This window comes from Hippopotamus amphibius, chromosome 1 (genome assembly GCF_030028045.1).
Source record: "Hippopotamus amphibius kiboko isolate mHipAmp2 chromosome 1, mHipAmp2.hap2, whole genome shotgun sequence".
Taxonomy (NCBI): domain Eukaryota; kingdom Metazoa; phylum Chordata; class Mammalia; order Artiodactyla; family Hippopotamidae; genus Hippopotamus; species Hippopotamus amphibius.
In genome coordinates this window covers 160,022,526-160,599,241 of record NC_080186.1, presented here as the reverse complement: position 1 = coordinate 160,599,241, position 576,716 = coordinate 160,022,526, and the positions used below count along the sequence as shown (strand labels likewise).

General features: G+C 43.6%; 26 protein-coding genes and 1 pseudogene across 66 annotated transcripts; 17 read left to right on the top strand and 10 right to left on the bottom strand.

Moving 5' to 3' along the window:
• The first annotated feature begins 9,447 nt into the window (after positions 1-9,447).
• PCDHB1 (protocadherin beta 1) lies at positions 9,448-11,950 on the top strand. Its single transcript, XM_057707702.1, has one exon. The coding sequence runs from the start codon at positions 9,448-9,450 to the stop codon at positions 11,902-11,904; it is 2,457 nt and encodes an 818-aa protein (XP_057563685.1). The 3' UTR covers positions 11,905-11,950.
• A 1,744-nt stretch (positions 11,951-13,694) lies between these two features.
• LOC130829901 (ATP synthase membrane subunit K, mitochondrial) lies at positions 13,695-14,066 on the bottom strand. Its single transcript, XM_057696447.1, has one exon. It carries the CDS (start codon positions 13,982-13,984, stop codon positions 13,808-13,810), a length of 177 nt encoding a protein of 58 aa, XP_057552430.1. The 5' UTR covers positions 13,985-14,066; the 3' UTR covers positions 13,695-13,807.
• A 13,982-nt stretch (positions 14,067-28,048) lies between these two features.
• LOC130860310 (protocadherin beta-2-like) lies at positions 28,049-30,528 on the top strand. Its single transcript, XM_057748324.1, has one exon. It carries the CDS (start codon positions 28,171-28,173, stop codon positions 30,526-30,528), a length of 2,358 nt encoding a protein of 785 aa, XP_057604307.1. The 5' UTR covers positions 28,049-28,170.
• An 8,912-nt stretch (positions 30,529-39,440) lies between these two features.
• Positions 39,441-43,179, top strand: LOC130860307 (protocadherin beta-4). Of its 2 annotated transcripts, XM_057748310.1 has the most exons (2): positions 39,441-39,464; positions 40,742-43,179. In XM_057748310.1, the coding sequence occupies exon 2, from the start codon at positions 40,751-40,753 to the stop codon at positions 43,100-43,102; it is 2,352 nt and encodes a 783-aa protein (XP_057604293.1). In that variant the 5' UTR covers positions 39,441-39,464; positions 40,742-40,750; the 3' UTR covers positions 43,103-43,179. The 2 variants fall into 2 exon arrangements, with proteins under 2 accessions (XP_057604293.1, XP_057604283.1); XM_057748300.1 differs by lacking the exon at positions 39,441-39,464 and having other exon boundaries at positions 40,537-43,179.
• A 21,682-nt stretch (positions 43,180-64,861) lies between these two features.
• Positions 64,862-70,698, top strand: LOC130852207 (protocadherin beta-5-like). The gene has a single exon (XM_057733027.1). The coding sequence runs from the start codon at positions 65,027-65,029 to the stop codon at positions 67,415-67,417; it is 2,391 nt and encodes a 796-aa protein (XP_057589010.1). The 5' UTR covers positions 64,862-65,026; the 3' UTR covers positions 67,418-70,698.
• A 5,666-nt stretch (positions 70,699-76,364) lies between these two features.
• LOC130852201 (protocadherin beta-6-like) lies at positions 76,365-79,301 on the top strand. The gene has a single exon (XM_057733013.1). It carries the CDS (start codon positions 76,495-76,497, stop codon positions 78,886-78,888), a length of 2,394 nt encoding a protein of 797 aa, XP_057588996.1. The 5' UTR covers positions 76,365-76,494; the 3' UTR covers positions 78,889-79,301.
• A 32,201-nt stretch (positions 79,302-111,502) lies between these two features.
• PCDHB7 (protocadherin beta 7) lies at positions 111,503-113,991 on the top strand. The gene has a single exon (XM_057733002.1). It carries the CDS (start codon positions 111,528-111,530, stop codon positions 113,976-113,978), a length of 2,451 nt encoding a protein of 816 aa, XP_057588985.1. The 5' UTR covers positions 111,503-111,527; the 3' UTR covers positions 113,979-113,991.
• A 3,016-nt stretch (positions 113,992-117,007) lies between these two features.
• LOC130852186 (protocadherin beta-8-like) lies at positions 117,008-119,981 on the top strand. 2 transcript variants are annotated; one of them, XM_057732993.1, is made up of 2 exons: positions 117,008-117,235; positions 118,050-119,981. In XM_057732993.1, the coding sequence occupies exon 2, from the start codon at positions 118,089-118,091 to the stop codon at positions 119,592-119,594; it is 1,506 nt and encodes a 501-aa protein (XP_057588976.1). In that variant the 5' UTR covers positions 117,008-117,235; positions 118,050-118,088; the 3' UTR covers positions 119,595-119,981. The 2 variants fall into 2 exon arrangements, with proteins under 2 accessions (XP_057588976.1, XP_057588967.1); XM_057732984.1 differs by having other exon boundaries at positions 117,008-119,981.
• A 1,237-nt stretch (positions 119,982-121,218) lies between these two features.
• LOC130852177 (protocadherin beta-10-like) lies at positions 121,219-124,671 on the top strand. Its single transcript, XM_057732971.1, has one exon. The coding sequence runs from the start codon at positions 121,697-121,699 to the stop codon at positions 124,094-124,096; it is 2,400 nt and encodes a 799-aa protein (XP_057588954.1). The 5' UTR covers positions 121,219-121,696; the 3' UTR covers positions 124,097-124,671.
• Positions 124,672-130,665: 5,994 nt separating this feature from the next.
• On the top strand, positions 130,666-136,088 carry LOC130852173 (protocadherin beta-12-like). Its single transcript, XM_057732958.1, has one exon. It carries the CDS (start codon positions 130,800-130,802, stop codon positions 133,197-133,199), a length of 2,400 nt encoding a protein of 799 aa, XP_057588941.1. The 5' UTR covers positions 130,666-130,799; the 3' UTR covers positions 133,200-136,088.
• Positions 136,089-137,029: 941 nt separating this feature from the next.
• On the top strand, positions 137,030-139,666 carry LOC130852167 (protocadherin beta-16-like). Its single transcript, XM_057732944.1, has one exon. It carries the CDS (start codon positions 137,177-137,179, stop codon positions 139,565-139,567), a length of 2,391 nt encoding a protein of 796 aa, XP_057588927.1. The 5' UTR covers positions 137,030-137,176; the 3' UTR covers positions 139,568-139,666.
• A 19,637-nt stretch (positions 139,667-159,303) lies between these two features.
• Positions 159,304-160,166, bottom strand: LOC130852160 (40S ribosomal protein SA-like; annotated as a pseudogene).
• Positions 160,167-174,767: 14,601 nt separating this feature from the next.
• Positions 174,768-175,673, bottom strand: LOC130852157 (mitochondrial ornithine transporter 2). Its single transcript, XM_057732921.1, has one exon. It carries the CDS (start codon positions 175,671-175,673, stop codon positions 174,768-174,770), a length of 906 nt encoding a protein of 301 aa, XP_057588904.1.
• A 4,792-nt stretch (positions 175,674-180,465) lies between these two features.
• On the bottom strand, positions 180,466-182,484 carry TAF7 (TATA-box binding protein associated factor 7). The gene has a single exon (XM_057732905.1). It carries the CDS (start codon positions 182,041-182,043, stop codon positions 180,994-180,996), a length of 1,050 nt encoding a protein of 349 aa, XP_057588888.1. The 5' UTR covers positions 182,044-182,484; the 3' UTR covers positions 180,466-180,993.
• Positions 182,485-192,775: 10,291 nt separating this feature from the next.
• On the top strand, positions 192,776-375,380 carry LOC130852001 (protocadherin gamma-C5). 26 transcript variants are annotated; one of them, XM_057732723.1, is made up of 4 exons: positions 192,776-195,389; positions 359,799-359,857; positions 368,344-368,432; positions 373,377-375,380. In XM_057732723.1, exons 1-4 carry the CDS (start codon positions 192,972-192,974, stop codon positions 373,601-373,603), a joined length of 2,793 nt encoding a protein of 930 aa, XP_057588706.1. In that variant the 5' UTR covers positions 192,776-192,971; the 3' UTR covers positions 373,604-375,380. The 26 variants fall into 26 exon arrangements, with proteins under 26 accessions (XP_057588706.1, XP_057588643.1, XP_057588790.1 ...); XM_057732660.1 differs by lacking the exon at positions 192,776-195,389 and adding an exon at positions 206,812-209,427; XM_057732807.1 differs by lacking the exon at positions 192,776-195,389 and adding an exon at positions 209,825-209,892.
• On the bottom strand, positions 196,767-197,511 carry LOC130852149 (MARCKS-related protein-like). Its single transcript, XM_057732892.1, has one exon. It carries the CDS (start codon positions 197,509-197,511, stop codon positions 196,921-196,923), a length of 591 nt encoding a protein of 196 aa, XP_057588875.1. The 3' UTR covers positions 196,767-196,920.
• LOC130852136 (protocadherin gamma-A2-like) lies at positions 199,839-204,663 on the top strand. 2 transcript variants are annotated; one of them, XM_057732869.1, is made up of 2 exons: positions 199,839-200,079; positions 202,171-204,663. In XM_057732869.1, the coding sequence occupies exons 1-2, from the start codon at positions 200,055-200,057 to the stop codon at positions 204,612-204,614; spliced, it is 2,469 nt and encodes an 822-aa protein (XP_057588852.1). In that variant the 5' UTR covers positions 199,839-200,054; the 3' UTR covers positions 204,615-204,663. The 2 variants fall into 2 exon arrangements, with proteins under 2 accessions (XP_057588852.1, XP_057588841.1); XM_057732858.1 differs by lacking the exon at positions 199,839-200,079 and having other exon boundaries at positions 202,080-204,663.
• On the top strand, positions 225,997-228,660 carry LOC130852132 (protocadherin gamma-A5-like). The gene has a single exon (XM_057732843.1). It carries the CDS (start codon positions 226,147-226,149, stop codon positions 228,658-228,660), a length of 2,514 nt encoding a protein of 837 aa, XP_057588826.1. The 5' UTR covers positions 225,997-226,146.
• On the top strand, positions 252,464-255,563 carry LOC130852128 (protocadherin gamma-A8-like). The gene is given in 3 exon segments (XM_057732828.1): positions 252,464-254,962; positions 254,964-255,509; positions 255,512-255,563. Coding segments are annotated over 3 exon segments (2,544 nt in total). The 5' UTR covers positions 252,464-253,003; the 3' UTR covers positions 255,551-255,563.
• Positions 255,668-257,061, top strand: LOC130852143 (melanoma-associated antigen B16-like). Its single transcript, XM_057732881.1, has one exon. It carries the CDS (start codon positions 255,668-255,670, stop codon positions 256,688-256,690), a length of 1,023 nt encoding a protein of 340 aa, XP_057588864.1. The 3' UTR covers positions 256,691-257,061.
• On the top strand, positions 349,768-353,002 carry PCDHGC4 (protocadherin gamma subfamily C, 4). The gene has a single exon (XM_057745906.1). The coding sequence runs from the start codon at positions 350,405-350,407 to the stop codon at positions 353,000-353,002; it is 2,598 nt and encodes an 865-aa protein (XP_057601889.1). The 5' UTR covers positions 349,768-350,404.
• A 2,032-nt stretch (positions 375,381-377,412) lies between the features above and the next one.
• Positions 377,413-431,246, bottom strand: LOC130851965 (protein diaphanous homolog 1-like). 5 transcript variants are annotated; one of them, XM_057732626.1, is made up of 11 exons: positions 431,204-431,246; positions 395,316-395,414; positions 391,452-391,546; positions 390,243-390,344; positions 389,793-390,032; positions 389,532-389,661; positions 388,696-388,819; positions 387,909-388,074; positions 387,640-387,775; positions 385,677-385,763; positions 377,413-379,378 (listed from the first exon to the last, which is right to left on the bottom strand). In XM_057732626.1, the coding sequence occupies exons 1-11, from the start codon at positions 431,244-431,246 to the stop codon at positions 379,218-379,220; spliced, it is 1,383 nt and encodes a 460-aa protein (XP_057588609.1). In that variant the 3' UTR covers positions 377,413-379,217. The 5 variants fall into 5 exon arrangements, with proteins under 5 accessions (XP_057588609.1, XP_057588626.1, XP_057588616.1 ...); XM_057732643.1 differs by lacking the exon at positions 431,204-431,246 and adding an exon at positions 418,106-418,282; XM_057732633.1 differs by lacking the exon at positions 431,204-431,246 and adding an exon at positions 407,509-407,554.
• Positions 431,247-431,675: 429 nt separating this feature from the next.
• LOC130851943 (protein diaphanous homolog 1-like) lies at positions 431,676-471,408 on the bottom strand. 3 transcript variants are annotated; one of them, XM_057732611.1, is made up of 17 exons: positions 471,155-471,408; positions 446,083-446,109; positions 444,921-445,076; positions 442,499-442,600; positions 442,031-442,161; positions 441,750-441,836; positions 440,846-440,906; positions 439,406-439,545; positions 438,102-438,210; positions 437,570-437,680; positions 437,143-437,261; positions 436,403-436,519; positions 435,678-435,793; positions 435,112-435,176; positions 434,246-434,425; positions 432,712-433,476; positions 431,676-431,843 (listed from the first exon to the last, which is right to left on the bottom strand). In XM_057732611.1, exons 1-17 carry the CDS (start codon positions 471,269-471,271, stop codon positions 431,691-431,693), a joined length of 2,556 nt encoding a protein of 851 aa, XP_057588594.1. In that variant the 5' UTR covers positions 471,272-471,408; the 3' UTR covers positions 431,676-431,690. The 3 variants fall into 3 exon arrangements, with proteins under 3 accessions (XP_057588594.1, XP_057588588.1, XP_057588596.1); XM_057732605.1 differs by having other exon boundaries at positions 440,846-440,909; positions 471,155-471,407; XM_057732613.1 differs by lacking the exon at positions 446,083-446,109 and having other exon boundaries at positions 440,846-440,909.
• A 1,811-nt stretch (positions 471,409-473,219) lies between these two features.
• HDAC3 (histone deacetylase 3) lies at positions 473,220-485,599 on the bottom strand. Its single transcript, XM_057732581.1, has 15 exons — positions 485,458-485,599; positions 485,268-485,350; positions 483,775-483,917; positions 481,523-481,604; positions 481,330-481,386; positions 481,154-481,209; positions 480,630-480,763; positions 480,033-480,113; positions 479,589-479,662; positions 479,369-479,433; positions 477,749-477,838; positions 477,565-477,623; positions 477,231-477,310; positions 476,761-476,918; positions 473,220-473,869 (listed from the first exon to the last, which is right to left on the bottom strand). Exons 1-15 carry the CDS (start codon positions 485,510-485,512, stop codon positions 473,800-473,802), a joined length of 1,287 nt encoding a protein of 428 aa, XP_057588564.1. The 5' UTR covers positions 485,513-485,599; the 3' UTR covers positions 473,220-473,799.
• Positions 485,600-485,697: 98 nt separating this feature from the next.
• RELL2 (RELT like 2) lies at positions 485,698-489,844 on the top strand. 5 transcript variants are annotated; one of them, XM_057732592.1, is made up of 8 exons: positions 485,698-486,508; positions 486,697-487,175; positions 487,558-487,623; positions 487,719-487,785; positions 488,229-488,414; positions 488,682-489,057; positions 489,162-489,195; positions 489,441-489,844. In XM_057732592.1, the coding sequence occupies exons 2-7, from the start codon at positions 486,992-486,994 to the stop codon at positions 489,192-489,194; spliced, it is 912 nt and encodes a 303-aa protein (XP_057588575.1). In that variant the 5' UTR covers positions 485,698-486,508; positions 486,697-486,991; the 3' UTR covers position 489,195; positions 489,441-489,844. The 5 variants fall into 5 exon arrangements, 4 of the variants coding, with proteins under 4 accessions (XP_057588575.1, XP_057588570.1, XP_057588572.1 ...); XR_009053285.1 differs by having other exon boundaries at positions 488,682-489,195; XM_057732587.1 differs by having other exon boundaries at positions 486,936-487,175; positions 488,682-489,844.
• On the bottom strand, positions 489,831-499,347 carry FCHSD1 (FCH and double SH3 domains 1). The gene is made up of 20 exons (XM_057732601.1): positions 499,231-499,347; positions 498,901-498,998; positions 498,267-498,312; positions 497,817-497,884; positions 497,359-497,500; positions 497,137-497,273; positions 496,977-497,040; positions 496,023-496,151; positions 495,477-495,599; positions 495,196-495,291; positions 494,639-494,764; positions 494,136-494,240; positions 493,783-493,944; positions 493,022-493,150; positions 492,861-492,944; positions 492,576-492,693; positions 492,255-492,475; positions 491,433-491,520; positions 490,499-490,554; positions 489,831-490,360 (listed from the first exon to the last, which is right to left on the bottom strand). Exons 1-20 carry the CDS (start codon positions 499,249-499,251, stop codon positions 490,295-490,297), a joined length of 2,079 nt encoding a protein of 692 aa, XP_057588584.1. The 5' UTR covers positions 499,252-499,347; the 3' UTR covers positions 489,831-490,294.
• A 1,655-nt stretch (positions 499,348-501,002) lies between these two features.
• ARAP3 (ArfGAP with RhoGAP domain, ankyrin repeat and PH domain 3) lies at positions 501,003-525,074 on the bottom strand. 3 transcript variants are annotated; one of them, XM_057732570.1, is made up of 33 exons: positions 525,011-525,074; positions 522,849-523,392; positions 522,675-522,736; positions 522,458-522,569; positions 519,192-519,392; positions 518,965-519,034; positions 518,575-518,695; positions 518,308-518,492; positions 518,122-518,228; positions 517,661-517,860; positions 517,200-517,285; positions 516,850-517,032; positions 516,561-516,696; positions 515,443-515,559; positions 514,854-515,001; positions 514,651-514,753; positions 512,583-512,802; positions 511,832-511,895; positions 511,422-511,585; positions 508,407-508,619; positions 508,030-508,135; positions 506,942-507,089; positions 506,562-506,630; positions 505,797-505,871; positions 505,584-505,698; positions 503,847-503,975; positions 503,634-503,767; positions 503,314-503,396; positions 503,182-503,217; positions 502,983-503,046; positions 502,746-502,883; positions 502,515-502,553; positions 501,003-502,027 (listed from the first exon to the last, which is right to left on the bottom strand). In XM_057732570.1, exons 2-33 carry the CDS (start codon positions 523,373-523,375, stop codon positions 501,545-501,547), a joined length of 4,638 nt encoding a protein of 1,545 aa, XP_057588553.1. In that variant the 5' UTR covers positions 523,376-523,392; positions 525,011-525,074; the 3' UTR covers positions 501,003-501,544. The 3 variants fall into 3 exon arrangements, with proteins under 3 accessions (XP_057588553.1, XP_057588558.1, XP_057588557.1); XM_057732575.1 differs by having other exon boundaries at positions 522,849-523,360; positions 525,011-525,022; XM_057732574.1 differs by lacking the exon at positions 502,515-502,553.
• Between the last annotated feature and the right edge of the window lie 51,642 nt (positions 525,075-576,716).

The following is a 576,716-nucleotide window of genomic DNA, read 5'->3' as shown; positions in this document are numbered from 1 at the left end:
AAATGTTATTTTTATAAATATACTATGGAAAGGTGGGTACTTTTTTTTTAAGAGGCTATGAAGTGAAAATTCCAACTGACCTTAAAATTTCTGTGTTTTTTATGGTAACCTCTTCTTCCTAATTAATATCACTCTTCCCATATTCTGAAACAAGTGACTGCTTTATAGCCAGTCTTACTATATCTTCAGATATGTGGGTTACAGTGTAAAATCACTTCTAGCAAATTAAGAGTAAAACGAATTCCTTTTTCAAACTTAGCAATCTCAGAAAAAGATCTCTCTTTATCAGCCAACCCAGTTAATATTTAGTATACTTGTAGATGTCTTCTCATTAACTCTTCTACAGATCTAAACACAGAAAATACAGTTGTTTTGAAACATAAAACATTTTTTTCAAAATACTTCAATAAAAATTTAGGTATCAAATTTGGGTCTGTTACTTGAATTATCTTCATTGATAAAGAAGATAAATTGTTAGGAATTTAAGAGAAGAATTAACATTCTAACCTAGACTCCATTTGGTTAAATTCGGAAGCTTCCCAAACACTTGTCAGATTTCATGGAAAGACACCTAAAACTATGTTACCAGAGTCAACATGGGCATGAAAGCCATCTGTTTAAAGTAAGAATGTCATAGAAATCTGGACTATAAATGGTATTGGCTTATATTAAGGCTTCTTACATTACTGTGGAAGACAGAAATATTATATGTACATGCACATGGTAAACAATAAGAGGTATTGTCATTTAAAGCAACAGATGGTAGATCAAAAGCAGCTGCAATAAATTGAACTGCCTAAGAAAGACTTCTATACTCTCAAAGCCTCTTGTTCCTGCCAAAAGGAATAAGAAACCTAAAACGCATGAAGAGACACAATAAAAGAAGAGAATCCTAAAATAAAGTCTAAAACTGCAGGTGTGAACTTAATGTTTTAAAATACAGGTGCTCTTAAAAATAGACAGTTTTTTTTTTTCAGGCTTAAGGAGTATATACATAAGAAAATTAGAGGGTATCCCAGATATTAATATGCTTATAAATATGACTGTAACAAATATCATAAATATTAAACGTAAGACTATTTCAAATTTGAATACAATAATAGAAACAACCAATGGGGAGATTAGCCAATATTGTAGTTACACATGCATAGTAATAAAGTCCATTTAAAGAAATCTCATGTGTTTCACCTATTCATCCTCCCTCCCCACTAAGCCCTGGCAACTACTGATTTTTTTTGTTTCTTTAGTTTTGCCTTTTCTAGAATGTCATACAGTTGGAATCATACAGTATATAGCCTTTTCAGACTGGCTTCTTTCACTTAGCAGGATGCATTTAAGTAGGATGCATTTAAGTTTCCTCTGTATATTTTGATGGCTTGCTAGCTCATTTCTTTTTAGTGCTAAGTAATAATAATATAAAGAATGTCATCATCTGGATATACCACAGTTTATTGATTCAGCTACTGAAGGACATCTTGGTTGCTTCAAGTTTTGGCAATTATGAATAAAGCAGCTATAAACATTTGTGTTCAGGATTTTGTGTGGACATAAGTTTTCAGCTACTAAGGGCAAATACCAAGGATCATGCTTGCCAAATCTTAGTGTAAAAATACCATATTTTAATATTCACATAACGAGTAAATATACTGATGGTGTTGGGAACCAAAGATTCTTACTTTGGTACAAGGCTAATATAAATATGAATTGGGGGATGGAAAGGAAGAAACCTATTTTAATGAATTGAAAGTATAAATACCATGATTACACACACAATCATATGTACACACACCACATATATAAGTACAAGTATATATTAATATAGGCAAGTATCATCCATGGATGTTGGAAAACACTGAGTAATAAAATTGTTTTGGAAACAGAATATTCATAGTTTTTTACTTCCAGTTTTATTGAGATATAATTGATATATAGTACTGTATAAGGTATACAGCATAATGATTTGACTTACATCATGAAAAGATTATCATAATAAGTTTAGTGAATATTCATCATCTCATATAGGTTCAAAATGAAAGAAACAGAAAAAAATTTTCCTTGTGATGAAAACTCTCAACTTTCATAGTATCATAAGGCAGTGTTAAAGTATATTTACCATGTTGTATATTACATCCCTAGTACTTATTTGTCTTTTTTTTTAACATTTTTTTTTGGCTGCCTTGGGTTCTTCGTTGCTGCAGGCGGGCTTTCTCTAGTTGCAGTGAGTGGGGGCTACTCGTTGTGGTGGTTTCTCTTGTTGAAGAACATAGGCTCTAGGTGTGCAGGCTTCAGTAGTTGTAACTCATGGGCTCTAGAGTACAGGCTCAGTAGTTGTGGCACACGGGCTTAGTTGCTCCGCGGCATGTGGGATCTTCCCGGACCACGGCTCGAACCCACATCCCCTGCATTGGCAGGTGGATTCTTAACCACTGTGCCACCAGGGAAGTCCACTTATTTATCCTGTAACTGAAAGTTTGAACCTTTTCACTACCTTCATACAATTCCCCTTCTCACCCCCAGCCTCTTTTAACCATAAATTTGATCCCTTTTTCTATGACTTTGTTTTTTTGAAGTATAATTGACCTACAATACTATGTTAGTTCTTGATATACAACATAGTGGTTTTTTTTAATTAATTAATCAATTTATTTATTGGCTTGTTGGGTCTTCGTTACTGCGAGGGCTTTTCTCTAGTTGCAGAGTGTGGGGGCTACTCTTTGTTGCAGTGCACGGGCTTCTCTTTGCGATGGCTTCTGTTGTTTCGGAGCATGGGCTCTAGGCACGCAGGATTCAGTTGTTGTGGCACACGGGCTCAGTAGCTGTGCCTCGCGGGCTCTATAGTGCAGGCTCAGTAGTTGTGGCCCATGAGCTTAGCTGCTATGCAGCATGTGGGATCCTCCTGGACCAGGGCTGAACCCATGTCCCCTGCATTGGCAGGCGGATTCTCAACCACTGTGCCACTATGGGGGAAGTCCCCCATAGTGATTTAATATTTCTACACATTTCAAAATGATCACTACAGAAGTCGTTATGATATGTCGCCATACAAAAATATTATATAGTTTTTGACTGTATTCCCCACACTGTACATTTCATCCCCTTGACTCATTTATTTTATAACCGGAGTTTGTACCTCTTAATCTCCCTCACCTATTTCTTTCATCCCGCCACCCCTCCCCTCTGGCAATCACCTATTTGTTCTCTGTATCTATAACTCTGTTCCTGCTTTGTTATGTTTGTTCATTTTTTTTTTTTAGATTCCACATATAAGTGAAATCAGTTTTTGTCTTTCTCTATCTGACTTCTTTCACTTAGCATAATACCCTCTAGAACTATCCATGTGGTCACAAATGGCAAGATTTCATTCTTTTTTATGACTAACATTCTATTATACACACACACACACCCCACATCTTTATCCAGATTGCTACCATATCTTGGCTATTGTAAATAATGCTGCAATGAACATAGGGGTGCATATATCTTTTCTATTGAGTATTATTGTTTTCTTGAGATAAATACCTAGGAATGGAATTTCTGGGTCACAGTATCTCCATACTGTTTTCCATAGTGGCTGTACCAATTTACATTCCCACCAACAGTGCACAAGGGTCCCCTTTTCTCCACTTCATATTCACATAGTTTTGAAGCATCTCTCCAAAGATAACTAATCATAAAACTAAAAAGTACCTTTCAAATTGAGAAATTTGGATACTATTTTGTAACCAAATGATCAAACTTAGTATCACCAATAATGGGATAAAATGACAATATATGCCTCCTGACTTAATGCATCGAAAAGAATACAACATTTCCAAGGTGGTATTGATGTCAAAATATTTCATCTGAATCTAGTGCCCAAATTAAGGGATATGCTGTAAAATGACTTTTAAAATGGCAGTGTCATGAAAAAAAGTCATAAATATATTCTTTGAACTGGAAAACCATGACAAGTGAATGCAATGTGCAAATCTTGATTATATCCTGGATTAAAAAAAAACAGCCACAAAGGACATTATTGGAACAACTGAGGAAATCAGAATATTAAATACAATATTAGGTAATAGTATTCATGTTAAATTTCCTGAGTGTGATAGTTGTATTTGACGTTATGTGGGAGACTGCCCATTTGTTTTTTTTTTTTTTTTTTTGGCACACGGGCTTAGTTGCTCCGCGGCATGTGGGATCTTCCTGGAGCTGGGATCGAACCCGTGACCTCTGCATTGGCAGGCGGATTCTTAACCACTGCGCCACCTAGGAAGCCCTGCCCATTTGTAAGAGGTACATGTTGAGATATTTAGGGATGATATGTTAAAATGTCTGCAACAAACTCAACAAAATTCAGTGTTTACATACTGTATCTGTCAGCTGTTGTTACATAATACAGTGCAAAACTACATATCTCAAAACAACATTAATTCCCACTCATGCATCTGGAGGTTAGGAGATTTAGGCTGAGATCAGCTGTGCTTGGCTTCAGTATATAGGTTGTGTCCAGTGCTTTTCCATCCTTATCCTTGAATCAGTGGGCTACCCAGAAAATGTTCTTACAAAGGTGGCAGAAAAGCAAGAGGGCAAGCTTAATTACTGCAGCACGTTTCAAGCCATAGTAGCTTTCCTAAGGCTGCTATAACAAATTACCGCAAACTGAGAGTCTTAAAAAAATAAACTTACTCTCTCATAGTCTGGAGGCTAAAAGTCTGAAATCAAGGCATCAGCAGGGCCCTGCTCCTTCTGAAGGCTCTAGGGGAGGATCCTTACTTGCCATTTCCTAGCTTCTGGCTGTTGCCAGCAATCCTTGGCATCCCTTGGCTTACAGCTGCATCAGTCCAGTCTCTTATCTCTGTCATGACATGGCCTTCTTCCCTGTGTGTGTCTGCATGTCTCCAAATCTCTTTATAAGGATGCCAGTCATTAGAGTTCACTCTAATTCCGTATAAGCTTGACTTGATTATATCTGAAAAGACACTATTTTCAAATAAGGTCACATTCACAAATACTAGAGGTTAGGATTTAAACAGCTTTCTAGGGGACCCAATTCAGTCCCCTCTGCTAATATTCCACTGGCCAAAACAACTCACATGGTCAAGCCCAAAGTGAAGGGGTAGAGAATTAAACTAAACCCATTGTGAGGGTTTAGTGTAATTCACATGGCCAAACTCAGCATCAATGGAGCAGAGAGAGATTCTCCTCCCATAGAAGTTGAGGGACAATGACTATTTTTGAATAATGTGTAGGTGTATATATAATATATAATGTATGTGATGTGTATATATATATGAGAGAACGTGAACAAATGTAGCAAAACTGGTGAGTCTAGGTGAAGACTATGTGGTTATTGTTATGTCAAATATCAACAAATCTGGGCTTAGGTAAGGAGAAGCTTTTAAAAGACTATTACAATAGCAGAACTCGCTGATTACAAAATCTGCAAAGGTCTCAAACAGAAATTTTTTTTTTTAAATTAGGGAGGGGTAAGCAGGGCTAGCAGCAACTGTGTGTGGGAACAGGGCAAGGGGACAGAGGGAGCAGACGGCATAATCAGGGTGCTTTAACAGGAGTATTTTTCCCTCTGTGGTTGGCCAGTTCTCAGAATGAACCATTAAGTGGGGGATGTTCTGCATTTTAGGACTTGTTTCAGTTTTGGGGTGAATTAAAGTTCAGGGGCCTATGAGGAGAAGAGAAGCCTGACTAAAATTTGGTCAAACCAAATCAATAGGTAAGTAATGGGTAATTGTAAGTACTCTTGGAACTCTTCTGAAGGTTTAAGTTATTTCAAAATAAGATTTTGAAAAAATTATTTATCAGCTCTGTTGGCTCTTCGCTGCTGTGAGTGGGATTTCTCTAGCTGTGGCGAGGGGAGCTGCTCTTCACTGTGGTGTGTGGGCTTCTCATTGCAGTGGCTTCTGTTGTTGTGAAGCATGGGCTCTAGGCTCGTGGATTTCACTAGCTGCATCACACAGGCTCAGCAGTTGTAGCTTGTGGGCTCTAGAGTACAGGCTCAGCAGTTGTGGCGCACAGGCTTAGTTGCTCTGCGGCATGTGGGATCTTCCCAGCCCAGGGATCGAACCCGTGTCTGCTGCATTGGCAGGAGGATTCTTAACCACTGCACCACCAGGGAAGTCCCTCAAAATAAGATTTTTTAACAGCTTAAGACTTAGTCCTTAGATACAATTTTGGAATGCATTTTTTTTCTCCCCAAACTTAATGATATTTTAGTAACTGTGGTTTGCCCCTCTTCCCAATAACTAGATTTTGAGTAAAGACCCTGATGTTACAGCCTAGTAGGTTTGTAGATTTATTTTGTTGGGTCCTATTTCTACTTTCACTGGAAAGAATAAAAACTTATTTAAAAAGTACCATGATGTTTAAAGTTTTCAGAGGAAAAAATATTTTGATATTGAATCCCATCAAGCAGATATTAATACATACCCTTGGAAATAACTAAACAAATTAAGGTTCAGAGGAATCCAATTGAGAGCAGCACTTCTTGTATTTCAAGTCACAAGAATGTATTTTTTTAAATTTATGGGTTTTAAATGAGTTACTTAGAAATCAATTGTATTAAGACTTCCTAGATGGTGACTGTAGTTAATAACACTGTATTGTATATTTGAAAATTGCTGAGAGAGTAGATCTGAAAAGATCTCATCACAAGAGAAAAATTTATAACTGTGTGGTGATGGATGTTAACTAGACTTTGCTGAGCATTTAGCAATATATACAAATATCAAATCACATTGTATACCTTAAACTCATAATGTTATATGTCAAGTATATCTCAATTTAAAAAGAAAAGACTTCCTAGGATGCCATAAGCTTCTGCTATGGGTGAATCACTGGGAGAAATAGCCCCCTTTTAAACAAAAACTGTAGACATATAAACTAAAGATAAACTATATATCAACTAAGGATAAGCATCTCTCTTTTTCTTAATTATAAAGAGATACTCAGGACCCATATTTAGACTATATGAAGAACTACAACAAATCAACGGGAAAAAGACAATCCAATGTGAAAACGGGTAAGAGACCAGAATAACCCTCCCCAACCAAAGGTTATCCAGATGACTAAAAATATATTAAATAGTGCCCTACCTCATCAATAATTAATAATTAGAGAAATGCAATAGGCCCACAATGAAATAGCAAAAATGGTTAAAATTTAAGACTAGTAATAAGTGTTGTTAAGAATTAGGATAATTGGAAGTTTGTCTTGCTGGTGAGAGTGTAATTTGGTACAACTTTTTAGAAAGCAGTTTGGCGGTATCAGGTAAAGCTGAAAAGAGCATACCCTGTGACACCAATGCCACTTCCAGGTATATGCCCCCTCCTTCAAATGTATACACTTGTGTACAAAGTGACATATATAATGACATACTTCTGTGAAGAGTGGAACAATAGAATGAGTAAATGAGTTTTGCTGTATTCATGCTCAAAAGGACACAAAAGCAGTCTGTGACAGTGAGGAGCTAGCCTGATACACAGAGCTAGGTGTGCTGTTCTTGTATTGAACAAAAGCAAGTTCACAAAGCAACAACATTAGACAAGGCCACTCTGACAGTGACGGATTAAGAGAAAAACAAGAGGATGCCATAATCGGGCAAAAAGGAACATTTTCCAGTCGACAAAAATGACCAAATATCGCTCTATCCTGGCTAATAAGAATTACCAATCACAGCTGTAGCCTCCTCCCATTTTTCTCACCTTCTGCATAAGAATTATTAATATACTCCATCATAAAACTGTTTCAGACAGCATCCAATTCAGAGCAAAGCCCTGTTTCAAACCACCCCCAAATCACCTTGCATAAGACTAAATACCACAAGTCCTTTTTAACAACCTCTCACTGAGATGCCCCATGATTGTCTGTGGTGTGCCGTCTCCCTTGTTGCAATAATCAGAAAATACAACTTTATTCAACTACAGATGTGTTCCTGATGGTCTGTGATCGGACTGGAATTCTATACAGCAATGGAAATGAATGAGCTAGAGCAGGACACAGCATCACTCTAAGACTGAACTAAATATCAAAAGAAAAAGACTAGATTCTGAAGCTTACCTACTGCAAGTGTTGTGTGTCTTTTTTTTTTAAGGTTCTGTACACTTTATATCATTTTTTTTATACAAATGGGAAACCACCAAATGCTCTTGATAATGAGCATGAGACAGTGTCAGAAGACAGGTTCTACTTCTTATATTGCCAGGAGTAGCTGTATGGACTGGGCAAGTGATTTCATCATTTGGGCCTTAGTTTTTTCATCTATTTAAAAACGCGGGGAAAGGGGAGATTGGACCTAATCTCTGAGGTGCATTATCATTCTTAAACATCCTATGATCTTATGATTGCAGAAGAAACTCTCGACAAATATCTTGCAAAATTTATATCGGGCCATTTTCAATATATGTAAGTAGTCTATTATTTAATTTCCTTTAAAATCCACAGTCAAACATTTATTTTCACTTCATTTATCTACTATATTATTTGGGAAGCAGAGTTACATACTAATTAAGAGCATGACTTTGGAGTCAGACAAAATTAAATTGAGCTCCTGCTCTAATATTTACTGGGTAGAGGACCTTGGGGGAGTAACATAACCTCTCCAGTCTTAATTTCATCTGTAAAAAAGAAATATACCTCATAAAGTTGTTGCAAGGGTTAAATGAGATAATACATATGAATTACTTAACATAGTACCAGTATATAGAAATCATGCCCAGTAAGTATTACTTCCATCATAATCATAAGTGACAAGCCAGTTCCTAAGCGTTTGAGGGTTCTGGGGAAAAGAACGGATTTATGCAAATCATGAGGCAAGTTGAACAGTTCCCCTATCAATGTGCCTACTGGACCCCAGTCTCCTGAAAGATGTTTGTCTGTCCCCTTTCCTTTTCCTACCGATCACTTCCTCCAACCCCCCCCCCCCGCCCCCATCCCCATCAAGCTGATTCACGCTTCAGAAGACACTGCAGGATCTTTTTGCCTCTCCCTTGGTCCCTGGGCGGAGTGTGTGGAGTGTGACTTAACACCTCACCATTTGCCTGCTGCTGCAGCGGCCCCAGCCGGCTCACAGATACGATGACTTCAGCCTTTAAGCTTGCTTAACGAGTATCCTCATTGGCTTCTCAATTCCCAAGGACTTTTTTTTTCCTGAAAGGGAACTGAAAGATGAGTTTGTTGTTGCTTTGGCAACAACTTTCAACCTCTACCTAACTCTCCGGAATGAGAACATAACTATTAATACATTCGATAGACTGGGGAGTTGAGTTGCGCAATGCAGTTTTTCTTCCAAGTGCAAAACAGCTCACCCTGCTCGGTTAGCCTTTGGCAGCGCTGCGGTTAGAGGCTAGCAAAGCCGAGAGCAGCTGTTGCAGGAACCTGTTGGCAGGAAGGTGAAAGTGTCTCCGCAACAGGTGGTGGCTGCTGCAGAGATTGCGCTTGTGAGAACGGATGGCGACTGCACGCAGAAAACTCTTGCAAAGCAGGCAAGTGGGATCTCTTCTCCTTTTTCTGTGCTTATCTGTGGGGCGTGCGGCAACCATCCGCTATTCGGTGGCAGAGGAGATGGAGAGCGGTTCGTTTGTAGCTAATGTGGCTAAGGACCTGGGGCTGGAGGTAGGGAAGCTGGCTGCGCGCGGGGCACGGCTCGTTTCCGAGGGCAACAAACTGCACTTCCGGCTCCACCGCAAGACAGGGGATCTGTTCGTTAAGGAGAAACTGGATCGGGAGTCACTTTGTGGCAAAGCTGACCCGTGCGTTCTGCACTTTGAAATAGTGCTGGTGGAGCCACTGCAGTCCTTTCGTGCGGAGGTCAGGGTATTTGATATCAATGACAATGCCCCGGTTTTCCTAAACAAGGAGCCTCTTTTAAAGATTCCGGAGAGCACCCCCCTGGGTTCACGGTTTCCTCTGCAGAGTGCCCAGGATCTGGACGTCGGCCTAAACGGTCTCCAAAACTACACTTTGAGTGCCAATGAGTATTTCCACCTGCACACCCGCTTCCGCAGCCATGGGCCCAAGTATGCCGAGCTAGTGCTGGATAAACCCCTGGACAGAGAAGAGCAGCCTGAAGTCAACCTGACAATTACAGCTGTGGATGGAGGGTCTCCGCCCAAGTCTGGCACCGCCCACATCCGTGTGGAGGTTTTGGATGTCAATGATCACGTGCCCCAATTCTCTCGACTGGTGTACCGCACTCAGGTACCGGAAAACAGTCCCAATGGTTCTTTGGTGACTACGGTGACTGCCACCGACCTAGACGAGGGCTCCAACAAAGAGATAACTTACTCTCTAGCTCAAAACCCAGAAGTAATTCTCCAGACGTTTCAGATTGACTCTGAAACTGGGGAGGTTCGACTAAGAGGGCCCCTAGATTTTGAAGCGATTGAAACATACGACATTGACATTCAAGCTACTGACGGAGGAGGACTCTCTGCCCACAGCAAAGTCCTGGTGGAGGTGGTGGATGTTAATGACAATCCTCCTGAAGTTACAGTCTCCTCTGTGTCCAGCCCCCTCCCTGAGGACTCTCCACTACAGACGGTAGTGGCCCTTTTCTCTATCCGAGACCGGGACATTCGAGTGGGAGGAAAAATCACTTGCTTCCTCAAGGAAGACCTTCCCTTTGCAGTCAAACCTACATTCCGGAATTCCTACTCACTGGTTACTGACAGAAGTTTGGATCGAGAGGAGGTCTCTGGCTATAATATCACCCTTGTTGCCATGGATACTGGACTACCAACTCTGTCCTCAGAGACTGTGATAGAGGTGCTAATATCTGACATTAATGACAATCCCCCAGTATTTCAGGAAGATTCCTACATCTTGACTGTTCGAGAAAACAACAGCCCTGCAGTTTTTATTGGCAAAGTCCATGCTGAGGATCTAGACTTAGGTGAGAATGCCCAGGTAACATATTCTCTGCTGCCTCCAAAAAGTGGAGACCTATCAGTCTTTGCTTACATCTCCATAAATTCAGACAATGGGAAACTCTATGCACTGAGAACTATGGATTATGAAGCCATTCAAGATTTTCAGTTTGTGGTAAAGGCAACTGACGGGGGCTTCCTGTCACTGAGTAGCCAGGTAACTGTCAGAGTGGTTGTCCTGGATGACAATGATAACCGCCCAATGATCTTGTACCCACTGCAAAATGGCACCTTGCCCTGCAATGACCTGGTGCCCAGGTCTGCAGAGGCAGGCTACCTGGTGACCAAGGTGGTGGCTGTGGATGGTGACTCAGGTCAGAATTCTTGGCTTTCATATCACCTATTTAAGGCCACTGACCCTGGGTTATTCTCTGTTCAACAACAAAATGGGGAAATTCGTACATTGCGACAGATATCTGAGAGAGACCCCATGATGCAGAAACTGATCATCCTTGTTCAGGATCACGGCCAACCAGCTCTTTCTACTACTGCCTCACTTAACATTCTCCTGGTAGATGGCTTTTCTGAGCCCTATCTGCAATTTCGGGATCCATTCAAACATCCTACAAGGATAAATCCATCCACTAAATATTTGGTAATTTCTCTGGCTGCGCTTTCCTTTCTCTTTCTCCTCTCTGTCACAGTGATCTTCATTATACATATCTGCCAGAAGATTAAATACAGAAAAAAGTTGACAATTCAAGAGCATTTCTATGATGACTGTAATTTCTCTAACAACCTGGTACAAGGAGGAGCCAGTGGATCCATATCCCAGCCTTGTCCCTATGAAATGTGCTCAGCCACTGGCACTGGCAATAGTGAGTTCCGGTTTCTTAAGCGCTTTATGCCCAACTTCCCCTTCCCCAATGGCATCGGAGAGGTAAAAACAGAGGATGGTTCCAGTTTACCACCAGATTCTGATAGGAATAGGTCTCGGGGGTCAGAGGGCCATGCCCAAGTATCTGATGACTATATGTAGCCCTTATTCATGTCTCCTGTGGAAGTTCATTAGTCCTGGCTCTGCATACGCTTAGTTCCATAGAGAAACCGTGTTATTTTGCCTTTAAGTTATTTTCCATTGGAAAGTTATGCATGCATAGGGAAAAGAACCAGCTTCTAGTTTTGGTATATTAGAAAGTAATTAAGTTCAAGAAGTAGAAATATAGTTTATTATTATTCAGAAATTTCTAGATTTTTGTCACTTGAGTAGAGATCATCTTTGAATCAACATCTTGCATACCATCATTCATAATCATGCACATGTCTGGTGAATGGTGGTCCTCATAGATAACCAGATGGAAGGGTAAGGAAGAAAAAGGATTTGACTTATTTGCAAATGTAAAGGCAGATATAAGGCTAAAGAGATTCAGTTCAGGAATGGTCTCTAAAATCAGGTGTAGATTTCTTAAGGGTTGTTGGGGGCCTCAGGGAGGTCTTAAGTCTCTCTTTGTATATATATCTATCTCATTCCTCATCAGAGAGCAGTTGTTTGAATGTGGGGAGTATAAGGTGGATGAGGAAAAAAACAGACTTGTAGATAAGTTCTACTGAACAACTACAAAACAAAAAGGCTAAAGAAAAAGAATTCATTAATACAAATTAAGTGGCCTTAAGAAAAGATAGATTTTCATGTATTACCAGTTGATCTTAAGCCATTTTCTCCTCTGAGCATACTGATGGAAACTTAAGAAAAAGAGGCAGTTCCTAGCATATCATTTTAAAAAAATGAAATGGAGTAGGGAACTGAGGTTTCTTTTTGATCATCACTGGTCTTCATTTGTAAGCTATTTTAAGTTCTCTCATTCTAAAATTAAAAAGAAACCGAAATTAAAACATTACCGTTCAAAGATGCTATTAATACTAAAGAGTTTGTTTTAATGAGTCTTTAATTATGTACCTTATTTTATACAATGTGTAAATTCAGACCCACAAGGGTATATCCTATTCAGATAGGCATAATATGTGTACCTGGTATTCCAAGGGTAAAGCAGTACCTCTAGTTTGGGCAAATTGCTTCAATTAACTATTAACCTATTTAACTTTGAAATACATACAGATCTACATTTCTACTGGAAGTTTTGAGTTATAATAAAAATTTTTTTAAAGGATTTAAATCCTTTATGAGATTATTTTAGACTTACAACACTGCAAGAATAGTATAGAGTTATCACATACTCTTCACTTGGCTTCCCTTAATGTTACCATCTTACATAACCATAGCACAGTTAACAAAATTAAGAAATTAACCTTGGTACAATTCTATTAACTAAACTACAAACACTATTCAGATTTTTACCAGTTTTCCCCTACTGTCCTTTTTCTTTTCAAGGATCCAATCCAGGATCTTACAATGCATTTAGTTTCTACCATCCAACATAGTTCCTTAACCTTCTCTTGTCTTTCATGACCTTGAGACTTTTGAAGAGTACTGGTCAGTTATTTGTAAAATGTCCCTCAATTTTTCCAGTTTCATTGAGGTATAATTGACATATAGCACTGTTTAAGGTGTACAGCATATATGATTACCGTATGCTTACAGTGAGATGATTATTGCAATAAACTTATAGTTAACAAATATGTCCCTCAACTTGATATTGTCTTTGTTTCATAATTATACTGACATTCTGCACTACTGGGAAGAATATCACAAAAATGATACTGTGTCCTTAGTGCATCATATCAGGGGGTACATGATGTCAAAGCGTCTTATCTGGTGATGTTAATATATTTTCATTGTAGTTAAAAAAACAAAATTTACCATGTTACCCATTTTTTTTTCCAGGTTCATAATTTATTGTACAAATTGAGTATCACATGATGAGCTGACATTAGTTTCTTCTGGCCATGGGAACTTAACAGATGAGGGACAGTTTAGAATCCGTTTATGTTGCTTTCACAGCGGGGTTTCTTTTAGACCTTAACTTGAAGTATAAGACTATCAAAGCAATACTTCCATATGTGGCCAGTACACAATTCATTCTCCCTGTGATAGTGTAAGAGTTGAAATATTTTTTGATACCAGTGAATTGGAACTGGGCATCAGTTTCTGGACCTGCCATGATTTCAATCTTTCAAATCGCTCAAACTCTGCAGCCCGTGTCCTTCAATGTACCCAGCTGCCCCTCTGCCCCGCCGGAAAAAGCCGCCCATGTTACCCATTTTTAAGTGGATAGTTAAAGTGAAGTTAAATCTTGATCACTTGGTTAAGATAATATCTGTCAAGTTTCTTTAATGTTACTATTTTTCCCTTTGTAATTAATAGCTGGGGGGGAGAGACACTTTGAAACTATGTAAATACAATGTTTCTGCTGTAACTTTTGCCCACTAATTTCATTTTTTTTTTTTAATTTTTTATTCTCTAGTTGTGGCAAGTGGGGACTACTCCTCATTGCAGTGTGTGGGCTTCTCAGAGTGGGTAGCTTCTCTTGTTGCTGAGCACAGGCTCTAAGCGCACAGGCTCCAGCAGTTGCAGCATGCAGGCTCAGTAGTTGTGGCACACAGGCTTAGTCGCTCCACGGCATGTGGGATCTTCCCGGACCAGGGATCGAACCCATGTCCCCTGCATTGAAAGGCAGATTCCTAACTATTGTGCTACCAGGGAAGTCCCTGCCCACTAATTTTAGTATCCATCGCTGGCTATTTCCTGTGTCAATTAGTACTGTGGCAGTGAATGGTATTTTCTATTTGATTCCTTTTACATTAATTGAAATTTTTTAGGGAATCCTTGTCACTTCTCCTACATTTATTTATATATTGATTCATGGACATTTACTTTATTATTTGGACTATAATCCAACATTACCATTATTTTGTTGAGCAAACTCTTTTATCTGGGATGAAGAGCAGATTTTTAAGCCTGGAACTATCCACATAAAACACAATTTGTTCAAAATTAGTATTTCTTTCTAATACTATGTTACATTATCTTAAGCAAGTATAAATATCTTTAAGGTTTATTTATAATGTTTTAACTTTAAATGAAAATTACATTAATTTTAAAATTACATTGATTTTAAATTCCCACTAGTTATAAAACTATTAGATATTAAATTACGAAAATTTTAAATTTTATGTAGACATATTTATATATTTATAAGCTAAGTATAATAGAAATGTTATTTAAACATAGATTTAGATGCTAAAGTAGACCTAGATATATGCAAAATGGAATTGGTCTCTGGTTTTATTTAATTTTACCAAAAATAAATACATATATTCCTTTCTGTGTATGTGCTTTTTGTTGTTTTATATTTAAAGATGAATGTGTCTCATTCTTGGAAGCAGAATTTATCCATATAATTCTCGCATATAAAGGTCTATTTTCTATACAGTTCAATATCAAAGTATGTGATTAATCACATATCCACTCTTCAGCCCAAAATTTTACCTCATTTCCAAATCTATGTAATACTTTCTATAATATTATTAAAGTACCAGTTGTGCTTATATAACACTAAACCATAATACTGAAGTAAAAATAACAAGGGTTTTCAGTTTCAGCTAGTGAAGCAAGCTTATGTTTCTGTGTACCATGCTTTGCTCTAAACACAGAGATAATTAGATAAAATTTTAAAATTGAAAAAATTTAAATGCAAAAACCAGAAATGAAACAAAACATAAAATAATGAGCAGGGATGAAATCCTTGCACTTCTGAGCTACAGGATCAGACTGATGGAATGACTGAATTGAGAAAATAGCAATGATTAAACATTAGACTATAAAACTTCAACTTCCTGGAAGATAGAATAAACATACTTTTCCTTATACTTCTTGAAAAGTAAAACTAAAAACCTTTCAAATTACATATAAAACAAACATGAAAAATTTGAAAGGTAGAGAGAAGAGGGCAACCAACTGGGGACCTAGGAACTGGAACAACACAGTCATGAGTTTTTTACTTTTTTCCCCCTATATACACCTCACATTTGAAGTTTAAGAAGCTGGCAGTCCAGAAATGTCATCAGACCACACACACACACACACACACACACACACACACACACACACACACACACACACACACACACACACACACACACAACCCCCCCCCCCCCCCCCCCCCCCCCCCACGCAAACCAACCTTACTCACTCTACCTAATGGATCAGGAAAGGGGAAGCCTAGCAAGACATAAAACTTTTAGATAATAATTTCTTTACTCTGGTCAAACATCACAGGAAAAAATATATAGCCCCCTACCACCCACACCAGCAAAGCTGAGTGGGAAGACTTGTCTTTCACACACTTGTGTAACAAGCCTTCCCCTCCTATACTCTGCCTGCTGTGATATCAATGGAGAAAATGTGGGAAGCTGGAACTCCCACCCCCCTATAGTAAGGAGTAGCTCACCTCTTCAGATGTCAACAAAGGCCAAGTGGGGAATCTGGACTTCCAGCTCTTTGTGGCAGTAATGAGTCAGCTTTCTCTACCAGAGCAGTGTCAGAGAAAGCTAGTTAATACAGAGGGTTTCAATTAAATCCAGAGTCTCAGAATATAATAACAGCAGAATCATACGCTTTTCAAATGCTTACAGAACTTATACCAAGATAGGCTGTATCCTGGGCCATAAAACAAACCTCAACAGTTAAAAGAATTAAAATGATTCAGAAGTTGCTCTGCAACATAATGGAAGCAAATTAGAAATAAATAATAGAAGATGTGGCACATATATACAATGGAATATTACTCAGCCATAAAAGGAATGAAATTGAGCTATATGTAATGAGGTGGATAGACCTAGAGACTATCATACAGAGCGAAGTAAGCCAGAAAGAGAAAAACAAATACCGTATGCTCATATATACAGAATCTAAAAATATGGTACTGATGAACCCAGTGACAGGGCAAGAAGAAGGATGCAGATGCAGAGAATGGACTGGAGGACATGGGGTTGGGGGTGGGGGTGAAGGAGAAGCTGGGACGAAGTGAGAGAGTGGCATAGATACATATACACTACCACCTGTAAAATAGATAGCTAGTGGGAAGTTGCTGTATAACAAAGGGAGATCAACTCGATGATGGGTGATGCCTTAGAGGGCCAGGAAGGGAGGGTGGGAGGAGTAGTGGGAGGGAGGAGATATGGGGATATATGTATAAATACAGCTGATTCATTTTGGGGTACCTCAAAAACTGGTACAAGAGTGTAAAGCAATTATAGTCCAATAAAGAGCTTAAAAAAGAAATAAATAATAGAAGGATAAGATGAAAAACTCCAACACAGTTGCAAACTAAGAAACAAACATATTAATAATCTATAGGTCAAGGAGTAAGTGTCAAGGGAAGTCTTAAAATGCATTGAATTGAATGAAAATGAAAATACAGCATATCAAAATTTGTGGACAACAGCTAAAACTGTGCTAAGAGGGAAATTTATAGTACTAAATACATACTTGGATAGAGGAAAAGTCTCAAATCAAAAATCCTAGGGTGATTGGCCAAGACAGCAGAGTAGAAAGACCCTGAGCTCACCTCCTCTCACAGGCACACCAAAATCACAACTATCTCCAGAACAACCAATCAATGAAAAAGACCAGAACCTATCAAAAGAGATTTTCTACAACTAAAGACATAAAGAGGGAACCACAACAAGATCAGTAGGAGGGGCAGACTCACGATACAGTCAAGTCCCATACTCCTGGGTGGGTGATCCACAAACTGAAGAATAGTTACACCGCAGAGGTTCTTTCAAAGGAGTAAGAGAGCTGAGCCCCATGTCAGGCTCCCCAGCCTGGGGGGCCTGTACCAGGAAGATGAGCATTTGGCTTTGAAAGCCAGCAGGGCCTACTTTCAGGAGTCCCAGAGAGCTGCAGAAATGACTTTACTCTTTAAGAGAGCACACAAGATCTCACATGCTCCAGCACCCAGGGCAGTAGCTGTAATTTGAGAGGAGCCTGGGTCAGACCTACCTGCTGATCTTGGAGAATCTCCCAGAAAGGGAGGAGGGAACTACAGCTCACCCTGGGAACACAGATAATGGCAGCAGCCACTTTGGGGAGCTCCTTCTATGTTGTGGACACTGGTTCTGGCAAGTGCCATTGTGGAATTCTCCCTTTAGCTCATAAGCACCAAGACCTGGCTCCACCCAACAGCATGTAGGTGCCAGAGCTGGAATGCCTCAGGCCAAGCTACTAACTGGGCATGGACACAGCCATACCCATCAGCAGATAGGCTGCCTTAAGACCCCCTGAGCCCACAGTTGCCTCTGAAATGGCCCTGCCCACCAGAGGGCCCAGGACCCAGCTCCAGTCACCAAATGGCCAGGCACCAGTCTCAGAATCCCCTGGTTCCTGGTCCTGATTTCCAGGGAGCCTGCTCTAGCCTCTGGACCAGCCTCACCCACTAGGAGGCAGACACCAGACTCAAGAAAACCATAATCTCCCAGCCTGAGAACCCAGCCTGCCCATCAGCAGACCAGACCCCGCCCTGAGACTGGCTGGGCCACAGCCTTGTCCACCAACAGGCCAACACAAATTTCAAGATACCCAAGACCTCGTACACAACTGTGTCAGGAACTGTGCCCTGCCCATCAGCAATCAGACACCAGCTCTGGCACCCCTGGGTCCTACAACCAGACCCCAGGCCCTGCCTCTGCCCACCGGTAGGCCAGTACTAACCTCAAATGCAATTGAAAGGAGATAAGCACCTTAAAATAATAAACAAACAAAAATAGATATATATATGAACTGCTTTATAAAAACCTCATTGTGACAACAAACCAAAAATTCATAAAAAACAAACCAAACATAACACTAAAGACAGTCATCAAATCACATAAGGATAAAACAAGAAAGGACCAAAAAAAAAAAAAAACCTAAGGAAAAAAATTCTAAACAATTAAAATGACAATAAGATCATAAAATTCAATATCAAAAAACCCAAAAAAACCATTTGAAAACTTAGAAGAAGGCCTAAAGACATTGCTCAAAAAAACCACACAAATAACCAAAATGCATATGAAAAGATGCTCAACATGCTAATAATTAGAAAAATGCAAATCAAAACTACAATAAAGTACCAATGCACACTGGTCATAATAGCCATCATTAAAAACTCTATAAATAACAAATGCTGGAGAGAGTGTGGGAAAAAAAGAAACCCTCCTACACTGTTGATAGGAATGTAAATTGTTGCAGCCAATATAGAAAACAGCATGCATATTCCTCAAGAAGTGTACAGTTACCATGTAACTGAGCAACCCCACTCCTGGGCATTTACCCAGAAAAAAACCATCATTCAAACAAATATATGCATCCTTATGTTCATAGCAGGACTCTTCACAATAGCCAAGACATAGAAACAACCTAAATGTCCACTGACAGATGAATGGATCAAGAAGATGTGGTATATATATACAATGGAGTACTACTCTGCCACAACAAAGAATGAAATAATGCCATTTGTAGCAACATGAATGGACATCAACATTATCATACCAAGTGAAGGAAGTCGGAAACAGAAAGACAAATACCTTATGTATCACTTACATGTGGAATGTGAAATATGACACAAATAATTAATTATATCTACAAAACAGAAAAAGATTCTGAGATATGGAGAACACACTGGTGGTTGCCAAGAGCGAACAAAACCCAAAGTTAGTAGATGGAGAGAAATCATAAAGATCAGAGCAGAAATAAGTGAAATAGAAACAAAGAAAACAATAGCAAAAATCAATAAAACTAAAAGCTGGTTCTTTAAGAAGATAAAATTGATAAACCTCTAGTAAGACTCATCAAGAAAAAGAGGGAGAGGACTCAAATCAATAAAATTAGAAATGAAACAGGAGAAGTTACAACAGACACCGCAGAAATATAAAAGCACCATAAGAGATTACTACAAGCAACTATATGCCAATAAAATGGACAACCTGGATGAAATGGACAGATTCTTTGGTATAACCTTTCAAGACTGAATCAGGAAGACAGAGAAAATATGAACAGACCAATCACAAGTAATGAAATTGAAACTGTGATTAAAAATCTCCCAACAAACAAAAGTCCAGGACCAGATGGATTCACAAGTGAATTGTATCAAACATTTAGAGAAGAGCTAACACCCATCCTTCTCAAACTCTTCCAAAACATTGCGGAGGAAGGAACACTCCCAAACTCATTTTATGAGGCCACCATCACCCTGACACCAAAACCAGACAAAGATACTACAAAAAAGAAAATTACAGACCAATATCACTGATGAATTTAGATGCAAAAATCCTCAACAAAATAGTAGCCAACAGAATCCAACAACACATTCAAAGGATCATACACCATGATCAAGTGGGGTTTATTCCTGGAATGCAAGGATTCTTCAATATGCGCAAATCAATCAATATGATATACCATATTAACAAATTGAAGGATAAAAACCACACGATCATCTCAATAGACGCAGAAAAGGCTTTTGACAAAATTCAACACCCATTTATGATAAAAACTCTCCAGAAGGTGGGCATAGAGGGAAGCTACTCAACATAATAAAGGCCATATATGACAAACGCACAGCAAATATCCTTCTCAATGGTGAAAAACTGAAAGCATTCCCTCTAAGATCTGGAACAAGACAAGGATGTCCACTCGCGCCACTACTGTTCAACATAGTTTTGGAAGTCCTTGCCACAGCAATCAGAGAAGAAAAAGATATAAAAGGAATCCAAATTGGAAAAGAAGAAGTAAAACTTCTTTCTATGTATGACATGATATCATACATAGAAAATACTAAAGATGCCACCAGAAAACTACTTGAGCTAATCAATGAATTCAGTGAAGTTTCAGGATACAAAATGAACACACAAAAATCTCTTGCATTTCTATACACTATCAATGAAAGATCAGAAAGAGAAATTAAGGAAACAATCTCATTCACCACTGCAACAAAAAGAATAAAATATCTAGGAGTAAAACCTAACCAAGGAGGTAAAAGACCTGTACTCAGAAAACTGTAAGACACTAATGAAAGAAATCAAAGATGACACAAACAGATGGACATACCACGTTCTTGGATTGGAAGAATCAACATTGTGAAAATGACTATCCTACCGAAAGCAATTTACAGATTCAATGCAATCCTGATCAAATGACCAATGGCATTTTTCACAGAACTAGAACAAGAAATTTTATGATCTGTATGGAAACACAAAAGACCCCGAATAGCCAAAGCAATCTTGAGAAGGAAAGACAGAGTTGGTGGAATCAGGCTTCCTGACTTCAGGCTATACTACAAGGCTACAGGGATCAAGACAGTATGGTACTGGCACAAAAACAGAAATGTAGATCAATGGAACAGGATAGAAAGCCCGGAGATAAACTATGGTCAACTAATGTATGACAAAGGAGCCAAGGATATACAATGGAGAAAAGGCAGCCTCTTCAATAAGTGGTACTGGGAAAACTGGACAGCTACATGTGAAAGAATGAAATTAGAACACTCCTTAACACCTTACACAAAAATAAACTCCAAATGGATTAAAGACCTAAATGTAAGGCCAGTCACTATAAAACTCCTAGAGGAAAACATAGGAAGAACACTCTTCGACGTAAATCACAGCAAGATCTTTTTTGATCCACCCCCTAGAATAATGGAAATAAAAACAAAAGTAAATAAGTGGGACGGAATGAAACTTCAAAGCTTCTGCACAGCAAAGGAAACTATAAGCAAGACGAAAAGACAACCCTCAGAATGGGAGAAAATATTTGCAAATGAATCAACAGACAAAGGATTAATCTCCAAAATATATAAACAGTTCATCCAGGTCAATATCAAAAAAACAAGCAACTCAATCAAAAAATAGGCAGAAGACCTGAATAGGCATTTCTCCAAAGATAACATACAGATGGCCAAGAGACACATGAAAAGCTGCTCAACATCACTAATTATTAGAGAAATGCAAATCAAAACTACAATGAGGTATCATGTCACACCAGTTAGAATGGGCATCATTAGAAAATCTACAAACAGTAAATGCTGGAGAGGGTGTGGAGAAAAGAGAACCCTCTTGCACTGTTGGTGGGAATGTAAATTGGTACAGCCACTATGGAGGACAGTATGGCGGTTCCTTGCAAAACTAAAAATAGAACTACCATATGACCCAGCAATCCCACTACTGGGCATATACCCAGAGAACACCATAATTCAAAAAGACACATGCACTCCAATGTTCATTTCTGCACTATTTACAATAGCCAGGACATGGAAACAACCTAAATGTCCATCAACAGATGAATGTATAAAGAAGATGTGGTACATGTATACAATGGAATATTACTCAGCTGTAAAAAGCAATGAAACTGGGACATTTGTAGAGACATGGATGGACCTAGAGATTGTCATACGGAGTGAAGTGAGTCAGAAAGAGAAAAACAAATATAGTATATTAACACATATATGTGGAATATAGAAAAATGGTACAAATCAACTGGTTTGCAAGGGAGAAATAGAGACACAGATGTAGAGAACAAACATATGGACATCAAGTGGGGAAAGCAGGGAAGGTTGAGGGGGGATGAATTGGGAGATTGGGATACCAAATTGTACACTCTAAATATATGCTGTTTATTGTCTGTTAAAAAAAAGAATATAAAAAGTAATACAAATAAACTTTTTACAAATCCAAAACAGAAAACAAAATTATGGTTTCCCAAGGGGAAAGGGGGGTGGGGATAAAATAGGAGTTGGGATTAATAGATACACACTATTATATATAAAATAAAAAACAAGGAGTTACTGTATAGCACAGGGAGCTATATTCAATACCTCACAATAATTTATAATGAAAATGAATCTGAAAATGAATATATACATATATGTGTGTGTGTATATATATATATATACACCCTCTTGAATCACTTTGCTTCACAGTTTTTTTTTAAAGCTCTTTATTGGAATATAATTGCTTTACACTGTTGTGCCAGTTTCTGCTATACAACAAAGTCAATCAGCTGATTTTATACATATATCCCCATATCCCCTCCCTCCTGTGACTCCTTCCCACCTTCCCTATTCCAGGCCTCTAAGTCATAACCCATCATTGAGTTGATCTCCCTGTGTTATGCAGCAGCTTCCCACCAGATATCTATTTTACATTTGGTAGTGTATATATGTCAATTCTATTCTCTCACTTTGTCCCAGCTTGCCCTTCGCCCCATCCCCTTCCCTGTGTCCTCAAGTCCATTCTCTACATCTGCATCTTTATTCTTGCCCTGTCACTGGGATCATCAGTACCATTTTTTTAGATTCCACATATATGAGTTAGCATATGGTATTTGTTTTTCTCTTTCCAGTTTACTTCACTCTGTATGACAGACTCTAAGTCCATCCACCTTACTACAAATAACTCAATTTCACTCCTTTTTATGGCTAAGTAATATTCCATTGTATATATGTACCACATCTTCTTCATCCATTCATCTGTTGATGGGCATTTAGGTTGTTTCCATGTCCTGGCTATTGTAAATAGTGCTGCAATGAATATTACAGTACATATTTCTTTTTGGATTATGGTTTTCTCAGGGTATATGCCCAGTAGTGGGATTGCTGGGTCATATGGTAGTTCTATTTTTAGTTTTTTAAGGAACCTCCATGCTGTTTTCCATAGTGGCTGTACCAATTTACATTCCCACCAACAGTGCAGAAGGGTTCCCTTTTCTCTGCACCCTCTCCAGCATTTATTGTTTCTAGATTTTTTGATGATGGCCATTCTGACTGGTGTGAGGTGATACCTCATTGTGGCTTTGACCTGCATTTCTCTAATGATTAGTGATGTTGAGCATCTTTTCATGTGTTTGTTAGCCACCTGCATGTCTTCTGTGGAGAATTGTCTATTTAGGTCTTCTGCTCATTTGTGGATTGGGTTATTTGCTTTTTTGGTATTGAGCTGCATGAGCTGCTTGTATGTTTTGGAGATTAATCCTTTGCCAGTTGCTTCGTTGGCAAGTATTTTCTCCCATTCTGAGGGTTGTCTTCTTGTCCTGTTTATGGTTTCTCTTGCTGGCTGCACACTCTTAACTAACACAGTATTGTAAATCAACTGTACTTCAAAAATAGTAATTTGCTATGAGAGGAGAGCTCTAATATTGTCACCATAATTACAACAACAACAAGATGAAAACTGAACTGACTGTGTAGTTTTCAATGATGAAATATTCACCCAAATCTCACATATGTCCTCATGTATATTCTGGAACTCTAAAAGAATTTTTCAAAGGGGGGACATCTCAGACGCATAGATTTTTCTCAATACAGAAAGGAAGTCTACAAGGTATACTTGGAAATATAGAGCTTCTATACATCTGCCTTCCTAGTTGGAGGCAAAGGCTCTTCTGTGGGTGGATCTAAAAATATTTTCTGATCTCTTTGAAAACCACCCTGCTTGGTTCTATCCTCTTGCCACTACTTTAATAGTGCTGCAAAATGTTTACCACAATAAGGTTAGTTAACATATCCTTTTCCTGATATAACTACTATACACACACACACACACATACACCCCCCCCCCCATTTTCTTTATTCATCCATTGATGGACACTTAGGTTTTTTCCCCCGTCTTGGCTATTGTGAATAATGCTACAACGAACAGGGTGATGCAATATCTCTTCGAGATAGTGATTTAATTTCCTTCAGATATATACCCATAAGTGGAATTGCTGGATCCTATGATAGGTTTTTTAAAAAAATTTTCTTAGGAACCTCCATATTCTTTTCCATAATGGCTGCACCAATTTACATTCCCAACAGTGCATACAGGAGTCATTTAGACTTACATTTGTTTGTACAAGTAAAGCAAACTATGTAGATAAGTTCCTATTTTCATTGTATCACCACTTAAACAATAGCTAGCACTTATGACACCATGATGCTCAAAAACACTACGCTAACCATTTCATAAGTATCATTTCAGTTAATTCTTACAACTTCATGAAGTAGATATCATCATTATATCCATTTTTTTCCCCAAACAAGGAAACTTAAGTCTGGAGAGAGTAAATAATTTTCCTAACTTAACATACACGATGTAGCAGAGCCAGTACATGAATGTGAGTCTTCCTGACATAAAAGTCTGTGCTTTTAATCACCACTTGAAAATATCTCCTAAAAATATTGTTAAAGAACAAAACACTCATATATTGCACATACTAATGCTGCAGGACTCTCCTTTAAGTTGAGTATTAGATAGAGGAGCAAATTCAATTAGGAAAAAATGGCCCAGCCCTAGTCTTTTAGTTAGTTGTCACCCCACAACACTTCATACAGAGCTCTGTGCTGTTGACTGACTGAGGGAAAAGGCTGCATCCCACATAAGTCACGATGTTCCCATCATCTGAGTAAATCTTTCCTGTAAAATCAGAAATACTTTATCTGCAGTAGAAAATCATTTCAATTGGTTTCTGTTTATGTTGGTACCATAAAATTCAATTTAGCTCAAATCTCATCTCCTCTGAGAATCTTCCCTGATACCCCATTTCTGTTATTACTTAAATATCCCTTTTGAGTACTTCAGAGTGCCTGTGCAAATAAATCTCTTAACACTTATCATTCACTATAGTAATTGTCGCTTTACTTGTGTCATCCTTCTAGGCTGTATCCTCTTGGGGTGTAGGTGCCAGGCTTTATTCAATTTTACATCCCTAATGCCTTTCACAGTGCCTGAAATTAATCTGTGTGTAATAAACACCTGCCGATGAATTAAAAAACTCAATGAATGTACCGCCAAACGACTGGCCTGTCTGAAATGAAAGAAATCAAATTCAAGTTACTCTCAAAAGAAATTGTACAGCTGGCTGATAATAAAGCCATATACCAATTAAAAATTGTAATTAGCTAATGCAAAAGTTGGAAAAGTAATTTAAACTCTCAGGAGGTAAGACTTGTGCCACTAGACCATGCGACAAGAACAGATTTTTGACAGTTTCTGAGGGAAAGCGCTGTAAAAACCAGGTTTTCAGTTCAGACGCCTGGCGGCGCTGCAGGTTTAAAAAAAGGAGGGGCCCTGCACTTGCCATAGAGTCCATTTTAGAAAAGACAAAATCTGAGAGGTGCTGGGGATCGACGCGCCTTGGGAAACGTCGGCAGAAAGCTCTGATTTCAGACATTTCTTCAAACAAATGGGGACAAGATATATGTTGACTGTTATCCCTCCTGGAAGACTTCCGAAGGCTTCTTTCATTAAAGACAACACAAAGAGGCTATGCTGGAAACTGAGAGAAAATCTGACAGAGAAATGCAAGTTGTGAGTTTTCCTTTTCTTTCTGGGCGTAGCGTAGGCGGCCCAGGAAAAGGAAAGCTGCTTTTTATAGACAGTTTCTGGAGATTTGGGTTCGCAGTGGAAAGGGAAGTGTCTGCTTAGCGGCGGGAGGACAGACCCAAGCAAGGTGGTTTCCAAAGTGACCAAAGATTCGCGAGGAAGGGCTCTTCTGTGGGTGGATTTAACTATTAAGAGATGAAAGAATATTTCAGATACACCCACAGAAAAGCCTTTACTCCCAAATAGGAAGCCAGACCTATAGAAACTATACATTTAGAAGTATACCTGTAAACTTTTTTTGTTTTTGAGAAAAATCTATGAATCTGAGATGTTGCCCCTTTGAAAAATTTTGTGAATGTTTCAGAATGTGCATGGGGATGTGCATGAGATGTGGGTGAATTTTCCATCATTGGAAACCACATAGGGAGTTCAATTTCACAATAATATGCGATGCAATAGTGGGGTAGTAATTTGCCCATTCGTGGGGGAAAATGACTGGATGAAGAACAACCTAAGCTAAGTGTAACTTTCACAGAAAAGAATGGTAGCTATCAACACTAGTCTCAGACCTGCTAAGGTCCAGATTATGACAATCAGTAACAACCTTTGAGATGCATGCTCTTCAGCAACCTGGTCGTCAAAGCCTGCTAAAGATTTAATCTCAGCAAATTAAGGAACGGTTCACAGAATTCTCCAGGCTCACTGAATTTTCCAATCTCTGGTGCATACTCACCAAACACTTTAAATACCACTCCTATATGTGCATTATAAACATCCACTGCAAGAAAATTATCAGGCAACTTCACGGCTACATGGCAAACACTCAGGCAATTTACATCAGAAATAGTTTCAGAAATACCTTTCTTCACGTGAAAGATGTCAGATGACGATTCCACTGGATGACAATTCCATAAAATTGGTCACGTTGACGCTTATCTGTTCATTCTAGAGTACTTCCAGAAGCAGATTTCACCTCTTTAAGGATTATCTCAGAACTCTGGAATAAGAAGAAAATGCCTTGGTCCTTCCTTCCAGAATTTTCTTTCCATCGAATGTTAAAAAAATTCCCATACTCTGCCAACCTAATGTAAGACAGAGAGATGAGAGATACATCTCATTAACATCACTTTATCTCCAATTAAATTACGTTCTTTGAGGCTGAAAACAAGACAGTAGGTGGAGACAGCTATCACCCTTGGCATTCTTGCTTTTTGGGCCCTGGGTAAAAAGTAGAGGGAAACATCCCCTTTCTGAATAATGTTATAGTTGTTGTTTTATTGCTCTGTCTTTAGTAGTGTTTTCTTCTGAAGCATAGCTAATTGGTAATTTATAGTCAACAAGTACCAATGCCTTAGCTATTTTTTATATTTTTATTTACCTACAAGACAACTGATCTGGACACTTCAAAAAATTCAATATCAATAAAATACAGGGGGCTGTTCTAGAATAAGCAGTTGTAACACGCAATACAATCACAAAACTTGCTTAAAAAACAAATTTTCTAAGACATTCCTGATATCAAGTGGTTAAGAAGATAAGCACATTTGTAAAAGGAACTCAAGAATGAATATAAATTCTTAAGTTGAAAACTGAGGGAGGACAATGGAAGGATAATTAATGAAATTTATTAGGGACTGGATTTTAGATAATATGGAATTACTGTTACTTCGGTACACTGAGAGAACTACTTGAAAATATTCCATTCAGACTGCCATCAGTCTGAAAGAAAGGACTGGCATTTCCTTAATGTTTTGGATAAAATAAACACTCCGAAAGGACGCGGGGTGGCGCTGCAGCATTAAAAGTGGAAGGAAGAAAGCTACCAGTCTGCTCCTCTAGCCAGTTGCTCTACTAAAGATGCAACCAGGAAGAGGAGGCTTTCTAAGGCAGTGGCTCCGGTAAATCAGGGCCCTAGGCATCTCCACTTATCCCAGTATCTGAGTGATACTGGGAGACAGATCAGCAACAACGTGAATCCGAGCTGGGTCAAGTTTGCTGGGAGACGAGGGCGATGGAGGCAGGAGAGAGACAGGAACGCTTTCTGAAACAAAGGCAAGTCTTGGTATTCTTTGTTTTGCTGGGCATAACTCAGGCTGGTTCTGAGCCTAGGCATTATTCAGTGGCCGAAGAAATGGACAGTGGCTCCTTTGTGGCCAATCTGTTGAAAGACTTGGGGCTGGAGGTAGCCGACCTAGCTGCGCGGGCGCCCCGGGTCATTTCCAAGGGGAAAAAAATGGGTTTGCATTTTGATAGGCAGACGGGGGATTTGTTGTTATATGAGAAACTGGACCGGGAGGAGCTGTGTGGCCCTACCGAGCCCTGTGTACTACCTTTCCAGATGTTATTGGAAAATCCCTTGCAGTTTTTCCAGGCTGAGCTGCGGATTAGGGACATAAATGATCATTCCCCTGTTTTCCTAGACAAAGAAATGATTTTGAAAATTTCAGAAAGTATCACTCCTGGAACTACTTTCCTAATAGAGCGTGCCCAGGACTTAGATGTAGGAAGCAATGGTCTCCAAAGTTATACAGTCAGCCCCAATTCCCACTTCCATCTTAAATTACAAGACAGTTTCGACGGCACAATATTACCACAGCTGGTGCTGGACAAAGCACTGGATCGAGAGGAACAGCCTGAGATCAGATTAACCCTCACAGCGCTGGATGGTGGGATTCCACCCAGGCCTGGGACCGCCCTAATCCGCATTGAAGTCTTAGATATCAATGATAATGCCCCCGAGTTTGCAAAGCTGCACTATGAGGTGCAGGTCCTGGAAAACAGCCCCATTGGATCCCAGGTAGCCATCGTCTCTGCCAGAGATTTAGATATTGGAGCCTATGGAGAAATATCTTATGTATTTTCCCAAGCATCTGAAGATATTCGCAAAACATTTCGAATAAATGCAAAATCGGGAGAACTCCTTTTAAAACAGGAACTGGATTTTGAATCTGTTCAGACTTACACATTAAATATTCAGGCGACAGATGGTGGGGGCCTTTCTGGCAGTTGTGTGGTGTTTGTCCAAGTAATGGATTTGAATGACAACCCGCCGGAACTGACCATGTCAACACTTATCAGCGACATCCCAGAAAACTTGCAGGAGACCATAATTGCTGTATTCAGCGTTTCAGATCCTGACTCAGGAGACAATGGAAGGATGGTCTGCTCCATTCAAGATGGTCTTCCTTTCATCCTTAAACCCTCTGTTGAGAATTTTTACACTTTAATCACAAACACAGCCCTGGACCGAGAAACAAGATCCCAATATAACATGACCATCACCATCTCAGATATGGGGACCCCCAGGCTGAAAACCGAGCACAACATAACCGTGCGGGTGTCCGACGTCAACGACAACGCCCCCGCCTTCACCCAGACCGCCTACACCCTGCGGGTGCGCGAGAACAACAGCCCCGCCCTGCACATCGGCAGCGTCAGCGCCACAGACAGAGACGCGGGCGCCAACGCCCAGGTCACCTACTCGCTGCTGCCGCCCCACGACCCGCACGTGCCCCTCGCCTCCCTGGTGTCCGTCAACCCGGACAACGGCCACCTGTTCGCCCTGAGGTCGCTGGACTACGAGGCCCTGCGGGCCTTCGAGTTCCGCGTGGGCGCCGCCGACCGCGGCTCGCCGCCGCTCAGCAGCCAGGCGCTGGTGCGCGTGCTCGTGGAGGACGCCAACGACAACGCGCCCTTCGTGCTGCACCCGCTGCAGAACGCCTCGGCGCCCTGCACCGAGCTGGTGCCCAGGGCGGCCGAGGCGGGCTACCTGGTGACCAAGGTGGTGGCGGTGGACGGCGACGCGGGCCAGAACGCCTGGCTGTCGTACCAGCTGCTCAAGGCCACGGAGCCCGGGCTGTTCGGCGTGTGGGCGCACAACGGCGAGGTGCGCACGGCCCGGCCGCTGAGCGAGCGCGACGCGGCCAAGCAGCGGCTGGTGGTGCAGGTCAAGGACAACGGCGAGCCGCCGCTGTCGGCCAGCGTCACGCTGCACGTGCTGCTGGTGGACGGCTTCTCGCAGCCCTACCTGCCGGCCCCGGAAGCGGAAGCGGCGGACGCGGGCCCGGCCGACCCGCTCACCGTCTACCTGGTGGTGGCCCTGGCGTCGGTGTCGTCGCTCTTCCTCTTCTCGGTGCTGGTGTTCGTGGCGGTGCGGCTGCGCAGGAGGGGCGGGGCGGCCTCGGTGGGCCGCCGTTCGGTGCCCGAGGGCCACTTTCCGGGCCCGCTGGTGGACGTCAGCGGCACGGGGACCCTGTCCCAGAGCTACCAGTACGAGGTGTGTCTGACGGGAGGCTCCGGGTTAAATGAGCTTAAATTCTTGAAGCCGATTCTGCCTAGTGGTCTGGTTCAAGACACTGGGCAGGACTAGCGCAAAATGGCAATTGGAAGAATACCGTAGGTTTCATTAACAGAAGAATCAAAAAGTTGTTTGGCTACGAATGCCTTCTTTTAAATCAAGGCTCTTGAGTTGATACAGTATTTTGTTTATATATTGATTTTACTTTCTCTCTCGTTAGTTAATCCTTGCATGTTCTCCTTTTTTCATCTGCTCCCTATCTTTTCAATCCAGTCTTAATGCCTCTTTTTCTAACAGGTGAGTAAAAATAAATGCATTGTCTTTTAGTGATGCTTTCAGAGAGGGTTATTTAAGGTAGTTATTTCAAATTCTATATTCAAAGCGATGTAGAGAGTTCTGAACCACCAGTCTTATAATTTACCCTGTTGAATATAGTCAGACAATATTCTTTATAATACTCCTAAAGCAGCTTTGTCTGTAGTTAATGAAGTGGATAGATAAAAATATTTTCTTTAAAATATACCATTTTAAAGTGTATCATTTTTCAGAGGCTTAGTACTCAAATAAAACTTATACATATAATTCATTTTCTGTTTAACATTCGCAATTAATATTTCAACATTGTGCATGCTTATATTGGCCAAAAGTGGACAAAATGTAGGTTAAGTCGGATTACTCTTAGATTTGCCTACTGTGTACTTATGATGGATAACTGACAAAAAAGAATTAAACATAAGGTATTTTGAACAACTGATCGTACCTTTTCCATTTGGCATAAAAACATAAGGCATCTGGCGGGATGACAATTTATTTTGTAACTTCTGAGATGTAAATATTATCAACCCGAGGGCCATTCTAAAAAATTTCAAGGAAGTACGTGCATATATGTTCTCTTAATGCTTTATAGTAAAAACGGTGTCCTATCCAATCTTACTTTTAAAAAAATTAATATCTACTTGGCATTTATATGGTGATACATGAAAGAAATATTTTGTTTCCTCTCTTAGTTCCCTCCTTCAGATTTCAACTTGACATGATTTAGGATTATGTATGGTCCTTCTGGGATAAACAATGCCCATCCACATCAGCATTCTACCTCCTATAGAGTAATTAAAAGAAGATGAGAAGAATGGGAAGTTCTAAAGAAGAGAGAGCAATATCTAAATTAGCTGCAGTTAAGAATAAAATCTTGAAACAACTAAACATCAATTTTTTTGTCTATTTTGAATGAAATAGAAAAAACTTATTTTAAAGTAAAATAATATTTAGTCCCCAGTTAAAGAATCTGATTAGGAAAAAAATAAAATTTCTCTTCATAAGCATTTTCTCATCCAGAGGGAGAGAACTTTCCAGGAATTGAATATTCCTGACTAGAAGAAAGAGAGCCGAAGTTTCTCAAAGATTTTGAAAATTCTTCAAAGAGAAAAAGAATGTTAACTAGATGTTAACTAGACTTATGTCATCATTTGCGATATGCACAAATATCAAATCATTATGTATCATACCTGAAACTAATATAGTGTTATATGTCAATTACAGCTCAAAAACATCCACAAAACCTAATGACCATAAGAAACAAAATTTAATATTGACGTCTTCAATCACACATAAAGTTATAATCACATTACAATGGTGTTATTTTATATAACTGAAAGTCAAATACATGAATCCTTAATAGTCAGGGGAAAGAGCATTTCCTTTCACTCATTAAGTACTTTGTAGAGATATTTGAATCTGGCTCTTTGGTCAATTTTTTTTTTCTTCTTTTCATACTTAGCTGAATTTTCATGAATATCAGAGAAGAGACAAAGAATTCTGATCAAGACTTCTCTGTATTAGGCTGGCTTAGTTCCAGATAGTGTCAGAGCCAGGGACGTTTTCAACTATGGGAAATATGGAGGCCAGTTCTTTTTTGGCCAATATCGTATATAATTTGGGACTCAAATTGGAGGGGCTATATAACCAGGGAGTCATTTCAATCCAGAATTAAGAACAGACACTTAGTAATATCTTAGTTGAAAGATGCATTGAATTCATATATTGTTGAGAAATGATCAGAGTTTAGTAAAGCCATAAAAGATCACTTGGACTAAATGTGAAGATAGGAAACAATTATACCTTACTGTTGGTTCAGAGTTGCTCTTATTTCTTGGCTATTGGAAACCTTTTACCCTTTTATTTGAAGACAACTTTCAGAAACTTCTTTATCTAGATATTAAGTACATGACAGGGCACTATATGTATAGTACTAACTATTGTTGCCACTTTTTGGAATTCCCCAAACTGGAAATCTGGCATGAGGTTAAAAAAAAACTTTCTACATTAATAATAATTTTCTAGTAATTTTTCTTCTAAGAGGATGGACAAATTCATTACTGTGAATTATTTCCAGATTGATCTCTTGTTAATATTCTAATCTGGTTTTTAACACTGAAAAGCAGAGAGATGAAAATGAACTTTAAATTTTTATGTAGAGTTGTTAAAAGACTAAACTGTATTCAAATATTACTCATTAAAACTAGTGAAGTAACTTACCACACTTTTAGTAAATCTTCCTTAATCCTTAAATATGGCTTCCTTACAAATGAAGACTTTAAAAGATGGCACTTTTAAAAAATATATCCCACTACTCTATTTTTCTTGTCAGAGTAGACTGTTATAAGTTTTAAAGCTGGAAACTTATTAGTCATAATTCAGAGTTATTTCTATGTCTAATCCTCATATTCTTAGCCACTGGCTTGGTTGATCATAGATTTTAAAATGTAAACTATTTTTCCTTCTTTTGGTATTAAAGACTGTTCATGAAAAGTTTATCAGTCTAGTTCTCATTTTTTTATCTGCAAACTTCTTTACTCTAAGATTTTTTTTTTATTCTTGATGTTCCGATACTTGCTGGGTCCAAACCTGAGATTCACCCAATATATTGAATTTTTTTTAAGTAACTATAGTTTTCCCTAAAAAATTTCCATTTCCATTTGCCAGGTTTTCACAACAATTTGTTCTTCTTCTTTTTTTCTTTTTCACAATTGCCATTTCCTTCTTTTTTTATTGGAGGAAATTAAATATCTTTTAAGTTCTTTCCATACTGTTCCAATCTCTATTTCTTATGTATACATTGTTTTATTTGTTGAGTGTGTTTTCTACACTGTTAGTCTTGTTAGTTGGTGATATTTTATTGAGAATTCATATGCTATTGGAGGTTTCCCTCATACCAGTATGGGTTTTGGTAGTCTTGCGAAGGGAGGAAGGAGCTCAAGGTGGTTACAGCCTCAGGCTCTACAAATCCAAGCCTTTTTTAAAAAATAAATTTATTTATTTATTGGCTGCGTTGGGTCTTCGTTGCTGCACATGGGCTTTCTCTAGTTGCAGGCTTTCTCTAGTTGTGGCAAGTGGGAGCTACTCTTCATTGTGAGTGTAGGCTCAATAGTTGTGACACACGGGCTTAGTTGCTCCACGGCACGTGTGATCTTGCAGCAGAGATCGAACCAGTGTCCCCTGCATTGGCAGGGGGTTTTTAACCATTGTGCTGCCTAGCAAGTCCCAAACCAAGCCTTAATTAAGAAGCTTAGCTCAACTGTGCCACACACAGGCAGAAGTTCTGGACCAACACCTAATTATGTGTTTGAGCCGGGCCCCTGTCTCTCTTGGGTGGCACTGCTCTGCATTTGCTCTATGAAATAAAATCTTAGGGACTGTCACCCTCTGCTTCTTGGCTGTCATGATGTCTGATAAGGCTATAGACATGAGAGCTAATGCAGACATCATTTACTTTTCAGTCTTCAGAATGAACAAGCTGATTTAATCTTAGAGTAAATCTGATTTTGAGAAAAATGAGTTGTAACTGAAGTAACTGATACATGAGAATTACCTACAGGGAAAAAACATGATCTTAATGTGGATGGCAGTGCTACACATGGTGGTCCTGGATGACACATACAACTTGCAGGATGACAAATAAAACCCACTGCTAAGCAATCCTATATTGTGTACTGAGTTGGTACCAGATAGAAAAAGGTGGTATCCTGGATGGTGACCTGAGCTAGAACTCATGACTCTTTTATCAATGATTCAAAGCCTCAAAGTACTTAATGTTTGGCATGTGGACCCACAACCCGGAAGTATGGAGCACTGAAGCATATCTAGGCTGTAAGAGATAGACACAGCCAGGCACAAGCTTGTGCTGTTATTAACGACATCTAGAAGCCACCTTCTATTTGGCACAGTTGTGTTACACCTGATTTAGGACCTATCCCAGCCCTACCTTCCATGCCTTGAACCACCCACCAAAGTTTACTCAAGCCAACACGTGCTCTATCCTCTTGATCACTGATTTGATTTAGCCATCTTCCTCTTTGAATTCTCTCTGCTCCTATTCAATGATGCTCCAATGTGGAGCATGAACAGAGAGCCTTCAGCGGACTGCTGCTCATAAGGCCGTCTTCTGAGCATTATGGGGATGTTGACATCACTGGGACTTAGTTCCAGAACTATTAACATGAGAGGTTTCTGACTGGAATATCAGAGACAAATACATTCGGATTTTTGAAGCCAATCATCTCCAACTAATATGGGCTGTCCACGAGGGAAGACTATGATGAGAAACTCAACTTCTAGAAAAATTAGAAGTTTATCAAAAATTAAAATTGTCCCCTCTAAATATTGTCATTTGAGGTTTTTTTCCCCCTAAATTTCTTTATCTCTGGGGAAATGGATTTCTTCATCCTGAATGTTTCATCGTATTCAATAAGATTTAATCAGTAATCAAAAAACTTTCCACAAAGAAAAGCCCAGGACTAGATGGCTTCACTGGTGAATTCTACTGAACATTTAAAGAATTAACACCAGGGACTTCCCTGGTGGTCCAGTGGCTAAAACTCTGCGTTCCCAGTGCAGGGGGCCCAGGGTTCAATCCCTGGTCAGGGAGCTAGATCCCACATGCCACAACTAATGATCCCGCATGCCATAATGAAGATCCTCCATGCAGCAACTAAGACTCGGCATAGGTAAATAACTAACTAAATAAATATTAAAAAAAATTAACACCAATCCTTCACAAACTTGTTAAAAAAAAAAAAAAAGGAGCAGGGACCACTTCCCAATTCATTCTATGAGGCCAGTATTACCTTGCTGCCAGAACCAGACAAAGATAACACAAGGAAAGAAAATTAAATACCAATATCTCCTGTAAATGTAGATACAAAAAACCCTCAACAAAATAATAGCAAACTGACTCCAGCAACATATAAAAAGGATTATACATCATGACCAAGTGGGGTTTGCCCCAGAAATGCAAGGTTGATTTAACATATGAAAGTCAATCAATGCAATACATCATATTAACAGAAAAGGAAAACCATACAACCATTTCAATAAATGCAGAAAAAGCATTGTACATAATCCAACACCTTTTCATGATAAAAACACTTATGAAGCTAAGAATAATAGGGAATCTCCTCAACCTGATAAATGGCAACTATAAAAACCCACATCTAACTTCGCATTTAATGGTGAAAGACTGAAAGCTTTCTCCCTAAGATCATAAACAAAACAAGGATGTTCCCTCTCACTGTTCCTATTTAACACTGTACTAGAAGTTCTAGCCAGAGCAATTAGACAAGAAAAAGAAATAAAATAATTCAGATTGGAGACGAAGTAAAAGTATCTCTTCAGGTGACATGATTGTGCATATAGAAAATCCTGAGTCCCCCAAAAAACTACTAAAATTAATAAATGAATTCAGTAAAGGATACAAGACCAATATACAAAAATCAATAGTATTTCTATACACTAGTGTTGGACAATACAAAAATAAAATGAAGAAAACACTTCCACTTATGATAACATCAACAATAATAAAATACTTAGGAATAAATTTAATAAGTGCAAGACTTGTATGCTGAACACTACAAAACATCAATGAAAGAAATTAAAGAAAACCTAAGTAAATCAAAAGTGTTCATGAGTTGGAAGATTTAACATTGGTTTAACTGAATCCCTATCAAAATCCCAGAAGGCTTTTTTTTTTGCAGAAATTGGCAAATTGAAGCTAAAATTCACCTGGAAATGCAAGGGACCCAGAATAGCCAAAACAATGTTGAAAAATAACAAAATGGGAGGGCTCACATTTTTTGATAAATATTTTGAATATTTTGGTACATTAAATATACAAATACTATTTTTAATTTAGTTTGTAATCCAAGGAATTATTAGAAATTATATTGGATTTCATCACAAATTTCTAAGGCCACTCTAATTATTCAAATATCTCCTTTCTAAATTTGCATTTCAATTAGTGTGATTTTTAAAAACATCTTATAGGTTTAGTTTGGAAGGTTAGCTAGCAGATATTAAATTTCAGTTTGCTTTCCCCGGTGAGCAGTATTGTTTGCTTTACAGTTATTTCATTTGAATGGCCAGCTGATGTATCTAGTTTATCTATTTAGTAGAAAATTCCAAGAGATAATTCCTTTTATAAGAATTTCTAATAAAATCCACAAACTATTTATAATAACCAATTATCAATGCTAGCCTAATATTTTGAAATAATACTATTTGAAGTATGATTTCAGTAACTAAAAGTACTAGTTAAAATCTAATACCCATTTAACCAATTTATCTCTCCTCTCAACAATTAATGTTTAATATCCCTCTGTACTTTCCCCCTTCAAGTTAAGAACAAAACAGCCCCTAAGTCATCAGGAAGCTTAAAAAACATTCTCTCTCTTTTTTTTTTTAAACAAGTGCGGCTATTCAAAACTTCAAAGTATGTGTTTAGCATTTGAACTTTAGGACTTCTTGTATTCAAATTCCTTTAAAATGATTTTTGTCTTTCCCTCGATATTTAAAATTCTTGCCTATATTTTACCGGAGAGGAATTAAAACTGATATTTAATTACCAGATTATCCCTCTAACTATTCTATCTCTCTGTATATTCAAAATGGAAAAAATGTTTTAAATATTGTGCTTCAGGTCTGGCAACCAATTGTGTAAGTTGTTGTATGAATCCTTCAGAATGGACGCAGCTTTCCTGACTGGCATGGAATGATTTTGCAGGTGGTCATTCTCTTTATCACTAATGCCTCTTCCATGCAGATATAATAGTTTTTTTCTGATAAGTTTGGTAGTTTGGCAAAATAATCCATGATGCAGTGTTAGACGATCATTCTTAGGCCACCTTTCTTGATTTTAACTTTACATCCTAATAACATTTCAAATATTTTTCTCATATATATATATATACACATATATATAAAAGCTACAAGGAATTCATTATTCATGTCATTCTTAGTTTTTTTAAACCTAATTAATGATCTCAACAAAACACTCTTAGTTTTCCTTTGAATTTCTAAATTTTGTAAGCACCTCTTTTTGCTGGTACCCTTCTCTAAATGGAGACAAACCATTTAAAAGAGTCTTATATTAACTGAAAATTTGAATACAAATATATTTCACCTAAGATATCTATATAAGGCAAGGCTGAAGTCTGGATCTAAATTTTCTAAAAAGTTGTTCACCTCTCCAATTCCACTTAAGTAGATCAAAGAATGAATTCTGGAGCCATTCTATAACAGTTTGAATCCTAGCTCTGCCATTTCACATGGTGTGTGACTATAGGCAGGTTATTTAAACTTTCTGTTCCCCAATTTCTTTGTCTATAAAATGTGCCTAGTAAGAATGCTCACCTCATAGGGTTGTTTGAGGGATAAAATGACTTAGTGTATGTAAAAATGCTTAGAATACTATCTGGTATATAGTGACACATATATGTTAATATTACCTAGATTTTATTTGCTTTGGATTGACAAAAGGAACCAAAAAGAGCTAATTTGCAACACTATTTCTATGTCAACATATAGGAACAAATAAACAAGATCTAGTTTGAATTTTGTCCTGAACTCTTTAACTTGAATCTAGCTAGAAACAATTTTTGTTGTTTTATTCAGGAAATTTGCTTTCCATTTATATCTAAAACAATATTCTTTCTTTTTTTCTTTTCAGTATGTTTATTTTTTTTCATTTCACTTAATGTTGATATAATTTCTCTGATTTGCCTTAAACATGAAAGAAAATTCTAAAGTATATTAATATGATTATTGCTGTTACTATATCTCTTACAACAGGAATTAAAAGAACTAGAATAAAAGTAAATTTAATTGAACAGTGTTTAGTCTGAAATTATACTCTCATCTCTCAGAATTCTGCATTCAGTGTCAGACATGTTCATGGCTGAATGCACGATCTGACAGTAATCTTATAGGTAGAAATGATCATTAGTGGATTAATTAATTTATCCAACTGATATTTACTGAATGACTACTATAGTCCAGGGTTATTTCAAAAATAATTTTTCCTGGGACTTCCCTGGCAGACCAGCGGTTGAGACTCTGCACTTCCACTTCAGGGGAGGTGGGTTCAATCCCTGGTCAGGGAATTAAGATCCTGCATCCCGTGCGGCTCAGCCAAAAAAAAGTAATAATAATAACTTTTCCTAGTACTTTCTATCATTATCAGAATCTAAGATTACTGACATGCTTTTAAAATAATTCATTCAGTGTGATTCATAATTTATGAAGTTAATTAAGTAATTGAATTACAAGATTTTTAAGGAGGAGAAATCCCATATGTGCCAAGATAAGTGGTACGCCATTCAATATACTAATTGTAATCATTAAACTAGTTAACTGTGTCTCAGTTAACTTACAGTATCAGGGAAATCACAATAGCTGCACTGAAATCCATTTTATAAACAAGTCTCTCTTCTTCACCATAAATGAGTGACAAAGCTTGAGGTACCCTTTACTCACAGATTAAAATGCTTTAAATCACAGCTTCTTGTCTTCCCGCAAATTGGCTAGTCAAGGAATACGATATCTGGGATATAAATGATCAATGTGGTGAGAAGCAAACTCATTATAAAACATAGATATCTGGACTTCCTGGGTGGTGCAGTGGTTAAGAATCCGCCTGCTAATGCAGGGGACAAGGGTTTGAGCCCTGCCCCAGGAAGATACTACCTGCTGCAGAGCAACTAAGCCCATGCGCCACAACTATTGAGCCTGTGTTCTAGAGCCTGTGGGCCACAACTATTGAGCCCATGTGCTGCAACTACTGAAGCCCATGCACCTAGAGCCCATGCTCGGCAACAAGAGAAGCCACTACAATAAGAAGCCCACGCACCACAATGAAGAGTAGACCCGCTCTCAGCAACTAGAGAAAGCCTGTGTGCAGCAACGAAGACCCAACACAGGCAATAAAAAAATAAATCCAATAAATAAATAAATTTTAAAAAAACTCAAAAAATATAGATATCTAGCTAAATCAGATTAAACTTAAAGTCTTTATCTTAATAAAATTCTATGATTTTCACTCAATTTTGTCTTCATATTATCCTGATAATAGTCAAGTAGAATAATCAAGTCCTATCACCCTCTGACCTTCCATTTCTTTATATGTAAAAATCCTTTCATTTTCTCTCTAGGTCTAAGAATCTGATTCTAATACTATTTGACCTCCTTAATATTTTAATGTGGGTTCACACTGTAAAAGGACTTATAACAAAGCAAGATACCTCTTTATTCAACTGTATTTCTATTTGCACACCAGTGTAAAAAAATAGAACCCGAGACTAAGTGGTACAGAACACCTTAGACAAACTTTTTGCATCATTATGAATTTCTCACATACTTGGAAATAAAAATATATAACTATTATGAATTGTAATTTTATAAGAGTTTACCTCCCCTGGTTAGATTATGGCAAAGGGGAACTTGAAGTTCCACTGGTAAGGGTATGGGGAGACGGAGATATCCCCTTGCTTTGTGCTCACAATTAATCTAGCTCATGCAGTATAATGGAATAGCCTATACATTAAGCCATTTAATGGAATAACAAAACTTGTAAAAGTTCTATACACTTTTTTAAACGTCTTACATTTGGACACTTCCAAAATAGGCTGACTTGAGAACACAGCATTAGTTACTCAATCAGGACGCAGGGTGGCGCTGCCGGCTAAGATTGTGAATAAGCCCTAAAAAGCTCCGGTATTCCTTTGTTACAAGACGCAATCAACACCAGACGGAGAGAAGCTTTGCCAGCAGTGGTGGGTTACCAACGAGTTTGGGCACTGATATTCTAAACGACTTTAAGATTAAAAGCAACTTTGTGAGGATTCAACCAAGCAAGAAGTCAGAATTTAATACCTTGTGTCTTTTTGTGGTTGCTGAAGGGATTGGATGTAAGCACTCTGGCTCCAACATGGAGATGCTAGAGAGAATTCAGCTAAACAGGCAAGTGATGACCTTTATTTTGATGGTATTCTTGTCTCAGGCTCACCCTGTGCCTATTCGTTATTCTGTGCTGGAAGAAACAGAGAGCGGCTCCCTTATAGCCCATTTGACCAAGGACCTGGGCCTGGGAATTGGGGAGCTGGCCGCCCGGTCGGCCCGGGTGGTGTGTGACGATGACAAGCAGCGCTTGCTGCTCGATCGTCAGACTGGAGATTTGCTTTTGAGGGAGAAACTAGACCGGGAAGATATATGTGGCCCCGTTGAACCCTGTGTGCTGCATTTCCAAGTGTTCCTGGAAACTCCGGTGCAATTTTTTGAAGGAGAATTATTAATTCAAGACATAAATGACCATTCCCCAGTATTCCCGAATAGGGAAATGCTCCTGAAAATACCGGAAAACAGTCAGCCAGGGACTGTATTTCCGTTGAAATTAGCTCAGGATTTGGATGTGGGCAGCAATGGTCTCCAAAAGTACACTATCAGCCCCAAATCTCATTTTCATGTTCTCACTCGAAACCATAGTGAAGGCAAGAAATATGCAGATTTGGTGCAGGACAAAGCGCTGGACAGAGAGGAGCAGCCTGAGTTCACCTTAACCCTCGTGGCTCTGGATGGTGGGTCTCCACCTAGGTCTGGCACCAGCATGGTGCGAATCCTGATCATGGACGTCAATGACAATGCCCCTGAGTTTGTGCACACTCCGTATGAGGTGCAGGTTCTGGAAAACAGCCCCCTAGACTTCCCAATAGTTACTGTTTTAGCTAGGGATGTAGATGCTGGAAACTTTGGGACTGTTTCCTATGGCTTGTTCCAAGCATCAGAGGAAATTAAACAAACTTTCTCAATAAATGAAGTCACAGGAGAAATCCGACTGACAAAGAAATTGGATTTTGAACAAATTAAATCTTACCACGTGGAAATTGAGGCTACAGATGGAGGAGGCCTTTCTGGAAAAGGCACGGTAGTCATAGTGGTGGTAGATGTGAATGACAACGCCCCTGAACTTATCATATCTTCACTCACCAACTCCATCCCAGAAAATGCTCCTGAGACGGTAATCTCTATCTTCCGAATTCGAGATAGAGACTCTGGAGACAATGGAAAGATGATTTGCTCTATTCCAGATAATCTGCCATTCATTCTAAAACCGACTTTCAAGAATTTCTACACCCTGGTAACAGAGAGCCCGCTGGACAGAGAAAGCCGGGCCGAGTACAGCATCACCATCACCGTCACAGATATGGGGACCCCCAGGCTGAAAACCGAGCACAACATAACCGTGCGGGTGTCCGACGTCAACGACAACGCCCCCGCCTTCACCCAGACCGCCTACACCCTGCGGGTGCGCGAGAACAACAGCCCCGCCCTGCACATCGGCAGCGTCAGCGCCACAGACAGAGACGCGGGCGCCAACGCCCAGGTCACCTACTCGCTGCTGCCGCCCCACGACCCGCACGTGCCCCTCGCCTCCCTGGTGTCCGTCAACCCGGACAACGGCCACCTGTTCGCCCTGAGGTCGCTGGACTACGAGGCCCTGCGGGCCTTCGAGTTCCGCGTGGGCGCCGCCGACCGCGGCTCGCCGCCGCTCAGCAGCCAGGCGCTGGTGCGCGTGCTCGTGGAGGACGCCAACGACAACGCGCCCTTCGTGCTGCACCCGCTGCAGAACGCCTCGGCGCCCTGCACCGAGCTGGTGCCCAGGGCGGCCGAGGCGGGCTACCTGGTGACCAAGGTGGTGGCGGTGGACGGCGACGCGGGCCAGAACGCCTGGCTGTCGTACCAGCTGCTCAAGGCCACGGAGCCCGGGCTGTTCGGCGTGTGGGCGCACAACGGCGAGGTGCGCACGGCCCGGCCGCTGAGCGAGCGCGACGCGGCCAAGCAGCGGCTGGTGGTGCAGGTCAAGGACAACGGCGAGCCGCCGCTGTCGGCCAGCGTCACGCTGCACGTGCTGCTGGTGGACGGCTTCTCGCAGCCCTACCTGCCGGCCCCGGAAGCGGAAGCGGCGGACGCGGGCCCGGCCGACCCGCTCACCGTCTACCTGGTGGTGGCCTTGGCGTCGGTGTCGTCGCTCTTCCTCTTCTCGGTGCTGGTGTTCGTGGCGGTGCGGCTGTGCAGGAGGGGCGGGGCGGCCTCGGTGGGCCGCCGCTCGGTGCCCGAGGGCCACTTTCCGGGCCAGCTGGTGGACGTCAGCGGCACGGGGACCCTGTCCCAGAGCTACCAGTACGAGGTGTGTCTGACTGGAGACCATGGAACTGGTGAGTTCAAATTCCTGAAGCCAATATTCTCCAACCTCTTGGTTCAGGACACAGACAGAGAAATGAAAGAAAGCCCCAACTGTAGGAATAGCTTAGTATTCAGTTAAGTGTCGTATTTGGTCAATTTTGTTAAACCTAACTCACATTGCAATACTTTTCTCTTAAGCGACTGTATTGTTGTATAAATATATATATATCTATTCCAAATTTATGCATGTCTGTGCTAAATCTTCCTTTTATTAATATTCATTTGATTTAGCATTTTTAGTTGCACTTGATATTATGTATTTCTCCATATTTGACCTTCTCTTGGTGATTAATCTTTGCATAACTATAAATCACTCAACTAGTGTAAGAAGAAATTCTATTTAAAGCAACTTCTTAATGTCTTTTTAAGGAAACATTTTAAAGCTTCTGTGTAATCTTGCATTTCTATATATTTTTGGTGCTTGTCTTTACCATGTGGCTTTGTATTTGCAAGGCCAGAGTGTTTGAAATTCTTTGCAGCTACCTAGACCTTTCTTGTTCACTATTCTACCAGGCTATGCCCCCCTGAATAGCCATGAGCATATAGTAGCATACTTGTTTCTCCCAAATTGTACCTAACTATGAACTTTATTAAATTATTGATACACTGCAGTTGTGACCATATCCCATTGTGAACACCGTGTATGCAGATATTATCTTGATTGCTACTTACCTAGAACATAGTAATTGCTCCATAAATACTCACTGATATTAAAATAAAAAATTATTTTCATTTATAAATAATAAAGAGAAAACCTTATATAATTTGGTATCACTTCAGTAAAATTAAGTCACTGCTTGGTAAAGTACTTAAAATCTTAGAACCTTCAGTAAACACTAAATCCTTTCAAAGGACTCAAGAGATAGAGGGCATATACTTTCTTGTCCTTCCTTTTGCCCTATTAATAGAAGTTCAGATGTAGTTTAATGTATGTGTTTTTCTTGGTTTTACTGCAGCTTCTCTTCATCTTTCAAAAAAGTCAATTTCTTCTGAATTTTGGTTCTTTTGTTCTAGTCTGATTACTCTAAGTTACTTTGCAAACATGGGCAGCTTTTATGAACAAAATGATTAATTTCTGATGTCCAAGTTACCTTGTTTTGTTCTTCAATGTAACTTTTGGGTGTTTTGCATAAATTTACTGTTTCATTTATGCTTTCAGTACTAAGAAATAAGCATTGGTTTTTTTCTTTAAGACAACAAGAATACAAATAGAAATTAAGATAAATTTATCTGAATTATAATTGTTTTATGTTGTGTTAAGCCAAGTAAGATGATTATGTGGTTTCAACTAAATTTATATGGATATAACTATAAGACCACTTATTGAACTTTTGGCACAATGTAATTAAAGATCTTGCTTTATAACCTAAGTATTCATTTTTAAATCTTGTGTCATCCTACTGGAATTTAATTACTTACATCTTTCCCTAAATTACATTTTTTCTAAGGATATAATGAAATAAAAAAGGGAAATTACTGTTTAAGTTATTATTGAAATGTAGCTTTTAGCCTTTGTCCAATCTGATGTTAATACTTGAAATTAGAATGTGATAAAAATGAGAACAAAATTAAACATAAACATATAAGGCAAAAATATGGTAGTCAACTTTAATGACTTCTCCCATTTACTGTTAGATATTTAAACGAAATAGTTTTTATGTATGATGACAAGAAATGTGATTGAAGTTTTCAGCAATATATTTCAACATTATGAAAATCTAAGTTCATGTTTTTATTTATGCCAGGAAAGTCCAATTGTATAATCACCCAAATGAGACTGGCCATATAAACACTCAGAATCCATGTTTATGAATTTATATGAGTAAATGTATGAATTAATTTCTGTATAACTTTATAAATTACTGTGTGTATTCATAAAGCATGAATCATTCCTTACTATCTGGGGATCACCACCAGACTTTGGTGTAGAATAGATCAACATTTTAAAATTCAATGGTTAGAATTTAATAGTAAATATAATCCAAATAACTTCCACAAAATGAATACCCTGTGAAAAACAGGCCAATTCTATTTCTGCAAAACAAAAACAGAGAATGAAGGCCAAATAACTGGATAATAATACCCATTTCAATCACAGTTTCTCAAGTGCTTCTATTATATGTGCATTTTTTACAATTCCTTTGTTGTTGTTTTTAGGCACATCATATAGTGAGTTTAACACATGCTGTTTAGGGGCAGAAATTCTACTGAAGGCAATATAGTCCACATCACTTTAAGACCTTACTACCAAAAGTTACAAAATACAGATTTTAAATAGTTTTTAAGTCATGCACATATTTGGTAGAATTCTATTTCCAGGTTAGATGGATTATCTAACAGCAGAAAACAACTATAAAACCTGTTTTAAACTGAGAAACTATCAGTTTGAAGCAACAGACAGCAGATGATATAAAAAGAACTGAAGGGGTGAGGCTTCCTAGATGGTGCAGTGGTTAAGAATCCGCCTGCCAATGGAGGGGACACGGGATGGATCCCTGATTCAGGAAGATCCCACATGCCTCAGAGCAACTAAGCCCGTGCGCCACAACTATTGAGCCTGAGCTTTAGAGCCTGTGAGCCACAACTATTAAGCCATGTGCCGCAACTACTGAAGCCCACGTGCCTAGAGCCAGTACTCCACAAGAGAAGCCACGGCAATGAGGAGCCCGTGTACCACGACGAAGAGCAGTTCCCCTGCTCTCGGCAACTAGAGAAAGCCCGTGTGCAGCAACAAGGACCCAACACAGCCAACAAATAAATTAATTAATTAAGGGAAAAAAAGAACTGAAGGGGCAAAGATTCCTGAAAAGGAAAATCCTTGGAGCTGTGAACTGACTCCTGCAGTCAGTTTGCCCTAAGGAAGTTTGCAAAGTCTAAGAACAGACAAAAGGCTTCTGCCAGGGATAGGGTAATTTCAATAGCCTTTGGCAAACTGGAGGATTTAAGCTCAAGGCCAGTTTTCCCCCTCATGATATTTGTCAAATTCTGGGACACTCCAGGGAAGAAAACTGAAAACTTAAGTGGAAAATTTTTGAAAAGCAGAGTGAGGTTTTAATAGTCTTAATGCATGAAAATTAGAGTTTGTGACCTGGCATTGGAAAGACTGTAGAGAATACACTGTGTTCTGAACTGAAAATTTTGGAGGGCCAGGTGCTTATCAGAATTGCAGAGGACCTTGACTAAGCACAGTGCCTGTTTGAATTCAGGCAATTTGATTAGACATGACTCTATCAAGCTAACAGAGGAAAACGAGAACACTTTCTGGATAAAGATAATATCATCTGGATCCTGGACAGCTTTTTACATTAATATTTAGCATTCAATAAAAAATTATAAGGCACACATACAAAAAAACTGGTTGACATGAATAAAACCTACAGCAAAAAACAGAAAGATGATCTACAGATAAAATAGAAACTAGAATTTACTGACAATGATGTTAAAATAAGTATGACTAATATGTTAAAATAAGGAATACAGAAAACAGGTAGGAGAGAACTTCACTAGAGAATGGAATAAAATGGAAATTCATTTTGGGACTGAAAAATATGATAACTGAAATTTAAAAATATTAGATTGTGTAATAGCATGGTAGCTGTAAAGGATTATAGGATTAGTGAATGCTTGGGACTTCCCTGGTGGCTCAGTGGTTAAGAATCCACTTGCCAATGTAGCAGACACAGGTTTGATCCCTGGGCTGGGAAGATTCCACATGCCTCAGAGCAACTGAGCCCATGTGCCACAACTACTGAGCTCGGGTGCCACAACTACTGAAGCCTGCATGCCTAGAGCCTGTGCTCCACAACAAGAGAAGCCACCACACTGAGAAGCCCATGCACCACAATGAAGAGTAGCCCCTGCATGCCACAACTAGAGAAAGCCTGCGTGCAACAAGGAAGACCCAATGCAGCCAATAAATAAATAAATTTATATATTAAAAAAAAGGATTAGTGAATGCAACACAGGCCAATATTAAATATCCAAATAGAAGCACTGAGGAATAAAATAAAAACACAGACAAGAACATTTAGTGACATGTGGAACATATGAAAAATTCCAGTGGGCATACGACTGTAATCCTAGAAGGACTAGGAATGGGAAATAAGCAATATTTAAAGAAATAATGACCAAGAATTTTCCAAAAATAGTGGAAAAAATTTACCCCTCAAGATGCTCAATGAAGCCCAACTAGGCGAATAAAAGACAAAGCATATCTAGGAATCATAGGAAGGCTGCTGAAGACCAAAGTCAAAGATAAAATCTTAAAAGCAACCACATGAAAATGACATTGCTTTTAAAGGAAAAACAATAAAATGGAGAGCTGACCATCAAGAAGTCAAAAGACAAAGGAATGATGTCTTTACAGTCCTGAAAAAAAAATAACTACCAGAGTAGAATTATATTATCAGAAAATATATCTTTCAAAAATGAAGTTTTCAAACAAACAAAAACTGCAAGAATTAATCACAGTCACATCTGCACTAAAAGAAATGCTTTTAGTGGAATTCATTAGGTAGAAGGAAGACAGTCCTGAAGGAATCACAGATTTGCAGGAAGAAATGAAGAACAAGAATAAGGTTAACTATAAATTTCTATTGACTGACTATTGATTATTAAAGGCAAAAACAGAGAAAGACCGCATGCTTTCTCTAGTGGTTCCTAAAGGGATTTAAAATATATATAAAATTTAAATTCATGACAATAATAATGTAAAAGGCAGGTGGTATTAACAGAGTTAAAGAATTCTAAGGTTCTAAGCACTATCATGGGAGTAGTAAAATTAAACAATTTGTATTAGACTCTTGGAGATCAAAGATGTATGTTGTAATCTCTAGGATAATCACAAAAAATAATTTTAAGATGAATTGAAGGAAAAAAGTGAGAAATATCTAAATAATCCAAAAGAAGAAAAAAACTTTAGGGACAAATAGCAAAAATTTATATGGTAAATATAAGTGGATAGATAGCAAATACTACATTAACTGCAACTGGATTAAATAATCCAATTAAACATCCAAAATTGTCAGATTAGGTTTAAGAAAAATTCAGCTATATGCTGTCACATAAATGTGTGTGTATGTGTTATCACAGAAAGTTTGAAAACTGAAAAACAGAAAAAGATATATGATATAAACACTAACTAGAATAAACCAAGTGTAGATGTACTCACATAAGACAAAGGAGACTTTAAGGAAAGATACATTACTAGAGATAAAGAGAGACATTTCATAATGATAAAGAAGTAAATATACCAGAAATATGTCAGCTCTAAGACTGAATATATCCCCATAAGATAATTACAAAATATAAAAGTTAAACTGAAAGAAGATAAATAAGAAATAGACAAATACACAGTCATAGGAGAGGATGTATTACAACTCTCCCAACCCCTGATAGAAAAAAAAAGACACACCTATGCAGAATATTAAAAATCTGAACAACACAATAATTATATTTCAATAAACTGACATACACAGTACACTGGGGAGTACACGTTCTTTTTATATGTACATGGCACATATCAAAATTATCCATACTCTGGGTCATAAAGAAAGTCTCTAAATTTTTTTAAAGAATTGAAATGACTCAATATGCTCTTTTACAACGAAATTAAGACAGAAATAAAAATTTAACAAGAAATCGCAAATGCTTCAAAATTAAATAATATAATCCATTGATCAAAGAAGAAGTCACAGAAATTTTCATATATTTTGAACTGGGTAAAAATTAAGATCTGATATATCAAAACATAATTTACAGGGAAATTTTAAAACTTTAAATGTACAGGTCAGAAAAGAAAGGTTAAAAATCAATAATCTAAGCTTTCATATGAAGAATCTAGAAAAAGAACAATCAAATATCAATAAAGGAGGAAGAAGATAATATATATTAAATATATAAACATAAATACAAAGCTGACAAATGTACAACCAAGAAGATTAACAAAACTTAAAGTTGGTTCTATGTAATAATTACTAGAATTAAAAACTCTTAGTAAGACTAATTTTAAAAAGAAAGGAAACATTGATTACAAATATCAGGAATGAAAAAGGAACATCACTCCCAATCTTACAAACTACAAAAGCATATTATGAACAACTGTATGCCAATAAATTTGACAACTATGTAAATTGGAAAACATCTTCTAAAAACACAATTTACTAAAACTGAAACAAGAAATCTCATTAGTCATATCTATTAAGTAAAACTTGTTATTAAAAACCTTGCCACTTCAGTTCACATTAGTGAATTCTTCTAAATACTCATGGAGATAGATGGTTCAAGATGGTGGAGTAGAAGGACATGTGCTCACTCCCTCTTGCAAGAGCACGGAAATCACAAGTAACTGCTTAACAATCATCTACAGGAAGACACCCCACATCCAAAGACAAAGGAGAAACCACAATGAGATGGTAGGAGGGGTGCAATTGTGATAAAATCAAATCCCATAACCACTGGATGGGCGACTCACAAACTGGAGAACAGTTATACCACAGAAGTCTACCCACTGGAGTGAGGGTTCTGAGCCCCATGTCAGGCTCCCCAACCTGGGGGTCTGGCAATGGGAGGAGGAATCCCCAGAGAATCAGACTTTGAAGGCCAGTGGGTTTTGACTGCAGGACTTCCACAGGACTGGGAGAAACAGACTTCACTCTTGGAGGGCACACCAAAAGTAGTTTGCTTGCCAGGACCCAGAGGGAAGGAGCAGTGACCCCATAGGAGACTGAACCAGACATATCTGCTGGTGTTGGAGGGACACCTGCAGAGGTGGGGGATGGCTGTGGCTCACCATGGGGATGGGGACACTGGCAGTGGGGGTTTTGGGAAGTACTCATTAGTGTGAGCCCTCCCGAGTCCTCCATTAGCCCCACCAAACAGCCTGTAAACTCCAGTGCTGGATAGCCTCTGGGCAAATAACCAACAGAGTGGGAACACAGACCACCCACTGGCAGACAAAGTTTTACTGAGCTCTGCCCACCAAGGCAACACCCAGCACTACCCACCACTAGTCCCTCCCATCAGGAAGCACAAGCTCTTAGCTTCTTCCACAAGAGGGCAGACAGCAGTATCAAGCAGTATCAGCAGTATTTCATTCTGTGGAATTGAAAACCACAGCCACAGAAAGACAGAGAAGTATCAAGCAGTATCAGCAGTATTTCATTCTGTGGAATTGAAAACCACAGCCACAGAAAGACAGAGAATAGAATTTCAAAATGGTTCCCTTCCCTTACCCTGCTGGAAGCTCAACAGGATTTTTCTCCAGTATTTACTGGCTCTGCTGGAGTTCCTGGATGTAAATCTCACAATACTGTGCGAGGCCCCCTGTGACTGGGCTCCCCTATGACTTGTCTGCACTGAGCTTCCAGGAATTCATCGATTACAGCTCAGGGTTTCCTTCCTGGAGCTGGCTCCCCAGTGGATTCCCCTCCCTGAGGAAAAGATCTTGAAATTGTGTCAACTTCAAGCTCCTCAAAGCCTGGATCTACCCCTGGCTTCCTGCACTTTCCACTATAGAGCAGTGAGAGATGACAATTTTAGATGCATTGGGAATGCACCAAAGGATGCAATAATTCCCACAGAGAACCAGCTGAACACCAGCAGACGGCCTTGGACACCAGAAAGGACCGCAAGGAGCCCGACATAACCGGTAGGGAGGCATCTACGAGAGCTCAAAGAGGGTGAAGCGGCGGAGCTGTGGCAGACGGGAGGGAGTGAGAAACATACGGAGGGTCCGCAGCGCAGCTTAGCGTCCCCGGACCGAGACGTCGATCCACAGCTGAACAGAGGGTCCGGGAGCGGGAGCGTGTGAACCCGGGAGCTGGTTCAGGGTGAGAAACATTGTTGCCGGTGGGGTGATGGACCGAGAGGACAGGAGGGAGGAGGTCCACAGCGAGGAGTGCCCATCCCTCAGAGCTGCCCGGCCATGATGGCAGCTGGAGGCTGCAGGCTCACGGGCGGGGGGAGGAGCCGCGGCGGCCCTAGCCTCTTGCTCTCTTTCGGCGCCTCTGCAACAGGCAGTGGAGAGACGCCCTGCGGGCCAACTAAGGTGCTCAGGGCTAACAAGCACCCTCAGGCACTCGGGCGGGGCTAGATTAAAACCCCTTGGAACGCCAGCAGCAGGGAGGCTGCCGAGAAAAAAACAAACAAAAAAACCCGAGAGAGGCCCAACTCTAAGACTTTCTGTTTACGCCTGAGCCACCGGCGTCCCTCCGCAACAGGCACCTCCAAGCTCAACTGAAACAACAGTGCGCCACTGCTCACTCACTCCCAGGAGAAGGAGCCACTGTTGTACCCTCTCCCTCCCCACACACTGATGCTTACAGACGAACAATAAAGGAACCTCTGCTGGTCACAGAATAACACAAAAAAACCCAAGGACAAGCAACGCCAAAAGTTTGGACAACCACGAGGAAACAAAGAAACACCATGCAGGCAAAGGAGCAGGAAAAAAACCCACAAGACCAAATAAATGAGGAGGAAATAGGAAAAATGCCTGAAAAAGAATTTAGAGTAATGATAGTAAAAATGATACAAAATCTCGATAACAAAATAGAGAAAGTACAAGAAACAGTTCATAAGAACTCAGAAAAACAAACAGCCATGGATAACAAAATAACTGAAATTAAAAATACTCTAGATGCTATAACCAGCAGAATGACTGAGGCAGAAGAACGATTAAGTGAGTTGGAAGATCGAATGGGGGAAATAACTGCCACAGAGCAGGAAAAAGAAAAAAGAATAAAAAGAATAGAAGACAGTCTCAGAGACCTCAGTGATAACATTAGGTGTACCAACATTCGAATTATAGGCATCCCAGAAGAAGAAGAAAACAAGAAAGGGTCTGAGAAAATATTTGAAGAGGTTATAGTGGAAAACTTCCCCAACATGGGAAAGGAAATAATTAACCAAGTCCAAGAAGCACAGAGAGTCCCATACAGAATAAACCCAAGGAGAAATACACCAAGGCACATATTAATCAAACTAATGACAGTTAAACACAAAGAAAAAATATTAAAAGCAGCAAGAGAAAAGCAACAAACAACATATAATGGAAAACCCATAAGGATAACAGCTGACCTTTCTACAGAAACTCTGCAGGCCAGAAGGGAATGGCAGGATATACTGAAAGTCCTGAAAGAGAGAAACCTACAGCCAAGAATACTCTACCCAGCAAGAATCTCATTCAGATTTGACGGAGAAATCAAAAGCTTTCCAGACAAGCAAAAGTTAAGAGAATTCAGCACCACCAAACCAGCCTTACAACAAGTGCTAAAGGAACTTCTCTAAGTAGGAAACACAAGAAAAGGAAAACACCTACAAATACAAACCCAAAACAATTAAGAAAATGGTCATTGGAACACACATGTCAATAATCACTTTAAATGTAAATGGGTTAAATGCTCCAACGAAAAGACACAGACTGGCTGAGTGGATACAAAAACAAGACCCTTCTATATGCTGCCTACAAGAAACCCACTTCAGACCAAGGGATACATATAGACTGAAAGTAAAGGGATGGAAAAAGATATTCCATGCAAATGGAAGTCCAAAGAAAGCTGGAGTAGCAATACTCATATCAGACAAATTAGACTTGAAAGTAAAGACTATTACAAGAGACAAGGAAGGACACTACATAATGATCAAGGGATCCATTCAAGAAGAACATATCACAATGGTAAATATCTATGCCCCCAACATAGGAGCACCTCAATACATAAGGTAAATGCCAACAGCTATAAAAGGGGACATCGACAGTAACACAATAATAGTGGGAGACGTGAACACCCCACTTACATCAATGGACAGATCATCCAAACAAAAAATAAATAAAGACACACAAGCTTTAAATGACACATTAGACCTTCTCGACTTAATTGATATTTATAGGACATTCCACCCAAAAACGACAGACTACACTTTCTTCTCAAGTGCACACGGAACATTTTCCAGGATAGATCACATCTTGGGTCACAAATCAAACCTCAGCAAATTCAAGAAAATTGAAATCATATCAAGCATCTTCTCAGACCACAATGCCATGAGACTAGATATCAATTACAGGAAAAAAACTGCAAAAAATACAAACACATGGAGGCTAAACAATTCACTCTTAAACAACCAAGGAATCACTACAGAAATCAAAGAGGAAATCAAAAAATATCTAGAAACAAACGACAACGAAAACACAACAACCCAAAACCTATGGGATGCAGCAAAACAGTTCTAAGAGGGAAGTTTATAGCAATACAGTCCTACCTTAAGAAACAAGAAAATTATCGAATAAACAACCTAACGTTACACCTAAAACAACTAGAGAAAGAAGAACAAAGAAACCCCAAAGTGAGCAGAAGGAAAGAAATCATAAAGATCAGAGCAGAAATAAATGAAAAAGAAAGGAAGGAAACCATAGCAAAAATTAATAAAACTAAAAGTTGATTCTTTGAGAAGATTAATGAAATTGATAAACCATTAGCCAGACTCATCAAGAGGAAAGGGAGAAGATGCAAATCAACAGAATTAGAAATGAAAAAGGAGAAGTAACAACGGACACCTCAGAAATACAAAACATCATGAGAGACTACTACAAGCAACTATATGCCAATAAATTGGATAACCTGGAAGAAATGGATAAATTCTTAGAAAAATACAATCTTCCAAGACTGAACCAGGAAGAAATAGAAACCATGAACAGACCAATCACAAGTACAGAAATTGAGGCAGTGACTAAAAATCTCCCAACACACAAAAGCCCAGGACCAGATGGGTTCACGGGCGAATTCTATCAAACATTTCGAGAAGAGCTAACACCTATCCTTCTCAAACTCTTCCAAAATATTGCAGAAGGCGGAACACTCCCAAACTCATTCTACGAGGCTACCATCACCCTGATACCAAAACCAGGCAAAGATGTCACAAAAAAAGAAAACTACAGACCAATATCACTGATGAATATAGATGCAAAAATGCTCAACAAAATACTAGCTAACAGACTCCAACAGCACATTAAAAAAATCATACACCATGATCAAGTGGTGTTTATCCCTGGGATGCAAGGATTCTTCAATATACGCAAATCAATCAACGTGATACATCATATCAACAAATTGAAGGATAAAAACCATATGATCATTTCAATAGATGCAGAAAAAGCTTTTGACAAAGTTCAACATCCATTTATGATAAAAGCTCTCCAGAAAATGGGCATAGAAGGAAATTACCTCAACATAATAAAAGCCATATATGAAAAACCAAAAGCCAACATTGTTCTCAATGGGGAAAAACTGGAAGAATTCCCTCAAGAACAGGAACAAGACAAGGGTGTCCACTCTCACCATTATTATTCAACATAGTTTTGGAAGTTTTAGCCACAGCAATCAGAGAAGAAAAAGAAATCAAAGGAATCCAAATTGGAAAAGAAGAAGTAAAATTGTCACTCTTTGCAGATGACATGATATTATATATAGAAAACCCTAAAGACTCTACCAGAAAACTGCTAGCACTAATTGATGAGTTTAGTAAAGTAGCAGGATACAAAATTAATGCACAGAAATCTCTTGCATTCCTATACACTAACAACGGAAGAGCAGAAAGAGAAATTAAGGAAACTCTCCCATTCACCATTGCAACAAAAAGAATAAAATACCTAGGAATAAACCTGCCTAAGGAGGCAAAAGATCTGTATGCAGAAAACTTTAAGACATTGCTGAAAGAAATCAAAGACGACACAAACAGATTGAGGGACATACCATGTTCCTGGATTGGAAGAATCAACATAGTGAAAATGACTGTATTACCCAAAGCAATTTACAGATTCAATGCAATCCCGATCAAATTACCAATGGCATTTTTCACAGAATTAGAGCAAGAAATCTTACGATTTGTATGGAAACGCAAAAGACCCCGAATAGCCAAAGCAATCTTGAGAAGGAAAAATGGAGTTGGTGGAATCAGGCTTCCTGACTTCAAACTATACTACAAGGCCATAGTGATCAAGACAGTATGGTACTGGCACAAAAATAGAAAGGAAGATCAACGGAATAGAATAGAGAACTCAGAAGTAAGCCCAAACACATATGGGCACCTTATCTTTGACAAAGGAGGCACGAGTATACAATGGAAAACAGACAGCCTCTTCAATAAGTGGTGCTGGGAAAATTGGACAGCAACATGTAAAAGAATGAAATTAGAACACTTCCTAACACCAGACACAAAAATAAACTCCAAATGGATTAAAGACCTACATGTAAGGCCAGACACTATAAAACTCCTAGAGGAAAACATAGGCAGAACACTCTATGACATCCATCAAAGCAAGATCCTTTTTGACCCACTTCCTCGAATAATGGAAATAAAATCAAGAATAAACAAATGGGACCTCATGAAACTTAAAGGCTTTTGCACAGCAAAAGAAACCATAAACAAGACTAAAAGGCAACCCTCAGAATGGGAAAAAATAATTGCCTATGAAACAACAGACAAAGGATTAACCTCCAAAATATACAAGCAGCTCCTGCAGCTTAATACCAAAAAAGCAAATAACCCAATCCACAAATGGGCAGAAGACCTAAATAGACATTTCTCCAAAGAAGACCTACATATGGCCAACAAACACATGAAAAGATGCTCAACATCACTAATCATCAGACAAATGCAAGTCAAAGCCACAATGAGGTATCACCTCACACCAGTCAGAATGGCCATCATCACAAAATCTGGAAACAACAAATGTTGGAGAGGGTATGGAGAAAAGGGAACTCTCCTGCACTGTTGGTGGGAATGTAAGTTAGTACAGCCACTATCGAAAACAATATGGAGGTTCCTTAAAAAACTACAAATAGAACTACCATATGATCCAGTAATCCCACTACTGGGCATATACCCAAAGAAAACCATAATCCCAAAAGAAACTTGCACCATAATGTTTATTGCAGCACTGTTTACAATAGACAGGACATGGAAGCAACCGAAATGCCCATCAACAAATGAATGGATAAAGAAGATGTGGCATATATATACAATGGAATATTACTCAGCTATAAAAAGGGATGAGATGGAGCTATATGTGATGAGGTGGGTAGAACTACAGTCTGTCATACAGAGTGAAGTAAGTCAGAAAGAGAAAGACAAATATTGTATGCTAACTCACATATATGGAATCTAAAAATGGTACTGATGAACTCAGTGACAAGAACAAGGACGCAGATACAGAGAATGGACTGGAGAACTCGAGGTTTAGGAGGGGCTGGGGGGGAAGGGGAAGCTGAGATGAAGCGAGAGAGTAGCACAGACATATATATACTACCAAATGTAAAATAGATAGTCAGTGGGTAGTTGTTGTATAACAAAGGGAATCCAACTCAAGGATGGAAGATGCCTTAGAGGACTGGGGTGGGGAGGGTGGGGGGGACGCGAGGGGGAGGGAGTCAAGGAAGGGAGGGGATATGGGGATATGTGTATAAAAACAGATGATTGAACTTGGTGTACCCCCCAAAAAAATAATAAATAAATAAATAAAATTTTTTTTAAAATTAAAAAAAAAAAAGACAGAGAATATGAAAAGGCAGAGGACTTTGTACCAGATGAAGGAACAAGATAAAACTCCAGAAAGACAACTAAATGAAGAGGAGATAGGCACCCTTCCAGAAAAAGAATTCAGAATAATGATGGTGAAGATGATCCAGGACTTTGAAAAAAGACTGGATGCAAAGATCGAAAAGATGCAAGAAAAGTTTAACAAAGACCTAGACGAATTAAAGAACAAAACAAACAGAGATAAGCAATACAATAACTGAAATGAAAAATACACTAGAAGGAACCAATAGTAGAATAACTGAGGCCGAAGAATGGATAAGTGACCTGAAAGACAGAATGGTGAAAATTACTGATGGAGAACCGAATAAAAAAAAAAGAATGAAAAGAAATTAAGAGAGCCTAAGAGACCTCTGGGACAACGTTAAACAAGAATTCAGCACCACCAAACCAGCCCTGCAACAAAGGCTAACCAACATTCGCATTATAGGGGTCCCAGAAGGAGAAGAGAGAGAGAAAGGACCCGAGAAAATACTGGAAGAGATTATAGTTAAAAACTTCCCTAACATGGGAAAGGAAATAGCCACCCAAGTCCAGAAAGCACAGAGAGTCCCAGGCAGGATAAACCCAAGGAGAAACATGCCAAGACACATCGTACTCAAATTGACAAAAATTAAAGACAAAGAAAAATTATTAAAAGCAACAAGGGAAAAATGACAACATACAAGGGAACTCCCATAAGGGTAACAGCTGATTTCTCAGCAGAAACTCTGCAAGCCAGAAGGGAGTGGCACGATATATTTCAAGTGATGAAAAGGAAGAACCTACAACCAAGAATACTCTACCCAGCAAGGATCTCATTCAGATTCAACAGAGAAATCAAAAGCTTTACAGACAAACAACAGCTAAGAGAATTCAGCACCACCAAACCAGCCCTACAACAAATGCTAAAGAAACTTCTCTAAGTGGGAAACACAAGAGAAGAAAAGGACCTACAAAAACAAAAACAAAACAATTAAGAAAATAGTAATAGGAACACACATATCAATAATTATCTTGAATGTAAATGGACTAAATGCTCCTACCAAAAGACAGAGACTGGCTGAATGGATACAAAAACAAGACCGATATGTATGCTGTCTACAAGAGACCCACTTCAGACCTAGGGATACATAACAGCTTGAAAGTGAGGGGATGGAAAAAGATATTCCATGCAAATGGAAATCAAAAGAAAGCTGGAGTAGCAATATTCACATTAGATAAAACAGACTTTAAAATAAAAAATGTTGCAAGACACAAGAAAGGACACTACAAATGATCAAAGGATCAATCCAAGAAGAAGAAATAACAATTATAAATATATATGCACCCAATATAGGAGCCCCTCAATACATAAGGCAAATGCTAACAACTATAAAAGAGGAAATCAACAATAACAAAATAATAGTGGGGGACTTTAACACCCCACTTACACCAATGGACAGATCATCCAGACACAAAATTAATAAGGAAACACAAGCTTTAAATGACACAATAGACTGGCTGGATTTAATTGGTATTTATAGGACATTGCATCCAAACACAGCAGATTACACTTTCTTTTCAAGTGCACACGCAACATTCTCCAGGATAGATCACATTTTGAGTCACAAATCAAGCCTTGGTGAATTACAAAAATTGAAATTGTATCAAGCATCTTTTCCAACCACAATGCTATGAGATTAGAAATCAATTACAGGGAAAAAAACTGTAAAAAACACAAACACATGGAGGCTAAACAATATGCTACTAAATAAGAGATCACTGAAGAAATCAAAGAGGAAATCAAAAAATACCTAGAGACAAATGACAATGAAAACTCAATGATTCAAAACCTATGGGATGCAGCAAAGGCAGTTCTAAGATGGAAGTTTATAGCAATACAATCCTACCTCAAGAAGCAAGAAAAATCCCAAATAAACAACCTAACCTTACAGCTAAAGAAACTAGAGAAAGAAGTACAAACAAAACCCAAAGTTAGCAGAAGGAGAGAAATCATAAAGATCAGAGCAGAAATAAATGACATAGAAACAAAGAAAACAATAGCAAACATCAATAAAACTAAAAGCTGGTTCTTTGAGAAGATAAACAAAATTGATAAACCTTTAGCCAGACTCATCAAGAAAATAAGGGAGAGGACTCAAATCAATAAAATTAGAAATGAAACAGGAGAAGTTACAGCGGACACTGTAGAAATAAAAAGCATCATAAGAGACTACTACAGACAACTAAATATGCCAATAAAATGGACAACCTGGAAGAACTGGACAAATTCTTAGAAAGGAATAACCTTCCAAGACTGAACCAGGAAGAAACAGAAAATATGAACAGGCCAATCACAAGTAATGTAATTGAAACTGTGATTAAAAATCTTCCAACAAAGAAAAGCCCAGGACTAGATGGCTTCACAGGTCAATTCTATCAAACATTTAGAGAAGAGCTAACACCCATCCTTCTCAAACTCTTCCACAAAATTGCAGAGGAACACTCCCAAACTCATTTTAGGAGGCCACCATCACCCTGATACCAAAACCAGACAAAGATACTACAAAAAAAGAAAATTACAGACCAATATCACTGATGAATTTAGATGCAAAAAACCTCAACAAAATGCTAGCAAACAGAATCCAACAACACATTAAAAGGATCATAGACCATGATCAAGTGGGCTTTATCCCAGGAATGCAAGCATTCTTCAATAAATGCAAATCAATCAATGTGATACACCATATTAACAAATTGAAAGATAAAAACCAGATGATCATCTCAATAGATGACAAAATTCAACACCCATTTTAATTAAAAACTCTCCAGAAGGTGGGCACAGAGGGAACCTACCTCAACGTAATAAAGGCCATATATGACAAGCCCACAGCAAACATCATTCTCTATGGTGAAAAACTGAAAGCATTCCCTTTAAGATCAGGAACAAGAGAAGGATGTCCACTCTTACCACTACTATTCAAGATAGTTTTGGAAGTCCTTGCCACAACAATCAGAGAAGAAAAAGATATAAAAGGAATCCAAATTGGAAAAGAAGAAGTAAAACTGTCACTGTTTGCAGATGACATGATACTATACATAGAAAATCCTAAAGATGCCACCAGAAAACTAATAGAGCTAATCAATGAATTTGGTAAAGTTGTAGGATACAAAATTAACACACAGAAATCTCTATACACTAACAACAACAGATCAGAAAGAGAAATTAAGGAAACAATCCCATTCACTGCTGCAACAAAAAGAATAAAATACCTAGGAATAAACTTAACTAAGCAGGTAAAAGACCTGTACTCAGAAAAGCATAAGACACTGGTGAAAGAAATCAAAGATGACACAAACAGATGGAGAGATATACCATGTTCTTGGATTGGAAGAATCAACAGTGTGAAAATGACTATGCTACCCAAAGCAATCTACAGATTCAATGTAATCCCTATCAAATTACCAATGGCATTTTTCACAGAACAAGAACAAAAAGTCCTAAAATTTGTATGGAGACACAAAAGACCCCAAATAGCCAAAGCAATCTTGAGGGAAGAAAATGGAGCTGGAGGAATCAGATTCCCTGACTTCAGACTATACTACAAAGGTACAGTAATCAAGACAATATGGTACTGGCACAAAAACAGTACCAGGATACAGATCAATGGAACAGTATAGAAAGCCCAGAGATAAAAACTATGGCCAACTAATGTATGACAAAGGAGGCAAGGATATACGATGGAGAAAAGACAGCCTCTTCAATAAGTGGTGCTGGGAAAGTTGGTCAGCTACATGTAAAAGAATGAAATTAGAACACTCACTAACACCATACACAAAAATAAACTCAAAATGGATTAAAGACCTAAACATAAGGCCAGACACTATAAAACTATTCGAGGGAAATATAGGAAGAACACTTTTGGACATAAATCACCACAAGATCTTTTTTGACCCACCTCTTAGAATAATGGAAATAAAAACAAAAATAAATGTGGGACCTAATGAAACTTAAAAGCTTCTACACAGCAAAGGAAACTATAAGCAAGACGAAAAGACAACCCTCAGCATGAGAGAAAATATTTGCAAACGAATCAACAAAGGATTAATTTCCAAAATATATTAACAATTCATGCAGCTCAATATCAAAGAAACAAACAACCAATCAGAAAATGGGCAGAAAACCTAAATAGGCATTTCTCCAAAGATGACATACAGATGGCCAAGAGGCACATGAAAATCTGCTCAACATCACTAATTATTAGAGAAATACAAATCAAAACTACAATGAGGCATCACCTCATACCAGTTAGGATTGTCATCATCAGAAAATCTACAAACAATAAATGCTGGAGAAGGTGTGGAGAAAAGGAAACCCTCTTGCACTGTTGGTGGGAATGTAAACTGATACTGCCACTATGGAGAACAGTACGGTGGTTCCTTGAAAAACTAAAAATAGAATTACCATATGACCCAGCAATCCCACTACTGGGCATATACCCAGAAAACACAATAATCCAAAAAGACACATGCACCACAGTGTTCACTGCAGCACTATTTACAATAGCCAGGACATGGAAGCAACCTAAATGTCCATCAACAGATGAATGGATAAAGAAGCAGTGGTACATATATACAATGGAATATTACTCAGCTGTAAAAAGGAATGAAATTGAGACGTTTGTAGAGACATGGATGGACCTAGAGACTGTCACACAGAATGAAGTAAGTCAGAAAGTGAAAATCAAATATCATATAGTAATGCATATATGCGGAATGTAGAAAAATGGTATAGATCAACCAGTTTGCAAGGCAGAAATGGAGACACAGATGTAGAGAACAAACAAATGGACACCAGGTGTGGAAAGCAGGGGGGAGGGGTTCAATTGGGAGATTGGGATTGCCATATATACATTACTAATAAGAAAAAAATATCAAATTGTACACTTCAAATATATGCAGTTTATTGTATGTCAATTATATCTCAATAAAAGTTCTTAAATAAATAAATACTCATGCAACAACTAACACCAATGTATACAAAATCTTTTGGAAGATAAAAAAACAAGAAATATTATCTGGGTACCAGCATGACTTCAGTGGATTATGACATCCAAACCTGAATAGGACATCATAAGGAAGGAAAATTAGAGACCAATCTCTTTCACAAATACAGATGGAAAAATTCTAAACAAAATCTCAGCAAATAAAATTTAGAAATACATGAAAGAGAAATAATAAATTATGAGAAAGCTGTGTTATTTTAAGAATGCAAATCCAATCAATATAATTCATCACATTAATAGGTAAAGGAGGAATATCATGACTACCTCAATGGATACAGAAAAAGTCACTTGATAAAATTCAGCACACATTCATGATAAAATTGTTAGCAAACTGAAAACGGAAAAGGAACTTTCAGAAAGTATTTTGAAACCTACAGGAAACATTATCCTTGGACTTCCCTGGTGGCACAGTGGTTAAGAATCTGACTGCCAGTGCAAGGGACAGGAGTTCGATCCCTGGTCCAGGAAGATCCTACATGCCTCAGAGCAACTAAGCCTGTGTGCCACAGCAACTGAGCCTGCACTCTACAGCCCCCAAGCCACAACTACTGGGCCCTTGCACCACAACTACTGAAGCCCAGTGCCCTAGAGCCTGTGGCTGCAACTACTGAGCCCACATGCTGCAACTGCTGAAGCCCATGCACCTAGAGCCCATGCTCTGCAACAAGAGAAGCCACAGCAATGAGAAGCCCGCATACTGCCACAAAGAGTAGCCCTTGCTGGCCACAACTAGAGAGAGCCCACACGCAGCAACGAAGACCCAATGCAGTGAAAAAACAACCCCCCAAAACCCATTATCCTTAATAAATTATTTACAACTTTCCCTTAGTGATCAAGAATGAAACAAGAATGGCTACCTTTACTATTTCACTTCAGTGTGTTACTGTAGGTTCTAACCAGTGGAATAAAGCAAAGAAAAAATAAAAAGAACAATGATTGGAAGGGAGGAAATAAGTGTTTTTTAAAAATGACATGATTGTGTGTATTAAAAGTCATAAAGAATCTGAAGACTACTTATTAGGATTAATAAATGAAGTCAGTAATGCCACAGGATATAAGGTCTACATGCAAATAATAATAATATTTCTATACAGCAACAAAACCCAGAAAATTAAAATTTTCAAGTATCATTTACAGTAGTTTCAGAAACATCAGATATCTAGAAACAAATCTAAGAGAGTATGCATAAGACTTCTACACTGAAAAATATAAAATATTATTGAGAAAAGTTAAATATATCAGAGGGATATATAATGTTCAATAGTTGGAAGACTCAATATTGGGAATATGTCAGTTCTTCCCAGTCAATCTATAGATGCAATAAAATCCTCAACAAAATTTTAGCAGATTTCTTTCTGAAAGCTGACAAGCTGAATCTAAAGTTAATAAGGAAATACAAAGGGATAATAATAACCAAAGCAATCTTAAAGAAAATAAAAGTGGAGGACTTACCAATCAGATAATAAAACCTATTATGAAATATAGTAATTAAGACAATATGGTACTGTGGGATAAATAAGAGAAAATGGGGAAAAAAGACTCTTGAACAGAACTATGGAGCCCTGATTTATGAAAAAAAATGGCATGTCAGAAACAATTGCAAATGGAACTACTTTTCAATAGATGGTGCAATCATTTGGATATTTATATGAGAAAAAAATTATTTGACCCTAACCTCATTAACATGAAAAAATTAATTTCAGGAGGATTATAGCTCTAAGTGTAAAAAGTAATGTAATTGATTTGTCAAAAGCACCATACAGCAATATTTTCATGACTTTAGTGTATGCAGAGATTTAAAGAAAACACAAAAAGTTCTAACCAAAAATAAGAAATATTGAAAAATTAGACTAAAATTTGTTTTGTTCTTCAAAGATACCACAAGAGAGTTAAAATGCATGCCATAGAATGGGAGAGAATATCTGTCTACTTTTTTAGTACGTCTAAAAATGTACTTATACCCAGAATATATAAAGATCAATAAGAAAAAAAGTCAAATATCTTAAATAGAAAAACAGACAAAAGACTTATGCACTTCACAAGAATATACCCTAATAAAAATAACCATGTGAAAAATGTACTGTGTAATTAATCATCAGGGAAATGCTAATTAAAATTACAGTGTGACATCACACACTCAGAGGTTATAATTAAAAGATATTATCAAATGTTGACAAGGATATGGAGCAACTAGAACTCTCATACTCTGCTTGTTTTGGTAAAACCACAGTTGAAAACTGTTTTGCAGTATCTATTAAAGCTATATATAGGTGAATATCTTAAGGCACAGCAGTCTAACTCCTAGGAATATATTAAATATAAATGCACACATAGACACCAAAAGACATATACAAGAATGTTCATAGCAGCACTACTCAAAATATCCCCAAAATGAAAAACTCCAATGTCCATCAACTGGAAAAGGAAAAAACAAATGGTGGTATAGTCATACAATAGAATAACATGAAGCAGTGAGAATAAAATAAATTAAAACAGTATGTAACAGATGAATTTTACAAAGGTAATGTTGAGTGAAAGAAGACAAACATAACAGAAACACTCTATAACTCCATTTGTATAAAAGTTCAACCACCACACACACACACACACACACACACACCCAAAAGATCTATGATAATAGAAGTCAGGAGAGTGCTTACCTTTAGAAGAGCAGGGTAGTGGCCAGACAATGAGAGGAAGGGGCTTCTAGGGTTTTTGTAACATTTTAATTTTAATTTAGGTTTTGCTTATGAGTGTGTTCACTTCCTGAAAGTTTTTGAGCTGTACACTCATGATTTATGTCCTTTTCTGATATGTAATATTTAGAAATAAAAATAATTTTGATAGTGTAAACTTCTGTACACATCCATTATTACTTATTTCTTGAATATAATCAAATAAGAATCCCACAAGAGAAAGTTTCTTCAAGTACTCAAAAGATATTTTATGAGGAATACTAGTGCTTCAGTTTGTTCTTAAAAGTATCCTTTCTCTGGAAGTTAACTTAGCACATGTTTATTTAGAACTTCCAATAACTGAGAACTGGAGATACAACTGATACACACCAGGGTTATAACTTGGAATGAAATGGCAAATACTATATGCAATAGTAAATAAGGACGCCTGGTGGTGCTGCAGGCTAGGAATATGAATGAGTGGCTCTGTGGATACCCGGGAAGCCATTAAGCAGGGAATCAGAACTCTGATTGCTTTCTAAAAGAAGGAAGCGTTTTACATAAGATCTAGGGGCAGAGATCTACAGAGAAGGGCATCGTTCTAATGCAGGTCAGTCAGAAAGTTCTAATTCGAGTTGAATTAATGAAATCATCTGGGTTGACTGCATACGGAGTTGAAGAAACTGCACGTTCTTGAACCGGGTCTGAACAATGGAGACTGCACCAGCAAAAACGCTACAGAAAAGGCAAGTTATCTTTCTTGCTATATTGTTGCTTTTGTGGGAGGCTGGCATTGAAGCAGTTAGGTACTCCATGCCAGAAGAAACAGAAAGTGGGTCTTTTGTGGCCAACTTGGCAAAAGACCTGGGGCTCAGGGTTGGGGAACTGGCCACTCGGGGAGCGCGAATCCATTACAAAGGAAACAAACAGCTCTTGCAGCTGGATGTAAAGACCGGGAATTTGCTTCTATATGAAAAACTGGACCGGGAGGTGCTATGTGGGGCGACGGATCCCTGTATACTGCATTTCCAGCTATTACTGGAAAACCCGGTGCAGTTTTTTCAAGCTGATCTGCAGCTCACAGATATAAATGATCATTCCCCAGAGTTCCTAGAGAGGGAAATGCTTCTAAAAATCCCAGAAAACGTCCAGACAGGAACTGTGTTTCCTTTGAAAATAGCTCAGGACTTTGACATAGGTAGCAACAGTATTCAGAACTACACAATCAGCCCCAACTCTCATTTTCATGTTGTCACTCATAATCGTGGAGACGGTAGAAAATACCCAGAGCTGGTGCTGGACAAAACGCTGGATCGGGAGGAGCTGCCTGAGCTCAGTTTAACCCTCACTGCGCTGGATGGTGGGGCTCCACCCAGATCCGGGACCACCGCAGTCCACATTGAAGTCGCCGACATCAATGACAACGCCCCTGAGTTTTTACAGTCGGTCTATGAGGTACAGATTCCGGAGAACAGCCCCCTAAACTCCTTAGTTGTCTCTGTCTCCGCCCGAGATTTAGATTCAGGAACGAATGGGAATGTAGCCTACGCTCTATTCCAAGGTGATGAAGTTACTCAACCATTTGTAATAGATGAAATAAGAGGAGAAATTCGTTTGAAAGGGGCATTGGATTTCGAGGCAACTCGATATTATAACTTGGAAATTGCAGCCACAGACGGCGGGGGCCTTTCAGGAAAATGCACTGTAGCTATAGAGGTTATGGATGTAAACGACAACATCCCTGAACTGACCATGTCGACGCTCACCAGCTCTACTCCAGAAAACTCCCCAGAGACTGTGGTGGCGGTTTTCAGTGTTTCCGATCCAGATTCCGGGGACAACGGTAGGATGGTCTGCTCCATCCAGAATGATTTCCCCTTTCTCTTGAAACCCACATTCAAAAACTTTTACACCCTAGTGACCGAGAGGCCACTGGACAGAGAGAGCAGAGCCGAATACAACGTCACCATCACCGTCACAGATATGGGGACCCCCAGGCTGAAAACCGAGCACAACATAACCGTGCGGGTGTCCGACGTCAACGACAACGCCCCCGCCTTCACCCAGACCGCCTACACCCTGCGGGTGCGCGAGAACAACAGCCCCGCCCTGCACATCGGCAGCGTCAGCGCCACAGACAGAGACGCGGGCGCCAACGCCCAGGTCACCTACTCGCTGCTGCCGCCCCACGACCCGCACGTGCCCCTCGCCTCCCTGGTGTCCGTCAACCCGGACAACGGCCACCTGTTCGCCCTGAGGTCGCTGGACTACGAGGCCCTGCGGGCCTTCGAGTTCCGCGTGGGCGCCGCCGACCGCGGCTCGCCGCCGCTCAGCAGCCAGGCGCTGGTGCGCGTGCTCGTGGAGGACGCCAACGACAACGCGCCCTTCGTGCTGCACCCGCTGCAGAACGCCTCGGCGCCCTGCACCGAGCTGGTGCCCAGGGCGGCCGAGGCGGGCTACCTGGTGACCAAGGTGGTGGCGGTGGACGGCGACGCGGGCCAGAACGCCTGGCTGTCGTACCAGCTGCTCAAGGCCACGGAGCCCGGGCTGTTCGGCGTGTGGGCGCACAACGGCGAGGTGCGCACGGCCCGGCCGCTGAGCGAGCGCGACGCGGCCAAGCAGCGGCTGGTGGTGCAGGTCAAGGACAACGGCGAGCCGCCGCTGTCGGCCAGCGTCACGCTGCACGTGCTGCTGGTGGACGGCTTCTCGCAGCCCTACCTGCCGGCCCCGGAAGCGGAAGCGGCGGACGCGGGCCCGGCCGACCCGCTCACCGTCTACCTGGTGGTGGCCTTGGCGTCGGTGTCGTCGCTCTTCCTCTTCTCGGTGCTGGTGTTCGTGGCGGTGCGGCTGTGCAGGAGGGGCGGGGCGGCCTCGGTGGGCCGCCGCTCGGTGCCCGAGGGCCACTTTCCGGGCCAGCTGGTGGACGTCAGCGGCACGGGGACCCTGTCCCAGAGCTACCAGTACGAGGTGTGTCTGCGGGGAGGTACTGGGACCAGCGAGTTCAAGTTTCTGAAACCAGTTCTCCTCAACCTCCGGTCCCAGGGCGCTGGTGAAGAAAAAGAGGAACACGTCAACTTCCGGAATAGCTTTGGATTCAAATAGAGATCTCATCATGATGCAGGGTATTTTGTCATTTATCTCTAAATATATGACGCTTATTTATTTACAGCGTGTCATTCCAAATCCTTGCATGCTGTTGATTTTCCTGAAATTTTTGCTCCTTCCGTTGATACTTGTTGGAATGAACTGTCTTAATAAGATATTTTCTCCATATTCATTCTGTTTCATCACATTCTCTTTATCTGATGCTAAATAGCAAAAATTAAAAATGTTTACATAATATTCATTTTGTTTTCAAAGGAATACATGCATGTAACATAAAATATGTGGGAAAAACAGGATGAAAACCAACACTTCTATTTACACTTCTTTCCTAGCTTTCATCCTACTGGCATATAATTTTTAAACGAATTTTTTTTTAATTATACATACAGAAAAGTGAACAAATCCTCAATACTGTATTTTCAGAAAGTGAACGTACTTGGTATCAGCATCTTGAAGAAATGAAACATTATTAGCATCCCAGGTGCCACAGAAATTACCCCTTAAAATCACTGCCAGCTCAAGTATAACAAATATCTCAATTTCCAATACCATAGTTCAGTTTTGCCTGTTTTGAATTTACATAAATGGAATAGTGGAGTGTGTACTGTTTTGCATCTGGCGTCTTTAACTCAACAATATGTTTATGACGTTTATCCACAATACTGCTTTTAATTTTAATTCTTCATTCTTGTTGCTGTATCATATTCTACTGTATGGATATTTCACAATTTATTACCCATCCTACTGTATGTGGATATTTGGGTTGATGCAACGTTTGGCTGTTTGAATAATGCTGCTATAAACATTCTCCTACACATCCTTCAACATACATGTATACGCATTTCTGTTGGGTATACACCTCGGGGTGGAACTGCTACTCATTTAGTAAGTGCATGTCCACTTTTAGTAGATATTTCCAAATAGTTTTCCAAAATGGTTGTACCAGTTTACATTGCTATCAGCAGAGTCTGGATATACCAGTTCTTCATCGTTCTTGCCAACACCTGGTATTATCTACTTTGGAAAGCACTTTTAAACCTTCATTTTCTAGCTTTTTAAATACTTTCTTATCACTAAAGAATATGCTTGTAACTTTTTCAAAAGCTTTAAACAATTAATTTCATGCTATTGTTGTTTGGTATCCAGTATACTTAAAATTTCTCTCATCCATCCTTGACATATAGCTATCTCACTATTTTCTGGTACTTCTCTGCTCAAACTGAAACCTCCATTTATTGTTCCACTAACAACAGTTTCTTTTGATTTTCTTGTGTGAAAGAAACTAATAGAATTCTTATTTTTTCCTGTTACTTGTTTCTCCCTTATACTTCCAAACTTCTCAACAATGAGCTTTTACTTCTATATAGTCAGGGTTAATGACACACTCTACAACTGTAGCTAAGCGTTCCTTGTTTTGTCTATAGATGTTTTAAAACCTGAAAAGCAATATAAAAATTTTACTTTTAATGACCATATAAATTATGTGTGCACTACAGGTAAAGATCACTAGGAACGCATTATATCAGAACAAAGTTGGGTTTACTGACTTATAATGAGGGAGACTGCACACCATGGGGAACCATGGGTCAACTCAGTAACAATGCCCTACCAAGGAGTTAGAGGATTTGGGTTTATGCTAGGTGATTTGTGGTAGAGTTCAAGAATGTCTCCTTCTTTCCTTTTCTCTCTTTTTTTTTTAATTCCTTCCCTTCGCTACAGTATATCCTCAGGTGGCTTCTTAAGAGAAGGTGCACAAAAATAAACTTTGTGTCTCTGCATGTCTGAAAATACATTTGGTTTTCATTTCCACTTCATCAATCTCATATATTGCTTATGTCATTCAATGTCATACATTCTAACAATTCATGCCTTTTCATATCTGGGATTATTTTATCTCTAGTATTATTTCCTTAATAATTGCATTCCTAACTTTAGCTTGTTATTTTTTTTCTAAGTCTTATACTTGTTGGATATTGAACATTTTAAATTGTTTCTCTATGTTTCTTATATTTCTCGTTTATTTTACATCTTTGGTTTTTCCTCTACATCCTCACTTAAAATTGGTACCTCACTTTGAGTATTTTTATTGAATTTTTAATTTTGATGGCATATTTAAATCCCTAAGAGTTTTCTTATTATCTGATTGTATCTGTTCCATAATAGCACTTGGGATTTTCAAAGTTCACTTTATTTCCTGAATGATCTGTTTTCTGGAAGTTGCATTTCTCTTTTTGTGTTTTTGTGTCATTTGTGGTTTTCATATGTCTGGTGGTAGCATATCTGTTCATATGTAAGAAAAATAAACTGAGTAGCTGGTGTGTAGCAATTGCTGTTTGGTTAAGTCGTCTCTGCTTCTTTTTATTCAAGATTTTTAATGTGGACCATTTTTTAAGTCTTTATTAAATTTGTTACAATATTGCTTCTGTTTTATGGTTAGATTTTTTGGTGGTGAGGCATGTTGGATGTTAGATCCTCTACCAAGGATGGAACCCCCATCCCCTGCATTGGAAAGCAAAATCTAACCTCTGGACAACCAGGGAAGTCCCAAGTCTTCTCTGCTTTTGTGTGATAAGGTGGTCTGCACCCAGGTTTCTGTCCTGAGTGGAAATTCTTACACCATGCTCCATGTGAGGCAGTGCAGAGCCAGGTTTATAAACTATCAGACTTGACTCTAAGTGGCATTATGATGAATGGACAAAGAACTCTTTTGGGGATGTGGCCCTGCAAGTGTCAGGATACAAAGGTTTTATGCTGGGATTCCTAAAATCTCCACTAAAATATCCTAGTGTTCTCCAAAAAAAAATCCTTTTATTTCTTTAGAAATGAGCCTTAATGTTATTGAGTCTGGAGGGAAATTAATAATTATTAAAATTATGTTACATACAATGTATTATTATTATTGCCATTATACACTTTCTCTGCACTTTAGTGTTTTCTAAATTCTTTACACATATCTCATTTAATCCCCAAAATAATGGTACAATTGGTATGCCAATCTTAGAGATGAACAAACTGGACATACAGAGTAACTTGCCCAAGTCTTCCTAGCCACTATGTGGTGGAATCAGGATTTGAGTCCAGTCAGCCTGACCCCAAAGACATTACTTTTTGTTTTTACTTTTTTCTATTTTGAAATCTATTAAACATTCCAAAAAGTGTATACAATGTATATGTGCAACTTAATAAAATGTTCATCACCCAGCTTAAGAATTAGAACAATGCCAAGACCTTGGAAATCCCTGTGTGCTTCCACCATAACATCTTCCACCCTCATTAAAATCAACCACTATCTTGAATTTTTTATTAATTACTTGTTATTCTTTGTAGTTATATTGGATATGCATATATTGCTAAATAATACACTGTTTGATTTTGTCTGTCTTTGAAATGTATATAAATGGATTTGTGTAGTATGCATCATCTGTGGACTTGCTTTTTTCAATCATATGGTATTGAATTCATCCATGTATTTACACCACTCTACAGTATTCCATTATATAAATACACCTTCACCTTTAAATTCATTTTACTGTTGATTGACTTTTGGGTTGCTCCAAGAGTTTAATTACCATAATAATACCACTATAAGCATTCTTGAATATATCTCCTCATGCACTTGAGCAAGAGTTCCTTTTGGGTACAGACACATCTAGGAAGGTATTACCTGGGTCATACCAAGAACTAGAAAGATATCAAAGTGAATAAAACAGACTATTAAAAGATGCCAACACAAAGATTAAAGAAATGTTGGAAATAAATGACAAAGATTTTTAAATGGGACTTTGAAAAATCCCTCAATAAACAATTATAAATATGCTTGAAACAAGAAAAAAATATTCTCAGAAATGTAAAGCTGCAGCAAGGAAATAAAGAAATATAAAGAAATACCAATGGAAATTTTAGAAATTAAAAATACAATCATTGAAATGAAAAAAGTGGATGAGCTCAACAACAGGAAAACAAAGAATCAGTGAACTAGAAGATAGAACAATAGCAATTAGGTACCTAATTTGAGCAAAAGAGAGAAAACAGGCTGTAAAAGATTAAGAGCCTCAGGGACCTGTCAGACAATAACAAGAGATCTAACTTTTGTGTCATTGGAATTCCAGAAGGAAAGGAGAACACTTTCCAAATTTGGCAAAAGATAGAGACCCAGAGATTCAAGACGCCAAACAAATCCAAAGGAAGATAAAACAGATTTACACCAAAGGACAGTCAAGTTTCTGAAAACTAAAGAGAAGGAAAAAATCTTAAAACTAAAGAGAAGGAAAAAATCTTAAAAGCAGCGAGAGAGAAATGACACATTACCTATAGGGCAATAACAATCTGAATGAGAGTAGATTTCTCATCAGAAACCATGGAGGTCAGAAGAAAATGGCACAATATTTTCCCAGTGGCAAAAGAAAAGAACAATTAACCCAGAATTCTATATCCAGTGAAAATATCATCTTGGAAGAAAATCTGTTGCCAGTAGGCCTACCCTAAAAAAAAAAAAATGGCTAAAGGGAGTTCTCCAGACAGAAAGGAATCAATAAAAAAAGGAATCTTGAAACATCAGGAAAGAAGAAAGAACACAGTAAACAAAAATATGGGTAAACACAATAGACTTTCCTTCTCCCTTTTTAGAATTTAGTTTTCTAAATTATGTTTGATGGTTCAATCCAAAATTATAACACTGCCTGATATAGTTCAAAATGTATGTAGAGGAAATATTTAAGACATTTATATTATTAATGGGTGAGGGTAAATGTCTGTAAAGGGAAGTAAGTTTTCCATCCTTCTCTTGAACTGGTAAAATGACAACCAGTAAACTGTGATAAGTTGTGTGTTGGCCAACCACTATAAAAGCTATACAGAATGATATACTAAAACCCACCATACATAAATCAAATTAGAATTCTAAAAAACATTCTAATAATCCACAAGAAAGCAGGAAAAAGAAAATAGAGAAAGAGAAGATAGACGAATAGAAAACAAAAAATTAAATGGCAGATTTAAGTTTTAACATATCAGTAATTACATTAAATGTAAATGGTCTGACCACACCAATTAAAATAGAGATGGGCAGAATGGGTTTTTATTTATTTTTTTTTAATTAATCAGAATGGGTTTTTAAAAATGACCAACCATATGTCATCTATAGGAAACTTCACTTCAAATATAAGGATACAGGCAGATTGAAAGTAAAAAGATAGAAAAATATATTATGCAAAGAAAATGACATTAGAGTAGGACATTATATAATGATAAAACAAGACAAGGCAATCCTAAATATGTACACACCAAACAACAGAGTTGAAAAATATGTTAAGCAAAAACTGATAGAACTGAAAAGAGAAATAGATCCACAAAGTTGGAGACTTAAAACCCTCTCTCAACTCTGTCTCAACTGACAGAACTAGGCAGACAATCAGCAAGAATACAGAACTCAATACCATCAAACAACATATTTATAGAACACCCACCCAACAACTCCAGAATATACATTCTTTTCAAATGCTCAGAGAACATATACAAGATAGACCATGTAAACAAGGGCATAATACAAACTTCAACCGGTTTTTAAAACTTGAAATCATACAGCATGAGTTCTCCAACCACAACAGAATCAAACTAAAATTTGATAACAGAAAAATAACAGAAAATCTTCAAACACTTGGAAACTAAACAGCACACTTCTAACTAATCCACGGGTCAAAGATAAAGTCTCAAGGAAATTTTTTCAAATATTGAAGTGAATTGGAAATGTAAAGACAACATATCAAAATTTATAAGACACAAAGCGGTGCAGAGAGGGAAATTGATAGCACTAAATGCATATATTAGAAAAGGGGAAAAGTCTCAAATCAAACATCTAAGCTCCCACCTGAAGAATTTAGGAAAAGAAGGGGGACATAAACACACAACAAGCAGGAGAAGCAGGAGATAAGAAAAATATACATAATAAAAGAAACCAATGGAATTCAAAAATAATAGAATAGAAAAAAATTAAATTTTACTCTATCCTATTTCAATACAAAAAAATGGAGAAAATCAATGAAAGAGCTGGCTTTTGAATAAAATCAATAAATTGGCAAATACATAGCAACACTGACAAAAAATTCTTCCCAAACCATTTCAGATTTCAAATGTGTTTAGCATCAAATTGTTTGCATTTTCAAACTTTTCTGCAGCATATATCACATCAGTTAAAAGCTTTCCATAAGTTATTGGCTTATATATCATCTCTTCAGTTTCCCTGAATAACTGTGTTTTTCCTTGCGTATAACTAAATTTAGAAAGATTTCCATGAGGTTCAATTCATCCTTGAAGTTTAGTCTTTATCTTTCATTTTTAATAAACTTGAAGATTTTTAAAATGTTATAATAGAATGAAAAGAAAACAAACGTGTGGCATATAAATTGAAATGAGCTTGATCAGCTGTGCAACAGTTGTAAGTTAACTAAATAAAATTAAGTTTAACATACTTTACAATGTTTCATCAGTTAAAGTACTATTTCAACTCACTGGTAATAATCCAGCTAAATTAATCTTGAAACAGTCATTTCAAATTAGCATATATGAGCAAAAAAGAGCATGGGACATGGTGATTTTTTACATTGTTCACCTTTCCGTGTTGTGTCCAGAGGAGACCAAGATTTTGCCACCTAATTATTAAAATTAACCTGGAAAATGTAATTAAGACAACCCCCAGTGAACTATGGAAATGTTCATTATCTTGAGAGAGATGTAGGTTGCAGAGATGAATCCTTTTGTTAAAAATGATACAGTTAAGATTGTGCATTTCAATTTGTGTAAACATTACCTTAAGAATTATTCAAAAATAAACATTGAGTGGGAGGCATAAAGTAGAGGAAAAAGTACAGATGAAACAAGACAGAATGTTGTAAAGCTGGGTTATGTGTACATGGAAGTTTATGCTGTTTACTTTGTATATGTTGAACTTTTTCCATAATAAAAACTTTAAATGAATTATTCCTTGTGAGACATGTTTATAAAAGCAAAGTCATTTCAACTTTACTTTAGCCAATCAAATCAAAGCATCTGAGAAGCATTTTCCTGAAGGAATCTACTGTAATCCACTTTCCAAAAAGGCAGTTTCTTCACATACCCAAATGATATCTTTTGGGGTTATATTAAGATACTATCTTCTTTGTCTCTATCATAACAACCAATGCTCTCACTTATACTTCAATGATCTTACTTGATTTTTAAACATACTCTACTGCTAATAAGATTTGCTTTAAAATGAAAAAATAATTTAATAAGCTGTATTTGAGGATGCCTGCAAGCAAAGAGAGTGAATAAAGGACTTTGTGGATACTAGGGATACTATTAAGTTGGAATCAGAACTCAGAATGCCCACTGAAAGGAGGAAGCATTTAGGATTGAGCTAGAAATAATTTTGTTTCAGAAAAGAAACTGAGCCCATACAAGATGTTTATGATTGTTGGTTTTACTTCATCAGAGTATATTTTGTTATTCATATCCTCAGTAACGTTTATCAAGTGAATCATGGAGGCTGGTCACAATGATCTTAATTTTATCCTTCTAGGTAGATAGAGATGCTTTTCAACTACAAAATGATTTCCTCTGTTAAGAGTTTAGATTTTATTTAGCTTTATTTATTTTAGCTAGAGTTGAAGTATTTTGAAAAATATCATTTTTAATCCTCCATCATTCACTGCTTACCTGAAGTGAATTTTGCTTCAACTCGATTTCACCTCTCGATAAATATGAAATCATTCTGAAATGAATTATGTTTGGTGTATTTTGTGTACTTAGATATGCACTGACCCATTTAATGGATTCTTAGGAAATTTAGAGATATTTTCCAGTTTATCTGAGCAGAAATTGGTGAGATATGAATGAATATAGCCATGATGAAACATCACTGAATTCCAGGCTATCCACTCAAATATAATTCACCTTTCACACTACCTTATTTGGTCTCTATTTATAAGACCTAGTGTCATCCTTGTTGTGAGAGACTGGTAGAGGTGATTCTTGAATGTTTGTTTTCTGCATTGCATTATGCTCTTACAACATGGTAATATATTTGGACCGTGATTAATATAGCAGGGGAATTTGACCAAAAAGTTACAATTCAATGATCAACCCTAATAAAACCATGACTGTTTCTACCCATACAAAAATGAAGTGGAATCCTAAAATGCTTACTTATGACAGATACCTGTTTGCTCCTAGTCCCTCTTTTAAATACTTTAATTTTATTAGATACTTCTATCATAAGTATTTCTTGGCCTCAATTTTCCTAATTGCCTAATTGTTCCCTTTACTGTGCACGTGTGACCACAAAACAAAGTAACTATGTTGTTCATATCATTTTATTAGTCACATAATTTAGAGAAATGATTAAGATTGGTCTTGCTAACCAACTTTGACATTTGGTATAGTTTGTTGATGGGACAATTAAATAGTATACTTGGATTCAAAAATTACACTGCTCCTCAGAGATAAATTGCAGTGCTAATGAATAAAAGCTGGTTATAGGAGGTTTACATTACCTGAGGGAATGATTCTTAAATGTTAGTAGGCATCAGAATCACTTAAGGAGGAAGACTGAGGTGAAGCTTTCTGTTAGTACTGCCAGAGAATCTGATTTAAGTTCTGGAGGGGAGCTCAGGAACTGACTTTGGGGAAAAAAAAAAACAACCCAAAACTCCCAGGTAAGTCTTTATGCATGTATTTCACACACTACAGTCTGAGAAACACAGACTTTTGCTAAATACATTGTAATACTCAGCTTTTGAATGTGGTGCTGACCTGCAGCACCCCCACGAAGTTATTAATTTGAACGCATGGTGGCAGTGCAGGCTAAGAGAGTGGATAAAAGCTCTGCAGATTCAGTGGACTCCATTTCACGGAGAAACCCAAGAAAAGAATACAGAACACACTTACTAAAGCTAAGACAGAAGTGTTCAGGGAGCAGTCACCACCAGAGAAGTTATAAGAACGAATTTGAAATTTTACAGCAGACATTTTGGAAGGTCAACGGTGGACGTGGTGATTGGGATTGGAAAAGGATTTTTCCCCTGGAAGCAGACATAACCATGGAGATGGTGCAAACAAAAGTACATCATAAGAAAAGGCAAGTGGTGATCTTCATTATATTGATTCTTTTGTGGGAGGCAGGTTCAGAATCGATTCAGTATTCTGTACTGGAGGAGACAGAAAGTGGCATATTTGTGGCCAACCTGACAAAGGACCTAGGACTCAGGATGGGAGAGCTGGCTGCCCGTGGCGCCCGAGTTGTTTTTAAGGGGAATAAGCAGTATTTGCAATTTGATCCAGAGACCTATGATTTGCTGCTAAATGAGAAACTGGACCGGGAGGAGCTCTGCGGCTCTACTGAGCCCTGTGTGCTACCCTTCCAAGTGTTACTGGAGAATCCCTTGCAGTTTTTTCAGGCTGTCTTGCTAATTAGAGATATAAATGACCACGCCCCAGAGTTCCCTGCTAGAGAAATGCTACTAAATATATCAGAAATTACTATGCCAGGAAAAGTATTTCCTTTGAAAATGGCACAGGATTTAGACGCGGGTAGCAACAGCCTTCAGAGCTACATAATCAGCTCCAATCCTCACTTCCACGTTCTCACTCGCAACCGCAAGGACGGCAGGAAGTCCCCGGAACTGGTACTGGACAAAGCGTTGGACCGTGAGGTGCAGCCCGAGCTCAGGCTAACCCTCACAGCGCTGGATGGCGGGTCTCCGCCCCGGTCTGGGACCACAGAGATTCAGATCCTGGTCTTGGACATCAATGACAACACCCCCGAGTTTGCTCAGGAGTTCTATGAGGCTCAAGTCCCTGAAAATAGCTCCCTGGGCTCTCTGGTTATCACTGTCTCAGCGAGAGATTTAGACGCAGGTTCCTTTGGGGAGGTATCTTATGCCCTATTTCAAGTCGATGATGTTAACGAACCCTTCGCAATAAACGCAAATACAGGAGAAATTCGACTGAGAAAGACATTGGATTTTGAGGAATTTCAATCATATCAGGTGGATGTTGAGGCCACAGATGGTGGGGGACTATCCGGAAAATGCTCTTTAGTCATCAAGGTCCTGGATGTGAACGACAATGCTCCCGAATTGACTATGTCCTCACTTACCAGCCCCATCCCGGAAAACCTGCCAGAGATCATAGTGGCAGTTTTCAGTGTATCAGATGCAGATTCTGGACATAACCAACAGATTACTTGTTCTATAGATGACAATCTCCCTTTTCTTCTAAGACCGTCCGTTGAGAATTTCTACACCTTGGTAACTGAAGGAGCGCTGGACAGAGAGAGCAGAGCCGAGTACAACATCACCATCACCGTCACAGATATGGGGACCCCCAGGCTGAAAACCGAGCACAACATAACCGTGCGGGTGTCCGACGTCAACGACAACGCCCCCGCCTTCACCCAGACCGCCTACACCCTGCGGGTGCGCGAGAACAACAGCCCCGCCCTGCACATCGGCAGCGTCAGCGCCACAGACAGAGACGCGGGCGCCAACGCCCAGGTCACCTACTCGCTGCTGCCGCCCCACGACCCGCACGTGCCCCTCGCCTCCCTGGTGTCCGTCAACCCGGACAACGGCCACCTGTTCGCCCTGAGGTCGCTGGACTACGAGGCCCTGCGGGCCTTCGAGTTCCGCGTGGGCGCCGCCGACCGCGGCTCGCCGCCGCTCAGCAGCCAGGCGCTGGTGCGCGTGCTCGTGGAGGACGCCAACGACAACGCGCCCTTCGTGCTGCACCCGCTGCAGAACGCCTCGGCGCCCTGCACCGAGCTGGTGCCCAGGGCGGCCGAGGCGGGCTACCTGGTGACCAAGGTGGTGGCGGTGGACGGCGACGCGGGCCAGAACGCCTGGCTGTCGTACCAGCTGCTCAAGGCCACGGAGCCCGGGCTGTTCGGCGTGTGGGCGCACAACGGCGAGGTGCGCACGGCCCGGCCGCTGAGCGAGCGCGACGCGGCCAAGCAGCGGCTGGTGGTGCAGGTCAAGGACAACGGCGAGCCGCCGCTGTCGGCCAGCGTCACGCTGCACGTGCTGCTGGTGGACGGCTTCTCGCAGCCCTACCTGCCGGCCCCGGAAGCGGAAGCGGCGGACGCGGGCCCGGCCGACCCGCTCACCGTCTACCTGGTGGTGGCCCTGGCGTCGGTGTCGTCGCTCTTCCTCTTCTCGGTGCTGGTGTTCGTGGCGGTGCGGCTGTGCAGGAGGGGCGGGGCGGCCTCGGTGGGCCGCCGTTCGGTGCCCGAGGGCCACTTTCCGGGCCCGCTGGTGGACGTCAGCGGCACGGGGACCCTGTCCCAGAGCTACCAGTACGAGGTGTGTCTGCGGGGAGGTACTGGGACGAATGAGTTTAAATTTCTGAAACCTGTTCTCTCCAACTTCATGGGTGAACGGGTTGCTACGGACACCGAGGAAAACTCGAACTGTGGAAATCATTTTGGGTTCAATTAATCTCGCTTGAGAAGACGTGATAAATGATTGTATTCACTAACGTATTAATTCCTAACCCTTTTAATTCACATAAGTAGCTTACATATAAACACATTCGTAAGTTTTGTAGTATTTATAGTATGAAGTATTTTACGTTCTGAATCTCTAGGTGTTTTTTATTATTGCTGTTTGTTTTAAGCCCTTCACATTTTGCATGTGAGGTGAGACATGAAACGGTGAAGTGGTGTTTCTCAGGTTTTGGGGCGTTAGATTTTTGGAAGTCACAAAAGTTTGCAGGTTCCTGATATTTGAGCTTCTTCGTTGCTGTCCTGTCATGATTAAGAGAATTGTTTTACGATTATCATAGCATGTGAACTATCGTAAATGATGGCTTTTGGTTTTAAAAATAATTTTCACTTATGCAAAAAATTTTGTGACCTCGTATATTGTTGGATTTCTGTAGTGTTGTTTTGAAAACACTATTGCCTTTCCTCAAATGAACTAATATTTTATCTGCATGTTTTCTATTTTCTTTCAAAATTGATATCATTTTATTAGACCATCTGCTATAATTTTAAAGGATTTAAACCCAGTTAAATGGAAAAAATTTGGTAGAGTTATGATTTCTTTTTCATAATAAATGGTTTTTAGTATGCAAATGATGATTCTTATTCTTTTACAATAATACATGGTCAAGATTCAAACATATTCAATAAGAACAAAAAGAAAGCAAATTAACACCATGTTTCTCCCACTCACAATTATCCATGTCAATATCATTCTAAAATATTTCAATGATGCTTATAAGTTAATAGGTAGAAATAATTTTAGAAAATTGATCTGTAATAAACTGATACCTTTATACTTAAAACTATCAGATTTTACTGAAATATAAGAAAAATAATATGAAACTATAGAACTTGCTTAAGCTTAGGTAAATAATCCCTGGGGACTTTCCTGGCGGCCCAGTGGTTAAGAATCCGCCTGCCAATGTAATATGTTCTTTTTTTAATTTTTTATTGGCTGCATTGAGTCTTCGCTGCTGTGTGGGTGCTTTCTCTTGTTGTGGCAGGGGCTACTATTTGTTGCCTGCACGGCTTCTCATTATGATGGCTTCTCTTGTTGTGGAGCATGGGCTCTAGGTGCACAGGCTTCAGTAGTTGTGGCACTTGGGCTCAGTAGTTGTGGTTCGAGGGCTCTAGAGCACAGGCTCAGTAGTTGTGGCACATGGGCTTAGTTGCTGTGTGGCATGTCGTATCTTCCCAGACCAGGGATCAAACCCGTGTCCCCTGCACTGGCAGGCGGATTCTTAACCACTGCACCACCAGGGAAGTCCCTGTAATATGTTCTTTAGACTAGCACAGAATTTGGGATTTGTGTGTGTGTGTGTGTAATTTAAAAAATGATTTCCTCTATTCAATGTTCTTTGTTTTCTTATCCTGTAACTCTTGTTAGTTGTATAATGATCTCCTTGGTTGATTTTTAATATTTCTTAACTGTTCTCTATTTACTATCTTTTGTCTTTATTTCCCCTGAATTCTAATAGATTTTCTTAACCTATTTTTTAACCCTCTGATTGAGTTTTAAACTTTTGCTATCATAGTTTTCCCTCTCAAAAAGCTCTCTCTTGTTCTCTGAAGGTTCTTTCTATAGTAGTAGTAGTAGTTTTAGTTTTTTTTTAAAGAACTTTTATTGAGATACAGTTAACAGACAATAAACAGCATATATTTAGAGTGTACAATTTGGTATCCCAATCTCACAGTTCATCCCTCCCCAACCCTCGCTGCTTTCCCCACTTGGTGTCCATGTGTTTGTTCTCTACATCTGTGTCTCTATTTCTGCCTTGCATTTCCTCTTTCATAGTTATTAGCATTTGCCTTATGTATTGAGGGGCTCCTATATTGGGTGCATATATATTTATAATTGTTATCTCCTCTTCTTGGATGGATCCCTTGATCTTTATGTAATGTCCTTTCTTGTCTCTTGTAACATTTTTTATTTTAAAATCTATTTTATCTGATATGACTATTGCTACTCAAGCTTTCTTTTGATTTCCATTTGCATGGAATATCTTTTTCCATCCCCTCACTTTCCATCTGTATGTGTCCCTAGGTCTGAAGTGGGTCTCTTATAGACAGCATATATATGGGTCTTGTTTTTGTATCCATTCAGCCAGTCTGTGTCTTTTGGTTGGGGCATTTAGTCCATTTACATTCAAGGTAATTATTGATATATATGTTCCTATTACCATTTTCTTAATTGTTTTGTTTTTGTTTTTGTAGGTCCTTTTCTTCTCTTATGTTTCCCGCTTAGAGAAGTTTCTTTAGCATTTGTTGTAGGGCTGGTTTGGTGGTGCTGAATTCCCTTAGCTCTTGCTTGTCTGTAAAGCTTTTGATTTCTCTGTCGAATCTGAATGAGATCCTTGCTGGGTAGAGTATTCTTGGTTGTAGGTTCTTCCTTTTCATCACTTGAAATATATCGTGCCACTCCCTTCTGGCTTGCAGAGTTTCTGCTGAGAAATCAGCTGTTAAGCTTATGGGAGTTCCCTTGTATGTTATTTGTCGGTTTTCCCTTGTTGCTTTTAATAACTTTTCTCTGTCTTTTATCTTTGTCAATTTGACTACCATATGTCTTGGTGTGTTTTTCCTTGGGTTTATCCTGCCTTGGACTCTCTGTGCTTCATGAACTTGGGTAGCTATTTCCTTTCCCATGTTAGGGAAGTTTTCAACTATAATCTCTTCCAATATTTTCTCAGGTCCTTTCTCTCTCTCTTCTCCTTGTGGGACCCCTATAATGTGAATGTTGGTGCATTTAACATTGTCCCAGAGGTCTCTTAGGCTGTCTTCAGTTCTTTTCATTCTTTTTTCCTTATTCTTTTCTGGATCAGTGATTATCACCATTCTGTCTTCCAGGTCACTTATTTGCCCTTCTGCCTCAGTTAATCTGCTATTGGTTCCTTCTAGTGTATTTTTCATTTCAGTTATTGTGTTGCATATCTCTGTTTGTTTGCTCTTTAATTCTTCTAGGTCTTTGTTAAACTTTTCGATCTTTGCATTCAGTCTTTTTTCAAAGTCCTGGATCATCTTCACCATCATTATTCTGAATTCTTTTTCTGGAAGGGTGCCTATCTCCTTTTCACTTACCTGTTTTTCTGGGGTTTTATCCTGTCCCTTCATCTGGTACAAAGTCCTCTGGTTTTTCATTTCTCTGTCTTTCTGTGGCTGTGGTTTTCAGTTCCACAAGACGAAATACTGGTGATACTGTTTGAAACTGCTGTCTGCCCTCTTGTGGAGGAAGCTATCTAGGAGGCTTGTGGGTGCTTCCTGATGGGAGAGACTGATGGTGGGTATGGCTGGGTGGGCGGAGCTCAGTAAGACTTTAATCTGCTTGTCTGCTAATGGGTGGGGCTGTGTTCCCACAGTGTTGATGTTTGGCCTGAGGCTACTTAGCACTGGAGCTTACAGGCTCTTTGGTGGGGCTAATGGTGGACTCTGGGAGGGTTCACACCAGTGAGCACTTCCCAGAACCCCTGCTGCCAGTGCCCCTGTCTCCTGTGTGAGCCACAGCTTCCCCCCACCTCTGCAGGCAACCCTCCAACACCAGCAAGTAGGTCACGTTCAGTCTCCTATGGAGTCACTGCTCCTTCCCCCTGGGTCCTGGTGAGCACACTTTTGTGTGTGCTCTCCAAGAGTGGAGTCTCCGTTTCCCCCAGTCCTGTGGAGGTCCTGCAATCAAATCCCGCTGGCTTTCAAAGTCTGATTCTCTGGGGATTCCTCCTCCCATTGCTGGACTCCCAGGTTAGGAAGCCTGATGTGGGGCTCAGAACCCTCACTTTAGTGGGTGGACTTCTGCAGTATAACTGTTCTCCAGTTTGTGAGTCACCCACCCAGCATTTATGGGATTTGATTTTAATGTGATTGCACCCCTCCTACTGTCTCATAGCAGCTCCCCCTATGTCTCTGGATGTGGGGTGTCTTTTTTGGTGAGTTCCAGTGTCTTTCTTTTGATGATTGTTCAGCATTTAGTTGTAATTCCGGTGCTCTTGCAAGAGGGAGTGAGCACACGTCCTCCTACTCCACTATCTTAATCCTATCTCTATAGTAGCCTTTTATTTTTTAATTTTTAAGTTGAGATACACTTTACATACCCTAAAAGTCACATTTTAAAGCTGTTCAGTGGTTTTTAGTATATTCAAATGGTTGTACAATCATCACTACTGTCTAATTCCATAACATTTTCACATTTTCATCACCCTGAAAAGAAACCTGGTTCCCATTAGTGGTCACTTTCCCTTCCCTCCTCCTTCCAGCCTTTGGCAACCACTAATTAACTTTACGTCCCTATGGATTTGTCTATTCTGGACATTTCATATAAAAGGAATCATACCACATGTAGTTTTGGGTCTGTCTTCCTTCACTTAGCATGTTTCCAAGGTTCGTCCATGTCATGGCACATACCAATACTTCATTCTTTTTTTTTTCCTTAAGAACTTTTATTGAGATACAATTGACATACAATAAAGTGAATACTTAATTCTTTTTTAATGGCCAAATAATATTAATGTGGTATTGACGTGCCACATTTTATCAGCTGATGGACGTTTGGGTTTGTTTCTACTTTTTCACTATTATGAATGATGCTGCTATGAATATTCATGTACAAATTTTTATGTGGACTTATGTTTTTGATCCTCTTAGGTATATACCTAGAATTAGAATTGTTAGGTCATAAATACAGTGACTCTTTAACTTTTTAAGAATGCCAAGCTGTTTTCCAAAGTAACTGTACCATGTAACATTGCCATTGACAGTGTAGGAGGGTTTCAGTTTCTCCTCACCAACACTTTTTATTTTCTTTTTGATTATAGACATCCTAGATGGTGTGAAGTAGTATCTCATTGTGGTTTGATTTGCATTTCCCAGATGGCAAATGATGTTAAGCATCTTTTCATTTGCTTATTGACCATCTGAATATTTTCTTTGGAGAAATATCTACTCAAATGCTTTGCATGTTTAAAAATATGATTTTGGTCTTTTCACTGTTGAGTTAGAGTAGTTCTTTATTTATTCTGGATCCTAGACCATTATTAGACATATGATTTACACATATTTTCTGCTATTCTGTGGTTTGTCTTAAATTTATTGATATTGTCCTTTGAAGCACAATTTTTTTTTAATTTTAATGAAGCCCAGTTTATTTTTTCCTTTGTTTGCTTATCATGCTTTTGGTGTCATATCTAAGAAATCATCGCCTAATCCAAGGTCATAAAGATTTACATCTATGTTTTCTTCTAAGAGTTTATAGTTTTAGCCCTTGCAGTTAGGTCTTTATCCATCAATGGCATCTTTTTATTGTATCCCCAGAGAGTTGGTCTTTTCTTATATCTCTGAAGATATTAATTTTATGTTTAAAAATTTTTTCTTCTATTCCTAGCATTTCATTTTTCTCTAGTATTACTTTTATCCTCTTTGTCTTTGCTCTCTACTCTTATATTAGACACTACCCTTTTTACTTATTATGCTGCTTGGCTGTCTGTTTTTTGTTTTTTTCTTTCCATGAGACAATAAAAAGCTGATTAGGAATTGCATGTTTGGATGGGACTAGCTGAATGGTGGATCTCACCTTAGGATAATGAAATAGGAAACAACATTTTGCTTGGGGACCAAAAGTTAATATCTTCTCTTGGGCCCATGTTGTTTCCCTGAGAAGAATTCAGTGAGAATGAGGGTAGTGGTGGAAGGTATTATAAAGATGGCACTCACTATTCTGAGAGCTCCTTGTTTGGAAATGTGGTCCTAATCAGTATGTAGAATTTCTCTAATCCTCTTTTCAATAAGGTCTCAGCCCTACCCTCAGTTGTGCTAGTGTCCCTCTGTCCAGCCCTGTCTACATAACGTCTACAAATAGTGTATCTCCCATTTTCTGCCACTAACAGAAAAGGGAAGGCACCTTGCTTCAGTGATCAGGGAAGGAATTCTAGATACAAGTAGTCCTTATACAGATTTTCAGCCACTGTTGTTTTCAGCCTCTTTGGACCCTCAATATAAATCATTACTTTGGCTGGATTTAATTTTCTTCTTATTAATCCTACCCACCTGCACCTCCCACTTTCTACTCTCATTTGACAACAAAGTGAAATCTGTCCATAACCAATTGTCTGTATACTTTGCATCTTCCAAAAATTTTAGAGACTTTTATCCCCTGCTCTTTACTCTTCTATTCTTTTTGTCTTCATAGGTGCATTTATGTTAAACCTTTGCTCTCTATTGTTTAAATGAAGTTTCAGGGGGGAATTGAGATGAACTGGCATGATCAAACTGGAATGAAATGCAGTCCTCAGTTATTTTATCCCAGCTTCCCCAAACCTGAATTATTTATATTGTATCATCTCTTAGTTTACTGGATTTCATCAAGTGTAATCCTTTAAAGAAGTGATTACAGGTGCTGTATTTCTTGAATTATCACATGCTTGAGGAGTATTATTTAGCTGGGTATAAAATTTTTCAGTCACCTTTGTTTTCTTCAGGGATTTGTTGATACCACGTATTACATTAATCCTTTCATCATAGTTTCTCAGTTCATCTATAAATTGACTGAATTTCATCCTTAAGTAGTTGTTTTAATGAGTACTCATGAATGCTAATGCAGTGTTTTATAAATTCTTTCCTATTTGCTGCATTGTTATCTTTGTATTTGAACATCTTGGCTAGGTATAACATTATTGAGCCATAATTTCTTCCCTTAGAACTCTGCAGATATTTCCATTGTGTTCTGGTATTAAATGTTGATGAAAAAAGTCTGAAGGCTATTTTCTTCACCTGTAGGTGCCTTTTGTACCCTTGAAATTCATTACCTTTATTAGGTTATAGCTTAATTTTGATATTTTTGTATTACCTTCCCTGAAACTCAGTGTAACCTTTCAATCTGTTTCGTGCAGATATTTTCAAGTATGTCACTTATTTACTTGTATATGATAAGTATAAATGGTTTTTAAATCTGTCTGATAGTTCCCACATCTGAAGTTTGTATGAGTCTATTTCTGCTGCATTGTTTTTGATTCTTCTCATTCACGTTGTCTTTGTTTCTTTGTGTGAGTTATATGTTTGATTGCCCCTGAAATTTTATTTTTAGGGGAACCTCAAAGCCTTGATTGCATGTTCCATCTTTCAAAATTGATTTTCATTTGTTTTAGCCAGGATAGAAACACTGTAAATAGGGGACCATCACAAACCAAGTTATGGCTTAAGTTTTCTTGCAACTCAACCTATGCAGATTCAAAATAGAAACACACATGAGGCCCGATCTATAGCTACAATTTCTCAGGAATGTCTTCTTTTCTTTTTCTTCTACTCTACTTAACACCAGGGAGCCTTCTATATAATTCCCTGGAGTTGAGGGGAAGGAGCAGGTTTAGATTTTTTTGGTGTTTACATTGTATTTATATTGTGGATATAGCCCTGTGGGGTCCCTTAAAATGGGGAGGACCTTCATATAATATGCTGCACATCTGGCTGGCCCTGAGACTTGATTTATATTTCTTTGATCTCACATTGCTTTGAATCAAAGCCCAAGGGAAAATGTTTTCAAATGCCCTGAGAGAATGTTTTGTTGTTCTGATATAGTTGTTTTGATCTATTACAGGTTTCCATCAAAAATTAGGCTATTTTCACCTCTTTAATATTTTAAAGTCAATTTTATTTTATTTTATTTTTATTTTATTTTATTATTTTTTGGTCAGACCATGAGGCTTGCAGGATCTTAGTTTCTCAACTAGGGATCCAACCCAGGCCCCCTGCACTGAAAGCATGGAGTCCTAACCACTGGACTACCAGGGAATTCTCTAAAGTGATTTTTTATACATTTTTATTGAAGTATAATTGCTTTACAGTGTTGTGCTAGTTTCTGCTTTTCAACAAAGTGAATCAGCTATATGTATACATATATCCCCATATCTCCTCCCTCTTGAGCCTCTCTTGCACCCTCCCTATCCCACCCCTCGAGGTCATCACAAAGGACTGAACTTATCTCCCTATGTATGCAACAGCTTCCTCCTAGCTATCTGTTTTACAATTGGTAGTGTATATATATCAATACTACTCTCTCACTACGTTTCAGCACCCCCTTCACCTGTGTCCTCTAGTCCATTCTCTATATATGTGTCTTTATTCCTGCTCTGCAACTATGTTCATCAGTACCATTTTTCTAGATTCCATATATATGTGTTAGCATACAGTATTTGTTTTTCTCTTTTCTGACTTCACTCTGTATGACAGACTCTAGGTCCATCCACCTCACTACAAATATCAAATTTCATTCCTTTTTATGGCTAACATTCCATTGTATATACGTAACACATCTTCTTTATCCATTCATGTGTCGATGGACATTTAGGTTGTTTCCATGTACTAGCTATTGTAAATAGTGCTGCAATGAATATTGTGGTATATGTATCTTCTTGAATTATGGTTTTCTCAGGGTATATGCCCAGTAGTGGGATTGCTGGGTCATATGGTAGTTCTATTTTCAGTTTTCTTAAGGAATCGCCATTCTGTTTTCCATAGTGATTGTATCAATTTACATTTCCACCAACAGTGCAGGAGGATTCCCTTTTCTCTACACCCTCTCCAGCATTTATTGTTCCTAGATTTTTTGATGATGACCCTTCTGACAAGTGTGAGGTGATACCTCATTGTGGTTTTGATTTATATTTCTCTAATGATCAGTAATGTTCAGCATCTTTTCATGTGTTTGTTGCCAATCTATATGTCTTCTTTGGAGAAATGTCTATCTAGGTCTTCTGCCCAAAGGGTCTGGGAAAATATTTGAAGAGATTATAGTCGAAAACTTCCCTAACATGGGAAAGGAAATAGTAAATCAAGTCCAGGAAGTGCAGAGAGTCCCATACAGGATAAACCCAAGGAGAAACACGCCAAGACACATATTAATCAAACTATCAAAAATTAAATACAAAGAAAAATATTAAAAGCATCAAGGGAAAAGCAATAAATAACATACAAGGGAAGCCCCATAAAGTTAACAGCTGACTTTTCAGCAGAAACTCTGCAGGCCAGAAGAGAGTGGCACAATATAGTTGAAATGATGAAAGGGAAAAACCTACAACCAAGATTATTCTACCTAGCAAAGATCTCATTCAGGTTCGATGGAGAAATCAAAAGCTTTACAGACAAGCAGAAGCTAAGACGATTCAGCACCACCAAACCACCTCTACAACAAATGCTAAAGGAACTTCTCTAAGTGGGAAACATAAGAGAAGAAAAGGACCTACAAAAACAAACCCAAAACAATTAAGAAAATGGTAATAGGAACATACAGATTGATAATTACCTTAAATGTGAAATGGATTAAATGCTCCGCCCAAAAGACATAGGCTGGCTGAATGGATACAAAAACAAGACCTGTACATATGCTGTCTACGAGAGACCCACTTCAGACCTAGGGATACATACAGACTGAAAGTGGGGGAATGGAAAAAGATATTCCATGCAAATGGAAATCAAAAGAAAGCTGGAATAGCAATACTCATAACAGACAAAATAGGCTTTAAAATAAAGAGCATTACAAGAGACAAGGAAAGACACTACATAATGATCAAAGGGCAAATCCAAGAAGAAGATATAACAATTGTAAATATTTATGCACCCAACATAGGAGCACCTCAATACATAATGCAAATGCTAACAGCCATAAAAGGGGAAATTGACAATAACAGTAATAGTGGGGGACTTTAACACCCCACTTGCACCAATGGACAGATCATCCAAACAGAAAATAAATAAACACAAGCTTTAAATGACACATTAGACCAGATGTACTTAATAGATGTTTATAGGACATTCCATCCAAAAACAACAGAATACACCTTCTTCTCAAGTGCACATGGAATGTTCTCCAGGATAGATCATATTTTGGGTTACAAATCAAGCCTCAGTAAATTTAAGAAAATTGAAATCGTATCAAGCATCTTTTCCAACCACAATGCTATGAGCCTAGATAATCAATTACTGGAAGAAAACTATAAAAAATACACACCCATGGAAGCTAAACAAAACACTACTAAATAACCAAGAAATCACTGAAGAAATCAAAAAGGAAATCAAAAAATACCTAGAGACAAATGACAATGAAAACATATGATCCTAAAGTGATTTTTAAAGAGTCTTGCCCATCACTTTTTATTGTTTTCCACAGGAGGGTCATGAAAATTATCTATACCATCAGTTTCAGAAATAAAAAGCTCACCTAACGTCTTTTCAATTTTAAGATTCAATTTTGCCATCATTTCAATGGCATATTAGGCTATTTTTTATTTGAACCCATTGAATCCAATGTTCCATTCATTGGTTATTTTGCCCAGTCAAATCAATGATCTCCCTTCCCCACTAAATTATAATCTCCTCATGGGAGAGAGAGCTCTTTTTCTATTGTGTTTAGAAAAATACATACTGAAGTAAATATGGATGAATGAGTATTGAATAAATTAATGAATAAATTTCAATCTGTTATTTTATCATCTGGCTTTATCAACTTAAAAGCTATTACAAAATATTTTATTCATAGAATGCCTATATACTATTTACACTATTTGATACTTGCTTCATTTACCTAACTATATATCATTTAGAATATGTGAGCCAGGGACTTCCCTGGCAGTCCAGCGGTTAAGACTACACTCTTCCACTGTAGGGGGCAAAGGTTCGATCCCTGGTCAGGGGAACTAAGATCTCGCATGCCACATGGTGTAGCCAAAAAGAAAAAATGTGAGCCAGTTATCCTCTTTTAAAATGTATGTCATGTTGAGCCCTTATGTTATTTATTCACAGATAATGAAAATTTTAAACTAATTTTTATCTATTGTGTTGCATGTGAGAGGAGAAAGTGTTTATGATTCACTTTTAGACCATGCTCTGTTTTGTAAAAATACACATTAAATTTATTAAACACTTTCATCCTTAGTGTCTCAGGAGTGCACCCATAATTTTTCATTCTTCCCTATTCTTAAACCAAGATGTGTTAGCTTAAGAGAATAGTGCCTTAACTGCTTAATGAGTTTATGTTTTACATCTTTTCCTTCACACAATCTAATTGAGAAGCTCCTATTCCTTATAATTTGAGTGAAGGTATAAAGCTGAATTATTCAGAGTTCAAGACAAAAACAAAATAAAAAAACCAGAAAGCACTCTATGTACATCTAACTAAAGGGAAAAAAAGATATTTGATAGAGGGAATTGGTTGCTTACAAAATCAGAAGAACTGGACAAGCAGAAACAAGAGTCAGCACTGAACTACTGGTTTTGAAGGCATACTACCACTGCTGCCATATGGAAATTAGGAAGCTGCTTCTACTGCTACTACCCAAACTGTAAATCTCACAAAGGCCTCTCCTCTCCTGCCTCCAAAATTGGTGACTACACAGTGGAACATAGGTGTCTGGCTGCCACAGCGGCCTCCAGTTCCCCATGAAACTGATGGCTGGACACAGAAATGCTGATTTGGCTGCAAGCGCTCACATCTTTCTGATCTGTTAGTCAACAGCAATGACAGTAGGAAGATGACCTTTGTCTGTCTTCAAAGGCTCATGTGAAGGCATCTCACTAGCAAAACCTAATTTACATCCAGAATAATAATTCAAAGGAATCTGTAAAATGGACTTTTAAACTTTGCAGACCCTAAATTTTTAAAAAGTTAATAAAAGGAAGAGAACTTCCTTAGTGGTGCAGTGGTTAAGAATTCACCTGCCAATGCCAATGCAGGGGACATGGGTTGGCACCACAACGAAGAGCAGCCTCCACTCGCCACAGCTAGAGAAAGCCTGCATGCAGCAACAAAGACCCAATGCAGCCAAAATAAATAATAAATTTTAAAAAATAAATAAAATTTTTAAAAAAAGGAAGTAGGAATGGATGACAGGTGCCAGTAGCATACTAGGGAAGCATAGTTGGTTCAAAGGGTCTTGTCCCAGAAATTGAACTTATTACTTCATTGCTTTGAGGGCTAAGCTTTCAGTTGGAACAAGAATTTTGGGGGTATAAAACATACCACCAACATGGAGAAATACAATCATATGCTCCTCTAAAAACCAATCCAATCAGGCAATTTATTTGACCCTATCTCCTCCTAGTGGGTAGTGGGGGCTTCAGTTGTGGTCTGAGTGGGTATGACACAGAATACTAATTTCACCCAAATATATGTTCTCCCATTATTTATTACTAACAGACTTCTCATTTTTAGCTGCCCATTTGGATACGTGGGCTATAGATTATACTTCCCAACTTCTGTTGTGTCTGGGGATGGTCTTGTAACTAAGTTATGGCCAGTGAGACATGAGCACAAGTGCTGTGGAATACTTCTTAGTAGTCCTTTAAAAAGGAAGGCACAGCTTTCCCTTTCTCCTGTTTGCTGGTCTGAGTGGCAAGGTAATAGGTGGATATTAGGCAGCTATCATGGACTGTGAGGTAAAGGTCATGTCCTGAAGATAGCAAAGCAACAAAATGTAATGGGACTGGGTCCCAGATATCATGGTGTGCATTTCAGCCACTAGCCTTATTTTATGAGAGAGAAAAAAAATTCTCTTTTGTGTAAGCAACTGTTGTTATGGGTTTTTCTATTATTTCAGGCTAAAATTATATAGAACATAATTCTAGCTGATATAGTAAACTTTTAAAATAAAGTGATATTTAAGGTAAGAACTAAAGAATGAATAGAGAAAATTGTGTGACTTACATGCATTTCCTAGAAATCAAGGTTTACTGAGAACAAAACAGGCAAAGCAAACAACTCAGGATTCAAAAAAAAATTAAAAAAATAAAAGAAATAGAATTTACAAATATAAAAGCATAAATTAACTAAACCAAATAAAAAACACATAAGATTTGACCAATTAAACAGACGTCTATTTCTCTGAAAAACTCAAGGGTATTTTGAGATAAATTGGTGGATTGGACATGTGCCTTTAATTTGGCTCCCTCTAAAAATGCACTAACACAAGTGAAGAGATATTTTCAGAAATATAAACCTACAAGGGTGGAGAGAATAAGGTATAAGACAGCAGATAAAAATCTTAGTAGCTGGAAAGCAGATGGATAACTTAGTAGAAGTAATAAACTACCTACCAGTCCTGAAATGGGGAAAGCTGAGAATCAATCATGTTTAGACTGCAGGATTTTCAGAAGTATTGAATATCATAACTGTCAGCCCTAGATACTCTGGAAATGATGATAGGGTGCCAAATAAGGAGAAATGTGTTAAAATTCCCTCAGAACCAGTAAAATCTTTAACAGTCAGATCACTTTCCCCCACTCCAGTGACTGAGTAATCTAGTTTCCTGTCCCTACCATAAGTCTGGAGTTTTGTTTTCTGATGACTGAAGGAAAAGAGAGTCATCACATTGGAGGGTCCATGGTCAAAACTGAGGGCAGGGGCAATATGGGAAGTAAAAATAGGTGACCATCTAAACAGTGAATGCTGATTGTTAAAGTGCTATTTTAGTCACTGGGACCAGTTACAAATATTTCAGTTCTCTTCCTCTCAGATACATGGTAGAATTTCAATTCTATTTCCTCTTTAAAATACATGTGGCTATGTAATTTCATTTGGCCAATAACATGGGAGAAGTGACACATATTATTTCTGGGCTGGAGCTTTTGGAGACAGTGTGTGGTTTAACACATTTACTTTCCCCACTACAGTAATCATGAAAGCCTTTGTAGAGATGGGAGTCTCCAGAAGCCTGGATCCCTCATTGACAGCTGTGAGGAGGGTCCCATGATGAATTGTATGGGATATATAGTGTGAGAAAGAAATCAACCTTCACTGTGTTAAACCATTGAGATTTGGAGTAACTGTTCAGTATTGAAGCATAACCTAACCTATCCTGAATAATGCAGGCCTATACTCCTCCTCCCCCATTCAGTCCTTTACCTTTCCAATCCATACCTCTTTCTCCTGGGTAGGAGATTTTTAAAGTTGGGGAATCTGACCAGTCCAAGTGGAAAGACCTAATCACACTGACACTGGGGTTTCTCCAACAACAAGAGCTCCCAGTTCACCTCTGAATAATAATTAAAATGGACAAGCCCTGATAACATGTGCTCAAAGCTATTGCTTAGCTCTTTGTAGTGTCTCAAACTAAATCAAGAACAGACACCTGAATGAGACTCCTGAAGAAAGTTTCTAAAATAAATACAGAAATAAAAACAAAGCAGTATGGTATAAGGAATAGATCTTAATTTTATGATTTTCCAAATAGTTATATAATTGATTTTAAAAACTTTATTAAAACCCCTTTCTCAATGGAAAAAAGAAAAACAAAGCAAAGCCAAAAAAAAAAGGTAAAGTTGAATTGGAGAAAATAGGAAGTTTCTATCTAAGAGGTGTGTCATGGTCCGAGCGCAGGTTGGAAAAGAATTTCCAGACACAAGACAGAATGCAGGGAAGATAGAGTTTATTAGAGAGAAGGTCACTGTTAGAGCAGCAGGCTGACTTCCTGGTAGCTAGGGGAAGCTGACCCTGAGCATGGGTTGCTTGCCTGTTTTTATAACCAGGGAACCTGCAGTTATCTGCTGACTAGGCAGAGAATGTATACTTTTAGTGTGCTGAGCAGGAGAAAAATGGGGCAAATATCTTTCCTTATATGGGATGGGCAAGGGACATGGCATGCTGCTTGGGAAAGTTTGGGACACTGCAATTGTTGTATTGTACAGAGTGATAGGAGTCCTGTAGCTCTTTGTTCCGGCAGTATTGGCCCTTTGAGTCTATCTTGTTCTTTGTCCTTGGAGCACACCACATTCCCCCCCTCTTTATTTGAGGGACCAATACTTTGGCCCTAATGGGCACCCTGCTCATGTCTGCCTATCTGCCTAGCTCCCTCTCAGGTGTTTGGGAACACTTTTTCTAAGGGAAAGGGGCGACGATCTCTCTGGCTGCTTCCTGCTGGGTGGGGGCATCGTAGGGCCCTGGGTTCCCGTTACCCGCTGTCTGTCAGGGTATGCCTAGGGAGGGGTGGGGGCTCCATGCAAGATGATGGCAGCTTCTTTAAGTTTTGTCCAGCTGATATTCTTGTTGCATTACCATTTGGAGGTTCACTTGTTGTATCCTAGGAGAGACAAACTTAACAAGGAGGTTAAAGATACATAGTCTGAAGATTAGTAGGAGTATGAAGGCTGCTATAGGCCCTATGAAGGGGGTTTTGAAGGTTTATATCTAGTAGCAAGGAGTACTAAAAGTTGAGTGCTGATGCAGAGATCTGAGGCCAATCAGTGGGAGATGACTGAAAGATTAGACTGAGCAGGTGATTTATGGTATACATTTAATTTAGGCAGGGGTGTAGTTGAAATTATGCCACCTTTGGGATGCTTGAGTGAGACAAAAAGACCAATGAGTAGTTTCACTGGAGTAGGTTAGGATAACTTATGGGAGAAAAAACCCGGAAAAGGAAAAAGAGTGATTAAAAATCAGGTTATGGAGGCTTGAAGGCTGTGGGGGCTTCACCTGTTTGTTTTTTGAAGAGAAAGCAGAGTTTGTCCAAGGACTCGCACCTGTAGGAGGCATCTGGTGACTCTCCATTCAATTGAGGAGTATTGTCTTCTGGAGGAGGGGCTGCTTTTAGTCCTGACACATGGATCCAAGGAGTGAAGCCTTGTACTTTGGCTGCTGTGGGGGTTGTCAGCAGGACTTGGTGAGGTCCCATCCACAATGCTTCGAGTGGTCTTTGATCCTGTGGAAGGGTCTTAACATATACCCAGTCGCCTGGATTTAAGTGGGGAGGGGTTTTTGTGAAATTGGGGTCTGGTTTAGGACTATTTTGGTCCTGGTATTTCCAGATACTTTTAAGAGTCAGTCCCAGCATTGGGAGATATTTTGCTAAATAATGAGTTTCTGGGTGAACCAGGAGGTCTGTATTTAAGAATGGCCTTCCATAGAGGATTTCATAAGGACTTAGATGAGTCCTGGCTTCTGGTGTGATTTGGACCCTTAGGAGAGCAATGGGAAGGAGGGTGACACATGTTTGGTGTGTCTCCATTGCTAGTTTAGTCAGATACTTCTTGAGAGCTTGATTGGCTCTTTCCACCTTGCCTGATGCCTGGGGGTACCATGCCAAATGAAGATAATAACTGATTTGGAGGGCCTCACTGACTCCTTGGGTTAGACTTGAAATAAAGACGGGACTATTGTCTGATTGTAAAGAGCGTGGTAGCCTGAACCGGGGTATAATATGTTCTACAAGGGTAGTGGTCACCTCAGATGCTCTCTCAGTTTTAGTGGGGAAGGCCTCTGTCCATCCCATGAAGGTGTCTACCATGACCAAGAGGTATTTGAAGCCTTTTACAAGGGGGCACGTGGGTGAAATCTATCTGCCAGTCTTCTCCTGGTTGGTCTCCCTGCCTTTGGATCGGATGGAGCGGGGGTGGGGGGCAGTGAGTTATAGCCCCCTCCGGGTTGGCCTGGCGACAGACTGGACAGGCCTGGGATATGGATTGGAGGGTGGAGAGGATTCCTTTTCCTGTAAATATTGTCCCTACCAGTCTGTAGAGGGATTTAGGTCCTAGATACGTAGCCTGATGAAGGTAGTTCAGAATCTTCCATTGGGAAGCTTCTGGTAAAAGAAGTTTTGTGTCTGGGCTTTGTAGCCACCCTTCAGGGGTTAGAGTGAACCCGAAGTTTTGGCCCTCTTTAAGTTCTGATGATGAGTACCATGCGGGTGTTGACTCTAAACTTGGGATCAAGGGGGCCTGAAAATTATTTTGGGTAACCGTTTTGGCCTCTTTATCTGCCATATTATTTCCTTTAGTTATATATGATTGGTCTTCTTGGTGTGCCCTGCAGTGGTGATAGCTATTTCCTTAGGGGATTTTATGGCCTCTAATAGGTCCAGGATTTCCGGTCCATGTTTGATTGGGATGTTATGTGTAGTTAGTAGGCCCCTTTCTTTCCAAATCACTGCACGGGCACAGACTACATAGAAGGCGTATGCCGAATCTGTATAGATGTTAATTTGTAGTCCTTTTCCCAATTGGAGTGGTCTGGCCAATGCTATAGCTCTGCTTTTTGGACAGAGGTGGTTGCTCCATGGAGTGGGACTGACTCTATTATCCCCACTAGACTGACTATTGCATATCCTGAAACCCTTTGGCCTTCTTGAATGAAACTGCTGCCATCGGTAAACCATTCTGTGTCTTGGTTGGGTAAAGGGGCATCTTGTACGTCTGGCCTCGCAGTGTAGACATAATCAATAATTTCTAGACAGGAATGGAGAAGGGGAGTGTCCGGATTTGGGTTAGGCAAGAGAGTGGCAGGGTTTAGAGTGGTACACAGCTTGATTGATATGTGTGTCCCCTCTAAGAATAAAGCCTGGTATTTTTGGATTCTACTATCTGAAATCCAATGAAATGCCTTGGAACTAAGGACATCCATGACCTGGTGTGGAGTGTGAACAGTAAGTGGTTGTCCTATTGTTAGTTTGGAGGCTTCTTCTGTTAAGAGAGCCATAGCAGCTAATACCCTTAGACAGGGAGGCCAACCCTGAGATGCTGCGTCCAGGTTTTTAGATAGGTAGGCTACTGGGCACTGGGATGGTCCCAAGGGTTGAGTTAACAACCCCAGAGCTACCCCCTTTCTTTCATGAACAAAGAAAGAGAAGGGTTTTGTTAAATCAAGTAAGCCCAAAGCCAGAGCTGTTACTAGAGCCTTCTTTACTTGTTTAAAGGATGCCTCCATTTCAGGGGTCCATTCAAGAATTAGATCTTCAGGTCCTTTAAGGGTCTCATAAAGAGGTTTGACTAGTAGGCCATAAACAGGGATCCATAGTCGGCAAAAGCCTGCCATTCCCAAAGAGGTTCTAGGTTGTTGTTTAGCAGCTGGCATGGCCATGTCTAGGATCAGTGTCCTGCGATCAGGAGTAATGTGTCTCTTTCCTGGGGTTAATATTAGCCCCAGGAAAGTGACTTGCTGGGATGTGATCTGTGCCTTAGCTGGGGAAACCTGGTAACCCCGTTCCACTAGATGTTTAAGAACAAGAATAGTATTATCATCTGAGATTAGTTTATCTGGCCCCCTTGATCCCAAGTTTAGAGTCAACACCCCCATGGTATTCACCATCAGATTAAGAGATCATCGACATATTGGAGTAAACAACTTTTATTTCCCAGTGTCAACGACGAGAGATCCTTTGCTAGTGCTCAGCCAAACAAATGAGGACTGTCCTGAAAACCTTGGGGTACGACTGTCCAGGTAAGCTGTTGGGTATATTTGGTATTTGGGTCTCTCCATTCAGAGGTGAACAGGAATTGAGAGTCAGGGTGGACCGAGATACAGAAGAAAGCATCTTTTAGATCCAGGACAGAGTACCATAGAGTTTGTGTTGGGATTTGGCTTAAGAGGTTATATGGGTTGGGAACTATTGGATGAATACGGACCACAGCCTGATTGATGGCCCTTAGGTCTTGGATTAGACAGTAGGAGCCATCAGGTTTCTTTATTGTTAGGATTGGGGTATTACAGGGAGAGTTACAGGGGACTAACAGTCCTGTTTGAAGGAACTTTTGAGATTAAGGGCTACAGTCCCACCAAAGCTTTCTTAAGAGGATATTGTGGTACCCTAGGAAAGGAGTTAGGGTCCTTTAAATGTATGATTATTGGAGTAGCTGTGATAGATTTGCCAGGGGTGGAGGTGTCCCATACCTCTGAGGGAACTTGGTGGAGGATGCGGGTTGGGATTTTAGTTAGAGTAGTTTTTGTGGTGGTTGTTAAGGCCATATTTACTGTAGTAAGTGATAAAGTAGCTTTGAGTTTTGTTAAAAGGTCTCGGCCTAACACAGGTGTAGGGCAGGTTGGGAGGACTAGAAAGGAGTTTGTGAATAGGGCATTTTCAAGAGAACAAGGTAAGGGAGGTGTGAAACGGCCATAAGAGGGTTGTCCTTCTATCCCTGTTACGAGGATCGAGGAACGGCAAGTGGGACCAGAGAAGGAAGTCAAGGCTGAATAAGTAGCCCCTGTGTCAATAAGAAAGGTTATAGTAGCCCCTGCCACATTCAGGGTTACCCGGGGCTCCTCTGTTCCTATAGGGAGCATAGAGGCCTGTAGATTGAGCCCCGGGTACCTTCAGTCATCTGCCTCCAGGAGACCCAGATCTAAAGCGCAATCTGGTTCTTGCTCCTGATAGTCAGTTACCTCTGCCAGGGGCCACTGGCCTTGATTTTGGCCCAGGGGGCTGGCCGAAGGACCCCGAGTGCTGGCTGATTTAGGTGTTGGCCTACCCACTTGAGGATGGGAGGGACAACTCCTTCTCCAGTGGCCCTTTTGGTGACAGTAAGGGCATGGGGTATCGGGTGGTGGGGTGCGGCAGTTCCTGACAGTGTGCCCCTGTTGTTCACACTGGTAGGAAGTCAATAACAGTCTCTGAGAGGAGGGAGGAATTCCTGGGGGTCCCTGTTGTGGGAGGGACTGAGTAACGGCAAGGGCCATATATTGAGCATGTCTTTTTAGTTTTTCTTCCTCTTAGTTCTTGCCTATTCCTGGAAACCTCCTCCCTGTTGTTAAAGACCTTAAAGGCCGTGTCAAGTAGGACAGAGAATGGGGTTTGTGGTCCTTGTTCTAATTTCTGTAGTTTTTGCCTGATGTCAGGAGATGCCTGGCTTATAAAGTAAACAGCAAGTATAGCCTGACATTCAAGGGGTCTCAGGGTCTAGGTGGGTGTATTTCCTCATAGCCTCTGCTAATCGGGCCTGAAAAAGGGCTGGATTCTCAGAACGTTCTTGTGTAACTTCTCTGAGTTTATTATAATTGACAGGTTTGATGATTGCCTTTTTCATACCTTCTAATAGACAGGTAATCATGTAATTTATCCTGGTAAGCCCTCCTGTTGGCCCATTTTCATTTGCTTGATATTTCTACCCTGGGTTTGCCCGTGGGACTGCTTCTGCCCCTGTTCTGTTTTCATTAGGATTTTGAGCGTGTGCCTTGTCTGCCCAGGCCTGAGCCAAGCCCCAGAGCCTAGTCTTTTCTTTATGTGTACAGCAGGTAGTTAGGACTATATGAATGTATTGCCAGGTTAGGTCAAAGGCTATGGTAAGGGCTTGAAATTCCCTGATAAAAGTGGAAGGGTCCTGGCTAAAAGAGCCTAGTTTACCCTGGATATGAGAGAGATCAGACATGGAGAAGGGGACATGAACTCTGATAGTACCTAGGTCTCCATTAGCAACCTCTCGTAAGGGAAGCATATTGGAGCCTGATGTGGAGCGCTGGTCTGTCCGTGACCGAGTGTTGAGAGGGGAGGGGTGATTTGCATCTGGGTATGGGGGTGGGGATCAGGGAGCAGAAGGTTGAGGAGGTGAGTGCCACCGGGGACAGGAAGGGTTATCTAAAATATCTGATGGAGGGGAAGAGGGTCAGGGTAGTGGAGCTGATGGGAAAGGAGAAGGGGGAGCAGGAGGCAACAGAGAGGCGGTGGAGAGACATATACGACAGGAGCCCCTCAGGCTTGGATTCTGACTGAAGGCCATGAAGGCCTGGATGTATGGAACCTCGGAATCTTTTCCTAGTTTCTGACAATAGAGATTAAGGTGGAGAATTGTGTTATAATTTAGTGTCCCGTTAAGAGGCCAAGCCTTGTTACAAAAGAAAATGAGCCTCTTCTTTTTGAGATTGTCTGGGTCAAACTTCTTCCATTTCTCGAGGATACAACTGAGAGGTGAGTGTAAGGGGATAGACATTTTTGATCCTGTTCTTAGCCCTGATGCCACAGAATGGGGGAGGGGTATTTAGAATCACTGATGGGCACGTCCCCATTTGCCTCAGTGACGTCTCCGTGCATCTGTGGCACTAGTGAAACCTGTGCAGCTGAGGCACCAGAGAGAAAACTGTGCATTTGAGGTGAAAGAAGACTGTGCGGCTGAAGCACCAGTGAGAAAACCATGCAGCTGAGGCACCAGGGAGGAAACCGTGCATCTGAGGCACCAGAGAGAAAACCATGTGGCTGAGGCACCAGTGAGATCTGTGCATCTGAGGCACAAAATGCCAACCATCTCGGTAGTCACGTCCGACTGAGAGAGGTGGGCCTTGAGAAACCATGAGTCTGAGTCACCCGTGGGAAACTGTGCCTCTGTGGCACCAGTGAAAGCAGAGAGGGGCATTCCCGGTGGTTAGCTGGGCACTGACTCACCGTTAGAAGATCCTCAGGTATGGGAAGAAATTTACAGGATGGTCTAGAGGTGGTGAGATTCTTTGGAGTCGGTCCGGGCTGGAGGAGAGGAAGCAGAGGCAATAGGAAAAGAGGACTGAGGATCCCACCTTGTAACCCTACCAAGGAGGCGGTGGCCAAGGGACTGTGGACTTTATGTTTTGCTTCAACCATTACGTGCCTCACGTTGCATGGAAATTGTCTTGATGGGGACAGATGCTCTAACAGCCTGGTCTGTCGGTGACCCCCTTATTCTTTCATGGGAGTCTTCAATCGGCAGGAGCTCTAATGACTTTTAAATGCCTGACCCATGCCCACACAATATCAATTGGCCTAGTCCTCAGTCAGAAGGAAGACAGAGGGACCCTCACCTGTTCCAGGTGGCAGTTACTGGGGCAAAGTGAATTGTGGATCCTTTGGAACCTACTGGGGTGTGGCCCCAGCCAGAGCTCCTCTATTGCTTCCACAGCCACCTGCCTGTTCATGGGGGGTCCCAAAGAGTGAGGAGAGGAAGTGGGGGAGGAGATCTTCCCCCAGGAGAAGTCCCTGTACGGGCCACCAAATGTCATGGTCCAAGCACAGGTTGGAAAAGAATTTCCAGACACAAGGCAGAATGCAGGGAAGATAGAGTTTATTAGAGAGAAGGTCACTGTTAGAACAGCAGACCGACTTCCTGGTAGCTAGGGGAAGCTGACCCTGAGCATGGGTTGCTTGCCTGTTTTTATAACCAGGGAACCTGCAGTTATCTGCTGACTAGGCAGAGAATGTATACTTTTAGTGTGCTGAGCAGGAGAAAAATGGGGCAAATATCTTTCCTTATATGGGATGGGCAAGGGACATGGCATGCTGCTTGGGAAAGTTTGGGACATTGCAATTGTTGTATTGCACAGAGTGATAGGAGTCTTGTAAGCTCTTTGTTCCGGCAGTATTGGCCTTTTGAATCTATCTTGTTCTTTGTCCTTGGAGCACACCACAAGCTGGAAGAAATTAGTTTAGATGAAAGGGCTTAACAATTGTCCGTACAATGGATGAAAATAAGCTCAAACCAAGACACATCAGTGTTTAATTTTAAAATGCTTGGAACAATGACAAAATACTACAATAAGAGCTAGAAATACAGGTCTCATATAGAAGATATAAAATTCACTTTAGACTTGTTAACAAACACATTGGTTTAGGGAGCTCATGGACAAAATATTTTAAAATTCTGAAGAAAAATTATTTCCAACCTAAAACTCTATAATCAGTTAAATTTACAATCAAGTTTAAGAGTAAAATAAAGATAATTTGATACACTCAAGGTCACAACAAAGTTTAACTCTCATACACCCTTCTCTGGAAACTACTAGAAGATATCTATCAAAATGAGAGAGTAATCTAAGAGAGAGGAAGTCAGAAGAAAGAGAAAAGAGATGATCCAAAGCAGAACAAGTGAGGGACTTCTCTGATGGTCCGGTGGTTAAGACTCCACACTCCCAATGCAGTGGGCCCAAGTTCGATCCCTGGTCAGGGAATTAGATCCCACATGCCACAACTAAGAGCCTGCATGCTAAAAGATTCCCATGTGCCACAACTAAAGATCCTGCATGCTGCAATGAAGACACCACGTGACACAATTAAGACCCAGCACAGCCAAATAAATACATACATAAATATTAAAACAAAACAAAACAAAAAACAAAGCAGAACAAGTGAAATGAATCTCCAGATGATGCTGAAGGATGATCCCAGGATGACACTTGTCTCCAGTATAGTGAACAATTAGTCAAGTATGGAGCTGTATGACTCAAGAGACAGGCATTTTGAAGGATATCACCAACAAGTACCCTGACAGATCTTCAATCAGATGAAACTATTGGAGGATGTGATCTCTTAAAGCTATAGCATAAACCAAAAAAGAAGAAGAATAAAATCCTTGAAATAGGAAACACAATCAGAATAAAAGGCAAAGGGAATTCTAAGAATGACAAGAAAGGAAAGTTCCAGGATGAGAGCTGTGCAGCAGATGTAGAGAGCAACCACTCAATTTAAAGAATTGATATCTCAGGAGATGTGGGAATGATGATGTGGAAAATTGTACTGAGAGGCAATTGAAAGTGTGAGAAGAATAGGTGACATATCTAAAGAAAATCAAGTAAATGAAAAAGCAAAGCAATCATTAACTTCAAGAAAAAAAAGGTGAGAATGAAGATATAATGAGTACACAACAATGCTCCCAATGATGCTGCAAAAGAAAGAAGGCATGAAAGGGCCTTGGAGATGTACAAGAGCTAAAACCTGATCCAACATAATAAGGAGTCAACTGATAATGTCTAAAATTAATTAACCAAAATACAGTAGACTATAAGTTAAAGGGAGAAGAGATAACTAAAGAGTTAAAAATGGCTGCTTATTGCTATAGTAATCAAAACAGTATGGTATTGGCAGAAAAACAGACACAACTGATCAATGGAACAAAACTGAGAGCCCAGAAGTAAACCCACACATATATGAACAATTAATTTAAGACAAAGGAAAAAAAAGACAAAGGAGCAAAGAACATACAACAGAGAAAGGATAGTCTCTTCAATAAATGGTGTAGGTAAAACTGGACAGCCAAATGCAAAATAATGAAACTAGACCACTATCTTACAACATACATAAATATCAATTCAAAATGGATTAAAGACTTGAATATAAGACCTGAAACCATAAAATTCTCAGAAGAAAACATAGGCAGTATGCGCTTTGATATTGGTTTTAGCAATTTCTTTCTGGATATGTTTCTTCAGGCAAGGGAAACTTAAGGAAAAAATAAACAAATGGGACTACATCAAGCTAAAAGGCTTCTGCACAGCAAAGGAAACCATCAGCAAAACAAAAGGACAACCTACAGAATGGGAGAAGATATTTGGAAATCATATATCCAATTAGGGGTTAATATGCAAAATGTATAAAGAACCCATACAACTCAACAAAACAAAACAACCTGACTTAAAAATGAGCAGAGGATGTGAACATTTTTGCAAAGTAGACAAAGAGATGGCCAAAAGCCACATGAAAAGATACTCAACCATCACTAATTTTAAAGAAATGCAAATCAAAACCACAAGGAGGTATCACCTCACACCCATTAGAATAGCTATTACCAAAAAGTCAAGAAATAACAAATGTTGGACAGGATGTGGAGAAAAGGGAATCTTCATACAGTATTCATGGGAATGTAATTTGTGCAGCCATTATGGAAAACAGTATGGAGATTCCTCAATAAACTAAGAATAGAACTACCATGTGATCCAGGTATTCCACTTCTGGATATTTACCTGAAGAAAAAGAAAACATTAATTTAAAAAGATATATGCATCCCATGTTCATTGCAGCATTACTGAAAATAGCAAAGATATGGAAACAATCTAAGTGCCCATCAACAGATAAATGGATAAAGAAGATGTGAGAGAGGAATCAAGATGGCGGAGTAGGAGGTCGTGTGCTCACTCCCTCTTGCAAGAGCACCGGATTTACAACTAATTGCTGAACAATCACTGACAGAAAGACACTGGAACTCACTAAAAAAAAAACACCCCACATCCAGAGACAAAGGAGAAGCCACAATGAGACGATAGGAGGGGCACAATCGTGTTAAAATCAAATCCCATAAATGCTGGGTGGGTGACTCACAAACTGGAGAACAGTTATACCGCAGAAGTCCACCCACTAAAGTGAGGGTTCTGAGCCCCACATCAGGCTTCCTAACCTGAGGGTCCAGCAACGGGAGGAGGAATCCCCAGAGAATCAGACTTTGAAAGCCAGCGGGATTTGATTGCAGGACCTCCACAGGACTGGGGGAAACGGAGACTCCACTCTTGAAGGGCACACACAAAAGTGTGCTCACCAGGACCCAGGGGGAAGAAGCAGTGACCCCATAGGAGACTGAACGTGACCTACCTGCTGGTGTTGGAGGGTTGCCTGCAGAGGTGGGGGGCAGCTGTGGCTCACACAGGAGACAGGGGCACTGGCAGCAGGGGTTCTGGGAAGTGCTCATTGGCATGAGCCCTCCCAGAGTCCACCATTAGCCCCATCAAAGAGGCTGTAAGCTCCAGTGCTGGGTAGCCTCAGGCCAAACATCAACACTGTGGGAACACAGCCCCACCCACTGGCAGACAAACAGATTAAAGTGTCACTGAGCTCCATCCACCAAATTGGATTAAAATTTTACTGAGCTCCATCCACCCAGCCCAACCCACCATCAGTCCCTCCCATCAGGAAGCACCCAGGAGCCTTCTAGATAGCTTCCTCCACAAGAGAGCAGACAGCAGAATCAAGCAGTATCAGCAGTATTTCATCTTGTGGAACTGAAAACCACAGCCACAGAAAGAGAAAATGGAAAGGCAAAAGACTTTGTACCAGATGAAGGGACAAGATAAGATTCCAGAAAAACAACTAAATGAAGAGGAGATAGGCACTGTTCCAGAGAATAATGATGGTGAAGATGATCCAGGACTTTGAAAAAAGACTGAATGCAAAGATCAAAAAGCTGCAAGAAAAGTTTACCAAAGACCTAGAAGAATTAAAGAGCAAACAAACAGAGATATGCAACACAATAACTGAAAAGAAAAATATACTAGAAGGAACCAATAGCAGATTAACTGAGGCAGAGGGGCGAATAAGTGAGCTGGAAGACAGAATGGTGATAATCACTGATCCAGAAAAGAATAAGGAAAAAAGAATGAAAAGAACTGAAGACAGCCTAAGAGACCTCTGGGACAATGTTAAACACACCAACATTCTCATTACAGGGGTCCCAGAAGGAGAAGAGAGAGAGAAAGGACCTGAGAAAATACTGGAAGAGATTATAGTTGAAAACTTCCCTAACATGGGAAAGGAAATAGCCACACAAGTCCAGGAAGCGCAGAGAGTCCAAGGCAGGATAAACCCAAGGAGAAACATGCCAAGACATACAGTAGTCAAATTGACAAAGATAAAAGACAGAGAAAAGTTATTAAAAGCAACAAGGGAAAACCGACAAATAACATACAAGGGAACTCCCATAAGCTTAACAGCTGATTTCTCAGCAGAAACTCTGCAAGCCAGAAGGAAGTGGCACGATATATTTCAAATGATGAAAGGGAAGAACCTACAACCAAGAATACTCTACCCAGCAAGGATCTCATTCAGATTCGACGAAGAAATCAAAAGCTTTACAGACAAGCAAAAGCTAAGAGAATTCAGCAACACCAAACCAGCCCTACAACAAATGCTAAAGAAACTTCTCTAAGCGGGAAACATAAGAGAAGAAAAGGACCTACAAAAACAAAAACAAAACAATTAAGAAAATGGTAAAAGGAACATACATATCAATAATTACCTTGAATGTAAATGGACTAAATGCCCCAACCAAAAGACACAGACTGGCTGAATGGATACAAAAACAAGACCCATATATATGCTGTCTACAAGAGACTCACTTCAGACCTAGGGACACATACAGACAGAAAGTGAGGGGATGCAAAAAGATATTCCATGCAAATGGAAATCAAAAGAAAGCTGGAGTAGTGATACTCATATCAGATAAAATAGACTTTAAAATAAAAAATGTTGCAAGACACAAGAAAGGACACTACAAATGATCAAGGGATCAATCCAAGAAGAAGAGATAATTATAAATATATATGCACCCAATATAGGAGCCCCTCAATACATAAGGCAAATGCTAACAACTATGAAAGAGGAAATCGACAGTAACACAATCATAGTGGGGGACTTTAACACCCCACTTACACCAATGGACAGGTCATCCAGACAGAAAATTAATAAAGAAACACAAGCTTTAAGTGACACAATAGACCAGATAGATTTAATTGATATTTGTAGGACAGTCCATCCCAAAACAGCAGATTACACTTTCTTCTCAAGTGTGCACAGAACATTCTCCAGGATAGATCACATCCTGGGTCACAAATGAAGCCTTGGTAAATTTAATAAAATTAAAATTCTATCAAACATCTTTTCCAACTACAACACTATGAAATTAGAAATCAAGTACAGGGGGAAAAAACCTGTAAACAAAAATCCCAAATAAACAATCTAACCTTACACCTAAAGAAACTAGAGAAAGAAGAGCAAACAAAACCCAAAGTTAGTAGACAGAGAGAATAAAGATCACAGCAGAAATAAGTGAAACAGAAACAAAGAAAACAATAGCAAAAATCAATAAAATTAAAAGCTGGTTCTTTGAGAAGATAAATAAAATTGATAAAACTCTAGCGAGACTCATCAAGGAAAAGAGGGAGAGGACTCAAATCAATAAAATTAGAAATGAAACAGGAGAAGTTACAACTGACACCATAGAAATAAAAAGCACCATAAGAGATTACTACAAACAACTATATGCCAATAAAATGGACAACCTGGATGAAATGGAGAGATTCTTACGTATAACCTTCCAAGACTGAATCAGGAAGACATAGAAAATATAAACAGACCAATCACAAGTACTGAAGTTGAAACTGTGATTAAAAATCTCCCAACAAACAAAAGTCCAGGACCAGATGGATTCACAAGTGAATTTTATCAAGAAGAGCTAACACCCATCCTTCTCAAACTCTTCCAAAACATTGCAGAGGAAGGAACACTCCCAAACTCATTTTATGAGGTCACAATCACCTTGATACCAAAATCAGACAAAGATACTACAAAAAAAGAAAATTACAGACCAATATCACTGATGAATTTAGATGCAAAAATCCTCAACAAAATAGTAGCCAACAGAATCCAACAGCACATTAAAAGGATCATACACCGTGATCAAGTGGGGTTTATCCCTGGAATGCAAGGATTTTTCAGTATACGCAAATCAATCAATGTGATACACCATATTAACAAACTGAAGGATAAAAACCACATGATCATCTCAATAGATGCAGAAAAAGCTTTTGACAAAATTCAACACCCATTTACATGAAAACTCTCCAGAAGGTGGGCATGGAGGGAACCTACCTCAACATAATAAAGGCCATATACGACAAACACACAGCAAACATCATTCTCAATGGCGAAAAACTGGAAGCATCCCTCTAAGATCAGGAACAAGACAAGGATGTCCGCTCTCACCACTACTACTCAACATAGTTTTGGAAGTCTTTGCCACAGCAATCAGAGAAGAAAAAGAAATAAAAGGAATCCAGATTGGAAAAGAAGTAAAACTGTCACTGTTCGCAGATGACATGATACTATACATAGAAAGTCCTAAAGATGCCACCAGAAAACTACTTGAGCTCATCCATGAATTTGGTAAAGTTGCAGGATACAAAATTAACACACAGAAATCTCTTGCATTTCTATACATTAACAATGAAAGTTCAGAAAGAGAAATTAAGGAAACAATCCCATTCACCACTGCAACAAAAAGAAAAAAATACCTAGGAATAAACTTAACTAAGGAGGTAAAAGACATGTACTCAGAAAACTATAAGACACTAATGAAAGAAAGATGACACAAACAGATGGAGGGACATATCAGTTCTTGGATTGGAAGAATCAACATTGTGAAAATGACTATACTACTGAAAGAAATTTACAGATTCAATGCAATCCCAATCAAATTACCAATGGCATTTTTCACAGAACTAGAACAAGAAATTTTACAGTTTGTATGGAAACGCAAAAGACCCCGAATAGCCAAAGCAATCTTGAGAAGGAAAGACAGAGTTGGTGGAATCAGGCTTCCTGACTTCAGGCTATACCAGAAGTCTACAGGGATCAAGACAGTATGGTACTGGCACAAAAACAGAAATATAGATCAATGGAACAGGATAGAAAGCCCAGAGATAAACTATGGTCAACTACTCTATGACAAAGGAGGCAAGGATATACAATGGAGAAAAGGCAGCCTCTTCAATAAGTGGTGCTGGGAAAGTTGGTCAGCTACATGTAAAAGAATGAAATTAGAACACTCTTTAACACCATACACAAAAATAAATTGAAAATGTATTAAAGATTTAAATGTAAGGCCAGACACTATAAAACTCCTAGAGGAAAACATAGGAAGAACACTCTTCGACGTAAATCACAGCAAGATCTTTTTTGATCCACCCCCTAGAATAATGGAAATAAAAACAAAAATAAATAAGTGGGACCTAGTGAAACTTCAAAGCTTCTGCACAGTGAAAGAAACTATAAGCAAGACAAAAAGACAACCCTCAGAATGGGAGAAGATATTTGCAAATGAATCAACAGACAAAGGATTAATCTCCAAAATATATAAACAGTTCATCCAGGTCAATATCAAAAAAACAAACAACCCAATCAAAAAATGGGCAGAAAACCTAATTAGGTACTTCTCCAAAGAAGACATATGCATGGCCAAGAGACACACGAAAAGCTGCTCAACATCACTAATTATTAGAGAAATGCAAATCAAAATGACAATGAGGTATCACCTCACACCGGTTAGAAGGGGCATCACCAGGAAATCTACAAACAGTAAATGCTGGAGAGGGTGTGGAGAAAAGGGAACGCTCTTGCACTGTTGGTGGGAATGTAAATTGATACAGCCACTATGGAGAACAGTATGGAGGTTGCTTGCAAAACTAAAAACAGAACTACCATATGACCCAGCAATCCCACTGCTGGGCATATACCCAGAGAACACCATAATTCAAAGCGACACATGCACTCCAGTGTTCATTTCAGCACTATTTACAATAGCCAGGACATGGAAGCAACCTAAATGTCCATCAACAGATGAATGGATAAAAAAGATGTGGTACATATATACAATGGAATATTAAAAACTGGGACATTTATAGAGACATGGATGGACCTAGAGACTGTCATACAGAGTGAAGTGAGTCAGAAAGAGCAAAACAAATATCATATATTAACACATATATGTGGACTGTAGAAAAATGGTACAAATCAACCGGTTTGCAAGGCAGAAATAGAGACACAGATGTAGAGAACAAACATATGGGCACCAAGTGGGGAAAGTGGGGAGGGTTGGGGGGGAATGAACTGGGAGACTGGGATACCAAATAGTACACTCTAAATATATGCAGTCTAGTGTATGGTAACTGCATCTCAATAAAAGTTTTTAAAAACAACAACAACAACAAAAGATGTGATACACACACACTGGAATACTACTCAGCATAAAAAAGATGAAATCTTGCCATCTGCTACAACATGGATAGACCTTGAGGATATTATCCTAAGTGAAATAAGTCAGAGGGAGAAAGACAAATACTGTATGATCTCAGTCATATTTGAAATATAAAAAACAAAAAGAAACCAACAAACCAAACCAAACAAAAACAAGCATATAGCTATAGGGAAAAGAGTAGTGGGACTTCCCTAGCAGTCCAGTGGTTCAGATTCTGCCCTTCCAATGCAGGGGATGTGGGTTCGATCCCTGGTCAGGGAACTAAGATCCCACATGCTGCATGTCACGGCAAAAAAAAAATAGAGAACAGAGTAGTGGTCACCAGAGGAGAGACGTGTAGGGGTAGGGTGAAATGTGTAAAGGGGGTCAACTGTGTAGTTGAAAACTAAACTTTTGGTGGTGAGCATACCATAATGCATACAGAAGTCAATATAATGTACATATGGAACTTATATAGAGCTATAAACCAACATTACCTCAAAAAATAAAAGTTTCCTTACTGGTAAGGGAGCTAGGAAAATGAGGAGGGAAAGTGCAGTAAACTATTGTATTTTCTTATAAATCTTTTAGTACTATTTGATTTTGAATCAAGGTCATAAATTATTTTGAAAAAAGTGCATTTTAAAAGATCAGTACAATAGAGATCTTGCAAGTCTCCTCAAGAGTAAAAAGGAGGGGACTTCCCTAGTGGGCCAGTGGTTAAGACTCCGAGCTCCCAATGCAGGGGGCCCCGGTTCCATCCCTGGTCAGGGAACTAGATTCTGCATGCCACAACTAAGACCTGGAGCAGCCAAATAAGTAAACTTTTTAAAAATGTGCTATACTGCCAAAAAAACAAGAATAAAAATACTAAATATTTTAATAAGAATAGAGATGCAACTAAAGATAAATAATGCAATGAAAACATAATACCATTACATTTGTAAATCCAGATAAAATAAATGTTTTTTAAAAAATAAAATACAAATTACTTTAAAAAGAAACAAAACCCAAACAGATTAATAACCAAAAGTAAAATGGAAAAGATAGTCATAGACTTATCACCCAAACCCAACCCATTTAAAAGGCAAGTTGTAATAAACATGTAGAAACAGATGATAATATAATTATAAAAACTATTCTGTTGCATAAAAATAGATGGAAAGCTTCCTAATCCATACTATGAGGCCAGGATAGTTTAATACCAAAACCATAGAAGTTAAACATACACCTCATGTACACAAACAGAGCAATATGGGCCAGAAAAATCCTAAAACTATGTTGGCTCATCAAATCCATCTGTTCATTAAAACAATAATATGCAATGTTTAAACATTATTTATATCAAGAACTCAAGAATTAAAAAGCTAAAGAATAAATTTCAACAGATGTCAAAACTCTCTAAAATATGAAAGAATAAAGAAAAATAAGAAGACTTTTTTAATCCAAAAAATAAAGCATTTACCCCAAATTGAGATCAACAATCATAGTTAAAGATGAAATACCAGGAGCACTTCCACAAAGGAAAGAATGACACCTACTTGCTACTATTAATTTTAAGAGTATTCATTGCATTGTCTTGGAAATGCCAGTCATATGAACACTAACTTATACATAATACTTAAATCAGGTGAAGGGTGGAGGATGGGCGGTAGAAAGTGTTCCAGAAAAATACTGTGGGTAAAGAGTGAAGACCTTGAAACTGGAAGGATTATTTAATTAACAAGAAACCCAAAAAAGGCCAGTTACTCTGCAGGGTGTACAGCATTATTGTTAAGCAGTTTACAAATAAAAGGCTCTCAACCAATTTTTGCTGACTTTTTGATGGAGACTTCATTTTCTTATACATTCTTTACTATCAATCTTAAAAATAGGAAAAGGTTTTCTTAGGATTAATTCCTGGTGGGAAGCCAGAGTTTAATTTTGTGCACCTAAATTAAGGAAAATGACTGATTTACTTTTCTGAGAATGCAGACTCTCAGAGAGGGAAACAGATGTAAGCACTTACTTACTAGGATTACTGTGGCCAGTTGAGGAAAAATATGAAATGAAACAGCAAAGACACTTAGAAAAAAAAATCACTCCTACTCCAGCTTCTTTAATCCGCCATCTTTTTGTTCTTTTCCTGAAATCGGGAATAACATCTACAAAAACGCAAGGTGGCGCTGCAGGCTAAAAAGAGAACAAGATATTCGCATAAAGGATGTTGCAGATTTCAGCTTTAAGAGGAAAGCTGGCCAGACTAGAAAAGTAGCGGAAAAGAAGCCGTGGTAATAGGTATTGGGAGAAAGCGGGGATCCCTCCCCACAACCGTTGCTATTATCCAGCTCATTTCCAAGGATTCGACTGATGCCATTTATGAGTTGCTTGAGGCCTAGAAAAAGTGTTTTTGGAATACTGGTTAAACGAAGAATGGAGGCCACAGTGGGACATGCTGTGCAGCAAAGGCAAGTCCTATTTCTTTGTGTATTTCTGGGAGTGTCTTGGGCTGGCGGGGAACCGCTACTGTATTTTGTGGAAGAGGAAGCCGAGAAAGGCACCTTTCTGACCAATCTAGCAAATGACTTGGGGTTGGGGGAACTATCAGTCCGGGGACCTAGAATCGTTTCAGACCAGAACATAGGAATTTTACTACTCGAGCCACTTACTGGTGATTTATTTCTAAATGAGAAATTAGACCGAGAGGAACTGTGTGGCCCCACAGAGCCTTGTGTGCTGCCTTTCCAGTTGTTACTGGAAAAGCCTCTTCAGATTTTCCCTGCTGAGTTATGGGTCAGAGACATCAACGATCATTCTCCAGTATTTCTAGATAGAGAGATTCCCTTGAAAATATTAGAAAGTACCACTCCAGGGGCGGCATTTCTCCTAGAAAGTGCACAGGATTCAGATGTTGGAACCAACAACCTGAGAAACTACACCATCAGCCCCAATGCTTATTTCCACATCAGCGTCCATGAGAGTGGGGAAGGGATTATCTATCCTGAATTGGTACTGGATAGACTGCTGGATCGAGAAGAGGTGCCTGAGCTCAGTTTAATCCTCACCGCCTTGGATGGTGGCTCTCCCCCAAGATCTGGGACTGCCCTGGTACGCATCCTGGTTTTGGACATAAATGACAACGCCCCTGAATTTGTACAGCCTCTCTACAAGGTGCAGGTGCCCGAGGACAGCCTTGTTGGCTCTCTGGTTGTCACCGTGTCAGCTAGAGATTTAGACAGTGGAAGTTACGGGGAAATTGTTTATGCATTTTTTTATGCTACTGAAAGAATTCTCAAAACGTTTCAAATCAATCCAACATCTGGCAATCTTCATCTTAAAGCTGAATTGAACTATGAGGCAATTCAAACTTATACATTAACTATTCAGGCCAAAGATGGTGGAGGACTTTCTGGAAAATGTACTGTGGTTGTTCAGATAACAGATATAAATGACAATCCACCAGAATTTCTCATGTCATCACTTACTAGCCCAATTCAAGAAAATTCACCCGAGACAGTCGTAGCTGTTTTTAGGATTCGAGACAGAGATTCAGGTAACAATGCAAAGATGGTGTGCTCCATCCAAGACGATCTTCCCTTCATCCTGAAGCCATCTGTAGAGAACTACTACACCTTGGTAACCGACAGTCCTCTGGATCGAGAGAAAAGAGCCGAGTACAACATCACCATCACCGTCACAGATATGGGGACCCCCAGGCTGAAAACCGAGCACAACATAACCGTGCGGGTGTCCGACGTCAACGACAACGCCCCCGCCTTCACCCAGACCGCCTACACCCTGCGGGTGCGCGAGAACAACAGCCCCGCCCTGCACATCGGCAGCGTCAGCGCCACAGACAGAGACGCGGGCGCCAACGCCCAGGTCACCTACTCGCTGCTGCCGCCCCACGACCCGCACGTGCCCCTCGCCTCCCTGGTGTCCGTCAACCCGGACAACGGCCACCTGTTCGCCCTGAGGTCGCTGGACTACGAGGCCCTGCGGGCCTTCGAGTTCCGCGTGGGCGCCGCCGACCGCGGCTCGCCGCCGCTCAGCAGCCAGGCGCTGGTGCGCGTGCTCGTGGAGGACGCCAACGACAACGCGCCCTTCGTGCTGCACCCGCTGCAGAACGCCTCGGCGCCCTGCACCGAGCTGGTGCCCAGGGCGGCCGAGGCGGGCTACCTGGTGACCAAGGTGGTGGCGGTGGACGGCGACGCGGGCCAGAACGCCTGGCTGTCGTACCAGCTGCTCAAGGCCACGGAGCCCGGGCTGTTCGGCGTGTGGGCGCACAACGGCGAGGTGCGCACGGCCCGGCCGCTGAGCGAGCGCGACGCGGCCAAGCAGCGGCTGGTGGTGCAGGTCAAGGACAACGGCGAGCCGCCGCTGTCGGCCAGCGTCACGCTGCACGTGCTGCTGGTGGACGGCTTCTCGCAGCCCTACCTGCCGGCCCCGGAAGCGGAAGCGGCGGACGCGGGCCCGGCCGACCCGCTCACCGTCTACCTGGTGGTGGCCTTGGCGTCGGTGTCGTCGCTCTTCCTCTTCTCGGTGCTGGTGTTCGTGGCGGTGCGGCTGTGCAGGAGGGGCGGGGCGGCCTCGGTGGGCCGCCGTTCGGTGCCCGAGGGCCACTTTCCGGGCCCGCTGGTGGACGTCAGCGGCACGGGGACCCTGTCCCAGAGCTACCAGTACGAGGTGTGTCTCACAGGAGGCTCAGGAACCACCAGCGAGTTCAAGTTCCTGAAGCCAATTATCCCCAATCTCGCATCCCAGAGCATAGGCAGGGAAGTGGAAGAATATCCCTCATATCGGAATGATTTGGGATTCTGATAAAGAATAAAAAATAAATGCCAGTATTATGTCTATGAATATATTTCTATTAAGAAATTTATTTTGACTTACTGTATAGGAGTGCTTTCACATTATTTCAAGTATTGTCAAAGTCATAGAATAAATTTTTTTTACACAAAAAAGGATTCAGCTGTAGACTTAAGAACACTCCACAAAGCACGGAATGTGTATTGTCATCTTTTGTTTCAGTTATGTATGCAGTCTATTACTTGATAAATCTTGTTTGAGACGTTTTGAATTGGAATTCACTGTCTTCAAACAATATTGCGCTTTTAATTTCTGAATTGTTTACAGTGCTGTACAAGTATACCTACCCAAATTTTTTAAAAAATCACTTAGTATGTATGCATCATACACTATTTTAATACTTCTAATTTTAGAGGTAAACCTATTAGGGGAGGTATTTTAGAAATGAGCAAAATGACGTTCATAGAGCTTCAGTGAGTTCACTAAGGTCACCAACTAATAAATGGCAGAGCTGAGCATTTCTCCTAGATCCTGATGCTGGGGACTTGCTATGATGCTACACTGTTTTCTTTCATGAGATATCACCTGGCAACTTTCTCTCTAAGCAGAAATCTTCTTCTCATATTCATATTCCTGTTCAGTCTTTTCTATATTTGGAAAGAATAAGGTATGTATTTGTCTGTGGTTTTATTTTCTTATAAACTAATAATCCAGTTTTTCTGAATCAGTTATTCAACTATCATTTTTAAAGCTCTTAACTAACCAAATCTCAAGTAAAAAAAAATGATGGGCATTCCCTGGCGCTCCAGTGGTTAGGACTCGGGCTTTCACTGCCCTCGGCCTGATCCCTCATCAGGGAACTGAGATCTTACAAGCTGCACAGTGTGGCCAAAAAAAAAAAAAAATCAATTTGTGCTTTCTGTGTTATCTGAACATATGATCTTCATTTCATAGAAAAGACTAATGACCATGAATAGAAATATTACATAATTTTGATTGCTCATTTATTATTTTCCTCACATTGCTGTGATTTTCCTACAGTAGTTCCTACGTACTCTTTTTAACGTTTTTATTGTTTAATTTGAAAGTTATTTTTTAACATTTCTATTCAATATACTTCAGTGCTGATTAGGGAAAGAACAAGAAAAAGAATAGTTTTAAGGGCTTCCTAGGTGGCGCAGTGGTTGAGACTCCGCCTGCCAATGCAGGGGACACGGGTTTGATCCCTGCTCCAGGAAGATCCTACGTGCCAGGAAGCAACTAAGCCCATGCGCCACAACTACTGAGCCTGTGCTTTAGAGCCCGTGAGCCATGGCTGTTGAGCCCATGTGCTGCAACTACTGAAGCCCACGTGCCTAGAGCCTGTGCTCCGCCACAAGAGAAGCCACGGCAATGAGGAGCCCGCGCACCACAACTAAGAGTAGTCCCCACTCACCGCAACTAAAGAAAGCCCGTGCACAGCAAAAAAGACCCAACACAGCCAATAAAATAAATAAATTTATAAAAAAAAAGAATAGTTTTAAATATGTAATACTAAAGAGAAAAATTATCACTGAATTACTTAGAGATTCTGGAGAGTTAAGAAGCTTTGTTTGTTTTAATAATCTAACTTTTTCTTTAACAGTTATAAGTTTTGCAGAGCTGTATTCTGAATATATCATAAGCTAGTACTAATAACTTTTTTTTTGGGGGGGTACACCAAGTTCATAATAACTCTTAAAACAGTAATATTACTGTGCATTACTAATGGGATATAGTCTAAGGACCAAAAAAAAAGGAACCTCACAGCAGTAAAATCTTAAATTTTTTACATAGTGTCAGAATAAAATTAGTTTTTCCAGCAAATCAATGGCATGGAAAAGGGGAGGAGGGGACTTTATACAACGACAGAAATTAAGAGACATACGAACCAAATGTAAAGGATGGTGGATCTTATTTGGATCTTGATTCAGACAACCATAACAACTTTGAAACAAGTGGAGAAATTTGAATACAGATGGATATTAAACAATATTAACCTAATTTCTTAGGTGTGGTAAGGGCATTGTAGTGTTTTTTTTAAGACATTAAAAGTTATAGATGCATAATGAAGTATTTATGGGTGGAAATTTAGTTTGGGATGTGAAAATGTTGGGGAGATAGGGTAAACGATTATGGCAAAATATTGATAATTGTTCTAGCTAGTTATGAGTACCTGGGGGTTCATCGTACTATTCTCCTTCATTGTGGGGTTTGAAATATTTCAAAATAAAAGGTTTTTTTAAATTGACACTGTAAGAGGAGAATTGGAATTAACAAAACTCAGACATCCTTCTGAGATACAGAATCATCGCTACGGCCACAGATTATATCTGTATTAGAGAAACTCTCCAGCCTTTCCTGTTTCCTCATTTGATGTAACTTCTATCTGAGATAAGGCTGCTCATGCATTCTTCTACTGCATGAATCTTGGGGGGTTTCCTAGTCATGGCAATGGACTAATGCAAATTCAGCTACCTGATGACATTTAATTACCTGCATGGTGTGTGTGTGTGTGTATGTACATAAGGGGAACCTCTTTCTGCCTCAGTTTCCTCATCTATAAGGTGGGGAACTCACAACAGCCCTATGTGGTAAGTACCATTAATATCTCCACCTTACAGACGAGGGAACTGAGGCAGAGTTTAAATAATTTGTCCAAGGTTCATAGCTACTAATTATTCCCATAGGTCAGGGCAATAAAAGTATTTAATTCTGAAAGTTTTCTGTTACTCAAATTATAGATATTTAAAATTTTCTTTTTGCTCCAAATTCAGTTAGCATTACTGAAGGTAGTCTCTACTAATATCATTTCTCCTGTATGGCCCTCAGACAACTATCAGAACCATAGGGTTCGAGGATAGTAGAAATACTGTTTGTTGCATCCTTACCTAACAAGAATTGGGAACATTGCATCCATTTGCATCCCAGAAAATGTAAGATCCTGTGAGGACGCGTGGTGGCGCTGCAGGATAAGAAGGTACAAACCCGAACCGCAGCCGCAGCTCCGTTAACAGGCAAAACTCACCAGCAAAGCCTGGAAGCCCATGGGAAGCTTGGATACCACAGGAGTAGGACTGGGTCCTCTGTAAAGGACTACTCACCGGAATATTTCTGAAGTATCTTGTGGAATAACTCCCAGTCTCAGATACTGAGGCCTTTACAACTCAGCGGAACCATCCTCACCCTCGCGGGAGGCTATAAAGATCAAGAATAATGGAGGCCAGCAGGAAGTTCATTTGCAGACAAAGGCAAGTCCTTTTCTTCTTTCTCTTCTTGGGCTTAGCTCAGGCGGGCTCTGAACTTAAGCGCTATTCTGTGGTGGAGGAAACTGAGGGGAGCTCTTTTGTAACCAATTTAGCAAAAGACCTGGGTCTGGGGCAGGGGGAGCTCTCCAGGAGAGGGGCTAGGGTCATTTCCAAAGGAAACAAACTGCATTTGCAGCTCGATCAGGAGACTGGGGATTTATTGCTAAATGAGAAACTGGATCGCGAGGAACTGTGTGGTCACACAGAGCCCTGTGTGCTGCGCTTCCAGGTGATGCTAGAGAATCCTTTAGAGTTTTTTCAAGGTGAGCTACAAGTAGTAGACATAAATGACCATGCTCCAGTGTTCATGGACAGAGACATGTTGCTAAAAATATCAGAGAGCAGTCCTCCTGGCACAACGTTTCCTCTGAAGCACGCTCAAGATGTCGATGTTGGCCAAAATAATATTGAAAACTATATAATCAGTCCCAACTCCTATTTTCGGGTCCTCACCCGCAAACGCAGTGATGGCAGGAAATATCCCGAACTTGTGCTGGACAAAGTGCTGGATAGGGAGGAGGAGCCTGAGCTCAGATTAACCCTCACTGCTCAAGATGGCGGTTCTCCACCCAGGTCTGGCATTGCTCAGGTCTCCATCGAAGTCGTGGATATCAATGATAACGCCCCTGAATTTGAGCAGCCTTTCTATAGGGTGCAGATCCCTGAAGACAGCCCCATAGGCTTCCTGATTGTCAAGGTCTCTGCTACGGATGTAGACATAGGAGTCAATGGAGAGATTTATTATTCATTTTTACAGGCTCCAGAAGAGATTACCAGAACCTTTGAGATCAACGCCATGACAGGAGAAATTCGACTGAAAAAACAACTTGATTTCGAGACAGCTCAGTCCTATGAAGTCAATATTGAGGCCAGGGATACTGGAAGTCTCTCTGGGAAATGCACCGTTCTGACTCAAGTGATGGATGTGAACGACAATGCCCCAGAAATCACCATGTCTGCACTTACCAAACAGATCCCTGAGAACTCGCCTGAGACTGTGGTTGCAGTTTTCAGTGTTTCAGATCTTGATTCGGAAGAGAATGGGAAAATAAGTTGCTCCATTCAGGACGATCTACCTTTTTTCCTGAAATCTTCCACAGAAAACTTTTACACCTTAGTAACAGAGAGACCACTAGATAGAGAGATCAGAGCGGAATACAACGTCACCATCACCGTCACAGATATGGGGACCCCCAGGCTGAAAACCGAGCACAACATAACCGTGCGGGTGTCCGACGTCAACGACAACGCCCCCGCCTTCACCCAGACCGCCTACACCCTGCGGGTGCGCGAGAACAACAGCCCCGCCCTGCACATCGGCAGCGTCAGCGCCACAGACAGAGACGCGGGCGCCAACGCCCAGGTCACCTACTCGCTGCTGCCGCCCCACGACCCGCACGTGCCCCTCGCCTCCCTGGTGTCCGTCAACCCGGACAACGGCCACCTGTTCGCCCTGAGGTCGCTGGACTACGAGGCCCTGCGGGCCTTCGAGTTCCGCGTGGGCGCCGCCGACCGCGGCTCGCCGCCGCTCAGCAGCCAGGCGCTGGTGCGCGTGCTCGTGGAGGACGCCAACGACAACGCGCCCTTCGTGCTGCACCCGCTGCAGAACGCCTCGGCGCCCTGCACCGAGCTGGTGCCCAGGGCGGCCGAGGCGGGCTACCTGGTGACCAAGGTGGTGGCGGTGGACGGCGACGCGGGCCAGAACGCCTGGCTGTCGTACCAGCTGCTCAAGGCCACGGAGCCCGGGCTGTTCGGCGTGTGGGCGCACAACGGCGAGGTGCGCACGGCCCGGCCGCTGAGCGAGCGCGACGCGGCCAAGCAGCGGCTGGTGGTGCAGGTCAAGGACAACGGCGAGCCGCCGCTGTCGGCCAGCGTCACGCTGCACGTGCTGCTGGTGGACGGCTTCTCGCAGCCCTACCTGCCGGCCCCGGAAGCGGAAGCGGCGGACGCGGGCCCGGCCGACCCGCTCACCGTCTACCTGGTGGTGGCCTTGGCGTCGGTGTCGTCGCTCTTCCTCTTCTCGGTGCTGGTGTTCGTGGCGGTGCGGCTGTGCAGGAGGGGCGGGGCGGCCTCGGTGGGCCGCCGCTCGGTGCCCGAGGGCCACTTTCCGGGCCAGCTGGTGGACGTCAGCGGCACGGGGACCCTGTCCCAGAGCTACCAGTACGAGGTGTGTCTGACGGGAGGCTCAGGAACCACCAGCGAGTTCAAGTTCCTGAAACCCATTGTCCCCAATCTTGTATCCCAAAGTACAGGGAGGAAAGTGGAAGAAAGTCCCGCGTTTCGGAGTAGCTTTGGGATTTAATTGATAGGAACTTATCTAATAAAGACATTTTTTCTCATATTTTTTGTTTAAATTTTTTTACCACCACCACCAATAAGGTATTATTTAATTTTCTCTATGTTGTTTATCCTCAATTTCCAACTTCATGTTACACTTAAGAAGTTTCCTTTCATTCATATTTTAGCCCAATGAAATTTTCTCACCAGAATCCTCTAATGAATGAAATAGGCTTTATCATCAAAGTTGATATCACTTAACATTTTTTCCCACTTTATAGATGTCTTTATTGACTTTGTGTTTACATTTTAAATTTCAGTTCTCCTATTCCTAGCTCTTCTTCAGTTGTTAAAATAAACTGCATGTGATGTTTATATTTACTATTTGATATTTCTTTTATTTTTCTTTCAAAACCGGTATTTTTATTGGTTTGTCAATCTCGATTTTCATTTCAGCAATTTTCTTAAACTATGTTACTTTTTAAAAAAATTTCTCTTTCTATGTATTGGTATCTGCCTATTTAAAAATGTAATATTCCTATCTGAATATAAGAAACACAATTGTAAGATACTGCATGTGTATATGTGTTTAAGTTTGGAGACAAAAAAGCAAATATCGCCATTCTATAGTATTATGTAGAAATGTTTAATAGTTTGCTACTTTTAATTCTATATGAAAAGATCAGAGGTTCCTGTTAAATTTGTAATGGCTAACAATGCAGTCCCATTCAGCTGAAGAAACAATAGAGGTCGTCAGGCAGAGGTTTTTATAGTTATGGCTTTTATATTCAACAATTAGAGTGTTTTTGGCAGTATCTATCCCTTTCCTTGTACAATACTCCTTAATCTGTATCCCTTGCTTATTGTCTGAAAAATAGAGCTTGTTTTTTCCTTCTAGATATTAGGCCTTTGGACAAAATTCTCTATGAGGCAGATTTTATAATGCTGTTCTTACTTTCAGTAGTGTTAGGATAGACATTAGTGTGGTCTACTCTTTATTTTGTGCATAGAAATGAGATCCCTCTTAAAATAAAGGTCAGTCCCTTCTTTAATTCCTCATATATTTTAAAGCTCACGTAAGAAAAACAAAGACATATGAAAGAAAGGGAACAAACTGCAAGGAATAAGTGAAAGAATACAACTTTTCAAATGGTAAGGATTTAAAGCACTAAAATTTATTTCATGTCCTACTCACTAGAGTTTATTTATGCATGCCTAAATACAGTAATCATTTAGTGAGTGTCTGATTTGCCAACAAGGGACAGACTGGTATGAAAACAGTAAACAATGATATTTACAGGGCAATTATACAAGTTTTATGGGAGCACAAAGGAGATATAGCCTAAATGCTTCTTTCTAGATTATACAGTGATGATTCTATTTTGGTAGTGTAATTAGGTTTTGAAGAAATTTGTTTAAGAAGGTGTGAAAAGTTTCTTTTCTCAGTTTTTGGTATTCCTATGCTCAATTTTTGGTATTCCTATGCTCATTTTTTTGAAAAGTAAAATCTATTTCTTTGGTGGTGTCAGAGGTCACCACAGTTTTCCTTTGGGTTCCTTGTATTGCTTGGGAATAGTGTCAGCAGTGAAAGGCTTAGTACAGAACTAAACCTAGCACAATGACGTGGACAGAGTTAACTGCTAGAAATTCTTTTTCCAGCTGTTGAATTTTTAACTTTTCCCATAAGTAGTGAAAAAAATCTAAACAACGTGAACAGTTCTCTATTTCAACATTATTTTTAATGAAACAAAGGAAAAGAAAAATGAAGTATTTAAATGACCGCTAAAGAAAAAATTTATAAATACATACAAGCGCCCAAATTGGATACAACCATTTGAGTCTGTTGGAGGCCACAAGGTGGCGCTGCAGGCTAAAGAGAAGGGGAGAAAAACCTGAACTGAGAATGCTGCATAAGTTACTGACAAAAAAGAAAGGAGATCGCAGCAGGTAGGCCTGGAGAAAAGCTGTAACAGCCCAAAATTAGAAAAGGAAAAAACAAAAACAAAAATAAAAACCCAGACCCCTGCTACTTACATGGAGTAGGTCTGTGGTTTCCGACTGCTGTTTCTTTACACTGGGATCTGTGACTGCGACCAATTTTGATGACAGACGCGTTCAGAAGTAGCTATGGAGGCTGGAAGACTGTCCTGCTCAAGACAAAGGCAAGTCCTGTTTCTCTTTCTGTTTTGGGGAGTATACTTGGCAGTGTCTGGGTTTGGACGTTACTCAGTGACAGAGGAAACACAGAAAGGATCGTTTGTAGTCAATCTGGCAAAGGATCTGGGGATAGGGTACCCGGAGCTGCTTGCAAGGGGAGCCCGGGTGGTCTCCGATGATGACAAACACCACTTGCTCCTGGATTCCCAAACCGGGGATTTGCTCACAAATGATAAATTGGACCGGGAGAAGCTGTGTGGCCCCAGAGAGCCCTGTATGCTGTATTTCCAAATCTTAATGGATAATCCCTTTCAGATTTACCGGGCTGAGCTGAGGGTGAGGGACGTAAATGATCATTCACCACTGTTTCGGGACAAAGAGACAGCCTTAAAAATATTAGAAAATACAGCTGAAGGGACCGCATTTCGACTAGAAAGAGCACAGGATTCAGATGGAGGACTTAATGGTATTCAAAACTACACCATCAACCTCAACTCTTTTTTCCATATTAAAATTAGTGACAGTGATGAAGGCATAATATACCCAGAGCTAGTATTGGACAGGGCGCTGGATCGGGAGAAGCAGCAAGAGCTCAGCTTAACACTCACAGCGCTGGATGGTGGGTCGCCACCCAGGTCTGGAACCACTACTATTCGAGTTGTCATCCTGGACGTCAATGACAATGCCCCTCATTTTTCTCAGGCAATCTACGAGACCCAGGCTCCGGAGAACAGCCTGGTAGGGTCCCTTATTGCTAAAGTCTCTGCAGAAGATGCAGACTTTGGAATCAATGCAGACATATCCTATTCATTTTTTGATGCTTCTGAAGATATTCTAACAACCTTTTATATCAATCCTTTTTCTGGAGAAATAGTTCTCAGAGTGTTGCTTGATTATGAGCTAGTAAAGTCTTACAAAATAAATATACAGGCAATCGATGGTGGGGGCCTTTCTGCAAGATGTACAGTTTTGGTCGAGGTGTTAGACACAAATGACAATCCCCCTGAACTGATCATATCATCACTTTCCAACTATGTTGCTGAGAATTCTCCAGAAACCGTGCTGGCTGTTTTTAGGATTAAAGACGCAGACTCTGGAGAAAATGGAAAGACGGTTTGCTTCATTCAAGATCATCTGCCGTTTCTTCTGAAACCCTCTATGGAGAATTTTTACATCCTAATGACAGAAGGAGCACTGGACAGAGAAAGTCAAGCCGAGTACAACATCACCATCACCGTCACAGATATGGGGACCCCCAGGCTGAAAACCGAGCACAACATAACCGTGCGGGTGTCCGACGTCAACGACAACGCCCCCGCCTTCACCCAGACCGCCTACACCCTGCGGGTGCGCGAGAACAACAGCCCCGCCCTGCACATCGGCAGCGTCAGCGCCACAGACAGAGACGCGGGCGCCAACGCCCAGGTCACCTACTCGCTGCTGCCGCCCCACGACCCGCACGTGCCCCTCGCCTCCCTGGTGTCCGTCAACCCGGACAACGGCCACCTGTTCGCCCTGAGGTCGCTGGACTACGAGGCCCTGCGGGCCTTCGAGTTCCGCGTGGGCGCCGCCGACCGCGGCTCGCCGCCGCTCAGCAGCCAGGCGCTGGTGCGCGTGCTCGTGGAGGACGCCAACGACAACGCGCCCTTCGTGCTGCACCCGCTGCAGAACGCCTCGGCGCCCTGCACCGAGCTGGTGCCCAGGGCGGCCGAGGCGGGCTACCTGGTGACCAAGGTGGTGGCGGTGGACGGCGACGCGGGCCAGAACGCCTGGCTGTCGTACCAGCTGCTCAAGGCCACGGAGCCCGGGCTGTTCGGCGTGTGGGCGCACAACGGCGAGGTGCGCACGGCCCGGCCGCTGAGCGAGCGCGACGCGGCCAAGCAGCGGCTGGTGGTGCAGGTCAAGGACAACGGCGAGCCGCCGCTGTCGGCCAGCGTCACGCTGCACGTGCTGCTGGTGGACGGCTTCTCGCAGCCCTACCTGCCGGCCCCGGAAGCGGAAGCGGCGGACGCGGGCCCGGCCGACCCGCTCACCGTCTACCTGGTGGTGGCCTTGGCGTCGGTGTCGTCGCTCTTCCTCTTCTCGGTGCTGGTGTTCGTGGCGGTGCGGCTGTGCAGGAGGGGCGGGGCGGCCTCGGTGGGCCGCCGCCCGGTGCCCGAGGGCCACTTTCCGGGCCCGCTGGTGGACGTCAGCGGCACGGGGACCCTGTCCCAGAGCTACCAGTACGAGGTGTGTCTGACGGGAGGAACTGGGACGAATGAGTTCAAATTCTTGAAGCCGATTCTCCCCAATATTCAGGCACAAAACCCTGGGAGGAACAGTGACGAAAATCCCACGTTTCGAAATAGCTTTGGATTTAATTTTCAGTAAAATTTGATTTATATTTCATGTACTTTTGAAGTGTTATGCAACTATATCAACATTAGTTTAGTTTTAAAACTCCAAGTTATTTTACAACTTCCAGCCTAATTTTAAAGTAATACACTATATGTTTTTACAATGTTATTTCACCCTTTTCCATTAAAAGTTATCTTTAATTAGTGCCCATTATCTAAATAATAGTTTTTAGGTTTGGTTCCTTCAAAATGTACAAGAGTTTAGTTATTAGTATTTTCATTCTAGGAAACAGGTTTTGAATTTAATGCTAATATATTTCATAGACTGGATCTCATGATCCTGTACAACTATTGTACTTCCTTTAACTAAGAAGACATAGCTGCATGTCTGACCTTACTCTAACACTCCTTTTAATCATGTTAAGAAACCATGCGATCTAGTTCTAAATGATAATATTTAAAAAGAAATATTTCTCTATTATTCTGCTCATGTTAAAAGGAAACATCATTGGGGGAATTCCTTGTCAGTACAGTGGTAGGACTCGGAGGTTTCACTGCCATACACTGGGTTTGGTCCCTAGTGGGGGAACTAAGATCCCGCAAGCCGCGCTGTGGGAGGGGTTGGGGTGGGGGGTGGGGGGCAACATTTGGCAAGTGATATTAGACTAGTATAATATCTTTGTGTTCATATTCTTATTTCATTTCCTTAAATACACTAGTTAATATTTTGTAATGTTCACTTCTGCTAATATATGAAACAGTGTCTTATAATTCAAAGAAAATGTAATAACCTGCATGAAAATGAATATAAATAAAAACATTTTGAAAACTTATGTAAGGCTATTGGTAGACTGTTGGAAAGGTATTCACTTTTTATTTTGTAAATATATTTTAATTAACTCAAATTTAAAAACAAAGATGAACTAAAAATCGTAAGGAAGAACAATAGATTCTTTAATTTCCAGCTCTCTTCTATGAGTGTTTTCTATAGAGTTTATCTCAATATTTCTCAGTAATATGTTTATACTGCTTTTTCTTGACCTTCTGTTTTATACTTTAATCACTTCTTCCTATGATAAAGAAGGATTTTACTTTCTTACTTTTTTATTTCTTACTTAATCTCCTCCTTTCTTTTCTTATTGAAATATAGTTGATGTACAATATTATGTTAGAATCAGGTATATCACATAGTGATTTGACATTTGCATACATTGTGAAATGATGACCACAAGCCTAGCAACCAACTGTACACATACAATTTATTATAATACTATATATAGTCATGCTGTATATTTCATCCCCGTGTTTTTTGAAATTTTATAATTGGAGGTTTGTACCTCTTAATTCCCTTCACATATTTTGTGCCCCCCTTACTTTTCAACTAACAAACACACAAACATTGTACATTCCCTTTCTTCTATTCTCCCAACAGTGCTGTATTAGGTTTTTGTTTTTTGTTTGTTTTTTTAGCTAAACTAATAGTTTTGGTCTATATTGCTAAGATTACTTCAAAGTACACATTAGCATAGTATGATTGCATTTCCTCTCTTGAAAAACATCTTTCCTAGAGCTGATAATTATTGTTTTATTTGCATAATTTTCTATTTAATTCTATTGATTTTTCACATTATTTCTCATTGAATATCAATCTTTCCCCAACTATTTGCACTATAGGCTGTCACCCTAAAACTTTTTTCCTTTAATACTTTCCTGTGTTGGTCCCCTTTTATAAGAAGCAGTATATTCAGTGGATCCTTGAGCAACAGGGGTTTTGAACTGTGAGTGTCCATTTACATGAGGAATTTTTTCAATACATACACAGTTGGACCTCCGCATCTGTGGATTCCACATCCGAGGGTTCAACCAACTGCAGACTGCAAACTTAGTACACGGTCTTAACTTGGATGAATCTGCGGATGCGCAACCCTAGGATAGGGAGGGCCAACTACGCACTTGAGCCTTCTGGAGAATTTGGTATTCTCCAGCCCCACGGATACAGAGAGATGACTGCCCTACTTTCTTAGTTTATTTTACTCCCTTATTTAGCTGACACAGATCTCTCAATAACTTCATAAAACTAGGTGCAGAGAAGGTAAAGATTTTTGAGAGCCTGCCTTGTGAAGGTATCTTTGTTTTCTTTTCATTTGATTGATAGTTTGAGTGGGTATAAAATTCTAGGTTGAAAATAATTTTCCCTCAGATTTTGAAAGTTTTTCAGTGTTCGTTTTACTGATTGCGTAGAGATTTGCTGTTCAGAAGACTTTCCATTCTGATTCCTGTCTCTTTTAATGTCACCCCATTTTTGCATTGTGGAAACACTGGAAACTTTTCTCTTCTGTTCTGTAGATACTTCAGTGTCTGCTATTTATCTGGTCACATAGGTGTACCCTGTTAATATTTAGACCCTTACTTTCAGCTCTGAGAAATTTCCTTGTTCTATTTTCATCATCATTTCTCCCTGAATTTTGTAGTCTCACCATTATTTCATTAGTTAAATATTGAACCTCCTGGATTGATTCTCTGACTCTAATTTTTTTTCATTTCTTATTTTCTCTTTGTCTCTTGTTTTACTTTTTGTTTATTTGTTGTTGCTGTTTGTTTGTTTTAATCCAATCTAACACTTTGTCTTTTATTTCATTTTATTTTTACTTTTGGCTGCGTTGGGTCTTTATTGCTGCGTGCAGGCTTTCTCTAGTTGCAGCAAGCAGGGGCTACTCTTCGTTGTGTTGCATGGGTTTCTCATTGTGGTGGCTTCTCTTGTTGTGGAGCACAGGCTGTAGGCATGTGGGCTTCGGGAGTTGTGGCACTCAGGGTCAGTTGTTGTGGCTTGTGGGCTCCATAGTTGTGGCACACAGGCTTAGTTGCTCCACAGCATGTGGGCTCTCCCTGGATCAGGGATCGAAACCGTGTCCCCTGCATTGGCAGCTAAATTCTTAACCAGTGTGCCACCAGGGACATCCTTGTTTTACTTTTTGGACAATGTATTTTTATCATCCAAGCTTTGTACTTTTTATTTTTGGCTGACAAATATTTATTTTTAAGAGGTCTTTTTGGTTCCCTTGAGTGTTTTTCATAGCATCTGTTGTAAATGTAATACCTTCTCTCACCAGTAGACAGCCAGTAGGTACATGAAAAGATGCTCAACATTACTAATTATTAGAGAAATGCAAATCAAAACTATGATGAGGTACCACCTCACACCAGTCAGAATGGCCATCATTAAAAAGTCTACAAATGACAAATGCTGTAGAGGGTGTGGAGAAAAGGGAACTCTCCTACACTGTTAATGGGACTCTAAGTTGGTACAGCCACTATGGAAAACGGTATGCATGTTCCTCAGAAAACTAAAAATAGAATTACAATATGATCCATCAATCCCACTCCTGGGAATATACCTGGACAAAACTATAATTCAAAAAGATACATGTACCCTCATGTTCATAGCAGCACTATTCACAATAGCCAAAACATGGAAACCACATAAATTTCATCAACAGGTGAATGGCTAAAGAAGATGTGGTACATATATACAATGGAATACTACTCAGCCGTAAAAAAGAATGAAATAATGCCATTTGCAGCAACATGGATTCAACTAGAGACTATCATACCAAGTGAAGTAAGTCAGAAAGAGAAAGACAAATATATTTTACCACTTATATGTGGAATCTAAAATATGGCACAAATGAACCTATCTACAAAACAGAAACATTCATAGACATAGAGAACAGATTTGCTGTTGCCAAGTGAGGGGGGGAGGGGAATGGACTGGGAGTTTGGAGTTGATAGATGCAAACTATTACATTTAGAATGGATAAACAACAAGGTCCTAAAGTATAGCACAGGGAACTATATTCAATATCCTGTGATAAACCATAATGGAAAAGAATATAAAAAAAGAATATATATATGTATATAACCAAGTCACTTTGCTATACAGATGAGATTGGCATAACATTGTAAATCAACTATACTTCAATTTAAAAAAATCTGTCATCTATAATTAATCTATCTTTTAAAGTGTATTGCGCAAGAAAATGCATTATGCAGTAAAAACTACTATTATACCTATTTTTTAAATGAGAGTGAGTCACAGGGAAATTAAGAACTTCCCCAAGATTATATAGGTAGGAAGTAGCACTTAAACCCTAATCTATACTATTTTTTTTAGCCCTAATCTATTCTTTATCTTACAAAAGAATGCATACTTCATATGATTACTGTTGAAATTAAATGTGTAAACACATATGTGGCACTAGAATAATCAGTAGCAAAGTGTACTCAATATTAGCTCTTATTAGATTTTACTCTTCTGAGGATATTAATTAGACTTTTTTAACTGAAGTATAGTTGATTTACAATGTTGTGTTAATTTCTGCTGTACAACAGTGTTAATCAGACATTTTTAAACACTTTCTTCTGTTTTCTCTATTTGTATTTCTGTTTCCTCCTGTCCCCTCCCCCCCTTTTTTGGTGGTGGTGGTTTTAGTATATTGTTGGTATTTCCTCATGTCTTGTGGTCTTTGTGGTCCTTGTGGTCCTTCTGATATTTAAGAATGATGAGATATCAAAGTGCTGTTAGCTCTTTGAGTATGGGAAAATGAGGCCTGTTGATGGCAGGGCCTCACTCTAATGTTATCATTGTAGGACAGAATTATTACTCTATGTTTAGGTTTTTATGTGAGCCTTCCATATTTTCCAGGTTAGAACTCTACAATATCTTCAGTGAGAGAGAGAGAGAGCTAGAGATGGGGTCAGGCATATACCCTGTGTCCTGCAAATGGAGACTATTGCATGGAAAGGAACTAGAAATCTCACCATTCAGGATGCAAAGTTTTGCCTGACCTCCCTATTTTTAGTTTCACCCCTCACACTTGCACTAAGCTCCTCCCAGGTTTCCAAAACTGGAGATAGTCCCATTTAATTTCTTTATAGAATAAACTTTCCATTCTCTGGTTCTGAGTTACTTTCCTGTCTATGTAAGATAGTAAGGGGATTCGAGAATTCAACTAATAACTTATTTTAGTTCTTAACTGACTTCAGTCATACACTTGGTTCTTCGAAATCTTGTATCCAAATGGGATTATGTGGGACTAACCTATTCGTTTCTTGTGAATATCTCTAATGCAGGAACTTTTCTTTACACATTTCTTGGAACTGATAACTCAGCTGCTCTTTCATCTGATTTCTGTCATCTCAAATATATATGTGTGCATTGTTGGTCTTTGTAAGTTCATACCATTTTTATTAATTTTCTGTCATTTATTGGATATTTTAAAAGGAGGGAGGACAACTGTGTGTAGTCGATCCACCTACTTTTCAATTTCTACCTTTTGTAGTGATTGATTTTTCAACCATGTGTCTAGCTTACATCTTTAAGAATGTAATTTGAACTTAACATTTTAAAAATGGAAATTTCTTAGATCTCTCTTCCATCAATTTTTGAGAGCATTTTTGAGACGTACTATAGTGGACATCATAGGTGAATTCCATTCCAAACAATCTCTCTCACCATATAGTAACCATGCACTTTGGCTAGAACTGAAATCACCCAGAGCTTAAGAGGTGGCCCCAGACAGGATTAAAACAAAGCAGAGGCCAAATATGGGTCTTCAGATTCTGGGACTAAAATCTCCACCTACCATTCTATACCCCTGAAACAATGATCGCCTCAGTAGCAGGTGCGTGATCTTAGTTTGTCTGATACTAGTAAAACTAAGTTTTTGTTCTGTGATTGGGAAAGATAATCTCTCTCACTCTCTTCCTGTGCTGAAAAAGATAGCAGATGACCACAGTTGTATCTTGGAACTTGAGGAAAGCCAGCTTTAGGAGTAAGCCTGCATTAGATGAAACTAACACGTTTGTGTTTGTGTAGTTATTAAATATTTTTTATAAATTATGATAAAATAAAGCTAAATTATGGATTTCCATAACATATTCCACTCCAATTTCTTACTTCATTATTCTCTTAGCTCACAGTTCATTGCTATCAAGGAAATCCCCAGAAAGCCTTCTTGTGCTAGTACAACTATCTATATATATTACACCTCATGGTTAATCCTGTTTCATATCCTCTGAGAGGACTTCTGAAATGACTCATGTACACTACTTTCCCTTTCCCTTACCACCTAAGGAAGGCCAAGTAGTGGTGGAATTTTGTTCAGATAAACAGTCATTTATACTCTCCTTGTTTCCGGTTTTCAGTTTTCTCAGAAAGAATACAAGCTCCTGGGGGCCAGGAATCATATCTTATATTCCTGTATTCACCACAACTGAGCATTTTCAGTTGTGTGAAAGTGGGAAGGGATACTTACATGCTTTAAAATGAATACTAACAGCATCACAAACTATACTGAGTATAGAACAATTCTTATGGACAATACAGTATATCTATAACCACTTAAACACAATAAATAAAACAACATTTGCTTCTGGAGGACATTTATGTGAATGGAATTTAGGTAGTTTCATCAAACTGAAAATCTGTGGAGACACATGGTGGCGCTGCAGGATAACATCGCTGGAGGAAAAATTCTTTGCTGGATGATGTTCTGGACATTGACATCCAGTGTATAGAGGGCACTCACTAGGAAGACAGAAAGAACAAGGCTTCAAGGGGCAAACTAGAAGCTATTCAACGGGGTTAAAATCCTTAGGGCTCCAAATCAGAGGCACGTTTCCCAAAAGTGGGAAGAGGAGCTGAAGCCATTCTGCAGGAAGCCTTTGGGAAACGACCTATGGAGAACGGAGGTGCAGGCACTTTGCAGATAAGGCAAGTCCTCCTTCTCTTTGTTTTGCTGGGAATGTCTCAGGCGGGCTCCGAGTCTGGGCGCTTTTCGGTGGCAGAGGAAATGCAGAGTGGGAGCTTTGTAGGCAATTTGGCAAAAGACCTGGGGCTGGAAGTGAGGGAGCTGTTCTCGAGGGAGGCTCGGGTGGTCTCTAATGATAACAAACAGCGGTTGCAGCTGGACATAAATACGGGGGATTTGCTCTTAAGCGAAGCACTAGACCGGGAAGAGCTCTGCGGCTCCACTGAACCCTGTGTGCTGCATTTCCAGATATTAATGAAAAACCCCTTGCAGTTTTTACGGATTGAGCTCCAGGTCAGGGATATAAATGACCACTCTCCTGTCTTCTTAGACAAAGAAATGCTTCTAGAAATCCCAGAGAATAGTCCTGTCGGTGCTGTGTTCTTACTAGAAAGTGCTAAGGATTTAGATGTAGGAATCAACGCTCTAAAAAGCTACACAATAAGCCCCAACTCTCATTTCCATATTAAAATGAGAGTCAATCCAGATAATAGGAAATACCCAGAGTTAGTTCTGGATAAGGCGCTGGATTATGAAGAGCAGCCTGAACTCAATTTCATCCTCACTGCTCTGGATGGTGGGTCTCCTCCCAGGTCCGGGACTGCCTCGGTTCGGGTGGTGGTCGTGGACACTAATGACAACTCCCCTGAGTTTGAGCAGCCATTTTATGAAGTGAAGGTTCCAGAGGATGGCGAACTAGGCTCACTGGTTGTCACCGTCTCAGCTTGGGACTTAGACTCGGGAAAAAACGGGGAAATATCATATACTTTTTCCCATGCCTCAGAAGATATTCGCAAGACATTTGAAATTAACCAAAAGTCTGGAGAAGTTAGTTTAACTGCACCCTTGGATTTTGAAACAATTGAATCATATGCAATAATCATTCAAGCCACAGATGGGGGAGGCCTTTTCGGAAAATCAACAGTCAGGATTCAGGTGATGGATGTGAACGACAATGCTCCTGAAGTGACCGTGTCATCAATTACCAGTCCAATCCCAGAAAATTCGCCGGAGACTGTGGTTATGGTTTTTAGTATCCGGGACAGAGACTCTGGGGACAACGGGAGGATGATTTGTTCTGTTTCCGAAGACATCCCGTTCATTTTAAAATCTTCAATTGAGAATTACTATACCTTGGAAACAGAGAGAACGCTGGACAGAGAAAGCCGGGCCGAGTACAGCATCACCATCACCGTCACAGATATGGGGACTCCCAGGCTGAAAACCGAGCACAGCATAACCGTGCGGGTGTCCGACGTCAACGACAACGCCCCCGCCTTCACCCAGACCGCCTACACCCTGCGGGTGCGCGAGAACAACAGCCCCGCCCTGCACATCGGCAGCGTCAGCGCCACAGACAGAGACGCGGGCGCCAACGCCCAGGTCACCTACTCGCTGCTGCCGCCCCACGACCCGCACGTGCCCCTCGCCTCCCTGGTGTCCGTCAACCCGGACAACGGCCACCTGTTCGCCCTGAGGTCGCTGGACTACGAGGCCCTGCGGGCCTTCGAGTTCCGCGTGGGCGCCGCCGACCGCGGCTCGCCGCCGCTCAGCAGCCAGGCGCTGGTGCGCGTGCTCGTGGAGGACGCCAACGACAACGCGCCCTTCGTGCTGCACCCGCTGCAGAACGCCTCGGCGCCCTGCACCGAGCTGGTGCCCAGGGCGGCCGAGGCGGGCTACCTGGTGACCAAGGTGGTGGCGGTGGACGGCGACGCGGGCCAGAACGCCTGGCTGTCGTACCAGCTGCTCAAGGCCACGGAGCCCGGGCTGTTCGGCGTGTGGGCGCACAACGGCGAGGTGCGCACGGCCCGGCCGCTGAGCGAGCGCGACGCGGCCAAGCAGCGGCTGGTGGTGCAGGTCAAGGACAACGGCGAGCCGCCGCTGTCGGCCAGCGTCACGCTGCACGTGCTGCTGGTGGACGGCTTCTCGCAGCCCTACCTGCCGGCCCCGGAAGCGGAAGCGGCGGACGCGGGCCCGGCCGACCCGCTCACCGTCTACCTGGTGGTGGCCCTGGCGTCGGTGTCGTCGCTCTTCCTCTTCTCGGTGCTGGTGTTCGTGGCGGTGCGGCTGTGCAGGAGGGGCGGGGCGACCTCGGTGGGCCGCCGTTCGGTGCCCGAGGGCCACTTTCCGGGCCCGCTGGTGGACGTCAGCGGCACGGGGACCCTGTCCCAGAGCTACCAGTACGAGGTGTGTCTGCGGGGAGGTACTGGGACCAGCGAGTTCAAGTTTCTGAAGCCAGTTGTGCCCAAGTTTCAGGGCCATTCCCCTGGTCCAGAAATAGAAGAAACCCCCAACTTTAGGAAAGATTTTGGTTTCAGTATTCAGTGACAGTAATTGGTTTTCATATTCCACATATTTTAAATTGATGATACTTCAAGATGACGGTTTTTCTGGCAACCTTATCATTAACTTTTAAACTACACTAAACTTGCCTGCAAATTTTGTTTTAAAGAATGGTTGGTGTCTTATCTTCATTACTGTAACAAGATTAACGGTCCTAAATCTTGCCTCTGACTCAAAACACTGATGACGTCAATAATTGTACAAGTCCTTTCTGGCATAGCTTAGAAATGTGTTAAGAAAAAAAACACACTGGGAAATTAATTCTATACAATCAGTTGTATTTCCTTGACTTTTTCTTATTAATTTTTAAACCATTAAGTATATAAGAGCAGTACCACACTAACACACTGAAGCATGCCCAATGAGGAGGGAGAGAGAACTGGAACAGTGAGAATCTGGCTCTTACTTTATGCTGCTCTTATAGTGCTTTGATCTTCTCTTACTAATTGTGCTTCCTTTCATTAATATACCAGTGTTAGCTTTAATATAGCTATTTTAATTTTCCCATTTAGTTTCCATTCTAATTTTTTTCCATTTAGTTTCATTGGGGGGAAGCTACACTGTGTTTATCCAGTGAGATAAAAGGGCATAATCGGAAATTGCCTTTTCCCACTTGAGAAACATTGGTCATCTGTGACAGAAAATGCAGTAGCTGTACAATCTCCATTCATCTTTTTTTCTTTAGTAACACACTCCAAATTTCATTTAGAGCATTAGTGTGCTTAATCAAAAAAACGTTTTCTGAGCTTCCTTGGCAGCTAAAAGGGGACATTTGACTGTATATGCAAATGCTGTAAGAGACTTCCAAGAAGGCCATTAAAAGGGAGGTGACTCATCTAGGAAGGGGACCCCTTTCTGTCCTTCTCTAACTGCCTCTTGCTGCTTGCAATATGAGAGTCTTGGTTGGAACACAGTCAGTCATATTAAGCCATAAAGCAACACTAAGTGGAAATAATGGACCAAAACAGTCAGTATAGAGTAAACTTTAAAGAGATGAGGATCCCTGATAATCACAGAGTTAACATGTCATCCCTGGATTGCCCACTTCTGAGCTTTTTTTACATGAGAAATAAAGGAACTTCTATCTCATTTAAGCCACCATCATTTTAGTTTTGTGCTACCTCCAGTGGAATCCAATCCTAATGCTTTCACAGTAAGATTTTTTGTTAAAATGTTATATAATAGTAAAATGCAAAGATCTTAAGTGTGTAGTTTGATCTAACTGATCTTTGTCAAGTTTCCTTTGATTTCTAATTTAGTTAAAAGTAGAGTACAGAGTGCTTTACATTCATTATCTTTTTAATCCTCTGCCAAACTCTAAGGAAGCTGGCCTGTTATTTCCTTTTTAACTTGTTCACAATTCTGAAGTAATAAAAGAAAAAATTTGGAATATATTCTAAGTCTACTTGCATGGAATGTCCCAGTTCTTAACCCATATGCTATCATATGGATGGCAGGCATTAACTATCATAAAGATGGCAGGCATTAACTGGTGGCAATGTCTTCCTAACCAAGGAAGTGAAATCCTTCTGTTGCATGAATTGAACTCCTATGTAGAAATGTAACTTTTAGTCTGTTGCTTGCTTTTGTTTGTATACCAAAGACCACACTGCTCTGGACCAATAAACCCAAAGTTCTTATAGAAGCATTGACCTAAGTAAGCTGGGTCAGATACCACAGCTGACCTTCAGCATGATCAAATCAGCCTGATTATCTTCCTGTACCTTCTCAACATATCACATTCATTACTGCAGAAATGAATGCCTCAGATATGAAGTAGAATTATCCTATGGTTGTATTTCTTGAGTTTTTTGTACTATTTATTCCTTCAGTCTTTTTCTGTCAATCCTAATATATATTTTCTCTTTTTTTGAAAGTTTATTATATACATTTTGTAAGTCCCTTATTCAAATTGTATATATTCATTAAAACACACTATCTTTATGAAAGCAGTTGCTACTCTAGTATTAGCTCTAAATTAAATAATTTCAGAAAAGTATAGGCAATGATATGGAGGAGTTTTTATCACTAAATAATTTAGAGATTCTGGAAATTAAATAGACATAAAGCTGATAGGCTACAGTTATTTTCTGTTAAAATTAACCGTATGTCTTTGACAACCCTTCTTAAAAATTATGCTGAAAAAAGATTTAGAGGGTCATAAATGACTTTATTCTGAAAGGATGGCTCATGAGAGCTGAATCAGACATTCTTCAGCATTTGCTGTGATAATCCAGTTTTACAGAGTGATGACTTGTTGACTCAGATGCTGGGTGCATGAAATTTCAGGCTTATGTATTAATTTTCTAATGCTACTTGGTTGCTTAAAACAATAAAAATGCACTACTATCTAGTTCTGTAGGTCTGATGTCTGATACGGGTATGACTCAGTTAAAATCAAGATGTCAGCAGGGGTTCATTCTCTTCTGGTGGCTCTAGAGAAGAATCTATTTCTTTGTCTTTTCCAGCTTCTAGATGCTGCCTACAGTATTTGACTCATGGTCCCTTTCATCCATCTTCAAAGCCAGCAACATTATGTCTCCTAGTCCACTTCTTCTGTAATCACATACTCCTCTGACCATAGCTAGGAAAGGTTCTGTCCCTCCCAGATAATCCAAGATAACCTGCCCTCCACAAGGTCCTCAATTTACTTATATCTATTAATTCTCTTTTGCCATGTAATATAACATATTTACAGATTTGGGGAATTAGGGCATGGGCATCTTTCGGTGGGTGGCCATCATTCTGCCTATCGCAGGTTGATGCTTGGAAGAAAATTATCCAGTCTAGCAGGACCACCTGTGGCCAAAGGAAGGCATACAAAGACCTTTATAACAGGAGTTTAGACCTCATTGATTGAATGCTTTAACCCCAGACAAGGTATTTATCAAAAATTGTTCTACAGATCGTTAACAAAAACACTGTACTTACAAAGATATTATGACTCTTTACTGGAATTCAATTTAAATTATAAAAATGGAAAATCTGAACTAAAGAGTATTATGGGATTTTTTTAGGTGATGAAAATGTTCTAAAATTAACTGTGGTAATGGAGGCACTAATTGTGCACTTCAAATGAGTAAATTGTATGGTATGTGAATTACATCTCATTAAACCTATTTTTTAAAAGGAATAAAACAAATTATTCTTGTCATGATAAAAAAAAATCCCAGAACATGGCAGGCCTAACCTTTAGACTGCCTTTTTGGGAAATAACTTTCCAATAATTTGAAAGTTTCCAAAAAACTCCTGTCCTCAGGCTTAGGTGTTGGAAAGAAGAGGAAGTAATCTACTCTTTAATAAGGCATTGGTAAAATACTCTCTTTAGAACCATTACTGATTGCAATTTTGCAGTGTCTATTCATCTGTAATTCTATAACATGTACCAGGAAAATAATGTACTTGTGAAACTGTTCCCATATCATTTTGGAAATATTTTGCTCCTACAGGTGTATTCTTCCCAGCTTAAATGTTAATTAAATTATTTTATTTAATCATTCACCCTGAACAGCTTTAAACAGTCAACATAATGAAAGTTTGCTCTTAGTACTCCTCCTGTGCAATAACACTGCTCTCTCTGAACTCATAAAAACCACAACAAAATAGAACTCAGTTGTTTCATATTACAGAACACGGTTTACACAGCCTATTTGGTACATTTAGGATCCAATACCTTTGCATCCAATGTTAAACCAGAAAAGATAAGACGTAGTGATAACGCATGGTGGCGCTGCAGGTTAAGGTGATGAGAAACAGAATTGCAGAAGTAGCTCCAGGATCCAGCCAGTTTCATACTGCCTGGAAACTGAAGAAAGAGCTTTCTCAGCCAGAGCAAAATGTGCGTGAAACCTCTTTAAAACTGTATTTAGAGACATAGTTCTGACCTACTAGACTGCAGGACCAGACTACCAGGATCTTGGGCATAAATGAAGCTCCTGTGAACTCAGTGTTCAGGAAAAACAATGGATATTAGATGGATGCACAATGGGAGACAAAGGCAAGTCCTAGTTTTCTTTGTTTTGCTGAGCATGTCTGGGGCGAGCGCCGAGTTGGGGCCCTATTCAGTAGTGGAAGAAACAGAGACAGGCTCCTTTGTGGCAAATGTAGGAAAAGACCTGGGGCTGGGATTGACAGAGATATCTACCCGCGGGGCCCGGATCATTTCCCAGGGGAACAAAGAGCATTTACAGCTCCAGATTCAGACGGGGGATTTGCTCATAAATGACAAACTAGATCGAGAGGAGCTATGTGGTTCAACTGAGCCCTGCATACTACATTTCCAAGTATTAATGGAAAAGCCGTTAGAGATATTTCAGGCAGAACTGAGAGTGAAAGACATAAATGACCATTCCCCCGTGTTCACTGAAAAAGAAATGATTCTAAAAATACCGGAAAACAGTCCTATAGGAACTGCATTCCCTCTGAGTAACGCTCTGGACTTGGATGTAGGCACCAACAATGTTCAGAACTATAAAATCAGCCCCAACTCCCACTTCCGGGTTCTAACCCGAAATCGCAGCGATGGCAGAAAATACCCTGAGCTGGTGTTGGACAAAGAGCTGGATCGGGAGGAGGAGCCTGAAATCTCATTAACACTGACAGCGCTGGATGGAGGCTCTCCGCCTCGGTATGGAACCGCGCAGGTGCTCATTGATGTGGTGGACAGTAATGATAACGCCCCTGAATTTGAGCAGTCGCTCTACAAGGTGCATATTCCCGAAAACAGCCCCGTAGGCTTCTTGGTTGTCACTGTCTCTGCCAGCGATGTAGACAGTGGAGTCTATGGGAAAATATCATACACGTTCTTTCAGCCTTCAGAAGATATTAGTAAAACTTTGGAGGTAAATCCTATGACAGGCGAAATTCGACTGAGAAATAAAGTAGATTTTGAAACAGTTCTGTCTTATGAAGTGGACATCAAGGCCACTGATGGGGGAGGTCTTTCGGGAAAATGCACTCTTCTCCTGCAGGTAGTGGATGTGAATGATAATCCTCCAGAAGTGACGGTGTCCGCACTCACCAGTCCCATCCCAGAAAACTCCCCTGACATTGTAGTTGCTGTTTTCAGTGTTTCAGATCTTGACTCTGGGGACAATGGGAAAACTATTTCCTCCATTCAGGATGACCTTCCTTTTCTTCTAAAACCTTCAGTCAAGAACTTTTACACTTTAGTAACCGAGAAAGCACTAGACAGAGAAGAAAGAGCGGAGTACAACATCACCATCACCGTCACAGATATGGGGACCCCCAGGCTGAAAACCGAGCACAACATAACCGTGCGGGTGTCCGACGTCAACGACAACGCCCCCGCCTTCACCCAGACCGCCTACACCCTGCGGGTGCGCGAGAACAACAGCCCCGCCCTGCACATCGGCAGCGTCAGCGCCACAGACAGAGACGCGGGCGCCAACGCCCAGGTCACCTACTCGCTGCTGCCGCCCCACGACCCGCACGTGCCCCTCGCCTCCCTGGTGTCCGTCAACCCGGACAACGGCCACCTGTTCGCCCTGAGGTCGCTGGACTACGAGGCCCTGCGGGCCTTCGAGTTCCGCGTGGGCGCCGCCGACCGCGGCTCGCCGCCGCTCAGCAGCCAGGCGCTGGTGCGCGTGCTCGTGGAGGACGCCAACGACAACGCGCCCTTCGTGCTGCACCCGCTGCAGAACGCCTCGGCGCCCTGCACCGAGCTGGTGCCCAGGGCGGCCGAGGCGGGCTACCTGGTGACCAAGGTGGTGGCGGTGGACGGCGACGCGGGCCAGAACGCCTGGCTGTCGTACCAGCTGCTCAAGGCCACGGAGCCCGGGCTGTTCGGCGTGTGGGCGCACAACGGCGAGGTGCGCACGGCCCGGCCGCTGAGCGAGCGCGACGCGGCCAAGCAGCGGCTGGTGGTGCAGGTCAAGGACAACGGCGAGCCGCCGCTGTCGGCCAGCGTCACGCTGCACGTGCTGCTGGTGGACGGCTTCTCGCAGCCCTACCTGCCGGCCCCGGAAGCGGAAGCGGCGGACGCGGGCCCGGCCGACCCGCTCACCGTCTACCTGGTGGTGGCCTTGGCGTCGGTGTCGTCGCTCTTCCTCTTCTCGGTGCTGGTGTTCGTGGCGGTGCGGCTGTGCAGGAGGGGCGGGGCGGCCTCGGTGGGCCGCCGTTCGGTGCCCGAGGGCCACTTTCCGGGCCCGCTGGTGGACGTCAGCGGCACGGGGACCCTGTCCCAGAGCTACCAGTACGAGGTGTGTCTGACGGGAGGCTCTGGGATTAATGAGTTCAAATTCTTGAAGCCTGTCTTCCCCAGTATTCTAGAACCGGACCGTGGAAGGGAGTCAGAAGGAAATCCAACCTTCCAGAATAGTTTAGGTATCTGAAACACCCACTATGTACATTCGTTTTGTCTCCTACACCTTTCTCTTTTTTAATCTAGTAGTAATCTTATTTCTACTTGTGTTTCTTCTTTTCTCAGTAATACTGCTCTTTGTTTTGTTGGTTTGTTTGTCCTATAATTGTTTTTCCAATTATTGTATTGCTATTAAAAATTTTATATCAGGAAATTTCATATTTATGATTAAACGTTTAGTATTTATTTCTAAATGATAATACGAAAGTTAGTCTCTCAGAATAAAAGTAGTTCTAACTTTAAAAGTACTTTTCTCACTATATGACACTACATAAAAATGTCTGATTCCTTTTTATCATACTTCATTTTTTAATTACTGGAAGTATTTTAAGTTTTTATTATTTACACAGGTATGACTTTTCTATAACTCCTTTTCTGTTTGGAGTGGAATCAGTTTATATTTACTTATGTCCAATTTCTTCCAAGCTCTGTTTGGATTTTTGTTTTACCAATAGGCAGCAACATGTGTAATTTCATGCTATTTATTTCAAAAATGACACTTGTAATCATTAGATTTCACTCTAAAATATTGCATGTCATCTCATGCAAGTATATCTTTATCATCTATCCTTTCTCATCTAAATTAATGTTGAAAACACTTCTAAGTTCTTCCTTATATCTAACTGAATTTGTGATCCTGTTAAGAGTTTACTGATACCTAGATTGACTATGTTTAAGGAGTTCTTATATACTCTTAATGTCAATAGACATGACCAAGTAATGCATTGCCTGCAATTTTCCCATGCTATTGCAGACAGATTCTTAAGTGAGCTCCAAATTCTGGGCCTAGAGGAGCTTTTGATGACACAGCATTCCAATATCTGCTTGCCTTTGGATGATGACATTGTTCTGGTTAATAGGGAATTTGAAAGAAAATACATTGCAGAATTAATATTACTTCACCAAAGAAGACTTAGTAAAGGATATGTTGGTGAGGGAGTTGAATGATTTGAAGAAATAATCAGCTCTGTTGTCAGGACTCTTCTGTCTCCAGGAGCCTTGTAACTGTGGATGCTGTAGAATGGTGTGGTTGGCAGAGTAATGGCCCCCTAAAGACATCTACATCCTAATCCCTGGAACCTATGAATATGCTGTGTTGTATTGCAAAAGGAAATTAAGGTTCAGAGGAATTAAGGCTGCTAATCAGTTAGTCTTAAAATAGGGAGACTGTCCTAGATGATCTGAATGGGCCTGATTCAGTCAGTTGAAAGGCCTTAAAAGCAGAGCTGAGTCTTCCCTGAGATGAATAAATTCTGATTGTGGGCAGCAGCTTCAGCTCATGCCCCAGACTTCCAGCCTGCTCTTTCTAATTGCCTGCTCTACAGATTTTGGACTTGCCTAGCCAGCTCACCCAACCAAATAAGTCACTTCCTGGCAATATATCTCTTAATATGTATCTCCTGCTGGTTCTGTTTCTCTGGTTGAACCCTGACTGATACAGATTTTGGTACCTGAAAGTGGAGTGCTGCTGTAACAAATAACTAAAAATATGGAAATTGCTTTGGAATTGAGCATAGGCTGGAAGAATTTTGAAGAGCGTGATAGAAAAAGCCTAGATTGCTTTGGTCAGACTGTTAGTTGAAATACAGAAGTTAATAACTCTGCTAATGAAGACTCTGAAGGAAGTAAGGAGTATGGTGGAGAAAACATGCATTTCCTTGTAGAGTAACTAAATCACAATCTTAGGAGACTTGGTAGTAAAATGGATGTTAAAGTCACTACTCATGAGGGCTCAGAAAGAAATGAGGAAAATATTATCGGAAACTGGAGGAAAGAGAATCCTTGCTAAATAGTGGCTGAAAACTTGACTGAATTGCCTCCTGCAGTGGAAAAGGACTTGTAAGCAATGAACTTGGATATTTAGCTGAGGAGATTTGGGCTGAGGAGGCATGGGTTGAAAGTGCAGCCTGGTTTCTTCTTGATGCGTAGTGTAAAATATGATAAGAATGAAATAAATTGAGGGAAGGACTGTTAAGAAAAGGAGCAAGAATATGATGATTTGAGAAATTCTCAGTCTATTCAGATTGTAAAAGATGCTAAAATTAGGAAAGTGTGTTCTGGAGAGAAAGCCAAGGTGCAGGTGTATGCTCTTTGTACACTGAGACAATACTATAATGAGATGCAATCTTTGAGGACCTTAAATATATTTTTTACGTGAGATGGATGTGAATCTTTGGGGACCAGAGGGTGGGCTGTGGTAGGCAGAATAATGACCCCACAAAGTATCTATGTCCTAATCTCTGGAACCTGTGACTATCTTATGTTGTCTGGCAAAGGGGAATTAAAGTTGCACATAGAATTAAGGTTGATAATCAGCTGACCTTATAATAAGGAGATTACCCTAGATTATCCAGGTGGGTCCAGTGTAATCACAAGAGTCTTTAATAAGAAGTGGAATTGGGAAGCAGAAAAGTCATTATCAGAGTGATGTTATGTGAAAAAGACTGAACCAGCCATTACTGAGTTTGAAGATAGAAGTGGGCCACAAATGAGGGAATGCAGACAGCCTCTAGAAGCTAGAAAAAGCAAGAAAATGTATTCTCCCTTAAAGCCTCTGGCAAGGAACATAATTCTGCCTTAACTTTAGCCCAGTTTAACTTCTGACCTCCAGAACGTTAAGATAATAAATTGTGTTGTTAAGCCACTAAGTTTATAGTAATTTGTTACAGCAGCTATAGGACATGAATACAAATGGCCGCCAACAAAGCCATTTCCAAGCCCATTTTTCTTTGCCTTCCCCAACTCTAGGCCAAAATATTCATATGCCCAAAATCACTTGCAGGTAGGAATGTCATATAACCCCGTTATTGCTAATGATGTGGAATTGTAATTGGGAATTGGGCTTAAGGGAAATATTTTTGTAAGGGCTAATCTGAGGTGGCATGTTCCTTAGGACTTTGCCTATTTTTCTTTTTCTTAACTGGCATGAGTATTGAGTAAGCCTTGAGTTGAGGCAGCCAACTTGCAACCATGAGATGAATACCATAGAACAAAGGTTATATACTAAATGATAAGATGTAAAGCCCTTGAATTTCTTACAGCATCATCAAGCTGCTGCAACACCTCTATGCTACCTTCTCCCAGGCTTTATGTTACTTCATAAATAAACCCCTATGTGATTAAACAACTGTAGTCAGGTTTTTTGTTGATTAGAGACAAATGCATTCTAAGCTGACACATCTCTCCTCCTCATGAGTAAGGTTGATTTATACAGTTGTCTGTCTAGGTCCTAGGTTGTCTGCGTAAGATATATGAGATGCTTGTCAGAAAAAATAGTTTTACCTTCCCTTAGGTGTTATCAAGGGACAGTACTCTGAGTTACTGTGGCTGACTTTATATCTTTATTCAGTCATCTCTCAATTTGACTAATACAAACATTCACAGATCATTGAACTTTCAAAGGAATCTTCCTGGCTGGTAGCAACCCAAAACTTTGAGTTTTGGAAAATAGAATGAGAAAGTGACCTGATAAATGCCAGCTATACTTTTAAACCTGCATTAGTGTGTCCTTACAAGGCCACTGGAAGTGTATGCAGCAAGTGAGAACACTTGTTTCCCTCTCAGGCAGGGAAGTGACATGGCCAAAAATTTTAGTTAGTAAAATAAATTGACTAAATATGAGTCCTGAAAATCTTCATAAGCAGATCAGCAATTGCATGTTTTGGTAGAATATACCTGATGGAAGGAGCAGAAATTCCTAACAACCTTTTCAATATACAGAGATGTGTGTTTTGAGGCCCCAGTGTGTCAGTAGCCATTACTCCTGTCCTATCTTATTTTACAGATACTTTATTGGTAAAGTGTAGAATTGAAAGGCATCTCCAAAAGCTTCCTACTTATATCTTTCTTGAACTGATCTGGAATACCTTGAAAAGAGCATTACTTCCAGTTTATCAGCATAACCATGAAAAATCAGTAAAAATCTATCATGATGCATGATGGAATTGGAACTCCTTAGCTTCACCCAGAGTGTTTGTGTATTTGTGTGTGTATGTGTGTGTCTGGGGGAGTAGCTTTAGCAGATGGTAGAGATGCACTGCATGCAGAGATATATACCAGAGTAACAATGCTTTTCCATAGCTTTTCCACAGCTTTTCCACACCATAAAGATGTTTTTCCTTTAATGCATAAATGTATGTCATAAAATTGCCATTACTAACATATCCTAAAATAATGTTTGCAAACTTGAAAGACTTTTCTCTTTGTGAATGTAACAATGCCAGCGTTATTGGATCTAGAAGTTTGGGAGCTCTCTTGGCTTCAAAGGAGCAGCCCAGGGGAGGGAAGTATAGACCAGACTTTGTCATTTTTTCCCCAGTGAGCTCAGGAAACAGTAAAGTTGATGTCAAGATGTGTCAGGGCTGGAATTAGGGTGAAGCCAAGTAGTGCAAATGTAGGGTTAGATCCTATATTTTTTTAAAGTATTGATATTTTGTTCATCATGAATTATTTCACTGTTTGATGTTTTAGAATATTGCATTAAGTAGTATCTATCTTTACTACTAAGTTTTTGGGTGACCCATTAATTTTGCTTCTGAGAGTCTTGCCTTACCCTAGTCCTGGTTCTTTTGGTGGTTTCCATCTTGCCAGTTCAAATGGCCATCACAGCAGTAGTGATGGTGGTCACAGCTGAAATCTGAATGATGAGATCTGAACCAAGTCCATCTCTATTGTGAATATGAGATAGCAGCAACAGTAGAAGTGTACAAAGATCTAAGGAGATCCAACAAACTGGAGTCCTTCAGACTGGGAACAGAAGAGCACCTGTATGGCTGCGATTCATGAGGCAAACTGTTTATATGTTTTTCTTCCAGGTGGCATGCAGCAGTGTGGAAAATGTTATCTATTGGGTAGATAACATTTGCCACTTTGCTGCTGAGAATGTTTGCACCTATGTTCATGAGGGATATTTGTCTCTATATTTTTTCATGTTATCCCCTTGTCAGGTTTAGTTTCAGAGTTATACTGGTCTCATAAAATGAGTTGACAATTGTTTATTCCACCTCTCTTTTATGAAAAAGGTTGTGTAAGATATTTATTATTTCTTCTTTATGTATTTGATAGAATATACCAGAAGCCATATGTGGCTAACATTCTCTCTGTGGGGAAATTTTGAATTGCAAATTCAACTTCTTAATAGATACACTTCAATTTCAGTTTCTATTTCCTCTTGTGTCAGTTGGTAATTCATGTTTTTTAAACAATTTGTCTGTTTTATCTAAGATGTTAATACATTGGCATGAATTTTTTGATAATATTCCATTATTATCTTTTCAGTGTATTTGGAATCTGTAGTGGTGCCCCTCTTTCATTCTAGATATTGGTAAACATGTTTTCTCTCCTTTTGCCTTTATCAGTATTGCAGTGAGTATGTCAATTTTATTAATCTCTTTTTTTTTAAACCAACCTTGTCTTTGTTATTTTCCTATTACTTTCTGTTTTCTGGTTCATTGATTTCCACTTATGTTTTTATTTCTTATACCTACTTTGAGTTTAGTTTTCTATTCTTTTTCTAGTTTCTTTGAAAGCTTAAATCATTGATTCTTTCCTACTACAGATTAAAATATATAAAAAATAATTTAAAGCTATAAATTTCTTTCTATATATTAAGCTGCATTTCATGAATTTTGATACATTGTGATTTTATTACCATTAAGTTTATCTATAATTTCCCTGTTTATTTCTTCTTTGATCTGTTGCTTAACTAGAAGTTTTGCTTAATTCCCAAATAGCCAGGGATATTATTTTTGATATCCAAAATAATTCTGTTTTGGTCTGAGAACTTACTCTGTACAATTTCAGTCCTTTGAAATTTACTGAGTTTTGCTGTTTTGTTGTTATTATTTAACATACGGGTTGTCTTGATAAGTTTTGCATGTGTGCTTGAAAGAAATATGTGTTCTACAGTTGTGGTGTGTAATGTTCTGTAAATATCAATTAAACCAAATTGCTTTGATAATGTTGTTTAAATATTCTTTATTCTTACCACATTTTTCCTACATATTCTATCAATTACTGAGAGAAAAATATTAATTCTTCAACTATAATTGTGAATTTGTCTATTTCTTCTTTTAGTTCCAGCATTTTTTAAATTATTTTTTTGAGGTACACCAAGATCAATCATCTGTATTTATACACATATTCCCGTATTCCCTCCCTCCCTCGACTCCCCCCCACCCTCCCCGTCCCAGTCCTCTAAGACATCATCCATCCTCGAGTTGAACTCCCTTTGTTATACAGCAACTTCCCACTGGCTATCTATTTTACAGTTGATAGTATATATATGTCTATGCTACTCTCTCACTTCGTCTCAGCTTCCCCTTCCCCCCGCCCCCCCAAACCTCGAGTTCTCCAGTCCATTCTCTGCATCTGCGTCTAGTTCTAGCATTTTTTTAAACCTCATGTATTGTGAAGTTCTGTTGTTAGATGTGCACATTAGTAGGATTATTTTATCTTCTTGATTAATTGACATTAATGATTATGAAACATCCCTTTTAGTTTCTAATAATACTTTAAATCTGATATTAATATAGTCACCCATATTTCTTATGCTTGGGGTTTGTATATCTATTTTCATCCTTTTGTTTTCATTCTGTCTTATATTTTAAGTTCACCTTTGCTAAACTACATAGAGTTACATCTTGCTTTTTTATCCAGTCTTATCATTCTGCCTTTTAATGGGAAAGTGCATTCTATTTATATTTAATATAAATATTTATATAATTGTGTCTATTGCATTTTTTTATTCACACGCTCTGTTTTCACTCCTTTGTTTTTTGTTTTCTGTTTTCTTTTGGCTTGATTCTGTATTTTTTGGTATTCCATTTTATACCCTAAATTGACTTTTTATCTGTAACACTTTGTGGGGTATTTCCTCTAAGAATAAGAATACACAGCCTTTAATTGTCATGGTCTACCTTAACTTAGTATTATACTACTTCATCTACAATGTGAAAAGCTTCCTATTATGTAATTATCATCCTTTTTGCCAGGCACAGATCAGTGCAAGACACAGGAGAGATATTTAAGAATTTGTATGGTGGAGAATCTCTGTGAATATAATCAAATTGGAAAATATTTCAGAAAGACCTTAAAATCTACTATGTGGAAGGTATTTCATACTGGAGAGAACTACAATGACAGTAATCAATGTGGAAAAGCCTTCAGCCTGTTTCCAAATTCAAATGTGCACAAGAGAACTCATACTGAAGAGAAACCCTATGAATTCAATAGGTATGTGACAGCCTTCATTAACCATTCACTTGTTAAGACACACTGGACACAACCCTAACAATGTAAGGAATGTAGAGTACTCTTCAGGTATTCTTTGTATCTTAGGACTCGTGTGAAAATTCACATTGGAGAAGAATACTGTGAATATACAAAATATAGGAAAGCTTTTATTCATTCTTCATGCATTGCTGTACATGTAAGAACTCACAGTGGAGATAAGCTTTATATTTATATAATGTGAAAAAGCCTTGTTTTCTTTCACCTCTAAGAAAATGTGAAAACTCTCATTGGAGAAAAATTCTATGAAGCTAAAAAATGTGGAAGAATCTTCAACTTTCCCTTATCCTTTAGTTGCAAATGTGAGAACTCATATTGAAAATACACCCAATGAATGTAAAAGAATGTGAGAAAGTTTTTATTTCTTCTATATCCCTTAAAGTACCTATAAGAACTCAAATTGGAGAGAAACATTATAAATATAAAGAATGTGGGAAAACCTTCACTTATTCTTCAAAGATTACAAGTGAGAAAACACCAGAAAGGAGCTCTATAAATGTAAGGAATGCACAGTTCCCTTCCTCTTTTAATTACCACATGAGTACAAATATTGGAGAGAGGCCCCATAATTGTAAACAATGTGGTTAAGTCCTTCTTTTGTTCGTCACATTTTACTGTACATGTGATAACACAAATTGGAGAGAAACACTGTGAATATATGAAATGCAGGAATGCCTTTAGCTGGTCCTCATCATTTACGAAACTTGTAAGAACTCACACTGAAGAGAAATCCTATTAGTATCTGAAGTGTAGGAAAATCTTAACTTGTATCTAATTCTTTCAAAGCTGTGTGAAAATTCACATTAGAGAGAAACCATGTAAGTGTAGTAAGTGTGGCAAAGTATAATTCCTAACACTTTAGCACATGTATGAGAACACACACTGAAGAGAAACCATATATATACATGTAAAGAAAGTGGGAAAACCGTCAGGTCATTCTCATTCTTTAGTCAGAAAGTGAGACCTCATACTGGGAGATAGGAATTTAAAGAATGTGGAAAGTCCTTCAGTTTTCCCTAATACTCCAAAACATGTGAAAACTCACATTGGAGAGAAACGCAACGAATGCAATCAATGTGGGAAAACCTTCAGGTGCATCTCTTCTTTGTTGTGCATAAGGAAAGTAATACCAGAGGAGAAATCTTTAAAATGTTGTAAATATGGAATTGCTTTATCAGTGTCTCTCTCATCTTTGAAGTGACCCCCTAGCTCATAATTTATAGTTTTAATTTTCTAATATAAATCTCTATGGTAATAACTTCTCCCAGTACCCTTTCAGCTATTTCACATCTTTCAATATGTATTATTTTCATTGTGGTTCACCTATGTATACTGTCTCATTTCCACTGTGAAATCTCAGACTGAAGTAAAGTGTATTTTTTAATATGCACGTAAGTATATTTGAAATTAGTTTTGTTATTGTTTCTAACTAATTTCCACTATATGCAATGCATGTGGTCCTTGTGATATTGACTTTGGTACTTGTTGGGATTTTCTTTCTTGCCTATTGTGGCAGACCCTGGGATTTGCCTACCTGTTATCTATTCTACCCTTCTTCCTTACTATGAAAACTTAGAAATTTTCAGGTTATTGACCTTAACTTTTGAGAAAGGTATCCTCAGCATTTTTGTGGCTGGTGTAGTATATAACAATTGTTTTGGTTAATAAGTAGTTAATACAAATAAAAAAATGTTCAGAAGGTGGTTTCATCAGACTTGGTAATTTAACTTTTTGTACTTTGCTCCTCCTTTAAGTTGGACACAGCAATTCAAGTTGAAAAGAGAGAACTTGAAACCATGAGGATGAAAGCTAGGGGTAATGATGGTTGTGCTGGATTATGTTATATGAGGCTTAGAACTACATTTGCTAGAATCCTCTTTGCTATATGGTTAGAATTGGACAAAAGAGGAACCTATATGAGATTTGACATGCAAAAATGAAGAAGCCATTAATCTCAAAATGATGTGGAAGTAGCAGATTGACAGGCAGATCCAGATCTGTTCAGAAGTTCCAAACTTCAGGCTTATCTTCCTGACTGCTGTCTTTGTTGAACAGCATCAACCCTCAGCCAGTCACAAGCACTTCAGTCCCCTCAGAGGTAGCAGTTTCCACAAACATCTCCATGAGTTCACCCTTCATGATCCTACTTTGGTGGATGGACATGCATAGCTGTTTGAATTTCCTTGCAAACTCATAACTGTCCATTTATACCACTGTTTCAGGATATTGTGTTTAGAGACTTTCTCCAATCCTCTTATTACCTCTTCTTCACATTTGTGAAAGGTCCAATTTCTATAGTGAGCACATAGTTCTCCTAATGCTTCCAGTGGCTCTGTTTTCCTGGGTCATAAAATGTTGCAGTAAAAGCAAACAAATAAGCAAACGAGTAACTTTGTTCCCCTATTGCAATTGTTGAATGGCTACACTATCCTCATGTTGCCTATTTCTAGACTCTCCCAGGAGAGAAAGAAGCACCTTGCTGATTTGTGGAGCATGTTGTGGGAATTTTATGTGAGTCAAAATTGAATGAAATTCCTAAATGATAAGCATAGTATTGTTAAATTAAAACTATCAATCAATGTAATTCACCATATTAACAAAATAAAGAACACATATATGATCATCTCAATAAATGCATAGAAAGTCTTTGAAAAATTCAAAATGCATTTTGTGAAAACTTTCAACACACTAGAGGATGGGAACATCCTCATTGTGGTTTTAAAAAAACTACAAAATCCTAAAAGTAACATCACACTTACTGGGTAAAGTATTGAATGCTTCCCTGTAATATTAGAGACAAAGACAGAAAGTTCTCACTCCTGTTCAACATTATAATGGAAGATCTAGTCAATGTAAGAAACCAGGAAAATAGACAAAAGGCACAGATATTTTAAACATTTGTCTTTATTTACAGATGGCATAATTGTGTATGTTGAAAATCCTAAAGAACCTACAAGTAAACTACTAGGACTAATGAGTAGATTTAGCAAGGTTGCAGAATATAAGGCTAATATATAAAAATAAATTATGTTTGTATATAATCACAAGTAACAGATGCAAAGTAAAAGTTTAAAACCACCATTTACAATAGCATCAAAAATATACATTAGGAATAGATTTAACTAAAGATGTGCAAGACTTCACACTGAAAATTCTAAAACATTGCAAACAGAAATTGAGAAGATTTAAATAAATGGAGAAATATACCATGTTCATGGATTGAAGACTCAAAATTGTTAAGATGTTCACTATTACCAAAATGATCTCTAGAGAGATGGAACTCCAATCAAAATCCAAGTAGGCTGTTTTGTAGAAATTGGCAAGTGACAAGCAAATATGTATATATTTTTTTCAAGAGATCTTGTGTAGTTGCAATAATCAAGACAGTGAAGTATTGGAAAAGGGATCGATAAATAAACTAAAGTTATTTAAAGAGAAAATAATCAACTTTTTTCCTTTTAGTGTCATTACATATTCGTGGCATCTACGGACTTAACTTGTTTTAATCAAGTATATATTTTTGGTCCATTTTTGCAATTAACTTATCACAATTTGGCCAGCAGGAGACTCATCAAACTGGCTCCTGTGGGCTTTTGACCCAACCTATAATTTTGAAAGCATCCTTGCTTTCTGGAAATAGCAAGAGGTCACAAAATTATTCTATACTCTGCTGATCTAGACATGTATCCAACTATTGTTACAAAGAGCTTGATTTTTTTTCCCCATTGAATAAAGGTGTTATAGAATAAAATCTTGGGATCCTGGAAAGTTGGAAGATTGGGTACAAAGAGTAATGGGTTAGAAGCATGATGAGTATATGGGCGTAAACACAAAGTGTGAAGACCTATATGTGATTAGTTAATGGCCACCAGAGGGCATTCCACCAAGAAAGAGTCACTAAACATTGGAATAGACAAAATTCTTGATTCTTTTGACATCAGACAGCCTCTTTCATTAGCCAGACCATTTCTGGCATGATGAGCACATGAACAAAGAGGCCACAGTGGCAAAGATAAACACTATTCAGGTACCTCACTTACCAAGGTTGATTTAGCTGCTTCCACATCCAAATTTCCAATATGCCAGCAATAGAGACAAACACTAAGCCCTGTATATGGCAGGAATGGTTTCAGTTAACATTGCTCTCAATGACCTGCTTGGGGAATTTGTGCTTCCCATTTCTGAAACTCTGGGCTCTGCAGAGTTAGAAGCCCTTGTCCCTAAAGGGAAACATTTCCACCAGGGGATATAGGATGATTCCCCCTATACTATAAGCTAAAGCTATACCCTCAATCCTTTGGGTTCCATATGACCAGGGTCCAGCAGACAACTTGACAGGGGAAACTGACCCTGATCATCAGGAGGAAGTAGGGCTGCTATGACACACTACAGTCAAGGAAAAATATGTTTGGCACATAGTTGACCCACTTGAGTGCCTCCTGGCACATACTAGCCCAGTTACTTCTGTAATTGGATATATGCAACAATCCCATATTAAAAAGGGCTTGATGATAGGGGCTCATATCTCTTGGGGATGAAAGTCTGGATTATACCACCATATAAGCCACCAACACCAGACATGCTAGTGTAGGTTAAAAGAAACCTAGAATGGATAGTAGAGAAGGGAGACAATGATTATCAGTTCTAACCCTCAAACCAGTTTCAGTGGTAGAGACTACAGGTCATCCCATTAAACTTCCTCTTCTAAGTTTCCCCCAGGAAGAGAAGACCAGAAGAACCATGAAGGAGCTGCTCCCTGAATATGCGTGAAAAAGAGGATCTGAGAGGCACAGGAGGTGGACTGTAAGGACATGGACATGTACCACTCAAATTCCCTTTCCATGAAAGTCTTGATTCTGGGAGTGCTGCTGGGAGTGCCAGGAGTGTTATCAGTGGGCACCCTTCAGCTGTCACACACTTTTCAGAGCTGGCCACATCCAATGACTGATCAAGGTAGAAATATAAAGACCTAGCCATTTCAGCTAACACAGCACAACTCTAAGGGGCTATTTTAGCTTCAGCGCTCCCCATTTCTGCTGAATCCCGCCTCTATCACCTCTACCCTACGGATGTCAATCTCAAAGAACTTGCTAGCAAATACGCTAGTTTAACTCGATCTCAGAGTCTGCTTCCTAGAGATCCCAACTCAATAACACAGCTCCTGGCTTGCTATTGGACCATGGTAGAGACTGAACCCCTGATTGTGGGACATAAAGTGAACATGTGATCTGAGGTGCCTGTAATTAATTTACTAGATGTTACCTGATTCATCAAACCATAAAATTGTAGCATGTGTAACAGCACTCCATCTTCAAGTGGAAGTAGTAATACAAGATCATATGTGAGAAGGTCTGGAGAGCATAAATATGTTTCATGAGTGGATGGTTAATTCTGGCAATACACCTGCTGCTCCTGCATTACCACCTCTCTTTCAACCTACAAAAATGAGTCAAAAATTATCCGCACTCCGGTTATACTAAAACTTCTGTTGGCCACACTGTCTTACTAGAGCTTTCTATTCAAGGCTACTGTCTCCCCCAGTCACTGCTGTGCAGGTGTGAATGTGTTATATCAGTTCATTTGTAACTGCAGTGTGAGCAAAAACGGATGCCCCACTTGTGATTTGCATGAAAGAAGAGCAGTGTGCTGTGATTCATTTTTTGTGGTCTGAGGATGTGCAAGTCCTCACACTTCTGCCCATGCTGTCGACACTCTGCAAAAACTTGTTTTGAGGTGTTAAAGCACCCTCCCTATAGCCCTGATCTTGCTCCATCGGACTTTCACCTGTTTGGTCCCCTGAAAAGCAGCCATACGAGGACAAAGATTCACTTCTGATGAAGAAATGAAGACAGTGGTGCATTCGTGGCTGGCAGCTCAGCCTAAAACATTTTTTAATGAGGAAATATGAAAGCTTGTTGACAGATGGACAAAGTGTATTGAAAAGCAAGGAGATTATGTTGAAAAATGATGTATTTGTCTTTTCCAAAAGTTAATTAAAATAAATTCTACAGGCAGAGTGTGGATAATTTTTGACTCACCCTCATACATCTATGGCCTTATTGGGAGTTCCCTGTGATCAGATCACTAAAGAGGGGAAATTTGAGCCTAATTTTAAAATATTTCCTCACAGGAATCTGACACAAATGATAAGGAGACTACTAGAATATTATATCCCACAGGACTGGCTCAGAAGGGCAGAAGGGAAGAGAATGCCTCATGATAGGAAAGACCTTTATGGGTTTTTTGTTTTGTTTTGTTTTGTTTTTTGTTTTTTAATTGATGTATAGTTGCCTTACAATATTATATTACTTTCAGATGTACAACATAGTGATTCAATATTTTTATAGATTATATTCCATATAGTTATTATAAAGTATTGGCTAAATTCCCTGTATTGTACATTATATCTTTGTATCTTATTTATCTTATACTTAGGAGTTTGTACAGTTTAATCCCCTTCATCTATCTTACCCCTCTCCCCTTGATAGGAAAGAACTTTGAGTGGTACACCTGACTGTTCACTTTTCCTGGAAAGAAAGATGGTCAGAGGTATGGATTTGCATTTGTATTAGTTTTCTAGGGCTGCCATAACAGAGTACCACAAAATGGGTAGCTTAAATAATAGAAATTCATTATCTCACAGTTTTTGAGGCTAGGGGTCTCAAATCCGAGTGTTAGTAGGATGGCTCCTTTGTGAAGACTGAGAGGGAGAATCTGCTCCATGTCTTTTTCCTTGGCTTGTGGATGCATCTTCTCCCTATCTTCTCCTCTTCACAGGATCTTCCCTCTGAGTGTCTGTCTCTGTGTTTAAATTCCCCATTTTTATAAGGACATCAAGCATCCTGGATTAGGATCCATCCTAATGGCCTTGTTTTAACTTTATTACCTCTGTTAAGACCCTATCTCCAAATAAAGTTACATTCTGAGGTACTGGGATTTAGGATGTTGATATCTTTTTTAACAAGGACACAATTCAGTCCATAACAGCATTTATTCATGAGTGGTGGCTAATGGTTTAGCTTGTGTGCCATGGATAAAAAGTAATAACATTAGAGGGTTGGTAACAAGAAAATCTGGGTATCATCTCTTGCTTTGAGCCTCTTCCAAGGTGTTAATGTAATACTGAATTTCCCTCATTACATAACCCATTTTTCATTCCTTTACCGATAGCTACTATTTTTTCTTCTTTCCATTTTATCCCAAACTTTTCTACTTTTGGAAGGGACATTAGGTTCAACCACTATGCCAGTGTAGATTGTAGACAGCAATACTAATCTAGCAAGTGCTTCTTTCTCTACCCACTCCGTTCCCATAGAGTAAGGTTACACAGATGCAGAACTAGTGGGCTATGTTTACCACCAGGCAATATAGCAGCATTCACTGTTCATCCCAATTTTGCCAGATGGGATGAAGGTACATCCTGCCCCATTAGGCCCTTAGGAATTCTGACATAAGGTTAAAAACATAGTTACAGTTCCTTGCTTAGGAATCCATTCATGTTTCCTGTCCTTGTAATTGCAGCCCTGGTCCTATGACCAATGCACCAAGTAGGAGAAAAAAAAAATGAAGTTATATGAGTAAGAAAGTATAGTAGCACCTTCCGCAACCCTTCTGCCCCAGATCTATTCAGTGAGGAAAACAAGAGAGAGCAATTCAGTGAGGACACTCCTTTAGCCCCCCTCGTGTTGAGTGTGAACACACTCTCATGAAGGTGTGTAAGACAGCCCTTCATGCTTTTATCTCCCCCTGTTTTAGACAATCAATGTTTTAATTGCCTGTTCCAATTCTCTATCAGAATATTACTCTGAGGAGGATATCTCTCTGCCCATTGTTGGACATATGGAGTGTAAAGTGAGGTCACTGGTCTGAAGAAATGATGGTCAGCTATACAAATTGGTACAATATCTTCTCTTCCAGTTCTTTCACAATATTCTGAGCATTTGCATCTACCACCAGGTAAGCAAAGTCCAGAATCAGTATCTATTCCCATCAGGACCCATTTGTAGCCCCATAGGGCTACCAGTATCAGCCAACTGTGTTCAAAGGATTTCCCCCCAGAAAGTTGGTCACACAGCTATCTGCAGTATCTGTGTATTTTGTTGGCAGATAAAACAGTTCTTACTGGCATTTTGTGCCTCAGAGGGTACAAGAGGAATATGTTTAGATTCAGTCCATCTCTGCATTGCCGCAAACCCTCAACCTCATGGACTCAAGTGGCCACCTCGAGTGAACAAGTGGCCACCTCGAGTGAACACACAGGGATGTCTTCTTGTTGATTCCAGCATTGGCCACTGTGCATGAGTCAGTAAAAAGCCAAACATAGTGGGTTTTTTCCACTGTTCGATTCTTCCATCACTCCTGAGTAAACAGCACGCAATTCAACCCACGGAGCTGATATGTTTTTACCTCCTTCCACCAGGGTGATGGCCTTCCAAACAGGATGTTGTCCATTCACCTGGGGACCTACAAACCAAGCAGATTTGTCAGTCAGTCGAGGGCTCTTTATAGGGCTTTATGTGAAGTGTTTGTATCTTTTTTTTTTTTTTTACAAAACACCCCTCAAATGGAAATTCTCTTGTCTAAAGTCCCAGTAGTCATCTCTGGGAAGCGCTCACAGTCTCTTGCCATAAGCCCCAGTATATGCCCCACATAGGGCTATTGCACAGAAAATTTGTCCCCACCAGCACTCCAGCTTCCATTCCACACTGTATGGCTCAGGCAATCTTACTGGTTCCCATTTAGCAATTAATATTGTTTGAAAGGTGGATTTACATACCTTCTGTTTAACAATACTAGGTAGGGGAAATGTTCCCCAGTCAGATTCAATGTCCATCTCCCAAATACAATCTGGTAAAAAAAGATAGAAGCACTTCACATGAAACCTGTTCAAACATATTGATTCTCCTACAACTCATATGTTCCTAACTGTAGCCTCTATTAGGACTTCATCCACTGGTATTGATTTTACAATACTAGGTAGGCAAAGTGTTCCCTCGCCCTACATAATATGTATTCCCATAAAACATTTGCATAAAGTGGACGTACTTCTTTACATAATTTTAACTTTCATAATCCTATCAACCATTACCTTTTTTAGGTGATCTTAATCTAATTGTAGCCTGAGTTGGGGCTTCACCAGTGGGCTTTGGTACCACAGTTGAGGCCTGGAAACTTCTCTTCTCCAGCCCCTGACCATTTTACCCACTCCAGTGCAAAAGTCTTTGGGTCCCCAGTGAATGGTTGAGCCAAGGGACCCTGGCCCTTTTGTCAATCTTTATCATGTAAATCTGTCTGCCCACTGCCCCATGCAATTACCAGTCAGGTTTCTCATTGTAATTTCTGCCTTCTGATTTTTTTTTTAATTGCTTTTCTTTTATTTATTTATTGGCTGCATTGGGTCTTTGTTGCTGCATGTGGGCTTTTTCTAGTTGCAGAGAGCGGGAGCAACTCCTTATTGCGGTGCACGGGCTTCTCATTGCAGTGGCTTCTCTTGTTGTGGAGCATGAGCTCTAGGCGTGCAGGCTTCAGTAGTTGTGGCACACGGGCTCAGTAGTTGTGGCTTGTGGAATCTAGAGTGCACGCTCAGTAGTTGTGGCGCACAGGCTTAGTTGCTCTGAGGCATGTGGGATCTTCCTGGACCAGGGATCAAATCCTTGTCCCCTGCATTGGCAGGTGGATTCTTAACCACTGTGCCACCAGGGAAGTCCCTGCCTTCTGACTTTGAAAATTTCTCCAAACAGGGATAAATAGAGTGGACTTGTTTGGCACCCTTTAATATTGGGAGATCAAGGTGTGTGTGGGGGGTCCCTTTGGCTCACCCAGCCTTAGGTACTGCTATATTGAAACTTTTGTTTTAATCCCATCAATGTCCATTTTATTCACTCCATTTTAAAATAACAATCTAAGGATTTCTGCTCTGCTGGAATGAGTCGTGTGACTCCCATTCTGCCTCTTCTTTGCTTTGCTCCTATTAGTATCCACTTCATTCATCTGACTCCTTCATAACTGTTTAAAATTTTCCACCTTGTTAGGAAGAGTCCTGTAACTCCTCCGTTGGCCTCTCCCCATTCTCTTGTTAATTAACCTAATGTTTTTATTAGCATCTGTAAGACCCGGTGAGGGGAAGATGAAATAGCAAATTTGATAAGGTTTCCCAAACAGTTTTTTGATTTTGCAACAATAGGATTATATGGGATGCCCATGTGAAGGGGCCCCTTTAACCAAAGAATTTACCATGACCTGGGTAATGGGCATATTCAGCGGGTGAATATCCTATTCATCATAAAGCCAGTCTCACATGGCTTGCATATGAAGCATTTCATCTCCTTCATCTGAAGTTTTCCTTTTGACACTCAGAGGGGGAGACAAACAGTCCCCCTTCTCAGGATAAATAGACCTTATAGTGGCTTTTATCCAGTCCATCAGGCTGGCTGTTCCCTCAGGAATAACCTCCTGTGTATTTGGATCACATACAGTCATCTGTGATTGTTCCATAGTGAGCTGTGGGTCCTGTATCAACCCAAACATGCTCTTTCACTCTAGTCCCAAAACCAAAGACACGGACCCCAAATTAGTTACCCCCACAATTCATTTCCATAAAGGTTGTTCAGAAACCTGATGGTACTGATCTACAGAATCAAACAAATTCCTTCACACTGTAGCCCTGGTTTCAGGAGTTTCTTGGTGTTTTCCTTTCCCCATGTTGACTACCTTCTTGGTGACCAGCGGTCTTAGAGGACTTTCTGTTGTCCCTGCACAATTTTTTTACCTTGGGGGCAGCTTCGAGGCTAGTGGCCCAAGTTCAGACTCACCAAAATCTGAGTTTGGATCAGCATCAAGGTCTAACCCAGCATTCTCTTTTACTTTTAGTTTAGCTATTACAGATAACAACCACCAAGGGATTATAAGTTTAGCATGCTTCTTGTTATTTTGCACTTCCTTATATACTGCATGATTCCACTCCCCAGGATTTGGATCCATCTCTAAATACCATTGGTAACGTTTACCTTCAATAACTGACTACAGCACAACTGCTGCTCCATACCATGAGTGATCACATGGCCCAGGAATCAGAGGTTCTTCATCCCAGGAATCAGAGGTTCTTTCATCTTTTCTCTTCCGTGAGCCAGCAATTCCACTTCACTGACACCAATTCTTTTGTGTTCTGAGCACCCAATTTCAATGTGGGGAGAGGGTTTTCCTCCACACCTCCAACAAGCAATGCTCTGACACCAGCTGGGTATTCTACAATTCAGTTCAATTCTGACACTATCTCCCATGAGATGGCATCAGATTCTACACGTTGAAAGTTCTTACCCTCTAATGACATGATAGATTCACCTGGCAACCCTATCCTCAGGTACTGGTCTAAAAGTCACCTCATTAACATAACAAAAGACATCTTTATTGCTCTCTTCACTTAGGAAATTCCAAGGGTTTTAGAAGCTGTATCAGAAATAGAGGACAAAGACCAAATATATATTTCCTATTATAAATCACACTGGATGAGAGATATCTTTATGGAACTCTCTCAAAATGGGCCACAGAGGATATACGAGTAGATATATGTGCCGCGTATGAATGCTTACTAAATGTTCAACATTGCAATTGTGACTTTTAATACTGAAATTGAAAAGAAGGTCAATTATGTGGCTTTTTTAAAAAATTAATTTTTTTTTAAATTTATTGGCTGCATTGGGTCTTCGTTGCTGCACACGGGCTTTCTGTAGTTGTGGAGAGCAGGAGCTACTCTTTATTGTGGTGTGTGGGTTTCTCATTGTGGTGGCATCTCTTGTTGCAGAGCACGGGCTCTAGGCGCATAGGCCTCAGCAGTTGTGGCACGTGAGCTCAGTAGTTGTGGCTCACAGGCTCTAGAGCACAGGCTCAGTAGTTGTGGCACATGGGCTTAGCTGCTCCATGGCATGTGGGATCTTCCCGGATCAGGGATTGAACCCATGTACCCTGCATTGGCAGGCAGATTCTTAACCACTGTGCTACCAGGGAAGCCCAATTATGTGGCTTTTTACTTAAAAAACACTTACATATGCTTACTGTGTGCCAGGCATAGTTCTATCCATAAGATATCAAATAGCTCTTTCTCCAACTATACCAGTATTTGCTGGTAAATGAACATGAAAACCTTAAAGCCCTTGACTCTTCCGAATCCTCCAGGCCAACATATGCAGACTTCTCCTACTTGCCAGAGGAAAGCAGTGTCCCCTTCCCTGGAAATCATACAACAAACTTATGAGGCAGGTACTTTACAAAATGACACTTGTTCTCCTCAACATCTTCTCCTCTTTCTCCTCCTCCTCCCCCTCCCCCTCTTCCCCGACTCCTTCTTCTTCTTCTTCTTTTTTTTAGAAACTTTATCTTTCGTCAACCTAATTCCATTTTAAGAGTTTGTGGAAGAACAGCTTAAGACCACTCAGTGATTATTCCTACCCATTCAGTAGCCTGAGCCATGGGAGCTGCAGACCAGTCTTCAGTGGCAGGCTGAGCACTCCAGTCTTCAGTGGGGAACTGCTGAATAGGCATAGAGGGCACCTGCATGCCTTTGGGCCAGTCCGCCACCTCGGGTTGAGCAGCAGTGAACTCAAGAGCTGGAGCTGTCCATTCACCCTGAAATTCCTGCTTGGTCACAGCCTTCTCTTCCTTTTCCATCTCTTCAGGATCTCTGTAGAAGTAGAGATCAGGCATGACCTCCCATGGGTGTTCACAGGAGATGCTGCCATGTGTGTGCAGAACTTCCTGGGTGAACATCCACCACATGACACCCACTGAGTGAGCTCCCTAATTGTTGCACAGAATGACAATGTCCATATAATGCAGAGGAGAGTGTGTTACACAGAGCAATGGCAGGCAGGTTAACGTAAGAGGCCTCTGTGGGAGCCTGGTGGTCAGTTCTGGGATCAGTAACCACCAGAAGTCTTGGCTCCCGGAAGGCTGCCTGGATCTGGTTAGTGAAGTTTCCAGGAGCAAAACAGCCAGCAAAAGAAGTTGCTCCAGTGGCAGCAGCAAACTTCAGCACAGCTCACTGGCCAGTATTGCTGGAGGCCATGACACTGACATCAGCTGGGTTTTCAATGGCAACAAGCTGCCAACAGAAGCTTCTCCCAGGTTCTCTTCAGATTTATGGTGTAGATGCTATCACTTTTCCTTTTGTAGATGTACTGTTCCATTTGGAAATCAAGGTGGGTGCCACCTAGGTGGGTTCCTACTGCAAGGAATTTGAGGACGTTCTCCTCCTTCAATTGCAGGAAATCAAAGGCTCCGGACATTGTGAAAGTTTCCCTTTAAGTTACAATGAGAATCCAGAACAACGCTGAACGGACGCCTGTCTGGGTAGCGTGGAAGGTTCAACATCTCTCCTTCTAATCCACATTCCTTTTAGGCTATGGAAAAGTACACTCTCCATTCTGGGAGATAACTTTCACAGAAAGAATTCCTGACCTGAGGATCCGGGGGAACATGGAGTGGATTTTGAGGGTATTGGACCAGGGTACATAATATAAAGCTGGATATGGTAGAATTAAATGACATGGAGAACTTGCCCATGACTTGGGATTTAAGCTTCTGGCAAGGATATCTGGACAACATCCTAGTACTTTGGCCAGAAAGGTCAATGGCTCTTTGAAGATTAGACTATTAATGGCTAATAAATGTAGTAGAGATACGAACTATCCTTGGCCATAGCATGGAGGAGAATATCAGAAGGCTCAAAGAGGTGGGAATGTTCGAATGGGTTTACTGTATAAAACCTGAGAACCCAACAATAATGTTCCCTAAGATGACCCAGAAGTGAGGCTTCTAATGAGGGAAATACTGACACCTTTGTGAAGCTCAGTGGGTAGCTACCCCTATAGGCAAGGGTTTGTGGTATTGATGCTGGCAAGGAACTGAGCTCTCTGGCATGAATGAGGATAATGAGATTTCAGAATAACAGAGACCAAATGGCTTTTCATAACAATTAGTGGCAAAGGAGATTTAACTACTGTAGCAGCAGCAAGACCATCATGGCAATCAAGGTATTTTTACACATAGGGATTTTGGCTATGCCTAATAAAACATGGTGTTCCTGGGAGTGAGAAAGACAGACAGCCAAATAAAATGTTACTTGACTTGTTTAATAAAGATATTTGAGAGCTGGTGTATAGCTATTGCAATGGACAATTGCAGTCCCTCACCCTGTTTTTAGATATGTCAGGTCATATACCAGAGCCTGTTAGAAGGGGAAGATGACTCTCTTTAAGGAAGGGCAATGCCACTACAACAAAAGACTTTAAGTGTTCCTTTCTATTTTTTCCTAAAAAGATCTGCAGCTGTTTTCCTGGGTAACTGCACTTGGGAAAGTGGATTATCCAGACTTCTCAAGGAAGGTGAAATATACAGTTCCTGAGCAGCCTCTAATAAGAGGTGACCTAAAACATATAATGGTCCTTCAATTATAACAGAGGCTTATAGAGATGAAGAGATGAATGGAATTTAGGCCCAAACCCATCTCAAAGTGGGTCCAAAGCATCCACAGATCTACCACGTGATTATTTCCCAGGTCCCTGAGTATATAATTGGGATAGATATACTTATCAGCTGGAAGAACCCTGTGCAGAAAGAGTTAATGTAGCAGGCTTAATACTCTATCTTTAGAAAGCTCTGCTTGCAAGATTGGCCCTTGGCTGTTATCTGAGAACTTGCATTTGGGGAGCATTTCCACTGTCTCTTACCATTGGCTTTCTTGGAATTCTGAATTCACAGATCCTAATCACCTAGATCTGACTCTAAGTGAAAATCTGATACTATCGTCTAAGGACCATTTCAGTTACAGCATGAGTTGTGCTAAACTGAAAGCAGCCACAGGCTCAATAAAGGGAACACAGACTCTGTGACTGTTGGAGATTTAGGATACCCTTTCACGGGGCCCTAAACAGTGAACATGGATGCTGGCTAGACCATCAGGAAAGGGCTTATTTTCTGATGGGGCCATCTGCAGTTGAGGTGTTTGGCTCCATGTTTCTGATAGAGAGAGATATACAGAGACTGGTTGAATTTCTAACTTGTGAGTACTGTGGAAAGCTGCAAGGTGGAGGAAGGCACATCACAGCAACTATGATCCCTCCACCCACTCCTGAAAGATCAAACTGTGGACCCCCAAAGGGTATGACCCACTGCTATTAACCTGTGTTCAGATTTCTAGATTGGCTGCAATTTGCATCAATGAACTGATAGTGTGACTCTATTTCCATCACCTTTTCCCTAGTACGCACATCTTATTAATGCAATTTGACTGTTAAATGCAACTATCCCTAGAAAGAGATTGATCTGTGTAAATCCATTTTGAAAACCTTTGAAAATTCAGCATATCATCATGACCAATTCCTTAACATCGTATGACTTTATGGTAAATTATATAAAAAATTTTTCTGTGAAAATGCTTTTGTTTCTCTTGCAAAAGATCTGGGTAAGAGTAGGGGATCACTAAAAATATATATACATATAAAGTTATAATTGTTGAATGGGACACACTGGTTTTTTAATAGTGAATAAAACACATCCTGGGCAGGCACAGAGAGTGAGCAGGACATTAATGATCTTTGTTTTTCAGAACTGTTCCTGGAAGCTTCCTTCTCCTCTTGAAGGAAAACTCCCTATGCTGCTTTTCCAAGCTGCTGTGAACATTCTGAATTCAAATGGACTGCTGAGCCCACAGTCTCACCTGACAGTGCTGACTGTGAGGCAGCAGATGGCTCCAGCTCCTGAACCCTCCACCCAGAACACTTCCAGATGCTGTCCACACATATGAGGTGGATGAACTGACAACTGTGCACAAGCAAAGCTGTTAGGAATTTACTGCCTTGGGAAGCCCCTTTGAAACCAAAAACTGAACTGAATTATTTGGACTGAACTGAGAATCCAGGAACAGAGGCCCCCACAGTTGGAGGCCATCTTGGAGTCTTTGTTAACCAGCACTGCCTAACTAACATATGTCCTGCTTAGGGTGCCCTAACAATGTAAACTTTCCGTTTCCAGAGGTATGACATGTGCCCTCTGGGACTGTATTTCTTCCATGTGTACCCTGACTATCATGACACCTGCCTCAGACCTACAAGGCATTTGTGTCAGCTTCAACTTACCAGCCAGAGTTGTACTGTGCCTGACTTGATGCCTTGGACCAGGTAAAAAGGTTACAACAAAAGCTGAAGCAGGAATATACCTGGCTTTCTAAGGTAGGCCTTTATGGTTCGTGGGATTTGTTTAACCAAATCTAGGACCCACAGAGGGCATAATTGAGGCCAGTATCGCATGTTGATCTCAACCTGCTACATGGGGTCTTACTGATAATAATCTTTTTGTAAAGACATCTTGGCCAATAAAAGGAATGGACTGTGCAGGAAAGACTTACCATAGCAGGCCTAAGACTGCTATCCTTAGAAAGGCCTGCTTGTAAGGTTGGCCCTTTGTTGGCATCTGGGACTTGGATATTTGAGGAGTGTTCCCAACATTTCATAACTGATAAAGGTGGTTTACTGTGCCTAAACTGTATACAAAAGCAATGTAGTTCATTATGCTAGGCAGGGGATGCCCATGTGTCCAGCACACAATAAAACCCCTGGATTTCAGGTAAGCTTCCCTGGTAGATAACACTTCATACATGTTGTTTCAATCTGATGGTAGAATAATTAAGCACATTCTCTGTGAATCCAAGGGAAGCGGACTCTTAGAAACTTCAGTCTATTTTCTTCCAGATTTTGTTTGAGGCACCTTTTCCCTTTGCTGATTTTTCTTTGTATGCTTTTACTGTATCCTTTTACATACTCACAGTCATGAATAGGACTATATGCGGAGTCTCATGAGTCTTTCTAGCAAATCACCAGACCTGGGGATGGTCTTAGAAACCTTCAATATCAAACCTTTTATTTGTTCTCTGACTGGTAGGGTAAGAAACATTACAGTGGAAAACCTGAAATTTCCCTTTCCCTAGCCAAGATAATAAATCACAAGTAACACTGCATCCTAATTTCAGAGATTAGCACGACATCCTAAAATTTAAAGTATGCAGAGGTGATAATCTCCAACATATCCTCATTTAATTCACCTGTTCACCCCCCGGCAAAAACTGGATGGAGGACTTCCCTGGTGGCACACTGGTTAAGAATCCACCTGCCAATGCAGGGGACACGAGTTTGATCCCTGGTCCAGGAAAATCTCACGTGCCACGGAGCAACTAAGCCTGTGTGTCACAACTACTGAGCCTGCATTCTAGAGTCCTCGAGCCACAACCACTGAAGCCCATGCACCTGGAGGCTGTGCTTTGAAACAAGAGAAGCCACTACAATGAGAAGCTCACCCACAACGAAGAGTAGCCTCCACTCGCCACAACTAGAGAAAGGCCGCATGCAGCAATGAAGACTCGACACAGCCAACAGAAATACATAATTAAATTTATTAAAACAAAACAAAACTGGATGGATTATAGCAATGACAATGGACTGCAATTTACTTGATTAATTGGCAGCTCCAATTACAACTGCCAGACCAGTGGTTATCTTTACTGGAGTAGATCAGTACAACCTTTAGCACTTGGTAGGTGGCTATTTTTCTGGTGAATGCACTCAAACTCCACCAGTGAATAAAATCAAAAGCAACTCATCTCATAACAGGGCAGCAGAATACATTCACTGTCTTGCCCCAGACCTCTTTCCCTTTCTTTTGTAACATACTCCACAAAGACCTCAACACTGCACATTCTGCAGAACATAATGTTAGACTACCATATTGATGACATCATGCTAATTGAACCTAATGAGCAGTAAATGAAAAAGACCCTAGATGGCCTAGCAGGACACATGCATGTCAAGAGAAAAACATTAACCCCATGAAGATTCAGGGGCCTGCCCCATTAGTGATGATTCTAGGGGTCTGGGGCATGCCAGGAAATCTACCCCCTGAGGTAAAATGCAAGTTATCTCTTGCATCTCTCACCACTAAAAAAGAGGCACTGTCTTTGAGGACCTCTTTGGATTTTAGAGACAGCATATACCATATTTGGAACTCAAAATGCTTCCAGGTTTGAGCAGGGCCTGGAGTAAGAAAAAGATACATAGCAGGTTGAAACTATAATACTAGCCAATCTGATGTGATCTAGTCAATCTTATGTTGCTAGAAATGCCAATGGTGGATAAGGATGCTGTGTGGAGTTTCCAGGAAGCCACAGGAGGAGAATTATAGTGCAAATCTTATAGGGCAGATCCATGCCTTCTATAGCAGATAACTCCTGTGTGTTTATAAATAGATGCTGTCATGCTCCAGAGCCCTAGTAGAGACTGAGTGGCTGACTATGGGACACCAAATGATCATCATGCCATAAGAGCTGCTCACCGTGGGCTTGGTATCATCGGAGCCACTAAATCATAAGGTTAGGTAGATATAGGAGCTGAGCAGTGGCAAATGAATTGGCTGGTTGGTTCAGCACCTGGGAGGAATTATATAATTATATTATTAGAGACAAGAAAACTGACTTACTGGATATATATAAAACATATATATAAAGTATCAAGTTCAGCAAGTACAGAGTGCATATTATTTTCTAAATAATTTACAAAAATTGACTATACTGTATGTAAAAGAAGCTTCAACAAATAGCCAAAGATGAAAGTTATATGAGCATATTATCTGACCACAATGGAATTAAGCTAGAAATCTGTAACAAAAAGATGTTCAGGATATCCCAAGTTTGAAAATTTTAAAATTCAGTTCAAAATACCTTATCAGTCAAAGTAAGCATCACACTACAATTAGAAGCTATTTTGAACTGAATTATTTTGATATAACAAAACATAAGGATGCAATTAAGTAGTATTTAGAGAAAAGACAATAGCCTTGAATAAATATTTAGAGGAAGGAAAAGGCTAAAGGTTAAAAAGTTAACTATCCTTCTCAAGAATGAGAAAAACAAAAGACAATAAACCCCAAGGAGGACAAGGAAGAAAATAAGAATTAATAAAATAGTAAACAAATATTCAAGAGAGAGAATCAAAATATCTAAAAGTTGATTCTTTGAAATATTAATAAAATTGACAAATCTCTGGCAATATACAAGAAAACTAGAGGGAAGGCACAAATAACCAATATCAGAAATTTAAAGGGGAATAGCAATTAAAGTATTGTAGACATAGACAATAAAAAAGTAATAATAACATACTATACACAAGGCTATGCCAGTAAGTTAAAATTTTATTTGGAACAAATTCCTAGAAATAATAAATTAACCAAACTGATTCTTCAAGATTAGAAAAAACAAATGTATGATAACTATCAAGTAAGTTTAAATTAGGGACCAGCTGGCTGTGAGTAGCACCAAAAATTCAAGGAAGAAATAATTCCAACCTTATACAAAAACTACCATAGAATAGAAAAAAAGGGAGAACACTTTGTAAAAATGTTTAGCATAACCCTGATATCAAGAAAGGAAAATTAAAAGCAGTATCACTCACTGACATAAAGTAAAAGAGAAAAAAAATCACACTAATTTTTAGACAGAAAAAGAATTTGATAAAATTCTGTTTATAATGGGGGGAAAATCTCCTTAAACTAGAAATAAAACTTCCTTAATCTTTAAATGATATGAAAATATTTACAGCAAAACACATTGTGAAATGTTAAAAAGAGTTTAGTAAAGTTGCTGTGCCAAGACCAGCTCGGCAACCTGGGGCGAATGACGGGTGTCGCAAAGCATAAGGAAACAGAAAGACAGATTTAAGAGAAAGATGGGACCGGGGGACTCAAGACCTCTAGGATCAAGAGCCCTGCTGATTCATTCCACTTTGCTTTTATTGAGCTTGCCGCATTCAGGAAGTAAGATAGCATAAGGTTCCCACACTCCCAGTTACATCCCACAATCAATGTTTTCTTTGAAGTAACCAAATTTCTCTTTGTACAAAGGGCCTCACATGATTGGGGGCAGTGATCTTTTGCAAGAACAGCAGAAGAACAATCAGTGCATGTGCAAGCAGCTTTCTAACTTGCACTGACCTGGCTTTCCTAAGTCCGCACCCCTCGCTCCTCCGCTGCACAAACAGGAGGTTCTGCACCCAGTTGCTCGCCCAAGTACTTAAGTTACTTTTAGCCATATTTTCTGTTACATTTTCAAGGCTTCAGAAAAACATCTGAATGTTTTCCCACATTGCTGAATTTGAAAAGTCAATATAAAATCAGTATATTTTATAAACCAGTAAACAGAAATAGACATTTTAAAGATAGAATTTATAATAAAAAAAAAATCAAGTGGCTAGGAATAAGACTACTCAAGTATAAGGCCTCTATGGAGAAAGTACATGACTTTGTGAAGAGGCACTAAGATGACTTCTATAAATGGAGAAATATATGATGTTCCTGAATTGGAAGATTCAGTGTTTTAAAGTTATCAATTCTCTTCTCCCCCAGGACAACATTACTTTAAACGTCGCAACATTACTTTAACATTACTTTAAAATTCATATGAAAAAATAAAACAAGAGCTAGGAAACTTCTTTAGAAAAAAGGTAGGATTAAAAATTTGCCTTACTTATTATTGACATTATAAAGCTATATTAATCAAGATAGTCTGTTATTGGTGCACAGGCAGAAAATCTGACAAATGTAACAGATTAGGGAGGTCAAAAATAGAATGTTGGAGTACTACAGAGATGGCAATTCAGAATGTTAGTCTGCTCAGGCTCCTCTAACAAAATACCATAGACTGGCGGCTTAAACAACATATATTTCTTTCTTTTTCATAATTCTGGAGGCTGCGAAGTCAAAGATCAAGGTACCAGCAGTTGGTTTCTTAATGATGGTCTTCTTCCTGGCTTGCGGCCTGTAACCTTCTCACTGTATGTGTGTATGGTGGAAATAAGCAGCTCTAGTATTTCTTCTTCTTATAAAAGCACTAATCCTATCATGGCCTCCACCCTCATGACTTCATCTAAACCTTTATCTAAACCCAAAGGGGGCTTTCTAGGTGGCGCAGTGGTTAAGAAACCACCTGCCAATGCAGGGGACATAGGTCGATCCCTGCTCCAGGAAGATCCCACATGTCACAGAGCAACTAAGCCTGTGCTCTACAACTATTGAGCCTATGTGCCGCAACTACTGAAGCCTACGTGCCTAGAGCCTGTGCTCTGCAACAAGAGAAGCCATGGCAATGAGGAGCCCTCGCACCACAAAGAAAAGTAGCCCCCCACTCACCCGCTTGTGTGCAGCAATGAAGACCCAACACAGCCAATAAATGAATGAATTAACTAAAATAAACCCAAAGGCCCCATCTCCTAACACCATCAGAGTGGGGGCTAGGGCTTCAATATATGGACTAGGGTAGGGGGTGGGACACAAACATTCAGTTCATAACACACATCAATGGGAAAAGATGAAATGTTCAATTAAAAATGGTTATCCATACAGAAAAAGATTAAATTGGGTCAATTTAAAAATCAACTACAAATGGTTCTATGACTCAAATGTCAAAAGCAAAAACAAAACACAAAACAACGTTCAAGCTCTTAGTGGAAAATACAGGTAAGTGTATTTTAGACCTTGGGGTAGAAATAATTTCTTTAAAAAGACACTGACCATAGAATAAAAGATTAATACATCTGTAATAAAATCAAGAAATTTCATTCAACAATAGACATCTTAAAGATGTGAAAAGGTACAAACCAGGAAAGGATACTCACCATATATACACTGACAAAGAATTAATATCAAGAATATATGAATTGCTACAAACCAATATAAACAAAAATAACAACAGAAAAATGGTAAAAGATATGAACAAATATTTCACAGAAGAAACATATAACTAACAGACACACAAAGAGATGTTCTTTTGCTGTAATCAGAGAAATATAGATCAAAACCAAGATAAGGTAGTTTTCTTACACACAGTTGTTTGACAAAAATTTAAAAGCCTGACAATGCCGAGCGTTGGAAAGCAGGCCTATATATTGCAAGTGCGTATAAAAATCAGCACAACTACTTTGCAAAATAGTTGAATATTATCTATTAAATTTAACAATTACTCCTAGATAAATACTTGAGAGTTCCAGAATTTCTATTCCTAGTTATAGATCCGAAAGAAATTCTTGCACATTTACATCAGGAGGTATATATAAGAATGTTTATATTGACAGTGGGCAACAGGAGCAAAAATCAGGAAACAATCCATATGCCTTTCAACTAAATGAATAAACTATGGCATATTCACAAAATAGAATGTTTTACAGCAGTCTAAACAAATGAATTACAGTAACACAAGATTACTGGATTTTAACAATAAATATTAAGAGAAAAAGTACCAAAGTATCACACACAGTATTTTACACTTACTATAAAATTTAAAACAACTAGAAAAATATATGTGGGAGTAACATATGATACAAAAAAAAAATTCAAAGGAGCAGAGGACAATGCACATAGAAATCAGAATGATGGAGTTATATGTAATGAGGTGGATAGACCTAGAGTCTGTCACACAGAGTGAAGTAAGTCAGAAAGAGAAAGACAAATATTGTATGCTAACTCACATATACGGAATCTAAAAATGGTACTGATGAACTCAGTGACAAGAACAAGGACGCAGATGCAGAGAATGGACTGGAGAACTTGAGGTTTGGGGGGGCGGGGGGTGAAGGGGAAGCTGAGACGAAGCGAGAGAGTAGCACAGACATATATATACTATCAACTGTAAAATAGATAGCCAGTGGGAAGTTGTTGTATAACAAAGGGAGTCCAACTCGAGGATGGAAGATGCCTTAGAGGACTGGGACCGGGAGGGTGGGGGGGTCTCGAGGGAGGGTGGGGGGGGAGTCGAGGGAGGGAGGGAATACGGGGATATGTGTATAAAAACAGATGATTGAACTTGGTATACCCCCCAAAAAATAATAAATAAATAAAATTAAAAAAAAAAGAAATCAGAATGATAATTATCTTCATTTGGTGGGGGCCAGGAAGAGGTAGGAGGGACTATTTGTATGATTAGATTTATATTACTACCAAGGTCCTGGCATTTGAGGGGAGGTGCTGTGTTCACAAATTCTTATTACTATTTCGGTAGATTACATACATAGATATACAGCTTAATGATTTTGGATAGGTAAGTAAATATACAATGCAGGTCAGGCATGGACTAATGACAGTTTATCATAATTCAATTCTGTGAACTTGAGGTCCAACAGAATAAAAATAAAACAAAACAGCACATGTGATAGAATATAAAGCACACAGAATAACCAATGAAGTATTCTTGCCAAAAATGTTAACGCTCAACCAAGCCTTTAGACCTTCTCTCAAGGAGTGAAAGTCCTGAAACCTAGGAGCCTTCCTATCTAGTTCTTCACAGTAACAGAACAGAACAGAATCAATCTGGAGGAAAAGCGCTTGGATATAGTGCAAGGCTCTTACCGACGTGGATCAGCTTTGACTCCAGACGACAAAGAGAAATGGAGAGGCAAGCATAAAAACAGAAGCAGAGAATAGAAAAATAAAGAGCAGTGTGTGCTAAAATCCTCAATCCATTACATAAGAAAGACAGTAATGGCACCGCGGCAGCCTCTGGATTCAGAACCGAGGACTAATCCTGCTGCACGGCCTCTTCGTGACCAAATGGGAACCTGAGTCCAAGAAGATCCGCGTATCTAGTGCTAACGACACAGAGAAGGCTTTTTGTGGGCAGTATCACCAAGTACCTAGATCTGGAACCCAGAGCACGACAGTCTGCCATCCATCGGAAGGCAGAAAGAAGTCTTTGCTCCGAATGCACAAAAGAATCATTTGTAAATCAATGATAAAGATGTGGTGTACACACACACACACACACACACACACACACACACACACACACACACACTAGAATATTACTCAGCCATAAAAGAGAATGAAACAATGCCTTTTGTAGCAACATGGATGGACTCAGAGTTTATCATATTAAGTGAAGTCAGACAAAGACATATCATATGATATCACTTATTTGTGGAATCTAAAAAAATGACACAAATGAACTTATTTACAAGACAGAAATAGACTCAGATTTATGGTGACCAAAAGGGAATGGGGAGGGATAAATTAGGATTTGGAGATTAACATATACACACTACTGCATATAAAATTGGTGAAAAACAAGAACCTACTGTATAGCACAGGGAACTATACTCAATATCTTGTAATAACCTATAGTGGAAAAGAATCTGAAAAAAATATATATATAGTGTATAACTGAATCACTTTGCTGTACACTTTAAACTAACACAACATTGTAAATTAACTACACTTCAATAAAAAATAATTTTTTAAAAGTTGAGGGACAAATTATACTATGTGGAAGTTAAGTTTAAAATAAAGCAAGGCATCAGAAATATGGAGTTGACCAATTTAAATCTTAGAAATAAATATCATCTCACCTCAAAAATAAATAAATAAGTAGTAACCTGTGAGGTGATGGACATTAACCTTACTGTCATAATCATTTCACAATAAACACATATATCAAACCATCACACTGTACACCTTAAACATGCACAATATTATTTGTCAATTATATCTCAATAAATTTGGGAGGAAAAAAGACAGAAATACCATGGAACTAATTTAAAGAACAGAAAGAAGCTACAATATGAAAAAAAAACAATTAAGGAAAAGATTTTACACACACATCACTGATTTTACACACACACACACACACATACAATTTGGATTCTATTTTTTGTTCTAAATTGTAATCTAGAATATCACTCTTCTGACTGTAAAACAAACATCTAGACCATCATATCCTTGAGAACAGAAAGCAGACCATTAGGGCTTCCCTGGTGGTGCAGTGGTTAAGAATCCACCTGCCAATGCAGGGTACAAGGGTAGATCCCACATGCCTAGGAGCAACTAAGCCTGTGCTCTACAATTACTGAGCCTGCGCTCCAGAGCCCAAGAGCCACAACTACTGAAGCTCGTGCGACCAGAGCCCGTGCTCCCCAACAAGAGAAACCACCACTGCAATAAGAAGCCCATGCGCAGCAATGAAGACCCAATGCAGCCAATAAATAATAAATAAATAAATAAATAAATAAATAAATAAAATTAAAAAAAAAAGAAAGCAGACCATTAATATCTGAATACCCAGAGCTCAATACAGTATACTGTAAATGGTGTAAGTTCAATAAGTATTTTTATTTAGGTAAATAATTTAATGATAGAACACTCAAATTTCTTTAAACACAATATTTCAAGTTACCATATTTTTGTCTGAGTATAGATCTGAAGTGGTACAAATTGTACGTAAATATTGAACCATGAATTAAGCAAAAAGAGTGGAAAACAATTCTTCTGATTTAGGTTTCAATTCTTTATTCCCACTCAACTCTTGCTTGCCTCAAATGATTTCTATTGAAGATATTTAGTTAAACCTTTAATGGACAACATGTGAAAAGGTCCATTGACAATAGGGCTAATTGAGATGAGCTCATGGGTGCTGGGCAGGTAGCCTGCAGACTCTGAAAGGTCCACTTCCTGCCAAAGCCATTCCTGTTCTCTTTTCTGCTTTAATCCAGACCTGCTTGAATGAAGCCCACTAAGTAGCTACTGACCACTTATGTATGTAATATATAATTTAAATATATAAATAACTTATAAGTAGAAAAATGGTGTTCTTTTAAACAAAAAGCAAATGGGAGACCAGTCATTGCTCTGGAGCACACGAGGCATGACACTGAGCGTCCCCTCCCCAAATGTCTGCCACAGCCCCCATTTGTCAACATCCATCACCCCGACCCTCTTGCCTCTGGCAATATGGCTAGATGTAGAGACTTCACAGATAGCAAAAAGCCGAAGGAAACGGGATTCCATACCAGATGTACATTCCGCCAGCAGAGACTGACACAATGCTATGGACGATCATTAACACTGAGAGCCTGCCTGCTTTCAGCTTTACAGGCTGCTTAAGAACACTTCTTACTGAGAGAGATTCTGCTGGTCTTGGATCAGCACAGAATGATGAAGCTTACTATAGCAACAATGACCCTCTTACACCATAGGGAAAAGAACAGGTACACACGTACATGGGGATCAGATGAACTGTTTCTTTGTTTGTTTGGAGTTTTTGTCAGTGCCTGTATACATACACATGGTATACTTTAATAAAGCTGCATTTCTTATGTTTCATTGCTTTGTAAAGTCACATCCTATATACAGTCATCAATAAAATTCACAGATGGCCAGTATGGAATTTAGAAGTTTCCAATGCTGTAAAAAAATGACGAGGAGTTATGGACCCTCAGGTAAACTTCAGGATGTGTCAGCCCTAAAATTAATTACTGTGGACTGCAAGCACTAAGTTCTGTCTATTTGAGAAAAGAGGACTTCATCCACTGGTAATGTCACCTGATAACCATCAGGGAAAAAAAGTTCTCATGGCTTTGGCACTCTCTGTTCCCTGGAAGGGTTTCTGACTGGTGGAGGCAGAAAGGACAATGAATGATCCAAATGGGATCACAACCCCTAAATGGGCCAACAGTACATCCTGGAATCCTATCCAGGCCAGGACCCTGAGACTGGAAGCTAAAGAATTGTTGTCAACTACATGGGTCTTCATCAAAACACAGAGACACAGCCTATCCCTCAGCCCTTCCTCAGTCTAAAGTAGAGCAGAGGCAAAGCTCTTTGGGAGAGGAGAGGAAGGAAATTTGGTACAGACAAAGGCCAGGCTACTTTCCAGAGGCCTAATGCTCTAGGCCACACCTAACTAAGAGTGTGGAACATGATCCCACTTTGAAAATGAATAGCAGTATTTTAAGAGTAGAGCATCTTGGGAAAATCCAGGATGCCTACTCTGAAACTTTAACCCCAGAATGTGGAAGCCACATCAGTATGCAAGTATATTCTCCTCTTAAAAATCTAGATGAGAAAAAAAGATGAAATCGTGCCATTTGCAACAACATGGATGGACCTTGAGGGTATTATGCTAAGTGAAATAAGTCAGACAGAGAAAGACAAATACCATATGATTTCACTCATATATGGAATATGAAAAACTAATAAAGAAACAAAACCCAAAATAAATGAACAAATCAAAACCAAATAAAACAAACACGTAATTACAGAGAACAGAGCAGAGATTGTCAGAGGGGGAGGTGAAGGAGGAAGACAAAGTGGATAAAGGGGATCAGTTGTTTTGGTGGTGGGTGAAAAATAAATTTTTGGTGGTAAGCACATTATAGGGTATACAGAAGTAGAAATACAATGCTATAAATTAATGTTACCTCAATTAAAAAACAAATCATTGTAAATGCAAAAAGATGTAGATGGATATTTTGGTTTTCAAGCACCACACAAAAACTTTTAAAAAACTTTAATTGGCTAGTATAGTGCATATGGTAAGCAGAATTTTAAAGAGATCCTACATCTTGAGTGGATTAAGCAATCATTTATAACCATTTTCATGAAACATGCTTAACTCGGTTTTTCTGGTGGCATAAGATTAAATATGGAAACCAAACTGTGTTTCACTCACAACACATAACCAACCAAACTGCATGTACATGTGCAGATGTATGCAAAAGCCTTAATACAACTGTATTTAGCTTTTCAGATTAGGCACATACGGCCACCCACTCACTCTGTATACCTCACCAAACACAAGAGCAGCAACTTTTCTATTTCAATACAATTATGGGCAGAAATTATATGATATAAAATAGAGGTTCTTCCAAAAAGTTTAAGATTTAGCGTATAAGAAGGGAAGACAAAAACAAAGTTCCCATGAAGTCAAAAATAATAATACCACATTGGTCTAGTGCTCCGTGAAACTCTGAGTTAAATTATAGTCCTCAGAGGCGTGTACTTGGATCCGGATTCACCAAGGCACTTCAGTATGCTTCAAACTGGCTCATCATCACCTTCCTGCTGTATTCATAAGCTAAAAACAGTGCCGCATTGGCGGGGAATGCTCGAATCAAAGTCGCTTTCAGACCAGAATATAAAGCTGCTATTCCTTCGTTTTTCACAACACTTAAAAGAGTTCTGATAAATCCTGCCTGTTTTCCAAACATGGAAAGAACCTGAATCCTGGATTTGATACAATCCACTGGGTATATGACAAGCCAAAGGCAAATTCCAGCAATTCCACCACTTAACATCAAGGGCACAGGGCCTAGTTCATCTTTTGATCCCCCCGAAGCAAAAAACGATCGGCTCAGTTCATAGCCACCAAAGAAGAAGAAATAGCCTGGTACTACTTGAAACAGAGTGCTCGTGAGACCATGGTAGAAGCCCAAGGGGCCATCCTTTCTAAGGATACTCTTCACGACAGAGCAAACTGTATTATGGCCTTTTGCTATCCTCCCTGACATCTCCAGCTCGTGCATGGTCTGCAGCCGGCACTTCACGAGCTCAGTGGGGCACAGGGCCAGCGCAGCAAACGCGGAGGCGAGGGAACCGGCGGCAGCAGTCTGCAGATCATTCAGCTTCGCCTGCTTGTCCAGCCCAACCACTTTCCTCACGAACTGTTGGCAGAAGCCGTAGCACATGAAGAGGACAGAGTTCTCGGCGACGTAGGCCATCAGCGCCGGGCCGGTGCCTTTGTAGAAGCCCCGCAAGCCCACCTGGGAGTACGTCTTCAGGCCACAGTCGGCGAGGCCCTTGTACAGGCCGGGGAACGTCTGCATCTTCACTTTCATGGTGTCGAAGGGCTGCCCGGTCAGGACGCATGCTGTGCCCCCGAGAGCCCCGGCGGTGAGGTCGATGGCGGCTTGGGCCGCAGGACTGGATTTCATGTTCGCCCACTCACCTGCCGGTGTCCGCGGAAGGCAACTCTCTGGGGCTTAGGCCGGGTGTCCTGTGTTTCGCCGCCTGCTCGTGGCGCTCTCTCCCCCGCGGGAGAAGCCGCTTCACCCCAGACGAGGCCGCGGGCCGCCCTCCCCGCGCATGGGAATAACCCCCGGCCGGCGGCTCGGCGCGCGCCTCTCCTCGCGCCCTGCGGCCGCCGCGCCCAGGCCCCCGAGCCTCCCGCCGCCCGGCAGTGCGAGCGCCGCGGGCCCGCGGGCGGACTAGATAAACACGGAAGGAATTCCAATACAGCAATAGAAAGCTAGCGGGTAAATTCCTGCGTTTACGGCAGACACTCTAGGCGCTGCTGCGACGAGGGGGTGGGGGGTAAAAAACGCCTTCCTACACGGCCAGACCCCCCACCTCCCGCCTTCCCTACTCCCCAGAGCAAAATGGAAGGTGTTCCCAGTTGATCGCGCCCGGAGTCAAAGGGTCAATCTACAGAGACAAAGGTTTGAAATAGGGAAAGCAAACAAACACTTGGGGGGTTTTACCTGACAATCGGTGGCTCCTTTGGGTCAGAAAACCCTTAATCGGCTCCGGAGAGGAATGGCGGCTGCACAAAGGTGCCGGCCGCCGCGCCTCTCCAGGTTTCGCTCTTTGTTCGCCGGGGTCGCCAGGGGAGGCCTGAGGCGGGCAGATCCCCAGTTTCGTGGCAGTGTCCCGAGGATCGTGGCCTGCAGCCCTGCGAGCTGGTGGGACGCAGAGCCCTCATTATTTCTAGAGGTGGGACACGACCTTGTACAATCGGGTTGGAAAACAGATATTTATACATAGGTAAGAAACAGTAGAAAAGACCTGTGTAGCTTCAGCGCTCTGTGTGTGCTGAGTTTCGTGGTTCTTGTTGAGGAGCCATGCACCTTTATGCAGCAGAAGTTCTGGATATAATTGACCGCAGGCCTAGTAGGCACGATGTGGTTTGGGGCATCAGTGAGGGTACCACTATCAGAACACAATTTTTCCTCCCAGATGCTTATAATTCCAGCGTTGGAACGAATTCTCGGAAAGTTTACATTCTAAGCCCTAGGCGGTATTTTACTTTGGGGGTAAAAACAAAATGAGGGAGGAAACATAAAGTATGCTAAAATGATTCTTTCATTTAGAAAGCTTTCCTTGTCTGATTCTCTGGCTATCAGTTAATATTTAAAAGTGAGGCACCTAAAAGCGCTTTGTGCATGGATAGTGTTTGACAACAGGTAGACTTCACTGCAGCAGTAACTAGTGACTTGGCCTTTTTTTGGAGAGTGCCCAAATGTATCCGGATTTCTTTTCTCTGGTACCACATGGTTTCTCCAGAGAATAATCTTCCAGTGTTGACTGTGTGTGGGTCTGTGCGTGTTTGCGGGGAGAGAGTGGGAGAGTGTTGGAGCTGGCGGTGTATGCTTTGGGTACTGATTTCATGAGACCAAGATGGGAGAGGAGCATTCACATCCTGCAGTCAGAAAACAAACTTTCACACAGTTGCCTTGTTCAGTGCTATGGATCCTCAGCCTTCACCTGTGTCTGCTTTCTCTGAGTTTGAGCCTTCTCTTGTTCAATTCACCCAGAAAATAATCTTCCCTCTGTGGGATGGGTAAGGAAGAGTCCTCTGGCTTCCTCAAGTGAGACAAGGGTCCTGGACATTCAACAGCTCTGAGCACAGACTTTTATTATTATTATTTTGGCAGTACCACATGGCATGCAGGGTCTTAGGTCCCTGACTAGGGATCGAACCTGTGCCCCCTGCAGTGGGGGCCTGGAGTCCTAACTACTGGACTGCCAGGGAAGTCCCTGAACACAGACTTTAATGAGTCCTGTGTCTAGCCTCACACCTCCTCTCTTCTTTGGAAACTGCCTGCAGAAACTGAGTCTCACAGTATCTGTATCAAGTGGGTTTGTTTCTCCTTGGTATATCTCCTTGCAGACATTTAGCATGTAACTTTCTGTGATCTCTGAATTAATTTATCATTTCTTCATCTGCTTTGGCCTTCTGAAAACAGATGGACATCTCTCATCCACTGTTGTCTCATCTCCTATTTTCCCTGACCTTGGGGGTTACTGTTATATTAGCAGGTTATTTGACAGAAAAAAGAGATTGCTGAGAACAATGTGCCATTTTAAACTAGAAAAAAATTTTTAATCTTTCTTATGAGTGTTTTTAAAAAATGTTTTGGTTTTTTAAAACTGTCAATTACATATGGTGGTTTATTTTTTAGAAGCATATACTGAGTTTTTACAAACACAAGAGATGCAGGATACAGCAATAAATCAACTGCTTTTGCATTAAGTTCATATAAGTATTATGTTTTAGAGAAACCAAATTAGTAATCAGCACCAGGGATCATGAGGGAATTAGCAGGGAAATGGTCTGTAACTTCATTGAATTGTCAGACATAGTTGTACAGATAGTACACAGAGCTCAAGTCCCGTGAAATATTTTTAAACAGCTGGACTTGGAGCAAACATGCCCCAGCATATACTATAACACTGCCCAAGACAATAGGTGGTCTTAACCATCTGAAACCATTTTTTCCTAATCCTAATGTAATCAAAGATTATGCTTTTATTTTTTTAATAAATAAATTTATTTATTTATTGGCTGTATTGGGTCTTTGTTGCTGCACACGGGCCTTCTGTAGTTGTGGCTAGCGGGCTCCTCATTGCAGTGGCCTCTCTTGTTACAGAGCACAGGCTCTATGTACACAGGCTTCAGCAGGTGCAGCACACAGGCTCAATAGTTGTGGTGCATGGGCTTAGTTGCTCTGTGGCATGTGGCATCTTCCTGGAGCAGGGATCGAACCTGTGTCCCCTGCATTGGCAGGCGGATTCTTAACCATTGCACCACTTAGGAAATCCCAATGCTTCTGTTTTAAATTTAAGCACATGTACTCCCAAGCATACATGGAAAATAACGGCAAAGGAACTTCCAAATTTTTGGTGAAGACCACTACCCTTAACAAGATGCACACTCACAAGTTTCCTAGCAATCCAACTGAGAAGCCAGATATGATTACCAGAGAAAATAAGGTTTGAGCTGAGGGCTGAGTGACAAAAAGCTAGCCATGAGAATACCTGGATACTCTCCCAGGGAAAGGGAAATGTAAATGCAATGTAAATAAAGCTCTGTAGCATTAAAGAGCTGGGCACCTGAAATATAGAAAGGCGGCCAATATACCAGCTGTGTGGTGAGCAGTCTTCCTAGTCTGTGTTTTCACACATACTTCTTACTAGGTAATAAAAGATAAAAAGCAGAGTTCAAGACACCATCCTTCAGAGACATGATCTGTCACAACTTGTCCCAATTTTTCATCTCAAACATTTGATCTACAAATTCAAAATGTCCGGCTTCATGACATTTAGAACTGAACATGAAGATATCATTTACCTAATCTATAGATATAATGCAAAATAGAGGCCACATTAACAGCACTGCAGCATTGTGTAATAGTAAATTTAAAATGGAACAACCTAAGTGACCGGCAATTGGGGAGTGAATAAAATTAAGAATTTGTAAAATTTCTGCATTGCTTAAAATTTTCAGTGAGTTTTTTCTTATAATATTTTAAAACACTAATTTAAAAAAGTTCAACTTTTGTTCATGAACTCAGAAATATTCAAAACTGTAGCCCAACTATACATCACACTCATCAGACAAGGGAGTGGTGAGAAAAGTGAGTCTTTTTTGGTAACTTTGGATTTACCTGAAGGGAGGTGGATCCCAATTTTCTTCAGTTAAGTTTTTCTCTTTTGAAATTTATATAACAGATAATTACTCTTCATTATGGAGGTTTTAATATTTATGCAAAGCCAAGCCATAAATAAATCAAATAAAAAACAAAGCTACAGGAGCAGTTTGCTTATGCTAGAGATGTATCTGAAGCACTTTGTTTCTGCTGTAATTTATAAACTTTGATTTAGAATGATTCTTTGAGATCAGTTAACCACATTTAAAACAGCTTTCTTTATATACTTTTCTACCATTTTGACCACACTTTAATTCAAATTTTTAATCCCTGTTATTTTCAGACCCTAGTAAACAGGCAATAATAGTTTGCTTTTATTCCAGGAATTATTTTAAGTCCTTTATATGTATCAACTCAATAGCCAACAACTCAGGGGCCCTGAAGTAGGTAGTATTATCACCTCCATTTTAGAGATGAGGAAACTGAGGCAAACAGATTAACTTACTTGCCAAGATCACTCAACTAGGTCACTGAACTAGGCTACAAACCCAGGCACTGTATCTCCTGACCTTACGATTTTAATCTCTTTACTCTTCCTTGGTAAGTTTATAGTGATTAACAAGGCAAAGTGCCTAATCTCAGTGAATTTACAGCCTAGTGAGGATATGAGCAATAGGTAACTTAGACTCTGGTATGACAGACGCATAAACTTATTTATCCCAGTAGATTAGAAAGGAAGAGGAATAATTAAACTCCTTGAAGAAAACATAAGTGAGCTCAGGATTGAAAATAAGAGAATGTGGTGAGATCAGGCTGGAAAAAAAAAAACTTAGGATGTTTTAGGAAGGTTTTTTATTTCCTAACCTCCAAATGGAGCAGATGGATTGGAAACATAATGCAAAGATGACACTTCCCAATTTCTTCGCCTCTGCTGCATTCCTTTTTCTTAAATTCTAACATAACTGCTTCTTTTCCTACAAAACAAAATCTAATTGGTCAGTCCATTAAACCCCACCAAGAAACCACATCAGAAGAGGATCTGATACCCATTACCCTTAAAAGAGCAAGACACATTATAAGGTGAAAATTACTTGCTTTTATTTATTGTGAAAACAACTTTAAGAAATGACTTGCAATTCAAAATGTGGAAAACTGCTTTGAATAGCTGGGAATAGCTAGAGCATGGGAAAACATATGCAAACAACCTTCCCTGCCTCCAGACTAGACTCTACTTATTTATCTCAGATGACATCAGAGTAGCAATGGCAGCCTCTGGTAAATGGAGAAACAGCAGGAACGTCCTACAGTGAAGCTGTGATTAATTACTAAGCTGAATTGTTCACTTCACTAATCCTACAACTTCCCTACATTTATCTGTCTATACACTCCTACTTCCTACAGGACAAACACCTAGCAAAGTGGTTCCAAAAGACAAATGAGATAGAAATTCACAGTTATATTTGTCTGTAAGACAAACCCAACAGAAGGCAGTGGAAGAAACTGGGAACTACTGCAAAGTTTTACTATCTAGTCCAGGTGATGAAAACAAAATTTTTCTTTCAATGCTGACCACTCTCAGGAATGAAATTAAGTATCAAAACCCTCCTCACTTCTCTAGGAGTGATTCCAGCTCTTCTTGCAAGGAGCTGAGCTGCTCCTTTTCTCGGTCTTCCTTTTGTTTCAGTTCATCCAGCACAGCTTGAAATCTGTTCTTAAGAGCCAGGTTTTCCACTTTCATGATGAGATCCTCCTGTCGCTTTGCCCTGTCCTGGGTTTCTTGGAGCTTGCCTTTCACATTATCAATCTGTTTCTGAATTCCCATAACCAGCTGATTGGTTCCCTGGTTTTCTTGGTGCTGTTCATCTGATTCATTTAGCTTGTCCTGTAGTTGCCTTTCCAGATCTTCCTCAGTGTCAATGATGTTTATATCTTCTTCGTCTTGATGCTGTGTCTCATCTTCATCTTCACTGCTGCTGCTGAGGTCATTGAATATCTCCCGAAGCTCATCATGTTCTAGTGAGTCATGGCCCTGCCTGTGGCCAGACATTCCTGGGGAAGAGATATCAAGGCCTTGATTTTCTGTTTCTTTTGTTTCATCTTCAGCAATTATCTCCCAACGGGTACTGACAGCTTCAGCATCTGTGCTCAGCAACCGCTTTACTTCTTTTTCCACATCTGGAGACTCAATATACTTCTTCTTTGCTGTCTTACGGAACCTTCTCTTTCTGACATTTTTTAGAGGCAGAGTAATTCCATGGTTCCAAACAAATTTTTTCTCTTTGTCCTTATCCTTTTTCTTGCTTGCTTTGGGATCGGTAGTGGCCACTGGTTCCTCCACAGGAGGATAGAGATCACCATCAACTGTAGAGACAAGCATCTGGCAGATATCAGCTGTCTTGTAAAACGTTTTTTTATCAATGGTTTTCAAACTTTCCATAACACACGGCAGATCTACCAATTTTGAGGCCAATGGGACCCGATCCACTCTGACAATTCCATGACGCCCATCAGGGTGTAACTCAATTGTCAGTCTGTCCTTCAGGTTGACATGGCCAGACTGTACCGCCCGCCTCACAGTAGAGGCATACTCCGGAGGTAGGCGTAAGATAAACTGGCTCTCTAGTTCATGAGGAGCATCATCTTTGCTCTTACTCATCTTTATTTCTTTGTGACTCACTTTTTTCTCTAATAACCACTTGTTGCACTAAAAAGTTCCAGATATTTCAACAGAAAGACCAGTTGTTTATAAATCGAAATCTTTAACTACAAAGAGTTCTAGGTAGAACATCAGCTAAGTGTCTATTTTGAATTAAGCCCCAAGTCTTTCTAAATATGCTGTAACTGAAAACCAGTCGTTACTGACACACTGCCTTATTCAGTTAGGTCCACTTAAATCTACTGGCTGCAATGCCGAGTTCCAACCTCTAGATGCCGCTGCAGGACAACGCAGAGAAAGCAAATGGCGGCTCCTACGGAATGATTTTCGGCACAGAAAGTACGGCTCAGCAAATACTCCCAATCCACAAACTCTCCCGGAACAAAGATATTCAAAAATCGGGGCGTAGTGGTCTCTCTTCGCCTCGGGTACTTACAATACAGTGACGGTTATAAATCCAGTTTTTCCGGACAGGAGCGAGCGGAAAAGGAAGCCACTCAGAGAAACGTGGCCGAGAGCCGAGCGTCTCCTTCCAGATTCCTTTGTTCGTCCCAGCACTTGGCAAAGCGATCCGCTACTGATTATCGGTGAAATGGCTCTGGACCGGCAAGGCGAAATCTCACCGAGAGCCGCAGCTCCGAATGCCAGATTCTGCAACTCCGCAGCCCAGCTGCCCTCCGTCCCAGCCTGCAGACCAAGAGGAGAAAGAAGTGCTACGTCACCGCGCAGGGCCGGAAGGTGGCTGTGAGTGACAGCACGCCTCGGGCGGAAGTGCGGGCTGCCCGAGCGCGCGCAGGCGCAACGCGCGATTACGTGATCCGGCGTGACTTGTAGTCTCGCGATAACTTGGCTTTAACGGGATGAAGATGACCGTGTTTCGTAAAGAGCTAATGGTTTGGAAGTATTTAGAGAAAATGGTTCTAAAAGAGACATAGATTGTCCCGCCCGCCTCCGTTAAGCCAGAGCTTTTACCGGATCGCCTTGGGGCCCGATACCTCCTAGGCTTCTGGGTGATTGCCGGAGTTAGGGCGTCCATGCAGAAACCGTGTTTGTTTCTGGAAATGTCGAAATCTTCACAGGCTATATTCAATCTGAGGCCGATAAAAGAATTCATAACTAACCATACTGTGGATTTTAAAGTGCCCAAATCAGTGGAGTGAGGATGTGCTGCCCACTATGTAATTCTAAGTCTGTGTTTGTTGATTTTGAAAATGTCCGTAGGGGCGCATGACTCGGGGTCTGTTCCTGTTTTGAAGACCGCCCTAAGGAAACAAGGATGATTCCTCTTAATAATGTGTTTGACGTAGATGTAAATGTGAACAGAGAAGGTAGTGTTCTTCTGGAGGCCCCTGTGCATTTAGGACAGTTGCCTTAAAGACGAATAGGCAACTATTCGTCTGATTAAAATCGAATATAATTGAAGTATTATTCCCTGCCACTCATTTGCCAGTAATTTTTAAATTAGTTTGGAATTTTAAAAATTCCACCTCTACTGTTTGGGTAACTTTTCTGCTTGCCTCTTCTTTAGGTGGTCAGGTATTCCTCAGCATGTATTTATAGTACTTCGGCCTAACTATGTAACAGTTTCCATTTATTCCTATTCATTTCCATTTATTTATTAATAGGATCAATTTGGTAGAGCATCAAGGTCATTAAAATTTCAATTTCTATTCTCTAAAATATTAACACCTGCATCTAAGTTTTAGAGTACTCAGGAAAATGTGATTAACATTTAGAAAATTTACTTTATTTTTTTGTGTTTATTGTCTCCCTCAGCTAAGATTGGAAGCTCCATGATAACCATGGGTCTAATATCGTGTTCATCCTGTCCCAGTGCCTAGTATCAAAACGTTAGAGATAAAAAATATTTGCTAATTGAATGAAACAATCCATCCAGAAAAAGCATAAATGTAATCTAAATCCTATAATAATTTGTAAGAGAAAATACATTTTTGTCACCTTAAAATGAGATAAAGCTGCTTTATATACATTTCTTCTCCAGTCAAGGACTGTCCCAGTTGTTATGAGGCAAGAGGTTTGCAAGTAGCATGTGTGAATGTGTCCTCTTTGGTTTCCTAGACTGATACTGTGCATCATGGGGTAGAATTTAAATGGCTTGGCAGCAGTGTGGTTTTTTATGTTAAGTTTGAGGGAAAATTATGCTGTTCCACATAATTGTACTTTAGTTCTTTGTTTTGTCATGTGTTGCAGAATGTTAGCTGATGCATATATAATTTCTAGGATGATCTATTTCCTCTTTTTGAAGCTGAAATTTTTCCAATGTGCTTGTCCCTTAATTGTACCTTATTTTACCTGTTTCATAGATATGAGTATAGCATGCTAGCCTCTGCATAATGCTTTGTTTAACCCTATAAAATGTGAGGCCATGCTTATACATCAAAATATTCCAAATACTGCTTTGCATCTTAATTGCCTATGAGTTTTATGATGCTCAAATGTCTTTATCACAGAAAATAACGAGATAAATTCTGGGCAATTCAGATTTGCCAAAATTATCATGTGTTTTAGTTATTAAACCTTGAAATGGAAGGTTTTCAGAGATAATTAAAAGGATCAACTGAAGTTTCCCCTAAAGTATCTACCTCCTTCAATCCTGAAACATAACATTTTCAGTTTTTGAGTTTAATACATTTTCGGAATACTTTTTTTTGAGGGGTAATTGCATTGATCCTAAAGCTAAGGGTACTGCCACATCACCATTACCTTACTGTCTATTGATAAATCCAGTTTTTTTAAATCAAATCCATTTGACATATAGAAACACGCTGAGTTGATGAAAGAATTACACTTCTATGGTTGTTCCATGGACTCTCTGTGATACTGGTGAATCAAAGATTTTAGGGGAGCAATAAATTCCCCAGTGTGGTAACAAGCCTCAAAGGGCTTCCTACCTGTGATAAAGGAGTATCACAGTCAGGCTAATGTTGTATGATTGAAAATTCCCTTTAATAAATTTTCAACTTCCTTAAATTGTGGAGGTTAAAAAAAACATGGGTTATGGGAGAAGCCTTGTTTATATTTTGGAGAAAATTATAGCAGTGAGGAAATAGCACATAACCCCCAAGATACACTTAAAAATTGGTCCAGCAGTATATAATCATAAAAAGCAGGTTAACTACACTGTAGCAGTCTCTTGTATCAAATAGGATGCTTTCTATTAAAAAACAAAAAAAAGACCAACCTAATTTACACTGGTTTAAACAATAAGAAAATGTGTTATCTCAAAAACCAGGTAGTCTAGAGCAGCTCTGTCCAATAGAAGTATAACATGAGCCACAGGTGAAAGCCACATATGTATGTTAAATTATCTAATAGCTACATTAAAATGCCAAAAGGAAACACGTGAAATTAATTTCAATAACATTTTATTTAACCTGATTATCAAAATATTACTCAATATATAATCAATGTATAAAATATTAATATTTTACATTCTTATTTTGTACTAAATCGTCAAAGTCAGTTGTGTATTTTACACTTACAGCACATCTCAGTTTGGACTAGCCATATTTCAAGTGCCCAGTGGCCACATGTGGTGGTGATTACTGTATCGGACAGTGCAGTTCTAGAAGTATGGCTGCTTCTAGGCAGGATAGAATTGTGGTCTGGCACAAATTGTTTAACACTTGCTAGTTTTGGAGAATGAACATTTATTTATACTTTATTATTCTTTTTGAGCTTTACCCTTATATCCTTGTAAACTTCCAAAATGTGTGGTCATAAGAAACCTGCCAGCAGTAACTGGGGAACTTCCTTCCTTGTCCATGGTAAGTTCAGAGAGTGTCTCTTCCTAATCAAAATCTGTCTTTCAGTTTGATTGGACCAACTTAGACCACATATCTATCCCTGGCTCAATAATAGTCACCAGGGGAATACCCTAAGCTTGTGATTTTCACAATAATGGGGAGAGGAGACATTTGGTGATGTCTGGAGACATTTTGATGGTTGCACCTGTGGGATCTACTGGCATCTCATGGGTGCTGCTAAATATCCTGCAACGCACAGAACATCCCCCCCACTGCCCTCGCCCCACAACAAAGTTATCTGACTGAAAATAGTACTAGGGTTGAGAAACCTTGCCCTAAGCTTATTTTTTAATTATTAATTGTTTTAAGCCATATTCCTAACTAAACGCTGGCAAGAGGAATGAGATCACCATTATTGGTTTAGATCTATGAGAACCTACTACAACTATGAAGAGGTTCAGCTGCCCCTTAGGTATGCAGAGAGTAGACCTCTAAACTACGAGTAAAAAGGAAGTGTTAGAAGAGAGGAAAGGGCGTAGGCAACTGTCATTCTATTTAGTCTGCTGTGTCAAAATGTCATAAACTTAGTGGCTTAAAAGCAACGGAAATTTATTTCTCAGATCTGGAAGCTGAGAAGTCTGAGATAAAGGCACTGGCAGCTTTGGTGTCTAGGTGAAGGCAGGCTTCCTGGTTCATAGGTGGCAGTCTTTTTTGCTGTTACCTTACATGGTGGAAGGGGTGGGGGAGTTCTCTGCAGCCTATTTTACAGGGGCACTAATGCCATTTATGAGGACTCCACCCCCATGACCTAATCACCTCCCCAAAGCCCTGCCTCTGAATACCATCACATTGATTAGGTTTCAGCATGTGAATTTTGGGGGGACACAAATATTCAGTCTATAGAAGTAACCAGTGTATCCATGAAAGAGCTGATTATTGGGAGGATTATAATAGTATATACATAATTCCAAAAAAAGATACAAATGGCCACTAAGCACATGAGAAGATGCTCATCATTACTAATCATTAGGGAAACACAAATAAAAACAGTGAGATACCACCTCACACCCATTAGGATGACTGCTATAAAAAAAACGGAAAATAATAAATATTGGCAAGGATGTGGAATAATGAAACTTGTGCTCTGTTGGTGGGAATGTAAAATGGTATAGCACTGTGAGAAACCGTGGTTCCTCAAAAAATTAAAAATAGAATTACTGTATGATCCATCAATTCCACTTCCGTGTATATACCCTAAAGAATTGAAAGCAGGGTCTCTAAGAGATGTTTATACACCCTTATTCATAGCAGCATTATTCACAATAGTTAAAAGTTAGATACACCCCAGGTATCCATCAACCAGTGAATGCATAAGCAAAACGTGGTATGTGTGCATACAATGGAATATTATTCAGCTTTAAAAAGGAAGGAAATTCTTTTTTTAAATCGAAGTATAATTGACCTACAACACTATGCTAGTTCCAGGTGCATAACAGTCATTCCATTCTGTATATTACAAACTAATCACCACCACTGTGTCTAGTTGCCATCTGTCACCATACAAAGTTACTACAATTTTATTGAGTATATTGTATTCCCCACTCTGTACATTTCATCCCTGTGAGTCATTTTTTTATAACTAGAAGTCTGTACCTCAATATTCCTCACCTATTTCATTCATCCCCTCACCCCTCTCCCTTCTGACAGCCACCTGTTCGTTCTTTGTATCTATGAATCTGTTTCTGTTTTGTTATGTTTATTAATTTGTTTTGCTTGTTTAGATTCCACGTATAAGTGAAATCATATAGCATTTTTCTTTTTCTGTTCAATTTACTTCACTTAGCATTATGCCATCTAGGTCCATCCACATTGTTGCAAATGGCAAGATTTCATTCTTTTTTATGTCAGTGTATATGTATACCACATCTTATTTATCCATTCATTTATTGTTGGACACAGGTTGCTTCAGTATCTTGGCTATTGTAAATGGTGCTGCAGTGAACATAGGGGTACTTATATCTTTCTGAATTAGTGTTTTCATTTTTTTCAGAAACGTACCCAGAAGTGGAATTGCTGGATCATGTGGTAGTTCTATTTTTAATTTTTTGAGGAACCTCCATTCTCTTTTAAAAAGGAAGGAAATTCTGACATATGCTGCAACATGGATGAACCTTGAGGATATTATGCTATGTAAAACAAGCCAGTCACACACACAAAAAGACAAATACTGTACGATTCCACTTATATGAGGTATTTAGAGCAGTGAAAATTATAGAGACAGCAAGCAGAATGGTGTTTGCCAGGGGCTGGAGAGAGGGGAGAATGAGGCATTTAATGGCTATAGGTTTCAGTTTTATAAGATAAAAAGAGTTCTGGAGATGGATGATTGTGATGGTTGCAGGACATTATGAATGTATTTAATACTACTGAACTGTACACTTAAAATGGTTAAGTTGGTGAATTTTACATTATGTGTAAAATTGTAATCGAATAATGCAATAACTGATACTTTAAAATTTTTGTCAGTATTTTCTAACTTTTATAGTGCAAGTTTCTTTTATATTGTAGAAGATACAATGAGAATTTCCTTTTCTAATGTAAAATTCTTTTATAATGGGTAATGTGAGTAAAAAATGTTTAAGAAAAAGAAGATTTAATAGTATTCTTCAAAAGGAAATTTCGAGGGAAATTGTGTAAGAATTTTTATTTTAAGCTGATGTGAATTTTAATAACAAAACGTTTCGTTTAAATTTCGTGGAAAGACCATTTTATTGATATTTTGTCAAAAAGAAATAGTGACTTGTAGCCTTTATACTGAACCAACTGGTATTGTAAAATAAGTCCCAGAAGTAAAGCAAATACAGTCTCCTGTGAAGACTTTCAGAAACAACATTCGGTAGATATCCTACTGGACCTCTGGGTGCCGCTGTCGGCCAATCCGTGTCTAGAGTGAAACAAAGGAATCCACTGGCTATTCTGACGCAGCGATGTCTGCAGAGTTTTGAGAAACACACCAGTAGCCGACTGTGCACGCCATCTCTCCCACAGTCTGCTCCAAATATCTGGGTCAGGAAGGTCAGAGAGAGCCGCTGCCTTTTTTACCCCTGGCGCACCTTGGTAATCCGAGGAGCAACTGTAGTGAAGTGTATTCCGACCTATGGACCTACGAAGCAGCATCAGGAAGAGAGAGGTCTCCCCATAGGGAAGACGCGAGACTGCAGGAAGCGCTCTTTCCTGAAGTTCAGCCTAGCGAACTGCGCAGCAGATGCGCTACTCCGCAAGAGATAGCCAAGGATTTAAAAGTGGGGAATCCGCCAAATATCTACATCTCGGTGACAAGAACCATAGGTGAGTGCTGAGAAGCCTCTCTTTACCGCCAGCAAAGAGAGCAGGAAGGAACAAGAGAATGACAGGACAGATCTAGCCAGTAGGCCAAAGGAAATCCCTAGGCTCCTTGAATCTGAAACCTTCCCTGGAAATCCTATAAATGCTCTTTATATAAAGTATTTATCCTGGATATAAATAACATATGGCTTTGAGCACAGCCATTTTGTTTTGAAAATTCTGGAAAACATCTTAATAGAAGCAAAGTTTACTCCTGAAGTGCTGTAGATAGGGATGCTGCAAGTAATTCTCTACAGGTTTATCAGATTAGTTTCAGTTAACCATCTCCCTCACTGCCTAAAGTGGAAGAGAACACTAGGTCAGTAAATACTCTGGTTATTTATCGGAGAAACCTGGACCAGAGTAGCATAACTGCCACCATTTAGTGGTGGGGAGGAGGCTCAGAACAAGATGCAGGTCTTGGATGCCAAAGCCTCTCTTCCCATACCAAGCTACAAAGTGTACAGCAGAATCTGCCTGCCAGAGAACCTCCTTGTCTGCATTTTTCAGGTGATCCCTGCTGACCTAGATAAAACCCTTAAGGCAGAGTTCTACACTTTCCATACAGTCTCACAGGGCATACAGAATGTATACAATAACAACAGTACCACCTTTGATTTTGAAGAGTGACAGTCATATCACAGCATAGAAGAGAAGACTGGAGACAGTTAAGGGCCCTTTTCACAATCCTGGTTGAATTGCAGGTTGAGAACTATAATGAAATGCAGGTGATTTTCAGCTGAGTGTTTAGTCCTATTAGAGATAAGAACTGTGGTTGCTTTAATCAAAACCACAGGACTCAAAATCACAGTACTTGCTTAAATTTAAAGAGAGAAGTGAAAGATACTGTGCAGAGTAATAAACACAGCCAAACAATTCACAACTAAGAATTACTACGTAATTCTTTGTAAACTACTGGCAGATGGAATTCTGAACTGGAAAAACGACTTGAAATTATGAGGTGACTGACAAAGACAAGCTGTCCCTCTCCTCCAGTGGGAGCATTAGCCTGCATATAACCCACATCAACAAAAATGCTGTAGTTTTCCAACAGGTCTACTGTATGGTCCAGGAGACTGGGAACACTCACTCAGTGCCTCCAATGCATACTTTAATGCTTCCAACTCAAACTCTGTGCCCTAAGTGCCTCCTGTTTTTCCTGGCCAGTGACCTGGGTGCTGTTGTCTGTCATGTCAGTGAGTGCAAAGCACAATGGTGCTCACTGCAGCCTACCTTTGAGCTGATTCTATGGCCCACTACCAGGGCTCTGTGTCACCGTGAGCCTGCCTGTAATGGTGGACTACCACTGCAAAAACTCACAGGAGACATGCTATGCCGGGAGTTGCACCTGGAAGTCATGTCCCTCTTCTGTGGGTTACCACACACTACCTGGTGGCCAAGGTGGACACTGACTGGGGCACAACAGCTGAATGTCCTATCAGGTGCTTCAGACCACCTAATCCAACTCTTCAACCTGAAGATGCACAAGAGCAAGATGCCCACTGGGACACACGTATGACAGAGACACTGCTCTCTGCGGCTTGCTGGTCACCGTGCTCAATGATGACATTCATCACGCTGCAGCTGGTCTTTGCAGGAGTTGTGGAAGGACCTCAGTGACCACCCAGCAGCTACTTCCAGAACTACAGTTTTACCTGATCATGGCCTTTTGGCCTTGATCTCTGTGTTCTTCCTCCTAGCAATGACTCTGGCCATAGCCTGAGTGCTCCTCCAGCCCTGCTTTCAGCCTGGTCCAAGCCTGAATTTAGAGTTGCTCCCACTTCAGCAGGAGAGATTTGCCCTATTCCTACAGTCAATATGTGGCTTCAGATATTGCAAAGTCTTAATTTCTTCAAGTTAACTCGGAAACATCTTCCAACTGGATAGTTTCTGTAGTACCAGCAGTGAAGTCTTAAATATTACATTGGATTCAAATGTATACGTGTGAGTTTTAACACTTTTATTTCATACATATCCTGCTGTAAGCAGTCCTGCTTATTTTTCGTTGTCTTTAGGGATGTGGAAGAGCTCTACAAGTTTATTTGCTAGTTTCTATGTATATTTTGATTTGTTTCATTAGCCCGGAAAATTCCTTTGGGTAAAACTTTGTGCCTATTAATGTATGTTCTGAAAAGTTATGTTTCATGCTAAAGAGTTCTTTCCTTGAAATATTGAAGGACGTTCACTGTATCTTTAAGTTTCTGCTCTTGGGCTCCATTATTGTCTTTGAGAAGCTGGGAAACTATAGTTTCGGTTGTATAAGAACATAGATTCTCTCTCCAAGAACTATTCTGGGCTTTGATTGTTTCCTTTCTTTCATCATTTTCCAGAGCTTTCTCAGTCATGGTGTCATGGCTTGGCTGCCAATATCTGGCCCAATTTGTTCTTAAAAATGTTAACCTCTGGAATGCAGAGATCATTTATCCCTAACTTTTGTGTAAGGATAAATAAATCACACTAAGCCCAAGACATTTTAGTTAGTAGCCTTTTACTAATTTTGCAATGAGTAAAAGAAGGAAGGCAATATAGCTTTAAAATCTTGCTATTTTAGAAAACCAACTTCTTTTGGAGAAAATATTAAGTGTGAATGTAGAAGAATACATATTATCCTAACATAGACTATCTAAAAATAAAGACGTAGCCTTTTTATTTTCAATATTGAAAAGTAATATCACTACCTCGTGTCTCTTAAATTTAAAGTCTAAATGAGATATTCGTGTGACATTTTTCCAGTGAAATTCCAAGAGCCCAGGGTTTTGTTGTTGGGTTTTTTCTTTGTTTTGTTTTCTGTTTTGGCCGCATGGCATGGCATGAGGGATCTTAGTTCCCTGACCAGGGATCAAACGTGTGCCCCCTGCAGTGGGATCATGGAGTCTTAACCACTGGATGGCCAGAGAAGTCCAAGCCCAGTGTTATTTTATTCAAAATATTTTACTTTCGGCTGAGTTAAAGATCTTTTAAAAGCCCATGTTAAAGTTCTTTTTAAATCCACATAATATATAGATACTTCAGTAAAAGAGGGAAAATACAGATGGAGTAAAATATGTCCTTCAAAATTCCAGGGTTTCTGCTAAATATTCAGAGCACAATGGATAGGAAATAGGATAGTCCAATTTTTTGAAGTCTTGTTTGCACTCTAAGTTTATTTTTCCTTTTAGTTTTTTTCATCCTCCACTCAAAGGACAGTTACGCTTCTATATGGCCTATGAAATTATCAAGTGGTCAAGATATACCACAGAAGTGGAGGGGGATGATTTGTCCCCTTTGTAATATTTTCTGAACAGCAAACAGAGAAAGCTTGGGAATACTGCTGGAATATCCAGGATAGCTTGGGTTCTACTGTATGTTACAATTTAGCAATATGTAGATGTAATTAATTAAATGAACATAGTAATTTCTCCTTTTCATAGTTATAATGTGTAATGGTTAACTGTTTTCTTGACAATAAACTAAGACAACAAAAGGTTGATCAGGTTAGTAAGAAGAGAAAGTTGAAGTATTGTCTTGGAGTGCAGTAACTGGTTAGGACTCTGGGTGCCGCTGTTCACCAGTCTGGGAGAGAAAGACCGCGCACACACACGCCGAGGGGAAAAAAAAAAACTTAGAACCTCCATCACTACCAGATTGAAAACAGTCTCCCTGAGGCTGCCCAAGATTCTACTTCGGAGCCACTTTTTGCTCTGAATTCTCCTGACATTTTGGTTAATTTGGACTCAGAAGAGCAGAGAAACAATACCCTTAGTGCCGGACTGGGAGAAAACTGGAAGCAAGAGAGCAATGGCGATTCAAGTAAAGGTGTTCGGCTGCCGCAGGCTGGTCCTGCTGTTCCTTTTTCTGGGGCTGTTGTTGGAAGCTCAGTCTGGGAAGATCCGATACTTGGTGCCAGAAGAGAAAGACAAAGGTTTCTTTGTGGGCAACATTGCCAAAGACCTGGGGCTACAACCCCAGGAGCTGGCGGAGCGGGGAGTCCGTATCGTCTCCAGAGGTAGGACACAGCTTTTTGCTCTGAACCCGCGAAGCGGCAGCTTGGTCACCACAGGCAGGATAGATCGCGAGGAGCTCTGTGCTCAGAGCCTGCAGTGTCTGGTGAGTTTTAACATCTTGGTAGAGGATGAAATGAAGCTTTTCCCTGTTGAAGTGGAAATAATTGATGTTAATGACAACACTCCCCAATTCCAGTTAGAGGAAGTGGAATTTAAAATGAATGAAATAACCACTCCAGGTACCAGGATCCCTCTACCTTTTGGGCAAGACCTTGATGTGGGAATGAATTCGCTCCAGAGCTATCAGCTCAGCTCCAACCCTCATTTCTCCCTGGATTCGCAACAGGGGTCTGATGGGCCCCAACAGCCAGAGATGGTGCTGCAGAGTCCCCTAGATAGGGAAGAAGAAGCTGTCCATCACCTCCTCCTCACCGCTTTCGATGGGGGCAACCCAGTCCGTTCAGGAACCCTCCGAATTCGAGTTCAGGTGGTGGATGCAAATGACAACCCTCCAGCATTTACTCAAGCACAGTACTACACGAGTGTGCCTGAGAACGTGCCACTGGACACTCGACTGCTCACGGTAAAAGCCACTGACCCAGATGAGGGAGCCAATGGGGAAGTAACATATTCGTTTCATAATATAGACCACAAAGTGGCACAAATATTTCACTTGGATTCTTACACAGGAGAAATATCAAATAAAGAACCCTTGGACTTCGAAGAATACACAGTTTATCCAATGGAAATTCAAGCTCAGGATGGTTCAAGCCTCATGGCCAGAGCTAAGGTGCTGGTCAAAGTTCTGGACATAAATGATAATGCCCCAGAGGTGACCATCACCTCTCTCACCACTGCAGTCCCAGAAAACTTTCCTCCTGGGGCCATAATTGCTCTTATCAGTGTGTATGACCAGGACTCTGGAGACAATGGTCACACTACGTGTTCCATTTCTGGAAATACACCCTTTAAATTAGAAAAGTTAGACGATAATTATTACCGTTTAGTGACAGAAAGAACAATGGACAGAGAACTTACCTCCCAGTACAACATCACAGTAACAGCAACAGATCAGGGAACTCCAACTCTATCTACTGAAACACACATTTCACTGCAAGTGACAGATATCAATGACAACCCCCCTGTCTTCCTCCAGGACTCCTACTCTACTTACATTCCAGAAAACAACCCCAGAGGTGCCTCCATTTTCTCCGTGACAGCCCATGATGCTGACAGCAATGAGAATGCACGAGTCACTTATTCCCTGGTGCAGGACACCATCCAGGGGGTACCTCTATCCTCCTATGTCTCCATCAACTCAAACACTGGAGTCCTGTATGCATTGCAATCCTTCGACTATGAGCAGTTCCAGGACCTGCAGTTGAGAGTGACTGCAAGTGACAGCGGGGACCCACCGCTCAGCAGCAATGTGTCACTGGGCATATTCGTGCTGGACCAGAATGACAACACACCTGAGATTCTGTACCCCACCCTCCCCACAGACGGTTCCACCGGTGTGGAGCTGGCACCCCGCTCCGCAGAGCCTGGCTACCTGGTGACCAAGGTGGTGGCGGTGGACCGAGACACGGGCCAGAATGCCTGGCTGTCCTACCGCCTGCTCAAGGCCAGCGAGCCAGGGCTCTTCTTGGTGGGGCAGCACACGGGCGAGGTGCGCACAGCGCGGGCCCTGCTGGACAGAGATGCACTCAAGCAGAGCCTGGTGGTGGCCGTCCAGGACCACGGGCGGCCCCCTCTCTCTGCCACTGTCACTCTCACAGTGGCGGTGGCTGATAGCATCCCAGATGTGCTGGCCAACTTGGGCAGCATGGAAACCTCCACCAACAGGGACAACTCCATCCTCACGCTGTACCTGGTGGTAGCGGTGGCCGCGGTGTCCTGCGTCTTCCTCGCCTTCATCATTGTGCTGCTGGCGCTCAGGCTGAGGCGCTGGCACACGTCGCGCCTGCTCCAGGCTTCAGGAGTTGGGTTAGCGGGTGTGCCCGCGTCTCGCTTTGTGGGCGTGGACGGGGTGCGGGCTTTCCTGCAGAGCTATTCCCACGAGGTGTCTCTCACGGCGGAGTCGCGGCGGAGTCACGTGATCTTCCCGCAGCCTAACTACGCGGACACGCTCATCAGCCAGGAGAGCTGTGAGAAAAAGGATTTTCTTTCAGAACCTCAGTTTATACCTGAAGATGAAGAAACATTTTCTCAGGTAAACTTTGTGTAGTACATTTATCTAGATAAAAATAATTCGTGAGTTTACGTGCTTTCATTCTTTACTACTAACAGTTCTCTATTTCCCATATATCTTTGTAGCTTTCTATTTACAAATCCTGGGAAATCATTAAGTGTTTATATCTAAGTATATTTATCATTGTTCTTTCACTTCAAAGGAGATCATGGTTAATCATAATGTAGGTGGCTGGGATAAAGAATTGTGGAAAGAGCACTGCACCAGAAACAAGGAGATTTGGCTTCTAAGGTTTTCTTGCTTCCTTCCGACCAAATAATTTTATTTTTCTGGCTTTACCATTCTCTTATCTAGCAGGGACTGTGTTCTACAAGAAAAGGTCCACCAATATTATGTGACTAATACTGTTTTCAAATATCCTTAAGTTATAAATATCTCCTAATTTATCCTTAAATTTAATGTAGATGTCATCTGTCGGGGTGCTGTTTTATTTGGGGACATTTGAAAAGGTAAAGATTGTCTAAAGTAGTATTTTTAAATTGTGTTCATATATAATTATAGAAATCTAGGTAAGCTGCAGATTTTAAATATCTTAGCCCTTTGTTTAGTCGTTTATTTTGACATGTTTTTGCATGCTCAAGAATACATCAAATATTTAAGTAACTTATGAAATGAAGTAATATAATGAAGGAGAGAAAATTTACTGTGCAACTTGAAAGATAGCTTGAAGCCTTCTGATTTGTATATTATGCCTGTAATGTAAACAAGGAACAAAAATCAACTGTATATTCCATTTTTTTTTAAAGGGACGACATTTATTCCTTTTCCAAATGTTACAGTAAAACCAGGTGGAAGAGAATGGTTTTAGCAGTTAGAAAAAAAAAAAAAGTACAAATCTGGGGTTTGGCCATTAAAAGTTATTTACAACAATGGGAAGGAAAAAAAAAAGACAACAAGAAGTTGTTTCACATTACAGACCTCCCCCCCCCCACCCCAAAGCTCAATACTTGCTTACCAAGTCAAAAAAGAGACACAGTTGATTCACAAGCTGGAGGTTTGAACTTGAGTAAGACATTTATAAAAACCTAGACAGGGGCAGTGTCCTCCCCAGCCCAAGTGCCACTAGGCACAGCACAAGAGACTAAAAACTCAACAGGGGAAGGCTGGACACTCAGGGTTGTGAGTGTAGGCACCTCCACATCTGGCTCAGGGATTTGGGAAGTAAACAAAACCTACTTGGAAAAGAACTGGGGAAGAAAACCAGCAATTGCTTTCTGCACAGGTGGGGACAGGAGGTAGGGCCAGGGGCAAGGAGCATTTCACATCACTAACCTAACTTGGGAAACTGGCAAGGGACCATCTTCAACTGGCCTTAAGAGGAAGACCAGATGGATCCACAGGAGGGAGAGGAGGAGGGGGAACGTGGCTAGGGGGCAACAGCCCCTTCCTTTCTGGGCACAGGAAGGCAGCCAGGGCACCAGGTCCAGGCAGTGACCTCACAAGGACAGCACAGTTTTTGCAGCTTAGAGATCACCCACCTGCCCCCACCCAGCTACTCATTCTGCTCTCTTGCTGGTGTAGGGCCACTTTCTGGCCCCGAGGGAGTGGATGGCTCTGCGGCCTGGGGCCCTGCCTCTTCTGTGTCTCCTCCCTTGGAGGCAGCACTAGCCTCTGCCCCTTTGGCCTGGGGCTCCTGGATCTCAGGGGTGGCGGCAGCCTTCCCTTCCTGGGCAGTGCCTTCCTCCCTGCAGGCACCGATCTCCCCCTGCTCCTGCTCTTCCTCTGTGGGTGAGGAGGCAGACGAATCACCCCCACCCTCCTTCCGATTTCTCTTGAAGGACAGGCCACTCAACTTGAAAGTCTTCTTGAAAGAGAATTTCTTCTTCTTCTTGGGGGTCTCCTTGGGGGGGGCCTCCCCCTTGGCCTCAGCGCCCTGGCTAGAGGGCTCGACGGCATCGCCAGTGGCCCCGGCTGCCTCCTCTGTTCCGTTCACGGGGGGCGACTCCCCTTCACCTTTGGGGAATAAGTCTCCATTGCTTTTCACGTGGCCGTTCTCCTGTCCGTTGACCTTAGTAGGGGAAGCGCCTGCTGCCTCCTCGGCGGTCACATCTCCCCGGGCAGCCTTGGAGCTCTGGCTGCCCATGGTGGGGGTTCTGCTGGGGGGCGCCCGGAGCCACCCCGGGCTCGCGCCGCAGGGGATAGTTCGGTCGGGTGGGCCTGGCCGGCGGAGGGGTGGGGCTCGCGCCTGAGGGGGAGGGGTATCGGGGGGGAAAACGGAGCTGCACCCCCGCTCCGCGCCCGACCCGCTAGCTGCGCCCGCTGCCGCTCGGCTCCGCGCCAGAATGCCTGTATATTCCATTTTAACGTGTGTTAGCTCTTCACAAGAAATGCATCGTAGGGGAATAAGTCTACGCTTTGATATACTTACTGTGCTCCAATAAATTAAAAAGAAGAAAGCAGAAGCATAGTCAGGCACAAAAAAAGATAAATAATTAAATGGACAGAAGATGGGACAGAAAGTGGTGAGCCAGGCTAAAACTAAAGTGGGAATTCTAGTCTTGGACTTAGATGAGATTGTTCAAGAAGTGTAATAGGGACAAAAGGGCTTCCGGCTAAACAAGAGACCTGAGCCAGGCTTACTCCTTAAATCCAAAATAAGCAATTAGGCCCCTCGGCTAGTTAAAAAGGGGGGAAATCACATAAAAACATTACCTACCAGTTCCTATGGTCGTAATTTGTTGCAAGCTACAGACCAAGGGAGTGAGGTGGACACAGATGCTGGCTTCAGAAAATGAACACTAAGTCTCTCAGACCTGAGCTGTGATTTTCAGAATACCACTGTTGCATACTATTAAAATCCATTAAAATACCTAGTTATGGCCTGGGACCTGGGGAATTCTGGAACTTATTTTTGCTAATGAGAATTTTCTGCCAACAAATTGTCATTATTTTTTAGGTAATCTTTATTTTCTCTCATGGCTTCAAAAAAACTCTCTCATTCTTGCTGTATATCTAAGTGTGGATTTTTATTTTTATTTTCTCTTTGGTACCAAGAGTATACTCTCAATAACATAAGTTGTTATAATTTTCTCAATGCTTATAATTTAAAACTTTCTGTGTATATATATAAATGAGCTTTTTACCTATTAAAACACCAAGATTACCAAGTTGGATGATTTTTAAAATGCATCTATTCTGCTGAAAAGATATATACTTAAAATTAAACTGAAATATTGAAAATAAAGATGTCAATAGATACACAAACACACACACACACCACATCACACACAAAAAAAGCTGTCATGTCAATATAACACCAAAGTAGTATTTAAGGCAACAACATTAGTGGTGTTTTTTTTAATGAACTGATCATAATTATAAAAAGAACAGACAACCAAAAAGGTATAAAAATTATGAGCTTCTATCACCAAACACTATAGCTTTGAAAATAATACAGATTGTTTTCAAATCTGATATTTGAAAGAGATTTTAACAGAGTTCCATAAGAAATAATACATCCCACAGGCAGAAAATTACTAAGCACACATCATATCTGAATAACAGAATCATAAGCTTGATCTGACAGATCTGTATACACAACAAATATAGAATAGCCAACTTTTACATGAGCTATGGAAAATCCACAACAATTTACTACATAGTCATCACAAAAAAGGTAGAACAAATTTCGAAGTACCAATAATATACATGCCTTATGTAGTTAAATCACAAAGTGAGTGGTAAGGAAAATAGGGAGGATTAGTAAAAGGGTACAAACCTTCAGTTTTAAGAGGAAAAGGCCTAAGACCTAATGTATAGAGTGAGACTATAGCTGATAGCACTGTATCGTATAATAGAAATTTGCTAAGAGTAGAACCTAGTGCTCTCATATATGCACAGAAAGGTAAATATGTGAGGCGAAGGATTTGTGAATTAGCTCAGTAGAGGAATTCTTTCACAATGTATACATATATCAAATTATCATGTTGTACACTTTAAATATCTTACAATTTTATTTGTCAATTATACCTCAGTAAAGCTGGAAAAATCACAAAGCAAACATTTTAAAGTAGTAAAAGAAAACAAAAGTTTGGGCATTTAAATCTACACCCTTAAATTACTCTTGGATTAAAAAAAATCACAATGGAAATAAAAACTACAAAAATTAAAATATTATTTGTTAAAAATTGTGGAGGGACTTACCTGGTGGTGCAGTGGTTAAGAATCCGCCTGCTAATGCAGGGACACAGGTTCAATCCCTGGGCTGTGAAGATTCCACATACCATGGAGCAACTAAGACTGCAAGCCACAACTATTGAGCCCATGTGCCACAACTGCTGAAGCCCGAGCGCCTAGAGCCTGTGTTCCAAAACAAAAGCTGCCACAATGAAAAGCCCAAGCACTGCAATGAAGAGTAGCCCCCGCTCGCCGCAACCAGAGAAAGGCTGTGCACAGTAATGAAGACCCAATGCAGCCAATAAATAAATAAATAAATATTTAAAAATTGTGGAATGCAGATAAAAGAATGTTTAGGGGTAAATCTATAGACAACTATAAGAATTTCAAAAAGCAAATGATTTAAAACAAGTGAATTTAGCTTGTCACTCGGGAAACAAAACAAGAAAGATATAATATCAGTATAAATTTAAATAATAAGAAAAGTAACGAAGAATATAAATTATCGAAATGCAAACAAGGAAGAATTGTGATGATGAAGCAACAGAAGCCGACACCAGAGGGGAGAAAATGAAACTTCTTTCAAGTCCAGTGCTGGGACTAATATCAGCTAGTCAGATGGCATGACTAAAATTTGTTTTAGAGATCTTAAAAGAAAACCCCAAATTCTGAGTATAGACAAAGACCTGGAAAAGAGAAAGAGAAGAAAAGGCAAGCAAGACTGGGAAAAAAATAAAACAACTTAATACAAAGCAAGAAGTATGAGTGGGAAATAATATGCAGAGTAAAACCAGGTGTTGTCAAAGACAAACAGAAATCTTCAGAGAACTACAATAAGGGATGTTGAGCAGTTATTTAATGAGACTCAAAACTATCAAAACAATGTTGAGTAAAAAGTTTTATAAAACAAACTAGAGACTCTTTTTTAAAAAATGGTAAGTTGATATTGTTTCCAATAAATATTTCATCAGTGTTCTCAGAGGAATGGGTTAAAAATGAAAAAAGTCCAATGGGGAAGAAGCCAAAAGACAAAAAGACTGAAATAGTGAAATGAGACCAGAAGTGTGCAATCTCACTCAAGAATGTTGATTCAAAATCCTATCTGTTATATATTGAATATTTATAGCTTATGACCAAATGGGGTTTATCACTAAGGGATGCAAGACCCTTTCAGTATAAGGAAATCTAATAATATAAAACTTCATATTAGGAGATTAAAGATAAAAAGCCATATTTTCATTTCAATAGAGGCATAAGAAAGGTCTTGAGAACATTCAGCACATGATTAAAATCTTTTAGCAAACTGAAAATTGAAGGAAATGTTGTTAACCTGATAAAGAGTATCTATCAAAAACTTATAGAACTATCCAAAGCAATCTACAGATTCAGTGCAATCCCTATCAAAATCCCAGTGCCTTTTTTTTTTTGTATGAATAGGAAAAAATCCATCCTAAAATTCATATGGAGTGTCAAGGGACCTCAAAGAGCCCAAACAATCTTGAAAAAGAACAAAGAAAAAACCACCTCCAGTTTCCTTGATGTTCATGATGCCTCTCACCTCCAAGCACTTGTACTAAGGTTCTAGAATACTACTCCGGCCTCTTTCTTGACCCAGTCATACCCTTTAGGATCTAGTTTCAATGTTGTCCTGGAAAAGTCTTTCCTGACCCCCAAATCTAGGCTGGATACCCTTCCTATGTATTCTCCATTGCCCAGGGTTTCCAACCATCATAGCAGTTATCATACTCTATTAAAATACTCTGCTTACTTTATACTGTGTCCTCCCTTATCCTGTAAGCTTCCTGAGAACAAGGACTGTGTACATCAGGCGCACCATTTCTATCTCCAGCATCAATCAGGCAGTGTCAGGCACTCAGTAGTCACCCAATTAAGTGTCTGATAATTCAATAATTTAAATACAGGTTTTGGGAAAAATACAGGTTTTGGGAAAAATACAGGTTTTGAAGTTCAGTACTAAGCCATTAAGCACAGAAATTTAAAATACATAACATTAGAACACAATGTAGCTAATGGTTTTGGATTAATCTTATTGCCCCTGAATATAAAGTAAGAGGTTGAAGATGTTTGGCCTAAGGGCAGAGGCTGCCTTGATTAATGCCTCCAGCGTTCAATGATACTTTCCTTGCAACTACTATCAAGGTCACACTCATTCACACCATTCTTACTCATTCTGAAAAAAAGACTCCTGACTTGAAAGAGCTAACTTCTAAGGTATCTTAGAACTGTAAGATTCTTCAAAGCAACTTGAGTCACAGGGGCAACAAATAAGAAATAACTTGGATTTGCCTGAGAGAGTGCAGAAATTACTTAGGCCTCTGGGTGTCGCTGTTGACCACCTAAGAAGTAAACCTGTGAGCCATCCACTCCAACATTACGGCTCTCATAACACGAAGCGCTGGGCATTTGGACCGCAAGCTTCGGAGCGGCAAACTCAGTCCAGCAGCCCACTAGTTCTCTCCACAGTGACCTGGGTCCGGTGGATGCTGGTCACCTCGGACCCTGAGGAACAAAAATTAGAATCCCGCGCTGGATGCTGGTAGTTGCCTGGGAGAAAAGACTGCAGCTCAAGAAATGGCGGCTCTGCTAAAGTGGCCAAACCGCGGAAGGCTTGTCCTGCTGTGCTGTCTTTTGGCAGCCCTGTGGGAGGCTGGAGCCGGGCAGATGCGCTATTCTGTGCTGGAAGAGATCGAAAAAGGCTCATTTGTGAGCAACATCGCGAAGGACTTGGATTTGGAGCCTGTGGCACTGGCGGAGCGCGGAGTCCGCATCATCTCCAGAGGTAGGACGCAGCTTTTCGCTCTGAACCCGCGAAGCGGCAGCTTGGTCACGGCGGGCAGGATAGACCGGGAGGAGCTCTGCGCTCAGAGCGCGCGATGCCTGGTGAATTTTAACATACTCCTGGAAGATACATTGAATATCTATTCAGTAGAGGTGGAAATAACAGATATTAACGATAATGCCCCTCGCTTTGTAGTAGAGGAAGTAGAGGTAAAAATCAGTGAAATGACCACGCCAGGATTCCGGGTCCCTCTTAAGAGCGCGCATGATGCAGACGTCGGAGAGAACACCCTCAAAAAGTACGAACTTAATTCAAATGACTACTTCTCCCTGGATGTACGAATTGGAGCGGATGGTAACAAGTACCCGGAGCTGGTGCTGGAACGCGCCCTTGACCGTGAGGAAGAGCCCGTACACTACCTCATTCTCGTGGCTTTGGATGGGGGCCACCCTGTCAGATCTGGCACCTCCCGCATCCGCGTGATGGTCCTGGATGTGAACGACAACGCTCCTGTTTTTACACAGCCCGAGTACCGTGTAAGTGTGCCAGAGAATACGCCCGTAGACACCCGGATACTTACAGTGACCGCCACTGATGCAGATGAGGGATACAATGCTCAAGTGGCGTATTTTCTGGAGAAAAATCCTGAGGAAACCTCAGAGGTATTTGAGGTTAAGTCATCATCTGGAGAAATAACCATCACAAAAAGCTTAGATTATGAGGATGCCAAAGTCCATGAAATTGATATTGAAGCTCAGGATGGTCCAGGCCTTCTGACCAGAACGAAGGTCATTGTCACTGTTCTCGACATGAATGACAATCCCCCAGAATTCTACATGACATCTGCTACCAGCTCAGTTCTTGAAGACTCTCCCCCAGGAACCATAATTGCACTTTTCAATGTACATGACAGAGACTCAGGGCAGAATGCATTTATCACATGTTCACTCCCGGAGAACCTTCCTTTCAAATTAGAAAGGTCAGTGGACAATTACCACCGACTGGTTACAACCAGAGCCCTTGACAGGGAACAGGTTTCTTTATACAACATCACTGTGATCGCTAAAGATGGAGGGAACCCATCTCTGTCCACAGATGTTCACGTTTTGCTGCAGGTGGCAGACATCAATGACAACCCTCCCACCTTTCCCCACACATCCTACTCTGCCTATATTCCAGAAAACAACCCCAGAGGTGCCTCCATCTTTGCCATGATGGCCCATGACCCCGACAGTGATGACAATGCCCATGTAACCTATAAGTTGGCTGAGGACACTATTCAGGGGGCACTTCTGTCTTCCTACATCTCCATCAACTCTGACACTGGCATCCTCTATGCCCTCCGTTCCTTTGACTATGAGCAGTTCCGTGAACTGCAGTTGTTGGTGATAGCACAGGATGATGGGAACCCACCACTCAGCAGCAACGCGTCTCTGAGCATATTCGTGCTGGACCAGAATGACAATTCGCCGGAGATCCTGTACCCCGCCCTCCCTACCGACGATTCCACCGGCGTAGAGCTGGCCCCCCGCTCCGCAGAGCCTGGCTACCTGGTGACCAAGGTGGTGGCAGTGGACCGAGACTCGGGCCAGAATGCCTGGCTGTCTTACCGCCTGCTCAAGGCCAGCGAGCCAGGGCTGTTTTCAGTGGGGCTGCACACGGGCGAGGTGCGCACAGCGCGGGCCCTACTGGATAGAGACGCGCTCAAGCAGAGCCTGGTGGTGGCGGTCCAGGACCATGGCCAGCCTCCTCTCTCGGCCACGGTCACTCTCACGGTGGTAGTGGCAGACAGCATCCCAGACGTCCTGGCCGACTTGGGCAGCATCAGGACCTCTGTCAACCCGGACGACTCGGGTCTCACACTCTACCTGGTGGTAGCGGTGGCCGCGGTGTCCTGCGTCTTCCTCGCCTTCGTCATTGTGCTGCTGGCGCTCAGACTGTGGCGCTGGCACAGGTCGCACGTGCTCCAGGCTTCAAGAGAATTGGCAGGCGTACCAGCCTCGCACTTTGTGGGCGTGGACGGGGTGCGGGCTTTCCTGCAGACCTATTCCCACGAGGTGTCGCTTACGGCGGACTCGCGGCGGAGTCACGTGATCTTCCCGCAGCCCAACTATGCGGACACGCTCATCAGCCAGGAGAGCTGTGAGAAAAAGGATTTTCTTTCAGAACCTCAGTTTATACCTGAAGATAAAGAAGAAACATTTTCTCAGGTAAAGTCTCTTCGCAGTATACCTGTGAGCTACTTTGCTAAAAGAAATAAATTTACCTAATTACTTAACTGTCTCCACAGTTTACCATACCTTTTCTATTCTCCATATTTCTTTGCGAATATATCCAGTTTTTAGGAATTAGTCCTGGTGAATTATTTCTTACTAGTTCTAAGTGTTCACAGTGTGTAAACAGAAAGAGGAGCTAGAATCGTTGTGTCATGAATGTAAGTCAGGAGTTAGTAGGTGAAGATGATGCTTAGGTTATCAAAAGAACACTGCCTTAGGAACTGGGGTATCTGGTTTCTCATTCTTTCTTTCTCATCCCTGAGCAAACCATCTCATCCACCTGGATCCACAATCCTTTCTTTCTTAAATATATAAATGTTGATTTTTAAGTTTCCCCAAATGCCTTCCTCCTATAAAATTTAAGGCTTTTATGTTTTATATTTGTTTTTGTTTATGAATAATGAAATATTTTAGTTGGTTGTTTTCTTCTTACTCAGTCTTAATACTTTTCCTTCAGTTTGGCAGTGAGATTCTTCATTTTTCTTGATTGGTATGATCTTCCCTATTATAAGATGCAAATTTAGAAATATATGTGCTTCCCATGTTTCAGAAAGGTATTTCATTTAATCTCTTTAAAAATCTCATTAACTTCTAAAGTAGCTCTGTGTTCCTTTAAGGAGTGATTGAGTTATCATTTGCTCTATAACACATGGTTTGTATAATAGTGAAGATGTTTCTGTTCTGTGTTACTTTTTTATTTTTCTCATATGTGGAAACTACATTGTCCTTTTATCTTTAAAAATAATATATATCCTCTAGGGATTCAAAGACCGTATCAAATAATTGCCCCTGAAGATTCTCCTTTTACATTTCTCTTCTCAGAGCTTCCTACTTACAGCAGCTGTAAACAATGTTTGCAGTTCCTCAACCAACATCAGTCCCTCTTACAACCAAGTTTCCTTCCCCATTCCTCTTCCCATGTTGGCTTTTAGTATGTTAGTTATATATGTAGTAACAGAGAACAACAAATATACTGATATGCTATGTAACTGGGATCATATTTATTTGGAAATAATCATGTACTAAGTCATGTATATCATGGTATCATCATTCTTTAACGTGCTGTGATTCTTTATTGTTTAAAGGCATCAGAGGGAAAATTGATCTGAAATAAATGTATTCCATTGTTATTACTATTACATAATATTCTCTGAGATAAAGTTGGAATTCACTGTGGAATAACATGTCACAACATTTTGCAAGTAAATAAAGTATGAACTGAGGAAAATTGAAAACAAAGTTCCTTTTAGTGTTTATAGTAACTCTTCATGAAAATAAATGCCTTATGCATACGTATGTAATGCATCATGATTGAAGTGACAAATGAATTCCTGTTTCTGTGCTTGGAGAGGAAAACAAATACAGGAAAAAGGTTTCTGGAGTATAAAACAAAAGTTTATCTCTGCTAGTTTCAGTTTTGGTTCTTAAAAATACCTTCATACTCTAGATTTAGACAAAGTGTGCTACTTTCAGTATCCTGAAGTTTTGTGGTTTCTCTCTTACATCTAGGTATTCCCATGCTCTTCTCTCTCATATCCAGGCCTTATCCCTGATCCACTCCTCTCATCTTTCTTGGGGAAGTCTTTGCTAACCTCCAAGGCAGATTGGAGGCCCTCCCATTGCCCTTGGCTCCTCCTGTTATGGTAGTTATCTCAGTGCACTCTAACTCCTTATTTGCTTTTATGTTCTTATAATTCTGTGAAGGAAGTGGCTGTGTTCATATTGTTCACGTTAGATCCCCAGGTGTTGTCAGACACTCAGTTATATGTGTGTTTAATGAATGGGTTACATGGAAAATATTGAAACTAAGATGTCAGGCTATCAAGGATAAATTTCAAGAGGCATACCCTATAAATATGGCTGATATTTATGTGTGGTTCTTAAACTTTGTCTAAACATTTCAAAACAGTAACTTCAGCTTATTTGAAACAATATTAGTGGTGTTAAAGTTCGCTCATGGCTTCCCAAGGAAGATAACTTGAAGACACATCCTTTAACATATAGCGATTCAATTATGTTTAATAAAAACTGATCCCATTACCGCTGATATAAAGAATTTCAGGTGCTGGGAAACAAAAAGTACTGACTTGGGTTTCTCTGAGAGGGTGCAGTAAACGGTTATGCCTCTGAGCGTCGCTGTTCACCACTCAAGGAGGAAAACACTGCTGAAGAGCTACTCCATTTCCGTGTTTCCAAAGAGAAAAGAACCAGCAAATGACTCTCAGAAGATCCGAGGCTTCTCCAAAGCTCACCCTTTCGGTCAGCCAGCTCTGTGACCTATAAATTAGGCCCACGAAAGGCTTAGTTACCTGGGAAAATAAGACTGAAGTCCATCGTGAGAAATTGGAACCCAATTCAGAGAAAATAATTCACCAAAAAGGAAATGACCAATTACCTGAGATTCAGAAATGGCAGAGGACTGGCCCTGCTGTACGCGCTTCTGGGGACGCTGTGCGAGACCGGATGCGGACAGATCCGCTACTCGGTGCCAGAGGAGCTGGACAAAGGTTCCTTCGTGGGCAACATCGCCAAGGACCTGGGGCTGGAGCCCCAGCACCTGGCGGAGCGGGGAGTCCGCATCGTCTCCAGAGGTAGGACGCACCTTTTTGCTCTGAACCCGCGAAGCGGCAGCTTGGTCACCGCGGGCAGGATAGACCGGGAGGAGCTCTGCGCTCAGAGCGCGCGGTGTCTGGTGAATTTTAACATCCTGGTTGAAGACAAATTGAAAATTTTTGAAGTAGAAATAGAAATTAAAGACATTAATGACAATGCTCCTGATTTTCTAACAGAGGAGTTGGAAATAAAAATTGGTGAACTAACGGTTCCTGGAACTCGATTTCCACTTAAGACTGCATTTGACCCAGATGTGGGCATGAACTCTCTGTTGAACTATCAGCTCAGCCCCAATGACTACTTCTCTCTGGCTGTGAAGAGTGTCTCTGGTGGGGCCAAGTACCCAGAGCTGGTGCTGCAGCAGGCTCTTGACCGTGAGGAAAAGAAAGTTCACCAGCTTGTCCTAGTTGCTTCTGATGGTGGTGACCCAGTCCACTCTTGCAACTTGTGCATCCAAGTGATAGTGTTGGATGCAAATGACAACCCACCAGTATTTACTCAGCCCGAGTATCAAGTAAGTGTTCAGGAGAACTTGCCAGTAGGCACCCAGCTGCTCACGGTGAATGCCACTGACCCTGATGAGGGATTCAATGCTCAAGTATCCTATGTACTAGATAAAATGCCTGGGAAAATCGCTCAGATTTTTTATCTCAATTCAGTAACTGGGGATTTATCAATATTAAAAAGCCTAGATTATGAGGATGCTACTTTCTATGAAATTAAAATTGAAGCACAAGATGGACCAGGTCTCCTTTCAAGAGCTAAGATTCTGGTCACAGTTCTGGATGTAAATGACAATGCCCCAGAAGTTACAATCACTTCTCTTACAGCATCAGTCCCAGAAGAGGCTACTGCTGGAAGGGAAATTGCCCTTATCAACGTGCATGATCGGGATTCTGGGCAAAATGGGCAAGTCACAGTTTTTGTCCTGGGAAATATGCCATTTAATTTAGAAAAATCAATAAACCAATATTACCGCTTAGTGACAGCCAGATCCCTAGACCATGAACAGGTGTCGGAATATAACATCACTCTGAGAGCTACAGATGGGGGAAGTCCACCGCTGTCCACAGACACACACATCACCCTGCATGTGGCAGACATCAACGACAACCCACCCGCTTTCACTCATGCCTCCTATTCTGCCTACATTCCTGAAAACAACCCCAGGGGAGCCTCCATCTTCTCTGTGACCGCCCAGGACCCTGACAGCACTGAGAATGCCCACATCACCTATGCATTGACTGAGGATACCATCCAGGGGGCACCTCTCTCCACCTATGTCTCCATAAACTCAGACACTGGAATCCTGTATGCCTTGCGCTCCTTTGACTATGAGCAGGTTAGAGACCTGGAGCTACTGGTGACAGCCAGTGATAGTGGGAACCCTCCACTCAGCAGCAACGTGTCTCTGAGCATATTCGTGCTGGACCAGAATGACAATGCACCCGAAATCCTATACCCCACCCTCCCCACCGATGGTTCCACGGGTGTGGAGCTGGCACCCCGTTCTGCAGAGCCTGGCTACCTTGTAACCAAGGTAGTGGCAGTGGACAGAGACTCGGGCCAGAATGCCTGGCTGTCCTACCGTCTGCTCAAGGCCAGCGAGCCAGGGCTCTTCGCGGTGGGGCTGCACACGGGCGAGGTCCGCACAGCGCGGGCCCTGCTGGACAGAGATGCACTCAAACAGAGCCTGGTGGTGGTGGTCCAGGACCATGGCCAGCCCCCTCTCTCTGCCACTGTCACTCTCACAGTGGCAGTGGCTGACAGCATCCCTGACGTCCTGGCAGAATTGGGAAGCCTCAAGCCCTCAGCAGATCCTGACGACTCCGGCCTCACACTGTACCTGGTGGTGGCAGTGGCCGCGGTGTCCTGCGTCTTCCTGGCCTTTGTCATCGTGCTGCTAGCGCTCAGACTGCGGCACTGGCACACATCGCATGTGCTGCAAGCTTCGGCAAGTGTACCCGCAGGTGTACCCGCTTCTCACTTTGTGGGCGTGGACGGGGTGCGGGCTTTCCTGCAGACATATTCCCACGAGGTGTCGCTCACGGCGGACTCGCGGCGGAGTCACGTGATCTTCCCGCAGCCCAACTATGCGGACACGCTCATCAGCCAGGAGAGCTGTGAGAAAAGCGAGCCTCTCCTGATATCTCAAGATTTACTTGAAACGAAAGGAGACCCCAAGAAACTTCAGGTGAGTTTCTTTCTTTCTTTGAATATTATAAGGAATGGTCATGCCAGCTTGATTATTATAGAGCTTTAATACACATTTATTTGAAAGTAAAACAATGCGGTAGTCATTGGTTCTTTTGTTTAAATGTGTGTTCCTCTCTTCTTCTGGGATTGTGGTGGGGCTGCACTTCCCAACCTGGTTGGCTGAGTGAGCCTAGTAAATAGTTCTGACCAACACATTGTAAATGGAAGTATGTGAATCTCTTTCCAAAGGAAATTCTAGTTGCCATTGTAAGAATTACCAGATCTCTAACTTACTCTTTGAAATTGTGACTGTGTCGTCTATCTAGGTCCTTGAATAACTACAGTGAGCCCTGTGGTTGACTCAGCATTGATCTGTATACCTGTGATAAGTAAACTTTTTTCATTTTGAATCACTGTGATGAAGTTTGTCACTCCAGCCTACCTACTGTATCCTGATAAACAGGTATATATATACCTGTATACACATACATATGTATGATTTTTTAGGCTATAATAATATGAGGCTTAATTCCCTCCAAGACAGACTAAACTCTTTTCATCCTGATGACATAAAAATGATAGGGTAAAAAAAACATAGAGGTTGGTCAAATTCTTTTTTTTAAAATAAATTATACAGCACAGTCTTTTTAAAAACTAATTTATTTTTATTTATTGGCTGTGTTGGGTCTTTGTTGCTGTGAGCAGGCTTTTCTCTAGTTGTGGCAAGCGGGGGCTACTCTTCAATGTGGTGCGTAGGCTTCTCAGTGCGGTGGCTTCTCTTGTTACCCAGCATGGGCTCTAGGTGCGCCGGCTTCAGTAGTTGCAGCATGTGGGCTCAGTAGTTATGGCTCACAGGCTTAGTTGCTCCGTGGCATGTGGGATCTTCCCAGCCCAAGGATCACCACATCCCTTGCATTGACAGGCAAATTCTTAACCACTGTGCCACAAGGGAAGTCCTGGTCAAATTCTTTTACCCGGCATGTAGTCCCTACTTTGTATACTTAAAGTGCTTGTGTGTGTGTGTGTGTGTATCCATATGGATTTCAGCCTTTTCTCTGAAGGTGGGAAGCTCAATTGCCAAAACTGTTATGAGCCTTGGTGTGGCATTTCTTGTCCTTTGAGAAGGATTTTAAAATGTGAGGAGATATGTCTTAGCCTCTACGAAAGATTTCCAGACCATCCACTTCAGCAATAGAATAGGAGTCCTACAGCTTTCTTGGGCTGGAAATTGTTGGCCCATTTTGAAATTTATGAAATTATTTTCACCCATAAAGTCACACCAGAGAGTCATCCAAAATTAGGCCAAAATAGGTTTCATTAGATCGCAAACAAAGGAATGTATCTCTCCTTCATGTATTAGGAAGAGGTACATTCAAAAGTGTGAGACAAAAGGGCCTGAATAAAATAACTGAAAGCAGAAAAGTATGTATTCTCACTCAAACCTGCAAATGCATCACAGAAAAAAAGGCACATTACCTTTGGAATATTTTTAGGAGAATCTTTGCAATATTAATATCTTTCCTTGTAATGAGAAAAAATATCAAATGGCTAGGGTCAGGGGAACTTTAGATGTTCAAAGAGAATTTTCTAAGAATTTCATATAAAACATAGCCTACAGACACACACTGGAAAAATGCACAGAGTACAAAGGCATCTACGTATATGGATAATAAGAAGTCTTAGATATCCCATTTTCACTAAAAAATATTTTTTAAGGATAGGCAAGACTTCATTAGAACAAAAAGGGAGGAGGGTTTATAATAAAAGGAACAGAAAGTATAAAGGCATGAAGTAGGGGAAACAAGGGAAACAATATCTTAAGAAAATAGATAATTACCTGCCTTGACTGAAATGTAAGAGGAGTATGGATTAGTACTGCAAAATAACAGAATAAATTGTTGAGTTGGTATCTAATTTGGTAGTGCATTTGAAATAAAGGTGTTTGTTTTAGTTACCCAAGACTGGTTCAAGGATTACACGTAAGTTTCAAAATGGAGTGTGAACTCAATTCCTCTCCAAGATTTGTCAGTGATCAGATCAAACTCATTGCATTTATTAATGCTATAAATTGACTGGAGCTGAGAATTGGCATTAAGGAGTATTTGTGTATACAGTCATAGAGTAAAGAAGCACTGATTTCATAAAAATAAACATACTTACACAAGATTCAGTTTTATAAAAGCATGTGTGTGCTCAAATACTAGAGTGGTCTCTTTAACAAAATATCAAGCTCCTCCGTACTTAATGGGAAGATTATCTATGTTTTAAAATGATGAGCAATATATTAAAATAAGTCCAGGGCTTTGACTCATTCTTTTTTGCAAAGATTAGATCTTTTTATCCACTAGCAGCAACCTAATTGGTTACATCCATACTCATGCCAGTGTTTATAAATACAGTGGAATCACTGAAGATATTTTTGCCCCCAAAACTGAAAAAACAAAACAACAATTGTATGGCTTATGAAAAATCTTTAATGAAGAAAGAAGAATAAAATGATGGAAACACTTAAAAGATTATGACAAACTAGAAAATATCAGATTTAAAGGGAAAATTTAAATAGTTTGTCCTTTCCAACAAATAAAAAGACAAGATATATAAATTCAGGAGCCTACAGTTTGAGGAATAGTTGGACAATGTGCAGTTTTCTCAGACAACCTCCGGGTGCCGCTGTTGACCAAAGGGAAGATAAAGGTTTTCAGTTCTGCAGGAGTCATGGGCAGGCAGTGTTTTCCTGCTTTGTCCTGTGCATGTCAGAATGCAGGCGTACGTCCTGTGCAACCTCAAGCGCCTAACAAGTCCTACCCTCAAATCACAAAAATCCAGGGTGCTGTTGCTGATTTTTTTAAACATCCCAGAGACATCTTGAAGAGCAGCTTTCCAGAGAGTTCAAGAAATGCTTAGGAGCTCCAGAAAAGCGGAAACAATGAAAAGTCAGGTACTGTTTCTCTTCCTGCTGTCTTTGCTGTGCAGGGCAATCTCCCAGCAGATCCAGTACTCGATTTCAGAGGAGCTAGCCAAGGGCTCCAGGGTGGGGAACCTGGCCAAGGATCTGAGGCTCAGTGTCCAGGAATTGCCAGCTCGAAAACTGCGGATTAACGCAGAGGATTTTTTCAGCGTGAGTGCAGAGAATGGGGATTTGCTAGTGAGCGGTAGGATAGATCGAGAGAAGATTTGCGGGAGGAAATCTGAGTGTGCACTAGAATTTGAAATGGTTGCTGAAAACCCGATGACTATTTTCCATGTGAGTGTTGCAATTCAAGATATTAACGACAATGCACCACATTTCATTGCAAAAGGCATTGACTTGGAAGTTTGCGAGTCAGCATTACCAGGGGTAAAATTTCCTCTGGACTCTGCACAAGATGCAGATGTAGAAAGTAATTCACTGAAGATATATTCCATCAGCCACAATGAGCACTTCTCTCTGTCAACGAAGGAAAGTCCAGATGGAAGTAAATACCCAGAATTACTGCTGGAAAAATCTCTGGATAGAGAACGGCAGAGCTCCCACCACTTAATCCTGACTGCCATGGATGGTGGGGACCCTCCTCTAAGCGGCACTACCCAGATCCGGATACAGGTCACCGATGCCAATGATAATGCTCCGGTGTTCAGGCAGGACACTTACAGGGTTAGCATCCGAGAAAATGTGCCCCGGGGAACCTCCGTGCTGCGGGTGATGGCTACTGACCAGGATGAGGGCATTAATGCAGAAATCACCTACGCCTTCCTCAATGCCCCAGCAAGTACCAGCCTCCTTTTCATCCTCAATCCAAATACTGGTGACATCACAACCAATGGTACGTTGGACTTTGAAGAGACAAGTAGATATATGTTGGGTGTAGAAGCCAAGGATGGTGGGGTACACACGGCTCACTGTAATGTTCAGATTGAAATTGTTGATGAGAATGACAATGCCCCAGAGGTGACATTCATGTCCTTCTCTAACCAGATTCCCGAGGGCTCAGACCTTGGAACCGTAATAGCCCTCATTAAAGTGCGAGACCAGGATTCTGGGCAAAATGGTCTGGTGACATGCTATATTCAGGAGGAAGTTCCCTTCAAATTAGAATCCACCTCCAAGAATTATTACAAGCTAGTGATTGACAGTGCCCTAGACCGAGAGCAGAGGACAGAGTACAATGTCACCATCACAGCCACAGATAAGGGCAAGCCTCCCCTCTCCTCGAGTACAAGTGTCACCCTACACATCCGCGATGTCAACGACAACGCTCCGGTCTTCCACCAAGCCTCCTACGTGGTCCACGTGGCAGAAAACAACCCGCCTGGAGCCTCCATCGCCCAAGTCAGTGCCTCCGATCCCGACCTGGGGCCAAATGGCCACGTCTCCTACTCCATCGTGGCCAGTGACCTGGAGCCGCGCACGCTGTCGTCCTACGTGTCCGTGAGCGCGCAGAGCGGCGTGGTGTTCGCGCAGCGCGCCTTCGACCACGAGCAGCTGCGCGCCTTGGAGCTGACGCTGCAGGCGCGCGACCACGGCTCGCCCGCGCTCAGCGCCAACGTGAGCCTGCGCGTGCTGGTGGGCGACCGCAACGACAACGCGCCCAGGGTGCTGTACCCCGCGCTGGGGCCCGACGGCTCGGCGCTCTTCGACACGGTGCCGCGCGCCGCGCAGCCCGGCTACCTGATCACCAAGGTGGTGGCGGTGGACGCCGACTCTGGACACAACGCCTGGCTGTCCTACCACGTGCTGCAGGCCAGCGAGCCCGGACTGTTCAGCGTGGGGCTGCGCACGGGCGAGGTGCGCACGGCGCGGGCCTTGGGCGACAGGGACGCGGCCCGCCAGCGCCTGCTGGTCGCTGTGCGTGATGGGGGACAGCCGCCCCTCTCGGCCACCGCCACGCTGCTCCTGGTCTTCGCGGACAGCCTGCAGGAGGCGCTGCCGGACCTCAGTGACCACCCTGAGTCCACTGACCCCCAGGCTGAGCTGCAGTTTTACCTGGTGGTGGCCCTGGCCTTGATCTCTGTGCTCTTCCTCCTGGCAGTGATTGTGGCTGTTGCCCTACACCTTCGACGCCCCTCCAGCCCCACTGCCTGGGGCTGCTTTAAGCCTGGTCTCAGTTCCGAGTCTGGACCTGGAATTCTCCCCAACTACAGTGAGGGAACATTGCCCTATTCCTACAATCTGTGTGTTGCCTCGCATTCAACAACGACCAAATTTGACTTTCATAACGTGACCCCGGAAACGGCTCCCCCTCAGGATCTCCTAGGTGAAGATCTTTCTATGGGTATATGTGCCAGTAATGAAGACCCCCAAATCGCTTATGATTCCTCTTTTTCCCATCACGTGAGTTTTTGCAGACTTAAATTTTATTATTGTATTTTATTCTCAATAGTGCATCGTTATTTTTGGTCCTCCTTCACTGTTCTAGTGGTTGTTGTGGGAGAGGAGGTATATTGGATGGGTGGAGATTAGTTCCTTGATTGCTGAGTAGTCTTGGCAGTTACTTAATTACTACTTCTCAGTTTGTACTCTTGGCATTTCTATATGGTGAACAGATCCTGCTAAAGACAGCTTTTTCTTGGATGTCACTGTCCTTCCCTAGTTGATGTGTAATACTCCTTTTTTTCAAGATTGTAAACGTATTGACAGTTCTTTCTGCCTAAGTTAATGTTCATCTCCATCAAATACATTCTAGCTGTTTATCTTTTTCTTTGCGATGTGTATTTTAATATAGCCTTCCAATAATTAAGTCTCTTAGCACTTTTTTGCCTTATCACATGTAGCAAAGACTGCCAGGTTTTACATTTGAATCACTAACTTTAGGTCTTTATTTTTACTTCATAATCTGTCAAGAATAATTTTCTTGACCATTCTTAAATAATTTATTTTTATACCCTTTCTACTTTGTGACTAGTATAATAAGGAATGTAACAAACATTTTTTGTATACAGAGCCTTTTCCATATTTCTTTTTTCAGTATAGGTTTCTGAGAACTAAGTCAATTTTTTAAAAACATTTTATTTTACCTCTCAGTCCCCAGCAATTTGTGAGTCTTTTGAGGGTTGTGAAAAATACCTTTAATCTACTGTCTAAAGTCTGAGAATTTTAAAACTCTGAGTAGTTAATGGACTTTTGTGTCTGGTCAAAATTTGTGAGTAATTTCTAGAAACTAATTATTATGAGAATAATAATGTAAAGAACTGAGTACTTGCTGCTTTATCTCATTTTCTCAGGTTAGTAAATTACTGTAAGAATTCATGAATAAGAAAACTATGAAACATGCAATGATAGTATATATACAGTTACTAAAATATTTCCTTTTACTGCTTATTTCTAAAATCAAAACTAAATGTATAAGTAATAGTAAAATAATACCTTCTGGATGTGTCCTAATGTGGAAAAGATCACTGAAACATCATCTGCTCTTTACAGTGCTAAAGTTTAACTTTTCTGTCTTCCTACCTTTATTATTTACTTTTAAGATCAGTTATTTACCCATTGTTTTAGGTTTTGCAGCTGCGTTAATGACTCATTTGTTAAGCCCAGAAAACTATTTCAGTGTATACTCTATGAAATGTGCTGTTCTAGAGTTTGAGGACTCACTGTGAACATTATCATCACAGACATAACCTGTGGCCTAGAATCTTATGCAAAATTAATGAGCAAATGTCCTTCCCAAACCTATTATCATATTTGCCAAGCCCATTTGCACAGGGGTAAGACTAGCCCTTTAAACAGTAGATATTTTCTTACAAGGGAATTGAAAAGTTGCCCCAGATTCTAAAGGATCAACTCATGAGAAAACTTCTTTCTGCATAGATTGAGACTGGAGCCCAGACCTCCAACTCCCTAGACACTGTCTTTTCATTTATTTATTCTTTCATTCTTTAAGTGTAATATTGTTCCTGGGAGAGATAAATATGCCTCTTCTTGCAAGACACTGTATTTGAAATGAGCTATGAGAATAAATAATGCAAAAACTTAAAAGAGGTAGAAAAAAATTCTTACCAAAAAACAAAGCAAAAAAAAACCCCAAAACAAAAATAAACAAAACTCGTCTCTGAGAAAATAAATTACTTTATCAGACTTACTGTACAGGAAGCTTTGGATCACTTCTGGATTTTTATTGCAAATTAAACAGCAGGTGTTTGACTTTTACTATTTTGGGGAAAATAGAATATGGAAAAAGAAATGGTGTTACGCAGGTGACACGATCTACCAAGAATAGACTGCAGTAACAGGTTAGGACTCTGAGTGTCGCTGTTCACCAATCGGGGGAAAAAAAAGAACCAGGAATTTAATCGGAACCACAAGATTTCTGCATCACAAATGACTGTCTCTGGGGCTTTAGAAAGCTTTGAACTGGATCCCCGAAGCTCCAACATTCAACGGTGAAAGCACATTATCTTGGACCCCAGAGATCCTGGGGCTCCTCAGGCCTCCACCAGAGGAACACCCGAGCGCAAGCTATTCCGCCGCGGGGCTGTAATGGCGGCTCCTTATTGCCCAGACTGCAGCCGGCTGGTCGGGATCTGCGTTCTCTTGGGGGCCCTGTGGGAAATACGGGCCGAACGGATCCTCTACTCGGTGCCTGAGGAGCTGGAGAAGGGCTCCTTCGTGGGCAACATCGCCAAGGACCTGGGGCTGGAGCCCCGGGATCTGGCAGAGCGCGGAGTCCGCATCGTCTCCAGAGGTAGGACGCAGCTTTTTGCTCTGAACCCGCGAAGCGGCAGCTTGGTCACCGCGGGCAGGATAGACCGGGAGGAGCTCTGTGACAGATCTCCAAAGTGTGTAGTAAACCTGGAGATCCTCCTAGAAGACAAAGTGAAGATTTTGGGGATAGAAGTGGAAATAATCGATGTTAATGATAACGCGCCCAACTTTGGGGCAGAGCAAAGGGAAATAAAAGTCGCTGAAAATGAAAATCCTGGGACAAGATTTCCTCTTCCTGAAGCTTTCGATCCGGATGTAGGAGTAAACTCCCTGCAGGGTTACCAGCTCAGCTCGAGTGGTCACTTCTCCCTGGACGTGCAAAGCGGAGCTGATGGGATTAAATATCCTGAGCTGGTGCTGGAGCGCGCTCTGGACCGGGAGGAAGAGGCAGTTCACCACCTCATTCTCACTGCCTTTGACGGAGGCGACCCGGCTCACTCTGGCACTGCCAGGATTCATGTAACCCTTGTAGATACTAACGACAATGCTCCCGTATTCACTCAGCTCGTGTACCATGTAAGTGTGTGGGAGAATGTGCAAGTGGGCTCCAGGCTACTCACTGTAAAGGCCACTGATCCAGATGAAGGAGCCAATGGAGAAGTCACATATTCTTTCCGGAAAGTAAGAGATAAAATATCTCAGCTGTTCCAGTTGAATTCTCTGACTGGGGACATAACAATATTGGGAGGTTTGGATTATGAGGACTCCGGATTCTATGATATAGATGTAGAAGCCCACGATGGACCTGGTCTCCGAGCCAGAAGTAAGGTACTGGTGACAATTCTGGATGTAAATGACAATGCTCCAGAAGTCACAGTTACATCTCTCACCAGCTCTATCCAAGAAACTTCTTCCCCAGGTACAGTAATTGCACTTTTCAATGTGCATGACAGTGATTCAGGAGAAAATGGCTTTGTCACATGCTCTATTCCAGATAATCTGCCATTCACACTTGAAAAGACGTTTGGAAATTATCATCGGTTGTTGACACACAGGACTCTGGATAGGGAAGAAGTCTCAGAATATAACATCACTGTAACTGCCACTGACCACGGAACTCCACCATTGTCTACAGAAACACACATCTCACTGAACGTGGCAGATGTCAATGACAATCCACCTGCCTTCCCTCAAGCTTCCTACTTGGCCTACATTCCAGAAAACAACCCCAGGGGAGCCTCCATCTTCTCTGTGACTGCCCATGACCCTGACAGTAAGGAGAACTCAAGGGTCACTTACTCTTTGGCTGAGGACACGCTGCAGGGGGTGCCTCTCTCCTCCTATGTCTCCATCAACTCTGATACGGGTGTATTGTATGCCCTGCGCTCCTTCGACTATGAGCAGGTTAGAGACCTGCAGCTACTTGTGACAGCCAGCGATGGCGGAGATCCTCCACTCAGCAGCAACGTGTCTCTGAGCATATTCGTGCTGGACCAGAATGACAACACACCTGAGATTCTGTACCCGGCCCCCCCCACTGATGGTTCCACAGGTGTGGAGCTGGCACCCCGCTCCGCAGAGCCTGGCTACCTGGTGACCAAGGTGGTGGCGGTGGACAGAGACTCTGGCCAGAACGCCTGGCTGTCCTACCGTCTGCTCAAGGCCGGCGAGCCAGGGCTTTTCACGGTGGGGCTGCACACGGGCGAGGTGCGCACAGCACGGGCCCTGCTGGACAGAGACTCACTCAAACAGAGCCTGGTGGTGGTGGTCCAGGACCACGGGCGGCCCCCTCTCTCGGCTACTGTCACTCTCACAGTGGCCGTGGCTGACAGCATCCCAGACGTCCTGACTGATCTAGGCAGCTTGAAGCCCTCAACAGACCCTAATGACTCAGGCCTGATGCTGTATCTGGTGGTGGCAGTGGCCACAGTCTCCTGTGTCTTCCTGATCTTTGTCATTGTGCTACTGGCGTTCAGACTACGGCGCTGGCACACATCTCGATTGCTCCAGGCTTCAGGAGGCGAGTTGGCTGCTGTGCCCACGTCTCACTTTGTGGGCATGGATGGGGTGCGGGCTTTCCTGCAGACCTATTCCCACGAGGTATCGCTCACTTCAGACTCTAGGAGGAGTCACTTGATCTTCCCGCAGCCCAACTACGCGGACACACTCATCAGTCAGGAGAGCTGTGAGAAAAGTGAGCCTCTCCTGATATCTCAAGATTTACTTGAAACAAAAGGAGAACCCAGTCTTCAACAGGTAAGTCAAATCTTGCCACACTGAAACGTAGGCAGAGAGCTGCATTAATGTCTCCAAATATATATGTCTCAATAAAGACACTTCTTTTTTAGTATTTTGTTGCTTTAAAGTGGAAGGGCAGATGATCCTTCAATAATGATCAATAACAATTACTACACCTGAAAGTTACTTATAACTTATCCTTTGTAGTCTTCATTCATTTATAGTTTCAGCAGCAATTTCTTAATTTTATACTTCTAACTCTCTCATGTCTTTAAATCCATTTTCCTTTGGACATTACTGAAAGGATAGATTAGAACTGTGAAATAGCCCCCCCAAAAATAATAAATAAATAAATAAAATAAAAAAAAAGACCTGTGAAATAGGAGGCAATTGTGTAAATTCATATTAACGCATTCCCTCTTATGAAGCTATTGTTGCATCTGGATTGAGTATTTTAAAATTTCCTCTTTTTACACCCTAATGTACTTTGCTTTAAGTTTATTTTTCTTTCCTTTGGGATAGGTATTTTCCATTATGATTAACTAATGGCAATTTGTAAATATTGGGGAATATATTTAACTTTTAGATATAACTTTAACAGGGATAGTTTTCAGTTGTATTGGTACCTTTCATATATTGTGTTCTTGCAGTTTCTGAGATGCACTGGCAGTGACTATGTGTGATTCCTTTGGTGCACTTCTGTGATTACCAAAAATATTGCCCATTTAATTTCACTCATACTTAATAGGTTGCAGGAGTGATTTTAATAATTTCTAAATTATCTATTATGGTATCACTATGAGACCCTTTTCGATTTCTAAGGAAAACATAACTTTTAAAAATCTTTCCTTTTTCATCTTGGGAGCCTCTTATATAGGTTGGGTGACTTAGACTCCCAACTGATAAAATTTATGCTACTTGGTAAGTAGGTCTCATCCCTGTTCCCCAAAATTGCTCTCAGGTATCTCTGTCACTTTTGGGCTCTGGGATGATCTGACTTGGGGAAAATATTTATGGACTGCAAAAATTAGTAACTTTTGGATACCTGGAAATTGTAGCAATAGCTTGTAGACTATGCCTCAATTCAACTGAAGAAAGAGAGTTTGAGTTTCTAAATGCCTTTGTCTTCATGGGAAATTGTGATGCAATGCATAGAGTAAAACAGAAATGTGGTATGATACAACTAGCTGGCATTGGGAGAGGAAAGAGAAAATAATAAATATTGAGAAACAAATCATATCTGAGGAGAGATCATTTATAATACTGAAGCCTTAAAATATAATTTGGAAATATCAATTGTGTTGAAACTATGACAGACATATTTGGATGCTTGCATTAAGAATACATTCCAGAATCAGAGTGATATATTTTTTTAATGCCTAGGAGTGCACTAGATAATTTATAACTAATATCACACGGAAAATACATATCACATACAAAAATACATTTTGTTTGGGCACTGGGTTCCTTTTAGAAAATAATATCTGTGGTTAAATAAATTGTTGCACAATTATATGATGGGCTACTACATAGCTATAAGAAATAAAAAATGGGAAACCTCTATGTAGTGTTAGATAATGTTAATTTCAAGATATAATATGTGATATATACATTACTATGTGTAAAATAGGTAACTAATGAGAACCCACTATATAGCACAGGGAACTCTACTTAATGCTGAGTGGTGACCTAAATGGGAAGGAAATCCAAAAAAGAGGAGCTAGCCATGTAGGTATAGCTGATTCACTTTGCTATAGAGCAGCAACTAACAACATTGTAAAGCAACTATACTCCAATAAAAATTAATTTAATAAAATAAAATGCACCAAGGTTTTATAGCTCAGATTTCAAAGAAACCCAATAGAACTTTCCTCAAATTTGACAACAATCAAAAAAATTACATTTTATTACTAACAAATTGTTGAGAATTTGAAAGAAGCCTCTGTAAACTGTCCAAAAATAAAAAGCAGATTTCCATCAACTAAAAAAAAAAAGATATAATGGGTGAAAAAAGCAAGATGCAGAACATGATATATTGTATACTTCCTTTCGTGTCTAAAACCAGGGGAGAACATTTATAAAAATCTGCTGAACTATGCAAAACATACTAATAGGATGATACACAAAAACCTTAACGCTCATTTCTCCTGGGAGAAATGTGTTGTTGAAAGCAGAGAGGAAGAGCCTATAAAATATGCCATAGATACCTTTTGAATTTGGAACTGTATGAATGTATGTCTATTTAAAAACAAATACATAGTCCTTATAAGTTGAAAAAAGAAAAGAGAAAAAAAGTAGTTCTTTGCAAAACAAGACATTTGTGCAGTTTCTGGGGAAAACCTCTGGGCGTCGCTGTAGGTCAAAAGAAGGGAGAGAAGAAAATCAGAGACTCATTTAGGAGCCTCTTAGAGGGTAACTTCCTGCTCCAACAAACCACACAGAGGAGGCCAGTACAGGTTTGGATACAGGAAACAAAAACAGAAAAAGTGACCATACCCCGGATTTTGCCATCCACGGAGGGCTTATTCCTCCTCCCGACCAAGGAGCAGAGCAGCAGTGGAGGGAGACAGGATGAGGCCGAGCGCAGAGAGGAGCGGCGGGGCGCGGTGGCGGCAGGTACTGTTACCCTTCCTGCTGTCTTTGTTCCGCGGGGCTCTCTCAGACCAAATTCGCTACTCAATTCCTGAGGAGCTGGCCAAGAACTCGGTGGTAGGAAACCTCGCCAAAGATCTGGGGCTCAGTGTCCGGGACTTGCCGGCCCGGAAGCTGCGGGTTACCGCGGAGAAGGAATATTTCGTTGTAAACCCTGAGAGCGGGGACTTACTTGTGAGTGACAGAATAGACCGAGAGCAGATTTGTGGGAAGAAGCCTCTCTGCATTCTGGATTTCGATACTGTCGCTGAAAACCCACTAAATATTTTCCATGTATCAGTAATAGTACAGGATATAAATGACAACACTCCAATATTCAAACAGAGTATGATTGACTTAAAAATTGGAGAATCCACTAAGCCAGGTAAAACATTTCCACTAGACCCAGCGCTGGATTCGGATGCTGGTCCTAATTCACTGCAAAGATACCACCTTAATGACAATGAGCACTTTGATCTCACAGAGAAACAGACTCCAGATGGACGTAAATATCCTGAGTTGATTCTGAAACAGTCTCTGGACAGAGAAGAGAAGAATTTTCATCACCTGGTCCTGACTGCTGTAGACGGTGGGGACCCACCCCAAAGTGGCACCACCCAGATCCAAATCCAAGTCACAGATGCCAACGATAATCCCCCAGTGTTCAGCAAGGATGTGTACAGGGTCAGCCTGCAAGAGGGCGTGCCCCCTGGCTTCTTAGTGCTTCAGGTGACAGCCACTGACCAGGACGAGGGCGTCAATGCAGAGATCACCTACTCCTTCCAAAATGTGGACGAACAAGTGGAACAATTTTTTAACTTAGATAAAAGAACAGGAGAAATCACGACAAAGGATGATTTTGATTTTGAAATTGCTAATAGTTACACTCTAAGTATAGAAGCGAAAGATCCTGGAGATCTAGCAGCCCACTGCAGTGTCCAAATCGAAATTCTCGATGAGAATGATTGTGCACCGGAAGTGATTGTGACTTCAATATTTACTCCCCTACCAGAGGATTCACCACCAGGAGCAGTGATCGCCTTGATAAAAACAAGAGATAGAGACTCTGGAGAAAATGGAGAAGTTTACTGCCAAATCTTGGGGAAGGCCGAGTTTATATTGAAATCTTATTCGAAGAACTATTACAAGCTAGTGACAGACAGCAACCTGGATCGGGAGAAGATCTCAGAATACAACATCACTATAATGGCCACCGACAGAGGCAAGCCGCCGCTCTCCTCTAGTATAAACATCACTCTGCACCTCTCAGATGTCAACGACAACGCTCCAGTTTTCCACCAGGCCTCCTATGTGGTCCATGTGGCAGAAAACAACCCTCCCGGCGCCTCCATCGCCCAAGTTAGCGCCTCCGACCCCGACCTGGGGCCCAACGGCCACGTCTCCTACTCCATCGTGGCCAGTGACCTGGAGCCGCGCGTGCTGTCGTCCTACGTGTCCGTGAGCGCGCAGAGCGGCGTGGTGTTCGCGCAGCGCGCCTTCGACCACGAGCAGCTGCGCGCCTTGGAGCTGACGCTGCAGGCGCGCGACCACGGCTCGCCCGCGCTCAGCGCCAACGTGAGCCTGCGCGTGCTGGTGGGCGACCGCAACGACAACGCGCCCAGGGTGCTGTACCCCGCGCTGGGGCCCGACGGCTCGGCGCTCTTCGACACGGTGCCGCGCGCCGCGCAGCCCGGCTACCTGGTCACCAAGGTGGTGGCGGTGGACGCCGACTCTGGACACAACGCCTGGCTGTCCTACCACGTGCTGCAGGCCAGCGAGCCCGGACTGTTCAGCGTGGGGCTGCGCACGGGCGAGGTGCGCACGGCGCGGGCCTTGGGCGACAGGGACGCGGCCCGCCAGCGCCTGCTGGTCGCTGTGCGTGATGGGGGACAGCCGCCCCTCTCGGCCACCGCCACGCTGCTCCTGGTCTTCGCGGACAGCCTGCAGGAGGCGCTGCCGGACCTCAGTGACCACCCTGAGTCCACTGACCCCCAGGCTGAGCTGCAGTTTTACCTGGTGGTGGCCCTGGCCTTGATCTCCGTGCTCTTCCTCTTGGCAGTGATTCTGGCGGTCGCCCTACACCTTCGACGCCCCTCCAGCCCCGCTGCCTGGGGCTGCTTTAAGCCTGGTCTCAGTTCCGAGTCTGGACCTGGAGTTCTCCCCAACTACAGTGAGGGAACATTGCCCTATTCCTACAATCAGTGTGTTGCCTCACAATCAGCTAAGACGGAATTTAATTTTCTCAGCGTCACTCCAGAAATGGCTCCCCCTCGGGATCTCCTCTGCGAAGATGCCTCTTGGGTGCCAAGTACTAATCATGGAGACACTGGGGTCCCATTTGCCTCAGATTCTATTTTAAAGGTGAGCGATAATTCACTCATTTTCTTTGTGGTTTCAATATTTCTTAACAAATCACCCAAGTGGAGTAGAAGTCTCCAATTCATATTTTATTGTTTTGTGGGTAGAATTTAGGTGGTTTTCTACCTTAAATATCTTAATCTTATTTAAACAAATCTTTGACATAGGTTTTCTGACAGGTGACATTTATTTATCCATAGTTACAAGCTTTTACTTCATAAGATACTTCTTTTTCTTCCTCATCTTTACATTCCTTCCCTGTGAGAGTTTATTACTGCTGAGACCTTAAGCTATTCCTTTTTCCTTCAGGGTCTTTATACTAGTTTTATTAATTTTAGTTGTACTTCCTCTTAGAATTTTAGTACTTGAGAGTAAAGAGAGCTCCCCCATCTCACTAGTTTGGGAAACTGGGAACCAACGAAAGGAAGAATTTTACTCAATGTCATGGCCTGTAAATGTCCCAGCATGGTTAGGACTGACATGAACACCAGCACTCTAAGTATCTTTACAAGCTAAGTGTCTTGGGATCCCAGATCTATTGTAAAAGGTTGTGAAAAGTTTGAGGTATGCAATGTCTGCTATTGAGTGTGTTTAATAAATGGGAGAAATCTTTCTCATGCACAATAACAAATCGCTCTTTTGAAAAATAGTACTTTGAGAAAAATTTTGCCATCTATTCTCACACTTACTTAAAACTTTATTTTTTGAATTTTCTAGATATAGATGTAAAATATCTTTATTTTCTTTATTTTCCTACGAAGGTGTCAATAAGTGAAAATTGCTTCTCTCATGTAATGGAGTCTCTCAAATGTCCATTTTTTTTTGTTTTAGTCATTAGTCTTTTCTTTTTCTGCTACTATATAAAGGTGATAACATTAAATATCTGTCTTAACATAGAAAGGCTACTCACTGCCTGCTCAATGATAAGTATCTGGACTTGTTTTTCTATATGGGTGGTGAACTACACCCCTTTCTGCCACAGTTACTATACTGATTTTACCCAGGCATCTGTAATTGTAAAACATCTAACTCCAATTTAGATATGGTGATAGGAAAATATAAATAATGCTTAGTTAATCCAACTCAAACTCTCAGTGTGATGGAGCATAGCTGCCATGTTCTTAGTGTGAAAATCTTGAAACTTTCTCGAAGTCCTCACAAGTAACAAAAAGGAAAAGTAAAAAGCCCCTTTATTTCTTTTGTATATGACAGCTAATACAATTTGCATAATTTAATAGGCCTTTTTTCAAAGATCTATTGAGAGCTAGGATTGTTTTCTTGGCATTCTTATGTACAAATGGGCATGTTTTCATAGATATATCCTAATTAGAAATTGAAATCTTAAAACCTACAAAAGAATTCTGATGTCTTGAATGGACTCAAATAGGTAAGATGTAAATAAATGGCATAGGCTCAATGACACATTAAATAAGACTTTTATAAAATAGTGAAAAAGAACCTAATAATTATATTAATCTCAATTAATTTTGTGGAAGTCTTCTGCTATTTCAGAATTAAATCTTTTTTTAAATATAAAGAATGTCACATGGTAATATATTAAGGATACAGGAAATTATTAGAAATAAAATATAATTAAACATTTTTAAAATAAAAACAGAATTGGTGTAGTAACTAGTTAGGACTCTGAGCGTCGCTGTTCACCAAAGTGGGAAAGAAGCTGCCTCTGATGCGATCAGGCTCTGCTCCTTCCGCACTAAACTTGCGCAGACCAGACCAGCTCCTGGGAAAAGCCGCCCACCCGCGTCCCTCTCACATTTCCGCAAGGGAGTGTGTTCCCCTTGGCTTCAGAGAAATAAGGAAACAGCAGGCTGGAAACAGAACTAAGAGAAAACTGGTCGGAGAGAAGCAATGGCGGATCCACTGAGAGGTAGGGGCTGCAGAGAGCTGTTCCTGTTCTGCATGGTCCTGGGAACGCTGTGGGGAGCTGGGGCCGAGCAGATCCGCTACTCGGTGCCAGAGGAGCTGGATAAAGGCTCCTTCGTGGGAAACCTCGCCAAAGATCTTGGGCTGGAGCCCCGGGAGCTGGCGGAGCGCGGAGTCCGCGTCGTCTCCAGAGGTAGGACACAGCTCTTTGCTCTGAATCCGCGAAGCGGCAGCTTAGTCACCGCGGGCAGGATAGACCGGGAGGAGCTCTGCGCTCAGAGAGCGCGGTGTCTGGTGAGTTTTAACATCTTGGTTGAGAATAAAATGAAAATGTATGGGGTAGAAGTAGAAATAATCGATATTAATGATAACTTCCCGCGTTTCCGGGATGAAGAAGTAAAAGTAAAAGTTAATGAAAACGCGGCTTTGGGAACGCGGTTAGTACTTCCCTTCGCTCGAGATGCGGATGTGGGTGTGAACTCCCTCCAGAGTTACCAGCTCAGCTCCAATATGCACTTCTCTTTGGACGAGAAAAGCGAAACAGATGGACAGAAATATCCAGAGCTGGTACTGGAACAACCGTTGGACCGCGAGAAAGTAGCTGTTCACGACCTCCTACTCACAGCTTTAGACGGCGGAGACCCCATACTCTCTGGTACCACGCAAGTCCGCGTGATGGTCCTCGACGCAAATGATAATGCTCCCCTGTTCACTCAATCCGAGTACAGAGTGAGTGTTCCAGAAAACATAGCTGTCGGCACTCGGCTGCTCACACTGACTGCCACGGATCCAGATGAGGGAATAAATGGGAAACTGACCTACTCTTTTCGCAATGAAGAAGACAAAATTTCAGAGACTTTCCAACTTGATTCAAACTTGGGTGAAATCTCAACTGTGCAATCACTGGATTATGAAGAATCCAGATTCTATTACATGGAAGTGGTAGCTCAGGATGGAGGTGCTCTTCTTGCCAGCGCTAAGGTACTAATCACAGTACAGGACGTGAATGACAATGCACCTGAAGTGATCCTTACCTCTCTCGCCAGTTCTGTCTCTGAAGACTGTCTTCCTGGAACCATAATCGCGCTGTTTAGCGTACACGATGGTGATTTTGGAGAGAATGGTGAGATTGCATGTTCTATTCCCAAGAATTTGCCCTTTAGATTGGAAAAGTCAGTTGATAATTACTATCACTTATTGACAACGAGAGCCCTGGACAGAGAAGAGATCTCAGATTACAACATCACAGTAACTGTCACTGACTGTGGAAATCCACCACTGTCTACAGAAAACCACATCTCCCTGAAAGTGGCAGACGTCAATGACAACCCTCCGGTTTTCCCTCATACCTCATACTACACCTACATCCCAGAAAACAATCCCAGAGGCATCTCAATCTTCTCTGTGAATGCCTACGACCCCGACAGTGGCAACAATGCCCAGGTCACTTACTCTCTGGCTGAGAACAGATTTCAGGGATCTCCTCTATCATCCTATGTCTCCATCAACTCTGACACTGGAGTCCTGTATGCACTGTGCTCTTTCGACTATGAGCAGGTTAGAGAACTGCAGCTGTGGGTGACGGCCAGCGACAGTGGAGACCCTCCACTCAGCAGCAACGTGTCGCTGAGCCTGTTCATCCTGGACCAGAATGACAACACACCTGAAATTCTGTATCCGACCCCCCCCACTGACGGTTCCACAGGTGTGGAGCTGGCACCCCGCTCTGCAGAGCCCGGCTACCTGGTGACCAAGGTGGTGGCGGTGGACAGAGACTCGGGCCAGAATGCCTGGCTGTCCTACCGCCTGCTCAAGGCCAGCGAACCAGGGCTCTTCGCTATGGGGCTGCACACGGGCGAGGTGCGCACAGCGCGGGCCCTGCTGGACAGAGACGCGCTCAAGCAGAGCCTGATGGTGGTGGTCCAGGACCATGGCCAGCCCCCTCTCTCTGCCACTGTCACAGTCACGGTGGCTGTGGCTGATAGCATCCCAGATGTACTGGCTGACTTGGGCAGCCTGGAACCCTCGGCAGACCCTGATAATTCGGGCCTCACGCTGTACCTGGTGGTGGCGGTGGCCGCAGTTTCCTGCGTCTTCCTCGCATTTGTCATCGCGCTGCTGGCGCTCAGACTGCGGCGCTGGCACACGTCGCGCCTGCTCCAGGCTTCAAGAGTTGGGTTAGCGGGTGTGCCCGCGTCTCACTTTGTGGGCGTGGACGGGGTGCGGGCTTTCCTGCAGACCTATTCCCACGAGGTGTCGCTCACTGCGGACTCGCGGCGGAGTCACGTGATCTTCCCGCGGCCCAACTATGCGGACACGCTCATCAGTCAGGAAAGCTGTGAGAAAAGCGAGCCTCTCCTGGTATCTGAGAAGATAAACGCAAAGGAAAAAGAGCTAGGAATTGTTCCGGTGAGTTTTCTTTTTTCAGTAGTGATGCTTGGAGCATTTTCTTTGTTTCCATCATTTTTCTGCCACATTCAGAATTGGTTAATTACATAAATAGCGAATCATTATTTGCTTTATTTACAGATTAACTTGATTTAATTTGATAATTGATGCTTTCTCCATTTGTTTGCAAATTGTATTTTGGGTTTAATGTATTTTTTTCTATAATATGTGGATATTTTAGAAACTCTAGCTCAGGGGTCCCCAACCCCTAGTCCGGTCCATAGAGGTCCATGGCCTATTAGGAACTGGGCTGCACAATAGGTGGTGAGTGGCGGGAGAGTGATCCAAGCTTCATCTGCTGCTCCCCGTCTCTCGCATTACTTTGCATCTGCTCCCATTACCACCTGAACCATCCCTCTCTCCTGATCCATGTGCATGGAATAATTGTCTTCCACGAAACCTATCCCTGGTACCAAAAAGGTTGGGGGCTGCTGCTCTAAGCTGACGTCCATAGACTTAAGTGAAACAAGTATTTTAAAAGAAAGTGGTTATACATAATCATTTTATCCAAAGACTTTTTTATGCTAGAACTGTTTGTTAATAGAAGGGTTGTTTGGTTAGTCCAAATTGTTAGATGTAATGTTCTCTTTTGAATATTTGCCTAAACACTAATAGCTCATATGTTTTGGAAAAAGTATTGCTTAGTATTGGTATTTTAGTACCTGCTGTCTTCGTAAGGGTACTCGTAATTTGCATAAATCAGTGGAAGAATATAGAAAACTTCGTAATCGATATCAGAAAGACAGATTAAATTTATAGTGATGATAACGTCTATGGCTTTCTGAAACCTGGAAAGTTTGGGTTAAACCATGTAATAATTGGACACGTGTATTTGTTGAAAGAAGAAATCAGTAAGAAGGAGGCTTTGAATTGTGCCTTTGAATAAATTCTGTGATGCAGCTTAAAATCTCCAAATAATTAGATACCACTTCGTTCATTAAATACATATGTGCCGTACATCTGGCATCTTCTGGTTACATGTAACCCCTCTGCTTTTCAGAATCAATACTGACCTGAACGTTTGCATTTCTGCAAGTGCAGGTATAATTCTGCTTTATTACAAGAGTTTCAGATTTGCATTTGGAAAATCAGTTCAACTGATGAAATAGTATAAGGAAGGACAAGAAAAATAAAGATAAAATTCTCTGTGTTTGTTTGGGCCTCCTCCCTCCCTAATGTGCAGTGTACATCTGCATTACACATTAACCAGTGCTCCCAGAGATGAGAATGCTTGCTTGACCAAAGAGATCAATATTTTTTCTTTCTTCTGATGCTAGCAATGTAAATGTAACTTCTTAAAAGAATAGTGTTCTTTCCCAGCTCTGTAGGGGGTCATGAACTGCTCGCATTGTACATGCTTACCTGGGTATCCTTGATATACGATCCTCTGTCTCAAAAATGTATGTGTGCCTTTGACTTCTAACAGATGGAGCAGTTATCAGAGCTTTTTGAGAAGCTGCTTCCTGGGTTATAATCCTCAGTTCAGCTCGCATAAAATTCCCTTTTTTTCTTCTTAACTTGATAGTTAATTAAATATTCATTGACACAACTTAAAAATGGTTTGGAAATTTAAAAAATTATTTCTCAGGAATGTGCTTATGTTAAACTATGAGATTTTTCTTATGAAATGCTGGTCTGTATGTCACAGATTTCATGAACATGTGTTGTGTAATGGAAGAACTCTGTACCCTATTTACCCTATTCATTTTTGCATATGATTTGCTGAAGGTGATTTTCAGATCCTTATTTTTAAAAGATTTTTCAATCTTTAAAATTTTGTACTTTGAACAACTTGAACATCACCTGCAAAGTATGAATAAATGGGGAAAATGGTAATACAATATTATTAATGGAATAGTAGAGAATTACATTACTCAACCACATGAAAGGGTTATTGTACATTTGGGAACCTAGGACCACTTGATTTTTATTTTTTAAATATTTATTTGAAGATAGTCTAATTATATTTATATAGGGCAGTTCTGACCTCAACTTACAGTGTGCAGACTCACTGAACAGTGAATTCATACAAAAAGTAATGAGAATCTGTATGATAGATACTGATATCATTCACTCCCACATGAAAACTCACTTTTCCACTATTTCTTTTTTCTAATAAATTTATTTATTTGTTTATTGGCTGCATTGGGTATTTGTTGCTGCACTCAAGCTTTCTCTAGTTGCAGAGAGTGGGGGCTACTCTTCATTGTGGTGTGTGGGCTCCTCATTGCAGTGGCTTCTCTTGTTGCGGAGCACGGGCTCTAGGCCCATGGGCTTAAGTAGTTGTGGCACACAGGCTCAATAGTTGTGACTCATGGGCTCTGGAGCACAGGCTCAGTAGTTGTGGTGCACAGGTTTAGTTGCTCCTCAGCATGTGGGATCTTCCTGGAGCAGGGATCTTACCATACCCATGTCCCCTGCAGTGGCAGTCGGATTCTTGACCATAACCACTGCACCACCTAGGAAGTCCCTCCATTATTTCTTAAGGAAAAGATTGCTGTATAGATTTGGGCATGTGCCCTGGGTTAACTTTTTCATGCAATGGGAAAAAATACCATTTATACCTCTATAAACTTCAGTAGACTTTACGTAATTAAGTGCTTGATCAACACACTGTGAGTGTATATACTATATATACTGTATACTCTTAAATAATTGAATCTTTAGTTTCATATATGTTCTGAAAAGATAACTTTCCTATACTAACTGAAGTGTTCACACAATGGTAAAAAAAAAAGGCACTTGCTCAGTCATATTTTGGAGCAAAGTCTTGAGTCAGTAGTGTTTATTTTTATGTTTGTATAGAGATGCCAATGAGTTTCTGTCTAGAATCCTGGATAAATGTGCTTTTCCACTATAAAATGAGTTCTACATTGTTTATACATCTTCCAAGTTTTAGAATGACAATATATTATATAAAAGAACAATTTCTCAATGAAGACTTCTAGTTTGGAAATGGAATTAATACTCTGACACCTACCAGAAACATGGAAATTGGAGTGCTTATTGATAAGGGAAGAGTGTCAATAACAAAGAGCTGAGATGATCAGATAGTAAGCAGGAGACCAAGGAAAAGTGGACAACATAGATTACTTTCTTTGGACTATATGATTAAAAGGACTCATACGTTACCCTCAAAATCCAAGTAACTCACCATTGCTAAGCTACTTGAGAAGAAACAGTACAATTAAAGACAATGGTAATGTGGCGTAGAAAAATAAAATTAGTGGAATTGGTTTTTTGTTTGTTTTTTAAGCTCTTTATTGGCATATAATTGCTTTACACTCTTGTGCCAGTTTTTTGAGGTACACCAAAGTGAATCAGCTGTATTTATACATATATCCCCATATCCCCTCCCTCTCGAGACTCCCTCCCACCCTCCCTATAGTGGAATAGTTTTTAAATCATAGTCGTTTAATTAAAAATAGACATTTGGACACTAACGAAAAGAGAGTTTCTTGCTTCTTACCATACTTCTATTTTATAAGGACAACCGATCTCCTTGCTACCTATCAGTTATTTGGGGGAGAAGATCATAAAGATAGAAGAAAGCAACACATAGGATAAAACTAAAAGCTGTGAGATTTATGACTTTTATAAGTTAAAAGAAAAGGAAATAGAGTGAAATAATACATATCAAGCTAATATTTCAAGAATTTTCTTATTACACTTTCTGCCACCACCAACACTTTAATTTGTATCACTTTCTATATATTATTTTATTTGGTCTTCAATTTTACTAAGTAGGCAGGGAAGATATTATGGTCACTGTGTGAAAATGGAAGCTAAAAGCAGGACAATGCCAGTAAACGTCTTCAGCAAGGTACCTCTGGCTTTGAGGAATAAAAATCACCTGATTTGAATGGATAAAGTTCAAGTTCAAAGAAATGACAGCGAGAACGAAGTTACAGTAAATATTTAAAATGTTAAAGTCCTTATAACATGGGACAAATGAATATCTGTATCAGGACACAGTGGACTTGTCTTCTAGCCGGCTCAGTATTTGGAGCTCATTTAGTAATCACCAGTGCAGCTCTGCAGCCGAGGCGCGGGGTGCCGCTGTTGGCTAGTACTGAAAAAAGTATCAGCTCCTCCTGACGCAAAGCAATCGCCGGCGGACCGCGGAATCGCGCCAACTGTGCACTGTCTCTCAGGCTTTCTGCGGCAGAAATATCTATGCGAGAATCTGCTTGCCAAGACGTGTCAAGGAGTTGCTCCTGCTCAGAAATTCTTGGGATCATTTAGCGATCGCAGCTCTTCCGGATCAGAAAGGCAAAGGCGCAGTGAGCGGGATGGGAAACCCCTTGGGGTCGAGGCGCCAGGCTGGGCGGAGGCGAATGCTGTTTCTCTTCCTGCTGTCTTTGTTCCGCCCGGCGCTTTCGGAGCAAATCCGCTACACTATTCCAGAGGAGCTGGCCAGGGGCTCGCTGGTGGGGAACCTCGCCAAGGATCTGGGGCTTGGAGTGCGAGATTTGCCTACTCGGAACCTGCGGGTTAGTGCAGAGAAGAAATTCTTCACAGTGAGCACCGAGAGCGGAGACTTACTTGTGAGCGACCGTATAGACCGAGAGCAGATTTGTGGCAAGAAGCCGAAGTGTGTTCTGGAATTCGAAATGGTTGCTGAAAAGCCTTTGAACTTTTTTCATATAACCGTGGAGATTCAGGATGTCAACGACAACCCACCGACCTTTAGCCAAAATGTCACTGAGCTAGAAATCAGTGAACTGGCCCCAACTGGAGCCACCTTTGCCCTGGAATCTGCTCAAGATTCAGATGTAGGTGTCAATTCCCTGCAGCAGTACTACCTCAGCCCTAACCCTCATTTCTCTCTGATCCAGAAGGAGAACTCAGACGGCAGTAGGTACCCAGAACTGGTAGTGAAGGCTCCCCTGGACAGAGAAGAGCAGTCCTGCCACCACCTGGTTCTCACCGCTGAGGATGGGGGTGAGCCAGCCAGAAGCTGCACTACCCAGATCAGGGTAGTTGTGGCAGATGCAAATGATAACCCCCCAGTGTTCACCCAGGACACGTACAGGGTCAGTGTTCAAGAGAACCTACCCCTGGGTTCCTCTGTGCTGCGAGTGATGGCCACTGACTTGGATGAGGGCATCAATGCTGAGATCACCTATGCTTTTATCAACATTGGTAAGGCAGTGAGACAACTGTTCAAGCTGGACAGTAAAACAGGGGAACTCACCACTGGTGGAGGACTGGACTTTGAAGAGAGAGAGAGCTACACAATTGGGGTGGAGGCAAAGGATGGTGGACGGCACACTGCACACTGCAAAATACAAATAGATATTTTGGATGAAAACGACAATGCTCCAGAGATAACCCTGGATTCTGAATCTAAATATATACAAGAAGATGCTGAGCTGGGTACTGTGGTTGCCTTGATCAAAACACATGACCTAGATTCTGGATTTAATGGGGAAATCTTATGCCAACTAAAAGGAAACTTCCCATTTAAAATAGTTCAAGATACAAAAAACACATACAAGCTGGTGACGGATAGAGCCTTAGATCGAGAGAAGACTCCGGAATACAATGTCACTATCACAGCTACCGACAAGGGCAAGCCGCCCCTCTCCTCTAAAAGAAGTGTCACCTTGAAAATCGTTGATGTCAACGATAACGCTCCGGTTTTCCACCAGGCGTCCTACGTGGTCCATGTGGCAGAAAACAACCCTCCCGGCGCCTCCATCGCCCAAGTTAGCGCTTCCGATCCCGACTTGGGGCCCAACGGCCACGTCTCCTACTCCATCGTGGCCAGTGACCTGGAGCCGCGCGCGCTGTCGTCCTACGTGTCCGTGAGCGCGCAGAGCGGCGTGGTGTTCGCGCAGCGCGCCTTCGACCACGAGCAGCTGCGCGCCTTGGAGCTGACGCTGCAGGCCCGCGACCACGGCTCGCCCGCGCTCAGCGCCAACGTGAGCCTGCGCGTGCTGGTGGGCGACCGCAACGACAACGCGCCCAGGGTGCTGTACCCCGCGCTGGGGCCCGACGGCTCGGCGCTCTTCGACACGGTGCCGCGCGCCGCGCAGCCCGGCTACCTGGTCACCAAGGTGGTGGCGGTGGACGCCGACTCTGGACACAACGCCTGGCTGTCCTACCACGTGCTGCAGGCCAGCGAGCCCGGACTGTTCAGCGTGGGGCTGCGCACGGGCGAGGTGCGCACGGCGCGGGCCTTGGGCGACAGGGACGCGGCCCGCCAGCGCCTGCTGGTCGCTGTGCGTGATGGGGGACAGCCGCCCCTCTCGGCCACCGCCACGCTGCTCCTGGTCTTCGCGGACAGCCTGCAGGAGGCGCTGCCGGACCTCAGTGACCACCCTGAGTCCACTGACCCCCAGGCTGAGCTGCAGTTTTACCTGGTGGTGGCCTTGGCCTTGATCTCTGTGCTCTTCCTCTTGGCAGTGATTCTGGCGGTCGCCCTGAGTTTGCGACGCCCCTCCACCCCCTCCACCTGGAGTTGCTTTCAGACTAGTTTTTGCTCCAAAACGGGACCCGGAGTTCTCCCCAGCTATGGGGAAGGGACTTTACCTTATTCCTACAATCTGTGTGCTGCCACGCATTCCTCAAAGACTGAGTTTAAATTTCTCAATATAAAGCCTGAAAATGCTCCACCACAAGATCTTCTATGTAATGAAGCTTCTTGGCTTGAAAGTACCAGTAATGACAATCCCCAGATGACTTATAATTCAATCAATTTGCAACAGGTGAGTTACTTCAAAACCTTTTCCTCCCGTGAATATAATTAGGTTTCGAGTCATTAATTTAGAGGTTAAAAAGTATACAGGCTAATTATGCCCTTTTTTTGGTGTTTTATTGATTTTTCTGGGCATAGAATAGGGATGAGGGGGTGTTAGAAATTATTTGTTCATTTATCTGTGTTGCAGTTGTTCTTTATGGAATGTCGCTTAGTGATGGTCTTGAAATTTCTGTTAATTCTAAAACAGTATGTCCTGAAACATTTTCAATATGCTAGTATCTCACATTTTCATTATAGAACATGTTATTTATATGTAATCTGGACAATTAAGTGGTTTACATAGTTTCAGTGTAATCAGTCCTAAACTGTATTTTATATAATATAAATATAAGAATACTTTTTCCCTGTAGCCTGTATATTTTCACTTCCCTTGCATGTTCTTGAGGGTATACACAAATATTGGCTAAATTAGGGCCCTTCTTAATCTATGTGTTTTTAAAAAATAGGTAATGACATCTGAAAATGGCAACTCTTGTAACCTAGTGGTGGATTGGTTCCAAACATGTTTGTGGTTGTTGGTGCCCTTATTGAAAATAAGACAAAATATAAATGGTGGAATGTGGATTTCAAGATTTACAGAAAAGTGTAAAAGTATTTGTGTTCTCCAGGGTCCCAAGAGATGTCACAAAAATAAGTGTCATTCCAGGGAACATATACAAATTTCAAAATACATTATTTTATTCTTCCAAATGCTTTTCATTCTTGGAGAGAGAAATATTGAGTGTCATCTATGCAGATTTAGCAGAAATAAGATCTTATGTATGATGGTTTCTACAGAACAGTGCAGTATTAAGTTAGGACTCTAAGCGTCGCTGTTCACTAACCCCGGTAAGGAAAGCAGTGAGAATTCGAGTTATATCCTCAAAGCACAAAGCACATCTTACACGAAAGCTTTGCAGCTGCGCAGAAATTCTGCCCTAAAACTCCTCGCTTCTGATCGCTGCTTGTTTATGGACCTTGACCTCCAATTCTGAGAAGCCCGAAACTGATGCGAACCTGTTCCCCCTACTCATAATCGCAGGGAAGTCCAGAACGAGCCAGCAATGGCGGCTCTGCAAAGGCGCCGGCACTACAGCGGGTTGGTCCTGCTCTTCATGCTCCTGGGGATGCTGTGGGAGGCCGGGGCCGGGCAGATCCATTACTCCATTCCTGAGGAGCTGGATAAGGGCTCTTTCGTGGGCAACGTTGCGAAGGATCTCGGGCTGGAGCCCCAGGAGCTGGCGGAGCGCGGAGTCCGCATCGTCTCCAGAGGTAGGACGCAGCTTTTTGCTCTGAACCCGCGAAGCGGCAGCTTGGTCACTGCGGGTAGGATAGACCGGGAGGAGCTCTGTGCTCAGAGCGCGCCGTGTCTGGTGAGTTTTAACATCCTTGTTGAGGATAAATTAAATCTTTATCCCGTGGAAGTGGAAATAGTGGACATTAACGACAATGCACCCCGATTCTTAAGGGAAGAATTGGAAGTGAAAATTATCGAAAACGCAGCCTTATCCTCTCGGTTTCCACTAATGGAGGTCTATGACCCGGATGTGGGAGTGAATTCTCTCCAGGGCTTCAAGCTCAGCAGGAATAGTTACTTCTCAGTGGACGTGCCAAGCGAAGCTGATGGGCCCAAATACCCGGAGCTGGTGCTGGAGCGCACCCTGGACCGTGAGGGAGAGGCCATTCACCGCCTGGTCCTTACTGCCATGGATGGTGGTGACCCTGTCCGCTCAGGTGTGGCTCGAATTCTGGTAACTGTCCTAGATGCAAATGACAACGCTCCAGTGTTTACTCAACCTGTGTACCGTGTGAGTGTTCCTGAAAATCTGCCAGTAGGTACGCCAGTGTTGTCTGTAAATGCCACGGACCAGGATGAAGGAGTCCACGCTGAAGTAACGTATTCTTTCGTGAGGATAACAGAAAAGATCTCAAAGACTTTCTGCTTGAATGTTTTGACTGGAGAAATATCAACTTCTGCAAATCTAGACTATGAAGACTCCAGCTTTTATGAGCTGGATGTTCAAGCCCGGGATAGGCCAGGTCTACAAGACAGAGCCAAAGTCTTAATATCTATCTTGGATGTGAATGACAATGTACCAGAAGTGGTAGTTACATCTGGAAGCAGGTCAGTTGCTGAAAGTACACCTGCAGGCACAGTGATCGTTCTTTTTCAAGTGTATGATCGAGACTCTGGACTGAATGGCCTGGTAACATGTTCTATCTCAAGAAGCCTGCCGTTTGAACTGGAAAAATCAGTAGACAATTATTATCGATTAGTGACCAGTGAAGTTCTAGATCGAGAACAAGTGTCCTTGTATAACATCACTGTGACAGCTACAGACAAAGGAATGCCACCTCTGTCTACAGAAATTCTCATCTCCCTAAATGTGGCAGACATCAATGACAACCCGCCTGCCTTTCCCTATACCTCCTACTCTGTCTACATTCCAGAAAACAACCCCAGAGGGGCCTCCATCTTCTCAGTGACTGCACATGACCCTGACAGCCATGAGAATGCCCAGGTCACTTACTCCCTAGCTGAAGACACCATCCAGGGGGTACCTCTATCTTCCTACATCTCCATCAACTCCGACACTGGTGTCCTATATGCATTGCACTCCTTTGACTATGAACAGTTTCGTGACCTGCAATTGAGAGTGATTGCAAGTGACAGCGGGGACCCACCACTCAACAGCAATGTGTCTCTGAGCATATTTGTGCTGGACCAAAATGACAACACACCTGAGATTCTGTACCCGGCCCCCCCCACTGATGGTTCCACTGGTGTGGAGTTGGCACCCCGCTCCGCAGAGCCCGGCTACCTGGTGACCAAGGTGGTGGCAGTGGACAGAGACTCAGGCCAGAATGCCTGGCTGTCCTACCGCCTGCTCAAGGCCAGCGAGCCAGGGCTCTTCGCAGTGGGGCAGCACACGGGGGAGGTGCGCACAGCGCGGGCCCTGCTGGACAGAGACGCGGTCAAACAGAGCCTCATGGTGGCGGTCCAGGATCATGGGCAGCCCCCTCTCTCAGCCACCATCACGCTCACGGTGGCTGTGGCTGACAGCATCCCAGACGTCCTGGCTGACTTGGGCAGCCTGGAGGTCCTGCACGACACTGAAACTTCAGGCCTGACATTGTACCTGGTGGTGGCAGTGGCTGCGGTCTCTTGCGTCTTTCTTGCCTTTGTCATCGTGCTGCTGGCGCTCAGACTGCGGCGCTGGCACAGATCGCACGTGCTGCAAACTTCGGCAAGTGTACCCGCGTCTCACTTTGTGGGCCTGGACGGGGTGGGGGCTTTCCTGCAGACCTATGCCCATGAGGTGTCGCTCACGGCGGACTCGCGGAGGAGTCACGTGATCTTCCCGCAGCTGAACTACGCGGACACGCTTCCCAGACTGGAGAGCTGTGAGAAAAGCGAGCATCTTTTGATTCAGGAAGATTTTTGTAAAGAGCAAGACTCCCTTGTTCAGGTGAGGTTGTTGCTTTTAGTGTTCTTATTTGAACAGGAAAAATTAAAATTCTCTTTGATCAGTGCTTACTTTACTTAGTCTTTTGCAGTGAATCATATGGTTTTGAGAAGGTTATTCTTTTATATCAGTAGAGGTCTATTAAATCTTAGTTTTCTCGATTTCACCTAAAAAATCTTAATAATGTATGCCCTGAATTTCATTTACTTGCTTCTCTTGGCAAGCTCTTTGTACCTTGGGTTGCTTACATCTCACTTCTTAGTTGTTGGGTTTTTTCCCTATTATGTGGCATAGTTGAGATTATTTTTATACTGTGAAAAAAACTGAATTACAGCCTCTATTTAAAAAGATCAAGATCTTTTTTTTCCCCAGTGTTAATAGCCACTGTTTTCTAAAGTGATGGAATTTATGAGATATTTTCCCTCTTTACTACTTAGGAATCAAAAATTATTTTTATAAAAGATAAGAGTAATTGATGTGTGTACCAGAAAACACCTTATCTTTGATGTTAGAAGATGTGAATAATATTCCTGGAACTATCTGTTATTCTTTTCAGGACAGTCACAATATCTAGTCTTCAAATTAAAGTTTAAGTTAAAAAGACTTGTTTTATCTACCTCACACAAACTGGGGAAATAAAATAATTTTATTAAAAAATTTTCAAAGTATAAAGTAGTATAGTGGGCAAATATTTGTTTACAACACCATTATTTTAATCTTGGATTGTTAACAAATAAATATAAGCACCTGATGTTGTATGCCTACTACAATGATTTTTGCAATCTGTGTGTTTGATAGTATTTTAAAATGAAAGTGAATTTTTAAATGTGGTAATTAGTGTCCACTTACAAGATATCTCTCTAAAAATAGAGAACTAGTGAATGGGAGAATAAAGGATTAATAGTATTCAAATAAGAATTTAAATGATTTAACATATTTAACCCAGATACAATAAAGCTTCTGTCATGTAGGAACTCTATTTAAATATCTCTGGAAAGAAGGGTTGTCATTTAAAAGAATGATTAATCTAATTCATCATGGCCCAAAGGTGTGAATGAAACTATGGCTTGGTAAGAAGAAAGCAGCAAAGTTTTGAGTTGTTAAAGTTGCTCTGCAGAAAATGGATTGCCTAGGAGCTAGGAGATTCTATTATTGGTGCCTTTCCGTAGTAAGTTGATGGTTCTGGGATTAATGGAATACAGGAGATAATGTTGATATAATTTGATGAATTGTTGAACTTCATGATAGCCAAGATATTTTCCAATCCTCAGCTTAGCATTCTAATCTGATAATACAATGGATTTGCCACTTGTGTATGCACATGTAAAATAGACAATTCAGAAGACATCTTGAGAATGAGTGGGAACCTCTTTTGTAACCTGAAATTGTCAGTTTGTAAAGAAAGATAATACTGACTTGGTGTCTTTAAGTTAGCTGCTAAGGATAATTAATGCATGTTTTTCCAAATCAATATTTACTTTCAGCAATTGTTGTAGAATTATTTATTTCAAGATTCCAAGTGTATATAACTAGCCAAGAGATTCCAGTCATACACATTTCAAATATAATTTGTTTGGACATTTGTGATATAATTCTTTAATGGTTTAATCAGAATTTAATAGTAAATAATTTCAAAGAATTTGAATCTTGGGCATTGGTCATGGGTGTCAGATGGTCTTTTATACAGATATTAAGATTTGTTTCATACACTGTGAGAGTGTAAATGTTATTTTAGTATATTACCAATTCTGGAGATTTAAACTAATCTTGTACCTCCATTGCTAAAAGCAAAGCTCACTAACAGTTTCATGGTTGGTAGACTGGTTTATTTTATTTCCTTATCTGCTGAGTAACTGGGATACTAGGCTAGTTTACTTTATTCTCTTATCTGAATTACCTGTGAGCATTTCATTTAAACAAATGAAATACTTCACTGACAGAAAAACTATTAGATTCTGTTCTCACAGTAGTCATTCATTCACATGGACTGAACAGGTGTTAAATCCTGGTTGTCATGGAATTTGCCAAGATATGACTGAGGCTCTTTGATTTACATACTACAGATCATTATTAATAAGATAAGCAGTCTGAGATTTTGAGCATATAGTGATTTGGTAGTTCCAGGGGAAAAAAATCAGCCAAATTATTGGGCTATGTGATCATTTGGGAAAACCACCCATTCTGATCAAATGTTTGGAATGGAGATCAAAGGGGAAGGAGTAAAATCTCAGAGAGAATCACTGGAAGAAACCTACATCTTTGCCCGGGAATGAAAACCTAAACAGAACTCCAAACAAATGGTTCTTCAATAGAAAAAAAATTCCATAAAGAAAGGAGAGAAAGTAAATAACTCAGTGTCTGAGAAGACAAATAGACTTTCCATAGAATTTTTTATGTAAATAAACAAATGAAGGTCAAGGTTCTTCCCAATAACTCAATCAATAATAACATACTCTCTTTAAAAATACAACATTATTTCAATTTTATACAGTATTTTTATGTTATATTTAAACACATCTTGGTGATCAAGTAGAGATCTTTAATATTTAATTTTATGTTGCAGAGTAACTTTAAAAACTTGATTATCTCCTTTAGCTAGATCTTATTTATTTAGCTCTAAAGAAGGTACCCAGAAGTATTAAGTTAATTGAAACTTTTATAAAACAGAATAAGAGACAAATGTGAGATGATGCTATGAATTTTGAAGTATCAGGTAGAAAAAAATTAAGACATTGGGAGCCATAATATCTGGACATGAAAGTTTTGTTTGAAAATATCTGCAAGTACTCATGATCTTTAATGACCATATGCTTTGCTTACATCAACAAGAAATTTAAGATTGCTACTAAACTAATAGTTTTAAACTCCTGTTTATGTAATTAATCTGCAATACTCATATTGGTTCCTTTGAACAACAAAAAAAGTTCTTTTGTCTGCTTGGTAAAAGCAAATATGATATAAATTATTTTGATAGATTAAAATGGCATTTCATTCAGAGTATTTGCTGTATTTTGGAGTAATGTCATCAGAGAGCAGAAATAGATTACTTAGGAACTTCTCACCAACTGAGCTAAGCTTTTACAGTGTTACTTCTAGTTCTCCCTTCTGGTGCTGCTCGCTACTCCCCAGGGCTTGAAATAATCAGAGCAAGGCTATTTTTTGCCAGGTCTTCATTTCAAACAGGTCACTCTCTTCTGCAACTATGTGGAAGGGACTTTGTTTTATTTCTGCCAGCTAAGGGTAACCTCAGATCCATCAACAATTGAGTTTTACTTCATTAACATCAGTGGAGCAGTGAGTACCTCTGAGGATCCTCTCAGGACAGTCCTGCATGTATGCTCAAAGGCTGTTTAGAGACCCGTCTTTTCTTAGTTATGGGGTAGGGTGATTATTTAAATTGCATAATGAAAAGAAGCAGTAAAGCCAAAGCTCATTTCCTTATGAATCCACAGCCAGTGGGATCTGCAAATTTCTCCATTCTGTACAAAATGTGTTGCTTCTGTAGCTGATTGTAGCTGCTTGGCTTCTCACCTCATCTCTAATGGCACTTTTTTGAGCATAAAGCATCAGCCAAGGCCAACAATGATTTCCTTTTTTCTTCTTAGGAGTCTGAGAGTGAGGATATTTGTATTCCTACATTGGCTCTACCATTATATAGTCAAGGATAAAACAATTTCCTCTCGTTTTTAAAGTCATTAAAGTGAAGCTATTGGACTAAACAATCTCTAAGGTTCCATTCAATAAGAAATATTATTAAATTATCTCTCTATATGTTAAAGGAAAAATGGACTCTCTGCCTTCCATGGTGGTGTCTAGAACATAGTATATGTTCAACATTATTGAATTAATTTAAATTTATATGCTGATATAAACATTTTCTACATAACATCTTATGTATACACACACCTTTTAAAAATGTCACACTTATATCTGGGCAAAGACTGATTTTTATCTATGTGCGATAAAGTGTGAAGCAATGTCTAAGAATCATTTCAAAGTTGCAATGCAGAGCAGAGAATTTTTAAAAATCTGGGATTAATAAACATCCATCCATGAACATTGTTGCATTAATTCACGCTTTCTTGAAATTTATTTTTAAATGATATCAGAAAGGTATGAATTGAAGAAATATAAATGGGAGAATTTTGAAAAATAAAACGACTTTCTGAAAAATTATTTTGCTTCAATATGGTGCAGTAACTTAGTAAGGACTCTGAGCGCCGCTGTTCACCAGCCGGGGGAAAAATGGTTCAAAAGATCCGCCAGAACCACTGAGCTTTTACAGCACAAAGAAACGCCAGATTGAGACAAACTCTCTTCCAAGCTGCACTAAATTCAGGCCTCCTTACCACTGGATTCTGGGCTCCTTTTCTGAATACAGAGGGCTCCACGCAGACATACTGGCATCCAGAAGCACAACAAGAGATAGACCAGTGTCTAAAGATCAGCAGGAAAAGAATGGCGGCTCGGCGGAGGGACGGGGACTACAGAGGATTCATCCTGCTCTCCATCTTCCTGGGGACCCAGAGGGAGGTTTGGGCAGGACATATTCTCTACTCCATGCCGGAGGAGACAGACACAGGGTCTTTTGTGGGTAACCTCGCCAAGGATCTGGGACTGGAGCCCAAGGAGCTGGCTGAGCGCGGAGTCCGCATCGTCTCCAGAGGTAGGACGCCGCTCTTTGCTCTGAATCCGCGAATTGGCAGCTTAGTCACCGCGGGCAGGATAGACCGGGAGGAGCTCTGTGCGCAGAGCGCGAGGTGTCTGGTGACCTTTAACATCCTGATGGGAGATGAAATGAATCTTTACCCTATAGAAGTGGAAATAATGGATGTTAATGACAATGCTCCTAAATTCTTGACGGAAGAATTGAATGTGAAAATAATGGAGAATACAGCTCTTGGGGTGCGAATTCCGTTAAATGAGGCTAGGGATCCGGATGTGGGCACGAACTCTCTCCAGAGCTACCATCTCAACCCCAATCGCCACTTCTCACTGGTTGTGCAGACTGGAGAGGATGGAAGTAAATATCCAGAATTAGTTCTGGAGCGATTGCTGGACCGGGAGGAAGTGGCAGCTCATCACCTCCTCCTCACAGCCTCTGACGGCGGTGATCCACCCCTATCCGGAACCGCCCGCGTCCAAGTAACAGTGGTGGACGTGAATGATCATGCACCAGTGTTCTCTTTGCCCCAGTACCAAGTAAATGTCCCTGAGAATGTACCAGTGGGCACAAGGCTACTCACGGTAAATGCTATCGACCTGGATGAGGGAGTCAATGGGGAAGTGACATACTCTTTTAGGAAAATAACTCCAAAAATTCTACAGATATTCCAGCTGAACCCCCACACAGGAGAATTATCAACGTTAGATGGCCTAGATTATGAAGAATCTGGCTACTATGAAATGGAAGTTCAAGCTCAGGATGGTCCTGGTAGTATGACAAGGGCTAAAGTACTGATCACAATTTTAGATGTGAATGACAATGCCCCAGAAGTGACTGTAACATCTGTAAGCAGCTCAATCCCTGAAGACACTCCTCCTGGAACAGTAATTGCTCTTTTCTACCTTCAAGACCAAGATTCTGGGAAGAATGGCCAGGTGACCTGCACTATTTCAGAAAATCTGCCTTTTAAATTAGAAAGATCAATAGACAATTATTATAGATTGGTGACAGCAAAAAACCTAGACCGGGAAAAATTCTCTGTGTATAACATCACACTGAAAGCCACAGATGGTGGAAGCCCACCCTTGTCCACGGAAACTCACATCTCCATTAACGTGGCAGACACCAATGACAACCCTCCTGCCTTCCCCCACTCTTCCTATTCTATCTATGTGCCTGAGAACAACCCCAGAGGCACTTCCATCTTCTCTGTGACTGCACATGACCCTGACAGCAATGAGAATGCCTGTGTCACGTACTCCGTATCTGAAGATACTCTCCAGGGTCCATCTGTATCCTCCTATGTCTCCATCAACTCCGACACTGGAGTCCTATATGCATTGCACTCCTTCGACTATGAGGAGTTTCATGACCTGCAATTGAGAGTGACTGCAAGTGACAGCGGGGACCCACCACTCAGCAGCAACGTGTCTCTGAGCATATTCGTGCTGGACCAGAATGACAACACACCTGAGATTCTGTACCCTGCCTTCCACACTGATGATTCCACTGGTGTGGAGCTGGCACCCCGCTCCGCAGAGCCCGGCTACCTGGTGACCAAGGTGGTGGCAGTGGACCGAGACTCAGGCCAGAATGCCTGGCTGTCCTACCGCCTGCTCAAGGCCAGCGAACCAGGGCTCTTCTTGGTGGGGCTGCACACAGGCGAGGTGCGCACAGCGCGGGCCCTGCTGGACAGAGAAGCACTCAAGCAGAGCCTGGTGGTGGTGGTCCAGGACCATGGCCAGCCCCCTCTCTCTGCCACTGTCACTCTCACAGTGGCGGTCGCTGATAGCATCCCAGATGTGCTGGCCAACCTGGGTAGTCTCGAGCCCTCCACTGACCCTGGTAACTCTGGCCTTACGCTATACCTGGTGGTGGCTGTGGCGGCGGTGTCCTGCATCTTTCTTGCCTTCGTCATTGTGTTGCTGGCGCTCAGACTGAGGCACTGGCACACGTCGCGCCTGCTCCAGGCTTCAGGAGTTGGGTTAGTGGGTGTGCCCGCGTCTCACTTTGTGGGCTTGGACGGGGTGGGGGCTTTCCTGCAGACCTATGCCCATGAGGTGTCGCTCACCTCGGACTCTCGGAGGAGTCACGTGATCTTCCCACAGCCCAACTATGCGGACACGCTCATCAGCCAGGAGAGCTGTGAGAAAAAGGATCCCTTGTTAACATCCATAGACTTTCATGAATGTAAGGATGAAGCCCAAAGTATTCAGGTGAGTTCAGTCGTTCATTTATCTTCATATCCTCGAAGAATTATATTTTATGTAAATTCCTTTATTGTTTTGTGAGATAAGTGATTTGAAGATGGGGTAAAAAAAAACTTTTCAAGTGGTAAAGCAAGATTAATCATTTATTTCTGTGATGATTCTTTAACATGGAACACTTACTGACATAGATTTTGGTATCATATTTATAGTGAAAGCATATGGACAAGATTGTGAATAAGTGGATAATCGCATTTTTATGTCTTTTACTTGTGTTCCACATGGTGTTCTTAATTCATGTATTTTATAAATGAGAATGAATTGTTAAGTCTTTCTCCTTGCATGAGGTTAGCAAGAAAGTGCACCTCAGACTTCTCAGGATTCTCTTTAGATCAGATCTATAAAAGGTTCGTGAAGAAATTTTTAGTCTGAAGACTTTTTTTCTGTGCCCTGCTTCTGCTTCCATGTACCTGCCCTTGGTGGCCTTGAAAATCTCAGTGGCTCTTGACCTAAACCATAATCATCTGTTAAAGTCAGATCCTGGTAGAAGGTTAGATTGATGCCTAAAGAATGAGATATGTGTGTGTCAGGCTTAACTAAGATCTTTATCAATGATAGACATGGAGTCTAATACCACACTAAAGGTTATTGTTCAAAACCAATAAAATGTGGCATCACATAAAATATCATTTCAAGTGTTATAAGTAACGTTTATGAAGTAGGCCATCACATGTTTTTACACCCAAATTCTAATGTGTTGTTTTAGTGATGCAGTCATGCAAAGTGTGTATTTGGGCTCCATAAGTGGGAGATTTGGGATGGTGGCTTTATGAAACAATCATCTCATGCACTCAAGTCCTAGACCAGTAGTGAATTTGGCTCTGCTGAAAAATTCAGTTAGAAAGAATCTAATCTGTAATTAACTACTTTGATACTTGTTATATAACATTTTAGTATAAGTCAATACATCTGTTGATTAGTATCAGGAAGTAGTTGATAACAAGGTAATCTTGTTTACTGGGACCTTTTGAGTGTTAATTAAGAACACATTTTTTTCTAGTATAATGTTGTGTTAGGTGGTATTTTGCATATATTTTGCATATAAAGGTCTGTGCAATCCTGTGGGAGTGTATTTCATACATTCTGCAGTGTTCAGATGTATAGTCATTTGGGGGAGAGGATAATGTTACTGATACTCTGTGAGGCAGAAATGTGGTTATCAGGTATTTTGAAAAAGAACCCCTCAACCAAATTTATTACATGCCTAAAAATATTTTTAAACCAAGGGGCGAAATCATCACTAAATCCAGTGAGCTATTGCAAATAAACTTTCTAGGGACTATTTCCTTCAACTGTCACTACCAGATGTAATAAGTACAGAAAGAAGTGGGAACAAGTGCCTCAGTACATAGACCATGCTTAGTGAGTTTGTGTTGCAAAGCAAAATATATTATTCCCTTGGTAGTTTTGGAGATTCATGTTGCATTTTCTACCCAGGAAAATAATCGTGCAATGGGAAGGAGATGGATAGGCTCTTTTCTAAAACTCTGCATCATTTTTTTAAGTGAGATATTGGAAGTTGAAATCAAGTAATGTTGCTGTAAAGAAATCACTGAAACTATTTTGGAAGAAGAGAGAGAAGTATAAATTGTGCCCTTTTAAAAGACAATTTCAGCATTAATGTTGCTCTCTGAAAAGAGTGAAATGAATTAGGTACCAAAAAATAAGGAAAAGATGACAAGAAAAGAAAGATAAAACCTTACCCAATATATTGCTAATTCATAAGTAGTCACAATTACTATGTTCTGAGATCGTTTAGGCCAAGTCTGTGTTATAGTTACTCTATTACTAGCGCGGATTTGAAGGTCGGGGAATAATTATATCAGCATATAGATGTTTATATATTAAACCTACCTGATTTACCTAAAAGCCTGGAAAGCTTGGATTAATGACGTTTCTAATAGTACAAATTAAACGTTATTAAATATACAGACGTCTAAAAAAGTTTCTTTCAGCTGGGCACACGGTTATAATTATGATAGAGGGTTAAACTGAAGCAGTAGGGGATGCAGTTTCCTAGTGCGGACTCTGGGCGCCGCTGTTGGCCAAAGTGGAGAGCTTGATGCTGGCGACCTCCTCGCGCAGCCGCAGCGCACTTTCCCAGTCTCAGACTCGCTAGCCTTTCCACCGCTTACTCCTCTGGAGAAGAAGAAACACTGCCTGACCCCCTACCCCCACCTTCCACGCCGCAATAAAGCTGTTCGGAGCTACGGACAACTGCAGCACAGAGATTATTCGTGATCCGGCGTCTCCAAGCCGGTGAGCAAACGGAGGGGAGCAAGCGGGATGGGGAGCGGCGCTGGGGAGATGGGTTGGGTTGAGAGACGGCCGGTGCTCTTTCCCTTCCTGCTGTCTTTGTTCTGCCTGGCGCTCTCTGAGCAGATCCGCTATAGGATTCCCGAGGAGATGCCAGAGGGCTCGGTGGTGGGGAACCTCGCCAAGGACCTGAGACTCAGTGTCCACGAGTTACCGACTCGAAAACTGCGCGTCAGTTCAGAGAAGCCTTACTTCACTGTGAGCACAGAGAGCGGGGAGTTACTTGTGAGCAGCAGGCTAGACCGGGAGCAGATATGCGGGAAGAAGCCAGCTTGTGCTCTGGAATTTGAGGCTGTTGCTGAAAATCCACTGAACTTTTATCACGTGAATGTGGAGATCGAGGATGTTAATGACCACACACCAAAATTCACACAAAATTCCTTTGAACTACAAATAAGTGAGTCCACAAAGCCCCCGGCACGATTTATTTTAGGATCTGCTCATGATGCAGATATTGGTACCAACTCACTACAGAATTACCAGCTCAGTCCTGATGATCATTTCTCACTTGTGATTAAAGAGAAATTAGATGGTAGTAAATACCCAGAGCTGGTACTGAAGACACCTTTAGACAGGGAAGAGCAGAAGTCCTACCACTTGACCTTGACGGCCTTGGATTTCGGGGATCCACCCCTAAGCAGTACTGCACAGATACAAGTCCTGGTGACTGATGCCAATGATAACCCTCCAGTGTTCAGCCAAGAACTATACAGGGTGGAGCTTCCAGAAAACGTGCTCCCAGGTACCATTGTGCTTCAAGTGATGGCCACCGACCAAGATGAGGGTGTCAATGCCAAGATTACCTTCTCTTTCACTGAAGCAGGCCAGATTACCCAGTTTGATCTGAATTCTGATACTGGGGAAGTTACTATTCTGAATACGTTAGATTATGAGGAAGTCAAAGAATATTCCATAGTTTTGGAAGCAAAGGATGGTGGAGGAATGATTGCCCAGTGTACCATGGAGATAGAAGTCCTAGATGTAAATGACAATGCCCCAGAAGTGGTATTCCAGTCTCTACCAGATCTTATTAGCGAGGACACCAAGCTGGGAACACACATTGCTTTGCTCAAAATCCGTGACAAGGATTCCGGACACAATGGAGAAGTTATTTGTAAATTAGAAGGTAATGTTCCATTTAAAATACTCTCTTCTTCAAGAAACACGTATAAATTAGTGACAGATGGAGTTCTAGACCGCGAGCAGACCCCTGAGTATAACATCACTATCACGGCTACTGATAGAGGCAAGCCGCCGCTCTCTTCCAGCTCAAGTATCACCCTGCACATCGGTGATGTAAACGACAACATGCCAGTTTTCGAACAGGCTTTCTATGAGGTTGATGTAGCAGAGAATAACCCGCCTGGCGCCTCCATCACTCAAGTACGCGCGTTAGATCCTGACCTGGGGCCCAACGGCCACGTCTCCTACTCCATCGTGGCCAGTGACCTGGAGCCGCGCGCGCTGTCGTCCTACGTGTCCGTGAGCGCGCAGAGCGGCGTGGTGTTCGCGCAGCGCGCCTTCGACCACGAGCAGCTGCGCGCCTTGGAGCTGACGCTGCAGGCCCGCGACCACGGCTCGCCCGCGCTCAGCGCCAACGTGAGCCTGCGCGTGCTGGTGGGCGACCGCAACGACAACGCGCCCAGGGTGCTGTACCCCGCGCTGGGGCCCGACGGCTCGGCGCTCTTCGACACGGTGCCGCGCGCCGCGCAGCCCGGCTACCTGGTCACCAAGGTGGTGGCGGTGGACGCCGACTCTGGACACAACGCCTGGCTGTCCTACCACGTGCTGCAGGCCAGCGAGCCCGGACTGTTCAGCGTGGGGCTGCGCACGGGCGAGGTGCGCACGGCGCGGGCCTTGGGCGACAGGGACGCGGCCCGCCAGCGCCTGCTGGTCGCTGTGCGTGATGGGGGACAGCCGCCCCTCTCGGCCACCGCCACGCTGCTCCTGGTCTTCGCGGACAGCCTGCAGGAGGCGCTGCCGGACCTCAGTGACCACCCTGAGTCCACTGACCCCCAGGCTGAGCTGCAGTTTTACCTGGTGGTGGCCCTGGCCTTGATCTCCGTGCTCTTCCTCTTGGCAGTGATTCTGGCCATCGCCCTGCACCTTCGACGCTCCTCCAGGCCCACTGCCCTGGGCTGCTTTCAGCCTGGTCTCTGTGTCAAGTCTGGACCCATGGTTCCCCCCAGCGGCAGTGAAGGAACTTTACCTTATTCCTACAATCTGTGCGTTGCCCACACTGGAAAGACAGAGTTTAATTTTCTAAAATGTAATGAGCAGTTGAGTTCGGGACAAGACATACATTGTGCTGATTCATCTGGGGCCTTATTTCCACTTTGTAATTCCCGTGAGTCAACCTCCCACCAGGTGAGTTTCCTGTAAGTATAACCTGCTGCCTATGGTCTAGACAGTTATCCATATTCACAGGAAAATACAGGCGCATCTGTTTTATTTTGTTTTGCTTTATTGTGCTTCACAGATACTGAGTCTTTGTTATTTTGTTTTTGGGGTTTTTTGTTTTGTTTTGCTTTGTTTTTGCATGTTGAAGGTTTGTCGCAAGCCTGAGTCAAGCAAGTTTATAGGCACCATTTGTCCAGCAGCATTTGCTTACTTCATGTTTTTTGGTAAATCTTAAGATATTTTGAACTTTTGGTAAATCTTAAGATATTTTAAACTTCTGGTAAATCTTAAGATATTTTAAACTTTTTCATTATGGTTGTCATGGTGATCTGTAATCAGTGATCTTTGATGTTACTACTGAAAAAGATTATGTTCAACTCACTGAAGGCTCCAATGATAGTTAAGATTTTTTAGCAATAAAGTATTTTAAATTAAAGTATGTACATTTTTTAGATATAATGCTATCGCACACTTAAAATATATCTTTTATATGCACTGGAAAACCAAATTTTGTGTGATCCAGTTTATTGTGCTATTCTGGAACCAAATTCAAAATATCTCCAAAGTATGCCTATATACAATTTTTAGATCCAAACATTGTCTTAAGAATGTAGTAGCCAGTCAAAAAGCTGTCATACCATTCTTCAAGGGAGGTTGAATTCAGAGCAATTAGGTGTCTTTTTGTGGTGTCTTGCCAGGCTCAGATTTACAAAGCTGTGAAGTTGTGGTTTTATCTACAAGGGAAACATTAAGCAATGTTATAGTGTCTCCCATAAAGCTACTGAGATTTTTTTCTGTAAGTTTTTCTTCTACAGTTTCATATATGGTTTTTTTTTTCATCTTGGACATACTGTAAATTTAAAAGTAAGCAGTCATAAATTAACCTTTAAAGAAAAAAATTAAGCTAAAATTAGGTATTTTTCTTAATTAATTTAACTGTTATGGTTTCCATACTAATCTGGTATTTTGTTTCCTATATTTACTTCTCTCTTGTTTCAAAAACTCCTAGAATAAGGTCTCTTAACTTGAATTTTTACGTATGTGGACCCACTGTAATTGTACTCATTGTACTCTGTGTATGTGTGTGTGTCTGTGTGTGTAAAATCATTTTACTTACTAGTAGGTTCACTATGTTCACCAGAAGATAAAAGCATGTTCTTACTTGCAGCATAGGTTTTTCAGGATTAATCTGTATTGATGCTCATTCTATAGGCTGCTCCATCAAAGAAAACAATGTTTTGGCCTGTTATTCCTCTCACACACACTTCTCCTATGTAATTTTTGAAATGTATTTTTTGCAGCCTGAACTAATAAAGCTAGAGTTCTTCTAGTCATTCTATATATCTAGGAGAAAAATGGAGTTGAATTCTTCAAATTTTAGACAAGATTGACAGTCTTATGTGCATAGAAGTACATACACAATATGGTAATACATTGTATCAGGCTTTTGCTAGATTTCCCTCAGCAACTGCTTCAGTTAATGGCCATTTTACAAACTACTGAAGAAAAGAGACACTTATTCTTGCACTGGCACTTTTTGACTCAGTGGTAATTTTGTGGTTCTTTTGATCAAAGTACTAGTTAAGGTAAAATTACCTTTAGGTTACATGTCTACCTTTAGAAGTTAACTCAGCTTTAAAATGTAATCATCTCTCATTGGCAGAAGAATAGGATGGAAATTTGCTTCTCCCTATATATTCATTTGTACCTTTCAAGTATTTTATATTCAAATAGAAAATATATAAAATTTAAATAATCTCTGTTACAACTTGAAAGTAAAAGACTTTATGCTATTAAAATTTTACAATGTTAATTTGAAAATATTAATGTGTAATTAATATGGTATTATAAGAAGAAAATTAAAAGGCAACAACTCTACAGAAAGCTTACCCTAAAGATTAATTGGTTTAAACCAAATAAAACAACTTCTGAGTCAATCCTCTCCAGTAGGTGTATTTTAGTCTAAAAATGAATTTATTTCCAGTGATGACTGGAGTTCTTACTTATTTGGTAATAGATATTGAAGATATTAACAATAAAGCTTAGAGCATAATAAGAAATAAAATTTTATTTTAAAAGAGTAAATATTTTCCAGAAATTTGAGTAATTTAATATGACACTAACCCCAAAATCTGATCGTTTAATAATACTTTGTAAGACTGTAACCCTACTTCATCCCCAACTTCTTGGCAATTACTTTTAAAATGTGAAATTCAGAGAGAAATTATTCTAAACAAACTATAAAAAAGCAAGTAGTAATTTTTTCCATAGTTATCTATCGTACAGTATTACAAATCTAAGTGAGTGCAGTAACTGCCTAGGACTCTAAGTGCCGCTGTTCACCTACTTAGAAGATAAATGTAACAAAAAACCATTCGGATACTCAGGGCTCCCACCTCACAGAGACCAGCAGATCTCACAAACCAACTGCAGGACTGCAGCAAAATTCCGGCCCTACATTTGGGACACTTCAGCTTTTCATAAGGTGATCTACATAGCTGCAGCAACAAGGTAAACAAGACATATTTGCCCAATGAGGATTCTCAGTGGATTCCTTAGCGAAAGAACAATGGCCGCTCCAAAGAATTACAGAGGACGCGGCGAGCTGGTACTGTTGTGCGCGCTCCTGGGCACGCTCGGAGAGATGGGGAGAGGACAGATCCGCTGTTCCGTGCCTGAAGAGAGCCATAAAGGTTTCTTCGTGAGTAACATCTCCAAGAATCTGGGGCTGGAGTCACAAGAGCTAGCTAAGCACGGAGTCCGCATCATCTCCAGAGGCAGGACGCAGCTCTTTGTTCTGAACCCTCGAAGCGGCAGCTTAGTCACGGCGAGCAGGATAGACCAGGAGGAGCTCTGCGCTCAGAGCGGGCGGTGTCTGGTGAACTTTAAAGTCCTGGTTGAAGACAGGGTGCAACTTCACGGAATAGAAATAGAAGTAACTGATATCAACGATAATAACCCGAAATTCCAGGTCGAAAATCTGGAAGTAAGAATTAACGAAATCGCTTTGCCCGGAACACGTTATCCACTCCCAGAGGCTGTTGACCCAGATGTGGGCTTGAATTCCCTGCAGAGCTATCAGCTCAGCCCCAATCACTACTTCTCCCTGGACATGCAAACTGGAGACGACGGAACTCTAAGCCCAGAGCTGGTGCTGGAGCGTGCCCTGGACCGCGAAGAGGAGGCTGCTCACCAACTCGTCCTCGTCGCCTCCGATGGAGGCGAGCCGCGTCGCTCCAGCACTGTGCACATCCGAGTGACAGTGTTGGATACAAATGACAATGCCCCAGTTTTTGCTCAACCGATTTACCGAGTGAAAGTCCCAGAGAACGTGCCCCCGGGTACCCGGCTGCTTGCTGTAAGCGCTAGCGACCCGGATGAGGGTACCAACGGAGAAGTGGCTTATAAATTCTGGAAAATTAGTGAAAAACAATCTCCGTTATTCCAGCTTAACGAAAATACTGGCGAAATATCAACAGCAAAGGCTTTAGATTATGAAGAATGTGCATTTTATGACATGGAAATACAGGCTGAAGATGGTGGGGCATTGAAGGATCGGACCAAAGTACTCATTTCAGTGGAAGATGTCAATGACAATAGACCCGAAGTGACCATTACATCTTTGTTTAGCCCCGTCTTGGAAAATACTCTTCCTGGGACAGTAATTGCCTTCTTGAATGTGCATGACCAAGACTCTGGGAAGAATGGTCAAGTTGTGTGTTACACACATGATAATTTACCTTTTCAGTTAGAAAAATCAGTAGATAATTATTATAGATTAGTGACGTGGACATATTTGGACAGAGAAAAGATCTCTATGTATAATATCACAGTGATGACCTCAGATCTAGGAACCCCACCTCTATCTACTGAAATTCATATTTCCCTGCTTGTGGCAGATACCAATGACAATCCACCCATTTTCCCTCATGCCTCCTACTTAGACTATATCTTGGAGAACAACCCCAGAGGTGCCTCTATCTTCTCTGTGATAGCCCACGACCCTGACAGTGGCAGCAATGCCCAGGTCACTTACTTTCTGACCAAAGACACCATCATGGGGGCGCCTCTCTGCTCTTATGTCTCCATCAACTCTGACACTGGCGTCCTGTATGCGCTGTGCTCCTTTGACTATGAGCAGATCCAAGACTTGCAGCTACTGGTGATAGCCAGTGACAGTGGGGACCCTCCACTCAGCAGCAATGTGTCACTGAGCCTGTTCATATTGGATCAGAACGATAATGTGCCAGAGATCCTGTACCCCATGCTCCCCACTGATGGCTTCACGGGCGTGGAGCTGGCACCCCGCTCCGCAGAGCCAGGCTACTTGGTGACCAAGGTGGTGGCAGTGGACAGAGACTCGGGCCAGAATACCTGGCTGTCCTACCACCTGTTCAAGGCCAGTGAGCCAGGACTCTTCACAGTGGGGCTGCACATGGGTGAGGTGCGCACAGCGCGGGCCCTGCTGGTCAAAGACGCGCTCAAGCAGAGCCCTGGTGGTGGCTGTCCAGGACCATGGTCAGCCCCCTCTCTCTGCCACTGTCACACTTGCCTTGGCCAACAGCATCCCAGACCTCGTTGCCAACCTAAGTAGCTTCCGGACCCCCACCAACTCTGATGATTCAGACCTCACACTGTACCTGGTGGTGGCAGTAGCCGTTGTTTCCTGCATCTTCCTCACATTTGTCATTGTGCTGCTGGCTCTCAGACTGTGGCAGTGGCACAAGTCCAGTCTTCTCCAGGCTTCAGGTGGTGGGTTCGCAGGCCTGCCGGCCTCAGGCTTTGTGGGCACGGAGGGAGTACAAGCTTTCCTGAAGACCTATTCCCACAAGGTCTCCCTTACCTCTGATTCGCACGGGAGTCACATGATCTTTCCTCAGCCCAGCAATGCAGACACGCTCATCAGCCAAGAGAGCTGTGAGAAAAATGATTCCTTGTTAACATCTATAGATTTTCATGAATGTAAGGATGAAGCTGCTTCTGTTCAGGTGAGTTCAGTTCTTTGTTTATTTCTTAGAGGAATTATATTTTGTATAAATTTAATTTGTGCTTTGAAACATGCATTGTGAAGAAAGTTTAAAAATAACTTTTGAGCGGGAGGAGCCCCAGGTGCCGCCTGGAATCAGCCGCCTGGAATCAGGTGGTGAATCTCATTGCCCACCCTCCTGTCCATCTACTGCCACCCACAAAAGGCATCATGCCTCAGCGTCAGAAGCGTCCACAACACTCACGTGATAAATGCCATCAGACCCTCAGTAAGTCCCAGGGTCTGGAGGCTGAACAGGTCTCCAGGGCTCTGGAGGAGACACATCTCTCTTCTCATTCTCTAATGCCTGGCAGTTCGAAGGAGGCTGCTGGCATCCCCAGTACTCCTCAGGATCCTGAGGATGTCTGCTCTTCTTCCATTGCTATCAAAGCCACCTCACCCACTAAATCGGATGAGGGATCCAATAGCCAAAAAAAAGAGTATATTCTGAGCATCTCACAGGCTGTGCCAGATCCCAAGAATGTGCCCGATCCCAAGAATGTGCCCGTAGATGCTCTAGAGAAGGAAGTGGCTATGTTGGTAAATTTCTTGCTATTCAAGTATCAAATGAAAGAGCCGATAACAAAGGCAGATATGTTGAGGGTTGTCATCAAAGAGTGCGAAGTCTACTTCCCTGAGATCCTCAGGAGAGCCTCTGAGTGCATGGAGATGATCTTTGGCCTTAATCTGGTGGATGTGGATCGCACCAATCACCGCTATAGCCTCTTCATCATATTGGGCCTCACCTATGATGGGATGCTGCACAGTGAAGTGGGCGTGCCCAAGACCAGCATCCTGATACTTATCCTGGGTGTGATCTTCATGAGGGGCAACCGTGCCACCGAAGATGAAGTCTGGGAAGTTCTGAATGTGCCTGGGATATATCCTGGGATGAAGCACTTCATCTTTGGGGAGCCCAGGAAGCTCGTCACCAAAGATTTTGTGAAAGAAAAATACCTGGAGTACCGGCAGGTGGCCAACACTGATCCTCTGCAGTTTGAGTTCCTGTGGGGCCCCAGAGCCCATGCTGAAACCACCAAGATGAAGGTCCTGAAGTTTCTGGCCAAGGTCCGTGGGACTGACCCACGTTCTTTCCCATCTCAGTATGCGGATGCTCTGCAAGATGAAGAAGAGAAAGCCAAAGCCAGAATTTCAGGCAGGGCTGTCTCCTTCTATGGCCACTGCAAGTTCTAGTGCCAAGGCTAGCAGCTTCTTCTGCACCTAGGGGAGTCAGGGATAGTTTCTTCATGCATTGATGGAAGAGGCAGTTAGTGTTGGTAGAATTTAGCTCTGAGGCGGGTCAGAAAGGAAGAAAATATGTTTGCCTGTGTGTTCCTGTTTTGTATGCATAAGTTGAAAATTTATTCTCTTTTTTGATGCGTGTATTACTCATATATTGTTAACTAGTTTCACAGTATCAAGGTTTACGAATGATACTGGTCATACATATACTACTATAATGGGGTTTAAAGTAAGAGCTTAATTTTTTTGTGAAACTGTCCATCTTATTTTGTCACCTGGAATAAAAAGATGGCATTGCTGTAGGCATTTCCTTGCATATGTGAAAGGTCAGCTTTAAGATAGCTGGGATCAATAGAAAAAAAGAGAAGAAACTCTAAAACATATTCAAATTTTGCCTTTCATATTCATTTTAGTTCTTGTTCTGTAAAATCAGATGATATATACGTGGATTTGCTTAAGCTGTTTAAAGAATGTATAAGAAATAAATGTTAATAAATTAGACCTAAAAAATAACTTTTAAGGTGTACCACAAAGTTTTGGATTTCTGTTAGTGATACCATAAAATTGGTTTCTAATCATCATAATTGTTTCATCTGCTTTCCAAAGGTTTATACAAGATTGTTTAAATATGAACTCTTAACCTCTTAAAGCCTCCCATATTTTACCACAATTATCACTTATCACATTCATTTAAGAAATAGTTACCCAACCACATGCGGTCAGTTCATTTTATATATAGAAATATATACATGCATGTGTATACACACATGTATATGTATGTATATATGTGTATATATATATAAATTAGAACTTACAAAAAATTATTGAGGCTTCTAAACCCTTGTATTAACTTAGTAAAAGTAAAATACATCTCAGAATTTTTAGGAATCTTAGGATTGCACCTAAAACTAGGCTCTTGAAATTTTCTTCACTTTAAACCTCCTTTCTGAGCTCTGCATCTGAATCAGTACCCTTCAAAGCTTTAAAACTTCTTATATTTCAGAACAAACATTTTAAAGGGTGCTGGTAGGTGCAACTGGTCCCTAACACACATACCATTGTTTGTGTGTCGGTGGTCACCCAGGACTCATACCAGTGGAGACATAGAATCTAAAGCCTAAAATGGCCACTGCCCCCCACCATCAAATTTAAAATAAAATGTCATTTTAAATTGTTGAAAGTGACTTTTGTAAAATATAGAAGAACACGTTTCATTAGAATTGCAATGAGTTGTTTTGATTGTACAGTCATATGAAATGTGCTGTGTTCTCATGGTTAAAGTTTGAGAGTGTTGGTTTGAAGTACAGAAGTTACATGTACACAAATTCTAAACAAGCTGATCAATTCAATTACAAATGATTCTGTCTGGACTATATGACTTCTGTATCCCTTGCTATGTCATTTAAACAAAACTAACCTCTGATTTGTCATCAGATGAGAGTGGGAAGCACAATGAATTATTCGTTGGTAATTAAAAGGACATTTCCCAAGGACTGTGCTGTGTTCCCTCCAATTTTGCATATACAATGGGAAGGAGTTAACTTCATATTTTCTGTAGTGTTTGGGTGAACAGTCACTTGAGGAGACAACTATTTTGTTGACACTTTGCAAATTTAAAAAGTGTGTGGAAAGTTGCCCCAATACTCTTGCTCAAAGCATTCACTAATTGTAAAAAATTTTTTAAACAAATGGAGGAAAATAATTAGAACAGATGTCACTATATTCAGTAAATTTATGTCAATACATTTACCACGAGCTCAATTCCTCCAATTCTGAAGCCATTTCTTCAGTATAACATGTACATAGATAAGGAAGTAATGCATTGTATTAGAATATCCCCTTGTGACTTTGTATTGAGGGTTAGACAAACATTTCAATACATTTTAAGGATGAATTTGTATGTAATATTCGGTGAGGTACAGTAAATAATATCCTGGCTACATCATAGGGACAGTTTTTTTGGATGAATACGTCTTGAGATATGAGTAAAAAGAAATTATTTTGTAAAGAGAGTGTTGATATTATCAGAAGGAGGAGATGTTTGAGGATTGGTACAAAATTACACAACTTTACAAAATAATTTTCAACAATATTGATTTCTATAATATATGTGATATGGAATAGCATTGATTATGAGGAAATGTTGGGGGTAAACATAGGAATCATGGAAAGAAGCTTAAAATGTTTTTTATATACCATAGCTAATAAACAGAAATGATTCGTGAAATTAGTAGACAGTAAACTCTCTGAGGGCAAGACCTGTGTCTTATTCTTTGTTATATGGCGACTGACAAGGGTAATACTTAGCACAAAGCAAAAGTCCAATGTATGTTTGTAGAATCGTGAAATAAATGGACCGATATATGTAAGTTTGTATACAAACCCAACATGATATTTCTCATAACTTGGAAACAAGAGAAAAGATGCCTTAAGGAAGTTTTGATGATTTAAGATAGTAAATATATTAACATAAAAATATGGCCTGTTAAATTAGGCACACAGTTATGTTTTTAGCAGTTTAAACTGAAGCAGCAAGGGCTGCAGTATCCTAGTGCGGACTCTGGGCGCCGCTGTTGGCCAAAGTGGAGAGCTTGATGCTGGCGACCTCCTCGCGCAGCCGCAGCGCACTTTCCCGGTCTCAGACTCGCTAGCCTTTCCACCGCTTACTCCTCTGGAGAAGAAGAAACACTGCCTGACCCCCTACCCCCACCTTCCACGCCGCAATAAAGCTGTTCGGAGCTACGGACAACTGCAGCACAGAGATTATTCGTGATCCGGCGTCTCCAAGCCGGTGAGCAAACGGAGGGGAGCAAGCGGGATGGGGAGCGGCGCTGGGGAGATGGGTTGGGTTGAGAGACGGCCGGTGCTCTTTCCCTTCCTGCTGTCTTTATTCAGCCTGGCGCTTTCTGAGCAGATCCGCTATAGGATTCCCGAGGAGATGCCAGAGGGCTCGGTGGTGGGGAACCTCGCCAAGGACCTGAGACTCAGTGTCCACGAGTTACCGACTCGAAAACTGCGCGTCAGTTCAGAGAAGCCTTACTTCACTGTGAGCGCAGAGAGCGGGGAGTTACTTGTGAGCAGCAGGCTAGACCGGGAGCAGATATGCGGGAAGAAGCCAGCTTGTGCTCTGGAATTTGAGGCTGTTGCTGAAAATCCACTGAACTTTTATCACGTGAATGTGGAGATCGAGGATGTTAATGACCACACACCAAAATTCATGCAAAATTCCATCGAGCTGCAAATAAGTGAGTCTACGCCGCCAGGCACGCGATTTATATTAGAAGTCGCAGAAGATGCAGATACTGGCTTGAACTCTCTGCAGATGTATAAACTCTCTCTTAGCCCTAGTTTCTCGTTGGTAAATAGGGAGAAACAAGATGGTAGTAAATACCCGGAACTGGTATTGGAGAAACCCTTAGATAGGGAACAACAGGGTTATCATCGGTTAGTCTTGAGTGCCTCAGACGGTGGAGATCCACCCCTAAGCGGCACTACTGAGCTCCGGATCCAGGTCATTGATGCCAATGATAACCCCCCTCTGTTTACCCAGGACGTATACCGAGTCAGCCTTGGAGAAAACGTGCCCCCAGGCACCACTGTGTTGCAGGTTTCAGCCACCGACCAGGACGAGGGCGTCAACTCAGAAATCACTTATTCCTTCTACAGGACCGGGCAAGTCTTCGGTCTGAATTCAAAAAGTGGGGAAATTACAACTCTAAACACACTGGATTTCGAAGATATCAAGGAATATTCTATCGTGGTGGAAGGGAGGGATGGCGGAGGCCTGGTTGCACAATGTACAGTTGAAATTAACATTCAAGATGAAAATGACAACAGGCCAGAAATTACATTCCATTCTCTAGTCGAAATGATTCTAGAAAACGCAGTGCCGGGAACGCTAATTGCTTTGATCAAAATACATGACAGAGATTCGGGGGAGAATGGGGAGGTTAAATGTCGATTAGAGGGTGAAGTACCTTTCCAAATAATCTCTTCCTCCAAAAATTCATACAAGTTGGTAACAGATGGGACCCTGGACCGAGAGCAAACCCCAGAGTACAGTGTCACCATCACAGCCACCGACAAGGGCAAGCCGCCCCTTTCCACCAACGCAAGTGTCACCTTGCGTATTACTGACGTCAACGACAACGCTCCGGTCTTCCACCAAGCCTCCTACGTGGTCCACGTGGCAGAAAACAACCCGCCTGGAGCCTCCATCGCCCAAGTCAGCGCCTCCGACCCCGACTTGGGGCCCAACGGCCACGTCTCCTACTCCATCGTGGCCAGTGACCTGGAGCCGCGCGCGCTGTCGTCCTACGTGTCCGTGAGCGCGCAGAGCGGCGTGGTGTTCGCGCAGCGCGCCTTCGACCACGAGCAGCTGCGCGCCTTGGAGCTGACGCTGCAGGCCCGCGACCAAGGCTCGCCCGCGCTCAGCGCCAACGTGAGCCTGCGCGTGCTGGTGGGCGACCGCAACGACAACGCGCCCAGGGTGCTGTACCCCGCGCTGGGGCCCGACGGCTCGGCGCTCTTCGACACGGTGCCGCGCGCCGCGCAGCCCGGCTACCTGGTCACCAAGGTGGTGGCGGTGGACGCCGACTCTGGACACAACGCCTGGCTGTCCTACCACGTGCTGCAGGCCAGCGAGCCCGGACTGTTCAGCGTGGGGCTGCGCACGGGCGAGGTGCGCACGGCGCGGGCCTTGGGCGACAGGGACGCGGCCCGCCAGCGCCTGCTGGTCGCTGTGCGTGATGGGGGACAGCCGCCCCTCTCGGCCACCGCCACGCTGCTCCTGGTCTTCGCGGACAGCCTGCAGGAGGCGCTGCCGGACCTCAGTGACCACCCTGAGTCCACTGACCCCCAGGCTGAGCTGCAGTTTTACCTGGTGGTGGCCTTGGCCTTGATCTCCGTGCTCTTCCTCCTCGCGGTGATTCTGGCCATCACCCTGCACCTTCGTCGCTCCTCCAGCCCAGCTGCCCTGGGCTGCTTTCAGCCTGGTCTCTGTGTCAAGTCTGGACCCATGGTTCCCCCCAGCGGCAGTGAAGGAACTTTACCTTATTCCTACAATCTGTGCGTTGCCCACACTGGAAAGACAGAGTTTAATTTTCTAAAATGTAATGAGCAGTTGAGTTCGGGACAAGACATACATTGTGCTGATTCATCTGGGGCCTTATTTCCACTTTGTAATTCCTGTGAGTTGACTTCCCATCCTGAAATTCTACTGGCGGTGAGTTCTATTTAAGTGTGTACTCCTTTTCATCATCCTTACAATTTTCTTTATTCATATGAAAATATATTACATTTTTAAGTCTAGTGAGTTGTTTTAGGGATTTTACAGCTCATCAGAAAGCTGTATATCCAATCTTCAAGGGGAATGGTGACTTTGGGAGTAGGTATGTGACATACAGTTATCTTACCCAGTTCAGATTTACAAAGAAAAGAGAGCATGCTCTTTGCCTCACAGCAAAAGTCTTTTGCCAATTTCTTACCCTTTTTCTAAACTAATGAAATTTACCTATTGATTTCTCATTCTTTATTTAATGTATTTAAATGTTTATTATATATAAGTAAACAAATTTAAAGTAGGCAATCACTTAATTCATTCTTTAAAGCCAAAAAGCTACTACTAGCTATCTTCCTTCACTGGTACAGTTTCCATCCCTTTCTTATATTTATTCCTCATATCTAGTTCCTTAAATCTACCTATTTGTGAGTCTTTGAAACCCTTAAAATTTTAAGAAAAAACCCTGTGTCTGTGATGTGTGTGTGTGAGAGAGAGAGACTCAGTGAATTCATCAGAAAGTTCAAATTATTATCTAATTTCCTTCAAGTTTTCCTGAATGCAAAATTCTCTTCTTCTTTATAGTTAACAGAGGAGGTACTTGGTAAAAGAAAAGGAAATGCTGTTGCCTCCATAATTTGCTCTCATTCCTGACCTATGTTTTTTGAAGAAGAAAGGGGGAAAGTCACTGGATTTGTCTCATTACTTGGAGACCTAAACATTATGGACTAGAGGTTTTTCTCATGCTGCTTCTATCTGTAGGAGGGAAGGAGAATTCTGAACTTTCCATTTTAAAGGCAGACCTACTAATTTCAAGCACATACAAAGATGCCATTACGTAAGTATTTTTGTTAGGAACTGCTTCAGTAAAGAGTTTCTTTACAAATTGCTGAAAGAAATTTCTTATTGTGGTACTTACTTTTTACTTTTTAGTGGTAATGATTCATTCTATATCTTGTGTTCTTTCCCCCAAATTATTACATAAGTTTAGATGCCCCTTATAATTATGTTAAAATTGCATAATTTCTTGATGGAAAAATTGAAATGGAAACTTAATTTTCAATGTATGTTCATTTGAATCTTCCAAATGCCATAGGCTGTGCATGCACTATGAATTCACATAGAAAACTAAATATTAAAAAAATTGAAATAGGGACTTCCCTGGTGGTGCAGTGGTTAAGAATCTGCCTGCCAATGCAGGGGACGCTGCTTCAATCCCTGGGCGGGGAAGATCCCACATGTCATGGAGCAACTAGGCCTGTGTGCTACAACTGCTGAGCCTGTGTTCTAGAGCCCAAGTGCCACAGCTGTTGAGCCCGTGAGCCTAGAATCCATGCTCCACAACTAGAGAAGCCACTGCACTGAGAAGCCCATGCACCACAACAAAGAGTAGCCCCAGCTTGCCACAACTAGAGAAAGCCCGCACGAAGCAATGAAGACCCAACACAGCTAAAATAAAATAAAATAAAATATAAATAAAAATAAAATTTTAAAAATTGAAGTAGTGTAAAAGTTTAACAATCATAACTGTAAATTTTAAAAACCCAATTCATTTAAAGTTTAGCAATATTAGGTGAGAAAATCTAGTACCATTGCCTAATTAAATTCTTGTAAACAAAATCTTAAGGAGACCTTACTCTAGGAATTTCACTATGAAAATAAATCAGCCTTATAAAATAGCTTCAAAGTGAATAATCTATATATTTATTCAATATAAGCATATATGTAAAATTAAGAAAAATATGAATGTATTTCCAAAGAGGATTGTACATTTTAATTACTTCAGAAAATAAATAATGACCTATATAAAATATTTAAAACATTATAAAAAAGGAAATTTAAATAATTTACATATCTAGAAAGAGAGCAAAATTCTAGCAAAAATGACATTTAATAGAAATTTAATAGAAATTTCATTCCACTTCATTTCCAACTAAAATATCTACAAATGGTAATTGTTTTTGAAATAGGAATGCACGACACAATTAGAGAAATCTAAAATCATAATCGTCAGAAAGTAGTGTTTTCTTTTTCATTCATCTGTAGCAAAAGCATTGCACATCTCAGTGGGTGTAGTAACGGCTTAGGACTCTGAGCGCCGCTGTTCACCAACTCTAAGAAAAGCTCAGTCAGCCCTCCTTACCGGCCGATATTAAGATCTGCAATTTGTCAAGTACACAAAGCCGCTCGGATCCCACAAACCGACTCCGGGCTGCAACATAACTCAGCCTCTTAGCCTGGGGCACAACGGGTTTCTCCTGAGGAGAAAGACCACCATAATTTGCAGGAGGAAAACAGAACCTAAGGAATCAGCGTTCACAGAAAGTATTCTGAAAACAATCTTTAGTGAAGCAACAATGGCCGCTCCAAGGAATCGCCTGCACCACAGAAGACTGGTCCTGTTGTGCCTTTTCCTGGGGAGGCTGTGGGAGACCGGGGCTAGCCAGATCCGCTACTTGGTACCTGAAGAGACAGAAAAAGGCTATATCGTGGGGAATATCTCCAAGGACCTGGGGCTAGAGCTTCGAGACCTGGCGGAGCGCGGAGTCCGCATCGTCTCCAGAGGTAGGTCTCAGCTCTTTGCTCTGAACCCGCGAAGCGGCAGCTTAGTCACGGCGGGCAGAATAGACCGGGAGGAGCTCTGCGCTCAGAGCGGGCGGTGTCTGGTGAACTTTAAAGTCCTGGTTGAAGACAGGGTGCAACTTCACGGAATAGAAATAGAAGTAACTGATATCAACGATAATAACCCGAAATTCCAGGTCGAAAATCTGGAAGTAAGAATTAACGAAATCGCTTTGCCCGGAACACGTTATCCACTCCCAGAGGCTGTTGACCCAGATGTGGGCTTGAATTCCCTGCAGAGCTATCAGCTCAGCCCCAATCACTACTTCTCCCTGGACATGCAAACTGGAGACGACGGAACTCTAAGCCCAGAGCTGGTGCTGGAGCGTGCCCTGGACCGCGAAGAGGAGGCTGCTCACCAACTCGTCCTCGTCGCCTCCGATGGAGGCGAGCCGCGTCGCTCCAGCACTGTGCACATCCGAGTGACAGTGTTGGATACAAATGACAATGCCCCAGTTTTTGCTCAACCGATTTACCGAGTGAAAGTCCCAGAGAACGTGCCCCCGGGTACCCGGCTGCTTGCTGTAAGCGCTAGCGACCCGGATGAGGGTACCAACGGAGAAGTGGCTTATAAATTCTGGAAAATTAGTGAAAAACAATCTCCGTTATTCCAGCTTAACGAAAATACTGGCGAAATATCAACAGCAAAGGCTTTAGATTATGAAGAATGTGCATTTTATGACATGGAAATACAGGCTGAAGATGGTGGGGCATTGAAGGATCGGACCAAAGTACTCATTTCAGTGGAAGATGTCAATGACAATAGACCCGAAGTGACCATTACATCTTTATTTAGTCCAGTGAGGGAAGATGCTCCTCAAGGAACAGTAATTGTTCTTTTCAATGCACATGACCGTGACTCTGGGAAGAATGGCCAAGTTGTCTGTTCCATCGAGGAGATTCTAACTTTTCAGTTAGAAAAATCAGTAGATGATTATTATAGATTGTTGACAGTCCGAAATCTTGACCGAGAAAAAACCTCTGAATATAACATCACAGTGACCGCAACAGACAGAGGAACACCGTCCCTGTCCACGGAAATTCACATCACCCTGCACGTGGTCGATGTCAACGACAATCCACCCTCCTTCTCTCAAACCTCCTACTCAGTCTGCCTCCCAGAGAACAACCTTAGAGGCACCTCCATCTTCTCGGTGACAGCCCATGACCCCGATAGCAATGAGAACGCTCGGGTTATTTACTCCTTAGCGGAAGACACCATCCAAGGGGCGCCTCTCTCCTCCTATGTCTCCATCAACTCTGACACTGGTGTGCTATATGCACTGCGCTCCTTTGACTATGAGCAGTTTCAAGATCTTCAAATGCAGGTGAGGGCAAGCGACAGCGGAGAACCACCTCTCAGCAGCAACGTGTCACTCAGCATACTCGTGCTTGATCAAAACGACAACGTGCCAGAAATCCTGTACCCAGCCCTCCCCACCGATGGCTCCACTGGTGTGGAGCTGGCCCCCCGCTCTGCAGAGGCCGGCTACCTGGTGACCAAGGTGGTGGCAGTAGACAGAGACTCAGGCCAGAATGCCTGGCTGTCCTACCGCCTGCTCAAGGCCAGCGAGCCAGGGCTCTTCTTGGTGGGGCTGCACACGGGCGAGGTGCGCACAGCGCGGGCCCTGCTGGACAGAGACGCGCTCAAGCAGAGCCTGGTGGTGGTGGTCCAGGACCACGGCCAGCCCCCTCTTTCTGCCACAGTTTCGCTCGTCGTGGCCGTGGCTGACAACATCCCAGAGGTCCTGGCAGATCTAGGCAGCCTTGAGTCTCCAGCCAGCCCCAACGACTCGGGCCTCACATTCTACCTGGTGGTGGCGGTGGCCGCAGTCTCCTGCGTCTTCCTCGGCTTTGTCATTGTGCTGCTAGCGCTCAAGCTGAGGCGCTGGCACACGTCTAGATTGCTCCAGGCTTCAGGAGGCGGGTTGGCAGGTGTGCCCGCATCTCACTTTGTGGGCGTGGACGGGGTGCGGGCTTTCCTGCAGAGCTATTCCCACGAGGTGTCACTCACTGCAGATTCGCGGCGGAGTCACGTGATCTTCCCGCAGCCTAACTATGTGGACACGCTCATCAGCCAGGAGAGTTGCGAGAAAAGCGAGCCTTTGTGCAATTCAGATGATTCCAGGTTTCCTATAGAAGACACCCCTTTGGTTCCAGTGAGTTCAATTTTTCCTTTACTTTAAAAAAAAATTGTTTTTCTATTTGTGTTCGCACTTAAGGTAGGATAAGTTGAAATTAACGTATTTCTCCCCCGACATTTAAATATTCACTGGGCCTTATTTTTGCTCTAACATCTTAATAGGAGGCATTTATTGGTTACATCGTTGCTATAATTTTTGCTTTCTCATAATGATTAACTTAGGGTCAGTGGAAACCTTCCTCTTGGGACTGCTCTTATTATCAGACATTGGGCGTGGCTCTTCCCGTGAGGTTGCTTGAGTGGTTACCATGGTTCACAACTAATTCTTAGGACTGGTTTCCATTCCTGAAATTTGTTATTATTGTTATCTCCAATGGCCACATTGTGAAATTCTTACTCTAAAAACTTTTGCGCAGCAATGCTCTTTTTGTAAGGGTAAATTAATAAGAAATGAATTCTTCTTGGGGAAATAACTGAAAGCCCAGATTCAGTACTTGTCTTCTGTTTCTGTGACAGGACAACACCCCTTAGAGGTGACGTGTTCCAGGTCACATGTTTGTAGAGGTTGTTTGAATTTAAAGATCATTTCTGAGGATAATTCAAACCTCACTATCATCCATTTCCAAATTCTAGTAAAGGATGTTTTATCCTTTTAATGGTGAAAATTTTTAACATCATTTGTTCTTATCCTCAAAGATGTTGATTTCCTAGTACTATAATATCAGATTATTAATAATTTGAAACTCTCCTATAGTTCATGCTTGCTGAAGAGTTTATGCTTGCTTAGACTGGACCCTGTGAGAAGACAAAACATGGGGAATACAAATTATTCTTCAACTGTTATTTATGGCTCAATCCTCCAACTTTTGAAGCTAGAAATAAATCTGGATATGGGCGATGATTTAGGAAAATATTGTCAGGAACTGCTATCCAGCTTCTAAGAATATTTTACTGGCTTTTAGACATAAGGAAAAGAATAATGTATTATGCACTGTGATTTTAAATGTGTTATTTCAAGTAATAAATGGCATTGTAGGAGGCTTTGAAAATAAGCTTTGAAATTGACTCAAAATTCTATTCTAAATATGCTGAATATAAGGGCAGACATGTCTGGAAATCCATTATGACATACAGACATTATAATTATTTCAAATACTCTTCATTCCTAAGCTAGTAGGAAAAAAGTAAAGCATCCTTCAGGATCATATTTTTAACCATGCAATAGGAAAACTGTCATTTAAAGTTTCTGTCTTGGGGGAGTAACCTTTAGTACTTAATATACATAAATATTAAAATGTGTTAGATTGGAAATAATTAATAACAGATATTGATGAAGGCTTGTATGTCATGGTAGGAAACTACTATTCTCTGCCATAAAAATATCACTTGCCTTTAAAAATAGAATACAAGGCTCTTTGGATAGATGACTGGGCAGTCTGGAAAATTCTGAATTCTAGCTTTCTTGAATGAGGTAGGGCATTTGCATCATTAACAGATTGTATAATACAATAGGCTTAAGGATAAAATTCTTCCTTATCTTAGTGTCTTGTCTTTAAAGGAGAGTTAATTGAAATATCTTAGATTTGCTCCAAAATAATGAGGGAATGAAATTACATAGTAAACAAAGATGACCTTATGTTGATCATCCTTGCAGTTGAGTGACGGGTATATGAAGGTTCAATAATAATGCTCCCTACTTTTGTATAAGCTTGAAATTTTCTACAATAAATTTTTTGAAAAACTAAGGATACAGACATCCACCGTATACGCTTGTAAAACTAAAATTTGGGGCATTTACGTAACTGTATATATATATATACATTTTGGAGAGAAATTGTATTCAAGACGAAAATGTCAGACTGCGGTTCCACACGAGGCCTCTGGGCGCCGCTGTCGGCCAGTACAGGGCAAGCGCTGAAGCCCAGGATTCCTCAGCCTCCACTCTGGGATTTCCTCTGCAGCTACGGACACAGAGAGAAGGAAACCCACTCACACATCCAGGCTCCTGGCCGGGCAGGCTCTGCCCAGCACAAACGGATTCCCAGCTCCGCCTGTCCTGGGCCGAAAGCTCTGCTAGCGACGCCGTGGATTGCATTTTCTTTGGCTTTCCAGAAAAGCTGGGACCCAGCGAGAACTAGAGCGCGCAATGGGAGGGAGCTGTACGCAGAAACGCCCGGCCGGCTGGCAGCAGGTACTGTTTCCCTTCCTGCTGCCTTTGTTCTACCCCGCGCTCTGCGAGCAGATCCGCTACTCTATTCCAGAGGAGCTGGCTAAGGGCTCCGTGGTAGGGAATCTCGCCAGGGATCTAGGGCTCAGTGTCCTGGATGTGTCGGCTCGAAAGCTGCGAGTTAGCGCGGAGAAGCTGCTTTTCAACGTAGACGCGGAGAGTGGGGACTTACTTGTGAAGGACCGAATAGACCGTGAACAGATATGTAAAGAGAGAAGAAGATGTGAATTGCAGTTGGAGGCCGTGGTGGAAAATCCTTTAAATATTTTTCATATCATTGTGGTTGTTGAGGATATTAATGACCATGCTCCTCAATTCCATAAAGAGGAAATACATTTAGAAATTTTTGAATCTGTATCCGCAGGTGCACGAATATCCCTTGACCCTGCCACTGACCCCGATATAAATACGAACTCAGTTAAAGATTATCAGATAAATCCTAACCCATACTTCTCGTTAATGGTTAGAGTTAATTCCGATGGTGGAAAATACCCCGAGTTATCTTTGGCGAAACCCCTAGACCGGGAAGAGCAGCGGTCCCATAGCTTGATATTGACTGCCTTGGATGGAGGGGACCCGCCACGAAGTGCCACCGCTCAAATAGAAATAGCTGTCAAGGACACCAATGATAACCCCCCGGTGTTCAGTGAAGATGAATACAGAATTAGCGTTAGTGAAAATCTACCCCCTGGGTCCTCCGTGATGCTGGTGACAGCCACTGACCAAGATGAGGGGGCCAATGCGGAAATAAACTACTATTTCAGGAGCACTGCTCAGAGTACAAGGCACATGTTCTCGTTGGATGAGAAAACAGGCATGATTAAGAATAACCAGTCATTGGATTTTGAGGATATAGAAAGATACACCATGGAAGTGGAAGCAAAGGACGGAGGTGGTCTCTCTGCCCAATGTAAAGTAATCATAGATATCCTAGATGAAAATGACAACAGCCCAGAAATAATCATCACCTCTCTCTCTGATGAGATTTTGGAGGGTTCTCTTCCAGGAATTGTTGTTGCGCTCTTCAAAACACGAGACCGGGATTCCGGAGGAAATGGAGAAGTGAGCTGTCATATAGGAAGAGGTGTTCCTTTCAAGATTTATTCTTCGTCTAATAATTACTACAAGATGGTGACAGATGGGGCCCTAGACCGAGAGCAGACTCCGGAATACAACGTCACCATCACAGCCACTGACAGGGGCAAGCCGCCCCTCTCTACCAGCACTACTATCACTCTGCACATCGCGGACATCAACGATAACGCTCCGGTCTTCCACCAGGCCTCCTACGTGGTCCACGTGGCAGAAAACAACCCGCCTGGAGCCTCCATCGCCCAAGTTAGCGCCTCCGACCCCGACCTGGGGCCCAACGGCCACGTCTCCTACTCCATCGTGGCCAGTGACCTGGAGCCGCGCGCGCTGTCGTCCTACGTGTCCATGAGCGCGCAGAGCGGCGTGGTGTTCGCGCAGCGCGCCTTCGACCACGAGCAGCTGCGCGCCTTGGAGCTGACGCTGCAGGCGCGCGACCACGGCTCGCCCGCGCTCAGCGCCAACGTGAGCCTGCGCGTGCTGGTGGGCGACCGCAACGACAACGCGCCCAGGGTGCTGTACCCCGCGCTGGGGCCCGACGGCTCGGCGCTCTTCGACACGGTGCCGCGCGCCGCGCAGCCCGGCTACCTGGTCACCAAGGTGGTGGCGGTGGACGCCGACTCTGGACACAACGCCTGGCTGTCCTACCACGTGCTGCAGGCCAGCGAGCCCGGACTGTTCAGCGTGGGGCTGCGCACGGGCGAGGTGCGCACGGCGCGGGCCTTGGGCGACAGGGACGCGGCCCGCCAGCGCCTGCTGGTCGCTGTGCGTGATGGGGGACAGCCGCCCCTCTCGGCCACCGCCACCCTGCTCCTGGTCTTCGTGGACAGCCTGCAGGAGGCGCTGCCGGACCTCAGTGACCACCCTGAGTCCACTGACCCCCATGCTGAGCTGCAGTTTTACCTGGTGGTGGCCCTGGCCTTGATCTCAGTGCTCTTCCTCCTCGCGGTGATTCTGGCCATTGCCCTACACCTTCGTCGCTCTTCCATCCCCGCTGTTTGGCGCTGTTTTCAGCCTGGTCTCTGTGTCAAGTCTGGACCCGTGGTTCCCCCCAACTGCAGTGAAGGAACTTTACCTTATTCCTACAATCTGTGCGTTGCCCATACTGGAAAGACAGAGTTTAATTTTCTAAGATGTAGTGAACATTTGCATTCCACTCAAGACATAGTTTGTGGTGATTCTCCTGGGGCCTTAATTCCACTTCATAGTGGGAATGATTTGACTTCACATCCTGAGACCCTAACACCGGTGAGTTTTATTTTTTGTCTTCCATAATATTCTAATAGGTTTTTTTCCCCCATCTTTCAGGCATACTATTTCACATTTACATCTAGAATCATATTTAGAAAATCCATAACTAATCACCATCTTGTCTTCTCAACATTCAGTTTTTGCTGACTACATTTTCAAGACTTACTTGGTTCATAAGTGGCTCTATAATTCAGAAAGAATGTCACTAAACTGGAGAGATCTTGTCAAGCTTAGATTAGCAAAACAGAGGCTGTGGTCTCGGCTTCTTATCAAATAAATAAATAAATTTAAATGAATAAATAATAACCTATTCAAATCTGCTGAGATTTAAGTTGAATTTTCCATACTCTATTTATATGTTTTTTAAAGTTTAATAATATTTTAGCTAGTCATTAAATATCAAAGCAGGTGCTTATTTCAAAGAAACACGTATTGCAAATAATCTAGTATGTGCATTTGGGTATCTTCATTTATTTTAAAAACTGTAACCATTTGAGGGGGCATGGTGAGCAGATCCATGAATTCCTAAAATTGCATGCAGCCTTACAGATGTCTGCATTCTTCTTGGTAGAGGAGTCAACACTTTGATTCCATTGCAAGGTTTTCTATGGGCCCAAAATCTTAATACTAACTACCCTAGAGGAATTTTTCTCTTCAATTTTTGTCCTTCTGGCTTTCCTTTTATATCTACTTTTCTTGGTGCTAAAATTGTACTCTTTCCCAATCTTTTTTTTTTCTCTACATTGCAAGATAAGGAATTTCCAAGAAAGCAAATGAAATGCTATTGTGTTCTGTGCTCAACCTCTGTGTCTGATTGTCTGATACACAGTCTTTGAAGACAAAAGAGAAAATCTTTGAAAAGTTCTATACTTGGGAGCATAGGGATATAAACATTTCTGAACAACCTGTTCTCTCTGTATGAAGGAATTGAACCTCCAAACTCCTCATCTTTGAGAAAAGAACTACTACTGGGTTGATGGGAATATACAATTGAAGATATGTATGCCACTTTATTTTGGACTTCCTCACAAAATGCAAAGAAGAGATTATATTGGCATCAAGCTCTGATGAAAACAGGTCATTTGACATAAATACTTATTTTTTTAAAAACCTATATCACTATTTCTATGTTTTTTTTTTAAATTACAGCACTTGTATGTATTTCTCTTCCTATTGCAATACAGACATGTTCCTTTTAGTGATTACCAGCTCAACTCATTTAAATAGGTCAAGTTAACTTCTAATAATATATTCCTGTAATAAAAAAAAACTTAAAAAAATTTATTGAGGTTTATAAAACTATTTTAGAAAAATTGAAAACCTTTTACATAATATTAATGCTAAACAAATATAATTAATTAGTTGATCAATCTAAAATTTAAAAATTCCAAGTGAATTATAAGGGGTATATCTCATATAGTTTCTATATGAATGTCTACTAGACACAGTTGGACCATTTAAATCATAATTTCAAATAAAATTGTAAGAATTTTCTGAATATAACTAGAAGCTCATAGGGAAGAAAATAAGCATTACTTACCTCTTAAAGTGGATATATTTCTATTGGGAAAATGAGTGTTGCAAATATCTATTTAATCAACTATTATTTTAATAGTTTGTAGTACTTTCATTCCACTTCATTCTACCAAGTAAGAAAACTACGAATAGTAGTTGATTCAAGGATATCAGTTGTGAAACCAAAGAAGTAATGTAAAGTAAAATAAAATATACAACAAAAAATAAGAGTAGCGTTTGTTTTCTATTGCATATATAGTGAGTGCAGTAACTTCTGAGGACTCTGAGCGCCGCTGTTCACCTACTAGGAGAGAACGGCAGCCCGCGCTCAATCCGGATTCTCAGGACTCCCAACTACGCAAAGCTCCACAGTTCTTGCAAACCGGCTGCAGAGGTGCAGCGAAACTCACTCCAGAATTTAAGGTTGCGCAGGCTGCAGACACTCCCTGCAGCCAGAGAAAGAAAAAGGAAAACAGCCAACACACACAGCGTGCCCAGTGAGGATTTAGCGAGAATTCCTCCGTCACCAGACAACAATGGCCGCTCAAAGGAATCGCTCCGACCGCAGCGCGCTGGTCCAGCTCTGCCTTTTCCTTTGTATGCGGTGGGAGTGTGAAGCTGGGCAGATCCGCTACTCCGTTCCCGAGGAGTTAGAGAAAGGATTTTTTGTGGGCAACATCTCCAAAGATCTGGGGCTGGAGCCCCGGGAGCTGGCGGAGCGCGGAGTCCGCATCGTCTCCAGAGGTAGGACGCAGCTCTTTGCTCTGAACCCGCGAAGCGGCAGCTTAGTCACCGCGGGCAGGATAGACCGGGAGGAGCTCTGCCCTCAGAGCGCGCGGTGTCTGGTGAGTTTTAACATTCTTTTGGAAGATAGGGTGAAACTTTTCGGAGTAGAAATAGAAGTAACTGACATCAATGATAATGCACCAAAATTCCAAGCAGAAAATCTAGATGTAAAAATTAATGAAAACGTCGCTCCAGGAATGCGTTTTCCTCTCCCGGAAGCTGTTGATCCTGATGTGGGCATGAATTCCCTGCAGAGCTACCAGCTCAGCTCCAATAAGCACTTCTCCCTAGCAGTTGAAAGCCGTGTCAATGGCGTTAAGTACCCGGAACTGGTCCTGGAGCGCGCCCTGGATCGCGAGGAAGAGGCAGTGCACCATCTGGTCCTCACTGCTGTGGATGGGGGTGACCCTCTCCGATCTGGCACTGTTCTCATCAGTGTGACTGTTTTCGATGCAAATGACAATGCACCGGTCTTCAGTTCGTCAGAATACCGGGTAAGTGTTCCTGAGAACTTGCCTGTAGGCGCACAGCTGTTGACAGTCACCGCCACTGACAGGGATGAAGGTGTCAATGGAGAAGTGACATATTCATTCCGAAAATTACCTGACACACAACTGTTGAAATTCCAACTAAACAAAAATACTGGGGAAATAAAACTATCAGAAAACCTAAATTATGAAGAAATGGGTTTCTATGAAATAGAAATACAAGCTGAAGATGGAGGAGCATATCTTGCAACTGCCAAAGTGTTGATTACAGTAGAAGATGTAAATGACAACAGTCCGGAGGTAACCATCACATCTCTGTTTAGTCCCCTGATGGAAGATTCACCTCTGGGGACTGTTATAGCTCTTTTAAACGTGCATGATCTGGACTCTGGGCAGAATGGACAGGTCACCTGTTCTATATTGGGGAATGTACCATTTAAGTTAGAAAAATCAATTGACAGTTATTATAGATTGGTGACACACAAAGTCCTTGACAGGGAACAGGTTTCTTCTTACAATATCACAGTAAGAGCCACGGATGGAGGAAGCCCACCCCTATCAACAGAAACTCACATCATCCTGCAAGTGGCAGATATCAATGACAACCCACCCACCTTCTCTCACATCTCCTACTTTACCTATATTCCAGAGAACAACCCCAGAGGTGCTTCCATCTTCTCCGTGACTGCACTGGACCCAGACAGCAAAGAAAATGCTCGGGTTATTTATTCCCTGGCTGAAGACACTATCCAAGGGGCACCTCTATCCTCCTACATCTCCATCAATTCTGACACAGGAGTATTGTATGCACTGCGATCCTTCGACTACGAGCAGTTTCGTGACCTGCAGGTGCAGGTGACAGCCACTGACAGTGGGAACCCACCACTCAGCAGCAATGCGTCACTGAGCCTGTTCATCCTGGACCAAAACGACAATGCACCTGAAATCCTGTACCCCGCCCTTCCCACCGATGGTTCCACTGGTGTGGAGCTGGCACCTCGCTCTGCAGAGCCTGGCTACCTGGTGACCAAGGTGGTGGCAGTGGACAGAGACTCAGGCCAGAACGCCTGGCTGTTCTACCGCCTGCTCAAGGCCAGCGAGCCAGGGCTTTTCTCGGTGGGGCTGCACACGGGCGAGGTGCGCACAGCGCGGGCCCTGCTGGACAGAGACGCGCTCAAACAGAGCCTGGTGGTGGTGGTCCAGGACCACGGCCAGCCCCCTCTCTCTGCCACCGTCACGCTCACCGTAGCTGTGGCTGATAGCATCCCAGACGTCCTGGCTGATCTGGGCAGCTTGGAGGTCCCGCACGCCTCTGATGCTTCAGGCCTCACTCTGTATCTGGTGGTGGCGGTGGCCGCGGTTTCCTGCGTCTTCCTTGCCTTTGTTACCCTGTTGCTTGTGCTCAAGCTGAGGCGCTGGCACACGTCGCGTGTGCTCCAGGCTTCAGGAGGCGGATTGGCGGGCGTACCAGCATCGCACTTTGTAGGCGTGGACGGGGTGCGGGCTTTCCTGCAGACCTATTCCCATGAGGTCTCGCTCACCGCCGACTCGCGGAAGAGTCACGTGATCTTCCCGCAGCCCAACTATGCGGACACGCTCATCAGTCAAGAGAGCTATGAGAAAAAGGATCCTTTGTCTTTGTTAGATGATTCGAAGTTTCCTATAGAAGATAGCCCTTTGGTGCCAGTGAGTTCTGTTTTTGCTCCTTTTCTCTCCTTTAAAAATTATGATTGGTTTTACTTTTAGGTTTGCAGCATGATAATGGAAACAATTTTTTCAACTATTTCAATGACATTTACTTCTTGCTAAAACATTGAAGAATATAACTTGATGGTTATTAAGGCTGATATGTTTTTATTTTCTGGTAAATATTCACCTAATCCCAATGAAGGTTTATTGTCATAGGCTGTTATGAGTAGCTTCACAGAGTCTTGTATTCTATAGTTTTGTTGAGTATAATACTTACAATTTCTAAGAGAGGAATTTCATACAGAAGTGTCTTCTCAATTTGTGTGTTCTGGTGGCTACATGCTGAAATCCTAGCCCTTTAGACAACCCTGCCTCTTGTTTTGAAGGCAGGTCTGGTAAGAATAGGTAAATGTCAGAAATGAATGCATTAGCCTCACTGGAAATCCTACCCATTTTCATTAATATTCTATTAACAATTCATAACAATGTGTGCTTACATTTTTCCAAGTGTAATCATACCTGCTAACACTGCAGCATCCATTTCGCCTGTGATTCTAATTTCATACTGTCATGTGGAAGACCTACCATTTTAATTTTACTTCCCTTGCTCAATAGGGATTTCAGAGAGCCTATAGAAGGTTAAATTAAGCAAATTTGGGGTTCTGCTCTCTCTGTACTTTTTGTTAAATTCTCCAATCTCTAAGGCTTAAATATATATATACATGATTTGGGGAGATAGACTTGTAAATGTTTCCATGTACAGAAGAAAGAGATGTGTGCCAAAGGCATTTCAGTGACTCTATATAGAGAAAGGAAGATCCACCTGAAACTCTGAAAACTCTGAAATTTAGAGTCAAAATAGGGAATTCCCCAGTGGTTCAGTGGTTAGGATTCTGCGCTTTCACTGCCTAGGATGCTGATCAGGGAACTAGGATCCTACAAGACCCCAGGCATGGCCAAAAACCCACAAAATTTTAGAGTCAAAATATACTTAAAGTCAAGAAAGAAATGTCATTTCTGCATAAGATCTGAATTCAAGCAGAGAAGTACACAGAATTCTAAACAGATGGTCAGTGGAATTACTGATGAGCCCATTTAGTTCAGTGAAAATAGTGATGTATTTGATTTGATCTCTTTTAATTTGTTAGTAATATTCTTATAAACTATATGGTAACATAAAGTCAAATTGTGTCCTAATGTATTTCAAAATATTTATGAGACCATGGCTTTTTTCGTGTCATTCAACTTTTGTTCAAGGATATATCTATGGAAGGACAGCATAGTTATTATCTTTAGAGTTGTAGTTATTAACTTTTAAATCATTGAAACTGTCATTTTAAATGTCTGCTCATGAGTGTCAAAATTATTATGCATCTATTTCAAATGATTATATTTTGAAAAATTGCAGGTTAAAAAACCCTACTCTTTTGGCATGGTAGCTATTGCAAGCAAATATGTTAAAGTATAATTATTTAAAAGCAATACAGGACACCTTGGATAATTGTAATGAATACGACAATGGTTGTATTCTAGTTCCTAAATATGGGGGTATGGACTTATAATTTCTAGCCAAATATAAGCCTGGATTGAAGGAAAAAATTTTTTCTTATCTTTAGTACTTTCCTTTGTGGATAATTACTCTTAAAAGAAATAACAGTGATTGGCTTTGGATGGAAGAACTGGATAGCAGTAGGTGATGGAATAGATCTACTTTGCACTCTACAGTCTTTTGTGCCTTTTTGATTTTGAAAGACATATTTCTACCTATTCAAAATCTATGTAGGTCTTCCTAGGTTGCGCAGTGGTTAAGAATCCGCCTGCCAATGCAGGGGACACGGGTTCGATCCCTGCTCCAGGAAGATCCCACATGCCGCGGAGCAACTAAGCCCATGCACCACAATTATTGAGCCTGCACTTTAGAGCCCGTGAGCCACAACTATTGAGCCCATGTGCTGCAGCTACTGAAGCCCACACCACACACCTATAGCCCGTGCTCTGCAACAAGAGAAGCCACGGCAATGAGGAGCCCGCGCACCACAACGAAGAGTAGCCCCCACTCACCGCAACTAAAGAAAGCCGGCGCACAGCAACAGCAACAAAAAAGACCCTACACAGCCAATAAAATAATTAATTAATTTTAAAAAAGAATTTTTAAAAATCTATGTAAAAATTTACCATATAAAATATATAGTAGTTTTGACCATGTGAAAAAAAGTTGCATGATGAAAACGGAATCACAGAGGAATAAGATTCAAATATTTTAGCTGCGGGTCGTCTTGCTTTTAAAGAAAAAGACTTGCTGAAATAGAGCGGAGAAAAACTAAGCTGCGGTTCCACACGGAGCCTCTGGGCGCCGCTGTCGGCCAGTACAGGTAAAGCGCTGAAGCCCAGGATTTCTCAGCCTCTTGCCGGGGATTAACTGCGCAGCCACCAAAACGGAGAGAAGGAAACTCGCTCGCACATCCAGGCTCCTGGCCGGGCAGGCTCTGCCCAGCACAAACGGATTCCCAGACCCAAGACTGGGGGTTCCGCCTGTCCTGGGCCGAATGCTTTACCAGTGCGCTAGTGTGCACTTTCTCCAACTGGAAAGACTGAACGAGAACTAGAGCGCGCAATGGGAGGGAGCTGCACGCAGAAACGCCCGGCCGGCTGGCAGCAGGTACTGTTTCCCTTCCTGCTGCCTTTGTTCTACCCCGCGCTCTGCGAGCAGATCCGCTACTCTATTCCAGAGGAGCTGGCTAAGGGCTCCGTGGTAGGGAATCTCGCCAGGGATCTAGGGCTCAGTGTCCTGGATGTGTCGGCTCGAAAGCTGCGAGTTAGCGCGGAGAAGCTGCTTTTCAACGTAGACGCGGAGAGTGGGGACTTACTTGTGAAGGACCGAATAGACCGTGAACAGATATGTAAAGAGAGAAGAAGATGTGAATTGCAGTTGGAGGCCGTGGTGGAAAATCCTTTAAATATTTTTCATATCATTGTGGTTGTTGAGGATATTAATGACCATGCTCCTCAATTCCATAAGGATAAAATAATCTTAGAAATCAGTGAATCTGTCAGCCCGGGGATGGGAACAATTCTTGAGTCTGCAAAAGATCCCGATATTAGTATGAATTCACTGAGCAAATACCACCTAAGTCCTAATGAGTATTTTTCATTAGTGGTGAAAGACAATCCTGACGGTGGCAAATATCCAGAACTGGTATTGAAGAAGACCTTGGACCGAGAAACACAGAGTGCTCACCACTTGGTGCTGACAGCCTTAGACAGCGGGGATCCGCCTCGAAGTGGCACCGCTCAGATCCGAATCCTGGTGGTGGATGCCAACGATAATCCCCCTGTGTTTAGCCAAGATGTGTACAAGGTCAGCCTTCGGGAGGACGTGCTCCCAGGCACCTTCGTGGTGAGGGTGAGCGCTACTGATCAAGATGAAGGTGTCAATGCAGAGATCACCTACTCATTCCTTGGTGTGGCTGATACAGCCCAGCACGTATTCTCTCTGGATTCTGCTACAGGAAACATAATAACTCATCAACCCCTGGATTATGAAGAGGTAGAAAGATATGCCATGGATATAGAAGCAAAGGACCGAGGATCCCTCTCTACACAGTGTAAAGTAATTATAGAAGTTTTAGACGAAAATGACAACAGCCCAGAAATAATCATCACTTCTCTCTCTGATCAGATTTTGGAGGATTCCCGACCAGGAATGGTTGTGGCTCTCTTCAAAACACGGGACCAAGATTCCAAGGAAAATGGAGAGGTCACATGTAATTTAAGTAGAGACATTCCATTTAAAATTCATTCTTCTTCTAATAATTACTACAAGTTAGTAACAGATGGGGCCCTGGACAGGGAACAGACACCAGAATACAACGTCACTATCACAGCCACTGACAAGGGCAAGCCGCCCCTCTCCTCCAGCACTACCGTTACCTTATGCATCACCGACGTCAACGACAACGCTCCAGTTTTCCACCAGGCCTCCTACGTGGTCCACGTGGCAGAAAACAACCCGCCTGGAGCCTCCATCGCCCAAGTCAGCGCCTCCGACCCCGACCTGGGGCCCAACGGCCACGTCTCCTACTCCATCGTGGCCAGTGACCTGGAGCCGCGCGCGCTGTCGTCCTACGTGTCCGTGAGCGCGCAGAGCGGCGTGGTGTTCGCACAGCGCGCCTTCGATCACGAGCAGCTGCGCGCCTTGGAGCTGACGCTGCAGGCGCGCGACCACGGCTCGCCCGCGCTCAGCGCCAACGTGAGCCTGCGCGTGCTGGTGGGCGACCGCAACGACAACGCGCCCAGGGTGCTGTACCCCGCGCTGGGGCCCGACGGCTCGGCGCTCTTCGACACGGTGCCGCGCGCCGCGCAGCCCGGCTACCTGGTCACCAAGGTGGTGGCGGTGGACGCCGACTCTGGACACAACGCCTGGCTGTCCTACCACGTGCTGCAGGCCAGCGAGCCCGGACTGTTCAGCGTGGGGCTGCGCACGGGCGAGGTGCGCACGGCGCGGGCCTTGGGCGACAGGGACGCGGCCCGCCAGCGCCTGCTGGTCGCTGTGCGTGATGGGGGACAGCCGCCCCTCTCGGCCACTGCCACGCTGCTCCTGGTCTTTGCGGACAGCTTGCAGGAGGCGCTGCCGGACCTCAGTGACCACCCTGAGTCCACTGACCCCCAGGCTGAGCTGCAGTTTTACCTGGTGGTGGCCTTGGCCTTGATCTCAGTGCTCTTCCTCCTCGCGGTGATTCTGGCCATTGCCGTGCGCCTTCAACGGTCTTCCAGCCCCAGCGCCGGGAGCTGCTTTGGATCTGTTCTCTGCTCCAAGTCTGGTTCTGAGACTCCTCCCAACTACAGTGAGGGAACGTTGCCCTATGCCTATAATTTATGTGTGCCTGGGAATCAAACTAATTCGGAATTTAATTTTCTCACATCTGTTGAACATTGTCGGGCCACACAAGATATTCTCAGCAAAGATAGCTCTTCAGTGCTATTGACTAGCATTTTAACTCCTAGTGTTGAAGCAGATAAGAAATCTTTTAAACAGGTAAGTATTTAAAATAATGCTTTTTATATTCCAATATGCCAATATATTCTAATATAGCACAGTTATTTCAAGATTCTAGATTATCTCTCTTGATAAAGTTCTTAAAATAAATCTAGTCCAAACTTATGGGTATTACTGTTAAGACTGAAGTTTACAATGCTGCAATCCCTCTACTATTCAAATACATTTTAAGGTAGAATATATAGAGAACTCTCAGATCAATTTTTCCTGATATAGAATACCTTTTAATTAAGGATATGGAATACAGTTATGTATTTATACTGTGGTGTTTTAAATGACAACCCTAATGCCATCCAAATTTTCTCAAACATTTTATCTTTATTTTACTCAATAAAGAAACATTGGTAAGAATTATGGTCATAATCTTAACTGATGATTTTGTTGGAACCGTGCTAGTTACACAACCACAAATGTTCCCTTCAGTCAGTAAAAATCAGAAGGAACCAAGTCTAACCTGCAAGTTTTCAGTTCCAGTAGTATTTGAAAAATTTTTTTTAATTAGCAAGGCTTTTTGATAATTACTCTTTTCATAAGTGCTCTTGGTAAGCCTTTAACATCACATTACACAACACTTTATTGTCTGCAGTTTCAAGCTTTACGAATAGTTATTCTCAAAGACGTGAGGGTAATCTTAGTTGAGTTTTTCTTTCTCGTTGCAATAATAAGATTGGGCTCTAGGCGCCGCTGTTCACCAATTAGGGAAACGGGAAGCTGCGAGCTAGAGTCCCTCCCTCCCCTACCTCTACAACACAAAGAGGAGTGGATACTCACAGATCCTGGTGCTGGAAACTTAAAAGTACTTCTCTTCGCTCTCTAATATATTTTGGATGCACTTGGCCAGTGACTTCGTAGATGCATAAGCTAATTCAGAGCCAAACATCTCAAGAAACCGCGGAATACAAGCTCAGCCACTGCCATGGCGAATCGCCGACTGCTCCTGGACCGCAGCGTGCTGGTCCTACTGTATATTTTCGTGGGGACGCTGCGGGAGTCTGGGGCCCGGCAGATCCGGTACTCGGTGCCAGAAGAGACAGACAAAGGCTTCTTCGTGGGCAATATTTCCAAGGACCTGGGGCTGGAGCCCAGGGAGCTGGCGGAGCGCGGAGTCCGCATCGTCTCCAGAGGAAAGACACAGCTTTTCGCTCTGAATCCGCGAAGTGGCAGCTTGATCACCGCGGGTAGGATAGACCGGGAGGAGCTTTGTGAGGCGGTTCCCTCCTGTTTTTTAAACTTAGAGATACTTGTGGAAGATACCCTTAAGATTTACGGAGTGGAGGTGGAAATAATGGATATTAATGATAACGCCCCCAGCTTCCGGGAGGAGGAAGTAGAGATAAAAGTCAGTGAGCATGCAACTCCGGGATCGCGATTTCCTCTTCCTAATGCTAGGGATCCAGATGTGGGAATGAACTCCCTCCAGCGCTACCAACTCAACCCTAATAATTACTTTTCCTTGCAAGTGCGAGGCAGAACGGATGGGGCCAAGAATCCTGAGCTAGTGCTGGAGGGGAGCCTGGACCGGGAGAAAGAGGCTGCTCACCACCTCTTCCTCACAGCCTTAGATGGAGGAGATCCCATCCGCCAGGGCACTGTTCCCATCCGTGTGGTGGTTCTCGATGTAAATGACCATATCCCAAAGTTTACACAATCTGTATATGGAGTGAGTGTTCCTGAGAACCTCAGCTCCGGAAGTCGGGTGCTTGTGGTAAACGCAACTGATCCAGATGAGGGAATCAATGGGGAAGTGGTGTATTCATTCCTGAATATGGAAAGCAAAGCTTCTGAGATATTCCAGTTGGATTCTCGATCTGGAGAAGTCTTAATACAAGGTTCTCTGGATTTTGAGAAATATAGATTCTATGAGATGGAAATTCGAGGCCAAGATGGTGGAGGTCTCTCTACTACTGCTAAGATGTTGGTCACAGTTGTGGATGTGAATGATAATGCTCCAGAAATAACTATCACATCTTCTACTAATTCAGTGCTGGAAAACTCTCCTCCAGGTACAGTGATTGCTCTTCTAAATGTGCAAGATCAAGACTCTGGAGAAAATGGTCAAGTCTCCTGTTTCATTCCTAACAATCTGCCTTTTAAATTAGAAAAGACTTATGGAAATTATTACAAGTTGATAACAAACAAAGCACTGGACAGGGAGCAGGTACAGAGCTATAATATAACGTTGACAGCCACAGATCAGGGAAGTCCACCCTTGTCTACAGAAACTCACATTTCACTGAATGTAGCAGATGACAACGATAACCCACCCACTTTTGCTCAAGCCTCTTACTCTGCCTACATTCCTGAAAACAATCCCAGAGGGGCCTCCTTCTTCTCCATGACTGCACACGACCCGGACAGCAAAGAGAATGCCCAGGTCACTTATTCTCTGGCAGAGGATACCCTCCAGGGAGCACCTCTATCCTCCTACATCTCCATAAACTCAGATACCGGCATTCTGTATGCACTGCGCTCCTTTGACTATGAACAGTTCCGTGAACTGCAGTTGTGGGTGACAGCCCATGACAGTGGGAACCCACCGCTCAGCAGCAACGTGTCACTGAGCATATTTGTGCTGGACCAGAATGACAATGCACCCGAGATCCTGTACCCTGCTCTCCCCACAGATGGCTCCACGGGCGTGGAGCTGGCGCCCCGCTCTGCAGAGCCCGGCTACCTGGTAACGAAGGTGGTGGCAGTAGACAAAGACTCGGGCCAGAATGCCTGGCTGTCCTACCGCCTGCTGAAGGCTAGCGAGCCAGGGCTCTTCTCGGTGGGGCTGCACACGGGCGAGGTGCGCACAGCGCGGGCCCTGCTAGACAAAGACGCGCTCAAGCAGAGCGTGGTGGTGGTGGTCCAGGATCACGGGAAGCCCCCTCTCTCAGCCACTGTCACACTCACCGTGGCCGTGGCCGACAGCATCCCCGACGTCCTGGCTGATCTAGGCAGCCTTGACTCCCCTGCCAGCCCTGACGACTCGAGCCTCACACTCTACCTGGTGGTGGCGGTGGCCGCGGTCTCCTGTGTCTTCCTCGCCTTCGTCATTGTGCTGCTGGCGCTCAGGCTGAGGCGCTGGCACACGTCGCGCCTGCTCCAGGCTTCAGGAGTTGGGTTAGCGGGTGTGCCCGCGTCTCACTTTGTGGGCGTGGACGGGGTGCGGGCTTTCCTGCAGACCTATTCCCACGAGGTGTCGCTCACCGCCGACTCGCGGAGGAGTCACGTGATCTTCCCGCAGCCTAACTACGCGGACACGCTCATCAGCCAGGAGAGCTGTGAGAAAAGCCCGCCTCTTTTGATAGCTGAAGATTCAGCTACTGGTTTAGGCAAATGTGATCCTACCAGTAATCAGGTGAGATTTATTTCCTGCCTCCCAATTGTTGATATCTCTGCACAGGTCTTTTAAGTGACTTTTTTCCTGAGCCTGTTATAAAAACTGTTGGGGAGGAGGGGTGGAGGTATGTTCTTGCATATTTAAAGCAAAACGTGTGAGTTTCTGTACTCTACCTTTCATCAAATTATCATCATTTTTCAGGCAGGTTTTGTGAAAGTTATTTTTTTTTTGGTCCTGGCAGATTCTTTTGTTTGTTTCTTTGTTTTAATTTCAAAGGTCCAGTTCAGTTATCATGGCTTGCTTTGTTGTAAGTTGAATTTTAGTAATATTTTTCTGTCACCAGTGTCTATCAATGTAAACTGGTTATGATTCAAATTAATGATTCATAAACATTTTTATTTATTTCATTTTGCCTTCATATTGCCTCCACTGATTTATAATTATATTCTACCATTATTTGTTTTACTTCTAATGTTTATATTTGACCCTGTTGATTCAATAGCATACTTTAGCTCTTTTTCTTTATCTATAATACATATACACATACAGTCACACATATAACACTTTTACACACATAAGCTTCTCTCTGAAACAATTCTGTTTTGATTTTTGGTGGCTGGTAATATATTTAGATCCTGTTGATTATTTCAACTTTGTCTCATTTATTTACCCCACTGAAACAAGACATACTGACCGCCTTTTAAATACGAGGCTCTCTTGGGAGAGGAAATGTAAAACACATTTTTTTTTCTTAAGTTCTAGACATCTTTTCTATTTCTACAGTGAAGCCATTAAATTGTTCTGAAGAAACAATTGACTTGTAGAACTGATGTTATTTCCTCTTATTCTTTTACTTGTACTTTAGTGTCTGTATTGTTGAAGGGTTTTTTTTTTTTAATGTAGTAAATTCTCCTACAGAAATAGCTTTTATTTTGATCCAGTGCTTCTCAAAAAGTTATTTTCAAATCTGGTAAACACGCTTACATTTTTTCAGATTTATTCATATGGAACAGTTTGTGAATATAAGAGATGGAGTGGCTGTTTAGACTTCATGAGACTGATTTAGCTGGTATTCCTCTGGATATTTCTGTTTGTTTTCACTATGCTTAGGAGTCTTGGATTCCTTCATTTCCTTTGTAAACTCATTTTTAAAAAATTTTATTGAAGCATAGTTGATTTACAACATTGTGTTAATTTATGCTGCACAGAAAAGTGATTCCATTATACATATATATATTCTTTTTCATATTCTTTTCCATTATGGTTTATCTCAGGATATTGAATATAGTTCCCTGTACTATACAGTAGGACCTTGTTGTTTATCCATGCATATAATAGTTTGCATCTGCTAATCCCAAACTCCCAATCCTTCCCTCCTCCACCCCTTCTCCCCCTTCGCAACCACAAGTCTATTCTCTACGTCTGTGTGTAAACTCATTTTTTAAATTGAAGTATAGTTGATTTACAATGTTGCGTTAGTTTCGTGTAAACTCATTTTTGTATTAAATATAAGTATACTTAGTTCTTATATTCAGAACCAACTTGTTATTGAAGCCCTGATTGTTACCTAATAATGTGTTATCTGAAGCAATGTCTAGGAACGTCAAGGGGGGAAACTTATCTAGGGTATTGATCTGAGGAATCATCTACATAGTCAATTCAGCTCAGCACTTTCACACCACTTCTAGATATTTGGCCCAAATTACTTGCATATTCAGTTCTCTTTCAAGATATCCTTTCTCATTTCAGAATTGACCTTTCTATAATTAACTATAAGTTGAGTATGTAATGTTTGGGCAAAAAAGAATTTCAACTGTAGGGAAAGGAAGTCCTGCAACAGATGCCTAAACTTTTCTTGAAGTCAAGAAAAATATTAAAGTGTTTTGAGCACCTAGGAATAGAATTTATGCTTATGGGATTCCAAACTGAGAAAAAAGATTTAAGGCATTTTACTTGAACTGAAATTAGATGAATAAAAAGATTATGAAGTGTTTGCTGGAAGAAGGAGGTTGTTTCATTTTTTTTTTAAAACATAGTCTGAACTAGTTAGGAGTTAGCAACCAAGATCTTAGAGAATAAAAAGGAAAGGTTGGTTTTGACACTTGAGATTAGGGTTATTTTGATTAGAGGTAGTGGTAAAGTTCTGTTGAGATGCAACATATGGTGCAGTTAAATAAAAGGATAAAAATAAAACCCTCACATTTCATATCATTTAATTCCTACAGTAACCTACTAGGGTGTGCTTTTATATTCTCTATGATGAAAGTGTAAAACACTTCATAATCCTTTTCATAAATCTCTTTTATAAGTAACAAGAAGACTTTATGGTATTGGCTATCCTTATCCTGAGTAAAACCCAATTCAGCTTTGGTCTCTCCTCCAGTTTCCTCTGATGAAAGGAGGAGGAAAAATCATATGCATATCAGATTGAAGATAATACTGGGTGTAATTTCATGGCTGTCAAAATTTCTGCATACCACTTGTTGGGGCTGTTTTTCCACATGGTCTTTGTTCTAAGTTTGGAGAGGAGACTTTGCCTTGTTCTTCCAATATGTACATTGCCTCATTCGAAAAAGACAAACTTTTCTCATTCCTAGGTTAATGGCTCTTCTATCGGAACCCATCTCTTTGGTAGTAAACACTGGAAAATAGACCTATCCAAAACTCCTAAACTACCTCATTCCCTATACATCAGTTCAACATATCTGTTGGAATACCAAGTCCCATTCTTTACAAGGCTTCTGACTGCAGTTTTCTAAATAGACTCTGAGGGCCGCTGTTGGCCAATGCGCTGCAAGAGTCAGCGTCCAGTATCTACCCGATTGACTTCTTGCGCAGTCACAGAAGCTAGTCGGAAAGGAGAGTTGTGGGGACTCAGGCTCTCCACTCGGCAAATTCGATTCCGGAATACGTATTAGGCTGTCTTCAAACTTGGAGCGTTGAGTTTTCTATGTAGTCGACGCAGATATTTTAAAGGCAATTTGTAAATCATCTTCTCTTAACGTCAGAGGCTGCAGCAACAGCACAGAAGGATGGGAAATAGGGCGAAGCAGAGGAGCGGTACCCGGTGGCGGCGGCAAGTACTCTTTCCTTTCTTGCTGCCTTTGTTATGCGGGGCGCTCTCCGAACAGATCCGCTATTCTATTCCAGAAGAAATGGCCAGAGGCTCCGTAGTGGGGAATCTCGCTGAGGACCTGGGGCTACATGTACGCGATTTATTCACCCGCAACCTCAGAGTTAGTGCAGAGAAACAATACTTCACTGTAAACACAGAGAATGGAGATGTACTTGTGAATGACAGAATAGATCGGGAGTCACTCTGCCCCCAAAACCTTCTGTGTGTCATGCCTTTAGAAATTGTAGCAGAGAATCCTCTAAATGTTTTTCACATAAACGTGATGATAGAAGATATAAATGACAATCCACCTCATTTCCCCCAAAATAGCATTGTTTTACAAATCAACGAACTTGCAATTCCAGGAACTCGGTTTGGTCTGGAATCAGCTATAGATGCAGATGTAGGGCTTAACTCTCTCCAGAGTTACCAACTCAGCTATAGTGAACATTTCTCTCTGACGGTTGAGGATAAGACTGAAGGCAAGAATGCCCCAGCATTAGTGTTGGAGAAGCCCCTGGACCGGGAACAACAGAGCTCCCACCTCCTGGTCCTGACAGCAGTGGACGGGGGTGATCCTGTCCGAACTGGCATCACTCAAATCAGGGTCAAGATCACTGATGCCAATGATAACCCCCCAATGTTCAGTCAGGATGTGTACAAAGTTAGCCTGCGTGAGAACTTGCCCCCAGGCACCTTTGTGCTACAGGTGAAGGCCACTGACCAGGATGAGGGCACCAATGCAGAAATCACTTACTCCTTCAAAACACTACGAGAAATTGGAAATATGTTTGTGCTAGATCATCAAAGTGGAGAAATTAAATCCAAAGACCCTGCGGACTTTGAAATCAGTAGCAGTTATACCATAAGCATAGAGGCCAAGGATGGTGGAGGCATGGCGACTGAGTGTAAAATTATACTGGAAATTTTAGATGAGAACGACAATGCCCCAGAGGTGGTTTTCACTTCAGTATCTAGTTCCATAACCGAGGATGCAGAACCCGGAACTGTGATTGCTCTGTTCAAAACACATGATAAAGATTCGGGAGAAAACGGAGAGGTCACATGTCTCATAAAAGAAAGAGTTCCTTTTAGAATTGAATCTTCAGCCAGTAATTACTACAAGCTTGTGGTAGATGGGGCCCTAGACCGGGAGCAGACCCCAGAGTACACTGTCACCATCGCAGCCACCGACAGAGGCAAGCCACCCCTCTCCTCCAGCAGAAGTGTCACTCTACACATCAGCGACGTAAATGACAACGCTCCGGTTTTCCACCAGGCCTCCTACGTGGTCCACGTGGCAGAAAACAACCCGCCTGGAGCCTCCATCGCCCAAGTCAGCGCCTCCGACCCCGACCTGGGGCCCAACGGCCACGTCTCCTACTCCATCGTGGCCAGTGACCTGGAGCCGCGCGCGCTGTCGTCCTACGTGTCCGTGAGCGCGCAGAGCGGCGTGGTGTTCGCGCAGCGCGCCTTCGACCACGAGCAGCTGCGCGCCTTGGAGCTGACGCTGCAGGCGCGCGACCACGGCTCGCCCGCGCTCAGCGCCAACGTGAGCCTGCGCGTGCTGGTGGGCGACCGCAACGACAACGCGCCCAGGGTGCTGTACCCCGCGCTGGGGCCCGACGGCTCGGCGCTCTTCGACACGGTGCCGCGCGCCGCGCAGCCCGGTTACCTGGTCACCAAGGTGGTGGCGGTGGACGCCGACTCTGGACACAACGCCTGGCTGTCCTACCACGTGCTGCAGGCCAGCGAGCCCGGACTGTTCAGCGTGGGGCTGCGCACGGGCGAGGTGCGCACGGCGCGGGCCTTGGGCGACAGGGACGCGGCCCGCCAGCGCCTGCTGGTCGCTGTGCGTGATGGGGGACAGCCGCCCCTCTCGGCCACCGCCACGCTGCTCCTGGTCTTCGCGGACAGCCTGCAGGAGGCGCTGCCGGACCTCAGTGACCACCCTGAGTCCACTGACCCCCAGGCTGAGCTGCAGTTTTACCTGGTGGTGGCCCTGGCCTTGATCTCAGTGCTCTTCCTCCTGGCAGTGATTCTGGCCATTGCCCAGCGCCTGCGACGCTCCTGTAGTCTGTCCACCTGGGGCTGCTTTCAAAAGCCATATCTCTGTTCTAAGACTGGGCCAGGGTTTTCCCCTAACTACAGCGAGGGAACTTTGCCTTATTCCTACAATTTGTACGTTGCAGATCCTCAGAAAACAAGGTTCAATTTTCTCACCGTGACGCCAGAAATGGTGCCTCCACAAGATCTTTCGAATGAAGCTTCTTTGGTAGTAAGTGTCACTGAGGAGGACAAGTTAAGCTATAACTTTGTTGCTAATATTCATGTGAGTTTCAGTGAATGCCTTTCATCTGCATATGGGTTTGGTGTAGTTTTTAACCCAATATTTAGGAAAGAAAATCTTAAACAGATTATCTGTACTATCACTTCAGTTTTGTTTGCCCTCTCGCAGTCTTTTCTGTTCCTTTCTGGGTGGGTCAGCAACTCCATTATTAGCCTTCAAGTATTTTAAATATTTTGACAATTTCATCTGTTATTTTTTATCCTTGCACAAGATCCTTCTTACTGTGAGAAGTGGGTATTCATATATTTTTAATGGAAGAATAATAGTTTTTTCCTGCGGAAGTTTCTCTTTTTCAAAACATCAATATCTTGGCATGTTAAGGCTTTTCTTTATTAACTACAAAGTGAGAGGAAAATGCATTAAAAAAACTTTAAAATTAAGGACATAGTAATGCCTTGATAATATTTAGGTACATTTGCTAAGGATTCTTTGAGTCCCGCTGAATAGATCAGTTTTATGCCTTACCTTTTCTCAGAGGTACCTGTAGATTTCACCCCAGTGTTAAAGATATTATTTTATGATATACCTGTCAAACATGCTTATCCTTAGAATCTAAATATTTACATACATGTAAGCACAATAGTGAGAATTTCTTCCTATATTTTGATGGGTTTCTGATATATTACCAGTAAATCTCAGTAACTGGAATTAGGTTTGTTTCTCAGAAAAAGGTAAGTGTATAATATTCTTTGGGTTCTCATTTTCCTAAACCTTCTCTCTCTTTTTTCTTAAATTGAAGTATAGTTGAGTTACAATGTTGTGTCAGTTTCTGGTGTACAGCAAAGTGATTCATATATTATATATGTATTGTTTTTCATATTCTTTTCCATTATGGTTTATTACAGGATATTGATCCTAAATATTCTTTTGAAATATATTAGTAGAGTACTACCCTTATGTCCAGCAAATGCTAGTTGGAATGCTTCCATTTTGTTCTAAAAATGTTACTGTGTCTTCTTCACTTGATTTCCTGCCAAGTGTGATGCTGGTAATGTGTATAATCAAGTTTTTCATTTTTAGGTTTCCATACTATTGTGAAAATTTGATTTTTTAAGAAAATTATTTATTTATTTTTATTGGCTGTGTTGGGTCTTCGTTGCTGTGCACAGGCTTTCTTTAGTTGCAGCAAGTAGAGGCTACTCTTTGTTGTCGTGTGCGGGCTTCTCATTGTGGTGGCTTCTCTTGTTGTGGAGCACAGGCTCTAGGTGTGCAGGCTTCAGTAGTTGTGGCTCGAGGGCTCTAGAGCGCAGGCTTAGTAGTTGTGGTGCACAGTCTTAGTTGCTCCGTGGCATGTGGGATCTTCCCCAACCAGGGATCAGACCTGTGTCCTCTGTAATGGCAGGCAGATTCTTAATCACTGTGTCACCGGGGAAGTCCAGAAAATTTGATTTCTTAATGTTAAATGTCAATAACCTGTTAAAAGTAGTTCTTCCATTTAGGCAAATTTAAGAATCTGCCAAAAAATTTTGCTCCAGATTTTAGCTGGGTGAGAATTTTAAAATTATTCTGTTACATAATTTCTTAAAATGTGAAACTCCTAAGGCAATACCCATAATAGGTGTGTATGTGTGGTAGGGGTTATATCAAAACAGGTGCACTAAAATTATAGTCAAAATTTACTATGTATAGAAACTTCAAATTCATGTAAAAGCTCATTGGAAAAATCAGAATACTCCTATAGGTACAGAAAATAATCTCAAGAAAGTGGCTCTGTATACAAAAATTAGGGAAATAAAAAAGAAGCTCACTGAAATTCCAAATAAAATGAATACTGTAGTTTTAGTTGGCTCCACTTCCATCCCTATTTGAAGAACAGTAGGTGGAGCTATTTGAGGTCTAAAAACGAAAATCCTTTCCCGGAGTTCAAGTTTGTGCAGTAATTGGTTAGGACTCTGAGCGCCGCTGTTCCCCATTCAGGGAGAGAAAAGCAGAGAAAGATCCTGCTAGCCGGACACGCGCGTGGAGCACAAAGCACAGATAGAAACTAACCACCTCCAGGACTGTGAGGAAACTGATCCGGAAGAGCTCGGGTCCCCCAACTGTGGGATTTTAGGGACGGATGAGCTGATCCGGACTTCGGTGATCAAGGGAAGAATTGGAAGTAATCCTCAAGGAGATTGACAATGATTCCTAAGCCACTGCACCGGGACTGCAAAAAGCTGGTCCTGCTGGGAGTTCTCCTGGGGGTTCTGTGGGAAACTGGATGCACCCAAATCCACTATTCAGTTCCCGAGGAGCTGGAGAAAGGCTCTAGGGTGGGGAACATCGCCAAGGACCTAGGGTTGGAGCCCTGGGAACTGGAGGAGCAAGGAGTCCGCGTCGTCTCTAGAGGTAGGACACAACTTTTCGCTCTGAATCCGAGAAGCGGTAGCTTGGTCACTGCCGGCAGGATAGACCGGGAGGAGCTCTGTACGGGGGCCATCAAGTGTCAACTAAATCTGGAGATTCTGATGGAGAATAAAGTGAAAATATACGGGGTAGTGGTAGAAGTGAGAGACATTAATGATAATGCCCCATATTTCCAGGAACGTGAATTAGAAATAAAAATGAGTGAAAATGCAGCCACTGGGATGCGGTTCCCCCTTCCCCACGCTTGGGATCCGGATGTAGGGAAGAATTCACTCCAGAGCTACAAGCTCAGTAGTAATACTCACTTCTCCTTGGACGTGCAAAGCGGAGCCGATGGAAATAAGTACCCGGAATTGGTGCTGGAGCGCGCCCTGGACCGCGAGGAAAAGGCCGTTCACCACTTGGATCTCACGGCCTCAGATGCGGGCGATCCAGTCCGCACTGGCACCACGCGCATCCGTGTGATGGTCGTTGATGTGAACGACAACGCACCAGTGTTTGCTCAGTCCGAGTACCGTGTGAGCGTTCCGGAGAATGTGGCTGTGGGCACTAAGTTACTTCTGGTAAACGCCACCGACCCTGATGAAGGAGCCAATGCGGAAGTGATGTATTCCTTCCGGTATGTGGACAACAAAGCAGCCCAAGTTTTCAAGCTAGATTGTAATTTAGGGACAATTTCAACAATAGGTGAGTTGAACCACGAGGAATCAGGATTCTACGAGATGGAAGTGCAAGCGATGGATAACGCAGGATATTCTGCACGATCCAAAGTCCTGATCACAGTTTTGGACGTGAATGATAACGCCCCTGAAGTAGTAGTCACCTCTCTCTCTAGCTCCATTCCGGAAAACTCTCCCAGAGGGACGCTAATTGCCCTTTTAAATGTAAATGATCAAGACTCTGGGGAAAATGGACAAGTGATCTGTTTCATCCAAGGGAATCTGCCCTTTAAATTAGAAAAGTCTTATGGAAATTATTATAGTCTAGTAACAGACACACTCCTAGACAGAGAGTTGGTTCCTAGCTACAACATCACGGTGGCTGCTACTGACCGAGGAAGTCCGCCCCTGTCCACGGAAACTCACATCACCCTAAACGTGGCAGACACCAACGACAATCCGCCTGCCTTCTCTCGTGCCTCCTACTCCGCATATATCCTAGAGAACAACCCCAGAGGAGCATCCATCGTCTCTGTGGCCGCCTATGACCCCGACTATGGAGAAAATGCCCAGGTCACTTACTCCCTAGTGGAGGACACCCTCCAGGGAGCCCCCCTGTCCTCCTACATCTCCATAAACTCAGACACTGGAGTCCTATATGCGCTGCGCTCCTTCGACTATGAGCAGCTCCAAGACTTGCAGCTACAAGTGATGGCACATGACAGCGGGGACCCTCCACTCAGCAGCAACGTTTCACTGAGCCTGTTCATCCTGGACCAGAACGACAACTCACCAGAGATCCTCTTCCCCGCCATACCCACCGATGACTCCACCGGTTTGGAGCTGGCATCACGCTCCGCAGAGCCCGGCTACCTGGTGACCAAGGTGGTGGCGGTGGACAGAGACTCTGGCCAGAACGCCTGGCTGTCCTACCGCCTGCTCAAGGCCAGCGAGCCAGGGCTCTTCTCGGTGGGGCTGCACACGGGCGAGGTGCGCACAGCGCGGGCCCTGCTGGACAGAGACTCACTCAAGCAGAGCCTGGTTGTGGCCGTCCAGGACCACGGGCGGCCCCCTCTCTCTGCCACTGTCACTCTCACAGTGGCGGTGGCTGACAGCATCCCAGATGTGCTGGCCGACTTGGGCAGCATGGAAACCTCCACCAACAGGGACAACTCCATCCTCACCCTGTACCTGGTGGTAGCGGTGGCCGCGGTGTCCTGCGTCTTCCTCGCCTTCGTCATTGTGTTGCTGGCGCTCAGGCTGAGGCGCTGGCACACGTCGCGCCTGCCCCAGGCTTCAGGAGTTGGGTTAGCGGGTGTGCCCGCGTCTCACTTTGTGGGCGTGGACGGGGTGCGGGCTTTCCTGCAGAGCTATTCCCACGAGGTGTCTCTCACGGCGGACTCGCGGAGGAGTCACGTGATCTTCCCGCAGCCCAACTACGCAGACACGCTCATCAGCCAGGAGAGCTGTGAGAAAAGCCAGCCTCTCCTGCTCTCGGGCGATTCCGTGTTTTCTAAAGATAATCATTCGTTAATTCAGGTGAGTCCATATCAAATATTCTCCTCTGAGCTTTGAGCAAGATATCTCTTGCTATAGATAATTAATATTTATTCGGAATTTATAAAACAGACACCAAGAAATTTATATAAATATTGCAGACACCAATGACAGCCCGGCCGCCTTCCTTAAGGCCTTCCTTCAGGCTTTCCCTTACGCCTTATTTATTATAAGTTAAAAAACATATTTGTATGCATTATATATAAAATTTTATGTCCACTTTACACAGTACTTTTTAATACTCTATATAATTTTTCTAATTTAATTTACCAGCTGTACAGCTCTTCTTGCTTTTGATTGCTGTTTTTATTTCCCATTGGCCGTGTAACAGTTTTATGTTGAACATCTGATGCCAATTTATCTGTTAAGAGCACAAATTCTTCTATAGGGGATAAATCTAATTCAATAAAAAGTATATAAATATTTTAAATAAACTTTTATAAATAGAGCGACTTTTAACTACACATAAAATTGCTTAACAAATTCATAAGTTGCATTTAGTTTCTTTTCAAGTGCAATAATTCTTTCTGGTCAGTAGGGATGCATACATTATACTTTCTCAGTGTCCTAAGTCATTTCATGGTTTCAAATCATTCTTGAAATTCCAAATATCGTGAGTTTATTTCTTACACATTTGAAACTTTCTCACTGAAATATGCATGGTGTAAGTGTTGTCATGAGGAAAAACTGAAGAGAGTGTTCATTTTTCATCCCCATTATAGATTTCATGAATACAAGCCTATATATGTTTCCAGGTTAGATATTTCTTTTGCCCATTTTATCCACACTGATCATCCTAATGACGACTCTGGAATATTCAAGTTAACAAATTGTGTTTTGAGTGCATTTTTGATATCGCGGTAAATTTGTAGTTATTCTCTCTTCTTATGTAAAATTTCCCATAATTCTCACACACAGAAAATTTTCTCAAAAATGCACAGATTCTATTTCCTGAGACCCTTACACTTATTGTAAAATGCAGAAATCAAATCCTAAAATATATTATTCTTGGGAAAGCATTGCTGGAGCCTGTGAGAAGCCTGGTCTCTATTGGCGAATTCTATAAAGGAGTAGGAAATCATAACATCCTAATTATTGTTCTCTTGACTTGTTGCCTATTTTCAAAAACGCAATAGTTAATTAAACCAGACATAAAAAAGATTGAAAGCCATTTGGAGAATGAAAGATAATCAAATTGCCTTTATTTTTATTTTTTATTTATTTTTTTATTTTTTGGGGGGTACACCAAGTTCAATCATCTGCTTTTATACACATATCGCCGTATTCCCTCCCTTCCTTGACTCCCCCCCCTCGAGTCCCCCCCACCCTCCCTGCCCCAGTCCTCTAAGGCTTCTTCCATCCTCCAGTTGGACTCCCTTTGTTATACAACAACTTCCCACTGACTATCTATTTTACAGTTGGTAGTATATATATGTCTGTGCTACTCTCTCACTTCGTCTCAGTTTCCCCTTCACCCCCTGCCCCCTCCCATACCTCGAGTTCTCCAGTCCATTCTCTGTATCTGCATCCTTTCAAATTGCCTTTAAATGAGACAGTTACTGCTACTGAAATTCACATCACTTTATGCTTCTTGACAACCAAGATAAAAAAAAAGAGGAGGTATAGAGTGGGTCTATTTGTCTTATTTATTTTTAAGGAAGTTTTTGGGCTTATCTAAAGTGGCAAACTTTGTATTGCTATTAAGTTCCAAATGGAATTTAATAAGTGTGGCTTTCTAAATAATATCAAGGAAAATAGAGAGAAATGTAACATCTGTTGTTTTGTAAAAGCTATCAAAATGTTTATCACATGGCCAGTTTTCATGTGGTGGTTGATTAAAAATGAAACATGTAACACACAATAGAACTTATTTGGGAAGCTAAACTAGTATAGTCCAATTATGCTGATTTCTGTTCACATAACTCAATTTAGGGACAAATCATTAGAAGCTAGGACAATGAATAGTGATGACCCTTAGGCTGTATCTCAAGTATCAGTGATCTCAATTATGTTTCCAGTATGAGCTAAATTGGCTTAATTAAATAGTTGTGGAGTGAATGAATGAGCAAATGTATGTGCTCTAGGGATTACCTAATATCAGTATTCTAAGATGTAGTATGATAGAGAAACAGCAGCTGTGTAATGAGGTAATTCCTATATGACCTTTGACGTTATTTAATCGCTTTCAGCTTCAGCAAAATAGGGATTGTAACATGTAATTTGAAAGACTGTGGTGAAGACTAGTGATAACATATAAACCATCTGGTTCATAGTATGTACTTAATTATCAGTAACCTTTTTTTTTATTATTATTAAACTGTCAATAGAAAAAGGAGTCCAACTTTCAGTATCACTACACTTGACATTCTGTTGGGAAAAGTAACAATGATTTGTGTGCTCCTCCAACAATACAATGGGATGAACTGTGAGTGGAAGAAAAACTGTTCTAAAAATTTTATGAAAGCTACTGTAAAAATCTTAAGCACTTAGGCACGTTCTTGATTGAGAAGGCCCTGTTTGGGGTCATAAAAGATAGGGGGAAGATTGTGTTTGATGAGACAATTTTATGAATGTTAATTTTTCTCTGTCCAAATGATAGTTTAACTTAAACAACAGTCCCGTGAAACTTCTTATTTAAGGACCAATTTACTCCAATAGAATTGCTAGGATGATTTAAATGGAAAATGGATCACCAAAACATGAAAGCTGAAGTTATTTGGTTTTGGCCACATAAGAACTTAAGTTAATGGCTACACAAAATATCAATCTTAGCTTTAGGATATTTGTTGATAATTTAGGATTGATAATTAGGATATTTATAGATTAGTGTTTTTAGAATAATTGGACAATGGGTTTTGATGTTTACTTTCTGGTTTCAGTAATGAAATTATGTCAAGGTTACCTTTACCTGCGTTATATGGAAGGTAGGTATGCATTCACTTAATCTAGTTAATCAAAGTGTTCAGCTATGACTTAAAAGTTGTAGTTCCACTATTTTATAGCACCTAAAATCGGAATGTAATCTATTGACATTCTTCCGCCACTTCCACTCTGTAAGAGATATTATCCTCCTTGAAGCAGCAATGGCCTAGGATCCTTGCTGAGTCTGTACAACTTCTTGAGACTTATCAACCCATAGATTATTTTAAACTGCTTTAGAAGACTAATGATAAATGAGTGGATTGTATTACAGTTTTTCAGTTATATGTAATAGAGTATACAGCTGTGATCATGAATTGATTAGTTCTGGTGAAAAATCTGCTTTTTCCTCATGCAAGATATCAAGTTCAAAAAAGTAAATGCCTTCACATTAAATATATGCCACTCTTTTTACATCTATTATACCTCAATAAAGCTGTTTTTTAAAAATTTTAAGCAAACACATAGTTGTGAAAGGTTGTTAATCAAACTAACGACTGTATATATTAGGAAAGAGACAGATTTACTCTCTAATGTTACACTTGGAGTTCATTTTTAGGAAACCATACCTAATGAAAAGTTATCAATAACAGAGCATACTCTTTACGGCACATTTTTAAAACACTGATAGGAAAAGATAGCCAATGGCAAAGATAATTGAAAAAAAATCTTTGATAAGTTTTCTGGATACCAAATTAGAAGAGCTCTGGTTCAGGAAAATGTTATGAAATTGCCGTCAGAAGGAGCATAGAGCAGATAAAATAATTTATCTGTGTGTAAAAACAAATCAGTTGCTCCACAATTTCTCTGAGAAAAGCCATAAAAAGATCTACTATGTTTAATAATCATTGAGGATGAGTATAATTTCTTAGTTCATCTTTAAGTCTCTGAATAATTTCACATAGTGGTTTGTACACCTTCTAAATACTCAATAAAAGGCTTGAATTCAATGATTAGAAAGTAATCTCTTGGGGAAGAATCATAGTGAAAACCCATTTTAGTTGTGCTTTCCCTCTACATCAAACTCCTAATAAGAGCAACTCTGATGTATCTATATAAAGCTAAGGAACTGGAGATTTATCAAATTTTTAGAAAAAATGCCACAATCCGTAGGATTTCTGTATTGTGAAACTTGCTAGAAGCTTTCTATATATTTATAGCTGAAGAGCCAGCTAATAGTTCATCCTGAGACTGTGTATATGAAAAAAGTAAAGCCTTTTCCTCCATCAAAAAACAAAAAGAGAGACTCAAGCTAAAAATATTCTTAAAGGTCAAGAAGAAATAAAAGGAAGTCATTGCTTTGACTTTATATGCTGGAGTCATAGAGAATATAAATTTCCAAGAATGTTTAATTGCCTGAATAAGACTGTACTACTACTGCCTTTCAACTTGCAAATTCCAGTGAGAAACATATTTCTCTTTGCTCTCAACTCTTCAGAACCTCCACCTCTAATTTCTTCAGTTGCAGTTCTAGAATAGGGACTCAGAGCACTACTGTCAGCTGATATGGAAACAGAGATAAATAAGGAGATCCCATAATATTTCCACTGGGTGACTTTCCTAATCACACCTTGCCAAAGATCTGGGGCTAGGTGTGCAGGACTTAATGGGATCAGAAGCTGCAAGTTAATGTAGAAAAAGAACACCTCACTCCAAGTGAAGAAAGTGAGGATTTACTTGTGGTAACAGGATGGACCCGGTGCAAATATGCCCACATACTATACTTTGTATCATACATTTATAAATGGTAGTTGAAAATCCTTTAAATGTTTTTCACATTAATGTAGATATTCAAGATGTAAATGCTAATACTCCCCAGTTCAGCAGGAGTGCTATTGAATTAAATATGTAAATTGACCCAGCCAGGAGCAAGATTTGCAATAGTAGCTGCAAAAGATCCTGATGTTGGAAGCAGTTCCTTTGCAAAATTATCACCCTAGCAGCAACTGTATATTTGTCTTTGAAGTGAAAGAGACCAACAGTGGAAAAAAATAGATTGTACTTGTGTTAGAGAAGCCACTAGACTGGGAAAAGCAGAGGTCACATCACCTAGTCCTGACAGCATTAGATGGCAAGGAGCACCAGAAGCAGAACCACTCAGATCCCAACCCTGGTGGTTGATGCCAACTACAAGCCCCCAACCTCCGATTTCAGCCAGAATGTACACAAGGTCAGCCTTCAAGAAGACATGCCCCTGGGCACCTCCATGGTGATGCTGCGGACCTGTGACCTGGACAGGGGCATCAAAGTGGAGATCAAGAATGCCTTTGGAGCCCAGAGTACCCAGATCCAGTGTGGCCTTGATCACGATAGAGGAGAAATGAAAACCTTAAGTACATTGGAATGTGAAGAGATTAAAAAGTATTCCACGATTTTGGAAGGAAGGCATGGGGGTGTGTGGGAGGATTGGTTTCCCAGTGTAGTTGAGATCCAAATTCTAGACAATGATGACAAAGTACTGGAGACTTTCTTTTTTCTATCTTTTTATTTGCCACTCCTGACAGCTTGCAGGATCTTAGTTCCCCGACCAGGGATTGAGCCCTCGACCTCGGCAGTGAAAGCATGGGGTCCTAACCATTGGACAGCCAGGGAATTCCCCCAGAGATTATTTTCACTTCTATTTTCATAATAATTCCTGAGGATTCTGCAGCTCAGATAGTAACTGCTCTGTTTAAAACACAGGATCCAGATTCAGCAGAAAACATGGAGGTCACATATCTGGTAGAAGAAATGCACTTTTTAGAATTGAATCTTTCACCAATAATTACTACAAGCTTATAACAGATAGGGCCCTAGAATGGGAGGAAGCCCTGGAGTACGATGTCACCATCACAGCGGCTGACAGAAGTAAGGCACCACTCTCCTCCAGCAGAAGCATCATGCAGCACAATGGCGATGTCAACAACAACCTCCAGTTTTCCATCAGGCCTCCTGCATGGTCCATGTGGATGAGAACAACCCTCCCGGCACCTCCATTGCCCAAGTCTGCACCTCAGATCCCAATCTGGGACCCAGTGGCTGTATCTCCTACTCCACTATAGCCAATTCAAATATTTTGAGTGAATTTGAGCTAGCACAGAATGCCAGATTGAGACTGTTCCTTGTAATCAGGTAATTGTACAAATGGATTCAAATAACAGTAGTATAACAATTTACCAAACTTGCAGTTTATAAACACTTCAAAAATTATATAATAACATTTGCATATAAATTGCATATATTGTCAGCTTTTTTGGAAGCTTGCAGTCTAAAATGTAGCAACAACAATCACATACAAAAAAGGAACCCTTTTTGGTATGGATTTTGTTGTCTAAGATATGTTCATTTTATTACAAATTCCACCTCGCTGTTGGTCTCTAAAAGGAATTCAACAAGGCATCTTCAACCTGAATTCTGATGCTCACCTGAAAAGTTTGCTGAAGCCTGGAAACCAAGAAAAGGCAAGCATCTCAACAAATATGTGTCGCTTTCATATACTGGATTTACCTTATTTAACATTGTTCTAGCAGTAGGTTAGAGGAGGCAGTGAATATTCCTGGTGAACTAAGTGCACTTATTTGGTACCTACTGACTCTTCCACGTACCTTATGTAAAGTAGATTTTTGCGTATGTGATATGAGGCAGCAATTCAGTGAGGGTAAGGGTCGAGGTTCTGTTTTCCTATATGGATGCCTAGTTTTTCCAGCATTGTTTGTCAAAAAGATTTTCCTTTTCCTGTTGAATTGCTTTGGCACCACTGTTGAAAATCATTTGATCGATATACATGGGTCTATTTCTACACTTTCCATCATATGCCATTGATCTGTCTATCCCTTTGCCAATACCACTCTGTCTTGATTATTATTAGTTTTGTAAGTCTTGAGGTCAGGTAAGTCTCCCAAATTTCTTCTTTTTCAACACTGTTTTGACTATTCTTAGTCCTTTGCCTGTCCAAATAAATTAAAATTGTCTTGTCACTTTCTAGAGGGGAAAAGCCTGCAGGGATTTTGAATGGGATTGATTGCCTTGAATCTATAAATCTACTAGTGGTGGGGTCATCTTAACAATATTGAGACTTCCAATCCAGGAGTATAGTATATATTTCATATTTCTATTTATTTAGGCCTTCTTTAACTTCTCTCAACAATGTTTTAGGTCTTGTATATCTTTTATTAAATTATTCCTACACATTTGATGGTTTTGGATGTTATTGTAAAATGTATTTCTTATTTAATTTTCTGATAGCTAGTTTACAGAAAAACTATTGATTTTTGTATAGTGTGTATGCTTTTGAAAAACAAAAGGTGTAGGGTGCTCTATTCTCATATTGTGTGAGAATATAATGTAAGAGAATATACTATAAGCTTCAATCACCTCTACATAAGTTCAGGCTTACATTCTCTGCAGGAATAGGTTGGAAGAGTCCACCCCAAAACAGAGCAAACGCTAGTGTCTGCCCCAAGTCTAGTAGTGAGTGGAACATTCATTCATTTCTATAACAAATATTTATTAACTGCCTATTATATGCAAGGCATTGTCCTAGGTGCCAAGGATGCAGCAGTGAGCAAGGCAGATATGATTTCTGTATTAGTGGGCCCCCATTCTAAGATATGATCTTTTACAAGTCTGATAAATGCCACCAAGGAGAAAAAACAGGGTGCTAGGAGAGCTTGTAATAGAGAGGCCTACCCTAGTCTGAAGGGTCAGGTAAGTCTTCTTTCAGGAAGTGATTCTCAGTGTGCTATCTGAAGGACGAATATAAGTTAGCTAGGTAACGAGATTAAAGAAGAAATTGTTGGGCAGAGGGAATAACATGTGTAAAGTACCTTAAAAAAGAACAAGAAAAGAAAAGGTGAGCAAATTTAAAAGGGCTAAGGAGGCTAGAGATGGAAAATATGTGAGTTACATTTTAAGTAACCTTGTACTTAGGAGCTATTGAAAGGTTTTAAACAAGGCAGAAACAAGATATGATTTAAATTTTTAAAGATTATTCTGGCTGCTGTGTGGTGAATTGATTTATGAGGGTTATAAATGGAAGTAGGGAGAACAGACAGGAGACTATGGCAACGTTCCTGGTAAGAAATGGTGCTGGACTGGATTCAAGGGAAGGTGGTGGATATAGAAATAAATGGATAGATTGGAGATGTATTTAGGAAATATATGCAACAAGACAATAATGGAGTGGGTGGGTAAACTCCATAAGGGCAGGGACTGTTTTGTTTATTATTATATTCTTCACGTCGTTGCCTGGCACGGGATAGATTCTTAATAATATATTGTTCACTGAATAAATATAAAGGATGAAAAGGGAGGCATGAGAGTTATTTCCATGTTTCTGAATTAAGGAACTGGATGGACAAGGGTACCATTTAGTGAGATGTGGAAGACTAGAGAAGGGTAGATTTCAGAGAAATTAAGACTTGAGTTGTAAGCATGTTAAATTTAAGAGTCTGAGAAACATCCAAGTGCAGAAATTAACTGTGTAGTTGGACATATAGTCATCATTCTTTTCCTCTGATTTCTTCCATTGTGATAATCCCTTCAGATGGGTAGGTCTTTACCAGGCTGAGCATAATAAACTTCCTGATAGCTCTACACTGGTATGTTTTTGGGCACATGGAGGAGCTACTGCTGTATTTTATTTTTCTTCCTGATCTTTTTTTCATACTCACCCCACTCTTGAGACTAGTCCCAGCTCTTTTATGCCTCTGGAATTCTGTTTGAATTATAACTTATCAGGCTTTTAAAGTTTGTTGTTTTTTTTTTCACTTGATTGTATGTTTTCCATGGACATTTTTAAGCTCAGTTTTTCTTCACCATCAGTTTTTGGCTTACAAACAGTAAAATTTCAGATAAGGAATGTTTAGGATAAAAGATGCATAGCAATAATAATAACATTTTTGGATTTTAATATTACGAATATACTTGGACAATTGTATATTCATACTTACCTTAAACATCCTATAGTCTCCAGTAACTTTGTAAAAAAGATACTACTTTTTGTTCTATGACTTTCATCTGATACATACTTGCTTCCACATTAATGTGTTAGCTCTCTCTCACCAACAAGTATATAGCTCGTAGATGACAAGGATTTATTTTTGTTTTCATGCTATGTTTTTAAGGCCTGTAACAGTGCTTGACACTATTAAGCTCTACATAAATATTCCTTAAGTAAATTAACAGTGATTAAGCATTTTAAGTTGAAACCAACAGTATTAATGATCATAGAACTTCTTTTGCCCTTGAAAGTATAGAAATTTTCCATATTTTGATGGGGGTAGATTATATGGGTGTATACTTTTGCCAAAACTCATTGAACTTATCCTTGCATTTCACTGTATATAAACAATACTTTGATTTAAAAGGAGATTTAAGAAAATAAAACATTAGATTCTCCTCACCATCCTCACCTTGCCTCCAGACTCACTCCAAGATGTCACTACTGTTAATACCTGATTATGTATACTTTCAGGCATTTTTATGTATATGTAAATGTGTGCACTGTTTGCACAACAGGAATCATTTTACAGTACATATACTGTTCTGCAACTTGCTTTTCCCAGTTAATATATCTCAGGGACACCTTTTTGAATCCTTATAGGTCTGCTGTCTGCCTCAATCTTAGTAATTTTGTTTATTTCATTTTAGGGTAGGAAGCACATTTACATGGTTCAAAAGTAAAAACAATATAATGGGTATATATTTTCTCACTCCCATTCCTGTCCTGTTTTTATTCCACTTGTTTCCTCCTACCCCGTTGTATGGTCAGGCCACTCAAGATGGCTGTTCTCTTGCTGTGTGTACATCCCCTGCTTGACCAGTCCCTGTTTCACCTACACCCTACTCACATGACTATGCAATCCTCTTAATCATAGGGTTTAATCACCTACGTGCTTGCCCCCTGCCCCAGTCGCTGGTTTTACTAGTAACTGATGAACCCACCTGACATCAGTTGTGCTGTAAATGGCAGCCTCCTTCTCCCCCTTCTCTGATAACTGAACATTGCAGGAGCAACTGTCTCAGTGTCAGTGGCTTGTTAACCCAGAGGCAGCTAGTCAAACCATCTTAGTTCAACTGTTGACCACTGAAGGGCTGTTGCCAACAATCGGTCAGGACAATAACTCACTTGTGCACTTGCCACAGGATCTCTACACACCTGACCCCCCCCCCCCCCGCTTGCACGGGGGGAAACACATTACAAAATGGCCCTGGGATTGGCAATTAAGTCCCCAGGGGTTTGGGTTTGCATACTTCATGGGGTATGTGAGGAATAGGATTAGAAAGGGACTTACAGATTTCACCTGGCTTCTACCCCGCCCCACCTGAGACTACTAAGGTAATTAATCAGAGACCCTCACTGGAGAAAAGCACCATTATATTAACCTTGTGGTCTTGTTATACCGCATCGTCAGTATTCAGCACCAGCTAGGGGTACTGAGAGTGGACAGCCGGTATGGTACTGCAGGCCAAGACAAAAAACCACAGGCAGGGGTGGTATTATCTCAGAGTGCTGTTACTTGCTTGTATTTTGCTCAAAGGTCAATCTATTTTCTGTATTGTGCCTGTTAAATATCTTGCATTTCGTCCCTAGCCTGAGCACAGGGAGTCTGTTCACGGATTGGGCAATAGCGGTGGCTTCACTGTGAAATGAGTCTTGTTGCTAGGTCGGCAGCGAGCTACCTCTATTGATGTAGAATAGCAAGTAGAAGCACTGGCTAAACATACAGCTGCTGCCTTAAATGATACTCGACATGCAATAACCCTCCTGTCTGAGTAGACCACCCAAATGAGAAAAGTGATCCTTTAAAACAGGATGGGTCTGGACATGATAACGTCAGCACAAGGTGGGACCTGTGCTGTCATTCAAACTCAATGGTGTGTATATATACTCGATAACTCAATGGTGTGTAATTCATCTGCTATGAAAGCTTCAGACCAGGACAACACTGCCACAGATTCCCTCTCCATCGAACTGGTAAGCGCCTGGCTCTAAAATTGGCCCACATCCTGGCGAAGGAATATTTTTAGCTTACTCTTGATACTCTTTAGCTGCTGTTGTCTGTACTGCATTTGTGGTATGTGGTTGCAGTGCACTTCTACATACCTGACCCCAGGGATATCATGGAGGAGGGCGTGGACCAAGATTGTAAGTGTCATGCAGAGTATGTAGGGGTGGAGTTTATGCTCAGGCCACTCAAGATGGCTGTTCTCTTGCTCTCTGTACATCCCCTGCTTGACCAGTCCCTGCATCACTTACACCCTACTCACATGACTATCTAATCCTCTTAATCATAGGGTTTAATCAGTAACTACATGCTTGCCCCCTGCACCAGCCTCTGCTTTCCCTGGTAACTGATGAGCCACCTGACGTCATTTCCCTCTATAAATGGTAGCTTCCATTTCCCGTGAGTAGCGAAGGTTGTTGCCAAGTCCTGCTTGCTGTCTGCTGTTCATGGTGGAGTGTTGCTTCGCGACCATTTGCTTCTGACTTGCAAGATTCCTTATCTAACAAATCATTGATGTCCCCATCACGGTCTCCAGGCTTTTTCTTCAGTCTCTTCACAGTTGGACAAGTACAGAGCTTGTAGGCCTGTGTGCTGCAGCCTAACACCTGTGAAGGTAAACTTAGTTTCTTAAGTATCCTTTCAGCATTTCTTTATGCAAATATGGGTGAATTATGGATACATATTTTTATTTCTCCACTTTTCTTACAAAAGAGATAACATGCTATAAATTGTTGTATATCTTGCTTTCTTCACAATGTATCCTTTAAAAATATTTTCATATTAGTACATAAGAAAGCTGCTTTTTTAAACAGCTGCTTAGTATTGTGCTATTAATCAGTCTCCTGGTTAATGAATTGATACTTTGGTTGTTCCAATCTTTGAGTGTTACAAACAACTGCATTGAATATCCTTGTACCTGCATTATTTTGTACATATGCCATATATTTGTGGGATAAATTTTCAGAAGTGGATTTGCTGGGTCAAAGAAAAAAATAGGCTTGTAATATTTTTCTGGGGGGAGGGGTGGCTGCGTTGGGTCTTAGTTTGCAGCACACAGGGTCTTCATTGAAGCATGCGGGGTCTTTCATTGCAGCGAGCGGGCTTCTCTCTAGTTGTGGTGTGCAGGTTCCAGAGCACTTGGGCTCTGTAGTTTGTGACATGTGGGTGCTCTTGCTGAGGTGCACGAGCTCAGTAGTTGTGGCGTGTGGGCTTAGTTGCCCTGTGGCATGTGGGATCTTAGTTCCCCAACCAGGGACTGAACCCATGTCCCCTGCATTAGAAGGCAGATTCTTTACCACTAGACCACCAGGGAAGTCCCTAGGCTTGTAATTTTGATAGATGCCTTCACAGCAATTTTCTTTTTTTACTTTTTATTTTGAAATAATTTGAAATTTACAGAAGGGTTGCAAGAATTGTACAAAGAACTGTGCACACTTTACCCACTTATCATTAATATTTTGTCTTTTTCTACATTTCCTTTATCATTTTTCTTTCATTCTCCTTATCATTCATATGTATGTGTACACATGTGTGTATGTGTATTTATGAGTGTACACACATTACTATTTTTATGAACCATTTGAGAGTAAGTTGTAGATATCATGTCTCTTTATTCCTGAGTGCTTCATTGTGTATTTTCTAAGAACAAGGACATTCTTTATATAACTGAATTTCAATAATGAAAATCAGAAAGTTTAATATTGATACAATATGATTATTTATTGTCTATACTGAAACTGTACCCATACTTTACAGTAATTTTTCAAGGCCAGGCTCACACATTGCATTTAGTCGTCATGTCTCTTTAGTTTAATCCAAAACAGTTCCTCAGCCTTGCTTTGCCTTATGCTGACATTTTTAAAACACTGTAAGCCATTTATTTCAAAGAATGCCCTTAATTTTGGTTTGCTTTATGCTTCCTTATGGTTATATCTAAACTGGGCATTTTTTGGTAGTATACTAGTTATCCTCTGCTGTGTAACAAATTAGCCCAAAACTTAATGGCTTAAAATAACAAAACTGTTACCAAATGTTTTGTGGATCAGGAATCTGGGTATGGTTCAGTTCCTCATGGGTTGTTGGAATGAGGACCTCAGTTTCTTGCTGGCTGTTAGCTAGAGTTCTACCCCAGTTTCTTGCCATGTGGACCTCTCCGATAGTGCAGCTCAAAATATGACATCTGGCTTCTATCAGTCAAAGTACCATGTTCAGAGTTACTTGTAGTATGGTTATATTATTCATTTGAAATAAAGTTGTTTATTTGTTTCTATTGTATGCAGTTTTAGAGTTTTCTCACACTCTGATGAGTGTTGATTAGTATCTTTTTGAATATGTAAAACATTTACATAATTAAAGTCAAAACTGTTTGTTTTAAGGTGTACTCAGGAAATTGTTGCTCCTCCCTTATCTCTTCTACCTCATTCATACCCACTCACTGCGTGTCTTTTTACAAAAAATAAACACATATATTTTCTTTTTTCTTACACAAAAAGCAACATGCTATGCAGTCATTCTTGGCTTTGAACAGTTACAGTATACATACGTTTCACTTACCACAGTTGAAATAATACCAGTATCCTAAAAACAATTCAAACTTCGGTTACCATGGTATATTAACTGAGTAATTGCATAAAGTACAAATTTTGCTGTTGGCCCTCTAGTCCACAAATTACTTTGCAAATAGTGTTATGCACTGTGATCAGCGACCAGTCACATGGCTTCTTCCAGTCTGTTAGTGATTGGTTAGTGTGCATCTGTTATTTAGTTCATGCACAGACAGCAGAGCATGTAGTAATGTTGGCTTCTTATCTCCCAGTGATAAACCCACATGACATTGTACAAAAATGTATGGAGGGAATTGACCAACAAAGATGAAAGTGCAGCCAAGAGACAAAAGTGATAAGACTCTCAATGAAATTTGCATTGAACATAAATGGAGTTACAGAATAAATAGCTGACCATGGGAATGTTGACACTGCTGCCTTCAAGAGTCTCTAGACATGCAGTCAAAGGAACTTAGTTACAGTGAACCTTTTTTTTAATTAATTTTTTTATTTCTTTGGCTGCGTTGGGTCTTCATTGCTGTGCATGGGCTTTCTCTTGCAGTGATCAGGGGCTACTCTTTGTTGTGGTGCATGGGCTTCTCGTTGTGGTGGCTTCTCTTGCTGCAGAGCACAGGCTCTAGGCATATGGGCTTCAGTAGTTGTGGCACAGGCTCAATAGTTGTGGCTCATGGGCTATAGAGCACAGGCTCTGTAGTTGTGGCACATGGGCTTAGTTGCTCTGTGGCATGTGGGATCTTCCTGGCCCAGGGATCGAACGCATGTCTCCTGCATTGGCAGGCGGATTCTTAACCACTGCACCACCAGGGAAGCCCCAAAGGTGAACCTAATGACATGAGTGAGGAAAGTGGTTGTGATGAAAAAAATGAAGATGTCCCAGAAAAAAAATGACACCAGCAAAATATTCACATTGTAGAAACTCTCAGGTATTTCATGACATTGAAAGCTCAAAGGATTGCATAGAATGTTGGAAGTTGATCCAAACATAAAAAAGGTGTATGACAATTTGCCAAGGTGTAGAAAAGATGCTTGCTCTGCAGTCTAAGTTATAGGATGAGAAGACGCCAAACCCTCATCAAACTCTTCTTGCTAAGTTTTTTATTAAGAAATAAAACCCTTTAATTCTCAGTGATTCTGATGTTTTAGATTACAATGTACAAAATATTAGTTTTACTATTTCCCTACAAGAGATTCTGTAATGTTTTCATTAAAACATTTTTAAAGATCATGGAAGAATCTTAATTTCCCCCATTGTTTATTGAGATCACTTTATGCAATTTCAGCTTGCATGGTCATTTTTACAGTCCTGCACTACCATGCAAAGTGAGAAGTGACTGTATATATGCTGTTGCACTTTGCTTTAAAAGTTTTAAAAATTAATTTCATTGCAGTATAATTTTATTTTTTTAAAATTTATTTATTTATTTATTAGCTGAGTTGTGTCTTCGTTGCTGTGCACAGGCTTTCTCTAGTTGTGGGCTTTCTCTAGTTGCTGCGAGGGAGGGCTATTGTTTGTTGTGGTGCGTGGCTTCCTCATTGCAGTAGCTTGTTGTGGAGCATGGGCTCTGGGCGTGTGGGCTTCAGTAGTTGCAGCACATGGGCTCAATAGTTGTGGCTCTCAGGCAGGCTCAGTAGTTGTGGTGCATGGGCTTAGTTGCTCCATGGCATGTGGGATCTTCCTGGACCAGGGATCGAACCCATGTCCCCTGCATTGGCAGGCAGATTCTTAACCACTGTGCCACCAGGGAAGTCCCCAGTATAATTTATACATAATAAAGTGTAACTTTTAAAATTATACAGCTAAATGAATTTTGACAAATATTTATACCTGTGTAACCACTGCTATAATCAAAATATAGAAAATTTCTATAACTTCAAAAGTTCCTTCATGCCCCTTCAAAATCAGTTCCTCACATCCCTCCAGGCAATCACTGATCTGCTTCCTGTCACTGTAAATTAGTTTTGCCTCTTCCAGAATTTCATCTAAATGGAATCCTGCAACATATACTCTTTTGTAACTGCCTTTTTTGCTCAATGTATTTTTGGAATTCATTCACATTGCTGCATGTACCAGTAGCTTGTTCCTTTTTATTTCTGAGCAGTATTGTATTATATAGATATCACAATTTGTGTGTTCACCCACCTGTTGATGGACATTTGGGTTGTTCCCAGTCTGGTATTACTCTGGATTAAGGTGATATGAACATTTATGTACAAGTCTTTTTGTAGGCATATGTTTTTATTTCTTGCACAAATATCTAAAAGCACAATTGCTGGGTCATATAATATGGAAGGTCTATATTTAGCTTTATAAAAAGCTGTAGAACTATTTTTCAAAGTGGTGATATCACTTTACATTCACATCAGCAGTGTATGAGTTTCACATGCTGTACATCCTCATCGATGCTTCCTTTTGCCAGACTTTTAAATTTTAGCCATTCTAATGGGTGTGTAGTACTGTAGCATTGTGACTTTAATTTGTTTTCCTGTCAACTAAAGATATTAAACATCTTTTCATGTGCATATTGGCTATTTGTATATTTTCTTCTTGAAGTCTGTTCAAATCTTTTGTTCATCTTTAACTGAATTATTTATCTTCTTAAAATTGAGTTATGAGAGTTTTCAAAAACATATTCTAGATCTGAGTTCTTTGTCACATACGTTTTGTGGATATTGTGACTTGTCTTAAAGACTGACAACTTCATTTTCTTAGTGTCTTTTGAAGAGCTGAAGTTGTAATTTTGATAAAGCCCAGTTTATCCATTTCTTTCTTTTATAATTTGTATTTCTTATGTTCTATTTAAGAAGTCTTTGCCTATTGAAAGTTCTGATGGTCTTCTCCTATGTGTTTCTCCAGAAATTTTATAGTTTTATCATTTACAGTTTGGCATATGATTATTTTGATTTTTTGCTTGTGTATGGTGTGAGGTAAGGGGGTAAAGTTTCATATTTTTCCAAAGGCATATCCTGGTATGCCTTTGAAAAATTTTGCTGAGAACACTATCCTTTCCCCACTAGATAATCTTGACACATTCCTTAAAAATCATTTGACCATATATATGTGAATGGTTTTCTGGAGTCTCTGTTCTAATATATATATATTTGTAGCATTGTAATAAAGTCTTGAAACCAGCTAGTGTTCTCCAATTTTGTTTTCCTTTCCAAAATTTTTTTTGTTATTATAGATCCTTTAATTTTTATATAAATTTTGATATCACCCTGTCACTTTTTTTTTTTAAAGCTTCTGGATTTTGATTGAAAAATTCAATAGTTACTTTTTCCCAAATTGAAGCTGTAGATTCCAATCTATGAAAATGGCATGTCTCTTAAGAATTCTTTAATTTCTGTAAGCACTGTTTTGTGTTTTTCAATGTGCAGATCATCTTTTTTTAGTTGAAGTATAATTGATTTACAGTGTTGTGCAAATTTCTGCTGCACAACAAAATGACTCGGTTATATACATATATACATTCCTTTTTATACTCTTTTCCATTATGGTTTATCCCAGGATATTAGATATAGTTCCCTGTGCTATACAGTAGGACCTTGTTGTTTATCCATTCTAAACGTAATAGTTTGCATCTCCCAACCCCAAAGTCCTAGTCTATCACTTTCCCTCCCCTCCTCCCCCTTGGCAACCACAAGTCTGATCTGTCTGTGAGTCTGTTTCTGTTTTGTAGATAAGTTCATTTGTGCCATATTTTAGGTTGCACATATAAGTGATATCATATGGTATTTGTCTTTCTCTTTCTGACTTACTTCACTTAGTATGCTGATCTCTAGTTGCATCCATGTTGCTGCAAATGGCATTATTTTGTTTTTTATGATTGAGTAGTATTCCATTTTATACATTTACCACATATTCTTTATCCATTCATCTCTCAATGGACATTTAGGTTGCTTCCATGTTTTGGCTATTGTGAATAGTGCTGCTATGAACATAGGGATGCATGTATCTTTTTGAATTATAGTTTTGTCCGGATATATGCCCAAGAGTGGGATTGCTGGAACATGTGGTAATTCTATTTTTAGTTTTCTGAGGAACCTCCATACTATTTTCATAGTGGCTGCACCAACTTGCGTTCCCACCAACAGTGTAGGAGGTTTCCCTTTTCTCCACATTCTCTCCAGCATTTGTTATTTGTAGACTTTTAAATGATGGCCATACTGACTGGTGTGAGATGGTACCTCATTGTAGTTTCGATTTGCATTTCTCTAATAATTAGTGACATTGAACATCTTTTCATGTGCCTGCTGGCCATCTGTATATCTTCTTTGGAGAAATGCATGTCTTCTTTGGAGAAATGTCTATTAAGGTCTTCCGTCCATTTTTCGATTGGGTTGTTTGCTCTTTTCTTGTTGAGTTGTGTGAGCTGTTTGTATATTTTGAAGACTAAGTCCTTGTCAGTTGCATAATTTGCAAATATTTTCTCCCATTCTGTTGGTTGTCTTTTTTTTTTAATGGTTTCCTTTGCTTTGCAAAAGCTTGTAAGTTTGATTAGTTCCCATTTATTTAGTGTTGTTTTTATTTCTATTGCCTTGGGAGGCTGACCTCAGAAAACATTGATACAATTTATGTCAGAGAATGTTTTGCCTATGCTCTCTTTCTAGGAGTTTTATGGTGTCATGTCTTATGTTTAAGTCTTTAAGCCATTTTGAGTTTATTTTTGTGCATGGTGTGAGGGTGTGTTCTAATTTCATTGATTTACATGCAGCTGTCTGACTTTCCCAGCACCACTTGCTTAAGAGACTGTCTTTTTCCCATTTTATATTCTTGCCTCCTTTGTTGAAGATTGACTGTAGGTGTGTGGGTTTATTTCTGGGCTCTCTGTTTAGTTCCATTGATCCATATGTCTGTTTTTGTACCAATACCACACTGTTTTGATTACTGTAGCTTTGTAGTATTGTCTGAAGTCTGGGAGAGTTATGCCTCCTGCTTTGTTTTGTTTTGTTTTTTCCCCAGGATGGCTTTGGCAATTCTGGGTCTTTTATGGTTCCATATAGATTTTTGGATTATTTGTTCTAGTTCTATGAAAAATGTCATGAGTAATTTGATAGGGATTGTATTAAATCTGTAGATTGATTTGGGTAGTATTGCCATTTTAACAATATTGATTCTTCCAATCCAGGAGATGAGATGTCTTTCCATTTCTCTGAATCGTCTTTAGTTTCCTTTATTAATGTTTTATAGTTCCCAGTGTATAAGTCTTTTACCTCCTTGTCAGGTTTATTCCTAGGTTTCTGGGGGTGGGAGGGTTTGGTGCAATTTTATTTTTTTATTATTATTATTTTTTTACATTCCCTTTCTGATATTTCATTGTTAGTGTAAAGAAATGCAACCAATTTCTGAATGTTAATCATCTTGTGTTTTGATAAATTCATTGCTTAGTATTTAATGATTTCTACTATTCTAAATGGCATTTAAAAATTTTCATTTTCTAACTGGTCTTTGCCATATATAGAATTATAATTAATTTATGTATGTTGACCTTATATCCTGAGCACTCAACAATTTGCCTAATTAGTTCTAGGAGGTTTTTTGTTTGTTTTAGATTCTTCATGATTCTTTACATACACAACCATGTTTTCTGCAAATATAATTTTATTTCTTCCTTTTCAATCTGTATGCCTTTTTATTATTTTACTTGTGCTATTGCATTTGATTAGAACTTCCAGGGCAAAATTGAATACAAATTTTGGGAGTGGGAGTGAACATCCTTGCTTTGTTTCTGATCTTTTCTGAGGGAAAGCATTTAATCTTTCACCATTAACATCCCATAAACTTAGATTGAGGAAGTTCTCTCTATTTCTAGTTTGTTGAAAGTTTATCATTAATGAGTGTTAAATTTTGTCAATTTTTTGCATCTACTGAAATTATCATGTAACTTTCCTATTTTACTCTGTTAATATGGTAAATTACATATTTTTGAATGTTTAATCAACTTTGTATTTTTAGAATATACTCAACTTGGTCATCATATTCTAGTCTTTTCTTTATTGCTGGACTCAATAGGGTAATATTATGTAAATTTTGTTTCATGAATGTTTATGAAAGATTGATCTGTGGTTTACTTTTCTTATAATTTCTTTATCTGATTTTGTTAGGATAACAACTTTTGTTTCATTGACTTTACTTTTCCATTTCATTAATTTCCACTCATCTTTATTATTTTGAGTTTAATTTACTCTTTTTCTAACTGCTTAAGGTTGTAGCTATGATCATTGTAGCTTTACATTTTTCTTTTAAAAAATATAAGTATTTAAATAAATTCAATGAAGTGCAATTTATTTTTTGGATCATGCTTTTGGTATCATATCTCAGAACTGTTCCCATACCCTAAGTCCTGAAGATTTTTCTCCTATGTTATCTTCTAACATAGGGGGTATGTAGGTATTTATCCAAGAAATAGAAAGTATATTCTATCTTAAGGTCAAGAGTCAATTTTTTATCTATGGATGACTGATGGTTTCAGTACTGTTTGTTGAAAAGACTATACTTCCTACATTGTATCACTTTTGCAACTTTGTCAAAAATCACTTGGCTGTGGGAGTTCCCTGGCAGACTCAGTGCTTTCACTGCCATGGCCTGGGTTCCATCCCTGGTCTAGGAACTAAGATCCAACAAGCTGTGCAGCCAAAAACAAACAAACAAACAAAAACCCCCAAAACAAACAAAAGAAAACCACTTGGCCAAACCCAAGTTGAAGGGAGGGGTATGCTGAGATTTAAGAAAGATGTTTTTTATTCCTCAGGAAATAAAAGTATGCAGGAGTTGGTAGCAACCATGTTAAGATCAGAGAGGAGGCAGGCAGCCTTAGTGTGGAGTTATACCATGAAGAATACCATTGTATGTTAAATAGAGAAAGGAAAGAAATCAGGTCCTTTGTTACATATTTATGCTGCTGGATCAAACTAATCCCAACACCTACTTCCTTCTGGACTTGAGTTATGTGAGTCAGTAAATCTTTATGGCTTAAAAAACCCCCACAAAACTAGTTGGCCTTACTTGTGTGGATCTGTTTCTTGGTTCTGTATTTTGTTTCATTGAACTATGTGTGTGTCTCTTTTCCAACACCACACTGTCTTGATTACTATAACTATTTTGTAAGTCTTAAAACTGGTTAGAGTAATTCCTCCCACTTTTTCTTCTTTTAGCTATTCTAGGGCCTGTGCCTTTACATATAAATTTTGGAATAAGCTTGTCTATATTGCAAAATATTTGCTTGTATTTTGATAGGAGTCACAACCTAGAGATCAGAGTGGAGGAAACTGACATCTTTACTGTATTGAGTCTTCCAATCCATGAACATAGTATGTCTCTCTTGTCCATTTATTTACTTTTTAATTCCTTTCATCAGCATTTTTTTAAGTTTCAGCCTACAAGTTCTGTGCATATATTGTTAGAGTTATACCTAAGAATTTCACTTTTTCAGCAATTGTAAATGATGTTGGGTTTTTTATTTCAATTCCACTTGTTCATTGACAGTATATAGAAATAGAGTAGATTTTTATATGTTGATCTTGTATCCTATGACCTTGCTGAAGTCACTTTCTGGTTTAGGAGGTTTCTTGCAGATTCCTTAGGATTTTTATGTGGACAATCTTGTCATCTGCAAATAGCACAGTATTATTTCTTTGTTTCAATCTGTATGTCTTTATTTTTCTAGCTTATTGCACTGTCTAGAACGTCTAGTATTATGTTGAAAAAGAATAATGACAGTGGACATCTTTGGCTTTTTCCTAACCTTAGGGGGAAAAACTTAATCTTTTGCTGTTAAGTATAATATTAGCTTTAAGTTTGTGTGGATGCTCTTTACTAAGTTGAGGAAGATCTCCCCTATTCCTTGTTTTGAGAGTGTTTTTTTTTTTCTTTTTTCATAAATGGGTGTTATATTTTGTCACGTGCTTTTTCTTTATTAGTGTATATGATCATATGGTTTTTCTTATTTAGCCTGTTGGTATAGTGAATTACATTAACTAATTTTCAAATATTGAACCAGCCTTGCATCCCTGGAATAAACTCCACTTGGTCATGAAGTGTAGTTCTTTTTGCATATTGCTGAATTCTATTTGCTAATAATTTTGTAAAGGGTTTTTGTACCTATATTCATGAGGAATATTGATTTGTAGTTTACTCTTTTTTTGCGCTTTGTTTGCCTTTGTTATCAGGGTAATAGTTGCTTCATAAAATGAAATGGAAAGTGTTTTCTCCTCTTCTATTTTCTCAGAGAGATTGTGCAGAATTGATGTTAATTCTTCTTTAAAAATTTGGTAGAATTCTCCAGTACAACATTCTGGGCCTAGAGATTTCTTTTGGGAAATTTTTAAACTATGAATTCAATTTCTCTACTAGCTATAGGACTAGTTAGATTATTCATTCTATATTGCATGAGTTGTGGCAGCTTTTATTTTTGAGTAATTAGTCCATTTCATCTAAACTGTCAAGTTTATGTGCAAACAGTTGTTCATAATATCCCCTTATATTGCTTTTAATGTTTGTTGAGTCTGTGGTGATATCCCCTGCTTCATTGTGGATATTGGATTGTCAGCCTTGCTAGAGTTTGTCAATTTATTTGTTTACCAATTTTACTGCTTTTCAAAGAACCAGCTTTTTGTGCCATTGATTTTTCTCTCTTTTCTGTTTTCAATTTTATTGATTTATATTTTTCTTTTAAAATAGTTTTATTGCAGCATAATTTACATATCATAAACTTCACCCATTTTGCGGGTGACAAGTTAGATGAGTTTTAGTACTTTGTACTGCTATGCAACTATCCCCACTATCCAGTTTTAGAAAAATTGCTTTACCCCAGAGATTTCCTTTGTGTCTGTTTGCGGTTAATTCCCACCCCCACACTGAGCCCCAGGCAACCACTAACTTGATTCCAGTCTCTATAGTTTTTCCTTTTGTAGAAATTTCATATAAAATATGTAGTTTTTTGCATTGGCTTTTTTCACATAGCATATGTTTTTGAGGTTCTTCCATATTGTAGTGTGTATCAGCACTTCATTCCTTTTATTGTTGAATAGTATTTCATTGTAAGGATATGCCACATTTTGTTTATCCATTTATCTGTTGATGGACATTTGGTTGATTCTAGTTTGGGGCTATTATGAAATACGTTGCTATGAACATTTGCTACAAGTCTTTGTATGAATATGTTTTAATTTATCTTGGATATATACCTAGGAGTGCAATTTGATTGGTTTCTGCTATTGAATTATTTTTTGCTTCTGCTTGCTTTGTGTTTATTTAGCTCTTCTTTCTCTAGTTTCTTGAGGTGAGATCATAGTTTATTGATTTGACAATTTTTATCTTTATTTAGTGCTGTATATTTCCCTCTCAGGAATGCTTTAGCTGCATCCCATAAATTTTGTTGTGTTGTATCTTCATTTTCATTAAGTGTATTTTTAAATTTTGAGACTTACTCTTTAACCTATGGATTATTGAGAACTGTACTTATTTCTGAATGTTTGGTGATTTTCCTGTCAACTTTCTATTACTGAATTTTAGTTTAATTCCAGGATGTTCAGAGCATATATTCCGAGTAATTTCCATTCTGTTAAAATTGTCGAGCTTTGTTTTCTGACTGTAGATTTGATCAGAATGTTCCATGGGTACTTGAATAGAAAATGTATTCTGTTTTGGGGTAGAATGTTCTGTGTCAATTAGGCCCTGTTAGTTAATGGTGTTCCTTACTTTTTTGATATCCTAGTTAGTAATTCTTTCAGTTATTGAAAAAAGTTTTGTCAGTTGTTCTCTTCTTATACATTTCTTGTTAGTAGTTCTGTCAGTTGTTGTCAAACTATTGAAATCTCTACCTATATTTTGGTGGATTTGTCTATTTCACCTTTTAGTTATATGTTTTTGAGTATTTTTTTAGAAGCCTTTCTTTTTTCTAATTAATTAATTAATTGGCTGTGTTGGGTCTTCATTGCTGCTGCTTGGGCTTTCTCTAGTTGCAGAGAGGGGGGGCTACATTTTGTTGTGGTGCGTGGGCTTCCCATTGCGGTGGCTTCTCTTGTTGTGGAGCACAGGCTCTAGGCACACAGGCTTCACTAGTTGCAGCACATGGGCTCGATAGTTGTGGCTAAAGGGCTCTAGAGTGCAGGCTCAGTAGTTGTGGCACTCGGGGTTAGTTTCTCCATGGCACGTGTGATCTTCCAAGACCAGGGCTTGAACCCGTGTCCCCTGTATTGGCAGGTGTATTCTGAACCACTGCACCAGCAGAGAAGCCCTGCTTAATGTATTTTGAAGTTGTTTTGTTTAGTACATACACATTTAAGATGGCTATGTCTTCCTGGTTGACTGACAATCTTATCATTATATGATGTCCCTCTCTGTCCCTTTCAATTTTCTTCCGATAAATAGATACATGAGATTGTTGATACTTGATACATTGACCTTTTTGTCATTTTAAAATGTCTCTCTTTATCTCTTCTAATACTTATTAAGGCCTAATTTTTTCTGATATTAATATAGCTACTCCAGCTTCCTTATAGTTCTACATAGTATATCTTTTTCTCAATATATGTAGCATTTTCTGTAGAAGGACATAGTTGAGTCCTTTTTATCCATCACTGATCTTTAATTGGCATGTTCAGATCACTTACATTTAATGTAATGTTGATATGATTATGTCTACCATTGTGCTCTTTGTTTTCATCTTACACATTCATTTATTTTTTCCTTATGGAACTTTTTTTAAATTTAATTTTTATTTTATATTGGAGTATAGTTGATTTACAGTGTTAATTTTAGGTGTACAGCTAAGTGATTCAGTTACACATATACATATAGCCATTCTTTTTCAGATTCTTTTCCCATATAGGTTACTACAGAATATTGAGTGCATTTCCCTGTGCTATATATTAGGACCTCGTTGATTATCTATTTTATATATAATAGTGTGTATATGTTAATCCTAAACTCCTAATTTATCCCTCCTGCCACGTTTCTACTTTGATAACCATAAGTTTTTTTTCCAAAGTCTGTGAGTCTGTTTCTGTTTTGTATGTAAGTTCACTTGTATCACTTTTTTTAGATTTCATGTATAAGTGATATCACATGATATTTATCTTTCTCTGTCTGACATATTTCACTTAGTATGATAATCTCTAGGTCCATCTATGTTGCTGCAAATGGCATTATTTCATTCTTTTTTATGACTGATTTTCCACTGCATATATGTACCATATATTCTTTATCCATTCTTCTGTAGATGGACATTTAGGTTGCTTCCATGTCTTGGCTATTGTAAGTAGTGCTGCAATGAACATTGGGGGTGCATGTATCTTTTCATATTATGGTTTTCTCCAGATATATGCCCAGGAGTGGAAATGCTGAACCATATGGTAGTTTATTTTTAGTTTTTTAAGGAATGTCCATACTGTTCTCCATAGTGCTTGTACCAATTTACATTCCCACCAACAGTGTAGGAGGGTTCCTTTTTCTCCACACCCTCTCCAGCATTTATTGTTTGTAGACTTTTTAATGATGGCCTTTCTGACTGGTGTGAGGTGATACCTCATGGTAGTTTTTTATTTCTCTAATAATTAGTGATGTTGAATATCTTTTCATGTACTTCTTGGCCAGCTGTATGTCTTCTTTGGAGAAATGTCTATTTAGATCTTCTGCCAATTTTTTGAGTGGGTTGTTTGATATAGAGGTGCATGAGATGTTTGTATATTTTGGAGATTAATCCTTTGTTGGTTGCTTCATTTACAAGTATTTTCTCCCATTCTATGAGATGTCTTTTCGTTTTGTTTATGGTTTCCCTTGCTGTGCAAAAGCTTGTAAGTTTAATTAGGTCCCATTTGTTTATTTTTGGTTTTATTTTCATTACTTTAGGAGGTGGATCCAAAAAGATATTTCTGCGATTTATGTCAAAGACTGTTCTGCCTATATGTTCCTCAAAGAGCTTTATAGTATCTGACCTTACAGTTAGGTCTTTAATTCATTTTGAGTTTTTGTGTGTGGTGTTAGAAAATGTTCCAATTTCATTCTTCTACATGTAGCTGTCCAGTTTTCCCAGCACCACCTATTGAAGAGACTATCTCTTCTCCATTGTATCATCTTGCCACCTTTGTTGTAGATTAATTGACCATAGGTATGTGGATTTATTTCTGGGCTTTCTATCCTGTTCCTTGATTTATATTTGTTTTCTGTGCCAGTACCATACTCTTTTGATTACTGCAACTTTGTAGTATAGTCTGAAGTTAGGGAGTCTGATTCTTCCAGCTCCATTTTTCTTTCTCAACATTGCTTTGGCTATTCAGGGTTTTTTGTGTTTCCATACAAATTTTAAAATTTTTTGTTGTAATTCTGTGAAAAATGCCATTGGTAACTAGATAGGGATTGCATTGAATCTGTAGATTGCCTTGGGTAGTATAGTCATTTTGTTAATTTTGATTCTTCCAGTCCAAGAACATGGTGTATCTTTCCATCTGTTTGTATCATCTTCAATTTCTTTCATCAGCGTGTTATGTTTTCAGAGTATGTATGTGTCTTTTGCTTCATCAGGTAGGTTTATTCCTAGGTATTTTATTCTTTTTGATGTGATGTTAAATGGGATCGTTTTTGTAATTTCTCTTTCTAATCTTTCATTGTTAGTGTACAGGAACAAAGAGATTTCTGTGTATTAATTTTGTATCCTGCAACTTTACCGAATTCATTGATGAGCTCTGATAGTTTTCTAGTAGCATCTTTAGCATTTTCTATGTATAGTATAACGTCATCTGCAAACAGTGACAGTTTTACTTCTTCTTTTCCAATTTAGATTCCTTTTTTTTCTTTTTCTTCTGAGTGCCTAGGACTTCCAAAACTATGTTGAATGAGTGGTGAGAGTGGACATCCTTGTCTTGTTCCTGATCTTAGTGGAAATACTTTCAGCTTTTCACCATTGAGAATAATGTTAGCTGTGGGTTTGTCATATGTGGCCTTTATTATGTTGAGGTAGTTTCCCTTTATGCCCACTTTCTGGAGAGTTTTTATTATAAATGAGTGTTGAATTTTTTTTGGGGGGGGGTGTTGAATATTGTCAAAAGCTCTTTCTGCATCTATGGAGATGATCCTGTGGTTTTTATTCTTCAGTTTGTTAATGTGGTGTATCACACTGATTGATTTGCAGATATTGAAGATTCCTTGCATCCCTGGGATAAATCCCACTTGATTATGTTGTATATTCCCTTTAATGTATTAATGAATTCTGTTTGCACATATTTTGTTTAGTATTTTTGCATGTATGTTCATCAGTGATATTAGCCTGTAATTTTCTTTTTTGTGTGTGTGTGGTATCTTTGTCTGGTTTGGGTATCAGGGTGATGGCCTCATAGAATGAATTTGGGAGTGTTCCTTCCTCTGCAATTTCTTTGGAAGAGTTTCAGAAGGGTAGTTGTTAACTCTTCTCTAAATGTTTGATAGAATTCACCTGTGAAGCCATCTGGTCCTGGATTTTGTTTGTTGGAAGATTTTTAAATCACAGTTTCAATTTCAGTACTTGCGATTGGTTTGTTCATATTTTCTGTTTCTTCCTGGTTCAGTCTTGGAAAGTTCTACCTTTCTAAGAATTTGTCCATTTCTTCTAGGTTGTCTATTTTATTGGCATGTAGTTGCTTGTAATAGTCTGATTGTTTGTATTTCTGTGGTATCAGTTGTAACTTTTCCTTTTTGATTTCTAATTTTATTGACCTGAGCCCTCTCCCTTTCCTCCTTCTCCTGTTCCTCCTTCCTCTTCCTCTTGTTTTTTTTTTTTTTTTTTTTTTTTTTGTCTTAAGCTTTTATTTAAGGTCACTGATCCATGGTGGATTTTAGATCTTGTTGAATGCAGCCACATTGATAGACTGCATGTAGTCCTCAAAAGCAGTGATATGCTCCTCTAGCATATCTGTTCCAACTTCATCATCTTTAACTACACACTGTATTTGAAGTTTCTTATGATTTCTACAGTGATTCATTGGTTGTCTAGTAACATGTTTTTGAGCCTCCACGTGTTTGTGTTTCTTACAGTTTTTTTTCCTTGTGGTTGATTTCTAATCTCATAGTGTTGTGGCCAGAAAAGATGCTTGATTTTTCAATTTTTTTAAGTTTACTGAGGCTTGCTTTGTGGCCCGGCATGTGATCTCTCCATGTGCACTTGAAGAATGTGTATTCTGCTGCTTTTGGATGGAACATTCTATAAATATCAATTAAGTTCATATGGTTCTAATGTGTTATTTAAAGTGTGTGTTTCCTTATCGATTTTTCCATCTGGGTGATCTGTCCATTGATGCAAGTGCAGTGTTAAAGGCTCCCACTATTATTGTGTTACTATTTCTCCTTTTATGGCTGTTAGTGTTTGCCCTATATATTGAGGTGCCCCTATGTTGGGTGCATATATATTTATAATTGTTATATCTTCTTGCGTTGATCATTATGTGGTGTCCCTCTTTGTGTCTTATAATAGTCTTTATTTTAATGTCTATTTTGCCTGATATGAGTATTTCTACTCCAGCTTTCTTTTGATTTCCACTTGCATGGAATACCTTTTTCCATCCCCTCATATTCAGTCTGTGTGTGTCCCTAGATCTGAAGTGGGTCTCTTGTAGAGAGCATATACATGGGTCTTGTTTTTGTATCCATTCAGTCAATCCATGTCTTCTGGTTGGAGCATTTAATCTGTTTCAGGTAATTATTGATATGTATATTCTTATTGCCATTTTGTTAATTGTTTTGGATTTGTTTTGCAGGTCTTCTTCACTTCCTCTTTTGTTCTCTTTTCTTGGAATTTGATGAATATCTTTAGTGTTGTGTTTGGATTGTTTTTTCTTTCTGTGTGTGTATAACTATTGTAGCTTTTTGGTTGTGGTTTCCATGAAGGTTTTCTTTTTTTCTTTATTGGAGTATAGTTGATTTACAGTGTTGTGTTAGTTTCTGCTGTACAGCAAAGTGAATCAGTTATACATATCCATATATCTACTCTTTTCTAGATTCTGTTCCCATATAGGTCATTACAGAGTATTGAGTAGAGGTCCCTGTGCTATATAGTAGGTTCTTATTAGTTATCTATTTTACATATAATATTCATGTCTATCCCAACCTCCCAGTTTATTCCACCGCTGCCTTCCCCCTTGGTAACCATAACCATAAGTTTGTTTTCTACATCTATGACTCTATTTCTGTTTTGTAAATAAATTCACTTGCACCATTTTTTTTGATTCCACTTATAAACGATATCATATGATACTTGTATTTCTGTGACTTACTTCACTCAGTATGACAATCTCTAGGTCCATCCATGTTGCTGCAAATGCCATTATTTCATTATTTTTTATGGCTGAGTAATATTCCATTCTGTGTATGTGTTTCACACACACATACATGGTGTGTATATATCACACACACATACATGGTGTGTGTATATCACATCTTCTTTATCCATTCCTCCATCAATGGGCATTTAGGTTGCTTCCATGTCCTGGCTATTATAAATAATGCTGCAGTGAATATTGGGGTACATGTATCTGTGAGGTTGGTACAACAGTCTATATATATATACAAGATTGTTTTAAGTTGCTGGTCTTTTAATTTCAAATGCATTTCCAATATCCTGCATTTGTACTCACCTCATCATTGCTGTTTTTGATATCATATTTTTGTGTGGATAATTTCCTTCATCTACTGTATGCTTGCCTTTACTAGTGAGCTTTCCCATAAGTAATTTTCTTGTTTCTATTTGGGGCCTTTTCTTTTCCACCTAGAGAAGTTCCTTTAGCATTTGTTGTAAAGCTGGTTTGTTGGTGCTGAATCCTCTTAGCTGTTGCTTGTCTGTAAAGATTTTGATTTCTCTGTCAAATATGAACAAGAGTTTTGCGGGGTAGAGTAATCTTGGCTGTGGGTTTTTCCCTTTCATCACTTTAAATGCTATCATGCCACTCCCTTCTGGCCTGCAGCGTTTCTGCTGAAAAGTCAGCTGATAAGGTTATGGGGGTTCCCTTGTATGTTATGTGTTGCTTTTACCTCATTGGTTTTATTTTTTAAGTTTTTTATTTTAAAAAAAATTTATTTATTTATTTACTTACTTATTTACTTATTTATTTATGGCGGCCTTAGATCTTTGTTGCTGCCTGTGGGCATTCTCTACTTATGGTGAGTGGGAGCTACTCTTTGTTGTGGTGCATGGGCTTCTCATTGTGATGGCTTCTCTTATTGCAGAGCACAGGCTCTAGGCATGCAGGCTTTAGTAGTTGCAGCCTGTGGGCTCAGTGGTTGTGGCATGTGGGCTCTAGGGTGCACAGGCTCAGTAGTTGTGGCTTCTCCTGTTGTGGAGCATGAGATTTAGGCATGCAGGCTTCAGTAGTTGCAGCTCATGGGCCCTGGAGTGAGTGGACTCCAGTAGTTGCAGCACATGGGCTCAGCAGTTGTGGCTTGTGGGCTCTAGAGTGCAGGCTCAGTAGTTGTGGCACATGGGCTTAGTTGCTCCACAGCATGTGGAATCTTCCCAGATCAGGGATTGAATCTGTGTCCCCTGAATTGGCAGGCAGTTTCTTTCTTTTTTTTTTATATATAAATTTATTTATTTATTTAATTTATTTATTGGCTGTGTTGGGTCTTCATTGCTGCACACGGGCTTTCTCTAGTTGCTGAGTGTGGGGGCTACTCTTCATTGTGGTGCGCAGGCTCCTCATTGTAGTGGCCTCTCTTGTGGAGCATGGGCCCCAGGCGCGTGGGCTTCAATAGTTGCAGCACATGGGCTCAGTAGTTGTGGCTCATGAGCTCTAGAGCACAGGCTCAATAGCAGTGGCACACAGGCTTTGTTGCTCTGCAGCATGTGGAATCTTCCCAGGGCAGGGCTCGAACCTGTGTCCCCTGCATTGGCAGGCAGATTCTTTACCACTGCACCACCTAGGAAGTCTGGCAGGCAGGTTCTTAACCACTGTGGCACCAGGGAATTCCCTGCCTCATTGCTTTTAATATTTTCTCTTTGTCTTTAATTTTTATGGGTTTGATTAATGTGTGCCTTGTCATGTTTGTCCTTGAGTTTATGCTGTATGGGACTCTGCACTCCCTGGACTAGAGTGAATGTTTCCTTTCCCATGTTAGGGAAGTTTTCAGCTATAATCTTCAAATATTTTCTTGGGCCCTTTCTCTCTCTCTTCTCCTTCTGGGACCTTTATAATGCAAATGCTGGTGTATTTAATGTTATCCCAGAGAGGTCTCTGAGACTATTCTTATTTCTTTCCGTTGTTTTTTGTTTTTTTGTTTTTTTTTTTTAATTCTGTTCCACAGCAGCAGTTTCAACCCATCTGTCTTCCAGGTCACTTATTCGTTCTTCTGTGTCATTTATTCTGTTATGTTGATTCCTTCTAGTGTATTTTTCATTTCAGTTATTGTATTGTTCATCTCTGTTTGCTTGTTCTTTAGATCTTCTAGCTCTTTGTTAAACATTTTGTGTATCTTCTTGGTCTGTGCCTCCATTCTTTTTCTGAGATCTTGGATCATCTTTACTATCATTACTCTGAATTCTTTTTCAGGTAGATTGCCTATGTCAGCTTCACTTAGTTGTTCTTCTGGGTTTTTATCTTGTTCCTTCATCTGGAACATATTTCTCTGACATCTCATTTTGCCTGACTTTCCATAGTTGTGGTCTCCTTTCCACAGGCTGCAGGATTGTAGTTCTTCTTGCTTCTGGTGTCTGCCCCTTGGTGAGTGAGGTTGGTCCAGGTGCTTGTTCAGGCTTCCTGGTATGAGGGACTCATTCCTGCCCACTGGTGGGTGGAGTTGGGTGTTATCCCTCTGATAGGGAGGACGGTGTCAAGGGGTGTGTTTAACACTGACTGTGAACTCAGTACAACTTTAGGCAGCCTGACTGCTGAAAGATGGGGCTGTGTTCCCCCTTTCTGGTTGTTTGGCTTGAGGTTTCCCAGTACTGTAGGCTGCTGGCCAGGTCTCAGTGCCAAAATGGTGACCTCTGGGAGAGCTCATGCTAATCAATATTCCCTGGGGCCTCTGCCACCAGTGTCCTTGCCCCCACAGTGAGCCACAGCCAACCCTGCCTCCCCAGGAGACCTTCCAAGACCTGCAGGCAGGTCTAGCTCAGGCTTCTATGGAGTCACTGCTTTGTGCTGGGTCCTAGTGCATGTGAAATCTGTGTGTTTCTTCCAAGAATGAAATCTTCATTTCCTGCAGTCCTGGGGAACTCCTGCACTCAAGCCCCACTGTCCTTCAAAGCCAAATGCTCTGGGGGCTCCTCCTCCCGATGCCAGACCCTCAGTCTGGGGAGCCCAATGTGGGGCTCAGAACTCTCACTCCTATGGGTGACCCTCTGCAATATATATATATTTTCCAGTTTGAGACTTGCTTACCTGGTGGGTATGGGATTTCTTCTTCTTTTTTTGGGGCCATGACATGCAGCTTGTGGGATATCAGTTCCCTGACGAGGGATTGAACCCAGGCCAGGGCAGTGAAAGCGCCAAATCCTAACCACTAGGCCACCAAGGAACTCCCTATGGGCTTCCTTTATATCATGAAAGTGCCACTCCTAACATCTTGTTGTGGCTTCTTTGTGTTTGGATGTAAAATATCTTTTTTTGGTAAGTTTCAGGGTTTTTTATGAATGGTTGTTCAGCAGTGGTGTTTTCATGAGAGCAGGTGGGCTCAAGTTCTTCTACTCTGCCATCTTGTCAGGAATCAAGGGGCTGCTTTTAGTTTGAATGTTTGCTGCCTCTTTCCTCAGTGTGTGATGGCTGTTATCATCTTGATATGGCATGTGTAGGTGTGGCAGCCCTGTGCATGCTTCAAGTTCAGCAGGGGCAGCAATCGGTGCCTGTTCACTGCCCACATGTGCTCTCCATCCATTGTTAATTTTTCATTTTATTGTTTTCTGCCTTCTTCTAGATTATTATTTAGCATTCTGTTTTGTCTCTGATATTAGTTTATTAGGTATCCTCTTTGATTTTTAAATGTTTCTTAGATTTACACCATGCATCTTTAACTTATGACCATAAATATAATAGAATTTGAGTAATATTACACCATTTTAACAGTATACTTCCATTTCCCTCCTTTGTTTTTTTGTGCCATTGTTGCCACACATTTACTACTTCAGTGTTAAGCCCCACAATATGTTGTGTTTTTTTTGCTTTAAATAATCAAGTATCTTTTAAAGAAATTTGGAAGTGAAAGTCTTTAATATGCAACCAACATTTTTATCATTTCTGTCACTGATTCCTTATATAGACCCAAGTTTCCATTAGTGTCACTTTTCTTTTTGATTAAAGAGCTTTCTTTAATGCTTCTTACAGTATAGATCTTCTGGTTGCACATTTTCTAGAGTTTTGTTTTTCTGGAAAAAAAGCTTTATTTCACCTTCATTTTTTGAAAGGTACTTTTGCTGGATATAGAATTCTAGGTTGCCAATTTTTTTCTTTCAGTGATTTAAAGATGTTGTTCCTCTTTCTTCTGCCTTGCATTATTTTTGATGGAAAGTCTTCAGTCTTTCTTATGTTTGTTCTCCTGTATTTCCTCTGAATGCTTCTAAATTTTTTTATCAGTGGTTTTCAGAAATTACATTATGATGGGCCTTGGCATGTTTTTATTTATTGTGTGTTTTCTTTATGGTGCATTTTCATTGTGGTGTGTTTAATCCTACTTGGGTTAGCATATATTGAACTTCCTGATTCTGTGGGTCTATTATTTTCTTTAGATTTAGGAATTTTGGGGCTATATTTATTCAAATACTACTTATCACACACACACATATATAAAATTAGAGAACTCCAATTTCACTTATGTTAGACCACTTGATATTTTCCCACAGGTTGCTGAAACTCTGTTCATTTTTTTCAATCTTTTTTTCTCTGAAAATTACCTCCACATAAAATAACAGAGATCCTGGGGCTTATCTCATTGCCTCCCTTCTCTCAGTCCTGCACTCCTTTTTAAATTAATTAATTTATTTATTTATTAATTATTTTATTGTCTGTTGGGTCTTTTTTTGCTGTGCGCAGGCTTTCTTTTTAGTTGCAGTGAGTGGGGGCTACTCTTTGTTACGGTGTGTGGGCTCCTCATTGCCGTGGCTTCTCTTGTTGCGGAGCTTGGGTTCTAGGCACGTGGGCTTCAGTAGTTGCAGCACATGGGCTCAATAGTTGTGGCTCACGGGCTCTAAAGTGCAGGCTCAATAGTTGTGGTGCATGGGTTTAGTTGCTCAATGGCATGTGGGATCTTCCTGGAGCAGGGATCGAACCCTTGTCCCCTGCATTGGCAGGCAGATTCTCAACCACTGCACCACCTAGGAAGCCCAGTCCTGCACTCCTTTTAAGCCAATGTCTAAAAGCATCTTTCTACATATTTTCATCAATTTTCTGTTTGTTTATAGTGGTATATGGTATGGCTAGTTCCACATTGTCAGAAGAAAAAGTTTTCACTTTGCTTTTTGCACTAATAATATATTCTAGAAATCATTCTATATCTTTTTTTTTTTTTGAGTTGTGCCTTCTGCTTGGTATTTATACTGTATTTTATTATTGTTTTTATTTTTTTAAGAACTTTTGTTGAGATACAGTTAACAGGCAGTAAACTGCATATATTTAGAGTGTACTATTTGGTATTCCAATCTCCCAATTCATTCCCCCCAACCCTCCCCGCTTTCCCCACTTGGTGTCCATATGTTTGTTCTCTACATCTGTGTCTCTATTTCTGCCTTGCAAACCAGTTGATTTGTACCATTTTTCTATATTCCACATATATGTGTTAATATACGATATTTGCTTTTCTCTTTCTGACTCACTTCACTCTGTATGACAGTCTCTAGGTCCATCCATGTCTCTACAACTGTCCCAGTTTCATTGCTTTTTACAGCTGAGTAATATTCCATTGTATATATGTACCACATCTTTTTTATCCATTCATCTGTTGATGGACATTTAGGTTGCTTCCATGTCCTGGCAGTTGTAAATAGTGCTGCAGTGAACACTGGAGTGCATGTGTCTTTTTGAATTATGGTGTTCTCTTGGCATATGTCCAGCAGTGGGATTGCTGGGTCATATGGTAGTTCTATTTTTAGTTTTGCAAGCAAACTCCATACTGTTCTCCATAGTGGCTGTATCAATTTACATTCCCACCAACAGTGCAAGAGGGTTCTCTTTTCTCCACACCCTCTCCAGCATTTACTGTTTGTGTGAGGTGATATCTCATTGTAGTTTTGATTTGCATTTCTCTAATAATTAGTGACGTTGAGCAGCTTTTCATGTGCCTCTTGGCCATCTGTATGTCTTCTTTGGAGAAAAGCCTAATTAGGTCTTCTGCCCATTTTTGGATTGGATTGTTTGTTTTTTTGATATTGAGCTGCATAAACTGTTTATATATTTTGGAGATTAATCCTTTGTCTGTTGATTCGTTTGCAAATATTTTCTCCCATTCTGAGTGTTGTCTTTTTGTCTTGCTTATAGTTTCCTTTGCTGTGCAGAAGCTTTGAAGTTTCATTAGGTCCCACTTATTTTTGTTTCTATTTCCATTACTCTAGGGGGTGGATCTAAAAAGATCTTGCTGTGATGTACGTCGAAGAGTGTTCTTCCTATGTTTTCCTCTAGGAGTTTTATAGTGTCTGGCCTTACATTTAGGTCTTTAATCCATTTGGAGTTTATTTTTGTGTATGGTGTTAAGGAATGTTTTAATTTCATTCTTTTACATATAGCTGTCCAGTTTTCCCAGCATCACTTATTGAAGAGGCTGCCTTTTCTCCATTGTATATCCTTGCCTCCTTTGTCATAGATTAGTTGACTGTAGTTTATCTCTGGGCTTTCTATCCTGTTCCATTGATCTACATTTCTGTTTTTGTGCCAGTACCATACTGTCTTGATCACTGTAGCCTTGTAGTGTATGTAGCCTGAAGTCAGGAAGCCTGATTCCACCAATTCCATCATTCCTTCTCAAAATTGCTTTGCCTATTCAGGGTCTTTTGTGTTTCCATACAAATCGTAAATTTCTTGTTCTAGTTCTGTGAAAAATACCATTGGTAATTTGATTGGGATTGCATTGAATCTGTAAATTGCTTTCAGTAGTATAGTCATTTTCACAATGTTGATTCTTCCAATCCAAGAACATGGTATATCCCTCCATCTGTTTGTGTCATCTTTGATTTCTTTCATTAGTGTCTTATAGTTTTCTGAGTACAAGTCTTTTACCTCCTTGATTAGGTTTATTCCTAGGTATTTTATTCTTTTTGTTGCAGTGGTGAATGGGATTGTTTCCTTAATTTCTCTTTCTGAACTTTCACTGTTAGTGTATAGAAATGCAAGAGATTTCTGTGTGTTAATTTTGTATCCTGCAACTTTACCAAATTCATTGATTAGTTCAAGTAGTTTTCTGATGTCATCTTTAGGATTTTCTATGTATAATATCATGTCATCTGCAAACAGTGACCTTTTTACTTCGTTTCCAATTTGGATTCCTTTTATTTCTTTTTCTTCTCTGATTGCTGTGGCAAGGACTTCCAAAACTATGTTGAATAGTAGTGGAGAGAGTCGACATCCTTGTCTTTTTCCTGATCTTAGAGGGAATGCTTCCAGTTTTTCACCATTGGGAATGATGTTTGCTGTGAGTTTGTCATATATGGCCTTCATTATGTTGAGGTAGGTGCCCTCTATGCCCACCTTCTGGAGAGTTTTTTTTTTATCATAAATCGGTGTTGAATTTTGTCAAAAGCTTTTTCTGCATCTATTGAGATGATCATGTGGTTTTTATCCTTCAATTTGTTAATGTGGTGTATCACATTGATTGATTTGCATATATTGAAGAATCCTTGCATTCCAGAGATAAACCCCACTTGATCATGGTGTATGATCCTTTTAATGTGTTGTTGGATTCTGTTGGCTAGTATTTTGTTGAGGATTTTTGCATCTAAATTCATCAGTGATATTGGTCTGTAATTTTCTTTTTTGTAGTATCTTTGTCTGGTTTTGGTATCAGGGTGATGGTGGCCTCATAAAATGAGTTAGGGAGTGTTCCTTTCTCTGCAATGTTTTGGAAGAGTTTGAGAAGGATGGGTGTTAGCTCTTCTTTAAATGTTTGATAAAATTCACCTGTGAATCCATCTGGTCCTGGACTTTTGTTTATTGGGAGATTTTTAATCACAGCTTCAATTTCATTACTTGTGATTGGTCTGTTCATATTTTCTCTGTCTTCCTGATTCAGTCTTGGAAGGTTATACCTTTCTAAGAATCTGTCCATTTCATCTGGGTTGTCCATTTTATTGGCATATTGTTGCTTGTAGTAGTCTTTTATGGTGCTTTTTATTTCTGTAGTGTCCATTGTAATTTCTCCTGTTTCCTTTCTAATTTTATTGATTTGAGTCCTCTCCCTCTTTTCCTTGATGAGTCTAGCTAGAGGTTTATCGATTTTATTTATCTTCTCAAAGAATCAGCTTTTAGTTTTATTGATTTTTGCTATTGTTTTCTTTGTTTCTATTTCACTTATTTCTGCTCTGATCTTTATGATTTCTCTCCTTCTGCTAACTTTGGGTTTTGTTCGCTCTTCTTTCTCTAGTTTCTTTAGGTGTAAGGTTAGGTTGTTTATTTGGGTTTTTTGTTGTTTCTTGAGGTAGGATTGTATTGCTATAAACTTCCCTCTTAGAACTGCCTTTGCTGCATCCCATAGGTTTTGGACCATTGTGTTTTCATTGTCATTTGTCTCTAGGTATTTTTGGATTTCCTCTTTGATTTCTTCAGCGATCTGTTGGTTATTTAGTAGCATATTGTTTAGCCTCCATGTGTTTGTGTTTTCTACAGTTTTTTTTCCTATAATTGATTTCTAATCTCATAGTGTTGTGGTCAGAAAAGATGCTTGATATGATTTCAATTTTCTTGAATTTACCAAGGCTTGATTTACGACCCAAAATGTGATCTGTCCTTGAGAAAGTTCCATGTGCACTTGAGAAGAACGTGTAATGTGCTGTCTTTGAATGTAATGTCCTATAGATATCTATTAAATCAAGCTGATTTATTGTGTCATTTAAAGCTTGTGTTTCCTTATTAATTTTGTGTGTGGATGATCTGTCCATTGATGTAAGTGGGGTGTTAAAGTCCCCCACTATGATTGTGTTACTGTCGATTTCCTCTTTCATTGTTGTTAGCATTTGCCTTATGTATTGAGGTGCTCCTATATTGGGCACGCATATATTTATAATTGTTATCTCTTCTTGGATTGATCCCTCGATCTTTATGTAGTGTCCTTTCTTGTCTCTTATAACATTTTTTATTTTAAAGTCTATTTTATCTGATATGAATGTTGCTACTCCAGCTTTCTTTTGATTTCCATTTGCATGGAATATTTTTTTCCATTCCCTCACTTTCAGTCTGTATGTGTCCCTAGGTCTGAAATGGGTCTCTTGTAGACAGCATATATATGGGTCTTGTTTTTGTATCCATTCAGCCAGTTTGTGTCTTTTGGTTGGGGCCTTTATTCCATTTACATTCAAGGTAGTTATTGATATGTATGTTCCTATTACCATTTTCTTAATTGTTTTGTTGTTGTTTTTGTAGGTCCTTTTCTTCTCTTATGTTTCCCGCTTAGAGAAGTTCCTTTACATTTGTTGTAGGGCTGGTTTGGTGGTGCTGAATTTTCTTAGCTGTTGCTTGTCTGTAAAGTTTTTGATTTCTCCATTGAATCTGAATGAGATCTTTGCTGGGTAGAGTATTCTTGGTTGTAGGTTCTTCCCTTTCATCACTTGAAATATATTGTGCCACTCCCTTCTGGCTTGCAGAGTTTCTGCTGAGAAATCAGCTGTTACCCTTATGGGAGTTCCCTTGTATGTTATTTGTCGTTTTCCCTTGTTGCTTTTAATAACTTTTCTGTCTTTAATTTTTGTCAGTTTGACTACTGTATGTCTTGGCGTGTTTCTCCTTGGGTTTATCCTGCCTGGGACTCTATGCACTTCCTCGACTTGGGTAGTTATTTCCTTTCCCGTGTTAGGGAAGTTTTCAACTATAATCTCTTACAATATTTTCTCAGGTCCTTTCTCTCTCTCTTCTCCTTCTGGGACCCCTATCATGTGGATGTTGGTGCATCCAACATTGTCCCAGAGGTCTCTTAGGCTGTCTTCAGTTCTTTTCATTCTTTTTTCTTTATTCTTTTCTGCCTCAGTGATGATCACCATTCTGTCTTCCAGGTCACTTATTCGCCCCTCTGCCTCAGTTAATCTGCTATTGGTTCCTTCTAGTGTTTTTTTCATTTCACTTATTGTGTTGCATATCTCTGTTTGCTCTTTAATTCTTCTAGGTCTTTGGTAAACTTTTTGATCTTTGCATCCAGTCTTTTTTCAAAGTCCTGGATCATCTTCACCATCATTATTCTGAATTCTTTTTCTGGAAGGATGCCTATCTCCTCTTCATTTAGTTGTTTTTCTGGGGTTTTATCTTGTCCCTTCATCTGGTACAATGTCTTTTGCCTTTTCATTTTCTCTGTCTTTCTGTGGCTGTGGTTTTCAGTTCCACAATATGAAATACTGCTGATACTGCTTGATTCTGCTGTCTGCCTTCTTGTGGAGGAAGCTATCTAGGAGGCTCTTGGGTGCTTCCTGATGGGAGGGACTGATGGTGGGTTGGGCTGGGTGGGTGGAGCTCAGTAAAACTTTAATCCGATTTGGTGGGCAGAGCTCAGTGACACTTTAATCTGCTTGTCTGCCAATGGGTGGGGCTGTGTTCCCACCTTGTTTGATGTTTGGCCTGAGGCTACCCAGCCTTGGAGCTTACAGGCTCTTTGGTGGGGCTAATGGTCTTTGGTGGGGTTAATGGCAGACTCTGTGAGGGCTCACGCCAATGAGCGCTTCCCAGAACCCCTGCCGCCAGTGCCCCTGTCTCCTTGATGAGCCACAGCTGCCCCCCACCTCTGCAGGCACCTCTCCAATACCAGCAGGTAGGTCTGGTTCTGTCTCCTATGAGGTCACTGCTCCATCCCCCTGGGTCCTGGTGAGCACACTTTTTTGTGTGCCCTCCAAGAGTGGAGTCTCCATTTCCCCCAGTCCTGTGGAGGTCCTACAATCAAATCCCACTGGCTTTCAAAGTCTGATTCTCTGGGGATTCCTCCTCCCGTTGCTGGACCCCCAGGTTAGGAAGCTGGATGTGGTGCTCAGAACCCTCACTTTAGTGGGTGGACTTCTGTGGTATAACTGTTCTCCAGTTTGTGAGTCACCCACCCAGCATTTATGGGGTTTGATTTTCACGCAATTGTGCCCCTCCTACCTTCTCATTGCGGCTTCTCCTTTGTCTCTGGATGTGGGGTGTTTTTTTGTTTTTTTGTTTTTTTTGGTGAGTTCCAGTGTCTTTCTGTTGGTGATTGTTCATCAGTTAGCTGTAATTCTGGTGCTCTTGCAAGAGGGAGTGAGCGCACGTCCTCCTGCTCCGCCATCTTGATCCCTTCACGTCTTATATCGTTTTACAAAGATCTGTTTTTGTAGCTTCATAAAACTCTATTGTATGTGTACATATCATAGTCTATTCAACCAACTATAGTTTTCTATTTAGGTAGTTTCTAGTCTTTTTGCAATTACAAATAATGCTGTAATGAATAACCTGGTGCATATGTATTTTCATATTTTTGAGGTATATATTTAGGGTAAATTTCTAAAAGTGATTGCTAAGTCGTAGGGTAAGTGCATATGTAATTCCATTAGATATAAGTATTTCCCGACATGTAGATTGTACCATTTTGTATTCCAATAGATAAGAATGCTTATTTTCCCATAGCCTTATCTACAGAATATGTTATCAAGCTTTTCAAATTTTACCCATTTGATCAATTTTTAAAATCTCAAAATCATTTTAGTTAGAATTTCTCTCATTACTGTTGAAGTTAAATACCTGTTCATATGTTTAAGAGCCAGTTTGTCTTTTTAAAAATTGTTCATGTTTTATATTCATTTTTCTATTAGACTTTTTTTTATAATTTTGTCCTAAAATTTAAAAAAGTCATTTATATGTTTAGAGATATTAGCCCTTTGTCCAAAATATAAGTGGTAAATATTTTCTCCTAGTATGTCATATTCTTTCAACTTTGTTTATGGCATTTTTTCACTGCAATATTTTTTCCCCTTTCTTTTTATGTAACCAAACAAATTAGTCTTTTCCTATATTGCATTTAGGTTTTGAGTCATAGTTGGAAAGCCTTGTCCCACACTTGGGTTATAGGAAAATCCATCAGTTTCCTTCCAGTTCTCATATGATGTTTTGGTTTGTACATGGACTTTATTCTTGTGTGTGCTGAGGTATGGAACTAATTTTATTTTTTTGGCTGCTTTGGGTCTTCATTGCTGCATGTGGGCTTTTTCTAGTTGCAGTGAACAGGGGCTACTCTTAGTTGCAGTGCACAAGCTTCTCATTGCAGTGGCTTCTCTTATTGCAGAGCACAGGCTCTAGGCATGCAAGCTGCAGTAGTTGCAGCATGTGGGCTCAGTAGTTGTACCCAGGCTCAGTGTTGTGGCTTGTGGGCTCTAGAGTGCTGGCTCAATAGTTGTGGCACATGGGCTTAGTTGCTTTGTGGCATGTGGGATCTTCCTGGACCAGGGCTCAAACCCATGTCTCCTGCATTGGCAGGTTGATTCTCAACCACTGCACTACCAGGGAAGCCCTATGGAACTAATTTTCTCTTTTTTTTTTTCCTAAGTGGCTATCCAGTTGTCCCAGTACTGTTTATTAAAAACTTCATCTTTTGTCTTGGTGATTTGAGATTGCATCTATATCATGTACTGCCTTCTATATTGCCAGAGGTTTTAAAAACCTGAAAGTCACACTTCTTTTTCACTCAAAGTTATCATTATGTATTGAAGTCAGTTATTTTGTTTGGAAAAAAATAACTCAGCCATACAAGGCTACCCATTTCAAAAAACTGATAATAATTTAGATAACAATACAAAAGCATTCTGGGGCGGGGAATTAAACAAATTTCATCTTTCTAAGGAGACTTAAGGTCTCTTGGAATATTTTCATGTCGACAAATTTAACAGTTTTTTGTGGGTAGTTTCCTGGCATATTTAAGCTTTGTGGTATAATAAACTGTAATAATACTAATGTGATCAAGATTAGAAGAAAATACCACTCAAACGGGAGGGAGGTAAACCTCTTTTTTTCTTTTTAAACTTTGACCTCTAATCACTGATCGTAGTTCCAAAGTATTTTAATGAAATAATTTCTTATTCTTAAAGTTCATAGATCACCTTTTCAAACCAAAGTATGCAAAATGGTTTTTCACATCAATAAACTTCAGATGAGCTTCATGGAAATATTAAGGCTAAACCATTCAGCTTCCACCAAATCCTTGAATATCCCACCTGTCTGAATTATGATAGATGTTGATCTGTTGATTATTTGTTTTTATATAATTTCTCCTTAAATGATCTCTTAATTTGACCTTACCATATTTCTCAAATAGGCAAATTAGATTGAATTCAAAGACTGCTAGGTGGGGGCTTCCTAGGTGGCACAGTGGTTAAGAATCTGCCTGCCAGTGCAGGGGACATGTGTTCAATCCCTGCTCCAGGAAGATCCCACATGCTGCGGAGCAACTAAGCCCATGCACCACAATTATTGAGCCTGCACTTTAGAGCCCGTGAGCCACAACTATTGAGCCCATGTGCCGCAACTACTGAAGCCCACGCACCTATAGCCCGTGCTCCGCAACAAGAGAAGCCATGGCAATGAGGAGCCCACACACCAGAACGAAGAGTAGCCCCCACTCACCGCAGCTAAAGAAAGCCTGCACACAGCAAAAAAGACCCAACACAGCCAATAAAATAAATAAATAAATTAATTAATTAATTTAAAAAAAGATTGCTAGGTGGTATTTAGGATTTTAGGGGATAATACATATGTTTTTCCTTGAATTCATTAATTTTAGTATCATGAGTAAGATTTTCTGATATTATTGATCTTCTCGGAATAAATGATATTAGGTAATTACCTAATATTTTTAAAATCAGGCAGTACTATGGAGAGCTTCTCTGTGCCAGACAAGGCCATTTTCATGGGCATGTGAACTGTGCAGTCATACTGGTTCCCATCCTTAGAAGAGCCCTGCATTTGGTTTAATGCTCTGCTGTCATCATCTTGAAATTGTAGAAATTTTTTTTTGAGTATTGTATTACCTCTTTTGTTTTTAATATTTGTTTATTCGGTTGCGACAGGTGGGCTCCTTAGTTGCGGCTCACCAGCTCCTTGGTTGCGGTTCGCCAGCTCCTTAGTTGTGGCACACATGTAGGATCTAGTTCCCTGACCAGGGACTGAACCTGGGCGCCCTGCATTGGGAGCACGAAGTCTTATCCACTGTGCCACCAGGGAAGTATCTTAACCAAGATCTTAGGAAAGGTCTCACAGCTTTATTTTATTTATTTATTTTTTTAAAACCCCCACAAGGCAGGTATTAATAATCTTCTTTAAGGTATTTATGTATTTGTTTTTATTTTATTTTGGCAGCGCTGGGTCTTTGTTGTGGTGCATGGGCTCTTCGTTGCAGCGCGTGGGTTTCTCTAGTTGTGGTACATAGGCTCTAGAGTATGCAGACTCAGTAGTTGCAGCATGCAGGCTCTCTAGTTGTGGCGCACAGGCTCCAGAGTGTGTGGGTTAGTAGTTGTGGCTACTGCAGCACGTGGGCTTCTCTCTAATTGCAGGTCACCAGCTTAGTTGCCACGGGGCATGTGGGATATTAGTTCCCCAACCAGGGAGCAAACCTGTGTCCCCTTCATTGGAAGGCAGATTCTTAATCACTGGACCACCAGGGAAGTCCCAAAATTGTAATGATTTTTTAACAGGGAGCTGCCTGTTTTCAATTTGTGCTGGTCCTACAAATTACATAGCCAGTCCTGGTACCAAGCACTGAGTTTAGCAGGGAGAGTATATAATTTAATATATATTTTTGAAAGATTCTTTGTTTCCACATGTGAAATGGAGTTTAGGGAAAGCAAAAGAGGAAATAAGATGACCAGAGCAGAAACTGACAGTATTTAAGGTGACTTTGTCTCAGGTGGTGGCAGTAGAGGGAAAAGTAATTGATAGAGTCAAAGTATATTTTGGAGGTAGTAAGCATTGACATGAACTGGTAATGAATTAAATGTGGGGATGTAGAAACAGATGTTAAGAATGACCTGAGAATTTTTGACTAGACTAGAAGTGCCCATTATTAAGTGAGGAACATTGGAGAGAGAACATTTTTGAGGGTGTGGTTAAGAGTTGAGTGTGACATTGTGCTAAGACAAAGAAGCCAGATACAAAAGGCTATGTGTTTTATTTTTTATTTTTTAAATTGAAGTATAGTTGATTTATGATGTGCTAATTTCTGCTGTATAGTAGAGTGGCTCAGTTATACACATACACATATACATTCTTGTTTTATATTCTTTTCCATTATGGTTTATCCCAGGACATTGGATATAGTTCCCTGTGCTATACAGCAGGACCTTGTTGTTTATCCATTCTAAATATAATAGTTTGCATCTACCAACCCCAAATTCCCAGTCCATCCCTCTCCCCACTCCCTTGGCAACCACAAATCTGTTCTCTATGTCTGTGAGTCTGTTTCTGTTTTATAGATAAGTTCATTTGTGCCATATTTTAGGTTGCACATATAAGTGATATCATATGGTATGTCTTTTTCTTTGTGACTTATAATCTCTAGTTGCATCCATGTTGCTGCACATGGCATTATTTTGTTCTTTTTTATGCTGCGTAATATTCCATTGTATATATGTACCACATCTTTATCCATTCATCTGTTGATGGACGTTTAGGTTGTTTCCATGTCTTGGCTATTGTGAATAGTGCTGCTGTATCTTTTTGAATTATAGTTTTGTCCAGATATATGCCCAGGAGTGGTATTGCTGGATCATATGGTAATTCCATTTTTAGTTTTCTGAGGAACCTCCATACTGTTTTCTGTAGTGGGTGCGCCAACTTACATTCCCACCAACAGTGTCGGAAGGTTCCGTTTTCTCCACACCCTCTCCAGCACGCGTTATTTGTAGACCTTTTAATGATGACCATTCTGACTGGAGTGAGGTGGTACCTCATTTGCAGTTTTGATTTGCATTTCTTTAATAATTAGTGATGTTGAGCATCCAAAGGCTATGCATTTTGTAATTCTCTTTTTGTGAAATTTCTAGAAAAAGGAAAACTATATAGAAAGTAGATCAGTGGCTACTTGAAGCTGGGGGTGAGACCAAGGACTGACTGCAGATAGGCATGAAGGATTTGGGGGGCTGATGGGAGTATTCTAAAACTGGATTGTGGTATTGGTTGCATAACTGTACAAAATCACTAAAACTCACTGATTGTCCAGGTGAGCTGTATGGTAAGTACAAAGCTGTTAAAAGATTAAAATAAAAGATTAAGATACCTGTGTTTATGTCAAGGAGTACTATTATTATTCCCATTTTATAGATAAAAGTTAAAAATAAAAGCTTAATAGTTACATAGCTACTAAGTATACTATCCAGTATTGGAGCTCAAGTCTTTTTGACACTAAGCCCTTACTCTTGAACACTATGTTTACTTTCTGTTTTAAAATTGCTTGCCGCATCTTGTTGATCAGAGGCACTCTTGGAATTAGAAAACAGAGAGGAAAGAAGATAGAGACTGGAAAATTCTATTGATCCTGTACACTGGTACTTCCATTTCCTCTGGATATAGGTGACAGCAAGTTTTTTGTCCAGTGTGAGTTATAATACCACACCTTGCTTGGCTCTTTGGCGAACTGTGTTTTCTCTTTCAAATCATTAGATTAAGAAATAGTTTCATTAGGGCCACTGGTAGCTTAAAAGACTGTATCTTCTGAAAATGCTTTATCCTAGAGAAAATGGATACACACAAATGAGTATATATATATATATATATATATATATATATATATATATATACTATATACTATAGTCCTTACTATATTTTATGATAACTATGCCATTAGCATAAAGAATGCTATATTAATAAGCATTAAGTATGGGGAGATGTTGGTCAAAGGGTACCAATTTTCAGTTGTAAAATGAATAAGTTCTGGAATTTGATGTACAACATGGTGACTATAGTTAACAATATTGTAGTTTGTAGTTAATTTGAAATTTGTTAAGAGAGTAGATCTTAAATGTTCTTACCACACACTTTAAAAAATGGTAACTAGGTGAGGTGATAGATGTGTTAATTATATTCTGTTGATCACCTTACAATATACACATATATTAAATCATCATGTTGTACACCTTAAACTTATATAATTTTATTTGTCAATTATACTTCCATAAAGCTGGGAAATTTTAAGCATTAAGTGCCTACTGTGCTAGTTTAATTATTACTATGCCTCCACTAAGGAGGCATAGTAATAATTAAAACAAGCATGGTCTCTGCCTTCCTGCAGCTTTATTTATTTATTTATCTATTTATTTATTTATTTAGTGGGAAAGGCAGGCACTATGCTTAAACAAAATATAATTTAAAATTTTTAAATTGTGTTAGGTTTGACAAAGGAAAATATAAGGTTCTCTGAGGGAGCATAACAAAGCATCCTGGTTTTAACTGGGGCCTAAGAGAAGACCTCTGTTAAGAAATAACATTTAAACTGAGACCTGAAAGATTTGTATAAATAAGCGAAAGCAAAGGGAAGGAAGGAAAAGAAGCTGTCCTAGGAGAGGAACAGCCTGCGTGAAGAGCTTGGTTGGTGACCACACTGAAAGCAGTGTAATAGACTATTGAGAGAAGGGGAAGGCTTGAGAAATTGGATACTATGCAAAGGATTTGGTATTTTATTTCAAGAGTAGTGAGATGCTACTGAGGAGTTTTGAGCTGGAGAATCTTCTGATCCAATTAAAATTTTAAGACCACTCTGGCTATTGTAAACAATGGATTGAAGGAGGGTTCTACTGGCTTATGAAGAGGTCTTAGGAAAACTATGGGCCTTATTGTTAAAGGGAAAACTACTTCAGCTTTTAAAAGCTCATATTTGAAAACCAGAATGTCAATTAAGTGATAGTGAATGGGGAAAAAATGATTGATAAATCAGTATATTTGAAAAACCCACTAGATCAGTGCTTCTTAAACTTTAATGTACATTTAAATCACCTGGCTTATAAAAAGGAATGAAATTGAGTTATTTGTAGAGACATGGGTGGACCTAGAGACTGTCATACAGAGTGAAGTAAGTCTGAAAGAGAAAAACAAACATCGTATATTAACACATATTTGTGGAATCTAGAAAAATGGTACAGCTGAACTGGTTTGCAAGGCAGAAATAGAGACACAGATATAGAGAACAAATGTATGGACACCAAAAGGGGGAAAGGAGGGGTGGGATGAACTAGGAGATTGGGATTAACATATATAGACTAATACATGTAAAATAGATAAATAATGAGAACCTGCTGTATAGCGCAGGGAACTCCACTTCGCTGTACAGTGGAAACTAACATAACATTGTAAAACAACTATACCCCAATAAAAAGAAGAAAATAAGTGGACAGAAAAAAGTCTTAGCTGCTTAAAGGCACAGAATAGATGTATGCCTTAGAGTACACTGTTTTTGCAGGTTTCTGTCAATCTTAAGAGGCTATATGATCAACAGATTTTTCTACAAAATAAAAGAGGCTAAGATTTTAAAAAACAATCACCCTGGCTTTTTGTTAAAGTGCAAATTCTGATTCAGTAGGTCTGGAGTGGGGCATTTCTGCATTTCTAACAGGCTCCCAGGTGATACTCATGCCATTTGTCCTTGGCTCACACTTTAAGTAGCAAGTGGCTGGGCTACTATATATGTTCTAAATTCTATATTCCAATGTTCTAATACCTATCAGCCTTCTTGGTGGTATGGACAGTTGTCAAATTTGAGTATTCAAAACTGGAGATTTTAAGAGATGAATTAAAATAAAGTATTGAGGACATACAGAGACAGGTCAAAGATGGCTTTTCATCTCTTCAATAAATATCCTATATATACTTACTTCGTATATACCTTTCTAACCTGTCTGCCTACCACCCTGCCTCAAGGTTCAGTTAAACTTCAGGAAGGACTATATGCAACCAAAGTGGTGTGCAAGGTAAGTGTACAGAAATAGTCTGAAGTTCTTTATGTCTAGTATGTAATGGGGTGATGTGCATCATTAGTTAAGACTTACTATGTGCCAGGATTTTATCTGCCTTATTCATTTAATAAGATAGGAACTCATGAACCCTTACGGGGTAGTTTCTTGTCTAAGGATGTACAACTCAGTTCTAACTTATATCATAGCTGACTCTCTTATTCATTATCCTAATCATTACTGTTTTATTTGACTACAATCGTAAAGTAGAAAACTTCAAGTTCTTTATCTGTGGCTAAAGGCTTTGTATTTCTGACATCCCAATCGTTTTATAAAGGTTCCAGGTCGTAAATAAAACCTGGTCTTTTTTCTTTTTCTTTTCTGGTTTTTTTTGGGGGTGGGGGCAGTGAAGAGGGGTATTATCCTTTATTAGCAACACAACTGCTCTTTGTGGTATGCCATATGATCTTGAGAAACAAATTGATCAAGTAAAGGGAAACTTTAGAGATGCTCTCTGATTGACGTTATGCTTGTTGGGACAAAGAGGATAGAAAATTTTCACATTGCTCCTTGGTTGTTAAGAAATAAGAGCTAAGCAACAACACACAATTTAAAAAGAAATCTGAATTGTATTTTTACTTTTCATAAAACAAAGTTAAACCAAACAGATGGTAGTTCCTGTAGATCTTCTCCGCTGAGGAAGTGACCCGCAATTCTACAGTCTTACTTGGTAAGAGATAAAAAACTGAAATTAACACCTCCACAGAAATGCTAAATGCCTCCCTACAAGTGCAGTCCAGCTAGTTAAGTTTTACCTAGTCTTCCAACAAACCAGATAACAGTTGTGCTGTTTTCGGTTGGTTTGAACCCCCTTCTTGGGATTAAAGACAGAGGTTGAGGTGTTTAATAGACCTTAGTTCAGCTTGAAGACTTGCAGAAAGGCCAGCTCCATCACCGTGCAGTTGGCTTTCCAGCTAAGGTGGGTTTCGGATGTGCGGATACTGCCAAAGAACTCTCTAGCTGTAAACTCTGGAAGGAAGCCAAAGGAGAGAAGTTCCTGGCGCAAGTGCTTGTCCCGCTCAGAGAGCCGGGCGCTGGCGCATTTTTCGTGCAGTTATTGGCTGGGACTCTGCGTGCCGCTGTCGGCCAATGAAGACGCTGGAGATCTGGCCCCAGCCCGTCCCCTCTCGGCGCCGCGGGATGAGGCAGAGACTGAACAGCCGGCGAGCAAATCGGCGGCATCCAGAAAGCCATGTCCGACTCGGAGCCGAGCGCCCGAGCGCTAACCCGCTGAAAGTTTCTCAGGAAAGAAGCCGGGACGATCTGGACCCCGCTAGGAGGAACTGCCTTTGAGTGAGATGGTCCCAGAGGCCTGGAGGGGTGGACTGGTAAGCACCGGGAGAGTGGTGGGAGTTTTGCTTCTTCTTGGTGCCTTGCATAAGGCTTCCGCCGCTGTCATTAGCTATGAGATCCTGGAGGAAAGAGAGAAGGGTTTCGTGGTGGGCAACGTGATCAGGGACCTTGGCTTGGATCTCAGCAGCCTGTCAGCCCGCAGGCTCCGGGTGGTGTCCGGAGCTAGCCGAAGATTCTTTGAGGTGAACTGGGAGACCGGAGAGATCTTCGTGAACGACCGCCTGGATCGAGAGGAGCTATGTGGGACGCTGCCCTCCTGCACCATAACTCTGGAGTTGGTAGTGGAGAGGCCGCTAGAGCTGATCAGCGCGGAAGTGGTGATCCTGGATATCAATGACAACAATCCCTCTTTTCCTACCCGGGAAATGAAATTGGAGATTAGTGAGGCCGTGGCGCCGGGGACGCGCTTTCCGCTCGAGAGCGCGCATGATCCTGACGTGGGGAGCAACTCTTTACAAACCTATGAGCTGAGCCGAAACGAGTACTTTGCGCTTCGCGTGCAGACGCGGGAAGACGGCACTAAGTACGCGGAGCTGGTGCTGGAGCGCGCCCTGGACCGGGAGCGAGAACCAGATCTCCAGCTGGTGCTGACGGCGCTGGATGGAGGAACACCCGCTCGCTCCGCTAGCCTTCCTATTCGAATCGTCGTGCTGGACGCGAATGACAATGCGCCCACTTTCAATCAGTCCTTGTACCGGGCGCGAGTCCTGGAGGATGCACCCCCTGGCACCCCCGTGGTGCAAGTCCATGCAACGGATCTGGATAAAGGCCCCAATGGCGAAATCATTTACTCCTTCGGCAGCCACAACCGCGCAGGCGTGCGGGAACTATTCTCTTTAGACCTTGTAACCGGGGTGCTGACAGTCAAGGGTCGACTGGATTTCGAAGACGCCAAACTCCATGAGATTTACATACAGGCCAAAGACAAGGGCGCCAATCCTGAGGGAGCACACTGTAAAGTTTTGGTAGAGGTTGTGGATGTAAATGACAATGCCCCGGAGATCACAGTCACCTCCGTGTACAGCCCAGTCCCCGAGGATGCCCCTCTAGGAACTGTCATTGCTTTGCTCAGTGTGACCGATCTGGATGCTGGGGAGAACGGGTTGGTGACTTGCGAAGTTCCGCCAGGTCTCCCTTTTAGCCTTACATCTTCCCTCAAGAATTACTTTACTTTGAAAACCAGCGCAAACCTGGATCGGGAGACTGTGTCAGAATACAACCTCAGCATCACAGCTCGAGACACGGGAACCCCTTCCCTCTCGGGCCTCACGACAGTGCAAGTGCAAGTGTCCGACATTAATGACAACCCTCCACAATCTTCCCAGTCTTCTTACGATGTTTACGTTGAGGAAAATAACCTCCCCGGTGTTCCAATACTAAACCTAAGTGTCTGGGACCCCGATGCCCCGCAGAATGCTCGCCTTTCCTTCTTTCTCTTGGAGCAAGGAGCTGAAATAGGGCTAGTGGGTCGCTATTTCACAGTAAATCGTGACAGTGGCGTCGTGTCATCCTTAGTGCCCCTGGACCATGAGGATCGGCGGGAGTTCAAATTAACAGCTCATATCAGCGATGGGGGCACTCCTGTCCTGGCCACCAATGTCAGCGTGAACATATTTGTCACGGATTGCAATGACAATGCCCCCCAGGTCCTATACCCCCGGCCTGGCCAGAGCTCAGTAGAGATGCTACCTCGAGGTACTGCTGCCGGCCACGTGGTCACGCGGGTGGTAGGCTGGGACCCGGATGCAGGGTACAACGCCTGGCTCTCCTACAGCCTCTTGGGAGCCCCTAACCAGAGCCTTTTTGCTGTGGGACTTCACACGGGTCAAGTCAGCACTGCCCGCCCAGTCCAGGATACAGATTTGCCCAGGCAGACTCTCATGGTCTTGATCAAAGACAATGGGGAGCCATCAATGTCCACTACCGCTACTCTGACTGTGTCAGTAACGGAGGAATCTCCTGAAGCCCAGGCTGACTTCGCCTCCGGCTCTGCCCCCAGGGAGCAGAATAAAAATCTCACCTTTTATCTGCTTCTCTCTCTAATCCTGGTCTCCGTGGGGTTCGCAGTCACGGTATTGGGAGTGATAATATTCAAAGTTTACAAATGGAAGCAGTCCAGGGACCTATACCGAGCCCCGATGAGCTCCCTGTACCGAACACCAGGGCCTTCTTTGCATGCCGATGCTGTGCGGGGAGGCCTGATGCCCCCACACCTTTACCATCAGGTGTACCTCACCACTGACTCGAGACGCAGCGACCCACTGCTGAAGAAACCTGGTGCTGCCAGCCCACTGGCCAGCCGCCAGAACACTCTGCGGAGCCTGGATCCAGTGTTCTATAGGCAAGTGTTGGGTGCAGAGAGCTCCCCTCCCGGACAGGTAAGGGTTAGCAAGTCATCCTGGGATGATGATAATGCTTTTTGATTCCTGCCTCACTTTCAGGAAAGTATGTAGCCGTCTTTATTTTCAGTGATTAAGGTGTTTTCCTAATGATGCATCCAGATTTTCACGTGGTTTTTCCCAGATGAAACATCGTGCCTTTGGGGGAGGGGAATGGCCCAGCTAGAGTGTGGTTTGTGGTCCCACACAGTGTGGAGTTAATTGAGTTCTCTGTGGACACAGTTCACACCCTCAGCACTCACTTGCCATAGCAAGTAACCAATCTTGCTAAAGGGCCATTAAGCTATAACTCACCATCTCAGCATTCAGAGCTTAGCTTGGTGTCATTTACATTGAGTACAGACTGATGGCTACCTCTGACCAGTGGCAGCTGCTAGGAATATAAAAACTACCTCATCTGTCCGCCTTTCCAGTGATTGCCACATCTGCATTAAAGCTAATGGTTTGCTGATAATTTTCCTTTGACTACACAGATCCTGGACCTCATTCTCAGCTGACTTTATATGAAAGAAATAAAATTCTAGGGTCCTTTAAATTTTATTTCAAGCACATTACTGAAAATTATGTGGACATTACTTACAAAATATTTTTATGTTAGTAATACATGTGCATTATAGAAAATTTGGAAAATACAGAAAAGTATAAGAAGAAAATTAAAACTAATTAAATTCCCCAAATCCAAAGGTAACCACCATTCATTATAAAAGTAAAAGCAATCATTTATTTTGAAAATAAAGCCAGATAATCCAGAAGAACATAAAGTACAAAATTAAAGTTCTTTTTGCCCAAAGTATTATTTCCTATCCTTTCAGCATTATTTTTCTTGGGTATACACATAGTGTGAAAGGTAGAGAAATTCAGATCCTGAGAAAAAGACAAAGCTTTCATTTATTCAAGATGGTGTGCAGGTCTTTGCTTTGGAGTGAAACTTAAACAGACTTCCATTTGTGGGAGAAAGACTGTTACTTTGTTACCAATAAGTGTATTATTGCTATCAACTCTTGGGTTTGGCAGTTAGAGGTAGGAAGCTCCACCAGTTACCAACTATGAGTCTGTGGCCAAGTTAATCTCTTCTCTAGACCCTTTTTTCATATGCAAAAAGGGAGTAAGGGTTTTATAAGATTAATGCATGATATAATGTATGCACAGTGCCTGGTGTATCATATGTGTTTAAAAAATTCTTAGGTATTACTAATAATTTTTATTAGTTCTTAACCCACTCCAAATCTTAATTAAACACACTTTAGAAATGAACAAACCTGGAGACAATCAAAGATGACAAAGTAGAGACATATATGGAAAGGCTAAGGAAGGATGAAAGCCAGAGAGAAGCAGCAGCTGCTTTTCTGGTCAAACTGGAAAACAACTGGCATTTTCCCTTGAACAATGTTCCCAGACTTGGTCTCACAGCAGAATTACCTAGGGACCTTTCAAAAATTCTGAAGCCCAGGCCACATCCCAGGTGGATTAAAGCACAATCTCTTGAGATGGGACCACCAGCATCAGTATTTTTTGAAGGTCCCCAAGTGATTCCAGTGTGAAGATAAATTTGAAAAGCATTGCCCTTGGACCTGCCAGTCTATCAATTAGCATGTTTTTGAGGGAGAGTGTTATTCTGATGTTCACAGAACCAGCAACCAACCTTATTGGGCCAGGTTGAACTTTAAAAAACTCTGTGATGTTGTTTTCCAACCTTAAAATATTATATAGAATAGCTCCAGGAGAGCATTGTAGGGAAGACATAAGATATTTTAGTCATCTAAAGAGACAGTCTTCCTCAAATATTAGCACCTGAGCAATTATTTCTTTAAAAATCTAGATCTAGGCAGTGGGTTTGGTGTTTCTTTTGGGGGTAAAAGTTTTTTTCTATAGTTATACTGTGGTGATGATTGCATCATTTTAGTATATATGAATTTACTAAAAACCATTAAATTGCACATTTTAAATGAATGAATCGTATAGTATAATGGATGAATTATATGAATTATGTATAGCTCAATAAAGCTGTTTCAAAAATCTAGAGATGGGAGAATCACATACCTGGCATAAAAAGGTCAAGTCTAAGATATACAGGATTCAGGCTTTGATTGTCTACTTCTAGCAGTGTAGATTGTATGCCTGTTTGTTTTGGTGTGAGCTTGCAAGTAAAAGGGATTGAGACCTAGAAGAGGTCTAGTTATTGGATATTAAAGGCATCAATAAAGGGCCAGTTGATGGTTACAGGGATGAAAAACTAGTAGAAAAATGACTTAAGATGTTATAGAAAGAGGCTTTATTTTTTTTCTAGAAAGACCAGAGGTGCAAGTGGGGGGATCCTAGTACTGCACATACTACTTGAGCTTTACACAAGTCTCCTCTTTCCAAACTTCAGTGTTCTCATCTATAAAGTCTTCCAAAATTGTGCGAGAGTGAAAAGTAATGCATATAAAATGTATACTCAATGTAAAGTACTCATATAAAGTACAAGTATTCAATAGACATTTGTTGAACTAATAGTGATATTATCATTTCACCATTTATTGAGCATCCCTATGTACTGGACATTTTAAAAGATGATAAAACACAGTCCCTGCCACTATGGTATACACAGGGTACCATAGGAGACAGACATACACACACACCCACAAAAATAATAATGGAGATCTGTATAATACAAGAAGCAATGAGAGCAAAGGAAAGTCAGCCTGGGGAAATCAGGAAGACTTCACAGAGGTGGTGACGCTTGATCTGAGAAAAGGTTGAGTAGTAATTTGTCAAATAATAAAGGGGAAAAGGACGTAGAGAGGGACCCTTGTGAGAAATTGCATGCAGAAGGATTATGATTTTTCATAATTGCCAAACCTTAAAGTGTGTTTATAAAACAATCTTTGCAGTAGATAAAGTGAAGCAAGTAGGCAGGAGTTAAATCTTGAGTTACCTTTAGGCCATGCCAAGGAGTTTTTGTTTTATTCTGTATCCATTGCAGAGTTTTGCAGAATTGCAGAATTTTAAACTGACATAAATATGATGTCATCAGGGTTTTTTGTTTTGGAGAGATTATTCTGGCAGCCATAAGTGAAATGGATTGGGGATATTGGGACTGGAAACAAAGAAAAAAACACTTAGAAGGCTATTATAATATTTGAGAAGATTGATAAATGCTTGAACCACACAGTGACCGTATAGATGGAGGGAGGTAACTATTGTGAAATTATCAGCACTTACTCACTGACGAGATAAAGGAATTGAGGGAGAGGAATGAATCAAGGATGACCCTCCTTACTCCTTCCCATTGTGACTGACCCAGCTTGGGTGGCCAATGGTGTCATTCTACTTAGGTAGTAAATCCTGGCATAAATACCTGACAGGTCAGGTTGATTTATATCTCCATCATTCCCATGGGAGAAGGTTTAGGTGTTTGGGAGTAAAAGAACACAGGAAGCAGATACCTCCCTTTGAGACCAGAATGTTGGTTGCTGGCCTCACCATCAAAAGGATATCCTTGAGGATCAAGGGCTTGAGAAAACACCTGGGGAGGATAACTTCAGGTTTTGCCACTGGTTTTGGCAGCCTAGGTGAGGATTCAGTTGAATTTAAGCCAATCTCATGTCCAAATCAGGCTGGATTTTTCTTTGTGCTCTGGTGTGTTTGTGATTCGAATTACAGTTTGCAGGGAACTACAGTGTGAATTGAACGGTGTTTCTGCATTTGTGCAAGGTGGTAGCCAGGCTCCAGGGAGGGTCTGGATCAGGGTGGGAGTGTGGTGAGATCAAGTTTCCCTTGCCAAAAGGCCCCCTAGGGCTACCTGAAATATTTGTTCTTTTGAAACAGTCACTGTTGGTAATTAACAACATAGCAAGCATATCATGGTGTCAAATAAAGGAGATTTGTGGGCACTGTGCTATTGGTAGCTGATCTCAATCATTCAAGAAAGCTATAAAATCTGTGAACATTAGCATTCTGCCAGGTAATGAGACGTAGTTCTTAGCCTCTCCCAGACAAACTGATTCTTTACTGATTTGGAACATCTCCCTCTCCTGGCTTTCTCCCCTCTCCTTCATCTCCTTCCATACTGTCCTTGAAATCAATGGCAATTTAGTATACCACCAGTGAGTATCTGAATAAGAGAGGTTTGGTTTCTGCTGCGCCTTCTGTTACAACAAAAATGTGTACTGCATAAATTTAATAGGCTACATTAATGTGTAAGCCTTTTCTGCAAAGAGATGGATATGTTTCTGAATAATCTGCAGAGGGGCAGAGTTTTCAGTATAAGGCAGTGCCTCTAATTAGCTGTTGCTGTAATACAATCAGACTGAGACAGAAGCTACTCATTTAGAATCTTGGTGGATGACAACATTGGCTTGAACAAAGTGACCTGTCTCAATGGCTACTCTGGGCTGCAGGTTGCTAGGGCTCCGACTGTCGCTGTTTTCCCCCGCCGTAAAGGGGCGGGGTGGGGTGGTGATTGGTGTGTTAGGGGAAAAATACGTATATGTTGTCTGCCTCTCCATAGAGGTAATAACCCATAGGGTGGGAAATGCTGTTGAGTGGGAGGAAGGCGAAAAGATAGGTGGGGTTTTTGGTTTTTGTTTTTTTCTTCTTTTTCCAATGCTGCGACGCATTAACCCTGCTGCTATTGGGACATTCTCTGCTTAGCCTATTGGCTGAGCCCATGAGCCGCTGTCTGCCAATCGGGTGGTGGAAGGCAGACAAATCTACCCCGCCACCAGCAAAAAAACGGCGCGTAACCCTTGCGGCGCCGGCCCAGCCGCGCCAGAGCTGGCGCGGGGAAAGGGAGATAGGTGTCTCCAGCTGCTGTGGCCGTTTGGGGCGGGTCGGCTTCTTCGGCTTCTCAGGACCAGATAGAGAGCTAGCGGGCGGCAGCAATGCTCTGCAAGGTGAGAAGCTGGGTAGAAATCTGCCGGGGGGCTACCCTTTTGTTCCTTTTTTGCCACCTGGGTTATGTTTGTGGGCAGATTCGATACCCGGTCCCAGAGGAGTCACAGGAAGGGACTTTTGTAGGGAATGTCGCCCAAGATTTCCTGCTGGATACAGAGAACTTGGCAGCTCGCAGGCTGCAGGTTGCTGGAGAGATGAACCAAAGACACTTCCGTGTGGATTTGGACAGCGGTGCCCTGCTCATCAAGAATCCAATCGATCGAGAGGCACTGTGTGGGCTCAGTGCCAGCTGCATCGTGCCCCTGGAGTTTGTAACAGAAGGGCCTTTGGAAATGTACCGAGCAGAGGTAGAAATCGTGGATGTGAATGATCACGCCCCCCGATTTCCTCGGCAGCAGCTGGACTTGGAAATTGGGGAGGCAGCTCCTCCAGGACAGCGTTTCCCCTTGGAAAAGGCTCAGGATGCAGATGTGGGGAGCAACTCCATCAGCAGCTATAGACTAAGCTCCAATGAACACTTTGCACTGGATGTCAAGAAGCGCAGCGACGGCAGCCTGGTCCCAGAGCTGCTGCTGGAGAAGCCTTTGGATCGGGAAAAGCAATCAGACTACCGCCTAGTGCTGACTGCTGTGGATGGAGGGAACCCCCCGAGATCTGGCACAGCAGAGCTCCGGGTGTCAGTACTGGACGTGAACGACAACGCCCCAGCCTTCCAGCAATCCAGCTACAGGATTAGTGTTTTGGAGAGCGCACCAGCCGGCATGCTGCTCATCCAGCTCAATGCCTCTGACCCAGACCTGGGTCCCAGTGGTAACGTCACCTTTTCTTTCAGTGGTCACACCCCTGATCGTGTGAGAAACCTCTTTAGCCTGCACCCCACTAATGGAAAGCTTACCCTTCAGGGGCCCCTAGACTTTGAGAGCGAGAATTACTACGAATTTGATATTCGGGCTCGAGATGGGGGTTCTCCAGCCATGGAGCAACATTGCAGCCTTCGGGTGGATCTCCTGGATGTAAATGACAATGCCCCCCACATCACAGTGACCTCAGAGCTTGGGACTCTCCCCGAGAGTGCAGAATCTGGCACTGTGGTGGCACTCATCAGTGTGCAGGACCCTGACTCAGGTTCAAATGGAGATGTGAGTCTGCGCATTCCTGACCATTTGCCCTTTGCCCTCAAGTCTGCCTTCAGGAACCAGTTCTCCCTGGTGACTGCTGGGCCCTTGGACCGAGAGGCCAAATCCAGCTATGATATCATGGTCACTGCCTCTGATGCTGGGAGCCCTCCTCTGAGTACCCACAGGACCATTTTCCTCAATATTTCAGATGTGAATGATAACCCACCCTCTTTCTTCCAGAGGTCACATGAGGTATTTGTTCCAGAGAACAACCGCCCAGGGGACCTGCTTTGCTCCCTTGCAGCCTCTGATCCGGACTCTGGCTTGAATGCACTTATCTCCTACTCTCTCCTAGAACCCAGAAATCGAGATGTGTCAGCTTCCTCCTTCATCTCTCTGAACCCCCAGACGGGAGCTGTTCATGCTACTCGATCCTTTGACTATGAGCAAACACAGACGCTACAGTTTGAAGTGCAGGCCCGGGATCGGGGCAACCCGCCCCTTAGTAGCACGGTGACAGTTCGCCTATTTGTCCTGGACCTCAATGACAATGCCCCAGCTGTGCTCCGCCCTAGAGCCCGACCTGGTTCCTTGTGTCCCCAAGCACTGCCTCCATCAGTTGGTGCTGGGCACCTAGTGACAAAGGTGACCGCTGTGGACTTGGATTCAGGTTACAATGCTTGGGTTTCATATCAGCTCCTGGAGGCCCCAGATCCCAGCCTGTTTGCAGTCTCCCGCTATGCTGGGGAGGTGCGGACAGCTGTTCCCATCCCGGCTGATCTCCCTCCGCAGAAGCTGGTCATTGTGGTAAAGGATAGTGGTAGCCCACCACTCTCTACCTCCGTGACTCTCCTGGTGTCCTTGGAAGAAGACACTCATCCAGTTGTCCCTGATCTTCGAGAATCTTCCGCTCCAAGGGAAGGAGAATCCCGCTTGACCCTCTACTTGGCTGTATCTCTGGTGGCAATTTGCTTTGTCTCCTTTGGCTCATTTGTGGCACTAATCTCGAAGTGCCTGCGTGGGGCTGCCTGTGGAGTGACCTGCTTTCCTGCTGGCACTTGTGCCTGTCTCACCCGATCTCGAAGGAGGGAGGGGCTTCCTCCTTCCAATGGGATCCTCCGAATCCAGCTAGGGTCGGATGATCCTATCAAGTTTGTTGATGTGGGCGGCCACTCTCATGGCTGTACACCCTTGGCTTCTGCACCCACTCGGAGCGATAGCTTCCTGATGGTGAAGTCACCCAGTGCACCTATGGCAGGGGAACCTGTTCGCCCCAGCTGCCCACCCTCTGATCTTCTCTATGGGCTAGAGGTGAGACCTTTGCAGGCTCAGCCAATGCTTGAGGGTTATTCTGATGCAGGCATGTGGCTGGGCCATGTCCCAGAGAGCATTGGTCTCTCTGTAAGAGCCTGTTGTGATGTCACCACTTCTGTGAGTGGTAACTATGTGGTAGATGCTATGCCTTAGAAGTGTTTTGAGAATTAACCAGGGAGTTTTCACAGATCAGTACTTGAGGTGGGTTATGCCCTTATCTGAGAGTAAGAAATGAAAGTAAGTGATCAAGAGCCAGGGTATCGTGGAAACACGCTACTGGAATGTGGAGCATATGGAAGGCTCTTGTGCACAACCTAAACCCAGGTGACTGCTTTCTCTACTCTTCCTGAATGAGGGGGCCAGGGTCTGGAATACCTTAGCCCTAGGTTAAGGGGAGCTAATATCTTTGCACCACAGTATCATCTACTCGCTAATCCACTGTGAAAGGGACTCTCTGCTTGAAACACAGCAGAGAGCAAAAAGAGGAACGAGCCAAGGGAGGAGAGTGGCATCAAGGTAGAAACAGGAAGCTTTTGTCCAAATCTTCAGGACTCCCGATCAAGTCCCCACTGAGATTTCAGCCTGATGCATAGATTGGGGCAGGGGAACATTACCTCTTTGTGGGGGAAAAAGGAGTAAGTGAAATCACTAAATATCAAAATCTGTTTTACTGCTGAGGAATTCATAGAGACAGGCACTCTGGGAGTCTTAAGTAGTTTCTTCTGAATTGATGAAATCTTAAAGTCTAGAGGCCCTGCCTAGACTGCAGTCAGCTTCCTTGGGTGACCTGGATCAGTCCTAGAACTGTTCCCCCACCACAAGCTGTGATCCCCATTCCATAGCTCAAGTCTGGGATCTCAGAAAAATGGAATCCTTATAGCCATCAGTTGACACTGAGATTCCTCAAAGTCCTGCCGGAGCACCTGGGCAAGACTCTAAAGGGTCCTAACATCTTTTCTCTCACCTTGGCAGTGTTTGGCAGGATGGGGTAGGGAGGGGGTAACACATGGGCTTTGCCTCCCCGAGAAGGACAAAATTTTGTTGGTTCAAGCAAAGTAGTGGGAGCTTCTAAAGTCATGCAGGAAGTTGCTGGGACAGAACACTGAGAAGTTTTGTACCACTTTGTCTTCCCTGTTGAGCACCATCTGAGCTGTCAAACTTTGCTGCCAAGGGGACTGAATCAACCTGCAGCATGAAATGAGTGGGGAGGTAGGAGTTTTCCATGACACAGATTTGCAGCGCCTGTTCCTAAGGTTTTCAGGACTGAGGAGACTTTATAATTGGTTGAGAGCAGACAGACTTTTGGGCCAATCAGACTCAGAGCCGAGGTGGGGGATCTGCTCCTCCTGCCCGCCTCTCCTCCCCCAGCTCCCCAGCTCCACTCAGATTCAATTCCCCTCCCCCCCAACCCACCCCCGCCATTTGGTGACTAAGAAGAACTGCTGCAGGCAGACAAACCTCGGAGCAGTTTTTAAGAGGCTGGAAGGAGACATAAGAGATTTCAGCTGCTACATTCCAAGCCCTGGGTCTACCTTGGAGACAGAACAGCACAGAGTCAGTGTCCAGGAAGGGACTTCTGGGTCATGGGGCCCAAGACACCCCCACAGCTCGCTGGGAAATGGCAAGTGCTGTGCATGTTGTCCTTGTGCTGCTGGGGCTGGGTGTCTGGGCAGCTTCGTTACTCAGTGGTGGAGGAGTCTGAGCCGGGGACGCTGGTGGGGAACGTTGCTCTGGATCTAGGCTTAAAGGTGACAGATCTGTTGAGTCGCCGGCTGCGGTTGGGCTCTGAGGAGAATGGGCACTATTTTTCCCTAAGCTTGATGAGTGGTGCTCTGGCAGTGAATCAGAAAATTGACCGAGAGAGCCTGTGTGGAACCAGTACCAGCTGTCTGCTGCCAGTACAGGTGGTGACCGAACACCCGCTGGAACTAATCCGTGTAGAGGTAGAAATCCTGGATCTCAATGACAACTCTCCTAGCTTTGCCACCCCTGAGCGAGAGATACGCATCTCAGAATCAGCTGCCCTTGGGGCACGGTTCCCACTGGATAGTGCCCAGGACCCAGATGTGGGCACCAATACTGTGAGCTTCTATACTCTAAGCCCCAGCAGCCACTTCTCTCTGAATGTGAAGACCCTAAAAGATGGGAAGCTGTTCCCAGAGCTGGTGCTAGAGCAGCAGCTGGACCGTGAAGCCCAGGCAAGACATCAGCTGGTGCTCACTGCTGTGGATGGGGGTATCCCACCCCGCTCAGGGACCACCCTTATCTCCATCACTGTGCTGGACATCAATGATAATGCTCCAGCCTTCCAGTCCTCGGTTCTACGTGTGGGACTTCCAGAGAATGCACCTGTGGGTACGCTGCTGCTCCGCCTCAATGCCACTGATCCAGATGAGGGCACCAATGGCCAACTAGACTATTCTTTTGGAGACCATACATCTGAGGCAGTGCGGAATCTCTTTGGCCTAGACCCTAGCAGTGGAGCAATCCATGTGTTGGGTCCCATAGACTTTGAGGAGTCAAGTTTCTATGAAATTCATGCAAGAGCCCGTGACCAGGGACAGCCAGCCATGGAAGGCCACTGTGTGATTCAAGTGGATGTGGGGGATGCCAATGACAATGCCCCAGAGGTGCTATTGGCCTCTTTGGCCAACCCTGTCCTGGAGAGTACACCAGTGGGCACAGTAGTGGGATTATTTAACGTGCGGGACCGAGACTCAGGGAGAAATGGTGAAGTGAGCCTTGCTATTTCTCCGGAACTGCCATTTCAGATTAAGCCTTTTGAGAACCACTATTCACTGCTAACCAGCCAGCCTTTGGACCGTGAGGCCACATCCCACTATATCATTGAGCTGCTGGCCCGCGATGCGGGCTTGCCTCCCTTGCACGCACATCTCACCATCAGGCTCAACATTTCAGATGTAAACGACAACGCACCCTACTTCACCCAGCAGCTCTACACTGCTTACATCCCAGAAAACCGGCCTCCAGGCTCCCTTCTCTGCACCGTGGCTGCCTCTGATCCAGACACGGGGGATAATGCTCGTCTCACCTACTTCATTGTAGGGAATCAGATTCAGGGAGCCCCAGCCTCCTCCTTTGTGTATGTCAACGCTGAGGATGGGCGGGTCTTTGCCCAGCGTACTTTTGACTACGAATTGCTGCAGATGCTGCAGATTGTGGTGGGCGTTCGAGACTCTGGCTCTCCCCCATTGCATGCCAACACATCTCTCCATGTGTTTGTCCTGGACCAGAATGATAATGCCCCAGCCGTGCTACACCCCAGACCAGGCCGGGAACTCTCAGTCCCCCAGCGTCTCCCTCGCTCTGCCCCTCCTGGCTCCTTGGTCACCAAGGTGACAGCTGTAGATGCTGATGCAGGCCACAATGCGTGGCTCTCCTATTCACTGTTGCCACAGTCCACAGCCCCAGGACTGTTCCTGGTGTCTGCACACACTGGTGAGGTGCGAACAGCCCGGGCCTTGCAGGAGGATGACTCTGACACCCAGCAGGTGGTGGTCCTGGTGAGGGACAATGGTGACCCTTCACTCTCCTCCACAGCCACAGTGCTGCTGGTTCTGGAGGATGAGGCTCCTGAGGAGATGCCCAAATCCAGTGACTTCCTCACAAACCCTCCTGAGCGTTCAGACCTTACCCTTTACCTCATTGTGGCTCTTGCCGCCGTCAGTCTCTTATCCTTAGTCACCTTCACCTTTCTGTCAGCTAAGTGCCTTCGGGGACACGCAGATGGGGACGGGGGTGGAGGTCAGTGCTGCGGGCGCCAGGCCTCGCCCTCCCGGGGGTTCTATAAGCAGTCCAGCCCCAACCTGCAGGTGAGCTCAGACGGCACGCTCAAGTACATGGAGGTGACGCTGCGGCCCACAGACTCGCACAGCCATTGCTACAGGACGTGCTTTTCACCAGCCTCGGATGGCAGTGACTTCACTTTTCTAAGGCCCCTCAGCGTCCAGCAGCCCTCAGCTCTGGCGCAGGAGCCTGACACCTTCCGGTCCCGCTCTAATACGCTGCGGGAGTGGAGCCAGGTGAGGGGCTTGGCAGGACCCCTTGGGGCAGCAGTGGAGAAGCCACCCAGCCACATCAGGGACTTTGAACTTGGCCTCTGCTCCCCTGGTGCAGGCTAGGCCCGAACGTCGGGACTGTTTGGATGGATTGTGCGGAACCAGAGGTGTGGCCGAGGCAGGGATGGGGCTCTGAGCCCTGGGGAGGTGATGGTGACTGTAGGCGAGGGGGAGAGAGGAAAGGACCAACCCCACAGTCAGAAGAGCCTGGGGTCTGGCGGTCATGCTGACGACTTCCTCCAGGTCCAGGGTCCGGGTGGAGGTGGTCACAGATCCATGCCTGCAGCCAGCCTCCTAGGCTCCGGTGCGGGCAGGCTCCACTGGTCTTGAGGTTTCTTCTTAGGTTTCTCCCCACTCCCTTGACCTGCAACTTTGCTGTTACCCATAACCCTCTTTATTTCCACATCAAACCAGTGTGTCTCTGGACAGGGCAGAAGCGCGCCCTGAGGGCCCCCCAAGGGCTATGCACAGTGCACGGGCTCGTGGCACCTCACCTGTGCGCACACACACCCCTTGCACTTGGCCTTCCAAGTACACTGCCTTTTACTGCCAGCCACTCGCTGCCAGGTGCACAGGCACGGGCTGTCCTGGCCCGCTCACAGCTTCCCTCCCACCCTGCTGCTCGCCTCAGAGGTGCTGACTGAGCGCGCCCGAGGGAGATCCCAGGTTGTGGCCACACCGGCCTGCGACACAATGACTCTAGAACCTCCTCCCTTCCCCAGGCGCCCGGGGCCTGGATCGGTCGCCTCCTGGCGGGCCTGAGTCGCCCGCGTCGCAGCCACTCTGGGCGCTCTAGGCGCAGGGCGGGCTGGCGGGTCCCGCCGGGCCCTGAGCTCTGAGCGGAGGCCGGCGGTGCCTCCAGCCCAGAAGTCTTGCTCGGGCCGGCTGAGCTGCCCTGTGGCCCAAGGGGCAGCAGGGACCTGGCCTGGGACGAGTGCACAGGCCTCTGTAGGACAGGCCGCCTGGGCCCTTGGTGGCAACACCAACCCTTTCTCTGGCGGAAAGTGCGAGCCTGGAGCCCCTGGCCTCTGGACGCTAGGACATAGGCTTTTGGCCCCCTCGTGACCACAGTGAGCCCAGCGATCTAGGACCAGGGCTGACCAAGGTATCTGAGACTCTGTCAAGTCTTTCCTTCCCCGGCTGTTGGAAAACCATGGCCTCTGCCAGAAGCCAGTAGGGTGCTCTCATGTATGGGGAAACTATAATGGTAAACAGCACAAGTTTCCATAACTGAGACGCTTTTTTTATTCAAAATATGTCTATACCCCACCCTGCCCCTACTGAGTCAGAATTATATTTTGGAACAACAGCCCCATGTGATTCTGACAGCTGTCTGAGAAAGCCTTGCTACATGCTTCCTCTGCGAACCGCGACAGCTTTGCTCCTCCCCACGCTGCTGTTGGGTAGGTACTAGCATCCCCCCTCTTGTAACTGAGTTCCAGAGGTCAAGTGACTTGCTGAAGTTCACAGGATAAGTGATAGAAAAAGATCTAATCTAGGTCTGTCCAACTCCAGAATTTGTACTTTCAATTACTTGGTACTTTAAAACTGGAGGACAGGAGGGATGGTTTGCATCTGCTGGGATGAGGCAAAGGTGGGCATTATTTCCCTTTTAGAGCCTTACTGGTGGAGAAAATTCTACTGGGGCTCCTTACCTTTGAGCAGCCCTAACTGAACAAACTTGGACCCACTGTCCTTATGTAGATCGTGAGTTTGCCTAGCTCCTGTCCTCCAATCTGTCATGGTTCCTGCATCTCCACGTAGATTCTGCTGTGTCTAAGAATACAGTAACGGCAGCTCCAGAATGGTGCTGGTGACTCCTGTTGTACCTGGGATGCTAAGTGTCTGGGTTCTGCTCAAATCAGTGCCACCTGTGAGACTCAGAGTGAATCATTTGGCAGCCCTGGGCCTTCCTTCTCCCCAGTGTAATTAGAGATGCTTACAACTCGGTCTCTGCTTCTGGGAGCTAACGTGAGAATTAATTACCAAAGCACCCCAGAATGGAGAGGAAATGGCTCTAGAAGTGCTCCATGAGTGTGTGATGGGATAACACACCCTCTGGAAAGACTGGGAGGGACTTGGAAGTGAAGTGGCTGGCTAGAGTCCCACACCTTCATTCAGCTGGGAGACAGCTACAGATCTGCCCCTTGGGAGCCCTGGAGATTGAGTTGGCTCTACTTGGAGGCTGTGGGAGCTTGATCTCCGCTGGGCTCCATCCCAGCAGTTCTCTCTGTCCCAGACAGAGCAGCCTTGTTCTCTCCTCTTTAGTCGCAGCCATTGTCTGGCACAGAGTTCTGGGGGGTGAGAGGTGTCCTGGGGCCTGGATGCCCTGCAAAGGCCCAGTCTGGCATGACTCCTAAATTAATAATGTGTTTAGCTGTGGGAAGGGATCTGTGAGAGCCAAGGGTCTGAAGGAGGTGTCCCTCTGGATGTGCAGAGGCACAGCCTGGCATGAAAAGGGTTACCGAGAGCAGCAGCCATCTTGCCGCAGAGGGTGCTTTGTCCCCAGCCGAGGAGCTGAATGAAATGCTTTCTAGGGCTGGTGGAATTCGCATCTAAAAGCCTTCTCTGCCACTTTTGGGGGCTTTCGTTGCCCCACCCCCCACCCCCGGCTCCACAGAAGACGCTTTCAGCCCTTGAATCTCTGCTCAGAAGTTCGGAGTCTGGGGGCAGGGAGGGAGGAGGCGTTTCCTTAAGAAAGGAATCTGGGTTGGCTCACTGTGGTCAGATCAATGTTATTGTATCTCGTCGTCTCCGGTACCTCAGACCTCTGAGACCTGAGGTATGTTTTGTCTTTGAAGATGAGCCTACCCTGCCCTCATCTTACCCCATTTGGGTACTCAGCCCCTTTCCCTCTGTTTTCTCCACAGCAAGCCCCGCCCAACACGGACTGGCGTTTCTCTCAGGCCCAGAGACCTGGCACCAGCGGGTAGGTGACTGCCTCTCCAGCCCACCCTCTTCTCTGCGGCATTTTCTCAGTGATGACGTGGGAGGAGAATGAGGGAGGGCTCAGCATTTGCTACAAATGGCTTCCTCCCTCAGTTCCAGGTTTCAGGGAGGTTTTGGTGTGCTGGGGGCTGGTACACAAACCCCAGAAGGAAGAGGCTCCTACTGTGGCTATTTTGGAAACGCAATTCACACACTCATCCCTTCCCTTTGCCCTGCCACACAAACCTTTTCCGGCATCTTGGGGGCTCTGTGGGAGCAAAGGATGGTCTTAACGTGGTCTCTGGGTGGAGAGGAAGCTTTATATACCTATCTACCGGCTCCGGCCCCCTGCTCCAGATTTGGCTGGCCTCCATCCTGACTGGGGTTCAGGCAGAGGAACCTGGGACTGGAGGAGGAGAGGAGGAGCTGTCAGCAGTCAGAGCCTCCCCTCCAGAGCCTGCAGGAAAGAGCGGAGGCTGAGGGGAGGGAGGTCAGGCAGCTGGAGGTGGGGCTGAGGAAGGAGAGCTGCCCTGGACGGGGCAGGTGGTGCAGGCCCCCCAGTCCCACTTTCTCTGCCTGCAGGCCCTTTGTCTCTGACACTCTCTCTTACCATCCTCAGCTCAGTCTCTATGTTAGTTTGCAGTCTCCGCCTCTCCCTTTCTCGTTCGGATCTTAGTTTCTGTCTTTATTGCTGTATCTCGGTCCCTGCCATTTGTGTCTACTTGCACTGATCTGTGCCTCTCGCTGCGCCTGCTATGGCTAGGTGCTCAATAAATGTGGAATCAATGAATAAATGTGACTCCTCTTAGTCTCAGTCTCTGTTTCTCCTTTTCTCTCTGTCTCTGCCTCCCTGTCCTTGACCTCTCTTCTGTCTCTCCTTGCATTATTTCCTAGTGTCCTGGTGTTCTTCGGCCTCCAGTCTCTTTCTCTGTCTCTCGCTCTTTCTGCTTTCTTGTCTGTTCTCAGCCTCTCTGTGTCTTCTCTGTCTGTCTGTCTCTCTCTCTGGATCTCTCTCTAACTAAGTCTCTTGTCTGTCTCTTTTTGCCTTACCGAGCCTTTCTCTGTTGCTCTTTATCTCTCTCTGTCTCTCCGTCATCCGGTCTTCTACTCTGTGCCCCTCTCTCTGTTTCTCATTTCTTAAAACTTGTGGGCAAGCCAGCACACACATGCCCGTACCCCACCCCCCACTCTCTCCCTCTCTGCCCCTCACACACAGAGCCTTTGATCTCTGCTTTCTACCATACACCCTCCCATTCAGGCGGCTCCGGCTGCTCAGATCAATCTGGTGTGAATTCCTGCTAAGACAGGAACCCCCTGGGGCGGGTGGTGGGAGGTGGGGGGGAGTGGAGTTGGGGAAGAGCTTCGGCAGTTGGTCTGAGGGGAGTGGGGTCGGCTGTGGGCCCGGCCTCCCTGTTAGGAGTCGGGAGCCTGGCGGAGTGCCAGAAGCCCAGGAGACGGAGGGAGGGCAGAGCTTGGGCTGCCTTCCCCATCCCCTCGCTGGCTGGACATTTGCTGCGCACGTTTTCCCGGGTGCTGCAGGTGCTGAGCCCTCACTGCCACAAGAACCCAGGACACCTTGGTGTATGGTGGAGGCTCCAGCTCGCGGGCGTGTGAGTCCTGCCTCTGGTATCAAGGCCTCAAGGCGGTTAGTTCCCAGCAGGCCCCTGGAAGGCAAGCGAACCAGGTGGCTTGGACTGCCCTTGCCTCTCCCTTGACCCCAGCTCTCTCCTTTCTCCCCGCGGGTCTCGCCAGCCTTCCCACAGGCTATCCGTTAGGTCACTCATGTATTCGTTCAACAAGTGTTTATTGAGCATACGCTGTGAGCCAGGCCCTGTGCTAAACACTGGCCTAGAAGAGTGAACAAGCAGGCGTGATCTTTGTACTCACAGGCTTCCATGCCAGCAGGGAAGACAGAAAATTGACAACAAATCACACTAAAAAAATTTCTAGTTACAAATCGTAGCAAGTTCCGGGAGGAGGGTCATGTGAGTGTAATGGAGGAGAGGGATAGAGAAGACCTCCAGGAGGAAGTGACATTTGAGCTGAGGTGATGAGAAGTACAGAGCAATTCGTGTTCCCTTTACCCACAGCCACCCCAGGCAATATACTGGCCTTGAAGCAGAATTCACTGCTGAACTTGGGAGGCCCACCGATTGACTCTTTTTTTAAAAAACTAATTTTTATTGGCGTATAGTTGATTTACAGTATTGTGTTAGTTTCAGGTGCATTGCAAAGTGAATCAGCTACACTTACTAATATATCCACTCTTTTTTAGATTCTTTTCCCATACAGGTCATTAGAGTATTGAGAAAAGTTCCCTGTGCTATGCAGTAGGTCCTTATTGGCCAATTGACTCTTATGTGCCCCTGCCTCAAGTCCCTTTTCATCAAATGAGAGACGTGGTGGCCTCCCTCTTGGGAGACGGAGGAGAAGGCGCAGGAGCTCCCCCTTCCTTAGTTAACTTGAGGGGGATGGAACAAACATTTCTGATTCAGCTGCAGAGGGGCCCAGATGAAATCAGTGTTAGGGGCCCAGTCCGGCAACTCTAACTTCCCCCTTTCATTCATTCAGTAAATAGTTAGTAAGCACCTACTGTAGGATAGGTGGTGCTCTAGGTATAAGATAGACGTAATCTCTGCCCCAGGCGGTTTACAGTGTGTTGTGGGAGACAAATATTAACCAAATAATTACTCAAAAAATTGATAAGATTGCAGTTATCCCAAGTGCTCTGAAGAGCAATTCCTGGTGGTGAGAGTATAAAATAGGGATTTAACCAGGTCAGGGAGAAGGAGGACATCCAGAAGGAAATGAGGTTGTGAATTAACCAGCTGAAGGAAAGAGGGAAGAGCAGCCCAGGGGGAGGGAAGAGCATTTGCAAAGGCCCTGTGGTGAGGCCTCTCAGGACCAGCAGAATGATGGAGTTTTGCTTTGCTGTCATTCTGATGAGTCAATGAGAGTGAGAAGATGAAGAGGGGAGATTTCTCTCATTCAGTCTAACCCTGGCTCTGGTTCCCCACTGCTTCACTGGCCCATCTTGGCTACTGGCACACCAGGTTCAGAGCAGGGCTAGTGTTGAGTTCTTTAGTCAATCTGCTTCAAGTTCAAGCCAGCGCTGTGTCACATTGCCTAGACAAAAGGAGGTCTTCTGAAGTCCCTGCCTGCCAGGTGCTCCTTCTCCCCACCACTACCCCTGCTCAGGTCCTCCTTTTGGCTTCTGATCCCAACAGCTGTTGTCTCAAGCCCTGAGCCCAGCAAGCCAGCTCTTTCTCAGGCTGTATCTCAGGCTCCACCCTGCAGCTGTTCGCAGCCTCTGCCCAAAGGAGGGTCTCCACTTGGCTTCCTCTGGTCCCAACACTATTCTCCTTTGATGGCTCCGCACTCTCCTTCCCCATCAATTCTGTCTCTCCTAAGAGACACTATCCCTGTTCTCCCTCAGTTTGTGCAGTCATTCAACAAGCGAATAGAAACTTACTTTTTTCTGCTTATAAAATAATCCATACTCATTATAGAAACATGAGAAATAGAGAAAACAGTTTAAAAGCAAAAGCACTCGTAATTTTAGAACCCAGGGAAACTACCACTCACATGGTAGTTTTAATATGGAAAGTTTCAAATCTGTATAAAAGTAGAGAGATGGGTGTAATGAGCCTCTCTGGCCTCCCTGTCTAGCTTTAATCCCTAACGTGTTTTACTTCTGTCTCCACCCCCTCATTGAGTTATTTTATTTTTCGAATTTAAAATTTTATTTATTTTTTAAATTAATTTCATTGGAGTATAGTTGATTTGCAATGTTGTGTTAGTTTCAGGTGTACAGCGAAGTGAGTCAGTTATACATACACATATATCCACTCTTTTTCAGATTCTGTCCCCCACAGAGGTCATTAGAGTATTGAGTAGCGTTCCCTGTGCTACACAGTAGGTTCTTATTATCTATTTTATATATAGTAGTGTGTGTCTGTCAATCCCCACTGAATTATTTTAAAGTAAATCTCAGCCATCATATAATCTCATCACTTTTTACACATAAGCACTAAAAATAATCTTAATAAACTAATAATTAATAGTAATAAATAATATTAATAAACTAACATCAAATATTTAATCTATATTCACATTTCCCCCATTATCTCTCTCTCTCTCTGTTGAATTGTTTGCATGTTTATCCAAATTAAGGTCCACATTTTGTATTTGGTTGAATGTCTCACATGTCTTAAGCTCTTTTAATATTTTCATATGTGTATTTCCAATTCTTTTCTTGGTGCAGTTAAACAACATGCACAGGCAGCTGCTGTTTTCTTCTTTTGCTGCTGCTGCTGCTTTTTAAAATCTGATTCACCTGGACAAATTGATGTCGAACTTGTTCACAGAATATCAAGAAATTCTATTCTCGGTCAAGTGGTATATTTTTCACTAGGGTTTTTTGGGGATTTTTGGTAGTGATTGAGGTCATACTGCCCATCAGTATTTTAGCCTGGTGTTTGTTTTTTTTTTTTAACTCTTTGTGCTATATATCATAATTTCCCCATGTTAGTAGAAAGTTCTTCAGAAGTCATTTAATTATCACATAATTGCCCCTCATATGGACCAAAATATATATATTAAAATGCTGATATGCTTTTACTACATTAAAAAAATACACATGCATTTAGATTTAACACAGTTAAATGCAGGCTATTGTCAGGGGTGACTCTCCCAGATTTCTCCTTTTTTGAGCGTGATGCAGGGAGCATTTTACCACAGCCCAGCCTCTGGGACTGCCCCTCACACACACCCAGGACACCAGAGTACAAACTTCTTAGGGCAAGAATCATATCATCTCTTAAATCCTAGGGCCTGTCATGGGCACTGGCACATAGTGGGTACAGGTTGTAGTTCTGCCTGTTGTCAGCTGTGTCATTTTGGGAAAGTATCTTAACCTCTCTGAGCCCCGGTTTCATCTGCTGGGGAAGAGGGATAATAACACTCATCTGCAGGTAGTTTTGAGGCTGAAATAGACAATATACATATAATTTAGTCAGCCCAGCACCCAAAAATAAGAAGCCTTCAGTGGATGGTTCAAAAAGAAGTCTCTGTCTCTACTTATCTCCTGCCCACGTGCCTGGCCTCCAGCCTTCAATCATTTACCAAGAATCCTCCTTTAAGCCCAACCCATCATGGTTCCAGGCCCACCCTTGCACTCACCTTTATTCCCTCAACACCATTACCCACCGCCACTCCTCCTAACCTGGTGTCTGACCCTGTTGTCTTACCACACAGCCCCAAAGCTTTTCTCCCTGCTGCCCACCCCCTACCTGCTCTCCCCACTCTGTCCCCATTAGGCCCTTCACCTCTGCTGGAGCCCACCTGCCACAGCCCTGCGCCCCCAGACAGACCCCGAGAGAGCCCAGTCTACCTGCAAGCAAAGACTCCTGGATTTTCATGGAGACAGAGGTGGCTGAGGCGCCATCGCTGGGCTCCTGTCCTCCCAGAGGTGCCCCCAACCCTCAGTCTCCTCATAGCAGCAAACATGACCTTTAAATACTTAAATCTGATCATGACAACCACCCTTTTGTATACCTCAGCGGCTTCCCAGAGCTCTTAGGATGAGACTAAAATCTTTAGTGTACACTCTGCAGCCCCAGGCCCTGACACCACTGCACCTTGTGGCAACCACGCTGCTTTTCTCTGAGTGCTTTGAACTCGCTAGGCTCCTCCCAGCCTCAGAGGCGGGGGCTTATTGTTCCCTCTGCTTGGAAAGCTCTCACAACACTACCCTTCTCCTAGTTAACTTAATTTTACCCCGCAGTCTTTTACTTTGAAACCATGGACATCCAAGTACTCTTTTAAACCTAGGTTCATCGATCATTAATATTTTGCACATTTACTTTCTCTTCTGTCTCCCTCTCTCTCAACATGCACGCGCGCGCGCACACATACACACACTTTTTTTTTCTGAACCACTTGAGAGTTGCAGGCATCATAGCCTTTGACATACTTCAGTATCTCTTTCCTGATAACAATAACATTCTCATACATAACCACAAAAGCATGATCACATTTGAAGAATTTAACATTAATGCAATAATACACAGTCCATTAGCAGATATTCATAAACGTTCCCCAAATGTCCTTTTAATCTGTATTTTTTTTTTTTAACTCCAGAATTCAATCAGGGAGCATGAATTGCATTTGCTTGTTACCTCTCTTTCATCTCCTTTAATCTAAAACAGCCTCCTTACCTTCTGGAGGGTTGTTTTTTATGACATAGACATATTTTAAAGAGTCCAGGCCAGTTATCTTTCAAAACGTCCCACAGTCTGGATTTGCTGATGATTTTCTCATGGTGAGATCAAGTTACACAGTCTGCTAAGAATACTGCGTGGGTGACATTGCACTTTCCGCTGGGAATCATTTCCTGTCAGTTTGTCCATTGTCACTGATGCTCGATTTGTTCACTGGGTTAACGCAGTATCCCCAGATCTCTCTGTTACAAAGATATTTTTAAATATTGGTGATTAATAATATGTGGGTGATATTTGAGACTGTGCAGCAACCTTTCACGGATTTTAGTGTTTTAGTATTTACTGATGGTCCTTGCCTGAGTCGGTTTTTACATCAGCCGTTAGAAAGGGTTGATTTTCTATCACTCCTCCTACATTTGTTTGGCTGGCATTCTCCTGCAGATCACCTGGAGAGTTTCTTCAGATTTAAACTCCCTGTCTTTTCCTCGAGGAAGCCTGGACTGACTGGCTTCCTAATGCCAACTAGGTCAGGACTCTCCTGTACCCGTGCTCTCTGCCTCCATGGCACTTGTCACAATTACAATTCAATAATTGTGTCATTATTTACTATCACATGGAGACGGAGCACCGTGAAGCTGGGCTATATCAGTAGTCATGTTCACGGCTACAAACCCAGTCCCATGTCTGGCACACAGTAATTGCTCAATAAATGTGGGTTGAATAAGGAACCCCAAATCCTCAGCTCTGTGGAGGGAGAAATGACATTCCTGTGTTCTCCTCCAGCCCTAACTCTACACTTACTGTGACAGCGTAGAGGGTACCACACAGCGGCTGAGCTGAACCTTAGACTGAGTCCACCTGGCTGGGGATGGGGATTCCAGTTTGGGGGAACCATAAGCAGGGGCAGAGCCTGGAAAAATTGTAAAGAAGTTCTTGACTGTGCTCAGCCACCGTGACAAAACACACACACACACACACACACACACACACACACACACACACACACACACTCACACACGCTCACACTCTTTCATGCCTTCAAGGCCTGCCCCGCAGCCCCTCCCCTGCTGCCAGACCCTGCTTACCTCATAGTGACCTAACTTTCTCGGCAGGGTTTCCCCCATTCATTCAGGCAGCGAACATTTACTGAGGAACTTTAGTGTTTCAGACAGTGCAAAGGTCAACTAATTGACTGTGTGTGTCAGACTGCTTCCCCTTCCCCTCGAAAATGGAGATCATTCGATCCTTGAAAGTTCCCCCCAAAGCATGGAAATAGTTACTATGGGAAAAATCCAAGTTGGGCTCGCATTCCTTAGAGTTCTTTTACAGGTTACCGTATTTTAACAATTAGGAGTCCCCTCATGTTTTTCTCAATGTTTAGAGCATCTCAGGGTCTTAACTAGGTGCTTCAGTAGGAAACGGGCACACCCAGAGCCCCTGGAGCTGGGTCTGGGGGTGGAGCAGATGGGTTGGGGACGATGGCAGTCACAGTGGGACTAGAGCTGCCTTAGGGCAGACAGTATGGGTGCGTGCGCACTGCAGGCGCCTGACCCAGCCTGGGTGGGCTTAGGGGTCCCCTCTGGCAAACTTTATTCGTGTTACCAAGGCAGAGGTAGGGAACTTGCATTTTGGGGAGTGGTATCTGCCCAAGATGTGCTGCAAGAGAGAGTTTGCAGAATTAGGGAAAGGACCTCAGAAAAGGTTTATGATAGAGTGTTTGGGAGCATGGTTGGGGGTGTTCTTGTGAAATAGGAGCGGCTGGTTCTTGTGTACCTGCGGATTTTATCCTGAGGGCTCCGGGAGCCTCTGAAGTGATCAGAGTTGAGTTTTAGAAACCTCTCTCCCTGCTCCAGCATCTCCTGGCCGCGCCCCCCCCCCCCCCCCACCTCTCCCCCTACGTTCTCACACGTTTCTCTAGTTCTGGCACATTCTCTCCCATTTCCCACCCTCACTGTCCTCGGGAGAGGGTCTGCTCTCCCTCACTGTGAGCCACGGCTCCCTCATGGGGGGCAAGCAGCAGTGCATCCTGCCCTCTCCCTCGAAGGGCCATGGTGTCTGAAACAGTAGAACGCTGGTTTGGGGGACTGGCAAATGGGAGTCTGGCTTCTGAAGGATTGTATGAGCTACCTCCTACCTTGCTGAGAGGGAACAGGTGTTGGGCGTGGGCTGGGGAGAGGCACTAGATCTGGGAGCCCTGGGAGAGGACAGGAGGGGCATGAGCTGGGTAGCTTGGGAGACTGTGTTCACCACCCCACTCTCTCCGCAGATCCCAAAATGGCGATGAAACCGGCACCTGGCCCAACAACCAGTTTGACACAGAGATGCTGCAAGCCATGATCTTGGCCTCTGCCAGTGGTAAGTTGTGCCAGCATGTGTGGGATAGGAGACCTGGGGTTTGGGGTGCGTCCCACTGCACCATGCCCTGAGACTGGCTTTCAACCTATACGGTTCCTCTGGACCTTTCAGCCAATCTGAGACAGCCCATCATTCCAGAATATAAAGCCAGGTTAGGAAATAGCTGAGGGTTGGCAGGTCCTGGGATACCTAGAAGGGTGTGAACAAGGAGAAGATCCTTGCAGGAGAAGCAGGGAGTGGTGGTTAAAAGTCTAGCCCTGGAAGGGGACCGCTATAGGTTGGGTCCTAGCTCTGTCATTCGCTGTCTTTGTGACTGATCAATTTGCTTAATCTCTCTAAACCTCAGTTTACTCTGCCAAGAACATGGGGACAGCGACTTCAAAGGGTTGCTGTTAGGATTCAGTGAGATGATATCGTAGCGCACAGAGTACTGGGCCTGGCACATACATGCCCTCAGTGCATGGAAGGGTGTGGATGCTCCCAGCAAGGCGCACACACACTGGACATGTGAGACCCGCTTCTCTTTTTTTGTTGCCCCCACTTCCAGAGCAGGATTCTGGTTTTCCTACAAGGAAAACCAAAGCATGGTTGTCATCCCTGAAGAGTGAGAAAGAAGAGTCCTGAGTGGGGGTAGGGGAAGGGGGGGGAGAATAATATCACTAGTACTTAAGAGCACAGGCTTTAGGCAGGCCAGTCTGGATTCAAATCCTGGCGCCATCACGAAGCTGTGAGTCCTCAGGCAAGTGACTAAGCCCCTCTGGGCCACAGTTTCACGGACTGTAAAATCAGTACAATAATAACAGATCTCACTGTGGTGTCGTGAGGGCCGAATGTAAGGCCTCAGCATAGGATTGGCAGAGAGGAAGGGCACGATATGGGTGGTGAAAATTGACTAATCATTATCTTTTTTGACCCACTGTGGGATAGAAGGTACTGATATAATTAGAATAATGCCTGTTGATAAGGACCAGCTTCCGGAGCAGCCAGTCCTGGGCTTATATGGAGGCTGGCAGAGGATTAAGGCACTGGCCTTACACAGGGACCCGAGGGACCGGCCGTCCAGCGTGTCTGGAGGCCTGGTAGGTAGAGAACCAAGTAAAGTCAGAACACTGATCACTACGGCCGTGCCTGCGCGCGGCCCCAGCACGTGCTAGGCAAACTTGACGGGCCTCGTATCGGTGGATCCTCTCACCAGCTCTGCAGAGGCAGGTCTGATTCCTTCCATTGGACAGATGAGGGACCCGAGACGTCTCTTGCTCCAAGGCCCCCATTTTGAGCTGCACGTTAGTGATCCTAACCCAGCCCGACTCCTAAATTCACGCCCTGTCTGCTCCCGTGACCACGTCTGCCTTTCCATCCAGCCTTAGTTGCCCTTTTAGCTGAATAGGTTTAGAGGCTGAACTTCTCTTAATGCTGCATTATTCTTCCAGATTAGGGTTCCAGATAAAATACAGGATGGCCAGTTCATTGTAACTTCAGATAAACAACAAATCATACTTTAGCATAAATAGGTCCCAAGTGTGAGAATGGGGACATAGTATACTAAAAAAAAATTTACATGAAATTCAGTTTTAACCGAGCTCCCTTTATTTTTACGTGTGAAATCTGGCAAGGCTTCCCCGGATGTCTGCGAGGTTGAGTGGGGCCAGGCCTGCGGCTGGTGAAGAGGAAGGGAGCAGTGGCAGGGGTGACCGGCCTTCTGGGACAGAGCTGACCCAGGTTTGGGGGGTGGGGGGGGGGGGATGGCCGATTCTAGAGAGGCCAGATACGGAGTAAGAAAGAGGCAGGTGGCTGGGTCTCAGAAGACGCCAAGTTGGGTTCTTGAGGGAAGTAAACAGACAGCAAGGTATACTTAGCTGTTGTGGCTCTGAGCCCAAAGACCAGGAAGCAGGCTTTTTAGCCTAAATCCAGATTTTAAAAACAGAAAGGGAGTCATTATTTATAGCCCCAGACCCTCCTAGAAGGTCCCCTGGGTCACCGCAGGCGGGCTCCCCTGTCAGGGCTCCACCCCTCTGGCCCACACAGGGCCTGACCCGAGGGTAAGCCGGGGCCTTGGGGGATGGACCTTGGGGGTGGAGGTGGCAGGGTCAGGCCCTACTCTCACTTTCATACCCGCTTGCTGGCCCTGGAGCCAGAGAGGTTCCTGGAGTCCAGCCCAGCCAGGCCTGTGGGGCTGCTGAGGGCGAGTAGAGAATAAGTGTACTTGGGAGGCTTTTTAAATAAACATTTGAGAGGAAGGTATGCTCTCAAGGGGGCTGTGGTTTGTGGCTCAGCTGGCCCTGGTTGAGTTTGACCAGGCCTCCTGGACTGCTGGGAGTTGCTGCCCTCAACCCCTGGGTGGGGAGGGCAGGGCCGGAGGAGAGGGGAGGTTGTGGCTGGGAGCTGTTTCCCGGAGGAGAGAAGCTGGCAGCGCTCTCACCTCCTCTAGGCCAGAGGATGCCCAGGTGCTCTCTTGTGCTCTTCAAAGTCTGTTTCTCCTCAAACTCAGGGAAGATCCTGATTCCTGCCCAGGGTAGGTCTTGCAGGGTTAGAAGGAGGGGCCCTCGGAGACTTGATTCTACAGAAGGTCAGAGCCTGCAGTCCAACTGAGGTCGGGGTCAGGCAGGGCCTCAGTGAAGGTCACACGGCTCCTTAGTGGCAGAGCTGACCAGATGGAACTCAAGTGTCAGTCTGTTTCTGTTACACTCTGGGCTTCCCCATCTTCTTCCCTCCTGGTCCAGCCCAGCTTCACTACATCCCATAGGGCCCAGGCTAACATCAGACCTGTGCTTCTGGGGAGGATGTGGCAGGGGCTGGCTTTGTCATTTTCATCTGCTCCGGGCTCCTTAGAGATCGTGGGTGCATGTAGGATGTTGGCGGGCCTGGCTTCCAGTTACCCAATCAAGCCTATTTCCTATCTCCCTTCTCCCTGTTTTCCCCGTCTCTCTCCCTCCCTCCCTCCCTCTCTCCTCTGACATGTGCCTTCTTAGTCCCTAAATCACTCTGGAACCCTGGCTCGGGAAGCCGGATTTGGGGCCCCTCCACCAAGCACTTCCATTCCCAGACCGAAGGAGGGAAGGCCAGAGGGGAGGGGGCAGAGCGGTCGAGGACGCGGCTCCCTCCTGGAGTTAATTAGGGAAAGCGGAGAAATGTCAGTGGAATGAAAGGACTGGGGGCGGGGCCCAGCCAGAGGAGGGAGAGAGGAAGCGGGTGCTGCTCCCTCCCACTCAGCCCGTTTCCCCGCCCCCTGAAGGCCCTCAGAAGCTGAGATCTGGGACTGGAAATGCAGGCTGCGGAAACCTGAGTGCTGGAGTGAGGAGGGGGAAAGACAGGGGCTCGTCCCTCCTTTGCTTTCTCTCATACCCCTCCCCCTCTGGTGCTGTTCTTTGAAAACATTTCCTGTCTCTCTATTTCTCAATCCCTGGTTGGCGTCCCAGAATTACTCAGCCTCTCCGGCTTCAGTCACCCTCTCTACCCACTCCCCGGGTCTGGGGTGGGGGTAGAGGGAGGCCAGTGTGGGGGCAGCTCTTCTGCTGGGCGGGGACTGGGGCTGGGCTGGACGTTCCTGGGGCCTTAACTCTCCAGCTGCCGGAGGACGCCAGCAGGAGCCCTCGTGAGCTCAGCCAGAGTCATCAAAACTCCTGGTTTTTTATCCCCCTGGAGGCAGGCAGGGAGCACGTAGGGTAGAAGCAGTGACACCCTGGATGGCGGCGGTGATGGCAGTGACGGCAGCAGCTGACGTTTCGTGAGCTCTTACCAAGTGCCTGGGCACTGGGTGAAGCGCTGTCTCCTTGAACCCTCACAAAACCCAGTGAGGTAGGCGCTTCTGCGCTTCTCTGCCTTTAACGTGCGTACATATCACCTGAAGATCGTGTTAAAATACAGATTCTGAGAGCCTGTGATTCTCACAAGCTCCCAGGTGACGCTGAGCCATGGCCAGAATTTGTAACTTCCCTGGACCCCAGCTTCTTCTTGTGCGGAGTGAGAAGTTGGGCTGCAGGTTCTCTCTGATGTCACCTGCTCTGACCTCGTGAGCCTGTGCCTACATTGTAGCTAAGACATCTGGTCCTGGCATCATCCTCTTCTCAGCCTCTCTCCCCTCCTTTACCCTCAGAGTAGTGATGCGGTCCAGGCCTCTGGTGGTGGTGGTGGTGGTGATGGTGACCATACTCTACAGTGTACACTTAAGATACACTTAGGCCTTTCCCCTGCTCTTACCTGTTCTGGCTGGTACGGCCTTGGGCTAGTCTTTTACCTTCTCTGACCCTTGCTTCTGTTATCTGCAAAGCGGGGATAATAGCACACGCCTCCTTGGAGTGTTGCGTGGAGGTTAAAAGCCATCATGGATGTACAACATCTAGCAAGGTGCTTGGCACAGAGTAGGCATTGATTGCTGTTATGAAATGAATCCCTGGAAGAGCACCCGATCCTAACTTACAGCAGAATAACTCAGTGCTGCTTTGTGCTTGGCACTGGGGGGAACGGGATAGGAACCTGAATGAACCATGGTCTTGGCCGCCCAGGAGCCTGTGGTCTAGTGTGGAGACCAGAGAGACTGCCTGGAGAAGGGCTAGAGCAAGGACTTGCGAGCAGTGTCTCAGCCCTGAGAGAAATGACAGTTAGCGTGTTTGAAGCCCTTACCATGTAGCAGGCACTATTCTACGTGCTTTATGGGTGTAATCTTGGTTAGCCTTCACCAATGCTAGAAGAGGTAGGTACTATTATTATCCCCATTTTGCAGTTCAGAAAACTGAGGAGACAGAGGGAGGTTAGGTAGACTTGACTAGGATCACGGTTAGTAGGTAAAAGAACTAGGAATGAAACCTAGGCGGTCTCTCTAGAGCCTCTTAGCTCTACCCCTTGTGGGTAGGGACAGTGTGTCCAGTGCTATAACTGCTTGTGCTATAAGAGGGTGACTGTTGGGGACCTTAAAGCTTAGCTCCTGACCTTCCCTTGTCTCTGCAGAAGCTGCTGATGGAAGCTCCACCCTGGGAGGAGGTGCCGGCACCATGGGCTTGAGTGCTCGCTATGGGCCTCAGTTCACCCTGCAGCACGTGCCCGACTACCGCCAGAACGTCTACATCCCTGGCAGCAATGCCACTCTGACCAACGCAGCTGGCAAGCGAGATGGGAAGGCCCCGGCAGGTGGCAATGGCAACAAGAAGAAGTCGGGCAAGAAGGAAAAGAAGTAACGCGGAGGCCAGGCCTGGAGCCACAGGGCAGCCTCCCTCCCCAACCAGCCCAGCCTCTCCCTAGCTGTGCTCAGGCCTCAGATGTTCAGGGCTCACCCCCAGGATACTGGTAGGGGCCCCGGCCATGCTCCCCCTGGGAAACAGAAACAAGTGCCCAGTCAACACCCCCTCTCTGCCCCCAGGGGGTTGAATATGCAAAGGGAGTTCTGCTGGGAACCCCCATCCAATCAATTGCGATGCCCATGGGGGTAGTGGAGTTAGTGTAAACACCATTTATCACACCCCCTTCAGTTAAAACCGACGCCCTCCCTCTTCCGAATTCAGTCAGGCCCATCCATCCCCTGCCTCCCTCCTGCCCACCTCACCCCACCCTTCTCCTCAGCAGCTCCTCTTTCTTAAGGTGGTTGGGGTGTTGAGGTACCTGGTGACCTAAAAAGGCTCATAATTCTGAAGAGTTGGAAGGGCATCGTGACCTCTTGGCCTCTCCTTCAATTCTCAGACTTCCCCCAAAGCATGGTTTGGTGCCAGTCCCTTCATCTCCTTCTAGAACCTGAGACCAAGCTCAAGTTTTGGGAGACACGGTCACCGTTGCCATGGTACTGATGGTTGCTGGATTTAGGGAGGTCACTCCGCTACCATGCCTCTTCCCAACACCCTGCGGACCCGTCTTTCATTTTGTTTCTCATCGTTGGATGTTCCCGCTGCATGCTGTGACTGCCCCTCCCCCAACAAGAGACTCCACTGCATGTTCTAAGACAGTAAGGGGTGGTAAGAGAAAAAAGGGAAGGCTGTGTGTGTGGGTGGGGGGATGGACAAAAGCCTGATCCACCCGTTAACAGGGTCTTGCAAGAGGCTCTGTGTGCCCCTAGGGTACTAACCAGATCCCCAAATTCCAGCCATAAGCAAAGCACCGGGCTGGACCCTCATCGGTCATATGCAGGGCAGCCCAGGCAGCCAGCTGTGGACGGAACCACTGGCACCAGTGGATTGAAACTGGCATTATGGTCCAAGGAAGCTCTGAGCAAGTTTGGGATCAGGTCCCCTGGAGAGGTGAGGGGCCTCTGTGGGTGCTGGGTGCTCCAGAGGTGCTGCTGGTGGAAGGATGAGTGTAGGCCCAGCAGGAAGGGAGGGCCAGCTAGGCCACTTTCTGTCCCTGGGTTGGGAAGGAAAGGAGGTAGAGCAGGGACCAAGTGGACGGAAAGTGTCAGCCCAGGATCAGGGCTTCTCCACAGGGCCCCTGCATCCAGCAGCCCCACTCCTTCGCCTTGCCAGGTGCCATTTCTTCTCTGTGAAGGCCACTGCCCAAGGCCCCCAGTCCGCCCCCTCGTGGCCAGAGCCTGTTTAAAGTCCCCCAGTGCCTCCTTGTGCATAGACCTTCCCCTGCCCACCCCTGCGCCCCTGGTGTCCCGTTCATCCAGCGGGGCTTCGCGAGAACCCCACCCCAGCCCTTACGGTAGTGTAGAGCCCCTCCCTCTTTCGGCTGGTGTAGAATAGCCAATAGTGTAGTGCGGCGTGCTTTTCCGTGACGGCGAGTGGGCAGCGGGCGGCGGGCTCCGCGCAGCCGTCTGTCCCCGAATCTGCCTGCGGCAGCCCGTGCTGTGTTTTGTGCTGTATCCACGCGCTGCGGCGACCCCCCTCCTGCGTACTGACTCCTCTAAGCGCTTCTTTGCATAGTCACGTAGCTCCCCACCCCCTTCCTGTGTCTCACGCGTTTTATACTCTAATATTTATAAGGCTTTTTTTCTTTGAAAAAAAAATTAAAAGGTTTCTTCTGAAAGGTTGACCGTTTCTATGTGAGAGATGGGGGCTCCTGGCATGTGTGGGTGAAGTGGTGAGCTCAGAGCTGTATGCTGGAGGAGCGGGATCGCGAGGCGGTTATTGTGTTGCGTGTTGGTTTTGTGTCAGTGCCCGAGAGTCTGTATGTAGTTAAATGCGGCTGTGTATGCGTGCAACACCGTTGTGCATATGTAATAGCGTGCGACTGACCGTGATGGTGCTTGTGCCTCTGTACGCCGTGTGTAATCGGCTTGGGCGTCCCTCTGGGGGAGGGGAGTTCCGAGCGCGACGTGGCAGTGTGCAGTCGAGTGTGCAGTTGTCGGCGGCCGTCTCCAGGCAGAAGAGGAGACCCCGTGCGAAGGGGCGGCGCGGGCTGGCAAATGGAGCCGCAGAGGGGACTGTGGGCGTTTCCTGAGTTCCGCCCCTTCCCTGCTAAGATGACCACCCCGAGCGCCCTCCCAGGCTTCACGGGAGGAGGGAGGACTCTCCTTTGCCAGCCCTCCTCCATACCCCTCATCTCCCCCACCCCCCGCTCCCAGGGGGCTCGGAAACACCGCGAGGGTGGGAGGGAATACCCGAGGCGATTCTCCGAAGGCCCAGTCTATAGCTTGTGCGTTTTCCCATCTGGAATTCACATTCTGGGTTGTCTCTCTGCAGCAAAGCCATGGAAACGGAGGGCTCGCCACTTCCTTGCGTGCGGGAAAGGGGGGGGCGGCGGTGTATGTCAAGGGGACAGAAAGGGCATGACGTACAGAAGATTGCCTGCAGGCCCAAGATGCCCTCCCTCTCTCGGTGTTTTCCATTCACTGCTCGCCTCGTCCATCTCCTGCCTCCTCCAGCCTGCTGGAAGCAAGGAGGGCTTCGAGGTTGCTGCCACCAAAGAAGCTTCAGGCAACAGAGTGGGATGAAAGGCGGGAAGGGGCAGCAGGACAGACAGACCCATTGGGGTTTTCAAGGGGGTCGGTGAGGGCGAGGGCATGCCCAACCGCAGGCTTGGGGGTGGCTGTCTCTAGAAGTCCTCTGTACTCTCCCAGAGCCGGTCAAGCGGTCTACCAGCTCCTGAAAGTCTGTTGTCATGGAAACCAAGCCTTCCAACTGAGAATCTGGGGGCGGCTTTCTTGTGTGGAAGGGTGGGGTGTGCCCTTACTGAGATGGAAGCAGGGTTTTGTTTCCCAGAGCCAGGCTGCAGAGGGCGGGGTGCTGGTCGCCTGGGTTCTATTTCAGGCGCAGCAAGAGCCTGGCAGAGCATGTGACCAGCTGTGGCTGGTCCCCTAATTGGTGTGTGTGCCTATACAGCTCTAAAGCCAGAAACGAGTGGCCTCTGAGGGTAGGGAGGAAGGAGGCAGGGAACCCACCTCCACACCCCAGCCATACTGGGGAGGCAGCTGCAGTCTCCAGGGCTACTTAAGATGCTTTTACTTCCAGTTTCAGAGCCTGCCCAAATGGGTTTGTGGTCCTCTCCAAGCCCCTCCCCGTCTATTCTGGACCTGGTTTGTAAGATGTCTTTGTGCAGGCCACATGCTCAAACAAGTCTGGCTCTGAGTATCAAGTCATCTGGAATATGACCTCTGTCTTTTGACCTCTGCTGGGCAGGCTCAGGTTTTCACTCCAGGGTAAGTTCTAGTCTGGAATGTGGTCTGTGGACACCAAAAGTGGGTGTGTAGGAGGGGAATAAGGAGAATGGCAGAATGGCAGTCACAGGTTTCCCTTAGCAAAAGAGGCACAGGTACTGCCAGGAAACTGCATATGAAGTCTGGGGTGCTGGGGAGATGGGGGTCCCAGAACTGAATCCAAGAAAAGGGTTCCAAGCCAAGAGGCAGCAATGTGGAAGGACGGGGGAGCTGAACTGGGGCGCTCCTCCTTTACAGAGTTCGGTGGCTGGGGAGAAGCCGCTAGGTGTGTGTCAGGTCTAGCCCCGCGCAGCACACGCAGGTGCCAGCACCCTTTCCACGAGTTGTCAGGTCAGCCCGGCTTGAGGCAGGACGAGAGTGACACGGAACAGAAAATAGTTCAGAAATTCACAAAGGAAGCAGTACTGTTTCAAGGCTTTATTAACCGTTGGAAACAAACCCAACAAACTGGAGGTGATGACATCCCAGAAGCCCAAGAGGCAAGAGAAACAGGTTTGCATTTTTTCCCTTTTATTATTATTAAATGCATCTTAGCAAAAGTAGACTAAAAAAGAAAGGGTCAAAGCCCCAGATGTCAGCAGGGAGGAGGGGACCTAGGAGCAGCAGGCCCCGCACCACAGTCCTCCCAGAAATAGCTCAAAGGAGCTGCTGTTGCCCCTTCACACACACACACACACTCTAGCAACCAGAACCCTCCTTCCCAGCCTCAAGGCCTCCCTGCAGGCACCCTAAGATCTCCTAAGCTCCTCCTTATTCTAATAACTGTACTTCTGGGCCAGGCCCTTCGAGTGCCACTCTTTCCCTACCTGAGGGTGGGAAGCTGAAAGGAGCGCAGGTAGGCGAAGTGTCCCCTTGAGCCAGAGAATCTCAGCTTCCTGTGGCTGGGGCCACCAAAGAGTTTGGCCTGCCCACTGTTGAGAAGAGAGCAGGGTAGCACGCCCTGTGCCCACTTCTCCAGAGCGTCCAGTTAGCATGTGCACATTTGGCTTGATAAATATATTACATTTATAAAAACTCTGTCGTTTCAGAGCCCCCACTACTCTCAGGCCTGGGCCAGCTCAACAACAGAAGAGCTTCCTCTTGCCCCAGAGGCAGATGCTGGGGGAGTGAGTCTGCACTGGCCTCAAGGGCCCAGAGGCTTGAGGGCTGAGATGGAGGTCCAGGGGCGTGTTCTGAATTGAGGCTTGTGGGGAGAAATCCCAGGGACTCTGGAACCTGCCATCAAAGCCTCTTATATTATGCAGGGGGAAGGAAGAGTTATTTTCCTTAAAAACAAAACAAAACAAAATTCATATAAAAATAGATCCATTTGCAAAACAATTTCTCAGCCAGGAGGCTCTGCCTCCCATTTCCTTGGAGACAGAGGGTAAGGTGTTGGGATGACCACAATACAGCCCATAGTTCAGATGAGATGCACCAAAGCTCTAGGGAGGGCGTAAGGAAGGCCTGTGGCTCCGCAGCCTGGGGCTGGAGCGGAGGATCCAGAGAGGCAAGGGCACACAGCACGGCAGCAGGCTAGGGGGAGGGCCCACCTGTGCTGGGCCTGCCCGCCCACAGGCTCTGGCTTAGGCCACAGTAGGACAGATGAAAGTGGTCCAGGTCCTTTTTGTTTTGGGAGGTCTTTCCGAAAAGGTGGGGTAAGAGGGGGATTTGCTCCCCACTTTCTTGGAAGCAGTTCCCAATGCCACACCACTAGTAATAAACAAGAGCTAGGGCGGGAAGAGCAGAGCAAGGGGGTGACAGCAGTGAAAGGAGGGACAGAGCCCAAAGGTTCGTAAGCCCATGCTGGTCTCAGGGCCAGAGAAAACACAAAAGAAAAGCACGAACCCAGCAAGACTGACCTAGGTAGACGCCCACTGGAAAGGCAGGGGCTGAGAAAGCAGGTGGGGCCTTGTCCGAGGTGAGGCCACGGAGAACAGAGGAGACACTTGGGTTAAGGCAGCAAACACGGAGCCTGCTTTGGTAGTATGAGAGCCAGGGCTGGCTGGGTTGGGCTCAGGCCTCCCCACCCTGCCCTTTCCTTCTGGCCTCCAGGCAGCTGAAGCTGTGTGTGAAGTACAGAGAGCAGCAGGCTGGAGAGAAAGATGGGGTCAGGGTGATGGGAGTGGCCACCGCAGAGGAATATCTCCGTGACCCTTCAGGCACATGCTGCAGGGCCTGACAGTATGGGGCTCCACTGAGGCGCGGCCATGGCCCCAGGACCCGGCTTAGCTTGCACGGCCCAGCAACTCCTTAGTCTCCTCAAGGATGGTGGGGACTTCCTCGGTCTTCTTGGGCATCTTGGCAGGAATGTAGCTCATGGCACTGTCCTTGGTCAGCATGGAAGCGAGCTGACTTGTGGCTGCCGCACACCCGACCTTTCTGTTGCCTACAAGAGAAGACATGAGAGAGCTCGTCCGTGGAAGGCCAGTTTCAAAGCCCTATGGATCTCTACGGCAGATACTCAGCCAGAAGCCATGCACACGTGGCAGCCCTGTCCAGGTTAGAGGCCCTTCTTTTGAAGACGGGGAAGAGAGCCAAGAACCCATGGAAGATACCTTTGTGGGGGGTGGGGGGAGCAGGGAACATGAGAGTACGGTGCAGGCAGGAGAGCAAGCCTTGCTCTTGCGTTCATCCCTGTGTGAAAAGTAGTACAAAAGTTTGAAGACAGCTAGACAGAAAGGGGTTCAAGGACCAGCAGTGTAATGTGAAGAGGGATAAGGACTCAGAATCTGTTTTCTCATCAGAGGCTTGTTGGAAGTAAACAGACTCAAGGTTAGTAAACAGTATTTTTGTTTTCTTGGCAATTCTCAGGAAGCTCCTAGGCCAAAATCACTGCCAGCCAGTGCTGGGCAGGGTTGTCCCAAGCAGAGGAAGGCCTTCAGCAGGCAGCCAGAGGGACTCCCGCAAAGAGGAGCAGCGGCCGTGCACCGACATCACGGGATGCCACACCTGCGTGGGTTCCCCAACCCCCCCACAGGCTCAGCTCCTTCCACCTCCTCAGGGCAGTCATGGCCCTATGAGAGGGTGTGTGTGTGTGTGTGTGTGCGTGCGTGCGTGTGCGTGCGTGCGTGTGTGTGTGTAGGGGGAAGGGTGATGAAAGCTATGTATGTCAGGGAAGGCAGAGCTAGGGTCAAGGATGGCCAGGAGGAACCCTACAAAGAAATCTTAGCCCAGTGGGCTAATGGAGAGTGAAGCTTCAGCTGCCAACCTAAACAGGAAGAGATGAACCAATCACTCCATGAGTTTCCTTCGTAACTGCCGGGAGTTGTCCCCAAGACGTTCATATTCATTATGGAATCCACATTCATGGTCCCAGTATCCCCAACAAGAAAGCTGTTCCTTGGGACCATGCCCAGCTCATGCTGTCTGCCTCTTCCCATGCCCTACAAGCAGCCCAGAGACACTGCAGGTCACAAAGAGCTGTCTGCCTGGGGTGAAAGAAGCTGGACACAAAGGCTACAGATGCTATAATTCCATTTCTATGAAATGTCTAGAATGGGCAAATCCAGAAAGATTTGTGATTGCCAGGGCCTGCGGGAGGGGAGAATAGGGAGTGACTGCTAATGGGTACAGGGTTTCTTTTTGGGGTGATGAACGATTCTAGAATTAGTAGTGATGGTTGCACAACCTTGTGGATATACTAAACAACACTAAAGTATACATTTTAAAAGGGTGAATTTTAGGCATATGATTTGTTCCCCACCCCCCAAACAAACAAAAACCTAAAACAGCTTGCTGCGTCATAGGAAAGCTGGGTGGAGAAAGCAGTGCCTAAACCTTACAGAAGCAGAGACAGAGGAGAGAAGGCCAGCACTCCTAAAGGCAGGACAGGGCAGTGGCGAGGCACACGCAGGAAGGAAGCGGTCCAGAAGAGCCAGTGCACAAAGTGTCCATTTTGCCTTCTTGAGACCAGCAAAAAAGCTTCAGGTGGGACAGAAGCCACACAGGGTCCGAGGGCCCAGGTCTCCACCAGGGCTGTCAGCCTCTGCAGAGATATGACCCAGAGCCACTGTGTTCACACGGCGGAGGCTACCCGCAGGTCAGCAGGGAGCACGTGGCATGCCCACAGGTTACCAATTTATAGGTCTCCTCCTCCTCCTCCTCCTCCCAGGGATGCAGGGGATTGTCTAACAAGAGGAGAAGGAACAGGGAAGGCCCTGGCTGGCAGGCACAGGGCTCATCTGGTTACAGGGGTTGGTGTGTGACTGAGACGCCAGGGTTTCTCATGAACCACTCCTCGGATTCCAAACGTGTAATGATGCCTCAGCGACGGACAGGGGAGGAAAGCAGCCATAGGCATGCAGCTAGGATGGTCTCCTATCGCCAGCAAAATCTTCTTCAGATCTGCTTAGTTTCTGCTCTTTTTTTTCCCTGAAATACTCCCTTCTCTAGGACCCTACTTCTCATGTCTAGAAAAGCAGGCAGTAGCTTATCACTCTGCTGCTCCTTTGAATTCAGTCACCAGCAGTTGAGAAAATATTACAACTATATTAGTGTGTGTGTGACTCAAGGGGTAAGTGTATGTTAAAATAATTTCCGACTCTGGACCCAGGGAAAAGGAACACTGGGTCTTTAGGAACACCTATCTTGAACAACATGGGACGAGTCAGAGTTCAAGTGTGAAGTATCTTCAGCCGTTTCTCTCTTTGGTTTCTTCCTCTAAACTAAGAAGATACCAGTTGTACCTAATCAAGCATGTCTCTATATTTTTCCAGATTCAAAAAGCTTCTGATGCTTTACAAATTTCATAAAAACTGAGTGGATGGTAAATCAGGAAAGACCAAAATTTCCCTTTGAAGCCTAGAAAGCAGGTATACTAGGGATGGACCTGCTGTGGCCTAAGGTCAGAATCAGAAAAGAGAAAACTCGTTGGAACTGGGAACAGAATCGAGGAATCCCAGCTGCCACTCTGGCTTCAGGGCCAGTTACACTGAACAGCTTGACTATCCAGAAGATGACCTTTCCCAGTCTTTCCCTAACTTGGGTGCTTGTTAAGACTATTGAAAAGTAGCCACAGAGGTAGAGACATATTTTGACCCTATGGGACCAGGGAGGAGTGACCCCAGTCCCACAGACTGGGGAAAAGGGAACAAACTTGACATATTGGTCAAAGTTCTCTGAGGCCAGATTCCTAGAAGTTAGGGGCGAGCTAGATAAAAAACACCAGCAAAATCAGGCATATAACACTAGTATAGATGAATCAGAAAAAGGTTAATGGTCTGGAAAAAGATATTTATAAAACACAGGCTAGGAACTACTACTTGTGAGGAAGTACTCTTGTTAACAAGCTTCCTGAGGGAAGAGGAAACTAGGACAGATGGCAATCATCACCCTCCTAAAGAACTCATTATTGTCTCAAACACTAATTATAATTCCTGCTCTATTTTTACAAAAGTGGAGGGAGAAATAAGTGGTGGTAGAGGAAATACTCTTAACCTCTCTAGAAAGGTGGTCATTGGAAAGCTCCCTGAAGCAATTTTACCATGTGCAGGGCTCTCCCCGCTGGAAGGTATGAACGAGTACTTCCGGCCTACACAGAGGGCTCGCCATCATCTCCTGTTCCTCACATAAGCGTGCTGGAAATAGCTCTGGACTTGGATTCATAGCAGTGGGCTACAGTTCTGGTTCTGTCATTAGCTAGTTCTGTATATCTTGGCAAGACCTTATCTGGGTCTCAAGTCCTGTTACCTACAAGAAGATGAGATGCTAACCACTGGAGGTCTTTAGTGCTGGTCCCAACTCTAAGGTTCTATCAGTGTAGGGGGAGTGTAGCAGGAAGCTGGGAAGTGGCAGAGGGAAGAAGAGGGGGATGAATTCCTTTCTTTCCTTGACTTTTATCCCAGTGAGCAGATGGCCTGTATATAAGAAGCCACAATTCAGACATGGAGATAAAGTTGAGTCACGAAAACCACAAGCTGACTCAATCATCAGCCTGAAACAGTAGCTGTAATACAATCACACGGATTCTTCCCCTTGACACTCAAAGCATTGTTCTCCCACACCCTGCAGATCACAGCAGTTTACATGTCACTTTTAATGAACCAGCCCTGATAGTAAGCTCCTCTTCCAACTCTTCAATGGGTCTTTGTATACTGGTCACTCCTTCAGGGCTCCAGAGACCTGATTTTTTTTTAAAACATCCTTTAAATCCTAGGGCAAAGGCTAGTGTCTTTGAATAAGGACAGCTGTCCCTCTGGGACTGAGGAGGGCTGTGAGGCAGACCTGTGGGATAGTGCTTTGGTTTTTTGGCTCAAAGGAACAGTCAGAGAAAGTCAAGCAAGGGGTGGACCAGCTAAGTCCAGCAGCCACTGAATTAAACCCACAGCCACCAGAGCCTTTATAGTTTTACAATGTGGCCTTCTGGGTCCAGCCTCTTTCTTTTCTTCTCTTAATCCTACTGTCAATGTACAAAAAAAAAAAAAAAAAAAAAAAAAATTAAAGCTGTAAAGGGCCCTCGAGACCATTCTAGCCCAACTCTCATTTGAGACATGAAGAAACTGAGTCCCAGAAACTTGTCTCAGGTAATCCAGACAGCATCATTTGGATTTGACATTGGGTCTCTGGCTCCCTACCTAGTCCTGTGCTCTTGGCACTCCACTGTGATGCCTTCTGTTTACGTTTAATGGAAGGCCACGTCACTTTCCTGGAAGTGACTGTACCAATGTCTACAGGAGTTACCAGAGTAACTAGAAATGTCTCCCCTGATTCTCCCAGATATCTTCAGTGTGTTTAGTGACCCCAGAGCCCAGAAAGATAAGGATATAGGATGCAGCCAATTTTAAAAGTATGTAGTTCTCATTTTCACCTTCTTTTTGCTTCAAAATCTCCTAGTCTAAGTCTCCTTCTATTCCTTTTTGCACTGGGAAACAGTACTTTGACTAATTCAGGTCCTCTGCTGAAAAGTTAGGTTCTACCAAAATCCCTGCTTCCTTGGCCGGTGAGTCCTGGTTCCCCACTTGGGAAGAAGTGGAGACTGGGGCCTCCGCAGCAGAGGGAAGCCACTGATGTCTGGCTGCCTATGTCCAGGAAGCATCTGGGATTCTGACTTAGTTCCACAGGAAGAAGCTTAAAAGGGAATTCCCCACCAAAAGTTGGATGAGGGTTGGCACTTAGCTGAGAGGATAGAGGAAAACAGGGAGAGGCAATGTATGTTTGTTTATCTAGAAATGCTTAATGTTAGGCCACGTCACCTTATATGGCGGGGAGGAAACAATGTTGCAAGAATCTCTAAAGACTAAACACACCAGAAATACCACTAGCTTCATACTCTACCCAAACCTGGATGTATAAGACTAAACATGCTATCCCAGAAAGATCTAAGTTCATTACATACACCTCTCCTCCCCTCTAGAAAGCCTGTACTCAAAGAGGATGCCAGAAAATAGATAAGAGTTGTAACCAGGCATTCTTCTGTTTAGAGAAGGTTCTGAAGTCATACAGAAGAGCCCTCAGAAGGGAATTTCCCTCTGGGTATTCACAGTACTGGCAGAAACAGGCAAGTCAGCCATTTACTGTGAAACTCACAGTGATCTACAACATCTGGGCCAGGACACTGACTTTATGTGGGCTAACACGCTCCAACCCTTGATTGTAAGGTCCCCTTTACAGGCTGTGATAGGTACTATGGGTCCTACAGATACCACTGTTAATAGTTGAGCAGTGGCCAAAGCAAACCATGCAACTCATCTGTACAATAACCTTGCAGTGAAGCTCCTATCATACAGGGCTACAGAATGCACCAGCCAGGGAATAGGGAACAGAGCTTAAACCACCTCAGAAGTACAAACTCTAATGCCGCCTTTTCTGTAATGCCCACCCTTCAACCTAGGAAAGAAGCCACCATGCCTTGCCCCAAAGGGCCTTCACCAGACTCAGTGGTGAGGGTCATGAGGAGTAACTTTGGCCACACCTTCTTCTGGACCAGTCTCTTGGCCACAGTATACTTCCCTCAAAGATAATTTATCCGTTGATCTTTCCCCATAGTAATGCCTGGATCATTTGTCCTCCTATCCCCATAATTCTTCTTAGAGGCTCTGGCTCAACATAAACCACTTAAATCTTCTGAAGTTTGGGAGAGGAGGTTGCCAGGGAGTAAATGGCGAAGGCAGGTGCAGCGGAGGCTAACTACACCCAGGGAAAAGGCAGTTTTCGGACACAGCATAATCCTTCTGTTGAGATGCTCCTCTACATTCCTACATCTGGGGAGAATGACGCCTAGCCTTCTCTAGAGGATTCTCTACTTTCTATTATTCTCCATCTCTTCTGCTTATGAAGCTGACAGTAAGGACTCTCAACTTATTTTTCTTTGTATTCCTATTTCTAATGTACAGTTTTGAATTTACATCAATTTTTTGTTCATATACACAAACGGCTACCCAAATTTGTGTCCTGCACAATGGTTTGCTTATTCTACATTTCTGCTTCAAGAATGAAGAGAAATGCAAGAATAATCAAACGTAATATCTGTTGTCAATCCCTCAAGTCCTAGTTCTCCAAGTCAGTACTTTGTAACATAGTTGGAAGAGGACTAGATAATCCACTCCGGACGCAGGGACTATTGTGGGGAAGTTTCTAAACCCACAGCGCATCATCACCTGTTCTTTAGCCCAAGAGAAGCAGGACCAGGAGCAAAGGCCTCACTGCTTTCCTTCAACACCCAGGCTGGGCTCCATTTGTGGACTTACCCTGACGGGGTCCTCTCTTCCGCCGGAATGCTGCGCCTGACTGCAGGGCTTCCAGAAGACTGTCCATCACACCTGTCTCATCGCCCTCTGTCATGAACAAAGACGGAGATGTAAGCTCTTCAGCCCGAGCAGCATTCATGTCTTGAACCCCACAAAAAACACATGGCTTGCCCCCGCTCACAGTTTCTCGGGGCTCAGAGCACACAGAGGACTCAACCTCAAGTCTCACAGCCCATGTTTACTTGTGTCTGTTTGAAAACAGTTAAAACCAAAGGTTTCATTGGCTACCAACCACTGCAAACCTCGGATAATTTTCCTGCGGTGCCCTCCTTCCTTTCCACCCTCAGCATAAGTAGCACAGAGAATTGGAGACCTGTCTGACTCCAAGACTGGGATAAGCACAGAGACTGGGATTATGAAATCAGTAAGGAACCATATCACTCGCTTTATCCTAAAGTGTTTCAATCCAATTTACATAAACCTCTCATGGAAAGCCTGGTTCCAGTTTCAGAGCAGGGCTGAGGTAAGATGAAAGACCACTGATCAAGAGTGTATTTCACTTAAGTACTGTCCCCAGCGACTGCATCTTCCTGAAGTCAGTTCTGCATCTAAGAGGAGCTTCTGGTTGGAATACAAAGAGTTAATGTAGAATCTTTATTCCAGCCGGCTCCGTTTCCATGGCAACAGCTAAGGGTGGTGAAATCTGAAACTGTGAAATCCCTAGGAGCCCCTAGGCTGCCAGCCACAGGGCTGGGCTCACTGCTCCAGGCGCCACCTGCTGGCCGAACACCAGCAGTGCAGCTGACCTACATTCTAACCTCATTTGCTTGCCCTGGGGACATGGACCAGGGCAAGGTCCCCTGCAATGCCTGATGACTGTGTGCAGCCCTTGTCCCACAAATCAGCTGGGCTCCACCTTTCCCTGTTTTGTCCCAAACAGTAACTTGGGACAAATCCTAGAGGCCTGGGGACAATGGGGAAAGGTGAAGGATGCTTGGTGTTGGTTTTTTAAACAGTATTACTGGAGCAAGGTTTGTGGTTTATAAACAACTGGAGTAAGGGCAGGGGAATTGCCTAAGTATAAAAAAAGTCAGAAATGCAGGCAGTTCTGCTGTTTCAGGTCCCTGATCATACCAGAACAGGAGCGGCCAAAGAAAAGTCCACGGGAGCAAAAGTGTTAGAGCAGCCCTTGTCTCTTGTGCTCAGCAAAGCACTGATTCTTGCCAGATGCCGCAGCCCTGAGAAACTTTACTTACATGGCTCGTAGCCCCTCAGGTTCAAAAAGGGTGGCATCAGCTCAGGGCCGTGTGCAACGGATGCTGGGTTTCCGCTGCCCACTGAGAGAGCAGCCAGAGAGGGGCAAGGGAATCCGCAGCAGGAAAGAAGCAGAAACAGGAAACAGAGGGCCAGTAATTGAGGCCGTATGTTTCAACAAAAACATGCTTCTGAGAGTGCAATAGAGATTCTGCTGAAGAAAGAAGAGCGTGGCCAGCTCCCCTGCCCCCTCCTTTCCAGAAGTTCAATCCATTTACAATCTGATAGATATGTACAAATGTGCTCAGGTACTGGGGATGCAATACTTAGCGAAATAAGCAGAAAGAGAAGGCAAGGCATTAAAAGACAGGAGCAGGGCCAGGAAACGTCTGGAGAAAAGAACAAAAGAGGTAAGAAGGTATGAAAACCGAACAGGGATTTTTGGACAGGCAGAAGGCAGGAGTATGTGTTACAGCAATACTAAATCACTGGGGACATGGGACATAATGCAGGAACCAGCAGAGGGGCGAAGAGACTGAGAGCAGAGCTCTGGAACGTGCATGTGACGGAGTCGGGGTTAAAGTCCAGCATCAGGATCATCTCTGCCAGGAGCTGAGCTCAGACGTGAGCTGTTCTTTGGCCTTTAGATTCTAGACAGAGAAGCCTTCTGAGTGTTTCTGTGTCAACCCCTTGGCCCTTCGCCTCTCACCAGCATTCATGTCTATGAGCTGCTCTCGCTTCTGCTGCTTCTCCAGCCGTTCCTTCTCTGCCTTCTCCTTGGCCAGTTTTGCGCGCCGCAACTTCTCCTCTGTCTCCCGCCGCTTCTGGTTCTCCTTGACTGCTTGCTGTGGGGGAAGAAATGAACCTGTGGGCACGTATGCACTCACACATGGCCATACCCACCACCAACCAACATGAACCCAGTGGAAAATGAGGGAGGAGCACGAAAGCTTCAGTTGGCAGGTATTCCCTGCTTACCACAAACATATTCTTAAAGTTGTGCAGATCCATGAAGAATTCCTCCACAGACATCTTCTTGGGGTCAAAGAGGAAGTATTCGCCCAGCTCCTTATAGAGTGTCTCCATGTTAGAGTGCATCATCCGCAGCTTGTTATACTGTTCCTGGGCCTCCTTCACAAAGCTGTGCAGCCAGAGTGAAGAACCAACACCAGGAAGCAGACCCACTTCCCCAGCCCTGAGGCCGCTCACAGGTTGCACTCGCATATGCACAAGGACGCGCGACCCAACGCTGTTCACATCAGCCAAACCCAGAAGTGATCTAAACACCCAAAACAGGGGACGGTGAGCCATAAACTATGGTATTCCTACAGACTAGGAGGTGGCGATTTAAACAGAGACTGTTCTGCATACACTGCTATGGAAAGAGGGCCAAAACATGTTAAGTGCTTAAACTAATACAGTGCAATTTTTATTAAAATAAATTCATTAGGGTGCAAATCAGGGAGAAGTCCAGTGGCGGTGACTATCTTTGCAAAAGGGAGGGAGAAGGGAATATGTATGTATGTGTAGTATGGGGTGTGTGTGGAGATGGGGCAGAGGACGAGGTCTCAAGGGAGACTTTTTCTTTATCTGAATGGTTTGATGCAAACCACAACAACGAGAATGCTGTCAAGAACTATATATTAAATGGAAAAACATTTTTTAAAGAGGAAAAATTGTATATCATCAGATCTATCCCGTTGTCCCCCTAAAGGAAGTTCTTTCTTTTCCTAGGGGCAACTCCCTCCTTTCCAGAAAGGATATGGTCATTTTTTCAACAAACTTGTCTTTCTCATCTGTGGCAGCTGGGAAATTTTGAATATCACGTTCCATATCAGAAATTTGTTTCTTCATCTGATCTAGGTTCTTCTGCAAGTTTTCAGCAGAAACTAAAGTAGACACAAAGACAGACACCAAGAGCTTACTACCTCTAGTCTCAAGATCCTATTCTGTCCTTCAGGGCACAGCTCCAGTCTATACATCCATCTGGTACTTAATTATTTTAGTTCTCTTATGTAGTCTCTAATTGTTTCACAGATCCTTCCAGTGAAACTATAAATTACTTGATGATTGAACCTCCAGCCTCCATAAGCTGTATAATACTAAGAAGAGAAGAGCGGCTTCATTTAATTTAACAAGAATCTATGAAATCCCCCAGGATCTTGGTCTCATTTACTTTAGAGAACAGGATTTGGGAGGAAGGAGACATACACAGAAATATAGAGGGAGGACAAAAATCTGTTCCCATTTCTACCAAATGCTGCTTTTTCTTTGCCTAGTCCCAGGACGGTGAGGCCTGGTTTTTGTTAATCCAGTCTATGCTTTCTGAATGAGAAAAACCGCTGACCTAAACTAAAAACACCTGCCTTTCTTTCAACTGTTTTTTGGTGTCTGGTGTTTCCCCAGGAAGGGAAAGAGAGCTCTCTTCTGCCCAACACTCCTCCCTGTGGCTTAGATTATCATGCCTATACTCGCTCCCATTCCCACTTAAAATTGTCTGAACTGAAAATGATCTAAAATCTAGACCGAGTCTCCTTTCCCTACCCCATGCAAAGATTTCTGGGGCTGGGAACCACCTAGCTGCCCCCCAGTCTGCCTCACCTCGGCTGGCTTTCTCCACATGGGCAAGCTCATCTGGAAACTTGAGGACCTCGGGATAGTCATTCTCACACAACTCAGCCAAGAAGTGCAACAGTGTCATCTTCTGATCAGTGGACTTGGTATCGCGAAGCTTGGGTGGCAGAGGAGAGATGGTGAGTCCTGATGCCCACGATCACCTCAGGCTGACAGCGGTTTGCCACACTGGGTTCCTAGAGGCCACAGCCTTCCCTTCCATCATCCCGCTCTAACCCCCTGGCTCACCTTACAGAGGAAGCTGATACTGAAACCAAAAGCACCAGCATTCCTGGAGCCAGCATTCATATAGTTTCCGACAAGCAAGGTAATCTGCAGGAGGCTAGAGAAGTTCTCACTCTTTCGCAACTCCTCACACGCGGCAGTCACAGAAACAATCTCTGGCTTGATATTCTCCACCTGTTCACTGAACTGCAGCTTGAAGAGGATGGCATTGAGGCGAGGCCGCAGGCGGGGCACAGTGCCCATCTGGGGAGAGACCAGCAGTTCCATTACAGCCAACAGAGCGAGGAAAGGAAGAAGTTACAGGCTTAAGCCTCCTATGGCAGGATCTGAGTTGCAGAGTAGGGAAGAGAGAGAAAGATGGGTTCAAAATAGACAAGAGACCAGGAGCAAGTGCCCTGAATGCTTTCCAGGAGGAGGGGTCAGAGAAGAGCCTGTGCCACAGGCCTCACTCACCACCACGCCAAACTGCTCTGACTCAGCCAGGTCATCATACTCGTCCTTCAGTTCAGAGAGCATCTTTAACTGCTCGGGCTCTGGCATCTGCTTAATGAGATTCTGAAAGAGAGAAGGGACTGTCTTGAGTTTGAGAGGGATGTGCTGACAACTTGAGCCTCCTGTCAGTCCCTCACTCTGCTCAAGGACCACTGAGAAGGAAACATGGGTTGGGTAGGGGGAGCTGGGGGAGGCAGCTAGTGAGATGGTGGGACTTTTGAAAAATATACCTGATCACCAAGGAGATGGAAGCTTACCCAAAGTTAGCATTCTTTTTTTTTTTTTAAACTCTTTATTGGAATATAATTGCTTTACACTGTTGTGCCAGTTTTTGTTATACACCAAAGTGAATCAGCTGTACTTATACACATATATCCCTATATCCTCTCCCTCCTGCAACTCCCTCCCACCCTCCTATGCCAGCCCTCTAAGTCATCACCCGTCATCGAGGTGATCTCCATGTGTTATGCAGCAACTTCCCACTAGCTATCTGTTTTACAGTTGGTAGTGTATATATGCCAACGCTACTCTCTCACTTCGTCCCAGCTTCCCCACCCCCCGCCCCGTGTCCTCAAGTCCATTCTCTACATCTGCATCTTTATTCTTGCCCTGTCACTGGGTTCATCAGTACCATTTTTTGAGATTCCATATATATGAGTTAGCACACAGTATTTGTTTTTCGCTTTCTGGCTTACTTCGCTCTGTATGACAGACTCTAGGTCCATCCACCTCACTACAAATAACTCAATTTCATTTCTTTTTATGGCTGAGTATTATTATTCCATTGTATATTGTGCCACATCTTCTTTATCCATTCATCAGTTGATGGGCACTTAGGTTGCTTCCATGTCCTGGCTATTGTAAATAGTGTTGCAATGAACACTGTGGTACATGTTTCTTTCTGGATTATGGTTTTCTCAGGGTATATGCCCAGGAGTGGGATCACTGGGTCATATGGTAGTTCTATTTTTACTTTTTTAAGGAACCTCCATATTGTTCTCCATAGTGGCTGTACCAACTTACAGTCCCACCAACAGTGCAGGAGGATTCCGAAGCGAGCACTCTTTAAGCCAAGGATGCTGAAAGAGCCCTCACTGTCTAAGCAGAGAGGAGACAGAGCTAGTGTACAGTGATGCAAAGAGTCAGCTGCAGAATGACCTTGCTCCTTACCTGGATCATAGACTCAGTCAGAACAGCCTCATTCACCTCCAGGATGACATTCTTAATCTCTTGATAGGGCATGCGGAAGGAACCCAAAAAGATTGCTGCCAGGAAATGAGACATAAAGACATGTTCTTCTCAGTCTCTTCCCCCTTCCAGCCCACCCTACAAACCTACGCTGGACAACTTTCCTAGGAGTGCTCTCTTAAAGTCACGATCAGAAACCTCCACCAGCTTCTCACCGCCTGTATAGTTAAGATCCAAGCTCCTGAGCCCAGTGTTTACGGTTCCCACCTCCCAGCTTTCCCTCCCACGAATCCCCACATTTATGTGACACAGCAGCCACACTGTTCCAAGCATTGAATTCTACAAACACCATGACTCGTTGTCTTTGCTCACACAGGAAGACTTTGATCTCTCTATAATGCTCACCCTCTTCTATTTTAGTTCCTCACTCCCTTGATTCCATCCTCAAAGCTGTCACTGCCTTGAAATGCTCTGATTCTTAAACTGCCGTATCCCATTCCCTAACAAACACTTCCCATCCTTCCAGCTCTCTCACTTACTAATCTCTTTGCTTCCCCCACCTTAGGGATGAGTAGCTGCTTTCTGTACTTACAATTTCTGTAAAAATTCAGAGATTTTTTTTTTCATTTTTAGTTTTCAATACCTGACTAAATAAATATTTATATTAATGTCTAGATGATTCTTCTAAAGGATTCTCAAGCCTTTTCTAGTCTGGTTCCAACTGGAATCATCTAGAAGAAAACTTGTGCCGACACTCCTGTAAGCTTAGCAGAACTATATCCATGTACTCATCCTTTTCTCATGTTTCAATAGAACAGATGGCCCTAAGGACCTTTTCCTTCAGCATATACAGTCAGCCTTCTGCATCCGTGGATACAGAGGGCTGATGGTACTACACCATTTTATATAAAGGACTTGAGCACTCGTGGATTTTGGTATCTGCAGGGGGTCCTGGAACCTATCCCCCATAGATACCGAGGGACAACTGTATACACATTCAAGTTTTTCCTATCTTAAACAAAGAAATCCTCCCTGACTCAACATTCTTAATCACCAACTTCCTTCTTTCCTTCACTTTATAACATTCTAAAACTATAAGTCTATTCTTACTTCCACATTCTCATTAATTCTTCTGTCCCCACAAAGTCAGTGAAAAGATGACAATCATTTGTTGAGTGTATATTCCATGTAAGACCTAGCATCTTAAACACAATCTACATATATGATCTCATTTAACCCTATTTATAATAACGCATAAGTTTGTATTATTAACCACATTTGACAGAAAAGGAAACTAATAGTTAAGCCACCTGTCCAAGTTACACTGCTAGTAGCAGTTGGAGCCAGGATTTAAATACAAATGGATTCTAGAGCTTCTGTTCTTAAGATTTATGCTATATTGAAATTATTCTTACCTAGGTCACTGACTTTCCTAATGCCAGATCCAAAAGACACTTGTCCTGTCCTGATTTTACCTGACTACTACTCCCACTTCTTAGGACTATGTCACACTATTTTTCTTGCTGCTCCTTTCCAGCTTCCTTTGAAGCTGCCCCCTAAATATTAATGACCTTCAAAGCAAAATTAATGGCTTCAACTATGACTCATATACTATCTCCTAAATTCATCTCCAGCCAGACGTTCTTCCTGATTTCTATACCCAAATGCCTAATACACCCATCCTGTTGGAGGAATCACACAGGAACCTTAAATTCTGTCCTAAAATTAAATCAATCATTTCTACCCACCACCCTGCCACCTCTCACTCATGTCCACAATTTTTCCCATAAAAGAGAGAATCTGCTCCTGCTGGATTTTCCTATTTAAATAAACAGTACCACTCTCTATAGAGTGATCTTAACCCAAGAAAACATCTCCTTTACCCCCTCTATCAATCACTAAGTTCCATTAATTCTATCTTCTTAATATCTTTTCTGCTTTCCTGTTCATTCTTTAGTTTCAGGCCTTCATGACCTCTCACCTAGTTTAAAGCAATAACGTAACACATCTCTTTGCCTAGAGTCTTCCCCTACCCTAGAAATCCAGTCCCAAAATCACTGCTGAAGTAGCCCTTCCCCAAATTACACAGGGCTGTATCACTCACTTTCCTGACTAAAATCCCTCCAGTAACTTCCACAGTTTTCAGGATAACATACATACTTCTTACCCTAAGCCTACCAGACTTTTTTATAATCTAGCCTCTACATCTACTTCTTGAAAGCTTCTTCAACCATCACTCCCCCCCATATGGCTTTTACTCAGCTGTACTCAACTACTGCAGTTCCTGAACTGCACAGTGTTATCTCACGCCTCTGTGCCTGCATACATGCTGATCCCTCTGCCTGAAAGCCAGCCAGCCCTCACCCTTCACTTAGTTTGTTGTAAAGAGTTTTAAGCAGCACTTCATTTAGACGGACCTCTAGGATGAGCTCCCTCCAACACTCCTCCCACTTGATTTGGATGCCCCCTTGCCCAGTGCTCTCATAAGCATCCTAGCACACCTCCATCGCAGCATTTACCAATTTGTGCTATTACCATTATTTTCCGTCTCTACCGGACATATGGTTCATGAGGATAGGGACTACCTTCCTCAGTCTGCATCCTCACCATATAAGAGGCACTTAATAATCACTGAATCACTAAATAACACCTCCTAGACCATCCTAATCTCAATTCTCTTCCTAAATTCTGTTTCCCATATTGATGTCATTGAATTGGAAATAACAATGTACTGCCCCACAGTCTTGTATCATTTTCTGAAATAACAATTGCTCACTTTTATGTTGCTGGAGATAATCTTGAGAAGGGGCACTATCTCACATCACTTTAGTTTCCATAAAAGGACTTACCTACAGACACTATTTAGTAAGATTTGTTGCCAATGATCTAAGAGTACACAGTCAAGAATACTGTAAAGGCTTACTGTTCTCATTGTATCACTCACTTTACTTGCGGGTATGTGTCCTCATAACCTGTGTGACCTTGGCCAAGTCATAACATCTGAACTTTAGTTTTCTCACTTGCTAAGATGGGGACAACAGCCATGTCACCGGATTGTGAGTGGGTTTTTTGGAATATATACCCTTTCATCTCTGGACCACATGCCTAGTATGTGCCTAATAGAGCCTGAAACCCGGCAGACCCTCAAATATTTGTTGAACAAATATTTAAATCTTTATTACTCAGCATAAAGTAGGGAGATCAACAGTAGAAATGAACAAAAAAATGAACATTCATCCTCATCATTAAATACTACCTATATCAGCTCTGCAGAGGAGTTTCTGATCTAAAATTTGCCACCAATCAGAGTTATGAGTATAGGTAGCAAGTTCAGACCCGAACTCTTTGAAGTTACTGATCCTACTCTGAGAAGTACAGGATTTACATTATTTATTCTAAACCACAAAGTTACTTTAGATTTAACTGAAGTCAAGCCAGGGCCCACCTTTAAAGAAAATACTTAAAAGAAAATGAGAAAGAAGGAAATGTGCAGTGGTTAGAACATTTGTGTTGATTTTCTGTGGATGCAATGGAAATAGTAAGGGCTTTGAAATAAGAAAATCTGAGGTTCAACTCCCAGAACTCTTGCCCCCTATGTGACTACGCAAATTCCTAAAAGTCCTATTAGCCTTTATTTTCTTGCCGTAAAACTAGATACTAACAATCTTGCAGTGCTGTTGAAGGGACCAGATATTAGAAATTTACTATGCAATGCATGCAATGCCAGGCATACAGCAGGAACTAACAAATGGATGTTTCATATCAAGGGACTCAGGATCCACCAGAATTAAGCTCTTAGAAAAACTCCTCCACATTTCAAATTGCTGGGATCACAGAGTTACTCACAGAGATTCTGGGCTGTCTTTGAATCCAACACCTTTAACTCTTTCACTTTTTTCTTTTGCACAGCTTTCTTTTCTTCTCCACCTTCCTGATCCTTCTTGGCTAGTGAGAGAAAGATTAGAAAAGTATGATTAAGGACAAGCCACATCCATGCCTAAATGAACTACTGTCCCAGACTAGAGACGCCCTGCACTTCCTCTCTATTAGTAATGGTCTCCCTATTAAATTCCTTCAAGGATAAACCCCCCTCTTTAACCACCCAGCCCTCTATTACTGACTTCCCCCTCCAGCTATAATAAATATAACATTTTTTTTCATTTCTTTAATAGTTAGCAATCATACTTTCCCACCCACAGCCTATCTACTTGTAGGGAACAGCAAACTTTCTTTTTATAAAGGACTGAATAGTAAATATCTTGGGCTTTACAGACTATGTGTTCTGTCTCAACTGCTCAACTCTGCCACTACAGCATGTAAGCAGTCACAGACAATACCTAAACCAATGGGCATGACTATGTTCCAATGAAACTTTATTTACAAAAACAGGTGGTCAGCCTAAGGGCTACAGTTTTGCCAAGCCCTATACTAGAGTCTTCCACTGTGTTACCCTTTTGTGCTTATTATTACTTATCTTTCAAGCTCTGTCTGGATCATGAATGCCCTATAAGCATTTTCTTGATTTCCCCAAATAGTTATGACCTCTCTCTGAATCCCCACTGAATCTGATACTTCTTTATAGCAAATCCTCTCACTGACTTCATCATAAGCACATATAATTTCTCATCTACAAGATAAGGACTTTGTTATTCCTTTTTGAAAATCTCATGGCATAAAAATATATTCCTAGTAAGATCTTCAATATCATGTTGGTACACACACAGAAGGTATAATATACTCCTTTCCTTCTACACCCTTCTCACATTATCCAAAACCAATGTATTCTTCCCTGATAAATGTAGTCACTCTGTGCTTTGATGAACTAATTTTCATGATATTTGTTACTTAGATTTCATTCAACAATGAATAATTCAATGTTCATGACATTTCATACGTATCATCTTGATCTTTTTAAATCCAGTGTTACTTTTTTTTTTTTTTTAATTTTATTTATTGATTGGCCGCGTTGGGTCTTCATTGTTGCACGTGGGCTTTCTCTAGTTCTGTGAGCAGGGGCTACTCTTCATTGTGGTGCACGGGCTCCTCATTGTAGTAGCTTTTCTTGTTGCAGAGCATGGGCTCTAGGCACGTGGGCTTCAACAGTTGTAGCACACAGGCTCAATAGTTGTGGCACATGGACTTAGTTGCTCCGTGGCATGTGGAATCTTCCCAGAGCAGGGCTTGAACCTGTGTCCCCTGCATTGGCAGGCGGATTCTTAACCACTGTGCCACGAGGGAAGTCCCTGTGTTAAAGTAAGTATGGATACTTTCCCACCCGACTTGGATTGTGAACTTCAAGATCCTGGGCAAAATAATTCTTCACTACATCACTCCCTCAGCAGCTAGCATGACAGTAACATTCTCTCAAAAATGATTTACGCTGCCTACTGAGAAGGACTGAGCAGCAAACAGAAAGAGAAACAAGAACTGTTCTGGACAATTGGAAAATATTTTGTCAACTTTTCAGAAAGCCTTTGGGACTGTCTCTTTAAGGAGTATCAAGAAAGTGACAAAGCTAGTTGCTTCTGAGGACAGGAATGGGGTGCTTGACTATGGAAGTGGGAGGAATACTACCCAACACAAACCCTATTATACTGTTTGAATTTTAAATCATATGAAAAGTATTACCTGGTATAAATCAATAAGAAAGAAGGCAAACAAAAAAGAAAGTTACGTGGCAAAAGGTACAAAGAATTATTAATAAAAAACACATCCCGGGACTTCCCTGGTGGCGCAGTGGTTAAGAATCTGCCTGCCAATGCAGGGGACACGGGTTCGATCCCTGGTCAGGGAAGATCCCACATGCCGTGGAGCAACTAAGCCCATGCACCACAACTACTGAGCCTGAGCTCTAGAGCCTGCGAGCCACAACTACTGCACCTGTGTGCCACAACTACTGAAGCCCATGCACCCAGAGCCCAGGCTCTGCAACAAGAGAAGACCACAATGAGAAGCCCGTGCACTGCAACAAAGAGTAGCCCCCACTTGCGGCAACTAGAGAAACCCCAATGCAGCCAGGAAGGAAGAGAGGAAGAGAGGGAGGGAGGAAGGAAGGAAGGAAGATTCTAAACTGTTTTTTTTTAAAAGAATTAAGCAATTTATTAAAACAAACAAAAAAAACAAAAAAAAACACATCCTTTGGCCTGATAGTTCTAACCTGAGGAAGGAAAATGCTAAATAGAGGAAGATTAGTTATTTAAATAAAGACTTACTGAGTACCTGCATGTGCCAGACTCTGTTCTGGGTACCAGGAATAAAACAAAATAGAGAAAAACTCCTGCCTTCATGGAACTTATATTCTAAGAAAGAGAAATAGATGATAAACCAGCCAACAGATAAAATAGTATATTAGGTGGTCATAAGTGCTATGAAAAGAAAACCAAAGTAGGGAAGAGAACTGGGGGATTTGATGAGGGGGGATGGATTATAACTTTAGTGGGGTGACCAGGGAAGGTCTTAGTGTGAATGTGACATGAGAGTAAAGACCTTTCAGAAAGTGAGAAAGCAAAGCAATTTAGGCAGAGAGAACAACAAATGCAAAGTCAGGTAAAAATTTTGACTTAAAACATCCAGACTGTATCACAAGAACTGAGAAGCAGAGGGGCAAAGTACAAGTACATCTCTCATTTTACATAGGTAAAGTAAAAGGCTAGAGTCACTGCTGATGTTGAAAAATAATAAAAGCAGACTCAACTTTTTGCTTGGCAATAAGATAAAAATAAATAAAAAGTATAAATACAAGAAAGAAAGATGAAAATGTCATTTCTGTGGAAGATATAACTATATGCAGAATTCAAGACAACTACTAGAAGTAATAAAGAACTACTAATGAATAATTCAGTAAAGATGACAGATAAAAGACAAGCATATGGACTTCCAGTTTCACCAAAATGGAGTAGCCCCATGTGGAGGAAATACTATTATATTTAAAAATTGGGGATGGTAAAGGGACCTAAATGGAGATACAGTTTCTACACTTCACACAGACTGGTAAAACATTAATATCATTAGACTAGGAAAAGCTATGTGCGTACATTGTAATACCTAGAGCAACACCTAAGCAAACTGTATAAAGTGATATACTCAGGCATTATAAATAAATCAAAATGGGATTAAAAAAAAACCCACAGAAAAGTAAGAAAAAAGGAGGAAACATACAGAAAACAGGTAACACAGTGGCAGACTTAAGCCCTAAAATATCAATAGTTACCTTTAATATAAATGGTCTAAATACACCAATTAACTGAGATTGGCTGCAATGTAAGAACCTGACAGTTTTCTAAAATTGTAATATAAGTACCTGATCATAAGCTTTTGATTGCTGAGGCATCCATTTCAAAGACATCCATATTAATAAACAAATTGCCAGCTACACAACTAGATAAAGAACCAGGCCACCATCCATTCCCCGTTTGGAAAGCCCTGGGCGACCTTACATAACTGATCATTAGAGTGACCATGCTTTTCCTTCTGCACACTTTAATTCCCACTCTTATGTTTTAAATTTACCAATAAAGAGTAAACCCATGAAACTCTAGGCACCTCACTCTCAACCCCAATAAAGGCAGAAGCCCAGGGATGACCTGAGGCCCCCTACCCATCTCTCTTTCTGTGACCTCAGTGTGTGGCCTAAGACATGCCGTGTCAGGATCTGTGAGCAATAAAACCGTGTCTTTCAGGGTTCTCTTATGCTTGTTGCCGAGGTGCATCTTGTAATCATAATAAGAACCACAAGGGCTGGTCCAGCCACGACATTGGCCCAGGTGAGTGCCCCCAGGCATTCCCAGGCAACAGCATTACTAGGGTGAGACCTGCACAAAACATGGCAGAGTGGATTAACAAAGGACCCAACAATATGCTGTCTGAAAGAAACTTTCTTCAAATACAAAGGCTGAATGCAAAAAGCTGAAAACAGATATACCAAGCAAACATTAATTTAAAAAAAAAAGTACAGTGGCTATATTCTATCAAGTAGACTTCGGAGCAAAGAAAATAGCTGGGGACAAAGAGGGACATTACATGATGATTAAAGGATCAATCCACCAGGAAGACATAACAATTCTAAATGTGTATGCACCAAACAACAGAGCCTTAAGTATAAGAAACAAAAACTGATGAAGATGAAATGAGAAAACCGGCACAGCCAAGCCACAGTAGCACCTCACAACATTAACACCCAATCTCAGTAATGGGTGCAACGCTGTACAAAACATCAGCAAGGACACAGACGTGAACAGTAAAATCAATCAGCAGGCTCTAACTGACATATACATATATAGAACACTTCACCCAACAACAGCAGAAAAGCTGGTTTAAAAAATAAATCAATAAAATAGATAAACCTCTACAAAGGCTGACAAAGGTGAAAAGAGAGAAGGCCTTGCTCTCCATATCAGGAATGGAGCAATGGCACTTTAGGTCCTGCAGCCACTGAAAGGATAACAAGAGAATAATACAAACAACTTAGTGCTCATAAACTGAATTTACCAAAAAATGGACCAATTCCTCAGAAAACACACAAACTACCAAAACTCAACCAAGATGAAACAGGTAACTTGAGTACTACTGAAATCACTTAAAAAACTGAATTTATAACTAAAAGTCTCCTGAACAGAAAATCTCCTGGCCAAAAGATTTCACTAGAGAATTCTATCAAACATTTAAAGAAAATGAATGCCAGTCTCCTCCAGAAAATAGACAAGGAAGAAATACTTCCTACTTCATTTTATGAATGCCATCAAATTATCCACTTTATTTATTTATTTATTTATTTATTTATTTATTTATTTTTTGAGACGGGGTCTCACTATGTTGCCCAGGCTGGAGTGCAGTGGCTATTCACAGGCGCAATCCCACTACTGATCAGCAGGGGAGTTTTGACCTGCTCCGTCTCCGACCTGGGCCGGTTCACCCCTCCTTAGGCAACCTGGTGGTCCCCCGCTCCCGGGGGGTCACCATAGTGATGCCGAACTTAGTGCGGACACCCGATCGGCATAGCGCACTGCAGCCCAGAACTCCTGGGCTCAAGCGAACCCCCTGCCTCAGCCTCCCGAGTAGCTGGGACTATAGGCGCGCGCCACCGCGCCCGGCAAATTATCCACTTTAAACGGTTAATTTTATGTTAAATGAATTTCACCTCAATAAAAAAACCTGTAAGTTTTAAACATCTGTTTAAGATGTTTAAAATCACTAATTAAATCAGTGTAATCTGAATATGGATTGTATATTAGATACCAGTATTACATCAATGATAAATATCCTAAATGTGATAATTACACTGTGGTTATGAAAACGAATGTCTTTGTACTTGGGAGAGGCATGCTGAAGAATTTAGGGGCAAAGGGCCATGGTGTTGGTACTTTATCTCAAACAGTTCAGTTAAAAAAAAAAAAATTCACAGCAGCATTATTCATAATAGCCAAAATGTAGAAACAACCCAATGTCCATCAGCAGACAAACGGAAAGACAAAATGTGGTATGTGTCTATACATGGAATGTTATTCAGCCATAAAAAGGAATGAAGTGCTAATATACACTGCAACACGGGTGAACCTTGCAAACGTCATGACTCGTGAAAAAGCCAGACACAAAAGTGTACATATTGTATGATTACACTGATACAAAACACCTAGGATAGGCAAATCCAGAGACAGAAAGTAGATTAGTGGTTGCCAAGTTGGGGGAAAAGAAAGTGTAGAGTGACTGCTAATGAACTGAGGGTTTCTTTTGTGTGTAATGAGAATGTTCTAGAATTAATGCAGTGGTTGCACCACTTTGTGATATACAAAAACCATGGAACTGTACACATTAAAGGTGAATGATATCTTAATACAATACATACATACATACACACAATGAACCACAGGTCTAGATAGAAACCCTGAAACTATTAACCTTCTTAAAGAAATCATAGGGAATTCCCCAGCGGTCCAGTGGTTAGGACTCGGTGCTTTCACTGCCATGGCCTGGGTTCAATTCCTAGTTGGGGAACTAAGCTCCCACAAGCTGTGCAGCACAGCCAAAATGAAAAAAAGAAAAAAAGAAATCAGAAAAATGTTCATGCTTTGGAGTGGGCAAAGATCTCTCAGAAACAAAAAAGTATAAACCATGGGGTGGGAAGTAGCCTAAGTTGGCTTCCTGGGATCTTCTTGGAGTTCTAGGAAACCAGGGGTTTCCTTCCTGGTGCACATACCCTATATAACCCTTTCCCTTGAATGTGAGTGGGCTTGACTTATTCTGATGAGCCCTTTTAAACAAGGGTTTAGAGCTGAGACAAGAGAAGTCAGAGAGATTTGAAACTGAAGCAGATGCTCTCTTGTTCTTGAAGAAGCAACTGCCATGCTGTGGAGAAGGCCACGTGGCAAGAAATGGTGGGCAGCCTCTAGGAGCTGAGAACAGCCACTGGCTGATGACCAGTCAAAAAAGAGGAACCTGTGTCCTGCAATTATAAGGACCTGGATTCAGCCAAATACCACATGAGCATGGCAAAGGACACTGGGCTCCAGAAGGCAATGCAGCCCAGCCAGAACCTTGACTTCAGTTTGGTGTGACCATGAGCAGAAGATCTAGCTAATTTGGATTCCAGACCCAGGCAAACTGTGAGATAGTAAATCTATGTTGTTTTAAACCATTAAGTTTGTGGTAATTTGTTACATGGCAATAGAAGATAACACAAAACATAAAAGAAAAAATTGATAAAGTGGACTCCATCAAAATTCAGAAGTTTTAATCTTTGAAAGACACTTGAGAAATAAAAAGACAAGCCACACACTGTGAGAAAATGCCTGCGGAACACATCTTTGATAAACGACTAGCGTTCAGAACATACGTATAAAAAGTCTCGTGAGTCAACCATAAGAAAATAAACAGCCCAATTTTTAAAAACAGGCAAAAGACATTTGGACAGTTCACCAGAGAAGATACACAGACGGTAAGTAAGCACAGAGAAGGACGCTCAACAGCATTAAGTCATTAGGAATATGAACTAAGAATTAAATTAATGAGGCATTAAAACTATAATGCCCAACCCATTAGAATCACTAAAATGGAAAAACAAAACTGATGATACTAAGTGCTGGTGAGGATGCAAAGCACCTGCAACTCTCATACATTGATGGTGGAAATGAAAAAAGATGGTACAGCCACTTTGGAAAGTAAAGTGAAAACAATTTGGCAGCTTCTTACACAGTTAAACATACATTTATTGTAACATATGACCCAACAATCCCATTTCTAGGTATTTGTCCAAGAAAAATAAAAACATGTATGTCCAGACAATATCTTGTATGCAAATGTTTCTATTGGTTTTATTTATAATTGCCCAAAACTAGATTCAACCCCAATGTCCACCAACCAGTGAATGAACATAAGGAAACACCACTTAGCAATAAAAAGAAATGACCATGCATGCAAACAACATGGACAAATCTCAAATACATGATGCTGGGTGAAAGAATCCAGACTTCAAAGACTCCTCAGTGTATGACTCCATTTATATGACATTCTGAAAAAGACAAAAACTGTAGGGACAAGAAAACACATCAGCCCCTGACAGGGCCTAGTGGTGAGGAGAGGGGATGGACAAATGGGGAGGAGGAAACTTTAAGAGTGATGAAAATGTTCTCTATCTTTATATGGCTGTATACATTTGTCAAAATTCATAGAATTGTACACATAAAAAGGGTAAATCTTACTGTATGCAAAATATACCTCAATAAACCTGACAAACACACTGTATCTTCAAGGCCAATAAAATACATTAGTATAAAGCTACAGTAACTCTTGAGTGATAATGAAAGAACAAATTAAGTTCTTAATAATAATAATAATAATAATAATAAAGAAATACAAGAGATTCTGGAAATAGATATGAAACACTATATGCTAAAGTAAAAACTCATATTAATTAAAAAAGTGTAGTCTAATACAGGAGTTGGTAAACTTTCTTAAATGACCAGAAAGTAAATATATGGCTCTATGGGCCAGTTTCTGTTGCAACCACTGAAATCTGCTGGTGTAATATTAAGGAAGTCATAGCCAATGTGTAATCAAATGGGCATGGCCACATTCCAATAAAACTTTATTAATAAAAATGGGTTGGCCATAGTTTTCTGACTCCTAATTAATAGCATTGGAAAAACTGGCTCTCCATTTTAAAGGAAAATAGTTAGATCCTAACTTTACACTATTCACAAAAATAAATTCCAGATACATTAAACAGCTAAATGTTAAAAACAAAAATACAATATAATTTTGAATAAATAAAAACTTTCCTAAGAATAACACAAAATCAAGATGGTATAAAGGAAAAGACAGACTGATTTGAGTACATAAAATTTTTGTTTTTCAATGTGGTGAAAATCATCATAAAAAATATGAAAAGCAATGAAAACTTTCATTTCCAGTACTGGGGGTCAAGTCTCCCATGGAAAAATATCTAAAAATGCTGGTATGGTATTTTAAAAATCACCTTGAAGCATAGAAGAGCTGAGAAGATGGTGATGAACTGCTCCAGAGAAGTAAGCAAAACTCTGGAGCTTTGTTCCAATATCAGTTTCAGGGCCTTGTACAGCAAGGGTGCACAGGGGTCAAGAGCCAGTTTCTGCCTAATGTGGGGAATCTTATAGGAGACTCTCTCCTCATTAGCTAGGAACCCAAAAGGCTACATCCTCAGAGATAAAAGTGAACATAACAGGTTTGCAGCTGGGAGCCCTAGAAAGCCTACACTCTAGGAACAGGGTGAGCCAGAGGTAAATCAAGTCTTTCCAAAACCACAACCAAACCTTGGCACAGCTCACTCCCTGCCTGGATTAAGGTGATCAGCCCACACACTTATCTATCTAGAGAGGAAAACACAATAGGAACAGACTTATGCGTGATCCAGACATTGGAGCTAGCTAACAAGGACTTTAAAGTAATGATAGCTAACATGTTCAAGACTATAGAGGGAAAAATAAAAATAGATGAAGACGGAGAAGTTTACCAGAGAACCAAAATTTATTAAAAATAAATACATGGACATCCTAGAACTAAATGAAATTAAGAGCTCAAAAGATGGGTTCAACTAGAGGCACAGTAGAAGTTAGTGAATTGCAAGACAGAGCAATAAAAAAAGATACAAACTACCACAGAGAGATAAAAGATGGAAAGTAACAATAAGAGTATAAGGGACAGTTCTCTGGAGGCCCAGAAAGAGGAGAACTGGACAGAGCAATTAACAATATGGTGCTATACATGTAAAAACTTAAGAGGACAGATCTCACGTTAAATGTTCTTACAACAAAAATGAAAACGAAAACAAGAGGATGTAAGAAATCTTTTGGAGGTGATGGATATGTTTATTACCTTGATTGCAGTGATGGTATCACAGGTATATGCATATGTCCAAATGCATTAAAATGTATACATTAAGTATGTGCAATCTTTTGTATATTAAGTATGCCAAATAAAGCAGGAGGCTGGAGAAGGGGGAGAAATGTGACATGGAGCATGGGAAGAGTCCCAGGATTTCAGTCTCAAACACAAGCCTTAGACAGGTATGCCAAGAAAGTAAAATATTAAAAATAACAAAACCAAAACAAACAAAAAATCCCATAACACACACAAAATGGAATGCTAAATGTGATATTCACTGGCACTGAATTTGAAAGCAAAATAAAATGCCAATAATTAAAACAAAAAACAAGAGCAACTAGACAGAAGCAATATTTGAAAATAGATGTGAATTTTCTAAACAGAATCAAAAGCTCAGAGAACCCCAAGTATGATTATAAAGAAAACCACACCATGGCACATCATCACAGTAAAAATGCTAAAAGCCAGAGTTAAAAAAAAACTCTCAGAGTAGCAGGAAGGGGAACATATTATAGTCAGATGACCAACAGTAACACTGACAGTGGAGAGTTTTTTTTAGGTTTTGTTTGTTTGTTTTTGGGGGGGTTGTTTTTGTTTTAAGGGAAAACAAAAAACAGCCTTCAAAAATATAAGTGAAATAAAGATATGTCCAGACAAAAACAGGGAATTCATTACCAGTAGCCTGAACTAAAATAAATAGTAAAGGGGGTATTTATTCAAGCAGAAAAAAAGTATCCCCAAAGGAAATACAAAAATGCAGGTAGGAAGGAAAAACACTAGAAAGGAGTTTTTAAGTGAATACTAATATTATAAAATAATAGTAAAAATGTCTGTAGGGTTTAAAAAATATGTAGAATTAAAATACATGACATCCATGATTCAAAAGATGTATGGTACATAGAGTTAAAATATTGTAGAGTTCTAACATTACCTGGAAGGTGGTAAAAGTTCTAATTTGTATTAGGTTGTAATAAGTCAGGCATGCATGATGTAATTTCTAAGGTACACACTAAAAGTATAGTAAAGAAAAAAAAAGTATAACTAGGAATGGGGAAATATGAAATAATACAGTTTTAAATCAATCAATAAGAAGAACAAAAAAAGGATGTAAATTTGAAAAATCAAATAGAAAACAAATAGCAATTTGGTATATATCAGTTCAAGTGGATTAAATACATTGCAATGAAAAGACTAAAATCATCAGACTGGATTTACAAAACACACAAACTAAATATGTACTACTTACAAGGGACACATCTTAAAGACATAGAAGTCTTAGGACAAAATAGTGGAAGAAAATATACTAACCAAAAGAAAGCTGATGTAGCTTTACTAATATCAAATAAAGATTTTATCTCTAATAATACTACTGCCTTGAATAGACACATTTCATAGCAATAAAGGGTCAATACACAAAAAAAATATAATTCTAAATCTAAATACATCCAATAATTTAGTTTCAAAATATATAAAGTAAAAACTGACTGAACTAAAAGAAGAAAAGGGTAAATCCATAACTACAGCAGAAGAATTAATACCCTTTGTACAGTAACTAATAAAACAAGCAGACAAAAACTTGGAAGGGATACAGAAAATCTGAACACATCTAACAAACTAGACCTAATTGATATATTAGAACAAAGAACCTAACAAAGAAAAATTACACTTTTTTTTATACACACACAGCACATTTACCAAAATTTACCACATGCTGGGCAAACCAACAAATTTCAAAGGATAGAAATCATTCAAAGTATGTTCTCTGACCACATTTGTAGTAAGCTGGAAATCATAAAGTAAAAGTAAATCATAAAGAAATCATAAAGTAAAAGGATAACTACAAAGTTCCCAATTATTTGGATATCGAATAAATATCCAAATAACTCGAGTCAGATAAGAAATCACACAAGAAATTAGAAAATATTTTGAACAGAATGAAAACATATTACACAGAACAGATGGGACTAACAGAAAACACAAAATAAGATGGTAGATTTAAATCCAAATATTTCAGTAATTATGTTAAATGCAGACAGACTATATACTCCACTTAAGACCAATATTGTAGATGATGAAGGTACATTAATATTAGATAGTCTTCCAGGCAACAAAAAACTTTTTAGATAAACAGGGATACATTATAACAATAAAAGTTTTACTTTGTCAAGGAAAATATAAGAATTTTGAATTTGTATGCACCTAATAACAATACATATTTATATATTAAGATATATAAAGCACCAAAAAAGGATAATCTTAATCTAATCATGTGGATACATTAGGCATATCCAAACTGAGGGACATTCTACAAACTAACTGGTCTGTACTCCTTAAAAATGTCAAGGTCATGAAAAATAAATACAGAAAATGCCGTGAGGAGTCTGACTCCATTTTTGGTTTAACTGTTGACAGCTCTTAAGCCTCACCTCTCTCCCACTTCCCCTTGTGTATCACATCTGGGCAAAGGAACACAGAGACCTCAGTGCTCCCTCCTTGGTGCCTGTGAAGATTCAGACTATTGAAGGTCCTTGTGCAGGAACTCTAAGCCTAGCCCTACCCTAACCACAATAAAAATTCAGCCCAGTCCCCTTTCCTTGCCCTTTCAAGCCATTTCAAACCTGCTTGAGAGGACTATCCTCCTCTCCCCAGAGACCTCAATTATTTAAGCCAATAAACCTTTTCATACCCCTTTGGTGTGTGTGTGTGGGTGTCATCATTCTTGGCATCCAAACCAAATTCTGAGTAGGGGTCCATGTGCCTCTGCAGGTAACCATAACAGAAATTATTTCCAATTAAAGAATACTAAAGGACAACTGAATGCAATGCATGATCTAGTATTTTTTTTGTAAAGGACATCACTGTGACAGTTGGCAAAATCTAAAGGTCAGATTAAATAACACTATTACATTAATGTTAACTTCCTAATTTTGATATGTGGTTATGGATCTACTATTAGGAAATGCACATCAAAGGATAAAGAGGTAACCAATCTGTATGCTTCAGAAAAAAATGTTAACACACACACACACACACACACACACACACACACAGAAGGATAAGGCAAATGTGGTAAAATGTTAACATCTCAGGAATGTGGTAAAGTATGTACAGGAAATTTTTTGTTTTATTCTAGCAACTTTCTGTAAGTCTGAAATTATGTTGATATAAAAAATTAAAAGAGAAACTATAAAGCAAAAACTGATAGAATTACAATGCTAAATCCACAAAGTGGAACATTTCAACCATTTCTCTAAGTAACTGATAAAACAAGCAAACAAAAAGTAAAGATACAGAAAATTTAAGGAACACAACGAACAAACAGGACCTAATGGAGATATACAGAACACTTCATGCAACTGAAGAACATATACATGCATTTCAAGTGCACACTGAACATTTATAATATTTAACAATATTCAGAGTCATAAAGGAAAACTACATATTTCTTAAGATTGAAATCACAAGAGCACTGACCAGTTAGGCCTCCCCTCCTAATGTACTGACTGTCAGTGCATATTAGCCAGGTGGTGCACTTTAGCTACCCTGGACAATGCTATCAAGTGTGCTGGGAAGGGAGGAAGGCCTCTGTGTATGTGGAAAAGCCCATGCTCAGACTCCCCTACTTCCAACATTGCAACAATAACAGTAACAACCAGACAACCATGACAAGTGGGTAGAGTCTGTCAGGTAATACTGTAGGAAGTAAACTACCTCAAGGTATGAAGTTACCTCAGCAATTACTTTCCTTTTTGTTCCCCTCACCTCCTTTATTAAAAATCTTTTTTTCTTTGTGGCTTGCTGATATTTCACATAAAAAAGCAAAACAAAGCAAAGCAAAAGAGAAAACAAACAAACAAAACAAAACCAAAAAAATGCCACAAGAGCACTGACCAAAATGCAATTAGCTAGAAGTTAATAAGACATTAAAAAAAAATCCCAAGGACTCATAGCGGTAGACAGGATAATGGTTCCCTAAGGACTCATAGTGGTAGACATAATGGTTCCACATCCTAATTCAACCTTACATACAAAAAAGTACATTGCAGGTGTGGTAAAGTTGATTTGAGATGAGAGGATTATTCTGGATTACCTGGTTGATCCCATGGGATTACAAGGATCCTTATAAGAAGGAGGCAGGAGGGTTACAGCAAGAAAAGAGACATGATGACAGAAGCAGAGGAGAGAAAGAGAGAGACAGAGATAGAGATATGAAGATGCTATGCTGCTAACTTTGAAGATGAAGAAGGGGCCCTAAGCCAAGGAATGCAGGCAGCCTCTAGAAGCTGGAAAACACAAGGAAATAGATCCTCCCCTAGAGCCTCCAAAGGAAACACAGATATTAGAACTGTGGTCTCCAAATAAATTTGTATTCCTTTAAGTCACTAAATTTGTGGTAATTTGTTATAGCAGCAACAGGAAATTAATACATTCCATATATTTAGAAATAAAGCACTTCTAAATAACCCATGAAAATAAATCACAATGAAAATAAAAATTTATTGGACTGAATAATAAAAATGCTTCCTGTTACGGACTGAATTGTGTTCCTCCCAAATTCACATGTTGAAGCCCTAACACCCCCCATCCTCACCCCCTGGTGCTTCAGAATACGGCTGTATTTGGTAGAATATGCCTTTATTTGGAGAAAGGGTCTTTAAAAAGGTGACTAAGTTAAAGGGAGGCTTTTAGGGTAGATCCTGTTCAATCTGATTGGCGTCCCTATAAGAAGGAAAATCTGGGCAGACAAGGAATGCATACATGCACATAGGAAAAGACCATGTGAGGACATGGAGGGAAGGCAGCATATGCAACCCAAGGGAAGACACCTCAGAAGAAACCAGAGCTGCTGACACCTAAATCTAGGACTTCTAACTTCCAGACCTGTGAGAAATAAATATCTGTTGTTTAAGCCACCATGTCTGTGGTACATTATGGCAGCCCTAATAAGCTAATACACTTCTTATTAAAACTTAAGGGCTACACCTAAACAGAAACTCAGAATCAAACATGAAAAAAAAAAAAAGACTGAAAACTAATGAGTTAACTACCCACTTCAAGAAATTAGAATTACAACAGTAAAATAAACCCTAAAGAAAAATTTTAAAAGAAAATATAGATAATGATCTATAACAATGATTAACAAAGCCAACAGTTCTTTTATTGGTTTTTTTTTAAGACTAGTAAATTCAAAAACCTCTGGTGAGACTGATCAGTATTTAAAAATGAGAGAGCAATTAGGCATTCAACATTGGGAACAACAACAACAACAAAAACTGGAACTGAATGAAATATGCTTCAGGCATTAAAAAATTTCAAACAAAATATATATGAGAATTTAGATGAAATGGATAAGTTTCTAGAAAAATGTAACCAAGCAAAAGTGACTCAACAAGAGAAAACCTGATCAGTCCCTATAACTATGAAAGACATTAAACAGGTGGTCAATAGTTCCTAGGAGACCCAGATGACTTTGCCAGCCAATTATTTCAAATAGTCAAGGAATAAACAATTCCCTTAATCTTATGTAAAAATTCTTCCATAGTATAGAAAAAGGAAATATTCCTCAACTCACACTATGAGGCTAGCATAATCTTAACAGCAAAATATGAAAGAACAAAAAATCATAGGTTACTTTTACTCATAAACATAGGCACAGAATTCTCAAAATATCAGCAAACTGAATTAAGCAATATAAAATAAAAAGGATAATAAATAATGCCCAAATTGGATTTATTTTAGGAATGTAAGATTAGTGTAACAGAAGCCAATTATTATGCTTCACCACAATTACAGACTGAAGAAGAAAAATTTTGTATTCTAACAGTACAAAAAAGCATTTGATCACATTCAATACCCATTCATGATAAACACTTAGTGAACTAGGAATACAGGAGAACTTCCTTAATTTGACAGAGTATTTACCAAAAACTGAAGGCAAAAACCATGCTTAAAGGTAAAATGTTGAAAACTTTGTCTTTGAGATTAGGAGCAAAAGAAGAATATTCATCATCACCACTCCACTGAACACCACTGGCTGGAGGTCTGAGCCAGTGTAGTAAAGCAAGAAAAAAAAATCTTAGGAATTAGGAAGGAAGAAATAACACTCATGTGAAGATAATGATTATCAATATAAAAAATCCGAAAGCAGCTACAGATGAAGAAATTTTAAATACCATAAAAATATGAAGTACCTAGGAATAAATTTTATAAAAGTTGTGTAACACCTCTATGGAGAAACAACATAGCTTTACTGAAAAGCATTAAAAATGACAAATAAGTGAATGTAGACTTTAAGATTCATAGATTAAAACACTTGATAACAAGATGCCAATTCTTCCCAGATTGATTTATACAGTCAATAGAATAAAAATCCCAACAGGTTTCTTTTTTTAAGTTGACAAGCTGATTTTAAAATTTATATGGAAATACAAAGAAGAGCTAGGACATTCTTGGGAAAGCAACAAAAGATAGGAGATTAATACATTTTATAGAACCATAATAACTAAGATCATATGGTACCAGCATTGGGACAGACAAAATGATCAACAAGAAGGATAACACAGCCCAAAAAACAGACCCAGGCATAAAAGAGCACTTGATTTAACAGACAGAGCACATCAGACTTCCCAATAAATGGAACTGAGTGTCCATATGAAAAAAAGAAATTGTATCCATATGCAAATAAACCAACAACAGGTCAATTAAAAACCTTAACATGAAAGGAAGCACAACAGGATTAATTATCTTGATGACTAAAGGATTTCTTAAACAAGACACAACATGCATTACTCATAGAGGAAAGGATTGGTAAATCTAAATAAGCACTTTATATAAAGGACTTCTGTTCAGAGACACTTAAAAAAAAAGTGAAAAGCCACAAAGAGAAGATATTTGTGACAAAGGACTAATTAATACCTAGGATATATGAGGAATTCCTTTTGTTAGAATAGCACCATTTTGCAACCCTAATGAACAAACAGATCTATGCACTGAAAGTCAACAGCTGCTAACATCACAAAAGGGACAGGCACATATTACATGCCTTCTGAAGAGGAACCTAACACCTATTACGGTGAAGTCTTGGTGAAAGACAAATGGAGCCTGGTTCTGATTAAGCCTCTAGATCCAATTACTAATTTACAGCAAATAACAGGGGACAGAAACTACACACTACACTACGGGAATACAATTGCAAAGTTGATATTATGGGAAACTCTACAGGACAAGTGATAGTTTTTACAATGAAAGAATTTCAAAGGGAAAAAAAAAAAAAAAGAGGGAAAAAAACCAATAGGTTTAAGAGATAAAGAAGACATTAGAAACCATGGGTAAAACTAAACTATAGTGTTCAGGAATATAAACTTGGGTGATAAAACTTTTTCAAAAAATGGAGAGCAGGGATTTCCTAGGTGGCGCAGTGGGTAAGAATCTGCCTGCCAATGCAGGGGACACGGATTCGATCCCTGCCCCAGGAAGATCCCACATGCCGCGGAGCAACTAAGCCTGTGCACCACAACTATTGAGCCCACGTGCCACAACTACTGAAGCCCACACGCCTAGAGCCCGTGCTCTGCAACAAGAGAGGCCACCACAATGAGAAGCCCACGCGCCAGAAGGAAGAGTAGCTCCCACTCGCTGCGATTAGAGAAAGCCCGTGTGCAGCAACGAAGACCCAACACAGACAATTAAATAAATAAATAAATAAATAAATAAATAAATAAATAAATAATGGAGACCATACTTTAAGTAGGGATTACAGTTTCTTTTAGAGGGGAATGTGCTGTGCTCCAAGGACAAAGAACAAGATAGACTCAAAGGGCCAATATTGCCAGAACGAAGGGTTACAGGGCTCCTATCACTCTGTACAATGCAACCATTGCAATGTCCCAGAGCCCTCCCAAGCAGCATGCTCTGTCCCTTGCCCATCCCACATAAGGAAAGATATTTGCCCCCTTTTTCTCCCGCTCAGCACACTAGAAGTGTAGATACTCTGCCTAGTCAGCAGACAACCACAGGTTCCCTGGCTATAAAAACAGGCAAGCAACCCATGCTCATTGTCGACTTTCCCTGGCTACCAGGAAGCTGGCTCGCTGTTCTTGCAGTGACCCTTCTCTCTAACAAACTCTTCTTCCTTGCATTCTGCCTTGTGTCTGGAAATTCTTTTCCAACTCGCACTCGGACCACAACAGGGCAGAGGCACATGGATGTTTCTACAAGTCTCCTGGAAAGTTTCTATCTCCTGACACGTGGCATTTCAAGGATATTCATCACCTTATAATAATTCACTAGGTTGCACATCTGTTCTATGTAGCTTTCTATATTTTGCTATATTTAATGATAAAAAGTTCAAATATGAAAAAGAAGACCTAAAAATTAGATAATGATAATTTGGAGGAGAGGAAAGGGTAGTAATGTAACTATCAAATCCTCATTTTCATAATAGGGAGGGAAGAGAGAAAAATCTTCAATTTATTAAAAAAAAAAAGAGGCAAAAGCACAGTATTTAAGTATGTATTACTATACAGTACAGAATGACTGTCAATGAGACTTTAATAAAATAAAAATTTTTTTAAAAAAGAGGGGTTCAGGGACTTCCCTGGTGGTCCAGTGGTTAAGACTCCACACTTCCACCGCAGGGGGCGCAGATTCGATCCCTGGTCAGGGTATTAAGATCTTGCATGCTGCGCAGCATGGCCAAAAAAAAAAAAGAGAGGTTTAATATTCAGGTAAGAAATAAGACATGGCCTAAGGTTACAGTAGGGATGGAGAGAGAAATAGATGAATTTGAAAATTATCTAATAAAAAGAATCAAATAGGCTGGGTGTAAAACAAACACTGAAGTCTGGTTAGATATGTGCTTCAAAGTGATATGACTTTACACTTAATGTGTATTGCAGGAGCGAACAAATAAGTTAAATAGGTTGTGACTAACAAGAGCTAGGTAAAAGGAATCTATGCTGTTAGAAGTGAGGGTAGTGGCTACTCTGAGTCAGGGTGGGAGGAGTAAGGGATCATTGTAGCTGGAAGTGGGTACAAGGAGTTTGCAAGTTTTAGTAATGTTCTGTTTCTTGATCTGGATGTCAATTATCTGGATGTAAATTTCATTTTTAATTTTGTGAAAATTCACTGACCCATATGTGTATGGATTTGTACACTTCAACCTGAACTAAAGAAGAAAAAGATGGACACACACACACTTCTGATTACAAACAACAGAAATGTATATATACAGGGATTTCCCTGGCGGTCTAGTGGTTACAACTTCGCCTTCCAATGCAGGTGGTGAGGGTTTGATCCCTGGTTGGGGAGCTAAGATCTCACATGCCTCACTGCCAAAAAACCAAAACATAAAACAAAAGCAATATTGTAACAAATTCAATAAGGACTTAAAAAAATGGTCCACATCAAAAAAATATATTAAAAAAGTATATATATAGTATAAGCAAAGACTACAAAGGAATATGGACAAATTAAAATAGTTTGGTTTGTTAATGTAGTGAGATAGTGAAACTATGTGTAAATTTTTAAAATTGTCATCCACCAGGGAACTGTGATAAACGCCAGCTATAATGTTTTCACATCCTTGGACAGCTGGCCCTGGTTTGCCTTTGACACTGGGCTAGGGAAGGTGGAGATCCCACCGACAACCATCAGGAAAGATAAAGAATCAAAATGCAGAACACACAGGATACTCCAATTAGTAGCCTTCCCAGTCCTGTTATAGGAATGATGCATTAATTCAGAATACAAGTATTACAGTACTTAACATATAACCTTATCAATAATTCCAGCTCCCATTTTTGCCAGAACAACGGCCTCATGTCTCAAATGAAAAATGACTTCAAGGGCTAATTTCAATTTACAGAGTTGTGTGAAATTCATAAGGGACAAAAAGAGAAGTGGACACAGCACTTTAGTAGAGAGGGAAGGAGGAGAACCTTATTTGCAAACAGATGTGATTCTCTGCTGACAACAGTAGAAGAGAGACTCTTATCACTCAGGTGACTTTGATAAAAAGCATGTCAGTGCCAGGGTCTATGATTTGAGCTGCTGCAACCTTGACCTCTTTAGAAGATTCTTATAGCTTTCAAACTAGGCACTCAGCCAACCTAGTCTCCAAGGACCAGACTTTATGAGTGCCCTGCCAGCCTTGCCAAGAAGTCAGCAACTGCAACTTCCCTTCTGCAACCTGTGCTCTCCCCCAAAGCAAGGGAATAGACCGCCTGCTGTGGCTGCTGAAAGTCAGAGTCACGAACCCACTTCCAAAAGGGGAGAAAGAGCATCAAGGGCTTTCATCTCATCATCTGCATCTAAGCCCGTCCCTGGGGTTATCTCCAACAAGGTCATGGGGGTGTTAAAATCCTGAAGCCATGAAAGAATTTTCACATGTGCCCACCCCCACCCCCCCACAACATTATATTTTTTCATTCTGGGAACAGTCTATGAAGTATTACTAATTAAGTCTGACCAGGGAGAAAGGCTGCCAATGAAGTTAAAAAAAAAGTGTTTGGGAGATAAAGCTGAGGATCTGGAATGACTCTAGGGATGCAGCTATTAGAGAGCAGGTAAATTTGGTGTCCCAAAGCTTAAAAACCTCTCCTTTAATTCCTAGGAAAGAACATGGCCCACCTCAACCATGTTCTCTGTTGAGAGCAGTCTGCAAAGTTATAAAGACTTTGGGTAGGTCAACAGACTATCATGTCAGGAGAAACAAGCCACTCTCCTAATAAGACTCCAGCCCTTTCTCCCTCTGAAGGCTACAGAGCACTGCCCCTTCACTTCCTCTCCCATCACCTCTGAGGAAATCCTAAAGATAGGAGGCTCTGCTGTGTGAAGAAGAGAAGTTTGGCTCTGAACCTTCTCAGTCCCAACCTGAGAGATCCTCCCTCTCTTCTTAAGAAATTAAGTCTATACACAAACTGCAAGATAAAAAAACAAGACACAAGGCAAGCTAGAGAGGGAACCTATAGAGACATCAACCAATTGCAATGTATAGACTTTGTGTGGCTCTGATTCAGATGAACAAACTTAAAAAAATACTACTTTAAGAACATTAAGTGGATATGATGTGATATTAAAGAATTTTTCAGATGTGATAATATGATTCTCTTTTTTTAAAAAGTCCTTATTTTTTGATACACATTCTCAACTACTTAAGGATATTAAATGATATATGTTTTAAAATAAGCGGGGTGGTGAGGAGGAGGTTGATGTAGGTCCATGAAACAAGATCGGCCATGAGTTAAGTTTTTAAACTGGATGATGGAGACATGGTTATTCATACTATTCTGTTTGCGTGTGTGTGTGTGTGTGTGTGTGTGTGTGTGTGTGTGTGTGTGTACATATTATATATGTGTGGGGGGAGGGGTTACATTTTCAAAAATAAAAGTATTTTTTTCTTTTTTTTAAGTCAGATCGTTTCCCTGATTCTTCTCAGACAACTGAGTGAAAAGGGTATCTTTCCTTCTTAGCTGATTCTTTAACTGAGGATACCAGCCTAAACATCTCCTTGGTAAAAACCACTGAAATCCAGGCTTAGACTCTTGATAAGGCAAAGGGGTTGTCCTGCATGCTGTCTCAAAACGAGCACCCTGCCATGGTTAGTAGGCGCCCAGTAGCCAGGCATCACTTTGTTCTTTGCTCGGCTGGCAGGGTCTTGCCGCATCCATTGCTCAGGATGCAGGCAGCCTGCAGCAAGGTAAGTCCCTGCTGAATAAGTGCTGAGTAAAGATCTGCAGCCGTGCCTGAGCCTGTCTCACTCCTTCCCCCCGCCAGGCTCCTCCCTTGCAGAATTCTTTTTTTTTTCCTGCGTCACTAACACAAAATGGAGTTAGCTAGGAGCAAAAACAATCTATCTAAAATGGCCGAATGCAGCAGGGAGTGCCAGGCAATAAAACAAAGGGAAAGGGCACCCCCTGCTGTCCAACACAGGGACCCTATTTTTCTTTTTTTTCACTATTTTTGCATATGTCAAAGGAATCAATCCTACAGACTCCAAGCTAATTTTGTCATGAATCTTGATACCTATGTTGAATTCTAAATTTCAGAAAGTAGAAATTGAGGCTAAGAAGAAAATAATTCTCAGTTTCTAAAAACAAAGCAGAGTCAAGGCACAAAGTCGGCAGCCGGAGTCTATTATTATTTGGTTATGACTAATAACAGTTTCTCAGGGCCCACAGAATGGAAGGGAGGTCCGTCTCAGCACAGTATTCCCCAACTTCAGAATGAGCTAATGGCCCCCGGAATCCCACAGCCATAGCCATCACTTCCCCAGGAATTCCTGTTTCAGGCTTCTCTCAATGAAGACCACAAACAGGAAATAGAGGAGTGAGTGGGGAGTTGCCTGATGTCCTGGCAACTAAGTTCTTAAGAATCGCAGGTGGGAGTGACTAAGTGGGATAGGAAAAAGGACTTTGGGGAAAAACTGCTGAGAACACAGACTGGCTCTAAAGCCAGTTACACCTGAAGGGATGAAAGAGTCAGGCTGATCTATAAAGCAACTCCACCTATCCTTAATTCTCATTCACTGACTCAGGATCACTCACTACTTGCTCTGCCCAAACTGAAGCCTGAGGCATTTGTGTCTATTCTACTGGGAACACCCTTCATAATCTCATGCTGCAGCTCCCCTGAGTAAACCAAATACTTTATGGCTAAAAGAGAACACACGAAAAGATGGAAAAAGCAGAAATATGTTGAAAAAAACCTGTGGATCCAAGGCACCACTCCCTTCCACTACTCAAATGAGGCAGCACAAACATGTGAGTTTATCCAATGTCCATAAAGTGAGATAATGGCAATACACACACAAATACAGAATCATAATAGGAAGTTTAAAAAAAAAAGTGGACTCTGGTACTACTACAGTTCTCTCTAAAAAACAGGGCTTTGTGGAAGAGGCCTAGGTCTCCCCAGCATATGTGAAAGATTAGAATACTTGGTTATATCTGTAGGAAATAACAACTTTCTGTGAGGATAACATAGCTATGGAATCACCAAGTCCACCCAGCATACAATAAACTATGTCTGTTAAGCTCTACATGAACTATTTGATTCTGGGAAGGAGACAGAGCAAGAGAGCCCTATCATGTGCTAATGTAAGAAGCTGCCCACGTGGAGGATTTCTACTTTATATTCCTCATAGCTGTAATATGCATGGGGGGAAAATTCAGCACCTCAAAGCCACTCACAGGTATACACCACAGTGGGGGAGACAGATAAAGAGCATGCCAGTTGAACGGCTGTTATTCCTGCCCAAAGGTAACCAGATTTCTATCACTGACCTCTTGGCCGAAACAAGTACCCATCTGCTAACTCCGACAGAACTGGACCATCATGGATGTGCAAGCTGTAAGGAAGGATGGAGCAAACTGGCAGAAATGGATAAATCTGAAGGTCAAGAACAAAGCCAGCCAGAATTCCAAATCTACAAGAACCAAGTGCTGAGAGTTAGCAAGAAGGGGGCAAACGGAAGTGTGAAAGGGTGGCAGAAAAGCAGTGTTCGGAATCTGGGCACCCAGACAAGCATTTGCTCATTCAGACAATACAGTCATTGAGCTTCTCACAGACACTTTCCCAGCACACCCAGGATGGTGACTCAATAAGGGAGTGCTAACAACGGGATCAGCTTCAGAGATGTGGGTGGGTAGGGGCTAGAAGGACAGGCACTGCCCCAAGCAAGTCAGCAAAAGGGTAGGACAGGTTTATGCAAGGAAGCAGGAGGGCGAGAGGGCAGGAGAAAAGGCATCAAAATAAGGTGCTGGAAATAAAGCTGCTGGGACTTTTCCTTTTTTAAAAAAAAATGAATCAGGATTTATTAACGTATTTTTTGATTCTCTTTTAACCTATATGTTCCCGTCCATCTCCTTTTCTCCCTTGAGATTTATTTGTTGAAGAAATCAGGACACTGGTGAAAAGCAAAGAGCACGAGCACAGTGCCAGGACATTTCCCAGCAGCGGGCACCTCAGGTTTTTCGGACATTCCTGCCTTCTTGCCACTCCTTCAATAATGCTGGATTCTGAGCCCAACAGACCTGGGGTCAAATCCTGGCTTGGTATTTACTTGCTATGAGCTCTCAGTAAGCAAAGGACATATTAACTCTATACTTCATATCTGTTGGTTATAAAATGAAGATAATACCTATTAGGTAGCATTGTTTTAATAATTAGAAAGAATGGGTGATAAGCATCCGTCACAGTATCTGACATTAAATAGGTATTCTCAGATAAAATGGAATAAGAAGACAAAATACCTTCATCTTTTTCTAGGTGCTGGGAACAGTTTTAATCTCTGCTCAGCCTCACCCTCCCCACCCCCAACCTAAATACGGAGTAAACTGCAGAATTCTAAGCCATTCTCTGTAACAAAGGATCCTAGAAATACCCTCCATTTTATTCTGGGTTTGGGGAGGGGAAGTAACGGGATAAAAGCATAACAAAGAGAACAGATGGAATAAACACCCAGCCCCCAGCCTAAGTCTGCAGATGCAGCTGCTGGTTTTCGTCACACTGCTGTTTTTTTCCTTTCTTTGTTCCTAAGGTGGAAGCCAGGAAAGGGTGGGGAAGGAGGAGGGGGAAGGGGTGGGGATGAAGGCAGGACCACGTCACTGTTACAGAAAGTCACCTGATAGTCTCCTCCAATCCCTGGTCTCTGACCTCACAATCTGGAACCTGAGCCAAAATAGCTCAACTGCGTACACCCCGTGGCTGAAAAGGAAAATGCAAGCAGAACAGGAATGCAAGCAGAATAGGAAAAGGGGGACATTCTTCTTGGAAGGATTTTAGCAGTTTTTCTTGCAAAGAGGAAATTTAAACACACACGTGTGCAACACACACACACACACACATAGGAGAGTGTCTTATCGTCTCATCTAATAGATCCAAGAGAAAAAAATCACTGACTTTTAGAACAGAGTTGGGATTACAATAGGAGCAGGAGGGAAGAATGATTCCATCCCATCTTGCAGACATGGGGCTACCAATGCCCTTTTGTTGTAGAACTGGGGTCCCAATAGAGTGAACAGAACAAATCGCTTTTTAAGTTGTAATCTCACTTTTCAAAGAGAAGTAAGCTAGGATCACTAGGGAGAATGAAGTAAAAGATGCTGTTACCTGCTCTACAGAACTGGATATTAGCACGCTGCTTTGCAGAGATTAATTTATTAGGTCCAAATACTTCTAGAAACCCCCTTTTCAAGCATCCTGGACACTAGCAAATTTCCTTCCTAACCCTTTTGTCTTTCCCATTATGAAAATAAGAGACCATGGTATAGAAAAGTTGAAGGAAAAAAAATTTAGCACCCTAACAAAATCTGTTACAGTATTCTGGTATATTCCCTTTCAGACTTTTACTTCTGCATTTTTTTCTGTAAAACCCAATTGCAATAAGGGTTGCATATAATTGTTTCCTGCTTTTTCCACCTAATACTGTATCATGAGCACTCTTCCATGTTGCTACAAAGGCGATGGACCAGAGTCATAAAATGAGACAGTTACAGGGTACTAAGTTCTACAGCAGCTAGCTCCAGAACAAAACTAAGTAGGAAGGCCATATTGTTTTATGGATAGTGTCTCTGTGCTAGTAATACAAAGCTCTGCTTCTGCTCCAGTGAACTAGCTGGAGATCTGAAAGGCCCCTTAGCAGAAAGTCTTAAGTCTCTCTTCCCCATACCACATAAGCTGTAAGGCTCTAGTATGAATTGCTGCACATTTAGAGTTGGTATGGATAACTAACTGTTCAGTTGTTACATGAAAGAGTTTGCAAGGAAAGCAAGGAGAACACAAGGACACATGCACACTAAGATGCAGTCAGAGCAAATGGGTTACTGCAAGGACTGTTTCCAAAAAAAGGAGATTACTTCATTACTATATGTATTTCTATTTTATTGTAGTGTTCATTATAAAAGTGATAACTACAAAATTTCAAATTTAGAATCTTTTTAAATGAGAAAGATCTCTATGCACTAAGAAAAATGCCCAGGATATAGAAGCAAGGTATAGACAGTACAGGCAGTATTTTTGGTAAGGGGAGGGAGGATAGGAATCTACATTAGTATTTGCTACAATTGCATTTTTCAAAAACACTAAAAGAAACTAATAAAAAGGGTTACTTCTAGGGAGTTCCCTGGAAGTCCAGTGGTTAAGACTCAGTGCTTTCACTGCCGTGGCCGGGGTTCAACCCCTGGTCAGGGAACTAAGATCCCACAAGCTGCACTGTGCGGTGCAACCAGGGAGGGAGACGATTGGGATGGATGAATACTAGGAAGGGAATTAGACTTTTTTTTAAATACCATTTTGACTTCTGAACTACCTATATTACCTACATAGAAAAATAGACAATAGAGAAGCAGAAAGAAAAGACCCAGAGGAAACATTCTATAGTGGAGACACCCTCTGCAATCCCTGAAAACTAGCCTGTCTAACCTCATGTTTGGAGGGAGATTTGTCCCATACCAGCAGAAAAGCAAGTTCAGACCCAACGATTCCCAAAGAGTATAAGGGATCCTCAGAACAGAGCTTTTTGCTTGAGGCAGCAGTGTTGGGCTCCACTAAGGAGCCCAAGAGCCCGGATTACCCTTCTGCAAAACCCACCCAAAGCCCACCTCTGCTCTGACATTTCCCTGAGATACCATTCCTCTTCCTAAACACGTCTCTAATCCCTACCAACTCCAGGTCTCTGTGGTGAGAGAACCAAACTTGAATAAGAGTTGTAGCTGCACAGCTGCAACAGCCTTCACCATGATCTGGACTTCCTCCAGTTCCTCACAACTCCATCTTTGCTGTATGGGCCTGAGAGACCTCTCGTCATATGCCCTCCATCCACCCTCTCCAGGCTAGTTAGTCTCTGCTTCCCAGCTACTTCACTGACTCCAGAGAACTTCTTCAGAATTGGTCTTCTAAGATGCCTATCGAGACCTGGCTGGGAAGAGAGCAAGAAAAGAATTTTGTAAAAGCAAGTGTGGTAGCAGTTAACAGAAGATGTCAGATTGTTTCCTAATTGATCATGATGACCTCCACAAAAACAAGGATAACTGTACGACACTCACTCTGACAGAGACATCAAAACATCATTACAAGAAAAAGTAGGAAGCATCTTCTAGACTATAGCAGAGAGTGGGAAGACAGCGAGCAGAAAATGGAAAAAGAAATAAACACTGAAGTAATGGATCAAGCCATGTTAGTGTATCTATAACAAAATTACATGAGGAGCTTGTTAAAAACATACCCTTCTACAGTCCTTGTAACTGAGAACCTCTGGAGGTAGAGCCCAGGAATTTATACCTTTAACAAACTCCTCGGGACTGCCCTGGTGGTGCCGTGGTTAAGAATCCACCTGCCAATGCAGGGCACGGGGGTTCAAGCCCTGGTCCAGGAAGATCCCACATGCCGCAGAGCAACTAAGCCCGTGTGCCACAACTAACTGAGCCCATGTGTCAAAACTACTGAAGCCCGGGAGCCTAGAGCCCATGCTCTGCAACAAGAGAAGCCACTGCAATGAGAAGCCTGAGCACTGCAACAAAGAGTAGCCCCCGCTTGCTGCAACTAGAGAAAGCCCGCACACAGCAATGAAGACCCAATGCAAAAATAAAATTAAAAAAACAAAAAACAACAAACTCCTCATGTAATCCTTATGTACACTCAAGTTTGGGAATTACTGGTACAAATAGATATTTAAGGATAGGGACTAACTGCACTAAGATGACAGAAATTTAGGCAATACTTATCCCATACTAGATAGCCTAAGTCTCAATGCCACATAAAATAACATTTTGTCAGAAATAAAATCTGGAATCTGTAGGTAATGGGAGACAGGACCTTGGGTTTAAAAGATACAGTTTCAGTCTGTGTATGTCTAGAATAGTAACAGAGGCACACACTAAAGTCTGAATAGCTAGAAAAAGGCTCTAAAACTGGGATTATTTTAAGATAATCAGGAGTTAATAAATGACGGAAGGGTTGACTGTAAAATCCTTTCTGCACCAGCAAATTCTACCCACGGTAGCCTAGGGGAACTCCCTGAAGGAAATTAATTCAGTATCTTTGGGAAATTATCAGTATATAATCTGTGGGTAGTTCTATTATGTGCTTAAATGTGCTTAAAGTAGCTATTCAGTAGAAACTGAGACAAAGATGGCATTATAAATGTGTATATAATGGGATTACAAATATGTGTATATATATATATATATATATAATATAGATAAAATGAACTACCAAGCTGGTAAAATATAAGCCCCTCTTTAAGCCCTCTGAAAGGAAGGCTATACTTTCATGAAGTTATCAGACTAAAACAAAAAGAAAACCAAAAAGCATTCTCCAGCTTCTGGACCCCAAAAGAGCACTAATATTAATATTGCTCCTATAAAAATACAAGCTGCAACGGGACAAGATCCTTTCCTTAAAGGGCAAGCTACAGCTTCCTGTCTTCATTTTACTTATCAGTCCTCCAAGTGAATTTCCTGACCGGTAGAGGGCAGCATAATGGTCAGTGTGTATCTGAAAACAACAGAGGTTGCCTCTCTCTAACGTGCCTGCATCACCACCAGACGTAACAATGACACATCTAAAATATAGGAGCTCCATGTGCCATCTGGTGGTGAAAAAGGAGAAGAGCACACTGCAGATAAAACATATCAAATTGCACTAGTTTACAAGGAATTAAAGTTTAATTATCTTTATCTGATGACACCCTCCCTTAAATCTCCACCAGAAAGTCTTCCGTGGAATCTATATCGGCAGCCTTCATGCAAAAGTTTTAAAGTTTTACACCAGCTTAGCTTTCTATCCCCCAACACTGGTTGTAAGCAAGGAGCAACTCCTAATGCCTGGCCCCCGGGCATGGAATAAGAAGCATGAAACTCCTACCAAAACAAACAAACCAACACAAGAATTTAGAGAGCTGTCAAAATAAGAGTGAGATGTAGACAGATAACACCAAAGACAGCTTATTCAAGGAAAAAAGAAAAATACAGTAAGAGAACCATAAACTTAGAACTGAAAGGTATCTTTAGGTTTATCTATCTCATTTTACAGATGAGGAAGGAGTCAAGGTATGAAGCATAACCACTGGTTCAATTTCATTAGTGGTCAGATTAAAACAAGGTAACACGTTTGCCCTACCAGAAATTATAATAGTTTCTTATTTTGGGTGGAAGTATAAAATGGTAGAATCCTACATATAGTATTTGGGCCCAGAAACTTTATTTGTAAGAATTTATTGTGCAAAAATACAAGTACACAGGGATAAATATAAAAATGTTTCTGGCAACACTGCTTCTTATATAAAAAATCAGTAATTTAAATTCTCAATAAGGGATCATCTTGTACTATTTACTTGACAGAATTCAACTACCCATTAGAAATAGTGAGGCAGAATATGAAAAAGAATATATATAACTAAATCACTTTGCTGTACACCAGAAACTAACCCAGCATTGTATATCAACTATACTTCAATTAAAAAAAAAGAAAAAGTAATGAGGTAGATCTGTATCTAATGATATCAAGAGATGCTGAAACATGTCAAGCAAAATGCATAGCAGTGTATATCAAATGGGACCACATACATTACATTAAAAACATGTATATAACCTCACGTCTATAATTTTATCTTTTAATTCGCCCGCCCCTTAATTTTCCAGTAAGGTTCTACTTGAAAATTTGCCACTTCAAGGAGAAAAGGATTTTGCCTATTCCTTTATTAGAATAACATATGCATATGAAAGGCATGGTTAACCACTGTCCCTCTGAGAGGGGAAAAAGAGATTTTATACTTTCAGTGTATTCTATATGTTTGTTGAAACAGGGATATCACGTTAGCCCAGAAACTGACTTTAGACAGGAACATGGTCACAGAAGACACAGAAAGTAGGTAAAAGTAATGGTGGGAATCTGTGGAAGTTCCTCTTTTGATGGTTTCAATTTTCTCAAAAGATGTAGAAAGAAAACATCTTCAACAACTGAGAATGAGGATGAGGGAGGTGTTGGGCCTTTGATGGGAGAAAAGGTATGAAATAATCATTTAGGAGAGTAGGAAACTGAATGGACTAGAAATGTTTAACATCTGTTGCAGCAACATTGCAAACTGAGCAGAGGAGAAACAGGAGAAAGAACAGCCAGTGAGGCAAGAGAGAGACTCTGCTGTCCTGAAAGCCAAATGAAGAAAGTGTATCAAGGAGAACAAGTTGTATCCTTTTCTCCAGTGTGTCCATTTGCACAGTTCCAGGCAGGGTGGACAGAGATGGAATTAACCAGGACTGTGACCTTGCCAACCAAGTATGATGAAACGAGAGAGAAATGGGGGGAAAAAAAACTAGGGAAGGATTATTATAATTATTAATGATAATTTTATCTGAGGAGAGTGAAGTCTTCAAGGTGGTTAAGGATGGTGAAAAATGAAGGATAAATGGAGTGGCGTCCCAGTGGGGCTGAAAGATTGTTGGGGTCAGGGTATCAAAGACAGCAAGGTAAAAAAATAGAAGGTGGTACCATTAAGAAACACCCTCTCATCTTTTTTGTTTCTAAACTCACATCCACAGCACCCTATTTTGAATTTTGGGACCTCATCTTGGGTTCTCTAGAATGAAACTATCTCAGCATTTTAATTTGTGCTGCTACTATGGTTCAATTTCTCTTCACTTAGCATGACATCTAGTTTTTACTGCAGTAATGGATACATATTTTTTGGACATAAACTGTATCTTTCACAAGAAAAAGAAAATAGAAGGGGGTGGTATAAAACTGAGATCGTGGAGGGGCTGCAGTTCTGGTGATGACCATAAGACAGATGGGTGAGATGGGGTGGAGGACAGATGACTGCAAAAGAAGAGTGCCAGGAAATGTGAGGCCAGAATATTGGCAGGATCATGATCCTTTTGTATAGAAACTGCTAAGAATTAAGAAGGAGTACTGGCGTACTACAGAGGAGGAATAACTTGGGGTGTTAGTAGATGACAGCACAGAGAAACTGGGTGACTATGATCTGATGTCATGAGATTCAAAACTACGGGGTTTTAGGAAAGGAAAAGATGGACTGATCTGAAAATGGCAATGAAGAACAAAGAGGATATCTGCCCCATCTTCAGGTCCATTGGGGTGAGGTTTATGAGAGGGAAAAAAACAACATGTGAGAGGGCAAAAGGGAAAGCAGTATTGAGGGAAAGCCCAGTTTCTGCTGGAGCAACAAAGTGAGGTTGATGATATAGGAGATTTTGTTAGTAATGGACCATGAATTCCAGAGGACACAGTGGATGGGTTTCAAAAGCTCAGGTGGGATGGGAAGAGAAGGCAGAATAGGAGACACACAGAACTTTATGGGGATTCAAGTATGGGAGATGAGGATAACCTGGGAGTCTGGGGCTTCCTGTGGTGAGTGACATAAACCAAGATACAAGACACAATAATAGATCCAGTGGATTCAAGGCAAATAGTGATGGCAAGGTTTGGAGTATAGAGGGATATGTAAGGGGGTAGCTGCAGTTCTTCTTTTACACCACTGGTGATGGAAGATCACAGCCAAGAGAGGTGTGGTAATTATCTCACGTACAGGCGTCCTCATAACCCCAGGTGATATGGGTGGATTTAAGTTTTTAAATCACAAGGGAGTACTATCTGATATTATAGAACTGCCCAACTGCTGTGTGCTAACATCTGACCCTGCTGAAAATCCAAGAGAAGTTAGTAATTAAAAGACAAATGTTCACTTGAACAGCGCTTCTGGTCCTAATCCTATACAGTTGAAAGGGTAGGGAACTGATGAAACAGACACCTTTCTGCCAAAAGACTCACTAAGTAAGGCGGAACATGATGAGCTCTCAGAAAATCTTTCCAGAGGTTAAAGTTGCAGAGGTTGTAAAGATTCACCAAGGTGTTTCCTGATAAAGATCCAACTAGGTGAGTGCCACCTAGTGGACAGAAGAGGATCACAGGGAAAAGGAGAAAGACCCTCACATTCCTTTAGGGGAAGATAGGATTGCTTCCCCAATACAGGCTCCTATTGCAGCCTGAAGCCTTAAGCAAGAAGGTACTGGGACAGCAGTAGACAGATAAACCTACCACTTGTTGCCAGTAGTTCTGACTTGTGGGACCACATCACAAACCTTGGGATCTGGGCCCAGTCAAATCCTAATTAGAACACTGTTATTGTTTATCAAATGTTCAGCTTTTTGTCAGGATCTTACTTTTTAGCCAGAGTTCTTTCAAAATTACTGCCATTAATCACTTATAATTTTGATGCTCACAATTTCTGAAATGCACCTCATACTTTAACAGGGAGAGGGTTTAATGCTACATATTGTCCACTGCATACCTACTAAGGACGATTAACTTGTGGATTTTTATAAGTTCAGAAGTTTTTTGGAAGGAAGGAATAGATCTAAAAAGAAAAACATCACTGTACTTAGGACATCAGTTATCACTTACCACCCTACATTTTAGGAGGTGATACTTTTAATGGGATCATGATATCAACAAAAGAGAGTAAGAGAAGAAAGCAGAATGAAAAACTAATTATCTTGTACAAATAATGACCTGAGGCCAGCAGAGTGATGAAAATGCTCCCTAGGAGAAGATGAAAAACAATAAAATCAAATCACTGAATGTGTCCCCAAGGAATTCAAGAAGCAGATTCAAAAAAGAAGCCATGATAGAAGACTCCCTGCTGATCACCATAAGGAAGGTGACAGCGTGAAAAAGGATTAGAAGTTTTACAGCACTGGCTATCAAATCAAAATTCAAAATATTCTCTGTCAAGGAATAAATCAACTAAGTAAATTCCTGATTTACAGAAAGTCAAGAGATCAGAAACAAGAGAATAATCCTTAAGAGAGAAAAATGCATAAGAGCATCTGTAGTATAAAGTTGAGGACCACCTCCTCTCTCTCAGCTCTTCTCTTAGAAAAAGGCACACATTTTCCTGAACCTTAATGAAGCAGTGGCTGGAGATCTTTGACTACAGAAGGCAGATGTCAAGAGTAAGGTGGATGTTTTCTTCAATGTTCATTCCTGGAGGAGCCAGTCAGTATACGGGAGGTTTCAGGTATCACTAAAACATAAGGGGGATACAACCACGCTTAACAAACAGCAGAGTTGTGTTTAGCAACTGGGAGAGGAAACAATGCAATATTATGAAAACCTTGTGTCCAAATAACTTCCTCATCAAGACTGGCAACTACTGGGCTGAAATCATCTAAGCAAGACGTCTACTGTACTAGATACACATGTCGTACTTCTCCAGCTGGATTAGTTTTGCTAGAGTTACATATACTGTAATCTGAACAGGCTCCTCTTCTTCAACCCTAAATATCTGGTATCTTACTTTCCCTAATCTAATGTTCCTTTTTCATACTCATAAGAGTCACTTCCAATTCAAGAACACTCGTACCAGAATGGATGAGGTGGTAGCAGAAGCCAGCATATCTTCTTCTTCAAGTTTCATCTGGATCTAAGCTTTCAGAAGCTCTTAGGGCAGGGACATACACATCTGGGAAGCGGGGGCTTAGAGCAGGACTTTGGAGTCACAGTCTGGAGTCTGAATCCTGCCTCTGGCACTTACTATAGGGCCTTGAAAAAGTTATTTAACCCATATCTCCACTTCATCTGGAAGAGGAGATAGTTATAGAGTGGTAATGAGTATTTATCCGTCATTTAATTATACCATCAATATTAAGACTATAAGAGACTTGGTAACTGAAACTGGTTACCTACTTGAAAAAAGGATTAAGAATGAAGGTATTCTGAAATGTTATACTAGAGATGTTCAAAGCACCAGAAGCAAAGTAAACCTTGCTTTCATACTGAGGAGCTCTAGATCCTCTGAGTCCTCACCTCTGAAGTTTCCTTAGCTTGAAATTCATTACCTGATAAAAACCTAAAGTCTAAGAAGCCTAAAGTCTTTTTTCCTAAAGTGTTTTTTGGGGGTCATGTTGAAAGAAAGGGGCCACTTGGGAGGAGTCTGTATTAAGTTTGCCAACCAGAGCACCAAGAGAGGGAGGCTCAAAACTGCATCAGGAAAGGCACAGCAGGTGAGTTACCCTGATCGTGGTGGGTACTGTGGCACTGGGTCCACATGTAGCACCTCCATCTGCTACTTGTTGCCATGTACACAATGTCAAAGCAACTATTCTGTCACCAAGAAATACACCTTAGAACAAGCCCTAACATTCAGATACTGCTTGCACCACCACAGATTTGCAGAGTAACTCAAAGGAAAAGAAAGCAAAAAAATGTAGAAGAAAAAAATAAACCAAACATTAAAGTCAGTAAAACACTGAAAATCCAAAGAAGAAATAATTTTTAAAGGGAGCAGCATTTGTTTCTTGGGGGAAGATGATTGGAAACATACAGATGTAGCGTGGTTGATGACAAGCTGCATGTGACTGTTGCAGATAACTGTTAGAGCTGGGTTAACCATAAGTACTTTTTTGACAGGAAAATAAATCTCTCCCAGGAATTTCTTAAAATGATTAAGATTTAGGGTGTTTGGGAAATTGCTCATGATTTAATACTTTTCAAGAATACCTTCTCTACTGCTTCCTAATAAAAAGACTGGGAAATTAAGACAGGGTACCAATTTAACACCTGAAAAGTCCTAACTAAAGACTAGCTAGAAATATCCTTCGTCAAAGTAGCAGCAAACTACTAATGATGATTATTATTACATGAAAATCAATACTGATACTAAGCTGAACTAAATTGACTAATTCATACCTATTCCTTTCAGATTAAGACACAGAGATTTCTAAGAATAATTTGGGGGGGTGGGTGCGGGACGGACAGCAGGGAGTCAAAGCTGTCATCAATGAATAGAAAGTAGTTTCCAGGGCAGAAACTGAAGACTAAAGGAACATTAAAAAGTTTGGTTACACTGTTGAAAATAACAAAAGATGAGACACGGTCTTGCTTAGGTATTTAAAAAATACTACATACCAATACACAGTGGGAATATAATGCTGAGGCAAACCACTACACTGCAGAAAACCCCACTGCAATCAACAGTAATACAAATGTACAGGATAAAAGAAGGATGGTGACTGAGCAGGGAGGAAAAGGGACCCCAGTCAGCATATATTTGCAGTGGCACTCAGAATGCATCCACCATAAAGAAAATGACACCAGAGGCCAACACAGGGATAGATTCTGTGAACTTATAAATTATAAGTTAGCAAATTTGATTTTGATTTTGATTGGCAACTAGTATTTGTTGATATCCTAGAGTAGTATAAGTGGTTATTATCACAGCATTTTTAACTAAGAGGGTGGAAGTAATTCTCTGAGTTGAACTTTAGTTCAGAAGGTGATAAATCTCTTGTAGGAAAAGGCAACTTTGCCCAGAACACTAGGGCAACAGGACAGGCCTAAGCACTGTGATCTTCGACTCCTACATACATAACGCAACTAAGGGCTGCCAGAGGCACAGGTTTCTTTTCTTTCTTTCTTTCTTTTTTTGTGTGTATTTTGGCTGTGCCATGCCACACAGCATGCGGGATGATTCCCTGACCAGGGATCAGACTTGGGCCTCTGCAGTGAAAGCGCCAAATTCTAACCACTAGGCCACCAGGCAACTCCCTCTGTTAGGTTTCTTATTAAAACAAATTGCAGCCTAGTCCCATCAGGTCACTTAAGGAAAAAAGTAGTAAGTATCTTTAAAAATGCTTATTTACTAGCGGGGCTTGTGGGAAGGGGTGCTCTGAAGTTGCACTTAATTGTCATCACTAGGGTCATAATAAACCTCTAAATAAACAAAAAAGCTGAAAGAAGATGGATATACAAAATTATTAGGTTATAACTATCATTAGGAATATGACAAATATCTTTCCAATACTGCATCCCTCTGGGGAAATAACTATAAGTGCCCTATCACAGGACAGCATGAAACCACAAGAATTAGGAAGTGAAGAAAGAAGAGGGCGAAACAGATCAGCTCTTCTAAAATAAAGGTGAGATATGAAGGTGAAGAAGAAAAGCAAGAATTTATATGAAAAGACAGACCAGAAGTCAAACCAGCCTATGTAAGCTACGGAATGGAGATAATACACACCCTACCTATCTCATAAGGTTTCTTTGCAGTCCTAATAGGGTAAAACTTGTTAAAAACTTTGAAATTTGTAAAACACAACACAGATGTAAAGTAATAGTATTATTATTTAAGTTGTCCCCATCTTCCAAAGAAAGAACAAGTATATCGTAGCTTCAACTTAAAATAATTTTCTTCCCTGTCAGTTAACATCAGAGCTACTGGTCCTTCTGGACTCAAAAAAATACTAGCAAAAGAGAAATCAATCCCCAATTTCTAGTCTTAGTTTTCTAAAGAGAAATTCCTTTACATCTATTTCATTTTTTTCTCTAATATTCAAGAAACACACAAGGCTATTCCGTATTCTTACCTTTTGAAGCTGCAGGAGCAAAGTGCCAGGAAGGAGAAAGCATCAGATATTGGAAAGAAAGAAAAAAGAAAAGGGATCACATATGGTTTTTTGTTATTGTACAAAAACAGTTGCTCAGCCACCTGACCTACTAAAGGCTCTGCCCAACTCATCAATTATGTACACAGGTGTGAGGATGGCACCTTAAAGGCAGTGCCAGAATCCACTGAAGAGTATCATCAAAATGGGCCCAGCCTGAGCTCTGTCACATTAATCTCACATCCCCACAAGTGACACTTGTGTACAATACCTACATGCATGTAAAATACCCACATACAAAAAAACTGGGGGTAAAATACCTACACGCAACAGTTCTCTTTGCCAACTTCAGCACCCCCAGAAGACAAAATGAGCATATTTTCTTCTGAATAGGAATGACCAGCTCTCTTCAACCCTCACCCAGAGAAGGGAAAGAAATGGAAGATCCCCTTAACGAATGTTCTAAGTCCTACACTGGCACTTTGCATGAAAGAGGAAAGGACTCACTCTTGGTCTGGGCAGAAAAGGTAAGGGTAAGTTTGGAGAAAAGTTCATTGTTCTCAAATCGGTCCTCCTTCACCTTTGTCCAGAAGCAGTCTTGGGAAAGGTCCTCAGCAGCAAACTGTGGATACAGGCAGGTGTTAAGAGTTACTAAACTGAGCTCTGTACTTTCCAACCTAGAAAACTGATTAAGATGCAAAAGCAGCAGCTGGCTGGTTATTGTCAACATTATACTAGACTAAGACTAACCCGAGACACAGAAAGCAGCTATGCTCTTTGTGGTGGCACCAGGAGATGATGATTCCAGGTTATGTGTTTACTGGTGATTATTCAACAACTAGAATCAGTTATGCTGTTTATCCTCCTTCTAACCCCAAATCCTCTACTTTTAGAAGCATTAAGGCTTTATTTCACATCTTCCCTTGCCTGCATTACACTTTTCCCACCAATGTGGTGAACTCTAACAAACTTGTTCATTTTATGAACAAATCCCTAAGCTCCTTTATTTTAACTTGGTTTCCAGAAGCAAAAGGCTGATGCGGGATCACAGGGCTCTCAAACACATACCGTGCCATGCAAACATATCCTGTGTAACTTCCTTACTGGGGGGGACTGGGAGTGGTAGGGAGTTGTACCCATAAATCCATGACTTTGGGCTCAGCAAAATTATTAGTACCTTGCTGACTGGTGAAATGACTACTGTCAAACTGTGTGGTATCACGGCACTCATGCCCTCAGAGAAAAGGGCAAAAACATTAACTTATGAATCAGTTTAGGTTTTGTAGCAGAGTATAGGGCTCACAGAACTCTCCCAAGTGAGATCTGGCATACAGGATATGCCTATTAACTAAATAAACATATGCATGAGTGAAACTTGAAGACAGATGTGAACCATAAGAAAGAGAAGCCCAACCTGTACAAAACACAAAGTAGGAAACTAAAGTAGCTTCTTAAAACCTACTAATGAAGAGATGGACAGAAATGCTCACCTTGGACCAGTTTGGCCTCCGGAGCTGCACCTCTGGCTTGTAAATTTTCTTTGGGGTTAATCCAAATGGCAGAACTGGGGCTGCAGGAACTCCAAAAGGGAGAGGTGGAGGAATGCCAGGGCCTCCAGGAAATGGAGGGGGTGGAGGGATTCCACCAGGAAGAGGGGGAGGGGGAGGCAACACTCCTGGTCCTCCAGGCAAGGGAGGAGGAGGTGGGGGGATGCCAACACCCCCAGGAAAAGGGGGAGGTGGGGGGATGCAGGCACCGCCAGGCAGAGGAGGGGGTGGGGGGATGCAGGCACTCCCAGGCAGAGGAGGGGGTGGGGGGATGTAGGCACCGCCAGGAAGAGGAGGGGGTGGGGGGATGCAGGAACCCCCAGGCAGAGGAGGGGGTGGGGGGATGTAGGCACCGCCAGGAAGAGGAGGGGGTGGGGGGATGCAGGAACCCCCAGGCAGAGGAGGGGGTGGGGGGATGCTGCTCTCCCCGGGCAAAGGAGTGGGTGGGGGGATGTAGGCACCCCCAGGCAGAGGAGGAGGAGGTGGAGGAGGAGGAATGGCCCCATGCCCAGGAAGAGGGGGTGTGGGGGCTGTGCTAAGCTCTCCTTGTAAAGCGGGTGAGGGGGGAATAACAGGCCCAGAGTCACCAGGTAAAGGAGGGGCAGGGGGAACAGCAGCACGGCTAGGAGGGGCTGCAGCAGTAACTGCAGCAGAGAGTGAAGCCACTTCTTTCTTGGCATCTTCCAGTTCCTTGGACAGCTTGGCAACCTATAGAAATAACACCAATGGGAGTACTTCTCACTCCACTTCAGGGACCGCTGGGGCTGGAAAGGACCTAAGAAATTACTTAATCTACACTTCTCATTTTACACATGAAGGGAGTGAAAGGAGTCAGTGGAAAGGCTCCGCCTAAAGTCACACAGCTATTTAGTGACAGGGACAAAACTAGAATTCATGTCCTCATGTTCTTAGTTCAGTATGCTTTGCATTAAAAAGGCAACTTCGAAGTTTATGTTAAACTCTCCCTTTGATTAGAAAATGCAAAGATCAAGTAAACCAAATATTCCAGTTACATAATTAACATGGGATATACAGGTAATTATTATATAACCACATAAGTGATCAAGTTATCAAGTATCACAGATCACATAAATATCTAACTGCAGAGAGAGTGTGTGGGCATACATCTGTCCAGAGACGACTAAAATAAGAGAAAATTAGCAAATATGAGATCAGTTTACTTAGTATTTACTCCTAAATTTATTAGAAGGCTATAATCTTTATTTCTGGGTAGTACTGTGACTCATTTTATTTTTTGTGTTGTTCTGTACTTTCCAAATTTTCTATCTTAAGTATTACTTACCACCAAAACAAAACAGTTTATGATTTTGAAAATAGGCACCATCTAACTAAATTACCTATCAGTCTCTGAACCCTCCCTGGGAGTAAGATGACAGAGTCCCACTTCAACACAGGCTCACCCTGAGGCTGCTGATGGCAGTTACAGGTCACTCTGCATCCCCTGTTCAGATATTACCTCTCCTGTGAGCTGAGACACTTCTGCTTCCAGGTCCTGTTTCTCTGTGGTGATTTTTTGCTTTTCAGAATCCAGTGCATCCTTTTCTCCCTGAAGATCCTGGAGCTTCTGTTCAAAGTCACCTTCCATCTTTTTCATTTCCACCTGTAGCTCATGCCGGGCTGTTAACTCTGAGTCCAGCTAGAGGAGAAAGAAATTAGGCTCTTGGTAAGCTCTCCATCTCAGCAAAAGCCTGGTGTTATTCCCCATAATTTACTGTTTTGTGCTAATCCTTGATCTGTTGAGCTCATTGACCCAAGGAATGCCTGGAAAAAAGGCCACCACGATTTCAACCTTAAAATCAAGATTAAAGCAGGGGGAAGCCAGGGATTATTTCTATAGTCTATCTATACTTGGAGTTATTTTAAAAAAACAACAACTAAGATTTTAAAGACATTTAACCAGGACAGCTAAGGTGCACAATCCCAGTAGTCCCAAGGATCAAAAACCTATCAATAATAGGAGTCCTTAACGAAAGAGAAAAAGAGAATTCAGATACATTCAGTTCCTATCGTTCTATGGATAAGATGCCTGAGACGTCAAGCAAACCCGAGTGCTGTCAACATTATATGAGAGTGTCATCTGTCTATCCTCCTGCTCAGGGGCCCAAGAACTGTGCAAACTCATAACTGACTAGCTCCTCATGATCACATCCTACCACTTTTCCAAGGAGTAACCTATACCAAAAAGGTTTCCCCTAGAAACTGCTATCGTGTGCTGAACGCTTTGAAAATATCACAGGTAACTGTTTCACAGTCAGAAAAATCAAAACCCTTATACAAAGAAAGAAAGATATATCCCAATCATTTTTGATCTCTCATACATACCTTTTTTTCCAGCTCTGTAGCTTTGGCTTCAGATTTCTCCACCTTTGTTTTATCAATCATTTGATCTAAAAAAGAAGGCAGAGTCAGTAAGTCAAGTTTCCAGTTCTTGTCTTCCCCTCTCACTGTCTAAGCCCTTCCACATAACCAAAGGGCAGAATTTGTTCCTTTTGTTTATTTTTCTTATCCTTCTTAATGTTCTGCACTAGACAAAGAAAGGGAACTTTCAGTTAAGTTCAACATATAATTTCTGAGTGCCTGTTACACAGTAAGGCCACCATGCTGGGTGGCACAGAGAATGCTTACAAGTAATACTTACGAATCTGGGACCAGCACGAGGCACAGACAATACCTGAAGTCCCTTCAAAAGGTGGGGTGGGGTGGTGTATGACAGGATACATTTTTAGAATTACGTAGAAATAAAGTAAAGGCCTGTATATTCCTAGCACAGATATTGGTTATATTACCTAAGAAAGGGTGAAAATGGAAATACCCGGGGGCTAGAAAAGTATCTTCTCTGAAATATTCACTGAAAAAAAGATGCAAAATGAAAGACAAAATATGCTTACCAATCAATCCCTCAATATCAATCTGGAGGTGCCGGCACTTGAAGTCAGGATCAGCCCCATTTTTGTGCAGAACTATCTGAGAAACACATTCTTCAATCAACTTATAGTACTGCGGTCTACAGAAGAAACAAAATAAGGTTATTAAAGGAAAACCAAAATATAATTATGGTATTCAGGATCAAAAAAGCTAACTGCTTTGACAATAGAAGGACCTGAGAATAAATGCTCTGGAAAAGACCTTTTCATAAAATTAACAGAGTATTGCTGCTATGCTAAGAAATCCCCCTCTTCCACATCAACTACCCCATCTACTTCAGAAAGTCAAAACTTCTTGTCATCTTCCTCTGAGTGCAAATCCTTTTCCATCTAACACTCCAGCCTGATCTTGCCTGTGACGGACAGCGCTATTGCTGAATCTTTACTCTATTTCAACATGAATGAACTTTAAATGGCTGCCTTTCTTTGCTATCATCTTCACCCTCCCACCCCAAAAGAGGGAGGGCAGTTCACCTCATACACTCTCATCTCTTTCATAGAGACAGATGTCTTTCAGTTGGATTAAAGGGACAACTAACAACTCCCTTTGTATATATGAGACTAAAAATGAACTCTAACCCATGTCTTTGTCTTTACCTTTTCTCTTTACAGATAATCTTTGAATTTAAGAATTTTGCTCTCTCCACTTAGGCTCAAATTCAAAACTTCTCACAGGTATACCATCTTACCTGGCCTCATAGTCATTTCGGACTAAGAGTAGGTGCTGCAGGATGGACAGGAAGTGTTGCTCTGCCTTTGAATCCTTCACTGTGTTTAAGAGAATCTGGAAGACTTCACTGAAGTCAGTGGAAAAGGAGAAGAGGCTAAGGAAGGCATATATTTAGAAACTATGTTTGACCAACTCTTGGGAAAAGTAGCAAGATGCCACTTCTAAACCCTGCCCTAAACTTTAAGCTCCGTAAACTTCCTTTGGCCAGGGGACCAATGAGTCGGGGGTTACTATACACAGAGATAGAAAATTCCTAGTACTTAGCTTGAAAATTGAGCAGCAGACAGAAACAAAAAGGTAATTGCCTCAGAGTCACTGGTGGCAAATATCGATAGGTAATTAAATTATTTCCCCCTGTCAGTCTCAGGGACACATGCAAGAGAGCACTGACTTGTCTATGTTCTCCAAAAAGCAGCTCTACATCTTAATAAGCTAAACTGTCATGTTCTAGGAGGTCTATACTAATTTTGATGGCTGTTTCCATGTTGAGCAACCCTCCAATCACCTTTCCCAACTTCTCTGGTCCACACTGAGGTAAATAAATCCAATGGCAATCAGAAGGCACCTTCCTTATCTACTAAGAAGACAGGGCTAATGCCCTCTTCTGAGTCATCAATCCCACACCATTCCATAAAGGGATCTACAACTGAATGCAACTGAATGTCCTGTCTGTCTTCAACCCAGTCAGTAAAAGGATATTCCATCTCCATTCGAATGTCATCCAGTCGTCCTTTCAGGTCATATGAATCTTCTTCTCCTTGTTCATCAAACACACTTAGTTGCACTCTCATATCATCATTTTCAATCTCTCGAAGGTCCTGTCAACAGCAAAAGTATAGATCAGGGAACCCAGAAGTGTCCTATGCTGGTTAGAAACCCAAACATTTCACCTGCTTTTTTAAAAAATTTTTTTAAATTTTGGCGTGCCGCATAGCTTGTGGGATCACAAAAACCGGGGATTGAATCCAGGCTACGGCAGTGAAAGCACCGAATCCTAACCCCTAGACCACCAGAAACTCCCTCAACCTGGCTTTTAAACTGAAAACCAAAGTTATCCCAGGGATGATGGGGCTATAAGAGCAGGAAGGAACGAGCCCAGCCTTTCTAATGAAGTGCTGCATCTCACCTGCAACACTTGATGCAGCCCCAAGCGCATCAGTTCGCTGCGGATGTGAACTCGGAAGTCAAGTTCTTCAGCTGGTGTGATGAGAGCATTGATCAGCTGTAGGCATCCCACCTAAAATAAGAAAATTCAGCAGCTATGTCATTGTTAACTCCTAGAGATGAAGATTCCGTTCCCTTTACATGCATTCTGGCGCCCAAATATAACCTAGAAGATTCAGTACAAAAACTACAAGAATGACTTCCTGTTACAGCAATATAACCTGGTTTAAAAACAGGTCTGGAGAGCTCTGACATCTAAAGGATTCCAGGGATTCTATGGTATAATTTGTTCTAGGCCTTGGTTTTTCTAGCTTGTAAATAAATACCATGCCTTTTTTCCATATCATAATGAGGAAAACAGTTTTTTCTCTGCCCTCTGAAATATAAAACATATCATTGGTAACCACTCCATGTGTTCTCTTAAAAGGTCAAATGAACTTAAGTCTCTCTATCTTGAATTCTACTCTTGGGCCCAGTTTCACAGGTATACTTGCCTTGAGAGCCATGGAGGTCCCACTTTTTAATCCATCCAGCAGTGGCTGAAAACGTTCTACCTCATCCATTTCAGCTCTTTCTGTCATCGCCTCCAAAACTCTTTCATTCCTGCCAGAGAGTAAGGAAAGGGAGAGAGAGAACTGGTCGGGTGCACTGACAGACAGGTACACAACAGATTGTACAGAGGCACAACAGACATTATCAACATTCTGGATTTCTCACATTATCCTTCTCATCACCTAGAGCAGAGGCCAGATCAACAGGAAAGTAAGGACCAACTCTTCAGAAAAATGCATTCCCTAAAATCCGCCCCTAGACTCCTACCTATATTTACTAAATTGAGACCCCTGTTCTACAGTGTAAAAATTGGTAAACTTTTGGAGGGGCATTTAACAGTACCAATTTTTTAATGCACATAACATTGGCCTACTTCTAGAAAATCTATCCAACATAAATACATAAATATGAAATAATATATGTACAAAGAATATATGTACAAGAATTGATTAATAAAACTTTTTATCATCTAGAGCAGGGGTCAGAATGTGTTTAAAAAAAAAAAATTCTACCTAAAAGTCTAGCAATGAAGCAATGGTTAAATTACGGGCGGTACAGAGTATGAAATGCTAAACAGCCACTAAAGATCATAAGATAGAAGTACTGCCATAGAATTATGTCCAGGAGCTACTGTTAAATAAAAAGAAACAAGTTGAAAAGAATGGTGGTATGATTTAGCTTTTGTTAAACCAAACTCCTCCACAAAAATAAAAGTCTATCCTATACATGAGATTGGTTTTACAGGCATAAGCCATCTTTCCTTAATTCTAAGATACCATCTTTTGGAGTTGCAGGTGTGTTATAACTTAGTAAATGCAATATATTTGTTCGTGCTAGAAAATGATCTATGACACTGTAGCACACCATTAACAGTGGTTACCTCTGCAAAATAGGGTTTGCCAAACGGATGATGTTGTTAAACTGTACTTCATATACTTCTGTGTTGTTTGAATTTTAAAAATAACGTTGTGTTATTTCTGAATTCTAAAAAAATGTAAAAAGAAACCCTTGTCCTAGACAATACAGACATTGATGGAGATCTAGGAGATATCCTGCTGTACCTTTATAACTAGTGGTACACGCAGAACAGCTTCTATCTCTCAACAGTCTTCACAGTGCTCACATAAGAAATATAGTCTTACCTAGTATTTAAGACTAACTGGACACCCAAGCAACTTAATGTTCCTCTAGACTAAGGTAGATGATAAAAAAGAAAATAGAGAAGAGAAGTAATCCAGTCACATACATGTCCTCTGGCTGTGGTAGGATACAAAGAGCGGAAAGCAGCTTGGCTGCATCAATCATCATATTGGGAACAGCAGGATCCATGGCTCTGACCAGCAGCAGAATTCCTTCTTCTGCCTCCAACATGGTCTTGATTCCAAACTGGCAGGACAAAAACAGAAAAGGGAGGCTTAAAGATGAAAGCATCTAACTAGGGACAAGTTCACCGGTTCTTATGGGTTAAATGGTGTTCCTCCCAAAATTTGTTGAAGTCCTAACCCCCTGTACCTCAGAACGTAACCTTATTTGGAAATAGGGTCATTGGCAAATGTAATTAGTTAGATTACCATGAGGTCAGACTAGTAGGGTGGGCCCTTAATCCAATATAACTGTTGTCTTTATTAAAAAAGGGGGAAATCTGGATGCAGACATGCACACGGGGAGAACGTCATGGGAACACAAAGGCAGAGATTGGGGTGATGCATCTACAAGCCAAGGAATGTCAAAGGTCACCAGCAAGACACCAGAAGCTAGGAGAGAGGCATGGCACATACCCTCTCTCACAGGCTTCAGAAGGAACCAACCCTGTTAACACCGTGATCTTGGACGTATAGCCTCTAGAACTGTGAAATAAATGAACTTCTGTGTTTAAGACACCCGGTTTGTAGTACTTTGTTATAGCAACCCTAGCAAACTACTATAGGGTAGAACACTTTTCCCAATATAGCTAAACAGAAATGAGCATAGCAAAATTATTTTCTAGCAGACACAATAGAATATTATGTCTTCCAAGAATAAAAACTGATTCTTATGTTTCTTTTCAATGCTCCCCCTAAGCCAATGGAATAATTGTAACAAAATTAAACAGTGAGGAAGACAGATTTGCACTCAGGAACAAATAACTGCAGGCTCCCTAAATTTAAATACCAAACAGACAAAAAAAGAAAAAGAAAAAAAGAAAAAGAGGAAGAGGAAGAGGAAGGAAGGAAGGAGAAAGAAAGAAAAGGAAAGAGAGAGCAAAAAGAAAAGAGGAAAGGAAAGGAAAGGAAAGGAAAGGAAAGGAAAGGAAAGGAAAGGAAAGGAAAGGAAAGGAAAGGAAAGGAAAGGAAAGGAAAGGAAAGGATTCTACAGTAGGAACAGACTGGGGAAAAACAGCAACAAATAAGCAGAGAATAAAGTAAACCTTCCAAAAATAATAAGTACAGGTCAGGAAATTCAAGAATTAGGAAAAGAAAATATGAACAGAAGAAGAAAATTAAGCCTATCCTCTGAAACAGACATCACAAGTGAGGAAAAAGATCCATAAAAGTATGTGCGTGTGGTGATCAAAAAGTTCCAATACTAAAAGGGAAGGCTAGAAGCCTTGAACCTCATATTCCTAGGTCCTTTTTTGAGTTTGCCAACAGAAGAGAAAGAACAGCAGTCACGATGGGGGTTGGAATGAAAACAGGAAATGCCTTACCTTGTTGTTCATAAAAGCTTTCAAGCAGCGTATGATCTCGTGCTTGTTACGGCTATCATAGCTTCTGCATGCAGAAGACATAATCAGTGAAGTCCCTTTATTCTATACCCCTCTCCCATTTGACTTTTCAATCTTGTAAACAAGGGTCTTAGGAACACTCCCAACTAGTAGCTGAGTAAACTCTAGCACATAGCACTTTGCCCTGAAACACTGGCAAAAAGAGGTAGCTGAAGAAAGAATCATTGGTTAATCCACTCATAAACCAAGAATTTGGTACTATATTAAAATCTTCCCATTGACTCTCTGTTGGCTCCTAAGGGCTAAATTCTATCAGGATAACATCCCATCTATTACTGCTTGTGTCACTACGTCAAAGGTTTCAAGTCAGTACACTCAGGAGGTATAGGCCCTGTGTTTTGTTTTGGAAAGATTCCAGGAAGTAGAGAAATCATTTTGGGTCAGGCTGGCTTCAAGGTAGCCTAACACAGTGCAAGGTAACCCTAGAATTATTACAGCGCTGAAGACTATCATAAAGCTAGTCCCAAATTAATCAAGTGTATTATAAGACTTCTAAATGAGATATGACCCAGACCAGATCACAAGAGAGCTTTGGATTAAATCAGACCCCATTTCCAGACTAGATAAGAATCTGTGCTGGGAGACACACAATCTTATGTGGTATATATCTTGTGTTATTTACCGTGATACCTAAGTTCCTCCTTTTCCTGTACCTGTAATCATCACTCATCCTCCAGTCACCCCTATGATAAACCCCATTCTCAGCTAACAGCATAATGTCCAAGTCTATAACTTTACATGTAACTGCCATTTTCCCCTTTAGAGCAAACAGCCAAGTCCTCTACTACCCTCCACCTAGAAGATGCCAAGACTTGGAATTCCTCACCCAGGACTCTCCTCTTTCTCATCATGAAGTCGCTTAAGGATGTCCAATAAGGAGGCCAGGCCCTCAGCACCAAATGTTTGCACCCAACTGTAACAAACAAAGACAATGCAATGTCAAATCAAATCAGTAAATACTTATCCACCAAAATAAAGTGTATCCTGGCAACTCTTTACTCCCAGTCCAGAACATTCTCATATTTCCCTGACTCCTTTGATCTCTAACCCCCACCAGTGAACTCCAACATTGGGCTCTTATTCCTGTTACCACCTCAGAATCCTCACCTGACAGGGTTGTTGTTGAGGGACACACGGAGGGACTCCAGACAGCTGAGCAGAGGCATATCCCGCAGGCCGGACCTCAACTCCTGAATGTACATCATGGCTGACCTAGAGCTCTCCTTTTGGCTCATGCCCTGGAAAGGAACATATAGAGATTAGTAAACACTGGACTCAGTCATCATTTGACTAGTATTAGTTAATACGGTTTAAACAATATGAGGGCAGACATCTATTATACATACCACCAAACTATGTGAGACTCAGAATTTCCTTCCCATTACCCATGCACACTTCGTGAAGATTGAATCAGGCAAAAGTACGTAAGAAAAGTAACTCAAATGAGAGTAAAAAATGAGTAGGTTTATATAAAAGAATGAAATAGAACGGATATGGACATAAAATGTTCTATAAAAGTAGCAAAACAAACAGGGCACAGTCTCCCGTGTCACGGGAACCTGCCCCAGGACTCACAGCCTTAGAGGTGTGCAAGTACTGGGACACCATCTCTCTCTTGATGATAATGTCCTTCTCCCTCAAAGGTTGCTGCTTCTCCTCGTTCAGGTTCATATCCAGCTAGAAGCGGGAGAAAAAAAAGGGGGAAAATTTGCCTTGAATTCCTTACAAGTTTTCAGTGTTTAATATTTAGTATACTTAGTGAAGAGATGAACACACTAAATGCTTATTGAATAAATAAATTTTCCTGATGCCTACAGATCTAAGCTATTACAGATAATGGGAATTCCTTAGGGGTAAATACGGTTAACATTTTAGTATAAATCCCAACAGACATTTTTATACACATACACTAAATGTTTTCCTAACAAAAATGGACTCTCAATATAGAGGGAAAAATTATCTTGTATTACTGAAAGAAAAGCAAACATAGTATTTTCTACACTTAGGATGGACTCTAATCATCTCTTCAGACTGAAGCACTGGATGACTGGCACCATGCAAACACCAGCAAAATCTGTACCACTCTGGTGCCTAAATACACGTTACCCGTGGTTAACTAAGTCCCTGTACAAACTCCTTTCCCGTGAAGAAAGAATTGGAAACTGTGACAAATTCCCTCCACAGACATAACCTGGAGTGTGTTACTGGAGGAAAGGCTCTGCTTGAGCCTGTTACACATATAACCATGTGACTGAGCCTCCTATTTCCGAGAGCACAAGTTTAACTCTAACAAGTCCAGAATATTATTTGAAACAGGGAAAGTATAGGAGAAAAAAAATGGATATATTCAATTTCTTCTGTGTGTGTGTGGGGGGGGGGGGGGGGGGGGTGAGGGGTGGTGATGTGTGACGGAATCACCACCACCAAATTGTAATAGTAATTTGACTTCTTTCTGACTGAATGCCTGGTACTTTCTCCCTCCTTTTACAGATAAACTGAACACAGAAGTTGCAAAATAGTGGCCCTCAGGTTGAATCAGACCCAAAGATAAAGTATGTTTTTGTCTGGCTAGCTCAACATTTTAAATTTTAGAGACTTCCTATAAAAATATGAATTTCTAGCACCAAGGGATGCAATCAGCAAATTTAACATTATGGAAAACTCTACAGGTCAAACAGTTTCTTCAACAAATTTTTTATAGCAAATGCAAGGATAAAAGAGAGGGAGGAAAACCTATATAGTTCAAATGAAATTTAGGAGAATATTACGGCAGACCTTATCTGGAATTGTGATTTGAATGAACACTTTTTTTAAAAAAATGATTTAATTAGGGAAATCAATGCTGGCTATGATATTTAAAAAAAAAAACAATTTTTTTTTTTTAAATTACAGATTTCTGGCTTCTTTTGAATAATAGAAATGTCTGGCACTACTGGACTAGCATTCCCAACTGGAATGCTACAAAACCTGCTGGAACTGAATTGTGGCTGGTCTTTAACAAAAATGTCAAAAGTCCTTCATTTCACTGGAGTCCCTTCTCCTTTTTATCATCTCCTATGTAACCTGTTTAACTTATTTATGCTTCCTCCCCCGGCCCTAAAGACATCTAAATTTTCAATCCAAGGCCAAGAGATTGTCTTGATAGATTATACTCTTAGACTCCTAACACACTTGGATTATCATGAGACAAACTGAAAGCTTCAGTGAAAAATAATAGTAGTAGTACTGGTTGAGTGCTGAGTACCACAGGTACCAGGTCCTGTATTAAGGGTTTTAAGCCCATGCTTTTAATTAAGTTAGGCCTGCCACTAACCTCTAATTGAATCTGAGATTATAAATCCAAGTTTACGTATAGGTCTTATGAAACCTTATAAGCACGTACTCAAAACTATCCAAGACTTAGCTTAGCACTGGTGGACATTCACTGAGTGTCCTCCCCACTCAATGGTCCTCAATGAGGACAGCAAAGTCAGTCACACCCATGCACAATTCATTACTGAACTGACCTCAGCCCCAATCTTTAACAGTCTTCTAGTGATTATAACATCAGAATTCTCTTTCCAGATTCACCACTAAATAGAAAATCCTGGGCAAACGATGCCTTTCTATTCCTCAGTTTCTTCTTTGTGTAGATTTGTTGTGAATGTTTTAAAACTTTGTCTACTGTGGCTAACCCAAAGGTGGTCATCACACTACCACATAGCCTGGCCCATTCATTCCATGTCTTTGTGGCAAAAGGGTTGCTGGCCTGAAGGACATTAACAAGGTGGTCAGTGATTAGATATTTCCAAGCCTAATTCATAGATTCCAATCTTATGGACTGGTGCTTGTATATGTACTCCCTTCATTAGTGGGACTGCTATTAAGAAGTTCTCTTTTAAGCCTGGAAGTTTTTGTAATTAAGGGCTAGTTAAGGGAGACTGTGAACGAAAAAGGGCCCACCATGCCCATAAAAGCATTTTCAAGAAGAAGCAATGTTTTGGGGTAGGAAACTTACCAGCATCTGTTCAAAGAGTACTAGAACTTGCTCATCTGAAACATCCTGCAATGACTGTGCTGTGGGATCATCCCCATATGATGCAGAGGAATTTCTATGAGCAGAATTGGGCTTTTCTTTCTCCTTTTTAATTCTCATGCTGGTAAATCTCTCCAGCTGAGAAAGAAAAAAAAAGTATTAGCAGTGATCCATTTTCATTTACACAACCACACATCAAATAGCCTCTAACCTCTTCTTCTACATGCATGGTTCCTCTGGTTTGTGGGCAGTTCAGGGCTCTTCTGACATGAAAAAGAGAACCAGTCTTCCTTGTATCTAATTTACTACACTGACTCTGTTCTTTCGCCTTCATCCGAAGATAAGAGGAATGAAGTATTAAGATTTGGAACCTCTCTAAAAAGAGAAAACGTTGTTCTTTAGCTCCCCTGCCATTTCTAAGCCCTCTAGCAGCACAGAACTGAAAGCACTGCTTGTGCAGAGTGCTCAGTAAGATGCCCTTTGTTTCCCTCTAGCTATCCCATGATAACTGTGGCCAGGCCCTCAAGGATCTCTCCTTTCAAGAGGTGTGACCATAGATTTTAATAGATATAAGTCATATATAAGAAACAAGGAAATGCCTTAAAACCAGGAACCATTCCTTTTTCTTTCCTCTGTACACTCCACTGCACTTGTGTTATGTAAGCAGAAAAAGTTCAATACATATTCTCCAAAATTCCTGTTGCAAAGAATATAATATTCTTTGCAGGGGTATATATGTTATCCCTCTGTCAACCAAATGCTTATGAATCACTCCTCAAACCACAAAGACAGGTATTCAATTCAAAAAGAGCTACCGGTAAGCTGCAGCTTATTGTCACTACCTGTTTGGAAATAACAGTAAATATCTGCAAGCATTCTAGGGTTTCAAATAATAAGAGTGGCATCCAGACAGCAAGTCAGTTTGGAGTTTAAAGAACATGCCTCACCTTGGAAGCCAATGAATGTGCCAGGGAAATGCATGCAATGGGCCAAACAGAGCAAAGAGTTAGGAGAAAGCTTTGGGATGATCTGAGAATAGAACCCATATCACGTTTATAAGTTATAGAAAGTCAAAGTTATTGCAATTGGTAAATATCACAGTGTAGGAAACGAGCCATGCACATGCTGAACAAAATTTCCTTACCTCATCTGCCATGAGCCGCTTCAGAGTCTAGGAACAGGAAAAAGGAGGGAGAAGAAAGGGAAGCGAGATCAGTGAAATGCCAGGAAACCTCTCAAACACCAGATGGGTGGGGAAAAAAAGAGGAGAAAATAAGTTGAAAGAATCTAGGCTCCTTCCCACAAGCTAGATTTCTGCCAGACCACTCCTTAGCACATTCCCTCAGGTAAGGGGCAGGAGAAATTTTAAGGTCACTAACATATAATAACCCTTTGGGGGAAAAAAAGGTGAAGAACTGAAAAAACTCTAAATCAGATGACCAATAAACCTATGAAATGTGTTCACCTTCATTAGTAAACAAGGAAATACAAACTGAAACCACAATGAGATTCCATTTCACACTCAAGATTGGCAAAAAATTTCATGTGTGTCTAGTCACAGAGCAGTGGGAGCTCTCACACACTTGTTGGTGGTAATGTAAATTGCTATGGCCACTTTGGAAAACAGTATGGTATGATCTAGTAAAGTTAAAATATGCAGATATATTACAACTCAACACATCAATTCCTATAAGTCTACCTTTCAGAAACTTGCACATATGTAGCAGGCTGTGTATAACAAAAATGCTCACAGCAACACTAGTATCTATCAATAAAACAGAGGACAATCCAAACAGCCATCGAGAGTAGAATGGATAAACGGGTATAATGATAGAGTGGAAAACGATTACGCAGAGAAAGTGAATGAAGTTATAGCTACTCACAAACATAAAAGTGAATGCATTAAATGCATTATTTCTTTTACACTGAGATTAAAAACATGCAAAATTAAATTATATTATTTAAGATGTACAATTATAAAGGGAATGATTACCACAAATGGCAAAACAATGGTTACCTGAGGTGGCTGGAAGAGTAATGACTGCAGAAGGGGACGGGGGCTTCAGGGGCGCTTGTAATAATATTCTCTTTCTTAATGCGGGTGATGCTTACATGGATGTTCTGTTTATAATTATTCTGCATGTTTCATAGTCTCTTCTGTATATGTGCTATACTTTACCCAAAAAAGTCTGAACAAGCAGGTACAGGAAAGCAGGAATTCTTCACTCTAATACTTAGTTTTAAACCATATCTATTTTTGCTAATGTCCTTAGAAGAGTAGAGTAAATGCCTCTTGACTAACCTTCCTCAACTAATGAAAAACTATTTCTGACACTGCCACAAAGCTACTTTACCAACCTTTTTAAAGACAACAAAAATCTATGTCAGGGACTTCCCTGGTGGCACAGTGGTTAAGAATCTGCCCGGCAATACGGGGATCCAGGTTCAATCCCTGGTCCGGGAAGATCCCATATGCTGCGGAGCAACTAAGCCCATGCACCACAACTACTGAGCCTGCGCTCCAGAGCCTATGAGCCACAACTATTGAGCCCACATGCCACAGCTACTAAGCCTGCATGCCCTAGAGCCCGTGCTCTGCAACAAGAGAAGCCATGGCAATGAGAAACCCACGCACTGCATTGAAGAGTAGCCCCCACTTGCCACAACTAGGGAAAGCCTGCACACAGCAACGAAGACCCAATGCAGCCAAAAAAAGAAAAAACAAAAAACTATGTCATTATGTTCATGTGCCCCATGTCAGAGCTTGGTTAAATCCAATGTAAACTGTGATTCTTAACTTTACCCTCCATGGTCCAGAGGAGGTCCACCTTCTGATGGAATGCTAATCACTCACCTGAAACCATAAGATCCTTGCTCAGTGTCAATGGAATCTGAAGTTACTTTGTGTGTGCTGATTACTGGGCAGCAAAGGCAGAAGGATGATGAGGCAGAGACAGCAACACCCAAGGAGACTCACAGTTCCTTTTGTCACCACCCTAAGTCACCTGACACACAGAAGTGAAACAAGCCACAAAAATGATGTGTATGTAGAGTTAGGTTGCCACTGCCAAGGTTAAACTTATTTGCTCCTAGAGCAGGTGCTTCCAGAATCTTGTCCTCCAAACTCAAAAAGTTCTCTCAGAACTAAGCAACAGCCCAAACAATTCTGGGATGGATATAACACAGGTAACAGAACCTGGGTCTAATGAATAAATCACAGCTGCAGGTTAAGTTAAAGACTAGGAAACCAGCAACTTGCTCTTTCTGCCTGCAGACTCTTATTTATCTTCCCTGAATCCCCACTACTGAAGTTCATGCCACTATGATCTCATGTTTGATGTACTGTAGTAGCCTTCTAATTGCTCTCCTTGCCTTCACTCCTGTCTGCCCAACACGAAATCCATTCTCTATACTATATCCAAAAGTAATCATTCTAAAATGCCAATCTGTCCATGTTATTTCCCATTTAAAACGCTGCAATAGTCCCACTCTGCCCTCAGGTTAAGATCCAAACTCCTTAGCATGGCATATGACACTTCCGGCTTCTCTCCCCTGACTCATCTCTCAACAAACCCGCCACTTCAAACTCTATCTTCTGGGCATCCTGAACTAGTTGCAGGTTCACAAATAGATCATGCTGTCTCAGCACCCTAGACTTTCTCTAGGCTGCTGCTTCCCCAGACTAGACTGTATTCAAGGCTAGCTCCAGCAGGCCCTACAGGATGATACCTCCTCTAACTGGACAGGTACCTATCCTTGTGTGTCTCTAGAAACAGGTACTTGCCTGTCTCACAGCACTACAAGTGGATTACAACTGTCTTTTGATTGTCTGGCTCCTCTAGCCATTTCCAGACTAAGTTCCTTCAGGGCAGAGCCTAAGACTTAGTCATTATATCTCCTATGAATAAATACCATAATCTGGGGTTGTTCTTCTAAAATATCAATCCCTGCAGAAGCCCTCAAATCTCTTCCACCTCTTCACTGCATCAATGAAGAAACTGAAGCCCAGACAGGTGGAGTAAATCACTGAGGTCACATGAACAGGGGCAAGCTGGGTATGGAACTCTGGTCTCCAGATTCCAAAGCCCTAAATCTTTGCATTCCCCAAAATCTTGTCTTGTTCCTGTTTAATGCCCACTAACTGTTGCCTTTAGATAGAAAAGTAAACATCTCTTTTCTTAAGAAGGAAGAAACCAGTCTCCCTTGCTTTCTTTGGTGCACCATTAGAGACAGATTAATTCCTTAAAAAAATTACCTATGTTTTAGTGCTCAATTTGAGTAAGGACAGCAAAAATGATCCATGCATTTCCTCAACTACTCCAGCAGAGGGCAGCATCTACCAACAAAGTGAATCATAGCACTACAGGCAATATTCTGTTTCAGAACTCAACAGAACACCAAATAGCAAGCTCAATTCCATTACTGAAATGGACCCTGCTGTACAGTATATTGAGGGTGTATTAATTTACTTATTTAATACTATGTATGCTTTCCATACAGATCTTACGCATACAGTTTACAGACAGCTTTAAGTTTTGGGTTTTTTTTAACTGTACCATTAACTGTTTGTGGATTCTGATATATGTAACAAGAGGTTCCTAGCTCATGAAAAGTAAGGACTAAAGACAGTGGAGTCCTGGAAGATAAATGCTACTGGAGCTATATTTATGCCTCATGTCCCAGAGGTTCAAGCTTTTTAACATAGCCTCTAATGATCCCACCTACTATTTTATTTCATTTCATTTTATCTTATTTTATTTTGGCTGTGTTTAGTCGTCATTGCTGCACACAGGCTTTCTCTAGTTGTGGCGAGCAGGGGCTATTCTTGGTTGTGGTGCACAGGCTTCTCATTGTTGTGGCTTCTCTTGTTGCAAAGCACAGGCTCTAGGTGTACAGGCTTCAGTAGTTGCAGCACACGGGCTCAGTAGTTGCAGTGTGCAGGCTCTAGGGTGTGCAGGCTTTAGTAGTTGTGGTGCGTGGACTCAGCAGTTGTGGCACATGGGCTCAGTAGTTGTGGCTCACAGGCTCTAGAGCGCAGGTTCAGTAGTTGTGGCACACGGGCTTAGTTGCTCTTCGGTATGGGGGATCTTTCCAGACTAGGGATCGAACCCGTGTCCCCTGCACTGGCAGGTGGATTCTTAACCACTGTGCCACCAGGGAAGCCCCCACCTACTTCTAAATGCTTCTGTGTTCACCTTTCTCCTTCTTTACTATCAATTATTTTCTGCCCCCAAACTATAAACCCTTTCTTATCTGCATTAAATACTTCATCGTCCTGTCCCTCCTACTGAGTCTTCCACTAGAGCTATGCTAAAATCTTTAACTACAAATATAGATACTGAAGGAAGCATAAATACAGAATGAAATTTTTTAGCATATCAAAATCTGCTCATAAATACAGATTAATAGGAACTTCCAGGTAAAAGACGGTAGACTGAATTAAATTTCCCCTTTTTGAAATCCTTCCACATCTACAGAAAAGGAATTTTTAGAAAGATAAAAATGATAGAGGGAAGGAGCCTGCAAGGTTGGGAAGAACAAGAAAACGTAATTGCAACCAACTTTTGGAGCTAGGACTAAGACTCAACATACTCAAGAAAACTGAGTCCTAAACCTGATGTAGGAAAAGCTAGCAACCAATCCAAATTGTACTTAAGGGTCCTCAGTAGGCTCAGGAATTAGCAGTACCAGATACCTATAGAAATGGGCAGTTGGAGGGAGAGGGAGGCCCCAAAATAAGATTGGTTTGAAAGCTGCTTAAGAAGCAGTTGGAAGGGTAGATCCTTTGTTACCCCCAACAGCCCTCCCCCCATGCCATCGGGAGACTACCCTCCCTTAGAAAGATTAGGAAAAAAATCAGTATCTACAAGGGCGAACAAAATGCCATTTAAAAAAAATTTTTTTTCTTTAATTTTTTTGGCCATGCCATGTTCCATGCAGAATCTTAGTTCCCCAACCAGGGATCAAACCCATGCCCCCTGCAGTGGAAGTGTGGAATATTAACCACTAGACCACCAGCGAAGTCCCCATAATGCCATTTTCAAAAGACACATTCAGAGGAAAAAGAACCCTTAGAAATTGAACATATGAAAACAGAAACTCAAGAGAAAACTCAATAGAAGGGCTGGAAGATAAGAATTTAAGGAGATCTCCCCAAAGTAGAGCAAAAAGACAGAGATGGAAAAATAAGAGAGTAAAGATAAGAAAACTGGATCAGTTTGGGAGGTCCAATATTCAAATAACAGGTGAAAACAGAGGAGCACTCTATCAAGGAAATAATTCAAGAATAATTCCCAGTACTAAATTTAAGTTGGTGCAGCCACTATGGAAAACAGTATGGAGGTTCCTCAAAAGACTAAAAATAGAGTTGCCATGTGATCCAGCAATCCCACTCCTGGGCATATATCTAGAAAAAAATTGTAATTTAAAGAAATACATGCACCCCTATGTTCACAGCAGCACTATTCACAATAGCCACGACATGGAAACAATCTAAATGTCCATCAGCAGATGAATGGATAAAGGAGATATGGTTCATATATACAATGGAATACTACACAGCAATAAAAAGAATGAAACAATGCCATCAGAAAGAGACAAATACCATATGATATCACTTATATGTGGAATCTAAAATATGGCACAAATGAACCTATCTATGAAACAGAAACAGACTCACAGGCACAGGGAACAGACTTGTGGTTGCCAAGGGGGAGGTGGGGTGGGGGAGGAATGGATTGGGAGGTTAGAGTTAGCAGATGCAAACTATTATATATAGAATGGATAAACAACTAGGTCCTACCACATAGCACAGGGAACTATATTCAATATTCTGTGATAAACCATAATGGAAAAGGATATAAAAAAGAATGTATACATATGTATATCTGAATCACTCTGCTGTATAGCAGAAACTAACACAACATTGTAAATCAACTACGCGTCAATTAAAAAAATTTTTTTCCCAGTACTGAAAGATAAGTTTCCATCACAAAAGATACAAACAGATCACCACACAAAGGCATATCATGGTGGAATTCCAAAACACTGGGAAAACAAAGAAAATTCTACAATTTGAAAGAAGGGGGACTTCCCTGGAGGTCCAGTGGTTGGTTAAGACTCTGCACTTTCACTGCAGAGAATACAGTTTCAATCCCTGGTCAGGGAACTAAGATCCTGTATGCCATGCATCGCTGCTTGGGGATGGGGGGGAAGAAGGGAGGAAAATTGGTCATATACAAAGGAATCAGAGAAGCTTTGAATTTTTTAAACTACATACAAAAAGCTAAACAATCAAAAAAGGGCTTTTAAAATCTGGAAAAAAAAATAAATTTCTAACTTAGAATTCTATACCCAACCAAATTACTCATCAAATGTGAGTTCAGAATAGACATTTTCAGACACTGATGCTTTCAAAAAATTTATCCCCGTGCACCTTAGGAAGCAATTGTAGGATATGCTCCACAAAAATGAGCGAGCAAGCCAAGAAAGAGAAACCTGAAATACAGGGAACAGGAGATCTAACACATGAAAGAGGTAAAGGAAACCCCTAGGACAAAGATTCCAGGATCTTTGTGCTGATCCCCTATGTTCCCCATAGCTTGACCCACTGATACCCTCAGAAGGAGCCCTTGTAAACAAACAGAGAATCTAAAGTCAGGCTATGACTCCAAGATAGTATTGTTTATTTTCCCTTGGGAAGCCTCCACCTCACAGTGGCAATACAGTCATTTAAACATAGTCTAGATTTTTGCTTGTTACTCAATTTTTATAATAATCTTTCATTTATATACAATTATTTATAGAAGCACAAAATATTTTTTAAAGGGGCAGAAAAACATTCTATAGGAATCTTTTATTCAATAGAATTAGATGAGTAAATAAATTTCTGAAGGTCATTAGCTGGTACAGGAAAAGAGCTTAACAAAATTGCATTTATTAAAATAAGATTCATTTTCTCTAAAAGATTCTCAGTATTATCAAATCTTAGTTAAATTAACACAAATTGCTCAAAGGTGCACTGCATCAAAAGTAATAGCATCGGACTTCCTAGGTGGCGCAGTGGTTAAGAATCTGCCTGCCAATGCAGGGGACAGGGGTTTAAGCCCTGCTCTGGGAAGATTCCACATGCCACAGAGCAACTAAGCCCATGCGCCACAACTATTGAGCCTGTGCTCTAGAGCCCGTGAGCCACAACTATTGAGCCCATGAGCCACAACTATTGAAGCTGACGCGCCTAGGGCCCATGCTCCACAGCAAGAGAAGCCACTACAATGAGGAGCCTGTGCACCACAATGAAGAGTAGCCTCCTCTCGCAGCAACTACAGAAAGCCCGTGTGCAGCAACAAAGACCCAAATGCAATCAATCAATAAATAAAATAAATAAATAAATTTATTTAAAAGTAATAGCATCAAAATAAATATACTTGGCTGGGCACTGCTCCACATTAAGACCATCAATCAACATAAAAATGAAAAGCTGTCCCCTCGCTCTCCTTCCAGAGTGTAATTCAAAGCTCTAATTCAGTCACCACATCCTAATGTAATATGCGGTAAGATAAATCTTTTGGTTACCATCTATAGGAAATAAGAAACTTCCTAGACATTTTACAGTTTGGTTTCTCTAAGAAACCAAAAATTAAAGTCAAGATTCCAAGGTATGTCCTGTGAGGACAAACTAATTAAAATAAATGTATGACCTAAATGAGTCTCAAACATACTCTGATCAATTAGTATCATAATAAATGCAAGTGAAATCTAAAACTCCTTTGCCATAACTGGATTTGTTGTGGTGGTGGTGGCTGTATCTATTAATACTTCAGCTTTTAGCCGATGGGACTAAACTTGGCAGTCTTTTGGACAGAAGTTCCCTCTGTTTGCCTAGTAACAGAATTGGACTTATTATAAATTCAAGGATATAAGAAACTTCATCCAAGGCACTGATTCACTTCTACCCAATTCCCTGAATCTTTAACTTTTCCGTCTACTCAGAAAAAGGGCATAGAATTCTCTGACAATTAAGGATAGTCTCTTGGAACAGGATACTCATGTAGCCACACAAAAGGTAATTAGGTAGTGTCCTTAGCAGAAGAGAGGTTAGTAGAGATCTAATAAGAGAATATGATTAAACATTATTCTGATCACAGAGTACATTACATAGCAAAAAGTGTTTCTAATTCCTACCAATGTGCTTCACAAGAACAGTTAATCATGGACAATTATCTCATGAACCATGTGGCTAGCATACGGGTAATATAAACCTACAAGAGCAAGCCCATGTTTCAGTACTTTCTAAAGGTTTTGTTCAGGCTAACTTACAGGGGACAACTATATCTGAGCTCTTGGCCAAGGGAAAACACCACAGCTGAATGCCCCTTGGCTCTTACTCTGTGATGATTCTAGGAGACCCAGGTTTTTCTTATAACACCTGTAATCACAATGCAATTTACTGCCTCAATATACTCAATTCCCACCTCTCCCTCTTCTGATAGCCACACTTGCTCACGGACTAATTCAGAGTGAGGGAAATGTTTAGTGTGGTAGGTAGGATTCTAGGACATCCCCCAAGATCCCCAGCCTGATGTACATACCCTGTAAAATTACCAGGACCATATAAGACAGGATACCACTCTTGTGATTAAGTTATGCTATCTGCACAATTGACTTAAGAAGGGGAAATTATCTGTTTGGGTCTGACCCAATCACACAAGCCCTTCAAATCTACGGTGAGAGGTCAGAAACACAAGGATTCAACATGCCATTTGTGGCTTGAGTGTAAAAGAGGCCAAATGGCAGGGATTACAGGCAGCATCTAGGAGCTGAGAGCCAGCAAAGAAACAGGGACCTCAGTGCTACAACTGCAAGAGACTGAATTCTTCCAACCTGTATGCACTTCGCAGGTTTTCCTCCAGCACCTACAGGTGAGAAATGGCCTAGCTGATACCTTGATTTCAGCCCTGTGATACTCAGCCACACTATCCATGCTGGACTTCTGACCATCGGAACCATGAGCTAATATTTTAAGCTGTTGAGTTTGTCATGTAAAAGTAAGCAAACTGACAAAATTTATCTAGAACTTTAGCTAAAGGAAAAAGATCATGAGTCCTAATTTTTATTTCTGGCATGCTAAACGACTACAAATCTGAGTATGATTCTGAGCAAATCAAGTTAATTCTTCATGCTTCAGTTCCCCTATTTATTAAAAAACAAAACAAAACCAGACACACACTTCTTGGGACCACTAAGATCATAAAATGTAGTAGTGAGAGAGCATTCTATAAAAGCAACCGTGCTCTTATTACAGAAAAACTTCTTGTAAAATATACATGTGAAGACTGTACTAGTTGACACAGCATTCCTACAACATGGCATAAGGAAAAACTTATTCCTCATCTATAAATTGTATACTTAGCCATAGCCAATTATTTCACAAAAAGATCTAAAGGACTCAGCCAAGCCATGCTCTAAATATTTTTTATCAGATCCTTCTTCAGACCATTTATTGTAGCTGTTTCTGTGGACCAGATATTAAGTTGCTTGGAGGCAGGAACCCATGTTTTGTCCATTTGACATGTCCAATATTCAATAAATATTTTAACAATTATCATCACTGTAGGTTTAGGAGCATCATCGTAAGCACAGTATATTCATTTACTTATTATTTTATTCAAGTTGAACAAACTTGAAGGAAAAGTGTCACGTCAAGGTTTATGACAGTACAGCACAATTGTTATAGACAGCTCAGATCAAATCTTTAAGAATAATGTCTTTCCCTATGAATGAGGCCAGGGGACCCTGAGTGGTGCTTCAGCCCATATAGACATTTGTTAGTTGTCCGTGGGGAAAATATCCAATTATGGGACACATGTCACCTAGGGAGTCTTCCACCTCCTTTGAAAAGCAATAAGCCTTCAGTAAAGACATATGTTACCTATGGGTAAAATAGGAAATAAGTCTCACTGCGGCCAACAACAGTTTCCTTTCAAGTCCTAAGGAAAGAACAGGTAAGGTATCTGTCATTCAGAATCAAAGAGAACAGAGAGCAGGGTCTGGCTCTGATTCATTTTTTTATTCTAGCACAGGACTGACATTCAGTTTCTTAGGATAGTGAGGCAACAAAGGGTCATAATATGGACTTGAATTACCAACGAGGCCTACATTTGCCACAAGATTTGCTACATTTCCTCTAGAGAACAGTAAAGGCAGGGTAAGCTTTTCTTTTTATCCACCACAGTTTCAGTCTTCCTATCTTTAGGACTATGTTGTCTCACAGGGCTTGTGTGAAGAATAAATAATAAAACAGATGTAAAGCACTTTGTTTTGCAAAGTGCTTTGTAAAAAGTAAATAATATATGATGATGGAACCAACGAAACTCCCTTCAATTCCCACTCCTTATAGAGAAGTCAATTAGAACTAGAGAGAAGGATATAATGGATACCTTTAAATGTAGGAAACTTTCCCTTCCATTTTTAAATAATGGCATGGAATAAGTCAATACCTCATCTACCATTTACAGAGAAACAAACTAGATTCTGAAATCACTACTTATTAGTGCCAATAGCCTCAACAGGAGTTGTGTAGAACTTAGTACCCACTTCGAAAAAGAAAATTTAAAGGGTATATCAGAGGAAAGGAAGTCTAAAAGAGAAGCACAAAATGACTAGAAATTGAAAAATATGAACTATAAAGCTAATTTACCATTATAAAGTTAAATGTGCCTAAGGGAAAGGAAACTGAAGATTAATCTAGCAGCGTCCAGAAATGGAGATGGCAAACTCATGTTCTCCATGACTGCTAAGAAAAAAGTGCTAAAGGAGTAAGTAAGACTCTAACAGCTCATCCACTTAGTTCCACGCTGCCTCAGCAGCTCCACAGCTAAACTCAGGTATTGGAGAGTTAAATTTGTTAGAATTCATATAAGAGACTACAAAAGAAACACAGTAGAGGAGAGCCCAAGATCTTTTATTCCTAATTTAAAAACTTCTTTCAATCTACCCCTGCCTTCCAGAATCAGTATCTTTTTCCTGATACAACCCAGGGAGCCCAGAAAGATTCCAGGCAGTGGCCCATGTGAAGCACAAGTTAGAAATGCATATAGGGGACTTCCATGGTGGTCTTAGTGGTTAAGAAGCCGCCTTCCAATGCAGGGGACTCAGATTGGATCCCTGGTCAGGGAACTAAGATCCCACAAGACACAACTAGACACAAGCCCATGAACCGCAACAAAAGATCCCGCATGCCGCAAATAAGACCTGATGAAGCCATAAATAAATAAATATTTTTTAAAAATGAAATGCCATATAAGGAACATTAGGTAACTGTACTCCATTCCCCTTTCCAATAATTATAAATTTGAAGCAATTTACTTATAAATTCAAAACAACAAACTCAATTTCCCTCACAACTGTCTAAAACTGAGTCTGCTTTCCAATAAACCACATTTCCCGACTATAATTAAAATGAGGGAAATAACTATCTTAATATCAGAATTCAATCCTCTGACAGGCCCAGTATGTTCGAACAGCTCTCTAATAGTCCAAGAAGGCACGTCACCTGGGGAAAAGGACAAGGTAACTTCTGCCTCCAGTTTAGCTCATCCTGAAGCCTGGGACTGGCAGAGCCCGCATCCTAGATAACTGATAGCCTAGAGGAAGAAGGACAGTCCACTCAGGTTTCACTATTCCAGCTCACCAGAACAGGTGGAAACCAGGCTGGGAACATTGCATTCTTCCTCTATGTCCATGCAAACAAACTGCCAGCCCCCTGCACTACAAAGCACTCATAGGCTGGGAAAACAAGTTGCCAGTAGAGACAGTGCTAGATTCTGGAAGTCCTAGTTTCCTATCAAGTATCACATGGTGTGGCAGACACGCCCATCTCCTTTGCTGTCAGGAAGGAGGTGCACACACATTCTGTCATCTGGTGAGAGAAGAGAGTAAGCAAAGATTCCTTCCTTTCAAACATCCGAAGGTTCTGATAAAAACTTTTGAATGCATATATAGGAAACAATAAATAACGTTAACCTACTTTTCCAAAGTTCTGACATACTTCTCAAGCTCCAAATGCTGATACTTGTTCTTTACTTTCTTATTAGGCCTCTTTCCTTACTGCCTTAGCTTAGAGAAGCTAAGAAAAAAGGGGTGTTGTCCATTCATTTGGAAACAGTAAGTAACTCAGGAATGCTGTTTCCCAATCTCCACAGCAACTGTCTTCTCCTCCCATGTTGTGATGTGAGTAGCTGTACATCCACTCTTCCTCAAGGGTGAGCACATGAATGACACACCCAAAGGCCTGGCAGACAGGAAGTTCCTGCAGCTGATATTGCTTCTACATACAGGCACCAAGTATGAGGCCACCTTGTTTTAAATCCCATTCTCAAACCCCTCATATCTAAATGATGGCTGCACTTCTATCCTTACATCATTCCTGAATACTAGAAGCAATCACGGCCTACTGATAATAGCTTAACTGATCCAAAAATTATACTACTACTCAAAAAGTCAGACTTGATCTTATGAAACCACAGTAAACATTTACTGGCCTTTTACAAATCTAGAATTAAGATCTTATTTTGAGAAAATCTGGGGAAGGGAGGGGGGAGACAGCATGAGGTGAAATCTCATTAATCCTCTATAATCAGAAATATAAGCAAGTTAAAACAAGAAACTCCTGATATTTCTAGCAACCATACCTGTGTGGCACTATGTTCTAATGCAAACACATTACAGAATTTCATGCCAAAGTACTCAGGCTTCAAAGAGACTTCTATGCATTATGTATTTTTGTCTTTGGTTCTAACTATTGAAAAATAACTAAAATTTCTGGAGAACAAGATAGGAGATTGTTTTACTTTATTTTCATACACATCTATAATTTCTTAGAAAAATGTGTATCACTTTTATAATACAAATACGTTTCCAGGGAATTTCCTGGAGGTTCAGTGGTTAGGACTCCATGCTTTCACTGCTAAGGGCTAGGATTCGATCCGTGATCAGGGAAGTAAGATCCCACAAGCAGTGCAGCCAAAACAAAACAAAACAAAACAAAACAAACATTTCCATTTCAAACACAAGTAGCAGTTTTCAAAGATTAGAAAGCTGAAAAATGTTTATGACACATTGTTTTAAAAGCAAAAAATGTGTAGAAACTGTAATTGCAATGTTATAAAAATATCTGTGCATAGAGATAATGACTAGAGTATTCAAATACTTAGTGAAATAAAAATAAAAATTGGGAGTTCTTAGATTTTGCTATTTTGAAAATGTATGTATGTCTTTTCAAAAAATGAGTATAAAAAATTAGAGTACAGCAGGACTTCCTAGGTGGCACAGTGGATAAGAATCCGCCTGCCAATGCAGGGGACATGGGTTCAATCCCTGCACCGAGAAGATTCCACATGCCACGTAGCAACTAAGCCCATGTGCCACAGCTATTGAGCCTGCACTCTAGAGCCCATGAGCCATTACTGAGCCTATGCGCTGCAACTACTGAAGTTGGCACACCTAGAGCCCATGCTCCACAACAAGAGAAGCCACCGGAGTGAGAAGCCCTTGCACCACAATGAAGAGTAGCCCACCGCTCACCGCAACTAGAGAACGCCTGTGTGCAGCAACAAAGACCCAACACAGCCAATAAATAAATAAATTTTATTAAAAAAAACTTATAGCACAGCATCTAAAAGCAAAGCATCATCATCTAATTTTCATATTCAAAATGCCCACCAGCATTTACTCTTTTCCAGTAGTACTTTGCTTAATAAGGAAACACTCTGGCAGGGCACAGTTACAAAATTTAGGGATGACAATGCAATGTGAGAAAGAATAAGCTACCTCACCTAATTACATGACCTTGAGCAACTTTACCTCCAGGCCTCTGTGGCCTTTTCATATTAAGATGAGGAGCCTGAGTCAGATCATTTCTAGGGTCTCCTCAGGGACCCTTAAAGACAGTGCTTCGTTACTACTGCTCTTTTTGAGGGTAGCCCAATGCCTGCTGCTTGCTCAATAGGACATATCCTACAGTGGCTTCTCACCACTTCTTCTTGTGGTTTCAATCACAGGAAACAGACGTCACCCATGGGCCTAGAAGTAAGTAACGAACAAGCCCTGGCGGATGCAAAGAGCTGCCAACTAAGGCCAACTCCCATCTTTTTACAATACCAGAATCAAGAAATCACTAGAAACCTCTATGCCCGGGGAGCCTGACACACATCTTTCACAAAAACTAACAAAACTAAAAATACCTCTTTAGGGCCCATGAAAGCATGACGAAATAATTTTAGAAGAGTCCAAAACTACTTTACTTCTACAGCCAAATGAAGGAATCAAAGGAACTCCATAGCTACGGACAGAAATATGTGACTTTGAGAAAAAACTAAGACAATCCTACTGCCAGCAGCATTTTTTGTGGAGATCTAGACATATCCTGAGGACCTGAAGTCTCATCTCGGTCTCCTTTATTTAATATTTCTACATTTGGGTCCTGTGCCTCAAAAGCTAACAGCGCTTCCTCAAATAAAGAACATCCCCTTGACAACGACAACAACAAAAATTTCTATGTAAACCTTTCTGTAGTCATGAAAGACTATGGTACTAATAGAGTCAAATAATACAGGGACTTAGCAATTATTCACTTTAAATGTATGTTATCAATCCCTAGAGCACTGGGTCAAATACTGCTCTCATTTATAAAGATAAAAGTTGGTGGCCCTGTGCTATGTAAGATAATGCAGAGATTTTTAATCCTACAGACATGTTCCTTCATTAAATATCTATATAAGACAAAACCTAAGACACTATCTCTAGAGAAAAATAAACATCTTTTCTCAACAGAGTTCTTCTGGTCTGGTATAGTCATATGAGTGGTTCTCTTTGCCTCACAGTTACCTTGGTGAGAGAACTAATGTTTTCAAAACTGTCAATCTCCTACATTAGACCACAGAAATAGAAAGCCTTGAAAGTAATTCCAAGATTCACAAGACTAACAGTAAAACTAAAATACATAACAGAATATTGCTAATGTGAATTAAATACCACCACTGCTCTTAGATACCTTACAAGCTAGATGGAAGATAAAATCCACCCTCCCCAAGAGATCTTGATATCATTCTCTCGTGCACGCACTCTCTCTATATATATATATAGTGTGTGTGTGTATATAGATATATATAGTGTGTTTGTGAAAAACTAAAGAACACTTCAAATAAGCATGCAATCAAAACCAGTACTGCACTGTGCTAAAGTATGTTTAGAAGAAAATGATAGGGCCCAAAGATAGGCTCAGATTATTCCTACAACAGCATTTCCCACCTGAGCCCACAAATTTTGTTTGTTTGTTTGTTTGTTTTTTTGGCCACATTGATACACAATCCTAGTTCCCCGACCAGGGACTGAACCTGCGCCCCCTGCATTGGAAGTTCAGCGTCTTAACCACTAGACCACCAGGGAGGTCTCTGAGCCCATGATTTGACTAGACAGTGTTGAGATCCAGGTGAAGATAGTCACATCTTTTAAAATCTAAAATAATCACTGAAAGTCTGAGAAGATGGATTATTACAACAGATAAGGGATGGAAATCAAACAAATTAAACCACCTATACTCCATCTTGGTAGCAGAAGTGACTTGCTGGAACCTTAACACTAATCTATTCATGTTCTTCACCATCACATATTCACAAGGCCAAACACTGCATCAACATGCATCGTGACATGTTACAAAATGCCAATTTCTCCCTCCTGCTTTCTGCAGGTTTCTACAGAAAGAGAACCTAAAAGTCCTTCCCAGGGATAAGATAATCTCTATGAAGTGGCTTTCTTAAATGATCCACCCCCCACTGATCCTCTGACTGCTATAGCTGGGCCGTTTCTTTTTACTACAGCCACATATTCAAACCTCTTGAGCCTCTGTTCACATTGTCCGTCCCCCCCCCATGAAACCCCTTACCCCTCTCCTCTACCTACCAATCCTTGGATTTACTTCCTGGGCCTATCGTGTTCCCCATCTTCTATGAAGCTAACTAGCATTGCCCACAATTATATTCTAGATCATTTATGTAGAACTTGGGACATTAGTACAGACGTTTGAAATCATTCATGCTAATTCTCTAATTTTACAAGAGAAGACCAAGAAAAGAGGAGTGACTTGCCCAGAGTTCACACTGTTAATTAGTAGCAAAGTCAAACTTAGTAGCAATATATGGAAAGAATATTTCAGTGGGAATGAGAAATGGGGGTTCTAGTTCTAGGTCTAGCTGTAAATATGGACAGAACACTTCTGTAGGCCCACATTCCTTCACCTATAAAACAAAGCACTTGAATTAAATAACTTTTAGCATCCTTTTCACCTCCAGCATCCTAAGATTCTGAAACATAGGTCTCCTGACACTCAGTTCAGTAATCTTTCCACTTAATTCCTTAAATTCTCTGAATTTCTACAGCTTTTGAAGTCTATGCTCATGGCCTTTAAGCTTTTCCTACCCATTATTCTACAGGCATGGCTGAGATTACAATCTCTTAAAAAGCCTGGACTGAACCTGATAGATTAACCACATGACTTCTTGATCTTCAGCCTTCTGGATCTAGGGTAGATTCGTGTAGATTCACACAAGTTCCAGGTACCTGGATCTCTGTGGCAATGTCTTAGTTATTAACCACAGGCAAATAACTGCCACGTCTAAAGAAAAAACTTCAGCAGTCCCCAGACTCAGGAGAGACCCTGGAGTTAGTAACCATTTGCAATCCTCATGGTCAAGTTTCAGGGCCAATTCTAAAATATAGAAAAGATAACTATAGAGCTGGTCTAGCAACAGCTTCCTCCTCCCTGTATGTTACCACTACTTGCTGCTCTCAGCAGTTTAAACAACTAAAATTCCTGACAGGTAACGCTGTTAGAGCTGTTCTATTTACAAAGGAGATAAGGTTACATTTAAAAAAATAATAATTTAGACAATTTCTTAATAATGCACAAGCCAGGAGAAAGACAGGTTTTGCACGCACTATAACAGCTACTTTTACATGCCTAAGATACCAAAGGTTTAATTAAGATTCCTGCAATGGTTTCAAAGTCTAAATTGTTAAATGCAAAAAGCAGTTAGGCATTTAGCCACTGCACTTTGTTCGTCTAGACCCAACACTTCTTTCCCACTAAGTGAACTGAAGGAGAGTCCAGTTTTAAAAGACTGCAGTAGTCAAACGGCTCTAAAGGTAAACCATCAAAATTTTCTATGAAATTCCTAACAGTGAATACCCTTTGATACAACAAATGCAAAAACTGGACATTTGTAAACTGTCAGTACAACGTAGCGAATAAGAACATGGTTCTGTGTGTGTTTGTTTACATCAGCTAGACCTAGGTTTGAATTCCAGTTCTATGACCTAAAGCACATTGCTTGATCTCACTGAGTTTCAGTTTAATTACCTATAAAGTGGGAATAACAATAGTACCTATTTTATAAGGTTGATGTAGAGATTAATGAGAATGAATCTGGAGCCCTTCAGTGCTGTAACAGGGCTATAGTAAGCATGCAGCAAACAAGTGCTATTATTACTGCTACCGTTATTGTTATTATTACCCCTTGTCCTTCCAGTCTGCAATGAAGTAATCTTCCTATCTATAAAGATGCTGAACATTGATTAATATTTATAGGTAGGAAGGTTGGCATTATACAACCTGTAGCAAACTGAGTAGAGAAAAACAAAAGGTTTCTAACACCACATAAGAAATGAAAATGCTTTCAGGATAAATAGAATCTCAAAGGTCCCCAATCCTAAGAGTATCAGAAATGATCTGTCTCATTTACAGGTGAAAATTTACACCCTAAAGAGAATATGAGGAATAGAACTCACATTTCCACAGTGATAAGAGGAGAATTTAAGACCAAATCTATAAAACTTTTAGGAGAAAAATCTTAGTGACTGTGATTTTAGCGAAGTTTTTGAAATATGATACAAAAAGTAAAAACAATTAACTGGACTTCAAAATTAAACGTTTATTCTTCAAAATATACTGTTAAGAAAATGAAAAGGCAAGTCACAGGAGGAAGAAAACATCTGTAAAACATATCCAACAAAGGACTTGTATTCAGAGTGTAATGAAAAAATTTTAAGTGGGCAAAATTTTTAAACAGACACTTCAAGGTAGATATACAAATAGCAAATAAACATGAAAAGATGCTCAACATTATTAAAGAAATGCAAATTAAAGTCACACTGAGATACCTTTGTTGACTGAAAAAAAAAAAAAGCACAACCTCAAAGCTGAAAATTATGTTTTATTCAGAGTCCTTACTGAGGACTATAGCCCAGGATGGCAGCCTCTCAGATAGCTCTGAGGGACTATTCCAAAGATGTAAGAGAGGAGCCGGGATATATAGGAGCTCTTGCTGGGAAAAAACCATGAAGTTGAACACCAAGAGATTACTGCTAAGCACAAAAAACAGACATCTCAAGTTAATGATTTTAGTGCTTTTCTGTATATGGGAAGATATAAGAGTCTGGGCTTATCTAAATCATTCCTTTGATATGTAACTTAACTACCTAAGGCCAGTACCCTGTTTTCTCCATCCTGAATTCCCCTCAGGGTGCATAGTCTGGACAGCTACCGTGACTGATGTCTTAGTGGCTGGCAACCTGCTTTTCTCCCTCCTGAATTCCCCTCGGTGCACCATCAGGGACCCCTACAGTGGCTGATGACTTTACGGCCACATCCTTTGTTTACTGAAATGGCAGGCGACATTCTTTGTCCACACACTACACACCCACTAGAATGGCTAAAATTTAAGACTGATCATACCAAGAGCTGACAAGGAACCAGAACCCATATATCGCCTGTGAGAATGTAAAATGGTACAACCACTTTGGAAAACAGTTTGGCAATTTCTTTAAAAGTTAAACATAGCCCTACCATACAGCCTAGTCATTCCACTCCTAGGTATTTACAAAAGAGAAATGAAGGTGTATGTCCAGAAAAAACTTGTACACGAATGTTCTCAGCAAAACAAAAAAGACCCAAAACTGGAAACAATCCAAATGCCTATCAACAGGTAAGCAAATAAATTACGGTAAATCCATACAATGTAATACAACTCAGTAATAAAAAAGAATGAGCTATTAATATAGCTAACATACATTATGCTGAAAGAAGCCAATAGAAAGGGTTCATATTGTGTATAATTCCGTTTATATAAACTTCTAGAAAATACAAACTAATCCATAGTTATAGAAAGCAAATCAGCGGTTAGCTTCCTGAGGACCGGGGCACAAGGAGGGGTGAGAAAGAGAGATTACAATGGGGCAGGAAGAAATTGTTGAGGGTGATGGATATACTAGTTATCTTGACTGTGGTAATGGTTTCACAAATTGTGCACTAAATATATGCAGTTTACTGTATGTTAATTACATACCAATAAAGTCATTTCAAAAAAAAAAGATGATGTCCAAACAATCTGTGGCAAAACAAACAGGTGAAGACCCCTGAATAAAGTATGAGCTACTCTAGGGAAAAAAAAAAAAAAAAGCAAGCGAGGGTTTTCCTTTTACTTGATCCTCAAGTTCTAACATTAAAAAAAAAAAAAAATGGCAGCTACATCTGAGATATAAGCCCACTACCTTGGTTTTCTGTGACCTTCTGGATCAAAAATGATTTATAAACCAAGCTCTGTTGGATCCTTAAAGTATGTGAAGTCTTCAAAGAAAATGCAAATCCTATTACTTTCAAACAGTACTATTCCTAAAACAGGGAATAAGTCATAGAATCAGAAATCCAGAAAAATAATCTAGGATACCATAAACTCTACCTGTATCTGCTACCCTAATAAAATGACAAAGTAGCTACTGCCTGAAGACCACTTATAACCACACCCAAGGATGGAATTTCCCATCTTCCATATAATAATGCTTCCACATAAGAATGCTATGTGTTTCTCTTAATTCACTTCGTTATGATTATTCTCTTTTGTGTCCCCTTATCTGTTTCATCCCCCTTCTTGGAGGGAAGAAATTTAAGCAAATATTTAAAGGACAAATTGACACTCTGTAATTGTCACCGAGCCAAGCAACAGAGTCAGTTTCTTCAGTCTTTCCCTTTCGGTCTCATAACTTCTAGGGTATCTGTTCCTTCTATATATAATCCCTTTCTTCCAAGATCCTGAAATTTACTAAAGGAAATACAGAATCCAAAAATGTATGCTTTTTCCTCCTCCATTTATTTATCCAATTTCCAACAAAAACTGTAAGAAGGGACTGCTGTACTGAGTGGGTGTTTGGGCTTGATGACATTTAAAGTCCCTTCCAACTCTAACATTTTAAGACTACCATTCATAGCAAGCTTTAATAATGAATGGAAATAAGAATCTCAAAGTTGAAAGAACAATGATTCACCCAGAGTTATCCTGTAATCAGTGGTAAAATTCCTTAAAAATACTGGACTCAATTTCCCTTTTCCTTTAGTAATTTTCTTACTTTCTTAAAAAGGGTTCTTTGATTAGAAAAACTGTGTTTGTGGGCTTCCCTGTTAGCATAGTAGTTAAGAATCCGCCTGCCAATGCAGGGAACATGGGTTTGATCCCTGGTCCAGGAAGATCCCACATGCTGCAGAGCAACTAAGCCCGTGCACCACAACTAATAAGCCCACATGCCGCAGCTACGGAAGCCTGTGAGCCTAGAGCCTGAGCTCCGCAACAAGAGAAGCCCCCCTCGCCGTAACTAGAGAAAGCCTGCACGCAGTAACGAAGACCCAACACAGCTGATAAATAAAAATAAATAAAAATTAAAAAAGAAAAACTGTGTTTGTTAAAAAAAAAGACAGGTAGAAAATAAAGTAAGATATGTTCATAGTGATTAAAATATTCTATACTTTTCAATTTTAGCTTCAGGGTTTTAAGAAATTTTAGTATCAGCATCTTTTACTGCTCCTGATTCCCCAAAGGCCTGGCTATCCAAGGGACCAGAACCATCCTTATACCAGCAGGGCAGTAGTGAAAAAGAGGGAGGGAATGATAAACAGCTGGGCAGGGGGAGAGGGTTGGCATTGTCTCATCTAACCCTAACTAGGGTCAAACACCCAATGCTGCTTTGCTAGTTAGCAAGAGGTGAATTTTTTCCTACTGCTTTCAAACAAAACTGATTGAGAAAAGAAGGCTCAACATAATAAAGAAAAACACTTAAGATTTGTTTCAATATGGGGATGCTTTTTGTAGTCATGAATGATTTCAGCTGAGACATAAAAATGGGAGAAAACACCACCTGCATATACAAACTCTTTGTTTCTCTATAATACCTAGTATTTCTTGTTAATAAACATGATTTTAACCTGTTCTTCTAAATCATATGTGGTATAGCCTTATCTTTTAAGCTTCTATTACATTTCACTGAAAATATAACACTCTTCAAGAATAACTTGGCAATCAATTTATAAAATACACTGAGCACCCCAGGGGATAACAAAAGGTGATTTTATCACACAGGAAATAAAATTAGTCTATTCTGACCCACATGCCCACCAACAAAGTTAAATCACTTCTCACTTATTACTATTTTCTTAGGTTTTTAAATAAACAATTCACAGGTCATAAAAATTTCAACTCTTTTTATAAAAATATCCCAACATTTAACAACTCTCTCAAGGCAGAGATTTTAATTCTGAGGCAATCCCTTAGTTTCACCTCCTGCCAAGGGAGCATTTCCTTTGAGACAAGTAAATGTAACATTATCCAGTGGATCCTCTGGCTCTCTTTAAAGACCAGGCAGGCAGAGGGCAAATTTTTAAGGTATCATTCTGTCATCTCAAACTCTCAATAACATTCCTATAGGCTCCTCTCCCTCTTTCCAAACTAAGTAATCCCTGTGTTTATCAACTTCAAAAAATACAAATGACTTGCATAAAGTTCTCTGCATACTACTTGGTTTTCAGTGACCTTTGGGATCAAAGTTCTAAAAGAAAGCAAGCAGGTATCTGCATGAACAACTCCACTTCTTTCATAATCTCTACCTTTCCTAATATTTGTTTTAAATTCTGCCTGGCATCCTTCACCTTTGCTCTCATTTTGGATGAAGAGGGGTCTACAACTAAATATACTTTCTTTCTCACTTTGCTTTTAGAAGGGCATGAAACTGCAACAGGGTAATAATTTAACATAGGCATCCAAAACTAGATTTTAAAAATTACATATCTTCTATTGTTTCTAACCCCACACTAAAATTCATGTTTAACAAAGTTAGGCTCCTAGTTGAATCAAGATGCAACAGTCTTTCTTAAAATAGATCAATTCTTGATTGTTTGAGAAGACATGGAGTCTGTAAAATGCAGGAATACTGTGCAGCCTCCAAACAGCCTGGTTATACTTACTCCCCTTACACATATTTCAGAAATCAGTCTATCTGACACCCACATTCATCACTGTTGAAAAGGCAGAAAACACTCTGTTCATTTAGCATTTTTATTTTCCTTTGTCTTAAGGGCTTCCGAAAGGAACTGGAATAATGCTGCAAGAGAGATAAGTTCACGGCCCAAGAGAAGATAGACTCAAGAAGAACCAAGGGGGAATGGAACACCAGGCAGCCTGGCTTCATCACACACATTAGCATCTCAAACAACCACGGGTTTTAAAAGGACGATCCCTACCACTTTTTAAACTTAGACTCCTGTGTCCTTGCCACACAAGATGCCTCTGAGGGTAAAGAGCAGATCTTAGGCAATCTGAGAGCTCTGTGTTCTCATCAGTTGATCTGTACTTAGAACCTGCATCAGCTTGGAAAGGCATGTAGCAGCTAAAGGGATTAGTAACTCCTCAGATGCAAACAAATAACCTTCAGGCACACTAAGTCCAAACCAGTGCAGTTTTATAAAAATGCATTCTTAATGGAGTTCCCGAGGACACACACTGTAGAAAAGGTGGAGTAGGTGAAACAGCTTTGAGTTCACTTTTAGCCTGTAGTTCAAGAAAACTAAGTCATGGGTAACAAAAGCAAACCAGCCAGTCTCGCCCACTCTACCCACCCCCATATATGTACACAGACACAAAGAGAAGTGGATCACAATGCTCCTCCTAGGCTCTCATTTCCACAGAGTTCTTATGTAAAGAGCAACGAGCAAGACAGAATATCGTGAGGCTTCGGTATAGTTGTCAAGAAAGGACTTAAGCAGCATTACTTTCCTGGAAACTTTCCAACTCCCTAGCCTGGAATGCAATTCTCCTACCTGTGTGTGCTACATACTTTTAAAAATTCAGCAGATTAAGAGTTAAGACCAACACCTCAGAAAGAAAAAGAGAACTTGGTTCAGCTCCACCCTCTCTAAAGCAAGTACCAACAACTCTGAGCCAAATCCACTCAGCATACACAAGACTCCACAGACATTCTAAAAAACAGGTGAAAAGAAGTTGAATTTCCTCAGGTATCTCACCTTTCAGCCCCCCTACAGGAGAATTTACAAATCTGTGAAACACATAAGTGTTAGATAAAACAAAAGCACATGTAAAATTCCATTTAGAACTTGAAAAACATTTACAAGTCACAGAGGTCACTATAAATGAGCAAAAATAGCTCGAATTCGGGTGAGGAAGGTCAAACGGTACCCATGGAAACAAAAGCAAAACAAAAGGATACATAGAAGAAATATGGGCCTTAAAACTTAAGGCTTAGAAGGAAAGCTCCTTAACCACAGGGGCATGCTGATCCTAAAGAAACGTAGGGCAACGTTGCTTTGGTCACCAAAGGGGGAAGGTTGTCACTACTATTAAACCTACATTTCTGGGGAGAAAAGACATTTGCCAGATAAAAACACAGTGACTGAGAGCCTACGTCACAGGAAAGGACAATTCAGAAGCACCTGTCTTGCTAGAAATAGGTAGGAAGAGATGAGTCACTATTTTAATTCTGTTTAGTACTCTCCACATCTCAACACTATAGGTCCCAAAGCAACATTATCCTCCTTTTTCATCACTCTCTCAGTTTCCTTCCCGAACTTGTGGAGTTGGGTCAGAATCTAAGGGGTGGGGATAAGAGAAAAGAGAAAGAAAGAGGAAAAAGTTAGAATGGGGTGGCGGAGTAATTGCCTGGGAGAGAAGACTACATTAACTTCGGTTAGAACTAACAAATGATTATTAAGATCCCAAACTCCCTCTCTTGGACAGCGCCCCCTATCTTTCAAAGCTTCTACAGTAAAAAGAAGAAAACTCCCTGGAGAGAGGAGTAAAAAAGATTCAGTGTGTTCGAAGGCGCCACAGTGTTACATGAATATCAATATTCTTTCACATTGGAAGTAATCGGCACCTGACGAAAGCTAGACTCTTCTACAGGCAGGAAAAGGGGTGTCAGTAGCCTTGGGGCACAGGAGGTGGCAGAAGCGCTGAGGAGATAGTTATCATGAGAAACGTACAAAAGGCACTCACAAACGTCTTGGCTTTTAGTCTAACTTCCTCCCCCGGGGGGAGGTTGATCACCATCCTAAATCAAGAAGGGCATATTCATAAGAGAAGTTCTAAAATCCTCTGACAAGTGATAAACAACAGAGCAAAAAGACAGGTTCTCTGGATAGGGAAATACTGGGAAGCCAACCAACGTCATGCCCAATGACCAGAGGAACTGGGCAGGTACCCATTCCTGCAATCGCAAGGACAAACGTCCAAGGGAGGAGGGAATGTAGGGCCCAAACCAGGTAACATTCCTGAGGGGAAGGATTATCAGGTGACACCGGGCTGAGGGCCCGGAGAGGGGACTGGGCGGGAGGAAAGTTAGCAGGTGAAAGAGATCAATCTTGGGGAAGGAAGTGACCTTTGGAGAAGCAAATAAGAGGACACCAAAAGTGCGGGGGGGGGGGGGATGTAATAAGAGAAAATGGACTTAGAAAAACACAGAGGGTCGAGATAGAGAAGGCGTGTTCGGGTAACGGAGGAAGAAGAAAGGAAGTGGGGCTTAGAGGGAAGAGATGGGGCTGAGACCGGCCAGGGCTACGGGGGCTAAGAGTAGAGCGTGCGGGCTGGGGGTGAAGGAAGCCCCGAGATTGCGGGGCAGGAGCCGGGTGGGACTGCGGGGCTCCCCGAGGTCCCGAGCGGTCGGGGGTCGGGCTTCGGAGCCCAGGACCGAGCAAAACGAGGAAGGAAGGCGCGGGGGCGGCTCCCTGGAGACGGGCGTGCAGCCCTGGGGCCGGCTATTGGGGTCTCCGGGGTTCAGAGGGCGGTTACGGGGCCAGGCTGAGGGAACCGGGTGGGAGGGACACTCACAAATTTCTTGGATTTGCCGCCGTCGCCGCCCGCCGAGGGCAGCTCGTCCGGGCTCCGGCCCTTCTTCTTGTCCCGGGTCCCGCGGCCGGGCCCTAGGCCCCCGCCGGGCGGCTCCATGTCCAGGTTTGCGCTGCTAGCGACCCCGCGCCTACGCCGCTCCCGCCGGGCAGCTCCAAGCCCGCCGCCACCGCCGCCGCCCAGCAGCTCCTCAGCCCGCCGCCGCGCCCCGCCTCATTAACATGCCGGGCTGCGCGCGCCTCATGAATATACAACGACGACGCCTCGCTCCCACCCGCCTGCCCCACTTCCGCCCGGACCCGCAGCCCCTACCAACTGGGGAAGGGAGGGGGGTGGAGTAAAACCGCGGAAGCGCGCTACCTGCCTGGCGGACCTAACCATTCAGACCCACGTGGGGGGGGGGTGAGTGGGCGGTGCAACGCTCTTGGATAGCGCCCCCTGGCGGTTGGAGTCGCGCGGGCCTCCCTGCTCCCACGCAGTGCCCACGTGGCTGTAAAGCCTGGATTCTCACACTCCTGACCAGGATATTATTATCTGAATCAAAAATCGGATAAGAGAGACTTATCTTGGCAGAAAATTTAGTGCCGGGCTTTACAGGATAATATAGTTTTTATGTGTGTACCCATGGAGCACAGGAAAAAATAAAGTGATAGCTTCCATTTATTGAAAGCTATGTGCCAAGAACAGAGGCCAATGCTAGAGTGAGGTCGACCAGCTCTGGAGTTAGATTACCTAGTTCTAAATCCCAGGTCTACTACTTTCCATGTTTTTAATCTGGAAAAACTAGTTATTGCCATGGTGTGCCTGAAGCTTAGTAATAGTTAACCATTTATCATACACTTGTTCTATGCCAGACACTGCAAAAACACTCTACATATTTTCTCACTGAATCCTCATAATGCCATGTGATAGATTCCACTAGCCTCACCATTTTAAAGATAGGAAATTTGGACATTGACAATAGAAGTGACTTGCCCAAGGACACATAATTGACAAAAAATTTTACTTAAAAAATTTAAAATTTAAAAAAGGTTGTTCTGACTGCCAAGCCCTGTGTTTAAGCAGGATTCCCTACAGACAAAAAACAAACCTGAGTGAAAAGAACAGGCGTTCTCCATGAGTGTGTACTTTGCTCTACTAGCTTGATTCCTCCCTCAATAATTTCATCTATTCTCCCAGCTACATCTGTCCCTTGTGTGAAAAGCACGGGGCAACCAGTAGGCCCTTGAAGTCTAGACTTAATTATCTTTCCCACAACTGGCAAAAGACTTCAACTGCACGTTCCTGGAGGGCAGTCAGCGACGCACTCACTAGGGAGCCCCCAGTGCACAGTCTAGGGCCTGGTATATTACAAGGACTCTGCCAAGCTGGCTGGCTCCTAAATCTGACCTTCATCTCTTACCCTCCACTTTCTAATTGCCTGATGGACAGTTGCACAGAGCTGTCCAGGCCACACTTCAAACTCAATTTGTCCAAACAGTTCAAAAGCTACTTACTTTCTACCCTAGAGTGTTGTGAAACAGACAGGATCAAAGCATGGAAGGAGCGATTCAGGTATTACTCTTCTTTCTTGTACCACTGTCTACATCTACTATAGCATTTATCTTACTCCCTACTGGACTCTGAACTCCTCTAGAGAAGAGTCCGTGTTTGTGGCTACTACAGTATCTAACATCAGTCTTCACACAGACAATGAAGATAATGAGCAACTGCTTATGTCAGGCACTGTTTTATCTCACTGTATCTTCACCAACTAGCATCACCAATCCAAACACCCAGGTTCAAAAACCTGAAGTCATCTTCTACTCCCTCTCTTAAGCTAGTTATCTGCCCAGGTTTATCTAACTCTTAACTAGAATGCTCTAGTAACAGCCTATGTATGAGTAAGGTAATCCACGTAGAATACACATACACAGGTCTTAATGTAAGGTGTGTACTGAATGAATGTTAACTATGATCTTTATTATATACATCATCACCCCATTTCCTCTCTCTTCATACACAGGCAGCTAGCAAGAATTAAGAATATTCCCAGAAAGGCAAAAGGTACAAAAAATACCAACTTGGTTTATTGGATAAAAAGAGCAGTAAAATGGACATAAAGCCAAACGTTAGAACAAGACATTTTCACATCCTCTCCCATCTCAAAACTGCACTTTCCATCATCTGGGTTAAAGTGTTAGGGAGCCAGAGCCCCCTAAAATCCCTTACTCTTCACCTGCACTGGAAGCAAGTCCTACATTAAGAGAACCCAGGAGGAAGTCAAAGGCAACCTTACTCCTGTCTACTCCTTTACCCCTAAAGTCTCTGGGTTGGAGGGAAGTAGGGAAGGAATAAGGGAGCCAGAAGGGCTGGGACTGGCCTCTAGGGCCCACTGCCCAAGATGTCCTAGAGATGGCTATCCTCGTCCCCATTCAATCCCTAATAGGTACCATTCTCAGGCCCTGGGAGGGAGAAAAGAGGGGATAGTTGGTTCAAGAACCAGATGTGGTCTCTAAACCCTCCCCCAGCATTGGTAAAAAGCCCTGAAAGTAACCTGATCAGCGGAGGGAGAGCCACACCTTTTCCCTCCCACCCAATCAAGAGGTAAAAAGGAATTTCTGGGGACATAGCAAGCCCAGCCACTCTCAAATCTCCACGTCGCTTTCCTTGTCATTGTCATGGTCTCCATCATAGAATTCATTGGGTGCCTCTGGCCTACAAAGCAAGGAAAGAGAGAAAGAGGTCAGGCTCCCACTCTCCAAGTTCCAATCTTCTTCCACATAGGCACCCTTTCTGGAGCCACTTTTCAGGCCCCCACTGTCAGGGAACCACTCCTCTCCTTCTGTTGGTAAAGACTGATTGATATTCATTTATCCATTTATGTAGACAATAAACATTTACTGACAGACTACTCTGTGCCAGACACTGTCATAAGCCTTAGCAATACAGCAGAGAATAAATCAGACAAAATTTCTGCTTATCATCAAAAAATTTACGGGATAAATGAGACTGATAATAACTAACAAAGTGAAAACATAACTCTTAATTTAAGATGGTGGAAAGCACTATGAATAAAATGAAATAAAGGGATGTGACTGAGAGCGACGGGAGGAAAAGGGTAAAATTTCAGACAGGATTATAAGGAAAGGCTGTTCTAACAAGGTAAGACCTGAAGTCTGAGAAGAAGCTGGACAGGCAAAGATCTCAGGAAGACCATTCCAAGCTGCAAGAAAACCAAGTACAGAAGTTATAAGGTGGAAGGAGAGTGATGTATTCCAGTGAGAGAAGGAGGTCAAGATGGCTAGGGGAAGTGTGCACAGAGGAGGGTCATTAGAGATGAGACTAGGGATGCAGTTAAGGGCCAGCATGCAGGGCCTTTTAAAGCCACTGTCAGAAATTTGGATTTTTTTCTAAGTGCAATGGAAAGGAGTGTTTTTAGCAGAGGAGCGACACACTATAAACCTGTAGTGAGCAAAGGGATGTGAAAGCAACACAAGGCCTAGTAAGTACTCAATACTGCTCTCTTCCTTTTTGGAAAACTATTCTCTGGGAGAGTATGAAAAACTGAATTATCCTGCCCACAGCTGATAACTGAGAAAGAAGGGAGAAAGTCATCAAAGAGAGGCTGGGTAACAAAGTCAGGAAAGGCTCCCTCTGCCTGGAAAGCAATGTCTCAGTTACCTCTAAGTACACAAGGGTTAAAGGTGAGGAGTCTGAGACTCGAGTTTGAATCTCAGCCCTGATATTTAACTAGCTGTGGGACTTTCAGAAAGTAAGTTAGCCTCTCTGATCCTTAGATTCCTCTTCCAGTAATTTAAGAATAGCACCTTTTAGGGTTGTCTGATGGCAAGAGACTGATGACATGATGACACTGTATCATGTATGTTTTAATATAAAGTGCTCAGTATCAGTCTACTGCTTAGCAAACCCACAAAAAGTGGCAGAGCTTATTACTACTCTGCAAATGATATACAAGCTGGAGCTACAGACATCAAAGAAAAGGAACTCAGCGGGTGGTCTGACAGTAAGGTAGGGTAGGGTTTAGGACAGGAAGAGGCCTGAGGCTTCTGCTGGCTGTTGACAGCAGGCTGTATAATGCAGAGACTAGGCCCAGAGACCAGCCTGGAATTACAGATGAAAAAAAGTAAACTTTGCCAAAAGGAAGAACTTAAAAGCAGATTTTTGAAAAAATCAATTTCCAGAAGTTAAGCCTCAGAGACCTAGAGAAGTTGAGAAGATGAGGGGTGAAAAAGGATCCCTGAGGTCGTATGTTCAGATACTTCCCTCAACCAAGAGAGGAAATAAGGGGTTACTCACAGAGGAGAAGGGTTGGAGTGGTCCCAAGGGTCTAAGCAGTAAAGCCCAGGTCCAGAGGAGAGAACTGAAAGCCTGAACTCTAAGACAGAGGGAAGATTCTGGAAGGGACTGAGAAGCCCATCAGACTCTGCAGCAGACAGCTCAAACCTCTAACAGTGCGTGGGAGCAGGACCGGGTGTCCTACAAGCGTCCAGCTGTGGTTATCCCCCAGTCACACAAGGAAATCTGTTCTCTATTAAGTGCCTCTGTTTCTGCACTTCTGCTTTCTGTTGTCTTTTCCCTTCATTTTTCAGAAAAGCTTGTTTTGGGGTTTTTAAAATAGTCTATTCTAGTCTTTTTTCCCCCTAATTCAGTGCATCTGTAAATATTTTAATATGTATCTCAGAAAGGTAAAGACATAAACACACACACACACACACACAAAACATACAATTATCACACCTGAGAAAATTAACAGAGGAAAGAAATGTAAGAGGCTTTCAAGAGCAGTATATGCACAGTGACCTGTCCAGCTTAGAATTTGGAAGGAGTAAGCAAAATGCTGGCAAGAATATAAACTGTTACAGACTTTTTTGGAAGGCAATTTGGCAACAAATAAAAAAAAAATTTTAGTGCACAGAGTCTTTGACCTAGCAGCAACAATTCCAGGAATCTAACTCACCCAAACAAGCATGCAAAAATGTATATGTACAGGGATTCACTGCCACACTCTTTATAATAGGGGAAAAAAATGGGAAATAATGTAAATGCCCATCAATGGCACTTGGTTAAATTATGCTACATCCACACAATGGAATATTGTACAGTAATAAAATAATGAAGCAGATTTTTATATATACTGGCATGGAAAGATACACTTTTGCTAAAAAAAAAAGTTGGAAATTGAAGAACATGTATAGAATGATCCCACTTGTATTTAAAAAAAAAAAAAAAGACTGCACTCTGAAAGTAGTTGTATGTGTGCCCTTGTGTTAATATGTGAATGTTGAATAGTACAGTTGTAATCTGTAGAAAAAAATCTGAAAAGATACAAATCAGACTATTAACATTGGTTACTTTGTGAAACAGGTCTGGGATTGTGTAAAAGCAAACTGAACTTATTTTGGCACTCTAAAATTTTTACAATAAACGCATCTTACTTACGTCATTAAAAGCAGGGCAAAAAAGTGTGCATACTAAAGGAGGTAAGCCAAGGATAATTAAGCTAATGCCCTCTAATGTACTTTTTCCCTCTTAACCTCCCCAAAAAGCTTGCTGGAATCCCTTGCTCTCAAGTCCCTGCCCCAGACCTGCTGTAGTTCTCCTCGGGACCCCTCTCCTCTGCGTCAGCTTCATCAGTCCTGTCATAGGTTAGGAGGTCTGCTGGCACATCGTGAATCTGGACGCTAGGTGCATGGTTCAACATCTTCAGGTTTTCAAAGATTGTCTGGCGGATCTGGTCCAGATACTGGTTGGGGATGAGGAATAGACAGTGAGCAGCTCCCAGTGATTCCCAGGGCATCTATGCTTCTAGCTGCCTTTTGTCCCTACTGTCCTAGTTTCAATCCCATTCTGCATATTAGTTTGAGTCCCCCAGCTGAAAACTGTCCCTCCTTCCAACCCTCACTACCTCTACTTTAACCTGGATTGCCTGCTAGCTGATAACAGTGATAGTGATGGCTGAGAACTTTCTTCTCTCCTCTGGTTTCTCTGATTTCCCACATCCTGGACCTCTCCTGGGCTCCCCAACCCTGGTGCTCAGCTTCTCCAAACTGCTGACCTGGCGTGAGTTCTGATTCTCGATGCGGGTGCTGACGTCTGGATGGAGCGTGAAGTCTGGGGCAAAGTACTCGAAGTATTCTTGGGGGAAAAGGAGATTAGGAGGAAGTATTATGGCTCAGATAGAGGCAGGCAGACCCCAAGACTTGCCACTCTCCTTTCCATCCAAAACCCCTACATAACAGCTGACCAACCTTTTCCCTGATCTGGGCCCAGGGGTTTAGTCTGCAGAGCTCTGAGAAAGTCAAACTTTCCACCTGCTTTCAAACCAGGCCATTTTGGGGTCTTGTAAAAATGGCCTTCCTGCTGTGGGGGCACCATGGAGCGGTCCTTACCACTATAGGGAAGCTCCTCACTAATGGCCTCTTCTACTAGCAGCGATGTCTCATACGTCCTGAAACAAACCAGCAGAGGTGGGCAGGCTGAGCAAATGGGCTGAAGGACCCACGTGGCCATCTCTCAGGGAGCCCCTAGCTCACACTGGACAAGGAGGAGGAGGAAAACTGGGGGCGTGCTCACCAGCAGCGGGCAACATTCCGGACAGTATAGCCGCCACCACCTAGCACCAGCAGAGGGATATTGAAGCTCTTGACATATTCCACACACTCCCTGTTAAAAGGAACCAGAAAGTTACCGAAAGCCAAAAAATATGCTTCTAGATATTGCCTGGAAAGGGGAACAAGGAAACTAGAAATGTTAGGCAGTGAAAATCATTGAGTTATATCCCTGAGATATGTGCACTTTATTATCCACATGTTGTGTCTCAATAAAAACTTTAAAATAGAGTGCGTTCCCACCTGTCCTGCTCAGCACCCACCCTGGCACCCCACCTGTTAATCAACTGTTCTCACCAATGCACCAGCAAGCGTTGTCAGTTTAGCCACCAAAATATAACTCAAATCATCTACTTCTCTCCATCACCGCCTCCTCCAACTTAGCCCCCTCCCTAGACAACACCAATAGGTTCCTAACTGGTCTTCCTACTTCCACTCCTGTGTGCCCACTCCCACCCCAAACCTTTCTCCATTCAGCACTCGGAGCAGTCACTTTAAAATACGAGCTGGATCATATCATTTCCTTGCTTAAAACCTGTCAACACTTTCCCATCACATGTGAAGTATAATCCTGACTCCTTACCAGGGTCTAAAGGCTCTGCACAACCCCACCACAGCTAACTCCTCAGATCTCACCTCAAACCACCTCCAGCCTGCTCTCCCTGTTCCTACCTCACTGGTTTTACTTCATCTTCTCCACTATACCAGCTCTGCCCCGTCTCAGAGCCTTTGCATGGGTCCTTCTCACTACTTGGGTTAGACTTCTCTCTGCTCTCCTTATGGCTCGCTCCATTTATTTTTTTTAACTAATTAATTTATTAATTTATTTTTTGGCTGGTTGGGTCTTCGTTGCTGCATGCGGGCTTTCTCTAGCTGTGGTGAGCGGGGACTACTCTTTGTTGCGGTGCGCAGGCTTCTTGTTGTGGATTCCCTTGCTGTGGAGCACGGGCTCTACGCGCGCAGGCTTCAGTAGCTGTGGCCCGCAGGCTCTAAAGCGCAGGCTCAGTAGTTGTAGCGCAGAGGTTTAGCTGCTCCACGGCATGTGGGATCTTCTTGGACCAGGAATCAAACCCACGTCCGCTGCATGGCAGGCAGATTCTTAACCACCACATCATCAGGGAAGTCCCATGGCTAACTCCTTTTAGCCTCCAGGTCTCAGCTCAGAATCTTGGAAAATTCTTTCCAAATCGTGCTGTCTAAAGTAGGTTCTCCATTGTTATCCTATGCCTTAGCTTTCTATCTTTTTCCTTCATAGAATTTATAACAATCTACCTGTCTTGTTGGCTTACTTATTTTTTGCCTGTTTCCTAGGCTAAACTGTAAACTCCATGGGAGTTTTTCTACTGCATCCCCAGCTCCTAGTACAATGCCTGGAACACAACAGGTACTTAATAAAAACCTACTGTGAATGAACGACCAGCTGGGGAACACTGTTCAAGGTGACATTTCTGGTTCAAAGTACAACATGTAGCTATTTTTGAATTCCAAAAGGAGGTGAGGCCCATTCCCCAACTATCCCCATTCCATGCATTGAGGCCCAAGGCCACCTGAAAACCTGGGGGAGTGGAAGGAGGGCAGGCCTCACCCATGTCCTCGAATGCTGAGGTTGAAGCAGCCCAATCGATCACAGCCCAGGGAGTCGGCTCCACACTGCAAAAAGCAAAACCCCAGGTGGCTGCAGTGAGATAACTACTCAGAGTGTCACAGATGTCCTTTGTTTCCCTTCCCCCACCAGTCTAAGGACTCTCCTCTTTCCTGCTCTCTTCCCTCAAGCCCAGTGCCTGAGGAGGCACTGACAGTATTACCTGGAGCACAATGCACGTGGGTTGATAGAAGTCCACCACCTGGTTGATGACTGGCTGGAAAAGGTGCTTGTAACCTGGGAGAGGGCCAAAGATGGGCACCTGGCACCCCAAGGGGATGGGGAGACAGGGAACAAAAGGAAAAAGGGGCTTCAGAGAGCGTGTAGCCCAGGAATGGGGCAACCCAAAGGGGCAACCATTGGTTCTGAACTTCTCGGTGGGGTCTGATGAACCTCTGGAGTGGATGGAAGCTAATGACCCTTTTCCCAGAAAAATGCACATACACACAATATGTTGCATACAATTTCCGGGGAGTTCATGGTCCCTCTAAAGGCCATTCATCCTTAAGGACACCTGGCCCAACAGCAGACAACATCGGGCAGAAGAGGTTAACTCAAGGAGAGAGAGGAGGAGCCTAGTGAGCAGGGAGAAGACTTCAGTACGTACTCTGGTCATCAATGCCATCCCGCAGGGGCACATTGAGGCAGTAGTAGCGGCCACTCTCTGCTCCAACTTCATACATGTCACCTGTAGGGAAGTGGCAGGTGGGGATGGCAGCAGTGCCCAGGGGACATCCACGACCCAGCCACTTCAACCCCAACCTGTACTCTGAGGCCCTCTCACTCCATCTGTATACGTCCGCCACAGACCCCCTCAAACCACTAAGTCTCTTGCAACTTGCAGTCATTCCACAAATACTTTTGGAGGGCCTACTATGAGCCAAGCTGTGAACTAGACACTGGAGATACAGCAGTAAAGAGAACTAATGAAATGAATGATATCCCACCAAGCTTATATTCTTGGGAAGTAAGCATGATAAGGTGGGAGACAGTAAAAAACAAAACAAAACAAAACACCACAATGAATTCAAACAGCAGTGAGTGCTCTGAAAGAAACAAGCAGAGTCATGTGACAGAGTAACGGGTGATCAGGAAAGGTTTCTCCAAGGAGGGGGCCATCTGAGCTGAGACCTGAGGCTGAGGAGGAGACAGTCATGGTAAGAGCCGAGGAGTACGAAGGGGACAGACATTCCTATTCCCATACCTGTGCCAGGGAAGAAGTAGTTTCCATATTTGTGAAAGGACACTGTCATGACCCGGTCAGTGAGGTAGAAGGCTTCCTGAACCCCGTCACCATGGTGGATGTCAATATCAATGTAGAGCACCCGAGGGTGGTACCTGGGGTGAGGGCAAAGCCAGGGTCTGAGGCAGAGGTGAACCCCAGGAGGAAAACCGCCCAGCCCACTCCTCCCAAACACAAGGTCTGGAATTATGAAGAGTCTACTTTGGCCCAAGTCACCTGAAACCTAACACCACCAGTTCCCTAAGGGCAACCCTGGGGCTCCAGCCTGGAGGCAGGGACAGGAGAGGGATGTGCAGAGAAGGCTGAAATGTGAGCAGGCAGCGGGAAATCTGCAGCAGAGCACAGGAAGAGGCAGCCTGAGAAAAGCATCAAGAACTTGGGAGAAGCTGCTGTGAGAGTGGAGGTCCGGGTCAGGGCCAGGGCAGTCTCAGACCCCCTCAGCCAAGAGCCTCATAAGTGCCCCCATCTCCTCCCAGGCTACTTACTTGAGCAGCTCCAGGATGCCAATCACAATGTCATTGACATAGCAGAAGCCAGAAGCCTATGGTAAGAGAGTGGTCTTACAAAGAAAGGAACAACTCCTCCACCCAGCTACCCTTTCTGTCATCCTGACCTCCTACCCTAGGGTGGCTATTGCCTCCCCCACCACCTCCTCACTCACCTCAAACTTCTTGGCATGGTGCAGACCACCAGCCCAGTTAATGGCAATATCACAGATCTGAAAGACAAACACCCAACTCACAGTCCTTCTCTTGCCCACCCCTAAAGCTGGGAGCTCAGGGTCAGGGTTAAGGTCTTGGGGCTGAGGCAGAGACCCACAGGAAGGGGGAAACAGGAGTCGGGGCTATGGTCACCTTGTTGTTCAGCTGGGTTGCTCCCTGCAGAGATGCACCTGTGTAACGGGAGCAGAACTCAAAGAGCCCGGGAAACACTGGGCTGCAGGAAGAAGAGCGAGTTGGAGCCCTTTTATCTCTGTCCACTCCCTTCCTATACCTCTCTCCCCACCCCAAAGCCCTCCAATCTCCATGCTTCAAAAAACCCCTCTGCCCCTCCTACATATCCGAGTTATCCGCAAATTTATTTGACGAATATTTTGGACCAAACCATGTACTGAGCCTTATGCGAGGTACTGGATGGGAAGTAGAGAAGCCCAGTGATAGTATTCCCTAACTGCACAAAGAGCATTTACAGGGCCCCAGCTGTGGCCTAAGGGCTGAGTCTGCATTCCTAGAACTATAAATTGAACTCAGAAATAGCAGCAGCAATAACACAAAAACCAAGAAACCGTCCAAGACAGCATGTAACTAAAAAACCCAATGAGCAGGGCAGTGTGTGTGCAGGACAGACCTCTGCAGCTGGTGTGGTCAAGAAAGGCTTCACAGCATGGAGCTTCATGGTGGTGTGAAGGCTGGGAAGGCCTTTGAGAGGCTGAATGGGGAAGGGTATTCCAGGAAGACACCCTGTGTAGCAGGGGTGTGGGGATAAGGTTGGGAAGGTGCTCAGTGCCAGTCTAAGGAGTTGGCCTCTGTTCCCCAGTCCAGGCTGCTTCTTTTGGTAGGGTCTCTCAGGGAAACATTAGTGTAGTGTCTAAAAACCTAGGCTCTGGACCTGAATCCTGCTACCTCCACTGACTCAGGCTAAGTTATCAAAATCTCAAATTTCAGTTTATGTACTTATGCCTACCATCAGGAAAAGGATTATTACATCTCAGGGTTGGTGTGAGAACTGGGTGGATGTACCAGTAATCCTTGGCATAGCAGAGTAAGTAATCAATAAACCATAGCTGTTGTAGGAAACTACAGGATCAACAGCCTCATTTCTTCAAAAAATAAATTCAAAGGAGAGAAGGAAACATTATAGGTTATAAGTCTTAAAACTTTTATTTAGCAACCAAATACAATATGTGGACCTTATTTAAATCCTAATTTAAGTAAATCAACTGCAAAAGAGAAAAAATTTGAGACAACTGGAGAAATTTAAGTACTGACTATGTATTTGTTGATATGAAAGAATTACTGTTAATTTTTCAGGTGTGATGATATTACGCATTTTTTAAAGAGTATCGTCTGGAGATATATAGTAAAGTATTCACGGATAAAAGAGTGTGACATCTGGGATTTGCTTTAAAATAATCTAATGTGCGGGGATACAGGTGAAGTAAGATTAGACATTTCCTCTAAGTGTTGCAGCTCAGTGATGGGTATACGGGGGTTCACCTTACTTACTTTCAGAAATGTTTGAAATTTTCCCCAACAAAAAGTTTAAAAATGAATTGAGTAGATGGCAGCTGCTGTGGTCATTATATTTTCATGGATGTAGACTAGGATGGAAGCAAGGATCATGGCTTACCTTTGTTGTCCACCTTCTTTCCACAGGGCCTAACTCTGAGTCTACTTTGTATGATATGAGCTCAGTGTAAACGTGGTCATGTCTAATCACTCTCTTGCTTTTTAAAACCTTTTGATGACTTCCCCCTACCCTACTCTAGAGGTTAAAAACCCCAATTCATAATAGGGCTGTTTACTTTTTAAAGGCCCTACCTATCTCTTTAGCCTCCATTCAGATCACTCTTCAGATTCTGCAGGTGGACTTTTTTCTGTTCCTCAAATAAGTCACATTCCGTCCTACTATAGTCTCTTAGCATATGTTGTTCCTACTGCCCACAACATTCCTCCCCTCACCCTCCATCCTCCCAACTACCTTTCATCTAATTACCTCCTACTTTCTTTAGATCTCAGCTCAATCTTTACTACTTCCTCTAGGAAGCCTCCACTGACTAGCCCCTGCCCAGGCTAAAGTACTCTCCCATGTATACACTCTCATAGTCTGTCATAAGTCTCCTTCAGAGGACTTAGGACAAGGGCAATATTGTGTTGTTGTTGTTTATCATTGCATCCCTAGCACTTAGCACAGGGCCTGGCCTAGAGGCAATGATTAATAAATATTTGTTGAGTAAACAAATGAGTAAATGATGATTCATTGACAAGTATCCCCCCCATCCCCCATCATATCTTCCCACTGCTGCCACAAAACCTCACTCAAGTATTCTTGTTGAAATGCCTGGTATCAAGGTGCCTGGCATCAAAGGTCCCAGTCCTCCCCTCACCAGTCATCGCCCACGTTGAAGGCATTAAGGCTCTTGGTGAAGCCTTGCATGTTGGTGGGGCTGACTCTCTGCAGGAAGTCGATGTAGTCCTCAGAGTGGAAGCGGCACATGTCATGCTGCGAGGCCTGGTATGGCTTGAAGACCTCGGGATGGAAACACAAGGTGAACCCAGGCAGGGTCAGTCCCACTCATTGGGCTGAGACTGCCCACACTGAGTCCAGCCCTGGGGACTGTCCAAAACCACACCCAGCGGTCCCCTCACTCCCCCAATCCTTGTTATTCTATGAGACAAAGGTCAGTGAAGAGAGACTCTGATTAGCTTGGTAGTTTATTAGAATCAAGCCCCCTACAGACTACTGGGCTTGCCTTTTCCTTCCCACCTCCAGCCCAGCCTCTCCTACCTTCTCAAACCTTAACCCCCTTCCACTTGCCCTGTTCCCTGGATCTCCTGTTCCTGATCCTCTTCATACTCATCTGCCCTGGGCTCTGATTCTGTCCTCTGTCTCCGCTGAGTTCTTTTTAATTTTGGAATCAAATAATATGGGACACACAACAACCTTCTAATTAAAACTCAAGATACCCAGGTGCTAAATCAGAGATTTAGTATCTTTTGAGGGGTTCACACACTTCTTTAGAAATTGGACAAGAGCAAAAAGTTTTTCTCTCTCCAGAAAATGCTTATAGGCACACAGCAGCAAACAATTTCAAGAGAGTCAGAGATTCATGAACTAACATCACCTCAGTCTTTTCTATAACCAATTCACTTGTCTGTGCCTCAGCACAAGCAGTGGATACTCATTCATACTGTTGACTAATTCCCCTTGCAATGCATCAGGGCCAAGCAATATTTTATAATCACATATTTCAGCTATAAATTCCAAGCCAGGGACAGACAGCATGTGTATATCTGGGAGATGGAAGGATGGGTAGTAATTAAGTAGAACTGGTGGAGGGGTGGGAGGGGGGAGCAGGTATTTCAGGTTGAAAAGCGAATACCCAGGACATCTCCTACTGTCCTCCACACACATACACATTTACACACAAGGCTGCAAAGTCCTCCCTGGAGCTCTAGCTTGGAGGTGGAGAGAGGTGGCAGAGGAGAACGGAGAGGAATGAGGGTAAACCTCACATCCAGATACAGTGATCCAGTCACTTTCCCTTCTCTGACGCCACAGAACTGCCCTAAGATGCTGGGGAGGGAAACACTTTCTGTCCTCAAACCAGCCTCATTCCACCCTAACCCTAGGCCAAGGGTTGGTCCACTTGAGGTCAAAAGGTGGCCAACCTAAGGCGAAAAAGTAACTCTCATTAAGTCAGTGGATGCACCCACCAACACTCTGCATATGGGGGTGCTCCTAATTCCTTCTATCCGCCCCACCCCCCAGCCCCACTCTAGGGGTGGGTCGCTCTTGGTGCATTCAGTGCAGCCTACCTATCCCTAGGGCTGCAGCTCGTCCCCACCCTCAATCCCCAGCAGAAGCCGCGAGACTCACGATCATCTTCTTATAGAGACCGTAGTGCAGGACCAGACTATGGGTCAATGCCAAGCGATGGGGCTTCATAGGGTGACCAGCCCCTGGGGGTGAGAGAAGAGAGTTCGTCAGTAGACATTCCTCGAGTTGTAGGCCCGACCTCGAAACCTCCACGTCCCGAAATCCCTCGCGTACAACCCTGTTCCCTCACCGTAGTGGAAGTTGCCGACATCGGGGTCGTAGAAATAGGCCACAGTCTTGGCCATGGTGCCGGCGGGACCAGGCCCCGCGCCACCGCCGCCAGCCTGGCCGCCTGCCCCGCCCCCGGTCTTGCGTGCTGCGTAAGCACGCAGCCTGCCTCTGCGGAACCTGGAGACACAAGCCCGCCTCCTCGAGACCACGCCCAGGCCACGCCCCCCTGCGGAGTTGCGCCCTCGCCTTGCTAAGCCCTTCTAGGTTCCGGGGGGTGAGCGTCTGGGCTTGGCCGGAGGACGGTAGCGTCGGTCCTAGGATGAAAGGGCCATTTCCTTCCGGGCGGGGGTCAAATCCTCGGGAAGCCGAGCCATCCCGTCCAGCTACCTGTCCCATACGAGGCGCAGGCCATGTCATCTCTCTAGGAGGCTCCGGAGAACCCGCCACGCTGTCCCTCTCGGGTGCAGAAAGCCGGCTTCCCCCGGCCCGCTGGGAAGATTCCCAGCTACACATCCGGCCGGGGCATCTGAGGGCAGGAGCCAAGCCGGGCGTGCTCGATAGACCAGTGGAGAGCACTCTCGCCTGACTCCCTGTCCTCCTCACCCGGACCCAGACTCGGCACCGCACACTCCCCCGGCGGGGGGGAGGGGGGCGGGGGGAGCGGCGCAGTCACGCGCGCACCATACTTGCACTCACAAGCGCGCAAGGCTCTCGTTCTCCGCCCGGCACACCTGCGCTCCGCCCCTGGTCCTGGGCAGGCAACGGTCTAAGGCTTTGGGGAACCCAGGGCGGCTGCGGCGGCACCCCCCTTCTCCTTCCCTTCCCAGGGCTGGAGTTGTCCGGAACCTGTCTCCGGTCCCAGCCAGCCCGCATCCCTCTCCATCCTTCCCTCCCCCCGCCTGCCCCGGCACGGCTATCTGCAGCCGCAGCCCGGAGCCCTTGAGGAGGCGAAGGGGGGAGGGGAAGGAAGCAAGGGATGAGCGCCGGGAGGGCGTCGGGGTCCCTGAGCCGGACTAGGACGTCCCTGGAACCGGAACCCGAGCCGGAGCCGGAGCCGGAACCAAACCACGGTACCGGTGGGCCAGGTGGTCAGGATGGGAGGAACCGAAAGGCGGGAGGGGGTGTGTGTGCGAGAGTACAGGAAGGGGAGGGGGCCGTGGAGGCCTGGCTCAGGCCGGCACGGAGGGGGTGTGGACGCTGACTCAGGCACGATCCTTGTGCCGGCCGCCTGAGGATTCCGACCGATGTTGCTCTGCAGTGTCCTTGGGAGGGACGGAAGCGCAGGATAAGCTGGAAAGGGGAACGCTCTGGGCGTCGGAGAAGCGGACCAGGCTCGTGGAAGAGGGCTTGCGCAGCCGCCGTCTGGCACCCCGGGCCCGGACCAGCACCCCTGGCACGGACAGCTCCCTGGTTGGGTAGTGGGGTGGGGCCAGACCTCAGAGGCTTGCTTGTCTCGGATCCTGAGGACGGCATTCCTATCCCTCGCCCCATCCCTAGCTGCAGCCCCCTAACCCCAGGAGGCGCCCTGGCCCGCGCTCGCCCCCCAGGGCCTCATGTCGGAATCACAGCCTGACCTGGAGCCGCCCCAACATGGGCTGTACATGCTCTTCCTGCTTGTGCTGGTCTTCTTCCTCATGGGCCTGGTAGGCTTCATGATCTGCCACGTGCTCAAAAAGAAAGGCTACCGCTGCCGCACTTCGAGGGGCTCGGAGCCTGACGACGCCCAGCTCCAGACCCGTGAGTGAACAGCCTAGAACCTGGCTCAGTCACATTTCTCCCTTACCCTTCTCCCCACATCTCTTCCTGGTCAACCGACCCAGGCCAAATCCCCACCAAGCTTTCAGGAGGCCTAGTAATGCTTTCCTGAGTCAGCAAGAGCAGGGCTGCCACCACCCTGAAAGCAGGGGTAGAGAAGGCAGCATGGGTGGGAAGGGACCACTGATGGTAGTCTTGGACTCTCATTGATTTCCCCATCTCTTCAGCCCTGACCCTTGAAATGCTTATGTACAGCATGATGGCCATTTGATACAGGGGTAGGTCTTGAGCAATAAGCCACAGAAGCCACCAGGTGACACACTCCCAAAGCTGATTCATTTATTGCTTATCGTTCATCCTTCAGCAGAGGACGATGACATGAATGAGGACACAGTAGAGAGAATTGTTCGATGCATCATCCAAAATGAAGGTGGGTGTGCGCTGGCCCCTTGTTCCCCACCTCCTCGACTTTCTCTGGCCCTGGCCTTTGCCTCCACTAACCCCCTCTTTTCCTTCTCCCCTCAGCCAATGCTGAGGCCTTGAAGGAGATGCTGGGGGACAGTGAAGGAGAAGGGACAGTGCAGCTGTCCAGGTGAGCTGGAAACAAGGGCCAGCATGATTTAGCTTGCCTTGGAGAGTACGCTCTCCTCCAGCACATTCCTCTCCTAGTCTTCTTGCATGTTTGGGTTGACAGGGGAAAGTTAGGCTGGTTAACATACAGGAAGAAGGAAGTTTTGTAGAAATCCTGAGTCCTTCAAACCACATCTCTCCTCTGGATATCATCAAGCCTAACCTTCACCCCTTATGTCACTCTTCTGGGTTAAGCCCCGCCTGCTTTTCAGCCCTGGGAGGGAGAACACATGGTCACTAATATCTTCATATTAAGTTTATTAGGTAAAGACAAGAAAAGAATGGCGGTACCTGGGGGGAGTGGGGCATCTGGGGGTTTAAGGAGCACACTGAAAGAACAGGAGCAAGTGGAACAGGAAGAAAACTGGGAATGTCACCCCTGGCCCCTTCCTCCCTCCTGTCCAGTGTTGACGCCACCTCCAGCCTGCAGGACGGAGCCCCCTCCCATCATCACACAGTGCACCTGGGCTCTGCAGCCCCTTGCATCCACTGCAGCCGCAACAAGAGACCCCCACTTGTCCGTCAGGGACGCTCCAAGGAAGGAAAGAGTCGCCCCCGGCCTGGGGAGACCACTGTGTTCTCTGTGGGCAGGTGGGTACAGAGTGCCCCAGGGAAAGGGAGGTTGAGCTGGGGAACCCAATGGTCAGGGACCTGGCTCCAAAGGTGCGCCCTGGCTCTTTCTTCATGGACTGTGAAACACAGCAGGCGCCAGGCCACACGATGTGTCCCACAATCTGGTCTCCCCTGCCCTAGGCCAGAGGGAAGTGGCTATCAAACCCAGGATGTCCCTGATCGGAGGGAAGGGCCAAGTAGCCTCTGAGTGGTGATCCTAAGCCCCAGTGTTCTCTCCCCTCCCAGGTTCCGGGTGACACACATTGAGAAGCGCTATGGGCTGCATGAGCATCGTGATGGCTCCCCCACAGACAGGAGCTGGGGGTCTGGTGGGGGGCAGGACCCAGGGGGCGGCCAGGGGTCTGGGGCAGGGCAGCCCAGGACAGGGACGCCTGCCACTGAGAGCCTTCCCCCTGAAAGGCCACAGCCCCAGGCCCTTACCAGCCCCCCAGTGCAGAAAGGAGGACTCAGGGACAGCAGTTTAGTCCCTCATGCACTTGAGGGGAACCCTGGAGCCTCTGCAGAGTTGGTGCTGGGGGCTGGAGGGAGGGGCCCAAGCCCAGGGCCGGCCAGTCAAGAGGCAAATGGACAGCCAAGCAAACTGGACGCCTCAGATCATCAGGTAGGAAGACATGTGGTGGGCTCAGCTCTTATTGCCCCTGCTCTGGGGGACACTGATAGGACCCACTTCCTGTCCTCCCATTGTTGACCCCTCCTCTCTCTCAGGTGTCCCCACCACGGGGAGCAGGGGGTGTGTGAGGTGAGTCTGCCTGGGCCCCAAGTCAGACAATCTCATCCTCCCACCCCCTACTTTAAACTGCCTAAGCCCATCCATCCCCTGAACCCCCAGGGTAAACCGCAGCCTTAGCCTCTGGTACATATTCCTTGGTTCGGTGGTGGGAGTGGGGCATGTGCTCCAGGGGATAGGGGAGGTCCTACAGCCCCTGCAGAAAAGCAGGGACACAGCTGTGGGAGGCAACACTGTTACCCTTCCTCTCCTCCAAGCCTCCTCCTTCACTGCACTGATGGACTACCAGCTGGCAGGGCCGCGGGGTGGGGGTGGGGGGGCAGGAAGCCCCTCCTCTCCACTGGACAGCACTGCCCCCCAGCTGAGGGACCAGCCCTACTTCCACCTGGAGTTGCACGGTCTCAGGCTGGGGGACCTTGGGAGAAGTCCCACCTCTGGCCCTCAGTCCCTTCCCCTTCTCGCCAAAAGGCCGCCTGACCCGCCTTCCGCATCACCTCACTCCATATGCTAGAGCGTGGCGGCTGGGAGCAGGCCCCTGCCCTTCGTGGGTCCTTAAAGCAATAGCACCTTAGGCCCCCTTCCCTCTTGGCACAAGAGGCCCAGGCGCTGGCTTGGACTTCGTGCCCTTTATTCACTGTCAATAAATCCGCTCAGACCATTACAGCTGCTTCGCATACTGGCTCCAGCTCCTTCTGACAGGCCTGCCCCCATCCCAGCCTCCAACCCCAGTGGTTCTGGCATCTGGAGTGGGGTGGTTCACAGAACCAGGGTGGAGACACAAATAAACCAGAGCCACTCAAGACTTTGGGGGATGAATTCCAGTCCCAGAGATTTCAGGGTATTTTACTACCCTAGAGATGGGACGATGGCAGAAGACGAAGGAATAGTTTCAGTCCTTAGAGATGGCTGGAGGATCATGGGGGGAAAAGGAGTGGGTTCCAGCCCCAGAAATGGGGAGAGAAGAAGCTTCTACCCCTGAAGGCGAGACTGGAAATCAGAGCGAGTCCAGCTTTTGGCTGTGTCACTCTGGATCACCGTGGGGAGGGGTGGTCTCTGATAGCACGGAGACAGGGGCAGCAGCATCACTGGGGGGCAGTGATCCCCCCGGGCTTCAGGTGAGGGGATCTGGGTGGCCAGGATCCGGGGCTTTAGCTGGCGGGGGAGGCGGTGGGCGCATCTGTCGGGAACACACAATCAGTGCACCAGAGGCCTCGCTCGGGGTTATCCCTGTCCATTCCCTCGGCCCTGCAGGTCAAACAGGACAAGTCGGAGTGACCCCTCTCCAAACACTCTCCTCCAAGGGAGGGGCCCTTACCGGCCTGAGTCGAGGCGCCATCGCATCCAGGGGTCCAGGGCAGTCCAGGTCTTGGTCTGGAAATAAGAACCAAAAGTCAGACTTTGTTTTGTTTGCTTCTGTATCTCCAGCATTTAGGACAGTGGCACTCTGTAAATATTTGTTGAATTAACAAATAGTCACTCACTAACCTGGGTCATAACATCCATCAATCCATCCAACCTCAACATTTATTGAACACCTGCTGTAAAATTAGCTCTGCTAAAGGTATGGGGGTGGGGTGGGATCCACACCACCTCCACCCCTAATGGCTGTCAGGAGCTGAATAATGAAACACCAACAAACACAATGAATGAATACTAAATCATTCAAAGTGAAATATGGGTGTTAGAGAAGTGGGGTACAGAAAACACTCAGGGGGTTCCATGGTCAGGGAGAGGGGGTGCCGTGAAGAAAGTGGAAGTACCTTTTAGAAAAGATGGTTTTAGAAAAGATGGACAAGGAAACTCATGACGCAAACCAGGTGTTTGCAGGATTCAAGAACACTAAGGGCAGAGGATGTGTACTGGGAAAACACTGGGAGAAACTGGCTAATTTTTAAAATAATAATAATGAGAAAACAACTACGAATTGCATGCTTGCTATGTGCCCCGCACAACGATGGACACCCTATAGACATCTCTTTAACTCTCACAACTCAGTGAGGGAGAGACTTTCCTCCTCACTCTGTAAATGCCCAGACAGGTTTAAATCACACACTACGAAGTCATAGAGCAGAGTTTGAACAGTGGGCCTGGCTCCAAAAGTCCAAGCTCTTCTACCATCATACTTCAGAGAGCCTGATGGAGAAAGTTCCTGAGGGTAGGCAGAGGGACTGAGTGTAACCCAGGAGTCCCAGACTTCCTCCTTCTTACTGTCTCTTACCCTCCCTGGGTCCCCGGCTCCTTCTACTCACCACTGGGCAGGACAGGTACCGGGGACCCATCCAAGGCAGAGGTGGGTGCAGGAGGGGAGAAGCTGGGAGGGGAAGGGGATGGCAGCATCTGGGGATGAGGGGGCAAAGAGTTATCCCTGGCACGTGGGAAGGTTTCACCAGCTCTTCCTCCCATCCCATCTTCAGTTCCTGTCCCATAACTCCACCATCCAGAGAACGGCCAAATGCTTGTATCTCAGTGGAGTTGTAGGTGATACACATTTCAACAGCCAATATATATTGACACTTAATATGTCCCAGGCACTTTCCTAGCACTTCACATGCACTAATTCATTCAGTCCTCACCACCACCCCATGAGATAGGGATCTGATGATTCCTACATCAGAGGTGAGACTTGGGTTAAGCCATCTATCCAAAGTCATAGAGCTAGTCCTGGCTAGACCTCCTGACTCCGTGCGCAGAACAATAGGTACCATATATCAAAGCACCTATGGGCCACTCTGCTAAGTGCTTTACCTCCATTATCTCTAATCAGGATAGTTAGCCACCTGAAAGAGGTATTATTGTCCCCCTTTTACATGCATGTGAAGAAAGAAAATCAGAGAGGTCTAATCACTGCCTAAGGTAATAGAATAGAAATCTGAACTAAGATTCAGCTGTAAAGCAGGACAACCAAACTCTTATGAAGACTGCCTTGGTTTCTCTTTTCTATGTGCCAAAGGAGATGGGGAGGCCCAAGCCACTATAGCACGGGAGGGGGCATTAAGATGAATATGGGACCTCCCTGGCGTGGGAGGGTCAACCCAGAGATGCCTGGGGACCCAGGCAAAAGGAAGCCTCACCTGTTCAGGGTCTGAGAGTTCAGATGGTCCTGGGGGGCCAAGTAGCTCCTCCACCAGCAGGGAGGGGAAGACCCCAACATGGCCCCCAAATTCTCCCCTCCAGAAGCCGTCATCCACTCCATCCTGGGCCCGGGGCAGCAGGCGGATGAGCGCCGCCTCAGGGAAGCTCAGCTCCTCTGCGCTCTGTCCCGTGTAGCTGTACAGGGCGCGGGCCAGGAACGCTGCCAGGAGAGATGGTGAGGGGAGGAGGTGGGCAGCAGTGCCCCCAGGCCATGACACCCCAGGGCCACAGCCACTCAGTAACTCTTCTCCTTTTCTTACCTGTGGGCTCTGCCCCAGAAGGATTGTCGCTGTCATGGCTGCTCTCAGGGAAGGAGAGGTCCGGGAAGTTGAGATACCGCTCAGGGACAAAGCCTACTTCACCATGCTGGTTCCGAGCCTGCTCACCCAGCAATGTGAACAGAAAGCAGGCTTGCCTCAGCAGTCCACGGCCCTGGCCCTCCTCTACTCAGGCTTCCGGCTTTGCCTGGCTGGGTCTTCACGGGCCACAGAGAAGTCCCTCCCACTGCCCCCTTGCCAAGGTCAGAGCCCCTGGTCCATACCCACCTTGACCCATTCGTCGGCATCTCCCTCCTCTGTGACCTCCAGCCACTCGCCCTCTGTGATGGTCAGCTCGTCCTCACGTCCTGCCTGGGCCCCATAAAGAAGGATTCAGGACTGGCTGTCCCCCATCCCTGCTTGTCTCAGGTCCCCACCCCCATTCACACCTGATAGCCAAACACCACATGGGCAGGGCAGGGGAGGGGCCTGGTGGCCAGGGCTGGGGGGATGGGCTCCTCAAAGAGCTCCCCAGTCTCCTCACATTCCTCAAAGTCGGAGAGCTCAGCATCCTCAGCCTGCAGGTGTAGAGAACAGACATCATTGTGAGGCCCAGGCTCCAGTACCCACTAGATCTCTCACTCCTCCATCCTACCCTTAACACTGTGGATTCTCCTCCAAGGCAGTACCACCCATCCGTTCACCCTGGATCACAGGCAGAACCACCACAGAATCATCAGGTCACCCTAGATCACAGGATAACACTAACAATAATCACAGAGTTCAAGTATTGAGTGCTTACTGTGTGCCAGGCACAACGCTACCTATCTTATGTACATTGTCTTGTTTAAGCGTCTTAGTAACCCAGTGTTATTTTGTGAAACTCTTAACCTCATTTTACTTATGAGGGAACTGAGGCTCAGAAAAACTAAGTCACTTTCCAAGATCACACAGCTAGTAAGGGGAGTGGCTGGTACTCAAACTGCTCACAGTCTGCTCTCAGGGCCTTAGTCCATAACCACCATCCTATACTCATAATAAAAGTTCATTGAGAACTCTCTATGTTACAAACTGTGCCAAGAGTTACACTTAAGTGATTTCATTTAAGCCTCACAACAATCCTCTGAGTTAGTTACTATTGTGATTCCTACTTTCCACTAGGGCTCTTTACCCTCCTGGGTGTGTATGGGTAGGAGTGGAGAGAGCTCACCGTCGGAGAGAGGTCCCTCTGGGACAGCCGGGCCTCGCTGAGCCGTCGCTCTTGCTCCACCTCATCCTGGGCCTGGGTCATGGCTGGCTTCAGCCAGCTCTGCACATCCAGGCCAGCCCCCTGCAGCAGGGCCAGCCGGGCAGCCCCCTTCACCTGGCTCACCTGCCATGGGGAAGAGGGGTCAATCAAGGCTATGGCTGGACCTGCCTTTGGGAGGTGAATGGAGCCTCCCCAGGTGTGTCCACCCTCTACTTCCTGCCTCCAGTCTCCCCACCATCAGATAAAAGAGTGGAGGAGGGTGTTGCTGGAGGAGGTGCCATCTCAGTGGCCCTAACCCCAGGGGCTGTCCTCACCTGTGCCCGCCGGATGCTCTCCCTCACTTCCTGCAGCCGCTGTTCTATGCCTGGAGCCTCCCGCTCTGAAGCCTGCTGCCGCCTCTGCTCCAGCCGCTGCAGCACCTGGTTGGGGAGGCAGAGGACGGGGGTGGGTGGAGATACTGTATGGCACAACTTACTAACCTGGTAGTTTGCTAGTTGCTTCACGTGCATTATGTCATTTAATCTTCCCTGTGAGATGGTTGCTATTATTAGTCCCACTTTAATGATGAGGAAACTGAGGTCCAGAGAGCTTAAGTCACTCCCTTACTCAGGTCATATAACTAGGAAGCAACAGAATAGGATTTGAGCCCAGGTGAGTCTAGCTCCAAAGACTGTGCTCTTAATTACTGTGCCACACTGTCGGCTTAAATTACCTTCCCCCCACCTTGTCTGGAGCCCCATGACATCCCCAGTGACTCCGAGATCCCCATCTTCCAGCTCTTCTTGCTCACCCACGACACCTGCGCCCCCCACCTCACCCGACGCCCGTGGTTCTGGATCTTATAGTCGCGGGCAGCTCGGCTCGTCCAACGTTGAACTTCTTTCTCCAGGCCACTCTCCCCGGCCACGCCTCCCGCGCCCCTCTCCAGCTCCAGGACACACACCTGAATGAGTGGGGAGCTGTGAGGATGACCTGATGGTGCTCCTTCTCTACTCCCCCTCCCTCCAGTTCCCTCCTTTTTTAATTCCCTGTCCTGACCTCCAGGGTTAGGGACAAATAGGTGGGGGCACACACCTACGACTGTGGACACAGGTGTGCATTCGTGTGGACACACAGACACAGAGACTCCCAGAAATGGGATCCAGGTTGAGGGACATAGGCAGAATGAAGAAGACTGCAGTGAAGGGACAGAAGGGTGGGACGAAGTGCGGTAATTTGTGTCCTGGTGGGAGGGACGTGAACTGGGGCCCTGAAACCCTCTCTCCATGGTTTAACAGTCTCTAAGTTAATACCAAGACAAAGATAATGGGGGAAAGGCCCAAACCATGGTCCCCTTTACCACGAGCCTGGTTCCACCTAGCAGAGAGTTCTCACCTGATCACTCCCTGCTGGCTGAAACTGCTGAGGTGGGGTGGGGGAAAATACTCCGGGCTCCTGAAGAAAAAGCTCCAGACCCTGCTCCCAGCTTACCTAGGGGTTGGAAAAAATCAAAGTCAGCCACTCACTGGCTCCCTCTCCAAGCCTGTCCTCAGCCCCTCTTGGAAGAAAGAGGACAAGGTGAGGAGAAAAGGGGCAGACACGCAGTGGGCTGGGCTGTACTGGGAGAGAAGGGTAAAGAGGGTCTCTGCGGAGCTCGGATAGGGCACAGCCCTCACCTGGGAGGTGGCCTGCCAACCGCGGCGCGCATGCTCCAGGGCCATCTCTGCAGCTTCCAGCTCAGTGCGGCTCAGGGAGGTCAGTGGGTCCCTCAGGTGCTCCAACAGCTCGCCGACCAGGGCCTGGAGAGAACCCCAAGATGCTGACACCACCCTTCCCCCAACAGGCTCTCTGTCCAGAGGGGCATGAGGTAGGGGAAATTAAGAAGGAATAAGACATTATTATTGCTTCTAATAATAGGCCCTCATGTGTGCACAGCACTTAACAGTTTAAAAAGCATTTTCAGATTCATTCTCTCCCTTGAGCCCCATTAGTCTTATAAAGTAGGCAGAGCAGTGGTTATTGCTGATGATGAAATTGGGGTTCAGAGGGGTCAGTGTTCTGCACAATGTCATGCAGCCAGCTAGCAGCAGAAGCAGAACCCAGGTATGTATCTTTTGCCCACTCTAAGCAGGCTAGGTCCCCAGCCCCACCCAGCCTGAAGGTGATGGGAAGCAGGGAAAGGCCCTCCCCGCTGAGAGACGGGAATCTAGGCTGAGACTGGCCTTGAGCAGGGCCGGCAGTTCTTCCTGGTAGTAGTGGTCAAGGTGGGCATTGGTGGCCGCCAAGTTGAGCAGGTACTCATTGCGGGCCATTCTCAGCTGCTGGGAGTACTGGGCCGACTGGACAGACAGCTAGGAGGGGAACACAGAAGTCAATTGGGAGCCCTGGACCCTTAGGGTCCTTCCATGGCTGACCCAGATCCAGAATGGATTTGCACGTCATTGAGATAACTGGTAAGCCACACTAAAAATTTTACATACTCAGAACTCCTGCTCAAAATCCTCTAGTGGCAACTGCATACATTTAGAATAAAATCCCAACTGCTCCTTACCATGGTCTACCAGGTCCAACATGAGCTGGCCCCAGCACCCTCTCTGACTCTTTCCATAGTGCTCGTCCCCTTGCTCACAGTACTCCAGCCACACTGCCCTTCTCGCAGCTCCTCGAGCCTGCAATGTCATTCCCACTTCAGAGCCTTTGCACTCACCACTGCCTCTCCCTGGAATGTTCTTCCCCTACATCTTTGCATGGCTGGCTCCTTGACACTCAGGCCACCTCTCTAAATTACACTCCCCTGTTATGCTTTATCATAGCACCTTCTTTTCACTGATCCTGAGTCTGCCTTTATTTACTATCTGTCTCCCCTAACCAGGCTGTGAAGGCAGGAACTCTACTGGTAGTGTTCCCCGCTGTATCCCCAGTGTTTCGAACAATGCCTAGTACATAGAAGTCCTCAATAAATGCATATTAAAGGAATGAAAAACAAAGGTACTATTTCCATTTTATAGATGAAGAAAATGAGGCTCAGAGAGATCAAGTTTACCAAGGTCATGCATCAAGCAAGTAGAGTAGCGTGGATTCATCCCAGTCTCTCTGACTTATGCCCCTGGGTTCCAAACCACTAGACTAATCTGCCCACCTCTCCCTGCCCCACTCGTGCCCACATCCTCTGAAACCTTGGTGCTGAGTTTCTGGAGACTGGTCCGAGTGTGAAAGAGGCCATGGTCATTTCGGTTAAGCCTGTGCAGGCAAGGGAGAGGAGTGGAGGTCAGGCCCAGCTGTGGTGCCTTGGCTCCACCCCCCTGCCACGGGCTTCCTAACTCCCCGTGACCCCACCTGGCCTGGACATCCGCTGCCTTCTCCTGTGCCAAGGCCCACACACGTTCCCGCTGCCCATACAGCTTTCGACTTCGGCTCAGCTCCCGGACAGACTGGAGCACCTCAGCCTGCGCCCTCTGGAAGTTCTCTGCTCCCTAGGACACAGACACACAAAGTCCTGATCCAGACCACCTCCATCCCCGAGTCAGCCCTTCCTTCACCCCATCCACTGAGCCATACCTTCCGAAGCACCTGCTCTTTAGCGCTCCGCCCTGTGCCTCCTGCCAGGTCACGGTATCGGTCAGATGCCTGGAGCCGGGCTTGGCCCCCAGCCATGGTGGCATCCAGGAGGCAGCGCCAGGCACCAAACACCATCCTGCCTCTCCCCAGAGAAAGTCTGCGTTGAGGAGGGGAGCCCTCCAAAGCGTCACGAGACGCCCCCCTCCCAACACAATGGGAGACAGACTTCCTTCCCATCCCCCTGTCTGGGAGCCCATCAATCGATCAGCCCATTAGCTCAGCCACAAGGATCACTCACGCCCTCCGCCCCCATCCAATGTCCTTGCTGGGTCAGCTGCTCTCCTGCTGCTGCGTCAGCTCTACCTGCAGCTCACGTGCCCTCCTCATAGGTTCCTAGGGTTGAGCTCCTCATCCCTTCTTGGCCTCCTGGTCGCCCCCCACCCCACCATGGGACCCACCTGCTGTCCATCTCCCCACTCCGGTGTCCTTCCCTCTTCAGGAATGGCCCAGCCAGCTTCTGGAGTGCCTGGGGGGAAAGTCATTACAGACCCAGTTCCCTTTCAAAGACTCTCCCCACCTGGAAGAACACAGGATCAGAGTATAATACCACCACTCACTTTGCTAAGTGCTTTACATGCATTAACTTATTCCATCCTTACAACAACCCTGCACGAAGGTACAGTTATTATTATTCCCATTTTACAGAGAAAGAAATTGAGGCCAAGAAAGGTTAAGTAACTTGTCCAAGGTCACACAGCTAAAAAGTACTACAACAGGGATTTGACACAAATTTGCCTGATTCTAGGCATTTGCTTCTGACCAGAGCAGGAGTATGTGTGGAGGCACATTGCTGGTGATGCAAAGGAGCCTAGAAAAAAAGGGAAGGTCCAGAGAAAGGAGTCCCATACCTGCCCATACTCCCGCTCAATGGCTGCCCTCTGCTTGCTGTAGGATCTGTGGAGATTAGGGGGGTGGGGTGGTGTTACTGTTTGGTCCTTTTCTCCCACCCTCTATCCTCTCCTCTGCCTGGGCAGGAGGGATATGGGAGCCAAGCCTAGAGTGTGACTACCCCAGGAGGGCCTGAGACTGAAGAGACAGTCCTTGAGATCACCTCGGGCGGCCGCAGCACGGGGCAACTTCACCTCAGTGCTCAGAGACTCAGCAGCACCCTGCCCACCCCTGGAGAACCATCTGTGAGCTTGGAGGTGAGGACTGATGGGGGCCTGGGTACAGTGTCCGCCAGCCTTCCAACAGGTCTGGAAGAGGGCGGGGGTGTTCTGCCCTAAGCTTGAGTGTAGGGGTGGAGGGAGCGGTGTGGAGCGAAGGGGTTTGAGGGAGGGTCCCTGTTATTTATGTGTGTTGGGGTGGGCGGAAGGAAAATTCCTATCTGGAATCTGGAGATGGAGGCCTAGGGTGAAGGCCTTGAATGGGCAGGTTGGAGAGCTCTTCACCCCCGCCCCTCCCGACAGCTGTAGTACGTTAGAGAAGAGGCGGAGCGTGTGACAGAGAAAGTGGGGGTATGTGGCGGGGGTCGGGGGCTACCTGATATCCTCCAGTAGGTCCGCCTCTCTCTGCTGCCGGGTCTGAAGGATGCTCAGCTGTTCCAGGAAGCGAAGCTTCACCTCCTGGGCCGGCTTCACCTGTAGGGGAAGAAGAGGATGAAGACCCCTGGCGCAGGGACCTGAAAAACACTCCGCGCAGGGAGCGGTGAGGGGGCGGGGCCAGGGAGGAGCTGGGCTGTTTCCTCGGTTACTTCTGGGTTGGCCCTTGACCCCTTCCTACTCTTCGTCCCCTACCGCGGGTCTGGTGCCCCCTTGGTCCCCATAACTCCCCCAACCCCGCCAGGAGTCCCCGTTCCCAGGCCGAGCTCACTTTTCGGGGCGGCGGCTGCATCTCCGCTCTGGCCCAGGCAGCGACTAGACTCCGGAACTCGAGGAAACCCCGCCCACAGAAAAGCCCCGCCCCGGAGCTGGCCCCGCTCCGCCCTCGCCCCGCCCACGCCTGAGCGGTAGGCTAGCCGGGCGGCGAAGCGCCAGGGGGCCGCAGGAATTAAACCCTTGTTCCTGCTGAGAGTACCCCGGAAAGGGTCCGCGCTGCCGGGTGGACGCCGCGTCCTCTGGGCAGTAGGGGGAACTCCAGGTTTCTATGTCGAGACGCCTAGGTTCTATTTGTAGTGGGGAGTTGCTGACTCAGCCCGTAATTATTTCTCATCATTCATTTACATATGCATATCTCCAATCCCGACGCGACGGGTGAAGGATGGCGAGGAACTCAATCTGTGACCAGGGAAACTGAATCACTGGATGCCTGAGCGAAGATGCGTATGATGAGGGAAACAGGGCTGGTCTCAGACCTTTTCCCAATTCCCACTGAACTGGAAAAGCCAGCTTGAGCGAGGCGCCTGGAGCCAGGAAGGAACCAGTACCAGAGGAAAAGACAGGTACGTCCTGGGCCAATGGGAACGAAACCAGCGAGTGGACGTGAGCTGGGAGTTGAGGGGGGGACTTGCAGCCCAGAAAGCCCCTATCGCCTTTAGGGCCTGCCCTTAAGGTTCTGCACCCCAGAACATGCCCCCACCCCCGCTGGGCACTGCTTTCTGAGAATGTACACACCCTTTCCTCATTCTCCTCACCTATCCCTGGCCCACACCGCCTCACCAAACCCCTGACTTCGAAACGGCAGACATCTGTGGCCCAAACTCCAGATTCACATTTCCAACAGCTCACCTGACACCTCCACCTTGTATAAATAAGTACCTCAGGCTATTTAAATGGCTCCTTCTACCTGATCCTTCCCCAGTCATCTCCCCCAGGTAACATACTAAGTGGAACCGTTCTCCATCCAGTTAGGAAAGTCAGAAACCCAGAGTCTATGTGCCCTTCCTCCTACCCCCACATTCCATCCATCTGCAAGTCCTATAGGTTCTATCTCCCATTGATGAACTTCCCTCAATTTCCAGAACTACCAACCTGGTCCAAGCCCCCATTATCAGTCTCCTGGTCTGATATCTGGCCTCCTTGCTTCCAGTCTTCCCCCTACAACCCATTGTGCAGAAAATAGCCAGGGTGATTGATCTTTTTTTTAAAGGGAAATAAAATTTCATCACTCTTCCCTAAAACTCCTCAATTGCTTCAGAATAAAATCATGGCCTGTGAGGCTGTGTATGATTGGGTCCCTGATGATCCTCCGCCCTTCAGCCCATTCTCTTCTCTAGCTCCCCACTCACTGTGCTGCAGCCACTTCAGTCTCTTTGCCCTTCCTCCAACATGCCAAGTCCCTTCCCATTACAGAGCCTTCATGCCTACTGCCTTCCCTTTCCTTCTGGAGTGCTCCTTCTCCCAGCACTCCACATGCCTGGCTTCTTACCCTTACATTTCAGCTCTTCACAGAGGCCTTCCCCTTCCACCCAGCCCAGATGTCACCTCCACAAGCACATCACTTTGGTTTAATTTTTTCACAGCACTGATTTTGTTGTGTGTGCATTTTTTCTGTTTCCCCTCTACGATGGACGCTCCCCCCATCTCTTTTGTTCACACTATATCCCCAATACCTGGCACCAATTAGGTGTTCAATATATATCTGTTGAATAACTGAATGGATGAACGAATGTATTAATTAAAGAACGGCAGCCTTTTTGTTCCAAGGTTTATTAACAGTGACCAATCCTTTCTGGCTCTTCTTTGCCCCAGTTCCCAGCCCTAATCAACCTCCCCACTCTAGGGCTTCACTGTAGTCTCTGAATGTTGAAGGTGGGGTAGGATAAACTTGGAGATCATTCAAACCTGTGCCTTCCAAATCTTTTTTTTTGTTAATGCATAAAACCATTCTTTTCAAGCCCCAAAATCTCTCATAGAACCCCTACATATCGAATATATAAAGCAGGAGTTGCCTTTCTTGAGGGAAACTATGTGGGGCTGACAGCTCTGAGAAACAGTTTGACATTCACCATTCTCCTTATTTCAGTTACTTCACGGTACAGGTAAGTCAGTGGAGGCCCAGAGAGATGCCATGACCTGCCCCTCTCTGAGCAGGACGCAGCCTCAGGAGCTCTCGGCCCCATACTCCTTCCACACAGTACTGGATTCTAGAGTCTTTCCAGCCAGGGCAGAGGATGCTCCCATCAGTGTCTGCCATGGGAAGAGCTTGGGTCTTTGGTTACCTATCCCTCAGCCTGCTCGTCCCAGGGTCATGTGAGGGGCTGGCTGGGGGGTGGACTGGAAGTGCAGGGGGCTTGGGTGGGGAAGCCAGGTGTCTGTGTCGGAAGGCTGGTGGGGCTCGGGGGCTGGGGACTGGAGGGCTGAGGGGGACTGCCCGGGCCTATGGTGGTCTCTCCCTTCCTCAGGATGAGGCTGCTGAGCTCCTGGAGCAGCTGCTCCTCCAGGGACCCACGTGCCTGGGGGCTGCTCTTTGAAGGAGGGCCCAGAGGGGGCTCAGGTGGCCTCTCCTCCTGGCCCAGAGGGCCTGCTTTGGATGGAAGAGATTGATCGAAGGATCTCTGGCTGGCGAGGGGGGTCTCTGGCTTGGCTGTCCGCTCCAGCGTGGTGAAGGAGGTGCAGGTGTCCTCCGTCAGCTCGGGGAAGGCCCCCACTTCCTCGTACACTGGCTCCTCATACACTGGCTCCTCCAGTTCCTCCTGCTCCTCCACGGACCCCTGGGGTGACTTCATCGGCTGAGTGGGAATGGGGTCACCAGGGGCACGCACAGAGTTAGAGGTACCAGGTTATTAATCTCTAACATTTATTGAGCTCTTTCTCTTACTCTGCATGTATGATGTCAAACACAATTCTGTATGATGGTTACACTGCTCGTGAGTGAGCTGAGGTACAGAGGGGTTAAGTAAGCTGCCCAAGATCACAAAGTTAAGTAAATGGCAGAGCTGGGTCTTGAACCCAGGTAGACCTGACTTCAAAATGCATTCACTTAATCACTTCCCTTCTATTTCTCAGATCCTGTGACCACCCCCCCCCTTTCCTCACTGTGTCCTACCATCCCTTGTTTTCCTCATTCCTTCTGGTCCCAACACACTCTCTCTGTCTCACACGCACACACACTCATTGATGGCCTGCATGGGACAAATACAGAGAGCACACCGGCTCAGGCAGCACAGAGGAACACAGGGTTGACGTGCACACAGCTGGAGCAGGCACAGTACTCACAAAGAACATGGACAGGGTCCTCCGGTTGTGAAGTCGCCTCTGGACACATGTTGGGTAGGGAGGTGGGGAGGGAGAGACACAGAGACACAATGAGGCCTGGCAACAGGAGGTAGGGGTGGAGAATGGGGGCACAGAGAAGGCAGCGGGGACACCAGGCTGGCAGGCACGCCACTCCCTCCTGCAGTGTGGCAAGGGCAGGGGCAGGGACCCAGACGGGTAGGAGGACCTCACCAGGGTCTGATTGGCGGAGAGGAGGGTGGCTCCACTGTCATCCCCACGGATGGGCAGCAAAGGCATTGTGCCAAACTTCTGACGGGCGAGGTCAGAGGAGGAACGACGTCGTAAGACCACTGGCTGCTGGTCATCGTGCTGGAGAGAGGGTGAGGGCGTGGCACCGGTGGGATGGGAGGTGCTGAGGGTTAGAGCTGGGCCCACAGACCTACCCCTCAGCTCTCTCCTTCCCCTCACCTGGGCTTTGAGGATGCTGGTGGTCCAGTCCCACATCTCATCCTCGTCTGTGCAGGACAGGCAGCTGGGAGTGATCAGAGGGGAATCAGCAGGCGGGGAAGGGGTCACAACTAGAGGGATGGAGGACAGAAAAAGCGAGGAGGCAGAGGAAAGGGAGCCTGTCTGGGCCACAGGAGAAGCCAGGCTGGGAGGTACTCACAGGTGCATCTTCTCCAGGATCAACGTGAAGCCCCACCTGAGAGGCAAAGGAGGACAGGGATGGGGGATCAGAAAGGCCAGGAGGGTGGCGACAGGAAGCCTCTAAAAGTGTGGACTCGGGTAAAAAACTCACGGGGTGGGAGGCTTGAACTTCTTGCGGATTCCCAGGTAAACCTTGGCACCTTCCAAAGGCCACTCCCGTTCTGGTTTAGAACTCTGACAACATGAAGGCCATCAGTAAGGTTGAGAGGTGAGAGAGAAGAATCAGGGTTAAGGAGGCCAAGAAGTCATGGAAGCACTAGGGTTGTGTGAGGTCAAAGGGTCACAGAGGTCAAAGGGCCAGGGAAGCAATGAGACTGATGAGAACATGGACTCTGGAGTGACAGGGTTGGTGCAGTCAGGGCTTCTCCCATGCAGCCACCCAGTGACCCTCCCCGCTCGCCCAGGGCCCACCTTCTTCTCCTTGAGGAGCAGCAGGCAGCGGCCACGCAGCAGAAAGAATCTCTCCTGGAAGCGGTTTCCCAGCAAGCGGGGTGGCTCCTCCCGACACCGCAACAGCCCCACCCGTGGGCTCTCACGCCGCATACCTGGGCACAGATGGGGAGGGTTAGGTGGAGGGTCCCTGGAAGAGGCCTGGGGTGTGCTGGGCAGAAGAAGGAGGCTCACCTGTGAAGAGGCAGCTGGCGTGGGCCAGGGAGACTTTTCTCAAGAGCAGGGAGGCCGAGCAGGGCTCTGGGAGTTGGCACCATTGTAGGGCCTGCTCTAGGACCCTTTCCTTGGGGTGCAGTGGCCGCTCTAAGGCACAAGGTGAGGGAAGGTATCAACCAGATATCCATCTACAGCCTGGAGCTCCCACCTGCTCGCCCACCGGTCACTCATTCATTCATCCATTCCACCATCCAGCCACAGACACTACTTAGCACTGACTGTGCCAGGCACCGGGCTGCCCTGGGGATACAGTGGGGAGCATGAAACACATGGCCTGCCTTCACAAAGCCCACAGCCTGGTGAGGGAGCAGAGAGTAACAGATAAGTAAATGGGGTAATTAAAGAGAAACCATTATTCTAAAAGAAGCAATAAGAAGCTGAGAGAGAATAACAAGGCAGCTACTGAGATAGGATGACCAGGCAAAGCCTTTCAGAGGAGGCATTTGAAGATGAGACTCAGAAGCCCGATGGATTGGAAAGAACAAGCCATGCTGATGCTGAGACGGGGAAAGAAGACTTCAGCTGTCACAAAATGCAACACAGAAGACCTGGAGTTAGGAAGGATGTGCTTCAGGAACTAAACAGCCAGTGTGCCTCGAGCAAAGAAAACACTATGTGAGATGTCTGAGAAACAGGCAAGGGCCAAGCCTTCAGGGTCTTGTGGGCTATAACAGGGGTTTGAATTTTATTTTAAACTCAACCAGAAGCCATTGGAAGGTCTGAACTATGGGAATGGCATGATCGAATTTATGCTTGGAATGCTCCTTGACTGCTGTGTGGCAGATGGATTGTTGAGAGGCAAGAAGGGGACACTGGCCAGCGAGGCCCTTTCTGGGGCTGTACATTCTAGTGGTTATGTTGGGGAGCAAAACGATCATGGTGACCTCAACGAGGATGCTGGTAACGATGGAGATGGAGAGGTGACAGATTCGAAAAGACTCAAGAGGACTAGCTGGCTGGTGGGTATGAAGATGAAGGAAAGGAAGGAGACCCAGAGGACTCCCAAGTGTCTGGCCTTGATAACTGGGTGAATGGTGGTGCACTGACTGAGTCAGAGATACTAGGAAATGGCTCAGGCTTTTTGTCAGGGGAGGGAGCTGGGAACTGAGTTTGGTCTTAGACTTTTTAAAAAAATTTTTTATGTACTTTTTTTTTTTTTGGCCATGCCACGTGGCATGTAGGATCTTACTTCCCCAACCAGGGATCGAACCCACACCCCCTCCAGTGGAAGCACGGAGTCTTAACCACTGGACCACCAGGGAAGTCCTGGTCTTAGACATTGTAAATGTGAAATACTATGAGATGTACAAGCGTCAAGTAGGCAGCTGGATAGGTGAGTCCGGAGCTCAGAGGAAAGGTCTGGGCCACACATAAACATTTGCGGGCCAGCTTATTAATGCCATTTAGAGCCCTAGGAATGGATGAGCTCATCTAAGGAAAAATGTAGATGAGAGAAAGGAAGAGGGTCAAGGATTGAGCCCTGGGTTCCTCCAGCATTTGGAGTCTGGGCAAAGGAGAAAGAGAAGCCTCCTTTAAGGTGGAAGGGAAACCAAGGGTTTGTGGGGTCCATGAAAGCCAGCAGAGCAGCAAGTACTGAGAAAGAGCAAGTAGACAACTGCGCATCTGGTAACACAGAAGTCTTGGTGACTTTCACCCCACACCTCACGTGCACGTGCAGGGCACCATCATACTTACCAAGCTCCCCATGCTCTCGAATCTCAAATGTCACCCACAAGTCCGTCCCGGCTGTCGTCCCCCGAATCTCCAGTACTTGGTTAGTTAGCTCCTCGGCAGTCAGTGTTGGGGACACCTGGGGTCAGAGCAGGAGCAGAGGACCCAGGCCGGTCAGGCCCATGCCCCCGCCCCCCACCATCCTCTCATCTCCCCTCCTGTCCCCTCAGGACTGACCTTCAGGGTGACACAGTTGTCTGGGAGCTGCTGCTCTATAAAAACCTCCATAATGAGGTCTCCAGCCTGGGACAGCTGAGGGGAGAGGTAAAGAAATCAGGAGGACACAGACGGTGCCAAGAAGCAAGGTCAGAGGACTCCTCAGGTTGCCTCATCAGTGCTTCCCCCCCACAGAAGCCTCCTCCCAACCCTCACCCCAAACATCGATCAGACCCTTTAAAGAGAAAAAACTCCAGGCATGGCGGAACTGTGTGCGGAGCTTTCCAAGGCAGTGCAGCAGTACTTGGGAGGAGAAGTTTGGAGTCATGCTGTCTGGGTTCCAACTCTGCCACGTGCTACAGTATGACCTTGAATAAGTGACCCTCCAAACCTCAGTTTCTTTATTTGAAAAAATGGGACTACTTACCTCTTGGAGTTGTATGATGCTAAAGTGAGCTCACAGGTGCTTGGAATAGAATTAGTCCTCAGCTGTTTGCTACTGTATTTATTACTATTCTCACCTCTTTGTCTAACTTAGCTAACCCTTGTCCTTGGCTCTCTTACACAGGGAACTGAAGTGTTCCTGCCATCCTTTTGTAATTAAGAATCCTCATGGTGGAATAAATGGAGCAAATCCTAAACCAAACCCCCTCCCCAAAGCACTCCTCTCCTTGGATTTCCTGTGTCCCAGAGAGCTGAGGGCCACTGTCAAGAAGCAGAAGGTCACCTTCCTATCTTGATGTTCCCTCGTGGCCCACTCAGGAGTCTAGGGTCAGGACAAGTTACCTGCACATCCTTCCAAGTGGTGATAAGACTGACCTCCAAGTCGATCTGAGCTACCTGGTCAGGGTCGATCTGTGGAAGAGCCAAAAGGGTATGTGTGTGCATGTGTGCACTGGGATGGGGGGCTGCTGCTGAGAAAAGAGGGGAGCAGGGAAAGAAGTGTACGACCAGAGCACCTGCAGGAGAAGGTTAGAGGCCAGAAGAGCTGAGAATCAATGGGGCAAGGATGTCAGGAGCACGGTTACGGGAGATTGGGGCCCAGGGCTCTGGGAGGTGGTTCCTGAATCAGAGGGCCTTCAGAGGGCAGGGTGGGCCTTTGTTGAGGCGAGCAGGATCCAAAATCCAGGAAGAGGGACTGTAGGTCAGGGGTTGGGAAAGCTTACATCAAAAACAGAGATGTAGCCGTCGATGAGTTCCTGCAGCACCCGCACCTCGTGCTCCCCCCGCCCATCCGTCTGGAACACGCTGGGTGCAAATAGCAGGGCCAGGTTCCGCGTGCACATCTGGTTCAGAGCCGCACACTTCTGCACCCTGCAGGGGGGTGTGAGGGTCATGAGGAACGCAGCTTCTGCTCACACCTTCATCGACCTCTCCCTTCATTCAGCAAACGCTTATTGAGTCCCGACCGTATGCCAGGCCCTGAGCTAAGCACTTGGGATACAGCAGTGAGTTAGACAAAATCCTGGCTCTAGGAGCTTCTGGCCTAGGGGAGAGACACTTATAAATAGGGGTTGGCAAACTTTATGTAAGGGGACAGATAGTAAATATTTTAGGCTTTCAGGCTATACAGTCTGCTGTTGTAGGGTGAAAGGAACCATGGAAAATATGTAAATGAATGGGCATGGCTTTATGTTTTAGGTACAAAACTTTATTTACAAAAACAAGTAATGGGCTGGATTTGGCCCACAGGCCATAGTTGTCCAGTCCCTGTGATACAGCGTTATCAGTGCAACAGAGCTGAGGCTCACTCGGGATCATTTAAAACTCTCTCTCCTCAATAGACTAGTAAAGGTAGATCTACATCTTATTCGTCTTTGTGTCTCCAACATCTAATCTTTGCCTGGCATAGAATAATAAATAAAACAAAACAATACTGATTGCTCACCGTTTCTGAATGCTTACTACATTCATGCCAGGTGCTGTAGGAAGAAGTTCACAAGGATTATCTCATTTAAATCTCATATAACCTATGAGAATGATGCTATTCCTTATACTATCTTCCTGTTACAAACGAGGAAGCTGAGGCTCAGAGAGAGCAGATAATTTATCCAAAGTCGTGTGCTAGAATAGTGGAGCCAGGTTAAGACCTAGGTCTGTCTGACCCCACAAAGTCCATGCTGTAAACCTTTATGCTGTGACACCTTCACTTAACAATTGTCTTTGGGATGAATATGTGAATGTAAGTGAGGGGATTGGACAGAGATGATGAAGGGTCAGGGAGGAAGCCTGCAGGGGGTCTGGCTGTACTGACCGATAGAGATGCCCAATGAGGGTGGCCAGTGTGCGGCGGTTGACCTGTGGCAGGCAGCCAATCACTTCTTTGTATTTCTCTAGGCGCTGGCTCTTCTGGGGTAGCTCTGGAGATGGGATGGGGGAGGGTTGGAGAGGATCAGGGAAGGAAGAGTGGAAGGATTTTTAGAGAAACAAACCCAGCACGGATGTGTTTCTGCCCCCTTCCCACCTTGCCCTGAGCTGAGTCCCTGGGTGATCTTCCAATGGGGGAAGTATTGGGGAGGGGGGCTGCCCAACCCCACAAGGGAGCCTCAGGGATTCTGGTGGGGTGGGTGGAGGTCCTGGTTGGGTCTCAGTTGTCCATGAGGAGTTCTTAGGGATCTTGGGAGTACCTACCGGCAGCCTCCCTCCAGCGAGGTAGCAACCGTGCAGAGGTCACAGGGTCATCAAGCTCTCGAAAGAAACGTTTGAGCGTGTCGGTGACATCCTCCACAAAGTGCTCCCCTGGTCGGAGCTTCACTGACCTGGCATCCCGCCGGAACTCAGCCAGGAGCCGCAGGCTGCGGGCGCGGGCACCCCCTTTCCGGTATACACCCTCCAGCCGGAGCCCTGAGAACAGCCAGCACCTCAGCTCACCACTGCCCAAAGACCCACTACCACCCACCCAGCACCCTGTCTGTGACCCCACTACATGGTATGTGGCTGTTGGTGGTAGGAGGGTCAGAGAGGAAGAAATTGGCCTCTGTGTTCTTGCTTCTCAGGTCCCTGCTCCAGCCCTCATCTTCAGAAGGTCCTCCCCTAACCACGCTGTCAGACAGCAGCCCCCCTCACGCTCTCTCTCCTCACCACTTTGATCTTTAAATAGCACTCTCTGAAATCACATTACACTCAGGCCTCCTTATTCACAGGTTCTGTATTTACGAATTCATCTACTTGCTAAAGTTTATATGGAACCCCCAAATCAATACTTGTGGCACTTTGCAGTCACTTGTGAACATATGCAAGTAGAGAAAACTTTGAGTCGCCTGATGGACATGTTCCCAACTAAGGCCTCATATGGTAAACAAGTGTCATTTTCATGGTATAGTTAGAGTCACATTTTTTGCATTCTTGTACTTCTTTTGCGAGGGGGGAGGGGTGGATTTCACTGCTTAAAATAGTCCCCGAGTGTAGTGCTGAAGTACTGTCTAGTGTTCTTACATGCAGAAAGGCTATGAGAAGATACGTATGTCAGATAAGCTTCTTTCAGGCATGAATTATAGTATTGCTGGCTGTGAAGTTAAAGTTAATCTTTGTGTTTTTAATAAAGTGTCTTTAAAACAGACTAAGATACAGAGAACAAACTAGTAGTTACCAGTAGGGAGAAGGAATGGGGGAGGATCAGTATAGGCGTAGGGGACTAAGAGGTACAAACTATTAGGAATAAAATAAGTTGTAAGAATAGATTGTACAGGGCTTCCTAGGTGGCGCAGTGGTTAAGAATCTGTCTGCTAATGCAGGGGACATGGGTTCGATCCCTGGTCAGGGAAGATCCCACATGCCAGGGAGCAACTAAGCCCATGCGCCACAACTACTGAGCCTGCGCTTTAGAGCCCGTGAGCCACAACTACTGAGCCCATGTGCTGCAACTATTGAAGCCCATGCACCTAGAGCCCATGCTCCACAACAAGAGAAGCCAAGGCAATGAGGAGCCTGAGCACCGCAAAGAAGAGCAGCCCCCGCTCGCCACAACTAGAGAAAGCCCATGTGTAGCAACGAAGACCCAGCACAGCCAATAAATAAATAAATAAATTTATAAAAAAAAAAAGAATACATTGTACAACACGGGGAAAACAGCAAATATTTTAGAATAACTATAAACTTCAAAAATTGTGAATCACTGTATTGTACCCCTGTAATTTAATATTATACATCAACTATACTTCAATAAAAAATAATTTTTAAAAAATTGTAAGATGAAAGCTTGGAACTATACTCAATATCTTGTATAACCTACAATAGCAAATAATTTGAAAAAGAATATATTTTTTTTTACACACACACACACACACACACACACGCACGCACGCACGCGCGCGCACGCGCACAAGTATAACTGAATCACTTTGCCGTACATTTGAAACTAACACAGCGTTGTGAATTAACTATACTTCAATTTTTTAAAAAAACAGGAGAAAAAAAAGGTGGAAACTTAGAAAAAAATTAGAAGTGTCTTTAAACAGAAACATACATAAAACAAAGTTACATATTGATCCGTTGATGAAAATATGACCAGAGTTTCCCAAGAACCTAATCCTGTATTTCCACCAGGGCAACAGTTCAGCATTCATTGATTCAGTGTTTTCAGAATATGACTGCCATGAATCGTGAGAACTGCTGTATTTGTTTTCTTAATTACTACCCATCTCTCCCATCGGTCTCTGAGCTTCACAGACTCTTCCTCGTTCACTGCCATATCCCCCTTGTCTGGCACAGGGGAGCAGCTCAATAAACGTGTGTTGAATAAAGAGTGGTGGTGCAGGAACTGTGGAGGAACAGGGAAGAACACCCACACTTTCTGCAGGCCTTTTTCACTGGGCCTCTGACTTCAATCCTCTTATGAACACGAGGGAGGCTGGGAAGGGGATGGGGGTCTAGTGAGTGGGGGGACGTCAGCGCACGAGGCTACTGCCAAGGTGTAGAGAATGTCATTAACTGCTGACTACCCCGCGTCCGTGTAGGAAGCACAACTGTTTGTTGGTCATGGATGTGCCTCATTTCCCTTTACTGTCCTCCTTAGTTTTCTGTGAATTTTCTCTCTTAAAAGAGGGTTTTCTGGGGAAAAAGATTCAACTTGGTCCTTATTTGGGAACGAGAATAAAGCAGAGGCCAAAAACTCACAGAGGATTCTGGGAACCCCTTGTGTAGCTGATCCTTTATGGCTGGAAAACCCTCCTGCACAGAATAATTCTGCTCAGAACCCCAAGGATGTTGATGCACAGCTGGGCTATTGCCTTATAGCTGCCCCCTTTTTGTTCTCCATGGCTCTGCATCTCCAGTCACATCCCAGTGCCACCCTCCTTCCATGCCCACACCGCAGTAACAGCTACCTTGGAAGACTTAACCACCTGCCAGCATAAGCACAAGCACCATCCTGTGCTAAATGCTTCACGTGTGTTATCTCACTCTCACAACTGTCCTGGAAAATGAGACTGCTGTAGCCCCTTTTTAAAGATGAGGGAACTGAGGCTCAGAAAGGCAGAGCAGCTTGCCAAGGGTCACACAACCCTTGCTGTCAGGCTGCAGTCTCTGGAGGCAAAGCTTTTGAAGGCAAATCACACACACATCTCCCTCCCCAGTCATGCCCCCCCTCCAACCCGCACCCACGTTCCCCATCCCCCACTAGCTCAGTGTGAGCCAGTACCCACTTACCATGCTGAGTGACAAAACTGATGCAGGCGTCCACAATGATGGGGATGTCACCCCGGCTCATCTGCTGCTCCTGCAGCCCTGTGCCTCCCCCACCGGCTGCCCCCCCAATGGCCGCATTCCATGCCGAGAAGTCTAGCCGGCCCTCTGCCTGCAGATACAGTGTCCTGAGACATGAGAGACCTGAGTCAGAGCCAGCTCCAGAGGAGTCCTCAAACTAAGAGGCCCAGGAGCACAAGGACCAGATGGCCCAGAGACACCAGCAGGGGGCAGCAACACCCAACCCAGATAGGGCCCCTCAAGGAGGGAAGTGACTTTGAGGAAGTGGGCAGTGGTCCAGCAAGCCAGGGTGGAAGGTGTGAGCTGTGCTCTAGAAAGGGGGGCCCAGGGTCAAGGGTAGGGGCAGGACTTACCTTCCTGTCTCCACTAGAACCAAATGCTCTTTTTTGTCCGGGGTGTCAGCTGCTGAGACCACACCTGGGAGGAGAATCATTGGACATTAATATCATCAGCATCTTCATCATAGTGACAATTTTATTAAGTATTTAAGATATGTAGGTTTCATGTCAGAGCCTTACAAACAATACTGCATTAAATTCTATGAGTTACATACTATTATCCCCATTTTACAGGTGACACATAAGCTCAGAGAGGTTAAGTAACTTGCCTCAGATTACTTGCTATAAAACAGCAAAGCTGAGCTTGAACTCAAGTTTATCTCCCAAAACCTTAAGACACTACCCTACACTGTTCCTCTTTTAGGAGGAAATGAGAATCCCCATTCCTCCAGCAGGTGACTCCAAATAATGATAACATTTATAACAAATAACATTTATTGAACACCTCTAAGATGCCTCCCTCCAGGCTCTGTGATAAGTGTTTTACATGCATTGCCTTATGAAAGTCATTACAACCCTAATATTGTGCCTGTTTATGAAGATGAGGCAACTAAAGCACAGAGAGTTTAAGTAACTTGTCCAAGGTCACACAGCCAGGAAGTGATGGCGGTGGGGGGTCAAAATCTGGGCAATTTGCCTCCAGTACTTGTGCCTGAATCCACTATTCCTGCTGTCTCCCAAAGGGACCCCCAAATAGGTAAAGGTCCACTACCCCCCCCACCACCACCAATAGCCACCCTTCATCCCTGTCCCCAGCCCTGCTCACTGATCTCCTGTAGCCGGCGCAGATGCACCATGTCCTCTGGGGCTGGGGGGCCAGGGCCTGATGCTGGGCACAGGAAGAGGTGATCTCCACGAAGAAGTCCGAACCCAGACAGCCAGAGGCCAGGGGCCAGGGCGGTATGAGAGGGGGACCGCAGCCACAGGCGGCCCAGCCGCAGCAGCCCAGGGCCCAACAGCTGGTGACAGCTCAGTGGGGAGAACCACTGTGAGGCAGGAGGAGGACAATGGGAGAGAGGAGGACAGGGAAAGAGACAAGGGGTGGGGAGAGGAGTAACAGTGAGAGGGATAGGCAAAGGCAGAGAAAAACATGGAGAGAATGCCAAGGAAAGAGAGGAATGAAAGGATGGGGAGAGAGTGAAGGAAAGACCGGTGAAGGAAATAGGAGATGGATGGAGAAAAACAAGAAAGAAATGCAATTCAATTTGATTTGCTCCGGTCAACACGGAAATGACCCCTGTGTAGCAGGCAGCCTTATGCCCTTAATTGGGACGTAGGGGAAGACAGAATGGGTAGCTACATGCTGTAACCAAAGAGTCACGAGGCCCCAGGGAGTCCCAACCCCAAGGGCCAGACAGAGGCTTCATGGAGAAAGGACTATTCAAGGTGAACCTAAAAGCAGTGCTTCTCAAGCTGTTTGTGGTGAAGGAACAGGGAGTTTTTTTACAAAATTTCCAATCTGTCACTAATCAACATTGTCATTAAAGAACAACAAATTACTAGAAAAATGAAAAAAGAAAGACATACAAAATATAAGCCCCTGATTTTAAAAATGATTCCACAAATAAAATCACTCTGTCAAATTGCTATGAAAGATTCTGAATGCTGACTCTCAAGCTCTGTACTTAACCTGTCATGGGCTATAACAGAGTCCCTGGGCCTGGATACAGTAACAGACCACACTTGGGGTAGCACTGCCTTAAAGGATGGGCTTGGTTTTTGGAAAGTAGATAATAAGAGGAGACATGGACCTGGCTGAGAGGGCCACGACAGAGCCCTTAGAGGATAGGGAGACAACATCTTGGTGTAAGGAGTTACAGGCAAACCAGGAGAGTGTGGTCAGGAGCCAGAGCCTGGGAGCATTTCCTACAGAGGAGTGTCAGATGCAGAGACTACCTGGTGAGGCCAGAAGAAGGCCTTGGACTTTACTAAGGGCAAGTCACTGGCCAGCTGCAGGGTAGCAGCTCAGAAGAGTGTGGCAGAGGAGGGCAGCCACAAGGGGTTAAGGAGGAACTGCAGGCTGCCAGAGCACACGACTTTCTGACTTTCTAAGGAGCTGTCAGGAGGGCGCCAGGGTGATGAGCCGAAGGTGGGGCAGGGCTGGGGGGAAAGCTGTTTAAGGATGGGAGCGACTGTCATCGTGATCACCATTACTACGTCAACACCCACAGATGGAGGGCTGGCTGCGTGCCAGGCAGTGTGGGCCTCGTATGTCATAATCCTCAACCCTAGGGGATGTGGCTTTTACACCCACGCTACCCATATGGAAGAGCTCGCACACGAGAGGTGGAGGACTCAGATCCCAGGATATCTGACTCTAGTGCCTGAAGTTTTAATGCCAGGGAGGAGGTGCAGGGTGGAGAGAGGGTGGCTTGCCTGGGAATAGAGAAGCCGGGACAGATGAAGGCAGCTATGCCTGTGGACTTGGAGATCTGAGGGTTGGGGGCAGGGGGCGGGAGGCAGAGGCAGCCTCTCTGCGGGAAGAGGCCCAGCACAGTGAGGTGTGGCCCATGAGCTTTGGAGACAGAGGCCTGATGTTCGTCCTGTGCTCTGCTGCCTCCTAGCTCTGTGACCTTGACCAAGTGATTTCATAACCTCTAAGTTCTTTAGGCATGAAATATTAACAATCCTTACCTCTGAAGGTTGTTGTGAAACTTAAATGAGCTATTGAGTGGGCAGTGTTTAACGCAGGGCCTGGCACAGAATAAGTGCTCAGTCAACCTCAGCTGTTAGCGGAAGGGTGGGAGTGGCTGTAGGAATAAGAGAGGACAGGATGGGGGCAGGTGGGGGCAGGCAAAGCATGAGCTGTCGGGGAGGGGTCTCGGCTATCTCACCTTGCCCACTGCGCTGGTCCAGGCCTCCAGACTGTCAGCTCCATCTGTGCCAAAATGCTGGATCCTCCCCCCGGTGAGGATGAGCTCAAAGGAAAAGGGGAACCTGGAGAAAAGATGAGGTCCAGGAGGAGAATGGGGGCGAGTGAGGGGGCTGGCAGGCTCAGGGAGGGAAAGGGGGAGTGTAGGGAACCTGGCGGTATTACCTGTCGAGGTCACCTGGGTCTGTGGGTGGGGGGTTCACACCCAAACATACAACGTCTTGGGGATGGATGAAGTTGAGGGGTTCAGGGCTGCTTTCTGACACAAACATTTCCAGAGCCGCACCCAGCACGCACCACAGTCGGGGTGGGGCTAAGAGGGAAACGGATGGTCAGCAGGCAGCTGACCTCTGTCCCCACTGTCAGGATTCCCATTTGCCAGATGTCTGTTCTATGCCAAGCCCTCTGCCTATGTATGATCTCACGTAATCTTCACAACTCTATGAGGTGGGTTTTATACTCACTCCTGTTTTGCCGATGGGAAAAGTGAGGTTCAGAGTTTGAGTAGCTTGCCCAAGTCACATGCGTAGAAAGTAGCAGAGTTGGGATTTGACCCCCACAGTCTGACTTCAAAGCACAGCCTCTCAACCATCACCCGATGCTGCCGCCTGCCACGGTCCCTCTCTGACCCCTAGCACCCAGCCCACTCCAGGGCATGTCCCGTCCCAGTCCTCTTCTCCCTGTCCGTCTATGGAACACCCGTGTCTACCCTGGTTTCTGCCCACCTCCTCCCATCCCTTGGCTCCCTTCTCACCATCTCGGCCCTTACGAGGCGGTGGGGGTCCAGCTTTGTTGCTAATGGGACCACAGTACAGGAAGCTGCTGTAAGTGGCAGGCACCACCACCTCATTGTACACGCCAGGGGAGGGGTCTGCAAGGGGAGGGAGAAGTGGTCAGTTCAGGCCAGTGCAATGGGATGGCCTGACCTTGGGGAAGGGACTGAATCAAGGAAGACAGTGGGACCCAACTCCACTGGCAGCGTGGCCAAGTGGAACCCCACTGGGGATGCCTCACCACCCAAATTAGAAAAGAGGGTGGCAGGGAGTTGTGAGGCTTCTGAGCCAGCCCTTGTCGACTGTCTGTCCCCACCAGCCAGTCAACAGCAAGTCAGCTCTGGGTGAAGGCCTCAGAGTAAGGGCCATCCTGTGTCTTGGCCCCTTTGGCATGACTACTGGAGACCAGCCTCTATCAGATGACCATTTCTATGATCAGACTTCCTCTGGGGAGGGGAGACCTGGCCTATGGGTTGATCCTGTCAGGGATAGGCCAGCACTGACACCTCAAACATCCAGATCCACTCCAGACAGCGGTCATCATTGGTCATTTTATAACATCAAGAAATAGGATCTGGGAGGCTTTCCTGGTGGTGCAGTGATTAAGAATCTGTCCGTCAATGCAGGGGACACAGGTTCGATCCCTGGTCTGGGAAGATCCCATGTGCTGCGGAGCAACTAAGCCCCTGTGCCACAATTACTGAGCCTGTGCTCTAGAGCCTGCAAGCCACGATGACTGAGCCCACGTGCTGCAACTACTGAAGCCCACATGCCTAGAGCCCGAGCTCCGCAACAAGAGAAGCCACTGCCAAAAGAAGCCTGTGTGCTGCAATGAAGAGTAGCCCCAACTCTCCACAACCACAGAAAGCCCACGCAGAGCAACAAAAACCAAATGCAGCCAATAAATAAATTAATTAATTTTAAAAAAAGAAATAGGATCTGGAGGACCTGGAGGGTTGGGAAACCGCCCAGGCTGGGCCATCATGATGGGCTGGGTGAGAGGTAATGGGGTCCCCCACCCGCACCTCAGAAGAACCAAGGCACAGGTCGTGGCTGAGAATTCTTGCAGGGAGAGAGAGGAGGCAGTTGTGGGGACTACCTGGGGGCAGGAGACCAGGGAAGCTGCCATCGAGGGCTGAGGGGGACCAGGGGTCCTCTCCCTCAAAAGCCTCGACACAGAGGAGCTGGGTCATGTTCTTTAACAGGTTGGGTCCTGCCACAGCTGCACATAGCGCCTACAGGGAGAAAATGGCCTCTGTCAACCCCAAGACGCAATCTGAGAGCCCTGGGGACAGTCTTCCTGTGACCAAAAACAGCCCCCACTCCAAGTTAAGGCATTTCAGAGACTGCGCTCCACCCTCCCCATCAGCCGCAGCCTTCCCTCCTACCTGGAGAAGCTGGCTATGCTCTGGATACTGAGGGTGGGGCTTCCGGAAGAGACCCAGCCGGTACTTCCGGGAGATGAAGTCTCCCCGAGGGCCAGGGGTGCTATCTGGGTGCAGCCCCTCGGCTGGGGGTAGCGCCCCTGCCCAGAAGCGGTTGGCACGATCATTTCCCAGGACAATGAACAACTGCAGGATGACAGGGGGCAGAGGCAAGTGACAGGAACTGGAGTCCCCAGACGTTCCAGCCCGGCTCCAAGGGGGACCCAAGGCCTTTTTTGTTGCGTGCTCTGCTTCCATCCTCCCCCCGACAACCGCACCCCACCCCTCACTTTCCCCCTCTTCAGCCGCCTCACCTGCACGATCTCATTACTCCAGACACTTGTGTCCAGCTTCAGGCTCTGCACCTTGGAGACGCCAGAACCCAGGGCCCGGTGCTGACCTGTCAGGGCGCGAGGGGCATGTGGCACGGCGCCCCCGGGCCCTCCCGCCCCAGAGCCCCCTCCCCCCACCTCGGCTGAAGGCTGCGGCCCGCACCTGCGCACTGCTTGCAGATGACCAGCCCCAGGGCCCGGTGCCGACCTGTCAGGGCGCGAGGGGCACGTGGCACGGCGCCCCCGGGCCCTCCCGCCCCAGAGCCCCCTCCCCCCACCTCGGCTGAAGGCTGCGGCCCGCACCTGCGCACTGCTTGCAGATGACCACCCCCAGGGCCCGGTGCCGACCTGTCAGGGCGCGAGGGGCACGTGGCACGGCGCCCCCGGGCCCTCCCGCCCCAGAGCCCCCTCCCCCCACCTCGGCTGAAGGCTGCGGCCCGCACCTGCGCACTGCTTGCAGATGACCACCCCCAGGTTGACAGCGGCCCAGTCTGGCCGGGAGGCCCCGCAGTCTGCACAGTGCCGGTTTGCCCGATTGGACCAGATCTTCTCAGCCACCTCGTAGTCAGACAGGGTCTCGGTTACTGCTTCCTGCAGAGCGGCCGCCCAGCTCTGCCGAGCCCCCCCAGACTCGGCTGTGAAGCTGAGGGGCGGACAGCCAGTCTGTGGGCATGGACACCCCCCCTCCCCCAGCTTGTCCCATCCCCCTGGCCACTCCTGCAGCAGCCACCACAGGCCACATGCGGGCCAGCCCGGACCCCCCTGACATCCTTGACCCTGCTCGCTGGACTCCCGTCAGGGCACACCCACTGAATCCTACGGAGGAGGCCTCGGGTCCTCGGCACCCCCGTGCCTCCTTCAGCGTCCCTCCCCGAGCCTGGCCTCCTGCCAGTCTGGGCCCCACCTGAAGCAGCGATGCGGGGTGAGCAGGTCGAAGCCACGACTCTTGGTCTCCCGGACGCTGCAGCCTTGCAGTTCAATGAAGCAGATCCCGATGCCCAGAGAGAAGGCCTGGCAGGGTCGGGGGCAGGCACCGTGAGGCCAGAACGGGCTAGGTCAGGCTCCTCGGCCCCGGCCCGGCCCTCCTCACCTGCTCGCTCTTGTACAGGGCCAGCTGTCCAGGGCTCAACGCAGCAAACACCTTGGCCTTGTGCCCACGCAGCTCCAGCATGCCTGTGCGGAGGGGGCGCGGCGGCTGCGGGGGCCGGGGGTGGCCCAGGAGGCGCTGCTCCCTCAGGCGGGATTGCAGCGTGGAGCACCACGTGTCCCGCTGAGCTAGCCCAGCACGAGGAAGCGGGTCAGCGGGCTGACCTGGCCTTCCCAGCCCTGCCCAGACCCGGGGGCCCCCGGCCCTCACCCTCGCTCTCTGTGCGGAACACGAACACCCTCTGGCCGGTGATGACCTGGAATTTGTTGTCCTTGCTGCTGCGGGCCATCTCGATGGCGGTCAGAGGGATCACACCCTTGGGGAAGGGGTCCTGGAGGGACAGCCCATTGGCCCATGCCGACAGGAACTCAGCCATGGGTGCTGACCCGAGGGGGCCGGCGTCAACTTTTAGTGAGATCAGTACTCATTCCGCAAGCAGTGGGTTACAGCTGCTAACTTAGCTCTTTTAGATGCTGACATGAGTTAGGCGGTGCTGGCCTTTCCACCATGGGGGGATTGGCCTTCCAATCCTGAGCCTCTCTCAGCCCTCCCTCTCCCTCTCCCTTTCCCCAGGCCCCACATAGCATCTCCCAGACCTACCTTATCACTGCTGAAGTACATCAGACTCCTCCCATTGAACTGCACAAAGCGCCTCTGGAAGACGTAGTTTCTGGGGGGGGGGGGGGGGCCGAGATCAGTAAGTGGTGGAGGCTGCAAACCGGGAGGGCGGGGGGTTCCTAGGATCTGGGAGCACCTGGGACCTGACCTCCATCCACCACCACCCAGCCTCCCGCACCCTCCTCCCCTTCCCTTCCCAGCAGCCCCACCCCTGAGGGGAGAGCTTGTCGAGCCAGCCACTGAGCAGGGGCATGGGGCGGTCTGCCATGGAGGAGAAGCTGGCATAGGGTGATATGAGGTCATCGTTGGTCTCTGCGTCCAGGGTGGGCAGTGAGAGGGTGGAATCCCCCGGCAGCTCAAGGCTGGCATAGCCAGCGTCCTCTCGTGCCTCAAGATCCTGCCTGCTGAGCCTTGTGGGGGCCAAGATAGAGAGAGACACACATTAGACCCAGTTCCCTGGACAACCCCACCCACAGCACCTAGTGGAATGCCTGGCAGGCACTGGATCTGCTTTTCAAACAGTAGAACAGGGAGGCTGAGAACCCAAAACACTGGCATGGAGCTTCTTCCCCGAGCACACCTGGACTTTTCATTTCAGTCCTTCGCATCTGCCATTAGGATTACTTGGTGGAAAATGTGGGTAAGGGCTGCGTAGATGGCTTTCTGCTACAGTTGCTCATATCTCATCAATAAGCCTAACTGGTTCTTTCTCCTAAAAGTTCTTGCCTTTCTCTCCCTGGACCAAGCTGTCATCAGTTCTCACCGAGGTGAAGGGAATCGCCTAACTGGTCACCTGCTTCCACTCACGTCCTCCCACCAAACATCCATTCTCCCACGGACTCCAGAGTGCTCTTTTAAGAATGCAGACGAGAGTATTTCACTCACCTGTATGAACCTCTACAATGACTTTCCATTTGCACTTAATGATACATCAAAATTCCTTACCAGGGGCTGCAAGGTTTTGTACAGTGAGACCCGTGGTAACTCCCCTGGCCTCACCCTCTATCACCCTCGACTCACTGACTCCAGTCCAGCCACGTTCTCTTCCCCAGTTCACAGTCTTTGCACATGCCGCTCCGTGTGCCTAGAGCATGCTTCCCTGGGCTGCTGCTTCGCATCCTTCAAGGGCTCCTTCTCAGAAAGTCCTCTATTATTCTCTGTCACTTTACCTCAGCCGCACAAAATCACTTGGGAAACTTAAAAATACCTGTATATGAGCCCCATACCAGACACTTAAATTTGAGTCTCCGGGAACGAGGCCCAGGCATCTGTTGTTTTAAAAGTTCCCCAGGATGTAGTGCAGCTGAGATGGAGAACCTCTACTTTACCCCACTTGTTTCCTGCTTCACTGAGAAACTGAAGCAATCAGACGAGAACCCCCACAGACTCCCAGCACCTCATCTGCCCCATTCCACACACACACTGCCTTTCTCCTGGTACTATAAAAAACACTCCTGTCTAAAGCCAGTCTGTCCTCTGGGCACTTGATCCTAGTCCTCTCACCTACACAAGGACATCGCTCCAGACTTTCTTCCTGTTCTACATCAGCTAGTTTTCCCTCTCTACCAGGTCATCCCTATTCACCTACGAACATGTGTAGCATGCTATGCTATAAAAACCCCCTTCTTGACTCCACTTTCACTATCAATAACCATTCCAACTCTCTGCTCTTCTTTGCAGAAAAACTCCTCAAAAATGTTGTCTTCACGATTTCCAGCTCCTCTCCTTCCATTCTCTCTTGAGCCCACTCTGATCAAGCTTTCACCCCCAGCACCGGTCAAGGTCCTGAGTGACCTCCATGTTGCCAGTTGTAGAGGTCAGTTCTCAGTCCTTATCTCACCCAACCGCTCAGCAGCATTTGACATAGCTGACCTCTCCCTCCTCCTTGTACATTTTCTTCACTTAGCTCCTGTGGCATCGGCTTCTCCTGATCTTCCCTCCACTAACCATTTCTTTTCAGCCTGTTTTCCTCCTTCTTCCTCTTCTCCCAGACCTCTTGATGCTGGAGTGTGCCAGGACCCTGATCTTGGTCCTCTGTTCTATCAACACTCACTCACAGCTACATACACCCATCTAAATACTGACAACTCACAAATCTAGATCTCTAGCTCGGACCTCTCCCCCGAACTCCAGACTTGCATACCCAATGGCCTATTTGGAACTTCTTCTTGGGTGTATAATACACACCTCAAAATTCAACACATCCAAAACTAAATTCCTAATCTGCCCCTCACCTCCCTCTGCTTTACGTGCAGTCTTCCCCATCTCAGACCATGACCACTCTAGGAATGTTCAGTTGCTTAGAACTGTGCTGTTGAACTAAGTCTTTGAAATTTGGCTGTTTTATAGTTACAGCACAGCTCACACCAGACTAGCCACATTTCATGCGTTCAGCAGTCACACGTGGTTACTGGCTACCACGGGACAGTGCAGACTTAGACTGAAACCCCTGAAGTCATTCTTGTCTGCTTTTCTCTCACACCTCAATTTACCAGGACGGTTCGTCTTCAAAATATAACCCAAACCAACCACTTCTCACCATCTCCACTCCCATCATGCTAGCCTGAGATGTCTCACCTAGATCACTGCAAGAACCTCCTAACTAATCTCTCTGCTTCTGCTTTTGCCCCCTACAGACCATTCCCAACACAGCAACCTGAGGAATTCTTAAAATGTAAGTCAAAACCCATCTGATGGCTGGCTTCCCATTTCACTTAGAGTAAAATCGAAAGTCCCTACACGGTCCTACCCGATCTGGCTCCTTTTACCTCTCTGATGGCGTCTCCCCCAACTCTTCCCACCCTGGCCCACTCTGCCCCAGCCCTGCCGACTTGTCATCACTCCCGGATCCCCCTGGGCACATGGCCTCCTTAAAGCCTCTATTCTGGCCACTCTTCCTACCTGCAACACTCCTCTAGAGGAGGGCTAACTCCCTCATCTCCTTCAGGTTTTGGCTCAAATATCATCTTCTTAACACTCTGGCAACTCTTAATGAGAAACTGCAGTCCACTCCCCCCTCACTCCAGCTCAGCCCTCTTACCCTGTCTAACTTTTTCCACGGCACTTATCACCTTTTAATGTATGGTGCAGCTCATTTATTACATCTATTGTTAACTGACTATCTCCCCACAAGGGCAGGGATTTCTGATCTATCCCAAGTATCTACAACAGTATCTGGCCTTCAGTAGATGCTCAAGATAGTTAAATGAAAGGACGCAAGGCACTTCTCCATATTTTAAATCATGTATCCATTTCTTTGTCTACCTGTTTTATGTCCTGTCTGTCCCCACTGAGTCACAAACTACCTAATGGGGGACTGGTTCTGTCATATTCATCCTGTAGCTCAAGGACCTGTCTGGCACACAGTGGACATTCAAGGTACATTTGACAAATAATGGGAAACACAGCTGCCACCAACTCAAATGCTCCTCAAACTGCCCCTCTTCCTGCCATCATCACCCTATGGACCACTCACCTGTGTTCAGCCCTTTCCTGACAGATACCTCTGCCTTCTCTTCTGTCAGGGGCCCCTGGGACCCCCACAGGCTGGACACCATAGTACAGGCAACCAGGGTCCATGATGTGCACTGGCAGGAGGAGAAATGGGGGAGAGAGTGAAGAGGTCAGGTGAGAGTGTCTGAGGACCTCAAGGGCATTGCCCCTCTTCCCCCACCTCAGGATAACCCACCTACCTGTACCCGTTGTGGGCCTGAGGGCAGGGGTGGGGGCAGTTGTCTGGGAGCTGTCTGGGGCCCTAAGGGGAAAGGTCTGGTGGTCATTAAAGGAGAGAGAAGGAAAGACAAGCCCTCATGCCCTGCTCCTCCCTGCCCCCAGCATTGGATCCCCAGGGAGCCAACTCCACTCACATGTCCTGAGCTGACTGTGTCCCGCCTCTTAGGTCCAAGCCAAAGTAGATGGCATTGGGCATCATCTCCACAGTATTCAAGGCTGAAGGCTGCTCAGGGGAAGACCTCTGAGGGACAGGAGGGGACCTCGGGCTGGGCTCTGGGCTCTTGGATGCTTCTGCTCTCCAGAGGGCTGGACTCAACCCAGTCCTCTGAGTGGTCGCGGAGCCACTGAGCCCACCAAATACTGTCCTGGGCTTAGGCACAGGCTTGGTGGGCTGGGCTTGGGGGGCTGGGCTGGGCGACGGCTCCATGGCACTTTCCAGCTGGGGGTCCAGAGAGCCCTCTGCAGTGCCTGCCTGCAGCAGGCGCAGAATGCGCTTCCGGTGCCCTGTGGCGTTGACGCCCAACTGCCTCAGCTCCTCGTGGCCCAGGCCCTGGGCTGCACCCGCTGTAGCCAGGCCATGCCGCCGGAACGCGTCTGCATACTGCTCCAGGTGCACCGTGGCCAGCCACACAGCGATGTCCAGGTCCTGAGGGGCAGCCATGGGGGCTCAAGCCATTGCTGGGGGGAGGGGCAGGGTGAAGGGAGGGCTCAGGCTGAGATTCCCCCTCCCTTTCCCAAAGTCTGAGGCCTGGACAGGAGGTACCAGACTCCAGTCTTCCTCCAAAGAAAAATGACCAGAGGCCTGTGATCCGGGGGCATCCCAGAACAATAGAAAGTGCTTTCTCATTGTTGGAGAACCCCTTCATTTGTAGATGAGAAAACTGAGGCCCGGGGAGGGGAAAAGGCTTGCCCTGGGCTCACGGCAAGTTGGATTATTGGTGGTAGTGCTGGTCCCTTAGCTCCCATCACCCTGTGTCTGGGTCAACGCTCTGCCTCTGCATTTCTGCACACTCAACTAAGCAAGCCTGGGATAAGATGCCAGAACCCTGAAGGGGAAGGATGAAGGGGGATGGTGGGGAGGACGATGTACCTTGACCCTGATGAGGCATAGAGTGGGAATAGGGCAGCTGTGGCTCAAGAGGAGAGGGGACATGCAGATCCCACTCCCACTGGTTTTCAGAGCTGAGGTATGGGCTCAGGCCATCCTAATCCTGGTTGTTTCCAGTTCCTCCTCCCCTTCCACCTATTGTCTCTGCTCAGACTTCCTTCCTGTCCCTCCAGCTCTGGCCGCCCCCACATCCTGCCTCCCTTGGTCAGGCTGACCAGAGAACTCTAAGCAGTACCAACATCTGGGCAGAGGCCACTTGGGGAGAGAGGATGGGGCAGAGAGCTGGGCCAGAGAGATGAGGGCCCAGGGGTACATGAGGGTCTCTACTCTGTACCCACCTGCAGCATGTTCTCACATGTGTGTGCACAGACAGAGCACCCACCCTGCAGCAACTCACAGTGTGAAATGACAAGCCTTCCCTCTCTGAGCCTTCCTTTGTCCTGCCCATGCCTTTGGACTCAGGTCTCTGAGGCTCCGTCCCATTCCAGCAGCCTGCCCTGCCCCTGTCCTATTACCTAGACCTATCTTGGATTCTGTTTCCCTGAGTTTTATCTCTACCCTGTCCCTGTCCCTACCTCACTCCATCTCCATCTCTACCTCTAAGTCCATCTTGGTCCCTCTTCTTGTTTTGCTCCCTGTCATTAAGGCTCTCCTTGCCTCCGTCTCCAATTTTAACTAGACCTTCAGTTTCATCTGTGTCTCTGGCCACCTCTGACCCTAGGTTTCTGTCTCTGCCTCTGCTCTCTCCCAGTTTCTCTCCTGCGGGGTCCCAGCCAGGACTCTCTCTCGTCCCAGCATCACCTCTGGCCTCTCTCTGCCTCTTTGTGTCCAAGCCCCCTCCCCAAGCTAGGGCCAGGGTGCTGCACCTACCGCCCTGACTCAGAGGCCAGTTTCCCGGTGACTCAGCCCCGGCTCTAGGGCACGGGACTGGGAACTAGGAGGTGCGCGGGGCAGGAGTGCGGGGGAGGGGGGGGGGCGGGCAGTGCGGGGCAGCTCCGGCTGCGACGAGGGAGGGGGCAAGGAGGGAGGGGGCAGAGGCCGGCGACCGGAGGGAGGGGCGGTCGCGGCCGGGAGGGGGAGAGGGAAGGGCCGCCGACGCGGAGGGGCCCGGGGTTCCCAAGAACGCTCTCGAGGAGGTGATGGGGAGGAGTCTGGGAGGCAGGGGCCCGGGGGCGCAGGGGTCCTCACCTCACTAAGCGGCCGCCGTCCGCTCCCCAGTGCCCGACGCGCTGTCCGAGGCTCCGGGTCCCGCCGCGCCGGCCCCGCCTCCCCTCAGCCCTCCCCCGAAGGGGCCCAGCCCCGCCCCGCCCCGTCCCGCTCGTCGGTTCCCTCTGCGGGGCCCCGGCCACTCCTTGTGCAAGCGGCGGCCTCCAAAAGGTTAGGGCTCCTTACCCAACTGCTGAGCTTATCTCGCAGCCTGGCCAGCTCAGCCCCTTTAGGGGCCAAGAGAGGAGGGGGACCGGAACGGGGCTGGAGGCCAAGACAGCCTTAGAGAGCAGGACAAAGAGGCAGAGACCAGACGGAGCTGGGGACAGGGGTAGAACCAGAGAGAGAAGGAGAGTGCTGCGGACATCTCTGCATCCCCTCCGGTGTCCCCTCCCGTCCGGCGGCCAAGAGGGAGAGGGAAAAGAACAGGGCCCTACGTCCCCAGGGCACCTCTCCCACGCCCAGCAGGGTGGCTGGACTCTGCTATCCAGTTAACGGGGGAACAGAAGCTAATATCCACAAATCATGGATCTCCACGGCCTTCCAAGCTGGAGAACCTTCAGGAGCCCAGCCATCCGACCTCGGGGAAAGAAGCAGAGGCCCAGCAGACGAGGTCTCCGAGGGCCTGGCCTAGGTTTCTTCCCAGAGATGAGGGTCAGGGTTTGAGGCTGCCTTTTTGAACATAAGGCTGGTGCCCTGTAAGCACCATGACCCAGCCAGCAGCCTTTTCATCCTGGGGCAAAGCCCCTTTTTCCCACCCTCCACGGCAGTTTTTTTGTGTGAGTGGGGGTGGTGGGGTGGGGAGAGGGTGCCTGAGGAGAAATGGCCCCCCTCCCCTTTCTGGATCTTGCCTGGAGTCCCAATCTTGGAGCCTGGCCCCCAGAGGCCTGAGGCACTTCCCCCTCAGAGGTGGGCTGGCCTTTAGCTGTGTGTGGTGTTGGGGGGGGGGGGGCGGGGGGAGTGCTGGCGGGGCTGTGCTTTCCTGTTTGTATGAGAGGAAGTTGGCTGTGAGTCAGCAGGCGCAGGAACTGTCAGTAGCTAGGGGAAGACCCCTGGCTCCTGTCTCCGGGGGTGGAAACTGAAGGGAATGTGGGGAAGTGGTCCCCACCTCTCCCAGCTGCCCCAGCTTGGAAAGGGACTACCATTTTCAGCCTCCTGGAGCCCTTCTAGCTGAGAAAGAGAATGATAATAATTAATACTTAAAATGGCATCATAATGGCTACCAATTATTGAGAGCTGACTCTGTCCCAGGTCCTGTGCAAACACTGCTTTGCAAATTGTGATTCATCCTCACAATGATCCTTAAGATAGGGAATTTTATCACCTGCATTTTACAGATAGGAGACAGTTCTCTGGATGTCTTTGTTCAGGCTGGGCAAGGGGGTGGAGAGGAGCAAGAGAATGCTCCTGGTAGACCTCCAACCATAAGGAGTGAAATTGACCAAGGGCCTCAGCTGCTTCTCTCTGAAATCCATCAGCTCCTGCTCTAAGGCCAGCTTCCCACTGGGCCACTCCCAGCCAATATCCAAGCTCAGCAGAGATCCTAAGGCAGGCCCCGTCCTGGGAGATAGGGGGCTCCTCTGACAGCTGACATTGACTCAAGAACTCCCCCGTGGCCTTGCTGAACTTTCCCTCTTCTGCGTAAGTGGTCTAGGATTATTTCCTCTCAACCTTCCTTCCCTCCCTCTCTTTTTCATAGCTCTCCCAGCTCCTGGCTCCCTTCTTCTCTCACAGGCATTTGCTTTAATCAAATCCTTGCACGATTCATCCTGCCTTGGCAGCTTCTTCTTGGAGGACTCAGAGTAACCCAGCAAGAGAGGAGGATTGGGTAAATGAGTACAGGGCACAGGGAGCTTGCAGGGATGGGCGCCGGGGGGTCCTGGTCAGGGCCCAGATGTGGGAGTTCTGAACCCTTTTTGTGTCAGGTTCCCCTTTGGCAATCTGGTAAATATATAGACCCGATCTCAGAATAATGTTTTAAAAATGCATAAAATGAAATATGTAAGATTGCAAAGGAAACCAATTATACTGCAAGATAGTTATAAAACTATTTTAAGTGATATAGTAACATGTGCTTCTTTATTAATGCTTTAAATAAGATCTAGCAGTAGGTTGATGCCTCACATAATTTTGAAGCAATGGTGAGCATAAATGATATTTCCAAAGATCTGCAATACTGTAATATGATGCGAAAATGTACATGATTTCTATTGGTGACAAAGCCATAGTTATGGCTAATATGACTGGTTTGTTGCTACTGTCATAATTGAAGGACACGCTACATTTCAGCTAAGGATTAGTGAAAAAAATGTAATTTTTTCCCATCCAAGTTCAGTGACTCCCAGTTAAGGACACCTGTCAGCGGGTCAGGGCAGAGCTGTAGAGGGGGAGACCCAGCTCCTTCCCTTAGACCCTACTTCCCCTCTCTCACTCAGCCCTTTGGGGCTGGTGGAGCATCTGGCTCTTGAGTGGTATCTTCCTTCCCTCTTTCTCCCTGACTCTTTTTCTCAGTTTCTCTAACCTCTGTCTCTGTCTCCATGTGCCTCTATGTCTCTCTCTGTATCCCCATAATCTGTCACTGAAGTGACAGGGTAGGCCCAGGGCATTCCTGTAGCCTGGGCACAGTTGGGCAAGGAGAACTCTTTAATTCTAAGGTCACTGGGAGCTGGAGGAGGGAGCCTCAGGCTCTGGGAAGAGGTGCAGGTCTTTTCTTCCCCGTCCCTTCTTCCATTCTCAGCCTTCTTGGAGACAGAAACAGGTCAAGACAGAGATGAGTGAGAATGAAGGCAGGTAATGGAGGCATCCCAGGCTCCAGAAGACAAGGGCTGAAGCCCCTGTGATCCTGCATTGGGGTCCAAGGGATCTTTCCCTGAACTCCACTACATGGAGGTGCAGTCCAGGAATCCAGGGGTTGCAGTTGTCCTCTGCCCTCCTCCAGGCCTCCAGGAGAGCACGGACCAACTGACCGAGTCTGGGGTGAGGGCTCAGGGGCTCTGGAGTAAGCCTGCAGCACATGTCAGCCCTGGCCCCTAACAGATGGGCAGAAGGGAGGTCAGTGGCCTCAAGGAAGAGGAACTTGGAGTTCTGGGGGTGATCTTTTCTATGAATACTTAAGAATGGGGTGGAGCACCCAGACAGCTCCTCTCTTGTTGGGGTGTATGCCTCCCAAGATGATTTGGACCAGGGGAGGGCTGTGGGTCAGAGAACTTGGGGGCAAAGGGTGGTCACAGAATGTTCTGAAAGAGCTGAAGTCGTCCTAGCAGGGGGAACGGTAGTGTGCACGGTGAACCAGCTCAAAGGAACGACAGTGAGAGTGGGTCAGTGGCTCATGTCCCTTGAAGGGGCTCCTTCACTGGGGGGCTGTCTTGGATCCCTGCTCCTTAGCCAGACCTCCTTCATTCTCACTGCCCAAGGAGTCCACCTACAGCAAGATCAGCAATGCCAGGCTGAGCCGGGGAACTCGCTTTATTCCACCTATAGCAAAATCTGTAATGCCAGGCTGGTAATCTGGGCTGAGCTGCCTTTTGCTTTTGGGGTATCGTCTATGGCTCTTTCAGGACCAGATGTGCAAAAGGTACTACTTGGAAAGGACCCTCTCCAAACCTTAATCCTGGACCCCCACGAGTTCATCCTGGCATCGTCATCGTCTGATCTGCCTGCTCTGGTCTAATCCAGACATAAGCTGCAGAGCTAACGTGACCCAGAGTATGCATGGAACCACGGTTGAACAATATGGCACAATCCAGAAACTAAAAAGGATGGACAGGTTCTCCAATGCTTCATCTCTCAAAAGACCTTATAACCCACAGCAACACTCTGTGTGCTCCAGAAACTTCAGTTGTCAAGGTCTTCTCACTCCTTGATACACCATCTCCCCAAAGACCTTCCCATAGCCAGCCCTGTCTTCCTCTCTCTCATGACCTTTATTGTGTGGTTTGATTCATCCTCTCAGACATTTTGCAGGGAGAGAGGAGTGAGAATGAAATGTGACATTAGTAAATCTTAACCCTAACACATGGAACGAGGGGGCACTAGTGAGCGGAGGAAGGGACAGAACCAAGCAAAGGGTGGGTATGGAAGGGAATCTTCCGATACCCCCTTCCTCGTCTCTTCGCTCCTCCCCTTCCCACCCCACCATAGACCGACTGCCATAGCCCCTGTCCCTTAGGAAGCCATTTTGCTCACTGGAAGGGGATGGTATGATGTAGTAATTAAGAGCAAAGCCTCTACAGTCAAATCCTGACCCCTACCTCTACCAGCTCTGGGACCTGAGCACGTTACTTAAATCTAGGTACTTTGGTTTCCTTTTCTGCAAAGTGGAGATAATAATGGTGCCTACCTCACAGGGTTGTTGTAAAGAGTAATCCAGGAAATATATTCATAATATGTGCAACGGGCCTGAAACACAGTAAATACTCATAAATATTTCCTATTCTTTGTTACTGCTTTCACCAATCAATTCCACAGTGACTCTAGAATACAACCAGCTTGCCTGTTACCCCATCGCCCTGGTACACCCTGTGGTCAGTCATCCCATGGCATCCTATTGTCAAATTAGACCACGCTGCACTTGTCCTATTTCTACCATCCGCCAAGGCCCCTTGTTGTCATTTTGTCAGTTGCACCAATTTTGTTATTCCTCACCCAATTTCCTGTCACCCCTGTGACACCTGATCACCTCCATTGTCTGCAGTGGCCTCCAGGTCTCACTCCCCTTCTGTATGGTAGAGGGTACAACCGTCACTCATATTTGGGCCAGCCGGGGTGGGGGCTGCTCTGAGGGGCATATTTCTTGCAGGAAGGAACACTCCCATTCAATCATTTCATTTATCTCTCATATTTCCCCCATGTTTAGACATCTCTCATGCTTTTATTGAGCATCTCTTATGGACCAACCACTGCTCAAGGGTTTAGAGATTGTTGGGGTCCACAGTCGGCCACCCCAAAATGTGCCTCAATGGCATATTGATTATTCTGAATTAAAGTGACTTAAGAAACAGCCAAAGCAAGAGGGACACCCTGACTCTCCTTTCTGTCTCCCTGAAAGCAGGAAATCAATCTCTCACGTGACAGACGCACTCCCTGCATCTGGAGGTAGAAGGATGCCCTTATCAGCAAAGATAGGAAGTCAGGCCAAGAAGTCTATATAAACAAACCTCGTTACTTCTTTAATTTACTGCCCCAAGCTCAAACTCTGTTTAAATTCACTAATTGGGCACCGAAAACCCAAGTTTCTTTGTCCTGTCAATTTCTCACACATTTATTGTTTCTTTGTCTAAAAACTATAAAAGCTGCCTGCTCTGGCCACATCTTAGGTCCCACTTCTATGAGACCTCCCTGCACATGAATTAAAATTTGTTTCTTTTTCTCCTGTTAGTCTCTTATGTCAATTTTCTTGTGAGTCCAGCCACAAGAACTCGAGAAGGGTGGAGGGAGAGATTCCGCCTTCCCAACAAGGTACAACAATGAGCAGAAACAGACTGCGGAGAGCATGGTCCACCAGCGGAGTGAGACATTTATCAAAGGACCCCAAATAAATGTATAATTACACACCCAAATGAGTGTTCTGAAGGGAAGCACTATAAGAACAAGTAACAGAGGAAGCTGACCTGGCCTGGGGGTCTGGGAAGGCTTTTCCAGGAAGCTGTGCTTAAGCTGAGATCAGAAAGATGGTCAGGAATTAATTGGTGAGGAGGGTCTTCCAGGCAAAGGTCCCGAGGGGGAAGCAAGCCTTGGGAGGAATACAGACCGAGTAAAGAGCCTGGGAGTTTGGGGCCACCCAGGATTAAGGGGCTGCCGGGTTCAGGCCACGAAGACCCTTGCTGTTCTTGGTTGGGATTTGGTCTCCATTCTAAGAAGGGTTTAAGCAGGTGATAGGTTCGTCCTTGCATTTCTAGGAAGATGGCTGCACGGAGCCGGGTTAGGGTCAGCGCAGCCCTCCGCACCCCCAGTTTCTCCGGCCTGAGGACTGTGCCGTCTCCCCCCCCACACACTCTCCTCCACACAGCCCCTCCCCAGTGCCCTTCGCACAGTTTTGTGAGGATGAGGTCATCATGGGGGAGGGGAGGGCGTTCCAGGCCTCTAAGCCTCCTTTATCCAGGAGGGCTGGGGCAGCCCTGGGAGGGGGAGGGGAGGAACAAACACAGCACACCTCCCTTCCCCCATCCCCACCCCTGAAACTGGAGCCCTGTCCCTTCCACTCCAGGCTGTTGATGTGAGCTGTATCGATAAGAAGATATTTTAACGCAATTTCACTGCAAGACATATTATGAAGAGCATCTAGTCCTGCAGCCACCACTGACTCTGCTTGGGACCTTGGGTAGGTCACCCCCTCCACAGGTCTCAGTTTCCTGGTGTGTATAGTTAGTGGGCAGGGATCTAATGTTCAGCATGGTGACTACAGTGACTAATACTGTACTTCCTACTTGAAATTTGCTAAGGAAGTAGATCTTAAATGTTCTCACCATCCAAAAAAATGGTAACTATGTGAAGTGGTGGGTGTGTTAACTAACTTCATGGTGGTAATCATTTCACAATATATCATGTACATCAAATCATTGCACTATATACTTGAAATTCATACAGTTTCATCTGTCAATGATACCTCAATAAAGGTGGGAAAAAAATTTTAAAAAGTTAATGGGGGGACTTCCTAGGTGGCGCAGTGGTTAAGAATCCACCTGCCAATGCAGGGGACACAGGTTCGAGCCCTGCTCTGGGAAGATCCCACATGCCGCGGAGCAGCTAAGCCCGTGCGCCACAACTATTGAGCCTGTGCTCTAGAGCCCGTGAGCCACAACTGTTGAGCCCATGCTCTGCAACTACTGAAGCCCATGTGCCTAGAGCCTGTGCTCCACAACAAGAGAAGCCACTACAATGAGCAGCCTGCACACCACAATGAAGATTAGCCCCTGCTCGCAGCAACTAGAGAAAGCCCATGTGCAGCAACGAACACCCAATGCAGCCAATAAATTAAATAAATGAATGAATGAATGAATGAATTTAAAAAAGGTTATGGGCAGTGCTGTCCAGTAGAACTTTCTGCAATGATGAACATGTTCTATATCTGTGCTTTCCAACATGGTGGCCACTAGTCACATGTGGCCATTGAGACATTGACATGTGGCTGGTAAGCTGGAGGAGCTGAGTGATTTTATTTTGTCTTATTTTATTGTAATTCATTTAAACTTAAATAGCCACATGTAGCTAGTGGCTACCATACTGGACAGCACAGGCAGATCTTAAACTTTTAGGGAGTTCCCTGGTGGCCTAATGGTTAGGAAAGCCATTAACCACTGGCTTTCCTAACCAGGAAATTTCACCGCAGTGGCCCAAGTTCAATCCCTGGTTGGGGAACTAAGATCCTATAAGCTGTGTGGCATAGCAAAACTTTTATGAGAATTCTGATGACAGTTTTGGACGCCTTCTCATGCACTCTATCACAGCTGGCCCCCTCCAGTCCCATTTATGTGGCCCAGACAGGCAGAGCTGACTGCCTGGGGCTCAGGTCCCTGGTCTACCTGCCCCCTTTCTGCCTTAAAGATGCAGAAAAGTGGGGTCTGGCCTGGAGGTAGAAAAATGACTGGGAAGATCCCAGAAATTGGCAGAACACAGTTGGGTTTTGTTTGTTTGTTTGTTTTACATTGAAGCATAGTTGATGTACAACATTATATAAGTCACAGGTGTACAACATAGTGATTCATGATTTTTAAGGGTTGTACTCCATTTATTATAAACTATTTGCTATATTCCAAGCAGAACAGTTTTAAGCCAGGACGTCTGCCCCCAACCTGAAGTACTTCCCATACGTCTAAAGAAAGGCAGGGTGGGGCAGGGGTGACATTAGGGACATCTGGTACTTAGTGCCTGCCTGAACTTCCTCCTGCCCGGCAGCCCTGAGAACCACAGATTGCCACTGAGACAGTCCCTCTTGGGGCACACGACTCCGTTGCAGTGTGAAGCTGTGCTCTAGAGATGGGGTTGTGCTGGAAGCCTGCAGTGTTTATGAACTGGGGGATCTGGAGTAGCCGGCGGGGTGGGGGGGCTGGCGGGCGGCGGGGGAGACGGCGGTCAGGAGGGTGGCTGCTCAGCCCCCGTCCCTCTTGGCCTCCTTGCACTAGAAAAGGGAGCGTCACTGTTCCCTGCTCCGGGCCTTCTGCCTGATGCTGCCTCCTCCTGCCCCCTCGCCGCTCACTCACCCCTGCGGATTTCACGGTCCAGATCATCTGCACATTGGACCCTCCCCCACCCAGGAACATGGAGGTCTGAGGGGGCTCGGAGGAACTTGCCTGCAGCCCTGTGGGGATGGGCATGTCCACCTGATGTGGGGAGGAAATACTGTCCTCTCTTCTCACCTTCAGGTTCCAGCCACTCCCTCCCCAAAGCTCCCTGCACAGACCCATTTACAGGAGACAGCTTTTACTGAGACTTAACTTTCTGCCCTCTGCTCTGCTCTTCCTCCTTCATCTCTCAGGTGCCATCCTCTCTGCCCCCATCTGGAAAGCCCTTGGTTGGTTCCCGCCTCCCCTGAGGTCTCCATTTCTTTGGCTTCGGCAGCAGGGCTAGAGTGGTCAGACTCAGGCTCCAGCAGGAACCACAGCGTGGGACACACAGCAGAGACGGCTCTCCAACAACCCTCACCTTAGGTCCACTAGAAGCAGAGCTCGCAGCCAGGATTCGGGTGAAAACCAAGGGGCCAAGGGTGAGGCCAAGGGAAACAGGGGCAAGGAAGGTGCGAGGCCAGGTGGGGCAACGCCCTGCTGTCCTGGATGTGCTTCAAGCTGGCCATAGAGAGGTGCCGCAGGGCTCAGCCGGTGTGTGTGCAGCCTGTGGTGGGGCTTCTGCTGAAGGCTGTGAGGAGGCTCACACCTGGGAGTGGCCCACAGCTCCCACCCACAACCTAGCCCGGGGCATCAAGTGCTCTCCAAGCTTCTGGGTTCTGCGGCCAGCCGCTGGTGGCACTGGGAAACCAGATTCCTCACTGCACAGTGCAGCCTTCCGTCCAAGCCTGAAAGCGAGGGGCAGCGTCAGGGAGGGCAAGGAGGCAGTCAAGGCGTTGGGGAAGAAGAGCGTGTCTCCATGTGGCCCACCCCTCGAGCTGCTGAGGTCCCCTCCAGCCCTCCCGTTATACCCGACTTCCACACCGCCACACAGAGCCCCCCTTTTCTTCCATGAGAACAAAGTTGTCATCGCTGTTTCCTCAAAGGGTGGTAGAGCCCACTGTAAACAAGTCCCCTTTAAGACAGTGCCGGATGGGATCTCAAGGAAGATATAGGCGAGAGGGTTAATGAAACAAGCTGGGCACCCGCCGTAGCTGGTCCTGAGTCCATAACCGACGATGGTATCTCCCTCCCCCGCCCCTCAACTAGCCCTTTGCAGATCTGGGCTACTAGCCTGATGAGATCATACAGACGTTCATCCCCGAAAGGTCTGATTCTTTGCTTGTCTGCCCTTTGGGGATTATCATTGTTGAGGTTGTCTATTGTCAATCGTCACTGGGTGGGAGGGTCTGAGAGATGCCCCATGAACCCCCTGACTGGGTCCAGACATACCCTGCCCTGCCATGATTGTCTGTACGTGCATTCTATCTACAGCCCTGCTTCCTCCTGGCAACCTGGATCAATGACCTTGAACAGTGCAGTAATGTCCTTTTTGGCTATTGGTCCCCTGGCATGAGGAGCTTAAGGTGGCCAGGTGGCAGTCCCAGCTTTCAGTTTAGTAGAAACATTACTGTGCTCCCTGGTGTAAGTTCTCCTTCCCTGGGAACCAGGACCTTGAACTGGCAGAGGCCAAAGTTTGGGGGACGGGAAGCAAAAGTTGTGCAAATCTGAGCGTGAGATGGGCCACTCCCACTTCCACATTGATTCTGGGACCTGTAGTTTCTAGGCATAGGGAACACAGTGCTGTTCAAAACAGATACCCTGTCAGGGAGGTCAGGGCCCAAACCCGCACTCCTGCTGGCATCTTCTGAGCATTCAGCAGGCCACTCCACTGCTCTGCCAGGCCGACTGCTTGTGGGCGATGAGGTACAAGCAAGTAAGAGAGACAAATCTGCGGATCACTGTCCCATGATTACCTCATACCCTACATAAAAATCAACTCAAAACAGATCAAAGACCTAAATGTAAGAGCTGAAAGTGTAAAACTCGTCAATGACCCGGTTATCGTACCATCTTTGGGGAGGCTCTGTGGACAAGGAAGACAAGCCTGAATCCTTAGCCTTCACTGGTTCCAGCAAGGATGAGCCACTGTCCCCTTCAAGGTGGAAGGAAGGGGTTCAGTGCGACCCACTTGCCACCAGGGTCTTGGCTGGTCTTCTGAGGAAGAGCCATACCATGCCCTCGAGGTAGGTCTCGCAGCAGGTGGGTTGAGCCCTCAGAGTGGCCTTGGAGAGGGGAGCGCATGCTGTCGGGCCCACGCTTCATCCCCGTCCCTGGCACCGTGACCACTCAGTCCAAGGGCTATGGTGCAGGCATGTGGGGGGGACAGGAGGAGAGTCACCCACCTGATGAATCATTCCATTTGCCTGGTTCAGAGCTTCCTGGCAGTGGGTGTCCTGTGGGGTGTTTACCTGAGACCGGAAGTTTGCACACTTGGTGCCCACTCCCAGAAGTCTGTCCAACTCCCTTTCCCTAATCCTCTTTGCTACTGACACTGGTCTTGTTCATTCCAGGCTCCTGACCAACCAGCCAAGACATTCACTACTTCCCAGGAGTCAGGGAATATCCGCACCTCAGTCCATTTCTTCTTCTGGACCAAGAGTACCGCTCAAAGCTTTGCACACTGGGTGGGACTTCCCTTTGCTGATGCGCTTTATTTTTTTTATTTTTTTAAAAATTTTATTGGATTATAGTTGATTTACAATGTTGTGTTAGTTTCAGGTGTACAGCAAAGTGATTCAGCTATACACATATATATATATTCACTCTTTTTAAATATTTATTTATTTATTTATTGGCTGTGTTGGGTGTTCGTTGCTGTGTGCAGGCTTTCTCTAGTTGCAGCGAGTGGGGGCTACTCTTCATTGCAGTGCACAGGCTTCTCATTGTGGTGGCTTCTCTTGTTGCAGAGCACGGGCTCTAGACGTGCAGGCTTCAATAGTTGTGGCTCACGGGCTCTACAGTGCAGGCTCAGTATTGTGGCATACGGGCTTAGTTGCTCTGCGGCATGTGGGATCTTCCCAGACCAGGGCTCGAACCTGTGTCCCCTGCATTGGCAGGCAAATTCTCAACCACTGTGCCACCAGGGAAGTCCTGCTGATGCCATTTAGGGTCATCCTGAGAGGGCCGCAATGTGGGCACAGTCCACTTCCAACTCTCACCAACCTATCACACTGACCCTCTGTGAAATAGGCCTGAGTCCCATCCTTGTTGATCAGTAGGGCACAGGGAATCTGAGAAGCTACGCAAGGTTTGTGACCCAATATCCCCCTCCGTCCTATCTGCCTGTGACTTTCTCTCTATTCCTGACTCACTGGAAAGCGAGTCCTTACCTCTCTGGCTTCCGATTTCATTTCACACCCTTGCCAGACCAGGCCAGGTGGGACCTGGGATGCTACTTCCTTCTGGGCCTTGGGGATAGGGCTGCCTTCCCAAGGCTTAGCATCCTCGTAGCAGTAACACTATGATAATAACATCAACAGTAGCTCCTCTGGTGCCAGGCAATGTGCTAACAAGCAAGACCAGGACTAGAGGGAAAGAGTGAGGGGCCTAGGACACAAATTTTGAAGAGGTCTCTCAGTGTCCTGCAAGTCCCAAGTCCTTAAATTTTGCGTCCCAGACACCTCATTTGCTTTTCCCTAATCCTGCTCCTACTAATAAGCTCTTAACAGATATTCCCTCCTTTCAGTCCCACAAGTAAGTATTATCACCCGCCTTTGACGGATTAGGAAACTGATTCAGAGGTTAATTTGTCAAAGTCACAATGGTAGTAACTGGCACAGCCATATTTTTCTGACTCTAAGGCCTAAGCTCTTCATTACTTAGCTGTATTAGCCTATCTTAGCCTCACCTGAGCCCCGTAGGAAGCTCCCTCCTGGTGATCCTGTGGAAAGTCGCAATTCCTAGTCCGTTGAGAAAGCTGGCTGCAGGACCATAGTGCACAATGTGCTTCCTCCCCAGGGGCAAAGCAGATACCCATTTTCTGCAAGCCGGCAGAGAAAGGGGCTGTGCCAGAGTAGGCAGGAAGGAGGAACGTATTTTTCCACTAGATGGCGCCCCAACACCGAGCCACGGAGCCCCAGTGCCTGAGTGGGCAGCCGCCCAGCGGGGAGTGCAAGGACCTCCCCTGTCCTCCTGCCAGTCTTCCCAGGACCCGGGGCTAGGGTTCCCAACCCAGGCCTCGGCCTCGGCCTCGGCCTTCCTCTCCAGCGCTGCTCACTGACTCAGGTCCCACCCCCTCCTCCACTCTCCCCAGTTTCTGAATACACCCCCCCCTACCCCGCGCTTCCCAGCTGCCCTCAGGGAATGGACTCAGGGCACAGAGGGGGAGAGTCTTCCTGCTTTCCCCTAGAAATTGTCTCTTAGCAGTGCCCAGCACCTCCCAGTGCCTTCACAGTACTGCCTCTTCCCTCCTTCCCTTCCCGAATTCCCCAGGCCCTCCCTGTCACTCCCACCCTCTTAGCTTCTGCCAGTCTTCGGAGGCAGGGACCATTAAGGCCGATTCCACAGATTTGGTGATGCAAATACATGCAAATATATGCAAATCGGCATGTAAAGGAGGCTTGCCACTGTGGTTCTAAGTGGCTGTCACAGCTTCTCTGACACCTGTTCTGAGAGACAGCTGCCCTGCCCCCTCCTGCTCAGGCATCTCTGTGCTATTTGCCCCCTTCTCCAAGACTGGCTTCCGGCCCCTTTTCCTTCGGAGCCTGGCTGCTTTCTGGATACAAAGGACCCTTGGGGTCCTCTCCCCAAACCCCCTAGAGGGGGCAAGGAGGAAAGCAGGTCTTATTGAGCACAGGCTTTGGCATCTGAAAATTACGTCATTTTCTGGCTGTGTGGCCTTGCAAAAACAGTGCAACTTCTCTGAGCCTTGGTTTCATCATAGATAGAACGGGAATAATGATAGTACCCACCTCATAAGGCTGATGTAAGTATTCCACGCGATGCTACATGTAAAGTGCTTAGCACAGTGCCTTTGAACAGAGGAAGTGCATCTGCTATTAACATTATGATATTATCACTGACCCTTCTGGTCGTCATATCCTGCAGGCTCAGGCTTGGAAGCAGGCGTGCAGATGGACACAGGTACACATGTGGACTCATCCCTGTGTGTGCATGTGCACACACGCGCACGCACAGCCGACAGTCTCATGCACTGGCGGGGCACATGCTCGGGTACACACACGTTCAGAAACATACACAGGAGGAGGCTGTGGGAGGTGGAATCTGAGTCATCGAGACCAGAGCTGTGGGTGGTGCTTTTGTCCTGATTTCCGGGGCTCCACGCTCTATTTCGAACAAGGAAATGTATGGGGGCTGGCACAGCCAAGCCTGCAACTGAAGGGCCAGTTGTGTGGGCCCCTCTCTTGCATCAGCCCCCTCCCTGGTCCTGCTGTCATCCTGCTTCTGACCCAGTACAGCATCATCTGGGCTTTTCCTTCCCTGACCTTTCCCTCAGCACCACTAAGTCCCCACAGGTGGGCCAGGGCAGGCCCACTGGGGCTGTGACGTCATAGCACAGGCCCTGGATGACATCATCAAGCAGGTGGTGCCTGCTCCCTGAAGCATGCGTGGTGAGCATAGTAGAGAAGGAGATCTGAGGGAGGTGGCATGTGGTGGTAAAGAGCCCTTAATTGGGAAGGAGGTACAGCCAAGTTCAAGAGAGTCCTGGCACTGTGTGACCTTTTACAGTTTCCTTCATCTCTCTGAGTCTCAATTTCTTTACCAGTAGAATGAGGTCAGTCATACATAACTCAGAGGGTTTGGGGGGCTTTTCAGTGGGATAATGCACATAAACATGTCCTTCATTCAGTGCTGCCTGGACTGAGTGTTCATATGTGACCATCATTTTGGATGACGCTTATTGAAAGTGAGAGCAGATCCTCTGGGCAGCTCCATCTCCAGCAGTTTCATCTCATTCGCTGGAGCTGCCCCTCTTCCCACACGACTCAGGCCAGGAGGGGAGAAGGTGGCAGCGCCACCTGCTACACAGGGTCTCAGAGGGCTCCCTCCTAGGCCCGTGTGTACTGGGTATCAACAGTCACCTGCGTGTGTCTCAGGAGATGTGTTCAGTCAGCTTTTTTTCTCTGACTCGGTGGGGGAGATGACTGGTCAGGATGGGACGGAGTCTTGAAAGTCCTTTCCTTGAAAAGTCTGCCGTTCACTGTGTCCCTACCATGTGCTAGGCGCCATGCCTGGTGCTGCTCCACGTGAGCTCTCTTCACCCTTATACTAGCCCTGTGAGAGGGGTACCAGCATCCCCCGTGTCAAAGACAAGAAGAAAGTGGGTGACTTGCCCAAGGATACACAGTGGGTAAATAGAGAAAGTGGGATTCAAACTGTCTCCCATTCCAGGCTCTCTACCTTACTACATACATCAGTGGTTTTGACTGATTTGTGTGGACTCCAGGGACACGGCATTAGGCAGGGGTGGGGTCTCTATTTCTCGGGTCCGTCTCTCTCTCTCTTTTTTTTTTTGGCTGTGCTGCAAGGCTTGTGGGATCTTAGTTCCCTGATCAGGATCAAACCTGGGCCCACGGCAGTAAAAATGCCGCGTCCTAACCACTGGACTGCCAGGAATTCCCTCAGGTCAGTCTCTTGAGAGCCTTGTGGGCGATCGTGGAGCCGGTGTGAGCTCGTGAATCTATCAGACGTGCCCCCAGGTGTTGTGCACTTGGCTCCCAGCCCGTGGTTACATGCCATCAGAGAAAGGACACAGGTGCGTGGGACACAGGTGCATAGAGGTAGGGGGTGGGGTGGGAGCAGCCCAGACACCTGCTGAAGGCTCAGTCCTGTGCCAGTGGGTGGGTGGGGAGGGAAGGGGAAGCAGCAGATGGACAGGGTCGGGGTGGGGGCAAGGGTGCCGAGTCGGCTCGGAAGTCCAAGGTGACTCAGGAATCTGCCAGGAAGAGGAAAATGTGAAGGAGAGGAAAGGACAAGAGGGGAGGGGAGCCGTAGTGCAGGGGACACGAAGGCAGCCCAGCGAAGGGACGGTGTGGTGGGGAGACTGACAGAGGATGGTTAGGTGTGCAGGCTGTGGTGTGGATGACATGGGCTCTTGGCCAGACTCCAGTGGCAAGAGCTGACCTTTAGTTTTCTCAGCTGCACACCAGGGTACAAGTAGTGCCTACCCCAAGAACCTCGAGTCCTTCACCACCAGAAGCTGAACTTCATTTTGGCACAGCTGCCAAGTAACCATCCCCAAGGACCTTAAGCACTGTTTGGCCCAGGAATGGCAGCTTCCAAAGCCTCCCAGTACTGGTTTCCCACCCCAGTCTAACCACACACTCCATTTTTTTCTCTCCAAGCAACAGTCACATTTTCCGCTGGCCCCAGGTCTTTAGGCCTGCATAATAGGGGCTCCAAGAATATTCACTGAAAAGATGAAATGAACAATACATGTCAAGTGGCTGGTACATTGTCCAATAATCACACCGTAGCTCATTTAATGTCTGCAAATATTTTTGGAGCATTTGCCTTGTGCTTAGCAAATAAGACCCAGTTCCTACCCTTATGATCTCACAGATCAGTGGGTGAAGAGTTCAAGGTGGCACTGAGTGTTACCAGGGTGACTTCAGGGGCATTCTCAAACCAAGGCCCAGAGGTAAAAGTGACCACCGCTTGGAGAAAAAAATGTGTGTGGTTAGGCTGGGTTGGGGAGCCAGCCTCCAGAGCCTTCTGAAGCAGGCCCTTCCCGGCCCCAACAGTGATTAAGGTCCTTGTGGCTGGTTACTCAGCAGCCAGGCCGGAAGAGAAAGCCCGTAATTAACAAGCTGGCACTCACACAACCACATGTCAGCATGCCCAAGCGCTAGGATAGCTGTCTGTCAGTCGTAGCTGCTGGTGGAATTTTTTAGACAGCTGGGCTCAAGCCGGGAAATGAATATAAGTTACATTTCTATGCATCGTTGTTCGTGGTAGTAAAAAAAATTAATCAGTGACATAGCTGTGACACATGCTCATTTAAGAGTCTACAGAGAAATGTTCATTTGTCAGAGGCAGCAAAGAAGAGATTATGTGTCAGCCGGGGAGGGGTGAAATATTTATACAATGGCTAGTAAACACCGGTGTGTAAGGGGGTCAATTGATTGTGTCAGTGGCCACATGACAAATGCATCATTGAGCAGCCATGGGCACTACCCCTGCGCCTGGGGGCTCCGTTCTGATGACAAATACACAACGTGTTACTGTGAATGCTCCCCACCAGCCACCCACTCGGCCCTCTTTGCTGGCTGGGCAAACACAGATTGTTGGGGAGCAGAACTCCCATAGAAGCGGCCTACCCCGCACCTCATTAAGTTGAACTCCAAGTTGGTAAATTACTCCCCAAATGCCAAAACAGCTGCAAAAAACCATTTCTTTGTGTGCGTGCTGTTTTTTAAAACTTCATGTTTCTGAAATTCAGAAGGCCTGGAAAATGAATGGCCTTGCTCCCTGCCTCCACCAAGATGGTAGACCAGCACTCCCGATTCAGACCTCACCCTCCCCAAGGCTCCACACCCCATGTGCTGGCCAGAAGTCCTTGTCTAGCCGGCCCTGTTCTCATAGCTGAGGCTAAGGCTCAATTTGTTCCCCAGTTGCAGTTAGAGGCTCCCGTCCCCTCGCAGGCACATGGGTCCTTCTGGGCCTGGACCCTGCCTGCATCCTGACATTGCCTAAGGAGACATCTGTCCTCCCCGGAGAGAAGGCCCCAGCCTCTTGCCCTTCGCCATGGGCAGCCTACCAGGAGCGGCAAGACTGGTCATCAAGCTTCCCAGAAGAAGAAGCACATCATATCAGCAATGACCACTGCTAGTTTTTGAGCCCTAATCACATGGCAGGCCCCATGTCAAGCACTGTACAGGTGTTATTTCTTTGAATCTTAACACAACCCTTGAGGGAGGTCTAATCATTGGTTCAGTTGTATAGGCAAGGAAACCAAAACCTAGAGAAGCAGCTTGTCTAAAGCTCACAGCTGCACAGATGGAGGCGGGATTCCAGGCAGGACTCTGGAGCACAGGCTTCTCGGTCCTCGTTCACCTGTCTGACCATGTTGGAGCTATGGGGTCTCATGGTTAACACCCGAAAATCTCAATCCCTGGTCTTAAACAATTCAGATTCTATGAGATCAACTCATAACTCTACAAGATGATAAATTTTGCAGGCACGTGCCATGTCCCAGACTCTGCTCACAGCATTCACTCCAGGAAAACGTGGTGACTCTAACTCATCCCGACTGGGGCAGGTTGAGTCACTCTCAGTTTTTGAAGTGTCCCCCGCCATCCCAGCTCAGAAATGTGCGGCTTGTCACCCCTCCGGGGACAGTGAGAGGCCCTCTCCCCTGCACCCGTTCCCAGCCTCGAGCCTATGACCAGTTGTTGTGATGCCCCTAGTATTCCTATGACAACATCCAACAACCAACATCATCACTTGATTTGGGTTGGGATGACACCCTGAGAAAACAGTTGCAGATGAAATTTCACACATCTCTGTGAATGTGGAGATTACAGATAAGCACGCGTTGCAACTTGTTTTTACTTTTTAAAATGAGATTCCTCCCTTACAAAGTGGTACTTCACTTTGGATTTCTCACTGCAAAACTGCTAATATGATAATACTAATGACAGTGATAATAACATAGGTTGCATTTTTTAAGTGTTTATTACATGCTCAATTGTGTATTATTTTGTATAACCCTCAAAACAATCCCATTTTACAGAGGAGAAAACTGAGAACCAGAGAAATGACATAATTTGCCCAAGGACACCTGGGTGGTAGGAGCTGGGTTGGAACCTGCAGTGTACCATCTGCAGAGCCCCTGGACCCTCACCTATTAAAGCCTGAGTTCACGCTTACTGCACAGTAGTGGCTCCACCCAGCCCAGACCCCCGCTTCAGCCATATTGAATGGTTCTAGCTCCACAGCTGGCCTTGCTCTCTTTTGCCTCTGGGCCTTTGCACATGATGCTCCCATTGTCTAGAATGCCCTTGCTTCTGCTTGCTCTCAAATGGGTACCTCATTGGAGACCACTGGGGGGAAGCTTTGGCTCTCACATCTTACCCCATCCAGAAACCACCCCCCACCCTTGGCCTCCAAAGTCTCCCCAAACTCAGCCAAGGGCCCTGGAAGGCCCCTCCCACATCCCCACAGCCTGTATAGCTGGCTCCAAATGTCCTGGACAAGAAGGGACTGGGAACACAGTCTTCCCAGTGCCAGCCCCACCCTCCACACAGCCTCCATAGCATCCTTAACACAGACCTGATGGGGTCACGACCCTGCCACACACCCTTCTCCAGCACTGCATGAGCCTTACCTCTCGTCTCTCCTCCAGCCAGACTGCCTCACTGATGGCATCTCTGAACAGGTACTTCTCTCTCTTGCCTCTGGCTCTTTCTGCTTGGAACATTCTTCCTTTTTTATCTGCTGCCTGCCCCCTCATCATCTTTCAAGATTCATCTTGGGTGCCCTTTCCTCCAGGAAGCTTTCCCAGGTTTCCCCAGCCTGGGCTAGCTCCTCCAGAGCAGGAGATCGGCCCACTGTCCACTGTGGTATTCGTAATGCCAGGTACAGAGGAGGGCCTCAGTGAATGTTTGTCAAATGAATGTGTCAGTGAATGAGTGACATGGGAGTGCAGAGAGCCATGGAAAAGGGAACTCTTTAATAGTCCCAGACTCCAAGGAACTGGCTCTGAAGGTTTGGGGTCTAAGAAGGAGCCTCAGTTAAGCCAGCGAGAGCCTAAGGATAGGGATTACAGTCAGATTAGTCAAAAAGACCAGCATTATGTCCTGGATCTGAAGAGCCTGTGTGACTCTAGGCTACCACTTAACTTCTCTGAGCTTTGGCCACCTCATCTATAACACGGGCAGAAGAGCTGAGAGGCTCTGTGCTGTAGAGGCTACTCCAGGATCCCGGGCAAGGGAATAATTAAGAGCCGCGGACTGTTAGGAATCTGCATCTTCGGCCCTGCTGTGTGTGACCCAGGCTATGTGACCTCAACCAAGGCTCTTCCCTCTCTGAGCCTTGGTTTTCTCCTCTACAAAATAAGGACATTAATTTTCTTCCCAGTAACTACCCAATAGGATTATTGTGGGAGATCATATGAGATAATATATGTGAAAAGGCTTTGAAATTCGTGCAGGGCTGTATAAATGCAGGGATTATGCTTATCTACAGGCAGTTTGTAGGGGCTTAATTATTAGGCTGCACTCACAGGCAACGAAGCTTTGGCGCAGCCCTGCAGATGCTCGCTTGGTAGCCCCTTAATGGGAAGGGCCCCGTGGAGAAACTGAGGCTGGGTTGTTGTCACCATGTGTCCAGAGGCCCTTGGCACTGAAGGGTGGGGTAGGGAGGCAGCACTGAGATGGAAGAGTGGTCCCATCCGGCTTTGGGCTTCCATCTACCTCGCAGAAGTGGGAGTCTGCACAAAGGGAGCAGAAATTCCTTGGCTCCAGGTGTGAAGTGCTTCAGATGCTGCCAGGGGCGGCTCTTCTGGGTTTGCTCCTGGCGGCTCCTCGGGTTGGAGGAGCCGGAGACAGGCAGCAGCCAGCAATGACTCGGCATTTGCTAGGCTGGGCTGACTGGTGAGGGGAGAGAGGTGCCCAGCCTCACCGTGACTGCAGACTCAGAGCTGTGATCTGTGGAGAGGGGAAGGGAGGTGGGTCCAAGGCCAGGCCTGCCCTCAGGAGCTCAGAGCAGACCTTGCTCTTCATCAGGGAGGGGCAACCAAAGCTGAGAGGGCCCAGCCAGAGGGGTGTCCCCAGGAGCCAGGACGTGGCCTAGAAGCGCATGGTTATGGAAGAAGGAGATGGAAGGAAGAGGGGCTGGAGAATAAAGACCTGGTCCTGAGATACCAGCAGTCATTCCTCTGAAGATGGAGAAGGAAGGTGAGTGGGAGGGACTAAAATAGGAGGCAGGGAGTCCTGGTACCATGCATCCATTTATTTGCTCATTCAAAATATTTCCTGAGCACCTACTACATGCTGGGTAATTGAAGACAGAGAAGTAAATGAGAAAGAGCTGTCCCTGCTCTTGTGGAGTGTAGTCCATTTCTGCAGGGAAGTAAAGGTGGTTTTTGGAGGGGAAACAAGAGGCTCTATTCAGCCTCCATAGCAGGAAGGCTTTTCTTGAGAAGTGAGGTTTGAGCTGAGGCCCGAAAGAGTCAGCTGAGATGGGGGTGGATTCAGTTCAACTCAACAAATAGTTACTGACCATCTTTTTTAAAAAATCTTCCTTCCTTCCTTCCTTCCTTGGCTGCATTGGGTCTTCGCTGCTGCGTGTGGGCTTTTCTCTAGTTGTGGTGAGCAGGGGCTACTCTTCATTGCAGTGTACAGGCTTCTCAGTGATGTGGCTTCTCTTGCTGTGGAGCACAGGCTCTAGGCATGCAGGCTTCAGGAGTTGCAGCATGTGGGCTCGGTAGCTATGGCTCGCGGGCTCTAGAGTGCAGGCTCAGTAGTTGTGGTGCACAGGCTTAGTTGCTCGACAGCATGTGGGATCTTCCCGGACCAGGGATCGAACCCATGTGCCCTGCATTGGCGGGTAGATAGATTCTTAACTACTGAGCCGCTAGAGAAGTCCCCCATCATCTACTTTTGATAAACCAATAGACCAAGTCTCTATTATCAGGGGGTTCGAGTTTGAAGGGAAAAGTGTCCCAGGAAGAAGGAACTGCATGTGTGAGGGGAGAGACGAGAGGGGCCAAGTATACCATAGGAGCCCAGGGAGCTCAGCGTGCAAGAGGCAGGAGTTGTGAGTGGCAAGGCCGGAACAGAAGACACACCCAGACACGAAGGGCATAGGGAGCTTATCCCAGGGCAATGAATGAGATGCTCAGATTTGTGTGCTTGAAAGGCCACTCTCAAGTACCCATTGACACCAGGGCAGACACCAAGTCGTGTGTGGGAGCTTCTGTTCCAAAATGCCTGCCATCAAGTGTGAAGGCAGGGGGGTTGTATCCAGGCTGCATGTCTAAACAGCTGTCAGAGTGCGTCTGTCTGTCACTGACCCAATGCCAGAGCAACTGAATATGTGTGTCTGCCTCATGCCTCCTCACACCTTTATTAGCGTCAGTGAGCTGGCTGCGGATCAACAGTAGTCCTCACGTGGGCCGGGCGCCTGTGTCCATTTGAGTTTCACAAGAGATCTGTCCAGGAAGCAGAGCCAGCACTCCTACTCCCATTTTACAGATAATGATATTAATAACCATAGCTGACACGACTGCGTGTTTACTGTGTGAAGACCGTGTGCATACACCACCTCATTAAATAGCCTCAGAATATTTTTCCTCACCTCCATCTTACAGGAAAATAATTGCCCAAGAGCACAAGGCTTGCAAGTAGCAGAGGTGGGACCAGAACCCTGTTCTCCTAATCTCCCATCCTTGTCCCAAGTTGTCCCAGCCTCTCCTGCCTCCTTTCATGTCTCGCCTTGGAGCTGCCAAGCTGCCAAGCCAACAGTAACCTGGTAGTACGGGAGCAGCCCCATCTCCTGCGCTCAGATGGTGAACTTTGCCCCTTCATCCCCACACCTCTACACCCTCGCTGCACTCTGTCTTGAAGGGCAGTGCCCCTGAGCCTCTGCTGCCTGAACGCTGCAGGCCCCTGCCCCAAGCAAGCACGGGTGCTCCCCTAAATCCTTCCAGAGCCGAGACTCCTCCCGCCTCCGTCTCAGAGCCTCACTTGGTCAGAACAGCCAGGGGAGGCAGGATCGATGTGCAGAGAACTCAGTAATAATCCCGGCGCAGGCAGCCAGGCTTCTGTATAAAGACAGATTAAAAACTCATCGGGTTGAGATGAGAAAATAATTCAGCCTGTTGGCCACACTGGGAAAGCCCAGGGCTGCAGGTGCTGGTGGTGGCACATGGGAGGGGGTGCCAGGGAAGGGGAGCAGCTTCTGGTCCTGGGAATCTGCAACCCCCACACCTTAGTTTCTCCCCAGAGCCACCTTCCTTTGCTGCCTGCCTTGAAGCCAAGGCTGACAAATCCCAGTCCCCCAGGGAGCAGTGAGGGGGAGGCAGGCTGGCGGAAGCCGAGAGCAGTTGCTGCCTAGTTCCACACCCTGGTTTATTTCCTCCACAGCGCTGAAATTATTTTGCTCATTTATTTGTTTACTTGTGTACTGTCTGTCTCCTCACCTAGACCATAAGCCTCGCGAGGCCAGGGACCTGTCAGTCTTGCTTACGGCCGTATCCCCAGCCCCCCAGCACACAGCAGAGACTTCGTAATGACTGTGGAATGTGTTAATGCACGGGTTGGAATCCAGCCTCTTGTCACCAAGGTCTAGCGGTATAACCTCCCTGGGCATCCATTCCCTTAGCTGAAAAATAGGCACGGTAGTATCCTCCAAAGGTCTCAGCCCAGCTCCTGGCTCCTAGGAAGCTCTCCATGAAGGATTTTGATGGAAGAAAATGGAAACCGTGTCGGACGCGAGAGGCGCCATCAGGGGGCGCCCTTGTGCAAGGCGCTCGGTGTGCTGCGCCCTCCGCGGACTCCGGGGTGAGCACATCCAAGGCCGCCCCCACTCCCCGCCCCCACATTTGGGGAGTTACCTCCTCCCCTCTCCGTCCCGTTCACACGCCCACCCTCACTCCAGAGCGCGTCGCGGCTCCGGGGACCGTCTCCGCAGCCCTGTGCCCCCTCCCCCACGCCGGGCCCAGACTCCTTCCGCCTACGCAGCCCCATATGCTGGGAAGAGCCTCCCACTCCCCATCTGTCGAGCCACTTCCTCGCCCCGTTCCCGGCTCCGCCGCGGTCCCCTCCTCCGGGAAGCCGGTCGTGATTGAGGAGTGGAGAGCCGATGTCTCCGGACAGCTGCCTTTCGTCCCCCACTCCCCCAACCACCGGGCTTTGGGGAAATGCCTCCGCCCTGTGCAGACGACCCCCAGGGCCAAGCTCTGAGACTCGGGTCAATGGATGTGCGAGCAGATGCACTTGAGAACTCAGTGTGCGTCTGAGGCCGGTGGGCAAACCTGTCGAGGCGGGGAGTGGGAGCGCCAGGAAGGACCCCCTTGCGTCAGGCCCGCTGGCGGGGCAACGGACTGCTCCGCAGGCCCCACCGCACACAGGTGCTATATCCCGGGATCATAGCTTCGGGGCAGACGGCTAAGGGACCGGGACGGGCACGCAGCCAGGGAGGGAGCCACGGTCACCAGGGGTGGACCCAGGGCCCCTGGGAGCATCGTGTGGAGGCGCACAACCTGCCTTTCTCGCCTGAAGGACTGGTTTCATTTTGCAGATTGATTATTGCTCTGCGTGTGTGTGTGTGTGTGTGTGTGTGTGTGTGTGTGTGTGTGTGTGTGTGTGTGTGTGTTTGGGCGTTGTTAGTTTTTTAAAAATGTACCTTGCTTGTCTAATGAATGTTTGATTGCACCCACATCCGGAGGCTGTTTTAATGAAAGGTGAAGGCTCTGAGAGGGAAATAAATAAATAAAGGATCGTTCCCCATCCCTCGGGCACCCCCCTCCTCCCCAACAACAACTCTCCATCCACAGCTGTCTTCTGAAGCCCATGCCCTCGCGGAAGAATTCTGTTCCTGTTTGAATGTTCTCATGTAAATGATGCTGCTCTCCAGAGGAAATCACACCCTTCAATCGGTCACTTTCAGGGCTTTTATTAAGGGTGTGAAGGGGGAGATGAATGAGGAGAGGGAAGCTCTGCGGGAGAGGAGGGAGGCCTTCCTCTCTAGCCTGAAAGCTGGGCTGTGGATCTGCTCACTGATTGAGCCGGTTGCCCATTCTGTGCCAGGTCTTGGGCTGAGAGCTGTGGACCCGCAGCAAGCAGGCACAGGTTACTGCCAATGTCATCAGTCCAATTCATCAGCTGTTAGTTTAGCATCCAAGTACTTTTGACCCTGGGGAGTTTACTTAACCTCTGAGAGCCACAGTTACCTCACTTGTAAAATGGAGATAATAAGCATGTTTATCTCACAGGTATGTTGGGAGGATTAAGTGAGATAATGCATGTAAGGTGCTTAGTACTGTGCCTGGTCCAAAGTAAGCACTCAATAAATGTCAGCCATTATTATCCACTACGTAGGTAGCAGTGTAGGGGCTGTGAGAAGGCACAGTGGAGGGGCACAGACCTAGAATTTATTAGAGGGGGGATACAAAGTTCATCCTTCTTAGAGGTAGAATGTCTGAGTTTGAGCTCTGCCCCCTTCATCTGTCACAGAGACGTACAGATGCCAGGCCCTCTTTCCTGCTCTGTGGATACTGGCCTCTGTGCACACAGAGCTCGTCTAGTAGGTAGATAGACTCTTAGGTAGGCATGGTGGCAGAGCTGTCACACAGCAAGCATAGGCAGTCGTGGTTGCTCAGAGCAGGGGTGCCTCACCCTAACTGGCTTTGGAGAGGAGGGCAATTTAGCCAGACAAAGGTGTGGAGGGTGGGGGTTAGGGGTATGTGAGTGGTGGGAGGGAGAATGTTCTAGGCACGTGGAACTGCCTGCTGGGAGGCACAGAGTTTAGGGGAATGAGCTCACAGCTGGTTGTGGAACTGAAATTTCAATCTCTCAGTAAAGAAGCAGCATTGGAATCAGATGCCTGGATTCAAATCCCGAGTCTGCTCTTTACTAGCTGCTCTTTACTATTTAACCTCTCTGGCCTTCAGTTTTCATTAGAGAATACTGTCGGCTTTACCTTCGCAAATCGTCCGGCTCCTGACCACTTCTTATCACTTCCACAGCCACCTCCCTGGTCCAAGCCATCATCATCTCTCCCTGCGTTGCGACAGTGGCCTCTTAACTGATCTCCCTGCTTCTACTCTTGTCCCCCTGCAGTCTGTTCTCCGTGGAGCAGCTAGAGGCATCCTGTTAAAATGTACAACAAATCGTGTCAATCCTCTGCTCAAACCCTCCAATGGCTCCACATCTCACTCAGAGTTAAAGCCAAAATCTTTAAGATGGCCTACAAAGCCTGCAAGTTGTGGCCTCCTGCCGAATCTCTCCCTCTTCTCTTCCTCCTCTAGCCTTGCTGGTTGCTGCGCACTTCCTCAACATGAACTCGCCCAGCACAGTCCCACCTGAGGGTTTTGCACTTGCTGTTCCACCTGCTTGGAGCAGCCCCAGGTGTCAACGAGGCTCACTCCCTCACTTCTTCAGGAAGTCTGTTCCAGAAGTCTGCTTCCCTCCCTATCTTGTATAATCCCAAGCCTCTCTCCTGCCTAAGGACTTCCTTGTTTCCCTCTGCTTTTTTTCTTTCCACGGAGGTTAACCCTCTCTAGATGCTGTGTGTTTACTTGATTATTTCTTATTGGTCCCCCACCTCTCCACTGGAATATAAGTTCCATGAGAGTAAGGGTTTTGTTTAGTTCATCGCTGTACCTTTGGCATCTAGAACAGTGGCATGGCATAGAGTAAGCAGTCAAAACGAATTATTTGGGACTTCCCTGGTGGTCCAGTGGTTAAGACTCCATGCTTTCACTGCAGGGCGTGCAGGTTCAATCCCTGGTCAGGGAACTAAGATCCCACATGCCCAGCATGGCAAAATAAAACAAAACCAAAAAACCTCCCCCAAACCCCCCCAAAACAAAACAAAAAATCCCCCAAACTATTGAATGAATGAATGAATACATCAATGAGTGTGCAGCAGAGAAAGACCACCCTGATGCAGTGAGGGGGGGACAAGATAGTGGAGGTGGGGAGGGAGACCTTTGCAATCCTCTAGGGGAGGGGATGGCCAGCTCACATGAGCCAAAGCAGGCAGCAGAGCTGGAGAGTGGTCGGAGGAGAGACTTAGGTGACCTGGGCAGGGCTTGGGGACTGTCTGGCTGTGAGAGAAAGGATGAGGTGAAGCATGGTGACGTCCCCCCCATTTCTAGCTTGGGCATCTCTGTGGACAGTGGTGCCAGCGACTGAGCTGGTGAAAGGGGAGTGGGTCGGGGTGAGGAGTTTTTGATGTGAGCCTGTCTGAGCCTTGGTTGCCTTATGTGTAGAGTGGGGAGGATTCTACATCCCCACTTTCTCTTTTCTGGGGTGGTTGTAGAGACAGAGATAAAAGCAATGGGAGCCTTTTGCATGAGTGCTCAGTGGGCTCCTGGGTGTGCAGGACCATTATTATTATTATTATTATTATTAAAGTCGATTTGGGGAGATCTGACAGGCAAGTGAGATGAGAACCTGCAGCAGAACCTAATCAAATGCCAGCCTAGGTGGAAGCAAGTGCCAGCAAGCACGATTCCGTCAATAGGTGCAGTGGGTGGTCAGGAAGGGCAGAGAATATCGTGGCCTGAGCTGTTGGAGGCTGTTTGGAGGGAGGTCTCGACTGGATCCTGGAGTAAGGAGGGAGGGTGCAAGAGCAGAGATTGGCGTTCTGGCAAAGGCCCATGAGCAGAGAGGCTGCAGGGTAGTGTGTTGATCTGGGGGTACACAGGGACCCCTGGGCATAGGATGACCACCACTGGACTTCCTCCTCCCCACCTCCACCTCCAAATGAGAGAGTAGAGGCAATGCCCAGGCAAGGGAAGGAGACAGCAAACCCTGGGTGAATAGTATGATAGATAGTAATAAACGGTAAAGAGAAAAAAAAAATTAATGGCTGTGTGAGGTTGCAATTTTAGACAAGGGGGCCAGGGAGGACCTCAGTCACATAAGGTGAGAGAGGCAGGCTGGGATCAGGGCATGCATGCGAGGCCTATTGGCCTCGTTAAAAAAATGATTTTTTAATTGAAAGTACTATGGGAGGTCAGTGGAATTTTTCTGTTTTTGTTTTTGATTTTGCTTGAGTGTGCAAGATTTTATTAAGGTGTTCCCTTGGGATCAGCACCTGTGGAAGCAGGCCTGCCTGGGCGGAGGGAGAGGTGGAGCTGGGATCCAGGCCAAGGACAGCCTTTGGCCAACCCGATGGCATGGCCCTTCAGAGTTGGGCTGATGGCTCGTCCTTCATGTCCTACATCAGTCAGTTCTTGGATTCAGAGACCCCAGGAAGGGGCATGGCCCCGAACCGTGTTCTCTGCAGCTGAGGCAGTCCCTGGAGGGGCTGAGAGCTGGCAGCTGTCTGCCCACAGCACTCCAGCACCTGGGGCAACGGGCCCTCCCCTGAAGGGAGGTCTGGCTGGCGGTTCGTGTTGCTCATGTGTTCAGGCCTTTCTCTTTCGCCCATCCTGGTATTTATTCATTACAGGGTTTTATCCATCCATGATGTCATCTGATTCATATATAATTTTTTAAAAAAGAATCACTGTTTTTTATGTATGGAGAATAGACGGGGCTAGGGCACAGGGTGAGGTGGGGAGACAGGTTTGGAGGCTGAGGCGGCTGGGGGTGCCAACAGCATCCCCTGGGAAGCAGGGGAAGGAGAGGCTCCATGTGGCTTGGTTGCACTCTGGGCCTATGCTCCTCACCCCCCAACAGAATCGCTGACAAGTCACCTGGCAACCTGAGTGCTGTTCCAAGGCCATGCTGCGTCTTGAGCCACAAGCTGGTGGTGGGGTCACGTCCTCAGGAGGCCAAGTGAGCTGTGGCCAGGCTTGAATTCCTTTAGTCCGGAACCCCAGCTCTGTAGATACCTGTTTCCCAGCTTCTGCATTCCCCCCCCACTGCCACCCCTTTCTTTCTCTTTTCTTCTTCCCTCTGTTTACTAGATGAGTTACCTTTAAAGAAAATTCTTACTTTCTCTTAGCTGACTGGCAGGAGAAGAGTGTCTAAGCTGATGCAGGCAGCTGGCAGGCTCTTACTCCCCAGCCCCCAGCCCCTGGGCCTAGTGTGAGGGCGTCAGGAACCTGTCCCATCCAAGATGAGGAGCCGATGGGCAAACAGGGGAGGGAAAGGTTGGGGCAGATGAGCCTCTTGCCTGGAGGGGAAGGGGGTTGAGGCTTAGGGGCTGGATTTGCTTGGGCGGCCTTTGGGAGGATGATGGGGTTGATCTGGCTTCTGGTTTCTGCTCGGGTGTGGGGCGCCTGGTCCCCAGCCTTGCGGTGACTGGTAGACCCAGGCGGCTATTTCTCACTGTCATCAAGGAGGGGGGCAAGCTGCTCCCTAACCCTGTCCCAGCCTCCGCAGTCCCAGGGAAGGTCAGACTGCATCAGCGTGGGACAGACCCCTCCAAAGTGATGGGCCCGCCCGCACGATGACCTGTCCTCACACCGGTTTGTGAGTGGTGAGTATTTGTTCCCACTTCCAGGAATGCTTCCCCTGAGCTCATACACAGCTGGCCTGTTCGCGTTCATGATATATCAGTTCACATCTCAGGCCCTCTCTGGCCACCCTGTCTCAGATAGTCCTCCCACACCCTCCCCATACCCTCACTTGTGTTTTGTTTCCCTAAACAGCACAAATCACTATCTGGAATTTTATCTTTTACTGGTTTATTAATAATTCCTTGTATGCTTCCTTGGACTGAATTATAAACTTCATGAGACAAGGACCTTTGCCTATCTTGTTCATCCCTGTCTGCCTGGCACATAGTAAACACTTAATAAATTATTTGTAAAATGAAAAAATTAAGTGAATTCATTCTCCTATCCCTCACCCCCAGAAAGGACAAGGAGAAAATCATGTACATGTAAACATACATATGACCATGGAGGAACAGTTCCTCTAAAGAGGCTGGGCACAACCCCAAGTTGTCCAGGCCTGTGAGCCCAGAGTGTGTGTGTGTGTGTGTGTGTGTGTGTTAGTGTGTGTGTGTTGGTGAGAAGAAAGAAAAACCACCAGTTGCAAGCTGAAACTCCTGATGCGTCAGATGCAGGGATTCCAGAGCCCTGGTCAAAGGCCAGCTTCTACAGGGAACAGGAAAGAGGAAGACGGGAGGGATTCTGAAAGTGCCCCTGGAGGTATGTGGCCCTTGCAAAGCCTCAGGCTGCCAGCTGGGGGTGCCCAACCAAGTATGATGGCATCACCCCTACAATTTCCAGACCATCTGAACCCTGGCTGCCCCTCCTACTAGAGAGGTGTCAAGGTGAAGAGGGAGAACTTGCTCTATCAAGTGTGACCCGGGGTTGGTGATGAATACCAGAGATGCTCGGATCAGCTAGAATAACATGTCACACGGGGGGCTGCGTTCAGGAATGCTGGCTTGGGTAACTGGCAAATTGAAAGGCTGCTTCATACTATAATGGTTAAAGAAAAAGGGAATTATCTCATGCCTTTCTTTTCGTCTATCAAGGTGTCAGCGTATGCTAATTACCTGGCAGAGACTTCAACGGGAGGAGGAAGAACAACTATTATATTTCTGAGGAAAGATTTATCTTGCGTTATTGGCGCCCGGTGGAGGAGGAGGTGCGGGTGGTAGGGGGTCAGAGAGGCAAAGTGTTCTTGTCTCCAATGGAATTGAAATGCCTTTGAACTGAGGCTTCTCTCCTAAGAATAGAAATAATAAGCCTTGTTGGAAGAGGCTTTGCTCTGAGCCCATAGCCAGGGGAGGGGGAAGGATGGGCAGGCTGCTCCATTGCCCTAGGAGATGGTGGGCGGGGTCAGGCCCGGTGCAGCGAACGGCAGAGGGCACGTGGAAATCCTCCATTCACTCACTGGTTGATGCTTCATTGACTGATTATATTAATGGGGAGTAGAGGATGGGGGGTAAGAAACACAGGCTTGGGGCCAAGCAGCCCCGAGCTTTGAATCCTGGCTCTATCACCTCTTTACTGTGGTTGATGACACATCACTCCATCTTTCAGACCCTCTGTTTCCTCATCTGCGGAGAAAGTAATACCTACTTTATATGGTTACTCTCACAACTAAATGGGGTCACACAGTTCACATGTAAGTGAAATGCTCAGTGCAGCTCAGTTTTAGCAACTGTGGACATGACTATTCAACAAATACTTTGAGTACCTACTGTGGTTCAGGGCACTGGGAAAATAAGGTTGAATCAGACAGACAGGGCTCTGCCCTCGGGGAGCTTATCACAAAATGGAGCACCTGTACTTCCCTTGGTCCCAGAAAGTGGGAAAAGTAGGGAAAAAGGAAGGGCCCTCAAGCCGTTACATAAGGCTATGATTGCATCTATTATAATACTAACAACCGTTACCTTGAATTGACTGCTTGACATGTATGAACTCAAAGGGAGATTCGGTGGGTAGGTGGTGGAGGCCAAAGGATGGGTCCAGGAGCTGAAAGAGACAGGGGAGGGGCTGCCTGCAGGAGGAGCTGGTCAGGGCCTGAGCTCTGGAAACAAGCACTGGGGGCCTGATACCTCTGAGGGGGCCTGTCCTCAGGGGCTGGGGGACCCTGGGGCCAGAGGTGCTGAGTTCTCATCTGTTGATCTCCTGCGTGTGTTGAGTCCCAGCCGTCCCCAAACCCCTCCGTTCGGAAGCAGCGGGCTGTGGAGCAAGTGAGCTGCAGAGAGGCAGCCTGGTGTTGTTGCAGGTGTGCAGGTTGTGGCACCTGGGAGATCTGGGTTCAAATTCTACCTCGGACTCTTATCAACTGGGTGGACTTGGGCCAGTTTCTTCGCTTTACTCTGCCTCAGTTAAGGAAATATAATAAGCCTGAACTGTGGATTTGTTGGGCAGAATAATAAGGTATTCAAAGCACCTGGCACACAGTAGGTATTTCCCCCACAGTAGGGGTGATTACTAACATTGGCCATTCTTGCCAGCTGTGTCTGATTCCATGCCAGCCTCAACCCCTGTGGCCTGGAGAGGCGTTTCGTGCTCTGGGGATGGCAGGGAAAGGAATGGGGGTGCCACCAGGTGGGTTGTGTGGCAGGCAGAGACTTTGAGCAGGTAATGGCTGTCAGGGACCAGCAAATCACAGGTGTCTCAGGAACAACAGGAGTTACACTCAGACACCAAAGAACAAACACGCAGCACAAGACGTTTTGCCAAAGCAAAGCTGTTTTGATCGTTCCCGGATGTGACATGTATCGCACGAGGAAAAGAGAGCCTCTTGCGCTGAGGCTGCCTAATTGACAGCCGGCAGCTCCAGGCAGAGTGGCACTGGGCGGGGTGGGGGATGGGGCCGGGCAGCCCACCCTCACGCTGTCCTGCCCCCACTGCAGACAAGCCTTTAACAGCCTCGGCACTCTCAGCTGAGCTGTCAGTAAGGGGCAGGAGGCTCAGTATTCCCAGCGCTTCCCCATCCATCCTCTGCCTCGGCCTCTCCAGCCCGGTCCTGCATCACTCCTGGAAGCCAGGTATGTGCCAGTCTAATTGAACGTCTAGACTTTGCCAAACGCACTGGGCTTTCTCTGGCCTCCAGGCCTTTGCATATGCTGTTGTGTCCACCTTGGATTCGTCTTCTCCCCAGCCCTCTCGTCCACCTGGCCAGCATTGGCAAATACCTACTTAATAACAAAAATAATAACGGCTTACAATTGTTGAGCACTTCTCTGTGCTAAGTGCTTCAGTGCATCCTCACAACCACCTACAAGGGAAAAATAATCACAGTTGACATGTGGGAGAGGCCCACCATGTACTGGGCACTGTTTTAAGTGCTTTATGTGGATTAACTCACTTGACCCTTACAACCCCATGGAGTAAGTTACCATTATTATCCCATTTCACACATGAGGAAACCGAGGCACTGAGTGGTCAAGTGACTTGCCCAAGGTCACCCGCTAGAAGTAGCAGAGCTTGGGTTCCAGCTCAGGCATTCGTCACCATGACACATCCTTTAGGACTCAGCCCAGATGCCACCTCTTATGAGAGGGCTTCTCTTTCCCTAACTGGGTCAGGAACTTTCTGTGGGCTTTCTTGCTCTCTGTACACGAAACACCCTGTCCCTCCCCACCCTAAGAGCACCTACTGCCCTGTGAAGTTTGCTTGCCCAGCCCCTGCTGGACAGACAACTCCTGACAACGCAGAGTGTCTGCCTGGTTCACCACTGTGTCCTCCAAGTCTAGCACAGTGCCTGGCACGCAGCAGGGGCTCCATGCACACTTGTGAAGCAGCTGCTGAGCCCTGCACAGGCACATTGCTGCTCTGGCTCCCCCTTTGAATCACAAGGGCTGTAAAACTCCACAATATGCGTTAACTGCGGTCCCAGAAATTCAATCACATAAAATCTGGGTTCTCATTTTTGTAGGGTTAGTGAGAAACAATATTTTTTTCCATCCATCTGAATTGGCAAGACATTGCTGTACACAACTGACTCTATACTGAGCTAAGAGAGTTCCAGATAATCATAAGGCAGTCACTTCCTGACACCCTCATTCACTTTGGAGCACAGGGACTGGACCTAGGGCAGGAGCCCCACACCAGCCCTCCATCATGCTATATCCGAACTTCATTTCCCACGCGGGACCTTAGGAAAGGTGTCACCACACCCATTTTGCGCCCAACCTTGGCCACGTGCTCTGATGGTTGAGAAGCTGACAGAGGAGCTGGGGAGCCAGAGGGGCCCAGAGAGGGTGAGGGGCTCTGGTTTCATACCACACATACTTTTGGCCCTGAAACCATCACAAACCAGCCCACCAGCAAACTCGCACAGGTGTTTACTTTCCCACTGCCAGAGAGGAGCTAGTTGTTGGCTAACGCCTTTTGTGATGATGCGGAAATAACAAGCTCCACCCTGCTTTGGGAGGGGCTGCCAAAGAAATGGAGGAGATGAACAGCTCAGAGAAGAGTGAGATTCCTGAGGGCCTGCAAGTCTGGGCAGGTCCAGGCAGGCTCCTTGGAGGAGGTAGCATTTGGTCTGCCCTCTGCCCTCTTCTGGCCTTTCTCCTGTGATGAGAGGCTGACAGAAATGTCATGGGCCTCAGCCTGGATTTACCCTTTGGACCAATGACAGTTTGGGGAGAGTTTAGGACAACCACCAGGAGATGGGAAGCAAGTCCCCATCACGGCACCACCATCTCCCCCTGCCCCACCCCCAAAGGTATGCATCCTGCCCAGCCTGAGCGGGGTGGTGTGGGAGCCTTCCTTTCCTCCTCAATAAAATGTAGATAATGATCATACCTTTCTCCTAGGCCTGTGGTGAAGATCAAATGAGAGAATGCAGGGGAAAGCATCTTATATGCTATAAAAGACTCTGACAAATGCTCATTATTTCTTCCTATTCTTCTCCTGGAATTTATCAAACACTTTATGGGCCCTGGAGGTATTTTTTGCCTCCATTCTGCGTGGCTCTCTCTGGCCCACAATTCTCCTCTCCTATCCTGCTGTACTTTAGGGGAGGCAGGGTAGCACAGTGGTTCAGGAGGGAGGAGGGCAGGCCGGTCTGGTTTGAGTCCTGGCCCCACCTCTTCCTCGAGGCATGACCCAGGGCAAGTCACACAATCTCTCTGAGGCCTTCAGCTTCCTCCTGTGCAAAATGGGTGTAAACATGGAATTTAACTCATAAGGTTGATATGAGGACTAAATGAGATAATTTGTGTAGGGTGTTTAAGAAACATCTGCTGGTGGCTCAGTGGTTAAGAATCCGCCTGCCAACACAGGGGACACGGGTTCGATCCCTGCTCCAGGAAGATCCCACATGCTGGGTAGCAACTAAGCCTGTGCGCCACAGCTAGTGAGCCTGTGCTCTAGAGCCCATAAGCCACAACTATTGAGCCCACGTGCCACAACTGCTGAAGCCCATGTGCCTAGAGCCTGTGCTCCACAGCAAGAGAAGCCATGGCAATGAGGAGCCCGTGCACCACAAAGAAGAGTAGGCCCTGCTCACCGCAACTAGAGAAAGCACGTGTGCAGCAATGAAGATTCAACACAGCCAATAAATAAATAAATAAATAAATAAATAAATAAATAAATAATTGATTAAAAAACCCAACAACCAGGATTTAAAAAAAAAAACAATTAAAAAAAAAAAAAGAAATATCTGCTGTGCTGTGGTGGCTTTTCTCTCTGGTAGGTAGGACTACACCTTGACTCTTTGAGTGGTAAGACCCAAGGAAAGAGACCCCAAGCACAATTTTCACAGGCTTTCCTGGCTCCACACTCAGGAAAAGGGTAGATGAAGAAGCAGATCAGGTGTTCATTCAGCCAGTAAGCAGTGTCTGAGTGCCTACCCTGTGCCAGGCACTCCTAGAGTGACAGGGGGACTAAGTTACCATCCCCATCGTTGGGGCACTCACATTGCACAAGGAAGGTATTCATTCACTCACTCCATTCAATTGTTCGCTCAGTTGGTCAATTGTCACCCATTTGTCAGGGTCTCCCAGTGCAGGTTGTGCTGGGCTCTGGGGTGTGTGCCTGAGGGCGCTTGAGGTCTCTGCCTCTCTCGGATGTGTCTTCCTACTTCCTGTCACTTGGCCTCAGTCTCCCCCTCTGGTCATCCAGGGGTCACTCGAGCTGGTCCCCAAGTACCTGGTGCACACCAGCACTCCAGATTCCTGAGCCAGGCTGGACAAATGCTGAGTGACACCCCCATCCCTGCTCCCAGCCCACGCACTCACTCGGGGCTCAGGCATCGACCGGCTCAGAGCTCATTAGCGACCGCGCAGCCGTTGCCTCATGTCACAGGCTCTTAAAGTCTCCATTACCGAGGGCCCTTGCTCCTCTGTATTTTTAGTCCGCATCTGGAGGAGACGGCTGGCGTCTCCTACGGTTATACATGTCAGGTTCAGTGGTTTCGACAACTCCTCAGGCCTCTGGGCATCTAGAGGTGGAGGGCCCCCAGATCTGCTCCCAGAACAGAACCTGGTGGGAGATGTGAAGGTGCGATGGGGCCAGGGGTCCTCCCCTCCCCCAGAATCCCACAGCTGCCAGGTATTACAGAGTGGAGGAGCCCCCCGACATCTAGGTTTCTCTGGGACCTAGGGGGACAAATAGCTCTTTGGATGACACTGGAGTGAGGGCCGAGATGCCAGCTTAGGAACAAACCCCAGGTCAGTTGCATGTCCTCAAGGACCTGCCACCGGCTCTGGCTGCAGACAGGTGGAGCAGAGCACACAGACGCCAGCCAGCAGCTGGCTTCCACATGGTTAGTAGAGGGTTTCTGTCTGCCTGCAGGAGACAGAGCAACCCCAGCAGCCAGCCCAGCCTGAGGGAGCCTGGGTCCCTCTCTCATCAGATATGGATTGCATTTCACAGACAAAAGCATCTGAGATTAGTGTCCCCTGGTGAGGTCCCCAGGAAAGTAGAAGCATGCCACAGCTTGCCTGGGAGGAGTTGGAGGTACAGTATGGAAAGGAGTGGGGAGGAATCGCATAATGGGGGATGGGGGGGTGGTCCCCAGGCCTGAGATGGGAATGGCATGCCCATGTCAGGAGCACCATAGCCTGGACTTCCAGGAAGAATAAAAGCCTCCTTCAAGGACACAGTTTAAATCCTCCCTCTCCCAACAGCCATCTACCCTAAGACTTACTAATAAAATAAGATAATAATAATAATGAACAGTTATTACTCTATTACTCTGTGCCAGACAGTGTACTGAGTGCTCTTCTTGAATTTCCTGATTAACTTCTGATAATCTACTGATGCTTTGCATTAAGGCAGGGGCTATTATGATTATTCCCATCTTATAGAAGAGGAAACCGAAGGTCAGAGAGGCTAAGTAACTCACCCAAGTTCACATGGCTGTCAGGTGCTAAACACAGAATTTCAATCCAGAGCCCTGTCTCCCCTTCCACTCTATATGTAGCCTCCAGATGCTGAGAAGAGCAATGAAGAGAGTGACATTTCACTGACAATGTGGTGGGGAGAACATTGATGGGAAGGTTCTGGTTCTGCTGTCAGATTGTGGTTCTCACAAATCGTCATTTGCCTCCAGGCCTCAATGAGGGGCTGCATTGAGGTGGGGACGGATCAACACCACCTTACGCATCTGTTCTGAACTCCCATCTGACTCTGACAAGATGATTAATAACAACAACACTAACAATATTAGCAAACATTCGTGGAGCATTTACTCTGTTCTGGGCATATTACATGTGCCGTTTCATTTAATCCTCACATTTCTCCTGTGAGGTATGATCCTTAAACACGTGAGAAAGTGAAGCTCAGAGAGGCTGAGGAACCTGCCAAAAGCCACACAGTCAGTAGGCAGTGCGCTGGAATTGGCAATGGGGTCTGCTCTTAACCACTCCCCCGTCCTGCCCTCTGTGGGGAGAATCCTGCAGTGCCTAAATGTTTCGAGAAGGAGGGGCTCCAGCACCCTTTGTCAGAGCTGGAGGGAGGTGTTGGGGCAGGCACTACATTATCCCCAGAAAGCACTCAGTGTTTCCTGTTATCAAGGGGAGAGCCGCAGCCTCCTTCCTTTCAGGCTCAGGGAACCCGCCTCTCTCCATCCCATTCCATTCCACCATCCACTTCTCTCCAGCTGCACTGAGAGCTTCCTAAACACAGAAAACCTCCTGACAGAGGAGAAGGAGAGAAGCTGCAGCACTTTTGCTCCACCCGGGAGGGGCCTGGAGCAGCAGAGGGACACAGCAGGCACAGGGACCTGGAGTACCAGGCTTTGCCACCATCGGTGAATTTACCGTTCCAGGGCAGGGCTGCCATCCACAGGTGTGCAGTGCACAACCCTTTGGGGTGCTGTCCATCTGTGGACATGTGGACCTGACAGCTTAGTGGATGCTGGGAACGCCTGACCTGGCCCCTAACCTCACAGAAGGTGCTGTCCCATAGGGGTGACAGTCAGATGAACTAGGAATTATCTCACAGTGTGGCCTGTGTGGTGATGGGGAAAGTTTATAGGAGAGGCCCCAAGACTCCATCTGATAAGTCAAAGAAGGCTTCCTGGAAGAAGTGACTTCTGAACCAAGACCTGCGTGATAAATAGGAATGGCCTACTAGAAGGGGAAAGAGTATTCCAGGCACAAGGGAGAGTACTAATGACTAATGATAACACGCGGTGATACTGGCTATAATACAAATATGAACAAAGCATTGGGAGCCTTTATTCACTCAGTAACTCATTCACTCATTAAAATAAACGTTCATTGAGGAGATGGAGAATAGGTATACCTGGGAGTTAGAAAAGGTGAGCCTTGAACTGGGCCTTGAAGGATGAGTAGGAGTTTTCTGAGGGGAGAAGAGGGAGAGAAAGAGAGAAAACCACAGGAGCAAAGGCGGATGGTTGTTGACTGTGTGGCATGTTGCCTGCAGGAAGTGGGGGTTTAAGATACCTTCCTCAGCTACAGAGGGTAGCTCTTTGTCTCTCAAACCTAACCTTGTTATTTATTCATTTTTAACATGACCTCATCAGAGGTTCAGATAGGCATGTTGGAGAGATGAATGCATGAGTGCAAAAATAAACGGATGGGTGAAGAATTAATGCGGGCACAAAGGAAGGAATTTAAGAAGGAATGAATAATAATAGCAGACCTGTATACAATGCACCAGACATTGCTCTAAGTGCTTGATATTTATTAAATCATTAAATCCTTGCACAACCCTAGGAGGTGGGTATTGTTATTATGTGCACTTTACAAATGAGAAAAGTAAGGCACGCGAGGTTAAGTAATGTACCTGAGGCCATATAGCTAGGAAACGGGAGCCCGGGGGGCGGGGGAGGGGTGGGGCGCGCAGAGCCAGGGTTTGAACTGAAGCAGTCTGGCCTCAGAGGATGCTGCAAACAGGGTCCCAGGAGCAAACGCTGGGAGTTAAGCAGTTCCTCATTCATCCACATATCTCCCTTCTCACTCCAAGCGGGTTTCTTGGCTAAGCTTCCTCTAGAAATGTGCTGTTTCCTTGGGGCAGACCTAGGTCTGGGTGGCCAGAGTCAGGGTGGGTGCTGCCTGGGCTGCCCGCAGCAGGAAGTGCCTGCTGGCCTTACACGAGGCAGCTGCAACTTGCTGACGATGGGCTGCTCCTCCCCCAGCAGGCTGGGTGAGGGAGCAGGGCCTCTGGCCTCCTCAGCGGACAGCGCCGCAGCTCTGGGACCACCTCTGTGATCACTGAGCAGGAAGCTCAGAGTTTGCCTTTCAGGTTGATTGTATTAGCACTTTGGAAGAGTCCCCTTCCTGTGAAGTGCATTAAGCATTCACTGCGGCGGGGCTCTCGCCTGGGCAGGCTCCTCGTGAAGTGCCTCAGATTTCCTAGGAATCCTCTGAGACACTTTGACATTCTGACTGTCACTGCCAACGTGGGCTGCGAAGGAATTAATTGACATGGATGAAACCCTCAATTTCCAAGGGCTGTGTAATAAAACAAACGTTATTGTATTATTACAGATTCCACCACTAATGAAAAAGGACTAAAGACAGCAATCACAATTGGGTATGCTTAGTGGGGACTTAACTTGATTTCCATAGGCAACCATCCTGAACTCTAGGGGATGATAGTTTTAATAGTTATTATTTATGGAGAACTTATGATACATTGAGCACTTTACTAAATGACCTATATATATTATGTATTCCCACAACCACCCTAAGAAGGAGCTGCTATTTCCATTTCACAAGTGAAGAAACTGAGGCATGGAGAGGTGTAGTCAACATGGCTTATATGTTATAGAGTAACAGTAGACAACCTTGTGGGTAAAACATATTCTATTTTCTTGGGGGTGAGCGGGAATTAGAATACTTGGGCAGGTAGGGTTAAGATATTGGCCAAGTATAGGGCATTTTGGGTGGTAGGGTATTAGGGGTATTGTGCTCACTTTCCAGACTCTGAGAGAACATCACTGCCTTTTCCCTCAGACCACAGAAGCCCCCCAATCCATCTACCCATCCACCCATACAAAAGGGATCCATCCAACCATTTATCTGTCCATCAATCCACTCGTCCAGTTATCCATCATCTATCCATCCACCTACCTACCTACCCATTCATTTAGTCATACATTCGTGCATTCACTTATTTATTTAAATCATGGTGTCTCTTATTGCCCTTCCCAAGCTCCTGCCATGGAGGAGGTGTTGTCTTCCTCCTATGATTCAGGTAGCAGGAAGGGGAGAAGAAGCAGGACAGAGAGCCAGAGCTTCAAAATTTGTAAGGCCTCTTCAGCTTCCTCTTCCCCAGTTTCCCTGTATGTAAAATGGGGATAATATTTGCAGGCTATTGTGAATTTTTTTTTTCAGGCTATTGTGAATTTAAAGCAAGTAACTATGTGACATGTTGTGAAAATATAAGGCGCTGCATGAATTTGTCACCATCATCATCATCATTGCTGGTGCAGCATGTCCTCTAACGCGAAACATCCTTAAGTTTGGAAAGTCGGCATTGGTAAAATGATCCATTTCTGATTTTGTCTTACAGAAATTCTGTGAAATTTGCAAATATGAAATTAATTAATCTTCAGTTACTCAGTTTTATAATAATCAGTTCTGTTCCATGTCCTCTCGGGGCTTACAGGAAGTATTGGGGAGAAGGAATTGGAAAAGGACTTGATAATAAGGGGTACTTGCTCATGAAACATAGGCCTATCATTCTTGACTTAATGGATAGAACTTTCCAAAGTTACTAGACATCAGGATGATTCTCCAAGGCATACTCCCTGTCAGTTACAAGTAGAGGAGAGGGAACAGTGTAAGGAAACATGTGCTTGGGAACCCAGGGAAAGCAAGCCTCAAGAAATATAGGAAATATAGGCCTTAAAGACATGTGCATCAGTCAGCTTACATTAAGTTATGCTGCAGTGACAAACAATCCCCAAATCTCAGAGGCTTATGACAAATGTTTTTTTCTTTTATATTACATGCCTGCTGTGGGTCAGCTACAGCTCTGCTCCATGTTTTCTTCACTCTGGAGCCCAGGTGGACAAAGGAGCACACTGGGGCTTAAAGCTTCCCTTCACATTTTATTGGCCAAAGTAAATCACATGGCCAAGCCTGACATCAATGGGAAGTCTATTCCTCCTTCAGGGAGGGTACCCAGGGGAGGGGCAGCAAATATTCTGAACAACAAAACAACTTTCCCTACATTGCAACTGAACTAGAAGGTAATTTGAACCTCAGAATGGCGTGGCAGGAGGGACATTTACAGGAGGAGATGAAAGCTTATCTTCCTTCTGTGTGTCTACCTCTTCCCCTCTCAACATCCTTGACTCCCTGCCCCTTTTCCATGTCTAGTGAGGGTCCTATTTTCTCCTGCCTTAGGCTTCCTCATCATGGTCTCTTTGACCTCTTTCTTCCTTATGACCATTTAACTTCTAATATTGCCATAGATTAGCCAGAGCTCTTTAGGTTCTGGTGCCAGAAACCCAAATCAAACTAATTTAATCAAAAACAAAAACAAGAGGAAAGAAAAAAGAAAGAAAACAGAAAAAAGAATGGAGTTTACTGGGTCACATAACTGAAAAATCAGAAGTAGAAATGGCTTTCAGCATGGCTGGATCTGTGGGCTTCAGTGATGTTCTTGTCCTCTGTCATCTCTTCTTTCCTCTGTGTTAACTTCTTCTTCTTCTTTTTTAATATTTATTTATTTATTTATTTGGTTTCACCTGCTCTTAGTTGCGGCAGGTGGGCTCCTTAGTTGCGACTCACTGGCTGCTTAGTTGCGGCATGCAAGCTACTTAGTTGTGGCATGAGAACTCTTAGTTGCAGCATGCACATGGGATCTAGTTCCCTGACCAGGGGTCAAACCCGGGCCCCCTGCATTAGGAATGTGGAGTCTTATCCACTGCGCCACCAGGGGAGTCCCAACCCCATCTTTGAACAGATTCTCCCATCATGGTGACAGGATGGCTGCTATGACAGGGCCTCTGGTTGTCTCAAAATTGTCATTCTCTTCTTCCAACTTGGTAGAAGTTTTTCGGTGGCCATAAGGCCTCCCTTGCAACTAGGTTTAGTTTGGGGCTAAATTCTGGCTAATGGGTTGTAAGCAACAATGACGTGTGCAACTTTCGGGCTGTTTCCTTAAAAGGAAAGGTCACACTTCCCCTTCCTTCTTCCTGCCTTCTGGCTGCCATGTGGTCATGGAGGTGATGCGAGTAACCCCCAGAGGGGCAGAGCAACGAGACAGAAGGAACCTGGGCTCCTGAGGACCTCCACAGAGCAGAGCTATTGCATTCACTTAAGCTTTTACGTGAAAAAGAAACACACTTTTGTGTTGTTTAAGCCATGGCTATATGGGTCTCCTTGTTACAGTAGCCAGACCAATAGCTTAATTTATTCATGTTCCCCTCTTGAACCCATCATTGGGGTCAGGGGATAAAATCTGCTGACTGTTTGGACCTAGGATTGGGGCTATATCCCTGAATCTAGGGGTGGGAAGAGCTTCCCTAAACTCTAGGGTCTGAAAGAGGTAGAGCAGTTGCTCCCCCCAAAATATGGAGGTGCTATCATCAGGAAAATGTGAAATGAGTGCTGGGCAGACAAAAAAAGCACCTGTTCATCATGATCCTTATGCTTACCTATTTAGACTCCTTGAAGAGGAAGTCTGACCCATCTCACTTTGTTCTTCCCACCAGGCCCCAGATGGGGTTCCTGGCCTGTGGATCCTCCGCCAGATTCCTGATAGTGATGAATCAGCCGTGGCAGCTGACCTGGGTCCTTTGTGGCTGCCCCTCTGGTAACCTTGGTGGGCAGAGTGACAACATGATTCACGTGTCCTCAAAGCCCTCTGTCCATTTGCTGTAGTGGGTGGGCTTATGAGGAAGCCTGAGAGGAGGACTCACAAAGCAGACTGGGATCTCCAGGCCTGGGAAATAGACCAGGGAAAAGGTAGGAACTGGCTATGGTCTCTGTGTCTATCCTCTCTGGCCCAACATCCGACAGTCTGTCTCTGCAAAATGGCACAAGGACCCTAGCTGGGTCATCTTCACTGTGCCAAATACAAGACAATTTCTTTAAATTTACTGCAAATGCTCAATGGGGATGGACCAGAGTGCTTGTTTACTCCAAGCACCAATAAATGTTGATAAATAATGCTATTAAAAGTGTATTATTGCTCTGATACTTTGTTATACCATCTTTCCTCTTACTTTTTCCCCACGTAACATTCACTTTAGAAGGCCCCAGCCAAAAGCCAGACACCAATAAAACTGCACCTAGTCCCCCAGAACATCTTCATTTGTGAAATACTCAAAGACTCAGCACTCGGGGAAAAGCCATGGAGCTATTTCACTGTTTTGTAAACTTTGCAAAATCTGCAGTTCCTGTGGTGGAGGCCTAACTGTACATTGAATTTGAAATTTTGAAGCTTCAATTGCTTAAAAATATTGTAACTGCTTCTCAAACAGGAAAATTGCATTTAGATTTCCCTCTGTGTTTAACCTCAGACTGGCAAGAGATAGTCTTCAAATTTTCCCAGCAAATGAAAATCACTTTAGGATTGAGATTGCACATGGATAGTTCCTACCACTAGGAAAAGAAAATCTTCAGAAACAAACACAGTCATACATTTTGGGCCTATCATGTGGAGAAACAGATGACCATTTTGTTCTATAATCCATAGCATGAAGGATCTGGGACAAAGACAAGGAAGACATTCTTGAATATAAGGTTCAGGCACATCTGAACTGTTACTAAAGCAAATTTCGGTGTCCTGCACTAAATTTTCTTACAGCCAGCCTCCTGCACAATTGTATGATCCCTTCAGCACTTTTCACTTCAAAATTCCCTTTCTCCCCACTGAGGCTCTAGTGCTCTCCAACCACCTCCTCTCATCAGTCAGTCTTATAACTCATTCAAACTAGTGTGATTGTTTGCATCTTAAAGGGGACCAGCGGGAAGAGCGCGGTGCTTCACTCAAAGGAATGAGTCAACATTGGTGAAATTTTAGGCAGTGACAGTGAGTCTATTAGGCAGATTACTAAATAGGATTCTTTCTTGTCTACCCAGAAAACTGATTTGACCTGTGATAAATACATCCGATTTCCTTTCTCCTTTCCTCTCTCCTTGCCTTCCTTCCATCTATTCAACAAATATCTCTCGGGTGCCTCTCTATTCCGTTTTCTATGCTCAGTGTTGAAGTCCTAAAATGAGAACTTCCTGCAATAAAGGGAACTGAATCCAGGAAATAATAATCATAATCCTACAACTACAATGACCATTTATTGAGGAAGTGCATACTACATACTGGCGACAATGCTAGGACAGCATTTAATCTGCACGACAGCCCAGTGAGGTACGTAGTATTATTTCCTTTCCACAGATGAGAAAACAGAGGCACTGTTTTTTCGGTCCAAGGTCACACACTTTAAGTGTGATCTGGAATATTAGTGCAGGCATTCTGACTTCAGAGCTTTTTGTTTCAGGCGAGATTAGATTGAAAGGTGCCAACAGGGTGGTCTACAAGTTTCCTGGTGTGCTCTGTGCTACCCGAGAGCTTGTATTGAGGGTCAGTGAGAAGGGCCAGCCCCTTGCTGAGTGCATATGAACCCCAGGAGGAGAGTCCCAGTGAGGCGCCCCCCGCTTTGTTCCCCTCCACCCAAAGGGGCCCCCTCCTCTCAGGAGCAGACACCAGAAGCTGGCTGTGCCCCAGGCGTGGCTCTGGTCAGGAAGAGAGAATCTTTTGTGAGCTGCTGGCCTGGTCTCTGTTAATGCCAATTAGCGTTCCTCCCTGCTTGGTGCTGCGCGGAGCTGCAGGCTTCTGTGATCCTGCTGGCTAGGAATTCTGGCCTAGAAATGCTCAGGATGTGGGACGGAAGTCAGAGTCTGAGGGAGAGACGGTGTCATTGAATGGAGAGGAAATGGGGTTTCACAGAGGCGTGCGGGACCTCCCCCCACCCCACCCCCACCCCTCCCCCCCACCCCACCCCCCCGCCCCCGCCTCCGGCCACGGCAGGGCAGGGGCCAGACAGAGAGCAAGAGGAGGGAAGGCGGCATCTGGGTCAGCCTCTGCTCCACCCCCACCAATCTCGCCTGTGACTTGGGAGACTCTTCTTGAGATGGAGGGAGAAGGTATAGCGTAGGCGCGGACGTCCCTGGGCTTATAGGGAACTCTGAGAAGGGTTCTTCTAGGGGCTCAGCTATCCAGGGGTCTCAGTACCCTGCTCCACCTTAAGGCAAGCCCAGAAAATTGGCCTCAGACTCCCCAGTCGCCCATGATCTGTGGCTGGCGGTGGGGGGGTGGGGGTGGGGTAACCTTGAGTGAATGGTGTCCAGTTAGCAAACTGAGTCCTTGTGAAGAGCAGGACAGGGGGCTGCTGAGAAAGACCTGGTTGCCCCATTATGAGGCTGCCATTGGGCTCCCAGATGGGCATGGCTGAGGGACCCCTGAGACCTCGTGGCTGGGGAGATGGCCCCATGTCAGCTTGCTAGAGCTTTCTCCTGACTGCCTGGCCCCTCAAACTCCCCTCCCTTGCCCTCCGGCCTGCTTCGTGCTGCCCCCTCCATCTGTCCTTTTCGTCTAGTCGTGGGCTTCCTCTGGCCCGTCTCTCTCCGTGGAGCCTGCTTGGCCCGGCAGCCCTCCATGCGTGGTGTCCATCTAGTCTCACACTCCAGCCCTGCCTTGGGCTGGACGGTCCATACCACACTCCTGCTTCCTGCGGGAGGGCTGCCTCCAGGGTCGCCGCTGAGCAAGCAGCCGCGGGCAGCACGCAGGAGCCCGTGAGGATTCACCTGTCCCAGCTCCTGGCTCCAGCTCCACCTGCCTGCCCAGCTGTGCACCAGTGACTCACCCAGGTGCCCCAGGGAACGGTTTTCCAGAACCCTATCCTGCAGGTTCAAGAAAATCACTTCCCCTTCCAAACACAGACGTTGTCCTATTGTCTCCTCCTTCCCTCTGGGGGCCTTTCTAAGCAGGACATGAGCAGGCGGGACAGGTGTCTACTGTTGCAAGGTGCCCAGGCTAAATTTCCCATCCTTGAGCCCCCAGACCCTCTCCTCTTCCTGGCAGTCTCCACTTTATTCTTCGTGGATTCTCTGAGCTCCTGTGATAACATTTACTCCCTGGCCTTACATCCCTAGGAGATGGGGGGTGAGGGAGGAGGCCTGTAGGTTGACAGAGGCCTTGTATATACTTCTCAAGCCTCAGACTCCGTCCTTCTCTGTCACTGCAGGATGAGAGAAAAAATGATCATTTCTCTCAGTACCCAGAGAAGAGCTCCACATCTCTGCACCCTCCCTGGTGAGGGCAGGCACTGCTGCCCCCTCTTCCTGGCTGAGGCTCCCCTCACCACTGCCTATTTCCTCAGGGGACCTTGGGTGCCAGGCCTCAGGGGCTGGGAAGGAGCTTTGGGAGCCAGAGGCACCATTTCATTTTACCCATTGGCCACCGCTCCCACCCTGTCATTGCTGGCTGATGGGCTGCTTTGCCAACAAAGCTGTCACCGAAGCTTTCTGCCAGCTTGTCCCTTACCTCTCCCAGGGAAGGAGTGGGCGGAGGGACCCGTGATTGAGCTTGACCCTGCCCTTCCGGCAGGTGCTGCTGCTACCCACAGCTTCCGAGGAAGGAGAGGAGCCCTGCCAGGGGCTGCCCCTGTGTTCCCACAGCTTGGGGTACACAGTCAGCACATACCTGCCTATCCCCAGCCCCCTGAGGCCTGGGTCACAAGACTCTCGAGAAGTAACGTGGCAGGAAGAGACCGGTGCCATGGCAAACTGGAGATCTCAGCCTGGCACTGGGGGCTGCTGGCATCTGGGTCTCCCCTCCATATTCCAACCTACCAGCATGGGTTCCTCCTCTCAGACTGGTCCCATGAATAGGCCCCTGGGCCTTTATACATGCTGTGTCCCTTCCTATGCTCTCCTTTCCTCTCATTTTCCCTCCCCTTTCTCTTTTCTGTCTAAATCCTGTCCACACCGGAGGGCCAATCTCAACTTCCACCTCCCCCAGGGAGCCTCCCTTGACTACTCCAGCCCACAACAAGAGCCCCTTCCTCTGAGTCCTCATAGCTCACAAAATAGAACTAAATTCTATAGTATCTCTCATCACATATTAGTCTTGTTTTTCCAGTTATCCTGTCAGTCCCTTGAGGACGGGAGACCATAGTTGACCCTTTATTGCCTCTCCCAGTGCACCAGAGAAGGGTTAGACTTTTTTGGAACTCAGCCATTAGTGGTTGGCTAATTGGAACCTGCTGAATTTGTATGTGTGTATAGTTTTCAGGTGCCTACATGTATGCTTGATTTACATGTTTGTACACACATGTGGGGTGTGTGTTCATGCATAGAAATAAGATTCACATATATGTACCACATGTATAAATAGTTTAATTCATTCAACAACCATTACTGAGACCGTGTCACAACTGGGCACTGTGCCAGGTGCTAGGGTTACAATGGTGAATACAGAAACAGACTGCCCCAGCCCCTTGGAGGCTCTATTGTTAAAGAAGAAATACAAAGAACGTGAGCTAAGTGTCATGGGGGAGCACATGGCAGGGCTACTCACTTTAGCCAGTCTAGGGAGATAGGTCAGGGAAGGACTCATGGAGAAAGGAAGAGATAGGCTAAGACTTAGAGTCTGTTGAGTATTGAATTATATCCCCTGAAAAGATATGCTCAAGTCCTAACTCCAAGTTCCTGTGGATATGACCTAATTTGGAAACTGAGTCCCTGTTGATGTCATCAAGATAAGATGAGGTCATACTGGGTTGGGGTAGGCGCTAATACCATGACTGCTGTCCTTATAAGAAGAAGGAAATGTGGACACAGACATGGGAAGAACACTGTGTGACTACAGAGGCAGAACTTGGGGTGATGTGTCTACAAGTCAAGGGATGCCAAGGATTGCAACCACCAAAAGTCAGGAGAGAGGTGTGAACAAATTCTCTGAGCTCCCAAGAAGGAACCACTCCTGCCAACACCTTGATTTTGGACCTCTGGCCTCCAGAACTGTGAGAGAATAAATTTCTGTTGTTATGAGTCACCCACCATGTGGTACTTTGCTATGGCATCCCTAGGAAAGCCCTAATATGAAGGTTTACTAGGCTAACTAGGGATCTACCAGGTGAGGAAAAGGAGGGAAGGATGATTCCATCACAAAGAACAGACTACACAAAAGCATGACAGAGAGAAACAGAAAGTTCAGTAGGGCTGGAATGTTCCCCAGGAGGTGAGAAGGGGAGGTTACACAGTAGAGTGTGTATGTACCCACATGCAGTTTGCATGACAGTGATTGTGTGTGTATGAATAATTAGTGTTTTCATGTATGTGCTTTGGGGGCTTTTCCATGTTTACTCCTGCTGTTGTGGCTTGTGTGTTTCTCCACGCTCTTGCACAGTCTGTGTGTTTGTGCTTTGCATGTCAGTGCCTGTGTGTGGATGGTCTGCAGCTGTGCATTGAACCCAAGGCAGCGGGTTTGTGCCCAGTCAGAGGAAGTTTTGAGGCCATGCAGAGCCCAGGTTTCTTATCGACATGGTTGATGCTCACTGTGGATGGCAAAATCCTGGTCAAACTGTGCAATGACTCAGGTAGACATCAGGAGCTCAGAGCTTACCTGTCCTGATTCGAAAAGAACTTATGAAGGCAGGAAAGATGGTGCCTGGACTTCACTGGCTAGCAAAAGCCTAGTTCTGTGTGGGACAGAACTACTGAGTCCTTGAGTTTGAGAGCTGGAGGTGGCATAGGAGATGGTTCAGATTCCTCTTGTCCCTTAGCCCAGCCCCACTGTCACTGCCCCTGGAGATTCCTCAAGATTCAACCCATGAAAAGGCACCTTGCAATTTGGCCAAATACCCTTCTGCCTGGAAAACATCTTCTTAGGGGAGCCCCAACCCCTGGACAAGGATTGCTGCCAAGAACAGGAATCAGGGGAAGGGCCACCCCTATTCCAGGCCCTCCTGATAGGACAGGCAAAAGGTTGTGTATGTGTACATTTTTCCAGAGAATAGGGTGCCTGGCTTTCATCACAGCCAAGGGGCCTCTGACCCAGGAAATCTAAGAACCATTTCTCGAGTCTAGTCTGACATTGAGGGTGTGAGTGTTTGCATGGTATGTGCAGGTGTGTGCAAGCATGCGGAGCTCCCAACCTGCTTCCTCTCTGAGAATATGGTTGGATCAGGATGTCAAGTGCAGCCTGAGGCCCTGCCAGCTGCTGCCATGGTCAGAACACAGGGGGCTGTCCTTGACAGGGCTGATAGAACAGACGGAGCCAGTGTTAAGGACAGGGAGGGAGGGGTGGAGGCGGCTGCTTTGGGGAGGAGGTCTGTAACCTAGAGGAGCTCCTTGAGATCAGCTCCCTGACTAATCAGCCCTTCGAAGGTTCACATTCACGATGAAGCCTTGGAAGTGCAGCAGGGTAGATGTGTGGGTGGGGATGGGAGGAGAGGGTGCATGGGGAGAACTGTGAAGGTTCTGTAGAAGAAATTGGGGCTGTTCAGGACCTTGGTCAGTACCCTCAGGGTTCCTGCAGCACCAGCTTTCTCTGCTTGTTTCCAGCCTACCCTATGTTAATACCTCTGGGTTTGGTGGAGATGCTAAGTAGAGTGGCCTTGCGGGTAAAGTTCAAGGTAGAATTGGGGGCCTCACTGAGGCTACAGAAATTTAAGAAGTTGGATGGAGAGGGGGGCCCCTCATGGGTAACTAGAGTTGGGAGGAGGAGGGAGAGGAAGTACCTGTGGCTTGCATCCTTTTCCTCATCCTCCTTGCCTGAGGCACTGGGCTGAGCTGACCTGGGCCTTGCCATCCCTGCCCAACCAGTCTTCCTTCCTCCTGCGGGCTCCCCAAACATTCCAGGAGTGTGTGCTTCCCTGAGACTCTTCTCTGAGGCCTTTCTCACATCCCTTTCCTCTGCTGCCCCACTCCTTTCCTGTGCCTGCCTGCCACCATCACAACACCACCCTCCCCTCCCCCGCCATCGTGTTTGGCAGGACTTCACTGCTAGCACTGTGTTAAGGACCCTCTGGCTCCCAGATGTGAAGGCTCTCTTGCCCCTTCTTTCCAAAGAACTTCTTTCCAAAGAACTTTCTTCGAGCGATTAATTAACCTCATCATATCCTTTCTGTGGGGCCCAGTATGGGGAGGGATGAGAAGCACCTTATCCTTGAGGACAGTCAAATAGACATGTGGGCCCAGGCAGCTGCTGGGGGGGTTCTCTCAGAGCTGCCACCCCCTCCCCACTTGGGAGCTGGTTGCAGAGTAAGGCCAGCTGCAGGGAGAAGTGGTGTCACCCATCTGCTCTCAGCCCTGGTTTAGCTTCCACACAGCCTAGCAAAATCCTTTGTAATCTGCTCCCTCCAGTTGCTTTGACCCTTTCCCCCAATCCTCTCCAGGAAACTTCTGGTGCAAAGGACTTGGGGAGGAACGCAGATGAGGATAGAAGAGCACAACCTTGGATGGCAGCGATAACCTTTCCCCCGGATGCTGTGTCTGCCCTACTGGTGCAGCAAATGACATGGAAATGCATAGAGACGCAGAGTGTCTGCATGCAAATGTACCCAAGCTTTCTGGCCACTCCACTGGTGGCCCCTGGGAGAACCACACATTCTGATTTCTTGCGGCCCAAGGGATGGGGCCCACAAACGCTGGGGCACTGGATGAAGGGAACACCGAACCCACCTCAGCTGGTCTTGATGCCAGGGGACAAGTCCCCTCCCCCGGCCCTACAACCCCAGCTAGGCCCTGGTGCACTTCGTGTGTGACACCTGGGGAGAGATGGGGCCTGGGCTGTGACTCCGAGAACACACAGAGTGGGAGAGACAATGTGGGGCGTTAGCTGACACCAGGCCCTAGAACTAGACACACTAAGCTTGTTAACTCATCCTCTTTCTGACTCCCCGAGAAGTTCTTAAGGAAACTGAGGTTTAATAATGCAGGCACTTGGCCCAAGATCACACAGGCAGTAAGTTGGGATGCCTGAACTAGACTGAGACTTTCATAATCTGAGCAAAACTTAAAAATGTACATCAGATCGTGACATTCCCTGCCTAAGTCTCTCCCACGACTTTCCAGTGTCTCCAGCAGGAAATCTGTTTCCTTAAATATATATATATATATATGTATGTGTGTGTGTATACATATACATTTATATATATCCATTTCCTTTTGGTGGTTGGTAAGACCCTGCACATCTAACCGCATCTTCTCCCACTCCTCATCACTCACTCTGCCCCAGCTACCTGGCCTGCTTTCTGTTCCTCTCGTACATGTGCTGATTCTCTTCTCAAGGCTCCTGCACTTGCTGCTCCTTCCTGTTTGGAACACTTTTCCCCCCAGTCTTCATGGGGCAGCTCCTTCTCATTCTTCAGGTCAAGTGCCACCTCTCTGGAGAGGCATTCCACGACTGCCCAGGCATCAGTGGCTTCCATCCTTCCCTCTCTATCCCTTCATCCCATTTCTTTCTTTCACAGCACTTAGCAACATCTCAAGCTATTTAGTGAACAATATTGAGCAATTAATAATTTGTTTATTGTGCTTTGCCCTTGAGAACATAAGCTGTGCACAGTGCCCACCATTGTATTCTCAGGGCCTGGTGCTTAGTAAGTGCTCAATAAATGTTCAATGGACAAATGACCTCAGAAAAGCTTCCCTGGGCCCCAAGGGTGGGGCTAGAAAAGGGAGGGGCACACTGGGCAGAGAACTGGGTTGCAGACCATATTGAGGCCAGATCACTGAGACTCTGGTGTTCATAGAAGAGAGTTTGCCTTTCTGTCAATGAGGTGTCCTTTCTGCACAGGGAGTAAATGTGGACACATTTCTTCAGACTTTGTGTAAAGCCAGGAAGAAGGGACAAGGCTACCGCGCATCCCAGGACCAGAGGCGGGTGCCCTTGGGCCCCCTGCATGTTCCCAGCCATTCCTGATCTTGGGTGAGGTTCAGGGCTGCTCAGGAGCCCACCCACCTCTCCCAGGGGGTTGTGGCAGGCATTGCCTGGCAGGGAGGGAGAGAGTGCTGCTCAAAGAACCTGATCTTTTGCATTTGCTGACATTCTTGGATTTGGCATTTACAACCTCAGGGTTCTATTCCAAGGAGGCCTTTTGCATTTGATGTAAATATTATGGTGATGAGAGGCGACATCGAGAATACCCTGTAGGAAATGTAATTCCACCCCCGCCAGGCTAGGAGCCTCTCCCCGCTGCTGCTTTGGGTTGTTATCAGGGGATTGATTCCTCCCAGTTCTTGGGTTAACCCAGAAGAGCCCCCTGCACTCATAGGAAGTAGGGTCTGGGAGTAGCACATTAGCTATTTTTCCAGTTTGCGAAGGCACTTTCACCCATCAATGTGGGAAGCAATTGGGGTGAGTGAGGAGCTGGTTGGTACTGCAGCCGTTCTTTGCAGGGGATGTCCCCTCCTGGAGGAGGCTTGGACAGTCCTCAGCTCTAGGGGGTGGGGGTGGGGGATCCAAGAGAGTAATGGGCACTGTAGTTCCCAGAAGTCATCTGCTTTCCCAGTTACCTTCTCAATGACCTTCTCTTTCCACCTGTCTCCCAGCTGGGTTCAGCCCTGGATCTACATGCCTCTCTACTCTGCTTAGCACTGGGGACCCCCTCCAGCTAGTGTGGCCCTTGGTGCCATACTCCTACTTTCTTCTCAAATTACCAGGGAAATGACGTTCATAATTCCCACATGCTGTCATGGTGGGGGGCTAGGACTGCAACAGCTGCCCTCAGATGGTCTGCAGGATCCGTGAGAGACATGGCCCCTTTACCCTGGTATCTCTTTGATGTGCTGCATGGCCATGAAAATTTTGTGTGGTACAATGGGAAAGACTCCAGATTTGAACTCAGAAGACCTGGATTTAATCTACTTCCATCTCATACTTAGACTGTGCTACCTGGGCAAAGCACTTCACCATGGGGTCTCTATTTCCCAGTCTATAGGAAGGGGAGAATGTCACCCAACTTTATTTAGATTGCCATGAAGAAAGCTTTGGACATAAGAAGGAGGCTCAATATTTCTATAGTAAATGAATGAGTGAATGATGTGGAAAGATTTTAGGCTTTGGATTCAGAGAACTTGGATGGGCAACCCAG

Coding starts and splice junctions, on each gene's coding strand:
- PCDHB7 (XM_057733002.1), top strand. CDS start 111,528: ATGCCATTTATGAGTTGCTTGAGGCCTAGAAAAAGTGTTTTTGGAATA.
- LOC130860307 (XM_057748300.1), top strand. CDS start 40,712: ATGGAGATGCTAGAGAGAATTCAGCTAAACAGGCAAGTGATGACCTTT.
- FCHSD1 (XM_057732601.1), bottom strand. CDS start 499,251: ATGCAGCCGCCGCCCCGAAAA. Junction 498,999..499,230: donor TGCAGCCGCCGCCCCGAAAA/GTGAGCTCGGCC, acceptor CTTCCCCTACAG/GTGAAGCCGGCCCAGGAGGT. Junction 493,151..493,782: donor AGAGGGACCTCTCTCCGACG/GTGAGCTCTCTC, acceptor CTACACCTGCAG/GCTGAGGATGCTGAGCTCTC.
- PCDHGC4 (XM_057745906.1), top strand. CDS start 350,405: ATGCTCTGCAAGGTGAGAAGCTGGGTAGAAATCTGCCGGGGGGCTACC.
- LOC130851965 (XM_057732621.1), bottom strand. CDS start 395,460: ATGTGGCTTGTCCTTAATCATACTTTTCTAATCTTTCTCTCACTAGCC. Junction 388,075..388,695: donor AAGTTTGTTGAAAAAATGAC/CATATCCTTTCT, acceptor ACTCTGGCTGCA/CAGCTTTGTGAAGGAGGCCC. Junction 385,764..387,639: donor GCTCATAGACATGAATGCTG/GTGAGAGGCGAA, acceptor TGTTCATGACAG/AGGGCGATGAGACAGGTGTG.
- LOC130852149 (XM_057732892.1), bottom strand. CDS start 197,511: ATGGGCAGCCAGAGCTCCAAGGCTGCCCGGGGAGATGTGACCGCCGAG.
- ARAP3 (XM_057732570.1), bottom strand. CDS start 523,375: ATGGCTGCCCCTCAGGACCTGGACATCGCTGTGTGGCTGGCCACGGTG. Junction 518,493..518,574: donor GTTCCGCACAGAGAGCGAGG/GTGAGGGCCGGG, acceptor GTGCTGGGCTAG/CTCAGCGGGACACGTGGTGC. Junction 502,884..502,982: donor CCAGCATCCTCAAAGCCCAG/GTGAGGGGAAGG, acceptor CCCTCTCTCCAG/CACGATGACCAGCAGCCAGT.
- LOC130829901 (XM_057696447.1), bottom strand. CDS start 13,984: ATGGCAGGTCCAGAAACTGATGCCCAGTTCCAATTCACTGGTATCAAA.
- PCDHB1 (XM_057707702.1), top strand. CDS start 9,448: ATGGCGACTGCACGCAGAAAACTCTTGCAAAGCAGGCAAGTGGGATCT.
- LOC130852186 (XM_057732984.1), top strand. CDS start 117,201: ATGGAGGCCAGCAGGAAGTTCATTTGCAGACAAAGGCAAGTCCTTTTC.
- LOC130852207 (XM_057733027.1), top strand. CDS start 65,027: ATGGAGACTGCACCAGCAAAAACGCTACAGAAAAGGCAAGTTATCTTT.
- LOC130852201 (XM_057733013.1), top strand. CDS start 76,495: ATGGAGATGGTGCAAACAAAAGTACATCATAAGAAAAGGCAAGTGGTG.
- LOC130852001 (XM_057732653.1), top strand. CDS start 354,433: ATGGGGCCCAAGACACCCCCACAGCTCGCTGGGAAATGGCAAGTGCTG. Junction 356,893..359,798: donor CGCTGCGGGAGTGGAGCCAG/GTGAGGGGCTTG, acceptor TTTTCTCCACAG/CAAGCCCCGCCCAACACGGA. Junction 368,433..373,376: donor GATCTTGGCCTCTGCCAGTG/GTAAGTTGTGCC, acceptor TTGTCTCTGCAG/AAGCTGCTGATGGAAGCTCC.
- LOC130852157 (XM_057732921.1), bottom strand. CDS start 175,673: ATGAAATCCAGTCCTGCGGCCCAAGCCGCCATCGACCTCACCGCCGGG.
- LOC130852177 (XM_057732971.1), top strand. CDS start 121,697: ATGGAGGCTGGAAGACTGTCCTGCTCAAGACAAAGGCAAGTCCTGTTT.
- HDAC3 (XM_057732581.1), bottom strand. CDS start 485,512: ATGGCCAAGACTGTGGCCTATTTCTACGACCCCGATGTCGGCAACTTC. Junction 477,839..479,368: donor CTCAGCATTCGAGGACATGG/GTGAGGCCTGCC, acceptor TCCTTTTAACAG/GGAGTGTGTGGAATATGTCA. Junction 477,624..477,748: donor CGGAATGTTGCCCGCTGCTG/GTGAGCACGCCC, acceptor GGTTTGTTTCAG/GACGTATGAGACATCGCTGC.
- LOC130860310 (XM_057748324.1), top strand. CDS start 28,171: ATGGAGGCAGGAGAGAGACAGGAACGCTTTCTGAAACAAAGGCAAGTC.
- LOC130851943 (XM_057732605.1), bottom strand. CDS start 471,271: ATGGAGCCGCCCGGCGGGGGCCTAGGGCCCGGCCGCGGGACCCGGGAC. Junction 446,110..471,154: donor GCGGCAAATCCAAGAAATTT/GTGAGTGTCCCT, acceptor TCCTGTTCCTAG/ACTCTGAAGCGGCTCATGGC. Junction 433,477..434,245: donor TGTCTCAGCTCACAGGAGAG/GTAATATCTGAA, acceptor TTATTTCTATAG/GTTGCCAAGCTGTCCAAGGA.
- LOC130852136 (XM_057732858.1), top strand. CDS start 202,137: ATGGCGGCTCTGCTAAAGTGGCCAAACCGCGGAAGGCTTGTCCTGCTG.
- TAF7 (XM_057732905.1), bottom strand. CDS start 182,043: ATGAGTAAGAGCAAAGATGATGCTCCTCATGAACTAGAGAGCCAGTTT.
- LOC130852173 (XM_057732958.1), top strand. CDS start 130,800: ATGGAGAACGGAGGTGCAGGCACTTTGCAGATAAGGCAAGTCCTCCTT.
- LOC130852132 (XM_057732843.1), top strand. CDS start 226,147: ATGGCGGATCCACTGAGAGGTAGGGGCTGCAGAGAGCTGTTCCTGTTC.
- LOC130852143 (XM_057732881.1), top strand. CDS start 255,668: ATGCCTCAGCGTCAGAAGCGTCCACAACACTCACGTGATAAATGCCAT.
- LOC130852167 (XM_057732944.1), top strand. CDS start 137,177: ATGGATATTAGATGGATGCACAATGGGAGACAAAGGCAAGTCCTAGTT.
- RELL2 (XM_057732587.1), top strand. CDS start 486,992: ATGTCGGAATCACAGCCTGACCTGGAGCCGCCCCAACATGGGCTGTAC. Junction 487,176..487,557: donor CGACGCCCAGCTCCAGACCC/GTGAGTGAACAG, acceptor TTCATCCTTCAG/CAGAGGACGATGACATGAAT. Junction 487,624..487,718: donor ATGCATCATCCAAAATGAAG/GTGGGTGTGCGC, acceptor TTCTCCCCTCAG/CCAATGCTGAGGCCTTGAAG.